Source organism: Lissotriton helveticus, chromosome 12 (assembly GCF_964261635.1).
Source record: "Lissotriton helveticus chromosome 12, aLisHel1.1, whole genome shotgun sequence".
NCBI lineage: Eukaryota > Metazoa > Chordata > Amphibia > Caudata > Salamandridae > Lissotriton > Lissotriton helveticus.
The window spans coordinates 757,731,655-758,308,370 of record NC_136073.1 but is presented as its reverse complement, the minus strand read 5'-3'; the positions used below and the strand labels follow the sequence as shown (position 1 = coordinate 758,308,370).

The 576,716-nt window shown below is 44.6% G+C and overlaps 1 protein-coding gene and 1 pseudogene across 5 annotated transcripts; both read right to left on the bottom strand.

Moving 5' to 3' along the window:
* Nucleotides 1-122,486: 122,486 nt before the first annotated feature.
* On the bottom strand, nt 122,487-571,926 carry MEF2D (myocyte enhancer factor 2D). 5 transcript variants are annotated; one of them, XM_078671228.1, is made up of 13 exons: nt 571,632-571,839; nt 413,843-413,876; nt 285,304-285,532; nt 248,203-248,406; nt 189,829-189,966; nt 184,155-184,365; nt 179,656-179,712; nt 159,766-159,956; nt 157,864-157,884; nt 152,620-152,718; nt 143,762-143,894; nt 139,689-139,866; nt 122,487-133,559 (listed from the first exon to the last, which is right to left on the bottom strand). In XM_078671228.1, the coding sequence occupies exons 3-13, from the start codon at nt 285,355-285,357 to the stop codon at nt 133,241-133,243; spliced, it is 1,605 nt and encodes a 534-aa protein (XP_078527354.1). In that variant the 5' UTR covers nt 285,358-285,532; nt 413,843-413,876; nt 571,632-571,839; the 3' UTR covers nt 122,487-133,240. The 5 variants fall into 5 exon arrangements, with proteins under 5 accessions (XP_078527354.1, XP_078527357.1, XP_078527356.1 ...); XM_078671231.1 differs by lacking the exon at nt 152,620-152,718; XM_078671230.1 differs by lacking the exon at nt 157,864-157,884.
* LOC144798123 (RNA demethylase ALKBH5 pseudogene) lies at nt 489,777-490,472 on the bottom strand (annotated as a pseudogene).
* Nucleotides 571,927-576,716: the final 4,790 nt, after the last annotated feature.

Here is a 576,716-nt window from a genome sequence, read left to right as displayed (position 1 = left end):
GTGGGGGTCTCCACCGAAGTGAAGGTAGAGGAAATTATGCCAGCTGCTGCGGCGAGAGTCTCGACCAGCCGGGGTAGCGCAGGACGCAATCCTACCTCCCAGCGGCGGCCGCAGTCAGCGGAGTCCACGGCGCAGTGCCGCCCGCCATCTTGAGCGCCTCCGCCCTCTCCTCCTTCACCTCGGGAGATCGAGCCTGTCTGCCAACCTCGGAGCGATTGCTTCTGCTCCGCACCTGCCCCACTCGCTCCGCTTCGTGCTGGAAAAAAGAGCGGTCAAAATGAAGGGCTGCATCTGCCCAGGGCCGGGTCAGAGCATCTCGTGGACCGGGAGCCGAGACGATCAGCGTCCGCTCGGCTCCCGGCTCCGCCCCACGACCCGTGTCGTGGGGCGGATAGTGTGATGTGTGATGGATGAACTGGTTCCAATCCTGGAGAAACTCACCAGTTGCTAATGCTAACAGATCCGGTCTCCCATGGAGCATTGAGGAATATGTGAGTTGAATGTTAGTGCACAGAGATCTATATGGAGGAGACCTCACTTTTGGTAAAGAAATTGGAAAATAGAAGGGCGTAATTTCCAGTCACTGGTGTTGTGAAGAATTTGTGAATGTCAGTCTGCAACGGTGTTGAGAGTGCCTAGAAGATATTCTGCCCAAACTACGATGTTGCGATGGAGACAGAATTCCCCAAATCTTTTTGCTAGTTCTTTAAGAGGTTTGGACCATGTGCCTCTGAGATAATCGATATATTTTACTGCTGTGAGACTGTCAATTCAGAGCAGGACAGAACACTTTAATTTGTTTTTTACCAAGCTCTGGATTGAAAAGGACCCTGCAGGCAGCTGTAAACAGTTTATATGAAGTTTTGACTCCTTCAATGATCATATTTTAATAGATCTGGGGCTGAGGCAAAGTTCATCCTGCCATTCCAGGCTTCTGAATGGTCTATCCATCATTGAAGTTCCATGTGTGACTCAGTATCCAATTGCACTAGGTCAGAATAGGAAATTCCCTGATGAAGATGAAGGATTTTGAGTCTCTGGGGATCTCAATGATGAAGGAGACCCAGGAAAATGGACTGAATCGATGAGGATAGAAGACCTACAATCCTGGCAAGAGTTCTGAGAGATATTGACGTTGTTTGCAGTGTGTGAGATATTTTGGTTTTGACAGTGGCGTAACAAAACGTGAGGGGTCCCCCCTGCTAGTTACATAGAGGGGGTAGCCCACGCTCTGAACCCATTCAAGCCCACTGCCTGTACACAGTGCCAGAGGGTCCCCCTGGAGCTTATCCCCCGCACCACGGGGGCTGCCGGGGCTATCATTCCACAACTGGGCTGTAATCAATTTGACCTTGGATATGGGCAAATGGAGGGTTGCTCCATCCGTCTGCTGTGATTGCTTGTTATTTGTGAAAAAAGAACCTTATACAACCCAGATTGGAATAGGAGCAGAATGAAGATCTAACTGTGGAGGCTGGTGCGTGGATTTCCTTTGACCTCTGCTTCAGAATCTCCTACTCTTTTGGGCATAGAACTGGTGTCGGAACTCTTAGTTACTGTAATTATTGGAGCCTCTGGAGTTTTGGTTTCTGAAGCCATGGCCGGCGAAGCAGCTTTTTCTTCTGCCGGTGCTGGCAAAAACCTGTTGGGCTAAAACTTTCTTCAGGGACTGTTGAGCTCTGTCTAAAGAGGCAAAGGTGATAACGTATTTGCTCAACTCTTTTATGAATTCATCTCAAAATAGAAGTCTGTCAGCTTTGACCCTAGGGTCCAAAGCTGCCGATTGGCTAATTTAGGGTCCAGTATCAAAAGGAGGCCATTTCTCCTTTCATGTGTGATGGAGGAATTTGCGTTACCTAAAAGGCAAAAGGCTCTCTGAATCCACATGGATAACTCCTCAGCATCAATCGTGGTATTTTCCAGTCTGGCCCTCTCTGTCAGATCAGAAATGTGGACTAAAGGACTGACAACGTCCAATAATTTATCTTCGCATGTTGACCAAGCCTTATTGACGCCCTTCCTGGGATCCTTCCCAAAACTTGAAAAGAAGGTTAGCATATTCAAGTCTATAACAGGTGTGGAAGTAATGTTAAATGGCAGAGAGAGTCTGGACATTCAGATTTAAGTTTGGCTTTAGTCTCTTTGTCCAAGGGTAGGCGTAATCTACTAATAGGAATCGTCATCCATATCCTGAATACTTGAAATTACTTTTTTTTGTTATGGGATTAACATCTTTGGAATTATGTGACCCCTCCTTGGAGAAGCGTTGACCTTAAGCTCTTTTGAGGACACCTCACCAATCAATGAAGCACTTATGGTTTCAGTGCAAGACCTTTCTTTACTCTTGTAAAGGGAATCTTTAGGCATCGTAGCAATTTTTGTTGTTACCAATTCACGTTTTCTGTTTTCCCCCGCAGACTGGGCCAATACATGTTTGGCATGATACTAATTACGGTGTAAAGTTTGAGGTACAAATATCTGGCAATAGCAGGGTTAAAAGTATGGGCAGTGAATAAGGAGTATACCCTCCCTACAGGGAGTGGCCTCCGATGAGAAGAAAGTAAAGCAGGGAGTCGCCGAGAGTAAGGCCGTGCCCTGGGTCATGTGTGAAAACACGAAAGCTGTAGAGGCTGAAGGGACCACCGTTTAGTCCGGCAGTAACTGGAGACGAGGTGCTCAAAGAAATAAAAGTGCATCATAATGTCCGAATTTGAGGCAAACTGAATCACAAAGAAGTGTGCCACCAGAATGACAGTTGGGCAAAACCAATGATATGGGGCAGGTGAGTTTTTCAGCGTGAAATGAAATCGGAATGAAGGCCAATATAACAAAAATGAAACGCTATACAAATACTATAACTTTATAAAACTGTAAAATATGCAACCAAATATAATTATGAGTAAAAACAGCATAAAGATATATTTATATTGACTACGAGCACCAAGTAAAGAGGACTGTTCACAGTCAAGATGAGTATTACTGGCAGTCTTAAGCCCTGACTAGTGGTTATGTTGGACTACAGTTCTGTCCCACTTGGCTATTGTTCATAAGCCTCTTGGGACTGGTAGTTTTTTTTAGGTCAAGCCTGGGCAGTGCATGCACTGCTCTGTGGCAAGCTGTACTGGAGTATGGAATAGAAGCCCCACCCACTCTCTGCCCATATTTGTCATTGGCTTGTATCTTTGCCCTTCGTAAATGCTGGCTTCTGATTCGTTACTAGGCTTGTTAGTCCCTCCTTAGTCCCGCCATGTCTTCATTTGTAACCTCCCATGAGGACTGGCCCTTTTACTTCAGTTGTTACACAGTACATCTTATTTAGTCTGTAAGCACTATTTTCTTTAAGGAGTTTCTCCTACTGCAGGCACAACATGCTTTCCTGCAAAATTCAGCACACCATGTGTGGTTTCACTTTCCAAGCAACACAAGACAATGGCGGGTGCTTCTTTTAATAGTTTTTGCATTTACAAGTTTGAGCTATTGGCATTGTAGATGACAATGCCTTTTATTTATGTGTTAATTAGCAAAACAGATAAATAAAAGGCATTGTCATTTACAATGCCAATAGCTTAAACTCTCGCAAATGCGAGACCTATTGCATTGCAAATGCTTGTCTTTATTGTCATGCCTGCTGCTATTTTCTAAAGCAAGTTAAGAAAGGCATAACGAGAGCCTCTGTGACTTGACATAAAATTCCCCGTTCCCAGGGATCTAACTCGTACTAGACAGAATATCATGTGGCGATACTGGTCAGTAGTGGTAATCCTGGCCACCAGGAATCTCTGCATTGAATTCCGCCTAACTTGTAAATAGGGTTTAGGAGTCACTTGATGATCCAAAGGCTTGAGGAGATTAGGTCTAATCCTATTCTAATGCCTTGAAAAATATGCCAATGTAGCCCATAAATTGCATCAACAGATTAATACTGGTTTTATTTTGGCTACATGGGCTTACACAGGAGTATCTCCCACATTAAGCATGAAATCTCAATGTAACATTAGGTTCGAGGCATGTGGGCTGCTGAATTCATATCTATAGCATAGATCGCCGCCTAGTGTTGGGTCCGGATGATTGCACATTGTTGTCCTGGAAGAGTCTTCGAAGTATCACGAGATAGGTGGCTCCTCCCCTGGACTACAGTGCGCATGGGCTTCGACTCCATCCCCAGATTGTTTTTTTCCGCCATTGGGTTCGGATGTATATTCGTTATCTCCAGTTCGGTATCGATATAAACTTTTCTTAAGGCCCGAAGGCCTTTTCCTATACCGTCGGTATTGTTTTGCGCTCGGTGCCCAGCTCTGTTCCGGCTTGGTTCCCGAGTCGGACGTCCAGAGGAGTCGCGTGGCTCTTCGGTGCTCGAGGCCCAGTCAACGCAGCAAGACTTTCGACGACACATCATGGAACGGAGCCCGTTCAAGAAATGTCCGTGTGTGGATCGAAGTATCCCCACATCAACGTCCACCCGGTGTGCAACAAGTGCCTGTCGCCGGACCACGATGAAGCCAACTGTATGGCTTGTTCCCGGTTTAGATCGAAGAAGACGATTCAACTTCGGCGCGTGGTGCGCCTGGAGGCCCAGCAGTCGGCCCCGGCACCGGTGGACATCTTCGAGAGAGAAGAAGCAGACGAACAAGAGGTTCATATGCAGATTTCGCCTCCATCGGAGGAGATCGACTACGACGCGGACGTCGAAGTGCTCGATGCAGAAGAAGTCGTCGACGAGGTAGGAGACGACAATGAGGCCTATGGGGCCATGGAAGATAGCTCGGAGGAATAGCTATGCCCCGTTCGAACAATTACTAAGGCTCAGGTCGAGGGATCGCCACACGGCCTTACCCAAGACCTTACACCCAGATCCACGGCCTCGCCTACGGGCCCGGCTACGGACACTTCTGCGGAGCCGCCATTGGTGAAAACGAAACCGAAAGTGAAACCTTCGGTGTCGACGAAAACGAAACTGATGGAGGCGACATCAAAACAGAAGACGTCTGTCCCTCTGGCTGCCCCCTCGTCTTCGGATACGTCGGGGCAGCCGAAGCCGAAGAAAGCTGTCGACCGGGTGAAGTCGACCAAAGGCGTCGAGTCAAAGTCGGTCAAGGGCGTCGAGCCAAGATCGAGCAAGGGCGTCGAGCCGAAGCCTGGAACCCCAAGCCCAGTAGTCAAGGCCGCCGAGCCGAAACCGTCGGCGCCGAAGGCCGTCAACACACACGGAGGACACGGCGCTCCTACAAAGGCTGATCCTGTACCTCGGCCGGAGAAGACCAAGCCATCGACGCCCAAGTCTTCACACGCTGGTGGACCAAGGACGTCTGTCGTGTCGACGAAACCGTCCGCTTCCTTTACGAAGCAGGTGTCGGACTCGCTACAACGCATCAGGGACAAGGCTTCCGCGGTCGATCCGAGGGATGCTTCCGCCCCGAAGCCAGCTGACAAAACGCCGAAGTCCTCGGCGCCAATCCTGTTCACGTTGCCGCCGAAAGTGGCACCGAAAGCGTTCGCACCAAAAAAGGTCGCCGAAGCGCCCGTGCAGGTGTCTACGGGGTCGAAGACTTCTCAGCAGCTTGGGAGCTCGAAGCATCGACAACCCCTGGTGGAGGAGCAATCGGAGCACTTTATCGACGCCAACACCGGTAAACTTACCCTCTACAAGAGAAAGATCACGGCGACACAGCCTTTGGAGTCCTACACGATTCGTTTGAAGCGCAAGAAGCCTTCTACGGGTTCCCCGGTTCTGGTTGAGCCACTTGCTCCACGGACTCCAAGGGTTGCTACACCCTCACCCACTTATTCAGATGTGGAGGCTGGGGAAGGTGATGACGAGGAGTATAACTTTCCTGCCAACACTGATCCTGAGGATCACCAGGACTCTTGGGCAGTTGCAGGGGACCCAGGGGATCAGCAGACTGCCCTGGACACTCAGGTGTACAATGTCAAGACCTCTCCTACTGATGATTCTGCAGCATTTAATGCTCTAATTGAGAGGGCGGCTAAAAACCACGACGTGGAGCTACACGCTGACCCTATTGACGTGGACTTCCTCTTTGATATCTTTTCCACAGCAGAAAAGACTGTCAAGACTCTCCAAATGCTAAAAGGAGTTCTGAAACATGCTGCAGACATTTTTAAAGAACCCACACGTGCCAGGGTGATCAACCCTAGGATTGAAAAGAAATATAAGCCGGCACCTGGCGACCCTACCTACATCAAGGGCCAGTTGCCATTGGACTCCCTGGTCGTGTCTAATGCCGGGAAGAGGGTGAATTCGCAAACCACTGGTGATGCTCCTCCCCCTGACAAGGAATCTAAAGTGCTGGAGGCATCTGGGAAGAGGGTGGCGGCTCCAGCGGCCAATATCTGGCGTATCTCAAACACTCAGGCACTCTTGGCCAGATATGACAGGGCGCACTATGACACACTAGAGACCCTGTTACAACATCTACCAGATCAGTATAAAGAGGCAGCAGAGATGCTTATTCAGGAGGGGAAGCTCATATCCAACGCTTCTATTAAATGTGCACTGGACGTGGCGGACACCGCAGCCAGGGCCATTAACACCAGTGTGATGTTGAGACGTCAGGCATGGCTCAGAATCTCCGGGTTCAAGCCGGAGATACAGACCACCATCCTCAATCAACCGGTGAACCCTGATAGATTATTCGGTCCTGAGGTGGATACCACCCTAGAAAAGATAAAGAAGGATACCGAAACTGCGAAGTCCATGGGAGCTCTCCAGTCCCAACAATTAAGGAGCAGTACTTTTCGTCGCTCAGGCAATAGAGGTGTTTCCAGAGGCCAAATGTCCCAGCAAATGCAATACACTAAAGGTGGGGCGCAGTCCTCTTACACCAAGCAGAGTAGAGGAGGCTATCGGGGCAACAGTACCAAGGGCAGAGGCCGTGGAAACAACAACTCCCGTTACTCCGCCGCCAACAAACAGTGACGCCCTGTCACTGCCCCCCGACCATACCACACCTGTCGGGGGGGGACTCCAGCAGTTCCTGCCAGTCTGGAAATCCATCACCACAGACAGGCGGGTCAGGAAACTTATCCAGTTCGGTTATTGTCTGGAGTTAACATCCACTCCACCCAACATGCCACCAAAACACCGTCCTATGTCCGCAGAGCATTTGCGCTTATTGCAGCAGGAGGTACTTGTCATGCTGCAAAAAGGGGCAATCGAGCTCGTGCCGGTGGAGGAAGAAGGCACAGGAGTGTACTCCCTGTACTTCTTAATCCCAAAGAAGGACGGATCCCTCAGACCCATACTGGACCTCAGACCCCTAAACCAGTATATTCTCTCAGAACATTTTCACATGCTAACGCTGCAGCAAGTTCTTCCGTTGCTCAATCAGGGAGACTTCCTCGCAACCTTGGATCTCAAGGATGCATACTTTCACATTCCACTGCATCCATCTCACAGAAAATACCTCAGATTCACAATTCAGGGTCGGCATTATCAGTTCAAGGTCTTACCTTTCGGGGTGACCACAGCGCCCAGGGTGTTCACAAAATGTCTGGCGACAGTAGCTGCGCACCTACGGAGGCAGAACGTTCACGTTTACCCTTATCTGGACGACTGGCTTGTCCAAGCGAAGTCGGCCCAGCAGTGTGCCACCAACATGTCCCACACCATTCACCTTCTTCACGATCTGGGATTCTCACTGAATTATCCAAAGTCGCACCTTCAGCCAGCCCATGTACGGCAGTATCTGGGGGCGACAATAGATACTCTGGCGGCCACGGCTCAGCCAACCTCTGTGAGGATTGACAGCATTCAGTCGCTGATCCAGAAGTTCAGGCCGCAACACTCGCTTCCAGCAAGGGTGTTCATGCAGTTGATAGGCATGATGGCCTCCTGCATCTTCATCGTCCCGCACGCGAGACTACATATGCGTCCGCTCCAAGAATGCTTGGCTCCTCAGTGGACTCAGGCTCAAGGACAGTTAAACGACCTAGTGTTGGTGACCGGTCGGGCATACAGCTCTCTGCATTGGTGGAATCCACACAACCTTTGCAAGGGCCGACCGTTCCAGGAGCCTGTACCACAGATTATCCTAACGACGGACGCATCTCTCCAGGCATGGGGAGCTCATGTACTCCACTACACGGTGCAGGGACTATGGACAGCGCAGCAAAAGAAGATGCACATCAACTACCTGGAACTGATGGCAATCTTCATGGCAATGAAGGCATTCAAAATACATCTGTGCAACAAGGTCGTGTTGATCCGGACGGACAACATGACGGCCATGTACTACATTCAAAAGCAGGGAGGTACGCACTCTCCACAGTTGTCTCATCTGGCTCAGAGCATGTGGAAGTGGGCCATTCAGAGGAACATCTTCCTCATGGCGGAACACCTCCCAGGCAAGGACAATCAGATGGCGGATCTGCTCAGCAGGTACAGCCACCAAATGCACAAGTGGGAGATACATCCATCAGTACTCCTCCCGTACTTCCAGCAGTGGGGTCATCCAGAGATAGACCTGTTTGCCACAAGGGAAAACGCAAAATGCCAAAGCTTTGCCGCCAGGTTCCCTCACCCACAGTCGCAGGGCAATGCGATATGGATGAACTGGTCAGGCAAATTTGCGTACGCTTTTCCCCCAGCACCTCTCATACCGCTGGTGGCACGAAAGCTAAAGCAACACTCGATGACACTCATCCTGGTTGCTCCAACGTGGGCACGCCAACCATGGTACACCACGTTTCTAGAACTCTCCGTGGTACCGCATCAAAGGCTACACCTCATGCCCCGGCTTTTGACGCAGAGCCATGGCGACATTCAGCACCCAGATCCGCAACAGCTCAACCTGGCGATCTGGCTCCTGAGGTCTTAGAGTTTGGCTACCTTAACTTGCCTCCTGACTGCATGGATATCATACGGGAGGCAAGAAAGCCCACCACCAGAGCTTGCTATGCTGCAAAATGGAAGCGGTTTGTCATTTACTGTGCTGAACACAACATCAACCCGCTAGATGCGTCCACTCACAACATCATCTGTTATTTGTTACATCTTTACAAATGCAATCTAGCATATGCTTCCATTCGGATACACTTATCCGCCATAGCGGCCTATCTCCAGAACAGGCAGCAACTCTCCGTTTTCAGAGTGCCTGCCATTAAGGCCTTCCTGGAAGGACTGAAACGGGTCATCCCTCCCAGGACCCCGCCAGCTCCTGTATAGAACCTCAGTGTGGTCCTCACCAGGCTCATGGGCCCACCTTTCGAGCCTCTGCATTCATGCGAGGTTCAGTTCTTAACATGGAAGGTTGCTTTTCTCATAGCCATTACGTCTCTGCGACGTGTTAGTGAGCTCCAGGCGCTCACTGTACAAGAGCCATTCATACAAATTCACTCTAACAGGGTAGTGCTGCGCACTAACCCTAAATTTCTTCCTAAGGTGGTTTCACAGTTCCATGTCAATCAGACCATTGAACTGCCCGCGTTCTTTCAAAACCCAGAGACAGTAGCCGAAAGAATGCTCCACACTCTTGACGTCAAACGAGCTTTGATGTACTACATCGATAGGACCAAAGAATTTAGGAAGACACAACAACTCTTTGTTGCCTTTTCTGCCCAACACAAAGGCAACCCCATTTCCAAAGCAGGTATAGCCAGGTGGATCGTTAAGTGTATTCAGATTTGCTATCAGAAGGCTAAGCGCACTTTAACGGTCCCCCCCAGAGCCCACTCCACCCGCAAGTTGGGGGCCTCCATGGCTTTCCTTGGAAATATCCCTTTGGAAGACATTTGTAGAGCAGCCACATGGTCTACACCCCACACGTTTACTAAACACTACTGTGTAGACGTGCACTCCAAGCAGCAAGCAGCTGTAGGGCAGGCTGTTCTTAAGACACTTTTTCAGACATCTGCAGCTGGCACAGGCGGCCGCCGTTAATGGAGGGACTGCTATATATTCTATGCTATAGATATGAATTCAGCAGCCCACATGCCTCGAACTGAATATGCTACTTACCAGTATGCATCTGTTCTTGGCATGTAGGGCTGCTGACATTCATATCGCCCGCCCTCCTCCCCGGCGCCTGTAGCAGCTGCGGAATTCAAACATTACTCTTAGCATGGTCATCGCTCACACTGTTACACTCCATCTTCGCCACAATGGCTAAAAACAATCTGGGGATGGAGTCGATGCCCATGTGCACTGTAGTCCAGGGGAGGAGCCACCTATCTCGTGATACTTCGAAGACTCGTCCAGGACAACAATGTGCAATCATCCGGACCCAACACTAGGCGGCAATCTATGCTATAGATATGAATGTCAGCAGCCCTACATGCCAAGAACAGATGCATACTGGTAAGTAGCATATTCAATAAAGTGTTGGAAAAATTTCTCTTGATCGTATATAGATTGTCCAAAGAAAGACTGTTATCAAACAAAATTCCAAACACAAAGAGATGATGGAGAGAGCACTGAAGCTTTTCAGACACTCACCCCCAGTCACAGATCTGGGTTGAATCCATCATCGTTCTTTAGCTCACTTCGCCACCTCAGTTCAGACCCAGCTATATGCAAATCAGTCTTGACCCTGTGCCTCATGGGAACAGTCCAGCCCAAACTGCCAAATCAAGTCTTCCCTGAGCCAGAAACAAGCATCATGGGACCGGTTTTGGGGTAACACCCATCATCAGCCAGGCTAGCTTAAATCAGGTGGAACAGTGAGCAAGTGACCCACATCTGTGCATACCCTGCCAACTTAGAGCAAACAAAGAAAACACAAAGAGATGATGGATGTAGCATTGAAACTTTTCAGACACTCACCCCTAATCACAGATCTGGGTTAAATCCATCATCCTTCTTTAGCTCACTTCGCCACTCCTGTTCAGACCCAGCTATATGCAAATCAGTCTTGACCCTGTGCCTCATGGGAACAGTCCAGACCGAACTGCCAAGCCAAGTCTTCCCTGAACCAGAAACAAGCTTCCTGGGACCGGTTTTGGGGTAACACCCCTCATCAGCCAGGCTAGCTTGAATCCAGTGGCCAAGTAAGCAAGGGACCCATGTCTGGACATGCCCTGCCAACTTGCAAACACCAAGAGATGATGGACAGAGCACTAAAACTTTTCAGACACTCACCCCCAGTCACAGATATCGGTTGAATCTATCATCTTTCTTTAGCTAACTTCGCGAGCTCAGTTCAGACCCAGCTATATGCAAATAAATCTTGACCCTGTGCATCATGGGAACAGTCCTGCCTGAACTGCCAAGCCAAGTCTTCCCGTAACCGGAAACAAGCATCCTGGGACCGGTTTCGGAGTAACACCCCTCATCAGCCAGGGTAGCTTGAATCCAGTGACAAAGTGAGCAAGGGACCCACGTCTGGGCATGACCTGCCAACTTAGGGTGAACACGGCAAACACAAAGAGATGATGGTCGGAGCACTGAAAGATTTCAGACACTCACTGCCAGTCACAGATCTGGGTTGAATCCATCATTGTTCTTTAGCTCACTTCGCCACCTCAGTTCAGACCCAGCTATATGCAAATCAGTCTTGACCCTGTGCCTCTTGGGAACAGTCCAGCTAAACTGCCAAGCCAGGAGGACCTGGCCTGGCAGTTTGGGCTGGACTGTTCCCATTGGGCGCAGGGTCAGGACTGATTTGCATATGGCCGGGCTCAAGCTGGAATGGCATGGGGAGCAAACAAACGATGGATTTAGGCTCAGATCTCTGTACTGGGGTGAATGTATGACATGGTTCTGCATTCTGTCCATCAATTGTTCTTTTTCAAGTCAAAGAGGCTTTATTTCGATAAAAGTTATCATAAAAGCTGTACAATAAAAACACGCCAATTCATTTGATTAAAATACAGCAAATTAATTACATTCAAGTATAGAAATCTCGGTTTTCCGTTGGAAAAGAAAACATGTTAAACAGTTTTAGTTAAAAAAGAATTAAATAATTGCTTTAAGCCTTTTGCTTCTGATACACCAGGCCCACGATAAGAATTTTGAGAGGACACAAGCATACAGTGGTCGTGAGTCTGACATTAAAATACGTAGTGCCTCAGCATGATGCCTGGTCCCCAACAAACGGCACAATTGCTTAAGCCATTTTCTTCTTGGTCGGGCATACTCCTGACACTCAAACATAAAGTGTGCCACTGACTCCTGTTTGAGTGGGCACGAAGGGCAAAACACTGTGGTCTGAGCTGGCGGTTTCCACCGTGATGTAAAGGTACACAGAGGAAGAGTTCCGGATCTAAATTTAAAGTAAAGGGACCTATCAAGTGGTTTCTCAATAGTGTCTAGATAAAGTTCCCGAAATGGTAGGTCTTTTTGCATTTATCAAACAAAATTCCAGCACAACTATAGGATGACACTGTGGCCAGCCATGAATCTTTAATGGACCATTGTAACCCTTTTAGTTACAATTTCCAAATATCAAAACTAAGTTTTACCTTGGTTGCAGCTGATTAATAAGTGGCTTCCCTCAGTAAAACTATAACCCAACTGCAGTTTGATCAAAGCCCAGCAAGTCATCCGCATAAAATAACGCGCAAGCATGTTTAGTAACCAAAAATTATTGATTCAAGGATGACTGGTGAAGCACATGCTTAAAATAGCTTAGAAATATTTAAATGATACGGCGCTAACACACCACGCTATTGGACTCCGGAGAAGCATTGTAGTTTGCTGAGGACATGATTCTCATTCCTTTTGTTCAAATGTTGTGCTAAAGGACTGATATTAAAAGTTTAGAGAACCTCCCATGTTCAGCATTTGGTCCAATGAAGGACCGAGTTTACAGGATGTAAAACCGTATTGAAACACATACCAGATGAGAAGGTTGAGTCGAAGGATTCCTCATCTGCTTTGTCATCATTGGCTGGTGAGAGTTTGGATGAATAAGTACAGTGGTAAGGAGGATCATAAACGTCAGATAGATCAAGGACAACATGTAAGGCCTTTGATCTAATTGTTTTCCTACAATACAATGGAAACACCTTTTGTCTCTGTCAGTCATTGTGATTACTGTTATATTCTTTCCTAAAACAGAAGGTCACCTTCCAAGTCTGTGTTTCCAGAGTTTTCCTGTCCAAATTGATGCTCAACCATATTCATGTGAAGTCATTTCCTCCTGTTCTCTAATAAAGGGTGCTTAGATCTGAGAAAGATGCATTGCAGCACTTTCGTTTTCCCTATTTTGTGTCATGGTCATTGCCACCTTAAATATTTTCATATTTTCTTTTTTGTTCCTTGTTTTGCAGCTTTTTTTCTATTGGATTCTTCAGCCTGGAAGGTTATACTAGTATCTTTCTTTACCCTGATTCAGGGTAGTTTTGGTGTCTTGTTTTATAAATGTTTTTCATCTTCAATCAAGAACTCTTGTATGGCTAAGTATTTTTTCAGCCCTTTGTAGCTTTTTACGACTAACTATTACCCTCTTAAGGACATATATAGTACATTTTCCATGTATATGAAGAGCAGTATGACTAATTGGAGGATGCTCACTTTCCTTGGGCAATCACAAGGGAAACAAGAGAGATCTTCACTTGTCCAATCCTTGACACAATAGAGCTAATATACAAAAGGCGATTGAAAAACTACTTGCAAATAGTCTGAACCACTGGCAATTGCTTTGGATAGCATTGCAACTCACTGTTTTTCCTTCACTGTGCCACTCTACAGAGACTCGCCTTAGAAAATCAGTACTAATCCTGTTCTTTATGGTAACAGTCCGTCCAGACCAGCCAGGCTCCCTCCAGAAGGGAATACAAGTCACACCAGACCGGTCGGCGTCTCATTAAGTCGCATTAGTGAGATATAGCTTAGATCTTGTGGCAGAGTGTGAAAGGGACCCATGTCTGGGCAACACCTTGGCCACTTAGGATGTTACATCAAGCACACAATAGCACCAACGCTGTTCACCGTGAACGGTAGAGAATCCTTTTCCAAAGCCAGATTAAAAACGTGGGACTATTTTAACATGTTCAAAGAACATGGTTAGTAGTTTAGCAGTGTCTGGGTAAAACTTTTACCGGGGGACATAGCATAGAGAATAAGAAATGTGTGTTAGGCTTGGTTGTCAGTTCCTTTTTAACCGCATGCGTGCTGTGGTAATTTTTGCGCTGTGCGGCTTTTTTCGATTTACCGCGTTACATGACGAGCTGAGCTCGTCATGAGCATGGAAGGGGTTAAATATAGAGACTGTGCAGACCATCAACATATCTCTCAGATTAAGCTTGTAGAAAGAATGTAACTGCCGTGAGAGGCTAACAGATGCTATCAACAGTCTTTATACATCTTTAAATGAAAACTCGACCATCTATCCTGGATCAGAACATCAGATGATCTACAGCCTTTGAAAGAGCAGGCAATGGGAGCGGCCAACACTTGAATGCAATAGCTATGCACAAAGTGAAGCTGAACCTGTGGTGCCTGATACGTCTCTGAAAAGTACAACCAACTCTGCATTTATAGAATTTAGCTTTCTAGTAGAACTCTTTTCTGCTAAGATGTGGAAACGTTAATAATTATTGCTACTTATTTTGCGTAGCATGCTTACCAATGGTATCGACGCCTTTTATCTCAAAGTGTGCCGATCACATCTCTGTGGATACCCAGTGAGCCCGGTTACACTCGAATCTGTTGCTAACATTACTCTAAATCACTCAGATAGGAGTAGCCGCTAGCCACCCTCATGGAGCTAATTAGCCTAATATTTCCAGAAAAGCAACCACCAATAAAGCAGACTTCAATGATATAATCGAGTCTGGGGGAGACTACAGCAATGGCCACTGAGTGGCTCAATTCAAATAGAATAGTACTCTTAGGATGGTACTCGGGATGCGATTGACATGGGAGTCAAAGTTCAGGGAAGTGTTGAAGATTACCCCAAGTTTTTGGGCCGCTTTAACAGGAGGGGGTAAAGGGCCACATTCCTCAGGCCACTAATTGGAAGACAAAATGGATTCTTGTGCACCAAACACCAGAACCTCAGTTTTTTCCATGTTCAGTTTAAGAAAGTTCTCTTTCATCCAGGTGTCAAACTTGATCATGCATAGATTAAACTTGTTAGCTACTGAGGGCAATTTGTCAGAGATGCAAACAGTAATCAGGGTGCCGTGGGCAATGAAAGTGCTTGAAAACCACAAATGTGTGCCAGTTCAGCGAGAGGGGTGATGTACATATTAAAAAAAGTGAGTCTCAACGAGGACCCCTGAGAGTTATCACTCAAAATAGCTATGTTATCCTACATATATACTCCTCCAAAACGATACGCTGGTTACTTGTATAGATATGTTCACTTTTAATAAAAACATTTTTAAATGAAGGCGAATTCTGTGTCATATGATAGGTTGGCTGAGGATCAAATGCTTCTTTATGTATAGGATGCAAACTATTGCTGTGCAGATAATGTTGCCTTTCTATAGTTTCCTTGTGAAGATATGCTTAAATATATCCATCGTGATTTATGACTACAGTTGTGTCAAGGACAGTTGATGCTTTGATGGGATGTTCAAAGGCAACATTTAGGAATGAATAGAAGTTGCCAAAAAGGTAGGAAAACTCATTAGCAAGCCAGATGTGACAGTATAGATGTTGAATATATAATTAATGTAACAAAAGAAATCAGTAGTTTTATTTGTAATGAGGCTTCCAGGCAGCCTAGCTATGGAAAAGGTTTTCAAATTATGGAGCGAATAAGGTTCCCATTTTAGTGTCATTAATCTGTAGAACATGTTTGTCCTTGAAAGTGAAGTTGCTGTCTCTAGGGACAAATTCTGTGGGTCTTGGGTCTTGTGATGGTAGTACCCAGGCAGTAATAACATCTGTAAGCACGATCTTGGCGTTTTGTTAGTGATAAGAGTGGCTTGGCTCTTTCTATTGTTAGTGACAATGGTGATTTTTGTCCCGGTGGTTGTAGTTTACAGAGGAAGTAATTTTTGTCATGGATGCAGCATATGGCGTTCATATCCATGGTTTTAATTAAGTCAAAGATATTGTCTATGAAGGGCTTGTTTCAGGAAATAATTAGCCGGGCGTCCTTATTTGTCTATCTTGGGAAGCATGTGAAAAATTCCTCTGGGTGATCTGATTTTGTTTAACCACATCGATGCTATGCATTTTCCCGCTGTGTGCTGGAAACAACAAAAACACATGTTCCATGACGAGCTGGGCTCGTCATCAGCGTAGCAGGAGGCTACCTCATGACGAGCCCAGCTCGTCATGAGCGTGGAAGGGGTTAATGATATTTTGTGGGTGCTTTGGTAATCATTTTATAAAAAATGGTGTCCTATAACTTGCATGCTGTAAAGACTTTTGGCTTGAATATGACTGCCCCTTTAAATTGCAATACCTGCACAAACACTTGCCTCTATAGGGACCACAACCGGAAGTGGTGCAATGTTTATTGCACCAGGTAATTGCTGGGTGGGATAAATTTGCAGCCCCTACCATTAAATTACGTCAGGTGATACATAAATTTCTGCATTGATCTGTGCAGGATGTTTGTATGCATTCTTCATTGGCAAGAGGCAATGTATGCATCAAGGTTATTCACTGCATTTTCAAGTCAATTAGAATGTAAGAAGCAAAGTGAATATCTGGGATTGTGTCGAACAAAATACGGAGATTAACTAAAGAATATGGAAACTGATTCATTTTCACCAGTTCCAACAGTTGGGTTTCTAAAGGGCACACGCATCAAGCTAGGCAATTGTGATTCCTTAATAGCGATTATTAAGGAATTGCTATTAAGGAATCGCAATTGCCTATGCATGTAGGTTTCACTCAAATATTAGCGATTCCTACAAATTCCATAATTACTACTCATAGGTTGCGAATCACAACTAAGGAATTACTTCCCGTTCATTCCTATGGGCCTAAAGGCCCATAGGAATGAATGGGAATTGCTTGTGTAATTTGTGAGTCCCAAATAGGTACTCACAAATTGCGCATGCTATTTCAAGGGTGCCAAAAGAACACCCTGATGCACCCCTGAAATGGGCATGTGACCACATGTTGCACACATACATGCCCAAGGGCATGTATGTGTGCAACATGAAACTTTGAAAAATTGACTTTTGAGCATTTTTCAAAGTTTTAGCAAATTACCATCAACTTGGAATTGATGGTAATTTGCGATTCTTATTTGCGATGATGATGCATCCCAAACGCAAAAATACCGGACACAAAGGGGCAGATTCTGCATATCTGCCAGTTTGCGACCTATTTTTTCGTTGATGCATGTGGCCCTAAATCTCTTTAATTTATGGTTGTCAAACTAACGAAAATTAAAGCCAAGAGGCAGAACATTTGAATGTGTTAATATAACTCCAGCAAGTTAAAAAAACTGAAGCCGCCCACATCACTCAACATTTTAACAAGTAAACAGATTGATTCCCTTACATCATCAGATGGACAGTCCTGTAATTATAATTGGATAAAGAATGCTCCTTCACAAGAGGAGGACTTGTCAGATTCTACTGTGTTCTTGAAACATCTGTGAATACTGTGAATGTGGGTTGTCAAGATGAGCTGATTAAATGTTCATATTATTACTGTGTCCAAAACTTAGCAGAACTAAGATTTTCTGAAGGCAGTTATTAATAAACATACTTTTCACAATAAGCATGAAGAGATATCTCTTTTTTCAGTGGCAATATTTTGTTATGATGTTTGCTTGTACTCTTCACTATGCCCCCTGGGGATGGCACAAAGCAGTAAAGAGGGCTAGAAGAAAGTGGCATGGCAGTAGTTTTACACAAAATGGTGGATGCCCCATGCAGAATGTGATGACCCCCCCCCCCCAGTATTCCATAACTCACAGATATTCATTGGCTTGGGCTAAGTGGAAACCCCTTGAAGGGTGGGGGCCCTGAAGGGCTGGGGCCCCAGCACCGAAGGGGTTGCATGGGCCTGGTCTAAACCCCTCTGTAAGAGGACGGAGTAGAGTAAAGGAGGGAATGAGCGCTCTGTCAAGACAACGCCTCACTGGCCCCCTATCAGTTGAGGGCTCCTCAACTGACCCCATACCATGCTTGTCTCCATTCTCACTTTTACAAGCAGTCATGGAGATGAGGTATCCGACCAGTTACACAGATCCTCAGGTTCTGGGTTTAGCCTACAGAACCGCCCTTCATTTCAAATAGAACTTCCAAGGGTAGACCGCACACAGTAAAGCTATCCCTTGGACTACACTGCTTCTGTTGCATTACTGATTAAAAATCAAATAGATCAATGCGTTGCATCATTTTCAGCATCAACCGAATAGGTGGTCTGCGAACCTGGATCTCACAGTCTCTCTTGAAGAAAGATGACGCCTCCCGGCCCTTCTGGGCTTCCCACTCGGGAGCTGAGACTACTTATTCTCTTGTATAATGACTCTACGTGTTTTTATCTCAAATGTATCCGGAACTTGAGACTGCTTGTTTTTCCTGCACAATGTACATAACCCTTTGTATCCCATTGATATCCTCCCCTCCTATGCCCTTTGTATACCACCCTTCAATCCTGTAAAGCGCTCTGATACCCTCACAGGTCTGGTTTGCGCTCTATAAAACCTTAAAATAAATAAATAAAAGCAGGTTTAGTTATAGGCTAGCCCAAAATACTCTCAATCTATCCCGCTTGAAAGCCCATTTCTTCAAGATTTTATGACACGTGTTAAACACCACACAGGAGGGGCGTGGCCAAGATGGCGGCAAGGCAGGACGTGTTCTTCTGAGCTCCTGCTCGCCGTCCGCCGCCTATAGCATCTAACCGCTCCTAAGACAGCTGGGAAGCACCCAAATCGTTGGCGGGAGTCCCTGCTGTCCCTTTCTACCGTCATGGGACTAACGACTGGCAGCAGGTGCTCTGCACGGGCCGGAGAGAGGTGAGTCCGGCGGCTGCATTGACAGCGTGGCAGAGGCCTAGCAACAGGAGCGGCCCGTGACGGAAACCGCTGAGGCCGGCTTTCAACATCGCGGCCTCTGCCTGCCTCCTCATCTGCTGCACAGCGGGGGCTGTGACCCCGGTCGGGGGCCCGCGAGACCTGTGGAACCGGTGGCCAGATGTGAGACGGCCCGGGCGACGCTTGCAGTGCACTGTGGGACCTGAGGAGCTGGGTTGGGCCTGCGGCGGCAGCCGGGAGCGGGGTGAGGCCTCTCCACCCTGCCGCCTCCCCTCCTGCGGCGTTCCAGCTTCAGCCGCACCGCGGCCAGCCGAGTGTGGGGGCGCCCCGGCATAGCTGTACCCAGGACTGGCGCCATTGTCTACGGGGACTCGAGGGGGGCAGGGCCTGCCACCCCCTCGGAGTGATTGAACAGACTCGCCGCTGGAGCCCCCGAACCGGAGGCAGTCACCCGGGGTGCTTGTGAGCTACAGCCCACCTATCTCACCACCACGCCGGTTTTGAGATACACCGGACTGCCGCGCGTGGTGCCAGAATCGTCACCGGAACCCGGAGCCAACGGGGATTTCAGGTATTTCGCAGAGGGGGTCGGATGGGGCCCTACCCCAGTACACCTTCCGTGGGAGGACACCACTAATGCACAGCGCCTCGCGCTACTATACTTTGGCAGCCGCGAGCTCTGCCTCACCTACGACACTCGCGCTCAGTCTGCCAAGAGACCTGGCAAAGGCTGCTGACTGGGCCGGAGGGGGCCTAGATTGCACCTATCCAACCTCATCCACCCCGATTGCTGGAGAAGCGGCACTGGTGGGCTCGCCTGGGTCGGCTGGGGGCCAGATGTCGCAGGACTGCATGCGGTAGCCTGGCTGCAGTAACAGAGCGCAAGGCGGTAAGATTGACGCGCACTAAGAGGCTCGGCGAGCGAGACAGCCCGGGGGCCGGCGGAGGAAGTGGGGCCCTACTGGGCGCGATCGGATGAGCCCCTCGGTGGGGATATGCAGCTGGAGGTGGTGCAACTGATTTCAAGCGCTGGGTTCCCGACGCTCCGGCCCCCTCCACCTTAGCTGTCCTTGTAGGGCGAACTTTTCTACCTGTCGAGCGTGACTGGTCTGCAGCTCACAGGCCTATGCTGACCTGCGGTGACACATGTGAGGGTGAACAAAGCGGGACCTTTGAGGTTTGCAAGAGACGGTGTCCCCCGGTGGTGGAGGCTTGCCTGACTATCCTAGTAGAGTGCGCACTGATCGCTCTCGCTTACTTCACTGCCCACCTCCAGAGGACACGCATGTCGGGCTGGCCCACCCTGCAGGCCAGGCGGCTCTATTGCTGATGGTGGTGCTTCTGGTGACAGCGAATCAACGTCTCTCTGGCCTGCCGGGGGCTTTCTCCTTCTGAACACGTGGGTGGCTCCTTGGGACACAGAGGCTACAAGGCCAGATCGACATCACAGCGGATGATGGTGCTGGGAGCCTTTCACCTCTCCTCCACTCCTCACGCAACCACTTTCCCCGGCCCGGGCTTTCTCTTGGAGCCCTTAAGACTATGTCCTCGGCTCAGACGAGGAAGCAGAAAACATTGCAAGACATCTTTGGGGAGGCCCGGCCTATGTCTGACACCACGGCGACACCCCACTCAATGGCGACTACGCAGCCCACCCCCGGCGCCGGAGCGGAGCCCCCCCGGCGGACATTTTAGTATGCCTACAAGACTTCAAAACCAAGGAAGCCATCCTGGCGAAGGCGAGAACCCTCCACCCTCTCACCTATCAAGGTCATTCTCCTGTGCTATACCAGGACCGCGCCCTGGTCACCCTACAGCGCCGGAGGCAATTCCACTCGGTGACGGACCATCTTCGACAACACAACATCACCTACTCCTGGGGGCACCCATTCCGTCTCATCTTCCGCTTTGAGGGCGAGCTCCGCCAGATGCGCTCTCTCACAGAAATCCTGTCGATTGCTGGGCCTGACGATGCCGGAAGACGAGGACGATGATCGCCGCAGTGGTAGCCCTGGGCCCGAGATCACACCCTCAGGTTGGCAGCATCAGAGGAGGTGGCGCCGAGTCCGAAAGCCGAACAAGGCAGATGTTGTGAGGGGGCAGCAGGAGGCCCTTGCCTCCGAGGCCGATGCCCTGGTAGGAGCGAAACCTGCCACCGAGTGAGACACTAGCCATTATGTACCATTATCATGATTCTTTGATTTCTGGTGGATGGCGGGAGGAACTGGTCCTCTCCACTTGGTCACATCATGTGCCCCCACTCAACGACCGCCCAGCTCCTCCAGGTTGGCGGACTATACCCTAGAGACTGGGTTTTCTCTGTATTTCTAAACTACTTTTTATTGTTGATAGAAACATTAGTGCTAATGGAACTATTTTTGATTTGTTTTTTTTGTTGGGTTTGGGTTTCCTCGTCCACCTTCCCTGGGTGTCCTTAACGAATAGTCAAATTCTATACCGCTGGCCACTTTAAGCTTTCTTTCACCTTAGTGGATTGGTGGCTGCACAACATGACCGGCGCCATGTATTGCATTTATCCTTGATCACAGGTTCCTGATGGCGCACAATTCTCTTAAAGTCCTTACCCTTAATGTGCGTGGCTTGAACAACCCAATCAAACGAAGAGCCATACTACATTACCTTGAGCATTTTAAGGCGGACATGTGCTTACTCCAGAAGACCCACCTCCTCTCTAAAGATCATCACAGATTGAGGGCTAAGGCATTCCCCATACAGCTGTTCTCCTCCAACACCACTAAATCAGCAGGGCTGGCCATCCTAGTCTCTAGATCCTTCTCAGGGAGGGTTCTACAGAAGCAAGCAGAGATTAGGGGCTGCTTACTGATGTACCAGTTCTCGCTAGGAGAAACGACCTTTGTCATGGGAACTATTTATGCACCTAACGAGGGGCAGACAAAGTTCCTTCTCAAGGCAATAAGGGAGGTGGCTGCAGCCACAGACAGGCATTTGCTGATTGGGGGAGACCTCAATGTTGTTTTTGACAATGACCTAGGTCGCTCCTGTCAGAGGACGACGCAAGCTGGGTTCTTCCCGCCCTCTGGGCAAGCACTGCTCCAGGAGCTGGGACTATCTGACCTCTGGCGCCACTCCCATCCCCGCACCCGTAGCTACACCTTTTACTCAGGGGCACACAAAACCTATGCACTCCTGGACTATCTTCTGGGCTCCTCTTTCCCCCAGACCCATAGGACCGCTATTGATATCTTGACGGCCTCTCTCTTGGACCACTCTCCTGTCCTGACCAGCTTTCACCTCCCTTGCTCATCGCGCCCCCTCAGACATTGGCGCTTGCATGACACGCTGCTGCAGCTCCCACCTGTACGGACTCAAATCCAGAAAGCCATCACAGATGTTAATTCCTTCAACACTAATACGGACATGTCCCTAGCTACACAATGGGCAACCTTAAAAGCTGTCCTCCGGGGGGAATTCATAGCGAGCTCTTCAGCTCACAATCGAGATAGGGAAAGTAAGAAGGTGGAACTTACCCGGAGGGTCTCAGAACTGGAGCAACTACATCAGAGGACGGGGGCTTCCAGAGCATGGCGCCAACTTTGCCTAGAGAGGAAACAACTCGCAGCCCTAGATCAGGATAAGGCAGAATACGCAGCCCTTCGGCTGCGACACTCTTACTACACTGGGGGGGACAGGTGTGGTCGCCTTCTTGCCAACAAACTCCGCGAGGCTAGGCAACGACAAGGGGTCCAGACCATACATATGCCAGGAGGCGAGCCAGTGACAGATGACGCGACTATAGCTGAAATCGTCCGAGATTTCTACGCGGACCTATGTACCGGAGACTCGCTTGATCTCCAGTGTAGTGCAGACTACATAGCTGGGTCTGGCATGCCCTCCCTTTCCTCAGCACAGGCTGCATATCTTGACTGGGCCATACAAGTGGAGGAGTTCATCTTGGCAATTTCCCGCCTCAAAGTGGGTAAATCGCCAGGCCCAGACGGCTATACTGCTGCCTTTTACAAGACCTTCTGCAACCATTTGGCCCCCACTCTGACGCGACTGTTTAACTCTTTTGAACACACTGGCGCAATTCCGGGAGACATGCTGGAGGCGGCAGTGGTCGTAATCCCGAAACCCGAAAAAGACAAGACGTACTGTGGCGCATAGAGGCCCATCTCACTGCTTAATATAGATATTAAACTTTACACCAGCATTCTAGCGACCCGATTGGCACCCTACATGACACAATTAGTTGAACCCGACTAGGCCGGCTTTATTTCCCAGAGGCAGACTAGTGACAACACTTAGCGCATACTACACCTGATAGAGAAAGCGTCCCGCACCCAAGGCGAATATATGCTTCTGGCCATTGACGCGGAAAAGGCCTTTGATAGGGTGCACTGGCCCTATTTGGAGATGGTGTTGATTGCAGCTGGCTTTGGTGAAAAGCTCTGCACCCGCATCCTAAACTGCTACAGGTCGCCAATGGCGACAGTCCACGTTAACGGCCACACGTCTTCCCGGTTCTCTATCGGGAGGGGCACTAGACAGGGTTGCCCCCTGTCTCCCCTCCTCTTCGCGCTTTATATGGAACCTCTAGCACTCAAAATTCACCGTCATCCTCTAATTACTGGAATTCAGTTTGGAGGAGATACCCACACCATTAGCCTTTATGCTGACAATGTCCTACTGTCCCTCTCTGACCCGATCACGTCTGTGCGAGCCCTCTTCATAGAAGTACACAATTTTACTCAAGCGTCTGGCTTTAAAATCAACATAGATAAATCTTTGGCTCTTAGTCTCTCCCTCTCCCCACATGTTCTTGCCCACGTCCAAGAGGAACACCCGATGCCGTGGTCAAATGAAGCAATTCCATACTTAGCGACTGTATTATCCCTGTGCACTCACTTTGATGATAGATAATTACAACAATGTTCATGAAAGTATCAGGATAGCGCTCTAGTCGTCGCACGTAGTCAAGCCGTGCCTTTCAATGAAATGTCAAGTATTGAGGGTAGAATCATCTATCCTCTAGACTATGCGCAAAATGAACAACGAAACGCTAAGGTTTCTTATCCATATTCAATTTATTTTGATTCCGCCATCTGGATACTTCAATTGTTGTGTAAAACAAGAATTATAAACAAAAGTTCTTTGCGTGCATAATGTAGGTCTTATGTCACAAAATTCAAAGTTCAACGTCAATTTCAATCCACCCAATGCATTTCGGGTCAGAAAACAGTGACCCTTCGTCAGGGGTCTGAAACAAGGGATAAAACAGGACCATATTAGTCACTCCGTCTAAATATGCCAATCATATCAAGGGAATCGTGCTCCTCACCAAAACGTGCTACCAAAGAACTACCAGGTTCCGTGAATTGAAAACATGCCATAAAAGTGGTTCGTGGAACAACATCAATGTGCAGTAAAAGTGATTCGTAAATAAAATGAACGATAGTGGGTACGTCATGTGAAATAAACTGGTGTAGCGTATATAACCCAGAGCACCCAAAATGAAATAGAATCAAACGGAACATCATCAGGCATTACTTGTGACTAGAAAGTCGCGATTTTAGAGAAAAATACCAGTTAAAGTGAATAAATAACAGTGAACGTGCACTTACGAGAAGATCGGACGACACCGCGTCTCAGTGGAATCTAGCAAGTTTGCGCGGTGCAACAAAGATGAATGTGATAGGCGTGCCAGAGGTCATGTGATCGGAACTGATGAAGCAAAGCTTCGCATATTTTGCGACTTGCTGTATTCATGAACCTCGTCTATGTGTAACAAGGTAATAATTCGTACGTCTTACTAACGTTATTTTATGTTTAAACGAGGTTCCCTGACGCTTGCATATGTGTTTTACTAAAATAATTTACTCGAGTCATTTAATATGGCCGCCGCTTGTATTTAGTTACTGCGCATGCGTCAGCCACACTCACGTGTCCTGACGTGTCTGCAGAGTTTCAGGGAAATTTATGCGCATGCGTAATACATAGCTTTGCCTATAACGTGGTACTGCTCGTGCCACTGCTCTTGTACCTGTTATATGTAGCTAACCTTTAGACTGCATAAGCATATTTCTTAGTAATAAGTTGAAAGTACAAACCCTGTGATGTGTTTTCATAATGTTGTTTCTATGTATTAATTTGTTCTCGCTTACTTTTCATGTACCGCGGGGAATGGGGGTCTGACTGCACCGAATACCATCTTGGAGGGCCTTTCTGCGCATGCTCCTATGTCTGGGGAACTGAAAACCTTGGCTGATGGAACTTGGCCAGCTGGCAGGGATGGGCTAGATGCTCCTGAGAACTGACCTGCAAACCCAGCAAAACGGAGACATGTGTCCCTATTCAGCAACATTGTACATTTCTCATTGTATTTCGCTGCAGTTTCTCATGGGAACCCCAATCTTGCTAGGCGGTACCCAGAGATGTAAATTAGGCATCCAAATAGTGTGTTGTGATTGGTGTGTTACCCAAATCCTATCTTAGGACCAATCCAAATTGAGGGATTCTGACACTTTGCAACATTGGGGGGTGGTACAATGCCCCGAAAGAGTATATCTACCCTGGGTTCACCTAGGGAATTGTCCGACTTGTCTGGTTTAGCTGACCTGTCACTGACCCATCGTACTCAATAGGTGACTGAAGATACAGAGCGCTGCGGAGCACTCTGTCCGAAATTGACCATAGACTAAGGTTTTACTGAACCTTAAAGTGCTGGCGAAGCACTTTGCTGGGAGTTCGCTGACCCAATCGGGGTCTTGATCGATAGCTGCAGAGAGGGTGGAGCGCAGGCGTTGCTTCCAAACTGGGTGCGGTCCTGTCCTGAGCGGTCCTGTCCTGAGGGTTTGCTGTCCTGTCCTGAGGGTCCTGTCCTGATTCCTAATCCGAGGGTATCCTGTCCTGTCCTGGGTGTCCATTCTGCACCTGCTGTCCTTTGAGGGGTATCCTTCCTTGAGGGTTTCCTGTCCTTAACTGACCCGTGGCCAGGGTTTGGTTTCCACACCAGTCTAGGTAAATACTGCTCTAAGTTCTTTAAACTTGCACCTTTCTATATTTCTGTCTTTTGCTTCAATAAAGAGACACCTTTGCATATGTTGATTTTTCCATGCTTTTGCCGCAACTATTGAAACGTAAAGTCATTTGCATATTTTCTTAATATGTTCCCATGTTACCCTACCTTTTAGAAATCATATTTTGCATTGCAGTTTGTCATTTTCTGATATGGTCTAGAACGACCTTACTTAAATTGTCTAAAGACTCCCTGCCCTGAATGCATAGCGTTACTTGTTGCATCTCATATTAGCGTTTCTATGATTACCCTGACTTTATTTCTCTATAGTTATGTACTTTTCATTATCTTGGTTATTGATTGCCTTATTCTTGTAAGTTTGATGCTTGATGAAAACGAACTTTAGATAAAGCTTTTAAAACTTCCAGTTGTCCGTGGTCATTTTACAACAGTATTGAATGTCATTTGAATTTGCATTTGCTGCCTTTCCTTTTACAGCTAGGCTCCTGATCCGTTGTGGTCATAGGTACCCGTGTCGGTGGATGGTAAGTCGGGTACACTGAGTAATAACAGTAGGGAACACACACAAATTGGTAGCAGCCCGTGAAGTCGCCCTGTCAATGAATAGTGTGAATTGAAAGTATATGGGCCCTGAAGCCGGAAACGGCGAAATTATTGGCTGGGTGACCTCGCGCGCTCTATCAGTTTATCTGGTAGCGCAGAGGATGGTTAGGGACTAGCTAAAGGTTAGGTAGGTCTAGTTAGACTAGTTAAGTCGGTAGCTGCTAGTATATTAATGCTGCTATAAGAGCAGTCATTCTGAGAGACCTGATCAATCTCTTGTGAATACGCAGGAAATAATCTCTTGTAAAAACAATTCATGAACTGTTTTATTATTGTTATTCTTGTTCTTATCTTGTTATATGTATTAATCCATGCGTTTGTAAACCGTGTCAGTCAGTGTTGTCCGAACTCCCCGGGGAATTGAAAGGGCAAGTGGTGAATAGAATCCATTGTCCTGAGGTCGCAGGCTTAAGGAAAGTTAGGTGCAGGTTAGGATAACCGGGAAGCACTAACTAGGGTTTTTTCTGAATACATGTGTGAATAAATGTCAGTAACGAGGTTCATTGGCAAAATTCCCATAGTGGCGTAACCTAGTAAGGGTCACATCGGAAGAGTAGCAGGTTCATCGTAGCTTGGGAGAAAGCAGAGGGGTCCGCTGGGAAACCTTAGACTCGGATATATCCCGGAAAAGTGGATGAGTTTAGGGGAATAACAGGTTCACCGATGCTAGAGTGAAGGGTAGGCAGAAGAGATCTACCCGCAGCGCGTGAAAAGTAAATGGAAGTAGTTTACTTGCAGTAAAACAAAGCTATCCTGTCTAGACACTTGAGCACTGTGGCGAATGTGTATTTGTTGTAAAATAACCAAGCACTGAGCACTTTAGAAAGAAAGAAGGTTTCCGTTACCTTGTGAAGGGAGGGAGTCAGCCGCGAAGCGTCTCTGACGTCACTCCGTGCCGCGCTGGGATTGGTAGAAACAGCGGGCGGGTAGCGGGGCTGGAATTGTAAAGGAGGGGTGAAGCGCCGAGGAGTGAGAACTGTCTCACGAAGGGGCCGCGCACCCATTGGCCGAAACTATTTGAACGCGTGCACCCCATTGGTCGCACGGAATTGCAAGGCGCATTCTGATTGGAGGTAACTTCGTAAACAGAGTTAAGCGTAGAAATCGTATGTGGCACTCGTATTGTCCAGAGACTAGACCCGATCCGAGGAACCAAGGGTTTGAAAGGGATCAGTGGAAAGCCAATAGATACGATATTATGTACGGAGTCAAGAGAAAAATGTCCCTTGTAAATAGGGTAAAGAATTATTTCAAAACGGACAAACCGATTAAGTCTAGAGAGGGTGTTATTGTCCCGCCACCGAATACTCCCGCCTCATTCATGATGTTTGACCGAGGGTACAATACCTGTGTGTGGTTGGAGAATTGGGTGAAGTACACAAAAGATGACGGAATATTGGCTTTTCCGTTAGACGGTACTTTCAATGGTAGGATTTTATTTAATTTAAGGACCCGAATGAATGAATTGCATCCCAGACCGAGACTAACGCAGTATGAGGCATTAGAGGAATGGGAGATTGAGGCTTTCGAAAGAGAGAAACCCCGAATGGACAAAGGTCTGACCAAGTGGTACCCAAGGCTGAAACAAGAGACTAGGGACAAAAGGATGAAACAGTGGAGGCAGAGCATGATTGTTGAGGGTCTGTTTCCCATGATGCCAGCAGGTAACCCTTCGGAGGGAGAGAAAAGGACAGAAAAGAGTAAGCATTGGGGAGCCCTTGGGGAGTCAGACGATGAGTTGTTAGATGACATCTTTACGAGAAGTCCGCCACCTTATAATGAGGGAGCCCGACCTTCCAGTACAGGAGAAAATCCCCAGCGTCCATCTATTAAGGAGGAGGACAGACCCCTAGTTAGGGGGGGAGGTGGCCAGGTATTGCCCTATTTTGAGAATCCCGGACCCGCGGAGGTACGAGGTATATACCCTAGAATGCCCGCGAGCCCGGAAGAAAAATATTCCCGTGAAAAGCTCTTTTTCCCCAGACCACTTTATGAAAACGAAGAAAAGCCATTAAGTTCAGGAATGCCCTTTTTGCAGCCTCCATATGGGGAGGAGCGCAGGTCATTTGGCACAGGAACTTTGTTCCCGAAACCAAATTATGGTGGGGGACCAAGTGAAACGCATCCTACTGCCCCGAGTTTTACTCCTCACCTGACCCCACAGATAATGCCTGAACGAACATTAGGAAGAATACTGGAAGAGAGGGAGCAAGAAGTTCTAGCTAGACAGAGAACAGAAATAATTCAGAAAATCTCCCAGTTAAACACCAGTCCTGAAGCTTTGACTATTCCAGTAACTATTGGACCAGTGGTTCCGTTATATGGGAATAGTCAGGGAAATCCGAACCCTCCAGTTATGAACCCAATCATGGCACCACCCAGACAGGAACCCATAATAATAGATGATCAGTCCAGTGAGTGTGAGTCTGAAGTTGCGTTCTTGGACCTGCCCAACAAACAGACCGGAAAGGGAGTGCCGAAGCGGCAAAATCCTTTTGATGCGAAAGAAATTAAATTAGAATCAACGTCAGGTACTAGGAGTGTATCTCTGGTAACTCCGGAAGAAATTGAAAATTGGAGTCGTGAATTAGAAAAACAGGCTCCACAAACGAAACCTTTGGACCTCTACAAACTGAGAGTAGAAATAGAGGAATTAATGGCAGGAAATGTGGGATTAGACAGATTGAATACCTATTCTGAAGAAGAGTTGCTGTTTATGTGTAAAAGCCTTACCCGGAGTACTAGGGTGCTCCACGAAAAACTGACAGACACCGCAGCTAGTATGGGAATAGATATTTCAAGATCCAAGCCCTTACAAAAGCCTTACAGAGCTGAGTTCTCAGACAAGGATTTAGAGAACTTGAATGTGTCAGGGAGGAAGTTGCAGATTAAAGAGTTGCTTGCAGTTTTGCAAAAATGGGGAGACGTGGAAAAATGGAGAACCAGGTGGGCACGAAAGAAAGATGAGGCTCGATCCAGACAAGCTACCCCTGAGTTCCCTCTGAGGGAAGTAGAAAAGCCCGAAACATTATGCCCCATGCGGGAAGTGCCAGGTGGGAGGTATGTGCATGTTCCATGGTCCAGGCAGGATATTGTGTCCTTTACTAATGATTTCCCGAAACTACGCGAGAAGCCAGTTGACTGGTACCGGCAGGTGGAAAGATTCGTAAAGGTGCAAAAATGTCTGTGGAAAGACCTGGATGGGTTTTTCGATATTGTGGTCCCGGTAGATCTATGGACCGAGTGTAAAATTGCCATAGGCTGGCCTAGTGAGGAGTACCCGAGGGACTCGAACACAGGGGAACCGTCAATTGAAGTGATGAAAAAATATGAACAAGTGATTCAGCATTTGAAAAATAAGGTGCCCGCAAAAGAAACTGATTGGACCAGAATAGATAGAACAACACAGGAGAGAGAGGAGACAGTGCACTCCTATTATGAAAGGCTGTTGCAGGTGTTTAAAACATACAGTGGTATAGATAACATCGAGATGAAGGATATGACGCATTTCATTTACAGGTTTGTAAACGGTTTAAGACCCGAAATTTGTCAGTGGATAAAGGATAATAAAATCTGTTGGCATACCAAAAAGGTAGACGAGGTCCTGCGGTACGCAAAGTACTGCGAGGACGAGATGGCCGAAAAGAAAAAGGCTCTCAAAGAGAAGGTCATGTGGGCTCAGGTGAAGCTCGCAGAACAGCAGGAAAAACAGTTGAGTAACATGGTCAAAAACACTCAGAACCAAGGTCCTGGGGGTGGGGGAGGAGGCAAGCCCCGGCCCAAAATGAGCAGGGAAGAGGCTATGAAGAAATTTCCCTGCCATCAGTGCGGCGAAATTGGACACTGGCGTAACGAGTGTCCTTACTTGCCCGATGATAACCCCAAAACTCCTGATTTAACTCCACAGACGCAGAAAGAAAGACCAAGAAAGACTCAACCACAGGTAAAGACGGTTCAGGTGCCCCGAGCTCCTAAGCAAGTACATAGGGGGAAAGTGACAGAGGGTGATGAGATAGAAGTCTGGGAAAGCAATGAGAACAGAAATGCAGCAACTTCGCAGTATCTATTGAATGATACCTTCCTATGTGATGACCAATACTGACGGGGCCTGAGAGGGGAGGACGAGGAGTGCGTACTTGGCGCCTCCTTGCCGGTAGACCAGTCCGGACCATACATTGAAGGGAAGGTTGACGGAAATGATGTCACCTTTCTGTTGGACACTGGCGCTACCCGTTCTACTGTGAGAACAGTGGACGTTCCAAACCTACCCCTCTCGGGAGAAGCCATCCAAGTAGTGGGTGTATCTAATCAATTGATTAGTACTCCTGTTACCAAGCCCATGGAGATCTCAATTGGAAACTTTAAGGAAATGCATAGATTTGTCGTTTGCGACACCAGTCCAGTAAACTTACTGGGACGTGATTTGCTGTGCAAAATGAACTGTACCATCTTTTGCACACCAAAGGGTGTTGAAATTCAGACCCCAGATGAAGACGGCATTTATAAATTAATGCTGATCAGACCGGACTCAGAGATTAAACGAATGACTGTACAGGATTTGCCCAAAGAACTCCAAGAAGCAGTGAAGCCAGAGGTGTGGGACTTTACTGGGAAAGATGTAGGGTTAATGAAAAATGTGGACCCCATACAGATAGCCATCAAGGACAATGCAGTATACCCCAATACTAAGCCCTACAGAATGAATGCAGAAGTGAGAGCTGGTGTTACCCTGGAAATACAGAAATTGCTAGAAGGAAACATCATACAGGAGGTAATGAGTAGCCCATGTAACTCCCCGATTATGGGCATCAAGAAGCCTAGTGGCAAGTACAGAGTAGTGCAGGATCTACGAAAAGTCAACAAGATAGTAGTCCCCTGCTGCCCTATTGTCCCAAACCCAGCAGTGATTCTGTATCAGATTCCCTGGGATGCTGAGTGGTTCACTGTGATAGACCTGTGTCATGCATTCTTTTCCATTCCCTTGCATCCAGATAGCAAATTTCTTTTCTCATTTGCCTTCAATGGTCACGTGTATGTCTGGAACCGGGTCCCTCAAGGGTACACAGAGAGCCCCTCTATCTTTAATCAGATCTTGAAAAAATGTTTGGAAACTTTGGTCTTACCTGGGAACTCTGTCCTAGTGCAATACATAGACGACCTCTTGGTGGCGTCTAAAAGTCATAGGGATTGCGTGATTGACACCATTGCCCTACTGAATCACCTGAGTGATAAGGGACATAAAGTGGCCCCTGAAAAATTACAGTTCTGTGCAAAATCAGTGAAATATCTGGGGCACCAGATAGAGAAAGGTGTCAGGAAAGTGGCATCCGAGAGAGTGAGAATAATTCAAAAGATGCAGTTACCCCGTACTCAGAAAGAGATCAGAATGTTCCTGGGTGTGATAGGATACTGCAGGCAGTGGATTCTGGGATTTGCAGTCCTTGCTAGGCCCTTGATAAAAATGACCAAGAGAGGAACTCCAGATATTGTAGAATGGGATGATGAAAGCTTAACAGCCTTCACCAAACTGCGAGATTGTCTGTGTACAGCCCCTGCATTAGGAATGCCAGACTATTCTAAGGAGTTTGCCCTATTCTGTGACACTCGCGATAATTGCGCGTTGTCAGTCCTAACTCAAAATCATGGCACAACAAGAAGGCCTGTGGCATATTTCTCTGCCACCTTGGATCCGGTGGCTGCTGGATTACCAGGTTGTCTGAAAGCAGTAGCTGCTACCTGTGCCAGTTTAGAGCAGAGTGAGTCAATTGTCATGGGACATCCTGTAACTGTGTATGTTCCACATGGAGTGGTAATTTTGTTGACCAGAACTAAAACTCAGTATCTCACCCCTAGTCGGCTGACTAAATACAAGAGGATTCTTGTGGGTGCTGCAAATGTAAACATTGTTAGGTGTAGTATTCTGAACCCAGCCACCTTACTCCCCAACCCAAAGGATATGGAAGGGGGGGTGGATGATGAGCATGATTGCATTGATTTAACAGAATTCAATACCAAGCCACGCCCAGACATAAAGGAAACACCATTGCCTGAGCATGATAAGGAACTATTTGTGGATGGTTCATGTCTAAGGCATGAACAAGGAGGCCTGAGTGCTGCCTATGCGGTAGTCTCCTTAGACAAAATTGAAGAGGCAGGTTATCTATATAACATTAAGTCTGCACAAGTAGCCAAATTGATCGCTATGATAAAAGCCTGACAAATTGGGAAAAACCTACGCATAACAGTGTATACTGACAGTCAGTACTGTTATGGGGTTGTGCATGACTTTGGCCAGTTGTGGCTACAAAGGGAGTTCCTGACTTCATCAGGTACCCCTATTCGAAATGGAAAAGTGGTTCAAGACCTTTTAGAGGCAATCCAGTTACCAAAGGAACTGGCAGTGGTAAAATGTGCTGCTCATAAGAAGGGCATTGACACTGTATCACTGGGAAATGATTTTGCTGATCGAGTGGCCCAATGGTGCGCCAGAGATCGGTATATCGTAAATCCAAAACGAGGGGGGCCAGGAACCAGCTGCCAACTTCAGGTGTTTGAAGAAGTGCCTACATGGGATGAAGTGAAAGAGTGGCAGCAGGCGGCACCTTGGCAAGAAAGAGAGAAGTGGAAGGAAGATGGGTGTCGACCAAGACGTGTGGATGGTGTCATTTTGGGCCCAACTGGTATGCCTGTGTTACCTAGACACTTACTTAGCACAATGGCGAGATTGATACATGAAGGATCACACATTGGTAGGGACGCCATGATTCTAGTGTTCCAACAGACTTGGTACAGTAAAAAGTTCAGGAAAGTAGCAGAGTCCCTCTGCCAGAGGTGCCTGTCATGTCAAAAGATGAACCCAGGGAAGAAAACTTTGGTGGAACTGGGCAAAATTGGGAGGTCCGGGGGTCCTTTTGTAAGAATACAGGTTGACTTCATCACCATGCCCCGGTGTGAAGGGAAGCGATATGTCCTTGTCATGGTCTGTTTATTTTCCAAGTGGGTGGAGGCTTTCCCTACTCCCCAAAATGACGCAATAACAGTAGCTAAGTGTTTACTAAAAGAACTGATACCTAAGTTCGGAATGCCAGTCACTATGGAATCAGATAGAGGCCGACATTTTCATAATAAAGTGATCGACGAACTCTGTAAGGCCTTTGGAATTTCACAAAAGCTTCACTGTGCCTACCGTCCAGAGGCTTCTGGAATAGTGGAACAAGTAAATGGAACTATCAAAAACAGACTAGCAAAACTGTGATATGCATCTGGCATGAACTGGGTGAAGGCCCTGCCCCTGGTCCTGATGGGACTCGGAAGTGTTCCAGACCGCAAGACAGGCCTAAGTCCCCATGAAATCATTATGGGAAGAGTGATGAGACAAGCATGGGTGCCAGGAAGCAAACTGTTGAGTATTACTGATGATTTGGTGCTTGAATACTGCAAGAGATTGGGTGACCAAGTGCGTTCTATCTCTCGCCAGATCGGAGAAGACGCCATCCTCAATCCAACGACTCCTCTCCACAAACTGGTCCCGGGGGACTGGGTGAAGATAAAGAAGCATACTCGGAAGAGCTGCCTGGAGCCAAGGTGGGGAGAGAAGCGTCAGGTGATCCTGGTAACTACCACAGCAGTAAAGTGTGCAGGGGTTCCACGTTGGATACACGCCAGCCACACCAAGAAGGTATTACCAGACAAAGAGCCTGAAGAAGAAGGGCGTCCAGCAGAGGACTCTGCAGGAGCCAGACCGGAAGTAGCTGACGACGTACAGCCCAGTACCAGTCGAGCTGCAGAATCAGCAGACGTTGGCCCAAGAATAGTTGATAACGAACTACCAAGAGCCCAGCCTGCTGAAGGGGTCCAAGAAGCTGAGCCGGAAGTAGCTGAAGACGAGCTGCCTAGCATATGGCCAGAGGAGTGGATTCCATTAATTGATCTCACTGAAGACCCCATTCGAACCAGTGAGAGACTTTGGGAAGGTAGAGAGTGGACTAGAGAGGAAAGGAAAGGCACAGGCGAAGAACCTCAGGATCTTGAGATTCACATCAAAACTGAGGAAGGAGAAGGTCAGACAGGGACAGAGCACGTGATTGATACAGAACAAGTGAATGATACGGAGCCAGTGCCCGATACTGAACAAGTGAAGGATACTGAACAAGTGAGGAATACAGAGCAAGAAATTGATACTCCTCCACTGACTCCTGATATCGAGAAGGGACAGACTAGACATAGCGTAATAGTTCGAGCAGAAGAAAGTCCAGAGATCGAAGTGCTTGAACAGGATCAGACAGAAGTAGAAGAACGTGTTCAGGAACAAGAAACAGAGACATTTGAAAAGCAAAACCAAGATTCACCTGAACAAGGCCAGATTAGTACCCAGGCAGAAGAAATAGATGCGAGTCCTGGAATTAGTCAGATAGAAGAAGAAGAAACTGAAACAGAATTACCAACCGCTAATGAGAACAAAAGGGCAAGAGAAGGAAACAAAGTCCAAGTACCAATCAAAAGACTCAAGAAAAGGAAGCATCTGGAGCCTAGATTCGTAAAGAAATTGAGACTAAGGATAAAGACGGTGGAAGAAAAACGTGCAGAAGAAAGGAGAAGTGCTCGCATAGCTGAACAACAAGAAGGTACTTCCAAAAGAAGTAGTGATCGAATAAAAAGACAAAACAAGAAGTACAAGTCACCTGAATGGACACTTGTGTTGGAAGAACTTGAAGATCTTGATATAACTGACGTAAGCGACGGAGAGCCCGTCCCTGAGTACTCTGACGAAGAAGAAGAATAACCACCGTGAATTTGCACAAAGTAAGATACTTGTGTAAAGACACAAAGAGGGGTCGAGAAACTTCTTTTGAGCCGAAATGTCTGATTCAAACGTGAATGGTAGACCTAGTCGCAGCTGTTGCAAAACATGCTGCAAGGTATGCGTCTGTAGTGTAGTCGTCCTGATATTAGTTTGGATAGGACTAACAATTTTCATTCCCTTTGCTGTGAGCAAAAATACTAACATTGTCCCTACTGAAATTGTAAATACAGACAGTGAGGAGCTGACAACACAGAGTGTAGCAAGACATGAGAGAGCACTGAGACAAACAAAACAAGACATAGAAGCATCAGATGAGGGAGGACTACATTTTCATGGAGTTAAGAACAGGACACATTTAAACGTTTTCGCAAACTTGTTAATACACTATGTAGAGACTATGGAAATTGAAGATTGCTATGTCTGCATGAAGCTACCTACCTCTGTAGCTGAAGGCGTGACATACCATCACTTGCCGCTGACATATGGAATTTCCTGTAGCATTTTAGCTAGTTTATTTTACAAAAGAGGACCGTTACAGTACTATTACTCTAACAATGACGTGATCTTTTCTGAACTTCCTATACGTGGGAACTTGAATCCTGTACATACCAAAAGTGACGTTACTTGCTATATGGGCGAATACTTTCTGACTATAGGTAACATCGACATAGGTGACGCACACAGAGATAACTTGACTTGTTCTTTGCGTGAGCAGGAAAAGATGTTCCTGAACATGGCAGAGAAAAGGAGAATTAAGATACAAAAGAAGGCAAATGACGAAAGTCAGAAAAGGCCGAGATGGGCAGAGAACATGGAAGGCACCTCATCTGGTGGGGCGGGTCCTGCTCTGTTGCTGGATTTTGAAAAGAAAGGCAAGCTATGTCTTCACCGCGAGAAGACTAGCTATTATAATAACATTTTCATTGGTTCCAGTGAATGCGAACATAATTACAAGGTAATTGGAGGTTGGGGTTTCAAAAATGGGTCAGAGCCTGTGTTTCCTGGAATTTATTATATTTGTGGGGACAAGGCTTATTTCAAATTGCCGGATCACTGGTATGGAAGCTGCTATTTTGGCATTGTCTTCCCGAAAATATACCATGTGAATGGAGTTGCTGGAAGCAGTGAAAATACTAATGGCTTAGCGCGTAGTAAAAGAGAAAGTATAGGTGAAATTATGGGTAGTATTTTCAGTGCACTGATACCTGGAGTGGGAGTGGTTCTGAACACTCACAGAATTTGCAAATTGTCCACTATAGTGGATGTGTTGTCTACTGACACAGCTCATGGATTTCTGCTGGTCAATACCGAAATGGTTGCGATTAGATCAATGGTTTTACAGAATCGACTTGCTCTTGATACCTTATTGGCGAAAGAGGGCGGAGTCTGCCGGATGTTGAAGGCGCAACATTGTTGCACTTATATTCCGGATAAAAGTGTACAGCTCAAAAGATATGTGAAAAACATTACTAATTTGGCAAAGGAACTCAAACCACTCGAGGTTGATAGTGCCTGGAAGAGACCGGTAGATGGTCTCTCAAATGTAGGTCATTGGCTTGCTAGCGTAGGTAAAGGCTTATTGTTCAAGGTACTGATGCCAATTGGAATTATAGGTCTCATCCAATTTTTCATATTTGTCTGCTGCAAGTGTCGTAAGCACACACGAAAGTATGAAGTGAATGCAAGAGGGGTGAAACAAAGTGTGGATAAGCTTGAATTAGAAGAGATGAATAATGAGATCTATAAAAAGGTGAAGAGTTCTCACCCTACCAAAACTGAAAGAGAAAAGCTGGAGCGATTGCTGGAAGAGATAGAGCTGTATAAAGTGTGAAAGAAAAGTTGGCATCTGGTTCCATTATATTTTGTGATGATAGTAAATATCATCAAAGAGGGGATTGATGAAGCAAAGCTTCGCATATTTTGCGACTTGCTGTATTCATGAACCTCGTCTATGTGTAACAAGGTAATAATTCGTACGTCTTACTAACGTTATTTTATGTTTAAACGAGGTTCCCTGACGCTTGCATATGTGTTTTACTAAAATAATTTACTCGAGTCATTTAATATGGCCGCCGCTTGTATTTAGTTACTGCGCATGCGTCAGCCACACTCACGTGTCCTGACGTGTCTGCAGAGTTGGAGGGAAATTTATGCGCATGCGTAATACATAGCTTTGCCTATAACGTGGTACTGCTCGTGCCACTGCTCTTGTACCTGTTATATGTAGCTAACCTTTAGACTGCATAAGTATATTTCTTAGTAATAAGTTGAAAGTACAAACCCTGTGATGTGTTTTCATAATGTTGTTTCTATGTATTAATTTGTTCTCGCTTACTTTTCATGTACCGCGGGGATTGGGGGTCTGACTGCACCGAATACCATCTTGGTGGGCCTTTCTGCGCATGCTCCTATGTCTGGGGAACTGAAAACCTTGGCTGATGGAACTTGGCCAGCTGGCAGGGATGGGCTAGATGCTCCTGAGAACTGACCTGCAAACCCAGCAAAACGGAGACATGTGTCCCTATTCAGCAACATTGTACATTTCTCATTGTATTTCGCTGCAGTTTCTCATGGGAACCCCAATCTTGCTAGGCGGTACCCAGAGATGTAAATTAGGCATCCAAATAGTGTGTTGTGATTGGTGTGTTACCCAAATCCTATCTTAGGACCAATCCAAATTGAGGGATTCTGACACTTTGCAACATTGGGGGGTGGTACAATGCCCCGAAAGAGTATATCTACCCTGGGTTCACCTAGGGAATTGTCCGACTTGTCTGGTTTAGCTGACCTGTCACTGACCCATCGTACTCAATAGGTGACTGAAGATACAGAGCGCTGCGGAGCACTCTGTCCGAAATTGACCATAGACTAAGGTTTTACTGAACCTTAAAGTGCTGGCGAAGCACTTTGCTGGGAGTTCGCTGACCCAATCGGGGTCTTGATCGATAGCTGCAGAGAGGGTGGAGCGCAGGCGTTGCTTCCAAACTGCGGGTGCGGTCCTGTCCTGAGCGGTCCTGTCCTGAGGGTTTGCTGTCCTGTCCTGAGGGTCCTGTCCTGATTCCTAATCCGAGGGTATCCTGTCCTGTCCTGGGTGTCCATTCTGCACCTGCTGTCCTTTGAGGGGTATCCTTCCTTGAGGGTTTCCTGTCCTTAACTGACCCGTGGCCAGGGTTTGGTTTCCACACCAGTCTAGGTAAATACTGCTCTAAGTTCTTTAAACTTGCACCTTTCTATATTTCTGTCTTTTGCTTCAATAAAGAGACACCTTTGCATATGTTGATTTTTCCATGCTTTTGCCGCAACTATTGAAACGTAAAGTCATTTGCATATTTTCTTAATATGTTCCCATGTTACCCTACCTTTTAGAAATCATATTTTGCATTGCAGTTTGTAATTTTCTGATATGGTCTAGAACGACCTTACTTAAATTGTCTAAAGACTCCCTGCCCTGAATGCATAGCGTTACTTGTTGCATCTCATATTAGCGTTTCTATGATTACCCTGACTTTATTTCTCTATAGTTATGTACTTTTCATTATCTTGGTTATTGATTGCCTTATTCTTGTAAGTTTGATACTTGATGAAAACGAACTTTAGATAAAGCTTTTAAAACTTCCAGTTGTCCGTGGTCATTTTACAACAGTATTGAATGTCATTTGAATTTGCATTTGCTGCCTTTCCTTTTACAGCTAGGCCCCTGATCCGTTGTGGTCATAGGTACCCGTGTCGGTGGATGGTAAGTCGGGTACACTGAGTAATAACAGTAGGGAACACACACAAATTGGTAGCAGCCCGTGAAGTCAATGAATAGTATGAATTGAAAGTATATGGGCCCTGAAGCCGGAAACGGCGAAATTATTGGCTGGGTGACCTCGCGCGCTCTATCAGAACAATCTAACCAATGAATGAACGTGCATAAAATGAAACCCCCACCGCGTGACATGAGTGTCAGAGCTTCAACATAAGGAAGTGTAAAAAGTAACGCGGTAATGGGATTGAGATACGAGGATCACAACAAGACTCAAAATAATATTTGGAGAGGCACAATGCACAAACAAATAATAGGAAATGCAAATTATTATCATCACATGTCACAATTATTAGACAAATAGATGTACAGTACTAAACATAATGGACATTAATGCGGGGGACCAGTGTTGATCAGAAGTCAATGCTGCAAACAGGTAGTGGATCATAGAAAGCAAGAATGTTCAACACGATCGTTCATCCCGATTGGATGTGCAGAGTTCAGTTTTTTAATTCAGTGGAATTCAGCTCTTAATCTTTGTTTCAAAGGATCCATGTCTTGGCGTTGTGGGATAGTCTCGAGAACCGTGAATCTTAGTTGGGCTAGCTGGTGCCCAGCTTCTTTCCAATGGCATGCTAGAGTGGATTTCACATTCGCAAGACGGATGCTGCTTTTGTGCTCCGTAATGCATACTTTTATTTTACGTTCTGTTTGTCCGACGTATATTTTGCCACAAGGGCATTTAATTGCGTAAACGCAATTTGTGGTGTCACAAGTGCTGGTGTGATGCAGTTCAATAGGATAACCTTTGGTGGGATGGGTGAAGATATTTCCTGTAATCATGTTATTACAATGAATGCAATTCAAACATTTTAACATTCTCTCCAATTCAGATTCTCTTTCTTGGGTGCATTCAGTAATTCCCTCAAATTCTTAGATCTTTGGAATGCGAATGTCACTTTGTCACTGTATAGATCTTTTAGATCTGGTTCAGTTTGGATTAAATGCCAATGTTTATTGATGATGCGTTTGATTTTGGTAGATTCTGTTGAGTATTTCATCACACATACTGTTTTCTTTACAGTGATTTTCTCTTTCTGTTGTAATAAAGTGTCTCTGTCCAATTTTTCAATTTTACTGAGGGAAGTTTGTAAAATGTTTTGCGGATAACCTCTATGTTCATATTTGACTGTTTGTACCTTTAGTGATGTTTGGAGGTCTTTGTCATTAGTGGTGATTATTTTTAGTCTGATGTATTGAGACATAGGCAAATTTTCTTGAGCGATTCCGGATGGAAGCTTTGAAATAAAAGGCTTGCATTTCTGTCAGTTTGTTTGGTGAAAACCTTAGTGCTGATTGTATTGTTAGCTAACATCACTTGTACATCCAAGAATGCAATGGATTCCTTTGCAATGGTATGGGTGAACCTTATCCTTTCGTTGTGAGTATTTAATGTCGCAATGTTCTTCTCCAGTTGTTCTTTTGAGCCTTGCCAAATTAGAAAGATGTCATCTATGTAATGTTTGAACATTACTATTCCTTCGGTCCATGTTTGATTGTGTAAAACGTAGTCAGACTCAAATTTGTGCATAAAGATGTTGGCATATGAGGGTGCCCCCCCAAAGCCCATTGACGTGCCATTGCATTGGTTAAAAAATTGTCCTTTCCATTCGAAATAGCTATGGTATAATGCAAAATGCATTAGTTCCAAAATCAACACTTTTTGAAATTCTTCTAGATCACTGTTCAATAAGCTCCATTCCAACGCTTCAATGTCCTCATTGTGAGGGATGGATGAGTACAGGGCAGTGACGTCTATGGTACATAGCCAGTACGTGGAATCATGTTCAAAGATACAGTTTTCAATAGGTTCAGAAATGTAGTGGTATCCTTAATGTATGTCACGCTCTTTTGAACAATGGGTTGTAAAAATGTGTCTACAAACTATCCAATGGGTTCCGAGATGGACCCACAGGCTGAGACTATGGGTCTAAAGGGAGGATTGATGGGATCCTTATGGATTTTTGGCAACATATACAGTTGCGGTCTTCTGGGATACTTCATGATGAAGAATGTGTGCGTTTTCTGGCTGATCCACTTCATTTCCAATGCGTGATCGACTATTTGTTGTAGGATTTGTTGGTACTCTCGCGTGGGATCTCCCTCAAGTGGTAAATAGATATCTTGATTGTAAACATGATTATTTACACTATTTACATAGAATTCTGTTGCCATCACTATGAGTGCACCACCCTCATCTGCTTTCTGAAAGGTAAGACTCTTATCTTGACTCAAATTTTTGAGAGTGTTACATTCTTTGGGTGATAAATTGCTTTTGTTAGGTTTGTTGAAAGGAATCTTCTGAACTTCAGATATAATAGATCTTTCAAAGCTTCCATACTTAGGCATCCAGCTTGCTCCCACCATTCAAGCCACCTCCGACATTAACTACTCCAACCTTCGAACACGCGTCAGAAAAGAATTGAGCAGGTGGCAACACTGCACAATATCCTGGCTGGGTAGGATAGCAGCTACTAAGATGACTATACTCCCTCAAATTTTATACATATTTGAGACCCTTCCCCTCCGACCACCGTTAGGCTGGATCCAGAAAACACAAGCAGACCTCTCGCGTTTTATATGGCACGGCCGCAAACCGCGCTTCCGCCATCAGGTTGCAATTCTACCTCCGGAGAAGGGAGGAGTGGGAGTGCCCGACCTCCAGTCATATTTCCATGCCGCTCAGCTCAGATATCTGGTAGAGTGGCAGCGGGTGGAATCAGAAAAGCACTGGCTGTTTCAGGACCAGGCAGTGGCTGGCAGACTGCTACAAGGGATCCCACAAGCCTCACCGGCCAGCCAATCTTTATGCATCATACATCACAAGCACCATCATGGAATCCTGGGATCTCACCAACACTCATGCACAATTGACCACGTTCCCATCACCTCTCACACCACTATTCGATAACCCAGAGTTTCAATCCGGTACTGAAGCCCGAGCCTTTCTAGCTTGGTGTTCCTCCCCTTGCAGATCCCTGGGACATCTTTTTGACTTAGATGGCATTATCCAGTTTCCGCAGCTTAGGGAACACTACGGCCTCCCCGAAGCCGAACGCCTGTCATACCTTCAGATCAGACACTGGGCACTACATCCTCACATTGGGCCACACGCACAACCACTATTATCCCCTCACGAAAAATGGCTGATAACTCGCACCTCTGATAAGAGGATCATATCTGGTCCCTACAAGATGCTCCTAGGCCCCACCATTCACACCTATAATGCCGGCCGTGCCCGATGGGAGAGGGACCTGGGGAGAACCCTAAGTCATAAGGAATGGGAGGGCATTTACCATAGGGCACTGCACTCGGCGTACCATATGGGCCTCCCGGAGACTTTGACCAAGATAGTTACTTATTGGTATTATACGCCGGAGCGTGTGCATCGCTTTGACCCTCAACTCAGCAATCTGTGCTGGAGGGAGTGCGGGGAAAGAGGTACACTGGAACACGTCCTCTGGAGTTGCACCCACATACAGTCGTACTGGTCCTAAGTGTTAGATGAAATAGATCTTCACTTAGAAACTCAGCTCCCTCGTTTTCCCTCCTACATCCTCTTGGGCTGACCCAACCCATTGAATTACCCACTTAAATCCAGAAGGGGACGACTAATAGCGACTGCACTCTAACGTGGGAGGCAAGGGTCTTGTTCTTAGTCTGTCTTAAAAATTAATAAAAAGATTTAAACCATAAACACCACACAGATTGTTTAAAATTGGCTTCAGGGAGACTTCCAACTGCTTTCGGTGGAAGGGGCCACTTGCCAACTCTTGTCACCATTTTGGATCGCTATTTGTAACAAATTGATAAATCTGCCACCGGTTGAGGTTAGAGGGGATTCCAAGCTATTTATGCTGGATCACTCACGCAACATACATCCCAGTCTGGTTGTGATTTACATTTTTTGTAAATACTGTAGCAAGATGAGGTACAGCAAGAGCTTCGTTGTAAAGTGACCCACCAGTCCCAAAAGCACGTTGGCAGGAATGTATTCTTGCTTATGGCTTGGATTTGACTATTATAAGAACAATCTTCCTAATAAATGTAACCCACGACAGCGCTGGGCACTGGTCTGGAAAAGGATTGTCTCTTACATGCCTGGCTATTTCCACGAAATCCTATAAAATCCCGTTCTTTTTAATTGTGCCTATATATTTGTATCTCAGTGTATGACACATGAATTCTCCATCTTTGTATGTCATCATGTATATTTATTCTGTGGACATGGTGATATTTAACTGCTTAACACTTTCCTAATAAAAAAAGACTATGAGTTGCACAGGTTTGGGCCAAGAATAAGCAAAGAGTTTGCGATTGCACATTTGATAACCCAACCTCTGAGGTGACATTCATCAGTTTATGATTGGGTCGGAAATACAAGCTTGACGGTATTTAAAGCATCCGATAATTATCGGATGCGTTAAATCACTCAACCTTCGAGAAATTCCACAGGTCAACCCTGCCGAAATGTAACGATGGAAAAAAGTACTGCATTTGCCACATCATGTGGATTTTGGTGCTTTAAGTACCTACATCTGCATGTTATTCCCCAATAACTCGTAATACATGTAATAAGTATCTAATAAATAACATAGGCCTAGATGTAGGTAAATGTGAATTACCGATTCATAAATACCGAATTTTACCGATTCGGTATTCATGAATCGGTAATTCATATGTAGGTAGAAATTCGGTAACAAATACCGAATCGGTATGATTCGGTATTTACCGATTCTGTAATTACAAAATCGGTATCTGCCATTGATTCTTATGGGCCTTGAAGCCCATAGGATTCAATGGCAGATACCGATTCGGTAATTACAGAATCTGTAAAAATACCGAATTTACAAGGGGGACAGGGTGTCACTTTGACACCCTGTTGCACCCCTGTTACTGGCTTGCGTGCCATGTGACACACATACATGCCCTTAGGGCATGTCTATGTGCCACATGGCACAGGTTTACATGCACAGATGTGCATGTACACAGGAATTAGTTATTTACCATGGAATAGTATTCCATGGTAAATAACGATTCGGTAAGGGCCTGTGGCACTGATTACAGTGCCACCTACATCTTGATTTACAGAATCGGTATATTTACCGATTCGGTATTTTACCGATTCTGTAAATTTACCGAATCGGTAAATATACCGATTCTGTAAATAAAATGCCCCCTACATGCCAATTCCCAAATACCGGTCGGTAACGGCCGAAATCGGCCGGTCGACCGGTAATTGGCGACCTACATCTGGGCCATAATCTCTGGTATTGGATTTATCAAGGGAGATATGTAACAGATAAACTCGTAATCAGGCCCTAAGACTTTATTCACAGGCTCATCCATTTAATTTCGTGTTTTTCCCCAGCGCACTTTCCTCTCACTTTAAGTGCTCTTCGTTTAGTATAGGTGTCTTTCGGTCTGTTAGCGGCCTAGTGATATCAAGCATATCTGATCGATGCTGCTGTATCCACTGGCAGGGTCAGTGACTTATTTAGACATTATTAGGCCCTCATTGGACACATTTAACTGCTGCCCAGTGTATGTAGGCACGCATGTCTGGGATGTCTGTGTTGGTTTCTTGATATATGATCTGTGCTCATGTGGAACAATTTGTTGCCTTAGACCATTTTTCAAAGTGAAATAATAAATTAAGTGACAATCTGGAAAAACCTGAAAAATACTTGTCTGGCATTTGACCACTATGCCCGAGTTCCAGGGTGTGCTCCTGAGTTCACATGAGTATGTAAATGTAGCCATTCTTTCAAAGAGGGTCTGCCTATGTGTACTTGTGTCCTTTCCAGGGCAAAGCCTCATTCACTAATGGGACTTTGAACCTTTCTATGGATGGAGAGCTACTTGAGACCCAGAGGTACCCCCACCAAGGAGAAAGCTAAGATAGAAAATAACCCTCAAAAGAAACAGTGTGGTTAATGGCTTAGCCCCACCCACCCCCTATTTTTAAATGATGTACAGGCCCCATGAAGATATCTTGAATCAAACATTGCCCCTATGTACGTGCTCTCACAAAAACTGAACTGCCTTTTGGTATGCTTTTAAAAAAACTTCTGAAAAGGGTCTTAAAGTTTCAATAAAATGTCAGTCAAAATACTTAAGAATATGGGAATCATGTTAGCACAGAATATGCCCCAAGCTGTTCACTGAGGTAATGGACTTCATTTTACCGCAGAAGGAATATAGATTATTTGAAGTAAAATTAAGCAGAAGTTCTAAATAATGAATATTATAGAGCCTTCAGCCCTTTTATTGATTACATGAAGGCAGGTGAATCGCCTTCTCCGCCGCAGAGTAGACATAAAATTCTTCACCGTTTGATACACTGGTATCCAAATTTTAAGTGCACTCTAACACTCCTATACTATTCTTTATGTAGAATTGCTGCTTAACTCTACTTTCAGTAAGTATGGTGTGTGTGCCTCACATGTGCCACTTGCCCTTCCCTTTTTCCATATACTGATTATATCCAGTTGCTTTTATTCATTTAAAGGCCTTTTACAAGCTCCCTATATTGACAATGTTTATTCTGACATGGTGAGTATAACCCCACTAAAAACTGTGCTACACAGTATGCCTATATATCAATAAGACCCGGAAGTAGAGGACGGCCCGGGACCAGGGTTCTATCCCCGACGCGGCAGGGTCGTGGACCAGGGTCAGCGGACTCGATAATTCTCGCATCGGTGCCTACTCTAACCAGGGATCACACTCGGCAACTCTGGGCATTAGCTTGCCTCATCTCCACAACGGCCCCCCACATACGCCGGGGATGCTTGGTTTCACCCTGGAGATACCCAGTAGGGACCATCTCACAGGGAAAGCCAGGACGGATTCCCCAGCGGTCTACAGCGCAGAGATACTCCTTCGGGAGTCGATTCTAGCGCTTTAGAAACCCACAATCAATCAATCAATCAATCAATTATTTTCTCTATTCCTTTTTATTTCAGTGATTTTTCCTTATCCAATCTCATCCGCTAACATTATAAGTAATTTTCTTTCGCAACCAGCTGGAATATCATGAGATTATAGAATGTTCCATGCCATAATTTCATGATATGCCAAACAACTTTTTCTCAACTGCCTCCCAAGTTACTCTTAACTGATTGCTTGTCCTGATGACGACCTTTAAAATCATACAGCCGTCGAAACACGGTCAACTAATACACAGTTAAAATCAAATGACCATGCTTATTTGCGATTTTTCTTTAGTATAGAATCTTTTTTTTTTATTTGCATACACACATCACTCTTTCACATTAGTTTCACTGTATGATCATTTCTTCTGAGAACTCTATTGTTGCCTATTAATACATATTTTTAACAAAATTACTAAAGTAGATGTATTCAATATACAATTGTTGGCCAGCCGTTTATGTATGTTGATTTTAGCACCCATATATAGTTATCAGCTAGTACAGTGGTCAGAGGCAGACAAGTATACTAGGTACATTATTATAAGGGTCTGCAGTTGTTAAGGCCGACCGATAACATCGAATACAGGCACATACCTTGGGTCCACATTGTCGGTGACACACATTCGTATCCTGTACGATCATAGCTCCAGCCACCATACAATTCCTGGCAAACCCCGCTCATCAGAGTCGATCGCCAAACGTCGGCAACTCATACCAACAATACAGTTGTAAGTGTGGCCCACATGTCTACAGTGGTCGATCATCCGACTTGTTTTCTAGTTTTCAATAAAACCATCCTATTTATGATATAGTCCTTCCACTCTAATTTGATGCCATATGTCAGACCTGACAGTTGCCTAGCCCACTTCAGCAAGTTAGTTTCTCATCACTGTAGTGGGGTCGTCACTGTGGATTTCCATGCCATGGCAATACTGTACTTTGCAAACACCAGGGCCAGATTCACAAAACCAACATATTTATACTTTGATGATGTTGGCACACTTATGGATGAGTGAGATCTCCACCAAATGTATTATTTTATTAAAGTGGCCCACAGTAAACCATTGTTGTTTGTACCATTCTTGGAGAGTAACGGGTTCCGGAGTGCACTCTCTGACGAATCATATCCTTTTGAGGTACTGAAATTAACCTGCTAGCTATGTCAAATGATGTCTGCCAAGCAGCAGATGAGGGCAGTGCAGCTGCAGTAATGTTATTAGTTTCCACTATATCAATACATTTGCAGCTTTCCACTATATCAATAAATTTTGCTTAAACTTCAGGGGAAAGAACGGATTGGTAGCCATTAGGCGGTCTGATGCTAGAGTAGATTTCATTCTTTTTGACTTGTCACTCAGCTGGTGCTACTGGGATCCGTGCTGGGCACAGCTTTTTAGAATGTTTATGTTGGCCAAACGTATATCATGGTTTAGGGTTCATCTCTAAATGAATACCGTTGCATCTACATCACTTTATGGATTTATGATCCAATTCCACGGTGTTACAGGCATTGAGATCTCTCTTGCTTCCACCTTTCACTGGCTCTTAACATCTTCGGTGCTCTTGACGAGACCAGCTCATCATGAGTCACGTTGGAGCTGTGCTCATGACGAGCTGGTCTCGTCACAATGGCTCCGCGTCGCTCACGCGCGATTAATTCCCCGCCTGTGCGGGTGAATTAATCAGTGGGCAGAATTGTGACGAGACCAGCTTGTCATGAGCACAGCTCCACTGTGACTCATGACGAGCTGGTCTCGTCACGAGCACCGCGGCGCCGTACAAACCCCACTGCCCCCCGCACCGTGGGGGAATTACCCCTGCAGCGAAGGGGTTAAAGAATTACAGCTGGTTGAGTTGCATTGAGGCCGCATTCCTTCCTGAGGACCCCACACCATGATTCACAGTAAGGAAAACTGGGGTTCATATTAATCAGCACTGGTCATATAGTTTATCCCGGCAAAGGGTGCTGTTGAAAAATCATGCCACTATCTAATCTGACTTCTCCCCCAGGTTTGTCTACTCTGGCTCTTCTCCATCGGAGGTCACGTGTGGTTTGCAAAGCATACCATGGCATTGGCAAATATTTCTGAGTAAACAGATTTTAGCACTAAGGAAGGTGTCCCTTCCTGCACATAAACAATTATTTAAACAATTACGTTTTACAAGTTCCATGAGTGCTAATGCAGTGCACATAGAAGTTGAAAAATGCCATTTCGGGTTTTTTATGTGCAGAAAGGGATACCTTCCTGTACATAAACAATCATCCATGTGACGCAGGCATTCTTGCACCATGGTGCAAGGGTGCCTGGTCGGCGCATGGCAGCTAATTGTACACCAGCGCAGGGGAGAGCGAAGGGATCGGTCTTATCCTTGTAGATATGACGCATCCCTGTGCTTTGAAAATGTTGCAGCGTGACGCAACCAAAAGATTTGAGGCACTTTCTTGTAAATGAGGCCGTTAGTCTGCACTCAGGACCCATGGACAGCCAAGCAAGCGCAGTAGTGAAGTAAGGCCCAGGCAAGGGCATCAGACTGTGTCCAAGACAGGGTTGGATTGGGATTCAAAATCTGCCCGGGCACGCTAAAATAAAGTGGCCCACATTTGCATATTGCCTTTTCCAAAAACACTGCTTTGGCAAAATGTTATTAACCCCTTCACTGCCGCAGTGCTAAGGGGGCGGGGCGGCCGCCGCATGCTGGTGACGGAACCGCTCCGTCACCAGCCGCGGTTGGGCTGTGCTTGTGATGGAGCGGTTCCGTCATGGCCCGCCCCGCTCAATAGAACGCTCAGCGCAGGCGCGGAATTCACGCCGCGCATGAGCGGCGAGCGGGCCATGACGGAACCGCTCCGTCATCAGCACAGCGCACCCGCAGCTGATGACGGAGCGGTTCCGTCATCAGCGTGCAAGGGGTTAAAAATGTTATTAAAAAATAGCGTGGGGCGGGAGGAGGGATACAAACAAAATGCACAAATCTGTTTACACTGATGACTGAAAATACGTGGCCACTTCTGCTCAGGCCCCCTGCCAGGTATGCATACATTTATGGGGCCGGCCCTGCCTGAGACAGAAAGTGACACCTCTGTCTGTTGCTAAACACGAGGTAATAAGCGCCCATCTGCCTCCAGGAAGGCCACTCAGAAACCCACTGGGCCGCTGGCTGTATCTGAACAACAGCGACACAACCCAAATCTGCCCTCAAGACTGCTCCAAAAAGCAGCCTACAGCTGGAACTTGGCACCGGCCCCTCGGGCATTGCCCGAGTGCCCGCGTTACCAATCCGATGCTGGTCCAAGATACCCAACTGTAGAACTCCTTCCCAGCCCACCTTCTCCACCAACATGCCTCTCCTTTTACTGCCGCAATCCTTACCCCGTCATCGACACAACTACCACCCCTCCTACCGGAAAGTCACAATGTCGGCCATGTTTCCCTGTGTCAGCGGTATGAAGCCTCTTGGTAAGTAACTGAAGATGGATGGATGAAAAGGAGAGAGAGGCAGACAGATGCTACTTTAAGCATATTCTTTGGAGAGCAAAGGCCTCGCTGCAGATAAGGTGCTATTTTCCTGTGTGTGTCCTCCACACAATTTCGCTGTGTACCCACGGGTTTCTAGAAACCAGCGGTGTGCCCTGGACCACTGGAGCTGTATTGTACATTTTTCATTTAATAAATTGTACATGAATTCAGAGAAAAGAAATTGCATTTTGTGTTGGTATTGAATGTCGAGCTCTATTTTCGATTTGTAACCGGACACTATGTGTACTCAACTTGTTTGACACCGTCAGATCTTAGACGAAATGTTCACAAATAAGAATATATATTAATACAAATGTCATTTCTCGCACTGCCTTCGCCAGCTTGTGTTCAAACCCTTCGCGACTTAAATCTCTTCCCTTTCGATGAAATTCTATCAAACGCGCTGAACACAATAATATCCTTGGAAAGCACAACTGCCTGGCATGGAGGGGAATAGAGCGATTTCATGAAATGTGCCCTACAGAGACGTATCCTTTTGGCGGGAGTACAAGGTCGAGTGAATGAGGCTCCGACACGCTATCAAGGCCTCCTCTCCCCTCCCGAAATTGGCACATCATGTGTCACAGAGGTGAACTTTTTCTAGGATAGATACAGACTGCCACCTGGCGGAAAAATATATATATTTCATTCAAAAAACACAATTGAATCAATCGACCTCCAGTCAGGGTGCGAGAAGGAAATCATACATCAATGGTGTTTAATAAAATTAGAGCTTACATTGCCAACCGTGGCTTACGAATCAGAAAAACGTATCCCAAAAGGGTTTTGTTTATGAAGCGCGTGCAATGTATATGACGCATATGTGCGGGGAGCGCGTGCTGCTACCGCCATCTTGTTTTGCATGGAAGGCATTGACCAGTTTTTTGCCTCGAGCTCAAAACAGCAGAAAATATCAATACCGCTTATAGAGAAAAAATATTTTATTAATAAATCGGAGTTGTTAATTGTGGGCTCCGAAGCTCTTCTGTAACGTTTTTTTTTATGGAGGGGGGTCGGGGGGCATGAAATGCAGGTTTATCGTTTTGTTCAGAACATCTTGTTATTATTGTTTTCTTTGCTTGTATTGCTGACAGTGCAAAATGCTATTGTTTCTAGACACCGAGGATTTACATGTATGATGTAATCTATTAGTGAGTCATGAAAGGCCTTGATCCATTGTGATAATCAGATATTTGCGTGTTCAATCTCAGTTCTTCAGGTCGTCGACGATGGATAGTCGAGTGTGTGAAGCAATCTGAGGTGATGCTCACCTGGGACCATCTGATTTATGCTGCAGCCGGTGCCTTAATCCACTGAGCAGCATTACCAGCCTTAAAACATGGACTGATCTGCCTGCAGCATTACATGCTTTGTAATCTAGGATGATTTAAAGAATGAGAACATTTGAAATGCCTGCCACAGAATGTGAAGGCAGGCAGTGTTGAGATTTATTTTGTTATATTTTTTTAGGTTTTCCCAAACGCAATCAAATCCAGAAAGGGTATTGGCGCAAAGTAAACATTTTCATTAAAATGTAAGTTTTTTGAAAAAACGACGGTGTGCCAGAAACAAATGCATTCATTGCTTTTGGGGGAAAAACAGCTTTTATTCTTATATTTATTTAAGGAGTGTTTGTTTGCCCCCCATGTAAGGCAGCTACTTCACACTCAGCTGTTTGAGGAAAAGTATAAAAATGTATCAGAAAAAAAGAGGACAGAAAGAACAAGGGAAGCAGGCAGATCTAGATGTCTGTTACTGCAACTCTTGTCTGCTATGAATTGTTTTCAAAGACTTACAATATTTCATGAAGCTTGTGTGAGACTTCCTGTGTGCCTGCATTCCCTGAATGAGAAAGCTGGGGATGGGGTGTATGATGCCTGTGATCAATGTTGTCTCTTCCTGGTTCCACCAGAGACTGCTGGCCCAATGAGTGAAGGCCGGGAGACTGGACCGGACGCTGTTGTGGCATCGCCCTGTAGCCTATGCCTGAAGTAAAGAAAGTAAAACAATTTAAGGGCTGTGTTACGAGTTGTATTGTAAAAGAGGAACAGGAAAACCAGGCATGGAGCTGTTGTGATGGCTGGTACTGCCACAGCTCTTCCCTCTATTAAGGACTTTTTGGGCCCAGAATGAGGAATAATAATCTGGTCCTGGAATTATTTGAAACTTTTCCATGTGCAATACCTGAATTCTGGGTCAATTTCCTCCCATAAATTCGACTCCTTTCAGCATGTGGTAATTTTACAGGGGAACGCATGTGGGGATATTGTGTGGAAGTCCACACTTAGTCGACTCATACTGGTTTGATGTTCATCTCCAAAAAAGACACCACAACGCGCAACTTGTAATATGGCCCTAAACTTTTTTATCCCCTCCACTTGGTAAATTACACTGTTACATTTTTTGGGGCTCTGATGCTAGGGAGCCCCAGAGTAAGTACACCATGAGAGCCTTCTGTGGAGCGTCTACAATAGCCCAGCAGGGTCGGTGAATAGTAAGAGTCCCTGATCAAGAAAGCGTAGGGCGCAAGCAGATCTAACCCAATGGCTAATTTCCATGCGTAACTCTGCTCAAAGTAGACCTTGAGCATTGGGCACATAACTCAATTAATTCACAAGAAGCTACTTCACAGGAGGCTGGCACAAGCAAAGATCCGATAGCCGCAGCGACATTAGATGGTATTACTGCATGCCACAGATCTGTCAAGCTGCTTGATTCTCATCTCCAACAGAAAGGGTTACATTCTGCTTTTCTTCTACTTTCCAGTTTTATGTGTGCCCTATATAAAGGGGGTGGTTCCCGTCTTCTCACTAATGTCAATTTCCACTGATGCTTAAACACCCATGAACCAAATGATCCTGCATTCATCCTAATTTTCCCCAGTGATGGTCTCTCCTTTAGTGAAATAGGCTGAAAAAAGATGAAAAAAAACATTACTTTTACTTCCCTATCCTCTTTGACATTTACCACTACCACTCACCTGAAAAATCTCTCAATCGCCCCCCCCTTCATTAGTATTAGACCCGAAGGAAGACCTCTCGCATTCAACAGACACACAATCTTGGCTGTGTAGGGTTCTGTGGCACCTTTTCCTTGCATGCATGTCAGATAATAAAAATATCATATTGCAAAAAAAGTTTGTGACAAAAATATCAACTACAAAAATATTGTGACGGCAAGTATACATGTTTTATTCTTATCCATCCATTCATTTTATTCTTAATTCCACATCAATGTATCTTGAATCCATATATGGTCAGGTTATGAATATGTGGATTAAAGTATACGTTTCAAGTTACATATATACGTGTAATTAAGTATAGCACACCTATACTTACATTTACAATATTTGTGTACTCGAGATTTAGGCCACAATGCCCGGGTATAAAGATTACATTTATTGATGAAAATAAAATGGACACAGGGCAAGCTGTCACCAATACTATTTGCACCAGAAATAAATATTAATCTCATTTCATTACTCTATTTTTTCTTAAACCAATTTTTACTATTTGTTTTTTCTGTGTAGGGATATTATCAGCATAAACAAAAGAGGGATTAGCACACTGCAGTCATCAAATACACTATTTTCCTTAACGGGCTCACATTACCAGGCACATTCAGGTTTCTTTCGGATTCGGAGGCAGTTTCTTGGGTCTGTTCCTAACATCCTGTCAAATCACTTGTTGATGTTGAAAAAGGACACAAGTTCAAGCTTAGAGTAACAGCGAATGGTTAGAAAAAGGGCTACTGTTTAAATATACTCATTAAATGGCCTCATCTGTCAGGAAAGTTACAATAACTTATGCTGTTTTACACCTTACAACGTTTTTCAAGAAATTATTCTCTCAAAGTGTACAAAAATAGTAGTTCACCTGAAGTTGTTTTGCAGAAAACATGTCTTGTAAGGATGTTGCTCATGTAGTATCACAGCCATATAAACATTCTGTGCCAATTTAGGCAACCACATTCTAGTTTTGTGTAGCTGTTAGTACTCAGTAGTGCTGTGTTTTTAATGCCTCTGTAACTTGAATGTAATTTTGCTGCTCAGAAAACAGCAGCTAAACTCACTATGATTGTTGCATCATTCATAACGATCACTCCACCTAATGCCTACGTCCAGCAGTGTCCCCAAAAGACTTCGAATGAACTCTCATTAGTAAAGCGGTAAGTGCAGCTCAGACTTAGCCATGGTGACTTTATTAAATAATTCTTGCAGAATCCAGCCATGGTGGCTGAACCAGTGCCAAATAAACTATTACTGGTGTCATCTTTTCCTTGAAATTAACAACCTGCAACATTTTTTTTCTCCAGGTTCCAACAGGTATGGGTGACCGTTTTTAAATACATGTATGGGGGTTCTCTGTTGTCATTAGGTAATTAAGCAATATCTCTTCAGGTGTGCTTTAATTTTGGTCAAATATACCTCCTCAGCGTTCAAGCACACATTTCAAAATTGCAATCAGTGCCCCTTGATGTTGGTTTATAAATACCCGTCCCAAGATAGCGTTCCATTGATTTCTCTCGTGCATAATTTGTTTAACTAAAGTAAGATTCAAAGGGAGGAGGTTACTAGTCTGCTGCAGGAGACGGACAGCACCAAATTATATCATTTTTTCCTGCGCTGTTGGGTCGGATGATTTGCAAAATTTCGCAATGCAAAAAAAAAATCACACAATTTCGAATTATGCAATTTGAATCGTTTCGTGCTTGCACGAGGCTATTTTCTTTTGCCGAACATGTCTCACCAAGAGACATTTTCATCCCAAACAAAAATCCATCAGGTATCTCACATGTCCTTTTGTCTAATGTATGACCTCAATAGAAAATACCACCTGCAATATGGGGCCATTCGCGTAATTTCGCACATTTATTTGCAAAACAAAAGACACTATTGCGCATATCCCTACGAACATGGTCATTTGAATGCTGGGGTAAGTAGCAATGACACCTTAATGGTAGGCCTCTGCTATCTGTTGAACATGGCTAAAAGCAGGAGGGTATGGTTGGTGAACAGCAGATTTCCTGGGAGGCCAGTGGACCCCACAAACAGATCTTTCGAACGGAGACGCGGAATCTTCCAACAGGCCAGGGGTGGATAAAGAAACGTCAAGAATATTCATGGCCGCGGAAGTGGCTCTGCCTCGGAAACGGAAACACCTGTTTACCATCTCTGTGCACCCAAAGCTACAAGGACCTGTGCGAATAGAAATGTTTATGTCTTGTTTTTGAGGGACTGATTGGATGGCCAAATGACATCCATTAAAGGAGGCATGTGCTACATGCTCGAAATCTTAATTGTAAAACAAGGTCGCAGATGGCAAGTTTCATCCACAAATCATTCGAAATCAGAATGGCTATACCTTTACGTGTTCTATAGACATTTTAGGGCGGAAAAGTTGGCAAAACAAAACAGCATTTTAAAGGTAAACACTTTGGCAAAAAAAAGCCAACGAGAATACCACACCAAATTAAAGAATACTTTAACGCTTAGGCGGTGGCGCCATCTGCTGGAAAAGCACATGTGCTGCTTCCAATAGATAATGTAGTTCGATTTATTATTCTGTTTCTGTGAAAGATTTAATTCATTGATAGCACCGGTAGAGTATGTACTAAAAGAGGTATGTGTGACGAAACTCTCATGGCAGGTCAAACATGCAGTGACAGCCCGGAAATTTGAATAGTGGGACGTTTTTATTATTTGATTAAAACAAGTAGCAAGAGGGGTAACACTACATATGAAGGCAAGCAGGGGGTTGGAAAAAAAATGTCAGAATTACCTCTGCAGCACTTTTTAGTTCTTGATGACGCGTTTCCACCTGGCTGTGACGCTCTCAGTCTGAAGGATTGTACTCTGAAGAAAACTGGATGGGGTGGCCATTAGTTTTCACCTTTCTGCTGTGCTATACCGCAGGCCAAACACCTCTTTTTTTAGGATCTGCCCCTTTTTTGAGTTTACAACTTAACATCCATGTCTAGTTCAATTATTCACCACAAAGTGAGCGCTTAGAAACAAGCAAATGCTCGCGTTAACCTGGTCTCTACAAATTGTGACATTGATACTTTTAACCAAGGCGTGTTTCCACAGATACAAACCCGTTACCCGTTAACTGTTATCCATTTCATTACAAGGAAGTGATGACATTATTTTTCTGGACTTGATGAGGTTCTTATTTTCAGATTTTAAAATTTAGGAGCAAAAAGTGCCAGCCAGTCACAAGACAAAAACACGAGCTATTGAAATATGATGATGCCGTTTGTTTGGGGAATCTCTCATTACCAAAGCACGAAAAAGAACGACTTTTTCCGGAAACCAACACATTGGATGTGGTGGTGGGTGGAGTCAGAGGCGGCTCCTCCACTATGGCGTAGAAGCGTCGCCCCACTGCTTTTAAGCAGTGCACTGAAAGGAAACCTAAAATGATAATACCTTTGAGTTATCATCATTTTATGTTTCCTGTTGCTTTGCTGGTGGGCGGGGCTGCTCTGCTCTCAGAGCAGGGCAGTAGAGGTGTTGTGTGACCACTCCTAAGTGCGTAATGACTGTTTGGTCCGCCCTCTCAGGTCACTCAAACCTTTTGTAGTCTGGTCTGCCCTGTTCCCATGATGCACTGGGCCAGGGACAGACTAATTTGCATACAGCCAGGTTCTGAAACTGGGATGGTGCAATGAGCTAAAAAACGGTGTTGGATCTAGCCCTGATCTCTTGACTGGGTGAGAGTATTCTGCTTAATTCAGAGACTCTGTCCATCACCACCCCTTGTTGTAAATATTTTTGTCCACCCTAAGCGTGGAAGGGTATACTCAGATGTGAGTCCCTTGCTCATTGCACCATCAGGATTCAAGCAAGCCGGGCCGAAGACGGCTGAAATGCCAGAAACCGGTCCTCGGAAGCTTGTTTCCTTCCCAGTGTAAGAATTGGCTTTTGTAGTCTGGTCTGCCCTGTTCCCATGATGCACTGGGCCAGGGACAGACTAATTTGCATACAGCCAGGTTCTGAAACTGGGATGGTGCAATGAGCTAAAAAACGGTGTTGGATCTAGCCCTGATCTCTTGACTGGGTGAGAGTATTCTGCTTAATTCAGAGACTCTGTCCATCACCACCCCTTGTTGTAAATATTTTTGTCCACCCTAAGCGTGGAAGGGTATACTCAGATGTGAGTCCCTTGCTCATTGCACCATCAGGATTCAAGCAAGCTGGGCCAAAGACGGCTGAAATGCCAGAAACCGCTCCCCGGAAGCTTGTTTCCTTCCCAGTGTAAGAATTGGCTTTTGTAGTCTGGTCTGCCCTGTTCCCATGATGCACTGGGCCAGGGACAGACTAATTTGCCTACAGCCAGGTTCTGAAACTGGGATGGTGCAATGAGCTAAAAAACGGTGTTGGATCTAGCCCTGATCTCTTGACTGGGTGAGAGTATTCTGCTTAATTCAGAGACTCTGTCCATCACCACCCCTTGTTGTAAATATTTTTGTCCACCCTAAGCATGGAAGGGTATACTCAGATGTGAGTCCCTTGCTCATTGCACCATCAGGATTCAAGCAAGCCGGGCCGAAGACGGCTGAAATGCCAGAAACCGGTCCCCGGAAGCTTGTTTCCTTCCCAGTGTAAGAATTGGCTTTTGTAGTCTGGTCTGCCCTGTTCCCATGATGCACTGGGCCAGGGACAGACTAATTTGCATACAGCCAGGTTCTGAAATTGGGATGGTGCAATGAGCTAAAAAACGGTGTTGGATCTAGCCCTGATCTCTTGACTGGGTGAGAGTATTCTGCTTAATTCAGAGACTCTGTCCATCACCACCCCTTGTTGTAAATATTTGTGTCCACCCTAAGCGTGGAAGGGTATACTCAGATGTGAGTCCCTTGCTCATTGCACCATCAGGATTCAAGCAAGCCGGGCCGAAGACGGCTGAAATGCCAGAAACCGGTCCCCGGAAGCTTGTTTCCTTCCCAGTGTAAGAATTGGCTTTTGTAGTCTGGTCTGCCCTGTTCCCATGATGCACTGGGCCAGGGACAGACTAATTTGCATACAGCCAGGTTCTGAAACTGGGATGGTGCAATGAGCTAAAAAACGGTGTTGGATCTAGCCCTGATCTCTTGACTGGGTGAGAGTATTCTGCTTAATTCAGAGACTCTGTCCATCACCATCCCTTGTTGTAAATATTTTTGTCCACCCTAAGCGTGGAAGGGAATACTCAGATGTGAGTCCCTTGCTCATTGCACCATCAGGATTCAAGCAAGCCGGGCCGAAGACGGCTGAAATGCCAGAAACTGGTCCCCGGAAGCTTGTTTCCTTCCCAGTGTAAGAATTGGCTTTTGTAGTCTGGTCTGCCCTGTTCCCATGATGCACTGGGCCAGGGACAGACTAATTTGCATACAGCCAGGTTCTGAAACTGGGATGGTGCAATGAGCTAAAAAACGGTGTTGGATCTAGCCCTGATCTCTTGACTGGGTGAGAGTATTCTGCTTAATTCAGAGACTCTGTCCATCACCCCCCCTTGTTGTAAATATTCAAACCAGACAAGCGCACTTTAAAAAAAACTTTGTTTGTTTTATTGGTGAAGAATAACACAATAAAAACAGTTGACTGGACAAAGCAGAATATTCATTAAGAATCACTTGTGACATTTGAAATTTACAGCTCTTTAAACTGTGGCACTTAGTGCACGCTTACTCTTTAATCTTGTTGTACTCCATGCACGTCAATTGCACCCATTTATACAATGCAATCTTAGCAATCCCAATTGCTGAGTGTTACCCTAGTGCCCCGAGCCACGATGCTCAAATGCAATATGTCACAATCTCGACCTCTGCCTTATTATGTGTGTTTTCTGCAAGCTTTTATTGACTTTGTACCAATATCTCCTCGTGCTGCGTCTCTTGCGCGTTAGCTCCCGCCTGCTCTAGCGGTCCTCTCCTTGTTATGTGTAGTAACTGTTCCACATTTTTTTGGGTCAATTGCGTAGTGGGAGTAGGCAGTTATATGCCTCGGATTGTGCACTGCAATATGTCATGTCTCTATGCCACATTTCAATTGTGGGGACCAGGCCCTTGGCCCAACGCATCACTATGCAACGCTTAGCCAGCAGCAGCCCCACCGATATCAGTTTGCAATGTATTTTTCCATTGTCCTTGATGTATCCTAGTAGGGCCACAAACGGATTCGCCTCTAGTGTAATCCCCGTTATCTGCTCTAATTCTCTAAAAAAGGCCTCCCAAAAGGCTGGCACTTTGGGGCATTGCCAGGCAACATGTATGAAATTAGCTAGTGGGTCTGCAGACCTAAGGCACTCTGCTGTAGTAAGAAGCCTGTACCTATGTAACCGCTCAGGGGTGTAGTAGATCCTGTTAATGTATTTGAATTGCATTAGCCTGTGTCAGCCATTTTGTGACACACCTTTCGTCATTTCGCAACAATATTTCCAGCTTTTGTCGTCAATGATTCTGCCTAACTCCCTTTGCTAGTCTTGTCTAGCTTTTGTCATGAGAGTCTGTGGGCTTCTTGCACCGCAGAGTAGAAATAGTGATTAGTTTGAAGGGCTCATTCTCTTTTAACCCTTTGGTTGCGGGGCCGATTCCCCCCGCTGTGCTGGGGGAAGGGGGGGCGTGCACAGCGCCCCGGTGCTCATGACGAGCTGAGCTCGTCATGAGCCAAGTTTCTCGTGTGCTCATGACGAGCTGAGCTCGTCATGACCACACCCGTTCTTTAGAACGCCCAGCACAGGAGGGGAATAAGCCCCGCACCTGAGTGTTCTAACGGGCATGACGTGCTCAGCTCGTCATCAGCACACCAGAACCGCAGAGCAGAGCTCGTCATGAGCATAGGAGGGGTTAATACATTGGATAATGCTGGCATGTCTATGGGCTCTAGCATATCTTCCCCTAGAGTGGACCGTAGCACCTGCCTAAGCCTGTGAAAGTGAAAACGTGTCATGTTTGTTGGGGCCTCTATATCGTGTATTATCTCCTCCCAGCTGTTCACCATACCCTCCCTAAATAAATCACACATATTTTAAACTTTCAGTATCTTCAAGGTTGCTCTCATCTCCCGCTCCTGCGTGATATTTAACCAAGAACACCAGTCTATCGGGATAAGGGGATAGTATAGGAGTGCACCCGCCTGTTTTTCAAGGAGGCTCCACCAAGCATACACGGTGGTGTTCAGAGTATCGAACCACCCATATCGCCTCCTTGGTGAGGAGAATAAAATTTGGGGGTGAGTCCCAGGCTCAGTAGAAACTCCTTCTATGCAGAGGAATGGTAATTTGGGAGGCCCATGAAACCAGTAGTGTGGGAAGGAGTGTTGTGCTGCTTTATAGTAAATCTCAAAGTCTGGGGCAGTTAGTCCTCCCATGTCATAGGGCATTGTGAGCGTCTCCCCTTTGGCTCGCAGTTGTTTTCCAGGCCATGCTAATTTGACCAAAATGGAGCTCAATGTTGAGAAAAATGATTTCAACAGCAGGATAGGGATGTTTTGAAATAAAAACAGGAATCTGGGCAACACCAGCATTTTCATGATGGCTATACGTCGAGCCAGAATCAGTGGGAGCTTCATCCAACGATTAGTGTATTTTCCTAACTTCTGTATTGCCTTCTTGTAGTTATCTCTAACTGCTACCGCTGGGTCTGTATGTACCTGTATGCCCAGATATCTAACCAATTCTACTGACCAATTTAGCGGGAACTCTAGGGGATTCTGGTGCATAGGGTAAGAGGGAAGATTATGGATTTTCCCCAGTTGATGCACAGTCCAGATAGCGCCCCATACTGTACCAGCTCTCTGAGTACCGGAGCAAGATTTTTGTCTGGGTCATGGAATATAGCAACGTGTCATCCGCATATGCAGAAACTATGAGATTATATCCACGGAAGTGAATGCCTCTGTGGCCATGTATGGCACTCACTAGTGGTTCAACCACCAGGGCATAAAGCAAGGGAGAGAGGGGGCATCCCTGCTGCATACCTCTTGTTATCTCTAATAGCAGATATACCTCATCCCCAACAAGTACTCTAACTACAGGGCTATTATACAAGACGTTAACTAACGTCAGGAATGTATCTCCCACACCGATGCGGCGGAGCACGGAGCGCATAAAGACCCACTCAACTGAGTCAAAGGCATTCTCCGCATCTAAAAAGACTGCAGTGGCCTTTACTTCGGGTTTGATCTGTTGTATAGTTGCAAAGAGCGTTCGGAGGTGATACTTCATCCCAGGACAAATCCAGACTGCTCCTGTTTTATTACTCCAGGTAACAGTGCTGACAGCCTATCAGCCAGGATCTTAGCATACATCTTGATATCTACATTCAATAAAGAAAGGGGCCTGTATGAGGCACATTCCGATGAGTCCTTACTTGGCTTTAGCTGGGTCACAATGATTGCTTCACGCATAGTAGGGGGCATGACGCCTGCTGTCGCCATTTCCTCAAAAAGAGTCATCAAGTGTGGTATGAGAAGATCCTGGTATGCCTTGTAGAAATATAAACATAAGGATTCTATCAATGTGTGGAGGTGCAAGATATTTTTAAGGATTTTTTCAAAATTTAATTATAGTGAAGTGATAGACTCTCTCTTAGAGATGGAAAGATGAGAGCACGTGTGCTTGTTTAAAATACCCCTCACACACTAAAAAAATCCGTTAGTGTCATGCTTCATCATAGGGGTCTTCCCGTCCCTATAACGGGGCGGGGCGTGCTACGACCAGACGGACTACGCGGGAGCACTATAAATGTGACAGAGCTATGTGTAGGTGCAGTGATGATACGTGAAGTGTAGGGCTCTAACTAGTGAATGCAAAAAAATACAAAAAGTTAAAAATTCCCTGGCTAGTAGAACAAATACACTTTATTGGAGTCTCTGGCTGGGAATGTTAAAAGGGGGATGTAGGTAGAGCAATTATTGACTACCAAGTCGACATGTTTCATAGGCAGTCCCCTGCTGCCTACTCATCAGGACCAAATCGTGATCCCTACTGTGAATAGCTCAGTTCTAAAGAAGTAGGCCTACTGTCCTACAAATATACCGGCAAAAATAAGCTGGATATTTGTGCTTCAGGGCATGAGCTGGCCCGGGTGAAGCAAGGCATCAAAAATCAGTGCCAAAAAAAGTGACCCATGGTCTTTTTCGGTAGTTCACTCAGTGCCCCATGAGCTGGCAGGAGGAGGAAGATTAGCGCGGTCTAGTTACCGGCTTTAGCAATTCGCCTGTCATTCCTACCGTCCAGCTCCGATGCCTTGCTTCACCCGGGCCAGCTCATGCCCTGAAGCACAAATATCCAGCTTATTTTTGCCAGTATATTTGTAGGACAGTAGGCCTACTTCTTTAGAACTGAGCTATTCACAGTAGGGATCACGATTTGGTCCTGATGAGTAGGCAGCAGGGGACTGCCTATGAAACATGTCGACTTGGTAGTCAATAATTGCTCTACCTACATCCCCCTTTTAACATTCCCAGCCAGAGACTCCAATAAAGTGTATTTGTTCTACTAGCCAGGGAATTTTTAACTTTTTGTATTTTTTTGCATTCACTAGTTAGATCCCTACACTTCACGTATCATCACTGCACCTACACATAGCTCTGTCACATTTATAGTGCTCCCGCGTAGTCCGTCTGGTCGTAGCACGCCCCGCCCCGTTATAGGGACGGGAAGACCCCTATGATGAAGCATGACACTAACGGATTTTTTTAGTGTGTGAGGGGTATTTTAAACAAGCACACGTGCTCTCATCTTTCCATCTCTAAGAGAGAGTCTATCACTTCACTATAATTAAATTTTGAAAAAATCCTTAAAAATATCTTGCACCTCCACACATTGATAGAATCCTTATGTTTATATGAACCGTTCAGGAGGGTGATTCTATCTCAACCTCTACGCTTCCCCTTTGGTTTTTGTGATGCCTTGTAGAAAGCCACTATTACGCCATCTGACCCCTGGGCCTTACCCGCTTGCATGCCAGCCAAGGGTTGTTTGATTTCGTCCCCAATCAACGGGGCCATCAAATGCTCTCTATGCTCGTCAGTCAACCATGTCATGGCAATGTGCTCAAGATATTCCGTTATGACATCATCATCTTTAGCAATTTTGGATGTGTACAGATTTGTGTAGTATTGGTGGAATCTCCCCGCTATTTGGCTCTCCTCCTGGATCGTCTCCCCCTGCTCGTCTACTAACGTGGTGGTATTATTAAAGCTCTGCTGTTGCTGCATTAATGCCGCTAGGGTTGATCCGGGTCTCTCCCCCTCTCCGTAAATACGGTCTGTCGCATACATCCCCATGTGGAGCACTTCGCTATCAGCTGTCTCATGGAAATCAACTATTTTAGCTTTGAGCTCGCCTAATACCTGTGGGTCCTCTGTGTCCCTATGTTTAATCTCTAATGCAGCTATTTCCTTTTCTAGTATTGAGAGTCTGCCTTTCAGAGAACGAAGGACTCCTGAGTGCTTAGCCATTGTTATACCCCTAATGTAGACTTTAAATGTCTCCCAGACCGTAATGAAACTTTCCACTGAGTCGACATTATGGGTAAAAAAGTTGGTTATTGCTGTCTAGTTCGGTCCGAAACACCTGGTCTTGTAATGAGTATGGAGGAAATCGCTATGTGAACGGGGTCGGTTTTTGCCCTCGTATTTCAAGATCAAGTAATATTGGGGAATGGTCTGAGTAGGTGCGCGGTAGTGGCTCACATCTCCCAACTCGAGGTGCTAAGTCACTTGTTAATAACCAGTAATCAATTCAGGTATGTATATTGTGTGCTGCTGAGTAGTGAGTGTATCCACCACCCCATAGGTTTCTCTGCCTCCAAACGTGTACAAGGTCTGGTGCATCTGACATATCACCTATGGCTTGGGCAGCATTTGATGGGCATTGGGGAGGGCATTTAGGTCTTTCTAGTGTGGGATCTAGTGTACAGTTAAAATCCCCGCACTAGATCTGCAGAAGCGTGCTCTAACTTGCCAGTTGTGTTCCTAGCGCCTCATAGAACTTTAGATCATCAAAATTCAGTACGTATACCCCTACTAGGACCGCAACCCACTTTGATGTGCTGTAGCACGCTATAATAAATCTGCCCCCTGGGTCTGCATATATTTCTTGTAGCTGGATTTTTGAACTGCAATCCACCCACCCAGATTAACACTCCGGGTACATGAGAAGTAAAACCAGCAGTGTAGTACTGACCACATAATTTCTGTGGGGATAACGTACTGCTGTTATTTGCCAAACGCATCAAAGCAATCTGTACAGACTGCCTCTTAAGGTATGCAACCAGTTTACGAACCTTACGCTGATCATTAAGCCCCGTAATGTTCCAGGTGAGGAACCGTATCTGCATGCAATTCTGTTGGGACTCTGTGTCATGTAAAATAAAATACCACAAAACACCTTGGGTCTAGTACAAGGGGAGAGAAAAATGAGTGCGGGAAGGGACAAGCCAGGGGAAATACACCTTGCAGGTCTTTAAAATTTTCCCTGAGACTCTCCTTAATGTTTTGTGCTTCAACTCTGTGTCATGTGTCTTATGTCTGTGTATGATGTCTCTTAACATGGGTGCCAGTCACAGTTGAGTCAATAGTAGTCTCATGTTTTTTGATGAAAATTAAACTAAATAATTCCCCTCGATACTTCCCTCCCAAGCCATGAGCAATACCCCTTGCTTGGCTAAACTTTGATCCCACCCTCCCACCCAAACAAATCCATAAAAGAACTAACACCCACCCCAACTTAATATTGTGGTGAACACACAGGGGTGGAAGTCGCCCGGACCCATGCTCCTCCCCAGCTTGCATTAAATATTTGCATAAACATTTTCACTTCTAAGCACGTCTTCTCTTCATACTCCCCAAGGCATCCCTAGTGCAGGACAGCTTCCTCCCATGGGATGTTATGTTTACAGAAGTCCTTTTTAGGTCGAGGGACGTAGCTCTCACTGCGAAGCAGTGAGGGGAGGAGTCCCGAAGAATTAATGTTTTGGAGTTAGGGGCTTTGAACCCGCCTCTCTCCTCCATTCTCCTCCATTGGCTGGCTTCCTAAATGGAGGTCAGCCATTGGAGGAGAGGGGAGTCACTCCAATAAAGCCCCGTCTCTTTCGGATTCGGTAGCGTGTTTTTTGCGCTCTTTAGCCCTGTGACGTCATCCGTCACTCAAAACGCCAAAAACACCCCCCGAATCCGAAATTTTCGGAAGCTTTGAGGCCGCCATTTTGGTTCCCCTGTTGAGGAGTCCGCATCTCTGCTTTTCTTTCCTCCCCAGTCAGTCGGGGCTCCGGTGCAGTTCGGGGTCATATTTCCGCACCCCTGGCTCACGTCGGTCCCCCGCGATCCCCCTTCCAAGTTCCCTTCTGCCCTTACCTCTGCGGCTCGAGTGTGCCTTCCCTCCCGAGAGCATGCACGGCGAGAAGCACTAGCCTGCAGCGCCGCCATTTCAGCGTGTGATGGACTGCATGCTGTAAAACAGTCTTTATACCCCGTCCGGGAGCTTACTTTAAAAAATCAGCCACTACAATCCTGCGCCTCTCGCTCCTTCCGGCTATGCCTGCAGCAGACACTTCAATGCACCCGCGGACCCCCCTCCCCCCTCCCCGTGCGCCTTGGTTGCAGTTGGGAAATGGAATGGGGGAGGCGGGGTTTGCGGGTGCATTGAAGTGCCTGCTGCGGGCATAGGCGAAAGGAGCGAAAGGCGCAGGATGGCACCACGGGTGAGTGCCCCACTGTAACCCCCAGCTTATTTTGTCCTGGTCCACATGTTCTCATCGGGCTGACAGGAAATCCGACCTGACTAGGGGCATGTGTGACGGCGTCACGCGCTGCCTTCCCACCTTCTGTACTGCACGTTCTCAGGCGAGAAGGTCTCAGCGAGGAGGGTGGGGGCTAGACTCTCCGCGTGGGTGGTGGTTAAAGTGCTCCTACACCTTTCATGAGTTGTTTTAACAATTGTTTTCTATCCTGTGTTGTTTTGGAAGCGCTGTGAATATGCTGTGGTTTGGTTAATTTGAGGGCAGCGCAGAAACAAATAGTCACTGTTTACCCAAAAGAAAACTAACAAACGTGCCCTAGTGACCTTAACATGCAGGCCAAGCGAGAAACTCCGACTCCTTCCCACTAAGGTTTGGTCAATGTTGTTAGAATCCTTTGAACATGAAATAATTGTATCTGCATAGCGCCTTGAATGGCCCACTGATCGGCGCTGCGATTTGGAATGCCATTATCGATTGGGAAAATAAAGTCAAGAGTGTTATGAAAGCCGTCACTTCGGAAACAGAATTGAGTCACTCGGGTGGAGTCGAGCAGCTAGCTGGAAGATATTTTGAGGTGTGTCGGTCAGCATATTTGTTTTCAGTAGCCACTATCGTTAGCACAATTGAACGTGTTTCACAGCGCATCACGTTCATTGACATCACAACTGACAATTTACATTGCGGTAAAACAGTCTTTATATCCCGGCAGGGAGCTTACTTTAAACAAGCATTTACAATGCAACGGTTTCGCTTTTGTAAAAGTTGGAGCTTTTGTTATTGCTTTTGACAAAATTTCTTATATATGTTGTTATAGAAATCTAGTGAGTAAAAGGCATGTGGTGTGCCCACATCTAACTGGGTCCATCAGCAGCAGTGTTTCACTGGGATCACGGTGCCTGCTCGCCCTTAGCTGATCGTAGGCAACCATCTGCACATAATGTTGACCGGGCAGCGTCCCCTGCCTGATTCCAACAAACGATCCTCTCGAGTTTGGGGCAGAGACTACAGGGCTGTAGTTTGCCGGTGCCGACTCCTGGCCCAGACAGTATGTACGGTGTGCACATTCGGCAAACACCGCGTGCCTGTCTGGCACACCCTGTACGCACAGTAGTTAAAAACAGCACACTACTGGATGACACTGAAAGCACTGCTGGCATTCACTGTGTGCATACCAGGCCACGTTGTATGCACTATTGTTAAACACTGCGTATGGTCCCAGCTCACATTGAATTCATTGCAATCACTGTGTACACTCCTGGTCCGCGCTGCTGAGAATCAATGTGTACACACGTCCGGTCGACTCACTATGCGCCCATGTTAAACTCGGTGTTAGGTCATAGCATGCACTGCTGGTAAAAACAGTAAACCCATTGCCCTCTCTGTATCCCACTGGTAAACACTGCTGCGTACACCAAAGCCCGACAACGTGTGTGCTGCCACTAAACATTGTGTACACTCCTGGCTGGCACTGTGACAAACGCTGCATACACGCCCTGTCCCTTCGAATTACCGCCTGTGACATTCCTGATCAGCAAAGTGATAGGAACCTCCCTCTCCTATGTGTCACTGCCTCGCCCAACACCAACTAATTCAACCTGACCTACGCTACATAGGAAGATGGTGGAAAGGGAGCATGGCGATATCATTCGGATGCACTACCAGGCGAAGTGTCCGAGGAAACTCCATAGTATGTAGGACAATACCCTCCCAACGCCATGGTAGCGTGGTCTAGTGCGCTGGAAGGTAAACAAACGGCGGAGGAAGTGGGATCGCTCATGGGTGGAGGTGCCTGCAGGCTACACTCAGAGCACAGAGCGTCTGTTGTTACGCTGTGTTCAACAGGTAGCGGTAGGCACGCGAGATACCAAAAAAAAACGGGAAAGTCCAACTGTCACCCACATCCAGCCTGCTGCTCACACAGTATTCAACAGGTAGCAATCAGCAGTTACACATGTAATAACAAGGATCCCCTGTTTCTGAAACAACTTCTAGGGCAGGGTCAAACAGTGTGTGGGTATCTCCCTAGACAATCTGAGCAGTACAAAGATGTGTCATGCAGTGGCCTAGTAAGTAAATTTTCAATCGAACAAAACAAATGCAAAAGTGCTTGGTTTATTGTATATTTAAAAAAAGAATATACATTTATATTAAAAACACATAAAATTAAAAATATTTGTATCTCAAAGATGCAATGCATGAAATCTTCAGTTATAATATTCAGTAAACATTAAGTGAGTATACAAAAAATCTTCATTAAGAAAGGTACATTATTCAATTAATATGATGTTGTCAAAGGTGTGGCGAGATTGTGATTAATTCCGACGCGCGTTTCGGCGCTATACCAGCGCCTTCTTCTGGGGAATCGAGCCACAGATTCCTGAAGGTAAATAAGAATAATGTCTATGTTATTCTATCCTATGGTTTGACAATATTACAAGTCAGTTTAACAACGGTAACAATGTGAAATTAAACATCGGCTGGCATGACATGAATGAACATAAAAAACAAACTATTATATAGTGCCTTATAGAGGAGAAGAAAGGGATTAAGGTGTGATGTGAAGTATGTAAAGGAATACTAAAAAGGGCTATATTTCAAAATAGAACTTTTCAGTTAACACGCTCAGAACATCACCATAAATGAGAGTAGCAGAAGTGATGAAGTGTGAAAAAGTAGAATCAGACCCGTGATGAAAAGAAGGGAGAATGTAGTGGGGTGCTAAAGACTGAAAGGTAGTAGTTATATGTGAAGCCAGAGCCCAAGAGAGCATAATATGGATACCTGAGTCTCTAGAAGCAGATAAGAAATAAATGATGTGAAACTCTTCTTGTCTTTAAAATGAGAACACAATGGTTGTTCTTTAGGAAGAAAGAGTCTCTATTAATTTGAGATAACGAAATAAAATTAAGTAAATGGGTTGACCTAACTAACGAAGTGTTAGTACTAGGTACTGGTAAAAGGATTCCTCTCCACATGCTAACCTGTTAAGGGATAGCAGTGCTTCATCCAGTTATTCTTTATGTGAAACTGTTTTAGTGAATGCAGAGAGAGGATGTTCTTCAGCTACGTATTGAAATCTGGAAGAAGTACTTGTCTCCATTCAGATGGGCTTGGTTTGGGCAGTTTCTGAAAAGTAGAAATAAGACCTGTATAGAAGGGGTATCTTATGTCTATAGGTCACTCGGTCCGTTGTCATAAGGACTTGCTAATTCATTAGGTTGCAGGGATTTTCCTGTCTTAGTCTGCATGGTGAAGTGCAAAGAGGGAAATGTTACCTGAAGATAATTGCCGACCCGTGGAGATGTGATGTCGAAGTGGGCAGGGTTGCTGTTTATAAAATCAACAGATGATAAAAACCGGGATGGTGTTTCCTGTAAATGAAAAGTATCATGAGTATAGACGTGGGTGGTGCCCTGATGCACCAGTTGTTCGAAATAATGTGTGCAAGTTTAAATATTTAAACAGGGATGCGACCAGGGCTAGCATGGCGGTGGAATAGCGGTATTATTTTAAATGACATTAGGGGCCCGCTTTAGTGCATGCGAATATCTGGATGGTGCACGTAATTATGTAATGGGGCAGGATATTAACTTTATCATGGGTAATGTATAATATAACTATTAAGTAGAAAGGGATGTCATAAATGAGACGAAAGACATGATATTAGTGTCAATTGTGTGTCACATCGAAGTAGTAATTATTGGCATTAAGTTGTAACAATACGTGTGAAGCACGCACATTAAAATAGGACATCACACGAAGATGTCATTTTATTTAATATAAGCAGTTTTGAACTAAGGCTTCCCAGAGTGTCTGCATTTTTTGTAAACGAGATAATGTCTAAACAGTGTCATGGAGGTTAACGGCTAGCAAACCACAGCGGTCGGTGTTAATCTGAGAGGCCCCTGCTGAATGAGGTTATGTAATAGAAAAGATTAGGCGCAACGGAGTTCTTACCGTAAATGTGCTTTGTAGTAGCGTGGACCGTGGAGATTATGAACGGGAGCAAGCAGCTGCCCAGAACCCACCCCAAGGCCAGCAGACCATTGGCTATTCAGCTACCAGGCAAGTCTGAGCCCTCCTCTCACACCTGCCCAGGCCCCTTAAGGCCTTGCTGGGTGCACCCCAAATCATCCTCCTCCATCTTGTGAGTTGCAGCCTACATGTGGCCCAGATTGCAGTGAGCAGAGTCCAGCAAGTGGTAAGGAGACAGACTAGTGCTGTCTCTTCCCAAGACAAAAAGTAGCTTAAAAAACGATTTTCACTTTCTGTGTTTACTGTCTATGCCTGTGGTTGTTACAGTTAAAAATTGTAATTTTAGCCTGCCTGTAATTGCATATTTTATCACCTGTGTTGTGTTTTAAATGTGTGGTTTTCCCTGCCCATGATTGCCTTCATTTAGTGTGTGGAATTGTGGGATTTGCAGTCCAACCTCTGTAGTTTGTCCCTCTCATTCCTTGGTGACAAATCTGTTTTCCCTCCAAATTTCTCCTTTGCTCTGTGCTTAGGCCTGTGTGCTCAAACAGTGCTCCCCCAGCCTCCATTTTGTGTTCACAAGCCAGTGAGGCCAGCCCCCCTGCCTCCCCCCTCACCCAGAAACAGGGATTTTCTACATCAGAGGGTGCTTCTGTGAGCTGTTGAAACTGTATTTACTGGGGCCTGTGCACTTAGTTTTTTGGCCAGCAGGGGGAGTAAAGCTTTTTTCAAACAGTATTGTTAGATTTCGAGTTAGTGAAGCCTTTACCTGTTGAAGTTCAAAGTTGTGGATTGAGCCTGTCTGTCTCGTAGGAGATTATGAACAGGAGCAAGCAGCTGCCCAGACCCCACCCCCAGGCCAGCAGACCATTGGCTATTCAGCTGCCAGGCAAGTCTGAGCCCTCCTCTCACACCTGCCCAGGCCCCTTAAGGCCTTGCTGGGTGCACCCCAAATCATTCTCCTCCATCTTGTGAGTTGCAGCCTACATCTGGCCCAGATTGCAGTGAGCAGAGTCCAGGAAGTGGTAAGGAGACAGACTAGTGCTGTCTCTTCCCAAGACAAAAAGTTGTTTAAAAAACGATTTTCACTTTCTGTGTTTACTGTCTATGCCTGTCGTTGTTACAGTTAAAAATTGTAATTTTAGCCTGCCTGTAATTGCATATTTTATCACCTGTGTTGTGTTTTAAATGTGTGGTTTTCCCTGCCCATGATTGCCTTCATTTAGTGTGTGGAATTGTGGGATTTGCAGTCCAACCTCTGTAGTTTGTCCCTCTCATTCCTTGGTGACAAATCTGTTTTCCCTCCAAATTTCTCCTTTGCTCTGTGCTTAGGCCTGTGTGCTCAAACAGTGCACCCCCAGCCTCCATTTTGTGTTCACAAGCCAGTGAGTGTTTCTATTGGGTTAGGGTTAATGTCCTCATTGGTTGGGTATTTGAGGGTTCGGATTGGTTTCTCGGTCTGTGAATCGATCATTGCAGGGTTGGGACAAGGGCCTGGGTTAGGATTTCTATTGGAAGTAGGGACTAGGGCTTCCTATGTTATTGGTTGTTGGGAGTAGGGTGGGACTAGGGCTAGGGTTAGAGCTTTAATTGGAAGTAGTGATTAGGGCTTCTGGTGTGATTGGTTGTTGGACCAGTTGTGGGACTAAGAGTAGGGTTAGGCTTTCTATTGGAAGTAGGGACTAGGGCTACCTGTACCATTGGCTGCTTTGACTTGGGTTGGGACTCGTGGTAGGGCTAAGTCCTTTATTGGACGTAGAGATCAGGGTTTTTGAACTGATTGGGTGCTTGGACTAGGGTTGAGATTGGCTGCAAAGTCCTGGTCTCCTATTGGTTCTAGATGCTAGGGCTACTGTTGTGATTGGATAGTGTTAGTGCTAAAGTTCCCATTGGCTGAAGGGGTCACCTGATTACTAGGGCTACAAAAAAGGCCAGGCTTAGGGCGTCTCAGCCTGGGCGTCAAGGCTAAGGCCTGTTAAGGGCGGAGAGGACAAGGGTAGTTGCCTGTTTGGGCCTGTGAAGGGCGGAGAGGACAAGGGTAGTTGCCTGTTTGGGCCTGTTCGAGACTGATCGGGACTAGGGCCAGAAATGCTGCCCTCTGACTCCTTCCCTCCAAAACTCCTTTTTACTCATCCAAAAGCCTCTTCCTAATGCTAAGACTTTAATAAAAAAAAAATCCTTCACTCTTTTATCCCTCCACTCTCAATAAAAATTAACAGACTAACATGTTTCACTTCTCAAATTCCATGTTCCATATTCAACTATACTAATATACTGCCCAAATAACTGAATACCATATCTACTACTCAAATTACTTCATATTTATACTATACTAATTTTCAACACTAATCATTTATGGGTTCCGGAGTGTCGTGCTACTCGCCAGAAAAGTGCTTCAACGCCCATCAGGGGTAACAAGTGCTATATGAATGCAAATCTTTCTTCCCCTTTTATCCATCCGCTATCCTTCTCACTCCAAGTAACAGACTAATATCCACCACTGAAATTACCTCATATTTCACCATATTAATTCACCACTTATCCTCTATAGGCTCCCTGAATAGCATGCGTCAACAAGCGAGCGATAAATAAATACAAACCTTTGTCCTACTCTATCCTTCTGCTATCATTCCAAATCCAAATAACTGATTAACCTATCCACCACTTAAAATGTACTTGCATGTTTCACTATACTAATTCAACACTAATCCTCTGTGGGTCCCGGAGTAGCGTGCTACCCGCCGAAAAAGCGCTTCGACGCCTCGTCAGGGGTAGTAAGCGCTATATAAATGCAATTACAATTACAATTGGTTATAGTTGCTGAATCTCGCGAGAGTAACAGGGGGAAAAAAGAGAATCTGGCGCGATGACGGACTATGATGTACATGTACCTGGGCGATTATGGTGGTGGAACAAAGACTCTCTTGACGGCTTAACGATGAATAGAATAGAAAATAAAATGAAATACCAGGGGTAGTAAACGTAAGAAGTGTTAAAGATGAAATAATAGATGGTGAATAACCGAACTGATTATAAAACCGCTTTAGGTATATCAAATACTTAGATGAAATGTGGGGATGAAACTATGAAAAAAGATGCAAAGGGAAGAAGAGAAGAGAAAATGAATAGTGGTTACGGTATGTTATGCACACAGCAATCAGCAGTTAGACATACCGTCGGAAACATGTCTCCGTGGTTCGCAGGGACGGTGGCCAGGGGGCAGTGGCGTGGGAGGTTGCAGCATAGCGCGGGCGGCACACGGACAGCGGGAGGGGGGCGGGAACGGGCAAACGGACCGCGGGGGGGACGGGCAAACGGACAGCGGGAGGGGGGGCAGGAACGGGCAAATGGACAGCGGGAGGGAGGGCGGAAACAGGCACAAGAAGGCAAGAAAAATAAAACAGCACTTACCTGGACATCTTCCGGTGGCAAATGATCAAAACATGGCGTCCAAAAAAAAAAAAAATAACATCCGCCCACCGCCGGAATGACGTCACAAAGGGGCGGGATGAGAAAAATTCGACTGAAACGCCCACGAATCGCCTCGCAGAATGACGGACGCCTCTCTCTTCCAATGGCTAGCCTCCATTTATGGAGCTAGCCAATGGAAGACAGAGGCGGGACACAAACCACATACTATTCTCAAAAGATTTCGCCTGCGCGAAACGCTGCTGCGCAGCTGTTCGCCAGGTGAAACCTAAAAATTAGACACTTCAATCCTGCGCCTCTCGCTCCTTTCGCCTATGCCCACAGCAGGCACTTCAATGCACCCGCGGAGCACCCCACCTCCGTGTGCCCGTTTGCAGTTGGGAAATGGAATGGGGGAGGCGGGATCTGCGGGTGCATTGAAGTGCCTGCTGCGGGCATAGGCGAAAGGAGCGAGAGGGGCAGGATGGCACCACGGGTGATGGGGTGCAAACCCAGCTGGGGCCGGGTGGGGTGTGTGTCATCTGTGTTTAGCTACAGTGCTTAGGCGGTGCCCGCGAGCCCCTTGAGTGTCCCCCTCTTGCTTGCTGTGTGCAGGGTCCTGGCAGAGTGGCTGATGTGACCTCCCAGCAGCAGCAGATGGCCGCCATCGGGATGGACAATGAGTTGAGTCACCTGTTGGACTTCAGTGCGGTACGCTATCCTTCTTCGAGGTCTTCTGCTAATGGCTTCTCCTGCACGGTAAAGCGAGCATCTCGGCGGGGCCTGCCCTCTCATGGCTAGACTGCAACACTTTAATGACTTTAGAACTGCCGGGGTCAATTGGTTTAGAAGGGAGGGGGGGGACCGTCTGACACTAAGATAATAACCTCATTGGCTTTCTTGTGTTAAATTGCCCTTTTTATTGTATTGACAATTAAACAGCGCCTTCCCACTCCTTAAGGTGCTCGAAGCGGTGTATCGTGTTTTTTTCCCTTCTATTTTCATGCAAGTACTTAAAACAGACCAAATCTAGCAGGCTTCGGCAGTCTGCAGCTGCGGCGCCTCTGTTTAGAAGGCTGAGCACAATGAATGTATTTTTTTTACTGCTGTAAATCTCTCAACAACGCAGCAACATTATAAGAGCTCCCTGTCATACTTGTGTTTACGTTTATATACATGACCCCGTTTTGCAGCAACACCTGAACATATTTAATTTTCTGTCATTAAGTGTGGCAGCGTATGCGTATTTTCCGGCATAATCGCCAATATAGACACCTGTAATGGAAATATTGAACGCAACCCAAAAAACCCCAAAACAATCCTCAAAAAACGCCATTCTCTTCCAAACCTGCAACAGAGCACGTGACAGAACTATGTCCAATTGCGTACATGTACAGGTTGCTACCACAATACAAACTACAATGGCCGATTCGGTGGGGCTAAGATTTTTGCCCCCCTGTAAGGTCCTTAGGAGGTCCTTAGGAGACATTTTATTCTCTTGCAAACAGCTGGTTAATGTGTCATCCTGACGTGTTTTTATCCCTCCGCTCGGTATAGCTAATGACCAGTGTCATGGATTAATCAGGAAGCACCAGAATGTGTTGTGTATGAACAATTTAATTATTTACTAGGTTTTTTTTGTTTGTCACACGCAAGGCCTAAGTTTCTTCAGAACACTGTGCATAAGGCAAAAAAGAGCATGTTAGATGAAACTATGAATTTAAAGCTCTTGATTGCCTAATTGTCATCTTGATGCCAGTGGGCCTTGGGTTCATTAGCCATGCTATGCTGCCGCTATGCCTTCTGGGACAAAGTTACAGTTTGGTAGAAAAAGGAATGTTTGAGGCCTTGCGCAGGGTTGGACCCAGGCAGTGGAGAGTTTATTTACCTGGGAAGCACATGTACCATATGCTAAGGTGCAGAGCAGGGTTTGCGACACGATGAAAGAATTTGTGAGTCTGACTCTCCTATATGCATTTTATGGGGTGTTTGGTGCTCAATGTCCAGGGCACTTGTGATTTGTTTGTCCTGCCGTGCTGCACGCTCCATTAGAGACACAGTATACACAGTATACCATTACACATTGTACTTGCTTGCAGGTGGATTTTCTGACCACAAAATGTGTTCTAGTTCGATGTTGCAATTAGAATGGAAGCAGACCCTTTGCATTTTAACAATGGTTAGTTGGCATGCACAAAACATGACATTTCCACGTGTTAGAGAATATATTTATGGACCGGAGTTAATGGCCAAAAAAATTATATATTTGAAGATTCTGTTTTTCAGCTGATGTGGACACAGCATCCTGCTCAGACGGTGCTGTTGTGTGCTACATGGTATTTACACTCTTCACATGGCCACATCGGGTGATGAGACATTTTTGCACGATGAACAGCCATGTGATTTGGAACACCTTACAGGTAGCTTTCCAGGTCATGGGTGGAAGCTCTGCACCATTGTAACTCAGTGTGGTGTTTTCAGCTTCCATGGGAGGCAGCATCGGGTACTTTTGGTGGTTCTGTTGGGGTTGTTAACTGTAGTTCCTGAGCTGCTTTGACAAAGTCAACTCTCAAAAGCCACGCCCAACCATAATGGCTCATGCCCAAACCTATAGGATCACACTTTCAAAACATTACAAGTTTGCCAAGCCTTTGTAGGCCAGTGCACCTTCCTGTCTCTCTCACACTCTCTCACACACTCTCTCTCTCACACTCTCTCTCTCTCTCTCACACTCTCTCTCTCTCTCTCACACTCTCTCTCACACACACTCTCTCTAACACTCTCTCTCACACACTCTCTCTCACACTCTCTCACACTCTCTCACACTCTCTCACACTCTCTCTCTCTCTCTCTCTCACACACTTTCTCTCACACTCTCTCTCTCACACTCTCTCTCTCACACTCTCTCTCTCACACTCTCTCTCACACTCTCTCTCTCACACTCTCTCTCACACTCTCTCTCACACTCTCTCTCTCTCTCTCTCTCTCTCACACACTTTCTCTCACACTCTCTCTCTCTCACACTCTCTCTCACTCTCTCTCTCACTCACTCAAGCCAGTGCACCTTCATGTCTCTCTCACACTCTCTCTCACACACTCTCTCTCTCACACTCTCTCTCTCTCTCTCACACTCTCTCTCTCTCTCTCACACACTCTCTCACACACTCTCTCTCACACTCTCTCTCACACACTCTCTCTCACACACTCTCTCTCTCACACACACTCTCTCTCTCACACACACTCTCTCTCACACTCTCTCTCTCACACTCTCTCACACTCACACACTCTCTCACACACTCTCTCACACACTCTCTCTCACACTCTCTATCTCTCTCTCTCTCTCTCTCACACACACACTTTCTCTCACACTCTCTCTCTCACACTCTCTCTCACACTCTCTCTCACACTCTCTCTCTCTCTCTCTCTCTCACACACTTTCTCTCACACTCTCTCTCTCTCACTCTCTCTCTCACTCTCTCTCTCACTCACTCAAGCCAGTGCACCTTCATGTCTCTCTCACACTCTCTCTCACACACTCTCTCTCTCACACTCTCTCTCTCTCTCTCACACTCTCTCTCTCTCTCTCACACACTCTCTCACACACTCTCTCACACACTCTCTCTCTCACACACTCTCTCTCTCACACACACACTCTCTACTACTCAACATTACTCACTCATAATTAGTCACTCTATGCTACTCACTCTGTACTACTGAAACTAAAAATACACTTTGTATATGTAAGGGTGTGGCTGTGCATGTAAATGTGTGTGGCTCTAGGACTCTTTACTACTCACTCTGTCACTATTTAATACTCACTCTTTCACTTTTTACTACCCGCTCTCTAATACTCTCTTTACTAATAACTCTCTCCTACTCACTAACAACTACTCACTCTACTACTCTACTACTTACTCTGTGTGTGGGTGCTAATGCAATAGGTCTCGCATATGCAAGCGATTAAGCTATTGGCAATATAAATGACAATGCCATTTATTTATGATTTAAAAAAATATTTTAAAAAATGTCATGAGCAATGCCAATAGCTCTACCTTTAATAATGCCGAGACCATTGCATTGTAAATGCTTGTTCTGAGTTCTTGGGGAGCGCCTTCACTGCACTTTGTCCCAGCACAGCGATAGGCCCATAGGTAAGTAGGAAATGTCTTACCATAAGTCTGGCGTTGAGTACTTGGACCCTCTGTAGACGTCCATAAGTTTTTGTTTCGCACTCTGCACAGTGACCACAATCGCTATATCCAGCCAGCCCAAGATCACGTGCAGCACACTGGATTTCACAGGGATTCCACTTACTGCTATACTTATGCGCTATTGTTCCTCATCTTCTTGGAGTGCCTCCTCAGCCACGGTGATATGTTGTGGGGAGTTCAGTTGCACCCCCGCTTTCCACCTTTGTTTGATGAAATGCGCCACTTGTTTTGGGTCCGTGAAATAATGGGTATTCCCATCTGCTAGAATATGTAGCTTTGCAGGGTATAACATGCTATATTTGAGCTGGAGGTCTTGCAGTTGTCATTTGGCTGTCTGGAAGAATCGGCAGGCATCTTGGATTTGCTGTGTGAAGTCTGGGTATAGAGAGATTTTGGAGCCTTCATATTGGAGAGATTTTAGTGCACGCACCTTGCGCAGAGCAGCATCCTGATCCCTGTAATTCAAAAGGCATTTGAATATTGGTCTTGGGTTAGCACCAGGATTCGAGCATGGCACCAGGGACTTGTGTGCCCGCTGCACTATGAATATTGTTAAAAAAGTGTCTCTACCCAGTGTGGCACAGAGCAGGGTCTTAACGAATTTCTCCATATTGTCGATGTTCGAGGTCTCGGCTACTGCTACAATTCAGATGTTGTTCCTCCTGGATCGGGATTCTAAATCTTCTGTTTTGAGTTGCAGTGATTAGATAAGCTTCTCTGCTTTTTTTACGCTCACTGCGTTGGTCAATACTGTGTCTTCCATATTAGAGACCCTTTGATCCACTGTGTCAAGTCGTTCTAAGTGCTTGTCTAGGTGCTCTGTCATCTGATCCATGAGGAAAGTTAATGGGTAAATCTTCCCGTCAATCTTGTTTAAGCTTTTCTGCATGGCAAGAGTATTTGCTTTAGGTCAGGATCTAGTGCTTCCTCTGCATTTTCTGGTTCAGAGTTCACCAACTGCGCTTCTGGCTCCCTCTGCCTTGGGGTCTTGCGAGAACCAAATTGAAATTTAGTTTGTGCTTTTTCTGCCTTGCCCATAATTGGTTACCGTCCCGGGTGATCCTCTTGCAGTCAATTTGCATACACTCTACCTCTCTTCACGCTCTCCACTACTCACCGTATGAGGGTGAAGCAGCAGAGTCTCAAAGCCCCTGATATATCCCTCATGTCTGTTCCACTTGGCCCGCCTGGACCTGGATCAAGCATGCAATGATGTGGGAAATGCCTAGATGGTAACCTTAGCAAGGTGTTAGCTATGTGTGGCACTTTTACAGGGGGTAGTAATACAGCTGGGGCCAGCACACACCTGGTATTCTCCTGGGCATCGAGTAGTCATTGTGTGAGTTAAGCTCTCATTAATGGCGGTGACATGTCTTATATCTCAAGGTGGGCTTCAGTTTCAATATTCTGTCAAGTCCCACTTCTTTGCAGCGGTGTCAGCATGCTACTTCCAGTCGAAGCCTACAGCACTATCTGCCATCAGCACTGCCCCAGCTGTCCTCCACGCCGAGCGCGGTCCAGCTCTAAGCTCAGAGAGCGTCCCCGGAGCGTTTTTGCCATCGGAAGGGGTTGTGCATCTCATTAGGTTGTGCGCACTGCAATGCGCCAGTGCCATCACAGCAGCCGCTGGGGAGGGGCGGGCTGCTCCACTCGTGCCCCCCCTCAACTTGATAGCTGCATGTAGGCAGGGATACGTGGTCCACCCCGGCCGCCTAAATCACTCCCAGTCAGCGGACCAGGTCGGCCGGCAAACTGAGGGCCCCAGATCCCTGGCGTGATCCCAGACCTGCCCACGTCACAGGGATCCTGAGGCAAACGGCCGAGGTAGCGGCTCATGGATCAAAGCGGAGATTCCTATTATGGGAGTGCCTTTACTATATGGCTCTGCGGTTTGCCTTCTCAACCAGGCCTTCTTGTGCAGAGTAACTGCTCGTGAGTCCTGCTGTTGTTGGGCTTCGCTTTTCCGCCCTACGGTGGGACTGTATTGACTGCTTGCGATCTGCAATTATTTTGCCGGTAAGGTGTTGGGGTTTATGCCAGATTTTGATGCATTATGAGCCGGGTTGAGCAGAGCCTGGTGTTATGCCGCCATCCTAGAGCCAGACAAGCTCTGACCCCCAGTCATGCACACTTAACCCGTTCTCCATGCGGGCCCAAGATGGGTGTCAAGAAGGTGTCATTAGGAACAGATTTGATTATAGTACGCCCCAAAAAACTGGCAACAACGGTATCCAATGGGTAACAGACTCACACTCTAACTCCATTGGCTGCCAGCTTCAAATTGCACTCTCCAAGCTTCTCACATACATATTCAAAGCCTTGCACAATCTAGGCCATGCTTGCCTGAACATGACCATATCATCTTCAACACCCCAAGCAAAAGTTTTCTACTCGCCCATGTCACCCGCATCCAAAATTCCAGAGCCAGTGGGTGAGCTTTCTCATACCTAGCTCCTAAAACCTGGAACAACTTGTCACGGTCGTCGCCTCCTCAGGATCAGGGTGATACTTAAAAGGGGTCCACCTCCAGATCTCCCTACACTCTGACTGATAAATCATACACAGAGCATAAAGGGAATCAGGCGAGGGAAAGGTAAGGAAGGGTCTGGAATGGGAAAGGATAACTGAAACGAGAAAAAACACAAAGGTAAGTACATATATCTCTAACTACTCTCATTAGAGTCTCGCTAGTAGAACACGTACCAAAAGCAGCTTTCTGTAGGCTGTCCTTCTCCCTTTGTGGTAGGCAGCAGATACGTCTCTCTATATCCTATCACTTGTTTTCTATAATACAAAATCACAGATTAACGATCATTCATACTCTCCCCACACGGTTGATATAATGTAAAGCGCCCTGTGTTCCAGACAGACCTTCCAGTCTTCCCAACAAGAAAGTAAAGAGTAAACAACCCTTCTCCAATAACTGTTGAAAGGATTGTTAAATGAAAAAATAAAGAATCAGTAACTGAATTCAGTTTCTATAGTCTTGCACAAGAAAAGATATATCCAAGAACAAAAGGATATAATTGTTTATCCTCTAACAATTATATTCATCCAGGAAAAACAAAGAAAGAATCTCGGACCTCACTTGAGGCTTGCCCCATATGTCAAATGTCACGATCAATAATGTTTATGGCAGCAGGTACATCCATTAGTTCTCCACAAGGGAATAATGTCACCACAATGTCCCGCAATAGGATAATTTAATCCAAAATTAAATGAGGCGCGTCTCAGCCGAGAACGCGAGAACTCACAAACTGCTGTGAAAGCTCTTGTCACTTCCAAGAGCCCGATCTGGCAATACCCTCAGCAGCCGTGGACTACCGGAATCCAAATGCCAGGAGATTTATGTCCGGCAGCCGCCGAACGTTCTGAACAGGAATGACAGGAGCTCGATACACAGCGTCTCCGCCGAGAACGCAGAGGACTCCCAAACAGCTGTTTCTTGTGTCTCAGCCGAGAACACGATCAGGAAATGCTCCACTGCAGCCGCAGATGGAGGAAACCAAAGACGGTCAAATTCCGTACGGCAGCCGCCGAACGATCCGAACACAGAAAACGGGAACTTGTAACCATCAACAATCAGCGTCTCAGCCGAGAACGCTGTGTTGCCGCAGTACTAGGATTCAAACAGGAACAACTCGGGTCAGGGTTCAAGCAAAGAATCACGTACAGCTTGCGTCGTGCTGTGTCCTTCCCATATGTTGTTGTTGGCTCCTCGCAGGCGCTGAGATTTCTGGGGCTTGTAGTCATGCAGGCGCAACTGGCAAATCATGACAGTATGCCCTCCTCCCAAGCGCCTCCTAGCACCAGGCTTCCCCGGATGGCGAGCATAGAACCTACGTACCGCACTGGGGGCATGGACCCCTGAGCATGGTTCCCATGAATCATCCTCCGCAGTGTAACCCTCCCAAGACACCAGCAACCAGAGCCTGCCTTGTCGATACCAGGAATCCAAAATCCCATGTACCTCATACTCCAGTTGCCCATCCTTCAGTACAGGAGGCACCACCTTGCGACGAGCAGACCGGGCAGGTTTCAGCAAACTACAGTGAAACACGCGATGAATTCTCAAGGACGCAGGGAGCCTCAATTTGTACGCCACCAGGTTTACCCGACGAACTACAGTATAAGGCCCGATGAAACGAGGATGAAATATGCTGTGGAAACGAAAGCGTATGTTCTTGGTGGAGAGCCACACCCTATCACCCACCTGATACGATGGACCTTCTCTACGATGTCTGTCCTCCCACTTTTTGTAGGTTATCTTGGCCTTATCCAAGTGTGCCTGAACCCTCCGGTGAATCTTCAAGAGGGCCTTCACCTGGCTGGCCACCGTGGGATGGTTCAACACATCACTCGGAATCGTCACAGGCAGTGTATTGGCATGGAAACCAGAGTTGGCCCTAAAAGGCGTCTCACCAGTGGAACAGTGCCAGGCGTTATTGTAGGATAGTTCAGCCAACCACAACAAAGACACCCACGAATCCGCTGCTTCGTCAGCATAACAGCGCAAATACTTCGGACTGAGGATGGAAACTGGTCGAAAGAGTATCCAATATGTTCAATGCTTTACACCACATGTGCCAAAACCTGGCGATGAACTGTGGACCCCTATCTGATATTATGACCTGGGGTATCCCATGGAGACGAACCACTTGAGTCAACAGCAATTGTGCAGTTTGCGAAGCCGTAGGGAGGTTCTTGCAGGGAATAAAATGTCCCATCTTTGTGAAACTGTCCACCACCACCAAGATGGCGTTACTACCTTTATCCAAAGGTAGACCCAACACAAAGTCCATACTGATCACCTGCCATGGTCGGGAAGGAGTAGGAAGTGGCATGAGCATTCCTTTGGCTTTTGATTGTTCACTCTTAGCATGCGCACATGTCTCACACTGATCTATCCATTGTTTCACGTCCTTTGTCATTCCTTCCCACCAGAAATGTCTTTGTAATGCATGAACAGTTTTTTTATATCCTGGGTGACCTGCCACCATCGCATTGTGACACCAATTAAATGCCATTAATCTAAGGGCGTGAACAGAGAAGAACATCCGGTTCTGAAATATTGGCAGGCCATGTTTAAGAGTACGCTGTACGTGTTTATCAGCCCACTCTTTCCATTGGAGAGGAGAACGATGTTTTGCAACCGCTTCCAAAAAATTATCCACGTGTATGGTGCACAACACAACCTCCGGAGATAGAATGGGTCTTGGATTATTCTTCGGCTGTCCCTCCGAATCCGTTTGCCTAGATAAGGAGTCCGCTTTCCTGTTCTCGGCTCCTGGACGATAGGTTATTATAAACTCATATTCCGCAAAGAAAAACATCCATTGCATCTGATGTTGAGACAAATGCCGGGCAGTCTTTATAAACTGGAGGTTTCGATGGTCAGAATACACGGTTATAGGATGTTGCCCCCCCCCACAGATAATGTTCCTTCTCTGCTATGGTGTAGTTTGTTTCCGCCTGATTGAGCTTTCTTGACAAAAACGCCACCGGATGCAGCTGTCCAGTTTGTTTATCTCGCTGTGACAACACTGCCCCATTCGCCACATCGGATGCGTCTGCTTCCACGATGAAGGGAACATCCATTTGAGGATGTGTCAGGATAGGAGCAGTGCTAAAGGCTTTTTTCAACTGCTCAAACGCCTCCATGGCTTCGGGTGTCCAACAGAAAGGAGTACCTTTTCTCAACAGACGGGTTATTGGAGAGGCTAACTGAGAGAAATGAGAGATAAACCTCCTGTAGTAATTAGAAAACCCCAGGAAACACTGAACATCTCTCACATTCTTGGGAATTGGCCATTCCTGGACCGCTTCCACCTTTCTCTCCGCCATTCTGAACCCTCTTGGATTTAGGATCACCCCCAGAATCTCCACTTCCCAGACATTAAACTCACACTTGCTGAGCTTACAATACAAGCTATTCTCCTGCAACCTCTGTAAAATCAAAAGAACATGACTAACATGCTGAGTTGGGGAATCTGAATAAATCAAAATGTCGTCGATGTAAATTACAACAAAACGATCTAGATACTCTTTCATGATGTCGTTCAGAAAATACTGGAATGCCGGCGGGGCGTTGCACAACCCGAACGGCATTACCAGGTATTCATACAAACCAAAGCGGGTCTTAAACGCCGTCTTCCACTCCTCGCCTGCCCTGATCCGTACCAGATGATAGGCCCCACGCAGATCCAAGCGAGTATAGATGTTTGCCTCTCTCACCTGATCCAACAAGACGGGGATGAGTGGAAGTGGGTATCGGTTTTTCACCATGATCTTATTGAGTGGTCTAAAATCGATGCAAGTGCGCAGCTCTCCGTTCGCTTTCGAAATAAAAAAAAGAGGAGAGGCTGCTGGAGAACGCAAAGGGCGAATAAATCCAATGGAACAAAAATGCTCAAGATATGCCTTCAGATGGGTGGTTTCTGAAGCGGACAATGCATAAACTCTACAAGACGGCACCACTGCCCCTTCCACCAAATCAATCCGGCAATCATAATCCCGGTGAGGTGGGAGTATTTCTGCCTTTACCTCACTAAACACCTCCTTGTATCCTGCATATTCCATAGGCAAAACCACTTCCTTCTCGGCCGCTGTGGCAACTGTAAAGGCGTGGGCCAAAGAAAAAACGTGCGAATCATGTGATTTCAGACAATGAGACACACAAACGTCTGAATTAAAACAAACAGATTTCTGCTTCCAATCGATGGAAGGATTGTGTTGCCACAACCAAGGCATACCTAAGATCACCTCGTATTGAGGAGCCTCAATGATGTTCAATACAATCTCTTCGATATGGTCCGTTGGATCACCAAGCATGGTGAGTTCCAACACTTCAGTGTGTTCCACAATGGGACCTGATTTCAATGGAGTGCCATCTACAGCCAGGACCATTTCAGGCTGAAGGGTAGGCACTCTCGCTAATCCTAACCGTTCCACTAACCCGTAATCTATAAAGTTTCCGGTTGCTCCGGAATTGATCATTGTCGATACGGGGTGTCTTTGGTGTTCCGTGTTTAGGAACATAGACAATATTATGTGGGTTTCCGAGCGTTTTCCAGTGGAAACCTCCAATGAAGGTATCTTCCACTCTTGGGTTGGGCTACGGTCTTGCATCACTTTCTTGCTATCAGGTGAGGCTTAGGGGACTACTGCTGAGTTCATGACTGCCACTTGTTTACCAGAATAGAAAGGGTTTCTTTTTTTAGGCTTCAGAGTACATTCCCTAACATAATGCCCCTTTCTACCACAGTACATGCAGAGACCTTGTGCACGCCTGCTCTCTCTCTCTCTGCCTTAGTCAAAGGGGGTCGGATAGCACCAATATCCATAGGCTCAGGACCTGTTTCCTTATTACCAATAGGTCCTGTAGATTCCAATCCACTCCCTGATCAGTCTCCTTTTTTACGGTCTCCACCCCTCTCAGACATACGGTGATCCAACCTTAAGGTGAGGTTAATCAAATCGGTGCAATTGGTGGGCTGAGGGTCTATCTGTGCCAACACATCCTTAAGGTCCTCCTTCAATCCTTGATAGTACAAGGCCATTCTCTTTTCCTCCGGCCAGGAGGTTTCTACCACTAACCTGTTAAAGGTAGTCATATACGATACAAGCTCTTTTCTACCCTGACGCAATCCCAAAAGTTCACGATCAGCACTAAGAGTAGTTGCTCGCCTGTCAAACACCCTTTCAAATTCCTTTCGGAAATCATCCCAGTCTGCCAACAGAGGATCATCGTTGCGAACTAACGGTACCGCCCAATTCGCTGCATCCCCTGTGAGATACGAAATAGCAAAAGCCACTCTTGATAAATTAGTAGGAAATGAAGCCGGCCTACAAGAAAAGTGTAACGTGATCTGAGTCAAAAAGGTCTGTATTTTGAGAGGGTCTCCAGCATACCTTTCTGGACTAGCCAGAGGTATAGGGGGAGGCACTGTCACCTGTATTTGGGATCCCCCAGTCGAAACGTCAAAAGGATTTCTGGTCTGTCTATCTAACCTTTCTTTTAAGGCGGCGGTTTCTGCACGAGACGTTACCAATTCCTGTTGCACCAAAACTAAGGCCTGTAATACATCATCCAACGTGGCCATCTTTCAACCACCCCTGACCGGGAGGAGGATATAACGTGGGTACGTGATTCTGTCACGGTCGTCGCCTCCTCAGGATCAGGGTGATGCTTAAAAGGGGTCCACCTCCAGATCTCCCTACACTCTGACTGATAAATCATACACAGAGCATAAAGGGAATCAGGCGAGGAAAAAATAAGGAAGGGTCTGGAACGGGAAAGGATAACTGAAACGAGAAAAAACACAAAGGTAAGTACATATATCTCTAACTACTCTCATTAGAGTCTCGCTAGTAGAACACGTACCAAAAGCAGCTTTCTGTAGGCTGTCCTCCCTTTGTGGTAGGTAGCAGATACGTCTCTCTATATCCTATCACTTGTTTTGTATAATACAAAATCACAGATTAACGATCATTCATACTTTCCCCACACGGTTGATATAATGTAAAGCGCCCTGTGTTCCAGACATACCTTTCAGTCTTCCCAACAAGAAAGTAAAGAGTAAACAACCCTTATCCAATAACTGTTGAAAGGATTGTTAAATGAAAAAATAAAGAATCAGTAACTGCATTCAGTTTCTATAGTCTTGCACAAGAAAATATATATTCGAGAACAAAAGGATATAATTGTTTATCCTCTAACAATTATATTCATCCAGGAAAAACAAAGAAAGAATCTCGGACCTCACTTGAGGCTTGCCCCATATGTCAAATGTCACGATCAATAATGTTTATGGAAGCAGGTACATCCATTAGTTCTCCACAAGGGAATAATGTCACCACAATGTCCCGCCATAGGATAATTTAATCCAAAATTAAATGAGGCGCGTCTCAGCGGAGAACGCGAGTACTCACAAACTGCTGTGAAAGCTCTTGTCACTTCCAAGAGCCCGATCTGGCAATACCCTCAGCAGCCGTGGACTACCGGAATCCAAATGCCAGGAGATTTACGTCCGGCAGCCGCCGAACGTTCTGAACAGGAATGACAGGAGCTCGATACACGGCGTCTCCGCCGAGAACGCCGAGGACTCCCAAACAGCTGTTTCTCAAGTCTCAGCCGAGAACACGATCAGGAAATGCTCCACTGCAGCCGCAGATGGAGGAAACCAAAGACGGTCAAATTCCGTACGGCTGCCGCCGAACGATCCGAACACAGAAAACGGGAACTTGTAACCAGCAACAATCAGCGTCTCAGCCGAGAATGCTGTGTTGCCGCAGTACTAGGATTCAAACAGGAACAACTCGGGTCAGGGTTCAAACAAAGAATCACGTACAGCTTGCGTCGTGCTGTGTCCTTCCTATATGTTGTTGTTGGCTCCTGCCAGGCGCTGAGCTTTCTGGGGCTTGTAGTCATGCAGGCGCAACTGGCAAATCATGACACAACTGTCTCCTGCACATCAAAGCCACCAGCCCAGTTCTTGTATTTTGGAAGAAACTGAAAACCTGGCTTTTCCAATAGGCCCCAGATGATATGGAGACCATGCAAATATTCCTAACATAACATATAGCTTAGGTCCCAGATAGAGAAATCTATCTATATACAACATTAAGAGTATAATACCAACAAGATACCTCCACTAGTTAAGACAATTGCTGGAGAGATTTGTGTGCAATGTCTGGTCACATGTTTAAATGGGGTGGTAATGTACCTACTCAAGACCAATACAGGTAAGGTTAGGTCATACACTGGGACATGTCTAAGATAGCTTAATGAGTTAACAATTTTTTTTCCACACATCGTCCTTTGTATAACCTGCAGGTAACAAGTTAGAACGCTGGTAAAATAGGTTTGATAGTTATTTGCCCATAGCAAGGAGAGTGTAAAGAATTGCTTCCTTCAATAGAGGGCTTTTAAGGCAGCTTTTCAGCATAACGTGGGGTGCACATAAGATCCACAGATTTTCCCAACGCTGGACCCCAGAGGTGAGACCCAACCCGCCCTGACTCCTCGCGATGGCACCCTCTCACCTAACAGTCCAGGTAGGCATCTCACTGTCTCTCATGACCCGCCTCCATCGGAGTCTGTGCTCTAGACCGGGCATAGCGCACTTTTCACCGAAGAAAATTGCTGAAGGGAAAGGCAGCCTCCTTTCTGATGAAAAGCAGGAACGACCTCAGCCTTTATCGCGGGTCCTCTTCATTAACTGTGGCGTTTCGCCACCACCATCAACCTCCAGCCACGGCCGCGAACCCGTGCATGCGTTTCTGGGGAAGTGGTCGGGCAAGTGCTCTAGCGGCAGCATCTGCCATCAGTCCTAGGCAGAAAAAGCTGAACAAAACTTTGATTGATATTGCTACGTACTTGTTGTGCACACAGTGGAGGGAAATTTGCACTGCTGCTGCTTCACCTGTACCTGGAAGGTGAATGGATGGATTCTGTTAATAATATATATATATATATACATATATATATATATATATTTATTGTAACCCACACTTAACACACTACCTCTGGAACTGTCTTCCATGTTCTCTTTCTTGATAGCTGTTTTCTTTGTTACATCACTTGTGTAGATTAGCAGCCATAGTTGACAAGTGTAAGTTTTTTTACATGATTTACCCAGAACCATCACTCAGTTTCCAACTGTGGTTTTACCAGTGAATGCCATTTTTCTGGTGTACTAAATTACAACCCCCAGTGCACCCAGCTGTTGACTCCAGCACCCAACCAGACATGGGCAGCCATCTCCTGCTTTGACCATAGACGTACAAAAGGGGGTGGTGATGGACGGAGCATCTGAACCAATCAAACACTCACACCCAGTCAAAAGATCTGGGTTGAATCCATCACCGTTCTTTAGCCCACTCTGCCACCCCAGTTCAGACATGGCTATATGCAAATCAGTCTGACCCTGTGCCTCATGGGAACAGTCCAGCCGGAACTGCCAAGCCATGCCTTCCCTGGACCGGAAACAAGCTTCCGAGGACCGGGTTCTGGCATTACAGCCGTCTTCAGCCCGGCTTGCTTGAATCCAGTGGCAAAGTGAGCAAGGGACTCACGTCTGAGCATACCCTGCCACACTTATGGTGGCCAAAGCGGTACAAAAGGGGGTGGTGATTGACGGAGCATCTGAACCAATCAAACACTCACACCCAGTCACAAGATCTGGGTTGAATCCATCACCGTTCTTTAGCCCACTCTGCCACCCCAGTTCAGACATGGCTATATGCAAATCCGTCTGACCCTGTGCCTCATGGGAACAGTCCAGCCAGAACTGCCAAGCCATGCCTTCCCTGGACCGGAAACAAGCTTCCGAGGACTGGTTTCTGGCATTACAGCCGTCTTCGGCATGGCTTGGCAGTTCGGGCTGGACTGTTCCCTTGAGGCACAGGGTCAGACTGATTTGCATATAGCCATGTCTGAACTGGGGTGGCAGAGTGGGCTAAAGAACGGTGATGGATCAAACCCAGATCTTTTGACTGGGTGTGAGTGTTTGATTGGTTCAGATGCTCCGTCCATCACCACCCCCTACAAATACCCAATAAAGAATGTGCAGATATTTCCTCCATGGGGGATTTTAGGGGTCCAGAGTGTGCCTATTGTGCACCATTATATGGGCTTCTAACTTTTTGTTTAGGACATGGGGGCTGTTCCCCGACCTGAAATGCCTGCCGCAAAAAAAAAATCGTTAGCCAATCAGATCACTTGCATCTGCAGTATCAACTTTGGAAATGCAGATCCATAAAGGAAAATGAGAGAAGAGGCTGCCTCATCCAACCAGGCTCATTTTTTTTTTAATTTATGGATTTACTAAACAATTATGAATATCATACGGCCTGCGGCCAGGCCCTGTGACCAACCCAGGCAGAGGCAGCCAACTCCGCATTGCATGCCGGGCTGACCACAAAGCTTGCAACCAGGCCCTGCATCAAACTCCCCGAAGCCAGCTACCCAGAGGCAGGCAACCCCATGCTGCAAACAGCCTTTGGTCAGGCGTGGGGTTGGCTGCAGGGCCTGGCTTGCAGCCTGGCCCTGCATCCACCTCCTCACGGGCAGCCTTGCTGTGTGCAGTGGCGGCTGGCCACAGGGATTGGCCTGCTGCCTGGCCCTGTGGCCAACTCCCCAGCAGGCTGCCAACCCCACTCCACACACGGCCTTTGGCATGTGCAGCGTAGGGATGGCCTGTGGTCCTTGGGATGCCATCCCCCAGGGGCCAAAACATATATTAAGAGCTGGGGGCATGCAGCCTTAATTGGCATGACAACACCACTCCCTGGGGCCAAATACAAGCAATCAGGGGAGGGGCAATGCAGTGCCCCCTTCCTGAGCCTTTTTGGGCCCTGGGGACGCCATCCCTTGGGGCTTCTAAGGGAGGGGATGTGGCCCCCCCTCCCAGAGTCTCAATAGGTCCCGGGCCAAATACAATAAAAAGGGGAGGGAGCTCCACGGCTCCCTCCCCGAGCCTTATCAGGAACCCCATCCCCCAGGACTGCATGTTATTATAAAGGGGAATGGGGCTGTGTGGCCCTCTCTCTGTGTGAGTCTGTTAGCCCTGGGGACCCCATACCCTGGGCATGTCTAATTTATAGGTGGGCTCCCAGGAGCCCACCGGGGCACCCACCAACCACCACTTTGAGGGCCACTGGGGAAGCCCCACGGCCCATGCTGCCCCAGTAGAATCCCCACAAGGTGCTGGGTCAGAAAGCCACTAAAAGCAAGGGATCAAAAAAAATGATTTAGGGGTGGGGGCTGACCAAGATGGCCCCCCCTGGGGGGCATAAGCCCCCAATCAGCCGCCCGCAGGGGGGGCAGAAAACCCACTAGAGGCCAGGGCTTTTTTAAACATTTGATTTAGGGGTGGGGGACTCGCGAGATGGGCATGCCAATGCCCCTGCAAGCTTCCAGTCTTGCTGTCCTCCCTGGGAGGCAGAACCCCACGATCTGCTCCCTCGGGGGGGACAAAAAGCCCACTAGATGCCATGGATTTTTTTAAATTTGATTTAGTGATGGGGGCTGCCCGAGATGGGCATGCCAATGCCCCCACCCCGCAAAATTCCACAGTCTTTCTGCCCCCCCCCTTGGGAGGCAGATAATCCAATAGCCCCTGATCTGCTCCCAGGGGGCAGAAAGCACACTAGGCACCAGGGATTGTTTTTCTTTTTTTACGTAGGGGTGGGGGCTTGCCAATGCACCCACACCCCAAAAAAAATTCCATTCCAGTCTTTCTGCCCCCCCAGAGGCAGATGGGGACAATAGCCGCTTATCTGCCTGCCCCCCCACCCCCCCTCCCCCCCCAGGAAAAGGCAGAAAGTCCACCAGGCACCAGGGATTGTTTTTTTTTATACATAGGAGTGCGGAGGCTGCCCAAAATGGGCATGCCAATGCCCCACCTCCCCCCCCCCAAAAATAGCCACAGCCTTTCTGCCCCCCCTCCCCGGGAGGCAGATGGGGGAAATCCACTAGAAAGCAGGGATAGTTTGTGTGTGTGTAAACTGGAGTTTGGCTGATGTTCTGCATGTACTGACCTTTGGCTGGCATTTTCTTGGAGGTGTGTGTGGACCTGCACTTTTTCTTATGGTGTGGGTGGACTTGTGCTTGATGACGGTGTGTGTAGATTGCTACTTGCCTGGTGGAGTGACGCTTGGCTGATGGTGTACTTGGACTGGTGCTTGGCTGCAGGTCTGGACTGGCCATAGCGGGCACCGGACGATCCCCGGTGTGTCCCGGAAGGGTGGGCTGGTTTTCTTGCGGTGGGGGGGGGGGGGCGGTTTTGTCCCTGGGGGCCAGTTTTGCAGCACTGCTGCAATATCTGGCCACAGTAACAGTAGCGGGAGCTGTGCTTTTTACAACACTCCCCTCTATCTCCCAGGGCCAGTCAAGCAGCAATCTGCCAGGACTGGTTGCTGTTCCCAGTCCGGCCCTGCTTGGCTGGCGGTGTGCAGGGATGGCAATTGGTTGGCGGAGTGCGTGGGTGGCGCTTGGCTGGCGGTGTGTGTGGATATTGCTTGGCTGGCTGTGTGCATCAATAACATCTGGCTGGCGGTGTAAATGGATGGCACCTGGCTGGCAGTGTGCATGGATGGCGCTTGTCTGGCGGTGTGTGTGGATGGCACTTGGCTAGCAGTGTGCGTGGATGGAGCTTGGCTAGTAGTGTATGTGGATGGTGGTGTGCATGTACTGACTCTGGGCTGGCAGTGTGGCTTGAATGGGTCCCCCAGTGTTTTCTTACCCAGAATCCCCCGCAAACCTCAAATTTACTTACAAAGTCACATTTTTCTGACATTTCTGTGTGGGTAAGTTGTCGGATCACCGCACAGGCACAAATCTACCCAGCATTCCCCTTGGTCTCCAGAGAATAATGATACCTCACTTGCTTGGGTTCCCAAAGTAGCATCAGCCTAAAAACGTATAAACAAACTGCTCTTTTGGAACCGCTTTGGGCCCCCTTCAATTGTTCGACAGACGACGGATTAGGGAAAATGCAATAAATAAATAAATCCTATTCTGTCATCTGTCGGCTCCCCTTCCCCCACATCCCCACCCACTCTGCGCTTACCTGCACTGGTCGCTGCGTAAAACAAGTTTTTTCTCTACACTGGACAGCTCCTTTTAAGCAAAAGGTGGTTTGCCAGTTTGAATACAGGGGCGGCATGTGTGCACACCAAATTGCCTTCTCTAGATATTTCACTGATGTTGCCATGCTAGGGTTTACCCAAACAATAATCCTCAAAATCGATGTTAGTGTGAAATGGAACCAGATTATTTTTGTACCAGGATTCTTACAGGGAAATTAAAAAGACCTTACATGTTGGGGCAAAATCCCAAATTTGATTATAAAACCTCCAAAAAAAGAAATAGAAAATCTCTGCCATACTAAAAGGTATAGCAGTTGGCTCGGTGTAAGCCAAACTTTATTTGTTTTTTTGTTTTATATAGCGCGAACTCGACCCAAAGGTATCCGAGTGCTTTACATGAGCACCAGTTGTGTTACAGATGGACATGTTCATTTTGTTAGGCACGGGGAGATTGAGTGATTTGCCCAGAATTACAGGATGTTGAGCATCCCTGCCGAGACTCAAGCCCGGTTCCCCAGCTTCGAGGGTGACCGCTCTAGCCGCTAGGCCACATCCCGATGGAACCTGAACCACCTTTGGGAATGACTGTGTGAATAAACGTGGATATCAACAAAAGAGATACATTTGCACAACAGGGAATAGTATTAGTTGGTGCTGGAGTAGTCTGTGATGGTCAAATTCCTATATACAGGCAACTTACTTCAGTTCAGTTACATGCTGCCACAATGAAGCTATAATTTGGAGACAGGTGCTTCATATCTTAAGAGAAGCATGAAAGACAGAATCAGAACTAAATAAAAGGGGCAGTGCGCCTTTAAGTGTCTTATGATCCACAAGGTAGGATATTGCGGGGAATGCCTGGTACGTGATCCTTAACATCCACTTTATAATGAGCTGGTCTCCTATATCGCATGCATTTTTAACTACCAGTGGAGAAGGCTCCTGCTTTTCCTTTTATTGCCTTTTACCTAATCTGTCCTTTAAATTAACTAAATTCTTTTAACCATATCCCTGTCCTTTACCAATAAACTCCATAGATGATAGAAGATATTGTAATCAGTTTCACGAGTGCCACTAACCCGACAGTCTCCGTCCTGGTGTAGGATGGTGAATCACTTGGAGAACCGAACCCTCAAGTGATAAGACCCAATGATGGCACCATCCGTCTGCCCACACAAGCGGAGAAAAGTTGATAATGCGTACTGTGACTGTGTGGTTGAGGTTCTCCAATGCTTTTCTCTTGAGACTCTGGAATGTTGACAAAAGTGATTCATTCCCCTTGGATTATGAGTTTGTCAGGGAGTCACCACATTAATAAAAGCAGAATATGTCATAATAAACCAATAAAATGCCATTAAGACTTTTCAGACTGGTACCACGTTGCAAGGGCTTTCTTTAATACATTCAACTCACTGTTAGCTTTGTAATTGTCTGTGGGCCGGAGTCTTTTCTCTACTTTTACACATGCTGCAAACCATCATTAGAGCCCAATATTAAAGGTTCTTACAATCCACAACATTAGAATACAAGATCCAACTCCAGCAAGTATAGAAACCTACTTTACGGGGGGCCATGAATTTGACCCCCCTAGAAGACTGAGGGTGTCTGTCAAATTCTGAACCGAGGACTCCTGTGGGGGATGCTGCACTCCTAGGAGCGCCCAATACTTGTGACAGGTTGGCGGTGCCCCTGCCCTCTCCGGGGCACCACAGATTCCGAATATATGAATTCCCAGAGAATTTTGAGGCACTCCTTTTGTTTGAGGCTGTTTTCCTTTAATCTGCAGCCTCAAGTCGCAATAAGATTTTTAAAAGTGTTTTATTTTTTAATGTGCTTTCTGTGCTTCTTGTTTTTTTAAATTTTTTTATTTTCCTCACCAAGGGCCCAGCTCCAATTGGGCACCAGCGATTGTGTAGTTGGGGGCTACATGAGAGCCCCATAACCCTTGCCGACCGCTTGCTGTTTTGCAACCATGATGGATCCGGCTGCCTCTGCGTTCTTCCGTCATCTGTAAGGGCAGGTGGTAATTCAGTATGTTTTAGGCCCACCACCCCAGACACATGCTACCTGTTGCATTTTCAGGGTCCGAAAAAGACATGAGTGGAGAGTGCAGCAGCGTTCATTTTGTTTGTTTGTTGATTCCGTCTCGAGGGAGACGGTGGCTTCTGGGGCATATTTTTTCTAAATACTCTTTTTATTTCAAACCTGCTCAGCACAGTAGAATGCACATTTGGACATGAGTAATAATACAGTATCAACAGTACAAAAGGCAGAGGCCAACCTCGTAGAGCAGTGGAGTAATCACACAACGAGAACCCTTGTGCGGTCCTTGGACAAGATCCAAACCCCCCCCCACCCTATTAACATCAAAATCCCCTATAGGCTTGCCATGCCCCCCAGATTTTTTCTCACTTATTTTGGCAGCCTCTGCTCTGGTGAATTCTTTTTTCTGCCCGCAGGCCCCAATCCATGTCCGTCTTCCAGTCCGAAAGTAAGGGTGGAGTCGTTGAGCCCCAGGCCCTCGCTATATTTCTTTTGCCACCCCTGTCGCCAGTGCCAACCAAGATTTTTGATACTTGAGCCATATTGTCTCCCCCGAGATCATCAACAAGAGCCATTTCCCATCCATAGGAACCTCCTAGGCCAACACAGCCACCAATATCCGAGTCATCCCACCCCAGTACATTAATATTACTGGGCACACCTAAAGAATATGAAAGAATGCGCCCTCCTTGCCACAGCCCCTCAGGCATATTGAAGTGGGTGACCTCTCAATTGCCACCAACTTGGTCCTTGAGTAATAGGAGCAATGAAGAACCCAAAGCTGAAATCGCACTTTAACGGCCACCTCCTGAGGGCTCTGGAGTGCCTCCTGCCAATCATCGTCATCTAGACCATTGAGGTACTCCACCCAGGCCTCCCTCAGTACCCCACAGGTATCTGGCAAATTATGGATCAATTCACAGTATATCATGAATATAGCCATACCAGGGATATGGTCCGTCAACAAGCAATCTTCCAGGGGAGAGGCTTCTGGCAACTGCTCACCCTCTCGAATGTCGCGCCAGGATGTGCCCCTGCTGGAGATATCTATCCCTGGGGCATTTTGAATCAAATAAGGTGGGCGCCATGTGCTCCACCCAGGCAATTTTCAATGCTTTAATCTTGGGAGTGGATAGAGGACTTGTGTACATTTTATACAAAATACATATAGATGGCTTGCATGCCCCATATCAGCCAATCCATCCAGTTTCCATTGGCCGAACTGACCATTTTGCATAGGTGGAAACTGTTTTACTCCTGGTGGCGCACTACAGCCACCAGGACTGATTTCTTCAGGTCTCCAACCCTCTAAACCTTTCATGTTTTCGGAGCTTGATTATTTTTTTATTTTTTATTTCAAATCTTGTTTTATTTAAGAATGCAAAAAATACAAAGAATACAATAAGTAACAAAAAGAAAGGAGACAGAGAATAATGCACGGGTGAATACGTAAGGTACTATCATGAAAATAATATAGCTAGGATACATTTCACAGGAGAAATAAACGTAGCAAATCATTAACAAATAATTCACAGTTGATAAGCATTGAGCATAATATCCATGCATAAGATAGTTGGTCCTGGAGAACAAATGTAATGGAAGATAGGGGGAGAAAGAAGAGGAAGGAAGAGAAGCGGGGGTATAAGACAAAGATAAGGGTTTGGCTGAAGGAAGGGAGTAGAAGGGAAAGAAAACTAGGCAGCAGCAGCGTAACATGTGCCAGTAAACTTAGGTCAAGACAGCAGACTCACAGCTCCAAAATAAATGCCCATTTATATGTCATAGACGAGGTATGAATCAAGATGTATATCAACCAAACCAGCCTAAGGCGGGTTGTAGTAAAGCTCCAGTGAGTCAAGTAAGCTCCAGAGTTTGGTATGAGGTTTTTGCCAAGGTGATGAGTGAAGGACGTCAATATTTGCACCCCTCAGGGAAGCCAGCCATTCCTGCCAAAGTTTGAAAGAAACATCGGAAGCACTCTTCCATTTACTCAGGACGACCTTACATGCTAGTGTGAGCATGAGGTCCAGTAGATGTCTGTCGTGATCACTTGCTATTCTCGGGTCAGACACCCCCAGTAAGACATATGCGAAGTCTCTGGGCGGCCGATAGTGGAAGATTCGCTGAATATAATTATAAATCTTATCCCAGAACGTTTGGAGTAACGGGCAGTGAAAGAGCATGTGGGCCAGGTCACCAGCGTGAGATTTGCAGCTCCAGCAGACGGGGTTATCAAGGAGTTTGAGCTTAAAAAGTTTTTCTGGTGTCCAGTACGATCTGTTTATCAACATAAATTTGGTCTGAGATAGTATTGGGGATATTTTATTGGAAAAAGGAGTGAGGTGAATCTTGTCCCAATCGAATACCATATTAGAGGAGTTAGTTTCATTTTCCCAGTCTCGCTCGCACTTCCTGTGCGCTTTCTGAGGCATAGGAGAGAGAATTTTGTAAACTTTCGATACCATGTGGCCCATTGACATGAGCTGAAGTAATTTATTGCAAAGTGTAGGTTCGTGTGGTGGGATGGCTCTGGCAGAGACAAGGCCTTTGAGGCATAGGAACCTATAGAAATCAAGTGGCTGGAGATCAAACTGTGTTTGTAAGGTGGCAAAAGCTAGGGGTGTTGACCCTTCATAGATATCTTTCAGTGAGTTCAATCCCTTCTTAGACCAGTTTTCCCAAAAGAGGTATTTGCCTTCATCCTTTAGGGCCGGATTAAACCAAAATGAGGTTAAGTTGGATTTGGAGAGTTTTATTTTAACTTTACAGTGTCTCTCTAGGGTAAGAAGAGGCCTTTTAGTGTTAAGAAATATATACTTAGAGTGAGGAAAGACTGTGACATCCATCGACATTATGGCGGTAAGTTGTTGATGATAGACTTTTGAACTTGGACCCATACAAGAGTGTAGTCCTGATGAGTTTGGAACCAATTCGCTCTTTGCTTGCATAGATAGGCCGTCTGGTAACATCTAAAGTTTGGTAAACCTATTCCCCCTTTGTCTTTTGGGAGTTGGAGTTTTCGCAAGGAGATTCTTGGTTTCTTCCCCTGCCATAAAAAAGCATTAAAAAGCTTATATATCTTGGTGAGGAAATCATCAGAGAGTAACATAGGCAACATGCTTATTAAATAATTGACAAGGGGCGTTATCATCATTTTCAGAGTTTCCACTCTGCCCCACCAGGACAAAAATTTCGGGGACCAGCCATCCAACAGTGAGGATATCTTTTTATTGAGGGAAAGCTCATTAATTTTGAGAGTACTGATTAAATCTTTCTCAAACTCTATACCTAGGTATTTAAAGCTCTTCGGTTGCCAGCATAAGCTCGAACCACCCAAAATGCTCTTGTCACCTATATTATTAAGCAGCTTTACCTCCGATCCTTATTGAGTTTATATCCTGACACTTCTGCAAAGTCTGCAATAGAGGACATCAGAGCCGGGATTGCCAATTCTGCGTTCTTGGAAACCACCAAAACATCGTCAGCGTAAGCCGAAATTTTGACTGTGAAACCTTCAAACCCGATTCCTTTAATTAGATTGTTATTCCGTAGAGAATAAAGAAAGGGCACTATTGCTAGAAGAAAAAGTGAAGGAGAAAGGGGACAGCCTTGTCTTGTGCCTTGTTTCAGATCGAATGAATTCGACAGGCATCCACCCGTTCTAACTCTCGCTGAAGGGTTAGAGTATAAGGCCATCACCATACAAATGAAATCGGGTCCCAGGTTAAATTTATGTAAAGTGGCTTCCAAGTACGACCAGTCGACCTTATCAAAGGCCTTCTCGGCATCCAAGGTCACAGCCAACGTGGAGGAGGTAGTCAACTGTGCTCTTTCTAAAATGTGTGCAAGGGTTCGTGTGTTATCGCTGGATAGTCTGTTTTTGAGAAACCCTACCTGTGACGGATGGACAAGTTGGGGCAGAACCTTTTGAATCCGTTTGGCCAGAATCATAGCGTAGATTTTACAGTCAAGGTTGATCAATGATATCGGCCTGTAATTCTTCGGGGATGTCGGGTCCTTCCCTTCTTTCGGAAGGACCGCAATAATGGCCTCTGCAGGGGTACCATGGACTTGACCACTTATGGTAAAGTGTTCGTATAAGTCCTTGAGTGGCTCCATCAGGGCAGACGAGAAGCTCTTATAGAACGTAGCGCTGAACCCGTCAGGGCCCGGGGCTTTCCCAGTTTTGAGGGATTTAATGGCCTGGTCGATGTCTTCCCAGGATATGGGACGATTGAGTTCGGTTTGGTCGTGCGTCGAGAGAGAAGGGAGCTTACAGTTGTCTAGATACTTCCCTAATTTGGAGCCATCGATCTCTAGGTTTTTACTGTATAGGTCACTGTAGAAATCTTTAAAGATGTCAGCGATTTTGTTGGGGTCCGAGTGTAGCGTCCCTAGTTTATCAACAATGCTCTTGATAGCGGTTTGTAGTAACTTGAATTTCAGATAAGAAGCAAGGCTCTTACCCGCCTTATTGGTATGACACAGCCTGAAGTTTTTGTGGTGTTGAAGCCAAATTCCTGCTCTTTCGCTGATTATTTTGTTATATTCGTATTTTTTGTTCATCACGTCAATTAGGACCAAGGGATCCTTAGAAGCTATGTGTCGTTTTTCTAGTGCTGAGATCTCTTCTTCTAAATGTGTTAGGGTGGAGTTGGCGTCCTTATTCATGGCTGCACGTATTTTAATTAACACCCCTCTGACTGTCGTTTTAAGGGCCTCCCATCTTATAAGATCTGTAGTATCCCCCTTTTTGTTATGAGTAAGATAATCAGTTATGGCTGTTTCTATAGCCGCCCTGTTTGCTTCTTTTTTCAGGACCGCATTATTGAATCTCCATAAAGTCAACTTTTTTACCACATTGTGTACTGCCAGAGTCATCGTGATGCATGAGTAATCAGAAATTACACGCGGTTCAATGGAGGTGGCCTCAATATCGGCAGTGGAGTGACCAGATGGGAGTAGGTAATCTATGCGTGAGTATGAGCCATGGGGTGGAGAGTAAAAGGTATAATCTCTACCTGTTGGATTCATCAATCTCCATGAGTCAACCAGATTAAAGCGGGAGCAGAGATTGAGGAGTGCTTTGTGTGAGTTGTTCGGTCGGAAGGGACAGTGGGAGTCCCTGTCTAAGGTAGGATCCATAGGGAGATTTAGGTCACCACCAAGGACATGCGTTACAGTGTCTGGTATCGTGTCGATGTGGGCGCAGAGTTCCTTCCAAAAACATGGGTCATCCTTATTGGGTGCATAGACGTTGGTTACATAAAATTCTCTATTGTCCTTTGACAGTTTAGTAGAGACCCATCTACCTTTAGTGTCAGCAATGCTGTGTAGATTATCAATATTGGCTCTTTTCGCAATTAGTGTGAGAACCCCGTTCTTTTTTCCCCAAGGCATCAGGTCCAATTGCCTCACTGTACCATTTATTTTTTATAGAGTTAAATTGTGGCGAATCGATTTTAGTTTCCTGCAATAATATAATGTCACCCTTCTGTTTGTGTAGATAGTCTAGAATTTTCCTCTTTTTGATTGGGTGATTGATACCCTTGACGTTGAGTGACACTATTTTGATGGCCTGTCTATTTGCGGCCATGAGGAGGGAGGAGGTATGATATGTGATACGCCACCTATTCATAACGCAGGATGTGCGGAACATTATATACCTATCATAGGTGAGGCGAAGGTACCACAAAATGTATAAACAGATGAAAGTGTACACAAATTGAGCACTGTCTTCGATACTGAAGTATAGAGCGTTGCTGGAGGAATACAGAGGCAGAAGGAGAAGCAAAAGTGAGAATAAGAACAAAGAAAAAATAATAAATAGCAATATAACCAAGAACCCCCCCCCCAACCCAGACCCACCCTCCCCACCCAAAAAGTACACTAAGGACATAGCGACCAGGGAGAAGCAACCACACCAGTTTCCCTCCCCCGTGGCGATTATAGGATAACCTGCTTACATTTGCAGAAATTACAACGTGAACGTAAACAGACAATAGGAACATCAGGAACATGCCATAGGTACATCGCATCAAATTAGCGAGCGTAACTAGCAAATCAATCATGTTTGCATCAGAACACACAAAAAGGCATTTGATTCAACAGCACCAGACCCCTATCATCACAGGCGTAATATGAGCTAAAGTATGGTGTCTGTCTAAACTAAACGTGAGGTCACAGGTGAAACATTGAGTTTGACTTTGTGATAAACGGGCAGTGCTGAAACTAGACTTGCAACATATCAACAAGAAAGCAAACTGCACCCAGAGCAATCGGGAGATGTTAAAAACATGGCATTCGGCATTGCGGATTACATTGACGATTAATGTACAGCTGCGTTACAAACCCCCATATACTTAAGCACCTACCTTGTTAAATAAACACATGAAAGTCAAATAACGTGTCTGGCATCAAAGACTCGTGCTAGCATACAGTGTAGGATAGCTTCACAGATATGTAGGCACATAATAAAGGAAAGAAAAGTGTGTCCTACCACACCGCCAACCATGTCCTGTAACATAAGACAATGAAGATGAGCATACGACTTGGGCCATGAGCGAGACAGTGATCACCAAATCTGTCGTGGGACCAGACATAAGATCGAAATATCACCGTGTGATGATCAACAGACATGGAGGAATGACAGACTGATTGCAGTGGGATCATTATAGGCACAACTTGGACCATATGGACTAGGTGCCATCACCAGGAACATTCGACGCAGCAGTGTCCATTGTTGAATCCTCTGGACCGTCAAGAAATTTCTTCAGATGTGATGGGTCTGTGAATATTTGCGGCACCCCTTGAATCAGAACTCGAAAACGTGCAGGGCCTACAAAGCCATATTGGTAGTCGAGCGTACGAAGCCGTGGGCGGAGGGCTAGGAAGTTTTTTCTCAAGTTGACAGTTTCTTTGCAATAATCCTGGGAAATGTATACTTTGTTGGTCTTCCATAAGATGTGATTATGCTTGCGCATAAACGCTAAAATTTGCTCCACGTGCTGGTACCTGAGAGGTTTACAGACAATAGGTCTAGGACCCCTTTGCTAAGGCGTAATACGGGCAGGAACCCTGTGAGCTCAATCAAACTCCAGCGGAGTGCTGAAGGAGAGGTTGGTGGCCTGCGGAAACCAGGACTCCAGGAAAGATATGCATGATCCATCTTTATCTCCTGCCCCCTCCGGGATACCAAAAATACACAGGTTCCCCCTTCGGTTCCTGTCCTCCAATTCAGAAAGGCGCCGCGACATGGAGGATGTAGATAGTGAGAGTTCTTTAGGGGATTTGTTCACCTTCACCTGCGAATCTTCAAGTTGGCTGATCCTGCATTCAGTTTCTGAGAGCCTTACATTAGTGTCTTTAATGTCTTGCCTCACCGCCGCAATTTCTTCTCTGGTGGACTTCGTGATCTCGTGAACTTCAGCAAGTTTGAGTAGTATTGTGTCCAGCGTCGCGTTAATGTCACGCGCGCCTTTGGTTGGTGAAATTGGGTTTGGCGGTTCGGCCTTCAGACTTTTAAAATATTTAGCTTCCTTCTCTCCCATGGTTAGGAATTGAGGTCTGCAATAGCTCTAGGTACCCAGATATGGTGCAAAACAGTGGTAGCACAGTAATAGGTCTTGGTGCGCCGTATCATTGGTTGGGCCCAGTTACTATAGAAGCTTGCGTAGACTATGGGTTGTCCGTGAATTAACTGCCTGGAGAGTGAAACCGGGGCAATGCTGAGGCATCAGTGGCCGCTCGAGTTGTGCCCATCACATGATCATCGTAACATCAAGGAAATGTTTCTATTTAGCTCCTTCTGCAGTTGAGTTCATTGGGCTGTTTGTACATTCTGCCCATCCAGTTAAAGTTCGAGTGAAAACAGCCTCGAAACCAGCAGCAGTCACTGGCTATTGAAGATGTCCCAAACGTCGGCCATCTTAGGGTCAGGCGAGGCTGAAAGTGGAACCTTCCCTTCTTCACTGAAAAGGCCAAGCACACAGATCACTCCATGAGCATCAATTAAATAAGGCAGCATTGGGTGTGGAACAGACTGAAGGCCAACGTGGGTGAGATGCGTGAACAGTAATTAGGTAGCCGAAAGATGCACTGATCCCATAACATCCAATAGTGAGGCACAAGGGGTTAAATGCGCCATGAAAGCAGCCGCCGCGAGCATCAATGTGTGTAGATTCGGTCGCTTTACTGCTTCACTGTTGCTTTACTGTTGTGCAAGTTTATTTAGCCGTCATAGACAGTGGGGATGATCGCCTCGCGGGAACGGGCCGATGCAGAATCGGGCGGCCGCCATCTTGCATGCTACTACGCGCGGTACCTGGAGTTGGATGCAGGTCAGGCCAGACTCGTTGCACGCATTGGGACCGCAATCAGCAGCTCCTTATGTAGATCCGATTGCGCGGGTCGATGTGCGGGGCCTCCGAAGTCCATCGGCCACTCGGGGAAGGTTGAGGCGATTGCCCGGTGAATCAACAAAGCGGGCAGAGCCCCGTGCAGGATACAATGCGGCCGCAGCAGTCGTTCGGCAGATCAGCCTGTAGCTTCACGTCCCCGTGTTTGGATTATCACCGTCAGTCTCCCGATGCTTTCTGCCACCTCACCGCACCATCGGGAGTAGCCGGTAATAGCAGGTAGGCACCGAGATTGTATTTGAACTCGGCACCACGAGAGGAGAGAAAGACTCAGGCCGCCATCTTCTCCGGCGTCCAAACCACGCCCCCTCAGAGCTTGATTTTTAGTGCTTTTTCTCCTATGGGACATAACACAGGGTCTGTGACCCTGCCCTTTTTCTCCTTCTACAGGACCTATCTCCTATCTGGACATCTGGCCCATCCTGGTATGGGGTGTTCTCAGCAGTAATTACAGGACACCAAGGGAGAGTGCACTCATGCCTGCACCTCCTACCTCCCAAGGCCTTCTTTGGCAATTGGAGGGCACCTGTATAATCAGATGTCAGGTGCCCTCTCTTTGTTAAGGCCACACACCTGCAGTACCAGAACACTGAAGATCCAAGCGAACAGTGTACGGTCTCCCTCGCTGGGCCATCCCTCAACTGTCCCAGAGAGGATATAGAGGGGACAATGCCAATGACCCTGGAGAAACAAATCCTAGTCTGTGGGTGCCAAATGGGGTCCTAGAGTGCATCCCTGTGGTAGGCTTCGGTGTCCTCTGTCATCCAGGTGGGCATTCCTCTGGTGCCACTACCATACGTCCAGACAGTTCTAAAAAAGTTCCTCCCTGGTGCTGGGGTTTTTAAGTGCGCGTGGAACGTTCAAGATAGTAAGCACCTCTGCTCAATCCTAGGGTGGCACATCGCTCCACTGCTAACCCAACCCTCCTGGACAGCATTTTGGGATTTCCAAGATCGCACCTTCAAGTGGTCTATTTAAACACCTTTCCCGAGATGCTAAGTCCCCCCATTAACTGCCACTGCTGCCATCTCACCTCCGTCCTAAATTTCAATGGGAAACTCTTCCTGCAACTGGCTCCAGAAGTCTAGATAACCTCTTTTGGTTCAGTGAGGTTAAGCCTTCCATGGCCATGTGCTGTGGCAAAAGTAATTAGCACATGCAGATTCAGGCATAATCACTGGCAAATGGCCATATTGTGTGGTGGAGACCTTCCTGCTGGCCAGCAGAGTGACTAACATAGTCCAACAGGGTGATTCCCAAGCCATATACTAATTTGGAACAGTCACGAAAAATGTTAAATCTTGAAGTGCCTGAAGTTGTGTAGATAGGTATGAATTAATGTCAGATTTGCACTCAGGATCCTGACTTACCATAATATTGGAGTATTGATCTAGTCTCTAGGCTAGACAATGGTGAAACTGTAATTTGGCAGAGATTTTACCCATGCATACAGTACTGTCAAGCGCACACACTTTTCAGTAAATCACTACAAATGTACATTCGCAGAATATGAATGCCCTTTCATATTATATGACCTATTTACGTCCGCATCAATCCATAAAATGTCCACTCTGCAACAGATTACCTGTGCGTAGATGCCTGACTGAGTTAGATGGTAGTGTCATTCGCTCAACTTGCACATGTGCGTGCACATTTTCATGTGCAACCAGCCTAAACACTCGTAGTACTGCTGTATACCTGGGGTCCTTACCTTAAAAAGTGGACACTCGTGGTTACCACTCGCAATCCACAACTTACATTGAGTGAGATTTAACAATTTAACATATCTTACATTGAGCGGGCACAGTTAGGAAGACTAACAGAAGTCCAAAAAACGAGTAGCAAAAATCGAAGGGGATTATATGAGTCGGAACCCATTTCCCACAGTTGCTGTGATGCATGGTCGAGAAAGTGGGCAATCACGTGCCCAGATATCAGGACATCAGTTGTTTTCAGATGATAGATAAGTGAACTGAAGAGGTTTAATCAAATGTGTCTTACATAATGGTTGGTCACAAACAGCATTTGGGAGAAGACAACCAGACTTGGATTGTTTGCCTGTAGAAAAGGCATGTAACTACAACCGTTGTGCACCCTACAGCAAGGTGTATGTAGTGCATTAATCCATACTGTCACTAGCTCAGGTCCCATCACATGCTTCTCAGTAGTTGAGGCATTGCTTGCTTCAGACATGATTAATGAATGTGTAGATGGACAGTCATTCTAACTGGTTAGAGGTTCACGCTCTAGGTGAAATAAAAACCTCTGGTCCTTGTTTTTACTCAAGGTGGTATTTACTGAGAGAGGGATCAAGTAGGGACTTGTGGCAAAGTTGTTTGATATTTATTGAATTATATAGCGCACAAATCACCCCGTCTGGAGTATCTCCGCGCTACGGCAGCATGCTACAGCCAAACGAGTGAGCCTCAGAAAAGATGGGTTTTTAGCAACTTCCTGAAATGTGGAAGGCTCTGGCAATCGCGCAGTTGGTGGGGAAGTTCGTTCCAGACAGTCAAGGCAAGGTAAGCAAATGCCTTGCCACCCATGCAAGCTTTTTTAATTCTAGGGGTGCAGAGGAGTAGCTTAGATCCTGATCAAAGGGGCCAAGAGGGAGTATACTTTAACAATTTGTCAGACAGGTAGGAAGGCCCCAGGCCATTGAGGGCTTTAAAAACAGTGCAGCAGATCATGAATTTCACCAGTTTTCTCACAGAGAGCCAATGGAGTTTGTTAAGTAGTGGTATAGAGGCCGTTCTGGGAGGGGCATTTGCTACTAGCCGGGTTGCCGTATTCTGAACTACTTGCAACTTCTTCAAAGAAGCCTTGTTGCCCAAAGCCAAGAGTGCATTGCAGTAGTCCAGACAGCTTAACACGAGAGCTTGCATCAGTGTTTTTCGCGTGGATGATGGTAGCAGAGGAAATACTCTTCTAAGGAGGCTAAGTATGTGAAAGCATGTACCTGTGGTGGTAGTGGCATGTGCTTCAAGCGTAAGATTCAGGTCAATACGGATGCCCAGATTCTTGACCACTGCTTTCGGGGTGGGAGCTGAGCCCAGTTCCTCCGGCCACTAACTGGGTATCCAGCTTATTGCTGCACCCCCAAACAACATAATCTCCGATTTCTCGGCATTCAGTTGAAGGAAGTTGGCCCTCATCCAGGTGGCAATGGTCTTCATGCCCTCTGAGAAGATGTTATATGTTAGAACTAGATTTATCAAAAGTGAGTAGGAGCTGGGTGTCGTCCGCGTAAGAGATGGGAATGAACCCTAGGGTCCTCATTAGTTTAGCCAAGGGAGTAACATAGATGTTAGAAAGGGTAGGGCTCAAACAGAAGCCCTGCGGCACTCCTTTGGTTACTTAGATGGTCTTAGATCTAAAGGTGCCAATGTGACTATCTGGGTTCTATCTGTTAGAAAGTCTGTCAACCATTTCAGTGCAGCCCCTTGAACCCCGATACCCTGAAGTCTCTCCAGTAGGATTTGGTGTGAGATAGTGTCAAATGCATTTAGGTGTGGAGGTTGTCTTACGAGCACGGACTGGCCAGGAATAGAGGGTTACTGCGCTTCTCGATTCAGGAGCAACCGGCAACTTCATCGATACCCAGCATATGAAGGACCTGGGGATGGTTGCCGTACACAAGGCCAAACCAAAAACCGTTAAGGCAGTGGATGGTACGGACCACCACTCAGAAACCATCGCATTTGATGTCATCAATGCGCCCCAATTTCGAGTAATCTTGGGTCTTTCATGGTTAGTGCACCACAACCCACGGATTGATTGGGCTTCTAGAAGTATGTCCTTGGATTCGGCCTTTTGCACATCTTCCTGTTGAACACCACATGAGTCCTCCGGAAACAGAGCAGTGCGGGTCCATGCTCTACCCTTGATCGGAACAGGAATGGTCGCTCATGGAACCGTGCCAGATGTTTACCTGGATCTTGCGGCGGTGTTCGACAAGAAAGGAGCCAATACCCTTCCTCCTCAGCGCTCTTTTGACTGCAGAATAGACCTGATTCCTGGCTCCACGCTACCGTGCAGTTGGATATATTCCCTCACAGAGAAGGAAAACTAACATCTCCGCTCCTATCTGGATGAGTACCTGCGTAATGGTTTCATACGCCATTTCAGGTCACCGGTATCCTCTCCTCTTTTCTTCGTGGCCAAGGAGGGTGACTTGAGGACCTGCATAGACTTTAGGGCTATGAATGCCATCACAATAAAAAACAGGTACCCGCTACCTTTGATATCCAACCTGTTGGAACAGGTGAAGAACGCCGCCATATACACCAAACTGGGCTTGCGTGGAGCCTACCATCTTGTCAGAGTCCGAAAGGGTGACGAGTGGAAGACCGCGTTTCACACCAAGTTCGGTCTATTCGAATACCAGGTCATGCCTTTTGGACTCTGCAACGCTCCAGTGGCTTTCCAATTCTTCATCGATGAAGTACTCAGGGAATACATCGACATATACTGCATAGTATACATCGACGATATTCTGATCTACTCGCAAACTACAGCCGAACACATTCACCACGTACCGACCATCCTACGATTGGAACAACACGGTTTGTACGTCAAGCTGGAGAAAAGTGTCTTCCATGTTACTGCTGTTGAGTTCTTGGGACACATCACCCCTGCAGGCATTCAGATGGACTACAAGAAAGTGGAAGCCATTGTAAAATGGCCATCATCGACTACAGTGAAGCATGTCCAAAGGTTCTTGGGATTTTCCAACTATTACCGTAGTTTCATCACAGGTTTTTTCAGTATAGTAACTCCCATTACCAAGCTGCTACGCAAGGGGGTTCACTTCTGTTGGGATGCCATGGCAGAACACGCTTTTCAGGACCTTAAAAAAAAGTTTACTAGGGCCCCCATACTGATACATCCAGACCCCAAACAGCAATATGTAGTAGAAGCGGATGCCTCACAAGACGCTCTAGGAGGTGTGCTGTCACAGAGAAATGCCAAAACGGGACTACTGCACCCTGTGGCCTTTTACTCCAGAAAACTGCAATCGGCCGAATGAAATTACACCATATCGGACCGGGAACTACTGGCCATTAAAACAGCATTCGAGGAATGGCGCCACTACCTGAAAGATGCTAAACACCCTGTGACCATTTATACAGACCACAGAAACCTGCAGTTTCTCCGCTCAGCCGTGCCCTTACATCCAGATAACTCAGTTGGACACTGTTCTTCAACGAATACAACTTTGTTATTACATACCGACCTGGCAGGGAGAACGCCAAGGCCAATGCATTATCCCGCCTGGAAGAAAACGAAGATATCGTACCAGCTGCTGAGCCTGGAGACAACCTTTACAACGCAACTTTTACTACGCAGTGCCATTACGACGCAACTTTTACAACGCATACCATTACAACGCATTGCGCTGGGGGGCGCTCTAGGATAGGGAATAGGTTAATTTACTATCCAATAACCTTCCCTAGTGTCCACGGGGACTGGAGTTGGAATAGTAAATTAAACTATTCACTATTCACTATCCAGCGCCCCAAAGCACTATGCGTTGTAATGGTATGCGTTGTAAAAGTTGCGTCGTAATGGCATGCGTTGTGAAAGTATGCGTTGTGATGTCATACATCCGCTGAGCCGGACCCTATCATTCCTGACAGTTGCTTCCAAGGTGTGGTCTTGTCCTCTGCCTTCCTTACCCAATTACGAGATGACATCAACCAGGCGGATCCTGCTACCCTGGTGGAAGCTCACGAAGGAATCACTCTAAGGAACGGTCTCATGTACAAGGATGACAGATACTACCTACTGTGGACTGCCAATCAACAACAAGCCCTGTACTTGTGTCACGACCATTCACTGTCCAACCATCCAGGATACCATAAGACCATGGACCTGTTGCTAAGGCACTTCTGGTGGTTTACCATGGAGGCGGACGTACAGTCGTACATAGCCCGTTGTGCAGTCTGTGCACAAGGAAACAACATGCCGGGATCCTCTGTTGGTCTGCTGCATCCCATTCCGGTTCCTCCCTATCCTTGGCACACCATCTCCATGGATTTCGTAGTGGAATTACCTACTACCAAATTAGGCCACACCACTGTTCTGACCATAGTGGATCACCTTACCAAGATGGCACACTTTCTCCCTCTGAGAAAACTGCCCTCTGTGGCAGAACTGGCGGTGGTTTTTTCTGCATGAAGTAGTCCGCCTGCACAGCATACCGTCCGTCTTGATCACGGATAGGGGCCCACAGTTCGTGTCCCGGTTCTGGAATGAAGTCTGTACAGCTCTGGACATGGACGTCCGCCTGTCGTCTGCTTATCACCCTCAGACCGACGGACAGGCGGAGAGAACGAATCATACCATGGAGCAATACCTGCGCTGCTTACTGCTAGTGACGGACAAGGAATGGGCAGAAATACTATGGATGGTGGAATATGCCTATAACAACAATACGTATTCGGCTATGGGCATGTCTCCTTTCTATTGCCTCCAGGGGAGACATCCACATAAGCTTGACCTGTTCATTGCTCACAGTTCAGGAGTACCACACCATGCTCCGTAATCTCTGGCAGCAGGCCCGTTTTGAACTAGCAAAGGCCAAAGAGACATACAAACACTATGCTGACAAACACCGGAAACCGGAACCCGCCTACAAGAAAGGGGACAGGGTGTGGCTCTACTTACGTAACCTCAATGTGCATGGTCCCAAGAAACTACTGCCCCGCGGGTCCCTTTCCTATTGAGAAGGTGATTAATCGTGTTTCCATGAAACTCACTCTGCCCCCGCACATGAAAGTGCACCCTGTTTTCCATGTCTCCCTCCTGCGTGCTGTTAAACCAGACTGTATCGTCTCTTCTCCTCCTGCTCCGATTCTGAGGGATGACCACTTTGAGTACGAGGTCGGGGCTATCCTCGATTCCCGTCGCACCCGGGGTAGGCTCTTTTACCTGGTAGACTGGAAGTGTTATGGTCCGGAGTAGCGGTCCTGGGAACCCTTGTCCCATGTACGCAATGCTCCCCGATTGGTTCGGGCTTTTCATATTAGGCATCCCCTTCGCCCACGCCCTGCCACCCCTGTTTGATTGTTGGGTGGGGGTTCTGTTTTGGTTGGGGGTGCTGTCATGTCCCGCTTGATTAGGTCCTCCTGTGCGAATGCGGGATGGTCTGCAGCTCCGCGACACATGCGGAAATCGGAACACCTGACTTCCGTTCCATGGGAGTTAGCAGTCTAGCTACACTCCGGATACTCCTGCGGCGTCCAGCGCTTCCGGGGAAAACCACATTTGAACCGCGGTTTCCGCCCGATCTTCGCTTCGGATTCCGTGTTTTCCTGTAGCCTGCAACTTCAGTCCAGGTATCCCTTGCCGCGCTGGGCGCACTGCCATTGCCTGGTCGTTCTCTGTTTAGCCGCGCTGGAGCACTGCTTGCCTTTTTGATTTTCCCGTGCTGGAGCGCAAGTTACTATCTGGGGTGCTGCGCTGGAGCGCTGTTTTCTTTCTTGACTTTTCCTGCGCTGGAGTGCTATTTCCTTTTTGGGTTACACCGCGCCGGAGCGCTAGTTATTTTCTGGGGTGCCAAGCTGGAGCGCTGTTTCTTTTATTGACCTTTCCCACACTGGAGCACTATTTCCTTTCTGTAGGTATACTGCGCTGGAGCGCTTGTTGTCTGTTTCCTCCAAGCTCCACACCAGGGTGCCTGATTGGTTCCTTAACTAGAAGCGCTACCCACAGTGATTCGACCGACTAAATTTCCTAGCTTCATGGTGTCTTCCTGAACAGGTAAAAACCGTTTTTGCATGTGCATTAGAAGGAGGAGCAGGGGGTGTGATTGTGTGTTTGTGTCCTTACTAAAGAAAGCTGTTCTTTCTCTTCTCAGTTACCGGTGCTCACGGATAGTCCCCAGACAGAGGAAGGTTCCTTAACTGGGCTACTAGAACACCACAGCGTTATCTTGGTATCCTTCCACGTGCACATCGCCATCCTAGCCTGTTTATAGCCAGCTGGGATAAGGTGGGTCCGGTGGTGGTGGCTCATGTCGTCTCTGCGAGATTACTTCACAGGTCAAAGGTAAGACTTGTGGGGTCCTTGACAATTGATAGAAAAGTAAATGGTAGCACAAATGAAAGCTGCACAGCGAGGTCGGAATCAGCAGTTTTTGGGGGGAATGCTGGTCCCATGAAGGGAGTGTATCAGCAGGGAATTCTGATGATGTAAGGTTGTAATTGATTTCAACCGCAAGGTACAGAACGTGCTGTCTTGATTGATCAGAGTACAGGGATTGATGTGGTGAATTTAAAGAAATCAAATCCTTGCCATGTCTGCAGTAGGCTAGGGCATTGGAAGCCCAAATGTCGATTTAACGCCGGTAACATGGCACATGGGAATCAGATTCAGAATGGTGGATTTGTGCAACCTCAAAGATATATGGTTCAGACACAGCAGGTGCAGAGACAGAGTTTACAATCCGAAAGTACCCCAAGCTCAGGTAATGCAGGTTCCACAAGCCCTGATGCCACAACAAAACACAAATCCAGAGATACAATGTGAATCAAATTCCCAATGAAAACACCAATCCTTTCAAGAATAGGGGGACTTCTCAACAGTACTCTATGATACAAACAGATGATGACTACAGCTCGGATCTGTCACAATGGCGGGCCCTGAGAAGGGAGGAGGATTGTGTACTTGGCGCAAACTTAGAGGTTGATCAGATTGGTCCATTTGTGGACAGTGAGAGGAATGGGAATACCGTATCATTCCTCACTGACACTGGTGCTACCCATTTTCCTGTGGGAACAGCAGAGGGTGCCAACCAACCCCTCGGGACAAAGATTCCAAGTTGTAGGAGTAGCAAATAAACAAATGATTAGTCCAGTTTCAGAAGCAGAACCTGACAAAATAGGGTCCTTTGAGGAGAATCACTGATTTGTGGTGTGTGATTTGAGTCCTGTAAATCTGCTTGGACAAGGTCTCTTGTGCAAGCTGAATTGTTCCATTTACTGTACTCCAAATGGAATTGAGCTCCAGGCTCGTGAAGAAGACATTGCCTTTAAACTTGTCAGACAGAAATCAGAAGTCGCACTGAACTCTATGTTGACAAAAGATGATTTGCCCCGAGAGCTGAGAGAAACAGTGTTACCTGAAGTCTGGAACTTTTCAGGGCAAGACTTAGGTCTCACCAAAGGTGTTGAACCGGTCAACATTGCTGTGAATCCTAATGCGGAGTACTCAAGCATCCCAAAAAACAATGTGGCCCCTGAAACCATTGCTAGGATTACTCCTGTGATTGAGCAAGGTATTCTGAAAGAAATTATGGGGAGTCCATGTAACTTACCCACTATGGGTTTGCAGAAACCCAATGGAAAGTACTGCATAGTGCAGGATTTGAGAAAGGGTAACTCTAGTTGTTCCTTGTTGTCCTGTGGAACCCTCTCGAGCTGTGATTTTGCTTCAGATTCCATGTGAGACAGAATGGTTCTCTGTCATCGACTTGTGTTAAGCCTTCTTTTTTATACAATTGCATGAGGATAGCCAGTTCCTTTTCGCTTTCCATTTCAGGCAGCTGTATTTTGGTATGGTACAAGTCCCACAAAGGTATACAGAGAGCCCCTCAATTTTTAACCGGATACTCAAAAGAATTTTGAGTCCCTGGTGATGTCCTATCATTCAATCCTTGTCCAATGCATTGACAACCTACTGGTGGCATCAAATACGCAGGAGGCTTGCAAACAAGACACAACTGCTCTGTGAACCACTTAGCTTAGAATAGACAAAGTGTCCCTGACCAAATTGCATTGCAGTAAGTAAGAAGTCCTGTACCTAGGACATCACACTGAGAAAGAAGCAAGGAAGTTGTCACAAGAGAGAATCTTGGCACATCTGAAAATGAATCTGCCAACAACCCAGAAAGAAGCCAGAATGTTCTTGGAAATGGTGGCCTACTGTCGACGGTGCATTCCCAAGTTTTCCCTAATGACCAAGCCTTAGGAGAGGCTGACACACTAAGATGTGTCAGATCCAGTACCATGGGATGACAGCTGCATGCATGCAAACCTTCTCACAGCAGAGAGAATGTCTCTGCCATGCCCCTGCACTGGGAATGCCTGATTATAATAAATGGTTTGCTTTGTTTTGCAGTGAGAGGGAGGGCTACACTCTCTCAGTGCTAACCTTGATGCATGGGAATGCTCACAGACCCGTAGCCTACTTTCATGCTACCCTTGATCCTGTAGCTGCGGCTTTGCCCAGTTGTCTCAAAGTTGTGGCTTCCACAAGTGTCAGCGCAGAGCAGTGCAAAAGTATTGTTCTGGCTCATTCTTTGACAGTTTTTGTCCCCCATTCTGTTGAGGTCTTGTTAACTCGCACCAGAACCCAGTACCTGTCCAAAAGTCGTCTCGCCAACTATGAACAAGTCATACTTGGCGCTGAGAATGTTACATTGAGGTGATGTACTGTGCTAAATCTTGCTACCCTTTTACCCGTACCTGGAAATAACATTGCTGAAGGTGAAGTTGAGAATGACTGTCTGGATGTTATTGAACTTTGCACCAGGCCGAGACCTGAAATAGAATTTCTGCCACTACCTGAATCAGATTATGTGATGTTTGTTGATGGTTCCTGCTTACAAGACCATGATGGAAGCCTGAGAGCTGCGTACACAATCAGTACTGTCTCAGGTGTGGTCAAATCCTCCTGGCTTCAAAGAGAATTTTCAGCACAAGTGGTCGAATGTATTGCTCTTACTAAGGAATGCTGTGTTTCTGACCTGCTGAGAATGACAATTTTCACAGACAGTCAGTATACCTTTTGTGCTGTTCACGCCTTTGGACAGTTCTGGACACGACGTGAGTTTATGATCACTTCGGGTCGCCCATAAGGAATAGTGAGTGCGCCCATAACCTTTTACAGGCTTCACAGTTACCTGCCCAGATTGTAGTTGTGAAGTCTGCTGCACACCAAAATGGCACCGACTGTGACAGTGGGCAATAGGTTTGCTGACGAGACAGGCGAGAATCTGTGCTCTGAATGTTTGCAACTTTAATGGGGAGTACCACAATGAAAAGTCAGATGTCACAAATTGCAATCTGTTGTTAACTGCAGTTGATACTTGGAAGAGAGTTAAGAGAATACAGGAAGAAGTGTCAGAAGCAGAACATCAAGGCTGGATTAGAGCAGGTTGTGTCAAAAGTGATGGTTAACATTTAGGCTTCAGTAAATGGAAGGCCTGTGTTGCAGATAGCTTGTTACCTCCAATGGCGAGACATTATCATAGACCTGCACATGTAGGGAGAGATGAGATAGTGTGCTTATTTATGCAAATGTTGTTTAGCCCAAGATTCAGACTGAAGGCTGGAGGATTGTGTCACAGATGTGTTGTGTGTGTAGGTAGAACAGCAGTAACACTGAGTCATGTACGGAGAGCAGGAAGTCTTTTCAACAGGGCGCAACTAGACTTTATCGCGATGCCTGTGTGCAATGGGTTGAGCTATGTCCTAGTGATCATGCTTCTTGCATTGGGTTGAAACTTACCTGACCAGGAGAAATGAAAGTCTCACAGTGGCTAAGTTGTTGCTGAGGGAGTTAATACCAAGGTTCGGTTTCCAGACTTCTCCGTATCAGACCGAGGAACTAATTTTAGTAATGAGTTCCTCCAGATGTTATGTACAGCATTACAAGTCGAACTGAGGCTACATTGCAGTTACCGACCAGAAGCTTCTGGCATTGGGGAACAAGTCAATGGTACTTTGAAATCCAGATTGGCTAAAGTGTGTGCTTTGACATCCCTGAAATGGACTGATGGTTTGCCTTCTGTGTTGATGAGTCTACGCAGTACTCCAGATAGGAGGACAGGATTATCACCCCTTGAGTGTATCATTGGGGGGGGGGGGGCATGAGACTGCCAGCTGTGCCTGCGAATGCGCTTGTGAACATTACAGATGACATGATTCTTGATTACTGCAAATAGCTGGCTGATTTGGTTTGTTCTGTGTCCCCCCCAGGTTGGAGAGGCTACAGTCCACCTCAACAGGAGCACTGCCATGAGAAGTCCCGGCGACTGGGTTATGGTGAAGAAGCACATGCTCAAGTCGTACTTTGTTCCTCGGTGGCGTGGGCTGTACCAGGTTATACTGGGCACTACAATAGCTGAAAAGTGCGGAGGTCTCCCCAACTGAGTGCACACTACCCATACTTGCAGATTCCTGTAGCCCTTTGATAATATAACAGCACCTGTCTCTGAAGTGCCAGCGGTTACAGTGAAACAGAGGGTGCAGGTTAATCAAGCTGTTGGGGATCAACAAGAAGATAGGACAGTACTTGTTCGGCCTGAGAGGGCTGGAGACAGTCAACAGTTGAAGTTCGTACAGAAGGGTTCCATCCTGTAGTGTGGACTGTACCAGATTCAGACCCTGATGAAGCGCCTAGTGCAATAGTAATGCGAGTTGTACCTGGAGACCGGTAGCCAAGACGACAGGAGAAAGGGAGAGGCTGTTTGTCTGAAATGCATGTGCCACCAACATTCCAGAGGATACGGAAGGACCTGGCCTAAATTACGGTGATGACGAAGGGCCAACTGTAAGGGATCAAAGAGAACTAGAGTACCTTGTAAGAGGTATTCTTCACCTGAATGGAATTACCTAGCTGTCAATGACTGGGAGAGAGCATTTTGCACTTTTTGCTATAACAATTTGCATCCAACTGAACCTCCTTGAATTGAACTTTGTGCCTGAACTGAGTTTTGAAATTGCATTGCCACTAAACCGACTGAGTCAATATATCCTGAAACTGATCATTAGGGAGTATGAACTGAGCATGTATTAGAGAATTAAACTCTATAGATTTTGCCTAAACTACTAAAAAGTGTACCGAGGCCTGGGTCTGCTGAAGGAGCGTAAGTTTGTCCCTTCGAAGAACACAGAGTATGCCTAAGGAAATTTCACGAAGATCATTGTACATACTTTACTGGAAAAGACATTTGAATCGTGCTTTGCTGTTTGCGCAAGAGTAAATTAATCGAAAAAACTGTGCTTTAATCTCCAATTTTAATAGTTTGACATCAGAAAACTCATTACTTGTACTTTTGAGTCTACCCCATCCTTCACAGGTATAGCAGCTTAGGTCTACACATGCCCCTCTAACACCACTTCCTACTGGCAATAGTTTACCTGCAATTAATGAAAAAGACTTGCATGTATATGCATCCAGAGGAGACTATTAATTGAAAGTTTATTCAACATAGCTTTATGAATATGTTGACACAATGGCTGCTAGAGATTGCTATGTCTGCATGCAACTACCTGCGTCATTTGCTGAGCGGATTACATACCAACATCTCCACTTGACATATGGCATTTCCTGTAACTTATTGTTGAGTTTATTCTATGGAAAGGGTCATATTCACTATTATTACTCGAATCAGGACTTGGTTTTTTCTGATGTTCCTATGCTGAAGCACTTGAATCAACAGCCTGATGCTAAAAACTCTAAGATAGTGGGACATTTCTTTAGACACACCATGACATTAGACACAGCTTGTGCACATAGAAATAATGTAACTTGTTCTTTAAATGGTGTAGAAAAGAAATTAATAGATTCAGTGGAAGACAGATGAAGAGACATATTAGCTAAAGCAACAAATCATTAAAAAGTACCCCAATGGGCCAAGGATGAAAGTGAGCGTAGGTTAGTGGGAAATATGGCAGCACTGCTATTAGATTGGCAACACAAAGGGAAATATGCATATTCATTAGAAAATCTAAAACTGACACAAATTACGTAGGTAAAAGTGAATGTGATCATACTTTTGAAGTTAGAGGAAATTGGGGATTATACTTATAATGGAGCAGACCTGTTTTTCGTGGCGTTTATTACATTTGTGGGGAAAATGCATTTTACAGGCTACCCAAGAGATGGTATGGATATGGAAATGATAGTTTTTCCAAACATTTATCCTGTGAGACAGTTTGAAGATCCAACAGGGGTTCAATATATGAGAACCAAAGGAGGTGGATGTGAAATTGTAGACAACATCTTTGGTGCTTTAATACCATCTGTAGGAGTGATACTCAACCCGCACAAGATTAGAAAGCTTTCTACTGCAGTTGATCAATCATCTACTAATACAGCTGGAGGAATTGTAGTTAGATAGTGGAATGGTTGCTATAAGAACTATCACTTTGCAGAATAGACTTGATTAGATGTCTTTCTCGCAAAAGAAGGCAGCGTCTGTTGGATGTTAAAAGTTCAACAATGTTGTATTTACACTACAGACGAAAGTAAAGACTTGAAGAAATTCATAAAGAACCTTAGTGAGTTAAAGAAAGATTTGAAAGGGTTAGAAGCAAAAGGCGCTTGGGAAGCAACAGGGAAAAGATTTTCAACTACACATAGATGGTTTAGAAACTTAGGTAGTGGAATTGTTGGAAGCATTTCGAAACCCTAATTGATCATTGCTTTTTGTGGATTATTCTTGTTTCTAATCTATAAGTCATACGAACGGGCACAACTGAAAAAAGGAGCGCAGAGAAAAAGAGCAGACGTACATTGAGAGGACAGACAGAGCAAATACTATGATGACCTGAAATTTCTGGAGAATTCCAGAAGAAAGTTGATGAAAACAACCAGATTGTGATTTGTCCATCTGATAAGAAAATTGATGTGATGGCTTGATTCGCCAGGAGAGGGGGGATTGGTGCAACAAAATTTTGGCTACACCTTTACACGTCACAAATACATAACATGAACGTGCACTTAGCACATGTTTCTCGAAATGATATTGTTAAGTTATGTTAAAAAATGTATAAAGCGCACATACACCGATTGATTTCTAGGTGCTGACTTAAGGTATTGCTTGGGCCCCATGTATTTAGTTGTCTGCAGAATCTAGCTATTAGCTTGGGTAAATAGCCAAGTCTTAATAAGCCCACGGAATCTAGAGAATTCAGTGCAGGTTCTTATTTCCAAAGGAAGAGTGTTCCAGAAGCTGGGTGCCAATACTGCAAACCTGCAGCCACCTATTCGTTTCCATTTATAGGAAGGAATGGTTAGAAGGTTCTTGTGGGCAGAGCGTAGGCTCTGTGCAGGTAAATAACAAGTCTGGATATGAATTTTGGGCTAGCACCATGCAGGGCTTTAAAAATAAGGCAACCAACTTTAAATGCACATCTCTGTGGGATAGGAAGCCAATGTAGCTCTTTCATAGTGGGAGAGATGTGTTCCCATCTGGGTTGTTGAATGTAAACCTGGCTGCCTGGTTCTGTACCATCTGCAGTCTTTTGGTGAGATAGAGCGGGATGCCAAAGTATAGAATGTTGGCATAATCCAGGTGTGATATCACCATGGCTAGGACCACCTGGATTAAGGTTTCCCAAGTAAGTAATCTCCTTATCTTCCTCAGCTGAAAGAAACAGGTAGTAGTTACTGCTTCTATCTGAGATTTCATAGTAAGGTCACTATTGATGATCACTCCCAAACTTTTGGCTGAGGAAGAAGGGTTAGGTGGGGAGCCTAGTTCACTTGGCCAAAACTGTGCGTTCCAGGGGTTCAGAGGACCGCCTATCAGAATCACTTCTGTTTTGTCTGGGTTTAATTTTAACTGGTTGTTATTCACCCAATCACAGATGTGTAGCATTGTTACCTGGAATTCAGATATCGAATCAGGTGAATTATCGATAAGAGAACACCAGTTGCAAATCATCTGCATAATTATACGTACATACCTTCCTATTTTTCAGGAAGTAAGGGAAGAAGGTAAAGATTGAATAAGTGAGGTGACAACGAGGAGCCCTGAGGAACTCCACATGTCATTGCCATTTTAGGTGCAGAAAACTGGGAGAGACGCACTGACTGAGAACGCTCCCAGAGAAAGGACTCAATCCAGCTGGACGCCACCCCCTTGAGACCGGTCGCCCCGTCGCAGTCGATCCGGATGCCATGATCAACCGTGTCAAATGCCGCAGACAGGTCCAGCAGCACCAAGGCCTGGGGGGAGCCCTCATCGGCTTCCTTTCGAAGTGTATCCAGTACAGTAAGTATTACTGCCTCGGTAGAATGGGCTGGGTGGAACCCCGCTTGGTTAGGATCAAGGTAGTAAGACTGCTCAATGAAAGCACAGAGACATTTGGTCACATGAGATTCCAATATTTTGGCCAAATAGGGAAGCAGGGAGATGGGCCGATAGTTAAGTCAAAATCCCAGGATCCGCACCTGATTTTCTTTAGCACGGGGAAGGCTATTGCTTCTTTGAAAGCTCTTGGAACACAGCCCTGTGCTAGGGAGTCATTAAGAAGTGCCAAGGCGGGTCCATGGAAAGTGGTGAAAGCTTCTTTTAAGATATGGGGCGGGCAACTGTCAGTAGGTGATCACGACTTTACGTTAGACAGAAGATCCAAAAAAGTCTGACTGTCTATTGCTGAGAGCTGTTCAAGAGAGCATGGATTTTCCAGCATTGAGGGTGAACCCTCAGGAGCAAGGCAGAGGGGAATACTGGCTTTTATTGTAACAATTTAATCAATAAAGAACGAATTGAGGGAATTACAAAAGGCTTGGCTGGGTGTAGATTTTAATGTAACTCCATCAGGATTGGATAATTAATTCATGATGGCAAATATTTATTTGGACCAGTTGGTAGAACTCATGATTTTTTAAGAGAAGTAGACCGCCTTAGCTGAAGAAATTGACTTTTTATACTCTTTCAATTGGGTCAAATAGCGCTCTTTTTTATCTAAAGAATAGCTAGTTCTCCATTTCCTTTCAGATTGGCGAAGTGCTCGTTTTTGGCTTTGTAAGTCAGGAGAGAACCATCTTTGTACCTCATGGCGTCTTGCTGATCGAATTGTTCTTAGTGAAGCATGTTCATTGCTGGCCACAGTGAGCCATGCTGTGAGGTTTTTCTCACTTAAATAAATTGACGTCTGGTGGGTTGGAACTGTATTTGCTAAGGTGGCATGGAAATGGGTTCTATTAATATTATTCCAGTCCCCAACTACTAATCTTTTTAAACTTAGGGGTTTTACTATAGCAATGTCATCAATAGTAAACTGAATTAAGGAATGATCAGACCAAATGCAGGGAGAGACAGTTAAAATAAGTGTTGCACTTGACATTATTATTGAAGTGCATTTACTGTAGGATTAGTGAATTTATTCATGTGTGTCTTAACCTGCATTAGCTTAGATATCAATGAACAATTCTTACCTAGTAGGCATGTTCTAACTATAAAGATACATTTGATTCATATAAGTGTGCCTTAATACATATTACAATTAATTGAGATGTTTTAATAGTACTCATCTTCACGTTATGAAACTTCATTTATATTAGAAACAACTTAGTTTTAGGTAAAGGGTACACTAATGTGTCGTATATTACATTAAATGTAGTTCCTAGACATACATTACATGTATACATTTAGGATTTGACTGTATACCCTATATAATATGAATTTAATGTACTGACCATTTATATTCATGGGTCAACAGGTGGTGACCCTCCGCGCTTGGATTCACCCCCACACCATGCCAACAGCCTCAGCATAATCCTTGACCGCAAACTCACCATGAAGCGCCAAATCAACGCAGTTCCCTCCTTACTGCTTCCACACACTCTGCATTCTATGAAAAATCTTCAGATAGAACCCTGTCAACACCAGGAAAACCATCACCCAGGCCCTCGTCACCAGCCAGCTCGACTTCAGGAATGCGCTCTACTTCAGCATCACCACCCAACTCCTGAAGAGACTCCAGACTATACAGAAAGCAGCAGCTGGACTCATCCTTAACCTCCCCAAACGTATCCACATCACCCCACCTCAAGAATATCCACTGGCTCCCTGTTTAGAAGAAATGCAGTTCAAGCTTCTGACACACCTACAGAGCCCAAACGACCAGGGACTAGAATACATCAACCACCACGTGAACATCCAACTAGCGCTCCATCTCACTGGCCCTCGCTCGCACAAGCCCCCCCCCGCATTCACTACAAGCACAGTAGAAGTTGCACCTTCTCCTACCTCATCGCGAAAGCCTGGAACGACATTCTCCTTCATATATGAACATCACCCTCCCTGGCACAATTCCAAGGAGGACTCAAAACATCCTTTTTAACTGAGACCAGCGATACCTTAATGCCAGGATACCCTCAGGGGTGAAGAGTAGTGCTTTAAAACCTGATTGACAATAATATTCAGTCAGATAAATGTTCTAGTAAAAACGCTTCATTGAGAGCAGGGCCAATGGACAGCAGGCTTCACCATGTTGTAAGCATGGCTACAAGAGTGGACTGGTCACCCCATGATTAAGTACAAATTGTATATTGATTGCTCAGTGCAAAAGATTAACAATTATTTCAAAGTAGAAGAAAATATAATTTGCCGATTATCATGTGGGTCATGACTGATGTTCATCTACCAACATTTATACTTTGTTGTCTAGAATCCAACTGGGACCAGTCAGCAAATATGTGACTGTGCAGAAAAAAAACTAACAATGGTGACTAACTGGTGATGTATTTGGTATTCAATTTCAATGCGTGTTGATCATCCGATATCTGATTTGGCATTCAATATGACTCGCAGACTAGTCTTCAACGATGAGGTGTGTAATCAGAAAAATGCAAATGTGAAAAAGGGGGTAATCATTTATGTCCACGTTTATAAACAAGACCAAGCAATCAAAACTTGTGAAGGATGTTTGACACTTTCAGGTTATCAATAGGTCAATACATTTTAAGTCATCACATTGTTTTTGAAATGAGAAAATCAAGGAACAATTATACCCAGGCAGCATTATTAATGCAGAGGAAGGCTGATGTAAAGTGACTCTGGACAGAAACTAACACATGTATTCAGGGAGCTGTGAGGGCAAATGTTGAGGAAGCTAGAAGCAAAAGCAACTTCCATGAGATAAGGTTGCTCAAAGGTTGCAAAGTATTAGTGAACAGAGCCAGAATATGTTGACCTGAGGAGGGACTGTAGCTAAACTGTCTCACGCCAAGCGAAATCATTTCAAATACAGGCCTCAGCCAGGAATATTTTGATTCCTGCATGAAATATGTTTTGCCAAGATACTTTACAGTTTGTTCTGCAAGCTGCACAGGGGATATATAAGCAAACAGTGAGAAAGGGACAGGAGAGTACACCAGGGAGAGCACTTCACGGAGGGTAGCAGTGGAGAAGCATACAGGCTAGACAGAGAATTGCTGATCGGGAAAAAGAAGCGCACTAGGGAGTCAGCAGCAAAACTTGCACTCTTGTAGAGTGTGTAAAAAGAAAAAAGTAGCAAGCAATGCAACAACAGAGTAATGCACCCTTGCTGCAGGGGAGGATTACAGACAAGAACCTGAAGTAAAGCCCACACACGATAACCAAGAGGAAGGAAATAAGAGTTATACTGAAGCCAACAAATAAGCAATGGGCGTGCTCTAAGCCCACTGTAAACTAACAATGCCTCTTGCAACAGACAGCACACACTCAGTCTACTGGGCGAGACCTATAGAAAAGAAAATCAGGTTGCAAGTATAGCAGACAAAAGAGGAGTTTAAAAAAAAAAAAAAAAGGTAAAATGTCTATGTTGAAAAGGAGGTTGATACATCCAAGAAGTCTGAAGGGAGGGAGGCTCAGATTCGATATCCACTCCTCTTACCAATCAGATGTATACTTTTATACGGTTTCTTAAGGTCTTTAATTTCTTCATCTTTTTTTGTCCGTTTCAACACCTAACCGTTAAACTTTACAAGGTTTAACTACACTGAGGTTGTCCCTTTTAAAGATATGCCAAACTATAATCATTTCCACATTCAACAAGTGTATAACTTGAAATAAATTGTTTTGATTCTTGATTCTTGGACAAACAAAAAATGGTTGTATGTTTTTTCAACGAACTCCGTTGTAACGCATGCCTTTACCACGCATGCGTTACTACGGAATACTATTTACACGCCTTTCTTTCTCCACGTATTTTTGCGTGGTGACGTCATACGTAGGAGAAAAAAACGGCAGTTTCCTTCCTCTGCGATGCCGATTGCCTGCACATCTCGTCTAAAGGTGAGTGTTTTTTTTGGGGGGGGAAGCCCCCCGACCCCCCTTTTTTATATGTACCCTTTACCACACATGCCTTTACTACGTACCTCGTAGTAAAAGTATGCGTGGTAAAGGCTGTCGTTGTAACCACGCATGCGTTGTAATGCATGCGTGGTTACGGTTTTTGTTGAAACGGCCTCGTTGTAGTGGCCGTTTCCCACAAAAAATAGTGCAGAATGGCAGCCCACCCATGCTGTACTTCTTGGGTCCACCGTCAGAAAGTCTCAAGATGTCTGGTACAAAAAAAGAATGTCTCGTCGCTGCTACAGAAACATACCCATCAACAGAGGAACACTTCGGAATTCTCTACTCACATTTAGTGTTCCTTGTATGCAGGACCGAGATGGTGATCTTTTTTGAAGACTAAATGTTTGCCCATAGAGCATATTTTGTGAAATGTTCAGTTTCTGTTATAACCTAAAATGTTTTATCCCTTTTCCAGGACAGAAACACAGGAATCATCATACACTTCAGAAGCCAATATAAAGAAAAAGACACAAGCAAACCAAATATCAGAAACGTGTATTTTTTAATAGTAAACCTCTTTACAACAAATATAGTGAAAGAGCTTCCAAACAAAATTCATAAAGAACTTCATGTTTTCTTTCTCTTATCGTGTAATATACAATAATGCATCACCATACAGCACAAAAAAGGAAATATTGAAACAGACGCCTCACACACGTGCTGCTAATGGAGGGTGGGAGAAAGGAAGAGGGAAAAGAGGAGGTTTGAGAGATCAGAGCTCTTTGGGTTTGAATAATCAAGGGTAGCTGGGCAGTGTTGGAGGGACGGGGCGAGGAATGCAAATAAGGGAAGAGTGACAACTAATCCAAGGGGGAGCTCCTGAGGAGGTCTTAAAGGGGAAGAATATACAAAGATGAAGGTATACAGTCTCAGCTGTCATTGACTTCAACTGGTCTCCCCTTGACAAGAATGGGTCACTTTGGCACCCATAGGCCTTTCCATCCTAGGAGAAGGGACCACCAAGGACCTGCTGAAGTCACACTCCCCTCCCCTGTCCCTTAGTTTATCTTCTCCACCTAGTGGATAGCCACTATCCTGCTCTGACTAACATTGGTGGCAAGTCTAAGCTATCCTGCACATGCACATAATTTCCACAAGGGTCCATTCTTTAAATTGCTTGCTTGAATTTCCATTTAAAGTCTAGGGTTTATTACACGCGTGTAAAAGCCATATGCATGCACGCAGATTATCAGAATTCCACCCTTGACCCATCACACCCCTAATTCACACGTTGTGATAAACTCACATAAAAAGGGCAGAAAAGTAGGGTAAAAATATATATATATTTATAATACATAGTGTATATTTTAAAATCGCCTTTTAGAACAATAAATAACTAGTGGGAAGTGCACACTCTCCTTTTGTACATTTTGACATTTTACCAAATATGGGTCTAGAAGCGAGAAACAGGTGGCAACACCACCGTTTCCCACTTCCACCCCCAAGCACTAATTCTCTATGTGTCGAACATTTCACTAAACAGATTATGTCTTAATCTACTATAGTGCATACATGTTTTTTTATTTATTTTTTGTTATTGTATACAAGATCTTTGCACGTAGCCCAGAGAACTCTACCCATATGTCAGAACCAAAATACGACCATGAGATATATTTAAACAGCCAAAAGCAAACATGGCAGATAATGTGTAAAAATAAAGTACAGTGGAAATTGTTGTCATCTGGATAGTCATATGCCTGTGATGTGAGCACTGGTTCTTATTCCTGTTGGTGTCCCAGCAGTCAGCAATCTTGTGTTTTTCGTGCATGGGTCACAAGGCAAATTGAGAATTAAATAAATTAAACAAATGATAATGCTGCTTTGCTTTCTTAGGAAAACCGGGCCATGCAGCTAAACCTCCACAAGACTGCCCCATATGGTAGGCAATGCAAAAAGCCACACTGAGTTTAAGTTATCTCACTGAAAAGTGTAAGATACATGGAGTTAGGGACACAAAACAATCAGACAGTATCATTTAATTTGGTAGGTGCACATCTCACTGCACAGGATAATGACAAAACGTTAACCTTTTTTTAATGTGTTTTTAATTCCTAAGCCCTCGGTGCTATGTACTTTTTTTGCCACTGTACTTTGTCAGTGAAAAAGAGCTAACCATACTGAAATGTACTGAGGACACAAACAGAGACACAGTTGTATAGCTTGCCGGTATCTCAAATCTGTGACTGAGTGGATCATGGAAATCTGAAGCCACACCTAAATGATGAAAGGTAAAATTATGAAAAAGCATTGGCTTGTGATCATGAAAGACATTTAAATAACTGCAGCGGACATAAAATACAGACTCTTCAGATTGTAGATGCTGCTTTCTCTCAAGTACAAGATGCCTTTGCCATTGCTGGGCAGCTGGACACTACAGTCCAGAGTAGATAGTATTAGTATCCTACTGCAGCTGGAATCATTATCCAGTGTCTGAACCAAAACTCCAAGTTTTACAGAGAAACACAAAAGGTACTCTTTGGTTGAGGGCTCTATTTCTACTGTTAGAATTAAGTCATGGCACTGAGCAAAATCAAAGCTGCCACCCAATGGTAAAATATATGTGACATGATCTTTTCTAATATTCTAATGTTTTAAGTCACTGGATTCTTGCTGCACCATTGAGTTCACTTTTTTTTATTTCCTCAATGCATTTTGAGGAAACACTGGATTTGGAAAATAAAGGCAAAGAACATTAAAGCTCTAAACACAATTTTCAGATTTCAAAACCCTGTAAGCCTAGTGAATATTTTGGAATCTTGAATTAAAATTGAGACAATGACAGAAAGGCAAAACCTGGAAAATGAAGCAACTGACAAAACACACACAGCAAAGCAACACAGATGAAAAATTTGGAAGGTGATATTTTTGAATAGATACCACACACATTTCGGAAATATAAAATTCGGAATTTTTTGATTAATGTTTGTCTAAGCAATAGATGACCCCAAAGCACTTCTCGTTCAACGAAAAGTGAATGGATATACATTTATGTTGCCAACATATTACAGCGGAAACCTACAAACTTTACAGTTTGTTGGTTGCAGTATTTCTATGAGAATTATGCACTGAATTATTTGTGTTGTCAGGTTTTTTGTGTGATGTTTCTTGCACCCAAATTGGTTAACATATTTTGACTTTGCTTAACTAGGTTTACTCTGAACAACGAAAATGTTCTGGCAAAAAGGGTGCGGGCATTTCTTCGTTACCACTATGCCTTACAAGAGGAGCTTGTTCATTTTCTACTTATACCTATCCTACTGTATATGCTGCCATTATTTGTGATATATAAAAAATTGATATTCCTGTATTATAGAAAGTTCATGCCCAGTCAATGGCACTGAAAACAGTTAACCCAAAGCAAGCTGTGCTGATCGTTTCAAAGGGCTCTTTTTGTGGGCTATTTCCTCTTCTATAGATTTGGCTTTCTTTTTAATGTCAGCCTCTGACACTATACATCCTGATGGCATCTCTTTAATTGATAATAAACAGAAAAAAAATCACAATATTATTTTAACAACCCATGATTTTTGTCTCCAGTTAAAATAAGCGAAATTTCTCTGTAGATTAAAGGAAATGCTTGGGTTTTGGACTGAAACACACATTCCTTATGTTAAGTTGTTAACTCTTTCCTTTTCATTAAAAAAACACTGCATTAGTCAGCCTTTGTTTCCTGTGTGGGTTTGGTATAATACTAATAATCTGATCACTGAAAATGTGGTGGGTTGTGCTCCACTTGGGGCACAGCTCAGACGGAAAGGTTGCTGGTATTTTGAGGGCAAATATGTGGCATCAGAATATGGGGAACGTCAAAATTCTATTTTTCAAAAGAAAAGACTTTCAATTTCATTTCACAGGAGGATGCATATTACAAGAGAAGTATGATGGAAGTGTAAACAACTTTTCACAAAAACAGACACATTAGCTGTCCAGTGATAAATAATTCTCCTCATTTTCCCTGTGGGACACTTTCAAAACACCCATGGTATTTGCATCTGGGAGGAGCCACACACTTCTCTAGTCCTTCACCATCCAGGTATTAACTTAACCTTATTATCTTTTTCATATCCATGATATAAAATTATGGGGGCAAGGGATAGGGGTGAGAAGGGAAAATAAACAGTGATTTAACAACAAAAGCTGTACAGTTCAAAGTCAGTATTATTACAATATACTCTGACAAAAATATAATTTCATTTCATATCAATACAACAAAAAACAGTTTCCTGTACTGTTACCATTGCTAACATATCGAAACTTGCTATATACAAGTAGCCAGGTAAATACTACAATAGAGAGAGAGAGAGTGTGAAAGAGTGGAGGGGCAGGAGAAAGGAATTGGCTCAAGACAAAACTGCAAGAGAAAAACTTCTATACAACTGAGTATGGCTTCGGACATACGGATAGCAAAGGGACCTGAACGAGGTAGGTGAGAGGACTGCAATTGCCGGAAAGAGTGTTTCAAAGATGGGGTGAGGAGATAAAATGGATAACAATGTGAAGCAAATAATGGAAGAGGAAGGGCAAAAGTATAGCAAGCCTCCTTTGGTTTTCTCATGTACCTGGCAGTTACGGCCAATGGGACTTCATGCATTTGCTAGCGGACTTCACACCAGGTTTTGAAGTTTGAGCTTTAGGTAAGGAATTGCAATGCACTTACTGGCATATGTATAAATGGTAAAGAGCCTTGATAGATTTTCTACATGCACCCTTTTCGCTTTATTTCTAGACAGGCCAGTTCATTGCAAAACTTATATTCTCCAACACTGGGCAATTTAAGCATGGGCAGTGACCTGATGTAACATCTAATTATTTAAATGAAAAACTCTGACTGAAAACAAGCAAATGGGACCCACATTTTCAGTGTGAACAAACATAATGAAAACATTATAAATGGGAGCTACATTTACATACTGTAATATTTATTACCCAATAAAATCAAGAGGAAGATCAAATTAAAGAAGTCAACGTTTTGGATTGAATGCTTGTTCCATAAACTAAACATCTGAACATGACTTTTAGCTAATGCTCAAATTAATTTAGGAGCTTGCTGACAGTAGTAAGCTGCACATTAAAAAATGTACACGTAGTAGAGGAATTGAAATGAGATTTTGAGGAAGGCAAATTAGTAATAAGTGGACATGAACCAGCAGACAATAAGTTTCTTTCATGAGAATCCAATTTTCTGGTCTTTAATTTTAGAAAGATAGGGGACAATGTATCCCTAACCAAACCACCCACCAAAGCCTTTTCAAATGAGAAGCATTTGGTCAAAGTCATCTATGGTCATTTTCAAAATCAGGGAAACCTTTCCTCAAGCATGTATTCTGCAATTATCAACAGGGCATCAATTTCAGAAATCATGGGCTCTTGAGTCACACTCCTAAAGTTTGGAGGGCACAAATATTATGTCTCCCATTGAGAATCACAGGCAAATAATTTCCTATCTCATAGCACTAAAGGGTCTGTTATAGAAGACTTTAAAATAAACTATTTAGCAAATGTTGCAACATCCTAACTCAATGCTTGTACCAATTACAGTGTAACATTTAATAACTGTCTTTTAGTAAAATTGAATTTAACATGTCATATATATTTTGTTAAATGGGTTCTTTCAGATTACTTGAAATATATTTCACAATACCACTGATATGCAAAGAATGACATTATGCTAGAAGTGATGTTCAAAGGCTATTGGCTTAAACACCGTTAGGTTTGGAGGATCTTATTACAGAGAAGCAATTAATTTGATGCTCACTTGGTTGTTTCTTTTTATTTTTACATTTGGTAAATAATCGGAGACAAGTACTATATGAAAGGGTTTTGCAAAGCATTGTAAGCCTACAGAAGACAACAATCTGCAAAATGTATTTTTCAGTGAAATAGTTTTTTATTTAGTTGTGCCAATCACAGTTGGGGTGAAAGTAAAAAGGCATTTTCTACTGCGGTTTCACAATTTGGGAGCAGCACAACTAGCATTAAAGCTGAAAGTTTGATTAAGTACAAGATGGCCATTAGATTAACTTTCTCATCTGATGTGAACAAGTCAACCATGCTCCTTTGTAAATGCTTTAGAGGGATTTCAAGTGAGCAGATTTTTGTGGGTAACTACAGTGCTTGTTTGTGAGATATGTATTTTTAATTAATAATAAAGGAACAGACTTCTGCCAATTTAGCTTTGCAGCACTGCATCCAGTCTAGGAACACAAGGATATCTTCGAAACAAAACTATTGATCTGATTTAGTGGTAGGGCAGTGATCTTTAAATTTCTATTTAAATACTAAAATACCTATCTAAATTACAAAACAAAAAGCAGAAGCTAAATAAATTAAACACATTTGTGGGTTAAATTACCTTCAAGCTCTAATGTATAAACTACTGCTGGATTATTCTAGCAGTATTTGTTTTAACAGGGTTACAACACAAGAATTGTAATGCTGCATAGTCCTAGGCTGTCTTTCTTCTTTATTGCTAATCAATATTCGATTGGAATACTTTTTATAGTTATGTTTACTATTTTGCTATTGGTTGCTTTAAATATTCATTAAGAGCTTCCGTTTCAGGATATATTGCACATAGACATTTTTTTGTTGATGTTTCTAAGCTCCCACAATTCAAAAGCAAAGTTTGCATTTAGAGGCCCATAAGGTTACTGAAGGATGCATAAGGTGAAATGGGATGGTAAGTAAGAGAGCGAGGTGAGAGAAAAAGAGCAAAAGACGGTTGGGGTCGTTCGGGGACTCCACGTCTACCCTCAAGTCACACATGATCAGGATTCCATAGGCTTTAGAGGGGAAAAAGCAGAATCCGAGACTTTGGTAAGTAACCACACTTTTAAAAAGCAATATACATATCAGTGCATACTTCTTTTATGAAAATATACACATTGAAATTGTATTTCATTCTCCAAAAAAAACAAAAAAGGAACATTAAAAAACAAAAAGCGAACCAGCCAAACACAATATATTAGCTATTTTTGTAGTTGTTTAAATTTTAAACGCTACACTTGTCGAGGTTACACTTTTTTGTCTTTTTTATATATATATATATTTTTTGTAAATGTTTCTTCATGCATCTTACACGTTTATAGCCTTTGAGAATAAATAAGCTCCTTTTTTCTCTCCACTCTTCTAAAAACTGCAGCATGTACTTTTGTTTTCATTTAAATCGTGCAATGTTTTGCAACACCCCTTTAAAAAATGAAACCAAGAAATAAAAACAGAAACTAAACTACACAACGCAAAATTCCAAATTAAAAAAATTACACAATGTAACTGTCAACAGCACAGATGAGCACAAGAAATAAAATAAAAATACAGAAAAATATTTATATAGGTAAAAACAAGGGTGTTTGTTTCTTAGATTGTCATTCTTCTTGTTTGTATTGAAAATTAATAAGTTTTAATTTAAAAGTCTGTGAAACAAAATAAACAGTTCACCAAAATGGTGAAATCAATGCCAATGCCGTCTGTCTTATCAGTGAGAGGTTGAGGCTCATATTTCACAACCATTAACAAGCCGGATGAACAATAGGGAGTTACATACCCATTGCCATTCTTGGGGTTTCAGTTTGCACTGCTGGCACTCCTTGGAATGTTTGCCGCTTGCTGCCAGTTTAATGCCATGTCCTTGTTCTCTGCGTTTGGTCTTAAATCATATTCTGAAAATAGTTTGCTGAGGTGCCAAGCTGATAGTCAAGGATGCCATTTTTATATGGATAAGGGCACACCTAACTCAACCAGCTCTTGGTGAGCCCATGAATGTGAGAAAGCCTTTTCCATTGGAACCAATTGTTAACCCATTGCTATAACTTCAATAGCAGGCGGCTCAAATGCATGCACTCCTCTAGTGAAAAAAATGACATTATGGTTGGTTTGTGGTTTAAAGTATTATCTGTGCTACCAGAGACCTGCAGATGATCAAAGCTTAAACATAATGAGATCGGGTGTCGTCCTCAAGTACCCTGCATGCTACATCTTCACTGAAAGAATCCTGCTCTGCTGCACACTTATATGAACATGAAAGAAACGAGAGTTTGGCATTTTATAGACAGAAAATGGCAGCAACCTCAAACATTTCAGAGCCTTCTTATTGCTGGCAGTGTCAAGCCATTTTGGCCTGACTCTGGCTGTGTCCAGCTAATGTGTGCAAAAGACCTTGCTAACAGACAGTATCACCCTTTTTTTGTTGAGAGAGTGATTTTTTTTTACCAGCAAGTAAAGCAATGTTCTCAATCCTGGTGCTTCCCATTTCCGCAATGTGTTTATCTTGCATGGGTGTGCTCTTTGTAAAACATATTGAAATACTTTTCTCACTGTTCAGCAACAATCAAAAGAACCGATATGTTTACCCAGTACTACTCAATGAATTAATGCTGTAGCAATACGTCTATAGAGCACAAAAAACGCTATGGTTTTATACAAGTCATGACTATGTGATAAAATGTGTTTTCCCTACACACTGTGCCATTAAATAAAGATCATCTTTCCTTATTAGAAGGTTAATGGGATAGGATCATTAAGAATAATTTTCATTACAATGTCATGTATTCATATACTTTGCAATTGTAAGCATATAATAGAAACCACCTTATACTGATTATTCTGGTAGCCTTGGAGTGACTCCTGAGGACAACTCAACCAAAAAGGCAGCAACAGTTCTCTCTTCAATTGTACACAGTTTGAAATGTGATCCATTGTAATAACCAAAATGGAGAAGGTTGGATTTGAGACTGATAAATTATCATGACTCTTTCACTTAAGTAATTGTTCCTGTTTGGTTTCCACATCTTTGATATTGCAACAAATGTAATAGATCCTCACTCTGCAATGCAGTAATCTAGAAGTAACATCATTTGTGCTCTATACACATATAAATCTACATATAAATAAAAAGATGCACAATCACAAATAAGTTCAGAGAAATAGTTATGAATAAACAAACATATTCTTCTTAGCATTTAAAAACGACATGTGTTTTTTCAGATAATTTTAAAGAGAAAACAGTGTGTGTTGCATGTGCTGATAAATGTACCCCTTTAATATCCTGCTTTTTGATCACAAGCCTGGCAATTTGTACCAAGGCTTACAAGGAACATAAGGCTTTATTGCCACAGCATGGTGCGGTGTACTGTTTGGCTATATTATCACCCCCAGGCCTGCTGGCGGATAGGAGCACACCCATTCAAGGGAACAGAAGTGGGTAGCAAGACAAGCTATCACTGTCACATGTCATGTTGGTAAATAAAACCACATTGCTCTTCATTTTTTTTTAACAAACACAAAAGTGGAGATACTGTGCTAGAAATAAAGTAGACAGGCAACGTTTGCACTACATACGACTCCAGGCACCAAAACAGGCAGCTTGATCTGCAGATCGGTGAAGAAAAGTGCATCCATGGGGGCTTGCCATTTTAATTGTTATTGCAACATATACACCTGAACACTCACTTAACAAACTGTGTGCGCTGGACAGGTGAACAGGGTTAGCCACACAGGGAAATCGAAACCTTTTCACTCATTCCAAACATAAAGAAAGGACAACGGTGTGGACTGCATGTCACAAGTGAAGGGACTGGCACTTCTCGGACAGTGATCGCGTGCAAAAAGTAGTTAACAGTAGCCACTTTGCATGGAAAATGCAGATGCTTGGGGTAAGCAGTGAAGTGGAAACAGGATAATGGAATGGAATGAGATCCAATGGTATCAAACGTGCTTGCCTTTCTGTATTTAGATTTTTTTTTAAGGGTAGTGTGTGTGTGGGGTGGGGGTGGGAAGGGCAACCACCAACCTTAACCAATAAAAATGTATTTTTTTTAAAATCAGAACATCACTGAACAGTTTCATTACCTGAGAACACTGTGCCGCCGAAATAACATCACAGGTTGCACATCCAAGTATTTAGAGAAAGAAAAAAGAAATAATGGCAAGCCACTGCTAGAGGTGTAAATCTCACTTTTGCCACTTCTCAACAGTGACTTTTCAATGATGGCAATAGTGACTGGTGCGTGTAAATCAATTAATCTACCTATTCACCAAAGTAGCTGTTTCCTAATATGGGTTAGCAGTCATTTCTAAGTCATAACTGAATGGGTTGCCTTTTGGGCACCAGCAATCATACGACCTCAAACACTACAAGGGAGCATCATACGAAGCAATGTGCATCTCTTTGCATCCAGACATCTCTACCACGTTAATAAAAAATAGGGCATGCAAGGCTAGGAGCGACGTGAATGACCAGCATTCGACGCCCCCAAGACCATCATGCCTCTAGAGCTAAGATTTTAAAGGCTTTGCTTTCTGTACAAAAGTAGTGCTTCAAGAGTATCTCACTCAGTGCTCTTCGCATACAGGGTGGGGGGCAAGACAGACAGAGTCCTTACAAGAGGTTGGGATTCCACAAGAGATGGAAACCAGCAAGAAGCAGAGAGGTCAATTGTTAGCTCAGTGTTTTATTTTCCCTTTTCAGGCTATTGGGAGGGAGAGGGGAAAATTAAACACCAAGGACTTCTTCAATGTAGCCTAGGCTATTAGACAACTACTCACACTCCAGAACTCAGGCCAGGTACGGGCATTCAGCCCAGCGCGGTGTGCACGAGAGGAACACTGTAGCCTTTTCTTGTGATCTGCAAGGCACTCAGCTTAGGCTGACCATGTTCTAGGGTCGCACTCAAGCGAGTGGATGGGCGGGCTTAGCACAAGACATTGGTTGAGCAGCCAAGGATCAACTCTACGTGTCTGTCGTGATTCACAGTTCACTCAAATGGTGCTTTATGTACATACGTGTCAAAGCATTTAGTATGTGAGTTTTGGAATCAATTAAGAAAAATGTTGCTTGATTTCAGGATTATATTTCTCACTGCAAGACCTACTGTGAGCAATCAAGATAGGAATTTTAGAAGCACCATCAAAGGGACTGACTGCTGACTGAATTATTTACAGGAAAAGTAAAGTGTTGGTGTAAACCAGGCTAGATAGATAGATAGATAGACAGATAGATAGATAGATGAGTTTCATTTTAGCTGCTCATCACCATGGAGTACAGTATGTCCTGCAAACATTGCCTGGTTCACTGGAGTACAAGAAACGCCTACAAAACCCTAAAGCTATTTCTCAGGCAGTATATAATATGCCCCATCCAAACCCCTCCCTCAAAGATGACGACAGCTCCCTCCCTTGCTCTCAATGCCCACTACCGCTAGGGGTAAGAGCAGTCAGCACTGATGGGTTTTCAAGGGTCATTATGTTACCCAATTGTCCAGTCGCATGCGCTTTATGGATGAGTTGTCACCATCAGACTCTGCACTTTGCCGTAGGAGTCCGAGGGTCGTGCTGTAGTCGGTTCGGTTATCGTCCCGGTCGTTGCCTTCGAAGGAGCTGGCATTGCTGCTGAGGCTGTCGACGGGTGAGCGTCCCATGGTCTCAAGCTTTGTCTGTTGCTGATAGGAGGAGAGTGGGGTATTGGTGTTGCGCTCCCGATTCGGTGATGGGGGCTCTTTTTTTATGCTGATGTCGGTGTTGGTGTTTACGGTCAAAGTGTGGTGCAACTGACCACCAGATCTACATAGTAAAAAGGATGTAGTTGTCACAGAGGTGTGAAATAGTAGGAATGACACCGAAGAAGAAATGTGTAAGATAGAGCAGGTGAGAATGAGAGAGAGTTACAGAAAGGAGAGAGGATAGAAAAAAGAGGGAAAAATACATTAGGATTCAAATAGCAAAATAACTTCATAATGTTTGTAATATCTATATGCTTATTAATTTTAAAAAGTTATAATAGGATGAAACTTGTACTAAACCATTTAGAAATTTGGCATCTGAGAAATACTTTGGCCCTTAGTGAATCTACTTCTATTACATTCAATTTTCACAAAGAACATAATAAAATATACCACATATTTTGCGGACATTCATTTGTTTTGCCCTTTTATTTTAACAAGTGCATTATTTTTTTTTTAAATAACTAACAACGTTGTAATGACTATGCCACACACGGAGCTTAGTATTATACATCTTTGTTCATCTGTGTGTAACTGCAAACTCAACATTCTAAATTAGCCTTCACTGTATTCCGCTCGAACACTTACGTCACAGTTCTAAGGAGTTCATCAGGAGCCAAAAGCGTTCCATCATTTCTAACTCGCAAGACACTACAGTTTGCACATATAAGTACATCCACAGGACTGTATATTTCATGTCAAGCTGCCAGGTGAGGAAAGAAGGTCAAGGATGCTTTCGTAATGTATTGTCAAAATTAGCTGGTAATATTCAGTCTTCTATTTCTTGATAATTGCTCATCCCTTTGGAGGGAGGTCAGTTATTAGACAGGTGTGGAGTAATAAAACCTCCCATTCCTGAATCAGTTGTTTTGACGCTCCACTCTATTGTTTTCTTTTGTTCAGGTAGCTCTGCTGATATCTATTTAACCACATCATTCGTCCACTGTTGGAATTACTGGCTTTAGACCCACTTTCAAACCATGGCAAACCGGTATGGCAGGATCAACGCCATATTTGCAAACTTACCTGCCTAGCTTTCAGAGTTTTCTCTCTGAAGCCATCCCTAATGGGAAATGCTGGACAGACCAACTCTGATTCATATAGTAATCTTTTGAACAAAAATTAGTCCTTACACCTTAAAAGTTAGAATGACTCTACGTCCTTTTACCAAATGGTAAATATCTAACCCTACTACCTCTCACCTTGGGCAAGATTTGTGCTCATTTCTAGCCATGCTATGGTTCCATCAAGAAAAAACAACTGCATATAGAGGTAAGTTAACTGGGTATATTTCAACCTCACCTTTTCTTCATAGGGTTTCTCCGATAGCTGGTTTGTCATTTTTGTGTCATGTCCACAGCATTAACCTAGATATTTGTATGAGTGAGATAGTGCTCCCCCATATCTAGATAGAGCAGGGCCCTTAGCACCAACATAGCATATTATCTGGAAGAGCATCCGAACTATGTTCCCAATTATCTTTAACCCCTTCCATGCTCATGACGAGCTCAGCTCGTCATGCAGTACACTGCTTGTGTGCTCATGACATGAACAATGGGATTCAAAGATCATCAGCACAGAGGATGAATTGCTGTAGCATTGATGTGGTTAATGATGCTGAAGTAGTCTGCTATATTGGCGACGTTATTATAGAGGCGCTCTGCCTTCTAGCCTAGACTCCCATAAAGGTGAATAACCTAGGTGAGGTCTTTTACATTTCGCCCCAATTCTTCTGTTGCTTGTTTAAAGTTCCCCTATTCAGAGTTGCTTCCGGATATTCAGTTAATCTGCCCACATTGTCCTTAAGAGTATTGCTCAGACCCGCCCTACTACATACTTCATTAGGGTTTCAAGTGTGCTTGTACTAGATTTCTTCAGGAAGAGTTTGCTGAAGGCACATTGGTACATCTGGGTTTTCAGCAATCTACTACAGGGTGTTGTCTCATGTTTAGGGACTGGAACCCATAATGCAACTGTGAAGCCAGGAAGCAATGATCCAGATCATTAGGACCTGCATTTACCCTTTCCTTTACAATCTATTCAAGGGTTTTAGTGCAGTATGTATTGCTAATGGTACGGTTTACAGACCATTATACCAATTTCATCTTGGTGTCCATGCATTTTAAAATATTATTATACAGAAAAATCTCTGGCTTGCATGAATTTGAACTTCAGCTAGGAGTTAATGGGAATTCCTATGTATACGCCACTGTAACTCCCGACAAAGGCAGAATAAGAGCTCAAGGGCAAATTTTAATCAAAGACAGCACAATCAAATGAGTGCTGGTGGACGAGAAGTACACATTGGGCCATGTAGTCAGGTGACTTTTTTAACCGCAAATCCCCTATGGGACTTCCACTCAATAAAGAAACCGGAGCCAGAACATGGGAGGTGTGGAGTGGACTTATTGAGCGTGCCAAACAGCATAATCACAATAATATGACACTAAAATTTTTGGGCACGTAGGCTTCCAAATCATTCTAGAAATGGAAGAAAGCTATGGAAAGTGGTTGACAAGAAACACCCGAATTATGTTCCGCAGATCATTATTAATAAAACCAAATCAACACATCACAAACAGTCTAATATGCAGGGGAAACAACTACTGATTTGTAAATTACGTGCACAGAGTGCACTCGATAGTGCTCTGGACTGCTTCCTGGAAGTGACATTAAGACGAAGTGTTACAGAAAATTAATTTACCCTTTCTTTTCCTCCATAAGGCTTTTTCAATATCTCTGTGTTTGAGGAAAGAAAAGCAAACAATGGCAGTCTGGTTTATTAACACCGGGCCTGAGAAAGCAGGCTGCCAATATGTCACACTGATTGAAATTGCCTGCAGTCCCTCATCTTTAATTTAAAGAAAGGAAGGCTCCGTCTCAGTGAATCCAACACTTTAGAAGCATAGTGTGATAACAGAAGAAGGCAGAGTTCTTCTAAAGTGAATGGAACTCCAAGGTGACATGCAATATCCTTATAATGTGCGTCAGGGGGTACATTATTTCCTATAATACATGGTCACACCCTCAACCTTCCTATAAAATACCTAAAGCGTGCAAAAAATAAACTTGTTGCCATAAATATCTCCTTTCTGCTGATCACTGTTCATCAAGACAAAGCGAACAGAAGGAGACAAACCCAATCTTAATTTTTACTCTTCAAACTGTAGCTGTAATTTTGCTCCATGTCCTCCTTTTTGACTTGGCTGCTTGTTCTTGCAGAAAGCATTATGAAGTCAGAACTCAAGTGTATTAAGTTATCACAGTTGAGGAGCAATGCCATTTCTTTATTTCAGGCAACTAAAAAAGTCAAAAGTCGCCCGTAATTAGGAAATTAGAGACGGGCTTTTACAGAGAAAGGCAGGATCCCATGTATATTATTTCTTTAAGTCTTCTACAGCACAATTTTCAGCCGAAAGAGAAGGAGAATGCTTCACAAATCAAATATAAGTGGAAAAATCCTTCACATATAAAACTAAATGAAAATAAACTACTCTGGAATGGTAATAAAATTCAACTTTTGGCTGATGAAGTTAACTGGGATCTTTGAACGACACACTAGCAATAAACGGGATCATCTAAAATAACGGATGCAAACTGATAAAACTGAAGCAGGGATTTAGAAACCAATTTCTTGATCGGACATCATCATTCTTCCAGGCTGTCTCCACCCTTTTCACCTAAATGCATATGCCATACATGCTTAAGAGTATAGTTATGCCACACACTGGCCTCTTGTCTGTTCATTTAATTGGACTTAACCTGTTACAGCTGAGCCAATGACATGCAAATAATCCTCAGAATAAAGCAAAATGACTTCACATACACCTCGTCCATTAACAGATACCCAGTGCAAATACAGTGCCAATCATCGCCTCAAACCCAACACACAAAGGCAAACTGACAAAAAAAAATTTCGCCCAGGAAGTGATTCGGCACACCTAAAGTCATAAAGAGATAATATAAACGTATTTTGGGGTGGCTGATGGTGTACAGAGAGTTGGTAGCCCAAGCCTCTGTCTACAATGGTGGGGACAGAATAAGTTGGGTCCGCTGCCTTCCTTCTCGATCAGTGCTGAGGGAACATTAAAGCCGAAGAGGCAGCATTCCCCCGTCAGGAACTGAAGTAGTGCAGAGAAAGCAGTAGCGAGTGCTGCAATGCAACTCAGACACCCAGACTCCAGGAGCGGACAGGAAGGGGACTGGTGGGAGGAGAGCCGACAAAAGGGACCGACAGCAGACCCACTCCCAGTAGCATAAGAGGGACTGGTATACTAGTGGTGAATAAGGCCCTGGACCCAGGATGTTGCTGCCACAGTACTGGATGTTTGAAAAATGGTCCAGGCTTTAATGTATCCCCTCAGGGGGGGGCGACAACAGTAAATACGTAATATTGGTGGTGATCTCTGCATCAATTAACTAGCCAGAAGCTGTATGGCTCATTCTCTGTTGGAGAAATAAACTCAGTGGTTTGGTTGTGCCACATGGTGGAGAGGTGCCCAAGGTCACAAGTGGAAAATTAGCCAAACTTAAGACACTGGCATAACTGCCACGGATGTTTGATAATATGATGGGAGCAGGTGATGGGAGTAACCTGGATAATGTTATGGCAACCCAGTGAGGAAACAGAAGTAGGCAGCTCTAAAAACAAAAACAAAAATAGTTGCTGAAGCTTTGCTGACTTTTGCTCTGTCTAACTGGCATTCATCATGCACTGAAAATGTGTGGAGGGGCAGAGCCCAAAGCCTGGCCCTTATAATTGCTCCAAAAAAGGAAAATCACAGTGTGACCGGGTTTGCCTTATTTATGTTAGTTTCATTCCTTTCACGTCTTTGATTACACAATCCCTGCACAATCTGCAGTTTGCAATACGGAACTGCATGGTTTCTTTGTGGGACAGCGAGAGATTTGCCTCAGACAAGTTCTGTTTCTCTGCTCAATCCATCAGAAGAACGGGCTGCTCCTTGCAAGTGACGCGTTCTCTCTCTCTCGGGCTCCTTGGTTTCTTTCATCAGGTAAGGATGTAATCACTGACTAACAGAGAGTAGCTTCCTCCACTGTAGGCTTCTTCAGTTACTCCACTGTTACCCAATCATTTCCTCTCCTTCGTTCCACATGGTGCCCTTAAAGCCGAGATACCTGGTTGCTTACTAAAGTGAGTGGCTGTCATATAAATGTCCCCCACTTTGTGCCCTTTTGAGATGTTTGCATTAAAGTGAATCTAATCAAAATGTAGGCAAAGTTACAATAGTTAAATATTTACTTAAAAAACATTTCCGTTTATTACATATTTCCTATGTGCCATGATGAATCTCTCCTGATGGCAACAATAAATGGAGAGGAAAAAAAACAGTGGCACCCGAGGTACACTTTCCAGACCTTTCTTCGGGAGCTCCTAAAACACTAATACAATGCAAGGCCGATATTTCTTCACTGCATCAGCTTTAATCCATGCACGGTAGGAAATAACGTGTTTTGCCACTTTACCCTTCTTGGGATCATCGCGTGGCCCCTTTTTGTCCCCACACCCCATGAAACTCAATAGCTAGTAATTGGGCTATGGATACATTAGATTCCATTACTGGTGGAAACCTTGGCTAGCGTGGCGGCTACTGGATTTAGCATTCAAATCTACATGATGTAGCCCTTAATCAGTGCCCATACGTAGGTCGAGTAAATCGTTTTCATAACTACCAAGGGCAACTACTGCTTGTTGTTGCTCGCGGTGTTGCCTACAGCCCCTGAACTAACTCCTAGAGACACTGACTGAAAACAGTTTCTGTAGTCAGCCCAAAGAATTGGAAACGGGCGCCAGTTTCAGGAGTCCCTTTCATTTAAAACATGGCGCATTTATAGATCTACACACTAGGTGGCAGTGTTGCGCCTCTCATTGAACGTCGTGCGTCTTGGTCTGAAGCCTCCGAAATATTAAAAACACACAAAGACACATATTGCAAGAGGTCAGGGGGGGCAGGATTTAAATAATGGGGCTGTGTGGGTAAAAAAGCGCGCCCTTTTTTCCTACCAACTTGCATATATTTTAAAAGAACATTTTTAGACAAAATATAACGTAGGTGCAAGAAATCCAGAAACCCCCTCGCGAGCCCTCCACACACTGCAGCCCCTGTCGCTTCGGAAACGACAGCAGCACAGGAGGAGAAGCGCTCCTCGGGCGCCGGGCGATACTTACACTAAATTGCTTAGAGACACTGGGATGAGCTGCTGCGGTTGGTGGTGCGGCTGGTGCTGCTGATGCTGCTGCTGTTGATGCTGCTGCTGCTGCCAGGCAGACACATTGCCTAGCGACAGGCCGCTGGGCGAGCTGAACGCCTGCAGTGAGGTTAAATCCGCGCTGGTGAGCTGGTAATCTGCAAGGGGGGGAAACAAAGTTCAGGAGAGAAGCCAGCTACACAAACGGCCCCCCTCGCGGTCATTTACTGGCAACACACGTCCCGCCCAGAAGCAGTCTCCCATTCCTGGCAACTAGGGGCACCGCACCAAGTGGCAGTGCCCACAGAAGGGGCCAGCCGAGAGGCCGGATTACACATGAAGCTAACGTGTGCATTCCCCGGTCCTCTGAAGAGTTTTCAGATCAGTCACACCTCAGCATCCCAGGTGAGTCCCAGGGCCTCCCCAGGTCTGCTTGGTCCGTTTGTGACCCCAGGGTGCATATGAAGCCCGCGACAGCGGTGAATAGATTGCTAGTCGCTCTCACACACACACGTCTAAGGCTGACCCTTTAACTGCGCCGAGGACTCCTTCGTGGTTACACAAAGCCTCGTCGTCCCAGTCCATAAAAAGAAGTACAAATAAATAAAATAAAAGAGGAACATTATAAAACCGCAACACAAAACACGTCCACGTGAGGGCGCCACACATTTCCCCCGCCCTGTTGTGTGAATGGGTATAACAGTACATGAAATGGAAAAACAGAGGTGCAGGTACCCTGTACCAGAGTACATGTTTGTGTCTGAGAAGTGCCGGTACTCTCCAAGTAATAGTATTACGTCTCTCTTGAGAAGTGCAGGTACTCTCCATCTCAAAATGAAAAAAAGTGCTGGTACTCAGTACCGTGCCATTTAAAGCACTGGGCAATAAAGCACCCTGCACTGGAAAATCAATACTATTCTACTCATCTCGCTGAGCTAGCTGGCTGCTATATGGTACTTGAAATAGGGTATTTCCTCTCGATTACTCAACGTGGCATTTACATTTCAAAATTAATCACACTCGTACTTCCCTGGGGAGTGAAAGGAAACACTTCCGGGTTCCCATCTACTTCACGGGAAGTCTCGTACACTGATATTTCTGTGTATCAATGAATACGGAACAGCTCCATTTCACAGAAAAAATGTTTTTTTATCGCTAGTACATTTTTAGAGAACTGGGCACCCCAATAGTGTCCTGCCTCATCTCTCGGTCCACATCATGGCCAGTTGTTGTCCCTGGCTTGGTTGGATACTACAGGAAACTGTCTAATTGCACTTCGCACTCTTATTAGAAGCCAAACATGCCATACACCCAGGGTTGGGTGTCTTCAGTTTCACTCGATCCCACCCAGCCATGACAAACAGGGCAGCGAGGCTCTGAACTGCTGCCAACCTGCAGCGCCGGCTGGTACCGCACCCTCTGGATGTCATGACACATGCTCGAATGAGTCATATATAAATCATCCCCTTTATCCACAATGAAACACTGCCCCGCACTTCTAGTGCGCATCTTGGCGAAGGTGGCCTTTTATTCTGGCTCCTTAATCAATGTGTTGCACAAAGTTCGGGTGACTAGATTTTGAAAATCAAAAACTGGGACAGGCCAGACAAAGAAGTAGGACTTAAGGGGGGGACAGGACATATAAGAAAAGGAGGTGTGTGTGTGTATATATATATATACATATATAAAAAAAATAAGAAGTCTGTGTATATATAAGAAGTGTTTTATAAATACACACAGTGTATGTTCAAACACTGTGAAAACTGTTCTCGCTGAATATTGAAGTTAAAAATAATATTTAGAGGCTTAGTCTCTAGTACCTTTACATAGGTACCTGAGCGGACAGAGTTAAGGTTTTCACCTAGAGGAAACACTTGGGGCCTTGGGAAGCAAAGGATTGCGGCACTGGTGTATCCTGCCTAATTGGGCCCAGCACAGACTTGCTCTGAAAGTTGAATGTGCTTGTTTTTCTAAACTGTTCATTTACAAATCATCATTAAAGCACAACGGCGTGGCCTCCTCTCGGGCCCCGAGTTACCTTCTCCCCTCCACTGGTACCACAAACTGTGGCTCAAAATGACCTCCTCCTGCGGCGCCTGGAGGATGAATAATTACTTTTCGCCTCTGGAAATTAAAATATTTGTAATATTCTGCAATGCTATGCAGGACAACTTAACTTGCTTCCAAAAACGGGGACATGTTTTTAAATCTGTAAAAAGAGTCGGACACCGGGACAGGCTACTGAAAACTGGGACTGTCTGGGGAAATCCGGGACGTATGGTATGGCCACCCTACACAATGTGTCCTCAACTCATCCAGGAGGCGTATACCCACAATGGAGCACACGTGGCGGCACGCTAGCTTAAATTCAGACTGACATATGTAATTCTTCGTATAGCAATCTACTTTCGACAGAGGTGCAATGGAGCGAGTGGACTTCATGGCAATTCACGGTCTCTGGCTGAACCCTCTGCTGGCATCGGTTGTCCAGATCGGAGAAGAGGCCAGTAAGGACACACCGCTCAGAGGTCCAGAAACAACACCTCTATCCCTTCAAACAAGGGGAGCCCCCAATCCCTGCAGAGGAGCCATGCTACCTAGTGTAGACAATCAAGGAACCCCCTCTTTTTTAAAGAGATTATAGTGGATGCAAAGTTCAATATCGCCTTTGCATATGTGATCCTTTTATTGTCTAAGTGTGGTGCTGTCTTTCTTCAGTATGGCTTCTTTGTGCTCGTCTCATGTGAATTCTACAGTAGACATGCAGCTAATCCCATCAGCCACTGCACGCCCCCTAATGGCCATCAACCTCTTTCATTAGCAGCGTGAGAAACTCCAGAGGTTATAGGGGCAACAACTGGCAGTGCTTCTGTTTTGTTTTCAATGTTTGAGGCCTGTTCCAGTGCGCCTGACTGATGTAAATAAAGTGCTTCATACAGATAACAGCCTAGGAAAAAAAGTATCACCTGCAAGATGACTCGATCACTCCTGTCAGAAGGTGTCTAGAGTGAAGCTTTATGAACCCTGAAGAAATGTGTCACTTGAGGGGGTCTGAAAAAGATCTGGGATTCGAGTGCCCCTAGGTCAATTCAACAAACAAGATTCTCTTCTAAAGGGACCAGGAGTGGGAACTCCAACTGGAAAAGGGATTACCCAATCCGACTTTGTAGACCTCAACTGCAAGGGTTTACTTCAAGACATGTTATGTGTCCTTAAGTGCTTGGACCCTCCAGGGCTGAAGCACTATGCAGGCGTAGATTGCAGAACAGCGCACAACCTACACTTCACTGTACTTCCATGTAACCCATGAAAACAAATATCTCCTAAATTCAAATATTTTTGGGTTTTTCATGAAGCCAATCCACAGTTTGTCTGAATATTGTTAACAAGTAGGGCTCCCTAAGATACTGCTTGAACGGCTTCCACCAGGACATCTTTCAAAGACTAAGCCTTCCAACAAAAGCTGCAATGCATGGTATGGATCAACTTTATGTTCCGGCTCAGCCAACAAAGTTGAGGAAGAAGAACTATCTAAAATAACTCCCAGTGAAGGTATTTGTGTCTGGTACTTGGAAGGCTGGTTCTTCCCAATCTTTATTTTCAGCTGCAAATTTGAGGAATGCAACATCTTGAAGACTGGACCTGAAATGACCAAGGTAACATGCAGGCTCAAGATGATTCAGGTTCTCCTGAAGGTCTATTGAACCAAATAACTTCTGCACCTCCTCATCGGCACCACTGGGAAGGGAGAAGCCATCCACAGTGTCGAGTGAGCTGAGAATCATTCAACAACAAATCTTAATGTAAGTTTCATGTGATCCTGCGCTGACTTCCCTGGGGCCACGTGAGCCACAATTCACACCTTGAAAAGCGCAGGCTGAAACCAAAAGAATCCCCGGCACCACAAACACGATCTACTTGTACACAATCACCAAATGAATCAACAACTTCACAGACATTGATGTGTTTCTTCAAAGCATATACAAATGTAGCATTATAACACTTGCACGTGTTCTGGTACGTGGAGATATTAGCACAGCAAGTTATACATACCTGTGTTGTATGCTGTAGGCATGGCAGAGAATGGTAGCCCATGATGTGTCAGCAAACTTGGGGTGGCCACTGAAACAACCGGGGTAGTTAGCGAGTGAGTCGCCTGTGAAACTCCAGATAACCGCTGCGTGCTCTGCAAGAAAGTGAGAGGGCACTCAAAACACAATAACTACCTGGAAACAGCCAGCATCCTCATCTTTTTAATGAAGTCCCATAGGTCATTTCAAGCATCCTTTCAGTGACCCAAAGTGGGTCGGAACAGGATTTGACGACAGTCAAAGCTCAAAGTTATTTTCCTTCATTTGTACATCCACATCATGTAATAACAAACTTGATTACAGCCCCAACATAATCAAATTCACTTGAATAACACATTTATTCTTCCAGTCAGTTTGGCTACTCATACACCATAGTATCAACCAGAATCAATTACAATGTCTCCACTAATTCTCAGAAGTCTGTTGCAAGATTGTTCATGGGAGTGCAGAGTGTGTATTGACAGGTGTGTGATTGATCGCTGCCACCCAGAGTTTTAGGTTTCTTGTTCTTCAGCAATTGAATTGTGTGACACTTTGATTCACAGATGAACTGGCGGGCCATTGCCTTTCTGGTGCGAGCTGGACAAAGCTGTAATCTTGCAATGCTGTTTGGAGATTTGTTCACTGCTTGCCAGCGATTAGCAGTTTTGCTCGATTTAATACACAATCAAATAATTGTCCCTAAATATCGACCCAAACCTCTTAAAAATACTTTAACAAAACATTAATACAACAACTTGACACAACTCAAAGCCGGTTTCACAAAAACAAGCAAAATGTCATTCAATAATGGCTACAGAATGCAGGTCCCCCTGTGGTACCTCAAAAATATGGATCTTTTCCTATGATACTTAGGACCAATATTTCCACAAAATGCATTCTTTCAAATCACCTGACCATTTCTAAGTAGCCCATCTGTCAATGGTGCTTTAGGGACGGGGGACAGCGGGGAGAGCTGCCGCTGTCCTCCGCTCATCTCTTCTACATCTATTATGCACTGCACTATGGTAGCTCCTCGCCGATCCACATGAGGGTGGTCTCTAAACACGCAATGGTGTCAATGACCTTCATCAAAGGTCAGAGTGAGCAGTCAAGAGTCAAGTGGGCGTGTTTCCGTAGTCCGGCTGTAAACATGGCAAGTCCATGTATCTAGAATACATCTTTGAGCATCCACTTAGAGAGCTGCTGGCCTTATAAGGGAATGATGATCTTGCCTCTGAATACAATCCAACGAGATAAGCATCACAAAGTGCATAGCCATAATTCTATTGCAGCCAAAAACCCAACAGCAAAGCAGCTAGGTTTAAACCCCTAAAAATATTGACTCTGGACAAATGTAAGTTAAGGACGAATACACTTTGATTAGAATAACTGTGAACTCTGGACAAAACCTCCCGGCTAGGCGTCCATACTCTGCTGCTCTAACATACTGACAGGAGGAAGTAAATTGCTTAATATCATTACTATCGGACTGCTTCTGGAAAACATGTTCAAAGTACCAGACCATTAATTCTTAGGTGAAATGAGCACAAAACGAGAGCGCTAAACACCACAACAGCCGGAAATTACCATCAGATTCTGGAAAAAACACCAACAAAGGAGATCTTCTAAAAGGTTGTCTAACATTTTGTGCTTTGCTCAGCTTTTCACGTGGGTTGGAGCCTGTGAAACCAAGGTGATACAATGTTCTACTAAAACTATGTTAAGTTTGTAATACCCCATGTGTAGCAGACATCCGCAGTTTGTGAGACCTGCTTCGGCGCATCACCCTTGCCTAGGGGTGGCATGACGCTGTTGTTAATGAGATTTTCACGACTATGACCAGACAGGCAAAAAGAAATACTTCAAAGGTTTGTCTGAAACCCAGCTGTTTTCTGAAGTTTAAGATATTGGCTCCATTGTAGTAGGAGAAGGACCTAGAGATGTCGATTACTAGGTCCTTTAACTTGATATTGACACCAAGAACAAAGTATTCTTTATTGCAGCTTACCTTCGACAAAATTAATCTAAATGCGATTAGTTAGGTTGAAAGATCGCCTTCCAGCTTTAAAGAAGAGCCGCTGAAGCGAGATGGACAGGCCAGAAAATGAGTATCAATCGAAGCGCACCACAAGCACTGTGCTGTAATAATGTCAACTAAGTTGTATACTCTATATTGTCAAAATTATGTGTTTGGTCATATGAACCCTATCATGCTAGTACAGAGCCTGGGGTGGTCCACATCAAGTCTGGTCCTTCTAGTTTGAAGAACAAACTTTCTCTAATGAAAACTGGTCGGGGGAGGGGGGTTTAAGGTCACGAGCAGCAAACCACCCACTTTCCATGGCAAACAATTTACTTATTTCAGCTATCCACTCATGTAAAGTCTGTGACAATTATGCAAAGGGATGCACAGGATGAAAAAAAGGTGGAGAATGTCCTTGGATGAGCTACAAACTACCTACGCAAGGCTTGTAACAACAGTCTTGCGCCTAATTCCTAACATCCAATAGAGAACAGTCAGTCAAGCAAACAGCTTTGATTTAAAGTTGCCTGTTTAGGATTTAAGAGACAGTCCTTAAACAATTTAATTCTTGGAACCAGTCACCATAGCCCAGTTACATTTTTAATTCTTCTACTCTACCACAGACAGCAAGCCCTCCACAGAAGGGAAGATTCTGCTCTTACTCGTGGGAGGTCCACCCAAAAACAAATAAGATCACAAGATTATTATTAAAATGAATGAAAAAAGTATTTTCAGCTCTCACGTGTAACGAGTTTCAAGGATTTCAATACAATATCATTTTGGAGAATCCATACAACGGTATGCGGCCATACTATTTTACAATGTGAGCTTCTGGGGCCGGTACGAATAAAAGCAAACGGATTACACCGGTAATAATTTTGGTAGATACACTCTTATATAACGCTGAAACACATGCTAAGTGTACCTACCACAAGCACAAGGGGTAAAATGTTCAGCCTTACAATAAGGCAAAGCGCTTCAAAGAACACCAAAGATTTTTCAAATGTTCAGAAATCAACCTTAGCTATTGGACATCTTGAATGAACAATGTTATTGTGAAACAAAAAAGGTGGCCCTAATATATTACGTATTAAACATATTTGTTTAACTTGGAAAATGCAAAGAACAATGTACTGCTGAGCTGTCTGTTTAGAAAAAATACATCTTATTTTCCTTCCATTAAAAAGGTGGTTGTGTATGTATCCTTTCAGTTACATGAGAGGACTGAGAAATGGTGATGAGAAATACATCTTATTTTGGAATTTTGGGGAAGCTGGAATAGATAAAACAGGTGATTAACACCAATGTTCTTCAGCCGCAACCCGATCTGTATTTTATCCTAATTGTATTAGGTGTAAAATGGCATTTATTGCTAGATTAAGGATTCCATCTTGATTATGTAGCATGGAACAAAGACTTAGTGACGTGTCTCTGAACTCTGTCTTTCCAGTTAATTCGTTCATTTCTCAAAATTAACTAGGTTCTCTTTCCTTCAAACTCTTATTAACCAGCTTCTTTCACAGATCTCAACATGGTCTGATATCAGAAAGGGTTCCTTGTTAAATCAACCGACAGGTGACTAAAGACTGAACCAGTCTTCCTGCAGCAGGAACCCGCTACCCCACAGGGCAGTACATGCAGCACTGTTTTTGACCTTAAAACTTGAGCCGTCACACTCCCCTTTAATGGGGGAGGGACCTCTAAATTGAGTGGCCACCTGTAGTTGAGAAGATACCGCCTCATGTCAGGGTTTTAATCTCTGCTTGGAAACATTGTTTCAGTTCTGCTGTTTCAAACAGGCAGCAGAAGGAAATGAGTAAGCTAAAATAATATTTGAAAATGTTGCTTTCAACATGCATTATGCTACTTAATTGCCTCTTTATCGCTTTGTGTAAGGTAAACTATGCTTAGTTTGCCTTGGGTGTGAAATGAAACTCTTATTTATGCCGGCCACCTCTTATAGCCTGGATCTAGGGCCTTGAAGTTGTTCGGACAGCTTGAAAGCTCTGTATTAGGGGTGTCCATCATTGGTTCACCCCAATCCACGCCAGATTTTCTGGATAGCTAGATGGGATCATTTAAAATACACTCAATATAAATGGGAATCGTGTACAAAGCCACTGGTTATCTTAAAAAAAAAGTACAGAGAACTAGCCCTCTTGAGATCAATGCAACTCTACGAGAAATAAATAATCCAAACTATTATTGTTGAGTTGCACAAATCAAACATAAAAAGGCAGCATAATCAATAGAAGAACATGCTGCCATCATGATTGCAAACTGCCATCCAAATTTTATATTTAAGTGTCTCCTCTGAAGAAGAAAAAATGAAGCATCAAGATTATTATATATGTTAGGATAGAATGTTGTAGCCTAGTGCTAAGCAGCTTGCAGTCTTTTACACCATCGGTGACGAAGCAAAAGGCACTGCCTCAGCTCCAGCCCTCTGGGGAGAATTTATCACATCTGCACCACTGACGGACTGCTTTCACAAGGTTGTGTGAAGTGTGACAATATGATTAAAATTATGGGAACACGCAAATGAACTTGCCATCCAACACTCCACTTCTCCTGCTCACGCCTTCTTGAGTCGGGTGTGCATGTGCATAACAACTGCTCATCCATGGTGATGTCACAATCAACGGGCTGGGGCCAAAAAACGCATCTGTTTTTTCGGCAGTGGAATACTGAAAAGGCCAAACTATTTTCCAAGCGATTGCATATTTATAAATGCATAGCAGCAATCTGTTTTTAAGATTCGCGGTATAGTGCTTCCTGAAAGCCTCAATTCACTTATTCTAGTGCCTTCTCTTAAAGGTCTGATTCCTTTCTGAATGTCAGGCCGTCTGCCCTGATGTGAGCATAAAGTTCAACCTGATTTTTCACTATTTCAGAATAGAGACCAGAATAGTTCTTTTGGGGCTTTGCAGATCGGATAAAGTGCCGCATGGTTGATTCACAGTTTAAAGAAAGAACTGTGATGAATAGCATATTTGTCAAAATGTGAATCTTAACAAATGCTCACTAATGAACAAATATTGACAAATGGAAGGGATCTTCCAGACTGGAAAGATTGGGCAGTCTTTCCCGATAAAAGATGATAATTAAAAAAAAAATGGATATAAAACTACAATGAAAGATCAATAAAAAATTAAAAGAACACCAACAACTAAAGGGGAAAGAAGAGAATATAAAATGATAGTATAAGTCCCAGCCGCCTCCGAGAGCAGCTGAACCAGACCCAGACAGCAGGCAAAAGGGACAACCGGCTTTGCAACACTAGAGGGTACAGCGGGATAGCACACGATTCTTAGGGACCTAGGACACAACCACCCATTATCATGTACTTACCACACTCTACCTATTAGCATGCAACTCAAGGGGGGAGGGGGATAGTTCTGTTGTTAAGGGGTTATTGACGATGGCATACCAGAGAATGTTACAGACAAGATGTGTAAGCCAGAAACCAGCTTAGAACATACAAACAACTGTATGTATTGACAATATCCAAATGCCAATCAAGTATATTTAAAAAAAAAAAAAGTCTCAGCCGCAGCACTGGTCTTATTATTTGTAACACACATTTGACGAGGAAAACATGACAGGCATGCCTTAGAACTTCTGAAACTTAACAAACCGGTCTGCTGTGGTACCGATGGACTTAACCATAAAAGACTAAGGGTACTGATAAAATCCAAAAACCAAAAAAAGGATAATGTGCACAAAAACAAACATGACATTTGATACAAATACATAGCACGAATGCACGTGTTTACAACAGAACAACAACACAGCATGTAGACATGCAATAATATTCAGGAGTGTTGCAAGGAAACATCAGTGGCCACTGCACGGTGCAAATAACCTCGGAGGATGAACCAATATCCACGAGACTCTAGGCCAGTTTATATACAGACCAAACTAATTCAATAACAACCAGTCTGGAGGATCTTTATTCACAAACACACCATGCCAGGCCACGCAACCGAAAACTTTATTAGATTATAGTGTTACTGAGCGATATGATAACACAGCTTTGGCCATTCTGATTTTGTTTCACCTTGAGAGAATTTTAGGGCATCAACAATTAATAAGAGATTAGGCTCTTGGTACAGGCTGACAAACTTGTGTCAACAGAATATTTCAAACATAGAAAAAGACGTTCAGTGTCTTATAAATGTTTCTGGAAATGCACACATTTCCATAAATATTTCCCAATAGGCTACATTTGTGATATAAAAATGTGCAGAATTGGAATCGAGCATTCTCGAAGCCTACGAGAGCGCTGGTCTTCAGTAACCAATGCTGCGGTTATGCTAGTGACATCCACGCAGGTCAAGAAAGAGGGCAACTATATCTCAGGTGAACCTATTAAGCACCCAAATATTGCACTTTCTGTTGCTAAGTCTGTAAAAAACTGCCTCCTCCCTGCTGCTGCTCTACATTTGGGACCACAAGATAAGGCATGGGCGCTAACCCTTTCTCACTGCTACCCAATATGGTATACATGATAAATAAATATAAGCTCGTCAACAACCTGCTCATCTAATTGAATGCTCTGATTCCATATGCTTCTCTCTCAACTCTCTGATGACACCAATCGGTTCATAGTGGGCGGACTCAGAAGGTGCAAAATATCTAATGTTCTGCTGCAGCCTAACTGTCACAAGGCAGAGCAGTACGACGCTGTACACCCCTCAGTGCAAACACAGCGTCACGTCTGGAAATGCAAGGGGAATGGAGAATAGTTTAGGAAAAGAGTATGAATTCAGAAATAGAGTATTTAAAAATGGAAAGAAAAAGAAGTCTACCATTTCCTTCCCAGTAGATGTTCAAGAGTCCATTCCACAGGATACGAGAAGGCTACGTGGAACACCAGGCAAATCTTCTCTAGCCAACGTTGGATCAACAAATGGCTTTTCACAGCTCAAGGTTACCCGCCTTGTTCTCTCAAACTGACCGTCTTTGTTCCTTCCCTAGTGGAAATGCCCGTCTGTAGCAAACATCATCTATTATTTAGCCATTTAACCAAATCAAGAGCTCCATAGCGTTGTGATGCTAACGCTCCAAGGCTACAGAAGACACAAATGGGTCATTAAGGCCTGTCCTGAGCCAGAAATGACTCCTCATAGATTTTGAAAGGTGCTGCATGACAATAAAATGCTTGTAAGATGATAAAACAATACTTACAAATGGCCCTTTGAAACTGTAGGGGTCTGTAGTTATGATCTTCAGCTTTCAAACAAAGAGACAACAGAACATTTGAAACACTGAGCAACTGAGTCCGTTTCCACAGAAGAGGGTGGCATGGTCACTGTACAGCCAATGGGATACATTTATTCCACAGTTTCTGGGTGGATTATTATGCCCATGCCCTGAACACCTGAGACTTGTAATAAGGGTAACACTCAAAGAGGAGACCATTGAGAAAGTTGAAATAATGACTAAACAGGGCAAGTCTCATGAGAGACATTAGCAAAGCAATACAAATCTAGAAAAGACAGCTAGGAAAATAATAAAGGTCTGCAATAGATATTCCCTGATAGAAGATTAACAGACAGGAAGAACACGGTATTATAGAAACACTCAAGTACCTTTTTGGCATGCCAAATGGTTCAAGAGTCAAGGGATTGTATAGTGGGAACATCAGTAGGGCAGTGAAATGAAAACACAATGGGAAGTACCAGGTGAAATAAAATGAATTTCTTCAGAGGGCACGAAATTACTATAAACTTCTTAATTTCCAAAGACTTGCTATGGTGTTTAACAAAACAATTTAGGTGCTGGAAGACTTCCGGCTTGTCAATTTCTGATCTTTTGCAGAACCCCAACATTTGCTGGTTCTGTGCAAACATGGAAGTACATAAAGTTTTGTACAGTTTTCTGTTGGAACGGAATAGCTAGAGTTTCCTCACAGATTTTAACGGAACCATACCATCGTGCATTCTGTTCTACGCCTAAAGGCGGACAGTGTTATCAGCCCCACCTCAATGGCCGCCGTCAACGTAAGTAGTGGGGAGACCAAGGGAGCAGATTATGATCCGGCCTTGTCCTGGCACAAGTGGTACTGCTTAGGGTGTGATGGTAGAGGAGGATAGGATTTGTCGTGTGGCCCTCTGTACAAAAGTTATTTTGAACAGGACACCAGAGTCCTGCTTTGGTTTTACCTTCGACGTTGATCCCAGCCCACCTACCAGAGCCTCGAGCAAACTAATTACAAACACACAACCATTCAAACACATATGAAGCTCACAAGCAAAATGTGCGAAACACTAGCAAATGCCACGTATATACCACAATATTACAAGCACACACTGGTCTAAGGAAAACACTACATACATTTAAAGTATGATACTGCAATTAACTTCTTTCTTTTAATCATGTCTAATGCTGCTTTTTCATGTCTTTTAAATGTGTATTAAAAAAACAACATGTGTCACTATCAATAAATGAAGGGTACACTTTGACTATTTTAACAAATCATCTCTAGGACTGAACAAGTCATAAGTAAAGAGGAAGCGACATTCCGCCTGCTTCCCCCACTTAAAGCTTACTGGGACGGTTCAACAGGGGAACTATTGCAACATATTTAAACAGTCCTGCCCCCTCAAAAACCCCACACACTCAATGCAAAGCCGGGGGAGTCTTGATTTCACTGCATGCCATGTAGAGGACAGCTTGCTTTTTGACAATTGCTCAATCACGGTAAGCCACTTGGCGGAAGAGCTGCCACGCTCTCCTTAACAAAACCCATCCAAACATTGTTATCAACCCCATGAAATGCATGCCGTAGAAGAAAAAAAAGGGCAACTTACTTCATGATTTTGTTCTCCAATCTGCTCTTTGATACGCTGCAGGGTCCAATCGGAGAGCATCTCGGGGGTCATGGCGTTGAGTTGCCCTCTAATAAGGCCCTGAAGTGGGTCAGAGAGCGTCTTGGACGTTAGAAAAGGAATTGAAACTTCATGACACAGTGAGACACGTCGCGATGAGACAGCAAGCAGTACGAGGTAAATGGTACTGTGTTCACATCCAGCTCTGTCAGTGGGCAGGCTTAGCCTATAAGCGTGCAATGTCAAGGGTCAAATGGGAAAGGTCGTTGACATCAAGCATGCAAGGGGTTAAAGTCAAGAAGTTGCACAGGGAAAGGCTCCTCAAACTGCTAGCTACTCCTCAAAGCACACTGGCACATACGTTTTGAGATTCTTGGCAGTCACACAACACTAGACCATAACATAACATACTTGAAAAATGCAAACATGTGTTCTTATAAGTTATGTGCAGGGCAGTGTTCTCATGAACTAGCTAATGAACCCAGACTAAATGATTAACACCGATATATAGTCTCAGGGCGCCATGGCGAGGACCGCATTACTAAGTCAGGGCGTCCATTTCTGTGCAAGGCGGTGTGATTGGCATTTCTCTGAGGTTTTCGCCAATTGCTAAATTATAGTGATCAATTGTAAGTAGAAGAATGTTTTGCATATTTCCGCCAACAAAATATGCTGACTCTGGCCGTAAACATGGAGGCATCTGCCATTTGAACATTATTTTGGCTGCTACACCAGGCCCGATTCCATCACAAACTAGGCTCTTCTTTTGGCATAGCTGAAAGAAGCTCATGCAGCCCATCAAGAAATCTTAGCAATAAACGAAGCTGAACGCCCACAGAATAAAGGGCTTGGAAGGCTACATGTCAGCTTCAGCGGCCTCCCATTTTACTGAAGTAAACTGAGACAAACTGCCCTCTGGCCACATCTTTGTAGCAGGACAACAGTGGATCAGTTCTGGCTTAGAAGCCTGCCTGCACTGTCTGCCCTGGGGCCTCCATTGTGAGCTGAGCAGGATCCCTGGCAGCAGAGGAATTGGCTGTATTTCAAAATACAAAATACTGAATTAACCACAATAAGGCCCTTGTGTTTAAGCGTCTGCCACACACACCCAGGCAACCTCTCTAGTCTGCAAACTTCTTTCTGGAGGGCAACTGGTAGTTCGGTCTAAGGAGCGTTTCAAATTCTGACCACCTACTGAGGCTATCATATGCGATCAGCGAGGGCTCGTCTCCAGAGAAGAGCAGCTGGGAGCTACAATTTCTACATGTTCTCTGAAAGTATACGAGTTTCAAGGCCACTCTCTGGTCTTTTGCAAACTGCTGTCTTTGGAGTAGAAATATATGCTCTTTGCTGCGACCACATTGCCAACTGCTGTGGTTAGTGGTGGTTCCTCCTTTAGGGCGGTGGAGCGCCGCCCCATCTGCTGCAGGCACCGCAGCTGCAGAAAACGTAAAATTATGATAAAATGGTCAATGGACACAAGTCATATGACCATTTTACAAGTGCACTCTGTATCGTCACGCGGTGAGGCCATTCCTGCTGCTGATTGTCTGCAGCATTGATTTGCCTAAAAGTGCGCATGTCAGATTGGCTGGCTGTCTTGCGATGGCCAGCTTGACAAGCACATTTCAGCCCGCACCAATATTAGCTGTATAAGAGCCGGGACAGACTGCAGGCACAGGCTCCTAGTTTAAAAAGGAGCACTGAAATACCATGCTCCCACCAATCACGGCGCTACTCTCATGACGAAAATGGCAGAACAGCAGCTCCAGGATTGGTTAGATTCACTGGCGCTTTACTTCACTATCCACGCAGTAAAACAAACTTGTAATTACTACAGACACTAATCGTTATGCATGATGGTGTCACTGTGCTTGAGAGACGTGGGACTACCACAGTCCGGAGAACGAGATGGACTAGAGAAATGAAGAATGCCCCCTGCACGCTGTGCTCTCCCCAGGTAAGCTGACTTTATTTATTAAGGCCAGATCATATTAGGATTTAGCCACTTAGCAAAGGAAAGACGTCAAATGTTTACAGTTAAGTGAATCCACCAGAGACCAGTTGTGACATCAGTCTGTGAAAGCCCTTTAAAAAGCGGAAACCCCGTGGACACACGCCCACTCTGTGCATATGCAGATAAGTGTTTAGCGGTGCCTGGTGGGTGCCTGCACGGGTACCTGAGATGGGCCAGAGTTTCCACATTCTTTTATCACCTTTCCCCTGAACATCAAGAGTGTCTTGTGTAATTTGGAGTCTCTTTTTTACCAAGCTCTGCCTGTCCGAATCTTAAGTATTTACGGGGTCTGGGTCCATCTAATTTGCGGTTTTCGTGTGTTGTGTTAGTGCTATTGTGTCGGTTTTCCCGTGCTTTGTCGGTGAAGTGATTCAGGTTGTCCCTATTTACAGGGGCATTCGATGTAATGTTGGCTTGAGCTTTAAAGACTTTATGTGGAGTTTGGCAGTGCATATGCGTTTAATGTTGTGCTCAGGAGCGGCTAGTGACTTTTGAAAGTGGCCACAGACTATTATTAAGCTATTCCTGTTATCTGTCCGTGAGCCCCGAGACCTGCTTTGCTTGTTTCGCCCTACCACTTTCAAATGTCACTAGCCGCGCATGGCTGTGGCAGTCAAGTGCTGTGGGTGCACGCCCACAGCCTAAATCCACCCACTTAACACAGGATCCTGGTGCATTAGTTATAAAGGCAGGATGAGTTTCAAACACTGGCCAAATCCCATTAGAATAAAGGTTTTCTTTCCGCTAAATCTATTCTAAAGAAAATAATGGGATGTCCTTTCCTCATATTTGACCTTTCTTTTGAGTTAGACAGATTACTCCCTTTTCCTTAGTCAGACCATACTTTATTTCCAAAGCACAGGCCTTTTGAAGCAAAGTCTTAACACCTTCCGCTCAGGCCTATCCTGAGAAGTGGTATTTTAGTTTCTTTGAAATTTTAGATGCTTTCGATTAATTCAGACTGTGTCCCTTTTACCAATTCAGCTATTTGCCATCAAGGCACTTTACATACGTGCAGAGGATTGACGCAGCTTTTGGATAGGAAAAGGTGAAGAGACATATGTACCAAACTAGGTGTGTACTTGGGCAGAGGAACATACAGGGTCTAGAGAGGTAAATGTGTTGAATTCTCCTTAGAAATACTGCACAAGCGATGCAGTCACACATGCCCCTGTAGGCTCTCAGGGCAGCAGACAACCAGCTCCTCAGAGTTCCCTGGCGGTGCTTTTCCTCTGTATGTTCACAGACTCTGGCAGTAGAGTAGAACCACAACCATCTACAACATGCCACAGGGGACACAACCGTATTTTGGGTTTCTTGACTTGACCTTCCATTTACAGCAGCCAGACAGAACAGTGCTGACATTCTGATCTTATTCAAAATTGTTAAAAATAGTTTTCATGGTGAAAAAACAAACCTTGCCGGGCAACCACACCAAGAAAAGGCTTCCCCTTTTTAAAAAAAAACTTGCAGATGGTGTACGGAATGCAGTTATAGACATTTTCCTCCCCCCCAAAAAAAGAGACATCCTAAAAGAAATGCAGAACAACCACAAACAGGGTTGGGATGAACTGTGGAATGGAATGTTACTGCTTTCAAATAAGAAACGTAAGAGCTTCTTGTAGGTACAGTACTACAGAGAGCTGAGATTGCCACTGAAATTCTTGTTTACAGGACAAAATGCAGACACACAAATATAACACAATGATGCCAAATAATCATGTTAAAATCGCTTATATCTGAAGGGAACGGACATTTTATTTTCTAAAGAGAACATGCACACACACCAACTGATTCTATTTTGGTAGGTAGTTAGTACTAAATGGCAGTGGGAGACTTTTTGTCTACAAAGATTTAAGAACAACTAAGTTCTGAGCGAAAGACTGGAAATGGGCTAGTCGACCACTCACTATTAATGTTAAAACAACCCTTAGCTTCTTTTCGCCCAGCTGTCTGCCATTCAGTTGAACGGTCCATGCATGTGTCAGGCATACGACTAGCCCACTGGGGGCCTTCACAAACCACACAAAGTGGTACAGCAATGGGGTGATATATCCTGCCTACTGCGGACAGAACAGTCATCTACCCCGCTCGAGCTCTGCACTTTGACTCCAAAATGGAAAGGTATCCACTAAGCAGACAGTTTGGCCTATGAAACCACTGCGCCCCGCACAAAAGCTGTGGTCCGCCGGCCACTATGTTCTTTGACCTCAAGCAGTGACTGAAAGCAGGCTGTTCCTATTGCTCCCGCAGATATTATGAGAGATAAACAGAGAGGAGTGAATAGCAAGAAAGAGTGAGTCTTTGGGGCAGGTGTCTTGGTATTGTGGGTCAGTTGCCCCATGGTGGGCACTAATGTCTAGGAGCAAAAGGATTGTGGCATGGACTGAACCTTCCACATGCACTTCACAATTGCTTCTGAAAACCAAAAGCAGTGTGCCAGGGTACCTGGTATACTGATGCTTTTAGGAGGTACATTAACATCGCAGCAATATATGAAATGCCAAACATGCAACTCAGGGAAAATAAAAGGTAACAATGGCAGCCTCTTTCATTATTAACTCCTTGGGCAGTATCTGCACATATCTTAGATATTCTAGCTCCCTTACTTACTGCATATTATTTTTCATTTTAGATTCGTTTTGTTTATTTTAAAAAAAATCTATACAGCCCAGTGTTTGCACTGCCCTTCAAAACCCCCCTTCTGATCTCACTCAAAAGGCTTGGAATTCTTTACATGAAATGCATGAATTGAATGTACAACTCTATATTAGTGTTTGCTTGTCTCGTAAGGGTAAGAAATAAGTCACTCCTTGCTTCAATGGGTTAGCTAGGCTCACAATATTTATCATGAAAAATAATAATCATGAGAAAATATGTAATTTAGGAACGTTTATGAATGGAGGGGGAGGATTTTGCATTGCATACAACTATATTTTTGTCAGGGACATACAATGTTAGTCCAGGATTTACGAAGATATGACTTTCTGAAGAAGGAACCAAGCACATCTCTTTGTGTCAATAGTAACCGCTTCTAAAAACTCCCAGGATGTGTGTCAATAGTAACCGGCAACTCGCTTCTAAAAACTCCCAGATGTTGATTAAAACAACTACAGTGCAGGTTAAGGTGCGATTTGACATTAGTTTGAACACGTCACAGCAATACTTTAAACACACCACACATTGAAGCACAACTTGCTGAAACTCACCAGTTCCAAGTGTTCCTCCGTCTGAGAGCAAAATAAAGCAGAGACAAAATCCATGTGGTGGTTAATACAAAACTACTGTAAGTTCAAAGCACTCTGTATGCCTTTGAAAACCCCAAAAAAGAATCATTCAAAAAATATGAATAGTTTCACGTGGCACTCAAAGCTGCTTATATACAAGTATTCCGCTGTCACTACAAAAGTCACATTTTGACAACAAAATTATATGCTTTCTATGAAGAACGACCGTCAAGTTCTGTTAGTTGTTTCTTTTGCTTAAATACTGAACACAAGAAAAGACTACAGGCCCGGCAATTACACCTATTAAGATTATATAAGAAGTATGTATGAAAACGAGGGATTTTATATATAAATAGGGAAAAAAAAACTATTCATACACAGTATTTACACAATTCCAGTACAAGACGTTTAGCCCATAAAGGGGCATGCGTCGAAGTTGCCCAAGTAGCCTAAGCGCACTATAGACCAAAGTACTGTGGGAGACAATTCTATTTTCATGAGACATGCATTTCCCACTAGGACAGTAGTGGACATTCCATAATGATCTAACACTTCTACACTTACTGGGCGTGACTCATGGGGGTTGACGGGGGAAGTTAAAGGCGTTTGGGAGGGATAACAACTGATTCTATGTGGGATAGGATGGGGGAAACTTGAGCCTAGCAAGGCAATAGAAGAAACTGCTGTTTTTGTTTTATAAAGTTGATGTAAAACCCAATAAAGTATATATTTCTTTTTTTTTTAGACGTTTATCCCCTAAAATATTTTAAAATTCAAAAATACACAATTTAGAATAAAATGTAACATTAAATTTAGCGGCCGTGAAAGATGCTATTTTGAACATTTGGAAACTTAAGTCCTGATTTAGGCACAGTACATCACAACCAGCAGCTGCCAAGACCTCCTCGACAAAGCTTTTAACTGAGGTGCCAGCAATTGCCTCTGTGCCAATTCAAGCCTAGTTGTCGCCAACAAATACTTTTAGTAGTGGTTATGAAGAACAAGATTAAATATTATATTATTTCTCTTCTAAAGGCAGGTAATGGCAACGAGGAAAATATTGACTACTATGCCTTTCCAGTCAACCAATCAATACGAATAAACTTTCTTCGGTTTCAGACATAAAACCATAAATACACAACAATAAAAAAAGATACATTTCATTAAAAGGAAAGAGAAATAAATAGATAAGTACATCGAAAAACATTCATACCTTAAACATCATTATGTAAAATGTTGCTATAACAACACCTGTCACCTAATCATTACTACATGTACAATTAAAATATGATGTGTTGGTTTTTTTTTACGTAAAGAAGAATAATAGTATTAAACCCTGAGGAAACCATCACAAATGGTCGGTTCTGCTGAGCTTTAAGGATTGCTCCCCTCACTCACACATCTCATCCTACTCTCCACCGCATTCGTTAACTGTCCAATAAGGAGGCTTGTCTACAGAAATTGATGGTCAACACGTCTGGAAGGACGAGGATTAGAAGTTGTTGCGAATTTATAAGAACCTTAAATCCCCAAAAAAGGAGCTGACTATTGGGGCCTCGCTTTCATGACCTTATTTTTTTTTTTTCGTGGCGGTGATTTCTTCTTTGAGAAGACATCGGGGAAGAAATTATTTTCCTAGTTTTGGTCCTCACACATGATGCAACAGGGCACTAAAGAGGCTGAGCAGAGTCTAGTTTAATAGACCCGCCAGGTATGTTTATGCTTATAACACCACAAGGTTCGTCGGTGACTCTATGAGGTGTATGCTACCATTAAAGGCTTGCTTGGAAAAAATGACAATGCTGGTTACAATAACTGCAAAAATAGCGTGAATATCGTTGTTCAATTAATTTGACATATGTTACCAAAACTCCATTCACTCACCAAATGGTGCATAAGCCCTTTCCCGCTCTGTGAGGTGATGACGCGCAGGTCTGGTTTCCGGCTGTTGGGCCCGAGCTGGTTGCTCTGTGATGGTGGCGGAGGGGATTTGGCAGGGATGACTTTACCCATACTGTTGCCGTTTGATACTGGAATGAGGCCGGGGGAGGCCCTGGCGCTGATATACCCATTTCCTAAAGACACAGGCGACATATACAAATCAATCATTTATAAAAATAAAAAATAATTTTTAATGTAAAGTTAAACTACACAAAGGCAGACCTTGATGAGATCCGATCTAAATAGTGATAATTCTTTTCCAGATTACTTACTGGTACATTTCATCACTCCAATCCCCAATTCATAATTAGTGTCCTACTTTAGCAAGAAGAATATTGGATCCCGGAGACTGGCAGTCCTGTCAGTCCTTGAATGTGAAAATAGGGATCCTTGTAAACAATAACAGTTCTCAGGGCAGGGAAAACACTAATGTATAGACAACAACCCTGAGCAGCTATGAATACATGTACAGTCTATTTTTACTAAATATGTGGGTCAATAGACTAAGGCATAAAACTTCTATATATTTTACTATAGACTAAAGCCCTGATTTTGTTGTCAGTTGGAGGCTTCCCGACTGACATATTCGGTTTCAATCCTGACCACCTTATTATGAATACGGAGGTCGGAATTGAAACCAGCCAGCCATTTCGGCTGGCTTCTGACGGGCTCAAGGAGCCAGTCGGCAAATTGGAACCGGCATGTAATACCTTAAAGACGGCGTCTCTGCCGGTGAGATTATGATGCTGGTTACCCACAGGCTTTTCATGTAGGGATTTCTGACATGAAAAGACTGTCGGAAAACGACATTATGGGCCCCCTTGCCTCAGCGGCCTCCGGTTGCCCCCTGTTAATCCCCGCACTGCATGGCAGGCATGTTCATGGCATAAATCTACTTGATTTAATGTTTTGTTATTCAACATTGATTGTTGTTTTCAACATAATCATATAACATTGAAATAAGAAACAACGGATTTTAAAAAAATTGGTGTAAATATTTTATTGTATCCATGAGAAATGTAGGAAACTAGAAAAAAATATATGAAACCTTAGGGACTCAGCTGTGCACTGCATAGGCTCGGATGTTTCCGGGTCCTCGCACCTACAAGTTTTACACAGGAGTTCGGGCTATACCTCACAACGCAGTAGCAACCAGAAACAGAACACAACCTTATTTGATCCATAACCATAAATTTCAATTTTGAAGCAGTCATTAGGTGTGCAGGTCTATTCACATACAAGGATGTGAGATGCCTGCCACGCGGTTTAGGGATTAACAAAAACTCCCATTTCTCTACGGGAGCTTGCGACCGCACCATGTGCAGTTGCATCGTAATTGCAGAGTCAGGACCGCTGACCGACGGTCGGTCGGTTCTGCATCCGCGGCGATGTCGGTTGGAGGCAACACCAACTGACATTGTAATCAGGCCCTAAATCACTTTTCAAAATCCTAATATACAAAATACAATGATTAATTTCAATGTAACAATTGAAAAGACAGTGTAAAAATATCCCTACAGTCACCCACTCATGCTCATTTGTCCACTGTCTTTTTCAATTGATGTTACACTGTAAATTATTCATTGTCTTTTTTTATATCAGGATTTTAAAAGAGATTTAGTCTATAATAAAATATATTGAAATTGTATGCCTCAGTCTATTGTTATATTTAGTAAACATTTACTGTACATGTATTCAAAGCTGCTCATGGTGGCGGTCTATACATTAGCCCTGTGAATCCTTTACGTTTAGATAAATTGGCTCTCTTCCATGAATGATAGAACTTCCCCACTTCTCCATGGGTGTCCTCTGATTTCCTGCATAGGACCCGATGCCTTTGGAAAATTTGATTGAACGGGAAAGTGTCTGTCTAGGACTTAGACGGTGACGGACTGTAAATTAGTAACAAAGAGAACTTGTAAGTCATATAGAAATGACCCCTCTGCCTCTCTTGATCAGTGAAGGCGTACCTATACAATAAGTAAGTACCTCTGTCACTGAGATTGCTGTAGACAGGACAGTGCCAGGGCTGTGCTAGAAGCCTTGTTCACCAAACTCTTCTCATGGTATGTGGTCCAGTTCACTTTTTTCAACAAGGGACACTGCGTGTTGACTGGAATGAGCGCCCCAAGATATGTCACCGTAACATGATAAGGCAGCACAGAACTAGCTAGGCATTGAAGGGTTCCTGATACTTCTTCTGACAAGTGAAAAATAATTTGCTTCATCTGTCAGGCAAAAGCAAAATGGCGGAAGGAAAAATAAAGTGCAAAACATTCCTTCTGCAACACAAGCTGTATAAAGAATAAAAAAGAAAGCTAGAATGCCAGGTGCAGCACTGGGACACAGACTGTACAGACTGCTCTGGGTGAAGGTTGGTGAGGTCGTGAGGCCAGGCCAGGAGCAGGAGCCAGATATATTTGAAAAGTGAAGGAGAAAAGGTGTCTGACTTCATATAGAGTGGGGCTTTACGCTTCCTGAATAAACATCTGGTTTGTTAACAGCGAAAAAAAAAATGACATTAAGCAGACATTTTCATTTCTTGAAGATCGATCATGGCAAACTTCCAAAAAATAAACTTAACAGCAAGTGTAGCATTGCAAAAAACACTGTGAGTACCACTGGTGCAGTACACAAACACAATAAAAAAAGCATTCACTACAAAAGTCCAGTGTGAGAAATGTAAGGCAAAACAGGCAAGTGATGTCGGTTGCAGACTCTTAAGCCAAGAGTCTTGTGCTTTCTATAAGCTGTAAAAGTCGCCTCAATCCAGGCTGAATCTTGCTTCCACCTCTCCCTCCCAACAGTATTACTTGGTAAGAAACAAACGACGTTGTGAATTTTAACCTAGAATTACTCAACGATTCATACAAAGTGAAACATGGAAAGTTCTGCCTTGGCGCCTGTCAGCACATACATATCATATCAATGTGCTTGAGGACTTAAAAGTGGAGTGAAGTTGCACATTCAAAGTCATCTGTGCAGATGAAACTGCTGGTCAAGCACAACCAATGCATGGAAGATATTCTGATTATCTGAATGTGTGAGTTCTGACAGTATTCCGACTAATACTGGAGCAAGCAGTGGAATACAACGAGTATGCTACTGATGGGCGCCGACTCAGCTAAAGCATTACTAGCTACGGCTCAGACAAATTTCAAGGAAAGGATGTCTACTTAACTCAGTAAGTACACAGTCAGAATCAAACAGATTATACCAATTGGGGGAAAAATCAAAAAAGAGTGATTGTCTGGTTGATGAGGAAACAATTTATGGCACCAACTGGGCAACACATTATCAAACGGTTTTCTTTGCGTACAAGACGATTGGTTTAAGATTCCATTACAACTATGTCTGGGAGGAAATGCAAGTCGTAAGTTCCAGAATTATGAGGCCAGAGGTTCTAATTACTGAATGTTTTGCTTATCCACACAGTGTGGTCTTAGTCAAAATTCTTTGGGGCCGACCTCAGGGCCGAGGCTTTCCACCCAACATGGTAGGTTTAAAGTCCGACCGCTGTATTAAGAGGACGGTGGTCGCAGTTTAAACCTGCGGGGGAATATGACTTGGTTCCGTTTAAGTCAAGGAGCCTGTCGGTAAGTCGGAAAGGCAGCATAATCCCTTAAGAACGGCATATCCACCGTCGGGATTATGATGTCAGTTTACGACAGCCACTCCATATCAGCCTTTCCGACATGGAAAGGCTGTTGGAAAGTGACATTGGGGGCCTCTAGCAGGGTCTCCTTCGCCCCTGGCCCTCCACATACTGCCATGAAGGGCAACTATGGTGACCCCCTCAACACTCATGCACCATGTGGCAGGCATTGTGAGGTGCCTGCCACACAGTGCAGGGATGTTTACAAACTTGTGCTGCAGCCGTTTTCAGCCCACTGCACAAGGTCCCCTTGAAAAATTGAGGTTTTCGACCGCACTATGTGAGGGCGCATCCTAATTGGGAGTGCGGAACGGCTGACCCATGGTTGGGCGGTTCCTTTTCCGCAACGGTGTCTTGCGGTGTCCGCCCAACATCGTAATAAAGGCCTTTGTGACTTAGGGTTATCATATGATAAAGTTAGGGACAAAGATGATTAAGGATTTCATAGAATTAAGTGTCTTATAAATTAAAACGTATTTAACCTCAAATATCTAGTGACTGGTTTGAGTGCGTTTTATTAGCTATTGAAAAGATTGGTGAAATCGAGGCTGCCCCTTTGAAAGTCAAGAACTACCTCACAACCGTATGTCTACCATCGGTTTTGATTAGGAAAATAGGTGTTTTTTTCGCTGAAGCATGGAATGGAAATAAAATACATTATCCATTTTCTCTAACTAAACTTCTATGATATCAGGAACAATCTGTCTTTTTATCTTAAACAATCTAAGTGATAATATAACTAAAAAAGCAATCCTCAGCCAAATCGTCACCACCCTTTACAGGTCTTGGTCTGTCAGGTAAAACCATACGAGGCAAAAAATTACTCAGAAATTAAATATGATTCAATAATTTTGACTTGCGCAGTTTACAGAACTCTACCTAATTTAGGAAGAAACTAAAAACCTTCCTTTTCAACTGAGTTGGTTCTGTGCTTTTGTTTTACCACTCATCTTTCCCTCTTCCTGCTGACTTGGGGTTGCACCGGGACACTCTTTGAGTAGCTGTGCGCGCTATAAACCCCCCCCCCCAAAAAAAAACAATGGATTAAAAAATCTAAGACACTGTCGATAAAAACGAAAGTTTGATTTTTAAAAGGAATAACTACTACCGAACATTTGATGTTTAACATGGTAGAATCAGAGAAACCTAAAAAACAAAAGGCGATAAGGTGGAGAAGAAGTGGTACACTTTATCATCTTGGTCAGACAGTTCAGTAGGACTAGCGAAGCAATATTTACTGTTACGATATGGAAGCCCAGAAATCACAGCACATGAGTCCTTCTAATCACCATATCCAATAACTTCGCCTTCTTCTTGTAAATTTTCATTGTAAAGGAAAAGGGGGCATTTGGGAGAAGGGTGGCTAGATTCCACTCAGAACATACAGCTTTAGTAAAGAATTATCCTACTAAGCCAATGCTGTCAATGGCGAGGCTTTTCAACCAGCGCCTGACTCGGCCAAGCTGGGCTATTTTGCCTGTCTCTGGTTTCAGTGCAGAGAGAGCTAAGTGCATTATTAATAAGATCTAAAGCTGCAGTGGCCTCGCGCTTCCGTTGCTCTCCAGGCTCGAGCGCTGCGTGTATTCAGAGTGTAGGAGGACATAAGCGGCCGATCACCTTGATGCAGAGAGCTTTTATGTCGAGGTAATTGCACTGCGCAGGCTCTCGCCGGGCACTACACATAAATGAAGTGTCTTGTTATGCAGCATCACAACAGTGGCAAGCACGCCTAAAGAAGATGGAAACCCATGAAGGGACAATAAGCATATGCACATGGAGCAGTGAGCGGTCTCTGGTATGGATCATGTTATTTGTCGGGTGGCCATTAAACAATAACTGGGCCGATGTGCTTTTATGGTCTTTGATGGCTGAATAAACAGTCGCGGCCCAAGTGGGTAAGGGCGGTGGGGCCAAGTGGTGGTGGTGGGGGTGGGGGGGATTTAGACAGAAAACACGGGAAAATTAAATAAATAACTATTTTCCCCTCCTCCTCGTCTGTTGAACCAGCCACTGCTCTTACCTGCATGGGCCGTGGCTGAGAATAAGGGTTCTTTGATTGTCTCACTGAACTGAGTGAATGGACAAACGCTTTCCTGCCCTGATCTCCAGCACGCCACAATGTAGTAAAAAAGTTTTATCAGCTAACGATGATGGCCCGCACACAAGGAACTCTCAAATAAGATACTAGACAGTCCCTTTTTATTAATTTTTCATTATGTTTTGGTATTGTGTTTAGACCCACTTCCAACTTTTTGCTGCCACTTGTAGTATGGATGACAACATTAGAAGTCAGGAGCAATAAATGGCTACAGTAGGATAGTGACAGCAATTTATTTTTACAGGGGATATCACAACGAGACTGGAATAAGGACATTTATGTGTAGATTTTGGAGCAGGTATTGAATGTTTTCGCATATTATTCATTATAATTAAGGCTCCGTTTTCCATTTTTACAGATTTTTAGAGATAAATACAGACAGAAAACAATGTGATGCCAGTCTAAATTTATTTTTAAAAGCTGAATAATACTGAAAATTGTCCTTCCTGTGAGTGACTCTCCATGCTGTCTTTTGAGAATTCCTGGATAAAAGCTGAGCCGAGAGACATGAGCGGGAGAATTAAAAAAGCAGGCTGAAATGTCCTAAAATATAGGCATTTGTCAACATATGTTTGTAGTATAATGCCAATATTTACTTGCAGCTGTAGTATTTTGCTATATTTGACTACCTAATTTTCGAAAATGCTGCAAGCATCAAAGTATGAGATCATGTTTATCAGTTAAATAAATGTTGAAATATACCTTTTTATGACTGGATTTATTCTCAAAACACAAAATAAAAATGGATAAATACCAATAAGATGGTCAAAAAATAAATATGGATAAACACAGAAGGAAAAGTTCATATATAAATACCACAAAAAAGGAAGCCCTAATTATAATCTCCAAACATCAAGCATTCCTCCTCTTCTCCATGGCGGGAGCTAAACACAATTCACCTTCTCGGATCCTGCGGGTTTATTACTCCACAAATATCCGCTTCCATGGGGTGCAACACCGCTCTGGAGAGGGCATGGCCTCCAATTGTACGGCAGGTGCAGTGGCACCAGGGTTCAGAGGGGCCAGGGGACCCTGAATATTGCTGTGTATCACTTCTTAAACAGCTGACAAGAGGCCCCTCTCCTTCCTTGCACTAAGGCCCATGACACACTAGCTGTGATACATGTCTGGCATCTCCAACATCATTTCCCATACAACTCTCCGTTAGTGACCAGGATCTGAAAGTGTTCAGATCTCAGATGAAAGGCTGGCAACTTTACACTAAGTGGCGCTTAGTCAATGAGGTCCCCAGAATTTGAAAATCATGGAATATTTGTGCGGTAGATGGGCATTATGGTGCCCCACTTTTATAATAAAAAATAGTAATAGTTTAACAAATGTACAAATCCAGGGATGTTAAGCATCTGTCTTAATAGAATGGACTTAGACAGGCGCGCCGGGAAGGCCTCGCAAGAGTTGAAGAGCAGAATGGCACGTCGAGAGTAGCATAGATCATTCTAAACTCCTTCGTTATGCACCTGCACCTCTTCTTGGAGCACATCGTCCACTTGCAGAAGACCTTGCCTTCCCTCACAATCTTGAGTCTCAATGGACAGTGAGTGGTTGTGGAGGGGGAAGTTACTGACATCAACCTAGATAAACAACATTTAGCGGGTGAGGCGAGTTCTTAGGGCAGGCGAACCCACTGAAAGTCTCTGGCTTGTCTGGAGAGCGTAGATGAGTCAAAGAAGGGTGACAAACTTTACAGCTGGGTAACAGTGACACACTCTAAAAGATGCTGAGTTGAAGAGATACGGCGTTATCAAACTTTTCAAAAGGAAAGTATTAATGTAAAACCAAGAATTGCTCACCTAAACACAAAAAAAGTTTGTACCCTAATGGAACTCATGTGAATTTAAGAAAGAACCCTTTTTTACCCAGGGTTCTAATGTGCTTCAAATGGAACAATAGAAGTGCATGTACTCACTATTTAGAGTCACTGTTTGCTCCTGGGAAGTGCCTGTACTCTGCCATTATATTTATTACATGAGCGCTTAGAAGTGCAGGCACTTTCCCTCTCAAATGAAAGAAGTGTGGGTACTCAACACCGGCCCATTTAACGATGGCTGGACCATGCCTCAGACAGGACAGCCTTGCACAAATCGCAGCTCTGACTTGCGTGCACATCTGCCTGGCCTGCCTGCCACAAGAATGCAGAGGTATCTGACCGGGTTCCAAATCAATGCGACGAACATCCGCGTGCCTTGTTCCAGGGAATCAATAGCGCTCAGGGGGGACTCGAATTCCCTCTTAAGGTCAGGTGCTCTCGAGATCCTCATCTTAAGTGCCGCCGCTGCAGCGCCTTGAACAGCTGCAGCCTCGCTAACCTGCTTGACGCCAGCTGCGCAGGGCGCATGCGCGCTGGGAGGGCCGCTTCCGCCCGGGGCGTCGTCTGAAGTTACGCACGCAGAGCGCCGCGCGCGCGCGTAGACAGCGCGTGGCGTCCCGGGGGTTCTGGGCTCCGGCCGCTGAGAAGAATGCGCGGAATGTGCAGGTGACGTCAATGCTGACATTCACGGAACCCGCCGCGCCGGGGCCTGGAACAGCCGCTCTCAACAGCTGAGGAGTGCGGGGGGAGGCGGGGCCCGGAAGCTGCACTCTTCAGCAGCATAAGGGGTCTCGGCAGAGACCTCCCTTCTTTCCGAACTCAAATAAAGGTTTTAAAGCCTCGGTGGCTGGGACAATTTATAACGCAAACATTCTAGGCTTCCATATATGTTGACTAAATGTAAATAAAATGTAGTTGACAAGGGCACACTTGCGAGCTGAGGAGAAAGGGAGAATAATGCACCATGCAACTTGGCATCCTGAAGGTTTCCTCGCTCTCATATGCGGACAGGGAGGCGGAGAGGAAGAGGTGTGGCGCCGCGGCCAGGGCGACTGACGCTGGAATCTGGGGACCACGGTTCGATCCCCGGCTCCGGCGGCAGGTTAGCCCAGCACCATGTGACTCTGGGCAATAGCTCGCTTAATCTTCCCGACGGCCCCCAGCGCCTAGAGACCCTTACGGGTGATTGTGCTCTTTACAAATGTGGACTTTACTTTTACAGGGCCAGCTGGGCCCAGGGCGTCAGACTTCAGAGAGCAGCCCTTCAGTGGTCGCATCCGTGGCAAAAAACGGGTCGTTGTCCTGAATTCCGAATCCAGTACTCAGTGAAGGGATAACGTTTGCCCGCTCTGGGTAGACTCTGAGGGCAGAGCTGAGTGAAGTCGAGGCAGCGAGCGGATATTGAAAAGTGCATCAGACCCGCCCACCTGAGAGCACTTCCAACAGCGGGCTCCGGGGGTAAGTGCTTTGCTCTTTAAAAGAAGCATTTATTTGCAAGCATTTAGGAACATGAACATTTCGCCTTTCGGTTTTTTCAGCATTGAAGTGCGGGCATTTCTTCCGCGCTCCACTCAGTCCTGTGCTAGTTCGTTTTTTGCAAGTACAGGAAATGTCATCGAGTGTCTTAACTTGCCAGGAGCAGTGCTTTAAATGGGCCGGTACTGAGTACCGGCACTCTTGTCTTTTGAGAGGGAGTACTGGCACTTCTCAAGAGAAATGTAATACTTTTAATTGGCGAGTACCGGCACTTCTCAGAAACAAGCAAGTACTCTATAACAGAGGGCCTGCACGTCTATTTTTCCATTTCAAGCACTGGTCAGGAGCAGAAACAACAGACTTGAGCTCTAAGCAAGTGTTCCTCAGTCGACCTACTTGTGTGATCCTCGGCCAATCACTCTACTTCCATGAGCCTCAGTGGATTTATCTGCCAGAAAGGGCGCTAACAAATACGTTCACGTTAAAAATGTTGATGTCCGTTAGCAGTGATGCATTAGATATATTATCAAGTGCAAAACAGATACATTTTTACTGAGAAACTTATGTTACAGAAGAGCTGTAAATCTACCCATTTACTAAATGTCATTTAGGGTCGTCGGAGGCAGCGCTTGCTACACTGCTTTGATCCATCTGACCCCTGGGCTCAGGTGGTAAAAGCAGTGCCAAGAAATGAAAGTTAACAACTGTGGTTAGTTTTTGCATCTTCCACTTGCATTCTAGTTATCAGTATTTTACTTCTACAAAATAAATGCAGCATTCGGAACACGCACTCGTCTGAGTGAATTAAAAAAATGTATTAAAAAAAACATTTTTAAACAACCTGGTGCCAAGTTTAATTATTGTAAATACATGAAAACCTCCCCTTCACAGCCAAAGTTGCAAAGAAAACAGTCAACAGGGAACTGACTCGATTGATTGAAGAGAACGCTGTCCTCGACCAATCCCAATCCGGTTTCCGAGGCAACCACAGCACCAAGACCGCCCTACTCGCCTCCACAGACGACACCTGCACCTTCCTGGACCAAGGCCACTTCACACCCTCATCCTACTCGACCTATCAGTGGCCTTCAACACAGTCTCCCACCGCACACTAGTCACCAGACTACACAACGCCGGCATACAAGGAACAGTCCTGGGCTGGATCAGTTTATTCCTTACCCGAAGAAGCCAAACGATCATCAGACTACCAGACCTTCTTCTCCATTCCCACAAAAATCAGCTGCGAAGTCCCACAGGGATCATCACTGAGCCAGACTCTCTTCAACATCTACATGGCCCCCCTCGCAGCCATCGTCCGACAACACGGCCTCAACATCGTACCCTACGCCGACGATACCCAGCTCATCCTCTCCCTCAGCAAAGACCCCACCACCGCCAAGCTCAACTTCCAGAAGGGAATGCAAGACGTCGCTGTCTGGATGACCAACAGCTGCCTGAAGAGCAACGCCGAGAAGACAGAAGTCTTCATCCTCGGAACCACCCCTTCAGCATGGGACAGCACCTGGTGGCCGACCGCCCTAGGAAGCCCACCTACCTCCTCGGACCACGCCGAAAAACTTGGCATCATACTCGACTCATCACTCAACATGAACCGATAGGTCAACGCTTTCACCTCCAGCTGTTTCAACACCCTCCGCATTCTCCGCAATACCTCTTCAAATGGACCCCCCCCCCGGATTCAATGAAGACTGTCACTCACGCACTCATCACCAGCAGACTGGACTATGGAAACACACTCTACGCCGGGATCAACAAGTCCCTACTCCGCAAACTCCAGAAAAACCAGAACACTGCCGCAAGACTTGTCCTCGGCATCCCCCGGCACAAACACATCAGCCAATACCTACGTAGACTCCACTGGCTCCCCGTGGAGAAAAGAGCCACCTTCGAAATCCTCACTCACGCCTACAAATGACTACACTACAACGGACCCAAATACCTCAATGACAGAATCAACTTCCACGCACCCAAAAGAAACCTCCGATCTTCCATCCTCACACTGGCCGAAATCCAGCCTATCAAAAGAGCCACAGCAGGCGGTAGATCCTTCTCTCTCTCACACTGCAGCCAAGACATGGAACGAGCTACCGGCAGACATCAGACGCACCACCCCCTCCCTGAACACCTTCAGGAAGACCCTCAAGACCTGGCTCTTTGGCTAAACAGTACTGCGGACCCCCGTCTCTCTCAGTGCCTTGAGGCCTTCACGGGTGAGTAGCGCGCTTACAATTCTCTGATTGATTGATTGAATACGCATTTCACCTCTGTGCTTTGAATGAGTGATAGTGCCTAACAAATCACATACATTAAAACGTTTTAACAATGATGATGAGTAATTTAAGCCCCATACCATAGCTCATATTCAATACATGGTATATATGAACTACTTGAGAACAGGGGCGTAACGCAGGCCCCTGTGGTGCATGGGGGCCTCCAACCCACCAGGCGGCCCATAAACCTACAAGGGTGCCCTCATTCAGCTCAAGGCCCATACACATTTGTCAGAAATGGGAGACAAGGGAGCCCCTCATCACAGTCTGCAGAGAGTGGGGCCATCATTTGACTTTACGCCACTGCTTTGAAAGGAATGTAAGATTCCCAAAGTGCTCTTCGGCTTAAAATATCTCTGAAATGCTTTTCATAGTTATTGTTATTGTTATATTGGATTTATATCGCGCCAATCACCTGCAGGTCTCTAGGCGCTCGGAAATCGATGGAATTTCACAATAACTACATACAACACAGAAAGATAATGCAGTGATAATGCATAGTGTGGTGAGGGGTGGTTAACCCCAAACACTCTTCAAGGGAGGGTAACCCTAAACAATTTTCAATGTAGAACATACATATTGGAACCAATGGTGCTGCTTTGTTTCTCAGTTCCCCTTTACATTCACCATCCTTTTTGTTGTTGCTCTTGCGCCGGAAACCTTAAGCTGAGCCAGCAGAAATCGCTGAAATCTGGAAGCGCTCCAGATACACGTGTCCACAAAGTCCTAACCAGACGGAGCACTTGCTGAACGCAGCCACAGCCCAAGAAACCTCTGCATCAGCCCTATTAACACGCTGTTTCCTTTCGGCTGAAACCAAGGTAGGAACTCAAGGGGCGGGTCCCCCTGCAGTAGTGCTTTCTTCCCTAAAACCAATGAAAGTGAAATTATGGCCTACGGTGTGTGTTCTCCATAAAGCAGCTCCAATCTGTTTTTAATATGGCTCTGTCTTGTCAGTTTACATGTCGCTTCCTGGTTGTGATGTCACATGAAAATTGGCTTGTAGCCTCGATGAACACCATCAAAAGAAAGCTGCCACCAACATGGCTGAAATATTTTTTAAAAACAGGTTTGGAAAGGTTTATCTATGGTCTTTTTGTAAGCTAGATTGATGTCAATATTAGAGTTGAACATGGAGATATTAACTTGCACTCTTTTTCCAGCAGGCAGGCAGAACAGATAATATTGTTTCTTTTGGGCCCCTTAGCTGCACATGGTTTTTAGACACTGTACTTGCTACAGACATACCCTTTCCATATGGCCGTCTTACCTTGGACTCACAGGAAGCAGCTTTCCTCCGGAGCCTTCTGTTGTGTGCGCTTATAAGACCAGTGACTAAGGCTGTTGTTGCTATGGTTATTGGTGGTAGGTTTTATAAATGGCCTTTGTAGATGCTGCTCCCTGCCGTTAGGGCAGCTTTAACTGTAAGCCTCGCCAGCAGTCACCGTTGACGTCCTTCTACATCGCCACACTTGCGACCACATCCCGCTGAGTGTTCAAGTACTGCACAAACTGCTGCTTCTCAGAAAAATCTCAGTAAAGGCGTTCATTAGACTGAGGAGTCCAGAAGGTGAGATAAGGCAACAGTTTTTGGGTGCAGCCAGTATGCAGAACTAAACAGTAGGAATAGGCTAAAAAATCTGTTCTTTTCAAAGTGGCTGCGGAGCTCTCTAGTAGCAAATTGCCACTCTGTTTGAAGTGCCAACAACTCTGCACCACTTCAGGGCGCTCTGCATTGCAGACCAAGCACTAGAAATAACTGAATGAAGCAACAGTGTTGTGTACCAATAGGGCATGTCGCAGCCTATGCTGAAAGGCCTCCTTTCGACTTGAAATACCCAATTTCCTCAAATCTCGATTAGGAGGTACTTAATTCTCAGTCCAAACAGCAGAACTCTCACATGATGGCATCAAAGATTTCATATTAAAGCTTAAAAAAACACAAGAGATCACTTGGAGGTTGCACTTTGACCAACAAATACTAGAGCCAGTTCTAAATTAAGATGCAACTTTAATTCTCTTAAATAGCAGTTCACTGTAGGTTCTTAATCACTAATAATATGATGTGGATATGGAAGAAACCATTTGTAACTGGTTACGTGTAAGTTCTAACAGCTTTTGTCCAGAAACAAGATATTAAAGACTGGTTCTTGTTAATGAAAGCAAGATTTGCCAAAAGAAAAATGGCTGAAGTTGGCTTTTTGAAACAAATTAAGTAATGAAACACGCTCCAAAGCTTTCTCTGATAATAAGAGGTTAACAGATGACCCCGAAGATAGAAGTATTACTAATCCCAAAAATAATTTTCTGCAGCTCCGATTAATGAACCTGTCCCCCTGTGCCATCTCAATAGGCGCAGGTATTGGAGTCTGAGTGAAACGTCAGTCAGCACAAAGATAGTCATTGCCCATGTCCCACACAGAGTCGAGACCATGAGTAAAGTGGCAGATCACTCAATGGCTAAAACTTCTTAGACAACAAGTTAAAAAGCACTGGAAAAGCAAATAGGTATTGCTGCCAGCCTATTGGATTAGTCCACGCTTGTTTTGAAGTGGGTTTTAAACACAAAACGTCATAATAATTTCAGGCACAGGAGGGAACTACTTTGTGAGTGGATGTGCTTCGAAATGAAAAGAATGTCTTCACCCACATGGAAGTTAGCCAATGGCTGAAGTCGGCAGACCCACTGCCACATGTCTGATGGATGGTGGGGGGCCTGGGGGCGGAAGAAAAATGTGAAAGACTCAACAAATCAATGGGTGAAGATGGCATGCGGAAACCCCCTATAAATAATTAAATGTTATTTATAATGTTACTAAAATCAGGTGGTCTTGGCAGACGAAGTTCTTGCACTCGCTGCACCTTGGAATCCAGCCACACCTCAAAGGTACGGCCACTGTAACTGAAACACACCGAGGGATGCTTCTGTTGCAAGGCAGAAGAGGTGTGACTTAGCAACTCGTGATGTACTGCTGCCTCTTTGGGGCAGGTTAACAGCGAATTCCTTAGAAAATCTCCTCTTCTCCACCGGTATTACTGAGATAAGAAACAAAAGGCATGGACTGCTACATAAGAAAATTGCCAGAATGCAAGCTGGGTAGCTAAACATTTCCATGGACGACTCTTCCACAGGTGCAAATTTTGTTTTTCAGGTCCTTTAGTTCAATCTGAAGCTGGTAAATGACTAGTTCTGTTACCCAGTCAAGGCAGCTCTGACTGTGTTTGAACAAAGCTCCTACTTGGCTGGCTATGGACCTTCGACTCAGCCGCTTCACTTCTGGGGTTATTTGGATGGATCCACAGACTTGAATGCTCGCTGGCTTTCAGAGGCGCAGCCCTCGCACGCACGCGTGTTCACGTCAGCGCGTTTGTCTGTGTGCCACAGGGTGAGAGCCGAGGTGCGCCGCGTGGAAAGGGCGGGAAGGCGGGAGTCGGCCGGGACTCGAGCCACGCTCCCGAGGCGGCGAGGGGGAGCGCCTGGCGCCGGAATACAGGACCCGGCCCGTCAGAGGTACACCTCGGCTAGGCATGTGTCAGAGGCAGCAGCAGAACAAAAGAGCTCTCGGTGCAGGAGAATAAAACGATTTCACTGCAGGCCTGCCAAAACCAAGTCTGTCACAAATCGTTGCCGCGGAGGTGCCTTGTCCCCGCGCCAGCCCAGGGAGGCGGTGTTCCAGGACGTCTCCGAGCTGTCAGACCGATGGCACGAACTCCGCTTCCATTTTTATATTACACCGGCGCGGTACACTCAGTGCTTAATTTGTAAAACATGAAGTGCCAGGGCTCTCGTCAGGAGGCCTCTGCAGCTTGCACCACCCATTGCTACTGCCAGTGCTGCCAACTACAAACCATCACACTCCTACAAGTGTGACATTTCGATCTGTTCCAGGCCCCCGAAGCTATAAGAATGGGTTGGGCGGCAAGTAGTTGTTTTCAATAGATACTGAATTAATAAACAACCGTTCTGCTCATCTTTTAATTGCACAAACAACGCCACCATGTGGCAGTTGTCATAAGTGCCAGTGTTGACAGTTAAGGGCCAGTGCAGAGCACAGGAAACCAATGGCTCAAATTAAGCACTGGGCCATTCCACTACACCGATAAACGGATAAAAGCAATGGCGGTATCTCGAAAATACAAACAGTCACAGTGAACCAGTGTGTTGTGTACCATAACAGGTTATCAAGACCGTAAAGTGAAAGCGACTAAATGCACTGGAGTGAAATATATTAATATATGGCGATTTTAGGAGGCTGAGCCGTCACAGAGTGACAACCCTTCGTCTGCAGCTTTCCAGTGGCTGAACTTGTCCCGCAACTCTCACAGCCCCTCTTGTGAGACCTGCATTTCCATAATTAATATTGTGTCTTTACCTACTATCCTTGGCCAGGGAGACGCCAAATCTGGGCAGGATGTCCCCCATAACCATCTCCACGCCTCCCGGAGTTCCTTTGAATCATTTAGTGCCAGTCTTATGACAATCTCGCTCTCTCTCTGAACATGCATTCTTCGCCAAGCTGTGCCACAGCGAGCGGGAACACGAATCACTGCGGCTATTCTTCCCTGCCAGATGTGGCTACACATCTTGTCCACATCTGCTGAGGAAGTGGGGTTTAGGTTGGAGTGAGAAAACAGTGGTGAACTGGAAAGTAAATCTCTAGCGAAGCCCGGCACCAGCCTAACCTGAAACTGCAAAACCAGTAATATGACTCGGGCCACTATGTCTCCCTCTGCACAAACCATTAATTTATTACTCCAAACGTGTCCTTGCATCAGATATATCTACTCACCTTTAATTATCATTTTAGTGAAACAGATTTTTTTTTTTAAGTGAGATGTTTTCTTTTTGCAGACTACATTATTCAAAATAGTTCAAAACAAAAGAAAAACAGCAAACAGGTCTGGCCTTTAAAAGATTTTTATGTTAGGTTAATGAAGTGCACTCCCTTTCGGTGTCACTCTCAGAGTAGAGAGCCAATGGAAGTGTGGGTCAGCCCATTAGCCAATACTTTAAAAGGAAGAAGCAAAAGGAAGAAACCGCTGGATGAACAGGGCTGACCAAAAGCCCCTTCACATATGTATTTTTGTAATAACTTTTTTGGGAAACATGTGGTTATCAAGACATATCGCTATAGTCTATACTAGACTCCGAAAAAACAGAGGAAAGCGACTAGTTTTTAAAAGCAAAACATGCCTTTCGAGCTTTAGGGATGGTTATAAAAGGTAACATTTATTCTTTATTGTGCATTTGTTAAGAGTACTATAGGCACTAATGCACGCAAAATGAACTACATCTCCCTACACACAGCTGGGCACTAAAGGGCAGCCATTATAGGAGTGCAGTGTGCCCCAAACATCCCAGAGCCACTACAACTGCTACACCAATGATAGATACAACCGTGACTGAACTTCTGAACTCAATGTAAACTTTGTTGCCTGTGTGCATCATGAAAGAGACACTGCACCCTTAACTTCTATTTTCTTAGGTCCTGTATGTGGCTGAAAGTCAGGGAGATGATGTCACAAGTGTGATAAAACATCAGCTCCGAAGATGTTTGTGCAAACTTCAAGTTACAGGTTCCAATCAGAGTGACAATTCTGAGGCTCGACAATCTATGGTTCATAAAACGAGTAGTACAGAGGGTTTAGCCCTAGCATTGTCTACACTGAGCACAATGAAGCTGTAAGGCAGGTAGCACAAAATCAAAGTTACCAACTTAGTGCCGTGGCGGCCTCAGAAAGCTCAAGTGGCTTATGATGGAGTTAACATGACAAGGCCACCTCTCGTGCTCCCCCCTGCCCAGACCTGAGAGGTGTGCACTTGGTGAGAAGTCCTCGTGATAATAATGAAGCATTCTATAGGAAATATATGGTACGAAAACGTACACAAGGGTGTCGCAGAGAGCCCCATCAACTTTAGGTTGGCCCAGTTATATGTCCCTGGTTTGTTCGCCTTCTGATATAAAGAAAACACAAAGGCAAAGATGAGTCGAATCACGAGTTTAATGTTCCTCACACAATCACCGATCGCCAGTGACAGTTCAACTGTCAAAGCACCAGAGAAAACAAAGGAAGTTTCCAAAGATGGAAAAGGGTGAAGAGGGTGAAACCAAACAAAGCAGAGTGATAACAGGTAAGACGTAGCCCACTATAAATTACATTAAAGATATAATGAAATGACAACACCATCCCTTGCTTTCCCATCATTTGTCTTCAGCGTGCCACAAGCAAAGTTACATTTATGAGACGGGGGTTAAGCTCTGCATGTGGACAGAGTGGGCCAGTGATCTCATCCACACGCCTCCTCTGCTACAGTTCTCAGGCCCTCTCTTGAACAGGTCCCTCACCCTCCCCGATCCTAGAAGACTGCCTTCCTTACCACAAGCCAAGCTTGGGTTTCACCGGACACAAAACTTTGAAGGATCTCCTCAAACTCAAAAGAAGCCTGAATACAGAAACCACGAACAGTGAACCCAAAGGCGCTTTAAAAAGAAAGTCCTTCATGACTTCAGTCCAAAGTGGGTAGGGTGGAATTAGATCACAAAACATTAGAGGAGAACATAGAACACTGCAAGAAGGGTGGTACATTACTGGGATCACAGAATGCACCCTGCGGTCTGCGGAAAGAACAGCCTTACACACATCTTACAGGTCTGCAAACACTTGGCTAAGATAATAGAGTAGGTGTTGAAATGGGAAGTAAGCCATCAAACCTACTTCACATCTGACCTACATCAATAAGAAAGGTTAAGGCAGAACAATTCTCAGAATGTTGCAGGCAATACGTGGCATCTGTCACTCCACCTCTAACCCAAATGTATGTCCTGAGCAGGCCATGACTTCTTTCCAGGGCTGACCTGGGGCAAGATCAGTGAAATGTCACCCAAACACAAGTATATTCTTAAATATACTAATCCTCCTGTAGGTCACAATCTTGGTTGCATAAAGAAAAGAATATAGTTTGCAGAGTTAGAAGGCTACCCGCTTCCAGGGACAAGCTCCACCAATGAGAGCTCTTGCAACTCACTGTGAGTGGACGTGTCAACAGCCATGTGATCATTGCCATGAAAGTCGGATCTGGCTCAGTCACATCATCAGCTGCTTACAACAATACACTATTATCAAGCCACCATCAGGAGGGCACACCCGGCGCACATTATGACCAACCTATTGTTGATCTAAGTGTGTGTAGTACATCTATAGAAGATCAGCTGGTCTTAAGCCAGAACGGGGGGTATCCTAAAGACCCACACACTTATGGGGTAAGTGGCACAGAGCCATTTTTTCACAAGGAGCAACAGAATCCAGCAGAGCAATTGAAATCACCTGCAGAACTCACTTTTCACTTCTTTTCTGACACAACAGGATTACTTTGAGTAAGCACCTAAGCTAGAATTTGACTGCTCGGGGAGGGTGAGGCATGGCGGAAGAAGTGTGGGGATTTACTGCTGTTTCTGAAGGCAGACGTCTTTTTGTAATCTGGCTCTAACCTGCTTGTACAAAAGCCCACCGGCCTCTTGCCATTTACCCTCCAGCCTCTTCCTTGCATTGCATATAGTCACTATGTTTGTGCAGTCTCCACTATTTTGTCACTTATCCAGATATGTGTATAATACTCAAAGTAATCGCACATTTTTCCACAGCAAAGAAAGAGATTTGCAAGTTCTTACCATTAGACGATAAATGCACACCCCATTGTTCTTGCATCCAAATGTTAATATTTTAATAAGATTTATGTAATTTCAGATAAATTGCACATCATGTATGCAAATAATATAGGATTACTGTTAGGATGAGGGCTTCCATACCCCCTTTCCCCCAACTATTTAAATAAACTATACAGAATTCTTCTTTTTTTACCTTCCTGAACCTCAACACCAAACCCCAACATTTACACTGACATGAAGTCTAAAAATAAAAAACTAATTAAAAAAACGAAAGCAAAACCCTTCCTTAAAGCTAACCTTGATTCTAAATTCAACATTAAATCTAGTTCTAACCTCAAACCAAACTCTATTCCCTACATTTCCTTAACCTAAATGTAAGCCTCATAGTAAACCAAATTATTACCATATCACATAACTCTGCTGTCTGTGAGTTAAATCTGCAGATATACTCGTACCAAGTTTGTTTTGAATTGACTTATTTTTAGTGAGACATATACTGGACGAACGTGAGTTAGATGTAATGACAGGATAACAATTGCAAATATTACCAATATCTCAGAACTGGCAAGCCGAAGTAACAAATACCTTTATCAGGGAAATAGAGACCTCAGTTCGTATATGAATGTGTATTACTGGGCCACACTGTATTGAGTCAATGCAATTCGATGTGTGGATATATTCTGGGACCATCTCAATACTCAAGATGAAAAATATAATTTTTTTTTACACAAATTGAGAAACCGTTATTTAGTAGCAAGATTGAGATTGACAGTTTCGTTACAGACTTCAAAATACATTTTTGCTACACTCGTACTCACCCAGTGGACTTGGACAGGCTCCATTGGAGTTGTTTAAGTCTCCGCCGAGCATTGCACCTAATCATGGAGGGAAAAAACATGCTTAGGATATATGGTACTTCTGCAGTGCACATACATCAGTCCGTAAACTTAAAAAAATCGCTTGTTTTCATGACACTGTTAAATAAAATAAAAATCTTAAAACGAATCCTTCAAATGCAATTTTCACTCAAACTGGAGCAATAACAACACGATCAAACAAAATCTAAATAATCCTCAAAAAATATTGATAGCAATGTGTCAAAGTTTAGATTTAAATTATGTCTAGACTCATTCATAGTTTTTATTAAACAGGTTAATTAGGAAAGTTTATTTTACGGGATTATGCTTCGGTGTGACAACATTTTGTTAAAATTTAGGAAGTTGCTTTTAAAGCCTGTTTTTCTGGGATAACTTTACCTTGTCTTCCTTAACGAGAAATACAGATTCTCCAGTGTTGGATTAAAACCGTACTGGAAGTTTTTTCTACATTCTGCCGTGTGTATTCCAGATTCTGTGTGCTTGAAGGGACCGTGAAGGGTCAGTCTATATAGGCTATCCTCAGCTGCACATAAATGACATCACAATCTTGATGACGACCCATGCATGGATTAACACATTATGGTCGAAACATCAATTTACCACAAGTGGTTCAATAAGACCATAGCGATATACAGACTTTGTAGAGGCACCAAAAATTCAGCGGACTACATGCTGTTACAAGAAAGGGGGGCTGTTTTTTAATTTTTTTTAATAAATGTGTCACCTCACCACTGTATTCTTTCACTCACTTAACTGAGGAGTGTCATCACAATTAAACCACGCTGTGCTGGTGCTATACAAGAAACTCCATGCTTTGAACATACCGGTTTAATCTATGTTTTTTGTAGGTGGGCTACACGTTTTCTTGATAAAGCTGCAATAACTAAGTATATTGAACAAACCTTTGGTGCAGATATATTTATAAATATGTGCAACATTTAAACATCAAGTAATCAAAGCTCTAGTAGGTTGAGCTGATAGATTTAGCATTAAGCGTTAACCACTCAAGTGAGGGAGTAAGAATGATAATTATGCTAGCAACGTTCAGTGGAAGCAACAAACTTTACAAGTTCACAAGCTTCCATCGTTAGTAGAATTTAAAATTCATTGCAAACAAGCTTCAATTACCCACAACAAAAATACTGCTAGATATTGTTTTCGATAAAAAAAAGAAAAAAACTTTTGCTGTTAAATGAAGCTATTAAAAAAGCTGTTTCCAGTTTTTCTCACACAATTTACTGTTTGCTAGATACTCACCCGCACATTTTTTTTACTTCTGGAGTTTAGCACAGTTTATTACAAAAAATGACAAAGGCAGCAAAAGACAACTTTACACATTCTGCTCCCACAGAGAAATAGTTCTTATTTCAGATTGTTGAAGTACTGTTTCACTCGCTTATTCTCTAGCCATCAAAGCTTCATGGATTAAAAAAAACAACCTAGGGCAATATTGTGAAACTGCACCTGATACCAAAAGAGGAACTGGATGCACGTGCGAGACCAAGTGCAGCAAGCGGCGCATAAGGTGCGATTTCAAGTTCTTCAATGAGACTACGTTATCTTACACTGTATCATTTAGTTTATGAACAGATATGTAGGGTGAAACTTTATTTTTGCATTGAATGTGACACAGTGAAATGGAAAATGTATTTAGTGTCTAGATCATTTAATCAAACTATTGACGTCAGGTTTGACTGTAAAACCTAATGTGACATCACTCACCATATGGTCCATTGAATGAAGAAACTTCAACACACATAGTTGCGCTTCAGTAAAGGGGAAGGTAAAACACAAGAGGGACAATGAAGGCAACTTAGAAGTCCCTTTAAAAGCCCAGGTTACTGGCTCCTATAGAGGGAATCTGGCGCCCCTACCTGTGGCATGTGGCATTCCTACAAAAGAGGCTGCTGCCATCAAGGGAGCTAATCGTCAGAAGTGCAACAGTTCTGCTGACGTATTTGTATATTTCCTGGGAGTTTAAAACATTTTTGGGGAATTAATCTGGGAGAGGTGAGTCAAAGATATTGCTATGTACATGCGACTGAATAACCCGGGGGTGGAGAGTCCATAGTGACGGTGAGTTCCTGGGGTAAGCAGAGATGTTCTAAGACGGCCACAGTAACCCAGGGCCCAGGCCACAGTAACCCTGGGCCCAGGACACAGTAACCCTTGGCCCAGGCCCCAGGCCACAGTAACCCAGGGCCCAGGCCACAGTAGCCCAGGGCCCAGGCCACAGTAGACCAGGGCCCAGGCCACAGTAGCCCAGGGCCCAGGCCACAGTAGCCCAGGGCCCAGGCCACAGTAACCCTGGGCCCAGGCCCCAGTACCCTGGGCCCAGGCCACAGTAACCCTGGGCCAGGACACAGTAACCAAGGGCCCAGGCCCCAGGGCCCAGGCCACAGTAACCCAGGGCCCAGGCCACAGTAGCCCAGGGCCCAGGCCACAGTAGCCCAGGGCCCAGGCCACAGTAACCCAGGGCCCAGGCCACAGTAACCCTGGGCCCAGGCCACAGTAACCCTGGGCCAGGACACAGTAACCAAGGGCCCAGGCCCCAGGGCCCAGGCCACAGTAACCCAGGGCCCAGGCCACAGTAGCCCAGGGCCCAGGCCACAGTAGCCCAGGGCCCAGGCCACAGTAGCCCAGGGCCCAGGCCACAGTCACCCGGGCCCAGGACACAGTAACCCAGGGCCCAGGCCACAGTAGCCCAGGCCACAGTCACCCGGGCCCAGGTCACAGGACACAGTAACCCAGGGCCCAGGGCCCAGGCCACAGTAACCCAGGGCCCAGGCCACAGTAACCCAGGGCCCAGGCCACAGTAGCCCAGGGCCCAGGCCACAGTAGCCCAGGGCCCAGGCCACAGTAGCCCAGGCCACAGTAGCCCAGGGCCCAGGCCAGTCACCCGGGCCCAGGCCACAGTAACCCCGGGCCCAGGCCACAGTAACCCCGGGCCCAGGCCACAGTAACCCCGGGCCCAGGCCACAGTAACCCCGGGCCCAGGCCACAGTAACCCAGGGCCCAGGCCACAGTAACCCAGGGCCCAGGCCACAGTAACCCTGGGACCAGGCCACAGTAACCCTGGGACCAGGCCACAGTAACCCTGGGACCAGGCCACAGTAACCCTGGGACCAGGCCACAGTAACCCTGGCCCAGGCAGGATGCAGTGGCAGCCCCACTCCACTCTGGATGCCACTTGTTCATAATGTAGTTGTCAGAGGCACTGTATTAAGAACGTAAAGCCAAGAAAACAGTTACCAATTACTTAATTTTGCACCACCCGTTTACAAAACAAAATGATTAAGGTGCATAAACTATATTAAACTATTTCCTGTGCCCTTTACCTTTCACAAGTAGCCACTTAACTGCAATCCTTCAAAATGCATTGTATCGGTCATTCATTGTGTTTATCTAGGGTTTATCCATAAAGTAGCATTATTACACCTGGTACTATCTAGATTTGTGGTAAGAAAAAACAGCTCTCAGCTCCTTTTTAGAGCTTTTCGTTTCCTAATGAATTTCCCTTTCTTGATTCTTCTCTCGTGCTCTACTGCTTAAAGAAGAAGACGTGTACACCATGAGTTCTGTTCGAGTAGTAAGCGTTTCTAATCAACCCAACCCCGCCAGCGGAAAACACACAGCATGCTTTGGTGGTGTACCTGCTATGTATGCAACACACACACCAATCAAGACCCTGCTCCCATTCCCCAGGAACTGCTGAGAAGTGTATTGTATAACCTGCATTAATACTACCAGGTCAAGCTATACCGGGCAACGAGTCATGCTATATGCTACGAGTTGACTCTGGGTCATACAGGATACAACATCCCAGACATCAGCTTCACTAAAAAGATCTAATGGATGGTGGCACTTGTAGTTTTGATTCACACAAATGTAGGAAGTTGGAATAAACTATTAGTTGAGATTTGCTTGTAAAAGAAATGCCCAGGCCTGGTGACATGGAGTGATCTGGCCATTTTGGTGGTTCTGGCAGTTGTTAATATCATAGTACTTAAAAAATACATGAATATTCTTCTCCTGAATGTATATGGGAAGAGCATTTGAAGAGACAGTGTATAGAAAACCAGCATTTCCAGTACGGTCAGCTTTTATCTCTTTCTTAATTTCCATACAAACAATGGTTACATTTATTATGAAAAATTATACAGAATTGGCTTTCAAAGCGAGAGTTAAAACAGGTGACTGTTAAGACTGATGAGAACTTGACTTCCTTTCCTGGTTCTTGCAGTGTCAGCAAATGATGGCAACATGCTTGTGATTAAAAAGGTGAGAAGACGAAGGAAATGAGGCGTGCGTGACTGCGAAGTCAGAAAGTAGGGTGGAGTGAGATCAGGAGGAGCTAATTAATACCGTGGGATGATTGTTCTAAGTGTGAGAGTGAAAGAATGGTGCCCTGTCTGCTCCAGGAATGAATTGGTACTCACCGGCACTGGCGGGCCGCTGCGGTAGCCCAGGCGATACCGTGTTCCGCTGCATGGGTGACTGTTGCGGCGACAGCAGCCGCGGGTCAGTCAGCGACGAGGTCATCAGCGACTGTGTCACGAGAGAGCCCCCTGGGTTGCTGAACTGTAGAGTGTTCTGGCTGGATACAGGGATTGTGACTGGCATAGCAAAGTTTGGTGCAGGAACGGTCGACTGGAACAAGAAAGAAACAAGAAACAGTTCAACTCTCAAATTCCACTGTCGCAGATTTACAGAGGGCAAGGTGCGGACTGTGAGTTGAAAGGGCCAGCCCTGAAAAGGACTCTAGAAACTACTAAAACGTTTTCCTTGTGCGCCTGAAAGAGAATCTTCATAAACTCCCTCCTAGATTTTCATCAGCAGCCTTCGTTAATATTCAGAGTTCAGGACTGCCCAACATTTGCTCTGCACTAAAAATCACCAGTTCTCTGCTGTGATGCTCTTGACGTTCCTTCTAGTTGATCCATATTTCAGTCGAAGGCTGGTGGACGAGCAAGTCTATGGTCAAAGACACTCACCACAGCTGTGAACTCTGTATCTCTTCAGTAGGATCCATACTGCCACGAGCAAGATCAGACTACACGCTAATATTAAACTACCCATCCAGCTACAACGATGTTTGTTTGTTTTAAGGGAAAGTAGCTTTCCAGCTTCTACACCCTTAGCAACAACCCCCAGGTTCACTGTGCTCTGACCTTTTAGTGTACCTGTTAGAAGAATGGGCTGAACCCTAGGGGTATGTTTAGCCACGTAAACAGGTAGCATTTCAGACAAGGAGTTTATTACTTCTCCACAATATAAACATTACTTTCATGTCGCTAGGATAGCTCCCGCAAAGTGCATGAGCATAAAAATATTACAGCTTGCAAATCTATAAGGTGAACCTGATGGAAGTGTGGCAGTGCACAAACAATGACGCCTTTGCCTGACTAGCTAAGCAAAGTGCCTCTTATCTCTCTGTTAAAGACGACTTCTTTCAGAGGAAGGAGGGCTGTTATCTCTCTGTCCCTACTTACCTCAGGGCTCTCCATGACGCCACAGTCGCACCAAAGGACAGAAGCTTTTCCTTAACACCAACAAGTCATACGTAGGCTTTTAGATGATGAGTGGGTGTTTGTTTCCTCTAAGAATCCATTCTAGATTTGAAACAGATTTTGTCTTGGGGTCAGCCCTCCTATGACAACTCATCTGAACATGCCACTGGATTAGGGTGCTAAACGGTCTTTGAACGCTTCCTTTTTCTAATTCACTTATCACATTCATCGTTAGTCTTCATAGTACAAAAAAACAATAGGTACGGATGACCAAAGCCTGTGCTTCTTACAGGAAAATGGCTTGCCTGCACAGAGGATATACCCAAAGACCAGGGCTGGTGTGCACTATTTGCAAAGAACATACACCAAAACAAATACACTTGTCGAACACGTTGCAGATTAATCTGCTACCGCCAGGAATAGTGAAACCATATGGACAAACTTCAAATTTGCATTTTTATCTGCTGGATCGAAAGCAAATCCAATCCAGATGTGTCAACGAGGAGGTGTCCTCGTCTCGTGTGTGGTTAGTGTCCCAGTAAATGAGTTCCGTTAGTCTAGGAGTGGATGGGCATCACACAAAGCTGGTTAGAGCACCTCAGTCAAATCAAAGGCTCATACACACACAAACACTCCGCCCTCAGAAAACACGGTTATAGATGAATTTTAGTCAAGGAACTGCCCTGCTTTTGCAATAAGTTACACAGTGGTAGTTAAGCTTGCCTATGCACGAAGGCAAATGTCCCCCTCAGGAGACAGACTTTTAAACAACGACCAACTGGTGTAAATGCAGGAGAAACGATGGCCCCCAATGTGTTCTGGGAGAGAAAGTTTACAGAGAATAGTTCTATCACTTACTGGTCATACTTAACCAGGGGTGTCTAGTTCAAGCTAAGAAACATAAGAAGTCACATCCTTTTGAGAGTATTGCTCAAGACCTGTAAGTGATCAAGCAAGGAGTCGTGTGACTCCATTAGAAAGGTTCCTGTGTGTTTCACACTTCTGGAATAAGATGTTAATGGGCGATTTTCCCAGGGCTAGTATATTAAAATTAATTAGGCATCTGAATACAACTTCGGACAGGAATGAAACTCATTCCTTAGTGGGGTACCCTTGGATAGTGCTTGGGACAGCACGTAGAAGATTTGTCCTTTAATCTTCTCGAGTTCAGTATAGTTACTATGCAGTACTTGTGCAGTTTTGGAATTCATACAATGATTTTTGTCATTGGACTATCAAAAGTTTGGAACAAACTAAAAGTGAGCCAGGTTTGTATTCTTCAGGACAATGTCAACCATCTGATACCAAACCAAAGGCCAAAGTTTGTGGGGCACCTTGTGGAACATGTACGGCAGTCTTGCATTTGCCCTACTGATATCTTCAAATATATAATGGACCCATAAACATGTAGGTGAAAATCTCAAATTTGAGACTAGAGATTACTATAAAATAAGCTTTTGAGAGCAAGCATCCAATTGATGGTGATGACCAAACAGGGATTTCTGTATTCCCTTACATCTGCTAGCCGTGCTCCGTGGACTGTGTTCACTTATGATGCTTTAGGGCGGCTGACCAAGGATGATAAGCTTCAACACAACTTTGGCAGAAAGTAACTGGGCTGGACCGAGAAGCTTAAACAAATGACAAATAATGTTCAGGAGCTCTGGTGGCCACAGAAATCCGCAAAGAGGATGATTGTAGAGTCACCAGTACCACAACATGCTCTGCCCCAGAGAACTTCTCACAAGGTAAGCAAATGCATATCATGGGATGGTGTTGTATATCACCAGACCATTTAGCAGAAACCAAAACCGTTCTGCTGCAAAGGATATACTTGCAAAATCAACAATTGATGGACAGAATCCAGAATAATGTCATACATTTACCCCAGTACAGAGATCTGGCCCTAAATCCATCATCAAAGCGGCGTGGTGTAATGGGTAAAAGAACAATGGATTTAACCCAGATCTCTTGACTGGGGGAGAATGTTTGAATCATTCAACATTCCGTGCATCATTTGTTGCAGTTACACTTTTTGCCCCAATTGGGATGGGTATGCCCAGACGTGGGTCCCTTGCTCACTGTGCCACTGGATTCAAGCTAGCCTGGCTGATGAAGGGTGACATTCCAAGAAACCGGTCCCAGGATGCTGGTTTCCAGTCCAGGGAGTACCTTGCTTGGCAGTTTGGTCTGGACTGATCCCATGAGGCACAGGGTCAAGGCTGATTTACATATGGCTGGGTCCAAACTGGGGTGGCATAGCGGGCAAAAGAACAATGGATTTAACCCAGATCTCTTGACTGGGGGAGAATGTTTGAATCATTCAGCAGACCGTCCATAATTTGTTGCAGTTACGCAAATGATTTACTTATCATCAGGAAACTTATATTCAAAAAGTTCATATGAAACTGTCTAGAGCTCAATACTTTTGTAACCACATGGCCTTTCCCATTAAGATCAATGAATGTTTCTAGCTCTGTTGCTGTGGGGCAGAGAGGCTCTACAAGGAAGCTTCTAATCATGTTAACAGTGGTTTGACTTTGCCTACTGTCAAGGAGCGGATAAAAGAACGAGGGGGCAGAGGGACATAAAAGTGATCTAGCAAGGTTCACGTAGTTTGGTAAAGCATACACTACCAGTATCAGAACTCTGTTATTCGGGATCCAGTCAACTTACATACTAGACAGTTCCCAAAACTTTAGAACATTAGAACAGAATCCTGTGTTATGTTCATCAATCAGGATTTTCCACAATTTTTGCTTTTTGATGCAAGTAACCCAGATTTGGCTTGAATCATATAAATTATACAAATTCCACATCCTGAGTTTCAAAACATCAAATTCCTAAACGGTGCTAACTTTCACATGTCCTTTCTTTTCAAACGGTGTTACTCTTGCTTGGATGCTGCTTAGCGCCTCTAGCAAGCCAGCCTTGAACTATTTGTAGTGTCTTGCTACGTAGTTCAGGAAATGTATTAATGCACTGCAGTCCTACAGGGACGGGGGACCGATCCTAATTAATAACTTCCCAGTTCTACACTAGAAATACATTTTTTCTCCTATTTACAACATTGGGGCCACGCAGAGGCGTAACCTTACTAACTTATTTATTAACATGTGGTCTGCACGAATACTGCTAGTCATAGAGTAGGCTGTAAGAGACTAATATTACCTGCACATTTAAAGTGCAGCATAGGATCTTTTAAATATAAATCAAGGATATGATTATTTACATCTCCGTCTAGGCCAGGTACTTTCCAAGCCTTCATTCCCTACTTGGATTATTTCCTAGCAAAAGCAGACTGAAGGACAGCCCAGAGCTTCAGAAGCAAGCCATGCACACCTCTACCTCCCACTTCCAAACTAACATATAACTTGCCCTGCAAGCCTGTGGTTCACTCCCACTAGGTACTCACTGCGAGCCTATAATTCTGCATCATTTTATCAAATTCCTCGTCAATCTTTTTATATTTCTCCTCCGTCTGTGGTGTCAGCGCAAACACTTCATCTGCGTCTGGGCTCTCGCATTCCCTGTGCTTCTTGTTCAGCGCCTGCTTTGTTGTTCAGGGGTAGGAAAGTTGGATGGGGTAGGGTAACAGAAGGAGAGACGCCAAAGGGGTAGTTGGGAAAGTCGGGGTTGTTGGAGTAGAAAGTGTGAAATTATAGTGGAAGGCGGTGACAGAAGCAAGAGCATTGTACGTGGAAGAAGTTGTTGTGAGAAAAGTGATTTTGAGAGTGAATAGGTTTGGTAGACAAAGCACATTTTTTTAGAATTAAGGCAATTTGCCAGAGGAAAAGGGCAATTTGTGGATAGAACAATGAATGCGAGAGGAATGGAGATTTTTAGGGAATGTTGGCAAAGGATTTGGGGGAAGAAGAGGAGGAGGGTGGAGAGTCAATTAATGGAAGGAGCATGATCAATTGGGTGGATAAGGGGAAATGTATGGACATGGGCAATTTGAGCATGTACATTATAGGGAGAAATCCGACATTGAGAGAAGATAGGTGCGAGCAGGCAGGATTGGGTAGAGATTGGCAAGTGGTAGGAGAAGTGGGTTGGGGGTACATAGGGTGGTTGGTTAAGTGAGTATAACAAATGGAGTAGAAGGAATTGTATAGAGAATCAAAGTTGGGAAAGTGGGATTGGGTTGTAAATATGAGAAAGGGTGGAGAAGATGGAATAGGTAGCGATTGGGCAGAGAAATGATGAAGGGATTGAATAGTGAATTGGAATAGCGCAGCAGGTATAAAAAGACAGCAGGAGTAGATGGGGACGAAATATTAGGAGGGAAATGGAGAAGAAGAGGTTGGATAAGCAAAGGGAAGCAGGGAGACAGATGGAATAGGTTGAGGATGATGAAATGTGGAGGGTCAATAGGCGGAGGACAAAGATTCAGGTGCAAATAGGAATTGTATGAAGTGGGTTGGAATAGAAAGGAGGAATTCAGATTGGTTGTAGAAATGCAAGGGAGTTTGATGCAGGGACATTGGTCAGGGAAGGAGGAAATGGATGGAGTAGAAAGGTCGGGGGAAGGAAGAGAAGAGGAAAGAATCGAACAAAAGAAAGAAAGATAATGAAGACTTTCTGAAGGATGTTTACTTACACCATAGCGCTTGAACAGAATGTCGAGGTCTTCGCTCGCCTTGCGGTATTTGTCTTCCATGAGGGGGCTCTGGTCAATCGAATCATCACCATCCGGCTCAGGACTGTCACAACCGTTAAAACCTTTCTTTCTTAACGTCTGAAATCACAATCATGACATTTTCAGGTCTGCATCTTTGATGGAGATGCATGGTGGAAGCAGTAAACGTAGTGCCCCACAGTGTACATCAATTAACAAACCCATTCATTTGTCTAACATGTTTAAATAAGAACTATCATTCTGTTGGCTAGGCATTTGTATCAGATCCTGGCTTTTCATGCTGTGTTTCTACTTTCGATAGACATTTACAGATTGAAGCTTTATACAAACAGATGGATGGGTTGTAGTGGCAGTACTGATTAACCTTGCCATTCCTTCTGGCCACACCATAACTCAACACAATGTCTGGAGGTTTCCTTTGTTCTTATATACTACTGCTGCCATGGTTCTGCCTCGATACTTATTCTCTCTCCACGTCTAATTCTGAGAGGTTTAAGCATGAATTCAGTGCAACAGATGTGAAAATGGCATTTGACAACAATGCTCCTTAGCCTCCCCAATTCCCTGCTTCCTACTCCACCTTAGACCTTGCCCACTGTTCTTAAAGGTTCAATTACAGAATATCATTCTGTTCTGAAGTTTTTAAACCTTGGAGAAGACTAAAGCGCTAATACTCCACCCCTCATTACTTTCGGTGCTCATATACATACTCAGCTGTGCCCTTTCATCATATGACTTGTGATTTAAACCATGACTTGGTTCTTAGCTCGGCTCTTGGCACACCTGTACTTATTAATCTGGAGAATGGTCAACTTGGAACTCCGAATCCACCACTTTGGGTTGATGGATACGATATCTCCACGATCACTCTCCCTCCCAACTGCAGTAAAGAGAGCACCTCCGATTCTGACTATTCAACAGAATGTCTGCGCTTCAGGGACATCAAAGTGCAGGTCACTGAACCCTAACTCCACCCTCCTTGAGAGAAATTTGAATTAACTCCTCTTACAATGCACCTGTAAATTGCATTCTTTCAAGGTGGCATCAACCCTGGACTCTGAGAGCAATGTCAATCTGCACCTCTCTTCCACACTCTCCCACCCCTCATCCATAACTTGAAGTCTGTGCCCAAGATGGGTTTAGGCCAATGTCTTTGAGAACAGAGGTTAGACTGAACACAGAGCCCATTTATAAATAATACTGGAAGTCTCGTCTGTTTTCTCTGGCATTACATCTTCAGTAGTACATCTTCAGTAGTAAGAGGGTTTGTAAGGCAGACGCTATTGGTGCAAGGGTTCATTAATATGTATTCATTTGTAACATGCATTTCCTGAATCAGAAAGCTTACTAAGCTTGAACATCCAGTAGGCGATGAATAGGAGGATCGACAACACCAACCTGGATCCACCTCAGGAATCCATAACAAGACAACAATGCAGACAGCAGCTGTAGAGAGAAGACTTATTGGAAATCCTGCATAGCTCTACAGGACTCCATACACCTATATACAGAAAGCGATTACTGTTGTGCATTCAATGACGGACACTGTGCATTATGACTCGACACTGAGAGTCATCATTCCAAAAGAGTTGTATGCAAGACCTGCAAAAGAGGCAATTCACTGTTAAGAGGTTCTGAGGTGTCTAATGCAGTGGAAATGGAAAAGGACCTCTTCCATGGACTATCAGGTTACCTTTGCCCCAAAAGGAAGAATAACGAAGAGCAGAATGTTCAAGTACAGCTTTACAGAGAATCTATTCTAAAGAAATGACTTTTATAGCAACAATATAGAGTAAAGTTCTCAAGTGAGTGCACTCGTTTATATAGTCAAAGGAGGCAAACATCTCCCCTATGAGCACTAACAGATATGAACCTTTTACAACCTAATAACAGGTTTGATCAGTTGGAGTTTACTTTCTAGGAGTTAAGAAGGCAGTGAGTATGACTGCTTCCATGTGTGCCTAAATAGGTCACGCTGACTTGTTCCAAACTTGGCAAACTTATTCAACAATTCACAAAAAATAAGGAAAACAAACATGCACCTCGGGGTTCGAACTTTGGTGGGTCAATCTTAAAACAACAAATACATTTTCTTCTACAACATCCCTTACGACATGATACGGACCAGGCTCCATGGAGGAATAGCACTTACGATTCCAATTATTTTTACGTCTATTCAGATAAGCTCTAGCTTAAGAGGTTACATATGTTTCCTACATTTATTAATATTAATGAGGGCTGATCAAAGGACTTTTACTATCATTAAATTTGGGGGTCAAAGACTAGATCACCACAAGGAAGTGGCAGAGATCGCCATGCCAGGATGTGTCGAAGACCAAGCAACAGGACCCACCTGGTGTCTTTCGAGGCAGGGTGCTCGTGCCCATTATCTTAGCTTTAATTATGGCTCAGTTGGTTTTTACAAGAATGTAAAACAACACTAGTGAGAACGAAAATTGTTGGGTATGTGGGAGAACAGTTTATGCATATAGCCGACATTTCAACGTGCCAGTGCATTCATTACACATCCAGGAGTTAAAGGGGAATTTACTCTTTGAATATAGTTGCAATCATGCACTATTCCCTAAAGAACCTCTGCTAATCAAAGCCCTTCCTAAGAGGCTTCTGGTCAAATTAATACATCAATGAGGTGTGGTGAGCAATCACAAGAACGCAGCAGGTGCCCTTCTGCACCAGTGGACAATGAGAAGAAATTGAAGCGTGGGCTGTGTGCATACTAACGCAGATGGAGTCTATCAAGGTAAAGGAATGAGCAGCGCTACAATTACAATCAGCCAGAGACCAATCCAGTCCCACCTACTCACACTTCCAATACGCAGCCTCCACATCCCACCGCTCGGACTACTCAACTTGGTTGACACAGGAAAAACACTAGATTCTGCAACTGTATCACACCAATCCACGCATCCTCTGTTTCTTTCCACCGGAAACCCACTGTGTGGTCTGGCAGCTCATTGTCAACTATGCAGTATCTGCTGCCTTATGGGATACCAGTGAAATACACTATGCAGTTTCCCCAAATGGACGCCATCCCGCTACCTTCCTAGCCTTATATCAAATCTCACAGCTACATTTTTGGCTGATTGTTAGCGGTGCTGGCTGTCTTCTGGAGCTCTGTATTAGTATAAAGATGTATTAAAGTGTTTTGACAACAACCACAATGTATTTAAATTTGTTGATGTTAGGACTTAGTACTCGCAAAATCCGCTCCATACCTAGATGTTAACCCCTTGCTTACATTTCAAATTTTTCGACATAACAGATATTTGGCTTGCTTCCAAAATAGTACAGGGTTACATGGCTACAACATGCATTGAAGCCCTGGGACATGTAGTATTTTGTGCACTCACATGGTGGCGTGATGATATAGAACTTTCTCACATGCTGCGCCATGTCGCTTTCCCCACCAGGCAGCGCCACGGTAACATTAACAATGTCCATCAAAGCGCTCCAGAGATTTTCTTTTCCCTAGGAATAAGTGCCATTATTTTCTGCAATGTGTGACCTTGTGAGCCAATTTACAGCTTCACTGGGCTCTGTTAACAGTGTGCCCAAAACCTGTAAGAGTAAATGATGGCTGGCGCTGTGTCCCACAGAGGCAGAATATATCCTGTGCTGTGCCTTAGAAGGCAAGATGAACAGCGGCTGAGGGAATGCGCCTTGGTAAAAGCAGCGGAAGAGGCGACGGAAATTGAAGCCTGCAGTGGGGATAATTCAATGGCTACTCTGATCTGGGAACAGGCAGGAAGCAACAGAAATATATCCAGAAGGAGCAAAAATGAATAGGGTATTCCAAGAAACCTGACCTTTTGGCCCATACACTTTACTGTGGTGGGGCTACAGGCGGCATTAAAAACAGAGGGGCTGTTGATATCTCTGCAGCATTGCTCACCTAATTTAACAGCATTCTCCGTAGGAAGGACAGTCAAAAAGCAAATCCTTGCGCTTCTGTAGTGGTCTAGTAAATGACGTCCTGCCCAATTAAAAGTCTCCACTCTTGTTTCAATGTTGAGAAAGTGATTCATTGGTCTAATGCGGTCAATTGAAGATTGAGGGGGAACAAAGATAAAGTGTCACTGTTTCTTTTTGAGAGGCAAATCTGCCCAAGTACCGAAAAGTTATTTCTGGATATCGAACCCACTGTGTAAGGTTGTGGCAATATAACCTCTGAAACTATCTTACACATATTCATAAATTAAACCAAAACGATTGATTAACAGACAACCAGTGTGCCTTCTAAGTAGACCATCGCAATGATCAGCCATCAGTCCAACACTCCTAAGCACACTCATGAGTGACAATACAGAGAAGCTGAAAGATAGGGCATTTTTTTGCCAGTGAGATCACGAAGTGCGTAAAAGCTAGAAAATGATCACCAACATAAACAAAATACAGATGAGCGGTAGGGCGTGGCTTCTCAAAGTTGCCTTTAACAGTCCAGTTTGACAGTCTTGTGACCCACTAACTACATTTCCAAATTCACTAAATGGAGTGTAATTTATAAAAGCCTAATCTATCCTCAGTGAGCGGTCGCAAACCTCTACTATGTTGCGGCAGCTTAAAATCAAGGCCTCCAGTGGTAGGCCCTTCATCTAGAGCGCGTAATAAACATTATAAAATAACAGGTGAGTTCTCAGTCTGCACTAAGAACGGGGTGAAGCGTTCTAAAGTCTAGGGACAATATGCAGGGCGGAGATAGAGTCAAAGGGGGTGTGGTGGTTTGGAGGTAGAACCAGTGGAGACATAGGACAAGTGCTTCACTGGAGCTGCATGTGCTTTTGGAGTTCTGTTGTTGGACAACTCCACTTTAACAACCCCACTTTAATATTTAAACTTATGGGGGATAATCACAGAGTTGGGAGCACACCAATTAAACAAAAACAGTGGTGGTAACGTTTAAACTGTATGGAGCAGTGTGAGTCACATGCTCACACTCATGGGTTCCTAACCATGTCCTCCCCTGCAACAGGGTCTACAACTCTGATCATATGTCTGGTCATATGGCTAGTTAACTGACACATCAACTCTAACTTTCCTTTTAGAGCTGTTATAGTACCAATCAGGAATACATTAACAAATTACAACTTTCCTAGCTTCATTTGGGAAAAAAAAACAAGAACTCAGAGGTAGGCACTGGTCACACAATTAAAGCGTCTCCTTAATGCCCAAGTTGGCCACCGCAGAAAAAATGACGACCACATTGCTAATGTGCTATCTGGAAAATCAAACTTCTGCCACTGTAAATATAACTAGATGTTTACATTACCTTTAAACATTTGAGATGATAAATGGACAGTGATACGCAGTAATAGTAGATTTCAGACGGTTTATTTGATTTACAGAAGGCATTCTATTAAGTAGATTAAAAAAAATAACACTTCTAATTTCCTAAATGATAGGGCTGACTGCAAAAGCGCTTCCAAATCGAGACACCATCCCACGCAAGCAGGGAAATTGAGAGGTTTGCCTGCCAATTAGCATCTGTAAATACACTGATTAATACAACAGCAAATGATAGACACGAGACTAAACAAAAGCGCACTGTGCGAACACAATCATTAGAACATAAATCAAATGAAAGAAATATTTTATTATTATAGACTCAGCAACAAACAACATCGTTTTCTCGACAGAAACCGTATCTGCTCCATTTTTAAATTCATGATTATGGACAGGCGGAAATTGTTTATAGAAATAGTTGGTCAACTACTGGCCTTCACACTGAAATCAGACCAGATGACACAAAAGGAAATGGCTACCAATGGTGGATCCCAACGCATCTCTTGTGAACAACACATCAAGCAACTTTCATCCAATAAAAAGATGTCAGTTTGAAGTATATTCCCTGGAAAGCCCTAGAGGTTCACGCGTTTGACCGCAATGCTTTTCTGTAATGATAAGTCCACATTCCTGGGCCAAACAGAAGAGAAACACAGCAGCTGGAGTGCTGACTTTAAAAACATGATTTGCTGCTGGGTCACGCCAAGAAGCTGGTGATGACCCGTATTATGTAACTGGTTGAGTGCCACAGTGGTATTCGCCAACAGAATCCAATCCTACGCGGATGCCATATTGAGTTGTGCAAGTTCAGTTCGAGATACAAGCTGAGCTAACCAACTCCAACACCAAAATCATGCACTCTGGGGTCAATAGCACAACTCACACAATATCCAAAACACCCCATTACAAGCCAACACACTTCGGCTGGTGAGCGAAACATACGAACCTTGCGCAAAGGCACAACTCCTGCAGGAGTGGACAACCTCACAAGAACATCCTAAGGCACTGAGTTCACAAGTAAGGCTATTCTTAGTCCACAGTCCAGGTAACTGCTGATTGGAGGTGGTAGCTCTAGTCTAAGATGTTCAGGGAGAGAACCGTATGAGCTGTTTCTGGGATGTTAAACTAACACAGCACAGACGCTTTCCACAATGACAATCCAGCGAGATTCAGACCCACATTCTTGTAAAATAATTACTTTAACTGTTTAGATGCTAGCCTAGTCAGTTCTGCTGTAGGCTGCAAGCAGCATCAGCTGTTGCCTATTTCCCATTCAGCTATTCACTAGCTAGCCACAAGCTACAAGTTCTTGAAGCTCTGATGTCTTCTCACCTCTCCCTCCCAGCTTCCGTGCTTTAGCTTTAGTATCATTATTAGGCTTGTTGCAGAATACAGTCGGGTAACACATGGCAGGTCAATGCCACAGAAAGCCTAGCAAGTCTAGGGGAAATCTCCCCTAGGGGCACTGGTGGCAAACTCAGTAACCACATTTAAAAAGCCAAGGGACACACAGTGGCGCGTCACCCAAGAGTAACAAAGACAAAGCAGACATTGACTTTAAGTGCAACAATTGGTGTGATGTTGCAACAGGGATACTGTTGGATATTCAGGGCCTGGATATCCCGTACCTGCCCTCAATACTGATGTGCAACCGTCCATCAGGAAAACCAAACAACGCACTTTTCTACTGCAGATCGGGCGCATCGCCTCAAAAGGCAGTCAAACCTAATGACAACCCCTACTTTTTCCACAAATCATTCAATTCTGCAGCATCCCTGCTAAGAATTGTGGCATCACTTCTGCGAGCGTGGCTTCTCGTGGCAAGCTGCTCTGATGTCAGAAAAGGAAAGACCAACGCTTCTCCCTTTGGGACCATCTGGACCCCGCATTACATTCACAATGGACAACTGAATACAATATGCACTTAGATGAATAAAATATGGATCTTTTATTCAGATACTTAGCTTCAAGGCACCAGCAACTACACTAGCACATCCTGGACCTTGAAGCACATGTCCAACGTGTCTCGACATTCACAATGCAATACTCTACTACCACACTACACCTTTTACCTCTTCCACACTGCAAAGTAGTATGATTTGTTATTTCACACCAACTGTGCGCCGTGAACATTTAATACTTATTCTTTGTCTGTGAGGAGTTAAAGCCTCCTGCACACTACTCAGATTATTTTACCCTAACGTAAATAATACTCTCCCCGGAGCAAAGCGATATTCCTTCAGTGTATACTACAGTCGAATGACTTTGTACATTCTCAAAGAGAGTGAGTAATCTTTTACAGCACAACTTAGTGAACCCAATTACTTCTTCCCCTTCCCAGAAGGAATAACTTTTTGTAGCACTTAATAACAATTTTCAGCTGATGCTAAAACCTCCCATTTGTCCAGTCGAGAGAACGGAGCGTTGAGATGTTGACTGACATTGATAGCTCAGGATCACAACATTTGAATGTAGAGGGTGAAACCGGTATTATAGTGAACATCTTCTATTTCCAAAGTGGGTAAATGAGGCAAAAATTCAAATCAACTAATTGCCTCAGTTTGGTTACGGAAAACGTCATGCCATCAAAAAGGAAATGAGCTGTCAAAACAACCACCTCAAAACACTGAATCAATCGTTTTGTGAAGGAGAAGCAAATGAGCGAAACACTCTAATTAGTCAAGAAAAATGTGGGAAAAGGGTGAGTGGGTGAGTTTTAAATTATATTCAAATAGTGACAGAGGATGCAAAGGGAAAGACGCTGGATGTGAGGCGTCTCAGGAAAACCTGTGGGACGCTGAAACAATAATACCCACTTATCGAATCAAAAAACAAGTTATGCAAATGAACGAAAACATGACTATTTATTTAGTAGCACCAATATTTTTATAAATCAAAATGTTAGTATAGAGCAACACGTGCTCTAATAATAGTATATTTTGGATAAGAGAGCCAAGTTCTTCGGTTCACAGAGGTGAAAATGTAACTCTTGCATTCCACTTCAATTATAAACAGAGCTACACAACCACATGGACACAAGAGGCGCTTTCCACTACAGGCTGTACATGACACCAAAACCCTTCAAAACCAGGCCACACTCCTAACTCATACCATTCCCATCCGAACAGGCTTAAATGGATGTAAAGTACAGGTGTTCTAACAGCTTGAGCACAGCAACCAATGTCAGTATAGGAGCACCTCACTGGTCAATCAATACACGACACAACAATCTTCCCTCACAGCTGCACTGAGACGCAACTTATGTCCAAGCAAGCCCTCTAGTCTGTAGTGTGCTATCTTCCCGTTAACGTGCCTTGATGCATCCTCAAGCAAATGCAGAGCTATATAACATAAGATAACGTGTATTTGTAAAGCGCACGTTCACCCAGAAGGGTCTGAATAACAGATGTTTATTGTTACCCAACTCAATGGTACTAATTTTATCGACCTCAGAAGGATGATAAGATAGGCTGAGTGATTTTAACTTGTGACCCTGAGGCCAAACACAGGCCCCTAAAGTGGACGCATTTGTCCACTAAGCCATCAGACCCAACTATATGAATGCAAGAAGTTAAAAATATGTCTGCCTAACTTTTTACACTCCTTAAAGGATCTAGAGTGGTGAGTTTATCTGTGTTGGAATTAAAGAGGGAAAAGAACCGTTCGCTTTACCCATCCCTGCACTGGAAACAACGGCCCTTCTAGAATGTTCCTGTGTCAGAGGAGGTGGATTTGGGTTTTGAGCCTCACTGCGACGTCACTCCCAGGAGCGCGGCTAGCCGCTGCTCGCAAACACTTTTAAAAGAAGGAGTAGGGCTCATTCGACTGACTGCGAGTGGGCAGGGCGGGCCCCGCACCAGGTGGAGTTTCCTGTCACCCAGCAGGCCTCCCTCGGCAAACTTGGGCTGCACCGCGGTGCTCATGAGGACAGGAGCTTGGAGGTCGGATGAAAGAGCCGGTGGCTTCCGGGCCGGAGCAGGGAGCCAGCTGCACGGCCCACCAGCACAGGGCGGCTAAAAATAACCTGCCAACAACAATCCCACGTGGCAGCTCTCCCTTGCACAATCTGCACACTAGCAGCACCGAGGGACTGCTGGCACCACAAGGTGGGCGAGTGTGGGCACAGCAGCGGCGAGGCCGCCCTAAGCTGCACCCTGTGTGCATTTTCATTGTTTCACTTCTCACACCGAGTTTGCTTCACGGTCGTCCAACCGCGTCTCGCCTTCATGCCGTAATGTGGCCAGCTCACCAACAAAGCCTGTAAAATGAACTTTCTGTTGTGTCAGAGCTCAGGTTACTCAAGTAAGAAGAAGTGGGCAGTTAGTTAACCCATGCGAAGACACTCTTACCTATCAGATCACATTACTCTGTAAAAACAGAACTACAAGAACCAGAACGCATGGACAACTGAGTTACGAAACCAGGGCAGGCTCCGATCGGGCCGGAGTTCGGTACCTGCATGGGGCTTATGCCGTTACAAAGATGAATATGTTCCACCAGAACAACTCAAGCTCCCAAAGCAAGCCAAAGCTCAAACCTGTGTTGCCGATATTTGTTTCTGTCAAGCAGGAAAGGAAGAAGACTACACACATTTACAATTACATTACAGACGAAAAGGCATTTTTCTGGCATCTATGTGATTTTAAGGTAAAAGAAATCACAGGCATGGACATAAAATATGCCATGCGCCAAAAGATTCTGCTACAGAGGCAGAAGCGATATGGAATCTTTAAAAATGTATAGCGAAAAACATTGGTAAATTCAGGATGCCCGAAAGAACAAGTAACTTACCTTCAGAAACGACTTATCTGGTGGAGACTTTACCTAGCCACAGATTTCTTACCTTAGAATATTCCCCAGGCATCAGACTAGATCCGCAAATCTTTTGTGAGCAAGGTTTATGTACGGATCTGTTACCTTCATTTCCCTCAAATTGTAAAGCGCTCGGATATCCTTCGGGATCAAGTCCGCGCTATATAAAACTTTATAAAGAAAGAAAGAAAGCAGTATCCCCAGCGCACTAGTAGGGGGTCGTTCGGCTCTGCATGGGATTGTTTATGCCAGAAGTGACGTTTGTGGTCTCTATATAGGCACCACCCAGCCCCAAGTTACTTTGAGCGAGCGTGGAGCCACAAAGTATACTGAACACTGGTGTGGAAAACTAGTGCCCTGAAAGGAAAATATCCTGTCCTAGAAATTCGTTCGCAGAGTTGGGAGGATGGATGGGTCAGTAGGTAATATGCAGCTAGAAAGAGTTTCTACCAGATGAGGCGTTACCGAAGGTAAGTAACTTGTTCTTCTAATAGAGACTTCCAGCTGCAGATTCCTTACCTTACAATAGATACCGAAGCAATACGTTCCTAGAGGTGGGTCTACAGACCGATTTCGAATGAGAAACCCCTGCAGGACCAATGCAATTAGGCCCACGTTGCTGTCTGACAGATATCCTGGATTGGAAATCTGCGAGCTAACGCTGTGGTTAGATCTTTATCTCTGGTGCAATGAGCATGCAAACCCTCAGGGGTTGCTTCTTTTGCCATTGCACAGCAGATTTTGATGCAGAGCACGATCCATCCGCTTCTGCACCTCCTGGCCTTTCTACGCTCCAACAAACCCAAAGAAGAGTTGGTTGTCCACCCGAAACTCTTTAATGCGGTCATGGTAGAATGACAACACTCTTTTTGGATCCAGACAGTGAAGGTGCACCTCTTCCTTAGAGTGATGAGGCGGAGTGTAAAAAGATGGCAGAGTTATGATTTGTCCTATGTATAATGGAGTGACCACTTTTGGAAGAAAGGAAGCTCTCGTACAAAGCATCAATACGTTTGGGTAGATGTTAACATGAGGAGGCTTGGATGACAAGGCTTAAAGCTCACTGACCCTCTGGGCAGATGTGATTGCCATGAGAAAGGCTGTCTTGATGGTAAGCATCCTGAGTGGACAATTAAGCAGAGGCTCAAACCGAGCGCACATGAAAATAAGGATGAGATTGAGACCCCATTGGCGCATAATGAAGGGAGTGGGAGGGAACATATGTTGCAAACCTTTCAAAAACCTATGTACAATAGGGAATGGAAAAGGTAAGCTTGGTAGGCAACCGAAGAAAAGCATAAATTGCAGATAGATTTCCCTTAACAGTTCGCAGACCAGAGCCCTGCTGGGAAAGGGAAAGTACAAACAGGAGCACTCGAGAAAGGGGTGCAGAATGGGGATCAATGTGTCTTTCTGAACATCATGCCACAAATTTAGCCCAAAGGCAGGCGTAAACCATATAGGGAGATGGAATCCTGGCTGTCAAGGTAACAATGCAGACTTTGGGGTGGAAGATCGTAGGCTATCAACTGTCACTGCTTATTCCTCACGCAAGAAAGCGGAGCGTTAACAGGTTTGGGTGTTAAACCCACCCCTGCTGCTGTGACAGAAGATCCTCAGGAAGGGGCAGCCTGATCGGAGGACCAATGGCCTTGCTCACGGCTCGGGATACCACTCTGCGTGCCCAATTTGGAGCAACAGGGATCACTTGGGCCTGGTCGTTCCTGATCTTCTTGAGAACTATGAGCGGGAATGGTATGGGCGGAAAGGCGTACAGGAAGCCTGAGCTCTACTCGAGACAAAAAGTATCTCTAAGCGAGAGCCGCTTTGGAAACTCCAGCTCAAAGAACTGCTGACATTGCGTGTTCTCGGTGGTGGCAAACGGATCTAACCAAGGCTCTAGTCTCCCCATTGCTGAAAGAGACCTTGCACCACCTCTGGAATGAGACGCCATTCGTGATCAGCTAGGCAACTCTGGCTGAGTTTGTCCGCTCTGGGGTTCAGTCACCTTCAACAGCTGCTTTGGACAATCTGCAAACCCCACCTGTCCGATACTATGGACTGCCAGCCGGGCAGGTGATGGCAAATCCTGCCACCCACAGGGTGCCCATGATGATAAATGGGAAGACTAGGAGGGTTTGGAGGCTGTGGCCGCAGAGTTTCCTTCATGGCTATTCTGCTTCGGGGCTTGTGGCGTGGAAGGGAAGCATTACTTCTACATTATTACCTCTAACTTACTCTATTAACAACATAAGCGGACAGGAGGGTCATTCTTAAAACTCTCCCTTGGCTTGTCTTAGTTCGCCTTTTCTCAACTCTTAAAGCCTATATTTACTCACCAAACACCTATATTTCAAGTTTCCACTTTAATATACACAGATTCATTTTGTTCCGCAGGTTTTGTTATGGAGATGTTTTTTAATGTAGACATGTACTACGCACTGATGAATCCGAACAGCTCTGATTAGTTAGGAATATTCATTTTATCATGTGTGAATTCTGAAATGATCCTTAATACCAAATGCTGACCCCAGGGCTGCTGGACCAATCCTACCGCTCAGATCTTCTGTTCTTCCAGATCCGCATGTAGCCTTCTCTCTGCCTCTTGGCCAGGGTCACGCTTCTGTGAATGCCACTGGGTGTCAACACCAGGGCTTCCAACCTGCTCCGTGGACCCTCCTTGCCTGCCTGATGCCTTGAATGTCTTCAAGAAGAAGTCAAAACACATCACTCCTGCATCCATCCTGAATGAAGCAGGGTGTGAAGGGCAGGAGAGCCAACGCCCATCTCAACTGATCCCACTCGTTCTGCTGGGCTGAATTCATCTCTGCAGTCTACAACCTAAAAAGTATGACAGACGCCATGTCTTGTTTGTTTTATTGCAAATTAATAATAACTTATATTTGCGTTTGTCTAGATTTAGCACTCGTTGGTAGTCATGTGGCACTCAGACTTGTAAAACTGTACATGATTGGTGTAAATATTACACCACTCAAAAGCACCATTTTATATCCTTGGGGAGAATGAAACCCGAATCGGCCATGCCAGGACTTCAAACCTGTGACTAGAACACTGCAGAAAATGCATTCACCTACTGCCTGGAAACTGCTCGCTAAAAGCTCCAATTTAGCTCCCTGTGGAGTTTGTGATAAAATTCAAGTCCTCTAAATCAGGAGAAAGGCTTAAGAAATTGAGTTTTCAGTATCCCACAGACATTGTTACTAATAACCTCCTATCTTGTCACGACCTGCCAAACCAGTGTGTGACAACTAACCAGATAATAGGGTCCCAGCCATTCGCTGTGCCACCTCAAAGCCCATCTCCCCACTGCGTAGCATTCAAGCATAAATACACACACCTCGGGCCCATCATAATTAAATTTGACAACTACCACAACGTTGACATGATTCCATTTCTAAATTTCACTTTGCAACAAAGTATGCAGAGAAAGCTAGAGGTTGTCTTGGTTGTCACTATATTAAACAAAATCAGAAAAAGGTCGTCAGTTTACTATTTTTTCCAGAAAATCCATTGAACCGCCGGACTCCAAATGCGCGAAGTACTCGTTTTTAATGTCTACCTCTATCCGTAAATGTCTTATCGAAAGAAGATAATCGAGGTAGGTGGCATTTGCTGGAGGAATTGGGTATTCATGAAAAGTCTGACAAATAAAACCCCGACCCATCTAATCAATGCTGTCCCGTCAGCTTGAATCTTTGACACTTGCCCACACAGCTCGGTTTAACAGGCCTCCTACCAACACCTCCTGGGCATCTGTTCACATTCCACTCAGGCCTCAAGTGGTAAAAGTCAGTGCCACCTGCCAGCTGTCTGGTGACCTCCCTGTGGGTGGTCTCGGACCCATGTCCATCGGATACAAACGGCCACGACCACTAAAAGAGCACCGGGGGGGGGGGGGGGGGGGGTAATAACCCTCCTCACCCCTGGAGGTGACACCTCGAGGGTGAAGGAGGGCACACAGGGAGCGAGGAAAGACATCTGAGCTATGTCTGCGCTCTATCTAGTCTCTGAAAGTCCTGCTACTGCACCAGTCCTAGTCCTCACACTCCCGAGCCCTTATGCTGGGACAAGCACAAGCTGGGGATATTTTATTTCATTTATTTTACTCTGTACTTCGTGAGACATCAATGACACAAAGTGGACAAGCACAGGCAAAGCCAGAACGTCTTTAATTGGCAAGCTTGCAATGCAACATTTTTTTATTTAATTGAAATTAAAAGTTTTAAGTAAAAAATGCAATAAGCTAAAGGCAGTGAGCATTTGTTTACAAAGGAAAAATAAGTAAACATGGGAGCAAAAACGCAGTATACAAAAAAGGAATTAAAGGAGAGAATTGCCAACTAACAAAACCACTGATGTACACTACTTTTTTGGCAAATGCGCAAGTCATCAGGACAACTGCCACCACACACTGTGTAGGATGAGGGCTATCCTACTACTGCACCCTGTATATTGTTGTGGGCAGAAGATAAATGTGAATGACAGTTTAAGAGGACTGCGGATGAAGAGTCCTGGCTCAAACCCCTCCTATGTATGTACAGATGTATTCAGATTAATTTGTTAATCTGTTTCAGTCAGGTCGTTAGAGGAGACAGGCCGAATACAAGGAATACCAGCCTAAAACGCAAGTGTTGATAAACTAGGCAGGCACTTTCTGTAGCACCCACAAAACCTTTTTCTACTTTTCTTAAGTATTTCACGTTCTCACACAGCATTCCACCACCGCAAGGTGTTCGGAAGCTTTAGCATACAACGTGACATCCCAATAAATCATTGGGAAACACAACTGAAGGTCACACAATAGACGGCTAGAGCGGTGGACCTGGAAGCTGGAGAACAGGGTTCGAGTCTCGGTAAGGATGCTCAACACTCTGTGATTCTGGGCAAATCAGTTCATCTTCCTGTGCCTAATAAAATAAATGTGTCAGTCTGTAACGTAACTGGTGCTCATGTAAAGCGCTCTGATACCTTCAGGTTGAGTTCGCGCTCTATAAAACTCACTTACAACAGTAGCATTAGATTAAAGGCAGCGCTGGAGCTTGCTGTATGTTCCACCCACACACAGAAAGATGCTCGGCCCACCTACAACAGGAAGCCCACACAATGCTCGCTGGGATTAAGACTATACATGTTATTTGGTACACGGGGGGTTGGGCGGGCTGCTCCCTTATATCTCCTCAGGTCAGACTTTGCAGATGCTGGTCTGTTGCTCGTGTCTGTTTGTCTTTCATGTCGAGATATCCAGCCTGTGACAAGCACCTGCTGTTTGTCCAACACCCCCCTCTAAAGCAGCCAAGAAGCCGGGTTAAATGTCGCCCTATCTGTTGGCGACCCTCCTCTGCGCCCTCTCCTTCCGTGCCTTTCCACAGCATCAAATTCAACACCTCTTTGTTGAGTCAACTTCCGCATCCTTCCGCCCGCCCCAATCAGGCACCAAGATCTGACGCATCCGGAAGCAGCAAGAAACAGGAGTGACAGGCCCGGCTGCAGCTGGAGGGCCCTCGCGGGAAGGGGCTCGCGCAGGCCCGATGGAGGACGCCCCCTGAGCATTCAATGCCACTGGACATCAAGGCTTCGCCATTCAAGGCTATAACGTGGCGTTTCATCTCACCACAGACCTGCACCGGTCTCTCCTTTCAAGACCTACGAAAACACCACAGGAATATATATATATATATATATATATATATATATATATATATATATATATATATATATATATATATATATATATATATATATATATATATATATATATATATATATATATATATATATATATATATATATATATATATATATATTAATCACCCCTTCCTCACGCGGTACGCAATGAAGACATCTGCAGTCTTGCTTTGTTGTTTCAGTAGCAGCACCCGACACTCGGACTCCATACTGCGAACAGCGAAACTACAAATACGTCACATATGAACTTCTTCTAACGTGGCGTACAATGAGACACCCTCAGATGTCCGAGGCAACATTAGGCTTCAAGGATGCGTCTAAGAATTCCCAGGCCTTTGAAACCCCCGCGTTTCATTCCCGTTCCTTTCTGAGGCCAAGGAGGAGAAGCCATCTTTTTAAAAAGAGGCTAGGATTCTTGGTTACTAAGTGGCTGATACTGCAGCCCTGGGGTGATGCATCAGAGAAGGATCGCAGAGCATCAGTCCACCTCTTAAATGATATTTGATTGAACAGGTGGGCTAAGCGAGGACAAGTCTACCCGTCACCTATCATACGGGGAGGTCCAACCCGTGCCAAGAAACCCCAGCCTCAGCCATGGCTGCCGCCATCTTTCCAATCAGAACCTTGTCAGCAGTAAATATCTCAATGCCTCCGTGCTGCAAAGTGAGAGGGTCAACCCTTCACGTGACTGGCCATGCCCCAGTGTTTTAAATAGAAATATATGAGTGCGATCACTCGCCCAGCAGTGACAGGAAGCGCTGGTACTAGCCCTTTGAATCTGAAGACGTGCAGGTGCGCAGGACCTGACAGCACCGGCTCATTTAAAGCCCTGCCCAGCACTTTAGGTATTTAAGCAACAACGTAACAAGCAGTCCTCCAGGCTCAGGGTCTGGCCCGCCCCAGTCCTTCTGCCCCAAACGGGGGCCCACCCTTCCCTTGCTTCAGTGCCCTCTCTGTCCAGTTATCTAGCCCCCCCCCTTTCATGGTCCCTCTGCCCTCATGTTACTAAAATCCCAAAAGCAATTGTGCGTCAGGCAGCGGGTTCTACCAGGGTCTAGGGGCGGGGAGGAGACTGATTGGCTTTTTGTCAAAAAATACATTACATTTTCGAAGGTGCGGAAATAAATCGTCAGCGTGGCATTGCAGCAACAAATACGAGTTCTCCTATAGCAGCGCATAAGGTTACAGTGCACCGTTCGGCCAGCCATTCCACAGGTATTTAATCTTTTTTTTTTAATAACGCCTCTCTCTCTCCGTGGGCTGAACAACACTTTCAGCAGTTTTCTGTTCGTGCTCCCTCAAATTTCATTACGTTTTGGCATTCTGATGCATAGCAGCCCTCCCAGCTTATAAGGAAGCCGCCTTGTTTGTGAGGAGAGTGCCCGCATCCTGGGAGAGCAGCCTACCAGCAGCAGTGCAAACCCTACCGACTGCAAGACAAACACAACTCACACAAGAATTACAGACCTCACCTGATGTTCACCCTACAGGCAGTCCCAAGCGGAACAGTACATTCTTTCAAGCAAGTTTTATTGATGTTCTTTTTTAATTTAAATATATTTTATTGTTATAAATTGTATACAATCACAAATGCTGCTGCATGGTTAACCACCACTGGCAAAGAACATCAGTACAGTGCTGTTTATGCGGTTACCCCCTTACTGGCTAGATTTTGATAGAGAAGTAAGTGTAAGGAGGAAAGGACAGAAAAGTTATAAATAAGAGAGAGAAAGAGGATAGGACAGGCAAATAGAGAGATATACATTTTTGACTTAAACATTAGCGTCCGATATATCAACTGCAGTTCGTTTTATCTCAACTCGAGACTATTAAGCTAGTTTTCGAGTCCATCCGGTTCATACTTTTGCTGTGCCTTGGGTCGTGGATCGTAACAGTAGGTGTTTGGGTCAGTTTCCTATGGAGGTTCGTAGGGGTCTAAGGACCTGTCCAAAGCTTCCCACAGGTCCCCTTGATGACGCTTTCCAGGGGGAGTGTTGCCACACCAAGCGGTCCGCTCCTCTGAGGTGAGTGATCCAGTTGATCCAACCTTTGTAGCTAGTTTTGCTAGTGTCTTTCCAGTTGGTTAGGATAGAGTAGTTTCTGTCCTGTAACTCCAGTTCTGTAGTAGGGGTATCTCTGTTATAGTCATAATCTAGTGAATAGTCCCGCCCATGTGCGTGGACCCCGGAGCAATCAAAAATAATCTCTTACAGTGTCGAAAAATGCAGAACTGCACAGACACTTAAGAGAGAATTTAAAGACAGATAATGCAGCCTATAAAAGCTACACTGTCCAGTACTTGAAACAGAAATTCCACCACAAAATCCACAAAACAGCAAAGCCTGTACAGGTTTCCCTTGCTTTAACAGCAAACACCCTCTGGAATGATAGAGAGGAGAACCTGGACAGACAAGCCCCATTGGCTGCCGAACCAGATATGTTCTGCCGCCTTATCGCGTCGTGCTTCCCCTCCTGTGTACAGGTATTTCATACCAATACCGGAAACCGCGGAGAAACGCACACAACAGCCACCCCCTGTAGCCAGTGATAAGTGCGGGAAATCATCTTTAAACCAAAGAGAAGATACCCGCATAGAACATAAACGTGGAAACCGAAGAGCCGATGGTACCATGAGAATAATCGTAAATACACGGAATAAATGAAAATGCTTAACTCACCAATAAAAGAGGAGAATGATCAATAATCTGCCACGCTAAGAGACATCTCCAAACCCTAGGGAACCTGGTCGCTAAGGGATACTCAAAGCACACCACCGTGCCATCTCGTTAAGATCCTTAAAGAAGGATACCTTTTTTATGAAACTGAGGACCCCATTATTAATTGTCCTGAGGAAGGTGTGACCGTATCCACGGTACCAACACCGAAACGCGTCGACGCACGGAAAGATAGAGAATCCAATAAAGCCCAGAAGATACCAACTATATGCAAATTTAATAACTGTGGTATTAATATGAGAATTTAGTAAGGCTATTGGATCCCACAAATTGGTTGAAACAACATTCGAGCGATTATTATTACTGGGGTGTTTCTGTTACTCTGTATATTTTGTGTTATTGATATCATTGTACTGTACTGTATTTGCTTTGTATTTAGGTCCTTATGCAGCTTCCTTTTTTAATTGAGTAAATGTCATTTATGTGTTTTTTTTAAATAAAATTTTAATAGTATGAAATGGTAATTTACATTGTTGACACTATGTTTTCCGAAGAATTGATTGATTTTTCTGAAATTTTAATTTCACAATATTGTATTTTTGTTTTAATAAAAGACTGTAAACGTTATACTTTGGTTTTTGGCGTGTCCCTTAACAATATGCTTATGGGTATTCTGGACACAAAATAGTAAGTGTTCCTTGCACACTGTGATCTCTAGTACCATTCCAGGGATTTTCTCTAGACTTACTTGGTCACATAGTACCCTGTTCCCTGGAACACAAGGGGTCTTCTCTCTTACTTTGACTGACAAACTGATACCTTTACATATTTAGGAGTGACTATGGGTAGGAGGATGAACTGGAAACCACAGTTAGACGTCCTAGTTCTTAGGCATAATCAGCTAGCAGGAGCTCTATTAAAAGAACATCAACTCTCAATGACTAAACCGGTAGGGCCAGCTATAACGATTTACAATGGGAAAATTAGAACCTCTATAATATATGGTGCCGAACACTGGGAGTTCGAAAATGTATCACCCCTAGTTCAGGCACAAAATAAGTTTCTGAGATCACTGACCGCCATCCCACAATCTACCCCAATCAAGCCCTTGTTATTAGACCTGGGTTGTACTTCTATTGACGAGGTGGCAGGATTTAGACCTCTAGCTTACTGGAGGAGGCTATGGACCACCCCAGAATTGGCGTCTTACGCTAATGCTTTAATGTATATTAGAAATGCTGACCTGCCCTCGAAAATTAAATGGCTGCAGAAGCTTAAGTGCAACCTGCTTGACATGGGGCTTAGACACCTGTGGGAAGACCCGATAGGGAATCTATTCCCCAATAAAAATGAGAACAAAGCACTCTATTGGGATATGATTACTAAGAAGACCCTGTCGGTGGTGGGTAGTAACTCGCTCACAGGTATTTTTCTGGAGCACAAGCTTGCAGCGGAAGTTGAGGCCTACTGGAATCTGATTACGAAACCTGGTGATGGGAAACTATACCACCAATTTAGAGTGGGCACTCTCCCGTTAAGATCTTTCACTGCAAAATGGAATAAGGTGTCAGAAACTAACTGTCCTTCGTGCTCATCTCAAGAGGAGTCGTTAACCCATGTATTGTTTGTGTGCCCGGCCTATAAGGGCCCCCGTCGAAAGTGGCTGAAGCCGTTGTGCTCAAAACTAGGTACTAGATAGGGCATGACAGCTCTGCGCATTCTGTCAACAAATACTCAAGCAGATATTGTTATTGCCATGGCTAAATTCCTTAGCTGGACCTGGGCATTGCGAAGAAAAAATCTCCCTGCTCTAGAAACTATCAAATGAGTACACTACTGGCATGCGGGTATTCCAATTGTAGATCTTGCAAGAAACGGTTTTTATATGGAATTGTTTTTCTTTTCCTTTTTATTAACTGCAATTTATTATATAATTGACTGGGATTATCGATCGATATGCTCATAACAAATTTGTCAGAATTATATGTTTTTAGGGTAGTATCTTTTTTAATGACACTTTTATGATTGTACTGTGTCTTTTATGATTGCAATTATCGAATAAAGACTATTTGAATTGAATTGAAACAGTGTACAATTCACAAACTTAGTTATTTCTCAGAAAGGGGCTCTGCTTTGAATATTGTGTTAACAAATGTTATAAAATACAGGTTGCTCAGTGTGATTAAATATCCCTGTTCATTAAGAATACTACGATTCTGTGTATAACTATGTATGATTTTCTTGGTTCTTGAAAACACAGTAATTCGTACACTGGGACCTTTCTCCGTATGTACTGTTCTAGACCCAGGTCCCAGTGGGGTTATTTGGGTTTACCCTTCTAGGTAACGAATGACAGAACCCGGCAGAAGTTTGCAAGCACAAAAATGCAAAGCAGCCTAGCTCAGGCATTCTCAGGTTCCAATAAAAAGAGCAGGTACGCTCACGCCACTGCTATTGAAAGCAGGAGAACACTCCCGGCGTTGTGCAGCACCTGGAGGAACGCCTGATACCTCGACGGGAACCATGCCTCCCAATCACATGGTGGCACTTGTGTGTTGTGTCCGGTCCAGTGCCATACCCTGCTCTACCGTGGTTCTGAAAACTCATCTCATGACATCACCACATGACAGTACCCTCGGCAGAAAACTTCAGGCCGAGAAGGAGCGCACAGGAATGCGATTGATGGAGGGGGACCTTCTGCCTAAAGGTTCAGCAGCCATGTGAGTGTGGACAGGGACCCTTGTCTTTGAGCATACCCTGTAAAAGAGAGCAGTGTGTATGGTGATGAATATGTATCTGAGACAAGGTAGGTTGCATTTCTCTGCTGTGGCTCCTCTATCCTCTAAATTATTTTATGGCCAGGTTGTCATGGCAATTTCTGGGCTAAGGATGAAGCTCTTTTATGCAACGCTTCCCTTTGCACAGCCCTCACTGCTCCTTGCTTCTCTTTATGAGAGCACAACACAAACCCAGCAGCTCAGGCAGTTTCCACCAAGTAGGTGTGGGAGGAAGGAAACCTGGAATCTATCAGCAACAGGAAAGGAATCTTATATATCAAACACACTCCTAAACACCCTCACCACCAAAACTGACTAGCAAAGAACACCGGGCTACTGGCCTGATGTGGCTACCAGAGCCTCAATGATCCCTTGTCTACGGCGCACAAATGGGAAGACAGCCTTGATGCACGTGTCCACAATTACTTTTGGATGGTTAGGACTGGAACATTCTACTGTGTATTATTTCTTCTCAAATAGTAACCCTAGCTAGACATTCATCTTTGTTTGTTTTTAGTTATTATTTGACATTGTATCAGGAATTGCTTTGACTTCACTCTAACTGTAAAGAAATGGGCTTTTTGCAAGTCCCCCCCCACACACACTTTTTGACCACGTCTGGACAACTAGCTGCAGGTTTTTTGACTCTGAGAGTGCACTGAGGCCTGCTAACCAGACCTCTGTGTCAGAATTCTTACACACTACAAAGTGTATGTCAGATTGGCTATACCCAATTGGCAAGTACTAACAACTTAAAAGTCCCCAGTATAGGGTACCCAGGTACCAAGGGCATTTAAGGAAAAGTGTCCACACAGGGCTGCAGCACTGATTGTGTCACACTGTGTGTGACAAAGTGCAAAATGGCTCTCAGACATCCACTGCAGACTAGAAAGGCAGTTGTCACACAGCTAGTTTGACTTTGTCTTTTAAACCAATGGCAAAACCTTCACTTCCTTTAACAATATATGTAAGTCTCTCCTAAGGTAGACCTAGCGAGCCCTGAAGCGGGAGCTGTATATTATTAAGTGGGACATGTATGTTTGTATAAGTCCTTGCAGCAAAACCCCTCCAATCGTCATATACTGTAGAAACGTTAGTAGCCCCTTTGGCTAATACAGGGTTACAGGCTGGCATCCCAGCCTGGTTAACTTCCGAGTGGTACTACCTAACTGGGTACTCTAAGATATCAAAGTAATCATGGCATTACACCTGACCTGATGCCCAGGGAAAATTTAATGTCACTATTAAAGTAAAGCAACTTTTGGAAAGTTTCCACTTTGTGACCCAGCTTTACTATTAGCCTCACACAGGCACTGCCCACATTGAGCATTCTGCCCGCCTGGGGAGTTGTGTCAATGACTCCCATGCATAAAAACAATATAAGCCTACTACAGGGAGAGGTGTCATCTCTCCCTTGCAGGAAGTCTCTTGGTGTGTTAGCCCAAAAAGTGAGCTTCAAAGGTGAAGCCCCCTTTGGTGTGCAAGTGGTAATAACACTCCAGATGGGCTGCCCTTTGTTTACGTAGACCCGCTGGAGACAGGATCAGAGAGGGAAGATCAGTCCTCAAACCAGTTTTCCCGTGAGCATGTATCCCCCAGGTAGTGACACCTCTGCCGTGGGCTACAAAGCTCCTAACAGTCGAGGAAAGGGTCAGACACCTTGAGGCTGGCCAGAACAGAGATTGTCAGATACCGCACATTACTGGAAAAACATCACGAAAAGGGAAGGGACCTGGTAACCCACTTGTAAGTGACCGCATGGCATCCTCAAATCACTTTCATGGAATAAAAATGGCAACCCTGGCACCCTGAACTTCAGATCACGTATTTGGAACAATGACTTAAAAAGGACTGCCCCGCTACTTCTGGAATGCACAAAGAGAGGCTGCATCATCGGCTGCACTGCAACTGCTGCACTTTTGGACTAGCAAAGGTGGGACTGTGCCTGTGGATCCTGACATGGGGAAAAGTTGTGCCTCAGCCCCAGACCAAAGCAGTAATTTCAAGAATCAGTTGGCTGATCCCCTGGAACCAGCTTCATGGACAAAAGAGCTGAAGAAGCCCAAACTGGCAAGTTGGTAGTCACTTCCATAAACTTGCAGCTGATTACCGCTGGGCGCCCTAGGAGGCTGATCCTCGATGGCAAACAGTTGCCCCCGAGTCAACCAGGCCCAGGAGTGTTGTCAAAGTCGAGATTGGTCACCCAAGAGGGACATTAGCCCCTGCAAAGTTTAATGCAAGGACCGCGGTGTACGGAGACCGGTAGCCCTGTCACATCTCGCCTTCCACGGTCTCAAAGAGGACTTCCAAGGACCCCGAATTCTGTGGCCAAAGTCGCTTCACAAGACCTGTGGACCAAGAATTCACCATGACCACACCGCCGTCGAACGCACCGTAACTGGAGCATCCTTGAGCATCTTTTCCTCCTGTATCCTCAGCGTCAGGACCACTACATTAAAGTCTATGACGGTCCTGCCATAAGTTTGAAACTGGACTGGAAAACTCTCTGGCGGTCAGGTAACAGTCCAAGTCCACTCCATTCCCCCCATGCCCCAAGACCTTCTCTCTGTTGGATTCAATCACCCAAGCCGGGCCGGAGTAGCCGAATTAACTTTCAGGAACTTTCGAAAAGTTTACAAACTTTTTGTTGACCAATGCTGGTTTGTGGTTGAATTAAAAAGTGATACAACCTTTAAAAATAAGTATCTCCAGAACCCTCTGGTGGACTTGCTCATCAAGGACTCTAAAAATTCATAAAAATATAACCAATTTTTATAAATTGGTGTTATATTTCTTTCTTGCTGAGTGACTTTCTTATTTCGTTATTTGGTACTGCTAACATTTTTACAAAAAGTTCCTTTGATCAAGACTTGATGCTTGAAAGCCATAGCTACCCAGGGTTGATCTTAAAGTTGTTCAAACAAGCCTAACTGGACCCAAGATAGTTTTCGCTAGTGTATTCCAAGGTAAGGCCATAGCCAATAATACGCACACACCATAACCAAATGTCCCTGTCATCAACCTAGTGTCAACAGGTGATAAACACTGTATTTTCTTTTAAATACAAAGCACAGCTCACGCAATGGTCTCTATGCTCTACTAAAGGAATATCCCACTCATCAATTTAATGAAATAAAAAAAAGTTGATGCAACTTAACTAAAACCATGCAGCTAGGTTTATTACTAGTTTCTAAGATAGGACTCGACCACCACGAACCATTGTGAATCAGAACTTGCTCAAAGTTTAGGAGAAAAGCAAACTTGTGGCGTTAGACCAGCCCTCCAGAGCCAAGCATATTGGTGTTGATTTCTAAGTGGCAATACAAAATCTTAATTCACAAACTGCCCGTCAGTTCTGAGCCTGTGCAAGTAAAAGTTTCCCAAACTTGGGACACCCAACCGCATTCTGAAAGAGAGGGTATTCCCACAGAACGGAACCAAAACCCCTTAATTCACTTCAACAACTTGTTGGCCAAGTTTATGTTTGTGTTCTGATCTTCACTTGATTCTTATATCTTCACTGGTTCTTAGACCTGCCCTATTTCATTTTAAGGGATGTGGAAAAGATGGAAGCCATCAGAAGTGATAAATACGGATATCCTTTTCATGAGATGTACACTCCAGAGACCCGTCTACCAGAGGTCCGTCCACTCCAGCAAACAGCTCTCACATTTGAGCATAAGCATTCTGAGCTGGAGTGGTCATCACACACAGTTATAATTCCACATTACGTGCACACGCAACATAGGAGCTCTAGTAATGTTACACTTTCTTCTATACAGTGGAAGCCTGTTCAGTTGGGGATCTAGCCCCCGTTTCACCTGCCTGCTCTGTTGTGGAGTTAATAAGAATGGAAGAGGTATTGGTCTCTTACTTGTTCATGCAGAAAGAGAGGGCCTGCTCACACTAAAAGGAACCATAAGCCCTTAATTTGCATCAAAAACTCGGTGACCACATTTATAAATCCAATCTGCCATTAATTTCCTCAGGATCTTCTTATTCTAAGGCATGCATCCAGCAATACCACTGAGGAACTTTACCATTCTGTTGTGGCACCTGATCCCTAGCTGTGTGTTGCAGGACACTGACATGGCCAGCTTGTCAACACAGACATTTCTTTTATTTCTCCTTGGTTCTGTGACTGCCACTGTGCTAAGGGTGATACACTGCACGGCCTTTGGCCTACTTATGTCAATGCCAATAAATACGCATCTGTGTTCGGAGTTCTTTTCAGAAAAAAAAACTGAGTTATAATATAATTCTAGTGTCTGACCTAAAACCACAGAATGAGTGAGAATTTGTACCCAGTCACACTAAACTGAGGAAGCTTTGTAGAACCAGCGATTTGGATCACAGATGGCTAACAGTCTGCGGGCAATGGCAAACAACATGACTTGACCAGGACTAGACAGTGGGAATGACTCATGAACTTCTCACACCTACCTCCAAATACAGTGTGTCGTTCTACGTTTAGCACTGTGGGTAACAGCTATAGGTCTGTAATGAGCTTGCAGTTACAGTATATAGAAAAGCCTCAAAATGCCACTACGTGCAATAGAAGATGACGGGAAAAGACAATAGTGAGCTTGTCTGTTTGACTCCTGTCAAAGCTCAATGGCATTATGTATAATGAGTCAAAATGCAAAGATAAACTAAAAAGTGGGGGGAATATCACAGAGGTTCCTCAAACAATTAACCTAAACAACAGGGACAGATGTGACACATTGATTTACATTGTAAAGCAACCACTACAGCCAAAGGATTTATTCCCGAAGATTGGCTAGTAATAGGATTCTGATGAACAGTTACAAGGTGAGGATAACAAAACAGAACTCACCATCAAACAGGGCAGTGTTTGTACATAAGAGAGACCCTTCAAAGTGAGATCCACAAGCAGTCCATTAGTGAGCAGAGATTACAAGTATGTGTGTGAGAAATTATGTTTATTGCACTTGTAGACCTGATACAATCCCCAAATATGATTTGAGCGATTCCGTGATTCAAGATGTCTGGCAAATCTCTCCAGGAGAGCATAGGTCCGGGGAATGAACGACAGATCTCGAATCAATGAAAGAGATTTTTGAATCCATACCAGTTGCAGATCAATAGGCATGGAACAGTGAGAACACTATAGCCAATTTTCACCAAGGGGTTGATGAAGGTTAAGTGGAGTCCAAGTAGATTCAGTTCAACCAGGACTACCAGACGAACCAACACCACCTAGCTCAATTCCAGTGAAAAGAACTTGCTAAAGAATAGTTTGCAATTTCACTGGTTCGCCTCATAATGCTTTCCACTGTAGCAGCAGCACAGTTATAATAGAACGCCGAGGTACGTTCATTAAAGTAAAAGTACTGCAATCTAGCTTCAAGGGAGATGGGCGCACAAAAGAAATGCCTGCTTGCTAAGTAGCTCCTAGTTCTGCTGAACATGATGACCAATGTACAACTGGCTATTAGGTTCAATACAACTATGCACAAAAGCGATGCTGTAGCAAAATACCACTGTATTCCGCACAACCATTTCACACTTCGTCTCACAGCCAGAAGCTAGAAACAAGGTTGCACAGAGGCGTGATACAAAATGGCGGGTTTGTCGTAGGAGGGCTGTGTTACAGTCCTGGGAATTGTGCAGGATTGCAGCATTTAGCGGGGGCCTACAATATTACCATCGCAGGCGGGCTGGAGTCACAATACTCCCACGGAACCCAACTTCTCAGCCAGAAAAAAAGAATTGGTGAATAGTAGCTAAAGGGAAAAATATAGTTAACTCGTGCCTCCCTAGCAGCAAATACAGCTGCACGGATTTACCTGGAGGAAGAAGAGCATCTTTCAACAAAAACTGAGATAAGACATCCTCCGTTAGGTAACATTTTTAGCATGAAATCCAAAAGTGTGTTAGTCAAACATGGACGTATCCATGCTACAGAATTATTTTAAGGGGCAAGGAATGATTTCAGAATCAGTTAAACAAAAAATGTTGTGTTAGCACTAACCAGATCATTACTCATTATTCTTTGCATTTCCTGATATTTCCTTATGGGCAGGTAGCATTATATAAATGCTCCAAAACAATGCAAAGTTTAACCCGCCACACCAAACAAATGATACGCATTTTGTCAATAAACATACATCAATAAATTGGTTTTTCAACTCAGGCCTCAATTTATTGGCCAGATTCACGAGTCTTTGAAAACACGGGTTCTATTTACTTCTGGCCTGGTGACAGTAGAAGGAGCAGGACGCAAACAATGAAAGTATTTTTCAGGACATGGTCGCCACGCATGGGCATGGCGATAGTGCAAAAGGCTCATTGGGTGTACTTACTAAGACAACACTATGCATTTCGCCGAGCCCTCATTAGAAGGGATGTGGAATCAGCTTGATTGGTGCGATTGTTGTTGAAATATTTGGTAGCTCTCTAAATGCCCTAGTAAACCGCAACTGTAATGCAGACGATTTAAAGGATGATAATGATAAAAATAGCAATGTCCAAGGAACAGTCTTGAGGCAAAGTCAAACACAGAAAAGAAAAGTAAACGTTACATCATTGCAATCCTGTATGAGCTCCATCCGCGAGTACCCAAAGCTTGCAGTTTTCTATGGGTAATTTGGATACAAGTGACCACCGGACAGGTGTTGAGATAAAACAAAGTTTGAAGAAGCCTTTGCGGCTGTGAATACAGTAGTAAATTCAATGTTGTGCTTAGCTTTAAAAGAAATATCTGCTACAGTTCAAACTCCTTTGCAAGAATTGTCGGTGCGTTGTATAAGAGATTGAAAAAGAAACATTCATCATATATAGAGTACATACGTGCACTGTGCACCTGAGGTCAGGAATTTAAGAGCGTACTGCCTTATCTGTGTTGATAAAGATAGTATTGCCAATTCACACTTTGAATGCTAAAAATCTGAACAACATTGCTGCCACTTATAAACGTTTCTTACTCAACTCTTTGATACTCCTTCCATTGATAAATGAACGAATGAATGAATTAATGAATGACGTAACTTGTACAGCTCACAGCTACTCCAGAAATCTAATATGATTAAATGGTAGAAGAGGCCTGCCGAGAATCCAGCTTGCCCCTTCTTACCACTTTCAAGAGAGCTCCAAACCCACTCAGCAGTCCACGCAGCTCAAAGATAGACACCGCTGCAAGAAGCATTGCCACCTTTTGTTAAACTGTATGAAGGGGGTTAAGAAAGTTCGCTTTTGAGTCATAAAATAAACTGAAACCAAACCAACAAAATAATCATCAGTACAACTGGAGAGACCTCGTATTTATAAAGTAAAACAAAAAAGATATGATACAAATGCATGCCAAGAAGAAAGAAGTTATAATGCCAAAATATTTTAAAGGTAGGAAAAAGGAAACTCTCTTGGGACTACTAAAAATCTATCTTCCACTACATCTTTTTATATATATTCCACATGCGCTCAAACATTCAGGGAATACACATAAACCACCACTATATGAACCCAACAAACAACTATATTACACCCAAGGATAAGGAACTAAAATCAATACAAACATTCATGGAATACACATAAACCACCACTATATGAACCCAACAAACAACTATATTGCACCCAAGGATAAGGAACTAAAATCAATACTATAAAACATTTATTGAGACATTTTTTACATATGGTTATATCCAAGGAACCTCTTCTTGTCCAATAGCATTATGAATTGATAGACTGATGAATTTGGAGTAGCCTTACTTTGATGTTTTGATTTCCTTACGCTTTCTTTGTTTCTCATGTTTTTTTATTATTGATTATAATTATTATGTATTGTACATTTGCTACGATTTTATACTAATTTTAATTGAAAAAAATGTGTCCCAATAAATAAATGTTTTATTGTATTGATTTTAGTTCCTAATCCTTGTGTGCAATATAGTTGTTTGTTGGGTTCCTATAGTGGTGGTTTATGTGTATTCCATGAATGTTTGAGCGTATGCGGAATATAGATAAATATACGTAGTTGAGGATAGATTTGTAGTAGTCTCAAGAGAGTTTCCTTTTTCCTAACTGTGGAACCCTGTCTCTTGGCAAGTGGGGTCGCTCCCTTTTCTTTATTCATTCACAACATTTTTAAAACTGGATGCCAATAACTTAAGCGCCCCCACGGTGGCTCAGCATATTTTATGGACTTCATTGTCAATAACAGGAATTCAAATTCGGTGCGCCAGCTATAAAACTCATGTGACATCTGAAATGCAAATCTTAATTTTTTTACACAACTTAATTGCATCAATCAATCAGGGGTTGGTAAAGTCTAACTACTCACCCAGTGACTTGCCTAAACCAAAAGGTATAGAAGTACAAAGGTAACCCGCTGTTTATTGCCATTTTTTGAGGGAAAAGAGGGGCGAAATGACTCAGTCAAGGACTTTTTGCCTTTCAAGAAAAATTGCCCCTCCTCACACTCAAACAATTAAGAATGGTAATAAAAGTATATTACCCCAGTTCAGCGAACTTGATCTGGAAAACACAGTTTGCTGACACAGATTGAATGGTATAATTACTCTACGCAGGGAAACAACTCTCCTTGTAGACAAAAGGCCTCTGTAACATTTTGTACCACACCAAGGCAACACCATCATGACTTTGTCGTTTTAATAAATGTGCACACTGCCGTCCCTTGCAGAGTGGAATAGGGGTGATTATCTCGCCAAACTCTTTTTGGAATATGAAGTGGGTCGGCCCCACCTGCATTTTACCCTGCACCTTCTCGAAAAGAGCATCAAATCCAAAAGAGCGGAGTCCAATACACGTGATGGATTATATATATATATATATATATATATATATATATATATATATATGTGACCAAGGCCTTTCGGAGGCCGAAACGTTATGCTTGACGAAGGTGCTGATTAAAATCTTCTCACCTGAACTCCTGGGTCTCGTGTTCCTTGTTGCAGCGGCGCCTGGCAATCTTCAAGCGGTGTCCTCCAGCTTTGAGCGTTTGGAATATATATATATATATATATACACACTGAAAAAACCATAGGTTTCACACCAGTTATAGTTAGGTGGAAATTTTACTCGCATAAACCATTGAAATTCCCACGTTATAGTTAGTTGGACTCACTATAACTTGCGCGTGCAATGCACTGCTGATGACGTCACATATTACATCACTCATGACATGGTCAGTGACATCACTCATGACATCACTGATGACATCTCAAATGACATCACTGATGACAACATCCTTGTGACAAAGTGGCAGACCTCCTATCAGCATAAAATAACCTTTGACACACACATTCAAAAATAGAAACTAACATTTTCTTAAAAAAGGAGAAACCAATACCAATTACAACTTATTAGGTAATTCCAACATCTACATACACATCCACTCATTCACCAACAGTTCTATATAGTCACTCATGCATGTACTTACTCATCATATGTACTCATACACCTATACATCCTGTTACACACATACTCATCCATATAGTTACTCACACACAAATTCACACATGCAAATAAACTATCAAAAAAAATGTACTTGATTATACTGCTATATACACACCACTACACATACGTCTACAGAAACAGAAACATATTTACTCTCTTAAACAATCAATTATAAAAACACATACTCACTAACCCACCCATACACACAATCATCCACCCATACAGTCTTGCACACATGCTGTCTTCAAAATACATACAAATAGTGAGTCACTCATTCATGCATCTGTGCTCTAAGTAATATCCCCCACCGAACCATACAGACACTGATACTGATACTCAAAAAAACAACTAATAACCCATATACACACTCGTGTAGCTCTTCACCAACCCATGCAGCCACTTATACACAAAGTGAGACACAGATACAGATATTTAAATATTTAAACATTACTCGCTAATATATGTATTCACTAAGATACATTTAATAAGTCAGTTAACCAATCAATTTTACACAAAAAAACATCCATTTAGACATTTATTTACCCATTTATTCTTCCATCAACCTTTAGATATACATATATAAAAAATATTTATTTTTCAGAAAGATACACATTCACTGGATGATGTCATCAGTGATGTCATTTGAGATGTCATCAGTGATGTCATGAGTGATGTCACTGACCATGTCATGAGTGATGTAATATGTGACGTCATCAGCAGTGCATTGCACGCGCAAGTTATAGAGTCCAACTAACTATAACGTGGGAATTTCAATGGTTTTATGCGAGTAAAATTTCCACCTAACTATAACTGGTGTGAAACCTATGGTTTTTTCAGTGAATTTAATAGGTTTTTTAAATGCTAATTCCTAACTATAACTGGTGTGAAACCTATGTTTTTTTCAGTGAATATATATATATGTATATAAAATTTCTATGGCAAAATGAAACCCCTCATTTTGTTCCTTTTCAAATTAAATGTATTAAGTGTTACCACTTTATTCCAATCAAGATGACTTCAGGTGTGCCATACTTTTGTCATAAGTAAGACTGTTAGCGTTCTAGTTGTTCTTTAGAACACTCTGGGACATTCTGTCATTGGGCTATAGTTGGGATACATCTGGCTGATATTTGGGCTACACATTTGGGCTCTTTTGTCTCTGGTGGCCATCTTGGGAGACTGCATATCAGAATTTTTTTAATGAAATATAAGAGGATTTGAGAAGTCAATCAAAATGTGCCCTAATTTTTCTTTCTTCGGCACTAATCATAATTTCTATGGCAAAATGAACCCCTCATTTTGTTCCTTTGCAAATTAAATGTTTTAAGTGTTAACACTTTATTCCAATCAAGACGACTTCAGGTGTGCCATACTTTTGTCATAAGTAAGACTGTTAGCGCTCTAGTTGTTCTTTAGAACACTCTGGGACATTCTGTCATTGGGCTATAGTTGGGCTACATCTGGCTGATATTTGGGCTACATTTGTTTTTTTTGTCTCTGGTGGCCATCTTTGGGCTACATTTGGGCTCTAACATATATATAGCCCAATGTAGCCCAATATATATTTTTTTAAAGTTAATTTTAGTAAAAACCACTGGAGCATATATCTTGAGACATAGCAAAGGCACATCGGGGTACCAGTCCCTACAATTTTGTCAAGTTTGGTGGAAATCCATTCAGCCGTTCGGGCTAAAAGTGAGTCCAACCGCCCTATGGAAATTAACATGGGGAAAACACGTTTTGGGACCCCCCTTTTATCTCGGCCCCCGCTTGACGGATCCCCCCGAAAATTTCAGGGAAGGAGCGGAGCGCAGCGAGGCAAAGTTAAGGAAAATTACAGGCAGATCCCACATTCGGCGCCAAAGTTATTCCCAATAGAATGTTGCGGATTTCCTATGGAAAACGATCCTAACTATAACTACCTACTGGCAACCGCCAGTAGGTAATAAATATATATATATATATATATATATATATATATATATATATATATATATATATATATATATATATATATATATATATATATATATATTAATATATATATACCATGCTAATAAAAACACATTTATTACTATAGTTTATTGCCCCAGTCCAGGGAATTTTATGTGAATAACACCCTCTATAGCCACCCATATTGAATGTTACAATTACTTTATATGGGGCAACAACTATTAGTCAAGAGGCCTCTTCAACATATTTTCCCTTACAGCACAAATGTAACCCTTCCAGTCTGGCCTTGGTTAAAATATTTGGTCAAAACACAAACAAATCTTATGGCATAAACCATGTGCATAGATGTACGAAGTATAATATGCTTTTTATTACCATTAGTGAGTGAGGAGATGGCCATCATGGCCCATTCGAATAAAGGCCTCTCGACACACTCAACAGCTGTAATAAACACCCCACTGAACTCTGCAGACATAAATACATACTATTTACAACAGAGCAGTTTGAGTAAGTACAGCCCAGTAACATGGCACTTAGAGAGCAACGGTACTAAAATTAAGTTAATTATTAGCAGATTGCAGCAAAAAATAGAAGAGAAAATCACAATTTAATCTGTCATGGAATTCATGCTGCATTTACGTAGCAAAGGGAAAAGGCTGTGCCAGAAGTCATAAGGCACCTTCAGTGTAATATTACCTCGGTTTATGAATTTAAACCCTCCTATCTGAGTTCGGCTTAAATAACCACTTTTTAGGGAAAATGAAGCTGAACAAACGCCATGGCATACACCATATAGAAAGATGCCCAAGAGTGTAACATGTTATTTATTACCACTGTTGAGGGAGGGCATGTGTATCTTGATACCACTCGATGCTTTGCCTTTTGTGGGATGGATGGATGGATGGATGGACAGACCGATGGAAAGACAAACAGACTGAGGCACTACAGGACTCCACTGGTTATAGCATACAAAAAAGGCTTTACACGTTTAAGCGTTTTTGGAGTCCAGAGTCCATACATCCACAGAATTTAACAAATATATCCAAATCTTTAATTGGCCACCTACGAATTAATTATGTACTCCTAAGTGCAACTATTTTAAAGGTGGAAAAGTACACGGCAATTTCAACGTTCAGTATCAATCCTTTTTTCGTTGTATCTTGAATTATCTTTCTTCTATTTAAAGGGTGTACTGCTAATGTCTTATTCATCACAGCCTAAGTGTGCTAATGTGCCAAACACAAGCTTAACTAAAACATACAAAGCATGATCAATGCAGCGCCACTCTGCCAGCAGAAGACAGAATAAATCTCCAAAAATATATTTTGTACCATCCATAAGGTATATTGAGGTAAGCCTGTCACAACCTGCACCATATCTACACACACTCAAGCAAAATGGACCAAAAGTCCAGCTCTACCCCAGAATATGCCATCTTAAATTCAGTCAGACCAAATATTAAGACAGGTTTCAACGGGGCAAGATGCGGCGCTTGCCTCTCTTGGCTAGTCAAACACTTGAAACGACTCTGCATAGATGTTGATCTAAGGGCTCTATTTTCCCCTGCCCACTATATTTCCCGTCAGACCCACATGATCAGGCTCTGCACCATTTAGGGATCACGGTGCAACAAAAATCACTGTCCTCAAATGCCCGTATCTGTACACACAGTTTTATTCCTCATTAAAGGGTCTGAATTAACTGAAAAGCACCAAGTTGTCACTAGGTAAAAAAAAAATACAATTGTGAATGGTATATGCAACAGACTAAAAAGTAACGAGTGAAAGTAACGAAACTGAAGGTTTAAAGTGATACTGTAGGCATGATATACATGTGGAGAGCCTGAGGTGAGAATGCTTGGCAGTCCTAGTCAGAAGCGAGTTTAGAGACACTAAAAATGCAAACAACTTAAGATACAGAAAGATGAGAGCACACACTGCATAGCTTCATCGCCACAATGGCAGACCAGCGATCACAGAAGTCAAAATACTGAGTATCTGACAACAAGGTTGGGCTCTGGTAGATGTTGTGCAGGACAAAATGAATTCCAGTCAAGCATATAAATGTGTTTATTTATGGTCACTGCCATGACGCCAAAAACAGAGTGCCCTTCAATGATGAGAATCTGATGCCGGTCCAGTGCTGTTCAGCAGAGGAGGCGGCATTTGTGAAGAGGCTGTGTCCTGACAAAGGTAAGACATTCACACCAAACCTCAACAAGCTTAACATCAGGTAACACACCTTATAGAATGTGAAGACGTTGACAAGCACACTCCATGCCACCGGAAAAGAAAACATCACAACACAAATCCCCTTGTTCTGCCTACTCCCATGGGCTCGGAAGTAAATTGTAACGCCAGAACCGTCAAGGTTACTTCAGAGAGTATCCACCACCACAAAAGCCTCAACAAGGCTGAGGAAAAAATACACACAAGTCGAAAGGACAATGCTCTCCGGTTCACACTTCACATTAAATTACACAAACAAGGGTTGAAGGCGGAGGTGCATGAAAGCTACTCCGCTCTCAGGAGTGCCCCCTTCTCTGTGCAAACCTATTGCCAGGGCTTAGTTTCCAAACTACGTGAAAATGCCACTGAAACTGATGATGCTGTGCTGTCTAAAACACAGTAACAATACATAAAAGGAAATAACACTCCACCAAACCACATTTCTCTTTATTGACCTTTTTTCTCAACAACCTAACGTGCCAATAACGTTCTATGGGTAGGTTTTACTAGGGGTGGCTAAGTCCTTCAAAAAAAGGCCTGCCTCACTCCATAGAGGCTTTAGTGCAAGCCACTAAAAACGGAATTCTAAGAAGCGGCTATTTGCTGAACATGTTTTCTTGATAACAGAAGCATACACGATGCAAAGCATAATAAAGCCAGGGGATTTAACGTACACGTCAGCAAATTACCATGATGAAACAACTGCACAAAGTCAATTAGAACATTGGGAGCTGTATTGAAGACAATAACGCTATATTACAATAGCGTATTTGACACATAAGGCTCTGGGGCTTGATAACGTTCTGTCACTTTAATACTTGCCCTTCCACTACTCCAGAACGTGTCTCTTTAGGTCATTCTATTCATTTGCACTCAAGTGCGCATTACCATGCAGACACCAGTTACACCACGGCTAGCGCCTGGTGACGCTGTCCATTTCTCTCGCCGTTTCCCACTAGACGTGAATTATCTCCGAGCCCAGGCCACCGCTCGGCGTTCGCGCCGGGCCTGGAGTGATGTGGCGGCAAGAGGTAGTCCACAAATAATTCATCTGAACTGCAGATGGCAGGCTATTTCGAACTCGGCGCGCCTGAGAAGGCTTTCAAACGGAGCGCACGGCAGGTGAGCTGCGAGGAAGTCAAGTTGAATGTCAGCCAGACATGGATAATGGCGGGCAGTGCTCCGGGTGGCAGCAGATAAGGAACGGGGCACTTCACCCTGATTTAGGAAGTTTTATAAAGCGCAAACAAGACCAAAATGTTGGTGTCAGAGCGCTGCACAACCTAACAAATAGCATCAAATCTACAAGGAGCAAAACATAGAATACACAGCATGAATAGATAATACAAAGGGACATAGTGAAAACACCAGCAATTAAATCAAATTGGCTTGGAGAGTCGCCTCAGAAATTACAAAATACCGAGAGGAAAGTCGAGAATCTGGGCTGCTGGCAGCAGATTCACTGGGTGATATGTCGCGGTGTACACAGCAGATCTCCAGACTTATGACACAAGTCTATCGCTCAGTTTGTTAATCTTCCTTCCGAGAAAATGAGACAGTCAGCAACATTCTCAAAGCCCAGATCCCCCTCATCCCCTTCTACATGTGATACAGCTATGCATCAGTTTACTCCGATTATACGTCCTCTGCCATTAAACAGGAGAGCGCGTGCCCCGTCAAGGAAGAGAAAACAGATCTTTAGTAAATACAGATTTTCCAGTTTCTTCGACAACACAGCGGTGATATACCCCACCCACTTTAATATGAACATAAAGCGATAATCCTGAAATGCCGGAATTATACTAAACTGGCATTTGACGGTTCAGTGCGTAAACCGTTCAGCCATGATGTGCGTGTGATAGGAGTCCATGAATTTGAATCCCTGCGAGGCCAGCTGAGACGATCTTCTCTCCAAGGTTGCTAAGAGGAGCCCCATTCAACTGTCTAAAGAAACCCCTAGTATTCACCGGTGGCTCAGATTCATTCAAGCAGTCCACCGTCCACCAATTTTTTGTTTAGTTCAGTGTGCTTTAGAGGTGCCGAATAGTCAACAGAATGAGAACCATTGTGGCTTCATTTCCATCCTAATGACCTCAAGAAGATGGTCTCTTGCTACCCCTCGTCCAGGCCACACTGGTCTTCCAGCTTTCAGACACCCAAGAAAGTTGGGCATTCTCCTGGCTCAGGTTTTATGTAGCACTGCCTGCCTGCCAAGCTGTGAGGAAGCGCTCCTTTCTGACCATACAGCCAGACCATCTTAGTTGACAGACCATGAGAAACGAGGAATCTTTTTCTCCTCCTCCGCATCTTCACAATTGTCGCATTGGTTTGTACGCGGCTGATCATTTTACTACTGCCTTAAACGCCTCCTTTGCTTTTTAAGCCAGATGTAAAGTTGTGAATACATAAACATTACATTAAAATAAAATCTGACATCTGCATATGTAACAGGCTCAGGGGCCCAGCAACACTTGAAGGGCTTTAAGTGATACAAGATCTGGAGAACACCATGACTATCTGCTTTCCAGCACTGGTTTCAATGTACAGAATTTGTTGTTGTACAGTAGAAAATATACGGCTTCCATGTGCAACATGGTTAAAATTACTTCACTGTAATCCAAGCTGTTTCGAGAATCCTCAACAAACCTATCACAGCACACGCGCACGAACACGGGCAGGACCACAAAGGACGAGGCGTGAAAGAGAGCGCAGGGCTCGGAGAGCTGAGTGACAGCTGCTCTACCAGGGAGCGCTGGGGATCAGGACACAGGAGTACCCTTCATGTGGCTCACTGCATGCGCAACAGAACGTGTCTAATGAACACATGAACTGGTACCTCCGTCCGCGTGGGTGCTGCACACGCCGCTCCATGGAAACTGAAACGGAGAAATAAGAGGCACATACCAGCAGCCCTACGTCGCCCATATGCCCCTCACTTCGAAAGGTGACCTTGTACACCGCCTTCAAATTCTTAGATTTAAATACTGCTAGAAAAATATGCATATGCGTACATACACACTAAATATGCAACCATCTCAACCACACCTTTCGGCTTCACTCAATGCGTCAAGCACAGATAAATGTTCACTATGACATGTCTGGAGCACACCACTGGGTCTCATGCAGGAAGCCAAATAATTCCTACACAAACAAAATTATGAAACATACCCTCATTCAACCATGCATAACTATCTGATTAGCTGCTTAGTGAACAACCCAGAAGTGCTTTTGGCCCTTGTTATCTGCAGGCAAGCGCTATGCTACAATTCTATTCAATACAGGAGTCACAAGCAAGCTCTCCTTATTTATTACAGAGATTTAAAAAAACTTTAGACGGTACGCTCTAACTTGTAACTTAACCTTAAGTGTAAAGGATCTTAAAAAAATGGCCTCAAGAGTATACCAATGACAGAAGGCGCCCTACACTAAAGCCAGTAACTTAACAGTATACCTTGACCAACAAAGCCCAGCACTCTTCAAATTTGACACAACATCCAAGTGATCATAGCATAGTGATAAGAGTGATGGTTGCCTTACACATCCCACCAATCCTTGGCATCGCCTCACACCATGTGCCCAGTGTCACTCAATATTATTGTATCGTATTGTAATTGCATTTATATAGCGCTTACTACCCCTGACGAGGCGTCAAAGCACTTTTTCGGCGGGTAGCACGCTACTCCGTGACCCATAGAGGATTAGTGTTGAATTAGTATAGTGAAACATGCAAGTACATTTTAAGTGGTGGATAGGTTAGTCAGTTATTTGGATTTGGAATGATACCAGAAGGATAGAGGAGGACAAAGGTTTGTATTTATTTATCGCTCGCTTGTTGACGCATTTGACGCATGCTATTCAGGAAGCCTATAAAGGATTAGTGGTGAATTAATATGGTGAAATATGAGGTAATTTCAGTGGGGGATATTAGTCTGTTACTTGGAGTGAGAAGGATAGCGGATGGATAAAAGGGGAAGAAAGATTTGCATTCAAATAGCACTCAGCCATGTGTTTGAACAGAATTAGAATTATTATTATTTGAACATAATCAGCACTACAATCAGGATACCTGCATGACACCTGCTGGAATTTGGACAATGACTGACAGCAGGAGCAATGTCCACAGACATGAAGACCTGAGAGGAACTCTAAAGGCTACAAGGGGGAAAACGCTGGGGCTGGAACACACTGGAACCAGTGACATGGGGTAGGCAGAATGTCCAAGTGAGAAAGAATCTGGTTGGTCCGAAAACAAAAAAACTGTAGCAACAAACTAGAGCTATCGAAAAAGGCACACAAGACAGATATGTCCCATTTGCTGGGAACAGAACAGAAAACCTAATAATAATCCTCCTCTTGATTATAAGGCTGCACGGTATCTACAATAAAGCAGCACAGCCAGTTATACAGCACAACAAATACTCTTTTAATCCCTTATCTTATGTAGATCTTAGAAAAGCAAAGTAATCACACAATTCTGTAGCCAGCAAAAAACCCACACCAACAAAGATGACAGATTAAGAGAAGGGGAGAAAGAGGCGAAGCTTGATTTTGATGCTCGTTACAGACGCAAACTAAAACCTACCTTGTTCTAACATGCCTATAAAGCATGTCAAAAGACAGTACCTCAGAATACATTGGTAGGGAATGCCCACCACTCTACTAAATTTTTCTCACTCAGTTGGGCCACGGTAAGTTTGCGGACATCCCTCACCTGCAAGGTAAAACTCCATGTACGAGAAATACAAAGTAGTAAGGAAACTGCCCAGCTAGCACTAGATACAAATCACATACCATAAGCATATTAGGATGCAGAGCAACAATCAACATTACACCATATTGAAAGAATAAATTAATGAATTGTTTCACTCTAAAAAGTATGTACTTGCGCTAAATATGCTATTCAACTTCAAGCACCTTTTAACACAGGGTGTGCAGTTCATCATTTCTATATCATTCTTTCCGGTTTTGCATATTTTTTCCTCAGATTTCTTTACTTTTTTTTTTTACATATTTACCCAAAGAAACGTGCATGCAGTGTCTGTGCCTATCAGCACCTTGGACGTGCAATAACAAACAAAACAACCTGCAACATCTCATTATTGAAAATCTGGGCTAAGAATACTACAATAATTATTAGGACTATAAAATCGTAATTTTTTTTTGCAGTACACACATGAAGTTTGGCTCGTTCATGCTAAGGTGCTATTGTTGCATGATGACTAAACTGCTGAACATTCTAAGGCTGATAAAGCAGAAGGAAAGTGTTTAGCACCTAAAGAAAAAAAATGAAAAGCGTGTTAGGACCTTTGGACGTTAAAAATAGCTGCGCTTATTATAAGCTAATTTACATCTTCAACCTGAAATCATGAATCTTAGTACCCACTCATGACAAGGCACTCAGCAACTCAACACAGACGGTATCATTTGTGTAATCGTCATACCCTTAGTATCGTCAAGAACTAAAACAGAACGCAACTTCTCACCTTTGCTCTTTACCATTCATGCTCCACCCCTTCACTACTGGGAATCCAATATCCCAGCATTAAGCTGCACAAATTTAAGTTCTTATGTGTTCCCTGATTTTGATTACAATGTTCGACACACACCAGCTTGGAAGCCTTCCTCTGAAATTTCTCCTGAAATTAGCCACAAAAGATATATAGTGAATACTGCTTACTGCAGTTCACCACAGGCTTGCGCGATGGCATCATGAATGAGTTAATATGTAGTCCAGAAACTTGCTTCCCAGATTAAACCAACTGGGGTTCAAGACAGGGAAGCCTAAACATCATTAAGTTTGCTTAGTGATGAAATCAATGATGTCCAATGACATATCGGGTTTCCTTGCATACTAAAGAAGGTAATTCATGAGACAGGTGTTGGTCTTGCAAAGACATCCCACCAACCTCCGAGATGTGGCAGTACCACCAACTAGACAATGAAACTATGACACACACAGTTTCGGGGAGATGCCAAGTCAACGCTGGATAACAACTAGGAAACATTAAAATGTCAGACACTCTCTACCTTAACCCCTTCCATGCTGATGACGAGCTCAGCTCGTCATCAGCGTTACCTACCGTGTGCTGATGACGAGCTGAGCTCGTCATGTAACGCGGTAATCTGAAAAATGCCGCATACCGCGGGAAAAACGGCCGCACGCATGCGGTTAACAATTGGTTAGGTTATTGTATTTCTGTGAATAGCCATAACAGTATCATATAACAATAATAACAAATAATAAGAACAATCATCATAATAAGAATTACATTGACGACAATAATACGAACTGCAGCAATAGGAGGCCAAAAGTGTTGCACTGTGGCAAAAGTGCAACAAATGGCAGTCCACAGACCACACAGCAGACACTGAAATTACGGTACAACAGCTGAAAACCTGGAGTAACTAAATAAAACACATAAAAGAGTACTTTATTTTAAGAGAACAATGCCATATTTAAGCACTGTACTATACATTTGTGGCGTCTGATAACAAGCATGCTCGGCGGCTCTTCTAGCACAATTTTTTTAGTGAAGCACTGGTGAAAACTGTGATATTACTGTAGCTCACTGGATGACTGCATCTCTAGTCTCCCTTTGACTGCACGGACTGGGGGGTGGGGTTTATCAGGCATTAAATAGCCATTATCTAACAAATATCACTAACTGGCAACACATTTGCCCAGCAACCAGATATAGAACACACATTCCACTTTCCTTTGCATGGACTGCACTTTAATTGGTTTCCACAGTTATACCCTGGCCTTGACTCTGCATGGCTGTTTATTCCTGGGCCTCTTCCAAAAACTTTCTCAGCGACTCTGTACTGTCCCTAGAGAGCAAACTGAGCTTGGTTTCCTGCCGAAAGGGACTGTCACAGAATATTAGCGTAAAAAAAGTTTAACGGCGCTTGGTAGTGGATTCCAATGCTTAAAAATAAGAAATAAACAGTATGAATTTGCATACCGAGGTGTCGCTCCCCAAATCAAGTATTTCACCTGCGGTGCGCCTAAGGTGCCGGGGTTTGCAATTTACATTGCATATTTACAGCTGCCCTGGAGACCCCAAGATGGGCTTGAGCACGGACCCCACTGCAGCTTTTAATGGCGCCATCGACCACAGGTACAGGTCCTCGTGCAAAGCGCTAACTAAGGCACCTAAATGCTGCTCAAATGATAATATGGTTCTAATAATGTTGTTCCAGAATGACCTCTGACATCCACCAGTAAAGCACCAGTCGTGAAAGGTGGTACTGCACTTACCTATTAGATACCACTTAGAAAAAAAACTCATAATGCATTCCCACAGTGAGGCCATCTACTTACCACCGCAGGGTCATTACACTGATAGTAATGTTTCCAGTTAAGCCCTATAAGCGTGTGCCAAGTCATGCCTCTACTCATGAGGGGACATGGGTAATTAGGGGTGCATGCACGCTCCCCATTGTATATACCCCTCTGAGCAGGGAGAGGTTGCACGTCGGCCACCGAGAGGTAAACACACCACTGGTGATAGTAACCCCATCTAAGTATTATCGTTCAACACTAGGACCAATACACCGAGTCATAAAACTCCGTTTAACATCCTTTGGACACGTGAGTTGCAATCGCTAGTGCTGGGGCCCGGGAGTCCAGATGTGTGCAGGGGGCCACTTCACTGCCACGATTCCAATATTTTACTAACACAAGAGTTTGTGGCCTTATATTTCTACTTCCATTTAGGTCCAGTGGTTCCCTTGCTACACTACTGTGTCTGTACTCTTAGCAGGCATTACTTCGTGGTGGCGTGGGTGGCTGTTTTCTCTTTTAGTGAGGGTGGGGAATTCTAACAGATTCAGGCCGTGTCCTATAGATATTACAGTTTACATGTCAGGAGACCCTGTATGTATCTGGCATCTTCGCTTCCGCTGTAAACATAAGTCACGTGGCGGCCCCTTTGACGTCATCGCGCACCCGCAGCGTAACAGCTCGCGCTCCGCCGCGGAGTCATGGCGCCCGAGTACCTAAGCGGGGGCTGAGCGCGCGGAGCTCTGAATAGGAAACCCTCCACTGCACACCGCGCTACCTTGCAGTGACCTTGAGACCACAATAGACACTAATGATTTTATGGTCTTAAAAAGAAAGCGAAAAAGTCAAGCGGTTTACATGGAGCCGGCCTGCTGTTCATCAGCGTCTGATTGCACTTGCCACCCCCACCTCGAGCGGGCCTGTAAGTGCAGCGACTGAGGCAAGGTTACTGCGTTCGTTGGGGACGAAGGACCCGCTGGCTGCCTCCCTGCTCCCGAGAGACTCGCGGCTGAAGGAGAGCCATTGTGACTAACAGGCACAACTTCCACTAGAGAACATTAACAGCTCCTACACAGATGGCTGAAGCTTGAAATGCTTCACTGCCCGACCACAGAGGAGCTCAGCAGTCTGCCCACCTTCACAGCGTATGTCAATGGCTGAGCAGTGAGTGGCTGGAATTCAGGGCCTTCAAGACCACATCTCCTGCCTGCCACAAGGCCACGCCTTCAGCTGACAATGCCAATCGCATGCCCACAGCTCCTCTGCTTGTCCACATCTCCTGCCACAAGGCCAAGTCTTCTGCTGACAATGCCTATCGCATGCCCACAGCTCCTCTGCTTGTCCACATTTCCTGCCACAAGGCCACGTCTTCGGCTGACAATGCCAATCGCATGCCAACAGCTCATCTGCTTGTCCACATATCCTGCCACAAGGCCACGTCTTCGGCTAACAATGCCTATCGCATGTCCACAGCTCCTCTGCTTGTCCACATCTCCTGCCACAAGGCCACGCCTTCATCTGACAATGCCAATCGCATGCCCACAGCTCCTCTGCTTGTCCACATCTCCTGCCACAAGGCCACGTCTTCGGCTGACAATGCCACTCCCAGGCCCACAGCTCCTCTGCTTGTCCACAACTCCTGCTGTCCTGTACCACTTCTCTTGCAAGCAAATTACTTTCTCGTAGCCACCGTGCACCATCTCCCATGACCCTACCAAGACTCCTGATAATATGCCGCAGCTGCTACTACTACAGACACTACCTTCCCGCCACCAGACAACATGTTCTGCAAGCCCAGAGCACCCACAGACACAAGACCACAACTCCAGTCGCAATGCTGTTTCTCTGGACACATGCTCACGCCATCTACCAGACCACAATGCCTCCTGCCGCAAGAACCCACCTTCTGTCAAAATACACTTCTACTCACCGGATCACACAATCTGCTATTACATTGCTAAAAAAACAGGCACCGGCAACCTATCCATGTCGGAATTTAAGTTAGTCCTAAAAAATTCAAGTCCATTACTGAGTATGGAATCAGATATGGCTCCTTGCCTAACGGGCGATAGACGCACAATGGTATGCTCCTCCTGTAGCATGAAGAGAATGCAGCCGTATTTGAAATGGAATACAGATCATAAAGTTCAGCGTTTGGTACTTATTATCAGATGTGAATTGCTACCATTAAGATGAATCACAGAAGCTTCGAAAATAATTAGTTGAAATGAGCAGATATGCAATCTATGTTCTTACGGAATCCAAGATTTCAATCATGCGGTTTTTCTATGCCCTAAATCGCATATTACTTGTTTAAAATGTTAACGTTGTTATTCACAATGGTATCTTTAATGTTAATAAAGCAAGTGCACATTTGAAAAATCCAGCTAATTAATTTACTTGATTTAAAATTTTCAATTTATTTTAGCTGTTTTATAAACTTGTATTGACCATGAATTGATTTTTGATTCAATGTTATCTCTTACTGCTCATCAGTTGATGTTATTAGTCTTTTGATACCCATATTTTATCATGCTTTGCTGTAAGGAGTAAGGTTTTTTTAAATCATTTTCCAAAGCTATATTTTTCATCGATTGATCTCTGATTTCAAGATATTTTGTGTTGCCTATGAGCTGACTTTATAAGTTCTATGATATCCCACTGCAATTTGCTGCCGTAAGGAGCAAGGGAAATGTTTAGGAAATGTAAAGACTCGTTTGTATTAAAAATCTTTTTATAATTTCCTTGAGTAAGTTATTGAGCAAAGGGGAGATATTTGTTTTAACAAATGTGTTGTCTCAAAAATGGGACGAAAACAATAAAGGATTTTGTCCGGTGTCTTGCTAAAAAACACAGCTAAATCACTCACTATTTCAGCCACTTGAACCAATAATAAGATATTAGATCTTACCACTACATATGGTGTGTAACTCATATTTGCACGAGGAGGGCTATCCCAAGCACTTCAAACAGATGAGGTAGATGGTTTATTCTTGCTAGTGGGAGAGGCCATAATTGGTCTTAGAAACACTAAGTAAAACAAAAGTGTTCAGTGAAAGAGGAGTATAGTGACGTACGGATTCAAAAAATGTAAGATCCTCCGGAAGAGACGTGAGATGGACAAAATAGAGCAAACATCCTTTTCTTTACTGTCACTTTGAGTAAGTATACAGAAGCACACATGAGTTGAATATTAACAATAGCACAACATGATTGTTTATATTGCTGCATGCTTAGCTTTAAACAATAAAAAAGTTAAATTGTTTTAGCAGTCGCCTTGACAAACAATTCACATAAAAGCACTATATACATTTTGAGCACTTTACGTCAAAGCCAAAATTTTCTTTAAAAAAACACTCACTGGTGAAATTTAAAAAAATCATCGACGTCCAATGATTCCTACATTCAAAAGGTCTTTGGAAAAGGAATCACATTCCAGGTATAGAATCTATACTGACATTCTTTTAGTGCTATTTTATATTTGTACAATAGTGGATAACAAATATTACAATTGTTTAGTAACATTACAGAACACTATCCTTCCTACTGTTTTTTCACTCGGTTCAACAATATATATTATCTTACATATCATTATGTCGTTTAAGGGTAAGCATGATAGTCTTGAGTATATGCATTTTATATCTCGGCACAAAATTTAGCATGTAAAGATTACTATATTGATCTTATGTCTAGCTTTCCGATATTATTATTTTAACAGACATTAAAGAATAAATCCATTTCAAATCATACTACTAAAAACGAAACAGTCGACTGCAATTCTTATTAAGATGACATTACTGGTCTATGACAATTTAGCTTTTTCTGTCTGCCTACCAAGGATTGGGACTGCGAGCTGCATTACCTCGGACTGCTCTTCCCTGTGCCTGGGGCTTCGTTGGATGGCTTTTTCTGTCAGCCTGCCAAGGATTTGGGACTGCGAGCTGCATTACCCCGGACTGCTCTTCCTTTTACTTCTTGCGGAACCCGCTTCGCGGGTCCCGCTTCGTGCTGGACTGTCACTGGCCATTCTTTAAACGCTGGACTGAGGAGGAACCTTCCAAACGCCCAAACTCCATCTTGGGGCGTTTGTTGGTGCAGGGCTGCGAGCGAGGGTGGGCGCAGGACTACAAGTCCCAGGAGCGCCTGCCCGTCTCCATTGCCACCAGCTGAGACGCTCTCCCTGCAGGCTCCTCCCCAGCTCTCAGCGCTGTAAAAAACCCCGGTATCTGGGGCTTCATTGGATTGCTTTTTCTGTCTGCCTACCAAGGATTGGGACTGCGAGCTGCATTACCTCGGACTGCTCTTCCCTGTGCCTGGGGCTTCGTTGGATTGCTTTTTCTGTCTGCCTACCAAGGATTTGGGACTGCGAGCTGCATTACCCCGGACTGCTCTTCCTTTTACTTCTTGCGGAACCCGCTTCGCGGGTCCCGCTTCGTGCTGGACTGTCACTGGCCATTCTTTAAACGCTGGACTGAGGAGGAACCTTCCAAACGCCCAAACTCCATCTTGGGGCGTTTGTTGGTGCAGGGCTGCCAGCGAGGGTGGGCGCAGGACTACAAATCCCAGGAGCGCCTGCCCGTCTCCATTGCCACCAGCTGAGACGCTCTCCCTGCAGGCTCCTCCCCTCTTACGTACATCCTATAAACCTACCAGACTGGTCCCGCTGCGCTGGGCAGGCCTCTATATCCTTACTTTTTGCATCTTTGTTATGGTCTCCTCCTCTGGGTTGTAAGTTAAGCAACCACTTATTTCATGTATCGATTATATATACAGTTAGTTTTCCGCGCCATTCGTATTTTCACCAAATTGCTGTTTAGTATTTGTCGAGCATTTGTTATCTTTCTTTACACCCTGTCTCCCCCCTTCTAGTTTAGGAGTGATTATTTTTTTTTTTTTAACTATTCACTATGTCCACATGTAAAACACGAAGCCAGAGAGCGGGCAATGCAAAAACAAAAAAAGTTATTGGCACTCTAGATAACTTCATCTCGCGCACTAATTCTTTGATTGACCAGGGAATTTCACTTATGGAAAGGAGGGTTTCAATGGATCTTGTTCAAGCCAAAAGATCATCATTAGGCAATATTGCTTTAGTACGCTCCCCGATCCAAGGAATAAATAATTCTGCTCTTCTCCCCATCCAGCCAGTTGCTGACCCATTTCCTGTTATGTGCTCATCATCACTACCCACTGATCCCCCCTCTTTGAATATACCATCTACTGCTACCCCCATTTTGAATAACACAGTATCAACAGTGGTGGAAATCCATCGTGAGAATGAATCTCTACAAGTGGGTAGCTCGGAAACTTTTATGTCAGGTTTAAATACTTTGAACACTTTAACTGACACCCCTATCACAATTGTACAAGAGGCCAGGGGACCAAATGTTGGGGAGGGTAACCCGGGTGTTGGGATGGTAGAGGAAAGGATCCCTTTGGCTACCCATGATCATTCGGTGATTGATATGCTGGATTCCACCCCTCATTTACTATCATTGGGTGTTCCAGATGATACAACGCCTGATAGCAGTCTGGCTAGTATCCTGGACGCTAGTGGCAGCAATGATTCTTCAATTAACCCAGAGGGTGGGATTGACTCTTTATTGAATTCCATGTCCATCCTTATTAAATCTTTACTCTTGCCCTTAGAGACTAGACTTGCCAATATTGAACATCAACTTGAATCTATTCTCTCAACACAAGATTCCAAGAAGGTCAACCCGAGTCTGTCTACCACTGTCGCAACATCTTCCGTGTCTAATAAGGTGCCTATTATTAAAAACCCTCCCGCAGGGGCCACCACTGTACTTACAACTTGCCCGCCCAGTATTACACTACTGGCGAACAATACAAAAAGTACTAATAAACCCCCTACCTCTGTGTGTCCCTGTGTTGTGAAGGGTAAGGCTCCCAGTACCCCAGCTCTCATTATTCCACCACCTCAGCCCAGAAATCCCAACATACGCCGAAGCATCAATTTACCACCTGATGCCTGTCCATTTGTGGTTGTTTTGACTGGCATTCCTGAACTGGCCACCTCTGTTTCAGAGCCCTTCTGGGCAATTAAAAATAAAATTTGCCACTGGCTTGACAAAAATTATCCGCCACCCCCTGGACTAAACAAGAACATTCTTATGGTAGAGAGGGCCCCCTGGGTAGGTGGGAATAAGAAAAGTATAAAGGGTGATTGTGTCGTTATCACGTTTGAGGACCCACGACTGGTGGAATTCATTTGCTCCTTTCCTCCATGTGATAATAAGTCAGTGGTATCAGCCAAACCATTGTCATTTTTTATACCCAAGAGGTCCATCAGGATGCCAGGTGGAGCTGGCTGAGGCTGTCTAATAGAGGGTCAGGGAGAGGGAGTAATAGGAGGGAGATTTCTACCTACCAGATCCCCCAAAAGTGGGGGGGGTTGAAGAGGAAGGCTGGAATTTAGTTCCTGGGAAGATGGGGAGACATTGGATGGGTGATCCCCAGCCGAACGGAGAAGGGTGGGGTCCGCAGCTTAACCATCCTATATTTCCTTGCTATAATCGTTACAGTGGGCTAGAAGGGGTGGACTGACCATCATCTCAGTCCCCTGAAGTTCCTAATGAGAGAGGGGTGCTGACTTCCCTGGGCACGGGATCTATTAATAATAGCAGGGAGGTACCACTCAATCAAGTTAGTACCAGTTTAGACATAATAGTAAGGGAAATTGTTACTGTGACACCATCTAAAGACCTTTCATCATCCCTTTTCCCTATCAAAATCCTGTCTTGGAATATAGCAGGCCTAAAAAAAAATTTTGCTAACCCAGCTTGGAATAATTTTTTAAATGATTATCATATTTGTATGTTCCAAGAAACCTGGTGTGTCCGGCCAGAATATAAGAATGGATATTCCACATTCTTTGTTCCTGTCGTCTCAATGGGGAAGGGGCGTCCATCAGGAGGTTTACTCATTTGGGTTAGGATAGATTTGAATTGTGTCACTACTGTCAACCATGTCCCCTCAAATGATATTTTACATATTACTGTCAAAAGTCCGTCTGGCAACAATGTCTTGGAACTCTTTTGTGTTTATGCCAGAGGTTTACCGGGTGGTCAAACCTCACCCATATTGGAGTTGCTAGACAACAGGCTATCTTCCCTCCCCACCAATTCCACAATATTGGTGGGGGGTGATTTTAACTGTACCTTTGAGCCCCTGGATGAAGAGGATCTCTTGGGTTTATACAATGAAGTTGGGAACCAGTTTATACCATCTCTAACTCTGGCACCAATCAAGAAGTGGTCTGCACGAGCAATTCAGCTAAATGCCCTGGTTTCAGATCATGACTTACGGGCCCTAAATGGTCGTACTTTGTTCGGGCGCAATGACATTTAATCGAATAGGTAGCCCATCACGGATTGACTACATCCTTCTGGATGTTCGGTCTTGGGTTAACCTAGTGGATATGAAGGTCAGTCAAAGGACAGATAGCGACCACAATCCCCTATGTATGGGAATGTTCTGGGGAGACTAGTTCAGCAATAGAGTTCCCAAAGAGATGATTACCAAAGAAGTAGTTCCTTCTAATTGCAACCGTAGGCTTAAATGGAACGTAGTCAGGTGCGATGAAGAGATACTAGATAACATCAAGGTTCTAGTTCTGGCCGCTTTGAGTGACCTGTCATCAGTTACCCCAATAGTCCCCCATTCCCAGGGGCCTACTACAGCAGCCAAGTATATGAACCTAATAGGTGAGATTGGTATGTTTTTTATTAAAAAATCTAAGGGGCAGAAACTGATTAAACATACTCAAAGGAAGGGTAATCCCTGGTATACAGCCAATTGCAGAGAAAAGAGAAAAGCTATCTCCCTGGCCATAAAAAACAAGGACCCAACAGCTGCAAGACATGACTATCGCAAAAGTATTGCGACAGCCAAGAAGGAATGGGAAGAGGACCATTGGCAGGCGCTGAAAGATGCAGCGCATGGAAAAAACCCCACTGTGTTTTGGAAATTAATAAATACCCTTGATAGGCGAGGGGCTGAGCCTATTCCCAACCATATCACGGAGTGCCAATGGCATTCCCACTTTTCCAAGTTATACGGTGAAGGCAGTTTGGAAGATGTGTCAACATCTCCTGTACTGGGCATTGGCCGTTTGGTCCAATTAAATTGTGACAACATAGATGAGTTGTTCACGCCCCGCGAAGTTCAGGATGCAATCCACAAAATAATTCCGGGTAAGGCTCCTGGCCCCGATGGAATCCCAGGGGATTTACTGTTGTATGAGCCCATAGTCTGGGCTGATTTTATTGCTAAAATTATGAATCTTATCCAGTCCGGCCACCAAGTACCTGTTTCCTGGAAGGGCGCTGAAGTTATTACTATTTTTAAAAAGGGCGAAAGAGAGGACCCTGCCAACTACAGACCAATTAGTTTAATTGATACTATTCAAAAAGTAGTTGGCAGGGTCATTATAAATCGGACAGAGTGTTGGCTAGTGGAAGATAACATCTTGTCCCACTTCCAGGCAGGTTTTAGAAGCAACGTAGGAGCCATGGACCAGGTTTTTAGATTCTGTGCCGTTTTTTGGAAATCAGTGTCAATAGCCAGAGGGAGTCTTTACCTGGCCTTTATAGATTTAAAAACTGCATTTGATGTAATCCCCCGTGCCAAATTTTGGGAGGTTTTAATGGACATGGGATTCCCGTCCTATTTGTTACAATTCATAATCAAATTACATGAGGGTACTTTTGCTAGGATTCGGTGGGGGACTCAGGGGCAATTCACTAAGAGTATTCCTGTTAACAGAGGGGTGCGGCAGGGGTGTGTGATGGCCCCGACCCTGTTTTCTCTGTTCATAAATGGAGTGGTGAACTATCTGCGAGAAATACCGGCAGACGCTCCTATTATTGCCGGGGAGAAAACACCATCGCTCCTCTTCGCCGATGACACCCTTCTGTTATCTAAAACCCCCAAAGGCCTGCAAATCCTTCTTGATCGTTTTAGTGTTTTTTGTCAGGTTCGGGGACTAACGATAAATACCACTAAAACGAAATTAATGGTTATGACTGCTAAAAGAAATCATAGGAAGATTCATCTTTCCTTGAATGGATCACCTCTAGAGGTAGTGGAAGAGTTCGACTACCTCGGGGTTAGAATTAGTAATAAAATGAAATGGGAACCACACATGAGTAAAATGATTTTAAATCTTAACCTGATGCGTGCGGGCGGAATTCCGCTCGTACGCTGAGAATTTGTAAAGTGCATGTTACATGACGAGCTGGCTCGTCATGAGCGTGCGAGGAGGCTACCTCATGACGAGCCCAGCTCGTCGTCAGCGTCGAAGGGGTTAAAAGAGTATCCGGCACTATTTTAAAGAACCAGCGCCTTTCAGTGAGTAGACCAATAGCTCCAGCCCTGTCGGTCTACGAGGGAAAGGCGTTCGCATCAGCAGTTTATGGTTCAGAAATATGGGGCATTGAGAATACTAAAGCTCTTGTACTAGCCGAGAATACGTTTATGAGAAACTTGGTTTCGCTCCCAGTCTCAACCCCATTAAAACCATTATTTGCCGATCTGGGTAGGAGGTCCATTTGTGACATTGTCCAGCTTCGTCCTTTATTATTTTGGGTGCGCCTCAGGAGGACCCCGGAATTAGTTAATTATGCTCTAGTGTTTGATGAAATATTAAAACTAAATACCTCGGGTAAGATTAAGTGGCTAAATGTTTTAAAGCAGCTTACAGCTAGCGTGGGCTTAAGCGATGCTTGGGCTTCCCAATCTCCCCCACCGAAACAAACGGTAAAAAAACTTTATTGGGACTGGATAGAGGCTAAGGCTCTGCACAACCCAAACTGGGGCCAATTAACTGAGAATTTTTTATCCCACAAGCCCACCACAAAGTTAGAACCTTTCTTGGATTTTATCCAGATCCCCCGGGATAGGACTCTTTATCTGAAATTTATACATGGCACTCTCCCTCTTAAAAATGTTATGTCAAGGTGGGGTAGAAGGCGGGAAGAGGATAGGAAGTGTCCGGGTTGTTCTTGCCCTGAAGAATCTATAGGTCATTTTATCTTTGCCTGTAAAGCATATACTCAGGCTAGGAACAAATGGTTAAAGCCAGTTTTTAAGAATCTTGGAGTAAGGGATTATAAAACAGCCCTACGTATTATTACCTCCAATACCACTTGTATGGTTACGGTTTGTGGGGTTGCAAAGTTTTTATCATGTGCATGGATTACCAGGTTAAGGTTGTTGCAACTCATGTCTACAGTCAATATCTCCATATGATTTTTAAATGCATTTTTCCTATTCAGTTTTAAATAATTTTCTTTTGTAATGATGAAGTGGTTTTAATATATATGTATGTATTGTATGTTTGTACTTTTTATGATACATGTATCGAATAAAAGTATAATGAACTGAACTGTAAACCCAAAATTTGTAGTGCAGATGTGGACTATATAATTGCTATGAAGTATATGATGACTTATTTTCTGGACATTTCTGATTTTGGGCTCACATTAATACTCAAATTGTGTATTTGTGTACTCCAATATATATTTTGTAAAATGTGATACACCATATTGATTACTGACAGTAGTACTATGTAATGCAAGAGGGTAACACATCATCTTTATTAATCTTGCCTACTCTAGCCCATGATTCATCTCCTTGTTCTGCTATTGGTATCTTTATAAGGCTCTTAATTTCTTCTAGTTGTAACTTCATTCTCTACCTATTTAAGGAGCGCAGACTGACAGTCTTTAATAGGGGACGGGGCTCTGTGGATTTCCACTTCATAGCAATCATGCACTTCGCCAACAGCAGCACAAGATCTAAAGACTGACATTACCAGTCTCTAGACTTGAGAACTGCCCAGGAGGCAGCATTCAGGATTATGTATGACATTGTGATCTGTTATTCACCTCAACATCTCTGCAACTTGTGTCCAATAGTCAGCTATAACTGAGCATTCCTCAAATATATGCCAAAAACCAGCCCTGTCCCGTGTACATCTTTGGCAGTTTGCTGTTGCAGTGGGGCACATCTTATGTTGTACGGTTGGAGCCAAATATGCTCTGCGGAGGATGTTAAATTGAATATAGTTACAATGGCCATTCCATGAGACAGCATGAGGGCATGGTATTTTAGAACTCCATTCTTTATCACGGACACATTTACCCAGATCAATATTCACCCTATTTTTAGGGGGATGCGTGATCATGCATATCGTTCTGCAGGGCTCTATACATCCAAGTAGCAGAGTGTCCACTCTCAACCATTGTGTAGACAGTCTGTATGTGCTCAAGGACAGCCAATTCTGTATGTACAATGTTCCAGTTTGTTTTAAGTGCATTGATGAGTCCAATGTATATTAGGAATTGTTCCTTGTGTAAGCCAAAATTAATCATGAGGGATTTAAATTATAAAAGTTGTCCATTCACGAACAAAGAGCCTATTGCAAATATTCCTGCTTTGCCTCAAGTCTTTAATTTTGAAATAATAGCTAGGGCATATTGGGCTACTTCCAGAGTCTAACTTTTTCACTAATTTCTAGCAGTGCAATGCAACCCTCAACAATCTAGGTTACGAGGCAGCAGGTCTATGGTTACCATACAGCATATTTACTAATTTACCATGCTGTATGACATAAAGAAGCAATCCTGTTGCAGCAATGTTATGAGTAGAGAAATCGAACTTCCCCATGGAAAACCAAGTAATATCAACAATTCGACTCACTTACAAAGTATGCTCATAAAGCATCACTCATATGTTTCATCCAACTTGCAAGGATCTATGTCTAGATATATACCCCAAATCAAGATGTAGCGTTTGACACAATTTTATTTTTTGCAAAAAACTCTGATCTGCAGAGTATAGATGAAATCTTAATGCAAAAAGTCAATAAAATTCATGTATGGCATGCAATACAATGCCTAGCACAATACACACTAATGTTAAAATCCGGCAACAAAACTGCACACAATAAAAAAAAAAAATAATAATAATTAAAAACAGTTCAAACAGGGAACCCTTTCTTTGCACAGTTACACATGAGCTGTTGCATAAGTTGATCCAACGTATAACATCATGTTGAAAACACAGGTAGGATAAATATTTATTCCTACCCACGATTCCTTTAAGTTGGATTCAAGTGGACTGGCGTCTATGCGTTTCGGTGGTATGCGGATAAATTTAAAACCACCTTCTTCAGGACTATTAAAATTAGGGATTTATTCCCCCTCTGGGTAATAAATGTAACTTTTATATCACTGTGGCTGTGTTGTATCACAGCTTGAGACACGGCTGCTTGGATTGCCACTTATTGTCTCTCTCAACCACTGTTGTCCAAATGATAGTGATGGTGGTGATAAAAAAGCTTCTCCCGGTGTAAAACACCTAAGTTTATGGGGTAGATATCTCCTCTTAAATTCCACGGCAATTACTTGTTCTCTCCTTGGTACTGCCAACTCCTTGGTTCTGGACAATTTTTTTGATTTGCCAATATCCACCCAGAAGGTCAGATGGCACAAAGTTATATAATCCTGTCCTTTTAATCGGCGTCTCTGTGCAGCAGTGTTATGAACAGCTAACCAACACATCAACCACTAAAGCTGAGATGCCACATAATAAAGTGTGATATCTGAAGCCACCAATTCACACCTATCATAGGGCATTCAATTTAGCTAGTGCACATAGTCGCCTACCTTGACCGCTAACAGATCCCCTAAAATGCTGTCCAATTCCTTAAAAATTGCTTCCGGCACCTGCACTTGTAGGTTAACTAATTGGTATAGCACTCAAGACAGCTTTATCATCTTTGTGATACCGATCTGGCCTACAGGGGCTAATGGTAATTTCTTCCAAAAAGCAACCTGTGGTCTCAGGGTAGCAATAGCGGTGCATAGGCTGCCATCTAATACATCTTTATTAGCACCAAACACTTCAATTCCCAAATATCTAAACGTGCACAGTTCCCTTGTGATGTCACATGCCCTCCAGGGTAAATACAGGAGTTGGAGAATCTATACTGACCTTCTTTTAACTAAACCTCTTAATGGGCTGGTCGAAACATGAACAATAGAAACCAATTATCTGCCAAAAGAAAAGCAAATGTCGGGTGATGCTATGTGACAATAAATGTAATTTTTTGACTGCTGTAGCTCAATAACGGGAATAAGAATACTGTGAAAGGAGACCTGTGCGACATAAACCTATTCGAGAGACTTTCAGAATAAGCACAATTGTTAATTTTTATACAGTGCTTGATGCGAACGTTCACGGTTTCAAGACAATTTGGGAAGAAAGGCACATTCATGTAAAGTGATTGTTTAATCCTTCATCACATAGTTTGGCCAAGCAAGAGAAGTATGGAACAGAAATTCAGTGTCCCTGTCCCAGTCCCAGTGGTTGGTGTTTTTGGTTAATTCATATACCTTCATTTACAAGCCTTCTGAGGAGGCAGACTGCTTGAGAAGATCAGAGAGGAATCATCGAGTTGACCAAGGCCGCAGTCCAAAACAAAGTTATTTGTGACGATTCGAACTGTTGCCTGCTAGACATCTGACCATTGATGCTTCATTGCAAACAATATGGAGCCAGGTTGACCAGGAATAACAGACAAACCACAATTGGCTGATCGAATCCCTTCCACGAACAATATTCCTAAATTTTACACGTTGTCATACCAGCATACACTTTAATGCTCTGCGAGTTTTGGCTTTCTTAATGTATATCTCAACGTTACACACAGTGAATCCAAAATACGTCACTATTGCCTATACATTGGTAACATTCCAGCACAATTATTAGGAATTCATCAGATACAAAAGAACGGATAGTTCCCTCACATGGACAACTATATTGCTTACAGCAGGGAGAGTGTAAGCAATGCAAAAAACTGAAGTTTAGGAAACAAACTAACAAGTTCCCAATCAAATAGTAACAATCATTCTTAAGGCAGTTTGCACACTCCGTCCTCAGACTCCCCGAGTCACTCAATCCATCCGACTGATTGTACGCAATGTAGCAGAAAACAGAATCCTTCTCCTAAAATGTGAGGACGGAATTAGGGAACGTACATTAATTTAAATACTGAATAACCACACTGTCTGGCCCTTACACTGTAAAAATAAACTGTGGATTGATTTAGACATCAACTTCATATAAAACGAAATGCATAACATTGGAACTGCAGGTATTGGAGGAGACTGAGGGACTCCATGTACAACAGGTGATCTCAGGATGGATAATCCTCATCACGGCAATCATTCAAGCATTCCTGCCACTTTCTTTCCAAACGTGTTTGGAGAGGATTAAGAACTGCAATACTACTAATGTGAACAAATATGGGAAAAGTGTTGCTTGCAAACAATATCAATTTGTTCCTTGAACATTTGGTGAAAACCTATGTAATTCACAAAGCCTTGTTTGTGGACAATTTCCAAGAAGAAGGAAAAATCACGTTTTGCTTAATTATTTTTTAACTTTAAACCATGTAAACACGAAGGTATGTTGGGTCAATTATATACATTTTCACAATGCACTTGCGTATGTTTCACTCCGGCTCTTGTTTGACTGCGGACAATCTTTATTTTTGCAGCTCGGGCTGCGTTTCAAAGTTTCACTTCCTTCTGCCCACTGCTGCATGTCTTAGACTTTTGCATATCATCATCCTATTTGCATGGTGGGCTCATTGTTGCCATTCCTTCACAAACTATATCTAAACTTTAATAAGACGCAGGACTCTTTCCAATACCACCAATCATTGCCATTGCTCAGTTTGATACTAGAAGTGTTCTGAAACAAGTCTGGGACGACTGGATTGGAAAAACGACGATTCACCTGAACTTTCACTGCTTGACTGTACATCTATGCCAACAAATGCCTGCAAGTTAAGGACTTCACACCTGTAATTCATTTGCAGGCAGGACTAGAGCGGGTAGCCATAAATTTACTTTTTCAAACCCTTCTCAAAAGGGAAGACACATCCGGCAGTATCTTGCAACACTGGCCAGTTTTTAAGCTCTTCAGTCAAGGACATAGCAGGCATGGGAGGGCTGACTCCAAGATTGAAAGTATTGAAAGGAAATTATACATGTTACTTTAATATTTATAGCAAAACTGCATTCTGTTTATTAGAGATCAACTGACCCAATTCTAAATTATTACAGGGACATTCTGTATAATTTAGAAATGACAAAGCATGAGTTGCCCTGATCACCTCCTCTGTATATACATTACATAAAAAAGCTTTTCTAGAATTAGACACCATATAATTTCATATATTACAGGGTGAAAGTGAACTCCTGAGTGTGCCTCAAAGTTATTCAAAGTTGACTTCTTCTAAAATTTAGAAGTAGGGGAGAATGAGCTATTCGAGTCTGTCCTCCTCTACCACCCAACTCTGCAATGGACACAGCAGAACAACTAGTCTTTCTATTAGGTCTGTTGAAAAAGAGGAAAAGCTGATAAAGTAATTTCCTGCTCACCCCTTTTAAATGATTGATTCAAGGAAGCTTCTGGAATCACTTAGAAACCAATGAGGAGAAACTGTCCTCCTCCCTTGCCTGCTATGTAGTAGACTTTAAACAAGAACTAACCCTTGAAGGTCAATATCTTTATTATGACAACAGCAGAGCACGAAAGACAATTTGAGGAAAAACTGTGCTGCCTTATCTGGAGTACCCTTCCGGGCAAAGCTTAACCCCACCGCTGCTGCCGACGTTCAGGGGACGTCGCGTGCACTAGCGCGGAACGTTCAGCGCAGGCAAGGGGTTAACAACCTTACTTGTCGCAAGGAGGTCAGTCCTCCCCAACAGGTGTAAAAACTCATGAATTTGGTAGGTGGCGTTTCAATATACAGTTTTGAAATTGTGTCTGGAATCTTGTGCCTCAAATGGCCAAAGACAATTTGTGAGTTGCCTATTTTTCCCTAGTAAACCCTAAATATGTACAGGTTGATTGGACAGTAGCAACACCAGGCCTAGACACCTTGTTGTGTGCTGGTTGCATTTTGCAAGGGCTTGCTATAAATAGTTAATTTTTTGATTCACACTCCTACCCTCAGGCTGTTGATATCTGTACCAAATACATTATCTGCAATCAATTGCAAGCGTAAATTTTCAAAGGAAAAGAAATACCACAAGAGAAACTTTGAAGGACAAATCTCTCACCTCAATGATGTCCGCATTGGTCCGGCTCTCGTGGGGCTCGTTGTACTCTGTGTATTTGAGGAGCACTTTGTCCATATCAGTGCTGGCATACTGGAACAGCTTGTTCGAGTGGTTGAATATGATGAGAGCAATCTCACAGTCGCATAGTACGCTAAGTTCATAAGCTTTCTTCATCAAACCAAACTTTCGCTTTGTGAAAGTGACCTGTAATTAATCCAGCAAAACACTTGCATTAGAGGATAGAACGACAACGCAGGAGAATTTTAGCTTTTCAGGAGTCTGCACCTATATTACAGGTACAATTTAATTGGGGAAACGTTTTCACACCTAACATCTTCAGGAATGCAATATTTAATTTCATTAATGTCCGTTTGAACACTATAAACCCCAACAAAAAAACAGTATTCGAAAAATAACTGATTTCTAGAAATACCTTATTACAGGAGATGAATCTAGCACTTTACGCTTTATCTTTCAAGTGGAGGAAGACTCAGGTAGTTGGCAGAAGTGAAGAAAAAGGGTGTCACCTTGTAGCACAAAGTCATACTACGTGCAAAGAGGCTGTGAGGTCAAACTACTAGTTTAGAATTGTGCACTATAGAAGTGCTAATTATTAATAACAACAAAATTAAATCTAATTCACTATGGTCTTTCCATATTTGGTCTACTCATAGGCAAGGTGATTCCAATTGTTTTGGCATTAGCATTCCTATAGTGGGTCCCATTCCGCTGCACCCTTCTCTTGAGCGCTGCTCCTTGCTTCAGGTCATTTAATTTTTTTTATACTATTAAGAAAAATCATGGGATAGTTTGTAGGGAAACCAAACTCTGCTTAGTAGGTGCGGTGTGGGATGCAAAACATGCACGTTTCCATTGCCCTATATGACCATTTCTGGAATGGATTTTATTTTTACACCCCAAGTGTGCAGCGAGAAAATTATACTGCAATGTTTGAGTCAAAAGTGGTTAACTATCTCAGAAAAAGAGAATCATTAGTGTGCCCTCCCGACAAAACCACGTGTACTTCCCCATCAAGTCACCAAGAATGAGCTTTATAAAATCTAATTCTTAAGTCTACAAAGCGTGTTTTGAGGTGCCGTGGAGAAGAAATCATTGGCAGCAAGAAAATAATATTTCCAATCAATAAAGACGCTTCATAGGAAAACATTAATCACTGTAACAGAATTTTGAAGAATAACTTGAGAACCACAAATTCTGAATGTCACAGTCTGTTTGAAGACTGCTCAGAGTTGTTATTTTCAAGCTAGTGGTTTTCTTTTCCAGGTTCTACTTGCTAAGGATAAAAAGCTTCAAATCCATTATAATTCTTCAAATGAGAACGAAACATTTGAAATTGAATAAGGTAAAATTATACGTTTCGTGTATTGTAAGCATAAGGGAACGCTAGAAAATACTGTGTCCATACAAAACTGCTTGTGGACTGTGCAATAACGACAATACAGTCAAGACATGACAAACCTATACATTTCTAACCTCGTTATTCAAAAAAACTTACATTTAGTAAACAAATCAGGAATATTCGATCATGGGATAAAAAGAAAAAAACAAAAAAATACCAAAGAAAATAACTGAAAAAGGGTATTTAATCCTATGACAAATACAAAAAAAATCACAATTATGACAAAAGTGTCCTAAATGCAGTATATTTCACAAAGTCCAATGTTTTTCTACAACTTCTGGCTGCAGTTCTACCTAAGGGAAAATACATCAGATAGTCAGGACTGGTTCCATAAGCACCGCCTACGGTACCCGATTGCAGACACTGGTCCACTGCATGTTTCTACAGTAGCCAACAGCTTCCTTCGTCCCAATGACCCTCTGTACTATTCTGCAGCAGCATGCAGGTTCCACAGAGGCAAGCTGAAGAAAGCCCATTTGTATGATCCTTAGAGTACTTCCAGCCACAACACTAATTCCTATTTCACAGTTTTTTTTGCATCCTCAAAACACAGTAGGGCAGTTTCACAGTGGCACGCAGAAGAACTGCCCAGATCCAAATGGTTATCTGGAATTCTACCAGACGTGCTGGGCTCCCACTGTCACAAGAGATTCTGCATCCTCGAGCTACAAGAAGGAACTTCCATGGAAGAATCATGACTTTTCTGGTATGATCTGGACTAGATGCAGTAGTCTCTTTCTAGAGTGTACACACAACAGGTACTTGGCTCAATAGGCACTTTCTATTTAACCTATCTATGAGTAATAAGATGCTTCTAATAACTTTCATAAGTAGTTCAGTCTGGAGAAGAAAAGTTTTTAAATACTTTAGAAAGGAAGTAGATTTTGAATCAGTCTTAGGGGTAAAAGATGACTTTCGAGAGTCTGGCAGCAGCTATTCAAAAGAGTGGGTACCACAAATTGCATTAAATTATTCAAATGTTGAAAATGAAAAAGTATTATATACAGGAATTCACAAGGAATTGTACAAACCTGAGCATGCTACTACATGGACAACCCTATGTACTAACACAGTGCCTTAAATCCCACATGTACAAGACACAATGGCTTTATTCATATGAGCTCGCAGCAGGCTGGTGCTACCAGCCCTGGAGAAAGGCAGGAGCACATGTTCCAAGGCAGAGTTGCAAGGACCCTGGAGTGCAGCGGTAGGCAGAGAAGCCTCCTCTCCTCTTCAGTTCATGAAGGATACCCTCTTCAGACTGGAGAAGTGGAGTATTTTCAAAGATAGACCAGTTAGTGGAGGTTTTATTCATTCCTGAAAAAATGAGTAAGCACAGTATTCCACTCTCTCCTCTTCTTAGGTCTAAAACTTGAATATTTAATTCAGCCGCTAGCCTTTACCAGTAAGATCCAAAGAGATTGTATCTGGTCCAGACTTGCGCAGTTCTTGTCTCCAGAGAAGCTGGTAGATTCTTGCTCTGAACTGGGAGGGAATAACAGAGGTCCCATCCATCCTACCTGTAAACTATCAGGGATTTCCCCAGCCTAGCCACCCTAACTATGAGTTGGCCAGTCCTTTGAAAAAGCAGATTAAATGCTTTGCTTCCTAGAATGTGAAATCACAGACAGAGAAGTGCATCCCTCTGGAATGTACTCAGCTGAGCTCAGGCATAATGTAGCACATCTTCAAAAACTAGCAGGAGAGTTACAGACAACTATACGATAACTTTACATTTGTTCCCTCCACCAAAATATTATCTATACATTGTGAAACTGGTTTTAAAAGCCCTTTCCTATAAAAGATACCCAATTAATATTTTAGAATATTTTATGTACTGGAAATATGATCTGCAAACCAGTCTGAAGGAATACTACATAATCTAAAATCACATTTTCTGTTTACGGAATGAAAAAATATTAGGTAAATTCCCACACCTGTGCCTGTATTCTGTGAAGCTGCATAGGGGATCTGCTGAGTTACGGATTTTCCAGAGTGAGAGCTATGGCAATTTGCAACTAACGTTGCTGTGTATCTGAATTGAACTGGAGCTTATAAAGCATACAGTTACCCCAATGTGCCATGAAACTAAAAAAAAAAAGTAGAATAAGGATTAAAAACACGTTTTTCAGGGCTTTACAAAAAAAATCACCGTATCAGGAATAAAACCGAGGTGAGTGGGAACAGAGGGGAACGTAATTATCCCTGCATGGAAGAAAATAAGGTACTGTCAAGCCTGGTGTGCTTACTGAGAGGAAACCACGAAGTACCTTTACATGCAGATCTGAGAATACAGCAGAAACATGTTAAGAAAATCAATTGTAGGAAGAGGGAACGAGAAAAGTTTAGGGTGTGGAGCAAAGAAAGGGTAAAGTATGTAGAGAGATGAATTTAGAATAGTTTTGTATGTGTGAGAAGTTGTTGAAGTAAACCGATGAAAGTCTGGAGGCGGCCTTGTGAAAGGAAGGTTTCGTGAAAGATGGAGCAGGATTTGATAAATGAGCTGGAAGGAGGCACAAGAAGGAAAGCTGATTTTACCAATACTGGGCATATCGTCAGCAGTATTGACGGGGCTTTAACTAAAGGCAACATGTGCTCAGAGAGAGGTAGTAGTGCCACTGAAAACACTGTTTATTAGCTGTGGCTGCTGCCACTGAACAGGGATGGGGGCGGGTGGTGGAAGTGGATTAAAAAAATAATAATAAAAAAAAAAAACTTGCCTTTTCCTTCGCCAACGTGCTACTTCTCTCCTCCATCCCCTTCAGATCTGCTACAGCAGTGATTGGCTCTCCCAACCAATCACGACGCAGCCGAAGCAGCATCCTGGTTGGTCCGAGTGTCCTGTGTGGAAGTTCAGGCAGTGCCTGTGGAGGCTGGGCATGTTCACCACGGGCTGTGCAACACAGCCCAATGGAGAATATACCAAGTCCGCATGACGCCCCAGAGGGCCGGCCAAACTGTCACGTGCACTTAGAGAGTGCAAACTACTCGTCACTCTGCTTGGCATCACGGAGCCCAGCCCTGCCCCCCCACCTGGCTCTAAGGGCTGCATAGAAAAATAGAATGATAATAATGAACTGTTATCATTTCTTTTGTACACTGCTTAATAGCAGTAGGGTGACATTCCCCCGCCTTAGCAGAGGAGCCGCCACTGTTTGTTGGCTCTCCAGAGAGAAGAGCTATCTGCCCTGCTGGAGTGCTAAGCAACAACACAGACCTGTTATTAATGCGGGCTACCCCTTTCTTCATAACCCCTTCGGGGCTGATGACGAGCTGGGCTCGTCATGGCGTAGCCTCCTCGCACGCTCATGACGAGCCCAGCTCGTCATGAGCCCCACCCTCGGGGGAAGCGCCAGCGCTCCCCCCGAGTCAGCCCGATTTTTTTAGTTTCTGCGGGGATGGCAGGGGAAGACCTTCCCCTGCCTCCCCCCGCCCTCCCCGCCCGCGTCATCAATGACGTCAGCGCGCGAGGCGCGCTGACGTCACCGGAGGCTCCATTTGTTTACCGACGCGCAGGGAAGCCATTTGCTTCCTGCGCGTCGGATGGTAAACAGGTTAGTTTTGCGGCTGGGGCGGGGGAGATTTCAGTATTGGTTCTAAGGAGGGAAAGGAAAGGCTTTTCCTTTCCCTCGGTGGCATTTAGAGGTTTCCTGCTGCACGATCGTGCGATCGTGCAGCAGGAATGTTAGGGATTTTTTTTTTTTTTCATGGATGATCAATTTCGTAGTTCGGGGAGCGGCCCCTTGGGGAAGGGTCGCTCCCCTTGTTGGGGGAACATTATCTATGAAGTCTTCTCTTTGCTGCAATGTTGTTGAAAGGCCGTTTTTTCTACAAAAATGCCGATGGGGGTCATTTATAAAGTAAAATAATAGTGCTCATTGTAATGAAGGATGCAAGTGCCTCTGTCCTTCATTACTTATACTGATGTGTGTTTCTGAAGTGGCTAAAAAACACACCTGTGCTGCCGAGGCAAAGCTCACTAGTGTTTTTGGCCTGATGAATGTTTTTTTTTTGTGTGCTGCTTTTCAAACACATGCTTTGTCTCCAGTGACCATGTGTGTGTTACTATGCCATGTGCGAAGGGGTCCCTTGAGTGAGCTGTCCATCATAGTGGGAAGCTCACAAATGTTTTTGGGCTGTTGATTGTTACCTGAATTTGTGCTGCAACTCTAGCGCCATCTTTGTCTCCATTGACCATGGGTGCGTTACTATGCAACTGCACAAATGTGCGCAGGGGTCCCTTGAGTGGGCTGTCCATCATAGTGGGAAGCTCACAAATTTTTTTGTGTTGATGATTGTTTTCCTGAGTTTGTGCCGCAACTCGAGCGCCATCTTTGTCTCCAGTGTCCATGTGTGCGTTACTATGCAATTGCACAGATGTGCGCAGGGGTCCCTTGTGTGAGCTGTCCATCATAGTGTTTGGGGTATGCACGAAACATGTCGACGATAGGAGTTGATAGGTACATCTGGACACATTACGTTTAGGGCAGCCTATCTTTCCACCCCGTTTATTACCACCTAGAGGCAAGAATAAAGTTTATTGTAAACCTACTGGGCAGGTATTTCACACATCACATAGTCCACTCCTCAAATACACATGCACCACACATAGTCTAATAAAGTGCTCCTACGTAACTTTCGCAAGTCGCAGCACGCCCCAGCCCGTAGAGGACTGGGATGGCCCCAATGATGAAGCATGTCACCGTGGGGCAACCCTGGTGAGTGAGGGGACACCTAAAAGAGGAGCATTTCTCCCCTTTTTTGTACACAATACCATATTTTCACAATCGACCCCAGTGTGTGTTGGTTGTTATCTGAATAAACTAGCAACGCTCTTAGGTATCTGGAAGCAGAGACCATTTGTTCATCATAGTGGGAAGTTCACAAATGTTTTTGGGCTGATGATTGCTTTCCTGAGTTTGTGCTGCAACTCGAGCCCCATCTTTGTCTCCAGTGTCCATGTGTGCGTTACTATGCAATTGCACAGATGTGCGCAGGGGTCCCTTGTGTGAGCTGTGAATCATAGTGGGAAGGTCACAAATGTTTTTGGGCTGATTAATGTTTTTCTGAATTTGTGCTGCAACTCGAGCGCTTGCTTTGTCTCCAGTGTCCGTGTGTGTTACTATGCCATCGCACCAATGTGTGCACAGGTCCCTTGAGTGAGCTGTCCATCATAGTGGGTAAATTTAGGAAAGATGGTGCACTCCGCTAGTTGGTGGGCGTTGCCAATAGGGGATCTTCTGTGTGAGTTCACATGCCTCTTATGTGTATAAATGGTCAGAGACTGTTGAGAGCAGCAGATGGGGAGAAAGAAGCTCCTGGTCATAGGAACTGTTTTAGGATTGCGCTTGTGAAAATCAAGGATGCAAGTGCCTCTGTCCAGCATCGCAGTTAACCACAGTAATTCTGTTGTCCCCCTCCCCATGAGAATCCCTGATGATGTCAGCGCGCACAGCACGCGCCAACATCTTCAGGGATTCCCAGGCGGTCGGGAAGCCATTTGCTTCCTGCGCCTGGAGGTGTTAGGTTGGTTTTGAGATATTTGGGGGGGTTTGCAAAGAGGCTTCAGGGGAGAGGTAAGTGATTTTCCTCTCTTCTGATGTCTCTTTGCAGGGCATTTCTGGCTCACGGTCGCGCACAGCATTGCGATTGTGCGGTGGAAATGCCCTCACTAGCACCAGGGATTTTATTTTAGATTGTAGGAAGTGACCCATTGTGCAAGGGTCGCTTTCAGGTGGGTCGGATTTTAAATTTAGATGTTCTGGCCCCCCCCCCCCGGTGGGCAAATCAACCCGTACTTTTGTCCGTTTTGCCCTTTTTGATGGCCCATCTGTGTGGATGTGATTTTGGGGGTACATTTGTGTATTGTTTATTCATTTGTTATGTTGTTTGTGAAATGTAGTATTAAATTATTTTTTTTCTTCTTTGTTTTTGATCCAGGCTTTTGCTGTTTGTATTGGTGTAGGTTGTGGTTCGGTTAATGCTGGTTTTGCAGCTTGTGTAGTTGCATGTGCTTGGTAAGTAAATGTTTTTTGTACTATTTTTCCTAGATAAATGTGTTGTTATGAAAAGTGAAGTTATTGCTGTTTGTGTGGCTTTGTGTTTCTTGATTGTTAACTTTTTTTTTGTATTGCTGCTTGATGTGTACTTTGTCTAATCTATACTTGTTTTTTTTTCTTTCCAGTGGGATTTCCTTTTTTTTTGCTGTGTTTCAGCAGAGTAGGTGCTGGTGAGTCTTCTTATATTTGGTTAGATTTGAATTGTTTTTGAGTGTATTGATTTTTGTGTGAAGACTCTACCTTGTTTACTTCTTCCTTTGCACAGTGTAGGTTGTTGTTCACTTGTGTGTGTAGTCTTCTTGATTTGTAAGGATAATGGCTGCTCGCAGGATTACTGCTAAGCAGGTTGTTAGTTTGCTTTTTGAGTCTTCCTCTGACCATGGTCCAGACACTGACTCCGATTCGGAGCTTGAGTTAGGTGCAGAAGATTCAGGCAGTGAGTTTTCTCTTCGCATGGTATCATCGGATGATGATTCTGATTCTTCTTCTAGTGCTGATGAAGTGCCTGTGGTAGAGAGGGACATTGATGTGCCGGTAGAGAGGGAAGAGCCATGTGAGCGGCAGCCTAGGTCCTCAAGGTTTCCCTTTTTTTCTCGTCAGGAACAGGCAAGTGTGGTAAAGGCTGCGCCCAAAAGGTTTCACATTGCTGTGGTGCGCCAAAGGTTATCTGGTGCTGCTAGTCTTCCTGTTGTTGAGCAGCATGAGGCATCTGGTGCTGCTAGTCTTTCTGTTGTTGTTGAGCAGCAAGTGGCATCTGGGGATGCGAGTTCTTCTGTTGATGTTGAGATGCAAGAGGCAGCTGGGGATGTGAGTTCGTCTGTTGGTGAAGAGATGCAAAATGTATCTGGGGATGCTAGTATTCCTGTTGGTGTAGTGAGGCAAGAGGCATCTGGGGATGCTAGTGTTCCCGTTGATGTAGTGCAGCAAGAGGCATCTGGCCTGCAGGCTAGGGTGGCTTCTTCTCCTCATGTTAGTGATGACGTCTGGGTTGCCCCTGGCATGGTGCAGCCGGAATTGCCAGACTTCACTGGTGTTCCAGGGTGTAGAGTGGATACTGACAATTTTTTGCCAATTCAATATTTTCAATTGTTTTTTGACGATGAGTTTTTGCAGGAGATTGTGGAGCAAACTAATTTGTATGCAGAGCAGTATTTGAGGGACCACAGTGCCAGCCTTAAGCCCCATTCCAGAGCTACCCATTGGTCTCCCACATATGTTGAAGAGATGAAGAAGTTTTTGGGATTAACTTTTTTGATGGGCTTGCTAAGGAAGCCATCAATGTCTTCTTATTGGTCCACTAGTCCCTTGATGGCAACATCTATATTTCCAGCACTTATGACTCGTGATCGATATATGCTTCTTCTTCGCATGATGCATTTTGTTGATAATGATTTAGCGTTGCCACGCGATCACCCTGATTGTGACCGTCTTTTTAAGATTCGGCCTGTCCTTGATCACTTTGTTGATCGTTTTCCTGAGATGTTTGCACCTGGAAGAGAAATAGCTGTGGACGAGTCTTTGGTGTTGTTCAAGGGCCGCTTGGTTTTTAGGCAATACATTCCTAGTAAGAGGGCACGCTATGGCATCAAACTGTATATGCTGTGTGACAGTGAGACTGGATATGTTTATAATTTCAGGGTGTACACCGGTAAGGATTCCAGCATTAACACTTCTGCTTGTCCGTCCACTTTTGGAGTGACTGAGAAAATTGTGTGGGAACTAGGTAGACGATTATTTAACAAAGGCCACCATTTATATGTAGATAACTTCTACACTAGTGTGCGTTTGTTCAAGGAGTTGGCCAAAGTGGGCACTGTTGCATGTGGCACGATGCGCAGTAACCGGAAAGGTTTTCCAATAGAACTTGTTTGCAAAAGGCTTGTGCGGGGACAGTCTACTGCATTGCGATGTGGGAAGCTTCTAGCTGTGAAGTTTTCAGACAGGAGAGATGTTTACATGCTGACTACTATCCATGACGAAAGCACTGAAGCTCTGCCAGTTCGGGGTGAGACTGCTGAAGTGCGTAAACCTGTGTGCATTTTAGACTATAATAGGCACATGGGTGGTGTTGACAGAGTAGATCAGAGGTTGGAACCTTATGCTGCTCTTCGAAAGGCTTACGTTTGGTACAAGAAGTTGGCTATCCATCTTTTCCACTTGGCATCCTTTAATGCTTTTGTTGTTTTCCAGAAATCTTGTCCTGAGTCAAAGATGCCTTTTGTAAAGTTTTAGGAGACTATAATAGGCAGCCTTGTACTAGTGGAACAGGCAAGTGTGCCAAGATTTGGAGTGGTGGAGGAAGTGGCTAGACTGAAAGATCGCCACTTTCCAGAATACATTCCTCCCACAACTGCAAAAGACAAACCCACTAAAAGATGTAGAGTCTGTTGGCGAAGAGAAGTGCGGAGGGAGTCTCGTATGCACTGTCCTGACTGTCCTTCAAATCCTGGATTGTGTGTGCCAGCTTGTTTTAAATCGTACCACACACAAAAGAAGTTTTGGGAGTTTCATTGAGCTTGTAAGTGTACTGTCTGGTTTGTTTTCTGTAATATTTTTTTGTTTGCTTTTAGGTTTGCATTAGTGCAAAGCATTTAGGTTTTGAATTTGTGTTAGCAGATTTGTAGGTTTCTACATTTGATTTGTGGTATTTCTTTAAAAAATTCTAATTTTGATGGTGGTGTGTGCAGGATTGTGCTTGGATTGTTGGTGTGCGTGGACAGGCGCTTGGCTGGTGGTGTGCGTGGTCTGGTGCTTGGCTGGAATAGTGCATGGATTGGAGTTGTGCTGGGGGGGTTAGTGGATTTTTGCTTGGCTGGCGGAGTGTATGGTTAGGTGCTTGGCTGGCGGTGTGAGTGGAGTGGTGCTTGGCTGGCGGTGTGTGTGGAGTGGTGCTTGGCTGGCGGCGTGTGTGGAGTGGTGCTTGGATGGTGTTGTGTTTGTGGAGTGGCGCTTGGCTGGTGGTGTGCGTGGAGTGATGCTTGGCTGGTGGTGTGTGTGGAGTGGTAGTTGGCTGTCGGTGTGCGCTGAGTGGTGTTTGGCTGGCAGTGTGCATGGTCTGGTGCTTGGATGGTGGTGTGGGTGGACTGGCGCTCGGCAGGCGGTGTGTGAGTAGTTACTTTCTGTTGGTCACTACACACACTGCTAGTTGAGTGACACTCCACACAGTCCATCATTTTGTGTAGTTGCAGTGTCAGAAATGTGGGCGTGTGAAAGTGATGGGCCCTTGAATGGCGCTGTTTGCTGGTGTGAGTGTTGAAATGTGATGGGTCCGCGGCTGGCGGTGTGAATGTTTTGTATGTGTCACGCATACGAAAGGTGTATGAATGGCCTGTAAAGAGGTTGGTGCCTTGACGTGGCTTTACAGCTCACGAGCTGCGAGTCAGTGGTTCAGTTTATCATACTTTCAATTATACGCAGTGTATTTCATTTTTGATGAAATTACTTGCGTATCCAATTGTATGTACTGAATCATCACTCACCCTCGTGCCAAATCCAACCAGTATGTGTGTGTGCTTGCGGATTAGATGGGTGTGCAGTAATAATTGTTTTTTTTCTAATTTCTGCAGTAGGGTGTACCTTGCCCCTTATTGTGATTGTTGTTATGTGTTGCTTTTCCATTCGGATGGTGTCAATGGTCTGGTTTGTATCAGGTATGAAAGGTGCGTGAATGGCCTGTAAAACGGTTGGTGCCTTGTCGTGGCTTTACAGCTCACGAGTTGCGAGTCACTGGTTCACTTTTTATGCATTTATTTATTGACAGAGCATTTCATTTTTTTGAAATATCTTGTTAATAAAATTTTATGTACTGAACCATCACTCGCCCTCGTGCCAAATCCAACCTGTATGTGTGTGTCTTTGAGGAATAGATAGCCGTGCTTGAATGTTTGACTTTTGAGTAACTCTGTTAAGGTGTGGTATCCTTTTACTTGGGAGAACAAGGGGAGCGCAGGGTGGTAGGACTTTTTTGCCGGCACGGCGATCCCACGCCAAAATGTTTGGAAAAGTGCTATTTTTACCTATTTTTAAGGTTTGCAAGGAGTTCTGGGTAGGAAAACATTGGTGGACCCACACATGCCATACCTCCCTGGACTCTCCCGGGTGTCTAGTTTTCAGAACTGTTTGGGTTTGCTACTTTCCAAAGAATACCACCCATCCCGGGCCAAAAACTCAGGTGCCTCCCCCCCAAAAAATCAAAGTTATATTGCTTCAGGGTATTTTATATTCACCACTGTTAGATTTGGACCTTTTCCTGTTGCAGCCACTATGGCTACCCACGCAAGTGAGGTACCGTTTTTATCGGGAGACCTGGGGGAATGCTGGGTGGGAGGTAATTTGTGTGAGCCCAGTGATGCCACGCTTTCCCAGACTACAACGTGTGAAAAAATTGATTTTTTTCTGCTAAAATTGAGGTTTGCAAGGGATTCTGGGTAAAGGAACGTTTGCGGATCCACGCAAGCCATACCTCCTTGGAAGCGCCCGGGTGTCTACTTTTCAGAAATGTGTGGGTTTCGTAGGTTTCCATAGATGGCTGTCTCGCACGGGGCCAGAAACCCAGGTAACCCCTAAGTCCACCAGCTTTTGCAAGAGGGGTTACCTGGGTTTTTGGCCCCGTGCGAGACAGCCATCTAGGGAAACCTACCAATCCCACACATTTCTGAAAAGTAGACAACCGGGGGCTTCCAAGGAGGTATGGCTTGCGTGGATCCTCCAACGTTCCTTTACCCAGAATCCCTTGCAAACCTCATTTTTTGCATGGTAAAAAATCAGTTTTTTCACACGTTTTAGTGTGGGAAAGCGTGGCATCACTGGGCACACACAAATTACCTCCCACCCAGCGTTCCCCAAGGTCTCCCGATAAAAATGGTACCTCACTTGCGTGGGTAGGCATAGCGGCTGCTTTAGGAAAAGGCCCAATTCATACTGTGGAGACAAAAACTTTACCTTTAGCCAAATAATCTTATTTTTTGAGGGGGTCACCTGAGCTTTTGGCCCGGGGCTTGGCAGGCATCTTTGGAAACTACCAAACCCAAACAGTTCTGAGAACTAGACACCCAGGGGAGTCCAGGGTGGTATGGCATGCGTGGGTCCCCCAATGTTTTCCTACCCAGAAACCCCTGCAAACCTGAAATTTTGGTCAAAAAACCCACTTTTCCATACTTTTTTGGGTGGGATCTCGCTGCCGGAACAAATGTCCTACCACCCAGTGTTTCCCTTGTTCTCCCGAGTAAAATGATACCTCACTTGTGTGGGTGGGCCAAAGGCATGTGACTTAGGCTGGGGTGCTTAATTTGTAAAACGTAAATATGAGTAAAAACTACTTTTTTCAAAATTCATTTTTGGCGTATTCTGCTTTGGGGCACCCACACAAGTGAGGTATCCTTTTACTCGGGAGAACAAGGGGAACGCAGGGTGGTATGACTTTTTTGCCGACCCGGCGATCCCACGCCAAAAAGTTTGGAAAAGTGCAATTTTTACCTAATTTTAAGGTTTGCAGAGAGTTCTGGGTAGGAAAACATTGGGGGACCCATGCATGCCATACCTCCCTGGAGTCCCCCGGGTGTCTAGTTTTCAGAACTGTTTGGGTTTGCTACTTTGCAAAGAATACCACCGAGCCCCGGGCCACAAACTCAGATGCCCCCCCCCCAAAATCAAGGTAGTTTTGCAATAAGGTAATGTAAATTCACCACCGTACAATTTGAACCGTTTCCTGTTGCAGCCACTATGTTTACCCACGCAAGTGAGGTACCGTTTTTTTCGGGAGACCTGGGGGCACGCTGGGTGGGTGGAAATTTGTTGATCCACGCAGATTCCAGAACTTTCCACCACAGAAATGTGAGGAAAATGTGTTTTTTTGGTCAAATTTTTATGTTTGCAAGGGATTCTGGGTAACAAAACCTGGGGGTAGGCAGGCGAGTCACCCCATCCTGAATTCCCCTGGGTGTCTAGTTTTCAAAAATGTATAGGTTTGCTAGGTTTCCCTAGGTGCTGGCAGAGCTACGGCGCAAAAACAAAAGGTAGTCTTTTTGTCCGAATCGTGCTAAATTTCACTGGGAAATTGAGGTGCGACCATGCTGCGTTTTGCGCTGTTTCATGTCGCAGCCACTATGCCTACCCACGCAAGTGAGGTACCGTTTTTTTCGGGAGACCTGGGGGCACGCTGGGTGGGTGGAAATTTGTTGATCCACGCAGATTCCAGAACTTTCCACCACAGAAATGTGAGGAAAATGTGTTTTTTTGGTCAAATTTTTATGTTTGCAAGGGATTCTGGGTAACAAAACCTGGGGGTAGGCAGGCGAGTCACCCCATCCTGAATTCCCCTGGGTGTCTAGTTTTTAAAAATGTATAGGTTTGCTAGGTTTCCCTAGGTGCTGGCAGAGCTACGGCGCAAAAACAAAAGGTAGTCTTTTTGTCCGAATCGTGCTAAATTTCACTGGGAAATTGAGGTGCGACCATGCTGCGTTTTGCGCTGTTTCATGTCGCAGCCACTATGCCTACCCACGCAAGTGAGGTACCGTTTTTTTCGGGAGACCTGGGGGCACGCTGGGTGGGTGGAAATTTGTTGATCCACGCAGATTCCAGAACTTTCCACCACAGAAATGTGAGGAAAATGTGTTTTTTTGGTCAAATTTTTATGTTTGCAAGGGATTCTGGGTAACAAAACCTGGGGGTAGGCAGGCGAGTCACCCCATCCTGAATTCCCCTGGGTGTCTAGTTTTCAAAAATGTATAGGTTTGCTAGGTTTCCCTAGGTGCTGGCAGAGCTACGGCGCAAAAACAAAAGGTAGTCTTTTTGTCCGAATCGTGCTAAATTTCACTGGGAAATTGAGGTGCGACTATGCTGCGTTTTGCGCTGTTTCATGTCGCAGCCACTATGCCTACCCACGCAAGTGAGGTACCGTTTTTTTCGGGAGACCTGGGGGCACGCTGGGTGGGTGGAAATTTGTTGATCCACGCAGATTCCAGAACTTTCCACCACAGAAATGTGAGGAAAATGTGTTTTTTTGGTCAAATTTTTATGTTTGCAAGGGATTCTGGGTAACAAAACCTGGGGGTAGGCAGGCGAGTCACCACATCCTGAATTCCCCTGGGTGTCTAGTTTTCAAAAATGTATAGGTTTGCTAGGTTTCCCTAGGTGCTGGCAGAGCTACGGCGCAAAAACAAAAGGTAGTCTTTTTGTCCGAATCGTGCTAAATTTCACTGGGAAATTGAGGTGCGACCATGCTGCGTTTTGCGCTGTTTCATGTCGCAGCCACTATGCCTACCCACGCAAGTGAGGTACCGTTTTTTTCGGGAGACCTGGGGGCACGCTGGGTGGGTGGAAATTTGTTGATCCACGCAGATTCCAGAACTTTCCACCACAGAAATGTGAGGAAAATGTGTTTTTTTGGTCAAATTTTTATGTTTGCAAGGGATTCTGGGTAACAAAACCTGGGGGTAGGCAGGCGAGTCACCCCATCCTGAATTCCCCTGGGTGTCTAGTTTTCAAAAATGTATAGGTTTGGTAGGTTTCCCTAGGTGCTGGCAGAGCTATGGCGCAAAAACAAAAGGTAGTCTTTTTGTCCGAATCGTGCTAAATTTCACTGGGAAATTGAGGTGCGACCATGCTGCGTTTTGCGCTGTTTCATGTCGCAGCCACTATGCCTACCCACGCAAGTGAGGTACCGTTTTTTTCGGGAGACCTGGGGGCACGCTGGGTGGGTGGAAATTTGTTGATCCACGCAGATTCCAGAACTTTCCACCACAGAAATGTGAGGAAAATGTGTTTTTTTGGTCAAATTTTTATGTTTGCAAGGGATTCTGGGTAACAAAACCTGGGGGTAGGCAGGCGAGTCACCCCATCCTGAATTCCCCTGGGTGTCTAGTTTTCAAAAATGTATAGGTTTGCTAGGTTTCCCTAGGTGCTGGCAGAGCTACGGCGCAAAAACAAAAGGTAGTCTTTTTGTCCGAATCGTGCTAAATTTCACTGGGAAATTGAGGTGCGACCATGCTGCGTTTTGCGCTGTTTCATGTCGCAGCCACTATGCCTACCCACGCAAGTGAGGTACCGTTTTTTTCGGGAGACCTGGGGGCACGCTGGGTGGGTGGAAATTTGTTGATCCACGCAGATTCCAGAACTTTCCACCACAGAAATGTGAGGAAAATGTGTTTTTTTGGTCAAATTTTTATGTTTGCAAGGGATTCTGGGTAACAAAACCTGGGGGTAGGCAGGCGAGTCACCCCATCCTGAATTTCCCTGGGTGTCTAGTTTTCAAAAATGTATAGGTTTGCTAGGTTTCCCTAGGTGCTGGCAGAGCTACGGCGCAAAAACAAAAGGTAGTCTTTTTGTCCGAATCGTGCTAAATTTCACTGGGAAATTGAGGTGCAACCATGCTGCGTTTTGCGCTGTTTCATGTCGCAGCCACTATGCCTACCCACGCAAGTGAGGTACCGTTTTTTTCGGGAGACCTGGGGGCACGCTGGGTGAGTGGAAATTTGTTGATCCACGCAGATTCCAGAACTTTCCACCACAGAAATGTGAGGAAAATGTGTTTTTTTGGTCAAATTTTTATGTTTGCAAGGGATTCTGGGTAACAAAACCTGGGGGTAGGCAGGCGAGTCACCCCATCCTGAATTCCCCTGGGTGTCTAGTTTTCAAAAATGTATAGGTTTGCTAGGTTTCCCTAGATGCTGGCAGAGCTACGGCGCAAAAACAAAAGGTAGTCTTTTTGTCCGAATCGTGCTAAATTTCACTGGGAAATTGAGGTGCGACCATGCTGCGTTTTGCGCTGTTTCATGTCGCAGCCACTATGCCTACCCACGCAAGTGAGGTACCGTTTTTTTCGGGAGACCTGGGGGCACGCTGGGTGGGTGGAAATTTGTTGATCCACGCAGATTCCAGAACTTTCCACCACAGAAATGTGAGGAAAATGTGTTTTTTTGGTCAAATTTTTATGTTTGCAAGGGATTCTGGGTAACAAAACCTGGGGGTAGGCAGGCGAGTCACCCCATCCTGAATTCCCCTGGGTGTCTAGTTTTCAAAAATGTATAGGTTTGCTAGGTTTCCCTAGGTGCTGGCAGAGCTACGGCGCAAAAACAAAAGGTAGTCTTTTTGTCCGAATCGTGCTAAATTTCACTGGGAAATTGAGGTGCGACCATGCTGCGTTTTGCGCTGTTTCATGTCGCAGCCACTATGCCTACCCACGCAAGTGAGGTACCGTTTTTTTCGGGAGACCTGGGGGCACGCTGGGTGGGTGGAAATTTGTTGATCCACGCAGATTCCAGAACTTACCACCACAGAAATGTGAGGAAAATGTGTTTTTTTGGTCAAATTTTTATGTTTGCAAGGGATTCTGGGTAACAAAACCTGGGGATAGGCAGGCGAGTCACCCCATCCTGAATTTCCCTGGGTGTCTAGTTTTCAAAAATGTATAGGTTTGCTAGGTTTCCCTAGGTGCTGGCAGAGCTACGGCGCAAAAACAAAAGGTAGTCTTTTTGTCCGAATCGTGCTAAATTTCACTGGGAAATTGAGGTGCGACCATGCTGCGTTTTGCGCTGTTTCATGTCGCAGCCACTATGCCTACCCACGCAAGTGAGGTACCGTTTTTTTCGGGAGACCTGGGGGCACGCTGGGTGGGTGGAAATTTGTTGATCCACGCAGATTCCAGAACTTTCCACCACAGAAATGTGAGGAAAATGTGTTTATTTTGTGAAAAACTTAGCTTTGCAAGGGATTCTGGGTAACAAAACCTGGTGGTAGGCAGTCGAGTCACCCCATCCTGAATTCCCCTGGGTGTCTACTTTTCAAAAATGTATAGGTTTGCAAGGTTTCCCTAGGTGCCGGCAGAGCTAGGGTGCAAAAACTACAGGTAGGCACTTTGCCAAAAAAGGGTCAATTTGTAACTGCTAAATTTAGGTGTGACCACGTTGCATTTTCCGCCGTTTCCTGTCGCAGGCACAAGGCCGACCCACACAAGTGAGGTACCGTTTTTATCGGGACACTTGGGGTAATTCAGATTTGTAAATCAACTGTTATTACCAATTGAGCTTTCATGCATTTCTCCCTTTGAATGAAAGACATTGAGTAAAAAAAAAATCTTTATGAAAAATGACCAATAATTCTCATGCTAGTATGAGTATTCCCAACTTTGAAAATGTGCAATTATATACTGTTTCTGAAGTCTATAATTTGTACCCAATTCAGAAATACATAGGTGTCTTTCATACAGATTATTCCATGTATACATTTTCCAAGACAAAGTGCACTATACCCAGTAAATGAAAAAATACCATTGCAAGTTGCTGCTCAGTTTTTGGATCTGGGTTCGTCGGGTTCTTGGTGAAACTACAAGTCCTATATATCCCCACAACCAGGAAGGTCTAACGGATGTAACGGTATATTGCTTTCCAAGAGCTGTCAAAATTAGAAAAAGTTATAGGTGAAAACGTTGAGACAAAAGGCTGTTTTTTTCAACAAAATTTCAAATATTCCAATATCTAACTGTTAGTTTCTATAACGAAACCTTCATGGATTTAGACAAATGACCCCTTTCTGAATTCAGAATTTTGTCTACTTTTCGAAAATGTAAAGCTTTCCAGGATCCATTATTGCTTTCAAACTCATTTCTACCATTAACTGGAAGGAGGTGGAAAGCTCTAAAAATAGCAAAAATAGGCTATGTCCCAGAAAAATGCCAAAACTGAGTGAAAAATTTCGGTTCTCTGACAAAAGTCTGTCATTCCCTGAAAGCTGAGAAAATGGAGATTTCAGCCCCACAAACCTTTTTGTGATACCATTTTCAGGGAAACACCCAGAGGCTTTCATTTGCAGCCCGTTTTTCCCATTTTTCTGAAAAAAACAAAAAAATCACTATATTTTGCTAAATTTCTGGGCCCCCTCCAAGGGAATCCACAAACCCAGGGCGCCTTTAGAATCCACATGATGTTGGAAGAAAAGGACGCAAATTTGGCGTGGATACCTTATGTGGTCAAAAAGTTACAAGGGCCTAAGCGCGCACTACTCCAAAACGCCAAAAAAAGCCTCAGCACAGGAGGGGAAAAGGCCTAGCAGCGAAGGGGTTAAGCATACCAAGTAATCCCATAGCCTCAATTCGCCAGTACTGATAGCATGGATCAGCCATGCGAATGGACAGTGCAAGAGACCATGAGCCACAGGAGGCCTGACACTGATGGACTAGGCATATATCGAGCAAACGGGGTCCCCTTGCCCCTCAACTCAGAGGTCACAGACAGATGAAAGCAGTCACTCCGTAAATCTATGGTGCATCTAGACATGGTGGGAATTATAGATGCAACCACCTTCTTTACTGAGAGGGGCCACTATCTACCCTGGACCATTGGTTCATTGTGGACATTTCACCTACAGAACAAGCCAAGCTCTCATGTGCCCAAAATACAAAGTTACCTGCAGAAGCGGGCATTAGCAGCATTTTCCTTAATTTCTAGCAATAGGTCCAGGAACAAAAAATTACCACCAGTCGGCTCAATTTTTACTGTACTGTAATTTTAAGATTTACATTAAAGTGTTATTTCTTTTAAGTAACAACTCTGTCTGAATAGTCATTATTATGGAATTACTGGCCTTGTGTCAGGCCGTCACTGATCCGGCAAGCTCTCCAGTACAGTCAAGAACACACTGGAAACCTAATATTCCATCTTAAACCAAGTGCCCAGCTTCCTGGACAGAAGAGGACGTGTGCAATCCCTCAACTGATACTGCTGAGGTGCCTACACTGTGGGAATACTCTCGGATAAGGCACACTCTTCCCATGGTTCCGTCGCTGACAGCCTGCTCTATCTGGAAGCCAAGAACCCACATAGATACTACATTGAAGCAACTCAACGATCAGGGCCTACAGCGGAAGGGATTGGGTAAAAATCCCCAGAAGCAGACTCAAACTGCATAATCTGTAAATGAGGTGCAAGAAGAGGCCAGATCAGAGCGATTTGAAGGAGGTGGGCCAATCTGATACAGAGCCATACAAGCTGGGACATGTCCCGGCAGCGCAGGGCAATAACGACAACTTCCTACTCAGGAAAGAGTGCTGTTACCAGGGCCGGACTGGCCGTAGCGGGCATCGGCCTTTTCCCCAGGAGGCTGGAAGGGTGGTTTTCCTGTGGTGGGGGCCAGTTCTGTTACTGGGACCCGGCTTTGCAATCGTGCTGCAATGTCGAAACCCAATACAAACTTTGCAAGGGGGGTTGGGTCTGTTTCAACAAAATTGCCAGGGCTGCTTTGGGCTCACAGTCTGGCCCTGGCTGTTCTCTGCAGAGCAACGGCCTCCTCCCGGCACCCACATTACGAACAGCGCCGCTGAACCACCATGTGACACTGCGCTTTCCTCCACCAAGTTTCCTTGAATAAATTACCAGGCTGAAAAAATTGTGCTAAATTATTCCCCCGTCTCCCCTGGGTAGGTGTCCTAATTTTCGACGTGCACAGCGGGGGAGACTGCACCGGTTGGTCCCCTCTGAGAGACAAACTCAGACTCTCAGCAGCGCCCCAAGACTCCCGCCCCCCCCAAGCACCGCACCGTGTTCCCGCCGTGCTGTGCGGCTCGCATGTGATATCTCCGCGCGCCTAACCTGCCCGCCGCCGTTTGCGGGGAGATTTATCTCCTCGCATCACTCATCCCACACAACAGGAGACTTGGCAAATTCCTTCGGAGAGTGAGGCACAGCTGTCAGTGTGCCCGGCAGCTGCGGGCGCGGCACCCGGCTGCTTCCAAAGATGGCGATGGCCTGGGCCCGTGGCTCGCGCCGCGCTCCCTTGGTCTCGAGCACCGGGCACCTCGTGCACGCGGCCCTCATCATGCGGCCTGCCTCGGCCCTGGCGGAGCTCAGGCCTGGGCCCCTGGCTCGCGCCGCGCTCCCCGGGTCTCGCGCCCATGCACGCATCGCGCGGGCTGCCTGGGCCCTGGCAGAGCACAGTCTCGGGGGCGCCCCGCTGTCAATTCTTTATTTATCGAGTCAAATTAATATTGCTCGTGCCCATCAACGTTCAAAACTAAAGAGCTGTCTTTAGTGCGCAAGGCAGGCGGCGCACACTGGCTTCGCACGCCTTTCCTGAACTTGGGGTTTCTTTACGAAGTAAAAGGCACAAACAACACAGAAAAACAAAGCTTTAGAGGGCTCCAAAAAAAAAAAAAAAGATTCGCCATTAACGATTCCAATACCAATCAGGAGGCTGCTACAAACGATTCTCAAAGTCAAAGTCATTTGTGCACCGGAAATTCACATTGGGTGCGAGAGCGCCGAGGTTTGTTTATAGGTGCCAGTTCAACTTCCGGAGGCTAAAAAGTGGATTTACACATGAAAAACAACGAACACACCTACCTCCTATTATTAATCTGAGATTCACGTGAATGCCTGGGATTGGTTGAGCACTCAAGACCCATACCCTTAACACTGGACTAACCTTGCCTTCCAGAGCAGCCAGCGGCCCAACGAAAAGCACTTCAACGTGTAGCCAGTGATTGTAAATGCTATATAAATGCAATTACGATTCAATATTCTGGGTGGGGTGAGGGGTTTGTTGGGCACGGCCATCTTGTGGGCGTTCACAAATCATTTCCACGACACGTTACCACCTCAGAAGGGTGAGGATATTATTAATCTCAGGGGTCGCAGTACATATATGTCCAGGGTTAGAATGTAAGACCCTCTTGTGAGAGGCAGAAAAAGTTTCGCAACGTGAAAAAATATTTGCACCATATGGGAAAAAGAGAAAAATAACGTTTAGAAGTTGAATTACAGCAGTAGGTTTTGATCACAATCTGAGAACAAATAATATCCAGATTTTCGAAGCCAAAACGCTTTGGACAGGGTTTAAAACGCATTTCGCAAAATCATCCCATCAGGACTCTTGGTAATCTATTACTGTTGCATCTTCCAAGGAATACTACACTGAATAAAAAAATAAAAAGCCCAAAAATCGCAACAAAACTACTGGGACACCAATGGAAGTAAATATATGACAGTCTGTGACTCATATCCTTAAATATCAACCAACAAAATGGTGACAGAGACAGTGGGGCTACTCCAGTTTGACGTTTCTGCTGACAGTACATGCCCCCTGCAATACAGTGCGCGCATGGCGAAGGCTCGGCCTGTGCTCCCAGTTATCCCTAATCATGCCATGCCAGAAAAATACCCAGATCTAGGACCATTCATGTTGTCTCGTATTGGCTTTCCATCACTAAACTTGATGTTGAGCAAACCAGTGGTGTGGGTGCCCCACAATCACTGCATCAACTGCGGCCTATGGGCAAGCATCTGACACCTTCACTCTTGATGACGACCATGGCACCCTTTGCAGACTTCAAAACACAATAAACAAATGATACTACTATCCAACAGCAATACTCAACGGTCCTCATTTTACAGACCGTAGAATGTAGAATGCTCAGATTAACTATGGTGAATCATTTGCTGATACCTACTGCAATTTTTTCAAAGATTTATGATAAAAATACATGAGCCCCACAAGCCACCTTGCCCAAACATTTGACTCTATAGTGGTTAGGAGCTCATGTAATGCGTGAACTATGTAAATAACATTTCATTTATACCATGAAGCCGACGGGGTGGGCTAGGGTTTCAGGTCCTAGTCTGACTACAGACGCTAAACTCTAGTTGGAGTCGAGAGGCTTGACACAAAGGGCAACACTCGACAAAAGTCCATGTGCTGTAGAGTTTCAGCTCTAAAATGACAGGTGTTGGATGTTTCTTGGATCTGCTAGGCTCAACGCAATTTTAAAATGGGCCACTTCATCAAGATTTGTTTCTTTTTTTTTATTTATACAGTGCCTTGATATATTTTCAATCACTTTTCTAAAACAAAGTTTTGATTTTATTTTTAGGATTATACCGTCCTGTAGCACACTCAAAATACCCATCTAATGCAACAAAAACCCGAACAATATAGATGTACTGCATCAAAAACACTAACGGAATAGATGTACTGCAACAAAACGCTAACAGAATAGATATACAAAGAGATAGCTCATGTTTTTCTCAGGTTAGGGGACGAGAGGGTGCTTTAGAGCTATCCTCAGATGTCCACAGTTATGGCACAATAGTCTAACAGCCACCCCTGCCCCCCCACCCACAAACACTCACCCATCCCGGCATAACGAAGTTGGTGTACTTTGGAGCTACAGGCAGCAATAGAATTGTTTGTTGCTCTGATGGGACCTAAATGTAGCATGAGGCCTAATACTAGTCCAGTGGTTACAAAATAATCAGACTGTACATGAGAAATGTGCAAGCCTCTGTCACCCAACAGCCCAGCAAGTACTATATATAGTCTATGGCAGTGTCAAACGTGCAGCGTCAAATGTTTCGATCTGAGAAATGTACATTAGAGACCACTGCTCCCTTGTGGGAACAATTCTGTGATTTTTTGGGAGGAAAGATGGAAGAGAGACAGCTTTCTGAAGACCATTTCATTTTTAGGCACTGAGACCTTTCTTTCATTTTCAGACTGACCCAGAGATCGAACTGAGAAAGGCTGAAAAGGGAGAAAGGAGGAGGAAGAGAAAAATGTGGAAACAGCGATGAAGGGAGACGGGAGGGCTGAAAAAGAGCCTACAAGAGTATGATAAAGAGACGGGAAGTGTAGGGCGGGGAAAAAAGCGGCATGAGGTGGAATCCAAACTAGGGAGCGTTGGTATCTGGCCGATGGATGACTCTAACAAAACACTTGGGACGCTGTCCACCTCAACTTTATTTTTTATTTCTAGAAAAGAAACCCTGTTTGATACAATTTATCAGAAACGGGCCAGCATGGGACTGAGCTGCGCTAGAGATGAGCAATGATGGAGGACACAGACTTGCTTATGATTCAGCACACATCTGCCGATGGCTTGGCTGGGTGTTGAAGCTGTACCCCCCCCTCTTGACTGAGGCAGCTGTGTTGAACCACAGCTCCATGCTTGTGAAGAAGGGTAGAGGGTGGGGGCTTCGGCTAGCAGAGGGAAGTGGTGCCCACCGACCCCCCCCCCCCCCCCCCCCCCTTCCCAATCCCAGGAAACAGTAGTGACCACCATCTTGTCCTCCTTCTGGTAAGGGAACTTCGACCCTAAAAAATATGCTAATTGCCCCGCCCAAAAGGAGAAGCTAAAGATTTCATGCGGTCCTCTGCTCAAGACTGTGCAGTGGGAAGAACATATTGGCAAGAAAGTAGTCGTCCGTCTTCTAACGCTTCTGTAAGTAGGCACCAAAGGCAGATAGCAAACACCAGGCCTACTTAGTTTTGCTCATTCTGGCCAGCTGGAACATCCTAAACCCAGGGTGTCCAACACAGGTGGACGGCTGCCCAAGGCAGGCCCGGAGGTCAACAATGTAGGCCCAGGAAGGACCGAGGAAGGGCAACATTTCGGCATGAGATAAATGTACATACAACGCACCAAAAAGGAAATAACAACCAGTCAATAGATGCCCTAAAACGGTGACGTGGCTCCTGCCCTCAGACCTATCCTGCACACTACTGGTGCAGTTGTATGACTCTGCGGCTTCTTCCTTCGTGGGTCGCTATTAACTCTACGCCCATTTTTGAAAAAACTTTCACCACTGGACTTACAAAATGTATCTTGGTCAGCAGTTAGCAACCCCATGCTAGATTTCATCTTAAATGTATTAAAATCATATTTAAACACAATGTGTTATATGTGTTATAAGCAATAATGCTGCAACGTAATAAGATTACAAATAAAAGACGACTCTCCTCTCTGTGCTCGCTTTCTACACAAAGGACCTTTCAGTGCAAGCACAAAGCCAGGTCCACGGGCTTTGCCAGTGCTTGTTGTCCGTCAGAGCGGCTCCTGGCTTTCTTTGCACTGTTCGAGCGGCCTTGAAGCCTCATCTGTCAGGGGGAGGCAGGGCCCCCTCTCCGTGACAGCTTCTATTGCTCCCGTTACCCAACCCGGCCGAAACTTTCAATCTTTGGTAACGTGAGAAACAAGCGTCCATACTTGGACAGATTTGCTCCCCCCTATCGCAGTTGCCAAATGGAATGGCTAACCTGTCTTCAATTGCTGATAAGGGCGCCTGATTGGTGGCAGGCCTGCTCTTATCGCGCGCTGTGCTACAGCAGAGGGCATTTCAAGTGGACCCGAGAGAAATATAGGGGGGGGGACGCCGGCGCGGCCACAATATCAGGAAGGGCACCATGGCATAGCGCCTGGACGGCGGAGCAGCATCATGGTCCTCGTAACAGGGGTCGTGAGGGCCCGCACCACCGAACCGGATCATGGGTGCTTAATAACATGTTTAACGTTTCATACCGCGCACTGACTTTGAAAGAAACGCAGTCTGCAGACCGAGAAATACAATTAATAAATGCCGAGGAGGAAATAAACGCTTCAGGCGAATGAAGTAAAAAATACTGGGACGATGTACACGACACTTGTCACTGCCCTCATTGTAACATGATTAAACACGTCAGTCTCCTAACCAGCTAACTTTCCACATTAAATCGAGCAAGAGACTTCAACAAGTACCCCAAAAGCTGCATGGATGATTTCAGGATTTAAAATGTTCCTTGTTGCCCTTGGCCTACATATTTACCTCTTTCACAAATGTATCCAAAATCTCTACCCAAAAACGATTTGCTGCAACAAAACCTTCACTCTGACCTTCCCCTTTTCAAAGTGTGCTTCAAAGGTCAGAATGTCATGCCCCTAAATTATGTGTTACACCAACCCATTTTTGGCTTATGACAATTCTATAGGAAAATCTAAATACAGATATCACAAACCACACACACTACTAATGTACTGGAAGTCGCTTACAATGTAGTCAAAGGAAATAAAAGATAGCTGGAGTTAGAGGTATGACGTGTCGAGTAGAAAAGAGACCGGACTCTAAAATACCTCGGCCACAGCCAGCACCACAAACGTGCTTTTTGACTTGGACCCTAGATAGGATCTCTTTCATGCTGCAATTATGTTATGTTGTGCTTACGATTGTCTAGTTTTGTGGGCTTGTCTTGAGCTTTCCTACATCAGGAGCCAGCCTTCATGATGGGACTGTTGTTAGTGGTTTGAGAAGAACCCAAAGTCTTTTATCCGTTGGATGCCATGCAGACGATTGGTACTGCGATGTGCTGCTCCACTCCTTGGGGTCTCACTAAAGCCGCATTCTCTTTAGTACACCACCTACCCATTTTCTGCTTTTTATGGTCTGGCTTCTCAGTGCAGCTGTTGCTGGACAATTATGTGAGAATCACCAAGAGAGGGGTCTTGGCTCCACCAACATGTTGGGGGCCAGGAATATATTTTGATTGGGCATTTTGTGGTGTGTTCATCCACAAAAAAGTGCTTGCCCTCCACACTGCTGTCATCATTTTGGTTATTCAGTTGCATGAGCCTGAACTTTCAGGGCACACACCTACATTGTAATTCTCTTAAAATGTCTTGGATAACATTATTTATGGTGTTTTTCTCTGGCAGCAGAACAGATGGAAGGAGGGCATTTATTAACCTACATGGATTTTTAGATCTGGCTTGACAGTGTAACTGTCACCTGGCCTATTAACCTAAACCAAAATTATTCTACAGTTCTTTGCTTCCACACAAATACATAATCATTCCAATACAATTTACTAGTATTGCTTCACATTACCATACAATATTCTCTTAAAGCCAGACATGTTGGCATTGCCAATGCTTGTCAAGGCGGGTTTAGGTTATGAAGACATGAAAAGTTCAGAATGTTTGATACAATTAGATATCTTCCATACCTTTGATCCTCTCCACAACAAGGTGCAGCAAAATACATGTTATGAAGTTGTTCAGTCTTCAGGGTGGCGGCAAGTGCAAATGTCTAGTAGTCACATTTACTTTCTATATTGCTGCAACGTACAGCTTCCCACCGCTCTTGTGGTGGAGAAAATACCAGTTTGCTTTCAAGAGCCAAGACAATCACAATGAACAGCTCTCAAGCTTTGACACGTTCTGCCACCGTGTGAGGACAAGACTGGCTTTTTGTTGTCTCGCCTTTCCTTAAACATTAACTGAGTGCAGTCCCCATATCATGGTTTATTTCTGAATTCTGTATTGATGCCTTGTGGGAACAAAAACAAGAAGGTGAGCCCAACTTTAAAAGTTGCAACTTCCAAAGTCATGTTCAGCTTCAGGTAATTCCGCTGCATCTCAGGATCCAAATTAGTGTTAATTTCAGACAATGTTCAATTTGCGTCAGAACATGCATCACAAACCCTTTAGGCTAGTTCAGGCAGACACTTTTAGCTGAAGGAGCTGGCGTTTGCAGTGGCCCATCATCACAACGGTTGAGACCTTCGAGGCGATCTAGGTGAACAAAATGAACTACCACTCTAGCATCCATAGAGCTCATGACTTTTAGAGGTAAGCAGAGATGTCAGCGAATATCATGATGCACTCAAACCTTTTTAGAAAGCATACTTAGAGGATCTCTGCACCTCAGCCAACATGGCCGGATTATGAGAAAAGCTTCCATAAAGTGCTCCTGAACTAGCAGCTAAGTCGTCGACTGGAACCTGATGCTGCAGGAATTCAATAGTTCACATTAGCCCAAAATGAATGTGGTCTTACGGAAATTACTAGCTCACTATGCTTCAGTACTCTGAGCTTCAAAGATTTGGACAAAATCGAAAAGGACTATCACAAAAGAATTCAATAACGAGCGTTCACCACTATTTCAGCGGCATGGATTTGAGGCTGATTTTCTATGCTGCCAAAATCTCACATGAAGGCGGCACACACTTTTACGAAAGAGCTGCTTTTGGAGGTTTGTAGACATATACCACCCTGAGGAGGGTACTAGCGAAAGCAGAACAATGGCCGCCGTCCATAGACGAGAAAATTATACAGCCAAGTTCTGATGTGTAGAAGACCCAAGGCAGCAATCGGATGGCAACAAACAATGCTACAATTGTTGTTTATGGTGCTATGAGGAACAAGCATTGTACAGACGGCAGAGTTGGTGCCAAAATAGATCAGCTCAAAGTGCTTTGAGAAAGTTTACATCCATTCCTATAAAGGACTCGGTCTCAAAGCTGGCTCTTTAATATCGAGGTCACATAGATGCCTTCCCACCATGCACTTTTATAAAAAACAGACTATATCATCATCGTCAAGCAACAAGCAATAGAAGTAAAAACAGCAACCTCACCATCTTACACAAGCTCAGCAATATAATATCTGTAATAACTTGGAAATCTTGCCCCACATCGCCCACCCACCTCCCCCACATAAATCAGTACATCGAATGCTTGTGTCCCATTTCAATCAATAATGGGTAGTTGGCGACCATAGTTTGTGGTCTGGTGTCGTCCTATTTGAGTACAGGCAACACCAATGAATGGCTCAAACATTCCACATTGCTAAGGAGTCACTGCTAAGGGAATATCTGGTGATTGGGAGATCTAGAACTTTTATACAACCTACTAACGCCTTCCAGGGCCTGGTCATATCGAAGGAGCTCCGGCCTCCATCGAACCTTTAGGAGCAGCACTGCACTTTCATATCCTGCCCACCTCTCTAGCTCTCAGCTCCAAGTTGTCGCTCCGGGTCCCCCAGGAGCCGTCCAATTCCTAGACATTTTCCATATTTCAAGAATAAAAGCCAAGTCTTGAAATCCACATGTGGCCTTTGTCTTAGCAGTGTGTGGGAACCAACTTAATAAGATGTGTCCAGGGGTGCAGGGGACTGCTCTCTCTCAATGATATCTGCAACCTTGTTTGTGACCTCTACCTAGGAGGCAGTAAGAAACAGGCAGCTACAGAACATGTGTATAAACTCTACTCCCATCCACACGCATGCCGGACATGCTGCTCCCACTGTATAAAAATACCTATTGATACCGTTCCACCATGCATGCTTACAATTTCCCATTTCTATCTGAATATTTTTGGACACCTACATGAACTGTAATTCTGAGTTGGGTAAAAGGTTACTTTGGAAGAAGTCAAGGATGATGAATGTAAAATAAATATCGTGTTTGAAGTGTGTTCAACATCAGCTCTTTACATTACTAGCTAACAGGAAGAACAATTGTTTTGGTAAAAGGATTTTCTTTTCTCGTTTTATATAGCAAAAACTCAACCCAAAGGTAATGGAGCCTTTTACAGGAGCACCAGTTACATTACACAGGCGCACCTTCATTTTTGTAGGCACGGGAAGATTACGTGATTTGCTTCAGGATCACAGGATTATCAGCCAAGACTTAAACCTGGTCCCGCAGTTTCAAAGTTGGCAGCTCTGGCCGTAACGCCAAATCCTCCAGATACTATTTGCGTCTGAAGACCTGGTGTTAATTCTGCCAAGCACAATATGAACAAATACAGACTACAAGCAATTGCAGTCTCGCTACAAGTTAGAGACACTTTGTAGCACGGACTATCGCTTTTGCTGCGGAAGGAGTCAATAATGCAAGTTTTCTCTGGCATCAACAACGTCACTGATCACATTTGTGCAAGTTCCATGTATCTATTTTCTCAAAACCAGTTCTACGTAAGATATCATGGCATGGGGAGATGGGCAACTACAACTCTGCTTGCTGAGAATTAGTTATCTCTGAGGTATTTGCTGACAATCACACAACAGCTAAGCAAGTCTCTGAACCTTTGGTTTCTTTATTTTAGACTGAAGGCCTCAAACACATAGCCATGCTGGATGTATGATGTTACAACGCATGCTTTTACCACGCATGCTGTTACAACGCGGTTTTTACATCGCATACCATTGCAACGCATAGTGCTTCTGGGTGCTGGATAGTGAATAGTTTAATTTACTATTCCAACTCCAGTCCCCGTGGACACTAGGGAAGGTTATTGGATAGTAAATTAACCTATTCCCTATCCTATAGCGCCCCCCATAGCAATGCGTTGTAATAGTTTGCGTTGTAATGGCTGCGTTGTAACGGTAGTGCGTTGTAAAAGTTTTGTTGTAAGTGATGTTTCACAGCCATGCTACCTGCCTAAGGCCACTCCTACTCAACGCTACCTTTCTATTGTCGCACAAGTTCCCTCAATTTCCCGAACACTGAAGATACTCACTGCTTAGTGTCCTCGCCTTCCTGAGCAAGGTATCCTTCTTTCTATCCAATTGCTCTTCTCTTTCTGAACAATGGCTGCCTCCTTTTCAAAGAAAATCATGCCCCTTCAAGGCAAAAGCCACTCCCTATTGGCTCAAGGCCACTCCCCCGATCGGGTCTCATACTGAAGGGCACATACATGCCAAAGAACATCATGTCACGCATGCCTACCTCATCCCGAGCCCTCAGTTTCTGTACATGAAAGAACAATTTTTTTATAAATATAAAAAAATATAGGCCTAGATATCTATATAAGTATGCCATACTGATTATGACTTTCGCTTCATCTTATTGGACTAATAAGATTTATTTAATTCTAACTTTATTAGTTCATTACTGGCTTGTCAGAGGCCCCTGCTTACTTTTACCTTAGTGGACCGCAAGCCCATTCTTTGTTTCTACGAGTCTCATGCCCTTACTAGTAAGTTCTCTCCTCATCCCTTTTCTATTCTTTACTTATGAAGCCAACTCCCCATATTCCAAGATTTTTAATATTCCGTTGCCTTGTTTTTCCCAGGTTATGTTGCCACCTGTGTGACCTTGGAGGAGATTTTCACAAAGGTGCGTACAATGGCAAAGAAGAGAAAATAAAATCCCTTGAACAAATGGAAACTTGTTCCTAAAAATATGTAAATAACATTCAATACGTTATTTTTGTTGACTATTTCTAAGATTACAATCAGTGTTAAAAGACCAAATGCAATGTTTAATTTTAAATTGGTTGTCACCCTTTAAGTTAAGATAAATCATCATTACAATATTTTTATTTAGATAACAATGCAGAGACGCGACGCATTCAGAACGTGATTTTCCTGTAATAATTCTTTGTTAAATTTTCAATTGTGGAACAGTGAATAGAAGTATAATTGAATAAGATAATATTACGAGTTACAACATTTACAACTACAGATCTGGCACACCAATGTAACGGTGGATGCCATAAAATCAGCTAACCTAATTTTTTATAATAACAAGTCCAGCGGGTGCATAGAACAATGGCGCTCGACATGGGACACAGGCGAGGATCTTGTCAAGGTCCTGATGGGAGGCTAACCGATGGGTATAGAACAATTTGAGAAATGCTCCGCTGTTGCCAAGAGCGACTTCTTTTTATCTTGAATTTTTTTTCTCATTTCATTAGCTATATCAAATATGATATGCCCTTTGACATTCTTCCATTACCACTTAAAAAAAAACCTGCAGATTCAGCTGCCAGCTTTGATCTGTTTCACAGTCTGCCATGCGCGGGGTGTTGGGCGGGGGCTCAGCATCCATCTCTCCCGCCGCTTTCAAAGCTTGGAAGTCAGCAGGGAGGAAGTGGAGCGATACAAATGCGCACCTGGATGTGCAAAACTGTCTCCGCGCGCTTTGCATGGGTCGGCTGGAAACCTCTGCCAGGGCCTTTTTTTATCTGCCAGGTGAAAATGGTTTTTGTCTTTAGTTTACGAAAATGGTTCAATTCTTCCTCTTTTCAGTCGGTCATGGATATACAGAGGTTTCACACTGTACCAGGTCAGGGCTGGCAGTCATCCTGTCCTGGTACATTCTTTTTGTTCGGAGAATTGCACATTTTGCTTCCAAAATACAGGAAAACATAGTACTGGATGACCTACTCATACCTGACCTGCAATGCTATCATAAGGAGTTTTGGGGCTTCGGGAAATACATGTTCTGTAATTCCCTGTTTAGAAGAAGATTGAATTTGTAACAATTTTCAGGTAATTCAAGCCTTCATGATATCAAAATATATTGAACTGCTATTAAACTTTAAGAAAAGGGGCACACAAAAGAGCAGAAAGCTCAAGCCATCCGGCATTCACAGCCACAAATTCATCAAAGGAAATTTACACAAGCATGGATAAAGCAATGCCTTCTCATGCTTCTAGTCCTGTGTTGTATTTCAACAATACTATTTTTTGGAGGAATTCACCATCTAAAAAGGCTGTTCTGACTGCAGGAAAGACTGCTAAGGGTGACTTGGTGGATGTTTAGTGGAATAGTGCATACTATTAATGTAAGGCAAGTGCTAATAGAACTTGAAATTGTAGCATTCATTTCTGGGAAATCGAAATCAGAAACACATCCCCCTTCACACCCAGCATTCTTGCTGCAGCAGTGAATCTTTACCATTCCGTCAGCTCCGATAATTTTCACTATTCCATCAACTGAAATCTCTAATGTTTCAGGGGGTCCTAAGACAGGTGGGGGTGCTAGGCAACCGCCAACTTCCTTTGGACATGCCATGCCTTAAAATATCTCTGCTAGCACAGCGTAGTTGGAAATGGGAGTTTGATCAGACCTTCTTCACCAGGAGCGGAATGCTCGGATTCTTGATGGTCTCACCCTTGTAACAGAATTCAAAAAGCCAAATGTCGGATCCGGCACAGTGCTGGAAGTGGGATCCAGCAGAGAGCTGGAAGTGGGATCCTGCACAGGGCTGGAAGTGGGATCCGGCACAGAGCTGGGAGTGTGATCCGGCACAGAGCTGGGAGTGAGATCCGGTACAGAGTTGGAAGTGGGATCGGGCACAGGGCTGGAAGTGGGATCGGGCACAGGGCTGGAAGTGGGATCCGGCACAGGGCTGAAAGTGGGATCCGGCACAGGGCTGGGAGTGAGATCCGGCACAGAGCTGGAAGTGGGATCCGGCACAGAGCTGGGAGTGAGATCCGGTACAGAGTTGGAAGTGGGATCCGGCACAGAGCTGGGAGTGAGATCCGGTACAGAGTTGGAAGTGGGATCGGGCACAGGGCTGGAAGTGGGATCGGGCACAGGGCTGGAAGTGGGATCCGGCACAGGGCTGAAAGTGGGATCCGGCACAGGGCTGGGAGTGAGATCCGGCACAGAGCTGGAAGTGGGATCCGGCACAGAGCTGGGAGTGAGATCCGGTACAGAGTTGGAAGTGGGATCGGGCACAGGGCTGGAAGTGGGATCGGGCACAGGGCTGGAAGTGGGATCCGGCACAGGGCTGAAAGTGGGATCCGGCACAGGGCTGGGAGTGAGATCCGGCACAGAGCTGGGAGTGTGATCCGGCACAGAGTTGGGAGTGTGATCCGGCACAGAGTTGGGAGTGTGATCCGGCACAGAGCTGGGAGTGTGATCCGGTACAGAGTTGGGAGTGTGATCCGGCACAGAGTTGGGAGTGAGATCCGGTACAGAGTTGGGAGTGTGATCCGGCACAGAGCTGGAAGTGGGATCGGGCACAGGGCTGGAAGTGGGATCCGGCACAGGGCTGGGAGTGAGATCCTGCACAGGGCTGGGAGTGAGATCCTGCACAGGGCTGGAAGTGTGATCCGGCACAGAGCTGGGAGTGAGATCCGGTACAGAGTTGGAAGTGGGATCGGGCACAGGGCTGGAAGTGGGATCGGGCACAGGGCTGGAAGTGGGATCCGGCACAGGGCTGAAAGTGGGATCCGGCACAGGGCTGGGAGTGAGATCCGGCACAGAGCTGGAAGTGGGATCCGGCACAGAGCTGGGAGTGAGATCCGGTACAGAGTTGGAAGTGGGATCGGGCACAGGGCTGGAAGTGGGATCGGGCACAGGGCTGGAAGTGGGATCCGGCACAGGGCTGAAAGTGGGATCCGGCACAGGGCTGGGAGTGAGATCCGGCACAGAGCTGGGAGTGTGATCCGGCACAGAGTTGGGAGTGTGATCCGGCACAGAGTTGGGAGTGTGATCCGGCACAGAGCTGGGAGTGTGATCCGGTACAGAGTTGGGAGTGTGATCCGGCACAGAGTTGGGAGTGAGATCCGGTACAGAGTTGGGAGTGTGATCCGGCACAGAGCTGGAAGTGGGATCGGGCACAGGGCTGGAAGTGGGATCCGGCACAGGGCTGGGAGTGAGATCCGGCACAGAGCTGGAAGTGGGATCCGGCACAGAGCTGGGAGTGTGATCCGGTACAGAGTTGGAAGTGGGATCCGGCACAGAGCTGGGAGTGAGATCCGGTACAGAGTTGGAAGTGGGATCGGGCACAGGGCTGGAAGTGGGATCGGGCACAGGGCTGGAAGTGGGATCCGGCACAGGGCTGGGAGTGAGATCCGGCACAGAGCTGGAAGTGGGATCCGGCACAGAGCTGGGAGTGTGATCCGGCACAGAGTTGGGAGTGAGATCCGGCACAGAGTTGGGAGTGAGATCCGGTACAGAGTTGGGAGTGTGATCCGGCACAGAGCTGGAAGTGGGATCGGGCACAGGGCTGGAAGTGGGATCGGGCACAGGGCTGGGAGTGTGATCCGGCACAGAGTTGGGAGTGAGATCCGGCACAGAGCTGGGAGTGAGATCCGGTACAGAGTTGGGAGTGTGATCCGGCACAGAGCTGGAAGTGGGATCGGGCACAGGGCTGGAAGTGGGATCGGGCACAGGGCTGGAAGTGGGATCCGGCACAGAGCTGCAAGTGAGATCTGGCACATGGCTGGAAGTGAGACCCGGCACAGAGCCAGCATGATAGTTCTCGTGGAGAGTTCCATCTCAACTATAAATCATTTTCACCAGCATTTGCAGTAAAAGACTATACAAAAGCCTTGTTATAAGCTTTGTGCCATAAGAGCACGTTGCCAGTGCCTCCATTAAGCCGATATGCAGTTCTATGAAATAATCCATCTGCTGTAGAAATGTGCATTAAATGTGTAACTGGCTAATAGTAAAATGGTTAACGGTAAAATGGATTTACATTTATATTGAAAGACATGGGAGGTTGGGGAGACAGTAGGTCACACCGGAGCAGACAGAGCAATGTACTGCCGGTTGCTCCAAAAAACCATAAACTAACCAGAAGGGCCATCTCAATTCATCCATAATGGAGTCATCTTTGAGGAATGATATTCTACTGGGATTGTGTGGGTAATAGAGTTTGTTAACATTCAGGAAGAAGTTGAAGACACTACTTTGACTGAACCAGGAGCGAAACACTTGACTTTAGAAACGCATCTCGGAATTTATTTGTATCTGCTGGTGGGTAAGTTAGGAAGTGTTGGTGCTTGGACACCACTCAAGCTTCTCACACACTGACGATGTATAAAATCAAATCAGAGTCGTATGGTTGTTTGTAAGAAGTAATTGCAGCAGAGATGCCAAAAGGTGCCAGTGGAAAATTGATGATTCAAGAAATGTACAGAATTGCCCTATGTTGAAGGAATCGCCCTTAAATGATCACAGGCACAAACGTACAATATTGACTACATGTAGGTTTCAATCACTTAAATAAATGGAATGATACATAAATTGAATATGGATTAAGATTCTGTGAGCATGAAGTGAAGATTAACAACAAGACAGTGAAGGTAAATATAATTAATGAGATGTAGCGATAACACACACACACCCCTCTGCGCAAGAGTTAACGCAGGTCAATAAAGACACAAACTACACACACCCCTCTGTGCAAGAGTTAACGCAGGTCAATAAAGACACAAACTTTTAAACAGCTGTTCTTGATTCCTGGCAAATAATCGCTTTCAGGTTGCACAAATAATTTGAATAAGAATTGGATAAAATTAACATAAAAAAATAGAATGTGAAAACCTAGAAGACTTACAAACCCTCTGTGGTAGGGTCAAAGTTTATGGCTGTACCAGTTAGCTTATGTAGTAGGTTAAGGGTTGAAATTTCGAAGACTAAAATCTAGGCCCTCACCTAAGTTTGTAGAGTGGACAGATGTATGTATGACACAACCCAAAAGATACAAGAGATTGCATTCTTAAGGAAATATCAAAAAGGATAATGTTAGGACATTTTGGAGAACTCCGATGATTAGTTTGGGTTACCGGTTATTTTGTACCACAATATGTCAGACATTATTAGTTCATGTATGTTTCTCCACTTTTGTATCATGAGTTCTTGTTTATGGGTCTCTAGTGAGTTTCTTTCCCCAGAAATCCCTCTTCACATTTAGAGTAATCTTCTTGCAAATATTAGATTAACAATGTGAAGATGGCCGTTAAAATGAAAGTATTGTAGATTATTGCTGTATGAGTTCGAATGTTGGTACTATATGACTCTCGACATTTGGCGTTTGATATCGATTATATCATTTATTTAGCTTTTCAACTTTTTAAGAGGTCTCAGCAAGATGGAAAGGAGTATTGGGAATAAAAAGAATACTACAGTACTTACAAACACGATCTTCAAGTTCCTCATCTTGTGTACTTTATAGTTTTAAAGTACGGCTAAAAAAGCTACCATAGCAGTTATCTGATTTTTGAAGGCTGGACTTTCTCTATATATTTATCGTGAATGCTGCTAATGTGGCTATGTTTCTTCTATCAATTTGTATGAGGATATTCATTCATCCAGCGGTTCTTAACCTATGATCTGTGGACCACAAGCAGTGTACAACTGTGTACATAATTAAATGTTATTGGACGATTAATAAAGCAAGCATACATAAAAAGCAAAATGGTAAATTACGTTTTTTAGAATGCTCTGAAAGTTGAGACATTTAAAATTGGAGGCTAAAAAGTTGGTTTGGTTAGCTATATGTGTAGGTGTAATACGGGCATAGAAAGAGAACACATATTAGGAGCATGACAGAGAAAGCAATGTACAGCATTTAGAATGCCGCCTCATCTTCTGGAAATGAATCAAATTTTGAAAAGCTCCAGCATTGCAATTAGAATAAAAAATGTTTTTCCATAACAGATTATTAAAAATATTTAAGAATCTGTATAATTATTCAATCAATATTTGTTTCTGTATTTCTGTGTATTGCTTTGAGGTTCACAACATAAGTGGCTTAGGGTGGGGGGTTCCTGGTGGCCAGTAGTGAAGTAGTCATGAGGCGGCGGCCTCAGAAGTCAAAATGCTAATAACAGCAGCATTAATCCATGACATTATAAGCGCACCAACGTCTGACAAGAAGGCCCATCTTCAAAGATGGAGGGAAATCTGGTATGGGAGCAAGAAAATCACTTGACAAAGTAACGGTAGCAGTGTTAGGGGCCTGATACTGGTAGAAGAAGAAGATGGCAACCTGATGATGCCACATGTTGTGGACGCGTCGGGATACCCTGAAAGATATGCGACGGAACAGTGACAAGTCAACTGAGAAATTAGGTGAATTGTTTGATAATACTGGTGGATGAACCAGAGGTGTTTCACAGAAGAAGCTGATAAGAGGTTAGGTGAAGACTAATGCATACGAGATTGTTGAGGTTAGCAGAGTTGACTATGGCATGGGTGGAAGTAAGAGCAGCGATACAAAGTATTCTGCACCGCTGCCATCACAGAAGCGGATCACGTGGACAAGTGAATAGATGAATTGCTTCCATGAGGAGAGGTTTGAGAGCACAGCCCAATTCCGCTTTATTCAAGGCACACTGTGCACACACTTTAGCTGCATTACTGAAAAAAGCTGAACGTTTCAAGTCTACTTCAACCTCAAAGGCTGCGGATTCAATTTCTATTGGACTTCTTTCAATACAGAATTAGGTTCTGGAGGACTAAATCACTATGGAAATGGCAAGATAAGGCAGCACTGAGCCCGATAAAGCAACAATACGGCGTGTAACATGGAGCTCAATCGAATAGCAAATCTGCCACGCGGGCTGGGTTTTCTGACCTGTCGGTTCCGCTCATCTGTGATCCGCTGTATCTGGATCTTTTTTCTCCCCATCTTCACTGGAAATCCTCACCGCCAGGCGACAACTTTGTGGACACGTATTTTCACGCCTTTTTTTAAAATGCGTTCATAAATTCCTTTTTTTTTTTGCACTGGCGGATACTTCTTCCTCAGTTCATGGTATTCTCTGGTATCTTGCTATGTCCAGCTGCTCCTGATGTGTTTAATGCTGAGGAAATAAGAAACATATGTTGTATAAAAAAAGACTTTTCTCTTTAACAGATGTTGCTAGTTTCACTTTTTTTGTATTTAAATATTTTTATTTGAAAGAATGACAGACAAATTCACTGTTACTCATACAATCACAATGCAAGTTACATTTAGTGTCGTATCAGGAATCAAGTTCAATTAAACATACATATTACACGTTTTGCTCCCCATCCCTATGCCTTCGTAATTCCAATTCCACCACCGGCGATATAAAAACCTCCCCCTATACATGTTCCATTTGGACCATTTCCTGTCCGCTAGTTTCACATTTAAACTCTAAAAGCCAAACAAACTTCTGATCAAACTGACTCTTAGAGGGGCAACGGATTTGCCCTTTGTAAAAAAGAGTGGTGCTGGACAGCACGAGGCGTCCAACCTGCTGAACTATCATCATTTTTTTTAACCCCTATCAAAACAAAAAATCCTTAAAAACTTGAACAGTATCTCCAAATCGTGGACAGATGGATGTGCATGTAACTGGAAACAGCTCTAAAATCATAATGAGAATTACTTTCAATAGAATAGCGCCATGAAACCCATGGGTGTACGAGCGCTCTATAAATAGTTCTTAACATAACATAACATAATTGAGAAGTGTGGCTCACCGATTAGAGCGGCAGACCCTGAGGCAGAGGTCTGGCCCGGGACCAGGGTTCAATTCCCGACGCGACAGGGTCTTGGGCTCAATGTCCACGGACTCGATAATTCTTGCCTCGGTGCCTACTCTAATCATGGGTCCCACTCTGCAACTCTGGGCAATAGCTTGCTTAATCTCCACAACGGCCCCGAAAGCGCTAGGATGCCTGGCCTCACCTTGGAGGTGCCCAGTAGGGGGGCATCTCACAGGGAAAGCCAGGAAGGGTTTCACAGCGGTATACAGTGCCAAGATAGCTTTCAGGTGATAGTGCGCGTTACAAGTATACACACATTTACATAACATAACAGAAGGATGAACAAGTGTCCTGCACTAGAGCACAGCCTGAGAAGTCACGGAAACACACAACATCTCAAGGTGGGAAACGTCAAGTTGTGGGTGGCGACACTTCCACAATGTTATGGTATTTACGGGTCACTCTACACCCCCCCTTTCTACCACAGCTTAACTGTCTCCTATGAACAGCAGAGGAGGAGACTCTTGACTGACCCCTGATAAAGTGGACCTGGTTGAGTTTCACGCTCAAGACCATTTTATTCGAGAAAAAATGTGTACTCAGTAATCCCATCCCCTAGGATACCCCTCAAATGTGAAATACCTTGTCTCCTGCTCCCACCCTTTACTCTCAGCCCCCACATCAGGATTCTTGGGTCGACCGCCAATTATAACGATATAGCTACACAAATCACGGCGACACACAGCTAATTACTTGCATCGTTTGAACACGATCACTTCAGAGCATCTATTTCTTGAATTCAATGACAAATAGTAGCAATTAACTGTAAAAGGATACTCACAGAAATATTGCAATAATCAAAAGCACATGTTATAGTGCTGTTTTATTCAAATACATAATTTGCCTTCGCGCCACAAAGGGTACATAACCAACAGCACATAATACAAGAAATATACAACTTTTATTCTTTCTGACTTGAAGAGCAACATAAATATTCGTAAAATACTAATAGTCTATAGAACTGTAATAAAAAAATGTCCGAATCGTTCATGGGGCTATGACGTAAAGTTTTTAAAATAATCCCAACATTAAAAATGTAAAAACATAAAAGGGGTAGTAAGCGCTATATAAATGCAATTACAATACAATATAATATCTCTTCCAACACAATCTGAATAACTGAATACAAATGGGAACAGTGATGATTTCACAGTGTTAATCCTACCAACAGAATGTGTACTCTGGCGTACCTCCTTTGACAGCACGAAATATGGAATAAAGGACTCCGGTAATAACAAACATATAGTAGGACCTGTGGGTTAGTGTCCCTTTGACACCAAACTCCACACTGCTATGGCTTTCCTCTTGTATACAGAAAATACATTTCTCTAGGAATAAGAAATGCCTGTATTTCTCTCCGAAAGCTGTGAAGTAACTTTAGCTGCATCATCAATGCCGCTGATCAGTCATGCTTATTGATTTAAATATCAATTCGTTTTTGTAGCAGGAGTCGAGTTCTTTAAAGCGCCGGGTGCTGTCCTCCTCTAGTGAGGGTTCAGCGGTAAGTAGACAGGACCACCGCCCTGGCTGCGACCAGTCATATGCTCGAAACTTGAAAGATCCCCTGTCTCTGAAGGATTGTCCATGCTCCGAGTCCACTGTGACAATGAGGTGCAAACCTTTCAAAGCTTCCATGGACCACTTTCAAAAGGAACACTTAGACAAAGAATTCCTGAAACTAGTATTTATACAGTAGCAGGGAACATAGGCGAAAGCAGGGAGTTTTTATTAGGTTCCAAGCCCTTTTATCTACTGCTATATAGGAGTACCAAGCTGTCAGCCCTATAAATAATGGACCTACAGCACTTGGTTTGTAAATGATTTTCATTAGTTGTCTCACAGGCCTCATGGATAACAAGATATCCTCGTTATGGGTACAGTTGAGGCACTGCAGAACACGAATAAGCATGTGACGAGGACTCATCTGAAGACTATCTTCTCGCGCATCATATACACACCCCAAACCTGCCACGTGAGCATAACAGGGTGGAGCAGATGTTACAACCGGACTTACTCCAGAGAGGAGCAGATGTTACCAACTGGACTTACTCCGGAGAGGAGCAGATGTTACCAACTGGACTTACCCCAGAGAGGAGCAGATGTTACTATCTGGACTTACCCCAGAGAGGAGCAGATGTTACCCACTGGACTTACTCCAGAGAGATTTTAGAGGCCATCGCTACTTTTCCGCATGTTCCCAGTGAGCCCAGAAACACAGAATTGGAGGACCTCTGCCAGAAACAAAAAAAAACTGAACTGCCTCCAACACTGTGATGACGCCAGCATCCAGCTCAGGATCAAGGCTAATGAGTTTATTTTTTTAATATAATTGATCAGACGATTATTAATAAAAGGGCAGCTGATGCTACACCAAGCTACGCGTGCTTCCCTCCCCCTTCGTGGCTTTGTTTACATCTGTATTAAATGAGGCCACAATGCATTTAGAGGGTTCTTCCGTCTATAAGTCCTTACTTTTCTGAGGGGGGTAGCCAAAGGTGTTGACCTCGTCCCCCACTCATGTTTAAGAAACAGGCAAGCAGATAGATGTGTTGGGCCAGGTGTCGGTCCATGAAGTATCCCCCAAACCCCCCTTCAAGCCACTGATGCCAAGACCTTCAAAATACAAGGTAGAGATGGCAGGAAATGGGCGCCAATCACCCATGCAGTAGAGGAGAAAGGCGGTCAGCAGCCTCCCAGTAAAACAATATAATAAAACCTAAACATTGCATGCATTTCACTCTCCGCATACATGTAGTTGAGGTATTTAAACAAAAACATAACCAGACACGTGGGAGTTGGGGTTGGGGGGGGAGGGTTTGAAATGAAATGAGCAGACTTTAAAACCAGTAGGTTTTCTGCAACTCGACCTAAACATATATAATTCCTCATTTGATAACTACTCACAATGTCCCAGAAGAATTGATGATAACGTAATGACATTTACAGGTTTTATTCTAATAACCGAGAATTCATGACAGTATAACTAGTTTTTAAAATAACAAAATATACTGGCCAGTAAATGATGTTATGGGTGGTTACCCTGACTCTACCTTTTCAGTTAAGGTCCTAAAGTGCAAGCAGATTTAAGTAATATGAGGTGAATGTTGAGATTGGATGGAGAGTTCTTTATCACACATGGAACTTTGGCCACTTGAAAGCTGTGCAGCCTCGATTTTTAATGAAAACATTGTTTAATATAGATTCATGTTTGATGTTTTTACCAGTGCCAGGCAAGCTGCGTGCATTTTGGGATACTGCCACTACTAATTGTGGTTTATTTACAATGTAAACACTCTCAATGCTGTTTGAAAAATGATATACATATTGACGAAAAAATGCCATCAACTGAAAAAAACTAAAACTCACATTTATAAAAAATAAAATCTTCCTTCCCTAATATCCAAGCATGCCCTTTCTTTTACATTACACTTCCAACAAGAGCGCCAATATTTTAGCTCCTCCACTCTAAAAAATGATATTGCCTACCTTATTATCAAGCACATTCAAGCAGAGCCATTCACCTAAAATGAATACCATATGTAGGTTATACCACGTTTCTAGCAAAATCACTCCCCTATGGTAATGTTGATATAAAAGGTTGAGCAACATCTGTAACAAAGGTGTACAAGTAAGTGCCCACCACAGACACAACAGAGAGTCATCTCTGCACATGAGCAGCCTCAAAATGCAAAACTGGCAATGCCAAAGCAAAACGGCCTCTCCCTTTTCAACCTATTGGGTTTATTAATACATTTTAAATATTTATGCTGTATAACATCTCCGATAGAGTGCACACAGAGGGGAGGCGGGAGATACGCACACAGACAGCAGTGCGGCGAGGGAAAGAAAAGCACAGTATGGAGACATCTGGAGACAGCATGCACTCTCACAGAGTGCTTAAAGAAAAAGAAAGAAATAGTGCCTGAAAAAGCAAGCAGTGGAAGAGCACGGTAATGCGTCCATTCTCCAACAGAGTGGCAAGCCCAAAACAAGGAAGGAAAGCCCACAGATGCTAACGAATAAGAAGCAATAAATGAGAGTGATAATGGAGCCAACCAACGTAAACCAATGGGAAAGTTCCAATGCCACTGTAAGCTAACAGTCTGCCTAGCATGCGCTGTCTAGCAGGCGAGATCTAAACGGCTATTCCCAAAGCCAATAGATCTTACCTTTTGGACCTACTGGCTTTGCCAGTGCGGTTTGTCGATGCTTTGCAGAGTCAGCAAAAAGCATTTTTTGCACAGAAATGTGCGGAATTAGTCACAAGACTACGCAGAAAAGCAGAAAGCAGTGGCTGCTGGCCCCGTCATTTTGTAGTCATGAGCATGCATGATGGCGAATGGACGCGCTTACAAAATGACCCAGGTGTTTTTTTTTTTATTTTAAAAAACTATCAGTTCTGCATGGAATTGCAAAAGCACTTTTACAATATATCTTTAAAAAAAAAAGACTGCGGGCAGTGAGGTAGCGGTTGGGGAGCAATTGAGTGTGGAAGGAATGATAAAAATAAAGGTAAGTGGTCAGAGGTGGGGAAAAGCTGAACACGAGGGAGAGAGACACAAAAGGGACAGAGAAACATGGAGGGAGGGTGGGGTTGAGTTTGGTGTTGTCGAGGCACATAAGAGAGCTAGAGAGGAGAGAAGCACATAAGCAAGAGAGCATGGAGAGTGGGTTTTTGGCAGGTGGGGAGAGCAAAGAAGCGAGAGAGAAGGAAAACATGCAACCTCATTGAGTAATTAACCAAAAAGATAAAAAGCAGGTCCCCGAAAGAAAGATGTAGAAGAATACAAGTTAGCCATTGAATGGGAAAGAGGCTATCCTCATGGGAGGAAATCACAAAAAGCATTGAATAAGACTTACTTCACAGTCATAATAAAGCCAACACAAAGGGTAAACAATGGGCGGGCATAGAAAACAACTTTTTTGTTAAGCTCACAAAAGGTCTTTTGCTACGAAACAGCTTGCAATGTCTGGTAGGCGAACCCTACAAAACGAATCCAAGCACATCTAACATTCTAATAGCTGTAGTAAAACTTTAACTCAAGTACTAATTCGAATATTAGAATAAGACATAGGTGACTACCCTAAAATTCGACTTTTGTGTTAAAAGTGTATAGCTGGGAGTGTCTCAACTCAAATGAAATTAGAAAAAAAGAATAATGGCAGCATCTTCATTAAAATGTCTGAAACAAATTGATGACGTGAAACCGAAAAGGAAATCTAGAAAGAGGAAAAAGCTTACCTTCCACAAAATCTTCCTTCCATTTCCTCGAAATGTAATAAGGCCCAAGATGAACAATCTATCCTTGTAATTACCTACAGACTACTGAAGCCTATTATATGAACATCAAACCGCAGAGATGACTTGAAAATTCTAACATTACTTCTACAGACAACGAGAATATTTTATGCAAATATTGCACTTGGTATCACTCTACAACTTCTGAATAAAAAGGTTTGTAGCATGTTAGCTGCATCATGTTGGGTCTTAAACGGGAAAAATGTCTATTACTATTTGAGGTCACTAGGGAAATTTGTTCAGGCTGACAAAGTGGCATAGCCCGTAAGGTCTCTGGCGAGTTTTAAGTCACTCTGCCACGATCTGTGACTAACCTTAATGACAACCTCAAACTTTCATCTTTTCTTAGTTGAAACATTGAGAGCTGGGTAAAAAACAGTAACAACTAGATTTACAACTTTATATTACTACAACGTTTCTTCTCCTCAACCTAGAACGGATTTCTGAAATCTCAAAAGTCGGGCGTGTAAACATCCACTGAAAAATGTAGGTCTTGCGCCTTGGGAAAACAGTAGCAGAGGAAGTGAAGTCACCTCCAGGCAAAAAAGGAAAGGGATTCAATTTGGTGACGCTCCACTTTCCACAAGAAATGGCCAAATAGTGCTGTCCTTCATCTCATTAAGTTGGAAAATAAAGCAAGGACATTCTCCACACCTATAAAACTGCAAGCGAATAGGGACAGTACGTAATTTGTATACTTTCTGGCCATTTTATCCTGGAGCATTAACCCCTTGCGTGCTTCTGTCGGCCGTTGGCAGCACTACCTCGCTAGTGCGGCCCCGCCCATTTTGCGGAAGTGCCGCACCCCCTCAGCCTGATATACTTCTTGTAGTAATCCGACCGCCAACGCCCAAGACGCATGAGTTCCTACCTCCCCCAACCATGTCTCGCCGCCTCCGTCGCCGCTCCGATCCGGAACAAATGCATCCCAAAAGCCTTCGGATCCTCACCCATGATGCGAAGGGCATGCCGCAGGACCCACAACAACTGAGCCGCCGCCACCCTGCCCATGTCAACCCGGGCAAACACCTCTCCCGACAGATCCTGACGCCCGGACGCCAGCAGCCTTCCCCAGCCCCAGACCTCTGAAATAAGAGCACTGGCCACTCCCAGTGTGAAATTGGCCGCCAACGTCTTCAGGGTTGTGGCCCCGAACTGATGCCGCAATAAAGTGAGGCAAACCTAAAGCTACACCACCTCCCCACAAAACAAACTAAATTAGTATACATATTGTAAAGAAAGTGTATTACTGTCTTCGACTTCATAGACGGTCATATATGAAACAATTGACAACAGAATAAGGGCATCATAACTAATCTCATGATTGACGAAACTGATCACATAAAACCAATCCTTTGGGCATCCCAATGATACCAAAGCTTGCAGATCTTGATTTTCATACTAATCAATTTCCTGATCACCAAGTTCCACATAAATGAGCAAACCACTAAAAGTTTACACCAATTAACAAACCATATACCGCCATTCTCACAACAGGCAGTAACTTTAAATACTTCCATAATAATAGATATCGGCCCTCCTCTGATTTCAATACCTTCAAATTCAGAGGAAACCCCGCAAAGAGACCCTCTTCAGTCAGGCATTTAACACCGTTCCCTAGTAAGCTGGAAAATATACACTTCTGCTCAGAGGCACAATGTTTCTACTCCAGGGTATGGTTACCCTCAAAGGACACACGGCGCAAGGAGTTTGATCTACGACTCTTTCGCTCAGGCTGTAACCTAGAGTGGACTTCAGCATCTCGAAGCAGCAGACGTACAGGATGAGGATGGCTGGAAATAGTGAAATTAATAAATGAAGCCTACACATCCAGCTCAGTCTTGCTTGATGTATGAATAAAAGTCTTCATAATGAGAAGAGCACTGTTAACAATAATAAGCATTGGTAAAGCCACTAGGTCTGGCATTTGGGATCTATTAGCTTTGCCCCTGGTTTCTAGAGTTGCTGTACAGCATACCCAATGCTGTGCAGCTTAGTTCAATAAGAGGAGGGAAAAAAAAGACTATGACGCTGAAGGCAGCGTCATGTTGTACGCACACCGACCGCTCCTGCAAAATGACGAGAGCTCTCATTTTTTCTCTATAATATTTGAGTTGGATCAGTGAATAATTTTTTTTAAGTAGAGAAATACCATTTTTTATTTGTAAAGTAGGTAGAGGAAAGCAACACCGAGGGTAGGCAGGTGTGGTGGAAGCAACAGAGGACGTGGGTGTGGGAGGTGCAAGCAACAGGGGGAGCTGAAGCAACAAGAAGGGAACTGGTGAGGGGAAGCAACGCAGAGGCTGAGGGTGCAAATGTAACACAAAAGGCGTGGATGAGGGGAAGCAACATCAGCACGTAGAGTGCCAGAGAACATGACATAGCGAGAGAGAACAGAATGGTGGAAGAGGGCGTACATGGGCAAGAAAGCAGCGTGGACCTGCGGGGAGAAGCACACACTGGAAAATGCTGGAAAATACAGACTCTAGCGGCGTGGTTAAGAAAAAAGAAAAAAGTTATGCTTCAATAGTAAGCGTTCAAAGGACACAAGGCATGAGACCATGCTCCAGAGGAGGGACAAACACAAGAAAAGGGAGGCAAGCACATGCAAACTAAGAAGTTAAAAGCAAGTCTTTGAGAGCGACAATAATGCCAACTAGAGGTGAACTATAAATAAGAACAACTGTGCCCCTGCACTTACAAATTATGTGGAGAATTCAAAGAGTTTGAATAAAATTGTATACATGTAATGCTGACATATAGCCTATCAATCTAAACAAATGGTGGCGGTACGAAAATTGGTGACAGATGGTAAAGTGAGACAGGTAAGTCAATTATTAGTCTGTAGGTAGAGTGTCCATATTCTGTTTAATGTTCCATTTCAAAAGCCAACACGTGTTTCATCGCAAGGAACAACTGCGAATCTTCAGGGCTAAACAAAAAATACAAAGTATATCTTCACTGAACATGTACTGTTTGTAGGATTTTTTGCACAGACGGGTGACTCTTGGTGTCACCCTGGTGACATAAGGCATGCTAAAAAGGTGGGTGGGTGACTTTGTGTTTATGTGGAGAACAGTCATGGAGAAAGTGACTTACGTGACATGGTGGTTTGTGTGGTGCCAATTGGCACGTAAGTCACTTTCTCCATGACTGTACAAACAGTACATGTTCAGTGAAGATATACTTTGTATTTTTTGTTTAGCCCTGAAGATTCGCAGTTGTTCCTTGCGATGAAACACGTGTTGGCTTTTGAAATGGAACATTAAACAGAATATGGACACTCTACCTACAGACTAATAATTGACTTACCGGTCTCACTTTACCATCTGTCACCAATTTTCGTACCGCCACCATTTGTTTAGATTGATAGGCTATATGTCAGCATTACATGTATACAATTTTATTCAAACTCTTTGAATTCTCCACATAATTTGTAAGTGCAGGGGCACAGTTGTTCTTATTCATTGTTGACCAGTTGTTCTGGTCTTTTTTGAGTGGTTGTGAGGGATTACCACTCGCCCCATTGCCTACACCTTTTACTCTTCTTTTTAGCATCAGCTAGCGGTTACCCAGGTGTGCGCCCAGTGTTCTGGAATTCCTAAAAGACCTCAACAGTTGTTTTTTCTAGAGGTGAACTATAGGCGGGATCTACGCCCTCTGTAAGCTGACTGTAGGTCTTTACGCACTCAGACAGCTTGAGCTGTCTGTCACACGAGACCTAAAAAGGTCAATCAGACCCTCTGAACCCATAGGTGTGGCCATAAATGATCATCTAGCCAACAACGCCTACCGGTGCTTTTTTCTTTGAGTAAAGACTACTCTCAGCCTTTATGAAGGGGGTCTCGAAATTTGTCTTATTTCCTCTTGTTTGGGTGAAGGTGGCGGCTGTAGGTCACCACGCGTTACCTCAACGCACTGGCAGGGAATGGAATCGTAGTGGGTGTCCTTTGTGACACTGTTCACCTGGAGGATAAAAGGACAGGCTGAAGACCACAAGCCCTAAGCTACAGACCAGTAACAATACAATACATTACAACAGAGGATTAGCCAAGGTATGGCAGTTTTGAGATATTGTAGTAACACAAATAACAGATGTGACTGCTGAAAAGTGCCTCAAATCTTTGCAAGGATAAATGAAATAGGCCCGATGAGGATGCAGCCCTGTGGCCTGCAGCTTACACGCGGATCTCACACGTGTGCTTATTTAATTGTGAGATTTTACCGGCTCGTGCCGATATTATGCATATAGATATTACATTGTGGATTTGTTCGCTGCGTCTGTATATCGGAATGGATTTTAATTCCCTTCTTCTTGGATAGCACCTGTAGGAAAGTGGACACAATTTTCAGCAAATCGGGATGGTGGTGCAATTACTGAGTGCTCACTGGGGATGGTTTTAACTATGGGTAATTGCTTGTGACATGAATGGAGCATCCTGCGCCCAGGGCAAGACTACAGAGCAGAAGACAGTGACAATTCTCAGAGGGTGGAAATGAAAACTAAAGAGGGCTACCACGAAGATTACAGCTGCAGGATGGAGACAGGCTGGCCTAGTTAGGGAGGCTCGAATATTTCCAGACAAGGAGGTGGCTCTCACTGAAACAGTTCCACAAGACAATTTCTGAATCTTTTTTAAATGGACACTGCCAATGTACACAAATGGACACAGCACAACTTAGATCTGCTTCTAACCTTTAGTTGGGCTGTGATACTTTAACTTCTGTAAATGAACCTATGAACATGTTCCTGTGAGTCATGGTTATTCCATGAAGCTTCAAGTCAGTCCTGGGGGGGGTTCTTAGTCACATGCCTGGTGGAGCTGATGCGTGAATCCCTCTCCCACAGCCCTAGATGAGATTTACAGCGAAAGACCTTCACTGAAATCATGGAGCGGACACCAGCCAAAATGTTACTTTCTGTGCTGCAGGTTGATCCATTAGCAACATGCTTATATATTTTTTGGGGAAAAGCACATGCATCGAACTGGGACGTGGCACACGCACTGCACGTTTAAATGAAGACTTAACATGGTACTTCCACCATTGAAAATGTGTGCAAAAACGCCTTTGCGTGTAAACCTGCAAAATCATTATTTAGCAAGTCTAAGAAGCAGAGATCTTTTGGGAAATACAACTGACATCTTAGTTTTTCTTCTCTTTAAATGTTACTGTCACTTCAAGATTTCAGTGTTTGTTCTGTAGGCAGTCATAAACTGGATCAGTCAACTTCTGTTGAGGAGCGGTTTTAGCTTTGATGAACATATACTCACATCCCGGTGTTAATCTCAAAATTACATAAATTGGAGGGGTTGCCGCTTTTACACCAAGGGTGAGCAGCATCAAGATGCCACCTGCACCCACTGCCGACCACCCAGAAGGGAATGAGGGCATTAAAGGGGCTAATGTTGCATATGGATACTAATAAGAGAATATATGACGTTACAACGCATGCCATTACAACGCATTTTTTTAAAACTACCATTACAAAGCATACCATTATAATGCATAATACTTTTAGGGCAACAGTAGGGTAAGTGTTGGATAGTGTAGGGGTAAAAATTACTATTCCCACTCCAATGAGTGCAAAAGTAGGGAAAGTGTTTGTTAGTGTGGGGGTAAAAATTACTATTGCCATGTACCCCAAGACTCATACCAACCCTAATACTAAAAAATATCTATTACTTAACTTATAATGCGTTGTAATGGCATGCGTTGTAATGGCATGCGTTGTAGTGACATGCGTTGTAGTGACATGCGTTGTAGTGACATGCGTTGTAGTGACATGCAATGTAAAGGCAGTTGCGTTGTAACAGTTGCATTGTAATGGATGTTTCCCCTAATAAGCATGACTGCATCCTATGCTCTGCCCCAAGTATAGATAATTTAGTGTTTAAATCCCAGGACAATCTGAATTTACATCGTTCCAGCTCATGTAGGTGGTCATAGAAAGAGTAGGCACTACTGCATCAATGAGTACTTAGTAAGTGGAAGCTGAGGTAAGATTTATTTCTCAAATACCCACATGCACTCCCTACTCTCTGCTTTGCTCCCTGCTACAGCTTCAAAAAATCCCCTCCTTTGGAATTCATTTGGAAATGCCCGTTGATCCAACCCGGGCATAGAGACAGGTTTGCTCTTTAGGTCTTTACTAAAAAATGACAGTTGATTCAGTGATAGGAGTGGCAGAAAAGCGGTCAGGTGGACATGTGGCTTGCATGGAGCATGACTTGGCTACTTCCTAGCAGGAGACATGACTAATTAGCCTATGCAAGCTGTGTGACTTCCCAAAGATTGTGGCTTAGTACGTCTAGTGGTGGACTTTAATGTCCACTGTGAGAAAACGGATTGTGGTGATGCCCAGTCACTAATAACCGACTTATCAAGTCTAGGTTTACTGATGAAAAACAGTGGCCCTACTCACCAGGCTGGCCACACTTTAGACCTAGTCTTCTCCAATGTTCAGGCGACATTATGCCCACCTGCTACTCAGGTGAGTTGGACTGATCATTTTATCGTGGAATTTACCACACCTCGTCGAGAACCTAGTCTAGCATACTCCAGCACCCTGCCTTGCACTCGCAGACAGTGGCACAAAGTTAATGTGTCCACTTTTTTAGAAAATTTTACTTCTCCCGTCTTTCGGCCTTCGGATGATATTGAAGTAGCTCTCAAGAAATTCGGAGACGAAATAAAGACAACCATTGATAAAATTGCCCCTTTAAAATGTTTTAAACCTAGGCCAGTACAAAAGCATGCAGTCTGGTTCTCTGCCCATTTACGAACTCTTAAACAAGGAGCCAGGAAACTGGAGAAAAAGTGGCGAACTTCCCATCTCCTTGAAGATAGAGAAAGATATTGGGCTACCCTATCTTCTTATCATAAAGCAATAAGGGGTGCACGGAAAGCACACATTGCTACTCAAATACAGGAGGCTGGGAACTCACCTAGAGTTCTCTTTCAGATAGTGCAGACGTTGGCTAAACCGTCAGCATGTGAAGCCCCTGATATATCATCTCAAAAACTGTGTGACAAAGTTTCCTGTTTTTTTACCAACAAAATTGATAAAATCTATGATAAGATCTTATGTACCAATCAATCTAGACCCCTCAAGGAGACATTTCACTCAGATCCCATGAATCCCATCGGGGACACGCAATCCCTGGACAGCTTCCCCCCTATTTCATGTCTAGAAACCTCTGCCCTTTTAAAACGAATTAAGAGTGGAAGTCCAGAGGATGCTATTCCTGCTAAGCTCATGCCTATTTTGGAAGAACATTTAAGCCCCCTGGTTACAGAACTAGTTAACCTATCACTCACTTCAGGCACTGTCCCCAAGGAATGGAAGCGAGCACTCGTCAGACCAACCAGAAAAAATACCACCATACCTTGGTCTGACTTGAGTAATTTAAGGCCCATCTCTCTGCTACCTTTCCTGGGGAAAGTTATAGAAAAACATATTAACAAACACCTGTCCAGCCACATTGAACACGTGCAAGCCCTTGATGAATCCCAATCAGGATTCCGCCCCAGATATAGCACTGAATCCACCTTGCTGTCTGTCACCGATGACCTCCATGCCTACCAGGACAAGGGTTTCTCTGTCATACTTGTTCTGTTAGATCTATCGGCAGCGTTCGACACCGTGTCACATTCCATCTTGACTCAACGGTTGTCGAACGCTGGCCTGAAGAACAAAGCCCTAGATTGGATAAGGAGTTTCCTAACAGATCGCACCCAGACAGTCACCATGGGTGCATTTCGCTCAGCGGAAACCGAGATCTCTAAGGGGGTGCCACAAGGCTCATGCCTGAGCCCGACGCTCTTCAATATCTATGTGGCACCCCTGGCAGGAGTGCTGCGTAGATACAGGTTTGTTCCCGTATCCTACGCAGATGACACACAGCTCCTGTTTCCTTTTAGAACTCTTTCCGCTGAGGTTAGGAACTCCTTCTCATCTGGCATGGAGGAAGTGGCCAATTGGATGTCCAATAACTACCTCCAATGTAACGTCAGCAAGACGGAGATCATGCTATTTGGGGAAGCTAAGATACTTTGGACCCCTGATTGGTGGCCAACAGAGCTGGGAGCAGTCCCTGAACCCAAACAGGTCGTGAAGAATCTTGGAATTCGACTTGATCACGACCTGTCCTTAAAACAACATGTCACCTACATTTCAGGGATATGCTTCCACACCATTGGTTTACTCCGAAAAAAAATTCCACTCTTACCCAACTCAACAAGAAAGATCCTGGTTCAGGCACTTATCCTGAGCCGGATTGATTACTGTAATGGGTTGTTACTCTCAGTCAATGAAGGGCTATTGGATAAATTGCAGGTTGTGCAGAACACGGCGGCTCGCCTGGTCCTGAATGCCCCCCCAAGAACTGCATCCAAACCCCTCTTTAAGCAATTACATTGGCTTAATGTTAGACAAAGGGCAAAATTCAAGATATGCTGCCTAATCCACAAATGCTTGAATGGACTAGGACCCGCCTACCTGGAAAGGAAATTTAGACCATACGTCCCTTTACGGTCCCTTAGATCAAGCAACAACTTTCTTCTTGTGGTGCCGCATATCAAAAAAGTTAGACATGGAGGAAGAGCCCTGTCAACTATGGGCCCCAAGATGTGGAACAAGCTTCCGTTGGCCCTAAGGTTATGCAAAGAGCATTTAACCTTCCGAAAACAGCTAAAAACTATTCTGTTTAAAAACGAAATTTAATCGTCTTCCACTGTGTAGTTGCTAATTTATTGGGCATGAAGCGCAGAGATACTCCTTATGGAGTGATTCTAGCGCTATATAAACTAATAAATAAATAAATAAATAGTTCCTAGAAGCAGTGTTTGGGTGTCTACCACAATTGCAGCCTCTTCCGGTGTGCATCTGTAAGGCTGGATGTTTTGCATGAATGCTAGCAGAAAACAGATGAAAGGGGCCCTCTCACACATGGGCTGGGGAGTTCTATGAGGCAAAGCGGGTTAAAACATGGTACAATGTCTACCTCTTTCTATGGGCTGATTCAGTCATTTTCAAAGATGAATAACTAGGTCCTGCTTCCAAGAAGCAGTTCTTCAATGTCATGAGGGTTGTTAGTCTGAAATATCGAGAAGAGTATATTCTGATACCTTAATATCGTAACCAAAGTATCAAAAGGTAGGTTCATTCAGAAAGTGTAGATTTACTATTCTTAACTGTGCTTGTACGTACACTGAAGAGATATATATGTATATATATATATTTTTTTTTTTTATCGAACCCTAAAGGGTGAAACGCGTTTGTCAAGGGGGCAGGGGGGTCTGCCAATAAATCTTCTTTGGTGAAACATAGACTTGGAGTGCCGTCTATTTTCTTACTCGAGGAATTTGGAGTGTGTGGCGACATATATATATAGTTAAGGTACATTCATGCAGAGTTATAGAAAGCCTTTATGGAAAAGGTATGGAAACTCTATATATACAGTTACCTGTCGATATTTTTGCCGTTGACATTTGGGCTACAATATCAAGGTACGACTATATTCCTTGCTCCATATTCAGGGTCCCCACTGCATGCAGTGAAATTGACATTCTTTCTCTTTGACAAAGTCGGCATTCACCTAAACTATTGCAAACATATCACCGCAGAAGCACTACTGCTCCAACTGCACCCAAATGTAAAATAAAAAGTCAACATGTGGGTCGCTGGACAGGCAAGACACATGCATGGGGGCATCTTGCTTACACATTGAACCTCAACAAAAAGAGATCAAGCGCCCCCTGCTTTTTGTTTCAGATCTAATAAACATGATCCATCTGATCCACCCGACTGGAACTGAACCCAGAATACAAACTTAAAGCACAAAGATACACATTGCACTGGATGACAATGTAAAATGAAAATATTGCCATGTGTGTCAGCCCAGACAAAAGACACAGCCAGTGCTTAATGAAAGCAGGTGCTTCCTGTTGCTCGGCACCAGCACTTAATTGTCAACACCCGCAATAATGAGAGCTGTCTGAGTAATATACAGCTGAGCAGAACGACAGTTGTTTATTAAATCAATATACATTAAAAACAACTAATACATCATGCCCAAGCCATTCTTATAGGGTTAGGGGGCTGAAATAGTCTGAACTGTAACACTTGTAGTAGTGTGATGGTTAGTAGTTGTGCTGGTACCGTCATTGGCAGCGCTGGCAGTGGCAATGGGTGGTGCAAGCTGCAGTGGCCTTCTAACAAGGGCCATGGCACTTATGTGTTTTTTACAAATTAAGCACTGGACATAAAGCTGGACCTAAGCAGTCGGGCTCTCTCAGAAACAGGACAAAACAATTGTCAAATATGTGATTCAATTGATCTGCATTACTTCCAAATCTCCATGGAAACTGACAATAACTGGCTCCCTTCTCTGCAGAGAACACAGGACTGAAAGGGCACGGAGCCTAAGCCACCACATGTCTTGTTTACAACAGCAGGGCTTGCTCACCACAGCAGATCTTCCTTACCACAGCAGGTCTTGCTTACCACAGCAGGTCTTCCTTACCACAGCAGGTCTTGCTTACCACAGCAGGGTTTGCTTACCACCGCAGGGCTTGCTTACCACCGCAGGGCTTGCTTACAACATCAGGGCTTGCTTACCACAGCAGATCTTGTTTACCACAGGAGCTCTTGTTTACCACAGGAGCTCTTGTTTACCACAGCAGAGCTTGCTTACCACAGTAGGTCTTGCTCACCAGAGTAGGTCTTGCTTACCACCGCAGGGCTTGCTTACCACCGCAGGGCTTGCTTACCACCGAATGGCTTGCTTACCACCGAAGGGCTTGCTTACCACAGATCTTGTTTACCACAGGAGCTCTTGTTTACCACCAGAGCTCTTGTTTACCACCAGAGCTCTTGTTTACCACCAGAGGTCTTGTTTACCAGCAGAGCTTGCTTACCACCGTAGGTCTTGCTTACCACCGTAGGTCTTGCTTACCACCGTAGGTCTTGCTTACCACCGCAGGGCTTGCTTACCACCGAAGGGCTTGCTTATCACTGAAGGGCTTGCTTACCACAGCAGGTCTTGTTTACCACAGCAGGGCTTCCTTGCCACAGCAAGTCTTGCTTACCACAGCAGATCTTGCTTACCACAGCAGTGCTTGCTTACCACATCAGGTCTTGCTTACCACATCAGGTCTTGCTTACCACAGCAGAGCTTGCTTACCACAGCAGAGCTTGTTTACCACAGCAGGTCTTGTTTACCACAGCAGGGCTTCCTTGCCACAGCAGGTCTTGCACATATTCTTGAGACCGGGGAGAAGGGAACTGGCACGTGTTGTTGGGGTAGTCTGCCACATATTAACTGAGGGGGCGCGCACACAATGTTCTGGTGGGGCCTACCGAGTATTGAGGTTGGGTCACATTTTGTTTGACTTGTTCAGAAACTGGCACCGGTTTTTACGGGATCAGCACACATCGCTGGGAAGTGCACACATGGGAATGACAGCCATTGCTGTGGAACAATTTCGCTTGAAGGCCCGATCCACCCTTTCTCCATAAAGGCCCAGTGTTTAGGATGCTTAACAGCTCATACAGAGGCAATACTAAGCTGTTGTTCACAAAGTTCTGTTATAGAGTCTTAAAATTACACGAGATCAAGCAATTACTGACTTGTGCAAAATATTGACGAGGGAAGGGCATTACCTTCTGTTATGCTGTCAAAAATACAATAGATTTTTTAAACCGTTTATTGCTCTTTATGCATCTTTCATTTTAGCACCCAAGATGGTTTAAGGTGGACAGGAAAGTTAATATTCAGACTAGTAGTGCACAGAACCCTGGGGCTTCAAAAAGCACTTTAAAATGAATTCAAAGGGGTGCTACGATAAAACCACCCACACGCCTCTCATATACGTTGATACTGTGACGTTTACCTTCTCCATTCTCCTCTTCCTCAGACTTATTCTCCTAGAAGGCATCTCCAGGATGTACTGATGGTCGACCAACCCAACATACCTAACTATATCCGTCCAACCTCTTGTAAGCTCAGTGGTTTCACGCTCTCCTTTGCATCTGATGCAGGAAAGAAATGGGAAAGTACATGTGTGTGCCTTAATCAAATGCTAACATCAATGAAGCCAAGGAAGGACGTCATCTTCGTTTAATAGAAGTCAAAAATCATTCAGCCGAGGTACGAACTCAATCGAGCGAGACATCTGGAGGGTTCACGCGACCAACTGCATCACTTCCTATTATTTTGTACGTTCATCTGCAGTGCCACCATCATTCTCAGAGTTCCAATGCTGGCATTGAAGAGTGAGAACTTCAACCAAAAGGAGCTATTCCCATACAGGAAGGTCTTGCTCCCTGATGGATTGCGACAGCCACCTGCGCAGCACATGCCTTCGTCAGGCACTCACACAAATCCAATAACTTCTCCACTCTCCGTCCAAGAGAGGGAGCCGCCTGGATGACCACCCTAATGCCACTGCGGCGACCTCCAGTGATCATACCCAAGGGATGGAATTATTCCCAAAATGGGCGTGATCTAGTTCTGGCATAAATGATTCTCCCATCAATGGGCACATCTCCTAGCAACAAGAAAGACACTCACTCTTGCATGATCCAGTGCTACCACACTCTTTATTCTCAACCACACTGGTAAGGGGAGTTCTGCTTCTCTCCGCCTCTCGTCGATAACTGAAGGTTGCCAGGTTGGTGAAACAAACCCAGAGCTCTGTGTCACCTGCTCTTTCTCACAAGCACGTGCTCTACTCGCATGCGTGGATGACCCGTTGGTCTAACTGGAACCTGAGCCCAGACCAGTACCCGCCTGCTCTTTATTTACCATGGCAAAAGCGCATCTATTAATATTCTGCATCTGACAATGATAATTAACCTTTGCATTTCGTGAGACTGCGGCACATCTACACGGAAGGGCTAATCGAGTAGTTGTGTAGTGTTTATGCAGTCTGGTGCCAAGTAATGTGAAAAATCGCGCCCTCCCAACTACAGCCTTCCTGGTTGAGTTGATTCGGCAAGGTGCTGTTATGTTCTTAGTCTTATTATTTAATACGGTGGAATTTAGAATGTGTATGTGTTATGTTCTATGCTCTATCTTGCTTGAAGTTATTTTACTTTAATTTCTCGTGGAATTAATACAACAGGGGCCAAGGCTTCCTGTAGTGCTGTTAGCGCTCTAGTCGACGCACGCACTCGCACCCCTACATCCGCAGGCCAGGCGTGGCCTGCGGGGCTGAATAAATGGAGGGCGTGCGCTCGTGCACGTCACTTCCGACTGGCACTGTGTGTATGACTCAGTCGCTACGTCTGCGCGTCTCCACCCCTGCGCAAGCGACTGATCAATCATCAGGCCACCCTAAGGCCCCACACACAGCCACACTACATTGGCGACGAGCGGAGGGGGCCCAACCCTCGCCTGTACACCTGTGACCCGACGGAGCGGTTTGCTCCCTTCCGCGGTGCCTACCGCGTGTGACCCAGCTGCTACACCTGGTCCACAGGAGCCGGCGCGCTCCTCCCTGCTGCCTTCCCACCTGCTGGGACATGACCCTCCTCCCCTATGCTGCCCCGCGGGAAGAGTGCTTGTCACCGCTGGCCGCCACCGCGCCTTCGGAACACATATGGCAACAGGTTGCCGTCCACCACGCATCTCGCGTGGTCCGCGAAGCCGCCGCACCCTGCCATTCCTGACGCTTCTCGCGTGTGAAGCGGGAAAAACACCCGGCAAAGTCCCACGCATCTCGCGTGCAACGCGTTTCCGGCCTGCTGAGGCCTGGGGAAGCCTGGTGACGCCTGGAGGGGATACTGCTGGAGCTCTGGAGGCCTGGAAAGATACCCTGGAGCGGCCCGACTCTCCCAATTCTGACCAGCCGCGAGACACGTGGTGCAGACGGAAGACACTGCGAGAGGAGGGCAAGCTGGGTGAATCCCTGCACAGGTACACGCGCTGCCGCGGCCTTACTAGGGGACTGACCGTACCGGAGGCCTACCCTCACCTTAATTGGGAGTCGCCACCATGGGGGACGGAGATGCTGTGGCGCCTGTCATCAACATTCCCTTCCAGTACCCGGCAGCCGGGGTACTACCACCTTTCAGCGAAGCGGTCGACCCAACCATGGCCTCGCCACGATGGAAAATTTGGCTGGAAAGGTTAGAAAATTACTTCGTGGTCACGAGGGAGACAGATGACGCAGTGAAAAGGTCCCTACTTCTCCACTACACAGGGGACGAGATCTTCAGACTTTTCAAACATCTCCCTAACACGGGCGCAGCAGCCAGCTATGCCGCCGCTGTTGCCGCCCTCAACGGCCATTTTGATCCCCAATTAAACGTGGACTTTGAGGTATTCAAGTTGGGGCAAGCACGCCATCGGGACGGAGAGTCCATGGACCAGTTCCACACCCGTGTCAGGGAGTTAGCCAGTTCCACCGACGAGGATCAACCAAGGGCCATAAGGAGACAACTTATTCAGGGGTGCCGGGACAAGACGTTGAGAGGCCAAATCCTACGCAAACCAGGGATTTCTCTGGAAGACATCCTCATCCTGGCCAGATCCCATGAGCTCTCAGACGTCAGAGCAACGGCCATGGAACAGGCCCTACACAAAACCCCCGTCAAGACCGAAACTATCAAAGTAGAACGCGCAGACGCCGTGCGGCCCCGGACACGTGGTCAGGCACAGAAAGGTTACCGGAGAAACTCACCTCAGGCCCGCTGTGGATACTGCAGCCATGAACCCCACGCGGCTAAGGACTGCCCGGCCCAGGGACAAACGTGTGGGAACTGCGGGATCCCAAACCACTTCGCGGCAGTCTGCCACAGGAAGAACCAGTCCAGGAATCCCAAGAAGTCATGGACGCCCACAAAAGCCGTCCGCCAGCTGTCGCTAACCGACCCGCCCCTGGAGAAGACAGAGAAACACTTACCCACGATCTATGACCATTCGGACTCGGAAGATGAGGAGGCATACGTCGTTTCTTTTGCCCGGGAACTTAAGCAGAGACGACGGCCACAACCGACATGCGTGGTGCAAATGGGACAAAATGAGGTGAATGCCATCATCGACACGGGTGCCACCGTCAATGTCATGGGACTACAACAATTCAACAAGTTACGCCCTTGGCCCGAGGTCCTACGGTCCAAAACGAGAATCTTCGCCTATGGAGCGGATACACCGCTACCTCTCAAGGGAAAGATCGTGATACCTATCCGAGCGGATGAGGCTGAAATAATGGCGACAGTTCACATAATTGACCGGGAAGCCGACACCCTGCTAAGTAGCCACACTGCAGAGGATCTAAAACTAATAGCGTTCGCTAACCGTATCCGAGCCCACCAAGTGGATGAACTGCTGGAACGATTTCCTGAGTTGTTCAAAGGACTAGGGTGCATTAAATGCGTACCCATCAAACTCCATATTGATAAATTCGTCTCCCCCACAGCTCTGCGCCACCGCCGGATACCATTCCACCTCCGCCCGCTGGTGGAGAAGGAACTTGAAAAACTTGAGAACCTTGGTGTCATCGAAAAGGTAACGGGACCCACCCCGTGGGTCTCGCCCATGGTTATTGTTGAGAAGCCCAAGCAACCGGGCGAAATTCGCCTGTGCATTGACATGCGACTGCCAAACACAGCCATCCGGAGGGAAAGACATCTAACGCCCACGATGGACGACATAGTGGCTGACGTAAATGGATCAAAATGGTTCTCAAAAATCGATCTCAATGCGGGATATCATCAATTACCCCTTGCGGAGGAGAGCCGTTTCATCACTACGTTCAGCACTCATCTCGGCCTCCGGCGTTACAAACGCCTCAACTTTGGCATATCCTCAGCGGCTGAGGTGTTCCAAAACACTATTTGATAACCCCTGGCAGCCCAGGTAGGAGTTCTCTATGTCAGCGACGACATTTTAATCCACTCTGCCACCGCGTCCGAACACTACAAACACCTTCGAGACGTCCTGAAGAGATTGAGCACGTATGGAGCGACACTCCACAAAGACAAATGCCAATTCTTTCAATCATCTATTGAATTCTTCGGCTACGTATTTAACCAGGAAGGAATTCAGATTGACCCGAGGAAATCCAAATCCATAAAGGACGCCCCAGCGCCAAAATCACCAACGGAGGTGAGAAGCTTCCTCAGGATGGCCACCTACTGTGGCCGATTCATACCGGGCCTAGCCACCCGAAGCGAACCCCTACGAGCGCTAACCAAAACGGACGCCACGTGGCAGTGTGGCCCAAAAGAAAACGAAGCATTCCAGGGCATCAAAGACGCTCTCCTGGAGAACGCCACGTTATCCTACTTCGACCCTGAGAAACGTACCGAGGTGATTGTCGACGCCAGCCCGGTGGGTCTGGGAGCAGTCCTGACCCAGGAGCACGAGCCCGGCCAATGGACAGCACTAGCCTTTGCCAGTAAGGCTTTGACCCCAACCGAGACCAGGTACGCCCAAATCGAGCGGGAGGCCCTGGCAATCAAGTGGGCCTGCAGTCATTTTCACCTATACCTACAAGGCCACTCATTCGTCATGGTCACAGACCACCAGCCTCTAGTACCCCTCTTCAAAGGCACCGCCCCGCACCCACCACCACGCATTGAGAGGTGGGTGATCCAGCTTCAATCGTATGGAATGGAGGTGGTGTATCGACCAGGAGGCAAAAATCTGGCTGACTATCTGTCGCGCCACCCGCTACCTCAAGAGCCGGCGTCCATTGATGACGACTGCGAGGAATACGCCCAGTGGGTAGCACTCACGTCCTGTCCCCAATGCATGACGATTGCTGAAATCAAGGAAGCGGCTGCTGATGACAACCTGTACATGAGATTACTGCAAGCCGTTCAGGAAGGATCCTGGGCTAACTACCTACACCCTCCTAACACCTGGACAGCAGCAGATAAAGAGGCCCTCACGAAATTCTGGCATGTCCGCCATGAACTCAGCGCCACGGAAGAAGGTGTGCTGTTGAGGGGAACACGTTTGGTGATATTGAAGCGCCTCAGGTACCGAGCCACGCAACTTGCTCACGGTGGCCACCAAGGCACCACGAAAATGAAGGCACGCATGCGAGAGAAGGTGTGGTTCCCCGAACTGGAAGCCATGGTGGAGGATTATGTGAAGAACTGCATGTCCTGCCAACTGACGAGTGATCCCGAGAGACCGGCCCCGATAATCACGGACGAAGCATGCACGACCCCGTGGACCAAAGTCAGCTTAGATTTCGGGAGCTTCCCGGGGGAAGGACACACACTGGTGGCTATCGACTCGTACTCAAAGTACCCGCTAGTCGAGAGAGTCAACTCCACGGCCTTCACGCATGTGGGGCCGGCACTAGAAAAACTGTTCTCCATGTTCGGTTACCCGGAAGAGATAAAGAGCGACAATGGACCACCATTCCAGGGAGCGGAGTTCGCCACATTCCTGAAGGCCCGAGGTATCACACACCGGCGCATCACACCTCAGTGGCCACAAGCCAATGGGGAGGCAGAAAGATTTATGCGGACCCTCAATAAGATGTTCCGGATAGCGGTGGTAGAACAAGCCGATCCTGAACAAAGACTGCATGACTTCCTACGGGAATACCGAGGAACCCCTCACTGCACCACCCAGAGGAGCCCGTGGACCCTCATGTTCCAAGGCCAACACAGAGACCTCCTTCCCGCTGCCCCGTGGGCGGTGCCGGTCTTGAACAATACGGATGAGACTCAGGAACGGAGGCGACAAAACAATCAGCGAGCGAGCCAGCGCCGGAGAGCAACACCACGGCGACTGTGCCAGGGAGCTCAAGTAGTCATACGAAATAGACGCCCTGGAGGGAAGTTCCAGACCTTCTACGAACCGGGCCCATGGACCGTAACAGCCACGAAAGGGACCATGGTGACCGCTAGAAAGGAGGGGGAGGAAGTGTCGAGGAACACCTCCTGGTTCAAAGTAATATCCCCTGGGCCGAGGACAAACCCAGAAACTATGGATGGAACCAGTGAATCACCCAGAGCCATGACACAAGAGGATGAAGGCGACTCATCAGCAGGAACCCGAGAGATGATGCCGGAGTCAGAGTGTGGATCCCCAGCCATGTCAACCCCCACCAGGGACACACCCCGCACCATAGAACGCGGCAGAGGCAGCATACCGAGGTACAACCTGCGGCCCAATCCACCCCCAAGTCAGAAGTTAAAAGACTATGCCAGTCAGCTGAGACCCTGAAGCCGTCACCAAGGGACACGCAAGTACAGAGCACCGTGCTCAAATTGTGAAATATATTGGGCACATAATGCTTGGACATTGTGGAAAAATTTGTATAGTTGGATAGGGATGTAGTGCTGTTAGCGCTCTAGTCGACGCACGCACACGCACCCCTACATCCGCAGGCCAGGCGTGGCCTGCGGGGATGAATAAATGGAGGGCGTGCGCTCGTGCACGTCACTTCCGACTGGCACTGTGTGTATGACTCAGTCGCTACGTCTGCGCGTCTCCACCCCTGCGCAAGCGACTGATCAATCATCAGGCCACCCTAAGGCCCCACACACAGCCACACTACAGCTTCCGACGCTCAAACTGCCGTTTTCTATGTCTACTACTCCGTGACGTCACTGGCTCGCGAGTTCCAGCTCACATTGCAGCGCGTGCGCATTCAGCGCTCCAGCTGCACGTGCCTGGCTCGGAGTTTACTTCCAGGCAGCTGACTAACACACAGAAATACAATGATGAGTGAACGTCGAGCTTTGCACGTCTTTTCTATCCCCTGTAGCAAAATAGGCAAACGGAAAACTCCACGGCGAAAGATTATTTGCAAACAAAAAGCAGTAGCGAGGAGACGCTATGTCTGGCTGAAGTGAAGCGCAGCAATGCACAGAACATATGTACTATGCAGGCAATTTACCAAAGTACTGTGAAAATATGGAAATCTAGTCCTGGCGAGCGCCTCCTATGTGTGTTATAGCGTTCCAACTTCTGTACATTCACAAAAACAACAGGTTCCAGTGGTGCTGGAAAATGTTCAGTGTGGAGGTGTTTGCATCAATGTTACATCACTGAAGTCTTAGGGATTGGGAAAAATCAAACTGTCACACAAAGAACAAGAGTAGGAAATGTATTGAGTAGTGCAGTGGTAAGGGTGTATGTAGCTGGTGATGCTTTTTGGAGAACTCTTGCAAACCTATTAAGTGTTAAGTATTGATTGATTGATTGATTGAAGTGTGTGTGGTAAAATAGTTTCATTTACAGACAGAACACTTGTTTTCCTTTGAAATGGCCACTAAATTTGCTCAAAACATTTTCTTACTGATAAAAAGTGCACAAGCGATAGATATGTGGAAATATGTCTCCATTTATTCTGATGTAGTAAGAACTTTGTTTTCATCACACTTCAGAATTACAAAGAAATTCTGCTTTACTTGTGCTTTCTTAACAGCTGATATAGGCTGAAATATTTGTATTGTTCATTTACAGGTAGTTACATTTTATTATGTGTTTGACAAAATTACATCTACTGTATCCCAGCAAGACAGCCTAATTGTTTACTTCACAATATCATCTTGGTTTGCAATTAAAGTAGGCAGCACTCTCTAAGTTGAAATATTATTCAGGTATTCGACAGACGTTATTACCTGACATTTGACATTTGTCTTTGAAGCACAGCAAATGTTACCAGATAAAAACAAAATATAAAGGCATCTTTATTGCTCATTCACCTTCCAAATTAAAGGATGGTTATTCTGGGGATGCTGCAGCACCCCTACTTCCAGCCCCTATGGGTTACTCAGAATATCTACGACGTCAGGCCCACGCCTCTTCCAATCAGCCATGCGATTTGTCCACTAAATGGACTAGCAAATTAAGTTAGTGTGGCGGAAATGTGTAATCGCAAAAATGTATTTTGTTCTTTTTACCCCATCACTAAAATATTTTAACGCGTCAAACTGTCAGGCACACGTTCTACCGGAAAAATGGGGAAGTTTAGCAACTTCTTCAACCCATTTATGAACTTACCCATACCCAGTTTTGGGTTAAATTAGGGAATGTAAATGTGGCAGAAAATGCCACTGGAAATATTTTTTAATGCTCACAAAGTTATGACTTTCCAAACCTTCCCAAAATTTCCAGTAGGCACCATGGTTGGTCAATTCAAGATTGCAATAAAGCCTATTTCCTGTTCAACCAAGTAACCCTCAGAAGAGCAAAAATGTTTTAGAATTAGGCTCATGCGGTTAAAATACAGCTGGGTTACATAGTATCCTCTCAAAAACAGCTAAATCTTGCAGAGAAGCAAGGGCTGCCAGGGTCAGTGAACTACAACATCTACTGTTACTTCACGTGCCACTGGTGAATGACCACACACACCAACAGTCAGGCTTTCGCGCTATTTAATGAACACCGGAAATGCAATTCATGGCCCGACAGGGCAAGTCTGCACACTAAAGGAATTTAAACAATAAATAAAAATAATGTTATTCGAAAAACAACTTAACTAACCAAAAGTAGGTGGAAGCAATCAAAACAAACCTACACTGATTAATGGGAGGATTGACATGAGGCAAGCTGCTCGATTATTTTTACAGCTTATTTCTGAAATCTGCAAGTAAATGAGGGATGGACTGGTCTTATCTTTGTAGTATCAACACACTTGCATTGTGTTGAATAATCTTTATTAACCAGGTTTTACCATGTGTAGTGGCTAGACGGAGCCTAAAAACGTATAGTGTGCCATGGAAGAGTACTTAATGAATTGATCAGCCTATACAATGTGTCACCAAACCTAAAATAATTAAACAAAAACGGTCTGCTAATCATGATCTACCTTCCAGTGAAGTGGGTGATATTCACACTAGGTGTGATGATGATGATGATGGTTTACTCGACGTGTGCCCTGGACAATTACACCATCAAGCAGCTCAAGGACAAAGATGCCATCTGAGGGGTGCCCTCGTGTTCAGATTCCAAGGGCACAGCTGGCTTCCAGCAGCCATGAAGCATTCCTCACAGCTGAGCCCGTGCTATGGAATACCATTACCGTCCGGCTCTGCCTGGGATTTCAAACAGCAGCTGGCTAACACTGTCACGTTGATGGTTTCGCTTTCCTGCTGCTGAATCTGGCACCTCTCACAGACATAGAGCCATGGCGAAAGGAAAAACAGCGCGAAAACAAGCCTCTCCAAACGCGCAGTTTATCCCATAAAGAATCACAGAGGAGCCGAGATCCTTTCCCCAGCGCGGCCTCGGATACGAAGGAGCCTGCCTGCAGAGTGGGGCCCGTCGGTAGGCTGTCACCGCCCTCCCTCTGAGCCACGAGCCGAGCTAGTGTGGCTGCCTCGGGCAGGAAGACAGCAAGGCTCCCATCACCCACGGCCCAATCACGAGCCGGCAGCCCCAGGATACTACATTTCCGCTCATTCCATCCCCACGCTGCCAAAAGGGAAGCCTTTGTTACTCTGGACAGCAGTCCTCCCCACACGTCAGGAAAAAACACACTCAACCACTTTCCTCACAAGACAACATTTCTACTGTCAGCCACTGCTACTTTCTGAGAGGCCGGGTGGCATGAGAGGACTTTCCACGCTCTGATACACCCCCTCCCTAGCATTAAACACAAAACACTTAACAAACATGCTGTGGGAACGCCAGTAGGTCTGAGTTTAATGTGCTAACGCACGGAAAGCCAATATTAACACGTTAAAAGCAGGCACATCAAAGACGCCAAGCGTGGTCTGTACTGAGGGCCCCCTTGCCTTCATTACAGGCCTCATCTGAAATGAAGCCCGGGTGGCAAGGGCGCGGTCATTAAAGCCCTTTTATCAACATTCGGATATAGACACTTACGAAGAACTATAATGAAGGGTACCGTGCCACCAGTGCCACATTCCACGAAGCAACAAAAGGAGGACTAAAATAAAGGCAAGGGAGGCTTCAGTGCAGATCACTTGTCTCTAAGAAAAACAAGCTGCAGCCGAAAGGAAGACATGCCCACAGATCTGTGCTGTTGCTGCAGAATTGGGAAGGTATGCAGGGACAGCGCACAGAGGCGGAGGGGAAGTTAATACAACCTAATATCAAAGTCCTGCAGCTCTAAAGCCACCAATAACAGCACACCGACTATATATATATATATTTCTGAAAGATCTCAAAACATGGTTATTTTAATTTCTGTTTTTACCCTTTCTAGTTTCCTGTGTCTGGCACAGCGCAATGAGATCTAAGGGTGAAATATGCGCTCAGTAAATATCTACGACTAATTATATTTATATTGATATATAAATATACATAAAACAAGCACCTAGAAATGTACAGTGGAATCTCGCTTGTCGGGTTGTAGGGGAGTTGTGGGATTCTTACCGTTTTGCTACAATACTCCACTCCCTGAATAGAAATATGCGCTGTTGCTAGCAGTCAATCACCGTTATACCCACGAGGCACCAATGGGCCATCTTGGTGAGACACAAGGATCATACTATTCTTCTGGGTGCGAGGGTTGCTGAGGAAAAGGGACCAGCGTAACCAATTCACTTGTTTACAGCAGAAGAGTGTGTATGCACACAACCAGGGCCGCCCTTTGCTCCGATAGTGCCCTGGGAAAAGCCAGATTGGGCACCCTCTCTGCTGGCTGCTTGTAAAATAAGGGAATCTGAAGTACATTTGTATTCATAAGCAAGTCATTGGATGATGACATCAGAGCAGTGAGTGACCTCTCAACCCCACCCCAGCTATCCTGGAACACTCACAGCTCAGTGGCTTCACGCTGATGCCAAGTTGTTGGTGAGAAGCAGGTTTAGGATTTGTGGGGAAGTGGATGCGAGGTAGTTGGGAGGAGGAGAACAACGAAAAAAGTTTGGCAAGGGGTAAACTCAGCTGCCAGTGGAACAGAGAAAAAAACAAGTGACTAAAAGAAGACTAAGTTGAATCCCTGTAGTCAGATCGAGACAGCTCAATGCATGCCCATCCATAGCGGAGGTAGCTTGGTGGGCCCCTCTGAAGGTTGGCGCCCTGGGCATTGGACCAGCTCACCCGTGCCAAAGACCGGCCCTGCTCACAACTAACACAGCAGAGTGGAGCCGGGAAAGTGGGCAAGGGGTTACAAACAAGCAACTCTTTTGTCTAAAAGTATAAAACATGACCATACGGAGATTGCATCTTTAAGAAAGGTTTATTCTAGTTTCCACACTTGTGAAAACCCCCTGGAATACTACCAGATGACGAGGGCTCCCTGACAAGCAGACCCCTGGCTACTCGCCGAAAAAGCATTTTGACGCCTCGTCAGGGGTAGTAAGCGAAATATAAGCACTATATAAATGCAATTACACTTTCTGCCACATTATGATAAGTTTAAGCAGAGTGGGGCGTTTTTAAAGCAACATTATGAGATACTTATCATGGGTAAAGCAGTTTATTGTAGCCATCGCTGATCCAAAGCAGATCAAAAGCAGACCCTCGCCAGATTCTGAGGTAAGTAAGCCGTAGTATGTTCTAAGGCAAACCTCGAAGGGATGTTAGCAGATTCATGGCTCACTATGTTTGCCCCTGACAAGTTGGTAAATGATCCCTTGGGCATTTTGAAAGGATCCTCTGAATACAAAGGGATGATCACTGAACACCATCAAGAGCCCTGCTCACATTTAAAGTTTATACAAGCACATCGTGGATTTATTGCGAGCACATTGATATCTGACCCGTGCACATCATGCGATGACGTCATGCACAATGGAAGTTGGCACCTGGAAGATACTCGATGCTCCCCTACACATCTTATCGTTAACCATAGCTTACGTCGAACAGATCCTGACTCGCTACTATGCGGATTCTGCGCACATTACATTACATCATCATTCCGGGTCCATTAGAGGTTTACGTAGCGCATCACTCTTGTGTTACTTTACTGATGTCGAAATCTTTTTGATATCAGAGTTGAACTTTGGCATGAAATTATTTTCTACATGGGATTTCCAAACATGAAAACACCAAGTTTCACCACTATCTTTAAAAAAAGACAATAATCTAAACATATGATGTGCCACAAAGGCAATAGCTTCTCAGATTCCCCAACAAAAGAAGCTGCACACTGAGGCTCTAGGGCCATTTTGGGCCACTTTATAACACTTGTTTGTTCAAGTTGAATATTTTCCCCTTTGCTGGCTTACATTTCAGTCTAAACTAACATGCATTCATGAGGCCTTCAGATGACCAAGGCTGATGAATGCATTTCATGTGAAGGTGAAATATTCAAAGTTGTTATTTAGCACTCCATGTTCAGTATGAATTTGTTCTAATTACATCTTTTATTGCACATGCGGTATAATGTACACTGCCCATACATAAGGAACTAAGTGGGTGCACTGTAGATAGTCTACGTATGATACCTTTCAATTTATAAATGAAAGGGTAAGGCATCAGTAGCTCAGGCTTCTATACCGACTGTCTAGAGCCCAGCAAAAATGGTTCACCCAGGCTGCATTGAAAGATCCCTGAAACACCCTCCCGCTCCACCTCAGACAAACGCCAACATTCTCCAAGTTCACGAAGGACCTCAAGACCTGGCTCAGATCTCCTTGAACATCCTGGGCCTTGCCTCCCCCCGACCCCCCACGCCTTGAGACCCACTCGGGTGAGTAACTGTGCTTAACAAACCTATGATTGATTCATTGATTGGAAAATATTCCTGCAAACGTTCGCTTTTCTGGCCATCATGTTATTAAGTTACCTAAACAGCCTTCCTAGTTGAGAAATGCGACTTAAAAGTCTGACCTAGATATCTTGCACGCTTTGAAACCATTTCTATTTGAGTGTTACTTTGCTGTTATTTGCCTTCCCTTAATTATTTACGTACAATCTGGCAAATGTAACACCTGCCATCCATCTTTTCTCAAGGCTAAAAAAATCAAACAGTAAGAGAACAGTTCTCTTATCTAGCATCTGGCTGGTGTTTGCAAGTTCACACGGTGCAAACCTAAAACCAATCTACAAAGCGATCGTGTTTTGTGTATAATATGTTTGTAAGCGTGGAAACAACGTCCAAAGGTGTTCTCTGATGCTCTCCATAAGAACATTTCAGTCATGGAGAGTTTAGAGGAATCAAAAAGGGTATCAAGATTGTTCATCATCCCTTTCTATGGATGTACAAGTGAAACTGGACCATGCCAAGAGAAAGCTTCATTTGTGACCAATCATTCGTACTTTCACTTTCAAAACACTTTATTTCGGACACCAGGGCCATAAAAGTACGATTCCACACACTGTATGACATACATCACAAAATATAAAATAAAAATGCATCGTTTATTACCTAAAAACATATAAAAATAGATATATTTACACACAATTATAAAAACAATTGGACAATATAAATAAAAATGAGTTGTTGATAAAACATCCCAGGTGGAACCCAAATGGAACGTGCTTGGATGTGGGACATCAAGTGGGAGATCAACATTGCACCCAAAAAGTTGGCAATGGAAATAACTATAACCATGCAAGAGTCTGGTCTGAGAATACGGAGGGCAGTAAGAAAACAGGTCTCTTCTCTAGCATCTGGCTGGTGCTTGCAAGTTCACACGGTGCGATCCTATAACCAATCTACAAAGTGATCATGCTTTGCGTCCGTTTGGAAACGACGAAACAACGTCCAAAGGTGTCCTCTAATTCTCTCCTTAAGAACATTTCAGTCATAAAGTTATCAGAGGAACCAACATGGGAATCGAGATTGTTCATCATCCCTTGCTATGGATGTACAAGTGAAACTGGATTATGTCAGGAGAAAACTTGTGAACAATCAATTGTGTATTTAACTAAAAAAAAAAATTAGGGGAGAAGACACAGTTAAACACAAGGGTATTGTAAAATACGTAACACCAACATCCTATAATCTCTACCAGCAGCTTCTTTATGAGTGGCAAATTGGTAATACATTTAAAGCCACTGATTGACGGGACACTCCATCGGGATCTAATTTGCTCCAAAATATTTAGGCTTCCTGCTGAAACAGTAAAATAGATCACAGAAAACACTAACAGAAGTGACATTCACACTGTTCCCATTCTAAAGCAAGCAATGCAAGTATTTATTATTCCTTTATCCACTCCTCTCAAATACTGCACAGCATTCTATTCCTTGCTTATAAGCACTTGCTCACTTTCATTCTCTGAATGGTCACTTTAACTGAGATCTTCAATTACAGGTGATATTCCACTTTACGCTATGGCAAAACATGCCCTAACTGATCCAAAAGGAAAATACATCGATTGATCATAAGCTTTGAAAAATATTTGTGGTAATATTTTATTGCCTTCTTGGCTTCAACAAAACTTTCCAAAGTTCAGGCATAATGCAGTAAAATCCTTCGTCAGGAGACATGTTTGCTCCAGAAGCTCAACCATCCTACATAAAGACATAAGGCGCCTCCACCTTCAATACAATTTTGCAAAACTAAACACATCATGACAAATATATCAAATATCTACCAGCCTCAAAGTTCTGAAGTATGACACAATACAATCTCATAAGTTGGAAGCAATAATTCAATGAAGTCAGCGTCTCGCACCACAACCATTCAGAGGTTTAGCCAGTATTGTTCTACTGTTTGCACTCTCAACCAAACTACAAGACTTTTCATTTCAAAAAGCTTGAGGCTATGGGAACGTCCAAGCAGCCAATTGCTCCTAGGCAATTTTTATATAAATTCTCCCCCATAGCACAAATGAAATAAACTGCGTATATAGTCATTCTTCCTCCTATACTCCCGCATGGTGCGTCTACACTACACAATTCTAAATCTGTTGGGAAATCTACTACTTAATACATTCCTGGACTGCACAGAATACTTGGTTGGCCCATCAAAGGCATAAAACAGAGCACAACAAATGCTACTCAGACCACACCGGCCGAACATTAACCCTTTGAGTGCTCATGACGAGGTCAGCTCGTCATGAGCTACGGCGCTCCGGTGCTCATGACGAGCTGAGCTCGTCATGACCTCGCCCGTTCCGTGGAACGCTCGCATGCTGGGCTGATTCCCCTGCAGTGCTGAGCGTTCCATTGGAACGGGTGTGGCCATGACGAGCTCAGCTCGTCATGAGCACCGGAGCGCCGTAGCTCATGATGAGCTGACCCCGCCCCCAGCACAGCGGGGGAAACAGCCCCGCACGGAAGGGGTTAAAAACACTGAGAATGACTGTACGATACAATAATTTGTACTCATTGCTAAACATAGCATCAACGCACATAGCAAGGTTTGCATTGCATTTGGGGCAGGTGACAAATGGTAATCTGAGTAAAGAGAGAAGGATGCAGTAAGTCAAACAGACATAGACAATACTAGGTTATTCTGTATATAAATATGTTTACACAATCCGATACTCGCATGATCATGTTCTTTTGTTTTTGTTTCCCTTTAACAATCCAGGTCTTCTCAGTATGGTAGTTATAATTGGAGAACCTGCTTCCATCTTGAAGGTGTCTGAGATGGTATGAGGGTATTCTAGCGAACAAGGCCAAGCACTTCAAACAATCTTAACTTTGACGAAACACCTGAGGGCCCGGCGTTTGGCAGAACGTAGGGAATGCAATAGGTCTGACGTGTTACGCATAGTTTTGACAGCAAAGATAACCAATTTGCACAGTGCCCTACTTTTGGCAGACAGCCAACCATGCTGGTGGAACGGAGCAGGTTACATTCTATACAGGTCAAATAGTGTCTAAGGTGGTACAAATGTATCATTGTGTCCTAAGGTGATAAGTGTGAGAGGGAAGTCTAAACAGTAAACTGTTGCAGCAACCCAGCTTCATCATGACCAGTGAGTAGATCAGCAATTTTGGAGAGTGGAAGGGAAGATGCCAATGAAATTTCCCTCCATCTGGGACCCAGTGGCAATGATGAAGGATTTAATTGAGGAATTAGGCATAAGTTAACAATTGACGTATACACCCAGGTTCTTAATTGTGGGTGTGGAGGACAGGGTATGAAGGTTTTCGGAGGAAAGGACATGGCGGAGTGGACAGATATGGGGATTATTTAGTCTTAAAGGAACCTAACATTAGTGAAAGGAACACCATTCATGTCTTATGACTATTGTACAGTCAGATACATTACTTTAAAGGTGTTTTGTAAGAGAAATTAAATGGGAAAAGATGCAGTTATCATCTGTATATAGATGAGGAACAAAGCCAAAGTGGAGATCTTGGCTCAGCATCCCAAAAAATGATAAACGAAAAGATCCTAATAGTAGCCAATCAACCGCCATTCGCAACCATGTAAACTCCCCGAATGTAATTCAAGCAGCTCAGTGTACAGTCCACTGATATATTTAGTGTTAACTAAGAAAGTCACCCGCAGCATAAGAAGTTTAAAATGGTCAGATATGTTCAGGAAAAACATATTTATTTTTATGTCCAACCTTCCATTCCATTAAACAGTTGGGCAATGCTGACCAACACAAGAACTATTTCTCGCATTGGTCAGTTCCAATCACAACATTATACATTATTTTTGAAAACCTCATATAAACTATTATTTAGCTAACATCGCCAGCAAATATTCGCATATTCCCTCTTTTTTGGAAAATGCTTTTACTTAAAAATATAAAAAAATATAATGCTCAGAGTCGTTGAAATGTTGCGATGCACTTTCTGCAGACACCGGTTCGCAGCTGGAAAGAAATACGTATGAATACAGGGGGCCACACCCAGCCCCTCCAAGGTTCATTTAAAACCAACCATTAAGCATGGCAACTTCAACACTTGTTACATTCCTTCTAACCTTTGGTGATATAGCAGCTCTATGAGCCTTCGGCTATCATTCCCAGTGCAATGATTTGCATGATCTCTTTCTGAACATCATAAACAATACCACATCGATAAGGCCTTTACAAATACAGGCTGCCTGTACAAAGCTGAGTTTCAGATATATACACATTGTCAATAAAAATAAAACAAAAAATACTGAAAACAGTACAAATAAAAGAAAAACCCGTAGTATAGGTTCCTCACTGTTGCAATGTAGTCTAAATCCTCCCAAGCTGGGCTCCACAATCAGAGGCAGCAATAGACAATCTACAAAGTCATTTCCTTAAATTCATTTTGTCACCATCATACTGTCTTCTCTGAATGGTTGGTGCTTTCACTTTGGGCAATATATATATATTTTTTTTCAAGCTCCATTTTTGGGACAATAATTACAAATATTCAAAAAATGGTCAGATTTCTTTCAGGATTGTGTATTGACGGGAGTGAGCTTCTTGACAGCAAGCCCATTTTCATACCGAAAGTCCAAGTATGAGATTTGGCACTTGAAACAAACAAGTAGTCTTGACAAATCATTTGCATAAATTATTTCACCTAGCATTCATGACTGTAGAAATAACATTTTCTGTAGTCTCGAATCGACTTTTTGTATTTCAATGCTTTTCAACACACGTATTACTAAATGCATCCAATTCTTTGAAAGGAGTCTCATGGTGGGATGGAGGGGGGAATCTACGGTAAGAGAGCAGCTGTACTGGGAATACTTCCCACAAAAAAATACTAATTCTATCCTCGTTTTTCTACTGAGAACGAATAAGTGAGACGCTTGTGCAAATAACAACATTAGGGTTGTTTTTTACTAGAATGTATATGAGCCCCTCTCAGGGGGGATTTTGTAGAAGTGCACATGAGTTCAACACGAGATGAAAGGACACTTTTTTAAATTAACCAATCCGTGATGGATTGGTAATTACAGAAAAAGAGGCCGAAAGAGATTTGTAAAACACAATAAATAAACAATGGGTGAGTGGGTTGGGTATGGGGTATGGGGTAGGGGAGAAGGAACAAGAGGGAGAGAACACGGTGCAACGTGGAGAGTGAAGTGGGAGTGCAGAAAAAGCACATGGGCAGGACAAAGCCCATATGCTAGTGGGGAGAGAAACATATGGGCAGAGATTGCAGTTAAGAAAAGCTCAAGCAGGAGACAGCTGAAAAATGCATGAACTCTGGTAAGAGGCAATGCTCCATAGGAGGAACAAACACAAGACTGACAAAAAATGTCAGCAAATAAGAAGCTGCCAAATAAGAGTGACAACAAAGCCAACCAATGGTAAGCCAAGGATAGACTCCAAGCCGCTCTATGTTCTTGGTTAAGTCCACAATATGTTTTTACAAGCAGACAGTGCAAGCTGTCTACTAGGCAATACCTAAAAACATGCAAGAGAAGAAAGCTAGCCAGTCGCTGTAATGAGGTATGTTGCTATTTGAAAGACAAATCAGCTACTGCTAATGGAGTTTGAACAAACAAGGCAGCAACATCTAGTCAAAAATCTAAGATGTTGAACATTCAGGCGTCCTCGTCTCTTCTTGCTTCACTGCAAGACAGACACAAAGTCATACAGACAATCCAATAGAGGGACTGCGATAAAATGGTTTCCACAGCAACAACTGCACCAAGAACACGTCTCGCTACAAACCTGAAATGCCAAAGCGCTAGAGAAAATTTGAAAAGAGTCTTCTGGAACGACAAAGTAACCCACCTGATCCGGGACTACACAGAGGCAATTATCCGCCCCACATAATCGCCACACTATTGACACAACAGTCTTCCAAAAGGTATCCACTCATAGGCAATTTAAATTGGACCCAACAAGGACATAGATAGTCACTACTTGCCAGTGAAAGGCTGCAAGCCAGACAATGATCAGAACTGGCCCTCCAAGGCTATGGGACTGTGCTGGCGCTGCAGCGACGCCCCGGCTGGCGGGACCACTTGACCCAGTTAGTTTTTCAAACCATCTTCCTCCAGGGCAAGAGGGCGGGAGGGGGCTCGATTTCAAGAGCAGATGAAATGTGCATATTTTCCTCCTCTCCAGCTTAGAGAGGCAGAGTCTAAGCTCTAAATTACAGAGGCACTTCTTGTGGTTCAATGAAGCACGAAGATCAAGTCAGGTGCAACAATTAGCCGCGCTTTCAGATATTCACTTGTCCTCGCTTTTGACAGTTCAGGGAGGGATCAGGGAAACTTGGAGATCCAGTAATTCTCGGTTAGAGGGTCCAGGTGCTGGCAGCTAAGGCGCCTCTGATCGGTACACCCAGGGGTTACCCTCCAGTAAATTACAGTATTTAAACTGCGCAAAAGTCGCGAAAGGTTGCTTGAAACTTCTGATTAGCTCGACAGTAATCAGACTACATGAGAAAATTGGGCAGCCGAGAAAGCGGTGTCCTTTAATACGAAACAGCGGTCTCTCCCCGAAAAGGCCTACACTAAATTTGTGTACAGGCTAAATTTACGTAGGGAAAAAAATACACATTCAAGAATAAAAGTGTAGAGTAGAAATCTGCAAGTTACTATTCGGGAAGAAGCAGTTGCATCTTGTGGTACATCCTCTTTCATGCCTATACCCAAAATGACACCAACTCCCCGCCCCCCCAAAAAAGACCAGCATTACCGTTGATTCTTGTTCTGCATAAAACAAGTCACTATTAAGCAGGTGGTCTCACGCTCTTGATTCCACACAACAACCAACAGTGGGCTACAGGCTACTCACTAGGTGCATGCTTTGCCAGGGGCTCCCTTAGGCCAGCTACCTCCGACTAGTACAATCTAGCCTGATATCATACGTATACTGGGGCCAATGCTTCATCCCGTTACATGGTTGATGACTGAGCTTCTCTTCTACCCCACGGTAATCTCAAACCCACCGAACGATGCAAAAACATGCTATGTAGTACAAAAAAACACTCATAGCTCCTAGAAGCTTATTGTTCACCACACTGAGACCTCATATCTTACAAAAGAGGTAGGGCTAGGGAACAGCCAAGCACCCTACTTAATGGTACTCAAAAAACAGAGTACTAACTAAGCCTGTTTTCTTATGCTGTCTTTTCAGGGACCAAGCCAGTGTCTCTTTAACTGCTGGAAATCAATGGCAAAACAGCTGAGCTGATGCACTATAGGCAGGGCCAATGGAATTATGCGATTCGGCGGCCATGGTATTTTCCGCATAGTTGGGCATCTGCTGTATAGTTGCATAATTTGCAGAGTTTAACAAAGACATTGTTTCTAGCTCAATTAGATCAAAGGCTATGAGAAGTGGAGCCACACCTCAAGCCGTGCGGTGGAAGGCCCATAACAAAGGTTGGTTGTTCACCCTTCAGTTGCCTTTTGCTATGAAATGAAATAAAAAGATTTAAAGAACGCAAAACATTCACCCAAAGGTATCAAGGCGCTAGCTCAGCAGAAAACAGATAAGACCAATAGAGACAGCCTCAAAGATCAAAAAGCCACGTCTTCAATACCTTCCTAAATGGTAACAAATGAGTTTCTTTCCTTAAGCCACACCCGAAGAGTGTTCCAAAGTATGGTTGTACTGATCTGACTATATTTGGGTGGTAAACTGGCATTAAGGATGTGCCCAGACAGCGTTAATATGTGTATAAATGTCAAAATAATGAAATAATACTAGCACAGAATTTGCCACATTGCGCTACATAATGTGCATTTTCTTGCCGCATAATTTGGACAACCCTGCTGCATGATTTGTTCCTCCTCTGCCGCATAATTCCAGTGGCCCCGACAGCTACGCACTTTAGCCTAAAAAAAAAAAACTTAAAATGTGCACTCTGTGGCACGCAAGTTCGACTCCCCAGGAAACGGGCTCTGCATTTCATCAACAGAAGGAGGAGACATTTTAACTGGATACACGGTTCATACATATTTCTTTGTGTAGCTCACTATAAAAACACAGAGTGCCTTCCAAAAGTGCTTTATTATGAATAAAAACAGAAAGCCTGCAAGGAATCCTTAACACCCGCACATTATTAGTACACTCCTCGGCCAGCACTACTCTGCTTAATGCTGGCAGACGTGCGCGCTCCAAAGGGTTAACTTTCTCATTATCCTGTGAAAGCAGCAGCCTGCTCTGTGCCAGATTTTGTAATTGGAAAACGCCAACTGCAAATGAGGCCCACGCTTCAAAAAAACACACACTCCTCGGCCCCCATTGATAATGATATTAAGTAATGGACTATTAATAAATTATACATTTTTGTACAGTTAACCATTTTAATTCAAGTCAAGTGGAAATGATTAATTAGGCCATAAGTAGTCCTAATAGCGGTTTGTTTGTGAGATTTTTTTTTCTATCTAAAGTCCAGAGTTTTAATTTCTGCAGGATGGATGATGTCGTGGGAACAGTCTGCCTTCCAACAACAAACAGTCTCTTTCCACGGCCCGGCCCAGACACGGCCTTAAATCCTCAGCCAGAGTCGAAGGGACCAGGGACTGGTTTTACATCACTCACTGCCACTGGTTCTTGCTAGAAACAACTCTACCCACGCGCACATCAGGCACAGCAAAGGGCAACTTCAGTGCACCGTTCCCTAGTCCCTGGCCATTGGCCGTCATCTGCTAATAGTGTTTCACCTTTACAAGGCCACTCTTTGGGAAGTGGCAGGCCTAGAGAGATTGAGAACCTAAAACGCAATGTATGAAAACATGATTCTGAGGGAGAATTGTCTTGCAACTCATCATGTCTGCATAGCGATTCCTCAAAAGACACACAAATGATGGATGGAATGCAGAACAAATCAAAACATTCACCCGCAGTCAAGAGATCTGGGTTAAATCCATCGTTCTTTTTCTCTCCATGCCACCCCAGTTTAGACCCAGCCATATGCCAATCAGTCTTGACCCTATTCCTCCTGGGAACAGTCCAGCCCGAACTGCCAAGCCAGGTCCTCCCTGGACAGTAAACAAGCATCCTAGGACTAACCGGTTTTAAGGCATCACCCTTCATCAGCCAGGCTAGCTTGAATCCAGTGGCACAGTTAGCCCGGGACCCACGTCTGGGCATACTCGTCGCATTTCGGGCGAGAAAGCAACAGACACACAGATGAAGGGCGAGGGACGGGTATGCCCAGATGTGGGTTCCGTGCTCTCCATGCCACTGGAGTCAAGCTAGCCTGGCTGATGAGGGGCGAAACCCCGAAACTGGTCCCAGGATGCTTGTTTCCAGTCCATGGAGGACTTAGCCTGGCAGCTCGGGCTGGACTGTTGCCATTGGGAGCAGGGTCAAGACTGATTTGCATATGGCTGGGTCTAAACTAGAATGGCATGGGGAGAAAAAAACTATGGATTTAGGCCCAGATCTCTGTACTGGGGTGAATGTTTGACATTGTTCAACATTCTGTCCATCAATTGTTCTTTTTACATACATAGTGATTCCTTGCAAATCAAATAATAAAGCGCAGGGGCAAATGTGAGGCCCGCTTCCTTAATTGGTATCTGAGCCTACTTCGACACTTGCCAATGTTAACAACTGCCCTTGTCTGTGGGTGAACAGTCGCAGAGTGGAAGGTGCTAGAAAGAGCATGTATCCACTGATTGACTGTGAGCGGGAGCAGACAACACTGCTGTGGTTAGCTGCAAGCTCCCGGAATGTCTCCATGCAATGTGGTGTTACAACACCAGTCTCTTTGTGGGATAAGCGGGGTTGCAATTCCTAAGCATTCGGACATGAAGGCCTGTGGTCCCTTGCAGTCCCACCTTGTCTCCATTCCAAGGAGCTGACACCAATTTGCAGAAGGAACCTTCATTGATGGATATGGAGGACGCAAGATGCCTCTCCACCAGTGCCAAACATGGATGTGTAGAGCACAGCTTAAGTAGATGGTCAACTCGTATTGCAGACGCTGTGCAACCATAACTCAGTGAGGCCATTTAGCCAAGGACACCGTTTTCCACCAGTGCATTACTGCGACTTATGATGGACCTCGTACGCTATTGTCCAACAAGCAAGGTTGTTCACCCACTCATTCCTTTACTGGAACTGGCCACTCACTTGACAACGGTGCCAAAGGGGTGCGTGTTTTTATGAAGCAAACCCTGCATGTAAGATGGGTCAGATGCATCAGTTTATTTCACGAGCGCCCATATAATCAAGATTATTTGGGGTTCCTGTGGTCTGATCCAGAATTCACCCCTTAGCTGTCCGAAAGAATACTCAATGGCCCAGCAGTCTGGTCTCCTGCAATGTCCTCCATCTCTGAGCAATCATTATAATTTCTCAGTTTAACTATTTGCTCCCCATAAACTAGTAGCATAAAGTAATGTAAAGTACCCAGTTTTCATGAAATTTGAACTCGACATCTGGTGCCAGAACAATCTGACCATGTTTTACACTAGACATCCACTAGAACAAACAAAAAACAGCAAAAGATAATCCTTCAAGCTGATAGTTCTTCACTGAAATCGCAAAAAGATGGATTAACTTTAAACATACTAAAATTCAGGAAAGAATAAAAGCATTAGTGTTGGGAAATGTATTAAAAAATGTATTCTCTAGTCGGTAGCCTCAAGGTTCGAAGACAACACAACACCACAAATCTAGAACATACATAAGTTCTTGACAACGGTCCTATACACCGGTCTTGAATGGTAAAACCAACTACCCACTTCCTACCATCATCTGCGTTGCAGCTAAGTCTGCTTTTTCTGAGCCATATTAGGTTGTTACAGCACTTTCAATTCAAGTGCAGCAGGAATTAATGTGTTATGGAAAATCCAAGTATTCGTGTTCTGAATCAGAGGACTAATTGTTCTCCTTGCAGATGGTCATGAATTATTACATAAATTACAAGCCACAATAATAACCCAGCAGATCGGAATACTTTGAGCGTCTCAAGCACCGATAGTACTCCAAGCTCGGTTAGAACGGCCACATTTTGGACACTTATAGGCCATATGTTGTCGTACGCTGCTTGCAGGGCAGTGCGTTTTCTAGGTAAATAGACAAAATGTCAAACAAGACTATCCGCCAACTGTGACAACCAACTAGCACCTCGGTGTGCACATGCATCCAGTAAATGCGTTACCTGGGCACATACTTTCCGCCACTAGGTGATGTGAAAAACGCTTCGGACAGCACCTTAGCCATGAAACCTATAACCAGTGGTAGCTGGCAGACTCTTCGGAGGTCTGAACCCATTATCTTGCTACTGCTTGACCCTCTGTGTTTCGAAGCATCAACCGCATGGATGAATAGTGATAGAAAGACCCAGTTGTATTACACGTCTACACTACAAATATTACTCCTACTATGAACTGCCTAAAGTGCTGAGATTGTGGAAGAATGACCAGGCTTGGGCTGTTGCATCTCAGGATGAAAGCCTGGTTGATGAAAGGGATACATATGTTCCACATTAAGACATGTCCCTTCACCTAAATGCCAGGGGTGGTGGACGTGAATTCATGCACCCTTTGACCACTCGGTTCCCACCTGGACAGCTTATCGCCCTCTTACAGCCTCCAGTTTGGTGCTGTGGAACTTGGATATGGGCAATAAGTGTAAACTATATGAGGAAAGCATGGAGTGTAGACCCTGTTGCTTTCTCTTCACCCTCACCCCTTGAGACCAGGGGTAGCGAGGGCAGAGCCAGGGAGACCAAAAGGTGAGCCATGCTTAGCAGTTGCTACCCATGCCTACGATCACTTAATGTCCATATCGTGGGTGAAGTCAACTCACACTGCAAGGACTCATATAAACTGGAGTAGGGCCAAGTGATTGGCCGATCGTCAAGTTGAGGCAGACTAGCAGTCAAGTAACCATCTTGGAGCAATCAAGCCACATTTCCGGAGTGGATACCAATTAACAACTCCCCGGGCAGGGACTTAGTGGTAGACCAGGTAGAATTCTAGGGAAAACTCAGATCTAAGTCTGTGGAGGAACCATGTGGCAGTCTTGTGAGTGACCAAGCAGCCCATGAAATACCAAGTGGCAGCCCAGGTACCATGGCAGAGAACCGCGAGGGCAGGGATGAGGTGGTAGAGGCTATAGAATAGAATAAGTTGGCAGCAGGCCACACGAGGGACCAGACAGCAGCCCAGAGGTGGACTAGGTTGCAGCCCAGGAAGTGACAGGCGGTGATCATGGTCATTAAGCAGCAGCCGATATGGTGGTCTATACAGCAGACCTAGAGGAGGGTGGACAGTGACCAGCCAAGCAGCTACGCAGAGAAGACCACTCTGCAACCCTGGCGGGTAGAAAGTGAAAGGAAAGCAACATCCAAGGCGCGAACAAATTACAGCCATGTGGAAGGAACCTAAATAGGCAGCTGCAGAAATGCAGGGTATGATATACTTCTGTATAATCTTGCAGACCACACTATACACTTTCACTGCTGCTTAGAAACACAATGCAAAATGTAACAGAAATACCAACTACACACACATAAAACCTTGAGACCTCATAAAACATCAAAAAGATGTAGAACAAGATCAATTCAGCTCGGATGAGACTGAGGGCACCAGGAAAAATACGGATTTGTATATGCATATTATGTACTTAGATTCACTGACCATGCGAATGCTATGCAATTACCTGTACCACCATTAGCGAAATGGCTGACTGTTATGTAAAAGGCAATAAAATCGGTTTTAAAAAAACAAGATCAATTCAGCTCAATGACATCTTATCCACCTTCCCACTTTAAAATAGTTTGATTGCCTTAAATTGTTTTTGTATCTTGTGTATGCGCTACATGATGTTTTCTTGTTTTCTTTTTAACACAGCTGCCTATCCCTAAGAGAAATGAAAGCAATAGCTTACACAATGTTTACTGGACAGCAAAACATTTTTTTAGACAATCGACTGATCAGCCCCTATTTTAGAAAAATGTTTTAAGCCAGCATAACGGTCCTTTGTTGTACCCTACTGCAGTCTCCACGTTAGTGCGCACACCATAAAAGTTTTGCAATGTTTCAAACTTGGTGCGAGATTTGTTGGGCAAGTGAAATCTGCAAAAATATATTTTGCAATCGTACTGCATGTTCTCGGGTTGCACATTCCAATATTGTATGACGTTTTACAATGAAGCAACGCTAGTTGCTGATACTGCTGTCGTAGTGAGTTTAAAAACGGTGTATTTCACATTGCTGTGACTAGTGGACAGTTTGCCTTCCTGGACGGTATGAAAAACAGCTTGTTAAACTCAAATATACAAACTAGGGTACCTACTTCTAATACATTTTGTCACATCGATTGTCCGAAAAAGTGTCAAATGTTCTATTAATGATCTCTGTTCAGTGTGTGTGTGTGCGTGTGTGTGTGCGTGTGTGTATATATATATATATATATATATATATATACTTTTTTTGTTTTTTTAATTATTCTTTGAGAAAATGTTCCTCCTATATTCAACCCTGATCAACCTCAAACATAGATTTAACCATCAGCGAATAAGAGGCTATACATGACATTAACACACAATTAAAAAGCCTTCTTTCTGCACAAGAACTCAGATAGGCAAAAAAAAAGTAATCTCAAAAATGTGTTTCCTCTACAAAAGACTGAAGCCTTTGAATAAAATCGTTCTTCCTGGTTTGGGGTCAAAATAAGGAAGGTGCTCTGTACACAAAAGGGGGGCGGGGCAGTTGGTGCAGCTTTTCACCAGCTTCTGGTAAAACTCCCCGTGATGAAATGCAGTGACAGGAAGCAGGTGCTCGCAGCCTCTGCTCATCACTCATCTCAATTAGGGCCTGGCAGAGACGCAGGCCCCGGGTCCAATTCTAGCGAGGCTGGAGCGAAACAGAGGCCCGGTGCCGTCGGCCCCCTGGAGACGGTAAATTGTATTTGTGACCCAGATTCTTGCGGAGAGGGAGACGGCAAGGCCCGGGCGCCGGGAGACCTCGCTTTCCCTCTTCGTAAGGGAGAGCTTTGGTGAAAGGCGGAGCTCCCTCGAACCTGCCGCGGTCCGTGAGATCACGGGGAGAGCTCGGATGCCATACACCTGGCTCAGTGAGCAAAGAGTCAGCGCTGACGCCTGGTATCTTCAAAAGATCCCAGCTGGAAACATGCGAGGCGGACTCAGACTTCCATCCTCCCGAGGTCGGTAAACTGACTGCTGTAACTGTAACACCTGTTCATAAAAACACTTAGAAAGGCACAAGAACGTATTAAATCCTATTTAAAAAAAACACGTTTTTAATATTAAAACGGGGTTCTTATGAAAAAGAACAAGGTTGTGATCTAGACAACAAATGCCACCGATGCCTTCTACTCTAAAATGTGCTGCTAGCATTAAATAATAAAACAGGAGATTTAGTGGGGATGCACACTGCAATACAGGGGAAGCGTGCCTCTGGTCACCGTCCCAATAAAGGAGTCACCCAGCTCAGGGGCATTGGAGGAAGAGGGTGAAGCAGCCCCTCGGTCAGTCTAAGGAACCTCCACAGGTTCACTCTTATTACCGACCTACGAGAAACACCGCCACCTCGTGGCCGGGGCAGAACGTACCAAGGGTGCTTGGGGGCCCAGGTGCAAGGAAAAACAGACCTCTGACTGCCGCTGGGGTAGTAAGAAACAGCATGGTCAGGGTTCAATGGTCCCGTCAGGGCTCAGGACCCCGGTACCACTGCACCTGCTGCACATGCGCTAGTTACGCCCCTGGAACATCTCCTACTGAAGGATCGGCCGTTCCTTATGCATACCCTACATACCGAACCGCGGTCCCTTGCATTCTGCTGCCCTCTGAGGACTGGCACAAGCATTCCTGCCACTCGAGGGTCGAACTGGTGGGCAGGGAAACACATTCTCAAAGATTTATGTTTTTTTAAGTTGTTTATTTTTTTTTTATTTTTTTTTTTTATAACAACCAGTCAGCAGGAGCCCATACCGCAGGAACAGGGCTGGGCATTTATTTGCATTTGCTCACTCCCGGACACCCTTTCTTTACTCTGATATAAATTCTTTGATGAAGCCAACAGACAGTCGTTTTCAAAGGCTGGCCTGCCCTGGGCCTGGGCTGATTGCCCCAGGGACAGGCATCAAGCAGCCGTACCCATACCCCCCACAGACACGTCTAATCCTCGACACCAAGAGGGACAAAGACCCCAAGCCTGCCACCGAGTCCTGACACTTTACACAGCACCGTGGCCACGTGTCCTGGCCGCAGCACCAGGCCGCTCGCACAGGAGCATGTCTGGGAATCGCATCTCTGACGAGGATTAGTGCATCTTAAGGCTTCGTTCCATCACAAGAGGAACTATGCCCTACTGCGCAGGCCCCAAACCCTCCGTCTTCTTAGTCTGGCGGAGCCGGAGCAATAATGCACCGAGCACAGGCCCCTCCCTGCCTGATGGTTATCACGGTAGCGCAAGTGAGACGCCGCCAGATGTGGAAGGCCACCTCGACTAAAACATTTCCATCGCACAGGGGCACGAAATCTGGAGCAGAGCTGATCAGGTGCAAGATAAACAGTGCACAGAACCAAAAGCACTCCGATGCAGCACTTTATACCGCACTTCTGCCGCCTCCAAGCGATGGATGCAACAGGATCGTATGACCCACTGATGGTGACCCAGTTACCGAGCTGGGAAGGATGTGGACCGAGCGAGCCACCCAGGGTTATTCGGACCTAGACTGCTGCGGACGGCGTGGTGAGTTTTAACTCTCAGAGCCATTTTGTCATCTATGTCTCTGTCTCAAACAACAGGCACGTGCCGCCTTCTCGCACTCTGGTGGAGTGGGACAGCTGCACAGGAGCCAGCTGCAAAGATAGAACAGAACGTCTTTCAGATTCAGGGGCATTCAAGATGGCGCTCCTCCTTCACAGTCATCGATCTGAACCCTCCACCGACCGACCGCTCTCCCAGGCACCCTAAAGAGTGAGGCTGTCAGATGGAGGTACTCCAACTCCATCCAAATAAGGCATCGCGCAATAAACAGACCACGCTGATATTTTAAGCGTAAAAGGCCATTTATTAGGACCAGGCTGCACAACGGTAATCAATAAACCAATAACATCAACATCAATAACAAAACCCCCACATCAACTCTTCATCCCTTCACTCTCTTCACCCACTCTGAACTCACATCTCCAACCACTCCATGCCCATTCCGTTCCTCATCCATTTCCACAAATCTCATACCATCCTCCCCGGTATCACCTGGCATTCCAGTCATGCCTCCAGCTCCCCACATCATTCAATTCCCCCCCCGAGGGATGGGTGTGCCCGCTATTGACTCCCCCCACCCCTCCAAAGTATCGCCTACCCTGCAGCCCGTCCTAAACTGGCACACCATGCCAACCCTACCTCCGAACCCTAGTAACTGCAGGGTGGGTGGCCTTTCAAAACTGACCCTCCTGATGGTGCCGAGCGTAGGAAGTTGTCTTCCTCCCCTGCGCACATATACCCACCCCCTAACTCCACCCCTTGACCCTGCCTGGTCCTCACCTGCGCGAAAGACCCCGGGGGAAGATTAATCTGCGACTCTGCTTCCCCCGGGGCCAAGCAGTGGGCAGGGTAACGCAAAGTGGCACACCCCACCTCTGGGTATGTGAAGATGGGCAGCAGAGATGCCATGACATCACACCAACACAGAGAGGCCTTAGGAGGGGCATCCACCACTGAATGCGTGGTGGGCCTTTGCGTCACAGGAACTGCAAAGGTGAGGGTGGGTGGTGGGCGGCTGCTCCAAGCTCTAAACCCAAGACCCAAAACTCACATTCTTGCAACCTTTTACATCTCTGATCTACTAGTGAGTAAACTAAGTGAAAAATGTAGTGAAAGAGGCATTCACCATGATAAAACCAACGGGAAACATCATTTACCACGAAGGCATTACCACTACTAACATTTACCACGTGACACTTACCACGCAGGGTGCCTTCCACGCAGGGTGCCTTCCACGACGTCTTTACCACGGGCTGGGGGGGAGATGTGGTATTCCTTCGAGTCGTTCTGCGTGGGCTTGGGGGGCAGAGGGGGGCTGGGGGGGGTCTCCCCCCCAAAAAATAACAAGCGGGGGCAGAGGGGGGCTGGGGGGGGTCTCCCCCCCAAAAAATAACAAGCAGTTTACTTTAAAAAAAAAAACGAACATAATTTTAAAAGAAAAAGGAAAGAGCCTCCCCCAAAGACGTGCCGTGTACGTCAAAAAAACAGTCCTTTTTTTATTTTGGTATACGTGTTTTGACGCTTGTTTCAATGGAGGATGGAAGTAAGGGCTCGTAGAGAAAGACGTGCAGGTAAGACGTTTCTAGGCGTAGTAAAATCCTACGTTGTAAATACCAGCGTGGTAAAGCCACTTGCGATGTAAAATTCGCGTGGTAAAGCCATGCGTGGTAATTGAAATCGTGGTATAATCATATATTCAAAACCAACACCATCCCACGCCTGCAACCATGGCCGCGAAGCCTTCGATTACACCCCCGAACAAGAGCACAACGAAAGATGAAGCTGTGCAGATGATGGAGGAGTTCCTCAGGGAGGAGTTGCCTAGATACCTCTTCTGCCTGTGGTGTCTATGGTGATGAAGGGCTATGGACAGGCAGTGTGGTGTGGAGTCAGTCACTGGAAAGTGTTGGTCTTCCTGCACTCGCGTTATGCGCAAGGATGCTACAGAGCTCCAGGCTTAGCAGCAAAACCAACATACATGCATCGCCTCCTCTTCCTCCCAATGAAATCCCACAATGGTCACACGTTCTGCCATGTCGCAGATTGGCAGGTATTATTTTAGCACTTGTGAAAGCATTAAACGTCTGTTTTTCCTCTCCTCTCTTGGTTACACTGCTTCTAATTAGCAAGGCGCTTAAAACTGCGAAAATCAGAAGCTCATGCAGATGGCAGGGAATGTCGCGGGGAGAAGTAAGGAGGAAAATGTACAAACAAGGACATGAAAGGGTGTGGAAAAAATAAATGATGAGAGGCAGACCTTATAGAAGTTTAGGCTTCAAACCACAGCACAGAGCCAAGGTGAGGCTCCTCTCTGAAACGAGAAGCTTGGACATATATATATATATATTTGTTTATTGTCAGCAGTTTTCCTGAATTCTGATTTACCAAATAACCTAATCCATGGTGGGTAATACTTAAAATGGTGAAGGGTCCATCGCTGTCTGTTGTAGAAATCTGACCATCCCCGTCATTACTCAACATCATACCTCTCCTGCTGCTCTCCAGCAATGGATTTGTCCCAAATTGTAGGCGCCGGAAGGATTCATCAGATTTCAGAGTCAAACTTTTGGGCGAGGATGTGGCGGGTGTGGGCGTGGATGTGGTGGGTGTGGGCGTGGATGTGGTGGGTGTGGCGAGGATGTGGTGGGTGTGGATGTGGTGGGTGTGGCGTGGATGTGGTGGGTGTGGCGTGGATGTGGTGGGTGTGGCGTGGATGTGGCGGGGTGGGCGTGGATGTGGATGTTGCAGGAGTGGGTGTGCCATGTGGATGTGGAAGGAGTGGGCGTGGATATGGCCGGGGTGGGAGTGAATGTGGCGGGCGTGGATGTGGCAGGGTGGGTGTGGATGTGGCAGGGGTGGGCGTGGATGTGGCAGGGGTGGGCGTGGATGTGGCAGGGGTGGGCGTGGATGTGGCAGGGGTGGGCGTGGATGTGGCGGGGTCGGGTGTTGATGTGGCGGGGTCGGGTGTTGATGTGGCGGGGTCGGGTGTTGATGTGGCAAGGGTGGATGTAGCGGGGTGGGGGTTGGAGGCCTGATCATGGATGACTACAGCGGAGGAACAAATCCAAATTTGGAAGTGATTGAAAACGATGAAGAAAGATGAAGGCACCCTTACACATAAATTTGCCCCGGTGTTTCAGATTCTTTATCCATAGAATCAAGCACACCCACACCAAACTATTCACCCCTACAGATGAATACCCCTACTCTTGGCTTGTCAAAGTACCCTGAGGCCTTCTCTTAGACTCCACTCTCACACAGGTTGTATGCTAGAATATCGGGGCCAAACATTTCATGGGGAGTAAATATCCAGAGCCGAAATATCATGTAGGTAAGTACACATTTACTATTTTAAGCTCCACATTCAGGCGCCCTGAAAACATATATAGCATCAAGGTACATATATGTGAAGTTAAGTCCAGAAAATCTATACATACCAGTATAACCTACCGTCCCAATATTTTAATCCATGATATTTCGACCTTGCTATTTTGGCCCCATGATTCAATTTAGTCGCTATGCTGGTGAAGCACCTCACGAAACGCCATTCTGTCAATCCTGAGCCTCAGCATAAGGAGCTTGATCCAGACCAGCCACTTCTTCAACTCATGAAGCAACCTCCTTCTCCATCTGTGCACCAATATCCACTTATGCTTCGACCCAAGGTACTGCGTTACATGCCACTCTGTCTCCAGCTCCTGAAGCAATGTCCACTCTTTCCTGTACTTTCATTCATGAAGCAGGCCCCATCCTACTTGCCCTCCTGCACAAGGGCTGGCAACTCACATCGCTGCGGGAAACAGTCATAACATCGCATGCATTTACAACGACCGCGTTGTTACAATGCACAAACCATTACATCGCAAGTCGTTTCAACGACTTGCTGTAGGGGGAGCACTTATTTTGGATTTACAATCCAACACCTTCCCTGCTGTTGCACAAACTGGAGTAGGAATAGTAAATTATACTATTCCTAAGTCCAGCACGCCCCCTACAGCAAGTCGTTGAAACGACTTGCGATGTAATAGTTCGCGTTGTAACAACGGGTTTGTTGTAATGACCGCATTGTCAAGTCATGCAGTGTAAAGGTATGTATTCCACCGCTGCTCACCCTGCTCTTGAGATAGCGCCAATCCCATCCTATTGTTCTCTCATACAACAGGATAGCGCCAATCCCATCCTATTCTTCTCTCATACAACAGGAGATAGCGGCAATCCCTTCCTATTCTTCTCTGATACAACAGGAGATAATACCAATCCCCTCCTATTCTTCTCACATACAACAGGAGAGCGACACTTCTCATCAACCGGTAGGCTCAGGTTGAATGTTTGTTGAGTCTTTACCTTCAGGGAGTGCCAGAAGGCTCCAGAGCTTCATGGACAACATAAGGGATATTAAAAAGTTGAGCTCGGCCTTGACCACCGGTTGTTTCCGGTCTCACAAAGAACTGGACAATAGAGGTAGGTGCAGGCTACCAACAAGGAAACATAAATATTGCAATTGGAAGGCAGGGTCTAAAAGACTACACAGTTAAGACAGTAGAGCTTACAAGTGGACTTAAAACCAAAGAACTATAAGCAGCGTATGAACAGAAGAATGAAAAGGAGAAACAAGATGGCGCTTACCACTACCTTTCTATTATCTTGTTGGTAGGCCAAGAATTTCATAAACGGAGGTAATGGGACACCCTGCTATAGAGAACAAGGAAATATGGAAGTCTGAAAAGAGAGGGAGAATTTAAATTTAGGTCATGGTGGGTCCAGGCTGCCTCAGTTGGACAGTTTACTTAAGTCAAGTGAAACCCAATACCATTGAAACCCAAACCGGAAGCAGAAAGCGATCGCTGTCCAATAAATAAATCAAATCGGGTCACACCACTGTAAGCCATAGAAATAGAACACGCATTTTGAGATCACTACCGTTCGACACTTACCAACTGCTGGTCGGTAAATGGAACACACACAAAATAAACTGCTCAGCCCCTCAAACATAAATTTGCAAATTTATTTTTAATATTTAAATAAAGGAATGGCCACCAAGCGGTATGAAGAAAACATGTCAGAAAAAGATGTTTAATTAAGTAAAAGTACTCGCAGTAATGAAAGTGAAGCAAGTGGTCTCAGCGGGCTGAAGCCTAGAGTACAACATGAACTCGCCACAGGCAACTACACACTTTGTGTAACCAAAGTGCAATTAAAATAATCCTGATTAGGGGATCGACAAATCCTCTATTGATTTAACTTCACAGACTGGAGTAAACAGTAACTTTCCTTCGGCGTATTGTAACAATGCACCTTACAGATTTAATTGGTTAAATTCAACATTTTTGTGTAATTTATTAAAAATACGATGCAATGGAAGTAATGGTAGAGAAGAATCCTAAATGATCAAGATGCCGGTAAGCAGATGTGTCGATGGACATATATACAGCGAGCATCAGTAAAAAAAAACCAAATTAAACATCTTCTCATGTAATTTAGGAAATAAAAACAAGTGTCAAAAAAGAGATCAGTAAATCATATAAACTCAGCAACTAATTATCATCCTCAACAAACCGAATCTTGTCAACCTATATGTTTTTGATACATTAGACTCCAGGCAGATTATGAAAACCATAACTCGGAGGTGTCATGTGTACACTTACTACCTAAATGAGCAGCTTTCGAGCTGGACCAAGGCCCCGAGAAGCCCCGTTAGCTAGTCCAACATTTTTTAGTCAACAACATTGTATCTATGGGTGCTTGCCGTGCTACTTTCTCACGTATGGGACCTAGCTCGAGCCAACCCAAGCAGAACGTCCATTTCACACTCACAAAACATTTGCAGCTTCCATGAGACTGTTGTAGAGAACTGTCACCAGAGCAGGTCCTATCCTACGCGGCTGATGTGAATGTAGACCTCCAATGGATAACAAGGCGCATGCAGACCATCACATATTGCCAGGCTGCTTTCTCACTTATGGGACCTAGCTCGAGCCTACCCAAGCGGAGTGTCACTTTCGCACTCACAAACATTCGCAGCTTCCATGAGACTGTTGTAGAGAACTGTCACCAGAGCAGGTCCTATCCTACGCGGCTGATGTGAATGTAGACCTCCAATGGATAACAAGGCGCATGCAGACCATCACATATTGCCAGGCTGCTTTCTCACTTATGGGACCTAGCTCGAGCCTACCCAAGCGGAGTGTCACTTTCGCACTCACAAACATTTGCGGCTTTAATGAGACTGTTGTAGAGAACTGTCACCAGAGATGGTCCGATCCTACGCGACTGATGTGAATGTAGACCTCCAATGGATAACAAGGAGCAGACCATGACATATCGCCCAGGACGGTCCGCCGTACTCTTTAGATGGGACACAACACTTCGGTTACAAAGGCTCACCAGAACGGATACCTGTATTGTTTTTACCATGCTTAGAACGTTTTCAAAATCTATGTTTTAATCAATTAAACCAAGGCATTATGGGTAGCAAACAGTATAAATATTAATGTAAAATTGACATAGGTTGAATTCAATATAATATGCAAGCAGGGGTCTACTGGAGATACATAGAGAGAAATCATACGGCTACAATGTGTATGGCAACCCAGCCTGTCTCTGAAAAGCATGCCTTCATAGTTAATAAATCTTGGATTGGTCATGGCTCCTTGTGTGATGCCCTGGTGTCTATCATGTTATCTACAAGACTGCATTTCCTGCTTCTTCACCCGACAGGGATTCGGTTATCCTGCCTCTAAGCACGCACTGCTACATATGCATTAGCACAATAAATACAGATCCTCTTTGTAGCTTTAAAGTAAAACCATTATGTTTTGGCGACAAAAACATTTCATGAAGGCTTGGATTAGCAAGAAATATGTTTGCAAACTTTCATTCTAAATTACAAACAACCAAATGTTTTAAAAAAAGGCCACCTTGCAAAGAAGTGATAGACGTAAGCAAATCAAAAATGACAGAATTTCGAAATGTGAGAATAATGGATATCAAAACCATATAGAAATTTAAAGTTTAGAAATAATACATGAGGATGGTCAAGAACGGAGGGGTCAATCAGTTTCACATTATCCTGGGAAAAGAGTTACATCCTCTAAAGACCCTTGAAGCCTTTGTACCTAAACAGCTCTGTTTCTTCTTAGAATCAAAAGGAATCCCTGAAGATGCTCAGACTGGCTTTCATCCTTACCACAATACTGAATTAACAATGACCGCAACTGTGGACGACCGTAGCCAGGCTGCAGACAAAGGTGAATCAAGCACGGCAATCCTCTTAGATCGGTCAGCAGCGTTCGATATGATTGACCATGAGCTCTTTATAAGCCAACTTCATGCCGCTGGCATAACAATACTGTTCTAAACTCGCTTATTTCTATTCTGAGTGGCAGATCACAACTGATCCTGAGCAATACTGTTCTTCTCTATCAACCACTTCTTGTGGGGTCCTCGAAGGCTCTGCATTGTCTCCTTTCAATATTCAATCTCTACATAAAGCCAATGGTGGCTGTCATCCATTCTTTTAGGTAAATGTTTACTCTTTCGTGGAAAATACTCAACTATCTTTAGGCTCTCCAACTCTTCCAGTGAGGTCTCGTCCCTTCGTGACGGTCTATCGCCAATACACACATGGATGGGACACCACTCAACACATATAAGATGGAAGTGCTTCTAAAAGAGGACAACCACAATCTTTGGTACTTCTCCTTATGGCCCTCAGACCGTGAACCTTTGCCACTGACGCCTTTTACGTAAAGAGCTTGTGCTCAAAGACTGACATAACCCTACAGATTGACACTCCACTATCTCCAGTCGTTTTGGCTTGTGTTTTCCATAGGTCGCGTCTACGCCATATCCTTCTTTTGCTACTAAATGAGCAAGCATATTTGTGTGGCATATCCCATAGTTTTTCGCCAGGTATCAAAGCCTCACTTCTACTCCAAAGCATTCTGAACCAGGTAAAATAATTAGCTATCCAGCCCACATGTCGGAGCCATGCTAAGCCCATTGTGAATGCAGTGCACCGGCGTACCCATGCAACTACATATCACACTCATATCAGCTCACTAGATTTCTGAAAGACATTAAAAATGTACTCCAGCCACAAGGATTACTTCTGCCTCTTCTATCTATTCCCCGTTTTCACAGAGTCAGTGTTGGTGGTCGAGCTTTCCCACTTCACGTCACAACTGCCTGGAACGTACACCGACATATGCATCGCCATTCAGGGAGGCCATTGAAGCCCTTAATACTAGGTCATTTCCCGGCTCAGAGCCACCATAGCTTATAAACTAGTCAGCATTAGAATAGGAGACCCCTGGCTGATAGTGCGCTCAATAAATCAAAATAACACGACATGATACATACACATCCGTGAGCAGTATATGAATACTTTTATTTGCCCATAAGTAAGATATTACTTTTAGTCCTCCTCTTTCATTTTCCAATCATCTCGCCAGTCACCTGTCCTTTCAGAAACGATTCTTCAACATAAATAATCTTCATTCAGACATTCATCTTCATTTTATTTTCACTGTCCACACTTCCTAGTTCTACACATCTCTTCATTGGCTAACGTCCTGTGCTCAACTTAAATTGTATTTTCTCTGTGCCCACTGCAAGTGTATCTATGGCCTTCTACTATAGGTTTCCTTCCTAATCCATACCCGCCTTCTGTTGTGGAATCTCTGCTCTACATTCCAAACTATCTTTTTCAGTTTCCACCCTCCATGTACACAGTTTCCCATTAACGTTCTCCATAACTCACTCTATCACTCATGGGCCAAGAAACCTTTCTTTGGGAAATGCACAGTATATATATTTTTCCTCATCTGTGACGACCAGGGAGCACTATGTCAGATTTTGAAAATTTCCATTATGGTATGACAGTAAAAAAGTTTCTCCCAGCATATATCCAGTCTCTCTCCAACCATGCCTGCTTATCCCCAAAAAATGACCCCAGTGCAGTAACCAGCTAAGCAGACTATGCTATGAGCATAAGAAATACCATAAAGGGACCTGCAAAGCTTCTCATAGCTCCCAGTTTACTGAAAACCCTGAACTGCAGCTCTATTCTTCATACATCTTTATTCACCACCTTGCTGAGCGCTGCATTCCATAACACAATAACTGCACCTTGGTGGGCTGTATGCACCACATGGAAAAACTTCAAACATGGCATCAAAAAACAAAGATGGCACCCTTCCAACCACATACCCTACATGGCATAGCTTGCTGTCCACATAGGCGAGCAATTCAGTGCCCCACATGCAGGTTGTAAGCATTCTATAAATGCTGCAATAAATATAAAAAACATTATCCGCTCATTAGCTGGTTTGGCCTAACTGCTGGTGACAATTAACGACAAGCTGCACAATATGTAGATTTCAGACGCTTATCTAACAAAAATAAACCTAGCCATGATGTCCTATTTCTGAACAATAATCAGTAGAACTACACAACCCGGGCCTAAGGGAGTAGATTCACATGGAAACTGTTACTATATTATACAGAGGAAGAGATGTCTAAGCAGAAGGTGGGAAGCCTTCTCCTCCGCGACCTCATAGAGGATACGTGCTACATGAATAAATCCGTCAATCATAATCGTGTGTAGATTTAGAAAATCTTTCAATGAACATCTGTCTGGGTGGCACCAAAGGGTGCTGATGATTTAAAAACAAAAATATAAGATGTGTCAGTAATTTACAATCTTTAGACTGACCCCTCCTGTGATCTGAAGACCAACATTTTGGAAACCCACCACTGGTAACTTCGCCTTCAAATGTTCAGTAGGTTTTTAAATGGATTATGCTTTAATCGGTGAATAATAACTTATGTGCAGTAGTTAGGAACAGCAGAAGAATGCATCTAGTATGATATAAGAATTTATATTGTATAACTGGATACCGTCAGACATAGTCTTTGAAGAAGCACTGTAGCCTGACACCACAAAGTAATTTACACCGACGGGTACTAATAGAACATGCGGGGAACCACATGCAAGCAACTCACAACCCTACCCATACATGCATAGCAGACAGCAAGCACTCCAGAACAGAAACAATGCACAGGAGTCTTTTTACATAGATTTATACAGCCCTGGAACGTATTCCTGATCCCCTCAATTTCTATAGGTTATGCAAATAAGCACAGGCATTTGTCTAGATCACATTTGAAAAATAGATTATTCTGACCAAATCGCACAGCACTAGTTCCTTAGTAACCAACTTCATCAATAGACCACGTCTCCTTAGGAATGGGTCTGGCTATTTAAACATTTGAGAGAACATGGCGAAGACTGTTGTTAGTGGATACGATTAAGCGGGGATAGCACTGGAGAAAGTGCATCTTGTAGATCACCATCTCAAAGGTAGAAAAGGAATGCATTAGAGTAAGTATTAACAAAGTTAAAAGGTGTATTAGATACAGGGCGTTAAGTATTATTCCTAAGAGAATAGACCATTCAGGTTTAATTAAAGAATGAGGTTGAAAGAACATACAGAAAGGTATTTTCCATTATTCTCAGAAAATTTCATCCGGCAACAACATTGTTTGTATTCTGTTGAGGGTAAAAATCAATAATGACTAAATTTAATACAGTATGTAGCCGCAGGGCAGTGCTTACAACACTAATCACACAGCTGCACCATACCTGGCTCTCTTGTTATCGAAAGAAGACCGAGGATAGCATAGGTACAAACCCCGATACAACGCTGAGAAGCAGCTGGAGGTTTGCAGCTGTTATTCCAAAGTAATACCCAGTTTTCTGAGTATGGGACTTATTCAGATTTGTGCTGTGTAACATCCAGCAAATTCAAAGACTACATTTGAAATGACAATAAAAAGGGGAACAGAAAATTAGGCGCCTTGTTGACTACATCCAACCTTAAGCTCAGTTGAGGCTCAATCTTACAATTGGTGGCGGGCGAGAGTTGTTTTGACGATGATTCACTTTATTTGGACTTGAAAGGAATGGTTACTGCTTGTGCAAGTGATCAATAGCTCTCAAGTGTGACAGGACACTGAGTTCTTGGTCAATCAGGGGTCTCATTGTCCATAAACGCAAGACAAGATTGAGACAAAATCTGCAGAGGTTTTGCACCAGTGGGAGCACAGCAAGAAGCAAGACTGCGTGTGCAACATGTGAAGAAGAGCGGCAGATGCCGGGGACCCACTGCCAGACCCTGTGAGGGACTTCCAACAACTTCAGCACCCTGCTGCAAAGTTTTAAAAAAACACAACCGTGTTCTAATTAGGATCCTCATTTAACCTCATGAATTTCCGCTCCTCATGGACTGTTGATGCCCTTCGCTGAGAATACCATGGACTTCATGCAGAAAGGACAGCACTTTGGCCATGAATGTGTCCACATCTCATAAAGAAGGGGCCAAACGCAACAATACCAGGGTGAGGTTGTGATTTGCTTTTGAATGAAAACCAGGCACGCGTTCCAATGGCCATGTGAGCCCCGGTGACTCACTGTTGGGTCTACAGGGCCGACCAAAAGCCTTCACTGGGCTCGTTTGTGTGCAGGACAGACTGGAACCCTTCCTTTCAGTGCTGAAGGACTATGTAAACAGCGGTGCAGCTGCTTCCTCGGCGGGGCAGCTGGCACACACATGTTCACTGTGAAGGAGCGAGCGACTTAGCAGGCGTGCTTGTAAATCTAAGCTGTGCCCGGTCTCCTTATTGGCTGGAAAACACAAATCAGTGACCAGCAACGTGTAGAGCCCCTCCCAGGTCACGTGAGAGGCAGATTACTGCCAGTTCTCGGGTCCAAAAAGGCAGCTTAGAGTAAAAGCACAGATCACGGAAGGGATGCATGGTTTCTAGTAAACGATTGGGGCTAACCAAAAACCTAAACCGGACACTGGAGGTGGCCCCACTCACCAAAAGATCCATCTATGTGTAACCTCTCTGCATTACAATAAGGATACTTTGTTTTAACCTGCTCTCCTGCCCTTTCTAAGCACTGTAAATATCACGTTCCAAGTAACCAACTTCTGGGACTCACTTTAGCCACCCCTAAAGGATGGAAGGCTGAGGCTACCTCGCCTGACCTCCAACTCATGGGCTTCAGAGCAGTACATTTGCCAGCGGTGAGGCTTCAGCTTACAGAGCCATCTTGAGGGCAATTTGCCCAGGCCTCACTTAATCCTGGACCTGATTCACAAAAATGAGAAGTGTGCCAGTCAGTGTAGGTTATGTGGGGGGAGCAGCAACTGCGCCAGTATAATAGGAATCTTTTTTAGCAAAATATGCATTTTCTGACTTTTCACTGGACAGAAGTCAATGATGCCTGTGGAGAATGCCCTGGATGTGGCGTATGCAGTTCTCTGGGGTGGAGACATGGGTGTGCCCAAGTCACGGCCAGGGGAGATGACAAGGTACACACAGACTGAGGCGCTGATTACAACCTGAGTGCCAATTCCAATTAGGGTGCAAACTCCTAAACCGGATGGTATTTACCCATGCGCTAATTGCACATGTCCTGTTTGTCTATGTGTAGATTGTCTACCCCACAATAGTTGGCATCGGTTTGGGGGATAGGTGAGAATTGTGTTGCTAAACAGAATGAACTTCTTATCTGCACACCATGGAGACAGCATGGGTGTACCGACGGGAATACCAGTGCGCGTTTCACGCCGTTTGCAAACAAGATTCTTACCAAGTTTTCCAGCCAAAAACTCATGGCCAAACAGCCCATGGTTAGGAATTTGCGCATGGGCCGATGCCGCACATGCATCACTAGGAAACTTGTTTTGACATAGGTACCTTTTTCATTTGCGCTTTTTCAAATTTCCTGCAACTTAAGGATGTCTACCTGATCAGTAATCTTGCAAAACTTCAAAATTGTTTCACAGGCCTCTGAACACTCTTAATAAAAGCCGCAAAGCGCACAAAAATTACGTTCAACACATTACAAACTGAAGTGTTTCATCGGTTTAAAAAAAACAAGGATAAACTGTGGCATTTTTTTTCTAAACTCATCAACACAAGCGTTGACACCAGTGGCACGATCAATGGCTTTAGTCCCAAGGTTGCAGCTGCTGTTGCCTCCACCAGAATTCGCTTAAGGGATATAATTTAACAGCTGTGAGCTCAGTTCTTGAAGAATGTCCTCAATGTTTTAAAACAGTTCATGTCCTTTTTCGCTTTCTGAGCTTTTAGCCTCATGTCAGTATTTTTGGCCTTAAAGCGGTTCCAGTCGCTGAGCTGGAAGCTCCAATCCACGGTTAGAGGTGTGCCTTCAGGGGACTGACTTGAAGATTCAGGTTGGATCAGAGTTCCCCCATGGCTCCCTCACATTGCACTCACCTAACATCTAACGATGAGTTAGAGCTCGCTCTGCAGAATCCGGCAGTACCCATCCTGGTAGTGCTGGGACCCATTCTGCACTTTATGTCCGGTTATATGTATCCGCATAGTGCATATTTAAATAAAGGTAAGGCTTAGTACCGCTTTCAGTCGTCCACTAACTTTCCACAGGTTCCAAGTTTTGTTGACTACCTTGCCACAAGGTTCCCTGTTTCATCATTTAACCTTCCACAAGGTTCGCGGTTACCATCACACACTGGAGCCTGGTTCAGCTTTTGAGGATGTTAAGAGAGTTGTGCTCTCATTACATTCTCAATTAAGTGGCTTTATGCTATGGCTTGACATGTGGATGCACGACTTTGGTGATTCATGATTAAGACTGGAAAGCTATATATATTCATTCCAATTGGTTGACTCACAGAGACGTGATTAGAGAAGAATGTGATAAGACTGGGTGGAACAGATAAATGTTTGGGGTCTTGGGGTGGCGAGTTTGTGATTGTGTTTTTTGTTCTTTACTTGTAGGGAAATTCTATATAGTATGGTGTAGAGAACATATGGTGCATCAATACATAGATGCAAAATACTTTTAATAATAATCTTCAATGAAACACATTGTTTCTCAATTTGAATCAGAAAAGTCTTCTCATATTACAAGTTCAAGCAAAGATTAAGTCACTTTGCGAAGTATTTTTTCAGGTGACCAGAAGCAAGGAAGGGGTGGCATTTAGAAAGAAAATTGGCATTCACCAAAAACCAATGTAGGTCACCGTTTCATTCAGCTTTGTATGTTTTTTAATCCTTTGTGTGCACAAATGCTCATTAACAGTGCAAATTTGTAGCACTGATCAATCAACAAGTTGACACTTTTGGGAAAAAAAGCAATCGTAAGCTTTGATCAGCAAAGCTTTATATCTGAAAATGCCGATCTATTTAATAATCTTGTTTTCTCCAGTTTGTGAAAAGTAATACCATGTAAGCATCGTCCTTACATTGTGAATATTCGCTGTTTCCTACCAGTCTGTTACATTTATAAGTGCTTTTTTTATTACTACTAGGCCCATTTTGTCTTTCTTCTGTTCCCACTGATCAATGCCGAGAATTCAATTATTAAAGCTCTCTTAATCATGTAAGATAATACTGAACTAATGTCACTTGAGGGAATTAGCATCCGCAATCACTGGGTGGAAAGCCAGATCCGCACCACAGTATGGGGAAATCAGACTTTTTTTTTTAAACGACATGCTGAACATAAAAATTCAACTCTAAAACAAGTAATTGAAGCAGCAAATTAGTAAAGTCAGTAACACGGCCGAGAACAGCTTGAAATATATTTCATAATAGCTAGAAAAGTACAAAATAATTGTTATGGAAGCGTACCCCGCTCAATGTTGGCTTTATATTTTGTATGATTTATACACTTATGAAGACAAACATTCGCAATTTCTGGGAGTCAGGCCTGCTAGCTGGTCCTCTGCAAGCAATAGTGCATGTTTGCTGCTTAACCTTGAACTTCTTGTGTGGAGTCCAAGGTTGGCTCTCGAGGGCAATATCACATATGCAGGATAGTAAAGTATACAAAAAACGTTTTCAGAATAAGCACTATGTAAATTGTGATTACACTAATTTTGAAGACATCTGTGAATGTTAATCCAAGTGAAAACCCTGAAACGCTGCCACCATTCTCTTAAACATGGACTAACGTTGGACGGCGTTAGTCTGGTGCCCCGTTGTAGGTTTTGTGCGTCCCAACACATTTACTTTGACTGCTGCTATGAGACAATGAGCATGATCTACAATGAATGTTAGGGATTCTACAGAAAGATTTGTATTTTATGTACTATACTATAGTTACCCCCCCATCCCCCCCCATCCCCCGCCAGGTGCCAGTAGCAGGGGCACTGAATGTTAGGCATTCCAAATGTATTATTTATTAAACTTTTAAGAGAGCAGCAAGGTGTTTTCTACAGAAGAGAACCTTTCATGAATTCACTGCCCCATGTATCTTTCTTTACTTATGTATGGCTCTTGCGATATATATAGAGCGACACCGCTGTGGGTGGGATGAGCAGTCTGGTTGACAACGAGTGTGCCATGGCAGAGAAACATGCTAAAATGTCCTCTGGTACTGCCAATCATGGACCGTTGACCCATATCTTTTCTTTTTTCATCTGCTTTACATTTGATCCTATCAAAACACCTACAATGCGAAGGAGACAGCTCTGTAGGACAATTATGATAAACTGTTACTTGCTGCCAATTCTGTGACCTTAAACCACGCGGTAGGGCCGAAAAACATCCCCTATCTGTGTAAACAATCTTAAAAGAGGCTATAGGAGGAGCAATGGCGCTTCTAAAACTGCATTGTGCTTTAAGAGATGTTCCTAACGTGATGATGTAGAGGCGTAAGTATAAAATAACTGTGCAGCAAGGAGGCACTCTCTTAGTTGACAGAAAATTGAAATAAAGATGGTAGGCGGTAACACGAAGCCAAGAGAAATTAGGAGTAGATATTTAAAACATATTTTTAATATGGCTAAATAAGCAGAGAGAAAAAAAAACAATTTGGTGGTGTTTTTCAGAAATGTTAGCGGGGTCAGTGACTTTAGTGTGCAATGCAGACATTTCTTTGCAACCAGCAGAGAACATTCCCGCCTACGTCCAGTTAGATTGCCTACATAATTCATAGGTAGAAAATGGTACCTGAAGGTAGGTAATAAACTCGTATTAAGCTTGCTAAGCGTATCTATACGTTTGTGGTGGGTGGCCACCACAAAAATGGCTATTGTTGTTATTGTTGATGGCTTGGCTGTATGTAATAAAACTATACAAAATGGCCCAGGAGTGCTAGGGTTGAGTGTATGTTTATAGCCGTTTGCATAGTTAAAGGGTACATTATTCTATACATAATGTTCACCTGGGACTATAAATGTATACTTTTACCGGGAAATTATTCAGTGTAATTGCTTACTATGACACAGAAGCAAGCCACAATGTCCCTGTCCAGCTTAAAGGTCATAACTCGAATGTATTGAAATTTGTGATTTAAATACTTTAGGATTGAGACGGGCAACAGATGGTATGGTGGATCAGTGAGACGGGCGTATGTATATCAGGGTGGCTAACAGAAGATACAAGGAGAGATTCTAACCTGTCCCTCTACTTGACAACGTCACAATAACCTTTGAGGATGCAAGTGGAATGGTGCCCTTAATCATACTCAACATGTCAACAGACAGACATGGTCGGACACAAGGCACATAGTTACAACCTCTTGATTATGAACTCTGTAAAAATGTTTTAGACTTCATAAAATCCTCCCTATCGGAAAGAACTCCAGTAGCTGTGGCCCTCCCACCTCCCGACCCATCACAATGTTCCTCATAAACTACTGGTCTATGCAAGACTCAGTTCTCTCCCCAATGTTATTAAACCTATACCCGACTTCGAGCTACCTAATAAGACCTTTCGGCTTCCATTTCTACCCTCGTGGCCCAAACCTTTCAAGACATTTATAACTGCATGGAAGACACCTCCCCACATCTGCAGTCACTTTCACATCACAAATTCCCCCATGGTTTTCCTCCTTAAAGTCCAAAACAAAACAGCTTGCCCAACAAGCAAAACACAAACCCATCTCCATTGAATTGTGATCCCTCTGCCGGTTCAGTGTGACCAAGAGAATCCAGTTCAAGTCACTGGTGAAGCCACTTTCCAATATTCAAACTCATGAAATTTAAGAGTTTCATTTTCATTCTGAGGCTATAATATATGTGCATTACTGCTAAAGCCTAAGGCTGGTACTAAAGCTAAACTGTGGCTATGAAACCGGAAGACTGGAGTTCTAATCTGATCTTCCCCAGTAAACCCAATAGAGTGATCCTCAAAAATTTACTTTTTCTCCACAAAACTCTCTCATTTAACAAAATTGTAAGTGCCTTTCCACATGTTCACTCTTTTTAATATGCACTGCATATAGCTCTACTCTACAGATACTTTGGCTCTCCAATGGAAATGAAGGGGCAGTGTGGGAAATGTAGCAAGTTGTCTTTTTCCTCTTCAGTAGACGTAATCCTAAAACACTAAAGACAGGTCAGGACTGCCCAATAAAGTCACAGGTTTTCTATGTTAAAAGAGAACACAGATATTAAATATATATTCACTTAAAAAACAAAGGCTACAGGGATGTTATAATTAGGCTCAGATTTCACTCGCAAATAACCAATGAAAAACAGTAGTGATAGTTATCTGAACTAAATATAAAACTTATGCCCCTGCAATGTACTGCTTATGACTTCACATAATACATCACTAATGACATGGTCAGTGACATCACTGATGACATCATCCAGTGATTGTGTTTCTATAAGGTATTGTGTGTTAAACATATATACTAAGGTATCACAAAAGTTAAATTAGTATATTTTGTGTACTACTGAGTGATGCCTTTTTTTAACATAGTTTATATGATTCGGTGTGTGTCCGTGTGTGTCTGTGTGTGTCCATGAGTGTGTGGGTGGGTGTCTGAGTGGCTGTACAGGTGTCTGAGTGGCTGTACAGGTGTGTGAGTGTCAGTCAGTCAGTCAAACAAAACTTTATTTGATTTGTTAAAACCTTAAAAGTACATTGTGTGAGTGGCTGTATGGGTGTATGAGTGACTGTATGGGTGTATGAGTGACTGTATGGGTGTATACGTGGGTCTGTGAGTAGCTGTGTGGGTGACTAAGTGGCTGTGTGGATCTACTAGTGAGTGAGTGGATGTGTCAGTGGCTGTATGGGTGGGTGAGTGGGTGTGTCAGTGACTATAGGTGAGTGAGTGGGTATCTGAATGGCTGTATGAGTGAGGACTGAGTGTGTAAGTGGATGTATGGATTAGTTAGTGGCTTTTTGAGTGTGTGTTTGGTTAAGTGAGTTGGCTTGTGAGTGACTGTATGAAAGAATGAGTATCTGTGGGATTGGGATTGGCTGTATGGGTGAGTGAACGGCTGTGTAAGCGATTGTATGGATGTGTAAATGGGTATTAAAGTTGTTGTGTGGGGGTGCCAGTGAATGTGTGAGTGAGTGTTTGTATGGGTGAGTGAGTGGCTCTGTTGAAAGGTCGTATAGGTGAGTGAGCGGCTGTGTGAGTGGCTGTATAGGTGAACAACTTGGTGTGTCAGTAGCTGTATGGATGAGTGTGTGGCTGTTTGGGAGAGTGACTGGTTGTATGAACAGGCTCTTTGAGTGAGTGGGTGAGTGAGTGGCTTTATGGATAAGTGAGTCGTCGTATAAAAACTTGTATGGGTTCTGAGGATGTTATCATCACTGATGTATTGTGAGATGTCGTCAGTGATGTCACTGGCCATGTCATGCGTGATGTATTAAGTGAGGTTGTAAGCAGTGCATTGCAGGGGCGTAAATTATAGTTATATCAGGTAACTATAACGGCTGAATTACACTGGTTTTATACAAGTGAAATTATAGCCTAACTATAACATCCCTGTAACCTTTATTTTTTTCCCAGTGAATTTCAAAGTTTTTTTAAATTCTATTTACTGACTATAACGCCCCTATAACCTTTGTTTTCAGTGGATTTCTACGTTTAAACGAAAATTTGATTTCCTAACTATAACGTCCCTGTAACCTTTGTTTTTAAGTGAATTAGTAAGGTTTTCTTAATTTTATTCCCTAACTTTAACCAGTAACCTTTGACACTGAGTGTGTGAGTGCGTGCATGAGTGTCTCAGTGGGTGCATGAGTAGGTTTGTATGTGGGTGTGAGAGAGTAGGAGTGTGGCTGTAAGTGGGTATATGAGTGTGAGTGGGTGTGTGAGTCTCAGAGGGTCTGAGTCAGTGCATGCGTCTATAAGTAGATCTGTGTGTGGGTGACAGAGTATAAGTGATTCTATAAGTGGGTGCATGAGTGACTGAGTGGGTGTAAAAGTCTGAGTTTGTCTAAGACTGGGTGCATGTGTGAATGGGTCTGTGAGTGGTTGTGAGAGTGTTTGAGTTGTTCTGTGAGTAGGTGCATGAGAGGGTTCTGTTCAGTTTCTGCTTTTTCTGCTCACTTCTGACCTTTACTTGCCTCTTTTTGCTGGTTTTTTATCTCTATTTTGCCTCTTTCTGCTAGATTCTGACCTTTGTTTATCCTCTTTCTGCGTATTGCTGACTTTTAGTTTGACTCTTTCTACTTGTTGCTGACCTTTATGCTGCCTCTTTCTGCTCCCTTCTGGCCTTTATTCTGGCTCTTTCTGCTAATTTCTCACCTTTATTTTGCTTCTTTCTACTTCTTGCGGACTTTTTTTCTGCATCTTCCTTCTAGTTTCTGATCTTTATTTGCCTCTTTCTGCTGATTTCTGACCTTTATTTAGCCTCTTTATGCTTGTTTCTCACCTTTTTCTTGCCTCTTTATGCTGGTCGCGGACTTCTTTTGCCTTTCTGCTAGCTTTTCACCTTTATTTTGCCTTTCTTCTCATTTCTTTTCATTTCTGACCCTTTTCTTCCTCTTTCTGCTTGTTGTTCACCTTTATCTTGCTTCTTTCTGCTTGTTGCTGACCTTTAATCTCCCCCTTTTTTTGCTAGTTTCTGAACTTTATTCTAACTCTTATCTGTTTGTTTCTTACCTTTATCTTGCCTCTTTAAGGTCGTTGCTGACCTTCGTTCTCCTCTTTCTACTCGTTTCTCACCTTTATTTTGACTCTTTCTGCTCTTTTCCTAACCGGAACCGCAGGGGGAGCCTCAAGGCCCCAAAGACCCTGCCGGCTCCCTGCCTCCTGTGGGAGCCGGCATTGCTCTGACAGACAGGGAGCTGCTAAACATACCTGTCAGCAATCCTTTTGCCTGTTTCCCTGTACGCTTGACAGCTGGTATGGAAACAGACTAAACCTCTGCTTCCAGTAAGCGAGAGCATTTTGTCAGCTCCCACTTGCTGGAAGTGGAGTATTTGCTCTGACTTGGCGTGAGCTGTCAAAACTCCCGCCAAGTAACCGCAAACAGCTATGTCCCGGGGTGGGCACACCGAGATATTGAAGGAGCCGGCCCTGGGGGATGGCGGTCCCCAGGGACATTATTGGTTCCAGGAGACGGGCCGCATAGCCCCCACCTACTTTCCCTTTTCAGCCACGCCTGCCTATGGGGGTTGGTGGTCCCCGGGGGATTGAACGGCCGCCCTCCTTCATTAAGAAAAAAAAAGCCCCGGAGAGCTGGTGGTCCATGGGGGGGCACGTGCCCACACTCCATATTTAAATTAGCCCCAGGGAGGTGGTGGTCACCTGGGATCAGGGGCTTCCGCGAGACCCCCACATGCATTCAATATGTAGCCTTGGGGAGCTGTTGGTCCCCGGGGCTGAGGGGGTCCGTTCAGTCCCCAGCTTCTTAATATTAGTGAGCCCCAGGGAAGTGGTGGCCCCTGGTGCATTTTTAAGCCCTTGGAGGGGGGCCCCATGCACCCCTTTCATTTTTTAAATAATACTCGCATGCCCCCAGGACCTGGCTCACCATGGGGCTACAATTAAAACAAGCATGAGTGTCTGTATTTGTTTATTTTTGTTATTCACTGCGATATTCGCAAATATTTTGCGAAAATCACTGTGAATTACTAAAATGCTTTTATGCCATGGCGGAGTTCTAGGGGAACCCCAAGGTCCAAGGCTTGGGGGTCAAGGTATTCCTACCCTGCCCCCTTTTCTTTTTTTTTGTGGGACTCGGCTGAAGAAGAGTCCCAAGATGGTTGCCAACACTTCCTGCTTGAAGAGTTGGCAGCCAATCACAGCTCTACATTTCCCTGCCTGAGCTAGTAATTATTTGCGAATTAGCAGAGAGGGCAGATAAACAAATTTGGATTTCATTTCAATATCTGAACGGATTTACACAAACAAAAAGCACAATCTGCGGACCAAAAGCAAGCTTTCTGCCAAATTTGTTGTTATTCCGTCCAGCGGATCTGGCTGTAGTCGTGTCTAAAGCTCCTATGGGAATTAACATGAGAAACTAACTTTTTTTAACCCCCCCCCCCCCTCTTTTTTCTCGGCCTGGAACAACTCGAAACTTTCAATGCACAACAAGAATCACAGGTGCACTTTTTTTTTTTAGAAAATATTGGGAAGATTCCTCATGATGCACCAAAAATCTAGGCAAGTAAAAAAATGCTTTTCCTATGGAAACAAGGCCCTAACTATAACTACCTACTGGCAACTGCCAGTAGGTTTTTAATATATCTCCCATTAAAGCACTTGAAACATCTATAATCTGTATCACACCTTTCTGTGTACTGGCTGACTCAGAGAAGGCTTCCCTCTGACCTAGGTTCTATTAATAGCCAGTCTGGGAGATGAGCGGAACAATAACAAACGCGTGTTGATATTAGTAATCTTCACAATCCAGTATCCTGGATGACATCCAAGAAGCGAAGACGAGTAACCTTTTTAAATTGGAATGTTTCTGCAGCAAATAAAGGTCGCTGTCCTTAGAAAAGCTGCTCTCAAAAAACAACAAAATAGAATAAGTCCCTAAATATTAATTAAAAAAATATTGGTGTGTGATACCAGGAAGTTAGATTTAGGGAATCTCATTCTTTTGACAGCCAGGCAAACAGTTCCCATGTCTGGAACTCATCTCAAATACCTAGAGCTGGCACACAAGGATGGGGAGATTACATCACTGTGGCTGGCTCTTCCACCCGGCGAATAATAAATAGGAGCAGACTCCACTGTTGAGCAAGTTACATCAATACAGATTTCCTACCTGCTCTACACAGTTCATAGTAAGACCGAGCTACATGTCGGGAAGGCTTCCGTCACTGGGGTTGGCTTAATTCATGCCATGTGTCCATCAAAACATTCCTAAACCACTGTGGTTCATACACAACCTAAACCAAGGATGTTCTACCTAGACCACTGGAAAGAACAAGTAAGAAGTAGAAAGGGGTCTACGTACTGATGACACTGGTGGGGGGTGTCATCACGCGCTCAATGGAAATTGCTGCATATGTCAGTTAGTTAAAAACGATATGTGTCGCCTTTCTATGGTTGTGACAGTGTGTGTTCATCTATCAAACATTACAGTAACACAGTTTAGAATCATCCTGGCACCCACTGCATGTCAGCCCAATGGTCAGAGGAAGATGTTACAGATACCAAAAGACCTTTACACTGTCCTTACTATCACTACTGACCCTCTAAACAGCCATGGAGCGGGCATGCAAACCTGCCACCCCTCCTGCAGCGAGCAGCCATCTTTGCTTGTATCTTCAGGCTTACAACGTATCGCGTACGGAACAACGCGGAATGAAACAGCTTCATCTCAGGAATCACAAATCAAAAGAAAATTCTTAATAAACTCAATGTTCCTAGAGCCCCAAAGCACACAAATGGCTGATTGTTCTGTCCTATACAACACATAGCAGCCATGGTGAAACAGTAAAAACATGAGAACCTACATAACAGCTGAGAATCTTTTGTAGATTCAATGTAGAAGTGCACAGAAAGCTTGACCAAGGAGCTCAGTGAGCAGGTTATAGATGTCACAACACATCAGAAGGAGGATCATTCTTACTCAAGCAACCTTAAATACTGACAATATGAGCTGAGCAGAGGGTCTGTTGAGCTTTATCCGCCGTACGTAAGGGGCGTCGCAGAAGAATAACCCACCTCCTCTGCATTTGGGCCACCAAGTTCTACAGTAACTGAAGCCTCTGCACTAGAAATGGAGATTGGCAGACTTTGACAGCGATAAAGGGAATACAGAGCGGGAAAGGATAGAGATACACAGTAGATAATTACTTTTCTCATTAGCTGCTATAGTAGAGCGCTGCATTGCTAATTTGGATAATACACCGACTCCCCAATGGAAGTCAACGTGGAACCAAGGAAAGATAATTTCAATTAGTCCCTTCTGCTCGCCCAGCCCTCGGGGCTCCCTGCCGGGCACGAAATAAGCGCCAGCCAGACGCTCTCGGTTCAGCATCGTGGCAGCACGGCAGGTCAAAATAAAAATTTCCTGTCACCACTGTCAGACTCAAAGTCTGAAACCGAATAATGAGGTGGGATTTGCATGACATAGAGGTGTCTACGTGCAGAAATTCATTACACATACCTAGAAGCAGAGCAGAATTCACCAGAGGCCCTGAAGCTCAAAGTATCGATTTCCTCATTGACAAAGCGTAGGTTTCAAGGTGGACGATGGAATGGCAGGACACGTGCACTGGCCTACCTCAGTGAAGGGGTCCATCCATGCCTACTACAGTTTATGCATGTACATATGTTTATTTCTATAGTCAAACCTAACCAGAAGGCAGCAGAGCGGTGTACATGGTCAAACTCCAGCATAAAGGCAACGAGTGTTAGAAGACGTAGCTGTTTTGTGGGTAGTTAATGTACTGGGATTTAGTGTTCTTTAAAGAGATGCGTATTTAACTCTTTCCTGAATTGGAACAGAGTTGTCGCAGTCCTTATGGATACGGGGATGTTGTTCCAGATCTTGAATGCTTTCATGGAAAAGGCCTGCTGCCTTGTTTTTTTTTTTTACACTTCTAAATCTCCTGTCTAATGGTGCCCTGGCTGCAGGTGTGCCAAGCATCATGGAAAAGGCCTGCTGCCTTGTTTTTTTGATTTTTTTTTTACACTTCTAAATCTCCTGTCTAATGGTGCCCTGGCTGCAGGTGTGCCAAGCACCGCCCGACATTGTGAGCTTCACTGCAAGATAAAGTGGGGCGGGGACAGTCGTGATGCTTTCCCACTAACCAGGGAAATGCTTTTAATGTATCTTTTAATAGTATTGGAATACTTCATATATTAATATATGCAGCTATTAATGTAATTCCTATATATTAGCTGTTTAAGTCAGAATTAGTCAAATCGGTTTTAACAAGATAGTTAAACATAAAGACTAAAATACATACACCCTGCAGGAGGGGGCTGGTCATTACAAGCACTGGGGCTCCACTCCCCTCTGTTTCCCAAAGCATGGTAGCGTCTGTCATGCTGAGCAAAGGTCAGCCTGACAGACACTCAACATGTCAGGCTTAGGCAGCCAGGTGCTCTACATGCGCTAATATGGAGGTGCCTGGCAGCCTGAGCCAAGTCTTTCCCGGCTGGATATTTCACAGCCCTTGGGGCAGTGACCTCATCAGCATGGCAAAGCCCTGTGAAGTCCCCTTCCCCTCATAACGGGGATGAGGGAGGGTCGCCAAAGGCGTCACTTGTGGCTGCTTCAGGTTTAATCCGTGAAATGCCTAGGGCGACTGTCGATCAATGATACCTCGTCACAGAGTGGGGAGGGGTCAGTAAGTCTCACTGGTCACATTCCACTCTTTAACCTCTTCCCTGCGGGGGTAATTCCCCCACGGTGCGGAGGGGGGGGTGGGGGGGGGGGGAGAAATGGAGCGCGGCGCAGAGATGCTCGTGACGAGACCAGGCCGTCATGAATCACGGTGGAGCTGTGCTCATGACGGCCTCGTCTCCTCCGGACCCCGCCCACTGATTAATTTTCTCGCATAGGCGGGGAATTAACCGCGCGTGGGCAGAGCGGCTGTGTTATGACGGGACCAGGCCGCCATGAACAACTCAACTGTGACTCATGACGGCCTGGTCTCGTCATGAGCACACAAGGGGTTAATGAGATGGGAAAGGTCCTCCTCTCAATGACTGTCCTATGAAAAGGTCAGCCAGTGAGAGGCAGAGGTGTGATCTTCTGTGAGTTCCTTCCCTCCCCGACACCTCCAGCAACATTGGAGGGGTTTGTGTTTCGCCTTCCTTCCACCCGCTATCACCACTGCAGCCCGGTATGTGGTTGTTGAATGTTGGGTGTTTATTTGTATGAACGCGTGTATTTCTGAACATATGTGTATTTGTATGTGAGTGCTCTGAATGAGTGTGTGCGTGTATGTGCTTGTGAATAGCGGGTGTATGTGTGCGCCCTTGTAAATGGATGGTGTGAGTGAGCTTGCATGTAGATGGGCTGGTGCGTGTGCATGCTTGTGCTCAGATGTGTGAAAGTGAGTGTGCACAGGCTGCTCATACGCATTACGAGCCACCACTGCCCACCCTTCCCATCAAGTCGCTACTCAGCAAGAATGAAGCACACAAAAATCAAAAGTGTGTTACATAAAATCTTTTTTTTATTTTTCTTATTAGAGTTTTATATAGCGCAAACTCGACCCGAAGATATCGGGTATCGGAGTGCTTAGTTTCAAAATTACGTTCAGGTTAAGTAGCTCATTGTTTTCTGTCAGTCAACCAAATGTGTACGAAATTAAAATGTGAGAAGGACCATCCAATCTCAATTCAAAGCTGCTTCCACAAGATAACTTCATTACTTCAAAAATTCAAAATCGAAAAGGGCAACTTATTGTAGAACAAAAATATCAACTCGGCTGGATCATACATTTTAATTTGTCACTTAACTAAAAGCAGTTTGTTTGTTAAGTCTATAACTATATTTTACATTTTGTGCGTACCCTAAAAAAGGGAACTGGAGTGATACCATGCGGCTATCAGTGGCATGGCTTTGAAATCAGGTGACCAGCCCTTATTTTGTGGGTTGTCTAAGGATTCCAAGAGTTTTCGTGAATTCACTAGAGAAATCAAATTTCATTCTTTTTCAATTACAAATAGTTTGTTGAAATGTTAGTTGTTAGGGCAAGTGCTTTTTACATTCTTGGGCGATACATTGAGAAGAAAGGTGCAAATTTAGATGTCTTTGTAAACGGTAGTTATGTTATCTGAGAGCTACTTGACAACGGGGCCCAAAGACGATGCTAGCTTGTCTTTCTCTTGAATGAATATCTGCATTAGTGTTGGAGAGTGCGAGGCTAAATTATGCGACACAAACCATGATGGTGGATGTTTAAATGATGCTTCCAACTAATGTTTAGTCTGAAATAGTGCGCAAATGTAGCTTTTTGTAATCTAACAGTGCATACTTCACCATTCCATTGAGTTGTCAAAATGAAAACCTATTTTTCTGCCTGTGAGCACTGGTAGCTGCCGGCATGACTCGCGTGGGGAAGGGGTGGTCAATAATTTGAAAAACATCAAATAAAACCTACCTTTCTGCCGGCCCGGATCCCGCGTCTTCACTGCTCCCCTGCCTCTGGCAGGAACAGGAAGCAGGCAGCCTCACTCCCCTCCCCTAAGCCAATCACTAAGCTCCGGTAGAGAGTTGTGGTTGGTCGGGACGCCGCCCTGCCAGGGGCTGTAGGGGATGGCCTATTCTCCATGTAGGCTTCAATGCAGCCTGCATGGAGAAGTGCAGAGTGCGCATGACTGGTTTGGGCGGCCCGAGAGGGCCGACCTAACCAGTCATTAGCATTTATTAGTAGGCAAGCCACTCCTTCCCTGCCCGGGTAGCTCTGCCCAACCACCCTCCTGCAATGCAGAAAGAAACATAAAATGGTAATAACCAAAGTTATTACCATTTTATGTTTTGGCTTTCTTGCATTGTAATCGGGACAGCTACATCTGAACAAGTCTAAAAGAATTCCTTAAAACCGAGGCAAAGAGGGAATTTTTAAGTAAGAACGAAAAGACTTTATGAAACTGTCCTTGCGAATGGATCCATGTGAGCCCTCTGAAAATAAACAGACACTACACTGAATTGGTTAACTGGAGCTCCTCTTAAAGTAGCTAATGGGGTAGGTGAGCTCATATCATCGCAGAATGTAGAAAAAAATACATCCGGGATGAGGAGCTAACAAGGTGTCCTTGGCCTAGTGGAATCTGATTTGCAAGGCAACGTATTGGCCTTTTGTGGAACTTATGCTTCACATGGAAAGTGGTGATATTTCATAAATGATTTAGGGTCAGATGTATTACCATTCACATTTGCGAGTCCAAATTGCGTCATATTGCGGCTCGCAAAAGTGAATGTACAACAGTGTCTCAGACACTGTTTGCGATTCCCAATGGGGTCGCAAATTGCATGCCTCATTAATATTCATCAGGCTAGCACACTTTGCGACCCCATTGAAAATGGCTAGCACTACCAGGGATGGTGGCCTGCTGGGGTCTGCAGACCACCATATATGTGACTGTTTTTTCAATAAAGCAGCTTTTGTTTTTTAAATGCAGCCTGTTTTCCTTAAAGAAAAATGGGATGCATTTAAAAAAACGTAAAATTAAACTTTTCTGTTTCATTATTTAAGGGCAGGCAGTGGTCCCTGGGACCACTGCCTGCTCTTAAAAAATATTTTCACACACACTCACAAAGCGGAAGGGGTCCCCTCGAGACCCCTTCCCGTTTGCGAGTGGTGTACCACCTACTTGAAGTAGGAGGTAAACTGCGAGCGCTTTGCACCAGCAAATGCGTTCGCAAAACAATAGTACATGGCATTGAGATTTACTATTAGGAAGGGACGCCCCTTCCTAATAGCGAGAGCCGCAAATGCTATTTTGCGAGTCACAAAATAGAGTTTGTACATGCCAGGGCCCATTTTTGAGGGCACAAATGGGCCGATCTCCCTTTGAGAGCGCAAAAAAGGGCCGTACTTCTGGCCCTTAGAAATGTAACCAGCATTAGATACTTTCCTTATTAAATTCAGCGGTGGACCACCTATAGTTGATATTTTTTCGAAATATTCTGCACTGTACATTTTGTATATAAACACATACTTTTAACTACTTAGAGAAACAGCTGGTTATTGTGTTTGCTACCCTAAAACAAATAGCAGTGTAATTCGCAATCCCTTGCAGAAGCACTACAAATACTGCTTAGAGTGACACTAAGGTGTAACCATGATGCTGCTCCACATTCTGAAAAGTCTGTAATTTCTCTGGGATTTTTGCACACTGAAAGCTGCTATACAGCCACCTTGGGCATCTGTCAGAAGGTACAATAGAACTTTCCAGATTTTTTAAAAGCAAATATTCACAAATAACGACAATTTACTCTTCAAATAAATAAAGCAGATCAATGGCTGAACATCAGCTGGTCAAATTCCAAATCAAATGTGCAAGTCGCAAAGATACTATGAAACGCAAGGGCCTTTCAGTTCTCTATACAGCGTGTTGAAATCAGTCAATGGCAAACCCTCCATGACAGGAAGTCCTTGTTGCCCAGGAAAAATAAGAAGAAGCATATTCCAACTTCGGGAAGGCAGTCCCAGTTAGAAATGACTAGCCGAGTCTTGCACCCGCTAGTGCATGCTACATTCAACGGAGCTCCACAGGTGATCCACTGCAACGGGACAGAGAAGACCCTAAGTAGGAATTCAAGGGTTGTCGTTAGCTGGAAGCGCTCCTGTGCTGATGGATCGGACGATCTCCAATTAAAATAAATCTGTGCTGTAAGGGATACAAAACATTCATTCCACCATAGCTCAAAATCAGTCCAGGAAACCCACTACCAGGGAGTGAGGAGATCTTCCCAAGACCCAACATCGGTGGCCTTTCCCTTTAAAGGTCGAATAAAGTATGTTGCTGCCTTGCTTTTTCAGCAAATCTTGTCCACCATGCCGCGCAAGGACACTGCCGCCATCACAGACAAACCTCCTTATACTCCTTCACAACCAAAAGACATTGAGAGGAGCAAACGCTGAGCAGGTGGAGTAGCGTGGTGGAACGCTTCTTCACTGCGGGGGCTACACACGCAGACACCTCCGGCTTGCATCTCACTGAATAAATTAACGTCTTGGCTCCAAGAATTATTCGTATCCCTGCAGAGCTAACAATATAGAAACCTGTTGCATATCTATCAGCTATATCTCTCCCATAAAGCAGAAACACAGGCAATTAAATTGCCAGCAAACCTAAGACAAGAACAAATGATAATCTCGTGGGCTACATCAAGTTGATGTCATTAACAGTGGACGAGGTCAGTTCGTCGTCATCTTCACACACCTCCATGTTGGTTGTTATTACCCAAATGACTGCAAAGCAGCAGCTTTCTTAAAAGGAGAACGGTCACCAGAGTAATCCTAATTTTCTTGCAACAGTTCTGAAAATACACCAATGACTAATAACTTGATGGCGTGGGTAGTACAAGGCTCTGCAAGCATGGGAGCTGTTTCTTCTTCCGTGCATGCTTCCGGTGTGTAATATGGACCAATGCACTCAGCTCAATCCAGAGGAAGACAATATATCAATCAATCAGTGATGTTATAAAGCGCCACTACTCACCCGTGAAGGTCTCAAGGAGCTAAGTGGGGGGTCTGCAGTTCAGTCGAAGAGCAAGGTCTTGAGGTCCTTCCTGAATTTCGGCCATGATGGGGATTGCCTGACGTGCAGAGGCAGGGAGTTCCAGGTCATTGCAGCGAGGTAGGAGAAGGATCTTCCTCCAGTCATGGTCCTGCGAATCCATGGGTTGGTGGCCTGGTCCAGTTGGGTGGAGCAAAGTTGTCTGGTGGGTGTGTAGTAGGAAGAGCTGTGGCTGAGGTATGCAGGTCCAGCGTAGTGGAGGGCTTTGTAGGTGTTCGTGAGGAGCTTGAAAGTGATTCTTTTGTTGACAGGTATCCAGTGTAGGTCTCTCTGGTGGCCGGCGATGTAGTTGCGGCGTGGGATGTTAAAGATGAGTCTGGCAGAGGAGTTCTGGACGTCCGTACACCATCTTGACATGGACTAACTCCAAGAATACAAAGCGGAAAGTCTGGATCGGTGCCCATTAAAAGTGACGGCTCTTTTTCAGTAAACACTGGCTTTTGTATGCCTCGTTGGTTTACTTCACAGGCAGTTTTTCGGTTCAAAAAGAAAAAAAATAACCAACTTCAGTTCACTGGTGCTTATCAACGTATATAATCAGGCATCAGTGGTGCAGTATGTGTGAGAAAGTGCATAAAGGTCCCACAATTTCTGCAAAGTGTAGGGGAAGCACATCTTCATAAGGAACACTTTATTCTCTGTGGGGCAATATAATGCACTAAAAAGATGTGGCCCCCCTCGCATTTTTTTTTTTATCGAATGTGCATTCTTAAAGACTGTAAGCATGTGCTGTTTTTCCTTTTTATACACAATAGAAAAAGAACTGGCAAAGCCAAAAGGTCAGGCCTTGGCAAACTTATATCTTCCACCCGAAGCAAACTTAGAGTGTTCAATTTTAGAATAGGACCAAACGTTATTAAAATATGCCCTGTGTCTGAAACAGTGGCTGAATGAATCAATGAATGAATGTATTTATTTGCATAATTACTTAAATTCATTGCAAAATTACAGCACAGTATCAAAATGAATGCATAACAACGTATCTCACACCATTGTCATACATTTATCAAACCGTATATGAAACAATGTAAAAATAAATATAATTTAAACATCGGTCTACGACCATTTGTGAAATTTAGTTTTACCCTAAGATACGTGGGTTAAAATGACGTTTAAACATGTCTGAGTCCCTTACATGAGCTTGGCAGAAATAGTCAACTTGGGGTGTTGCAGGTCTTGTGGGGACCAGATGGACCTTTTTCTGTAGGGGGATTTAGATAGTTTATGCCCAGAGTAATGGTCAGGCTGGACACAGCTTAGCAAGTTCTAGCTTACTATAGCGGAATCATGAACCGAACTGTGCTGGGCAGCTTTCAAAGCGCCGGCTGATGTTGAAATCAGCAGCTTGAGACATGACTGGACAGCTGGCCTTCAGCTGCCACCGCGTTGAGTCTCACATGAAAAGAAAAGTACCTTAGACACACGTAGCGGTTTCCCGTTCGACTGTGAACTAACTTTGCGGATTTCAATGTTGCAAACCCCTATGTGCTAAAAATTTCACCGCGCTAATGTTTGAGGTGTTTGTCGAAGACAACGACAAAACGTGTAGGCTGAAGGTCTGTGGTGAGTGTGACATGGTTTAACTGAACTCCAGGACAGCAGTGAAAGCAGCACACACACACACACACACACACTGACTATTCCTTGTAAAGGAGAATGCTGACGTCATGTGTCTAATGACTGACAACAGGCACATGGGTGGCAATTTCAATGTACCCTAATTTCTGGTCAGTTTATGTTATGCTCGAGGCAGTGAATATAGGTTTCAAATCCGCACTTGACCACCTTCTGTATCTACAAAGTCTTAATGGGTTTTGCAAACAAGGCGGCTGTTAAATTTACTGGCAGACTGTGTTAAAAGGCAGCTGTGGTTAAGCTCTGGTGAAGCCTTCTAGGATGCTTCAGTGAGATCCAGCTCGGATTTTGCATCAAGGCCTGCTTTTCTTTGGAATAAATACATATGGCAGAAAACCTGTGACTCGTATGATCCAGCACGTCCGTCCTGTTTATATAGGTGCAGCCACTAGCTGGGGCACGCATGACTTGGCATTTATTTCTCCAAGTCTGTCATGCGCTTGCGGCTGGAACAGCTCAGACAGAATATTTAACTTATTAGCTGGAGGTTGTCAAATGAAAAGAAAAATTCAAACACAGGTTTGCTGGAGGATGGAGTTCATGCATCCTTGTGGTTTTGGATTGCTGGCCCAGCATTGTCTGGACACTCATGTATAGTAGCCTCTTTGTAGGTTTTACGATGAACTATTAAAGGTGAGCAAATTTCCTCCAGTGATCAGTGTTTCAATAATATTCCCATCTGGCTGCTCTGATGGTACAGAGGAACACTTTGAGGAAGGTTCAGGTTGTGCTTAAAACATGGAATGTACCAACTCTCTATGCACCAACCCTCCATATTACAGACATACTACCGAAAGTGAAGTGTCACCCTCTTGCATAAGCCTACAGTATACGAGGTTGTCCCTACCTCATGTCAAAAGACGGGGCATTTTTTGGTTTGGTCCCTTCACCTCCACAGCCAAGAACATCATTTGTAGTGTACCCCCAAAGATCATCTCTCAGCCCCATCATGTTCAATGTCTACATGACCCCCCCTTGCTGATGTCGTCAGATCCCACAGACTCAACATAATCTCTTATGAAGACACTCAACTAATTCTCTCACTCACCAAGAACCCCTTCCAACGCTAAAACAAACTTCAGCAACGCCATGACCAATGAAGCCAAATGGATCAGAGACGACTGCCTCAGACACAACTACGACAAAAGAGAAGTACTGATCTTCTGGAAGAACACCTCCATATAGGACAGTTGGTGCCCAGCAGAACACGGACCAGCACCCACACCAACAGACCATGCATGCAACCTTGGCATCATCCTCAACAGCCAACTGATCACGAAATGACAAGTCAACGCAGTAGCCTCCAAATGCTTCCACACCCTTCACATGGTCTGCAGAATCTTCAGATGGATCCTAATCAACACCCGAAAGACCATCACGCAGGTCCTTGTCATCAGCCGCCTCAACTATGGCAACACTCTCTATTCCAGAATTTCCTCCCAGCTCCTCAGAAGACTCCAGACCATACAGAATATAGCACAAGACTCATTCTGGACTTCCTCAAATAGATCCATATCACTCCCCACCTCAGCAACCTCCACTGGCTTCCCATCCAGAAGAGATACCAGTTCAAGATCCTCTTGCATGCCTACAAAGCTCTACATGATCAAGGGCCATCCTACATCAACCATCGACTCAACTTCTATCTACCCACAAGACACCTGCGCTCCTCCTATCTCACCTTTGCACCCCCTCCCGCATCCATCATAGCAGCAGCAGGGGCTGCTCCTTCTACATCGCCGCCAAGACAAGGAACGACCTTCCCCTCCACCTCTGAAAAGCACCCTCTCTGGTGAACTTCAGATAGAAACTTAAGCTTTGGCTGTTCAACTGAGACATGCCCCCCCCAGTGCTTAAATACCCCTAAGGGTGACAGTGCTGCGCTATACAAATGCTAATTGATTGGAATATTTTTGATGATCACTGGGTCAAACAATATACTCCAATAGTGCAACCATCGGCCATTATATCCACCGGCAGCAGTGCTCCTCCTCCAGGGCCATTGTAATTATGCGATTTTGATTCCATGGTATTTTATGCATAATTATGAATTTGCCGCATTGGCCAACTAATCTATCATCTGCTGCAAAATCTTTGCTAACCTCGGTCTTGAAAATGCCATAACACCATGCTTCCATACCGCTCTCAAACCCCGTCAAGATACTTCACTAACACAGGCCTTCTTTAAAAACGGAAATGGCAGAAAGGGAAAAGTCGAAGCAACCTGAATCTACACATTTAACCGCTGATACGTAAACACATAAAACTTTGCAAAGCACTGACAAATCCTCTGACACCTGCTCGTCTCCCCCAAGGAAGGCAGTTAATCTGGTCTAAGCTTTTACTAGTGTGTTCTCTCCACTCTACGGCTCCTTAGAGTTAGCACCCTGGCTTCGGTCTCCGCCTGGAGGTCCACTGGAATTATACGATATTGTGGCCCCTGCATTTTCTACAGAATGATGGATTTTCTGCTCGTGTCACATAATCCATAATTTCCTGCAAAATCTGCACAGATAATGTTTCAACCTCAAATGGATCAAACGGTACTAAAGTCACTTGACCACGCGTTGCTGCGCAGTGCAAGCCCCATGACAAAGGTTGACTGGTCGTCTTTCTGTTGCTTATTGCTGTATTTGGGTATCAGACTGGTACTAATGAGGTGAAAGAAACCTCTGCCCAGATAGGGTTAATATGTGTAAAAATGTCAATATAATTAGATATGATCACAAATGTGCCACATTATGCCGCATCATTTGCCTATTCGTGCCGCATAATTTAGTAAACACTGCTGCATAATTTGGCCCGTCCCGGCCACATAATGCCACAAACTGAACCAAAACCTGTACCCGATGATATGCAAGTCCGTGAAACTTTGCTAAGGCTCCGACAAGTCCTCCGACACCTGCTCGCCTCCCCGAGGAAGGCGGTTAATCCGGGTTAAGCTTCTGCTGGTGCGGTGTCCCCGCGCCCCGTCTCCTCGGGGCTCGCTCGCGCCTCGGCCGTCTCGCGCAGGCTGTCCCTGCACAGCCACCGTGGTGCCACGCGGCGGCAGGTGAGCGCGCAGCTGTCCGGCGCGCACAGCTGTGCAGCCAGGGCCGCGTGCTGCCAGTCCGGCCGCCGCCATTTGTGAGGGGAAACGCAGCGCGTGACGACGGCGTGCTCAATGCGTTGTGTATAAATCTAGCTTCACGCGGGGCGAACGCACAAGAGAATCACAAAAATTGAACGTGTAGAGCTCCGACGACCCTCATTTATAGGGGCTCATGACCAACCAGTGGCGTGAGGTAAAATGATGTGGTCATCATGAGAATTGTGAATGGGGCCCCGGAGGCTCCCATATCCCACAGATACTCTCTGGCCTTGGGAGGATTGCTGCCCGCTGAAGGGTTGGGACGGGGCTCTGAAAGGTTAGGGTTCCCCTGCGACGCAGGGGCGTGCATTACGCCCCTCGTCCGCAAATCTGTGATGCGCAGGTGTGCACGTGCATTCTGGACGAGCGTAATATGGACCTAAACACAAAAATGTTTGAGATTGGAAAAGACCACAGGCTTACAACTACATGGCCTTTGGGCGGTATCACACCATTGTGACTTTGTGCAAACAATAAACAAAAGCAGCAATTGAACCCCTCCTTATATTTTGTATTTTGAATATTTTCTTTTAAGAGGCCCATTTGGAGAGACCATGGCACCCCTCCTTATATTTTGTATTTTGAATATTTTCTTTTAGGAGGCCCATTTGGAGAGACCATGGCACCCCTCCTTATATTTTGTAATTTGAATATTTTCTTTTAGGAGGCCCATTTGGAGAGACCATGGCACCCCTTCCTTATATTTTGTATTTTGAATATTTTCTTTTAGGAGGCCCATTTGGAGAGACCATGGCATCTGCGGAGAGCCATGCTTACCGACCTTAAGGCAAGATGGTGCTGCTGTGTGGGTACCAATGTGCGAGACTTCCCTCCGGGTAGTAGGCCGGTTCTAGAGTTCCTATGAGTCTTCGCCTCTTGTGGGACAATCCAAAGGCAACGAAATGCAGCAAATGCAGGGTGTGAGGTGCTCATTCTGTGATGCCAATGCATACCCCTGTTCTATACTATCACTGCCGCCGAACAGCATTCAGGCCTTGTAAGATAACATAATCTATCTACACAGCCGTAGATGAATAATAAAACACAAAGGTTGCCTGGAGACTCACAGTGGCATAACCACCAACTCAGTGCATTATACGAGAATTACAGCAAGTTGACATTAGAATCACCTTCCTATTACCGAGGATCAAGCAATCGCAACACGGTTTCAGCATCATCGCAGAGTCAACATCGCGCATCGCTAGCACATTACTTATATCTACAGAGATTTCTTCTTTTTGAATGAGCAAGCTGCTTATAACAAAAACACATATTGTGTTTTCTAATCACAGGTTGCGTAAGATGTTGCACATACGTCATATTTGATGCTGCTGCACTGGCTGTGCTGGGATTGTGGTTCGCTTCTTCAGCTGAGCTCTGGTTGTAATAGGCTTCACTGCAGGCCTCTCGGTGTGGGACAGACATATGACGATGATGCTACGGTGGATACAGTATTTGCAGAAGGAGGTCATTGTAAAGTTATCTCGACATGGAGTACTCAATGGTTACACAAGGTGCAGGAAGAATTGTCCATTTTCATGCTACTTTATAACAATAAGAATAGGTCTTGTTTATTTGTAGTGTTTTATACAGGTAACAAAATGGCAGCACCGCTGCATCTACGCTGATTTTGCCACAGCGTTGTAGTCGACATGCTAAGTAGATGGGGTGCCTAGACAGATGCCCTTAATATACAAAAGCAGCGTCAAGTATCACAATTCTAGTTCTCTTATAAGTCAGACGGTCATAAGTGCTTTATGCAGGCATGGAACCGGTGAACATCAACGGAAAGCTATGCTCGTCTTTCCTGACCTGGTACATCACATGGGCTACACCTGCTTTAAAATAACAGCCAAGAAAGGCGGCATTCTGACACAGGATGAGACCACCAATCGTAATGCAAGATGCCTCCCACTCTATTACTCGTCATGGTCCAGGCTTGTGGTGAGCTTAGGCACACAAGTGAGGAGTCAGATAGAAATTGTATCCACAGCAAGCCTTCATGATTGGGTGTTCACCAGCAAGAGAGACCATCCGTGTGAACACAAGCCTGTCACTTTGTTACGCTGTGACTCCGCATTGTCAAACATGTGTCTTCAAACATGAATTCTACAGAAGCCCTCTTCAGCCTGAGAAGCTTCCAGAAAGGTGTGATGTCAGAGACAGTGGCTGTCTGAACCCTCCCAAGCGACAGAGCAACGAAGGACGCTCATTTGGACTGGTGGTGATGCTCTGGAGTGGTCAGTTCAGATGATAGGTCTGCAGGACACCTGGGACAGGTGGGTGCAGGTAGGATCACAGACCAGTCTGCCTCTTGGGGGAGAGCCTGCTCTATCTGGCAATAAGAACGAGTTGGAAAGGGGCAGCCTTTGCCAGTCCATAAACGCATTTCACAAGGCGCAACACCCTGTCACACAGACCCTGCTCAACCCTTAGCGCAGGCTGCTGGAGCCACGGAACAGGTGTCGGAGTGTCTGTAGATAGCTTTATCTTAAAATGTTTTTTCCAGATTACATGTGCGCCAAACCAAACTGGAATTCAGCTTTTAAGCTCTTTTAAATGGCCTGTGAAGCATCAATCCACTCCTTCCTGCTAATCCATCGACATCAACGCCCGAAAGGGGGAGGTGGTGGAATCCTGTTTAAAACTAGGATAGCTCGACGACCTGCATTAGCAGCAAATACCCAAGCAGTCAGAAGCAACCTTCATGTGTGGACCGAGACCAATTTAGACCCATTTTTCTGTCCACCCTTGAAACCCCCCTCATCAGAGCCAAGGCACCTGCGAAGCTTCGAAGATCTTAGAGTTGCAATTCCTTCTATTATAAATGACTTAACTCATGCTTTCTATGTGGAGTTCCAGCCATTTAATCGATGCTTGTAATCAAAAAGGTTCACCCTCACAAATTGTAGGTTCAAGCAAAGGTCCTTCAGCGAAAGGCACGTATGTGGATGTGAAACACCTACACGGACAAGCCCAGGGCTGGAGTAAGAACATACTGCAAAAAAACGTTATTGTAACACCCTGTTCCCCACCGATCCATATGTGAGAGTCACACAATGTAAATGTAAATTGATACTTGTATCCCCGCAAGGGTCTCAAGGCGCTTGTACGAATACCGCTGTGGAATCCATCCTGGCTTTCCCTGTGAGGTGTCCACTCCTGGGCACCCCCAAGGTGGAGGCCAGGCATCCTTAGCGTTGTGGGGGCCGTTGTGGAGATTAAGCAAGCTAATGCCCAGAGTTGCAGAGTGGGACTCCATGATTGGAATAGGCACCGAGGCGAGAATTATCAGGTCCGCGGAATTTTTTAGCCCAAGACCCGCCGAAGCGGGGAATTGAACCCTGGTCCCTGGCTAGACCTCTGCATCAGGGTCTGCCGCTCTAACCATTGAGCCACACTTCTCCACTCCACTCCACAATGGAACCCTACACCAAAGTTTGGGAACATAAAACAGAACCAGACTAAAGACCCTCCTTACCCCAAGACTTAAAACACATTCTGTAAGCATTTAAGGTGTCAGCTGAAAAACCTGGCGACTTTAGTTCTATAATTGACATTTTTAACCGACTGAGAAAGAATCAGCATTGAGACTGCATAACAACATACATTCCTGTGCAACCTCTGCACACTGCACGGGGCGTGCACCTAACGAGACAGTGTCCCCGATTTCATATCGAAGTCCTCCTGCTTGGCCATGGTAAAGCGCTTGGCCTAGGATGTTTGCCTTCGAACCGCTGTGGTTTGGACGCATAATTCTACACAAAGCAGTGCGTCCCTTGATTCTCAACAGTTCCCCTCAAAAACAAAGAGCTTACTGCTATGGAAGTCTGCATTTCATCCAAATTTCTTCATGATACAACATATTTGCAAAGAGGAAGTGTTGCCTCCCCAGTGAACACGCTGGTGGAACTGCCCTTTGTGGGCTGAGCTAGCCGAGACACCCCTCCAAACACGTCCTCGGAAACAAACGCTGCCCCGGCTCAACGTGGAACTCAATGTCCCAGGTCCTGCGGGCTCACTTTACAACTTCTAGGGATAATAAACTATCCTGTCTGTGGAGAAAGGGTGCGAAGAATACAAGGTGGAAACCAGAGGGAAAACATGCAACTATTTACTGTACAAACTCTGGACGCGGTCGTGTGTTAAAATATACGAGGTTCGCAAGAAGTAAAGCGCTATACGCAAAGGAATTAAATCAGAGTGTATTTGAAACCAAGTAAAAGCATACGAGTGACGCATAAACGCGCAGCCAGATTCTGAAACCGCCATAGGCAACAAACATATAGAGTACATAAGGTAAACAGTTTAAAGGCAGATGTCATGCACCGGTGCGTTTGCCCCATTCTCTGAACCTGGGACTGAGTCCAACTCCATGGCAGGAGAGGAGGCACAGCCTGAAAACAACCCCCCCGTCTGCACTTGCTGCACCGCCCTGCCATTCACGCGCAAAGGCCTTCTGACTTCCAAATCCATGTCTTGGTTTTCCATGACGTCGTGGTTCTGCCTTACTATAGCTCATCCTCTGGGGCGGAAAACAAAATGACGCTCCTCGGGCCTGCTCACAACATGAAGTGCGCCCTGCTCGTGCTGTCTGTTGCCAATGCCCTTTTAACACCCCACCCGGAGACAGAGGCGGTCTATTTTAGGAACGGGCGCACCGAGAGAGCTCCCTTGGCACAGGAGAAGGCAACGGGCCGGCGAGCCTTCGACGCAAAGTCGACAGGAAATGGCCACCACCAGGCGCTGCGCACTCCACGCAGCCCCTCGCCGGCCTGGAGGGACACGTCTCCAGCCACCCATGCCAAGTCAGGCCCTTGGAGACCCTTGCAAACCCTGCCAGGCCTGACCTGGCCGAAAAGAGGCCCCCCATGTGCCGCAGGCAGCGTGTGCGTAAAGGAGGTACTCACCGTGGCGCAGAGGGCGGGTGTCCTTTCTGCTTCCTCCACGGCCCGGGACGTCTGAAAGGGAAGCGTCGCAGGGGCGACGAGGGCTGCGCTGGGCGACCGGGGCACCTCCTTCCCCCCTCTTCGGCATCAACAACTGTCCCCAATCTGTCACTGACAGCCAGGGAGCCCTCCACGCCAGTGCCCGTTGTCAGGCAGGCCTCTGTCAGTCTGGCTGTGGGTAAAGGGCAGTAACAGATGCAGAAACTTGGAGGGAGGTGGGACCTGGGGAAAGGGGGGGGGGGGGGGGGGGGGAGAGCCTCCTGCCTGGAAACAGCTGTGACAGCCAACCTCATGGTTTTATTTCCTTTCCAGTGCGGCTGTCATTCCTGCAAGATGTGCCCGTCAAAGCGTAGACCCTTGTAACTACCCGTGACCAGGCAGGGGAAAAAAAGATAACCCAAACACACCAGCTTCCAGTTTTTGGGATGCATCGCCGCATCAACGTAGGGAATCGGGAATTTCAGAACCTTGAATTACTAGGGCTATTTTTCTGCAGATTCCCACCTTATGTGCTTCATAAGGGCAGAGTTTCATAGGGCCTAGTTCTAATGGCACACAGCCTGTAAGTACGGGTACCTCGGATGCGCAATTTGCATGCCAGTCTACGTTCTGGACCCCAACATGGGGTAGTCTCGTATGCCAACACTTCGAGGCGCACAACCCCTGATGTCGAGCACTTTGAACACAGAATGTGTGCAGTGTTTTATTCAGCCAAAACACACCTGAGGGTGCAGTTAGTTCCAGAAATGGGTCTGCGCCCCAGCTGGAACAATGGTCTTTGAATTACAAAACTCCCATTTGTCGTAACCAAGCCAGTTTGGGCGTTGGGTGGTTGAGCAGATTTTTTGAGTAGGCCAACGATCTTGTGAACTAAGTATATGGTGCTGTATGCAGTTGCGTAGCACGTATGCCATGGTCCCCGGCACAAGCAAGAAACCGGCCCCTTTGACTATTTTTGGGGCAGGAAAATACAGCAATTATCACGGTACTTTAGGCCCATTGGGGCTCTGGGCCCTGGTGCCACTACACCTGCTGCACCAACGGCAGCTACACTCAATAATGTATTATAATTAGCGCTACCGGTTTTAGGGTATTTTTTTTTTTTTTTTTACATTTCTGTCTGCATTTATCCATATATATGTTTGGGTAATTTCATCTGTAGTTAACCATATTCATTTTGGGTTTTGTGAAAAAAAATGAAGCTGAAACTGCTATATTTACAAATGTATTAAACTAATAAATATTAACCCATGCTTGAACGCCTGCCAGGTTTCAGTGATATGAACACTCACAGAAGATAAATCAATGCCCTTGTTTGAAAATATGCAAATTTTAGTATCAACCTTGTTCATATTTGCTGCTGTTTAAGCGTGTTTACTAAAATTCCTTTTCTTTTTTAATACCTTACATATCAATTCACACATTTACTGGCCTGACATTCATGGCAGAAAGTATTTAGAATCACCCAAAAAGCAACCCAATTTCCGTTTTTATCCACACTAAAAATAAACCCAGACAAGGAAACTAATGGTTTTCTGTATGTGTTTATCTGTAAAAATCAGTAAAAACGGAAAACCGGGAGCCCTAATTATATGATACCATTTGTGTAGCACCTTGTGAACCCTGTCAAAACCCTAAAGTGCTCCTAGGGCGTTTGGCTAAGAGGTTACTACTCCCTTAGCAGTCCGTGATTTGGTAGAGGTAGTGTTTATAAAGTAGTTGACGTGGAAACGTTTAAGTGTCGTGTGAGGATCACAGGGGTGCTAGGAGTCTGCTTAAGCTTGAAGTGAAGTAGAAAGTTGCACGCGGGATAGCGTCACGCATATGCCAATAGTCAAAACCTTCGTGGGGATAGGTAGGAAGGAATCCCAATGATAATCAGAACCTCGATACCCCCACGGACGACAAGCAGCGCTCTACAAATCCACCCTAAAGTACATTCTATTCGTGGGGGGATGCAGAATATTATGAATTTGGCTGTCAGTCGCCACTTAGCGAAGAAAGAAATTCATCGGTCATAGTTTACAGAAAATCAATATACCTTTTGTTTAACATAGAACACTGTATGCACATTTTACAGATCACACACAGACTGAAAAAACCCAAAGGTTGAAGTGATGTTATAGTTAGGAGTTTTGAAGTAACACAAGAACTACTTAAAAAAAAAAACTGACATTCACCAGTTGTAGTCCATGACCGAATTATAACCCCAACCATGCGTTTCCTATGACCTCACATATTACATCACTCATGACGTGAAATGACATCATGGATGACATCACTGAGCCCATTTGAAATGACAACAGTAGTGGAACAACTCCAAGAAAACACCCCGTCTTATCTGATTTGATAACTCACAGCAGGGTTTCAAAAGAGGAAGTCTGTAGCCAGGCATTAATTGTGGGCATTAACAGTGGAATTGTTTACTATCCAGAAACATTGTACAATGAATACATTATGTACAATCAGAAACCACAGACATAAACGCCTTGCCACAAACATATATAAGGGCCCTGACACAAGCTCCATATAATATCTATTTTATGGCACCCTCTGCAGCAGACTGTGGCCTTCAAGAACCTGAAGTAACCGTTGTTTCTATTACCCAGCCTTGAGGTACTCATTTTACGAACCTTGGGAGGAGGGGAGATGATGGGACTCGAATCAGAGGTCTTGTGTTTACATACAGATCTCTGCAGTGGGCACCCCTCAGTGCACCCACAAGGAGTTGAGAGCAATGAACAGACAGGTGCTACACAACAGAACCTGTGGCTGTGTAGGTGAGATTGCAATGCCAGAGCCCAAGTCACCGTGAAGTGAAGGTCTCCACTGCTCCCAGAACCTCACCTGAGGTTCAGAAAGTGCGCACTATAGACAGGGCCTCTGGAATTATGCGGCAGGAGAGGGTAAAATTATGTGGCATGGTTGAGTAAATTATGCCAAGCGCGAGCATCGTGAAGCGCGCACTTAGGACCTGGCCCCCGCCCCCTACCTCATCTAGTCTTAGGGGCGGCCGGTCAGCCCTAATGGGCGACCGGCCGCCTAGGACTTCCGGGGCATAAGGTGACGCACTTCCGGTGGAGTGGAGGGCGGGGACTGGGGACCTATTTAGGTTCAAGGGACAGGGACCCCAGTCTCTTCTTCCTCCACGACACCGGACCGGTTGCTGGCTCCCAGGAGCGTCTTCCCTCTTCACTCCATTGTTTCGTTTAACTCCCACCCACCCGTCCCTTTAGCTCAGTAGGTTGGAGGGGCGTGTTGCGGTAGAAAGACCTTGGAACAGTAAAATTGACCGACGGAATGGACGGCAGTCCGCCTTGCGTACTCCCTAGGCCAGCACTGAGGGGGGGGGGGAGACGGTAAGCTCTCCGCTGTAAAATATGACCCCGGCTGGGGAGGCTAGGGCGACAGGTTACGAGCCTCCTGGGTCCCTGGTCAGCCTGGTGGTCTGAGGGTGGGCCCCTGGAGAGGGCGGACAAGGATCAGAGGTTTGGGGGCCCACTCCTCATGGGGCGCAGGTGGGTTGCACCTTGCGTGGATGCTCTGCATGGAAGATGCGAGATGGAAGGCCCCTTAGTGCTGGAGGACTAGAGTCTCGCCGAAGAAGATCTGGAAAGTCAATAATAAAACTGTGTTGATAACTGTAAATAATGAATTTGAAATGCCTTGTCATGTTTATGAAATGTTGAGTAAATTATGCAGCAAGAAAAGGCAAATTCTGCGCATAATGCGGCACATTTTGTAATAGTATTACTTCATTATGTCGTAATTTTTAAACTTGGTAACACTGTATGGGCATTCGGTACACCTCATTAGTACCAGTTGGATACCCCAATATATCAATAAGCATTATTTTGCACTACTTACCAATTAAGAGACGTATAAAATATATTGTCTGCATTTTTCAAATACGAAAAGTGTGACTAAACCTATCTATTAATACAGAAGAAGCAAAATCAGTTTACTCAATAAAAAGTATCATAATTATGTTATGTTTTCTTGGTTAACATTTCTATGAAATACACTATATTTTTAAACAATGAATGGTCTGTATATAAAAAGCAATAGTTGCTAGTCAAGTTCCTAAATGTTTGCTGTGGTGCAAAATTCTTTCAGATCTATGGTCTACGGAATACGTATTTGGCGTATTCGCCATTAACCGAGACATACAGCTTTTTTTCTGTATCAGTATAACTTTCCTGTAATATGGCCGCTGGTTTCTAGTTGCAGGAGTAGGTTTTCGGTTGCACCCTGCGTGAAGGTCTCCCTGTTCTTCAGCTGCTGTTCCGCCGTGGTGGCATGTAAAGTATGTACCGTGCATGTGTCTTCAGCCCGGATCCCCTCTGTACATGTAGGCCAGTCTGGATCCTGACAGAATTGGCCTCTACAGGCTTTGGTATTCAGCGGAATAAGTCAGCCCGTTTCGGTGGTGAAATTCCACAGGATAAGGTGTGGACGGGTGTCCGAGGACACTCCTGGAAGCGTTCACAGCGATCCTTCAAGTCGTTACAGGCAGGGCTTTAAGTGGCCCGGGTCCTGCCGGTACTCCGCACCGGCAGTTCTGAATAAAAAAGCAGGTGCTGAGATCGGTCCCTATAGGGCTCTCCATTTTTGCCCTCGGGTTGAAAAAATCGTAACTCTGCAGCAGGCCACCCTTCGCTGCCTCTGATGAAACTTCAAACATACTCGTTTCAGTTCTTTCACGGTTTCATCATTTCAGAACTGAAGCATTTGCAATGTTATATACAATGCAACCATAGTTGTTGCTTATTTATTTTGTGCAACTAACAACCACTGCCACAGCCAATTAGTCCTGGCTTGTTGAAGGTGTAATGTTACTGGTTGTATATCGGCATGTAACGACAGAAGAAGAAACAAACCAGTCGGGGGGGCAAACTAATGTAGCACTGATTTTTAGCTTATGTGTTTTTAAGCCACGCCCTTAATTATATCCGCCACGCCAATCTGAGAGATCCCGTCTCTTTCATTCCTATTAAAGGCCTTCTTACAGGTGCGCCCAGGATCACACAGCTCGGGCCGCGTTAAGGCCTCCACTCCCAGGCTTCTTTTCCTCCTGTCGCTTTCTCCCTTCCCCTTTAGTTCGGATTGTCTCGCTTCAAGTGAGGCTCACATTTCCCCCGTAAAACATAAAGGGAGCGAACACTAGGTTTTCCATCAGCTGGTGACAGGGCACAGCGTGGCCGCCGCCTCACCGTGTGACTCACGGCAGGGACACCCGCTCTCACGGATCTTAAGACCCTCTCTGCTGGTGACACTGCCCAGGCCTGGGTAACAGATAGTCGAGCTGCGAGCTGCCAAGGCTTTATCTGCCCGTGGGAGGCGTGACAACGGAGGGCAAGGGTGACCCCCTGATGTCTGCTGGCTGGCACGTCATCTACCTTCAAAAAAACTCAACCCCTCAAACTCAAACAGCCCGACCAGGAAAGCGCAAACTCAACCTTGCCCAATACGCGAGTGCCGTGCCCCAGCCCTACCGGCCTAACACGTGCCAGGCTCAGCCAGCACCTCTGCCCGGAGCCCGCCCAAGGGCGGGGCCGCCTCTGGGTGCGCCGGGCACCTCCAGGCGCTCTTTCGGTACAGAGGCCCGGTGACAGGGCTGTGATCACCCCGTGAGTCACGGCCTCGTCATGGGCCCCGCGTCTCCCCGGGGAGGCCTCGCTGCAGGGCGGGATTCACGGTTGGGGCTCTGTTTACAGCCACCGCCGCCTCTAGAGGGCCTCGGCGCTGCAGGTGAGGCGACACAGCACGTAAACAGGCTTGGAGGAAGCAGGGGCGAAGCATGAGATGAATCCACCTCCTGCAGCCAAGCAGGCACCTGCAGGACACAGGAGGACCAGACTTAAGAGAGGCTTGTAGGAAGCAGAGGCGAAGCATGAGACGAAGACACCCCCTGCAGCCAAGCAGGCACCTGCAGGACACAAGACCACACTTAAGAGAGGCTAGGAGGAAGCAGGGACAAAGCATGAGATGAATACACCCCCTGCAGGACGCAAGACCACACTTAAGAGAGGCTTGTAGGAAGCAGGGGCGACGCATGAGATGAATACACCCCCTGCAGCCAAGCAGGCACCTGCAGGACACAAGACCACACTTAAGAGAGGCTAGGAGGAAGCAGGGACAAAGCATGAGATGAATACACCCCCTGCAGGACGCAAGACCACACTTAAGAGAGGCTTGTAGGAAGCAGGGGCGACGCATGAGATGAATACACCCCCTGCAGCCAAGCAGGCACCTGCAGGACGCAAGACCACACTTAAGAGAGGCTTGTAGGAAGCAGGGGCAAAGCATGAGATGAATACACCCCCTGCAGGACGCAAGACCACACTTAAGAGAGGCTTGTAGGAAGCAGGGGCGACGCATGAGATGAATACACCCCCTGCAGCCAAGCAGGCACCTGCAGGACACAAGACCACCCTTAAGAGAGGCTAGGAGGAAGCAGGGACAAAGCATGAGATGAATACACCCCCTGCAGGACGCAAGACCACACTTAAGAGAGGCTTGTAGGAAGCAGGGGCGACGCATGAGATGAATACACCCCCTGCAGCCAAGCAGGCACCTGCAGGACACAAGACCACACTTAAGAGAGGCTAGGAGGAAGCAGGGACAAAGCATGAGATGAATACACCCCCTGCAGGACGCAAGACCACACTTAAGAGAGGCTTGTAGGAAGCAGGGGCAAAGCATGAGATGAATACACCCCCTGCAGGACGCAAGACCACATTTAAGAGAGGCTTGTAGGAAGCAGAGGCGACGCATGAGACGAAGACACCTCCTGCAGCCAAGCAGGCACCTGCAGGACACAAGACCACACTTAAGAGAGGCTAGGAGGAAGCAGGGGCAAAGCATGAGATGAATACACCCCCTGCAGGACGCAAGACCACACTTAAGAGAGGCTTGTAGGAAGCAGGGGCGACGCATGAGACGAATACACCTCCTGCAGCCAAGCAGGCACCTGCAGGACACAAGACCACACTTAAGAGAGGCTAGGAGGAAGCAGGGGCAAAGCATGAGATGAATACACCCCCTGCAGGACGCAAGACCACACTTAAGAGAGGCTTGTAGGAAGCAGGGGCGACGCATGAGACGAAGACACCTCCTGCAGCCAAGCAGGCACCTGCAGGACACAAGACCACACTTAAGAGAGGCTAGGAGGAAGCAGGGGCAAAGCATGAGATGAATACACCCCCTGCAGGACGCAAGACCACACTTGAGAGGCTTGTAGGAAGCAGGGGCGACGCATGAGATGAAGACACCTCCTGCAGCCAAGCAGGCACCTGCAGGACACAAGACCACACTTAAGAGAGGCTAGGAGGAAGCAGGGGCAAAGCATGAGATGAATACACCCCCTGCAGGACGCAAGACCACACTTAAGAGAGGCTTGTAGGAAGCAGGGGTGAAGCATGAGATGTATACATGTCCTAAAGCCAAGCAGGCCGTGGCAGGACACAACACCACATTTGAGAGGCTTGTAGGAAGCAGGGGCGACGCATGAGATGAATACACCTCCTGCAGCCAAGCAGGCACCTGCAGGACACAAGACCACACTTAAGAGAGTCTTGTAGGAAGCAGGGGCAAAGCATGAGATGAATACACCCCCTGCAGCCAAGCAGGCACCTGCAGGACACAAGACCACACTTAAGAGAGGCTTGTAGGAAGCAGGGGCAAAGCATGAGATGAATACACCCCCTGCAGCCAAGCAGGCACCTGCAGGACACAAGACCACACTTAAGAGAGGCTTGTAGGAAGCAGGGGCAAAGCATGAGATGAATACACCCCCTGCAGCCAAGCAGGCACCTGCAGGACACAAGACCACACTTAAGAGAGGCTTGTAGGAAGCAGGGGTGAAGCATGAGATGTATACATGTCCTAAAGCCAAGCAGGCCGTGGCAGGACACAACACCACATTTGAGAGGCTTGTAGGAAGCAGGGGCAAAGCATGAGATGAATACACCCCACGCAGCCAAGCAGGCACCTGCAGGACACAAGACCACACTTAAGAGAGGCTAGGAGGAAGCAGGGACAAAGCATGAGATGTATACACCTCATGCAGCCAAGCAGGCAGCGGTGGGACACAAGACCACACTTGAGAGGCTTGTAGAAAGCAGGGGGAAGCATGAGATGTATACACGACCCGCATCCAAGCAGGCGGTGGCGGGACACAAGGCCACACTTGAGAGGCTTGTAAGAAGCAGGGGCGAGGCATGAGATGTATACACGTCCTGCATCCAAGCAGGGGAGATGCATGAGATGTATACATGTCCCGCAGCCAAGCAGGCCGCAACGGGACTTGAGACCACACTTGAGAGGCTTGCAGGAAGCAGGGGAGATGCATGAGATGTATACACGTCCTGCAGCCAAGCAGGGCACAGCGGGTCACAAGACCACACTTAAGGAGCGGCTTGTAGGAAGCAGGGGAGAAGCATGAGATGTATACATGTCCTACAACCAAGCAGGCCCCAGCGGGACACAAGACCACACTGAGAATTGTAGGAAGCAGGGGGGGAAGCATGAGATATATTATACATGTCCTGCAGCCAAGCAAGCCGTGGCGAGAAAAGAGACCACGCTTAAGAGAGGATTGTAGGAAGCAGGGAACAGGCATGACATGTACACATGTCCTGCAGCCAAGCGGGCCGTGGCGGGACCCAAGACCACACTTGAGAGGCTTGTAGGAAGCAGGAGAGGTGCATAACATGTATACACATCCGACAACCAATCAGGCAGCAGCGGGACACAAGACCACACTTAAGAGAGGCTTGTAGGAAGCAGAGGCGTATCATGAGATGTATTATACATGTCCTATAACCAAGCAGGCCGCGGCAGGACACAGCACCACATTTGAGAGGCTTGTAGGAAGCAGGGGTGAAGCATGAGATGTAGACATGTCCTAAAGCCAAGCAGGCCGCAGAGGGACACGAAACCACACTTGAGAGGCTTGTAGGAAGCCAGGGAGAAGCAAGAGATGTATTTATGTCCTGCATCCAAGTAGGCACCTGCAGGACAGAAGACCACACTTAAGAGAGGCTTGTAGGAAGCAGAGGCGTATCATGAGATGTATTATACATGTCCTGCAGCCAAGCAGGCCGCGGCAGGACACAGCACCACATTTGAGAGGCTTGTAGGAAGCAGGGGTGAAGCATGAGATGTATACATGTCCTAAAGCCAAGCAGGCCGCAGAGGGACACGAAACCACACTTGAGAGGCTTGTAGGAAGCCAGGGAGAAGCAAGAGATGTATTTATGTCCTGCATCCAAGTAGGCACCTGCAGGACAGAAGACCACACTTAAGAGAGGCTTGTAGGAAGTAGGGGAGAAGCATGGGATGTATTCTACATGTCCTGCAACAAAGGAGGCCGCGGTGGGACACCAGACGACACTTAAGAGAACCTGTGAAGTTTATCTCAGTTTCAGTAGTTTTATCTGCCTGAACTGGATGTGCACAAAATAAGTTAAACCAGTACTAAACAAGCATTGGCAAAGACAATAGTTCTAGGTTTAATATGCTAATGCACACATATTTTTCACGTTCGAGTAAGCCATACTGGAGGGAACCAGCAGGAGCTTAGTGAGATGGTTATAACTGTAATGTAGTCACCTCGTGTAGATAAATGCAAGCACTCGACTGGAAATAGAAAATACACCGAAACAGCAAATAGCATTACGTGAGAGATCGATATTCCACTGGGCTGAGGCAAGACACGATCAACAGTGTCAAGCCGATGGCTGAAAGGGCTGGTCGCTGAAAGCCAATGGCTGGAAGCGGCGGGCTCACCATCCATACTATGTATATTGTTAACAATAGGTGCGCTTGATGGCTGTGCTATTAAAACCCAGATCAAATACTTAATAGAAACTGAATATTTAACAGAGATTGACTAAGACTCTGTTACATCAACTGACAGACTGGCTGCAAACAAGGACCTGCATGGTAGCGGCTGCATTTCAACTGAAGTCTTCCCTTCTGTGACTGATCAGAAGATTAAACACCAGCTTGTCATGTTTGTGAATTTCTATACAACAGCATTTAGTGGCAGATCATTTTTAACAAATAGATATGGCAATGTTTTAAGATTATGTTGTGGTTCACTGGCATAGTTCAGGTGGGAAAAGGGGCAGTTTTACTGCAAACCTATTATTATTTCCGTCGTATTCACCATCTTAGTATATTATTTCGTGATCTGATACAGTGAGACGGTATGGTAGCACTCCAGGGTACCGCTATGTGGATCTTAAAACAGCTTCATGGTCGAATTTCCACTGGGTCTGGAGAAAGCTTCCCTCCATTAATTAAAGAAACCTGTATTCCTTAAAGCCCATTATTATATTTGGGTGTGGAGAAAGCACGGGTTAGGCAAGAAGAAACGCCTGCCTTACCTACATAAAACTGTTCCCTTCTCTGGGAATAAGTCCTCCAAGAGACAAAGATAGCCTGCTTCATTGGAGTGGTCTGGGTCCTAAAGTAAGCGGCACGAGACAAGGAGAGCCTGCTCCAGGGAACTTGCACTGCCCTGATTTTCCAAATTAAGTTTTGTGCGACAAGGATCGCGAGCTATATTGTAAAACTTATAAAGTTAGAGTGACAAGGATCACCGGCATTAGAGGCCCAAGCCTGTGAGGAGCTCCAGAAATAGATCTATGTCACATGGACTACCTACTCCATAGGATGTTCACTATGCTATCCTGGGCTTAAAGGGAAGCTCTGTCTAACAAGGATAGCCTTTTCCATACACTGTTCTGAATTTTAAATATCTTTACATATCGGTTTCATTGAACCCATACCAGCTTTCTGTAAAAAGGATCACCTGGCCCGTGGAAGCTACACAGCAAAAGGCTCTGCAGAAAGCTCTATCCAACAAGGATGGCCGACAAGGCCTTATCTGTACTGTACTGGGCTTCCAAAAAGCACTAAGCAATGAAGACAGGCTATCCTAGAGTACCTGTAGCGTACAGGGCTCCGAAGCGAGCGTGATCCACCAAGGATGGCCTGCTCCAGAAGCCCTACACTGTACCTGGCTCCAACAAGGGTCGCCTTGTACTCAGCTCTGCTCCTAAGGACGCTTTATACTACAAGCACTGCCTACCACCACATCTACACCTGTTTACGGCTCCGAAGGAAGCTTCACGCAACACAACTGTGTAACATGCGGTCTTTAAGGGACAGGGCAGGTTTGCTTCTGAGGGACCAATGTCCATAATTGTGAAGGCGATCTATGCTCTCTCTGAGTGAACTTGCGCGCTTACTCAAGAGGGATCGATAATGTGCAGAACTGTAGAGGGTGTTCTTTGCTTTCTTTAAGTCAGTGGGCACACCTTCTCTAGAACAGCCAATGCCCAGGAATATAGAGACCTTAGTTTAGGCTCCAGAAATCGCCTGCTCATAATGGACCCCACTTGTGTTCTGGCTCGAGAAAGGGTTTTGTTCTGCGAGAGAGAGGGCATGCATACTCTTTTAGGGGCGATACGTAAACCGTAGTCACAATTATCCTATGTACTGATAGATGCGCACCCTCATACATCACTCACCTAGGACTCTTGAACGGGCTGTTCTGTTACTCGTTGGAGGCCACAGGAGTCCACAGAAGCCAGCATCGGGTTCAGATCCAAAGAACAAGTTGTTTCAGCAATAGGACACACATGAGCCATACTGACAAAAAAACCCTTTTTTTTCATTTAAAAGAAACATGAATTCTATAGGGGGTTATAGTGCTGAGGTCTGTTTGACAGACAACGCCCGCGCTACTGACATACACTTCATGTTTATTACGAAATAAATAAATATATATATATATATATATATATATATATATATATATATATATATATGCGCATATATATATACATACATATATACACAGACGCACATATATATATATATAATATATATATATATATATATATATATATATATATATATACACACACACACACACACACACACATATATATATATATATATATATATATATATATATACACATATACGTATATATATGGAAAACAAAACACCTCCACCAATAATGAAGGAAGGAGCCCAAGCGGGGGTGAGTGAAGAGGTTCTTTATTTGCAGGCAGATACGGCGTTATGCATTTCGGCGTGAGCCTTCCTCAGACGCCTCTGCCCAACTGCGAGTTCATGCGCCCAGCTGTCATCTGCCGCACCCTTATTTAATTAGTGCGCGCCTCCCCCTACCACATGATTGACAGATGCAGTTTGTGGAACTGCAAATCCCAGAATGCTTTCACCCTGGGCGGTATAGCGGGGGAAATCAAAGTCAAATCCTTGTATTGCTAGGCGTTTGCAGAGCTGGGCAATGTTCAGGACAGTCAATATTAAGCATTACGAACCCCTCCGGTCCCCGCATTCGCTTCAACCAGCAGTTGGTAGGTTGGCAGGATCGAGTGCTGGTATGAATTTACCAACAACATCAGTGAAGTCACCGACTGTATTTCCAGCGTTCCTTGCTTTCCTGCTTGCTGCGGGTGAGCTGCCTCGTGCCAATCTATTGACCAAACAAAGACTGCAAACGCAGGTGTCCAGATGAAAGGCAGCCAACTTGTGAAGCGTGGAATCCCAACCGTGTCTCTGGCTGACACGCACAATATGGAAAACAAAACACCTCCACCAATAATGAAGGAAGGAGCCCAAGCGGGGGTGAGTGAAGAGGTTCTTTATTTGCAGGCAGATACGGCGTTATGCATTTCGGCGTCAGCCTTCCTCAGACGCCTCTGCCCAACTGCGAGTTCATGCGCCCAGCTGTCATCTGCCGCACCCTTATTTAATTAGTGCGCGCCTCCCCCTACCACATGATTGACAGATGCAGTTTGTGGAACTGCAAATCCCAGAATGCTTTCACCCTGGGCCGTATAGCGGGGGAAATCAAAGTCAAATCCTTGTATTGCTAGGCGTTTGCAGAGCTGGGCAATGTTCAGGACAGTCAATATTAAGCATTATGAACCCCTCCGGTCCCCGCATTCGCTTCAACCAGCAGTTGGTAGGTTGGCAGGATCGAGTGCTGGTATGAATTTACCAACAACATCAGTGAAGTCACCAACTGTATTTCCAGCGTTCCTTGCTTTCCTGCTTGCTGCGGGTGAGCTGCCTCGTGCCAATCTATTGACCAATATATATATATATGTTTGGTTCTCCGCCTGTGAACAAGGGCTCTCGGGCCCGAAACGCGTCTTTGCTGAAATCCAAATAAAAAAATCTTCACTTACCTGATCCTGTGGTCTGTCTTCCTGTTTCGCCGTTCCACGGGATCGGAGGTAGCTGTGGAGCTGTTCTGTATATATATACGTTTGTGTATGTGTGTGTGTATATATATTGAATAATTGAGTTGCCGCCAAAAGTATGCTGCTGCTTGACTCGAGTCCAATGCCCCTGAGGAAGTTATGATGAAACGCGTCGGGCAGGACAATTTAATTTTGCTGGACTGAATTACCTACATGCTGCTGTTGTCTTATTAAACGAAAATGGGCTAACACTAACCAGTGGTGTGGTGTCTTCCATAGGAGGCAATCTTTTTTTGGCTGGATGTTGAGCGGCTGGCCTTAGCCGCGGAAGACGCTCCGGTGCTGCTTTCCAGGACCCATGCTGACCCGTCAATCGGTGGATCAGCGGAAGGCGTTGGTATCAGCATCCCTGCTGATCCGTCAACCGGCGGATCAACATAAGGCGCTGGTGCCGGTTTTTAAGAGACTTTAACCGTGGCAGGGACAGTAATTTATGCCACATTCCACTGGGAAAAGATTTCACATGATTTTCGAGTCAGCGGCAGGTCACTCACTGGAGGAAAACGACGGCACTACAAGTACCATGAGGCCGTGTTGCACGGGCCACGCCCACTGAGGCAAGGTATTTGAATAATTGAGTTGCCGCCAAAAGTATGCTGCTGCTTGACTCGAGTCCAATGCCCCTGAGGAAGTTATGATGAAACGCGTCGGGCAGGACAATTTAATTTTGCTGGACTGAATTACCTACATGCTGCTGTTCTCTTATTAAACGAAAATGGGCTAACACTAACCAGTGGTGTGGTGTCTTCCATAGGAGGCAATCTTCTTTTGGCTGGATATATATATATATATATATATATATATATATATATATATATATATATATATATATATATATATATATATATATATATATATATATATATATATATATATATATATATATATATATATATATATATTCCAATTTCATGCAAGGGGTCCCGCTGAGATCATAAAAAAAGAGTACAGGAGCATCTAAGAGCTAGAACACATGTAGATGCACGCTACCCCATTGCACGACATTTCCAGGAATGTCACCAATCCAATACCTCCCTACTGAGTTTCTTTGTAGTGGAACAAGTTCACATCGGGAAGAGGGGAGGTAATCGGGAATTGGCATTAAGGAAATGTGAATGAAGGTGGATTATGGACCTCGAAACTCGTTTTCCGGAGTGCCATAATCTTGATGAGGAATTAGCAACTCATCTACATGAATAAGTATGATGTGTCTAGAGTAAGATCACAGAGTGCTAGCAGGTACATAATCCATGGGGATGAAAAATATGTCTGGTAATGTAACTGAACGTGTTTTTAGAATATGTATTCACAGTGTAATGTATATACATTTTATCAAATGGTGATTTTAACAAGTATCTATATGTTTTTTCCAGGGAAAAGGAAGGGAATATCCACCTCACTGTTTGTGCACTTCACGGGTTCCCTAACCTTTTCTTCATTTGGATCCAGGATGTCACTGTTAATGAGTAAGATAAGAAAATTCACTTTTTTATTTTTGAAGTTGGATCCGGCAGAAATCGGACATAAACTTTGAATCTTGGCCATAATAATTTGATATATAATATATATTAGATTCATGGTCGATCTTTCATTTCAGGGCGAGGATGCCAAGGCGTCCCTCCCGCCCCGTCCGCTGTGGGCCGCTCTGGCACTGGGCTCACTCTCTACCACTTAATGTAACATCATCCATGAGCAAGTCCTCTTCTGTCTCCGCCGGCCCATGCTTTGCGATGGCAAATCCCCACAGTCCTCCTGCATGTAATGATTTCTGTAGCCGGCGAACTAGCGTGGACCCCGCAGACAGAAGGTCAAGCTCGAAAGTGATAAAAACGTGTTACCAAGATTCCAGGCGGAACACAGGAGGATTCTGGGCAGCAAAGCATCCCTTTTAATAGAGCCCCCTTCCAGGGAGCTGCCCAGCCGCCTGGCTCGCAGGGTCAAGCCTGCATCTCAGCACTAACTCCGGGAAAAAGGCGCAACTCTTCGTTCTCCGATGCATTAAAACCTGTTAAATATTTATTGGCGGGCGCTTCTCGCCAGTCAAATCCTATTACTAGATTCATATAGGCCCGATCTTTTTATTCATGAATGAAATCGTTTTTCAAAGGATCGATTCTTACCAGGTAGGGCTTAACACAGCGCTAGTGAGGTAAGCCAGTGGTCTGATTTAGAATTCTGTAAACAGAGACGACTTTGTAGGACTTCTACTCGGGGAACATGGTTAATGTATACAGAATAACAACAAAAAATCGCCAAGGTCGATAATTTGTCAGTCGATGAGAAACCAAAAAAGACAATCCCGTCTTTATTTTCATCTGTCTGGGTTAAACTTATGTATGTATTCGTAGCTTTTGAAAAAGGACAGCCTTTGCTCAGACAGAAATGCTGAACATAGCCCTGAAACTTGTATAGTAGATCATGGTCACCGGCTGTTATGTAAAAGCATAATGTGATTAGTGATAGTGAGTATAAGGACACAGGCATCAATAAAACCTCCAGGGCCTGATGAACAAAGCACTGGTTACATAGTACTGGCTGTATTTTTGTGACCAGTGGGGTATTTTGCAAACCGACCTACGTACTAATATGTCGGTTCTGAAATGCAGATTCCTAGTGGGACGGAAATTGACCATCCTGGTGAATATTATTCAGGTAGGTCGCAATATGCCACCCACTGGGAATCGCAGCCATCAAGGGATAGTGGCCTGTTGGGTTCAGCAGACTTCCACGCCTGTGTTTGCTTTAACCCCTTGCGCGCTCGTGATGGAACCATTCCGTCACGAGCCACGGTGGGGCTGTGCTGGTGACGGAATGGTTCCGTCACGGCCCGGCCGCGGCGCTGATTTCGTGCCTGCGCGGTGTGTTCCAATGAGCGGGCAGGGCCGTGACGGAACCATTCCGTCACAAGCACAGCGCCACCGCGGCTCATGACGGAGTGGTTCCGTCACGAGCATGGCGGCGCCGCGCGGCCCCCCTAGCGCTGCGGCGGAATTACCACCGCGGCCAAGGGGTTAAAAAAAAGTCATATTTTTTTCCAAATGCAGCCCATTTTCCTTAAAGGCCAACGGGGTGTGTTTAAACAAAAATAAAACTGTAACTAACATTTTTTAAAGATTAGGTGGAACTACTGCCTACTCTTGAAATATATTTTTCATCTTTCCCAAAGGGGAGGGGGGGGGTCCCTTGAAGAGTCCTTCCTGTATGCGAAGAGCTTACCGCATGTTTGTAGTCTGTATACTTTTAATGTTTTGTGACAGGCTTTCGGTCACAAAACATTAATACATACCATTCAGATTTGGCATTTGGAAGGGAGGCCTTAAACACGCCCTATCCAAATGCTGATTAGGTATCAGGTCACAAACCCATAGAGCTTCTTTAACATTTTACTGAACTGCAATTTGTGCTTTGTATATACTAAAGGGCATATTTGCAATTGCAAACGGCCCAATTTTGTGAATCACCCATTTGTGACTACAGAAAGCCTTCACATATCCGGCTATAAATGCAGTATTAATAGTGAAAAAAAAGATGAATATTTGAAATGCTTAGGTACAGTTATCACAAAGTTTCAATTAAAAGTCAGTTTTTTCTTAAAACATTGGGACAGTCCACAGAATATGCATAACGTTTATCAAAAAGCATTCATTCAAATGTAGTTCTGGCTTGCCAATTTCATTCAATACTGTGAGTGAGATGGGGTGGGAATGGGAGTGTCAAACAGCAACTTTACCCATTTTAACTCCCCTATAGGATTTTTTTCTCTACTCTACAGGAAAAACAGTTAAACAGAAATTGCACCAAACATGGCATGAAAGTAGAACTTTATTCAAGGATATGCCTTTGCTTGGTTTGGTGTAAATCCATTGAGAAGTTTTTGAGAAACTATCATTTAAGAAATATTTCATTATAGGATTGAAAGGCTTAAACTGTCACAGATATCTCGACCTTTTGACCGCAACAGGTGTAGGAACACTGCTTTGAAGACTGCTTGTGGAGCATCTGTGAATTAAAATAAAAAACAAAATAACATTTGATTTGATAAAAAAAATTGTTTACCCTCATCAATTTCGGGTCTGCAGATGACAAGAAGCCCGTAACTGGATGGCCACAGCTCAACACATTTTGATGTGGCCACCTTTACGGGACTAGGTGCAGCCGCGTCCGTAGTGGGAGTACCTGTCAGGCGGTGACGTGGGGAGGGGCAGGGTGGGGGATAGTAATCTATGCATTCTGGAGGTTTACAGGTAAGAAAACATATAAATAAATAAAACAAATTTTGTTACGCGCACTGCATCGCATTTGAAGATTCGTTTTATTTATTTATATGTTTACTTACCTGTAAACCTCCGTAATCCACAGATTACTACCCCCCACCCTGCCCCTCCCCCTCCCCACGTCACCGCCACGCAGGTACCCCCACTACCGACTGCGGCTGACTAGGTGCTAGGTCAAAAAAGCGGGCAGAAAAAAAACAATCAGCCATGAAGGGGCAGAGAGAGAATCCCAGACGCCCTGGTTCTAGTAACTAACATAACAGCTATAACTCGCACACAAAAGGCCATGCTTATGACCTAACAAAAATAAAGCCAGTATGTAACAAACCATCCTAGTAAGGATGTGTGGATCCCAAAATACAAATAAAAAGGTGAGAGCTCACATCAGAGGTGTGTGCAGGGCCTAATCACAGGTACGGTCCTATGCCAAACGCTCTGCTGCATATAGCTGAAGCCGAGCACAGCAGAGGCAGGAAATTCAATATAGCAGAACAAAACAATGAAATTCACTGGAAAAAACACAGGTATATGGTGAGTTACAGTTATGGCTCAGAAGCCCAGAAATGTGGCATTTATGGATTACAGTGCACATATAGCACGCCACAACTAATAATTCCCGTCAAGCTCCAAACGACAATTGGAAAATGGCTCATGAAAACCAACACATAAACAAGAAATGTAGTATCCCCAAATATAGAAGGCCAATGGATGGTTAACACAGCATTTCTTCTTTCTTTCAGAGCTGGTTACAAAAACATAACCCTCACACAAAGACAGTACTGCTCTCAGAGCATCGATCAGCAGACTTCGCAAGCTCACCACTGCAGGCCGAGCCTTGGCGCAAGCATCTCCCAAAGGATCTGCTCCAGTGCCTCAAAAAGATGCATGTACCGCCCCACCCGGCACTTTATTCTCCAATTTTTTGTCTCCTTAAAACGATCCCATGGCGTTATTGTACCACAGAAGAAAAGCACAGTTTAGAAAATATGTTATTATGTCCTTACAGTGGTCCTCAAAATTTACAAAACTACTTGCAATATTACACATTGAATGGAAACACATTTTAAATGTTAGGACCTTATCCATTTTAGTGTTCACAGTTTTGCCTGAAAAATAACTGTATTAGCACGCAAACTATGAACAGATCACATTAACCTGAGTCTGACGCTTAAATGATCCAAATAAATTGTTTCTGAAGAGTACTAAAATCAATGAACAAGTCATGTCATATTAAAAAAAAAAGACGGAAGAAGAAACATGTACTCATGGACCTAGATTACAACTTCAGGGCACAAGTGACATTTATAATCCACGTGGATATAGCTCTCATGGTCTAGGATGGCAATATGGGCCCTCATTACAAGGTTGGTCGTTATGCATTCTCTCTCTTTGTATGGAGATTGTCTCGCCTACTGGCACAGGTGGTTGGTGTTAATGGGGGTGATGTCCTGTGGGGAGAGGAAAGCAAAAAAGATGAAACTCCGAGCAGCTGGGAAGAAATGCCCAACTGCTGCTCTGTGAGAGAGTTGGCCGAATCTGGCCGTCGTTTCTTGGGGGGAGGGGTTTGGAGGTGGCTGCTTCGCATGTCCTAAGTCGGGAGAAGTCCTCTTGCCTTGAAGGCGCCACCCACTGCAGGGATGTCACGATGGCGGCCATGATGAATTCCAATGGTGACCATTGGCTGCACTTGGGGCGCCTATTGTAATGGAGATAAAAGTACTCCATCCATTCATTTAAAGGGCCAGGGGCAGTGCAGTTCCACGGGGGCAATGTAGGGGTTGGTGACAGTCATTTGCTGGTTATCAGGTGAGAGGGCGAGCTGTAGGAGGCGTCTAGCTGCTCTTTTCCATGTTAAGTAACTCCAGGACCAGACACATGTGTTGTAAGCACTGCAGCTGCTGTTTATCAGTTTGGAAAACATCAGAAGAGGTTACAGAGGTAAAGTGACTTGATTATTGCTTTTCTGTATTCTCCTTGCAGTGTAGGCTGAAGACCGGCCCTGCAAAGAAGAAAAGCATGAAAACAAGAAAAAAAAAGATAGGCACAGACTCATTGCCTGACCGGCCGGTCCACGGATGATCCACCTGGGACAGTAATAACAAGGTGTTATAGCTATGTAGCACACTCTTCAGACATTGCACCATTCCTCTCTCATGGTGACGGATCTTCTGCTCCAAGACAGAAGACTACCCAGGAGTCTAGGTTAACTTCCCCCTGCTGCGCCTTCTCCATTTGGTGAAAAAACGCACTTCAAAACACAACAGCTACACCAGGGAAGCAAGGCAAACACCGAATGCCACTGGGTATACAGGTGCATGGTCAAAGGCCTGCTTACATCATGAAGCCCAGGGTCCCCACTTCAGGCTTGCCCTCTTCTCCTGCAGCCTGTAAGTGGTCAATAGTGCTGCAGGAAGAGGGGAGAACCAGCTTGGCCCAACAGCACTGACTCCAGGATGACGGAAGGCGCCTACCTGCAACAACAATCCTCCCGAATGGAACAGGTGATAATTACCGATTCACCGCCACTCCGCCACTATTGCAGACCGCTGCTGTGGCCTGGTCTGGATAGGTGGCTAGGTCCTCTCTTACCCTGAGCTGGATAGCGTCTGACCACGATGGACTGCCAGTGCTCAGTCTGCACACCTTCCCTTACCATGGTACCACCTCAAAAACTGCCTGCTACATCTTAGGTCTGAGTGAAGAAGACCGGGACAGTTTTGACTCCCAAGGCCTGTCCGGCTTGCCTAGGACTGAACTAAGGCTCATTACACTTAAGGTGGGATCACCGTCTGGAATTACACCCGCCTCTAGTCACTTTATTCTATCTGCACCTGAGAGCCAGGGTGGCCAACTTCCCATTATCACTTTGCATGACAGTTTGCACGTGTGGAGACACGGACGTTTGTTATTTATTTTATTTATTTATTTATTTTGAAAGTTTTATATAGCGCGAACAAGATCTTTGCAGATATCAGAGCGCTTTACAGAGAAAGGAAACAGCGTGTGAGTAAATAACAATTGGGGTGGGGAAGGTACATGTGGGAACATAGTCAGCCAGATACATCACTAATGAAACAGATACACATGTTACAGATACAGATAACAGATACAAATAATTAAAAGCGTAGACATTCAGGCAGGTCAATAATAAGAGTCATACAAAAAAGCATAAAAGATCAGTATAACTGAATGGTACATCGTCTGTAAAATAATCCCCAAGAACAATTCAAGTGTATTTAGCCATGAGGATAGCTTTTACTTCTTTCTTAAAAAGTATGGTAGAGGAGATGAGCCTGATTTCAGGGGGGAGTGAGTTCCAGATCCTGGGTGCCATTCCTGAGAAGGAGCGTTTATACGTTTTTTCCTTGCGGAATCTTTGGGGCTTTAGCAGGAGATTGTTTGTGCCTCTGGTCTTTCTAGAGCCTCCGGAGATCGTCAGCTTCTGGGCGAGGTATCCGGATGAACTCAGATGGACAGCCTTGTGCGTGATGCAGGCGATTTTCAGGTGTATTCTGGCTTCAAAAGGCAGCCAGTTCAGGGCTCTCAGGTCAGGGGAAATGTGTGAGTGTTTTTTTGATCCGGTGATGAGTCTTGCTGCGGCGTTTAGAGAAGCTCTTATGGGTGCTGTGGTAGTTAGTGGGAGACCGCAGAGGGCGATGCTGCCGTAATCTATTCGGGGGATGACTAGAGCTTGTACCGCAGTTTGGAAATCTTTGGCTGGAAGGAAGGGTTTGAGTTTCCTTAAGGTATTGATCTGATAGTTTGCCCCCTTAGTTGCTTTGTTGATGTGCTCCTGCATGTTGAGGTTGGTGTCAAGTGTTATGCCTAGAGATTTTGCTGAGTCCACGATGGTGGGTTGAACATTGAGTGCGGTTAGGTGTTTAAGCCAGATTTGAGTGGTATTGGACTTCGCAGGAGGTGAGATCAGGAGGAACTCTGTTTTAAGAGCATTGAGTTTGAGATGGTTAGCGGCCAACCATGATTGGGAGCTTCTGATCGTTGAATTCAGGAGCATAATGTCTTTGGGTGATTGTACTTTGAGATAGAGTTGGGTGTCATCGGCGTACATGTGGAATTGAACATTGGATGCTTGTAGCAAGGTGGTGAGAGGTTCCATAACTAAGTTAAACAAAGTTGGGGATAGGGAGGATCCTTGTGGGACGCCTAGCGATACCGGTATAGGAGAAGACATCAAGTTGTTACTCTTGAATTTCTGCGTTCTGTTGTGTAGAAAGGACGTGAACCACTTGAGCACAGTTCCAGATATACCCATTCTTGTGTTTAAGAGCTCGAGTAAGTTCTCATGTTTGACGGTGTCGAATGCAGAAGAGAGATCAAGAAGGATAAGGAGGCAGGTATCGTTTTGATCCAGGATTTGGAGGGCGTCGTCGATTATGTGAATCATAGCAGTTTCTGTACTGTGGTCCGCTCTGAAGCCTGATTGATGAGGGTTGAGTAGATCAAACTGATTAATGTGTCTAGTCAATTGTTATGGGGGGAGGGTTGAGCAACATAGCATATTTTGGGGGTTTCATTCTAGATTCTGCTCCTCCAAATCAGGCCATCTTAATAGCTGTAAAAGAGCCAGAGATGATCGAGTTTGAGTACTAGTCACAACGCATTTGAGCTCTAACCTCTTTACCAATTCCTGGAGTAAGCCTTTACTGCTCGCTATTGCAACCTTTGAAAGACAAGAAAATAACAGTAGTATCCAAATGGAATGAAATGACCTTAAACTCTGAAACACCAATAGTGCGGGTCAGTTTTTGTCGTGAATAGGGCAATTATCCACATAGTGTCACAGGACCTGGTCTAGTGGGCCGGTTTTTGCCATAGAAATAGGATACTCCGCATCTGATCTCATCTTTACCACTTCACCTATATACGCGGAAAATAAACACTGCATTCTAAAGCTGGGCAAGGCTTCGAGACAGTGCCATTTCCCTCGGAAGGGAAGCCTCTTGGCTTTGCATCTGAATCACAACAGCTAAAATTGTGGTCCAGTGAACTAGTTGGAAATGTGTAACCAGCAGACACAGTTTCTAATCCTGACCTCCCATTTGTACAAAATGAGTATTCTGGAGCAATCACTTTTGCACTTATTTATCTGCTCCTTTTTTGGCAAGAGTGGGAGTATGTAGAATCAAAGGCTGATGTTAAACAAGCATTTACAATGCAACGGTCTCGCCTTTGCAAAAGTTAGAAGCTATTGGCATTGTAAATGACAAAATTGTTATTTATGTATTGGTTTTGAAAACAGATAAATAAATGGCATTGTCATTTACAATGCCAATAGCTTAATCTCTCGCAAATGCGATACCTATTGAATTTGCACCCCCACAGAGCCACACACACAGAGCCACACACACACACACAGAGCCACACACACACAGAGCCACACACACACACAGAGCCACATACACACACGCAGCCACACACACACACAGAGAGCCACACACACACAGAGACACACACAGAGCCACACACACACAGAGCGCCACACACACAGAGCTCCACACACAAACAGTGCCACACACAAACAGTGCCACACACACACAGTGCCACACACACACAGTGCCACACACACACACACAGCGCCCCCCCACACACACACACACACACACAGCGCCCCACATACACACACAGCACCACACACACACACACACACACAGCGACACACACACACACACAGCACCGAGGGTGAGGGGATGTGAGGGCGGGTGAGGGCGGGTGAGGGTGGGTGAGAGGGTGTGTGAGGGTGAGAGGGTGTGTGAGGGTGAGAGGGTTGTGAAGGTATGCGAGGGTGAGGGTGTGTGAGGATGTGTGAGGGTGTGGGTGTGAGGGGGGTGAGGGGAGGTGAGGGTGAGTGAGGGTGTGTGAGGGTGTGTGAGGGTGTGTGAGGGTGTGTGAGGGTGCAGTTTGACGAGATGTGGAGAGAAAAAGGGCATATATGTCTAAAATGGAGAGAACGTAATGGGAATGATTGACACACTCTGAAAACCACTTCTGTGGCAACATGCTTTAGAAATATTTCATATACAGTCAAATAATTTCAGAATCTAAAAATATTCAATATTCACTAATTACAACACATTCATTCTTGCTACTTAGTTACCTTAAACAGTGAACAACCATTGACAAAGCCAATAGTCCTGGGTTGTTTTAGGTGCATGTTAGTTATTCTGTTATATATCTGGCTGCAATAACAGAAAGCTCAGAGAGGAACTCAAATGCTGATCAGGTGGCACATTATGGGAGTCAGAATTTAATTAGCATGTTTAAGTCACACCCTTATTTAAATAGGCAGTGCCCCTTCTAGAGGCCCCCCCACTTTTTTCATTTCACTTAAAAGCCCTGACCTTGCACGTGGCGTCTATTGATAACTTGCCGTGCTGAAACACGAACGTTTGTTTGTTACTCTTATACCTGCTCTGTACTGCTATCTCATAAAACTATGCTTTCACTGTTGTACTAGAGAGTGTTCGGGGGTCTTATTACCTATTGAATTTTTAAGGTTTTTGACCAAAAGGGTTTGCTGAAAGAGTGTGACTTTATTGTCTGGAGGTAACAAAGCCAATGAGACTGGCTGAGAGTGAGACAGTGCTCCAATGTGTGAAACTCGCCCCCAGTGAGAGAAGCTCCGAGAACGAGCAAATGTTCACACCTGTGCAGGTCAGGTGGACCGCCTCTCACTGCCTTTGCCAGCATAAGGCATGAAAGGCAGACTTCACGCTGTGTAAACGTAGAATATAAAAAAAAAGGCTTCTTGTCAGCTCACTGCATTTCATTCTCTGTATGAAAACTGACGCTACAGACCAACGATTCAAGTCTTTGTCTGATTAAGGACATTTGGGAGCCATTGCCTAAATCAAATTCACCCATTACTGCGTTGCTCCACTCTGAACAGCTCTAAAATATATCATTTTCAGAATATTTACAGCTAAACCAAGTGAACTCCTCTCAAGGACTGTGGCAGCTTTTTTTTTCCTCGCTCTCACCTTACAAGCAGCCAGTACTTACAATAGGCCATCTGGGGGTCCGTCTTTGGGGGCTTGATGGTTGCTGTGCCCCCAGCGCCTCGTGAGCGCTTTATTTGTATTCATGGGCAGAGCGCTATTGTTTTCCCACAGGGAAGCGCTCCTGCCCTTGTGTGCACATCGCGGGTGCCCACCCCGCTTATTGCGATATTTTTATTAGCAGGTGCCCACCCTGTGTTATGCCCGTGTTTTTAATTGTTGGTCAGTGCGGGTGCCCACCCCGATGTTTACTTTTGCTAGAGGGAGCCTACCCCTCGCTTTTGCCCCCGAGAAAAGGATCGCTGCCACAGCCCTCCGTGACAACCGGAAGTCAGGCGGGCCCGCCAGGACGGAGGCGGGGCCTGCACCTAAGCCGGAAGAGACCGGCATGGCCTATGGCGCGGGGCTCCGATGCGCTAGGGAGAGCCCCGCGGTTGCGGCCGGGGAGAGAAAGCCCTGGGTCTCAGGAGGGGGCCCGGGTGAAGAGAGTCGATGTAGTCAATGGCAGCGCGGGGCTCCCGTAAGGAGAGGGAACCCCCGCAGGTGCTGCAGACTGCTGCGGGAAAAAGACAGAGAAGCGAGGCAGCTGTTCCGCGGGGCTCCCATGTGCCAGGGAGAGCCCCGCCTTTGCCCGGAGGAGAAGTGCTGCCGCCCCCGGAAGCACTTCCCCCTACGCCGGAGCCCGGTGAGTCAGGGCTGGGCAGGGGACATGGGTGTCTGACTGCTTCCGTTCCTCCAGGGAGCAGATCGTGTGGGTGGTGTCCGCGTGAGGCACGCGTCCTAGCTGCCCCGGATGGCAGTGGGCCACTCCAACGTGCCCCATGGCTTGTAGGGCCCCCGTGGGGGTAGAGAGAGCCCTGGGGAGGGCCCGTGCCCATTTCTTCAAAATCCCCGTGAGGGGCTTGGCCTCATTTTTGTTCCTCCTAACAGTGAGCCGGGCAGACGGTTGTTTCTCCGAACAGCAAGACGGGCAGCAGGAGTCTGTAAGCCCGTCCTTTTCAGACTGGGGGGCGTGTTTTTCTTTAGCCCTTCTTCTCCATTGGCTGGAGGTGAGAAAGAAACTAAAAAAACGCGCCCCTCAATCCGAAAAGGATGGGGCTTAAATGGAAAACAGAACGTCACAGAGACCTCTTCTCCAATGGCTGGCTGCCGTTTAGGAGGCCAGCCAATGGAGAATAGGGGCGGGCATTAACCTCGCTACTCTGAGACAAAGTCTCGCTGGCGAGACTGCGCATATGCGTAGCCTATGCCAGTCTCGACCTAAAAAGGACTGGATATTAACTAGTGGTGAGGAGAAGTGCCCATTCTCACGGTATATTCGCCAAATTGGAATATAGTGCTGTACGCATAGCCTTTGTAGCAAGCGGCAGTGTGCTACTACCTTCACAAATTGTTTGATCCTGAGCAGATCCTACTCTACCTGTGCCTCTGTCCACTCATCTAACAAGAGGTCAGAACCTTGCAGAATGCTTAAAGGAAGAAATTAAAGACATGGGCATAGTCCCAGGACAGGGCCCCCCAATGCTTTCATTCAGACATTTGGGGCTGTTCACCAGCAGGTGGCTGGTTTTGCATCTCTAAAGCTGACCCTGCTCCTGAACTTGCATGGTGCAGGACCTGCTCTGTACTGCACCTCCTCTTCTCCGGACATCTAGATCTACCTCTTTTACAGCTCACGAAGGACTGAAAGTGTGAGAACGGCTTGTCTTTTGAGAGAGTTAATAGTGGGGGGGGGGATTTCAAAATGCAGGACCATTGGGGTCCCGCAGTGCCCAGTTTGTGGGAGCTGCAAACACGAAAGGAATAATTAATGTACGGAATGCTGATCATGCAAATATGTACCCTCAGTCACAATGATCTGGGTTTAATCCATCGTTCTTTTGCTCACCAGGCCACCCCAGTTTCGACCCAGCCATATGCAAATCAGTCTTGACCCTGTGCCTCATGGGAATAGTCCAGCCCGAACTGCCAACCCAGGTCCTCCCTGGACCGGAAACAAGCATCCTGGGACCGGTTTCGGAGTAACACCACTTATCAGCCAGGCTAGCTTGAATCCAGTGGTGCAGTGAGTACGGGACCCACGTCTGGGCATACCGTTCCCACTTAGGGCGGCAAAAGGAAAAATTAATGGACAGAATGCTGAACAATGCAAACATTCACCCCAAATCACAAGGATCTGTGTTTAATCCATTGTTCTTTTGCTCACCACGCCACCCTAGTCTGTCCATCAATTGTTATTTTTGCAGTTTCTGGGAGTAGCAGGATTAGAGCCATGACCGCAGGACAAACATGCAAAATGAGGGGTGGCTGGCCATTTAACATGGCGGCCTCACTTACTCACGGCCAATCAGCAGACTCAGAAGGACAGCATTGCAGGATTGTAAAGGACCTTGCTGGAGAAGTGACAAAATGCTATGGCACTTAGAAGGACTGGCACTGCAGCAGCCAGTGAGAAGCCGTCGCGGCCCACTGTGCTGCCCTACAGATGCCATTGTTCAACTGCCTGGCCCGAGTGAGGTTTTTGCACTAATTATTTCCAGTTATTATCTTTGCTTCTCTGTTCGCAAACAGCAGGAAAGTCAGCCGATCAAAGGCTGATTTCCTTTTCTGCATTTTCATTACTTTCAAATCCACATTGGCGAATAAGTACAAAATCTGTACAGAGTGCCTCTTTTTTTACCTCTAGACGCTTAAATGTCACTGTGATGCACACATACACCCCACAGATTGGAGGAAAAAAAATCACCGAAAGGATGTAATGATTACATGATCACATACAGCACCCACAAATAACGGCCAGTTATGGTTAGCTACACAACCACAAAGCAACTTGCACACTGTCGATGACACAGCAGATGACAACACCAACAATCAAAGAGATGCCTTTTCAATATATGATTGGATATGAGCAAGCTACTTCAACTATGATGGTAATATGAAGGCACCTATTTTGCATATGCCACCAATAAAAAAACAATTGGCAGCATTTCTTGGATGTATAATGACCATTTTATATAGGATGTATATGTATACAATCTCTGTGAGGACAATACGTATTAGCAATCGAAGGAACTGCATCCTTTCATCTCCATTTGATTACTTAAAGGAAATCTGTGGCTATCAAAGAACAAACATTTCACTGCCATGTACCTTCTGGGAGGGCACCTAAGTGGCAGTGGGTCTGCAGCATACCATCTCACCGTAATCTCTCGGAGAACATTTTATTGGTATCAGTAAGACGTAAGGATCTGCCACATGTAACAATACACCAAGCTGAAGTAAACAAGAACCCAAAAAACTCACAGCAGAAAAAAAGTGTATACATGAATTAACTAAATTAAATGGTTCTCCATTCATCCATACATTTTACAATACTTTGAAGCTTCAAAATGTCTTGATGAATTGTGTTCTTTTTGAACACTTAAAAAAATACATTTTAGGTCTATTTATACATTGAACATTTAAGTCCCCCTCATCCCTGGGGTCTATTTCACGCACATCTTTCCCAGTGTGACCTTCCATACCCGCCTAATTCGCCCTACTGCCATTTCCTTTTCTACAGGGAGGCCCCTACACCCTGTTCCCAGGCTTGATGTGTTTAGTACCTGCTCACCAACCAGTAAAACGGTCTTCAAGCGTCACCCCACTAGTCTTTCACCACCTCTGGCTCTCTGTCCACACACGAGTTCCCAACATGTCATCTGTCTTCATAACAGTGTCTGCTTTGATGATGCATTCGATTTTAAGCCTTTTTATCAGCTTTTGTTTTTTGCGGCAAATGTTCTTTCGTGTGTGTTTTTTTTAAAATGCCTCATCTAAAATACACGGCTCAAATGCAGCTGTTCCATGTGGTCTATGGGGCATCCGTTGACGTAACTGCAGCCTCGGTAATCAATGAATGTGGGGACATCTGTTGGCTAACAATGAAACTGCAGCCTTCCATAATGCCACATCACTGACACCTTAGGTATGGCAAGATGTGATGTGATCAGTGACATCCTCACATATTTATATGTGATGTGATCTAAGGTCATGTTCAGTGCACTGGGGAAGGGTTTTTGTTACAGACTTATCCATAACTGGCAGATTTTAGTATTTTTTAGAGTTTCATTTGAAGCCATAACATCCTTTATTGTTTGTTTTTTATGTGGTGTTCTGCTCTTGGTAGAGAGAAATTAATTTATTGCAAATCGAAAAAGCCAAGAAAACTGAAAATCAAGGCGCGTGCCTCCGATGGGCCCAGATGGACCTCTTCTAGCCGCACCGCTCCCGCGACAACAGACCAACACTTTATACACTTATATTACAACCCAAACACAGAGAGAGTTCTCCCAGAAGCCCACATCTGAGATAAACCTGGACAGAAAGGGACGGCAGCTTTGTCCTACTACAGAACATTTAATCATTCTTAAACTTATAACCTTTGGGTTTCTGAAGTTCACTCGTTTCTGAGCGGATAGCTCGTAAAGTCACTAATCTAATAACATTAAAACCTTTACGGCCTTTCTGAGATGAATGATGAACTACTTGGGTTTTAAAGCCACTGCCTTTATTGGCCCTCCCACCACAGTCCAACGGATGAGGAACTGACAGGTGATGATACTGTGAATAAGGCTTTCTCGTGCATCCTACAAACACTATGCACACGGTAAAACGAGTATTATGTGAGCTGGGGCAAAATGAAGCAAAAGAAGGCAGCCTATTATCCACACTACTTTAAACAACATGGATCAACAGGTAATACAGATTAAAAGACGGGTGTCAAAGCTTGAATGCCAATTTCTCTATGCCACAATAGTAAGACCAATGCCAAATTACATAAGTACATGAAATGCGTTGGCACTAAGACGTGCACAGTACAAGACTAAGTAATGGAATATGCATAGGTTGAACATCATTTATTTCAATAATATGTTGTCGGTTAACCTGACCCCCAGGAAGAGAGTGATGTTCCCAGGACCGCATGATTTTGGCCAAGTTTGAAGGTCCTGGTTAGAATAGAGGTCAGCTGGTTCCTAATCAGTGTGTTCAGGTCACCAGACCATAAATCAAAATGAGAATGGGACAAGGAGCGTTTTCAAGGTCCAGTACCCAGTCCAGTCCTTTAAAATGTTTACCATGTGTATCAATAAGTACCCTAGTTTTGTTGATACACAGGTCACCAGACCCCCTCATGCAAAGCTTATTTCGCTCGCTGTTTCAAAGTCTGCTTCAAATCTGAAGCTATCTTTTATCTATTTTTCACTATATTTTATTTATTTAATTTTTTATGTTCTATGTAAATGTCACAAGCTGCTTTGTGGCCACCTCATAGTACTCGGTGGGGCAGGCAAAGTTTCATTTCACGTTGCATTGGTCGAACCGGGCCAATTTGAAATTCAGAAAGTCCTTAGTTACTACACTTGTTCTAATGGATGGAGAACTTTCTTGCTATACGTTTCTGTGGGTACTTTCTATCTCTACCATTTGATTAACTTTGTTTTTCACCTCCAAAACCTACTCTTTACAATTAAAAAAAATTCTGCCCACCTCTTTAAGTTCAGAGAGACTGCAAAATTGCGAATAAAATTAGCGTAGGCGAAACCAAGCAACTTCAGGCACCCTGGCTCTTTGTATGTATACATGTATGTATTTTTTTTTTATTCCAGCATTTCTTTTTATTACTAATAAAGCTGTCTCCATGCCTCAACAAATAAGTGTCTTCATGTATTTGTTATTCTTGTCTCATGGAAGTAAATGTCTGGAAGAAGACCTTATAGTCAGCTGATGAACTAAACTCACCGTGTGGATCTAAAACGCGGAAATGCCCAAGAACTCCCAATGACTACAAGAGATATGCTGCTTAGTGCAAATCTGAGTTTGTGAGGTTTAAAGTAACCTTTAAATTCGACTGCATGTAAATCAAGCTAAAGCAGCATTAGGGAGCACATAATGTGGTTGTTCCCCTTCTGGGTGGTGCAGCTGGGGTCCCCATTTTGAGGGCTTGCCTTTATGAGACACACCAGCCTCTTCACATTCAGATAAGGCAAGGTTTTTCCTGTCCTGTTTCTTACCAGCTCACTGGAATGACATCAGCCTTTTGTCCAAATAATGCGTGGCTAATGGCATTAGATAAGGCCCTGCAGACCCGTCTAGTCTGCCCGTGATCCTGCTGCAAAGCCTGTCTCCAGCCGTGTGTCTGTGGCTCTCCAGTGTGCTTGTCTGTATCTGTCCTATCCCTAAGTGGTGTTTCTGATACTGCACCTATCAGTCATGCCACGGATTTACTCCCCTTTCTCTACAGGCAGTCCCTATGCTAATGCTGAGTTTGCACCATTTTTCACCGGGAAATACATATTCCCCCATTAGTGTAGATTTCACGAATTTCCAGAATATTATGAAAAACAAGTAAATATTCAACAGATTTTGTCTGTTAGCTTATGCTGTAAGGAGGATACAAGCACACTCAAGAAATGGGCAATAACTGGAGACAAGGACACAGAGCAGCAATGGTATCAACATTTACCAGAAACACTGCAGGACGCAGAGCGAGATGCACATTTGTAGTAATGGAGGCGATCTCCGATTGGATCTCGCAAACCAAGCTCGGATAGTGGCTATGGCCATGAGTTTGATCTCGGCAGATGGGTTACTCCATCACAAAAGAGAAGGATATCCCGTCCGCCAAAATATCAATCCCATAGGATATAATAGGACTTATAGTTCAGCAGATATCGGTCACTGTTGTGACGGAGAATCTCGTCCGCCGAGATCAAAATCCAGCCCTTTATCGGTCAGTGGCGGCCCTGTCCCAACCCCACAGATGCGGGATATCTCGAAGGCCTGATATGTTTATGGAGCTGCACTGCCTAGCGTTCATGTTCGTAGGATCACAAGCATGCAAAAAGGGACTTCGTAAATATGTGCCATGGGGCATCTTAATAGAAGTAGGCCAAGAAGTGATGTGTGTAACCTTGAAGATAGAAAAGCAACATAAAGGAAAAGACACGTGTTCAAAACATTCAGTAATGTGGAGCATACATATTCACAGCCAGTGCAGCTCAATGTAGTTAGTTTTGTAATTTTAGGCATTAAATAGACCGTGTTCATTTTTACCATGGATTTGAAGTTAACCTTCTTCCCCAAATGGAAACCTGAAGAGAACTTTAATGGATTTAACAGACTTCCCACCAATTTGTACTGCTGTGCTCGATACCCCTTGCTCTACTGCCACCCTTAGGTCAGAGTAATTCATTGCTGCGACTGTATCTGGTCCCCAGAGGAGTTAGTGACTTATTGAGATGCAGTGTATTCCCCAGAGCAAAGTACTTCTTGACAGTGGCCATGCACAAGTGTCCATTAAGAGTTTGCAAGCATAGTAAGGAAAGAGGGCGGGTGGTCTCAGGTGTTTTCAGCAAACAGGAAAGCTAACTGGAAACAGATACGAGTTGGGAGATTCTATAAACTCTCAGACCTCAGATGATGGCTTTATCTCTTAAAGAGCTGCCGCCCTATTGCCAGTACCAGCACCAGTACCATCAATGGTATAGCACAAATCAAATCTCGAAAAATCTACTCGCCCACTCGCTACGGCGAGTCAGATTTTATCAGGGTGAACTATTTTTAGGGTCTGAAGATGTCTTTAAATCTTGCTTTTATCTTGTCACATTTGCTCTGCACCCAGATACAGATTAAATGTCAGCTTTGTCTTCTTATAATTTGCTGCTTATTTTATGCTGGAGGTTGGTGTTTAATTTTCTTTCTCTGAATGCAAAGTTAGAGGATTGTGTAAAGTGAACTGCCTGACAATTGTGCTGTACACTGAGTGAAGCGAAAGGCTGTAGGGGGTTAATTTTGGATTCTTAACACACAGCATTTAAATAACTTGTAAATTAACTATACAAGTGTTTCAAAATATATTTCAGTAGTTATGAAATCATATTTGTTTGTATTTTTATGCGGTGAAAAATATATTTTAATATGATGAAAACAAATCAGAACATTTTATTTGTGATATGTAAATGATACATATTTTTGCTGAAACTCAATTTTCACAGATTATTGTTTATATGCTATAGAATTGTATTAGTAAAATGTCATATTAGTGGGTGATTTTGTTGCCATTTCAATACAAATTTATTAAAAGTGAGTTTTTAAACATGAACTGAAAAACATCCGTCCCTCCTCCTGATGGCAATGATATTGGTGAACTAATAGGCAAGTCAAAGGTCAGGTGTACCCTATATGAAGGCTAGATTCTTGTTCTATATGGAGCAAACGTTTAGTCTTTTAAATCAAACAAGAGCGTTTGAAATGCTGAATTTACATATTTAATGGTGCTCTCACATGTTACAATGAAGAAAAAAGGCAGCTCTGTGAAATGAATTATTGGCCTAGGATCACACCATTTTTAGACCAGTTGACGGGTCAGCTACAGTACAGATAAGTTGAATAGATTGTTCCAGTCACTAGACTTGAAGGTCAGGTAAATCTTTATTATTTTTGGAGTCCTGTCCCAAATGGCCAATTACCCGGCGGGAACTACAAATGGTTGCTTTACCTATGGCACCAAAAATCGCAGCAAAGACCTTGTATGCAGCACCTATAGAAGTGAACACCAGAGGAGAGGACAGGATCTGTGCAGAAATGTTACTGCTCGGAGATAAAGCCAACATGAAGCAGTGCGGAACACGATGAGCAGCGGTCTCCTTGTGTTGTTCAAGAAAACAGATCAGAATTTTAGCAATCGGATCTCTTTGGCAGATTTCTTGTGAATTACTTAGGGAGACCCCAGTTTCCAGCATTAGAGCAATCGATTCTGCAAGTGACAAAGAAGCCCGTCAATGGAGCTAGGTCAACTCAAGAGGTGATAAAGAAGAATATGACAACAGCTAGATAGATAAAAATACAAAATGGCGCAGCTCCTCTGCAGTCAAAACATGTGGCCACCATTTGATATTTAGGACTCTACCGCGCCAGCTGTAAAATACATATTGTGCATCCTTTCAGTTCTGAAAATAAATACTTTTCATAATGTTTAGCTTTCACTTTTATCTTTTTCTTATTAAAAAACACATAACTGTGAGAAATTGAAACACAGCCAAATATCACAAACACAAGAATTTCTGACTAGGGCAATCATGTAATTTAAAATAAATCTGACAGGCAAATACATTGTTGACTCAGCATCTGGCCAAACTGGTGCTGCTATGCCAAGCAGTGTGTACCCCTATGACTTATTTGATTAAACTCTCAATACAAGCAGAATTATAGAAGGGTAAGTACCCTTATGATGGGAGGGACTCCAGTAGACAGACTCTTGGCACAGGGTGGATCCTGAGACTCTACAGCAAAGAAAGGAGCACTTTGACCAGTACATGTTGGACCTCCGTTGCACAGGAGGATGGCAGGAGTTTCTATTTGGAATGTCCTTCTGAGCAGAACGCACGGCTCCATGTTTGGCTACCTTGATTTTTGGCATGTCCACTTTTCTTCTTTCACCAAACGGAGTTATTTGGAGGGTTCAAGAGAAAAACTGCAACTTCCAATAAGTGACCAGAACATTTATCTTGAATCTTCAATGCAGTGCAAGCCAACCAAGATCTGTGCAAGTGCCTTCTGTCAATTCTCCGCAGTCATTAGCGAGGCTTTCTGCATTCATTTCATTAACCTACATCTACCCATTTATCCTTTTTTGACACACACATTTAAACAACGTAGCTCTAGAAGTTTTAATAGGAAAAAAACACCTAACATACCAACAAGAGAAGATAATCTAGTTGTAATCCAATTGCCCTTTTAACGTTGAATAGCATCATTGTATAAATAGCTGCACCCAATTTACAGATCTCTGGAGAGTCACCCCATCACCTTTATTTGAATAAATGTGTCTACAATGCCAAAGGACAATTACAGAAAAGCAAAATCACTGTGTACATTCTGTGAGTTGATCAAAGCAGATATATTTAATGATGGATAGAGGCATTTATGCTACGCCTTTGTTTAGTATATGATCTTCTTCGGATGTTCAGGCATCCTGTTTGAGGGAATTCCTTGCTGTGTGAGCCCAGAATGCACATCTCGAGTTCACTAGTCGTAAACGTGGTCTAAAGTATTACGATGCAATGCAAAGAGTTTCTCATTCTTAGGGCTTCACTTGAATGAGGGGCGACATACGCTACACCCAACATGAACATGTATTCAACAAATTATTATTAATTCAAGAAGACCTCATTTTTCGAACAGAAGAAGTTTTTTTTTATTGAGTAAATACAGCTGAGAATATAAGGAACCACAGTGAGTCAATTTAACATGGCGTGTATATTGAGAATAAGGAAAGAAAATTGACCACCAACCAGAGATTATACTATAAATAACTGATCAGGAACAGACCACGAATTACCCTGCCTACTTGTGAAGATGAAGGGTAAATGTATATTATATTGGCTGTGAAAAAGCCCAGCAATTATACAGTGATCGAGGGAGAGCAAATTAAGATTCAACCCAATTAGGGAAGAACGTCCCCATCTATTTTTACTGCAGTTGGTTGGGTTGTGTACGAAGTACAAATCCCACTTCTACAAGAGAGTGCTGCTCACAGAACCTGGTAGAGGCTTTCAGATCGTCTCAAGAGCAGTACCATCATGGATAAGAGACTGTTAGACACAGTCTTTAGGAGGAGGTCTGATCTTCTGATATAAAGGCACGCAAGTATGAACTTCGGCCACTCCATGCACTTTATGGGTTTTCAGCCACTATGTCTTAGCTATACCTTCACAGAGTGTTAGAAAGAATGAGAAACCTTGCCCAAAATCAAAACTGCTTACGTATACCCACTCCTAGCTCACAAATTTGCTCCGCGTCAACATCATTTTGTGACTCACAGCTCAAACAGCTTCAAGGCGTCCCAAGACTTCAGAACAGACAGCAGCCTGAATGCTGTCACATAGCAGCCACTTACTTTCAGGAGGACAACTTGTGCATGTACGTGAGAAGGCCTAATATAGGCCGAACCTAGGTACAAAGGTCCTGAATGCTGTATTTGGTGTGGGTGTGGTTCTGTCGCGAAGCAGCGACATCAAAGGCAGGGGTGTTCTATGGCGCCCCTGCTGAAAAAATCTAATGCTGATCCTGCAGAACCGTCTAATTTTTGACTGATCTCTCTTCTTCCCGTCTTTTCTAAGATATTAGAAAAACATGTGAACCTACAGCTTGTTCAGTTTGTGGAAACTAATGAGATTCTGCATGGATCTCAATCGGGTTTTAGAGCCAAGTATTCTACGGAAACTACTCTTCTGGGGGTTACAGAAACTATTTGCCAACTACTTGACAAAGGGGAAACTGCTGCACTTTCAATTCAATTCAAGGATTCTTTATTCGATGATTAAAAATCACCATAAAAGCACATACATATATACATGATTAAAAAATAAAAAATATAAAATATCATTAAACCATTATGAGAATCCTAGTTGTAATAATTATTTACATTTCACAAAAGAGAAGAAGGAATTTGACACTTTTAAGAGAAGATTAATAACAATTTTTAGGAATCATTCCTCTCCTCTAGTTACCCTTAATCGGACTGCCACTTTAATAAAATTCATTATACAGCACAATGTTAAAGGATCCAATGCTTTCTGTAAATAGATTAAGGCCTCTCTAGCATGTTTCAGTTTGGCTTGTTTTAGGATTTTCACTAAAAATCTACGCCTGGGCATTGAGTAAAAAGGGCACAGGAGTACAAAGTGAAGGGAATCCTGCGGAGACATGTTGTCGCAGCCGCAGGTTCCCTTCTGCTCGGTTGTGGTTAAAAACCCTGCTGGTGATGCCAATAAATACGGAAGTAGATTTAATCTAAAACGGCACATCAGAAATCTGTCCTGAACATTATGCATAAGGTACAAGTATGGCTCCATTCCCTCTGTGCTCTTAACCAGGTTATGAGCCCTCACGGTCTTTTTGGGCCCTTCAGCCTCAGCTCTCTGTTGTGCTTTTTGATCTAAAAAAGCTTTTTTTTACAAACGCTTTATGCTGTGGTACAATTGCTGCCGGGTCAGTGAAGAGGTTCCTGTAGCCGATTGACTCTAGGGTACTCTTTACATAGTTGAGCCATGGGATTCTCATACATTTGTCTCTTTCTAAGCAGTCCTTTAGGATTTCCCTGCTCAGAGACGCCTCGGGGTTGACCCAAATTTTTAACCAGGCCACTATTGGTCTAAGTTTTACCAGATCTTCTAGGTATGGCCTCCCCAGTTCCCTATGTACTATGAAGCCAGCGGTGCTTGGGGGTACTCTCAGAATGGTTCTTAAGTATTTGTTTTCTTCCCGCTGTATTTTCACAGTATTAACAAAGCCCCATACCTCTGCCCCATAGATCATTTTGGAGCAGCATATTGAGCTATACAGATTCATCACCTGTTCAGGGCTCCATCTTCCTACCCTCCTACCGTAACTTGCAATAGCACCATTCGTAGCAATCATTTTACAACAGCGCTCCTCAACCAGGGAGTTAAATTGTAAAGACCCGTCAAAGGTTACACCTAGATAGGAGAATGTTTTGACCTCTTCTATTTTATGGTTTCCTATCGTGTACGTGAATTTGGTGCATGGTTTATTGCCAGCCAACAGCACATATGATTTGCCCAGATTGACAAAACGATCTAAGGAACCCATGAACTCAACAAATCCGTCAATCAAAGTCTGTAAGCTCCTAGGCGTACGTGCGAGCAGGACCGCGTCATCTGCATAAAGCAGTACGGGGATATGACGCAACCCCACCCTTGGACAATCTGTTTTTAAATTTAACAGGAACTGCTCCAGGTTATTTATATAGAGTGAGAATAAAAATGGGGCTAGAATACAGCCTTGCCGTACCCCGCTCTTACAGGGAAATGAGTCGGTCAGCCCGCCCTCTCTATTAAATCTGACTTTTGCAGAGGTTTCACTATGGAGTTCCCTTAAAATGGTAATTAGGTCAACCTCAATCCCCATAAGAGACATCATGACCCAGAGTTTCTCCCTATTTACATGATCGAATGCCACTACTGCACTTATTTTGTTAGACCTAAGTAACCTTTGATACGGTGTTCCACTGCACTCTCTTCAAAGTTCTACAATCACAAGGTATTGCAGGTCTAGCGCTGGAGTGGATCAAGGACTTCCTTACTGGAAGAACCTTCCAGGTGTTCTCCACCTTAGCTAACTCTAAGACCCATGAATCTCCTTTTGGAGTACCGCAGGGTTCGATTTTGACCCCTGTGTTATTCAATCTCTATATTAGCCCGCTTGCTACCATAGTGGAGGAAGCTGGGTTGTCTATTTTCTCGTACGCTGACGACACCCAGCTTATTTTCTCTCTATCTGCAATAAGACCTCCAAAGTTTCCTCTTTACAGACTGGGCTACTTAAAATAACCAGTTGGATGCAAAACAACTGGCTAAAATTAAATGGCGAAAAAACAGAAGTGCTGATAATAGGAAAAGACAAAGACCTTTGGGGCCCACGCCAACGGCCCCCAGAAATGGGTCAATTTCCCCAGCCAGTTCAATTAGCTCGTACGACGATCAACTCTCCATGAGGCAACAAGCTACGAAAGCTGCTTCTATTTGTTTTACCATCTTGAGGTGGCTCCGGAAGATATTATGGATGCTGCCAAGTTCGACTCAGAGAACAGTAATCCAAGCGCTGATAGTGTCTAGATTGGATTATGGCAACATCCTCTATCTAGGAGCCAACAAAAAGGTAATTTGTAGATTACAGGTTGTACAGAATGCTGCGGCGAGGCTGCTCTGTCATGTTCCGAAAACATCATCCATTTCAGGCACTCTTCGGGACCGTCATTGGCTGAGAATCGAAAACCGGACTAAATATAAAGCCTTGTGCTTTATGCATAAAGTTAAACTTGGTATAGCTCCCCACTGTTTTGGCTCTCTAGTCCAGACTTACCACCCAACGCGCCTGCTTAGATCTTCTTCGCAGGCCAAATACTCAGTCCCAAGATTCAAATCTGTTTGCATGGGGGGGGCCACTCCTTTTCTTACCTGGCACCCGTGTTGTGGAACACTCTTCCTACCTCTCTTCGTCACGAAGCTAATCATATAAGTTTCCGTAAAAGCCTTAAGACCTGGCTATTTAACCAGTAATCTTGACTTCTGTTGCTTTTGTCCTCGGCGCCGGGAAACCTCCGGGTAGCTGACCGCCCTACAAATTTAATTATAATAATAATAATGGCGAGGGGAAGAATACTAGTGTGGGGCTTACAGAGAGTGTTGGAGAGGGAGGGGTCCCAGAGCCAGTCGTGTATACTTCTGAGAAAGAATTGGTAAGAAGTCTTTCCCCATTAACTTTACTTACGAAAATACCCATGTCCATGGCAAAACCTGGGTTGAGCTAAAGAGTACTCATGATCTGCAGAAAACTATAAATAGTTTTTAAAAAAATCAGTTTTCGTTGTGTATTCATTTTCCCAAGGGATGGCAGGTGTTTATCCTCTTTTCAGCCCCTCTCTCCCACCTTCCTTTTTCTTGCTCAGCTTCATCATTGTGTGCCCTCTAGCTGCAGGAAGGAGGACACCCTTTATTTCAGTCTTATTATATTGCATTAATATATATACGCATAGTAAATACTATGAAATCATTTCTTTGTTTTGGCAGTGTCATTTGTTATTATAACCCAAGCCAACAGCTCTATTTTATTAATTAAGGAAAGATGAAAGACTGTCTCTGCCAAGCCAGAAGGCGGTTCTGTGTTCAGCGTGTCATGCATGGCTCTCTGCAGCTGGCCCTCAACCCAATGGGCTACCTATCAATACTCCCCAAATTTCTTGATCCAGCATGCACTTAAAACGTTGACCACTCAAGGCTCAATTGTTCAAGGGTCTACTGATGTTAAACAACGGAAAATCTTTGCAACCCAGTTCCAACACCATTTGAGAAGAGCCTGCAGACCTTTCGCCGCTTTCATGTTCTTGCTGGAAACGAGTTGCCTTTGAAGCGGTAACATCAGCCTTTGGAAGGACGGAAGCCCGCTCGTTTGAAATCAATCCCTCCAGTTCAGTAGTGTCCTGATGTTCAAAGCTCATCTTTTATTCATCTACCAGTAAATACTAATGCTTCATTCGGAGATCAGGCCTTCCGTCAGAGGGATTTGAATATTTGCTGACAGCCAAGATGATGTCTACTCTCCTCATGCCGGGTTGCATTTTTGCATAGCTACAATGTTTGGATGTGTGAATGCGTCCAGATTTTACAGTCAGTGCCCACAATCCACCCTAAGGAGATCTTCAAGCACAGAGTGGGGATTTGAAATATGCTCCACAATCTGTCTTTCTCGACACAATCCTAGCTGTATGGGGGCCTGGTGGTGGGGATGCCACCCTGCAGGAATCAATTCCATGTCGGGCCAGCCTACGGTATTGGGTGGCACTGCTAAACTCAAGACCGGGCCTTGGGAACGCTTTATACAACGGCATAACAGCATACCAAATCAAAAGTCTCCAGACGCTGTAAAAAGTGGCTGGGAGACTATTATGGCCTCGAAAAAAAACCACTGGCAAAACCAATAGGGTTCACCTCAACAGTGGCCACTGAGTACACAGCCTGGTCTGTCAAGTTGCTCCTCAGAGTGGTCCTCCGTCTATGGAAATCAGAACTCCTCACTCCCCGAGCTCAGCTATGTCCCCTCTGTCCTGCCCGGGCTCGAAAGTGGAGCTCAGCCGAAGGGGCGGCAAAACATGTCCTCCTGCTTGTGTGGCTAGTACCTTTTTTTTTTTTAACCCTCCCCCATCACGCTTTACTGCTGCTCTTTCTTCCCCGCACCCTATTGTTCCCTCCATGCAATGTCTTTTGTCCCCACAGAAGGACGCCTTCTCTTTAAGAGAGGAATTCGATTTTGAAAAAGCAACACAGCAAATCCAGTCACTTGTAAGCGATTCCAGGAGGAATAAAATAAAATAGAGCATTATAGAGTGCGAGAGAGGAAGGGAGTGTGTGTGCGTGTGTGTTAACAGATAATAAACTAAGAAAAGATCAGACACATTGATCAGAACAATCTCACACAATGTTGTCATATGCGGAAGCCGGGATTAGAACACGGGTAATTATTTAACAAACAGTTGACTACTCAAATTATTTGGTGGATTCGCCAAATGACATCAAAAGTAATATAATCAAAGTCACTTTTGGAAACCAATGAAATCTTGAATAAATCACAAAAATACAGGTGTACATGCTTCAGCATATTTGAATGAAAACCAACATATAGAAAAATATATACTCATATATATATATATATATAGGGAAGCGGGGGATTTACCATAAAGAATCTTGCATATTACACTGACAATGCGTTGTATACAGCTAGTAAATCCTAGACATTTGCAAATGTATTTATCAACCACACTCTTCCTTTAACATAAGTATGTACATCTATATGTCAAGACAAATGCCACAGATAATACAAGTGAGAAATAAGTTGTGTGTCGATGTTTTCATCTCAATTGGTGGACATCTTCAAGACTGGGTTGTTACAGGCGAAAATAAATAGAAGAACCGCTCTAGACAATAAAAGGATCCGAACTATAATATAGCAGACAAATAATATAGCAAAAATACACCTGTAGTGAATACAGCAGAGTAAGAGAACACCACTCAAGTGAAAGAAAAGGTGAATCCATCACATAGTTACAGAAAACAGAGTAAAGACAACGGGCACTGAGGAAAATATTCCCGTAGGAAAGGGTTGTCTCCAATATTATTGTTCTGATTCTTTCATTGTCTAGAACGGGCTCTTCTATGATCTTCACCTGCAACAACCGAGTCCTGAAGATGGTCTTGAGGATGTCCACCAATATAGACTAAAACGTTGGCACAAATCCTATCACTTGCTTGGTTTATTTGTGTCATGTATTTGTCTTGACATATAGATGTACATATTTATGTTGCAGGAAGAGAGTGGTTGATCAATACATTGGCAAATGTCTAGGATTTACTAGTTGCATAGAATAGAAGTTTAATTAAATTTAATACACTTTTAATTGAATTGAACTACTAGTTGTGGCTAAAATGGCTAATTAAGTAGGCACATCAGGTAGTCACTGAACAAAACCAGTGATGTGGCCTTCTCCTGCTGCTTGACTGGGCCCCACTCCCAACTGCCTCCTGCTTAACACAGCTTCCTGCTTCTTTAATTTGACTGTGTGTACCTACACCGTCCCATAGTCGCACAACCTACAGAATATCGGAAACAAAAATATTGTGTGGACAGAATAAGGTGTCAAAAATATCGAGGACCAAAATATCAACAACAAACCCACAGACAGGATGTAAATCAGGCAAATCAGCACGTGCCTGAACCTCTGAAGGAGAGACCGTGTGAAACCAGCATTGAAAGCACTGTGCAAAGTGACGTCTGTACTAGCCATAAAGCCCACCATAACTTAATAGGTCCTGGTACGTGCAAAGCACACCATTTCAAGACAGCCAGGAAACTACTCCGCCATATCACCTCGGCGCATTCAACGAGCTTTTAAATTAAAATCATTCACGCTGGTCACTGTGAACTTAAGGCCTAAAAATCAGGAATTCACTGGCCTAATTTTAAATGCAGAGGCCACCACATATGATTCAGGGAACAATTGAAAATAGACTGCTTTTGGCAATGTGTGCAATAAGGCAGCAAACACAGACTGTTGGGGAGCAGGGTGGTATTCTAACTACCAACCCTGCCATTTTCACCCAGAACATTACTGGATATTGCGACACTCAGTTAGTGGCTAGAAGGAAATGTGCAGGGTGCCCTGAATTTCCAAACTTTTGCAGTATCTAAGTGAATCTAACCTTAACTTCAAGAACTCTAGAATTCAATATCCACACAAAAAAAAATAAAAAAAGAATATTCTCTTATTATGAGCATTTGAACAGAAAATTCTAATTAGTGAAGCAAACAACATGAAGTCTATTTGAAACCAAAATGACACCAATGAAGTTTCTGGCCTTACATGGCTGAAAATAATTAAAATGTAGACACAAATGTCATCGCTGCAGAGTACGTTTTATTAAATCATCTCACTTGTTTGACTGAATATATTACAGCAGAATCGTTAAATAAACATCATTAAAATATATTTCTTACCTTCTCTTCAATGAATGTGTCCCCCAAGCCTCATCTAAGAGGAAAAAAAGATTTATGATAAGCCATTTTGCAAAAAATAATAGAACAGTCTAGGACACAGCCAGACGGCTGCTTCCTGCAATGTACACATTTGATTTTTGCAATACGAGATAGGGCGCTTGTTACAGATTAATAATAAAGATAGGCCACTCAAACACACATCATGGCCTGCACTGTAGGGAGGCACTTGAGTGACAGACGTCAATATTACCCAATTCAACAGTACTCAACTTTGCTACCTTACGAAGAATAAAAGGCGTGAAGTGACTCACTGAGCTAACTTAATTAGTCGTACGTGCCACCCAATACCTCTGGCCTCAAGTAGGAAAAGGTGGCAAGAGAGAACTATGGAAATACTTATGGAATGAATATAAACTTTAAGCTTGAGCAGGCATTCATGAAGCGTCAATGGAACGACTGATGAACACTGGAGATGCAAACTCTAAGCCAAGCATTAACAAAGCCAATAGTTCTCGCCTCGTCTTGACTGCAAATTTTATTTCACATACTTATGTCTGGAAACTAGGCGTTACACGTTTAAGAGCAATAAAAAGTATGCTGCCATCTTAAGGTAATGTGCACTTGTTTGCAAAAAAGTAAAAAAAAAATGCACTATCACAGAAATAAATTAAAAAAAACATGAAATGAAAGCAGAAATTAGCCCAGCGGCGCTGGCAATAAACTGAACCTCTTTTAGATGAGTGCACAAGCAAATTGCTGCCACTCACACAAACAGAGCAAAAGGCAGAAGTTGGCTATTCGACTGCCACATGCGGTATGCTGTGGTGGGAATTAACTAAATGCTAGTGAGTCTTGATCAGACTAATAGCTGACCAAAAGACCCTGTATGGATACATATTTGTATGGCTTTTTATTTCGAACGTTTGGTAAACATGAACAGGGGCGAGACTAAAGTGGTCTCCACATCAGACCTAAAAATGATTCAAATGTTATCTCTGAAGACTATAATACTAACGTTGCCATTTATAGGTGCCGTAGATAGTACTATGCAGTTTAATGGTGTACAGTATCGGGATGGATAGAACGTTGGTCGGCCTAGAATGGATTCGAGTGTGACCCTTACAGATGAACCCTAGAAAAACCGCAAGCATTCAAACCATAGAATCACCCTGCCAACTTATAGAACAAAAATGTCTGGTGGAACATGACCACTTGAAACAGAAAGTAGTTTCTTGAGGGCAACTGGAAGGAGCTTGGGGCACTACTGCCCCGATGAATAATGAGGGCAAAGACCAATGGTGGACCTAGGGATCTTGAACTGCTTTATAATACACCGCTGGGCCCGGGGGTGGCGAATCCATTTATTCTGGCTTATAGTACGCGGGTGGACAACCGTGGAGCATGATCATGCACTGCTTCTGCTTTACGGTACATGGGTGGAACAGTGGGTGTAAGGTTGGGCCTAGTAGAGTGGGCAAGACCAATTTTCTTTGCTTTATCGTACAGGCATGGACTAGAGCGGGAGGAGTGGCCGCTGCATTTTTTATTGTTTATCGGTGGACAGCATGATAGATTTCGCTACTTCTTTACGGCACACGAGGGACCCGCTGTGCAGGAGCATGCCTTGCTCTGCTCTATAGTATGTTGATAAAAATCTGTCGGGAGGAAGCTTGCTGCGCTAACGTGTTTCTTAGGACAGCCTGCACGTCTGCGTCGATCATATACAAACACACACTCCAAAGTCACTCCATGTTCCCCCTTATTCTCTCTCCCGGTATCATACAAATACACTAAAATTCATACAGATGAAATCAGCATAACCGGGCTCCCCAATGTTTGGTACATTACCAATTTATTTGTGCCTCTCCTACAACATGCATACATTGTACAGAAAAAGGTTCCGCATTGGGTTCTCATATCAACACACTTGGGTGACGTCAATACTGTGCAGGCAACATTTCCCTGCAAAGCCCTTCATCTGGTGGGTGCCCCAAGAAGGCTGCGCTTGATTAGCATATGCAGTTAGTTTCAGAAATAAGATTAAGGGGTCCTGCCAGTCATGCCTGCTAGGTGGGGCTGGCCTGGATCATGTCTAAGCGGCTGCGTGGAGCGCCCTGTATCCTGTACAGACTCGACCCGCCACACTCTTGGAACTGGAGCCCACTTCCATGGTCCCCTACCAAACATGGCCAAGTGTGGCCCGCCGTCCGGCGGTGCTTGGAGAGGTGGGTCCAGGGAGCTTGAGGGATGTTCTGGTACCTGCTATCCGATCATCTGCCTCTCCCTGTGGGGCCTCATAGGGGCTTATCTCGCACTTACATTGAAGATTAGGGGTCTTGGCCCTGGGAGAGAGGATAGCGAAATGGAGGCAAAGTGCCTGCCGCACTGATAGCAGCCACTGAGAGGGTGGGTTATCAGAAACTGAGATGCAAGTCTTGCTTCCTTATCCAATGTTTGAACTGCAGAGATGAAATGGCAGAAGTCAATTCAATGCCATAAACTCTATGTATATGCATTATAATAAACCCTACTCGCATTGTACAGCAATTTCTATACATTTAGCCCGTTTTCCTTCTAACAATTACCGTTTTGAGGTTTGCTCCAACTTCCACTAGTTATTAGAATGAAATCCAGGCTCAAGAAAAAGAATGATATACTTGCTGCATTTCTACAATGGCTAACCCAGCTAAGCAGATGAATATTTACATGATATTAAAAACAGGGGTCACTGTGTACTGACCAACAAACCTATGTTTAACCGAAGAAGTTCATTGGGCGAAGGCGCAGAGTCAGGAGAAGACCTCTTGACAAATAAAGTGAATGGTAATATTTAGGATCGGAATAGTAGTGACTGCGGTTTTCTTTTTAATGTTAAATACATTTTGCAAGTACCATGAAGGGAAGGCCTTCAGTGTACCCTGATGGAGCCGGGGATCCGATAAACGCCGCTTTAGTGCTGCTCACTCAAAGGTTCGCTGTCGCTCAGGTCTGATAAATTATTTTTCCTCAAGACTGCATAAACGCTATCGAAAAAAATCTTTTAATCTCGCATTATCAGAGCCATCTAATCAGAAAGGAGACAGCTCATTAAAAGCGAACAAGAGGAGAGCGCGCCGCTCAATTGTTCACCGACGAGGGTTTTTATTTCCACGGGAATAGTTTTGACGTGGGCTTTCTTGATGCCATTAACACAGCTAATGATCAATGGAACAGGCCGCGTGCACCACGGGACACGCATGGTCTGTGCCTCCGACCCCTCCCCGTGCCCGGGAGTCCTGCCAAGGGTGCTTCGCACGGACAGCTCGGGGCCGTTGTGAGAAAGTTTACTTAAGAGGCTCGGTCCACTAGGACGTCAGATACCCAGCGCCCCTCCCCCTCGATCTAGCATCACTGGCCGCGGCTTCCTTAGAAGCACGTCAGGAGAGCCACACGGACCCACGTATCTCGGCAGATCATGAGATCTGTTACCCGGGGAGAGCGCTGTACCGCGCAGTCTTTACCATGCAATGCCTTACCCACACAACCTCTACAACGCAGCAGGGATATACCATGCAGGTAAGCGCACAGTACAGCATTTTACCTTTACCACCCACCCTTTACAACGCAGGTTTGTACCACGAGGGTAAGTGCACAGTACAGCATTTTACCTTTACCACCCACCCTTTACCACGCAGGCTTGTACCACGAAGGTAAGTGCACAGTACAGCATTTTACCTTTACCACCCACCCTTTACCACGCAGGCTTGTACCACGAGGGTAAGTGCACATTACAGCATTTTACCTTCACCACCCACCCTTTACAACGCAGGTTTGTACCACGAGGGTAAGTGCATAGTACAGCATTTTACCTTTAGCATCCATCCTTTAGAACACAAGTTTGTGACACGCATGTAAGTGCATAGTACAGGATTTTACCTTTACCACCTATTTTTTTGCAATGCAGGTATGTACCACGTAGTTAAGTGCATAGTACATGATTTTATCTTTACCACGCATTCTTTGCAGCGCTATACTTTACTACACAAGTTTTTTTTTCAAATAACAATTTATTTGAAAATTTTTTAAAAAGTGGTTTAGATGCGGGTAAAGAATGGTACATACGGGTAATTTTAGGTGAGGGGGAGGGCAGGGCTTTAAGTGGTCCGGGACTCACTGGGTCTGAGCACCGGCAGTTTTTTTTAAGGGGCCCTCGAAACGGGTCTCTATCTGGCTCTGTTTTCTTTACACAGTCATTTTCTCTCTGGATTTCTCTTCTCTTTTCGGAACTCAGGAGAAGCAACATTGCCGTGGTGTCACCAGAGCTTTTGTCGTGGTGTCACCAGAGCTTTATGAGGAAGCTCTTTCTATTATATAAAAGCCACAGTAGCTGCTTATTTATCTTATGCAACTAACAACCATTGACAAAGCCAATAGTCCTGACTTGTTGTAGGTATAACGTGACTTGTTGTATCATATATCTGGAAGCAATGACAGAAACAGCAAAATACCAGGCGGACGCCACACTATGCTAAGCACAGATCGCCTGATTTTAAGCTACGCCCTTAATTACATTAGCCACGCCCCCTTGGGAGACCCCCCCCTGTCTTTTCATCCCACTTAAAGCCCTGGGGCAGGGAAGTGATAAAGGAATGAGTGGGTCATTTTAGGGTTTAGGAGAGAATGGAGTTAAGGGAGATAATTGCGATTTTAGGGTTTAGGGCTGGGTAAAGGTAAGCATGATTATAGTGTTCGGGGAGGGTAGCGGTAAAGGGAGATAAAGATGGTTTCAGGGTTTAAGGGTGGGAAGCGGTACGGGGGATTTTAGCTTTCAAGGAAAGGTACAGGTAAGGGTCATTTTAGGGTTTAAGGGAGGGTAGACGTAAGGGTAAATATAGGGTTTAGAGGAGATAGACCTAAAAGGGTAGTGGTGATTAGGCATTCAGGTTTGGTACAGGTAACGGACGGTAAGTGTAATTTGAAGGTTATGGGTAAGGTTGATGTAGAAGGAAGAAAGGTTTTTTGTGGGTTTTTTTTTATTGGGGAGTGGTTGTGAGACACACACACACACACACTTTTAAAGACAAAACCTCTAAATTGCTTGGTAAAGGCATGTGTTTTAAAACCATGCATGGTAATTAAAATGTTACAACATGTTGTAAAGGTAAATGTAATGTAATACCTGCGTGGTAAAGGCATTATGTGGTAAATGTACATCCGTTACCGGGTTGATAGCGAACATGAGCTACTCGAAGAGCACTACATCTCTGATGATCCAGAGCCAGTGTGGTTGATGTAGCAGAGGACTAAGATCTGGATCTTGCCAAAGCACCTGAGCTTTCTGATGGGCCTACATCTAATCAATCAAACTTCCGAGCTGAAACAAGTCTACGTGAGCTACCAATGGAATGGTGTTGTTACTCGGCCCCACGTGTGTTTGTGGTCAGCTGCATTATAGTGTTGTGAAAGGTTGGGTTAGTTCCCAAATTCAACCCAAATACCAAGGTATCATTCCTAAAGGTTGAGGCCGTACAGTCAATTCAACATTGTCAGACCAAACACCCACGCAAGTCAGCAGACACAACGCTTTTTTTCAACCATTAAGCAACTAGCAAACTCCAATCCCAAAATAGCTAATTTCATGCAGCTGGTCGTGTTCACTGACAACATCTACCCGAGGCTCAGACGAACAACCCAACTTTCCTCATTCACAAAACTAAAACCCCTTCTTTTCTGAGAGCCCGTTGATCCCTAAAGGAATAATTCCCATGAGCCCATCCTCCCCCTTGGTCTACCATCAAAAAGTTCCAGCGCACAACACTTTCAAATACTAACCTCCTCTGAAAATGTAGGATGGAACTCAGTTACGCTGTATATGCCTCACTGCGAGCACTAACACAATACAACAATTAACAACCAAAATAAATAGGCATGGTTCAAACCAAAACCACGAAGTACGACATCTCGGGACAACTACGGTAACTGTTGCTCTGAAGGCGCTTACAGAACAATTTACCACTTGGAGGTCCAATAGTATTGATATCTCGTTTTAAGCTCCAATTTGAATCCATAGGACCCAGCAGTCCCCATTCCAAACAAACTTGCCAAAAGTAGGTGTGGCTTATTCTTAAAGAACTCCTGGCATCCAGGAATAAGGCGGAGAGCTACAAGCACAAGTCAGAGCAAACCCTTTGTGAATTGCACCCCCAGTTTTATTCCCAGTGTATGCACCTCGTGTTGTATTCCTCAAGGGGACAAGCTCTCCTCTGGTGGAGGGAATCAGCCTGGTATTAGTCAATTTTCAAACCTTGCACTGGAATGACAACTTTAAATGTTGTTTGTGGATTCCTGGTTCAAGAATCAATTCTTTCTAAGGAGGAAAGAGGCGAAAGACTAGGTGTAGAGAGGGTGTTTTTTGTTCAACAATTGGGTAAAGAACCAGTGTTTACTGCTTTCATTGATACAAACAAAATATGCTGCCTAAAGCTAAAGTCTGTGAGTGTTGTAATAACTTTTTTTAACTTTGTTTTATAGATTTGCAACACCATGTAAAGGACATTTTCTGCACGGACAATGCAACCTATTAGAATAGAAATATCACTGCAACACTATTAGTTTTTCCCCCCCAGAATCATTAATTCTGAAATATTTCCATAACCAAACTTTCTATTCTGCAGAATTTCCTTTTCTACTTTGTCATCAGGGCACAACCACAGGGTTGCCCTTATATTGTACCAGAAATGTAAATTTGCAAGTTGAGTATAATACTTTACCAATTTCATTATTTTATTTTCTAAGGTAACAGGCAAAGCTAGATATAACCAGTACAAAATGGCAAGCATTTGTCAACTAGTTATTAGAATGTAAAGTGTCTGCACTGCGTTTGTGCCACTTTTTGCACAGGCACTTCCACCAAGTGCATGTGGTCATTTACTGAATTAAGAAAAATAAACAAGGACACAGGTACCATAAAGGATCAGTTTCCAGGGGCAGGGGACATATCAGTTCCTGATGCCGCGTTGCGCCAAGCCGGGAACTGTAAAGGTTGTTTTCATCTTCCTTGCCTACGTCACGGCAGATCACTGCCCATCACTTATTAATGCTGTTTAATGAGGCATTTTACTGTGACGAAGGTCAGATTACTTTGGATAAGGAACGGTCATGAATGGCAGCCTCTTGCAAGTGCAAGGCCCTTGAGATGTGTATGATACTGCTCAGTTGTGTTTTATAACATTTTTTTATAGGTAATGGACAATACCAACTGATGACACAGACACCACAAAGGCAGGACTAACTATGTTACAATTCACTGTTAAAAGTAGTGACCCAAAGAGAAGAGGAATTAAGTTACATTTTGGGATGATTGTTGATTACAAAATAGCTGGATGGAGAGTGGAAGATCCTCGTCTGCCAATGCAACAACAGCTACATGCGCTTTTTCCGGCCTCATACACTTCATGCTCGTCATTTACTACGTTATATTATCCCAATAGCGTTTTTTCCAATTTAGATCAGATTTTAAACAGTTTTGTATTATGAACTAACACATTTATTGGAAATACCTGTCAACTTTATTGTATGAGGGGGCGTGGCCAAGCAAGATGGCCGTTAGGACGCGTTCCTAAGAGGCTCCTGACCGACCACAGCTTATCCTATGGAATCCTGTTCCGGACAGCCAACCTGAGAGATCAACCCCCTGGATGCCAACGCTGCCTAATTCCTGTTTGTTAGTTGCTGAGATCTGGCGCCGAGGGTCAGACGACCGCTCGGCAAGGCCTTTAAGGGCAGAGCTGCAGAGGCTGTCGTGACCCCTCGGCGCCAGATCTCGGCCCCTCGGCGCCCCTACAATCCCCCTCCCTCCCCCTCATTGCGGGGTGAGAGGGGGTAGTCGCCCCTTCTGGAGCAGACTGCTGGGGAGGAGCTTTCTCCCTCCCCCTCCCCCAATGAGGGCCAGACTGGCCGTAGCAGGCAACGGGCGTTTCCCCGGTGGGCTGCCAGGGTGGGGCCAGTTTTGGGACCCTGGGGGCCGTTTTCATTCCTGGGGGCGTGCAATATCGGACCCCTGTAACAAAATGGGCCAAAACCGACCTTTGATAACAGCTCAGCTGTACCCTCTCCCTGGAAGCCGCTGAACAGTTTGCCAGGGCCAGGGTCGGTTTCCAGTCCGGCCCTGCACCTGATCGGGAAAGAACGGCGGCCCCGCTGGAGGTGGGGACGCAAGTATTGCGGGAACCGAGAGTCGAGCCCGGGCAGAGCCACATTCCACTGACCCGTATGGGAGGGCTGCCCCTTCACCCGGTAGCTGCCTGGCCTTGCGGAGCTGAACTGCAGGTCACCTGCGCTTGTCAACTAGTTCGGGCAGGGGCCCTCAATCCCAGGTCCTAGAGGGGGGAGTTGATGTGTGAGCACCCTGAGAGGCTCAGCAGGCCTTCGAGAGGCAGTCCGGCCTCTGACTGCTATGGCCAGGTGAGTACAGGCCTGGCGCGAGCAGCACAAGAGCTGCTGACATGCTTGGAAGGGTTCTTCAGTGTCTGAATTGTTGGTTGAGGCTGGGACGGCGCCATTCCTCTGGGCTGTACTGGGAGCCCTGTGACATCCCTGCGGGCCCCCGGGTGCTCCAGAAGCACGGGGGACCGAGTTAGAACATCCCTGGAGGAGGGCATAACCTGGAACTGCACTGCTTGAGTCCTAGGCTGCTCGGAGGGCCGCATAGTGTCTGGGTCTGTTATGGTATCTCACCCCTGATACTGGCCTCACTGCTTGCCTGTGGGAAGCCCTTCCGGGGCCCCCTGACGGCCTGATTCGGGGGAACCCTGCTGTTGTGGTCATGCAACATGGGCAGAGACACTTGATTGGCGGGGATTGGGATCGCACTCTGCCCCCGTGGTGAAGTAGGTGGACATTGCGCTGTGCCCGGACCGTGCACGAGCGGCCATTTCTGCTGGTTGGCCCTGAAGGAAGGCTCCTGTTTTGGAAGATTCCATTTCTCACCCCATGGGTATAAAGAATCAGGAGCGCCGCAGTGGACCACCACAGAACAGTATACCACTGCGGGGTCGGCGTCACAGCAAACTAGGCGCCATGCCTCTGGGCAAATGGACCATGAACCTGGTCGGGCAACAGAAGCACCCTTAAGGGCAGCACTTTTGGTGGCCTTTCAGGGCTCAAGGCAGGCACTGGAAAACAAGTTAGAGACAGTGGCTCTTGAACCAAATTTACTTTGCACAGATTTATGGAAAGTCTAGTAGAAGGTTTGAGGGGCTGAGGACTCGATAAAAGGTCTACAAAAGGAAGTGGCCACTTTGATGAAACCGGTATCTGAGATCATATCCTGCGCCGGAGTTCTGGGGGCCCAGGTGGAGGATGCAGAGGGGAGGGCACGTCATAATAATATACACCTAGTGGGATTACGGAAAAGTGCGGAGGGCTCAGCGACGGAACATTTTGTGGAAATGCGGATTCGCAATACATTGAAACCCTTTGGTTAGTCTCCCATGCTTATCACTGAACAAGTACACCGGGCTTTGGTGCCCTCTCCTCATCCCAGAGCCCCACCACAATCCATCAATGCTTGTATATTGAACAACAAGGACAGAGATTGTGTCCTCAGCGCGGCCAGGGAGACTGATACTGCCAGGCACAAAAAACACAGGATCTCTGTCTTTCCAGTCTACACAAACAGGGTGCACGGGGCCCGCAAAACTTTCTGGGAGGTGAAGGCGACGCTAAGCTCAATGGGCCTACGCTACATGCTGGTTTACCCAGCTAGACTCAGGGTGTCACATTTCTTTGATAACCCTGAGGATGTGTGGCACTTTTTGGAAGTCTGGGTTCTTAAAGAATGATCCAGCTCCTGGAGGTCTGAAACTCAGAGAAGGCCTGGAGGGGTCCCAGTTGGACAGTCCAAGAGGGATCAGCATCCGAAGGCCGGCACTCCCCGGAGAGAGGTGATCAAGCCAGGGTGGAGATCCAGACAGATGATAACATGGCGTTGGCCCCGCAGGAGCTGCAGCTGGCCCCTGTCGAACCTTCACCGCTATTGGAAGTAACATGATACTGGAGTGTGATACGGCATCCTTTAAAGTGAGCAGTCTTGTATTGTCCATTAACTCTGTCTCAGCCACCCTCGGGCCGCACTGTGATTGCGAGTACTGTATTCTAACCATAATTCCTTCTTTATGGGGATGTCATTGAGATAATTCTGGGGTCGACTACCTGCCCCTTCTTCCTTCCAGGGTAGTTGCCCTTTGGGGCTGCTTTTTAGGGCTCGGGCCTACGTCACACGAAGTGGGGCGGGGCTTCCGAGCTCTATTGGTATAAAAAAAAAAAGTTCAGTAAGGGCTGTGGGCTGCCGCATTCCAGAAAGCGCGCGGTTTTTGCGTGTGGTATTCTGCCATGTGAATGGTAATTGGTCCAGGCAAGGCTGTGTTTAAGTAAGGCAGCACGCCATAGGGCTTTGGAATTTTTGCAATGTCCACTTCCTGCATAAAGTGTTCGGACACGCGCAGAAGAATACATAAATCCTCAATTACCAGCTGTCCGAGGTGCCGGTAATTGAAGGCAGATGGTGCTGGGAGCGTGTGCACTGCTGTTTTTTTTCCCTTGAGCTCTGTGTGCGCGCCGGCAAACCCGCGCCTGCTCTTCGACTGAGGTAGGCTAAACAAGCATTGGCAAAGCAAATAGGACTCTCCTATACAAAATCTGTTGGTTTTGTCAGGGATATGTTTAGCCATGTTGTACAGCAGCCTGGCTAGTAGTGTAGAGTAGCGAGGGCAGAGTAGCGAGGGCAGAGTAGCGAGGGCAGAGTAGCGAGGGCAGAGTAGCGAGGGCAGAGTAGCGAGGGCAGAGTAGGGAGGGCAGAGTAGGGAGGGCAGAGTAGGGAGGGCAGAGTAGGGAGGGCAGAGTAGGGAGGGCAGAGTAGGGAGGGCAGAGTAGTGAGGGCAGAGTAGTGAGTAGTGAGTAGTGAGTAGAGTAGTGAGTAGTGAGTAGAGTAGTGAGTAGTGAGTAGAGTAGTGAGTAGTGAGTAGAGTAGTGAGTAGAGTAGAGAGTAGAGTAGAGAGTAGTGAGTAGAGAGTGCAGAGTAGTGAGTAGAGAGTGCAGAGTAGTGAGTAGAGTAGTGAGTAGAGTAGTGAGTAGAGTAGTGAGTAGTGAGTAGAGTAGTGAGTAGTGAGTAGAGAGTGCAGAGTAGTGAGTAGTGAGTAGAGTAGTGAGTAGTGAGTAGTGAGTAGTGAGTAGAGTAGTGAGTAGAGTAGTGAGTAGTGAGTAGAGTAGTGAGTAGAGTAGTGAGTAGAGTAGTGAGTAGAGTAGTGAGTAGTGAGTAGAGTAGTGAGTAGTGAGTAGAGAGTGCAGAGTAGTGAGTAGTGAGTAGTGAGTAGTGAGTAGAGTAGTGAGTAGTGAGTAGAGTAGTGAGTAGAGTAGTGAGTAGTGAGTAGAGTAGTGAGTAGAGTAGTGAGTAGAGTAGTGAGTAGAGTAGTGAGTAGAGTAGTGAGTAGAGTAGTGAGTAGAGTAGTGAGTGGAGAGTAGTGAGTGGAGAGTAGTGAGTGGAGAGTAGTGAGTGGAGAGTAGTGAGTGGAGAGTAGTGAGTAGTGAGTGGAGAGTAGTGAGTAGTGAGTGCAGAGTAGTGAGTGCAGAGTAGTGAGTGGAGAGTAGTGAGTAGTGAGTGGAGAGTAGTGAGTGCAGAGTAGTGAGTGCAAGTAGTGAGTAGAGTAGTGAGTAGAGTAGTGAGTAGAGTAGTGAGTAGAGTAGTGAGTAGAGTAGTGAGTAGAGAGTAGTGAGTGGAGAGTAGTGAGTGGAGAGTAGTGAGTGGAGAGTAGTGAGTGGAGAGTAGTGAGTGGAGAGTAGTGAGTAGAGAGTGCAGAGTAGAGAGTGCAGAGTAGAGAGTAGAGAGTAGAGAGTAGAGAGTAGAGAGTAGGACATCACAGGCAGCAGCAGTGCAAGCTTCTTACACTCGCAAGGAGACCACAGGCAGCTGAGTTGCAAGCTTCTCCCACTCACAAGAAGGACATCACAAACAGCAGCGGTGCAAGCTTCTCACACTCACAAGAAGGACATCACAAACAGCAGCGGTGCAAGCTTCTCACACTCACAAGGAGACCACAGGCAGCTGAGGTGCAAGCTTCTCCCACTCACAAGAAGGACATCACAAGCAGCAGCGGTGCAAGCTTCTCACACTCACAAGAACGACATCACTGGCAGCAGCAGTGCAAGCTACTTACACTCACAAGGAGACGACAGGCAGCAGAGGTGCAAGCTTCTCACACTCGCAAGAACGACATCACAAGCAGCAGTGGTGCAAGCTTCCCTTACACACTCACAGCAGGTACTGTGCCAAGGCAGCAGCAGCAACAGAGCAAGAGTCCCTTACAAAGAACAGGCACAGCACAGAGATGCACAATGCAATCTTCTCATACTCACAGGCAGCAGCGGTGCAAGCTTCTCACACTCACACAAAGGACATCACAGGCAGCAGCTGTGCAAGCTTCTTACACTCAGAAGGAGACCACAGGCAGCTGAGTTGCAAGCTTCTCCCACTCACAAGAAGGACATCACAAACAGCAGCGGTGCAAGCTTCTCACACTCACAAGAAGGACATCACAAACAGCAGCGGTGCAAGCTTCTCCCACTCACAAGGAGACCACAGGCAGCTGAGGTGCAAGCTTCTCCCACTCACAAGAAGGACATCACAAGCAGCAGCGGTGCAAGCTTCTCACACTCACAAGAACGACATCACTGGCAGCAGCAGTGCAAGCTACTTACACTCACAAGGAGACGACAGGCAGCAGAGGTGCAAGCTTCTCACACTCGCAAGAACGACATCACAAGCAGCAGTGGTGCACGCTTCCCTTACACACTCACAGCAGGTACTGTGCCAAGGCAGCAGCAGCAACAGAGCAAGAGTCCCTTACAAAGAACAGGCACAGCACAGAGATGCACAATGCAATCTTCTCATACTCACAGGCAGCAGCGGTGCAAGCTTCTCACACTCACACGAAGGACATCACAGGCAGCAGCTGTGCAAGCTTGTTACACTCACAAGAAGGACCTCGCAGGCAGCAGCAGTGCAAGCTTCTTACACTCACAAGGAGACCACAGGCAGCAGAGGTGCAAGCTTCTCCCACTCACAAGAGGACATCACAAGCAGCAGCGGTGCAAGCTTCTCACACTCACAAGAACGACATCACAGGCAGCAGCAGTGCAAGCTTCTTACACTCGCAAGGAGACCACAGGCAGCAGAGGTGCAAGCTTCTCACACTCACAAGAACGACAACACAGGCAGTAACGGTGCAATATTCTCACACTCACAAGGAGATCACTGGCAGTACACACCACATGAACACACTCCATAACACATAGCAACAATACATTGGCATTTACAATGCCATTAGCTCAAACTCAAATAAATCCGAGCCCGATTGCATTTCTAATGCTTGTTACTTGATGCTGCTGCCTTTCCCGGGGGATGTACACTTGCGAGACTATGGATGTATAATTCCTTTGCATTTCTTTGCTATGAGGCACCTGTGTGAGCTCCTTCCGCCATCTGATCATTGTTAAAGGAGGGAAGGATACAGCAATAGGGGTGGGAACACTCCTTGATTGTTTGCTATAACTTACTCTGTTATGCCACAGATTCATTAACAAATTGGTTAAAGTCTGGGGAAATGGTTTTAGGTTGGGGAGAATTTACACTCGGTGGTAGGCAATGGATGGGGATGGATGGGGATGGCTAGGTTAGGCTGCGGGTCCTGGCAGCACAAGATTTCTTGGATTTGCAGTGTGGTGTGTTGTTGGAATGCTGCATGCTGGGGTGGGGGATTTGTTCCCGTTATTCCTTTTGTTCTCTGTTCACACGCTCTGGGGTTCTTTGTTTTATTTTATTTCAGTGCTGAATGATCAATGGAGCATACACATATCTACTTGGAGGTTTGTCACGCATTGGCCCAGTGGGGCGATATTTGGTGGGAGGTCTTACAATGACACACTTACGGCTGACCACACTAACATTGTTACGTCGCATGTGTGGGGCCTTAAAGGGCTTTGCCAAGCGTTAGAGTCCACTTGTTCCTTAAACAGGAGACACACCTCATGACAGATAAAACGCAGAAGCTGCGGAAGAAATGGAGGGGTCTGTTGGTCTCCATATCCTATTCCTCCTATGCCAGTGGGACAATTATTTGGGTAGCTCTTCTCCAAACATACGTACAGCAAAGCGGATGTGGGACGGCATTATATCCTTGTACTGGGGACTTAAGATGGTAAGCAGATCACACTGCTTAATTCATATGCTCCCAATGTTGATGACGGGTCATTCTTTCTTGAGTTACAAGATCTGCTGGAGAGTAGTCTGGATGCCTATATACTCTGGGCAGATGACTTTAACTGCATCATTGATGGGGCGTATGATCGTTTCTCTCACAAGGAGGGTACGAAGCCGTTGATGGTGGAGTCGCTCAGGGGGGTTATGCATAATTTAGGTTTCTTTGATGCTTCACAGTCCTTATGGGGGCTGGTCTCCCATGACAATGCATTTGATACAGTGGAGTGTGAATTTAATGTCGGTATTACGTGGTATGGGGTTTAGCCCAATTTTTGCGCGTGGATCCGCCTTTTATACACAGAACCCATCTATTCGGGTATAGGTGGGGAATGAACTATCTGACACATGGAAGGTAGGTAGAGGCACACATCAGGGGTGCCCCCTTTCACCTCTTCTGTTTGCGCTGGCAATCGAGCCTCTTGCGCTGCTGCTGCACATTGAGATGGAGCATTGGGGATTACAGTGAGAGACACAATTCATGTTTTCGCTTTATATGGAGATGACACTTCGGTGAATGTTCACTCCCCAAAAGAGTCGGTCCCGCTTTTATTGTGATTGCTGGGCTCCTTTGGGGAGATCTCGGTATTAAAGGTCAATGTCCGGAAGTCACTCTTGTTTCCCCTGGGGGGACGGACTGGTACAACTCTGGATCCATTGTCGACTTTAGGACTGGAGGGTGTGGTATTTGGGCATATTGGTCATGCACACTGAGGCACAACACCAACTCGAAGAGTTGTGGCAGGACTCGAGAACTCTATCCATTTCTGGAATAGACTTCTCTTATCTGTAGGGCGGCCTTCGTTAAAAGGGTCTTTCTCCCAAGGTGCTTGTACCTTGTCTAGAATTCAATTTTTCCACCCGCGAAAGATTTTTCTGGTGGCTAGACGGCCTGTTGAGTTCCCTCATATGGGTGGGGAGGCGCAGCAGGGTGACATTGACGGCCCTCATGCATGACCTGGAAGAGGGTGGACTTGCCGTCCGAGATATGCGATGCGGCTATTATGCTGCACACTTACAGCATGTTGCAGCTGGCTAATGGAGTCCAATAACTGGGAGAAGTGACTGGTGGGGTCCGGACTGAGAGACGACTTGTTACCGCAGCTGCTGATGCATGGGGGCAGGTCTGACCATCCAGCCCCTTATCTGATTAAAACCACAGAGGAGATCTGGGAAAACGCGGTACAGAAGATACTCTGCAGGGCTCCCTTCAGCAGTACTGAAGCTGTGGGACTTGACTCCCTTTCAAAACATAGACATGTCCATGGAGCAATGGAGGGCAGGACGGTGCCTCGTCGCAGGTGATGTATACCCAGGAGACACGTGTATTACATTCCAAGAGGTTCAGTACTCATTCGAGGTCGGGCCAGCACACTTCCTGCATTATACTAAATTGGAAAGCATCGCAGGGGAGCTCTGGACAGATTTACCGCTGCAGCAAGGCCTTCAAGGGTGCTCAACGGTCTTCTCCAGTGGGGAGAGGGGTACACCCGATTTCCCTCTTTTATGGAGCACTCAGAGGTGATATGGTGCACAAACAGTATGCAGCTCATGTGGGCTGGGACTGGGGGTTGGGTCTGCCCATTTCAGATTCGGATTGGGAAACGGCAGCGGAATTCGTGCGTAGTGTCATGTAATAATAGTTTTCAAATTACTACATTTTCACTTTCTACACCACACCTATATAACCCCATATAAATTGAATAAAATGGATTCCACCACAGAAACTAAAAGTGCTAGGTGCAGGGATGGTGGGTGCTACCCTTATGCATAAGGCTTGGGATTGTGCTCATGTCCAGGGTTAATGGGAGCAGGTTCTGCCATACATATTGAATGCCACTGGCTTGAGGATCCCTCGAACACCTTGGTGTGCTTCCTGGACGTAGTGACCAGGCCGAAAGGTCGCAAAATCCCCTAGAAACATGCACCACTGGCCCACCTGTAGGCAAAGCACTTAGTAGCCATCGGGTGGTTAGAAGGCTCCGACTCTGGACCTGGGCTGAGGGACTTTTTGGAGTGGTAGAAGAGCAACATATGACAGTGTTGCGTAGGGATGAGGAAGCAGCCAATGAGATATTGCTATGGGCTCAGCTGATTCTTAAGTTTCAAGACTGTGCAGACTGACTCGAGCTCCAACAGTGGCTCAGAAGCATTGGACTCAATGTACGTAGGCCACTATTGTAGCAGATGTTAATGAGGGATACATGGTATTAAAAGATCAAAAGAAAATAAAAAAAAACATTTTTCAAAGTGCACAGAACAAGTGTTAAAATGGAGTGGCAACACAATGATACCTAGGTAGTGGGACAAGCGGGAAACAATACAATATTTTGTGACAAACACCCTACCACCTCTAAATACATAAAACAACTTGAATGCTATATACAAATGTCTGCAAGTGAAGTAGATGAAAAAAGTGAAAACAATATCATCAAGAAAGTTCATTATGTGGCAAAAATAAAGGTATTGGCATATGATCCTAGAAACACAGTTCAGAAAGATAGCCACTGCTTAATTTGTGCCGGTGGTATCCAGTGCTCGGCCCTGGCACTTAATTGTCAGCACCGACACTAATGCCAGTACACCACATTGTAGTGCAATCTGTGTAATATTCACATCAGCTCAACAACAGTGTTTAATGAGTCAATATACATTAAAAAATAATAATGCTTGTCACCTAAGTCATTATTATAGCTTTGTGTAGCTTGGAATAGTATGAATTCTCAAATTTGCGGGAGCGTGAGGGTTTCTCATTGTGTTAGTACTGTCATTGGCAGCGTTGGTGGGGGGCAATGGGTGGTGCAGGCAGAAGTGGCCTCCAAAGAAGGGCCCAGGTTCTTACTTTTTCACAAATTAAGTATTGAAGATAACTATAACAATGCTATGGTGAAAGATGTTTTTCCCTATTAAAATAAACCGTCCTCACCCTCGTCTATGATTGGTATGAGTTAAGTTATTCAAATTCTTTTCCAGCATCATCAAATCTTATGGTAAATTAACGGTTGATAACAGGTTTCCCTCACTCTAGGGTGGAAATGCAAACAATTTACTCCAGGATCCCATACATTGGGGATCAAGGTGTTGTAGCAGACAACAGATGGAGTCAAGAGGGGGTGGAGCCATCCTAAGCAGAGTGAATACGAGTTATAATTTTATTTTTAGAAAACCCTACCCCAAAGTAATTGGCTAGGAAGACACATATGACTGTAAATCTGTTCTGCCTTACTTAATTGGCAACATCTTAAAATATCTTTTGGGGTTAAAGCAATCTGCTGTAAAGATCTTTGTGTGCACAGAAAATTCCAGGGAATAATAATGGTAAAATAACTCTGGTGGCTAATGTACTTGCTATAGCGATCTGTGTGTAGTCTAGTTGCAGGTTTGACTCTTCATAAATAGCATAAAGGATACATGTGCCTGGTGCAAAGTACAATGTATAACATGCAAGTAACCGATTTCTAATTAATGGAGACAGTTAAGTTGATTACTGTTATTGTCGCAGAAACACATACTTGCCTGGAGGTCATAATCCATGGAATATAATAGAGTGCATAATGAACCAGACTCAATGAACTAGCTGTATTCCAACTATAAGAACCTTATAGGTTTTTCTCAACCTTTGGTTATTCTAAGTTGCCAAAAACAACCCCATGCTCTGATTTCTGTAGATCCCACACAGGTATTACCTCTTGACTTTGTGTTTCTCAAAAACAAGTACTCTTACCATGGACGCCTATTGTTAAAGATGATATGTGATTCCTACACGCTTGTAACCCTCATCGTTTAATGTAACGAGTCGCACATATAAATTCACACAATTGTCTTGCCTCATGTAGAACAATTTTCTTACAGGGCCTCCCTCTCTGTTACTAACAGCCGAAAAGCCGCTCTGACTTCCCCCAGGGATCCATACTTGCTGGTTTCCCATCCTCACAAAAGGCTGTTGGGGCTGAGCGCACCTCACTTCCCTCCACCACCATCAATGATCAGCATGCGCGCATGAGGCAATGACTTCGGCTCTCCGCCTCGCAGGCCCAACAGTTGCGGCCTCAATCTAGGAGGACACCGGCCTGATGGAGTGGTCCCTCCTGCAACTAGAGCCATTCTCACCCTCAAGACATTTATCTAGACCTTGACCCACAAAAGTTTGCCTCGGGTGCAGAGCATCTTTTCAGGCATGTACAACTAGGGTGAGATTACACAGCAGACCCATCGGTTCAACACCCTCGCCGGCACTGTGGGTACCCTGTTGTTTTTGTGGAACTTCTTTCCAAACAGCATCAAGTGGTCCATCGTTATAAAATCACAATGTGTGAGATCTACGGGACAGAGGAGTTAAATGTCTGACGGGTCCTATACACTATGTTTGGAAAGTGAAGAATTAGGGAGGACGAGGTGAGAGACACCCAACCAAGCAAAAGTTGGGATGGTAGCGATCTCAGGGTACACCAAGATAGGGAAAAGTTTTCAGACGTTCTCCTCTCTCCTTTACTCTTTTTCTTTCTCTGTCCTTCATAGTCATTTCTCCCCAAAACCACACACTCCCACTTTCTCATGTGCCTACAATAACCTGCTTTGTTTCTCTATAGTCCATCTATTTTCATTCATGCTTTCCTTCTCATGTTTTACCTCACCACTCTACTCCCTACTGAACAGAGAAAAATGATCCCCTCAAAATAAAGAGACAGATGGTTCGGAAATGAAATTCCGCTCTAAAAATTTAAACCAAAGCAAGCATAATAGCATGAAGAATCTAAAATATGGACATTTTTTAAGCCAAAGAAGGACTCAAATATATTTAACTGTCTCAACTACAGCCTCACAAACTTACACATGGAGCAATGTCGGGAATAGAAACAGAAGCCCAGTAGCAGTGGAAAAACACCATTGCTTCCATTTTTTTTACAATAAATACTGATATAGTAAAAACAGATAACCTCATTTTTACAAGTTTTGAAAACATGGGATAACAGAGAAAGCCATACCAGAATTCACGACAATTAGAAACTGAAACAAAGGAACTTTATTCCATACACTTCCATCACGTAAGTGATAAACACATCATGCAAACTGAAAATTGTTTACACAGGGTCGTGAGAGAAACACTGTCAACTCTTTATAAACTCCAAAATTACCCACTAAAGCAATTCTATCATCATTAGCAAAATGGATGAATTAAGAGACCTTTGATAAATGAAGAGAAATGCGGGGTTTCAAAGTGTGCGTCTCCCCTACAGATCTGAAAACACACTTTGACTAATCCAACCCGCACAAAGTCTGGGCTTGGACACTTCATTGGGCTAGAACATCACCAAGTTAGAATCCACTGTATTGTGTATGGGTTTAATAAAGGTCTTTCTTTCATTCGCTGTAAAATACATCCCATTTTGTAGTACTCAAACCATACGTTATACCGAGACAGAAATCACACAGTCTCTGTACACTCCTCGATTCTGAAAGCTCAGGGAACACATGGCGAGAAATATTGCCTTTCAGCGGGAAATGGTATAGTCCAAAGCTCTGTTTAGAATATAAAATCAGGGCCTTCGGTGGTCATATCACTGAAAATACAAGATTTAAAACAAATATTATCTACAGGTGCTCGTGAAAGGCACTTTCTATGGACTGGAATTTAGAGGATGCTATAGTGATTCTGGTGGGTCGTTTCCTATCAAGAAAGTTAAATAGGGGCATGTGCCAGAACATTTAAAAAAAGAGAGTTCCTCAGCAGAAAGCAATTCTGGTCTTTTACTGACCTCTGTTGGTCGTTTTCTATCAAAACAGTTAAATGTAGGCAGAAGAACAGAAAAAAAAGTCCCTAAATGGAAGCAGACAAGTCCTAGGGCTGATCTCCAGAGCCCACAAAGTAGATACACATTTAAGTATATACTAAAGTATATACAAGAGGTCTCGCATGCTCGACCTAAAAATGTGACAGAAAACGAAAGAACCCGGGAAGTGACTGATGTCAATGTTTCATCCAATCATGTGGCCCATCCACTTGCATTTTACTTGTAACTTTTGAAGAGCACTATGAAAGTGAATGTAATGTCTGTTCCACAGGATTTGGGTTAATCTAACGACGAAGGTACAATCCTTTGCTCAACTGGCATTACTTTGAGACCGGAGAGCCACCATTCTAACATTCTCAAGAAAATGCAGATGATATAGCAAGAAAGGCAACTCGTGTGCATTCTTTGCTGTCACAGTCGCATACATGTTCTTTGTACATAATAAAATACGGACTCCGATCCTGAATATGTTGGTGTGTTTTGAATGAAGTAACATACTATGAAGCTACCATGTCAGGCACTTGCAGAAAAGAAACCCTTGGAGGTTATGCTTCCAATCAATTCTAAAAAGATGAATATCTGGCAACACTGAACCTTGCAAAAATTTAAAAACATCCCAGAGAGTGTCAATGACATTTAAATGTAATATTGACATGTCTCCGACATTATACTTTGACGACATTTCATTATAGAATATACACAGAACTTGTATTATTTGCGAAACGTATTCCATGAAGAAAAAACACATTCCAAGAAGTTTTGGTATGCAGCCATTCCGGGAAGCATGCACAAGGATTCGGAGCAAAATAAGTTCACCAGTTGACTTAGAGTCGTGAAGCATATCTCATCCTTTCAACGTTCTAAAACTTCCTGCTTCGTTGAAGCTTTTACTGAGTTTGCGTACCTAATCTCCAATCTATTGTGTTTGTGACAAAGATACGGTTGATGTGTTTCATAAGTTAAACGTATAGTGGCTTTTTTGCCGCACCTTGAAACAACACCCAGAATGTTCACAAACTTTCCCTGTTGAAGTTGGTGCTTCGGATTATGCCTATGGGCCGCCTTCTCTAAATATTACAGGATCTCAACTGATGTTACTTTCCATTCTCACTTGCCCACCTTAGGGAATTGAAGCAGGTATTGCTCGTGAATAAAGTGCCTATACGCAGTCTTTTCACAAAACACATAACCAGGAATCCAAGCTGAATGTCAGCTCTTTGTGCATCAACCTGCACGGGGGGTGGGGGGTGAAGGGGTCAGGGATCATAACATATACCATTTTTGAGTGAGTGCAGAGTCCATGACCCAAAAGAAATAAGCATTTACAATACAATAGGTCTCGCATTTGTGAGAGTTCCAGGGTTCTCCAAACCGGTCCTATAACTACATGTATCTAAATGGGGATATGCAAAAAATCTGGCATGGATCCTCCAGGACCGGTGTGGAGAACCTTGGCCATTGTAAATGACAATGCCTGTTTTGATAATTGACAGATAATTAAAAGGCAGTGTCATTTACAATGGCAATCGTTCAAACTTTTGTAAATGAGAGACCTACTTCTTATCAAAGAAGCGGCCGCCATTGTCCCGGCTGCTTAGAAAGTGACAGCACACATGGCATGCTGAATGTTGCAGGAGCGCATGTTGTGTCTGCAGTAGTAGAAACTCATTGTATAAAATCGTGCTTACAAACCGTGTAACAACAGAAGTAAAAGGGCCAGTCCTCATGGGAGGATACAAATGAAGACAAGGTGGTACTAAGGAGGGACTAACAAACCTATTAACTAATTAGAAGCCAGCATTGACAAAGGACAATGACACAAGCCAATGACAAATATGCGCGGAGAGTGGGCGGGACTTCTATTGCATACTCCAATACAGCATGCCTCGCAGAGCAGCGCATGCGCTGCCCAGGCTCGACCTAAAAAAGTACATTTACTGAGAATGGTTCATGCTGCTTCAACCCCCAATATTGTAAATATATAACATATCCTACTCAGTAGATCAGCAACTATGGTTTAAGCCATACTGTTTATAATGTGCAGTGGCTAGAAACAAAGGTTTCATCATAACTAGAAAAGAAAGTGTTAATTAAATCAGTACTAGTATCAGTGATACATTAATCATCTCATGCTATTACAACACAAGTCATTAGAAACGACTTGCTGTAGGGAGGCGCTGGAGTTTGCAATAGTATAATTTACTATTCCAACTGCAACAGTAGGGGAGGTGTGGGATGGAAAATGCAACAAATCAACACTTCCTGCCCCATACAGCAAGTCGTAACGACTTGCGTATTAATGGCATTCGGCGTAACGACGCGTTGTTGTAGTGACATGCGATGTATTGCATGTGTTGTAAACAATGTTTCCCCCTTTTATAGTGTCCCAGACCATTATTTTTGTTGTGGCCCACAAGGTGAGCCCCAGGGCCACCGCAGCCCTCCCGGCTCCCTTCTCCTGTAGGAGCTGGCCTTATCATATTTTTGCTTTTTTTTTTTTAAGTGGGGTGCCCTGGTGCTCACCTGGGGCACCCCACATCTGGTTTCCTCGTTGTGGGCTGCAAGAGGAGGCCCAGGGTCCCCACCACCCCGCTGGCTCCCCTACTTCCACCCAATCCCAGGTGCAGATGGAGACTGCATTGCTTCTGCCCCTCCGGAGCAGATGTTACTCAGCTCCTTTGCACTCTCGCCGAGTGGGAGCACATTACACTTATCTTGCCCATGCTCTCGGGCAGGGAAATAGACTGTATCCTGAGGGTGGGGTAGACCCAACCACCAGCCCAAGGGGGTCATGGTATCCCTACCCAGGCTCTCATGTCTATTGTTTAAAGTTGGTTAACTTAGGACTCAGTCCTAAGTCCTAGGATGGCTAGCGCCACATCTTGTTGATGTGGTGGCAGTCAAACATATCCCTCCATCAGATATGTCAGCTCTGAGGATCCTCTGTAGTGTGATACAAAGTTTTTGAGCATTTACTGCTCAAAAACTACAGAATGAATGTGCACCAAATCACAAAGCTTTCTTTCATGTGCCAAATTTGGTGCAAATCAGTTCAGCCGTCTGCATTATAGAATCCCTTTACAAACGAATGTCTTACTCAGCCGGCACATCTCACTGCACTGACGTAATCCTCTGTGGTCTGATTATTTAAATACTTTTGCTTATAACTACTACACATGAAAACACTGCAAAGCATAAACCATACTTTTCTACACATGGAGCTCAAGTGAGTGTATTAGGCTTTTTCTTACCATTGTTCAGGAAGGTTAGAAGCATCATGGTCCACTCAAGGCTATGCCTCTTGTGAGTTACTGCTCCGTCCAACACTCAAGAATGGTAATAAATACTATATAACACTCTGTATGTCTTCATATATACTATGTATATATAAACACATATACACACTTGAAAGGGTAAACCATTATAAAAAATACTATGTATTTACTCATTTATTTAAAAAAGGAAGGACTTGGAGGAGTCATGCAGCACGCATTACATATAGTTGCCAACATATCGGAACACACTACCCTCTTGAACATGGTGACAAGCGACAGTCAGGCTTCATTTCTATAGCATAACATATGCGGCCCACTCAGAGAAGCTTGCCAGAACACAAATCTTCAAGAGAGAAATCAATCTTTTATAGGTCGTGGAGAGAGCCATTATGCCAACCGTAAAGAACAGGCTGTCCTCAAAATAAATTACAAATGGGGTGTATCTTTACATTTCATGATTTAAATGTTTACAGTCATGGACAGCAAAAACAGATTTCTTTAATGATAGGAAACTGACTTCAATCATAGATATAGAAAACATTTTCTTAGCATCTATGCCGAGTACTTTAATTGATATTGCACCTAGTCAATACTTATATTAAATTATATTGTTTATAGCAGGTTTCTTATTAAAATGTGTTCATATTATATTGTTTTCACAATATAGGTCTAAGGACAACCCTACAGTCTTACTGTAATCAATCTATTTCCTGGTATTGAATCTAAGCAAGTATAGAAACAGAAGACATACCTCTGTCATACTCAATTAGAGGGCAGCCTTTTACAATCATGTATTTTTTTGTATATAATATTTAATTCAATCTGTATAGGCTTCCAAATGCATTTGATATGCTACGAGCTTGTACACTTATTCTTCAAACACCAATGCCATCAACAGATGCCTATCACCTTATAGCCATCCCCAAACTCGATAATAGGTTATTTATAATTATCTTCAAGTTAAATGAAAGATTAATTAATAATCAAGTGAACCTAAATCCAAACTTAACTTACAAAAATTTGGCACATTTTCACATATCTTGCATTTTTTTTAAAATAAACCAGTAATATTTAGGGAAATATGCAAATTATTGCGTAGCCGGAAGTGGGTAACATTGCTGATACGAAGCTAAATATATACAATAGATATATTCAACGTGTGATGCCCTTGGTCGGGACAGGGATAAAATCATATGCATCTTAAGGACACTGAAGCCCATGCCACTTTGTCAGCCAATAAAATACATATTTGGATATTTAGCAGCAGGCAAAGTAGCCAGAAGGCCATTCCAATTTTCAAACATGAATGTTAAAAAAATGCTTTAAAGTGGAGTTCCCTCAATTGTTACAAATAAACTTCTTAAATATAGACTGACAAAAAAGAGTCATACATTTACACAGGTAGGCTTACTCCTATTCACATGCGTAAATGTACGACCTTTAGTAGTATACAAACATTCAGAGTAGGAATCCTGGAAAGCTGCGCTTCTCTCAGCTTTCTGGGCGTGATCATTGGAACGTCACTTGACATCTTCTATTTCCCCAGTGTGGAAAAAGCAGAAAGGTATAATTTTGCATTCTGGAAAAGCAGTTCTATGGGCAAACTACACATCCTCCTGCCCAAGAGAAACTTCTTCCCCTGCCCCTCCACAAACTCTGGAGATACACTATTCCTTTTCCCGTCCATTAACCCTTTCCCTGCTGCCGTCGGCCATTGGCCGTCGCGAGCACTCCCTCCCCAGTGCTGCGCATGACCAACGGCTGACGCAGCCCCGCCCACCCCTTAGAACGCCCGCACCGCGTCGGAAAAACCGCCGCGGTTAAGGCGTTAAGTAAATCTCCGACATTTCCAGGGTGGGACCGGATTGGAGTACATTTTGTGACAGCCAACAAACTAATAAGAATGTGGGCTTTGGCAAACGCTCAAGGAAAAACACGTCTTGATTGACCACTCCCCGCCCCTGGAGTGGGATTACCACACCATAAGGGTAGACAGCTATGCTGTACAATTACATAGTAGTAAAATCATTAACGCCTGCCACATATCTTTTTGTGGAGCGGTTTTAAGCTATACATTTTGGTCTAGACTCAGCTTTCAACAGCACTAAAATCTAGATGTACCTTTATTGACAACTTGAGAAGTAGCGTGTGAAGTTCCATGTTATAGCACCATACCCACGATTTTTCTGTGATAGGAACATTTCGCGAAACCACATATATACTGCAGATGCAGGTTACAGACTCTGTGTCTCTCTTGCCACCAAGTCCCGAAAGGGGCAGGCAGATTCAATCAATGACATGATTTAAATGTTAACATTTCTATTCCATGCAGGCTTGCAGACTCAACGGTCTTGAAATGGAGAACCCTGGTGAAGGAGTGTGCTTCGAGATTATAACAATGCAGACAGGTGTGTAATTCTATGCAAAAGAAAGGTGGCTTTTTAAGCTCCGATTCACTCCGTGAAAAGATGTGAAAAGATGATGCATGCGGTACAAGGTTCAAATGCAGGACTCGATTGGAATACAACAACCGTGACAAATCAATAACAACACTCGCTCACATTTATAGTCAAGTAATACATTAATGGCATTAGATATTTACTACAATTTGAGCAGGCTTAAACCTGAATGGCTTCCACCAGTGTCCAACAACAAGATTTTCAATTAATTATTTATACATTTTTCTTCAGGATCCAAGATGCTTTTCTTTTTTCCGTTTTCCTCTCCCTTTTAAGTCTGCAGTACTCTACTCGTGGATGACAGAATCGCAAATGTATCAAAATGATTGTAGGGGACTCATGATTTTCATGGAACCACCAACCCAGTACAGGATCATTAACCAGTGAGCAGTTAAAGGTTAAGTTTGGTGTGAACTTATAAAACAATTTGTACGATTGTGCACACTAATCCGATGCACATCTCATTGCCCCCCTTTGCATCTAACCTAAATATTAATGTATCCAGGAAAAGACAACAGGCTTATTTCAAGTTTGGTAGATACGGGACATGCATCGACAATGGGTGGTTGTCCGGTAGCCCTACTCAGAGTGCATAGAGTCCTTTACACTTAATACAGGGTGGATGGGACATCCACATCTTTTTTGGTGGACGTACTGCTTCCGCCTAACTCTAAATATGGGCCAAGGTTTTTTTTTTTTATAGCACAGCCACCGATTCAATATGCACCTGTAACAAATATCATCAAATGGAAAAATTGGGAATTGTTTTTTAGGAATATGTTCTTTCTGTCTGTAGAACCCTCCTCCAGCCCCATGTAGCTAGAATCAGACTTTGTGGTGTCTGCCCCATAATTATGAAGCACCTCGATGGCAGATTACAACTACTTATCAGAGCAACCTTCATTTCGGTTAGAGGCCTGATACATCTGTTTCATGCTAAGGTTAGAGACAATACCTTCTTAAGCTCAATTTTCCGGGGTATAAACATGCTATCTCAGGGGATATATAAACATTCCTTCATATAAATGTCCAATGACGAGCGCATGTGCAGATTAATACCAAGATGTGTGGCCTTCAAAATAGGGGCATTTCCAGGCAAGGTAAACTCTGCAGCACCAAAATATGATGGCCTATTATTACTATGATTTTCATAGTAACAAAAATATAGCACCCACAGAACAAGACTGGTTCATCTGGAGAGGTAATTCTTGCGTATGTAAGTTTCAGACATATAGACAAAGAAGTTTACCTCCTTCCAATTGCAAAATGGTCAGATTTTTCAGTGCAATTGTAACAAAAGTACTTACTAAAGTTAGGAGGTATTGTTCCCCATCTTCAAACTCAAGGAGAATGTCTGGAATATGTTGGTTCGTGATGGTCATTTATTTCATTGCCAACACCTCTTTGCACAAACGTCTAATATTATCAGAACATTGTAAGAAGTGTAGCAGATTCTCTCTCCCCCCAACACACACACAGTATTTCCAAAGGTAAATTTTAACTTACCGGTGTCACGTGTAAACATATTTTCAGCTGTAATGCAAGTCTGTATACGAAGAGAGGCCCCTGCTTGCATTCACTACTTTAGCTCTTTTTTAGTTGAACTGTTTAAGATGCGATTCCCTTGACTCACAAGCGTGTGTACTCATCTACGTTCCATCGTCGAAAGCTTTACCCATATTCGAATATATTCACCAAGCATTTATAGCAAGGCTAGCCTCCTATTCAATCTATTGTTTACTATTTGCATAAAAGATTCAGCCAATGTCTTACATTGAAATATCTGAAGCTGCAACATAGGTGTAGAGCAAACAATTAATTGAATGTCGGTGCTTCCTTTTAAATAAATTTGATCCAGTTTTAAAGCAAACCCCAAACCTATTTAGGCTGGCCAGAGCCAGGTTAAGTGAGGATTTCGTATAATGATGAGAAAGGAATGGGGCATCTTATATGGACCATGTGCACACTGCGTATATACACATTTTATTAACATAATTGACTTGGGCTATCCCTGATTGACGTTACATCTAGTTGACTTCTTTTATACAGTTTAGCAAAACATCCCCCAACCAGCACCAACCCTCCCCCACAGAGATGTCTTCTGATTTTGAGTGAGCCTGTAGAGGTCTCAGGGCTTTGTTTTAATCTCCCTAAGAAACATCTCTTCCCCTGGCTTATGGCTACTTGAAGCAAAAGCTTCCGGCTTCTTCTTGACCCCCTCCCATCACCAGCATGGTGTTCAAGATGCTCCTGCACTATTTCCAAACACACGGTGGACCCCTTTTTCAACTAGCGGATTGCTAACCGATTCTTGGTGGGCCGTGACCTTTAACCAAGGCCATGCTCAGGACCTGGACTTCTCCAATCTCATTGGATGCCGGAGCCTTCCTCAGCAATGATCTGCTAAAATGCAAAGGTCACAAGGACTTCGGCCAGTGTAAGACTACACATTACTACTGCCTCTGCTCTCTACCCTTCAAGATTAAGGGGTGGAATAAAATTTAATTTCACTTTTGCAAAGTTCATTGAACATGTGGGTCACACGAACCAGCTGATTCATTACTTCATTGAAAACGCAATGACTCGCGCCAGATCATTCTTTCTGGCACGGGCGCGCCCGTTCACAGGATTGCTACTTATCGCTAATGCTAATCCCGTGGAAGCCTTCTCCAAGGTTAATCCCTGCACTGCATCTGCTGAATCAGTCTGCGGTAGCCAGCAGCGGCTAACAGTCGGTCATCCAAAGATGATTTCATTTCCCCTGCAGCTGAAGAGCAGACACCACTCAAGGACCCAAAAACAGATAATCCAGGGAAAACACTGAAAAGATACTCCATGTTTAAATACTATTCACAATCCATAAACAAATGTAATTCATCAGTATGACGACTAGCTGTTTCTGGCGCGTTTTGGCAGATGAAGGGGGAACCCACTAAAACATAAAAAAGGTAAACAAATATGCACACCCTGCCAAACTACCAACAACTGGATTTTCACAAATTTTAGTTAAAAAAGTAAACACCCAAAGAGGGCAAACGGCATTTTGCCTATTGGAAGTTGGTAAAACTACGTGAAGCTAAGTGATAGTAGCACCTCTTACATACCGCCAATGTTTTCCTCGTGAGCCAACATGCAAGTTAAATGGGGCTAACTTTAATGTACTTGGTCTGTTATTGATGTTTTTTGCAGGACATTTTTTATAATCTTAACACCTTCCTGTCTTTCTGCTTTGATCCCAGGGCCACCAACACAGGAGGAGATATAATGATAGACTGCCTTCAGCCAGGCACCCGGCAAGGCAGGCTGCCAATCTCCCGTATGTACAACTCCCACTGTACTTTCTAGGTCTGCAAATTTGAGCATGTGCAAACCCGTCATTTCCTTGACGCACCTAGGGCTTACGAAGGCTGCACTTAATAAATGATCTCTGAAGATTTACACATCTCCAGCCATTAATCATCACTTATTTATCTTCCTAAAACAAGGACCATCGGCCCAGCAGACTAAAGTATCACGCATCACTATATGTATAATCTTTATAAATGATTTAACTTCAGGGTTATCTCACAGTGAAAGGCACAGAAGATAACTTATGCTCTGTCATGCAACCAAATGATATTTTGTGTTCTGGTTTTACAGTGAGGCTGTCTAAAGAAAGTATTGTTGTCAATTCTTTAACCTACACAGCGTAAGTTTTAGCTCCAACCACAGGACTATTTCCCTCTCATCTCATGCTATTGTATTTTTCGTTTCTCATTCTGTCTACTCTGGAGTACTTTCACTGCAATGCATGAGGAAATAACATTACATCTCAAAAGTACACTGAATCACCACACAGTAAATTATTTATCTCACAGATGCATTGTATGATAAAGCAGTCCTTTTTTGTTCTTTTCCCCCACTGCAACATGTTTAAAAAAGATATATTGTAGTCACTTATCAAAATGCAAGCCAGAACTGCCAATGCTTGTTTGTACATCAGTCAACACTTAAGAGCCTCCAATCATAGAGAATTTGAAGCGAATGAGATGGAAGCCCTGTCCTTTTTTTCTAGTTATCTATTTAATGTATACAGTGTTCAATCACTATTCCTTTTATGTGACCAAAGCAGGTGAATACTTTAACTCCTCCTCCAACTGTCAGGAGTGCTGACAGTAAGTAACAATGAGGAGTAGACACTGTGATAGCGTCAGTGAACTCAAACTGGTTGAAGCCTAACACTCGAAACGAAATAACTGGTAAGGGATAAAAGAATCAGCCTCTCACAACATAGGGCCAATTTATTTTTGCAATGTCCACAGCTTGTATCACAAGTTACAACCTCTGGTTCATCATCAATGATTATTTCTCTATGGTTCCTAAATTACTAAGGTACCATCAGCATGCGTGTGATACTTCAGGATTCTGTTTCACTTTCATCAGCTTCTTTTTCACGCCTGATCATATACTAGGCTCTTGACACACATCTCTGTGCCTACAACATATGACAAAAAAACAAACGTAGAATTTATTATGCGATATGTTTGCATAACATTTTGTGCCTCCAACTGTGAAAATTTGATTAACCGCTCATCAGTCGTGCTCGCCTACCCAATGCCGTTCAACACCAAAGGTAATGTTTAAACATGCTTAGTCCGCGTCGTAAAAGGAAGAACAATCCCACAATTCGTTCACCAGGATAGCCAGATTTAGTCACAACAAACTGCTTTCCACATTACTTAAACCTCTGTAACACGGGACAAATAAAACATCTAGATCAGAAAGGCCTAACTTTTACAAAATTTTACAAAATTACAAAAAAAAGCAAATATGGCCAGCTCTCAATAACTTACTGATTACTATTTTATAAAGTGATATAACAGAAGGTCAAGGAAGCAGATCATCTACTGATGCATTGATCTTACCAAGCAGGAGTTCTATTAAGTAGGTCTCTATATGAGAAGGAGGAGGTGGAAAGGAGATCGCCTTTTGGGTGCAAGTTTATATCTGGAGTCACATTTTCAAGAAATGCTTCGATACAGCAAAACGACATTTTTAAAGTAAGAGCTCTGAATCAGTGAAGCAATCAGAGGCGCTGACATACATAACACCAATCTGATTCAGGAACGAGACATTGAAAGCAAGACCGTAAGATAAAAGTATTTCACAGTTTAAAGCTTAGTTATGTCTACATGATCGCACTGGTGATTGGATAAAGAGCTAATGCTGTTACATGAATTTCAGTGCTTTCTGGACGTTGTGAACAAAAGTTGCAGTGGAGATGAAAATTAAATATGTAAGTTTTACAAGAAAAGTAAGCTTATCCAAGCATTATAGAAGACAACTGAGCAGAACAGGAATATTTGTCCTTCAGCAGTCATCCGAGAGAGTGTTAGAATGGGTAGCAAGAAAATACCAGCTAATATTCTGGTGAAAACAAGTCAGATGGGTGCAGATAACCACATTATTGACCAGTCGTACGGTACGTCCTGCTGAGGCAGTCTCAGGTTATATTCGACTTTATTGTGGAATTATATTAATTCATCATTTCTGGAAGGTGGGGACAAACGAGATTCAATATACATAGGCATTTTTCCTGGACTATTCATCTTTGTTGAAAGTAACATATGATAAAACAACGTATTCTAACATTTAAGTCTCAAGTCAAATCAGGAAGGCACACAATCAGATCTTTGCCTTCTGGTTTGATACATTTCAGTTGGATCCAGCCTTGTGAAGTTGACAGCATATCTATATTTATTGAGAAATATGCAGATCTATATTTATTAAGAAATATGGTTTCTTGTAAGCCGTCAAAGAAAGGCAAGCATTGGCAACGCCAAGGAGATAGGCTTTGGCTGCCAGCCTTTTGGCCTTTCCAATGCTTGTTTTGTATTGCAATGGTTTTTGTAAATGGAATAAGTGCATAAGAGAGCAACCGCCTCAGCCGACTACATTGCACCCTCTCGGCATGACCCAGGGGGAATCGCACGAGACACGCAAGAGGTTGGATTTCCAAAGTTAGGATCTAATAGGTGGCACCACCCTACTAGAGGGAGGGCCCCTGCATTCTTTCACTCACTTACATAACCTTTTTGTTTCCTGGTCCTGAAGAAGCACCAAGGATCTCAGTCCGAGGCCAATAGGGGCTCGAAACAGGTTGACCCAATAAATACAATCACCACAGCTACCTACACCTGGCTACCTGGGGCCATTATAACCCTTTAGTAGCCCCAACCTTCGGCATCTTTACTTTTTGACAGAAGAATCCACCCATTAAAGTGACACAGCATAAATATCTTCTAGTCAATATTCGCTTCACTATCTTATGAGCACTTCCTCACACGCATCATACGGCGACAATTCTCTAAAAGATCTCTGCAAAAGTGACTCTTCGGGGGACCTGTAGGGCATTGCAGCACCGTCCTGACAAGGAGTAACCACCCTATGATGAAGCATGATATCCCTTGGGATGTGTGAGGGCAACAAGTGAGTCTCGCTTACTCTTCTAGCTACACCCTAGACCGATTCTTCCCCCTCCCTTCTTCTTTAGGAACAGTGACACCCCCCCCCCCCCCTCCCCATTTTGGAAAACACATTACATTGGAGTACAGGCACTGGACTTTCTTTGTTGCTCCCAGTCCCCCCTCCCCCCAAACCCCCCATGTCCTTTGTTAGAATTTATTTTGTAAATGGCATTCATGGTGAAAGTAATCCTGCAAATGAAAGCAGGCGTTTCAACATCAGCAGAATGCAGTGTTAGGGCCCTAGGGTAAGCGCGTGGTACTATATTGCAGTTATAGCCTCCAGTTTCGGTGTTAAAGATCAACTTCCTTATTGCCTCCTACTATACAGAAGTGAAACTGGTAGCTGGATGAGTTGGCAAGCATGGTGGGGGTTTGGGCTTGGAGGCACTGTGAGAGGAGGAGGCTTATGGGGCTAGTAGGTTATTACGCTTGATTGCAATAAACCCTAGCTCCCTTGCCAATGGAGCCAAGATATTTGGAGTGCATGGGCAATGTCGCAGCTTTCAGCTATTGGGACTGAAACCATGGAGTTCGTGAATCAATATATGCTGCTTTTTACTTGCTTGGTCAGGTGTGCACATTTTGGGCTCAGACTTCAAGACTTGGATACTTCACTTCAACAAAGTAGGTAACATATCGGCTAGTGTAAGAATGACCATTATTTGGTGGCAGATTCAGACCATTTTCACAGAATATGACCGGAATTTGACTTTTATTGCCACACAAATTCAGTAGCCCTGAATAAAAATGTCAAATTGCACCGAAGGTCCTACCCGGCAAATTGTTTCCTCTATACAAAACACACCAATAAATGAAATGCATTTGAGGTGAAACATTATGACACTAGCTGTTCAAAGAGCTGGGCAACTGCAAAATTATTTATTGGCAAACTTGAATTAGGAAAATATTATTAATTCCACCTGTGTCGCTCTTTTGTAGATAGGATTAAAAAAATAGACAAAAAGATGCCCTGCCAACCTTGTATGCTTTTCCAAAATGTTTAACCACAGCACACAATATCCTGTCTTTGAATACCATGGAAACAATAAAGGTAGCAACTTAATTGTCTGAGAGAGATGTTAATCAGGCGCTATAAACTCATATCCTTCTATGACGGAAGGCACTCATCGCTGAATTCTCATGTACATAGCAACGCAGACTTGGATGTCTGGGAAGGCAACGCTGGAAGAAGCATGAACATCCACCAACTACCTGCCAGGGACTCGGAGGCACAGCTGGGAATATACAGAAAGCATCGAACATGGCGCTTTTAGCGAGCCACTATTCCCACAGCAAGCAGGCGTTTGTCGTCCTAGCTACTTTCAAGTCACTGAACCTGGCTGTGCTCCTGACCGAAAAGCGTAATCAAGGCTTTCATCATAGTAAATGGTTCTTCCAAATGTTATCAAATGGAATAGCATTTTGCTAATTAATAGTCAAGGCCCCATGGATTTGATCTTCCTAGGGGTAAAATTCGAAGCAGGTCCCTTCCTGACCATGTATGTACAAACAAACCCAACAAGAATACATGAAGGTAGGTTTTCAAACACATTGCACCCATAGCGATCGCCATTAACAATACATTGTGTGAGGTGCATTCAGCCTACACAGTTCTGCCTGTACTTGTTTTGTGAAAATTTACTGATTTGGTGTGCTCTGACTGAAGAGTAGTCATGGCTCACAGCACTTTAAGAGCCTGTTATGTTATGTTAAAAAGTTTTATACCGCGCTCGGTCACCATACGGTTTCATGGCGCTCATAACAGATGCAGGATGAGCCTCCCTAGAAAGCTTCAGCCCTGCTAGTCACCCCATTTGATTCCTTCACAAACTCTTTAAGAAATAGGTGGTTGTACAAACAGGCTGAATAATAAGGTTTTCTTGGATGAAAGAATGTGATAATCCTTTAGAAATTAAGTCACGGGCAAATGTTGGATGTGCCAGGTTAGAGCGCTGACTCTGCCTTTAACGGAAACATATCCAAACCAAAATTTGCTTCACATTGTATTTTGCCCAGAAGCTGCAAGTCACAGGCAGTTCCGTATCATTCTGTAGTGAATAGCTGCAATAGTGGGATATCGCCATGGTTCATTCCGCAAGCAAACTTTGTTAACCATTCAGAAACATACGAGCTCTAACCAATCTAAGTACATTCAGTTGAATCTATATATGAATAGTGTACACCTTTGCTGGAGTCCTTATACATCAGGCTTCTCCAAGGAGTAGCTCTCCACCTACCTGTAAGTGGCTCATCTCGGTGCAGCCTAGCCTACTGAATTAGAAGCTTTTACTTGGTTGAAATAATATACTATGCAAAACTGGAGTGTGCATTTGTGATAAAAATGTGTTTATTTTTCAAACTTATAAGCTGATACAAAATGGCTGAATTCCCAAAATATAAGTAAAGCTGATATTTGAGTGATAAATCATGGAACACTGGAGATACTTTACAAATGTTATTACCTGGTACAAGAGGCAATGCAGCTATTACTGTTACATGTTAGCCATGTAGAGATATTCCATATTAACAAAGCCCTTTTAGGTCTTGTGTAGCGTCGCAGCGCATGCGCTGACGCTCGGCGAGTTCTATTGTCATCGGGTTGCTTTTGGAAGTGGGGTTGGTGACCGCCCTGTCTCCCTTAGGCCCCGCCCACCCGGACTGGACTTGTCGTCTGTTGCTCGTCATGCGCGCTGCATCTCTTGCGGACTTGGGTCTGATTGAATGGACTTTGCCCGGAAGCAATGTCAGTGGTGCTGTTTGTGACCGAGAGCCTCCTGGCCTGCACCTTCCGCATGACGCGACCAGCGCCACTTGTCCATCTGGTCCCAAGCTCCTCTTTAACCACAGTTGCCAGTACTGCCTGTGCTGTTGTTCACTCTAATTGATTTGGGGCGCATCTCTCTTGTAGCTCTCTTTGGAAGTTTGCCCCCGATGTCCTGGCTGAAACAGGGTGGCTGAATGGGAATAAAGAGTGTGGTGCTTGTTTTTTCTTCAACATAATACTCCGAGACGCCCCCTCTCCTCCGATATCTAAAATATACTCTGGTTTGCTTTTTAAAAATATGTGAATCCAGGGGGTGACTCCGTGGGGCCTTCGCAACCACAGGGATCAGACTTGCAACCTCCCACTTGGTTGTTACTGTGCAGAGCTGGCGAGGTCTGTTTCCCACCAGGGTCTGGGAGGAAGGGGTAGGGAGCGGGAAGGGAGTCAATTGAGGACGGGACAGGGAAGGGCGCCAGGCTTCTGCAGTGGGAGCTAAATACCCCTGTACAAAATGACTTGGAGCATAATGGTGGATGGACGTTTATCACATATGTTCTTCTTTTGGGGTGTCGGGTGAAGGTTTGTAGTCTAGTGCTCAAAGTAGGAACGGGGTTATTTATCATCCGCGCGCTCAACCCAATCAGAGTGCCTTGACCATCCCCCCCAGCCCTCTTAGTGCTCGCCTGATAGGTCCGGAATAAACATGCCTGACAGCCAGTCTCTGCCCACCGGCTCCTGGTGACCACCACCACATGCCCCCGCCCTCCTCACAGCTCCTCAGCCCACCTTTACCCGCCCTGCTTACAGCTCTCCTCCACACGAGGCGCCAATTCCAAGTTGTTCTTGGCAGTCGTCTCTCTCTCGTCTTTGAAGTGAGTTTTTTTGGATCGTATTCCAGAGATTCCACATCTGGATTCTCTATTAACACCGACTCCTTCTCCAAATGTACACGTTATCCTTTTTTTCCCTCCTTTTCTTCTCCGTGTCTAGCCCCGCCTCTTCCACAGGGAACGTGTACCGAGTACTTGGCAGCTATTTTGGGGTGCTCTTGTCTAAGGGTGCTCAGGCAGTGCTATTGTCTACGGGTGCACAGTGGGAACACCTGCATATGAAGGGTTTGTTTGTGTCTCCTTATGGTGCTCTCAGTGTGCCCATTCTGAATACCCGATGGGTGCATACTTGCCTATAAATAACTAATTGCTGCTTGTGTCATATTGGCGAACACACAATTTGTTTTTTGGGATGCTCCGATACCACTAAGTCGTCTTCAAAATACATTACACGCCAAGGTGTTTGGTAATAACAATGGGGACGGCTTGTTTCGTTCTTACTTTCCCTCCATATTAAAGAAATGTTTAATATAAATGTTTCAGCACCCAGGCTAATGTGCTACATAGCTAAATACATTTTTTTCAGCCAGCATATTACTCGTCTCCACCCCATCATAACCTATTTCCCATTTACTGGTTCTCCAGCACCGCAATGTCATAGGAATAGCGCTATGCTAACATCATCGCTCCATTGCATGGAAAAAAACAAAAGGTAAAAATAGTCCTTTTCAACGCCAAGAGCTCCAACTCTTGCAAATGCGAGACCTATTGCCCCTGATCAAGTTCCTCCTCTTAGAGCACTGAGACAACCACATATTTCCTGGACTGAGGAGGGTGCTTGTCAAAAGGTGTTCAGCAAACATAACATTTCTGGAGATCAAAGAACGACTGAAAGCAAATTACCTCAGAATCAAATGGCTTTAAATAAATGCTTGTTTATTTATCTTTGGGTATTTAAAACTAGGTATAGTGTGTATGTAATTTTAGAAAGCAACAGGGAGCTTTAGATTAAAAATGGCCTTTGTAAAAGCAATGTAAAAAAGAAAACACAGAGGAAGATACAACTGTCTCAAACCACCTTCCACTCCAAAACAAACACATTAAATACAAATTCTGCAATACAGTTCAAAAGTCCCAAACAATAACAAGCGCAACCTGACAATAAAATAGGCAAAGCAAACACAAGGAGATGATGGATAAAGCGCTGAAACTTTTCAGACACCCTCAGTCACAGATCTGGGCTGAATCCATTACCGTTCTTTAGCTCACTTTGCCATATGCAAATCAGTCTTGACCCTGTTCCTCATAAGAAATGGGAACAGTCCAGCTCCAACTGCCAAGCCAGGTCTTTCCTGATCCGGAAACAAGCATCCTGGGACCAGGTTCGGGGTAACAACCCTCTTCAGCCAGGCTGGCTTGAATCCAGTGGCAAAGTGAGCAAGGGACCCTCGTCTGGGCATACCCTGTGAACTTAGAGCGAACAAAGCAAACACAAGAAGATGATGGACGTAGCGCTGAAACTTTTCAGACACTCACCCCCAGTCACAGATCCGGGTTGAATCCATCATCGTTCTTTAGCTCACTTCGCCACCCCAGTACAATAGCCAAACCACTCAACCACATATCCAAAACCAAGAAGTTCCCATTTATGCTGGAGTACACGCCAAGAGCCAATCCTCATTATGGAAGACTGGCTTGCAATCCACTATCTTTTGACTGTTCTCAGGGAATGAGAGAGACCTTACCCCCAGCACAAAAAGGAAATAAAATTCATGTGGATCATATTCAATGCAGACCTCATTTTACGTCCACGGTCCTTTGATACTAATTAGGAAAGGGTTTACTCTAAACATTGATATTTAGCCTCTCACCATACAGTGTCATTAAGTTTGACCTCTTTGGCATGTACACTACAACACATCTGAAAATAATCATTTAAAAAATCAAGTGTTAAGCTACAGCAAAGGAAAGTGCTAGGGTAATCTGAAACCAGTGTAGGCATTCATGTTACGGTGGTGTCGAGGTGGTGGTCATATTAACTAAAGCCTGACAAGATGACTGTAAAAGTAGTGCATGTAAAAAAGTAAAGGCTAACAATGTGATAGTAGGTAGTAGCGAAAGCTATGTAGTAAACATCACCAACTTTCAAATGTTTACTCTCCAATGAGTATGTCAACTGCACCAAACCATCTACTGAGAAGAAAGACAAGTACATTTACACTAACTTATCAAGACTACTCAAATAGTATAGAGATGGGGCTCTTTAAAAATAAGTTTGGAAACGGTACAGGATTTCAAAACAAGTTGGCAGCCTTTGTCTAACTAGAAAGAAAAATGGGCATTTAATCACAGATACGAAAACATCTCCACTAGCTCCCAGTTAATAGGACGAAATGCCTCATGTTGGAAACCTAGCTAGGCATGCATAAACTAGCCTCAACACAAACTGAAGTTCATCATTTTACAAGGGGATTCTTTGGAATTTGAGTGGACCCAGAAATTCAGCTAGCTTGAAATCCTTCAATATAAACCTGGAAACAATACTGGTTGGGTAGGCTTTCCCAACTGTTACATCTATCTGTGAACAATCCCTCTTCATCACAAGAGATTAGTTCTTCATTCTGGACAATCTGGTGGAAATACTATCAAGCACCCAAACTATCCTTTGGCCACAAAGGATTGGCAAACTGCCCATCCCTAAGGTCCAGAAACCTATTATTTCCTTTAACTGAAAGAGAAGACTGACCACGTTCTAGAAAGTGGTCGCCAATGGTCATACGAGTGCTGCATACAACTGAAAATAAACAGCAATTCATTTGGTAAACTTTATTGAAACATGCAATAAATGTAAAAGAGTTCTCTCAGTTTTACTGATTTTTTTATTGTTACTCTGATGCTGGAAAACAAAAAAATAAAAACATCTTGACTAAGAAGAGGCGCTCAAGTAATAAACAAACACTGTGTGATAGAGTTTCCAAAACAGAAAAAGATGGAGTAAAAAACAAACATTTGTTAGTATTACACTATTTTTTTAAGTGCATTGATATCTGATTTTGCTTGCACTGAGCCACTGGGGGAACTGAAATTCCTGGCAAATTCTTTGTGCCTGGATTCAATCCAAGAAAAGACATAGGAACGAGATCAGGAGAGTGCAACACAGTGTTCTGTTAATTTCAATGGAGTCAAGTTGAGACTTCACCCTCTCCTCATACAAAATGTGAGTTAAATATTTACAACATGCTGGTTGCTCATGCCTGGACTATTCCTGGCTTCTATTATTTTTCAGACAATGTGATTTTCACTGCTTGTATCTCTCCTGATGCACCTCAATATCATTCCTGCTTTCTCTTTGGCCTTGTATTACTATTTTCTGATCTTCATGACATCAGATGTGATACACGACCAAGACCGTACTTGTGCAGAGCATCTCTCATATTACTTAAGAGTTTTATAGAGCGCGAAAGGGACCCATTAGGGTATCAGAGCGCTTTACAGGGATAACACAATCTATACAAGTTCAAAAAGACAGTAACATAAAAAGGGATGGAAGGTAGAGAAAACACTTGGGGAATAACAGGGTGCATATACAATATTCAGAGCAGCGAACATGTGAGCATTATGTAGAGATATCCAGCAATTACATTTGTGAGAGTAACAGGTCAGTACAAAAACAAAGAGCAACAGAAGCAGTCAAGAATCTAGCAGAAGATATAAAGCAATGCAGCAGAGGTGTGTCTGCAATGAATGAGATTTATGGGACAAACTTGCCCATAAGGAAGGTTTTATCTTCCCTTTTAAATATTGGTAGAGAGGGTATTCTTCTGATGTAAGACGGCAGCGAGTTTCAGATTCTTGGTCCGGCCCCAGAGAAGGTACGATTGTATGTTTTTTCCTTTCAGAAGCGGGGTGGTTGGAACACAAAGTATCTGGCGGACGGGGAGTTTCTGGCTCCTCTAGAAACCATGTTTTCTGACTGAGATATGCAGGGAATTTTGAGTGTAGCGCTTTGTACGTGCTACATGCTAGTTTGAGTTGGAATCTGGCTTCAAGAGCCTGCCAGTTCAGTGTCTTCAGATGCGGTGAGATTGGTCAATTTTTTTTAGCCTGTTAATAGTCTGGCGGCGCGCTTAGGCAAGCTTTTAGGGGGGCCGTGGAGATCTTGGGTAGGCCAGTTAGGGTTGAGCATCCGTATTAGATTCTGGAGATAACTAATGCCTGAACTGGCATTTTTAGGTCCGAAGCATCAAGGAAAGGTTTTAGTTTCCTCAAGTAGCTCAGGTGAAATCTGGCAGTTTTGGCCTTCGAGTTGTTGTGGTCTTGAATATTCAGGTTGCTGTCCAGGGTTACCCCAAGAGATTTGGCAGATTTCACTATGGTTGGAGTGCAGTTTAGTGTTGTGATTGACTTGGTCCATTCCTGAATGTCAGTGGTACTTTTAGGGGGGACATCAGAAGGAAGTCTGTTTTTTGTGCATTTAGATTGAGCTGGTTGCTGGCGAGCCAGTGAACAGTCAGCTTTAGGGTCTCATTCAAAGACTTGATCTCCTCTAGTGGTGAGATTTTGATGCAGATCTGAGTATCATCGGCATACATGTGGAAGGAGATGTCTGTGGTACGTAGTATTTCAGCTAACGGTTCAAGGTAGAGATTGAAGAGGGTTGGGGAAAGAGTTGAGCCTTGAGGGACTCCTATCGTTATTGGGGAAGGAGCAGACAGATTACTGTTGAGTAAGAATCTCTGGGAGCGTTCCGGAGGAAGGATCTAAACTATTCGAGAACAGTTCCCCACACACCCATCCTGTGTTTGAGGTGATCGAGTAATTTCTTGTGGTTGACTGTGTCGAAAACCGAGGAAGAATCCAGTAGAATTATGGGACATATTTTGCCTTGGTGGAGGGCTTGAAGAGCGTTATCTACAATATCGAGAATAGTAGTTTACGTGCTGTGACAAGGCCTAAACCCAGACTGTAATTCGTCTAGCAGGTTGAAATTGGTGACGTGTAGGCTCAGTTCAAGTGCACACATTTCTACAAAACGTTCGCTAGAAGTGGAATATTGGAAATTGGTCTTAAACTGTCTGGAATAGCAGGATTAAAAGTGTTTGTTTTTTTTAGATGGGGATGACGTGACCAGCTTTTGGGTCAGGTATGGACCCTTGTAGTAGGGAAGTGTTGATTATTGAAGTTCAAATGGGAATGATAAATTGGGAGGTCGCGGCCAAGCAGTTGGAGGGGAGTAGGTCATTAAAGCGGTTATTCGGTTTTAAGGAGGATAGAATTTTGTTAATGGAATGGTTGTCATATAACTTGAAGTTGGACCAGTGCGCTTGGTTTTTGGGTGTTGCCTGGGGTGGATGAGAAGAGAGATGGGTCCCAGCAGGAGGAGGTCAGATGTTGGAGGCGGAAATAAGTTAGTTTCCTAGGGCGTTAATTTTGGCTGTAAAGAAGGAGGAGAACTTCTCACAGGATATTAGGGATTGTAGTTTCCTTGGAGGTTTTAGCCAGTGTGTTTGATTGGTGTTTGACCATTCAACCATATTATTGTACGGTTCCTCTTTCTTTTTGCCCCCTTAGTGTAGGACTTTACATCTGCTTATGATTAACTATAGCTGCTAAGTATCCCATGTTACTTTGATATTTTTTATTTGTAAACACCTCCTTTTACTTACATCCTGTGTTATTAACCGGCCAACTGCAGGAACTCATCAGTAGTGTCGCTGAATTAATACACGTTTAACCCTTTGTTTGGGGGGTTTATAAAGCGTAAAAAAAAAAAAGAAGCCCAGTTTTAAAACATACAAAACAATAAATATAAATTGAAAAATAAAATCAAAAGGGAGAGGTTTCTAAGGAAAAAATTAAACAGCGAACATTTAACAGCAATAATGCATGCACCTTCGAAGTGGTTTAATAACAGAGAGGATTTTGGCTGCAAATGAAATTCCTGAAGACATCGCAGCATGGAAAGTACATATAGGTTCCCTGTCCATACAATAATATTAGTAATATTAACGCCTTAACTGCTTCGAATGTTCCGCGCCAGTGCGGAACGTTCTAAAAACCGGGCAGGGGCACGTCGGCCAATGGACGTGCGCAGGACTACCGAGGTAGTGCTTGCGACGGACGTTGGCCGACACATGCAGCGAACGGGTTAAAGGTAATTTTGGGGCCTATGCGGGATTGCTTTGAATATGTGCCAAAGGGAAGTATATGTCCTAGTGTGCGTACTGTACTGTATCCACTAAACTCTGATTCATGTCATAAGCTTCTCTTTGGCCAATTCTGAGTGTATCACTGCCTTTTGCATGGTTTGTTGTTTGAAATCAATAAACTTGGCTACTAAAAGAATCTTTACAATTATGCTCTTCCTTGTTCACCGTCTGTGATGGAAGCAAGACTAGTATTTGCTCTACCTCAGACCTGGGGGAGAATAAGAAAAGGACGAATACTTACTTCTGGTCTGTGTAGACCAGAAGGTGGTAATGTAGACGGATGACAAATCTCCACCGCTTTGGTAATTATATACTACCTTAAAGCCCTGCCTTTAATGAAGCACGTAATGCAGCTCGGCAGAAAAAATAAAACCTGCGGACTGCAGGTGGTTTACATGAGGACAGCATACTTATAGTGCAACAAAGATCAGAACCCGCAGGCTAGGCAGGAGCAAAGCCGCTCTACTTGTGTGATATTCATTTGGGACTCTAATGCACTTGAAAACCTTTTAAGAGGAAAGGCGAGGTGAACCTCATGTGCCAAATAGATGGTTATAGCCTCAACAATACACAGAGCTAAAACAGCATCTAGCTGAGCCTTCACAAGGATAAGGGGAAAAAATCAAGGTTCAATAGCGGCTACACTTAGAGCAAGAGATTGCTACCTAACCGACATGTGTCGACTAAGACAGGGCAGTGAGTGCCTGCCAACAGTCACCAAAGTCTGCCACGGGCATGGAGATGATATCAGTCCAACTACATCCTTCAAAAAACTACAAAAGGATCATAAAGGGATCAATTCCCGATAAAGTTATGCATTCCAACTATTCCTTCCACACAATCTGGCACAGACTGATATGGCCAGTCTTATTATCGAGCTACATTTCTGGTATCGGTGCAGATAAGGTATAAAGGCCCAGGGAGTTCATTCTATTTTTCTCAACTATCACTAAACTGCGCAAAAGTAACAACCTTAAAAAAAGAACTTGTCACTAGTACTACATTAACCATTAACCCAACTGTCTTCCTAAGTATTAAAATAAATTCTAGATTGACCGAAGCGTTTCCATATTAGAGATGGAACTGTAAAAGGTTTTCACATCGTCACCAGATGTGTCCACATAGCTAAGAAAACCACATTTGGTCAAAGCAGGACCCACCACCGGGTTTAAAAAGCCTGTGAAACCCTGTTCTTTTTACAGAGGAAGAACACGATGTACGCTTTTGCTGAGAAAATTTCAAACAAGAAATGCAAGACTCAAAAATGGCTTGTTCGAAAGCAGCATGAAGTTAACCCCACAATCCATGAAATTGCATTAAAACAGCATGAAGATGCCTCACAAGCATAAAGAAATTGCTGACACATTGGCATAAAAGACTCACAAGCCACACAGGAAATGACCCAAAACTATATACAGAGTAATATGATGGGCTGATTAATTCTCCCCTGTTGAGTTCTTTCATTGGGGCGGTTTGGGGGTGCGGATGTGTGAGTCCACGTGTGAGAGAGAGTTTTCTGGCTGGTCTATCTTTGAGATGAGGATGTGTTCTTATTGGACGGTGCTTTTTGGGCGTTCTGCGGTATGGAGTGAAGTGATGCCTATGTGATGTTCTGTCTCACGCATAGTTTTTGAGTTTATCAGTAGGATTGTACTGTAAATAGTGCGGTGATAATCCAGCAAATTGCATATAGTGCTGTGTTAACTGTTTGCATTTAGTCTAATATGCTCCACAGCGTTTTAGTGAAAGAACTATTGTTACTTACCTGTAAACAGGTGGTTCTCCAGTATTGGTGTCTTTCATAGATTCACATGCTTGAATATTCCCCGTCGTCGAAGTGGGAGTCCCACGGTATATAAAAAATAGCAATAATGCTAATATAACATAAATGATAATATCATATAATAATAAAATAGAGATAATACACTGTAAAAACCTCTACAATGGTAGCTTCCATAGGAAGACAGTATAAGAGAAAAAACTCATTTGTAACATATCAGTGTCATTATGTTGGTCCAAACTGCAGCCAATCAGGCTCACGCACCCTCTAGAACCTTCTCCTCAGAAGCTCAAGCCCTCAGATTTTCGTAGCACTAGTAACAATAGCGTATGAGGAGAAGAGAGCCTCTGAGGGGAGGAAGGGTGGGTCGCATGTGAATCTATGAAAGACACCAATACTGGAGAACCACCTGTTTACAGGTAAGTAACAATAGTTCTTCTCCAGTATTAGGGGTGTCTTTCATAGATTCACATGCTTGAATAGAATAGATAGCAGTAACTCCTTAGCACTGGGATTGCAAGCATCTTCACAAGAAGTAAACACATAGCTTAAAAGCATATAGCAATCACAGAAGAGAAAGGAGGAGGGAACAGAGGCTCACCTTATTTAAAGAGATGGCGAAGCACTGCTTGCCCCACTGCGGTATCCGCCTCGTTGATGGAATCCAAACAGTAATGTCTGGTAAAGGTGTGCCTATTCGACCACGTTGCCGCCCGGCAAATCTGGTGTAGAGGCACTCCGGCAAACAAGGCGGTGGAGGACGCCATCGCTCTCGTCGAATGTGCCTTTACAGGACCCTGTAAAGGCTTGCCAGCTTGTTGGTGACAGTAGGATATGGCTGCTGAGAGCCATCTTGCAAGTGTCTGTTTTGTCACTGAATGTCCCCTTCGCATTCTTCCATATGCTACAAAAAGCTGATCTGATTTGCGGAAGGGGGAAGTTCTTGAAATGTAAAACTTTAGACAACGGCTGATGTCTAAGGAATGAAGGCGTTGTTCTGCCGGTGACTGTGGATTCGGAAAGAAAGTCTTCAAGAAGACAGGTTCGTTCAGATGGAAATCTGTAGGCACTTTTGGCAAAAAAGAGGGATTGGTCCGAAGAGACACCCCATCTGGTTTGAATTGCAAATAAGGAGGCTTGATTGTGAAAGCATGAAGATCGCTGACACGGCGAGAAGACGTTAGGGCCAAAAGCAAAACGACCTTCCAGGTAAGAAACTTGTTGTCTGCTCTGTGGATTGGCTCAAAAGGAGGCTTCATGAGCTGTGACAATACCACGTTGAGCTGCCATGCCGGAGGCGGGCGTCTGATAGGAGGAAACTTCCTGAAGAGACCTTTGAAGAATTGTCTGATAATTCTGGATGAGCAGAGAGAGGTTGAGCCATCATGCCTGAAACGTGAAATAGCTGCCAGAAAGACCCTCAGGGTGGCATGAGAGAGGCCAGACTGAGCAAGGCTTAGAAAGAAGGGCAACAGCTGTTCTGGGGCAGAAGTGAGTGGGTGGACATTTGCTTCTACGCACCAATGGCAAAACCGTTTCCACTTTAGTTTGTACGTTTGAACAGTTGAGGAAGCTCTAGCAGAAGCCAGAATCTCTCTGCATTCCTGGGGCATCTCTAAATTCGCGAATTCGAGGAATTCAGGTTCCATGCCCATAACTGAAGAGTGGTCGGGTCTGGATGGCAGACTTGGCCCTCGTCCATGGACAGAAGATCTGGACGTGGATGCAGACGAATGGGCGTGCATTGGGACAACAGAAGAAGTTCCGAGAACCAAGCCTGTCTGGGCCAACGAGGTGCGATCAGTATCAAGTGGCAGGGTTGCCTGCGCATCTTCCACAACGTCCTCGGCACCAATGGTATGGGAGGAAACGCATAGGCGAACAGGCCGCTCCAGTCCATGAGAAGGGCGTTGCCGCTGGACCCCGGATGAGGATGCCAGCTCGCAAAGGCGGGGCACTTCCGATTCAGTGGAGTGGCAAAAAGGTCCATCAGGGGACGACCCCAACGGCGGAACACCATGTCCAGAGTTTGTTGATGAAGCTCCCACTCGTGGGTAGACGATGTGGACCTGCTCAACGAATCCGCTAGGATGTTTGAAACCCCCGGCAGATGGACCGCCGTCAGGGAGATTCGATGATGAAGAGCCCAGTTCCAGATCTTCTGAGCTAGCCGAGACAAGGGCTGAGATCTTGTGCCGCCCTGTTTGTTCATGTAGTGCATGCTGGTTGTGTTGTCCGTTTGAACCAGCACGGACTCTCCTTGCACTACTGGCAGAAAAGATCTGAGAGCAAGGAAGATCGCCAGCAGCTCCAATCTGTTGATATGCCATGTTCGTTGTGACGGTGTCCACTTCCCTTTGATTGAAAGGTCTAGGAGATGAGCTCCCCAACCCTCCATGGATGCATCTGTGGTCAGCGTCAGATCCGGAGGAAGGGCCAGAAAGGAAACTCCTTCGTTTAGGTTGGATGGTTCTCTCCACCAAAGGAGACTGTCTTTCATGCGAGACGAGACTCTCACTAGATCGTTGAAGGATCCTGACACTTGGCGCCATTGCAGGTCTAGTTCCTCCTGAATAGGGCGAGTGCGGAGCCTGCAGTTCGGAAGCAGAGCGATGCAGGACGACGCCATCCCCAGAAAGGACTTCAACATGCGCACAGAAACTGACTGTTTTGAACGGATGAGGGTGACCAGACGTACTATTTTCACCTGTCGTTCTTGGGAAACGAAGGCTTTTGATAATTCCGTGTCGAGAATGGCACCCAGGAAGTTCCTTCTTTGTGATGGTGTTAAGTGTGACTTGTCCACGTTGATGGTCAACCCCAGTGACTCGAAAGTCCGCAGGCAGAGACTTGTGTCGTGAGCCAGCTGAAGAGGAGACGGAGATTTCAGAAGGCAATCGTCCAGATAAGGAAAAATCTGCACTCCTTGAAGACGTAGATAAGCCATGACTGGGGCCAGGACCTTCGTGAAAACACGAGGTGCCGAACGCAGGCCGAAAGGCAGCACCTTGAATTGGTAATGGACAGTGCCCACCTTGAACCTCAGAAATTGGCGATGTTGTTGCAGAATCGGCACATGAAAATAGGCGTCTTGCAGATCTATCGTGGACAGAAAATCTCCGCTGCAGAGAAGCCGCAAGACTTCTGACAATGTGAGCATGCGGAAAGACTGCTGTTTCAGAAAGAAATTGAGCGCCCTCAAATCCAGTATAGGCCGCCACTCTCCCGTCTTCTTGGCAATGAGGAAAAAACGTGAGTAGAAACCTGTCCCTTGTTGTGATATAGGAACCACTTCGACTGCACCTTTTAGTATGAGAAGACGAACTTGATGTTGCAATTCTAGAAAATGGGGAGGTGGCGGGCCTGATGGCGGAGAATGAGGAGGAATCTCTGTGAACTCCAAGGCATGACCCTTGTGAACAATGTCCAATACCCATTGGTCCGATGTTATCAGAGACCATTGGGAATAAAACTGCGAGATTCTCCCTCCAACTCCTTGCGTGACATGAGAGTCACTGGCGTTTGTTGTTGGCACCCCTATAAGTAGGTTTTCCTTTATAGGGTCGTGACTGATTTTGGCGAGTAGACTGCTGAGAGGAGTAACGTTGATTGCCTTGGTTGAATTGGCGGTACTGAGTGTGTCCTCCTCGAAAATTCGTGGAAGACGAACCTCTTCCACGGGCGCCACGAAAGGGCTGCTTCTTAAATTGTAAGGAGACTAGCGATTTTGCTGTATCGGTGTCCTTTTTAATTGACTCAAGCGCCTCGTCAATGTGAGCGCCAAAAAGAGATTCACCGTCATAGGGCATGTCGAGTATCTTCGACTGGACTTCTTGCCGGAAAGAAGTGGATTTAAGCCAGCCCTGGCGGCGGAGAGCCGCAGCACTGGCGAGGATGCGAAATCCCGTACTCGCCACATCAATCGCGCAGTCAATCATTTCCTCTGACGCCCTCATGCCATCCTGGAGAACTTGCTGGGCTTCCGCTCTGGACGCTTCTGGAATTAGAGAAACGAATGCGGAAATGTCCGACCACATTTGCCTGTCGAAGCGACCTAGAATGGCCAACGCATTTGCAGCGCGTACCGATGTAGAGGACATGGTGGAAAATTTCTTCCCAATGGCGTCCAAACGTCGACCCTCTCTATCAGGTGGAGTAGTGAGAGGAGTCGCCGGATTACGGGATCGTCGCTGTGCCGCCTGTGTGACAACCGAGTCCGGTTTGGGATGCGACAGCAAACAAGCAGGTGAACCCGCAGGAGCCTTGTACTTCTTTTCCAGGCGAGGGACTTGTGCCGGCAAGGAGTTAGGAGAATGCATAATTCTTATCCCTTCTTTCCATACAAATTCTATGATTGGTATGGTGTGAATTTGTTTGTATGGTTTGTTTTTGAAATCGTAGAGAAAGCAATCTTCTTGCCGTTGTTCTCTCGGCAATTTAAAGCGGTCCGCCGCTTTATTCATCAGCACATGGAAGCTTGCTGTATCAATGGTGGGCGCATCACCCGCCTCTGGCTGTTGCGGAGAAGGTGTCTGTATCCGATAGTCGTCGTAATCCGCCATATCTGGATCCTGATCATCGTCAGTATCCTGGTGTAATTCCCCTTCTTCACTGTCCGACTCATGCACCCCGTGCGCACCAGGTTGCGGAAGAAGAGGGGGGTGAGGGCGGGGAAGCTCTGTCAAAACAGGCTGCTCCAAAGACTGTGGATGGGTGGCAGGGCCGGAGTCCTCCGCAGGAGCGTGGCTTGGAGTACCCTGAGGGGTAGGCGGAAACCTTCTGTTGTAGTCATCCAGCATATGCTGGAGGTTTGAAAACAAAGAAACTGGAAAAGATGCCATAGGCAACTGGACAAATTGGTCATCCGGTTGGACCACTTCCTCCACGTCCTCCTGGTCAGAACTGGAGTCTTGACATTTTATAATCAATTCTGATGGACTGTGAGCTTCATCGTCATCATCTTCCCCCATAGATCCAGTCTCGTGATCAGTTGCCATCAAAGGCGAGGGTAATTGGAGATCAGGAGGCGGCAGCTGCATCGAAGAATCCCTGCCAGAGGTCAAGGAAGGCAGTGGTACCAGAGGCATGGTGGCAAAAGAACCCGATCCTGACGAGGATCCTGAACATGCCGCTGAAGAAATCGCCATCGTCGACGAGGTAGGGCCCACTGAGGGATTCGTCGTCGACGGTATCGTCGTCGACGGAACGTGCGTCGACGGAGCCGTCTTTGCTGGAATCTGAGGAGACGGAAGCCTCGTCGACGGTGTCTTCGTCGACGGTATCTTCGTCGACGATACTTTCGTCGACGGTATCGTCGTCGACGGTACCTTCGTCGACGGTACCTTCGTCGACGGAACCGGCGTCGCCTTCTTCGACGACGACGCCGTCGTCATGGAGCTGGTCGACGGAGCACTCGACGTCGACGGGGCTCTCGTCGTCGGAACCATCGTTGCCTTCTTCGTCGACGATGCCGACGTCGACGAGGTGGTCGACGGAGAGGCTGACGTCGACGGGACCTTCGTCGACGAGGAATTCTTCGACGTCGAAGAGGTTTTCTTCGTCGACGGCAACTTCGTCGCCGACGAGACAATAGGGATCGTCGACGGGATCGTAGTTCTCGTCGACGTCGAGGATGTCGACATCACCGTCGTCGACGACGAGGAAGCAGACGTCGTCGTCACAGAGGTCGTCGACGAAGACAGCAAAGCCAATCTTGTGGACGGAACGGTCGTCGACGAGCCCGTCGACGACCTGGGAGTCAGGACTGTCAGAATACTGATAGAGCCTGGACAAGACGCCTGAGAGCCAGGTCTCGTGGGCGTTGACACAGAAGGCATAGAATTTGAAAATTGTGTCACAGGCAAAGCCAGCTTTTTCTTTTTCTGAAGAAAAGGAGAAGGCAAGTCTTGAACACTCCCACGCTTGGAAGGAACAGTGGAACAGCCTGACTGAAGACTTACTGCGTCTGACAGAACATCTTCTTTATCTTGGAGGCGCTTCAACCATATAAGAAGGCGACCTTCCCTGTCTCTGAGAGTCTTAGAAGGAAGAGCTCTACAGATTTTACATTCATCCACCTTGTGGTCAGGGTACAGGCAGTAAATACACTTTTGGTGGGGGTCCTTCTCAAACAAACGTAGTTTCCCACATGAAGAGCAAGCTCTAAACAAGGACTTCTTACTTGACATTCTTGGAAAAATAATTTGAAGAGACAAACTTTGAAGAAAACTGAGCAGAGCTCAGGGAGACTCCCTTCACACGACGTGCGGTAGAAAATCTGAGGGCTTGAGCTTCTGAGGAGAAGGTTCTAGAGGGTGCGTGAGCCTGATTGGCTGCAGTTTGGACCAACATAATGACACTGATATGTTACAAATGAGTTTTTTCTCTTATACTGTCTTCCTATGGAAGCTACCATTGTAGAGGTTTTTACAGTGTATTATCTCTATTTTATTATTATATGATATTATCATTTATGTTATATTAGCATTATTGCTATTTTTTATATACCGTGGGACTCCCACTTCGACGACGGGGAATATTCAAGCATGTGAATCTATGAAAGACACCCCTAATACTGGAGAAGCAGCATTGTGTGCGGAGCTCACAAATTGTCGGTAATGTGGACGGTATTGTTTAAATGTATGCATCCATAACCTTTATCCTTTTTAAAAGTGTGGGAAGGCACCTGCCTCAGTGCTACACAAACCGTGCTCCACTGCAAGAAAACGTGATTTGAGACTGATCAGGCGGTAGAAAAGCAGATGCCTGTCCCTTCAACACCCCTGTCACGCCAGCGGCGCTAGTCACGTGGCTTGCATGACGCTGAACGATAACGTGAGTCAACAGGTGCATTGTGCGTCCTCCTCCGCAGGCCGCGCGGCACACAGCAGTGTCACACACCTCCTACGGGAGCCGGGAGGAGAGGCTTGGCTTCACTGACAGGCCGCCCTCGCCCCGTGGAAACTAAACAAGCCCGCTCGTGAAGCCAAGAGCTACACTGTCCGCCGGCTGTGGCCATGTCACCTGGGTCTGCGCGCGCAGCCGTGATGGAAGAGCACGTGCGTTCACTGCGGTGGCGAATGTGAAATAAGTACATTTAGGAAAATAGAATAAATAATTATGGACCTAAACAAACAGCACGATCTACAAGAATTTAAAGCCATGTCATCTTTGAATGTTGTTCTTACACTGTAAATGTGTTACCTGATCCTGATCTAATGAACTTGGAAAGGCACCTCTGAACCTTTAAAACTGAAAAATTATTAACAAAATTCAAGCACAGTAATGAAATCTGTATTGGACAACAACATTTGATAAATGTAATTGCCAGATCATTTGTTTACTTGTTATTTATAATAAAAGAAATCTATATATAAAGACTAAAACAAAGTTGTTGTCATTGTACATTAAATACGTTACATTTACACTGTATTTGATTTTGCTGTATTGTGCGGTTTGTTTAGGTCCATAACTATTTATTCTATTTTCCTAAATGTATTTATTTCACATTCGACTCATTTTCCCCAGTTTAGGAACATTAATTGGGGGTACCTCTCTTCTTTACAAACATCACTGCGGTGGAGGCCATTGCTGCTTCAGTGCCGGGGATGTGTGGCCTTAGTAGTGGTTGAACAGGGTCGGCGACAAGCAATAGAGGCATGTTTCAGCCTGCACACTGGCGTCGATTCAAAAAGTGCATTCCGTTGCGTTTTTTTGCTGTTGGGGATCACTGCTGACGTCACTCAGCCTCCCTGGCCGCAGGCCCATTCAAGCCCTTGATTAGGGAGGGGCTGTGAGGAGAAGTCACCTGGGACTATCACAACACCCGCTCGAAGCCTTTGACATGACATCCTGGTGGCACAGGTTCAAGGAAGAAGGTGAGGCCTCCTTGTCAGACACAGTGGAAGCAGAGAGTGTACTTCAATACAAGATTAAAGAGACCGTCACTCGGAAAGGGCTATGACAGGCTCTATGACTCCTGGGTGTTGGGAGTCTCTCACCGTGCACCATGCTACACTTCATACATGGGCCCTGGAAGCAGACATTCTGGTCTAGAGTAGATGCCGAAGTTTGGACTTAACGCTGGAGTACCTGTTTACCCTTACTGGTAAGCAACAAACAGAACAAACCAACACTTAGATTGTGAAGTAGAAAAGTGACCTCAGTCACCAACATAAGACTTGAGAACTCAATCTGACCCACGCACTAATCGCAACACAGACGCAGACCTGGCCCAAATCGTGTGGGCAAACCAGGTACAATAAGGAAGTTACGACATTCCCAAGGTCAGAAACTCATCATGTTGCAGATACGGCACTCCGGTTTAATAGCACCCTCATGGTGTCAGAGTTTGTTCATTGTGCAGTTTACACCCTGAATTGCAGAATGGTTAAAATGGATGCAGATAATAAACATATTGAGAGTCTTGAACACAGCCCTGCCTCTCTAAATGATCTTATAGACAATACAGCCTTCAAGAACCAGGAACGTTCTGAGAGATTCGGAGAACTCCTTACTGCTTTACAGTCGTGTGCCAAAACCACACCTAGCTTTAACCTTGCTTTTACAGTGTGTCATTCAAGATGGCGCATAAGGATTGATGATGGTGAGCACCGAGCAGTGCAGGCGATCTCCATGAGGGACTAACCTTTCAATGAAGCCAACTTCAGCATGAGCAGAATTGGTCAAAGAAGCCATGAGAAAAGTGCAGGATCGTAGCCTTCGCAGTGGCCTCAATAAAGTTTTCTAGGGGCAGACTAAATGCATGACCGCCTCGAGAATGCCATTGTTGCTCAGGTACGGTTCCAGAATAATGCTGTTCGACGCATCCTTGATGCAAGTAATTAGAGTGCAGGGAGGTATACTGAGCACCCCAACAGTATGAAAAATGGCGAATGAGATGCGCCTGTTCATTTCATATGGACCCATCCACGAGCAAGCATTTGTGTGCAGATTAGGACTTAGTCCTTTTCGGACTGACTCAAGGCGTCAGTAACACTGATTGGAATATGTTTGCGGTCCCATATCACATTTGGAATACGCAGTGAAGATAGGATACCTCAACATCATTCTGGTGTGAGAGGTGGATGAAGGCGTCCGAAGGAGACCCCCTTACATTAAGTGGGTTGGAAAGGTCGACAAAAAAAAGGCGAGGTTTGAGAGCTACATTTGATAAGATTGACTTGCTATGTTGTACAGGCTCCCCTGTTGATCCAAAACTTTCATTATACAGACCCACTGAGTATTGTAAAGTGTGTAGTTATTCTTTTTGTAAATATTGTTTATATTGCTTTGTAATATGTAAGCAATGCATTGTTCGAACCACTGATTCACTTTTTCACCCTTGAATCAGTTTAATGTCTCACAAACAAAATATAAATTATGTGTATATATATATATATAAATAAATACACATACATATACACATATATATATACATATACACATATATATACACATACATATAAACCAAAAACAGAGTTCCGACGAACACTTGGGTCAAACAAACACACAAAGGGTCCAGGTCTTATGCCAAAATAGTGATGTTTATTTCAGTCATAAACCTTGTCGTGACGCGTTTCGCGCTCCACAGAGCGCTTGTGAACGAGCGCTCTGTGGAGCGCGAAACGAGTCAGGTAATTTTTAAAGTAAATATTCTTTGGTAGCAGCCATGTGGTGCTTCCGAAAAACAATGGCTAGCAGCTCACCACAGAAGGGCCATTCATAACTTTCGTACCACGAAATTCACTGTATGGTAACAGAAAGTCATCTTTCCCTACTTGTGTCCACAGAAGTCAATAGAAAATGCCCATTCAACACTGTTCTCCCATACCTGTTAATGGCATATTAATGATTAATTATATTTTGTCCGCTTTCTCCCATAATGATCAACGTCATACAAATTAAGTCTGAGAAACTTACTTCCGGAACTAAATCATCCCTGGTGCCACCCATACTTGCTTCCTAAATGCAATGGAGAGGCTCAGATCTTAATAGGTTGCCAGCAGCTTTCATATATGGGGAACTTTAACGGATATCATTAGACTTTGACCCAAAGAAAGAGACCAAAAGACAGAAAGGAGGGTAAGAGGGAGAGATAGAGGAACAGCTAAAAGTGCAGAAGTGTCGGGTAATGGAAGAAAAAGGCGCATGGTGGAATCAAAGGAAAGGAACTTTGGCATCTTGCACTTTCAGCATTCAACTTCACGCTTAAGGGGAACCCCCATGCAAAATGTTGGACTACTGCACGTTTGTTAATTAAAAACTACAAAAGACCCCTCCCCAGTCTCTCTGTTTGGTCTCAGTTTATCCTAACTTGGGTTCTGTTGTGGGTAAGCTCATGAATCACGTCTCTTTTGTTGCAAACTCTCATTTGAACAACTCCATAGTCAAGGCTACTTTGAATCCAGAATTGAAAGCAAGTGACCACAACTAAAAGTTCTCACCAGATCTTTCCGCACACCAATCTCCCCAAACGAATGCTCAGATTATGCCCTTTCTCGCCCACAGTACTAGAGCACCAAAGCCCCACTCTTCATCTGCAGGCCTGTGACCAAAGGCAGAGATATATCCATTCACATATATCATCAGCCTGCCTGTACCGAGACTCAACTATTAGCAAAACTGGCAGCTTGCTTGCTTCTAGGACCGCTTTCACTCATACTAGAATCCTTGGTTTCATTTACTCTGGTCTTAAGAACCCATGACTAAATATAGCAGATAGGTTATTATTCGACTGAATGCAAGATGGCAACCTAGGCACAAGTCTAGGCTTTAGTAAACTTGGACGTATTCAATAACGGAAGCTTTTGCTGATGCTATTTGCAATATGAAAAGTGGTCTTGTTGAACCACAGTTTTTCAAACATCTTTAGGTAGGAAGCTTGAACTATAAAAATCACACCAGCACACCGCCACCACCTGGAAGAAGACACCAGATGATTTTGGCAAGTGTTGGTGGCCTTTTTAAACGGGTGACTTTTTGCACCCTTTGCATGGGTGACTTTTGCACCTTGCATTAGGAACAGTGCTCCCTTTTTTGGTATACATTTATAATTAAGGAGCATGGACACTGGACCTTAAAAAGCTCCTTGGTCCCCCCCTCTCTTTTGTTGAAGCTTTATCAGTTTGGTACCACTAAACTTAGATGAACTTTCTCAAAGACATAGAACTCGTTTGGCAGCAAGCACTGCAAAGAGACCCTGAAAGGGTAATTAATACAACTAGTCAAGCATGTTTAAAAAGGGATCACCCAGATATCTTTTAATAATTGGCACAGTTTGCCTTAGCAATTGTAAGAAGGGCATCCTCTTTCTCTAAATATATTATCTAACTGTTAGACCACCTACAGAAATTCCCTTGTCTCCCTTGTATATACCCAGTGCAGCCAGTCCCAACACTACTCTCACGCTCTGTCAGGGGCATGAAAAAAGCAGGATGTGGGGTGACCAGCAGAAGACATGTGCAGTTCACAACTTCAGGTCTGTAGCGTGGTGATCACAGAGACCACTACCGAGCGACACATCTGAAGAAGGAACAGGAAAGCCACAGATGGTTTCTCAAAACTGCAGAGACCAACTCGCTTTGCAAGTCTCCTCAAAAGCTGACATGTAGAGTCAGACTTTTCAGACCACTCAGAGTTAAGAGCGAGAGCTCATTTAAAAGAGTTGGAGTCTAACTACAGGAAAGCCCAAGTTGGGCACACTACTTAACAACACTATTCTCCACCAAGGGATCTGGTGGAGACATAAATCTTGAACGCACTTCCGTAGGCAATCACCGCCCAGTCTATGCCAGCCTGATCCTGAGGTTCTGACAGAAAGGTTTGAAAATAGCAGAGACTCAAAATGAAATATCTACAAAGTTATTACGTCTTTCCACTGTAAATTTTGGTCAAAGTCCCACCTCATGATCTGGGGCTTTCAGTGCAGCCAACTACCCAAATGTATCATGACTCGGAAATTAAACTGATGTTGTATCGTCAGCACATAATATTCTAAACATTCACTCGCAAGTATTTAGTTGTCATATGGCAAGAGTATGATCCAAATAAGCAGGATTGGGAGAGACAACTAAGTGACAAATACATTTGGAATTACATTTGCTCAGAAATAAATACACTACAATGTTCCTGCCTCAGTGGTCAGAAGCAAAGTATGCATCATATCATATTTTGATGAGGTTTTCTCTGAGTGTGGCCTATTCTCTGGAATGTATGTTTAACCCGTTAAGTGCTGCCGTCGGCCGTTGAGCGTTTGCGCGTTTTTTTAAACGGCCGCGGTTAACAGGTTAAATTTGATTTTACCGAAAACCAACAAAGTGGTGTGAAACTCTGGTACAAGCCGCCTCACAGCAGATACACATATCCACACTATCCAACGTTCCCATTCCCAAACACCCAAACCACATAGACATTATCTTGCAAATATCGCCTACGAATATCTGCTTTAATAGCTACCCAAATGACTTGAAAGGAACAAAGGGAGGTATAGAGGAGATAAGAAAAGATCAACATGAAAAATGTTGACCCTCTCTGAATTAAATGATGAATCATATAAGGGTTATCAGCCAGCTCCGTGCGGCCCATACTCCTGGATTCAGGTTTACGTTTGTTTATTGAAAACCAACGTGAAAGTCTAATATAACAAATCTGACAGTAGATCCAAATCCAAACTATCTGAATTTCCCATTCTAAAACACCCAAAGTACATTTAAACTTGAAAATTACACCTATGAATATCCCATATAAAATTACCCGAACTGCTCGAAAGAACCAAAGGGAGGAATAGAGGAGACAAGAAGACAAAGATGAACATGAAAAACTTCTACCCCATCCGAATTGATAACCTGTGCGACCGATCTCTCCAACCAGATAATAGTCATTTTGCTATACCTCAGATGCAGTTGACTGAGTTCCAGAAAAAAACGTCTCATTGTCATTGCTCACTCTCTACAACGCCGCTAAAGAAAGACCAAGGTGCCTTTACATGCAAAACAAATTCATCTCTTTCAACATCAACTTTGAACCTCACTGGGAAAGCAACAGATACTTCGATTCTTCAAGAAGTTCCTGATTTCAGTGAGAGATTTGAGGTTAAGCACTGGTATGGGGTCACCTGAAGCTGCTTGTGACTGGTCACATCTTTAAATTAATCATGGCAATATGAATCAAAAGAAAGGCCAGCTCAACCCCTGCAGAGTGCCAACATTTAGCTCTGAATGAAGAAGCTTGGAAATAGGCAGCGTTTCATATTTTTTTTAAAGGAACACCTCTTGATGGTCCGTCACTGTCATCTGTTTATGACAGTCATGACATGGTTTGAACCCTATATGCTAGTGCGAGGACATTGTTCTCTGGGACACTGGCATTTATTTCAGAAAACTTGTCAAACTGATGAAAATGGGAGCGGAGCTCCAGATCTAGAGTTTGAAGGAGTGGAAAGAAAGGAATTGAAACTAAAGCAGTGCTTAATTTGAGCCAGTGGTTGCAGGTGGGGCCCACCAACACTTAAGTTTGGGCACCGGCATTTCTTTTTCCTTACCAGAATTTGACCCATAAAAGGAGAGAGAAAAACAAAACATGGGAAAACAAAACATGGGAAAACAGGAGTAAGGGAAAGTTGGATAATAATCAACAAATTAAGAAAGCTGGGACAACAAAAAAAAAAGAGCCGCACAGAGTGAGTCAGAGTGGCAGGAAGTGTCTGGAGGTGGATTAAAGATGCATGAGGAGGAATCAAGACTACGCAGAATTGGCATTCTGCACCTGGACCTTCTGAGCAAAAGTTTGGCCCCAGGCACTTAATATTTTACAAATTAAGCCCTGTGTTGACGTGCAGCAGTGGCACTTATATGCTACTCCGGTCCTTCACTGCCAGGCTTGGACGAGGCCCACGCAGAACCGCCTGGAACCACCTTGTGGGGCGCAGAAGCACTACTGTGAAAACGTTCTGATCATTTCTAGCACCTGAGGGACATTCTAAAGTACCTACTGGAGAGATATCGCCAGTTATAAATATCCATCAGAAACAAATCTTTCTACAAAACGGTTCTGCTGTGTTTAGTGTACGGTAATAGAGCGAGTTGGTACCGTTACCTAATCTGGCATACTATAAGTGCTGTTATTTACTCAATTATCAATGATTTCTCAAAAATCAAATTTGAATCTGGGTGGAGAGCTGCTGAATATCCACCTCGTCTCCGCTGTTTTTAGGTTGGTAATCTGGAATGTGGTGGTGTCTATCATGACCCAATTATAGTGGGTCACCAATAATCACACAAGACTGTAATTTACAGGGTGCTGCTCCAATGCAGCCAAGTGGGAACAAACACAGCATGGAACAGAAACTGATCCCAAACAAAGAGAAAACTAAACTGCATTCCTTAAACCTATTGTAAAATATATGTTAAAAAAAAAAGTCATCGCTCTGCTCTATCCAGGCTCTCCGGGGAATTATGAGAGGAAGTCACTATTTTTCAGTATTTGCCTGATAGAGTGAAGGTTAAATACGGTACAGACAAGGAGTTTTAAACTTTAGCAATCTGAAACAACTTGCAGGCCGCAGTTTCAGATACATGGACCAACGACTTAGACTATCATGATAAAAAAGAGAACCAAAGATGTGCAAGAATAAATATATTATTTAAACAAGACACAATTCCATTTGCACCTTGTGATTTATAGCAGGGATTTGCAGACATTTCAGATACGTACCTGGCCTGGGTTTGAGTTTGACTGAGTTTCGCACACGGTAATATTAGTTTGCTTAATATCTTTGCTTTTGTTTATATCTATGGATGTATGATGTCACGGTTTCTGTGGTTTAGTGTGTCCAGTCGGAGATCTTGAAAAGATGGTGAGCCTTCCTTCTGGGAGGACTGGTGTGTACATTGCCCAGATTAAAGTATGTCTAAGGTAACTGTGACTACGGTGTCCAGTTTAACCACAATAGCTGTATATGGGTGATGGGCTAGGGTGTTCTGTGCTGTTTTATGAAAGTGTGAGCTTTATTTTTATGACGAGTGAAATGTTGCTGTGAACTTGTATTACCCACTGAAAAAGAATGAGCCAAGAAGAAAAACACATTGCATTGCAATAGTATTGTAACTGCATTTATATAGCGCTTACTACCCCTGACGAGGCCTCAAAGAGCTTTTTTATTGTGTGCCCTGAAATCATAATACTAAATCTAACTTTGCATGCAGACACCTAAGACGAGAAATTATTTTATATTTATTCATTTATCCACTGGTTTAAAAAAAAGTAAAATCCATTTTTAAAAAGGTTTACAGTGCTTGATATTTGTAAGTGGTGTAGTGGTTCAAGAAACAAAAGCAAGGAGACTAAACAGGCTTGCAACTGGAGAGGACAAATACATTCAAATCAATGGTTCTGCGTCACTTCTTTTCCACTTGTGTTCAACTCATAGCATTCAGTGACTTCCCCTATCTTGAGATTTTTACTTCGTTAGCACTTGTAGCTGGCCACAAAAGCGCACTATGAAGAGCCACCTGTTGGAAGCCTGAAAGGGGGGGGGGGGTGATCTTGAGACGAGACATGACTGAAGCTACACGACAAATGCTTGTTGTTTGCTGAAGCCGGTGTCCCCGAGGGGGGCCGGACAATACCGTCGCTCAGCTCGCTTCACCTGCTGCCTCATTAGGGAGCTGTGAATATGGCCGCCTCTCCGGAAGCAGTGTCACCTCCCAGGCCACGCCCCCGATCTCGCGCCAGTGATGAATGCGAGCAGGTGCTGTGGACGGGAGCCGTACCTGACCTTCCTTAAAAGCAGCTACTGAGCAACGACGTGATCTCTGGAGATCCGCTTTCAAAAGGCGCGCACGTCATGTGCGACACGCCCACTTCGCCAACGCTCCATTCCTTCCCTCCCCCTCACATAAAGGCATGGGGAGCTGCACCACAGGCCGGGCGAATCTCTGCCATTACGAGTTGCCACAAACAGCACTTCATTAAAGGCCGTACACGAGCTCCTCTTTTGTCCTAAATGTCACTATCCGAACATGCATGATGAAGGTCTACTCCCTGTGTACCCAAGGAATGTACACTGTGTTGATTATGTAACTGCCTCGTCTCCGGTTTGTTTTTCTGCACTGTCCTTCTGTTTTCAGGTCGGGGATAGAGACAGCTTTAGCTCTCCTCAACCTCATGTTATACCAAAGAATTTGGAATAAAAGAAATACACAATAACATACCTATTATTAAGAGGACCGGCCATTGACCGTAATGAAGTATGTAAATACTATCCTAACGCCATGCGCACTTGGATGGTACAGTAGGTTATAAACCAGACCGAGGCAAAACCTAACTGCGCTTTAACTTTTTTGATACACAGGCTCAAAAGTACCTAAACACACTACGGGGACGAGTCATCACCAGAGGAGACTCCTCCACCGGGGCGGAGGAGCGTCACCCAACTGTTTTCTCGCAGTGCGAGAAAGCCAAAACATAAAATGGTAATAACTTTGGTTATTACCATTTTATGTTTCTTTGCGCATTGCGGGCAGGTGGGCAGAGCTGCCCGGGCAGGAGTGGTTTCTCCACTCTTGAGTGCGCATAGACTGTTTGGTCGGCCCTCTAGGGCCACCAAAATGAGTCATGCGCACTCTGCCCTTCTCCATGCAGGCTGCATTGCAGCCTACATGGGGAACATGCCATCCCCTACAGTCCCTGGCTGGGCGGCATCCTATAAATCACAACGCTCCACTGGAGCGTACTGGAGCATTGTAACTGGCTTCGGGGAGGGGAGGGGAGGGAGGCTACCTGCTTCCTGCTTCTGTAGGAGGCAGGAGAGCATGCGCAGTGAAGGAGCGAAACCCGGGCCGGCAGAAAGGTAGGTTTACATGTTTTTATTATTGACCCCCCTCTCACTGCACCCCCCCCCCCCCCCCCTGCGAGCCATGCCAGCAGCTACTGGTCCTCACATAGATAATGTTTGTCTGGTTCTGCCAAAGTTAACCCACATTATGAGGACAGAGCTGGTCCCCACAGCGAGGAAGATACACACACACACACACACACACAATGTTTCCATATTGCTGTTGAGGGGTTTTGTTGACAACAAAAAGCACAATGCCAAAGGCCAATAAGTTTGAGAATGTCATCAAAGCCCCACAATGGCAATATGGCAACATGTGTTACATGTTTATTTATTTTTTATTATACAAGGTTATTTTAAGGAATTTAGCCTGAAAAGGCCATTTTAAGGGCGGTTTTTAGGTCAAGCCTAGTGGCACCGCACATGTGCTGCTCGCTCTGCAAAGCATGCTGTATTAGGGTATGCACTATCAACCCCACCCACTCTCCACCCATGTTTGTCATTGGCTTTGTGTCATTGTCCTTCTTAAATGCTGGCTTTTGATTTGTAAATAGGCTTGTTAGTCCCTCCTTCGTACCACCTTGTCTGCATTTGTTACTGCCAATAACGACTGGACCTTTTACTTGGCTCGTTACACGGTCGGCTTTATCTAGTGGGTATGCACTATTTTGTTTATGGACACTGATGGGGACAATGGCATCTGCTTTTTTTTTTGTATTTGCATGCTGAGCGTGGCGCCCTCTTTAGGGACACTGCGCACAGTGTACATTTTTTTTAAAAACTTCGCTGTTGAGTGCAGCGCCCGCTTCAGGGACACCGCGCTCTGTTTATTTAACTTTTTTTTAAATGTAATACTGAGCGCGGCACCCACTTCAGGGCTACCGCACTCGGTTTCATTATTTAAAAAAAAAAACTTTAGTAATAAGCGCGGCACCCGCTTCATGGACACCACGCTCTGCAATACAATAGGTATTGCTTTTTCAAAAGTTTGAACTATTGGTTTTGTAAATGACAATGCCTTTAATTTTTTTATAAAAGGCATTGCCATTTAAAATGCCAATAGCTCAAAAGCTCGCAATTGCGGGAACTTTTGCATTGTAAATGCTTGTTTAGTGCAGCTAGCGATGGCCACAGACTGGAAGAAGTTTATGTTTTGTTTGTCTTCCATGATAAACTGTTGATAAAACGATGGGCAATGGTGGGGGCCTGTGGCTTTAATGCACATTCTGTGGCTCCTGTCACTACTGCCAAATTCCAGCAGTAACTATCTGCTATTTAAAAAAATAAATTGCCAATGAGGAACTGTGCTAAAAGAAATAGGCACACAAAGCGCCACCATGTGGTGGATGACTATGTGTGGTGTTTAGATAAAGGTGCCGGTGCCGACCACTGGCAAACACTGCCACAAATTAAACACTGCTAATAGACATGAAATCAAGCTCAGCTGTGTGATTTTGGGGCCATCTTTATGATGTTGAAACAATTATTTAAACGGAAACAGTAAATTATTTCTCGTATTTCACAGTTCCTGTGGCATATGGGTTGCAACTTCATTGTATGCAATGAAAACACCCAAACCTTTATCAAATGACACTCACATTAAAAGCTGTGACTTGTAGGTTACAGACAGTTCCCTTGAGAGTGGGCATTACTCCACTGAACAAACTTCGATTTCCCCGAGAACCCATAAAGGAAAGTGATGTTTGCACTGCTTCCTGAAAGTTTAAAATAAACACTTCAGGGCAAATCTGGAAGATTTATTTTGAAAAACAAATCTCTGCTGCTAATGTATCACACAACTTTGCATTGTAACAAAGGCTAATGGGAAATCGCGCAACATAACGTACAGCATAACGTGTATATGGGTAAAGAGTATTTTTACCCAGGATTTTCTTGACACTATTAAGCAGATGTTTATTGTTCCCCACTCAATGCCAGCGTTTCAGCCTGCGAGGTCGATAATATGACTGCGTGGACCAGTCGGCATTCAAACCTGTAACCATCGTGTTAAATCCAGAACCCTGCAGCGACTGCCCAGTCTGATGTCTCAGTGGGTTAATGCAGACACACTCGGAGGTTCCTGTGAAGTTACAACCATTCAGGACATAAGCCGAAACATGCTGGTGATGTGTTGAAACCGACAGTCTCTGCAAAGCAGGCGAACTACACCACAGGAAGACCCACAACAAAGTTAATCTGGGATCACTTTTACCACATATTACTGTCTTGTATGTTGATCGCCCTCGAGCTCTGCAGAACCGATGGGCATTCACTGAGTGAATAACTTCTAATGATCGTTAAAACGTTTGAGAGTCTGACTCAGCCACTTTTAAATTGAGGATATCTTCAGATTATTACATCACTCTGAGATTTGGCTTGGAATCAATGTGACATACAACTGAATATTACTAGGAATACTTGTTCCCGCCTTGCCTCTCCCCTCCCATCTAGCTGCCTCTCTCAAATTGTGCAATGATTTGAAGAATTCATTCTTTTCCTAGTGGGCCCAGTTTTGACTGATCTGATTAACACCAGAACATTTGTGGTTTCAGTGGGAGTTCCTTTTGCCTGCACACAACTAAACTCCTTTCAAAACTGTGCAGTGGCCTAGCACACAGACAGCAGAAAGAACCAAGAATGTGATTTCAATCCTAATTTGCAGAAAACGCACATTAAAAGAAATGTTTATTTAAAAAAAACATGCGCTTTGGATGCCCACTGGAGTCCAACTTCGATCAGATGAGCAAAAGATGGCTTTGTAGCATTTGGCATCCTAATCAATTCACATTATAGGGCACGCTACAGAAACTAAAACAGCTACCGCCAACTCATCGATAACAACTGGTGAGACTCTGAAAACAGTCAGGGCTGATTCTGAAACCACTGACGGTAATCAACCAATTATCACTAGTGCTGGAAGGCAAAATCTTAAGATAAGGCACGATTGTGTACTAAGAAAGAATGGTCCATCTCCATCAGTAACTGCACAACCTTGAGTATTCAGTTCTTTTCTGATGAAAAATCCAGAAAAAGTGCTCTTAGATGGCTCACCATCATCTGAAACTAAGTCCGTTGAAAACAGAATTACTACAGATTTCTCCAACAAAATGCTTCTTGCCGGCACAGAGTGAAATGAAAAAAATTACTATACCAGAACGCAGTCAAGCATTAATGAATTTGCAAAATGGGCTTCATACATCAGGTCTAAGGAACCTCCAGGCTCAAATCAATTCCTGAACCTAGGGGTGGGTTTCAAGTTAGGCCACTGCAAGGAATCAGAACATTCCTTCCAGATAAAGGACTTGAACAGGGTTCATTCCCTATTCTTATCAAGATGGGATTCAGATTTTACAAAAAGTTTGAGACAAAGTTGTCCATGAAACCTTGCTACTTAAAATATTTACATATTTAAAATGTTAACAATCTATAAAAAACGACCCGGTCTCCTTCCCCTTTCATCGGTTACTGGGAGGCTAAAGGAATTATCGCCCCCCCAAAATGGGTCTGGATCACTAAGGTTTTAGACCACCTTGGCATTAAAATCCTCTCCCAGCACCAAGTTAAAATATTTCAATTTAGAATGGGCTCTAAACTCAAGAACAGACAACGCCTCAAATAAAGACCCAATTTGCCAACTACGATCATACACAGAATTATACAAATTAAAGAAGAAAAAACTGAAATAGCTGGATACCACTATTCACAAAACGTGAATCCCCCTATGTTTCACAGGTACAGCAGTAACTTTGCACAATTTAGATATACAAATAATAGCCAGTGCTCCTGTGCTCTCGGCCCTGTGACAGCTTTAGCTGGCACACAGAAACACTCAAACCCGTCCATAAATATCAATTCCTGCGCCCACGCTTCCTGTAGCATTATCACATCATACTGCGTTATTAGGACAAGCTTTCTGGATCTAACATTTTCGATGTAATGCTCGCTATATTCCAGATGACAACTCTTAGTGTGGGGCCCTGAGTTAGTCTCCCATTGGTTAATATTGAATGTGCCAATAGAGGCTGTTCCTCACTTTAACAAGTAGCAGAAAGATCAAGAGGGCCAGGAAGTTGATCATTAGGATCCAAGCTTGTAAATGGAAGAAATCTATTATGCCTAGGGATAGACAGCTTCTCTAGGGTTCTTAAGGGGAGAGTGGGTATTTCCCTGAATCAGGGTTGCAGGTGCTTACAGAAGAACCCTAACAGCACAATATCTATACCCTCTACCAGTGACTGTTGTATGTTTAAACTATGGAGCAATCTCCTTGCCAGTGCAGGGTATCTGCAGTTAATCGCCATGCAGTCCCTCCTTGGGTGCTTACTAGCAGGACCCTCCCACTCAACTTTCCTGACTAACAATGTATTACCCTGCTCCCGCCTATTAAAGTTTGTATTTTCACACAACCAGTGGCAGACTTGGTTTCATTACTGGAAGGTGGTCTCCTCGATGTTAGTAGTTAGGTTTGAGACCTCAGTCATTATGGCGATGTATGGACAGCATTCCGGTGGTAGATTCAGGATGGGCAAACAATTGTCTTCCTGGGCAGTAGTGCTATCCCCCTCTTTGCCTCCTGTATTCCTCTCTACTTCCTGCCCTACCACCATTGTTATTGTTTCTTCAATTATGCCGGGTAAAGGGGGTCCCGTCATTCCATTGGGGACTTTTGAGGTGGAACAGGATGATAAACATGGTGTATCTAAAAGTGAGTGTTGCCCAAAATCCATGATGCTATGTCTCGGAGCTGTCACTTGAACCTCATCAGTGGAAGAAATACCATTTGCTATATCCAATTTCTTCATTAAAGTTGTAACAGCTGTCTCCAGGCTTTGCAACTTTTCCAGCAAAGGGGCAACACACTGGGCTATAACAGGTTTGCATCTTTCTAAAATGTCATCCCAGTTTATTGGTGCTGAAACCCTGTCTCTTCAGTGGCCCCGGTTAAATCTTGCTTCCTTAAGTTACGAGTAGGGGGGCCTCACATCAGCAGGTCACTTTTTTTGCACATTAGTTTATCTGTAGGGGCACTATCACTTCCATTAGAAACGTCTGTCCCACTTTTTAGGTCTCGCCCTGCGACGCATCGCGAAGCAATGTCGCAGCGAGACCTATAGCCGTCCGCTTTCTTACAACGAGGCAAGAGGAGACAAGAGAGGGGCACGCGCAGCCTGCCGTAATCGGAACAGGTCGCGCGCGCGCGTTCACCATCTCCTGTCTCCTTTAGCCTCCAACACACACAGCCACACCTCCCCCTGCTTTCGCACACGCACACACACACACAGAGACACACACACACAAGCGCACCTACACACACGTGAGCACACATACAGAGACACACACCACACCTCCCCCCCGCTGCCCCCACACACACACACGAGCGCACACACACACACATACAGAGACACCCCCCGCCACCGCCCCCACACACACACACACGAGCGCACACACGCATACATACAGAGACACCCCCCCGCCGCCGCCCCCACACACACGAGCGCACACACGCACACATACAGAGACACACCGCCCGCCCCCACACGAGCGCACACACGCACGCACGCATACAGACACCCCCCCCGCCCCCACACACACACGCACACATACAGAGACACCCCCCTCCGTACAACTAACCCCACTCACCACATCGGCGCCACTCCGGACTCTGCAGCCTCCAACGTCACCACTGCTCCTCTCTGGGCCAGCCACTCCGTGGGCGCGGGTTTCAGAAGACGGAAGTCCCGCCCCACAACAGGTTTCGGTTTCGCTCACGTCTTGTTTTAATCAATGCTTTAGAAACATTGGAAAAACGAACAGCTTTTTCTAACCGGATGCGGTGTCTTCATGGTCATGGCGTTTATTTTTGCCTATTGGGACGGCATACCTCGGATCCCTACCCCTCTCGCCAAGCATCGTAAGCTGCACCGGCCCAGCGTGCTCCCCATGGAGGCCACATAATGAGCTTGTTGCTGTTCAGAGACATGACCTGATGCATGGCTGCCCCTGCCCGTGGGCCTTTGCTGGTTGCGCCCCCTTCACCGATGCCCTCTGCACTGAGGGATGACCTGGGCTCAGTCATTTGCGCAGACCCTCAGTGTCCGCTTCCTATCCTGGATGCACAAGCTAAAGCGGCATAACTGGACCCCCAAGGATCAGGCTAGAACGGACACTCCCCGAGCCAGCGACACCCACCGGGCCAGACTGCTTCCGCACCTTTACCAGAGACCAGGGTGTGCAGACTAGGCCTCCCCAGTGAGCTCTGCCCAGCACTATCTGGAACCATATCCAGGTGCAGGGCACCATGCAGGGACATGGGGTAACGGAAACATCCCGATGAAGTGAAGGTCCAGATGGACACCATCACTCCTGGAATGTGGACCTCTGCAGTGTGCTGAGCAAGGTGAAGAGACAGCGGTACGAGTACAGGCGGAGGAGAGTCTGGGGTACCTTCCAAACACCCGCTCATGACCGTTGCAATGCCTCTGAGCACCGGCTCATTAATGTGCTCCGGTGGCCCCCGCGCAAGGGCTCGTGTGGTACTGGACGCAAAGACCACAGTTATGGATCTGCAATTCTTATAGGAGTTGAACACTGTGTCCTCTGCTCCAATTTACTTTTCTACGTAGTCTCGATAGCAAATCCGCAGGAGTTGGACACTCATTTCATGTACACTGTACTCGATCAGCGACTTCCACCACTCCCTGATCAGATATGCACCCCCTTCCTCATCACTTATGAACACTGCTCCCCATCGCACCACAATGAGCCTTCGCATCTCTTACTAACTAATTAGTGCAAAGCACTTAAGTCATCGTAAGTGGCGTCTAGCAGGTAATTTCTCGCTGGCCGATACAAGATCGGACACCCACCTACAGGGGGACCCCTCAAAGGAGGTAAGCGCCTAAGCGGGTGAGGTCAGTAACTGGGACCGAGGAGACTGATCGCTCCCCAGGCAAACCGACAGTCTTAGCACTCCCTCATTATAAACAGACCTGTTAAACCCGGGACCTGTAACACTTCTTAAGTAACAAATCTTTTATTACCCTTCATAAGAAAGCACGCTCCCTGATCTGCGGCAGGCGCGGGAGCACTTCAGACTCAATCCCAGAGTCGAGCCCACTCTGTTGAGTTGATGAGTTAAGTGTCAGCGAGAGGCCAAGTAATGAATGAGCACTTAGTCTGTGCTGTGCTCCTTCTTGAGGGGACTTGATGCATGCTAGCTGCAGTAAACGACTTACCTTTTAGAGTTCTTTGTGGTATCGAATATCATTAACTTGGGTCAGAGGTACAGCAGCTATTTATACCGCTTAGTAACTGTGATAGCGTTGTATATAAACTCGTTAATACTACTCCTGTCAATATTACTCTTCCGTGAACCCAAGCCACTGCTGCAGAGTAAAGAATCTCGCACAGGACCAAAAAGCTCCTTTTCTCTTGGGTATGGTAGTGGTAAGCTACTGTAGACGTGGCGTTAATGTATGCATAAACAAATCAGTGCAGAGGTCTAAAGCTTTTCACCAGAGCCCGCCCCGGGCGCTGCCAAGTCTCAATGCAGCAAGTCCACTGCATGTCCTTCTCCCACCAACCTAGGCTTCTTTTTCCTGCCAAGTCCCAATGCAGCAAGTCTTGATTTCACCGCATGTCTTTCCACCACCCTAGGCTTCTTTTTCCTTTCCCTCATTCTTGATAAGTTTCTGCTTCCTTTCCCCCCTGCTCTCTGCCCGACCCCTCTCGGGCACCAGTGGCACTTTGGGGCCCCGGCGCATATTTTCCACCTCCTCATTGTTTGACCCTCAGCAAGAGAGAAAAAGCATTTGCAATGCAATAGGTCTCGCATTTATGCGAGTTTGAGCTATTGACATCGCAAATGACATTGCCTTTTTTTGTTGTTTTTACAATTACAACATGCTCGTTTCTAATGAGGCCCCATTGGAAGGCAATTGGGGGGTCGGTATTATGACTAAGTCCAGGTTATCTCTGCCCTGTGCGACACATGGCTGGGTAAACGCAGAAGGGTGAAGGCCTTGCCTCTCAACCAGAGATAATTGTCCCTCTACAAGCTCTATTTCCCTTGTAATAGCTCCCATCACTCAGGCCAGAAAGGAGTTCAATGTATTCCAGCTGGAAGGTTTATTAGCAATGTCCTATCCATATAGCGTTTCTGTGTACACATGTCCTTTTCCCAGTGCCAGGCACCCCTGGGTAAGGATAGACTCCTTCAATCTCCGAAAGTAAAACACGAGGGGTGGCCCAGCCTGACCTACTCCAGGTGCAGGATGGGCCCGTCCTTGGCCCGAGCTTTGCCCCGTGTGCATCCCACGCTGCAGAACAGCAAAGTATTTCAAAAAGGGGGTGGTGATGGACAGAGTATCTGAGTTAATCAGAACACTCCTACCCAGTCACCAGATCAGGGCTTGATCCATCACCGTTTTTTAGCTCACTGCACCATCCCAGCTCAGAACCTGGCTATTTGCAAATTAGTCTGTCCCTGGCCCAGTGCATCATGGGAACAGGGCAGACCAAACTACCAAGCCAATTCTTCACTGGAAAGGAAACAAGCTTCCGGGGACCGGTTTCTGGCATTACAGCCGTCTTCGGCCCGGCTTGCTTGAATCCTAATGGTGCAGTGAGCAAGGGACTCATGTCTGAGCATACCCTTCCACACTTGTGGTGGCCAAAATATTTCAAAAAGGGGGTGGTGATGGACAGAGTATCTGAGTTAATCAGAACACTCCTACCCAGTCACCAGATCAGGGCTTGATCAATCACCGTTTTTTAGCTCACTGCACCATCCCAGTTCAGAACCTGGCTATATGCAAATTAGTCTGTCCCTGGCCCAGTGCATCATGGGAACAGGGCAGACCAAACTACCAAGCCAATTCTTCACTGGAAAGGAAACAAGCTTCCGGGGACCGGTTTCTGGCATTAAAGCCGTCTTCGGCCCGGCTTGCAAGCACCATCAGGATTCAAGCAAGCCGGGCCGAAGACGGCTGTAATGCCAGAAACCGGTCCCCGGAAGCTTGTTTCCTTTCCAGTAAAGAATTGGCTTGGTAGTTTGGTCTGCCCTGTTCCCATGATGCACTGGGCCAGGGTCAGACTAATTTGCATATAGCCAGGTTCTGAGCTGGGATAGTGCAGTGAGCTAAAAAACGGTGATGGATCAAGCCCTGATCTTTTGACTGGGTAGGAGTGTTCTGCTTAATTCAGATACTCTGTTCATCACCACCCCCCTTTTTGAATCGTTTTGGCCACCACAAGTGTGGAAGGGTATGCTCAGATGTGAGTCCCTTGCTCACTGCACCATCAGGATTCAAGCAAGCCGGGCCGAAGACGGCTGTCATGCCAGAAACCGGTTCCCGGAAGCTTGTTTCCTTTCCAGTAAAGAATTGGCTTGGTAGTTTGGTCTGCCCTGTTCCCATGATGCACTGGGCCAGGGTCAGACTAATTTGCATATAGCCAGGTTCTGAGCTGGGATGGTGCAGTGAGCTAAAAAACGGTGATGGATCAAGCCCTGACCTTTTGACTGGGTAGGAGTGTTCTGCTTAATTCAGATACTCTGTTCATCACCACCCCCCTTTTTGAATCGTTTTGGCCACCACAAGTGTGGAAGGGTATGCTCAGATGTGAGTCCCTTGCTCACTGCACCATCAGGATTCAAGCAAGCCGGGCTGAAGACGGCTGTAATGCCAGAAACCGGTCCCCGGAAGCTTGTTTCCTTTCCAGTAAAGAATTGGCTTGGTAGTTTGGTCTGCCCTGTTCCCATGATGCACTGGGCCAGGGTCAGACTAATTTGCATATAGCCAGGTTCTGAGCTGGGATGGTGCAGTGAGCTAAAAAACGGTGATGGATCAAGCCCTGATCTTTTGACTGGGTAGGAGTGTTCTGCTTAATTCAGATACTCTGTTCATCACCACCCCCCTTTTTGAATCGTTTTGGCCACCACAAGTGTGGAAGGGTATGCTCAGATGTGAGTCCCTTGCTCACTGCACCATCAGGATTCAAGCAAGCCGGGCCGAAGACGGCTGTAATGCCAGAAACCGGTCCCCGGAAGCTTGTTTCCTTTCCAGTAAAGAATTGGCTTGGTAGTTTGGTCTGCCCTGTTCCCATGATGCACTGGGCCAGGGTCAGACTAATTTGCATATAGCCAGGTTCTGAGCTGGGATGGTGCAGTGAGCTAAAAAACGGTGATGGATCAAGCCCTGATCTTTTGACTGGGTAGGAGTGTTCTGCTTAATTCAGATACTCTGTTCATCACCACCCCCCTTTTTGAATCGTTTTGGCCACCACAAGTGTGGAAGGGTATGCTCAGATGTGAGTCCCTTGCTCACTGCACCATCAGGATTCAAGCAAGCCGGGCCGAAGACGGCTGTAATGCCCGAAATCGGTCCCCGGAAGCTTGTTTCCTTTCCAGTAAAGAATTGGCTTGGTAGTTTGGTCTGCCCTGTTCCCATGATGCACTGGGCCAGGGTCAGACTAATTTGCATATAGCCAGGTTCTGAGCTGGGATGGTGCAGTGAGCTAAAAAACGGTGATGGATCAAGCCCTGATCTTTTGACTGGGTAGGAGTGTTCTGCTTAATTCAGATACTCTGTTCATCACCACCCCCCTTTTTGAAGCAGAACAGCAAAGAGCACTATGAGCGCAATATGGATGGCCACGCCCCCTTCAGGAAGTTACTGAAGGTGCTTTCTTATCCACCTTGCTTCCCTTATCACCTGACATTACTTATTTTAGGTAAAGAGTTCACTCTGGATCAAAAAGAGAAAGATTGATCGAGGATTGGTGGATACCATGGAGTCTAGTAGGGAACAATTTTAAGGATCGACAGCAAAGGGTCGGAAAGAGTGTACTTGATAACAAGAAGTGCAAGGTCTTTAAATAGGTGAAGTGCGAAAAGCATGATCTACATTGGTGGTGTTAAGCGGTGACAGGAGGAAGAGTGGGTCAACTGGGTAGAATGAAAGATGTGACTCTCGGAACCATGGCTGGGGAAGGCGAAACTGGGTGAATTAATGATGATAATGGGCTAATATCAGAAGAATCTGAGTAACGGGTAGGACAGGCTAGATGCAAATGAAACAAAATGGCTGAAGGAGGGGACTGGGTCAAATATGGGAAGTGTGAAAGGCTGCATACGGTCAATGCTTGACCAATTAAGAAGCATGAATGGGTGGTACTGTGACAGACACTATAAGAGTTACAGGGATGAGCCCTGGGAGATCGGTGAGGTACAGAAAAACTGAAAAGAGTGGGCAAGGCTGAATCGGGTTAAAGGACAGGGCTGGGGACGAAAATAAAATTAGTGTACAAGAGGAACTACAACGGATAGGAAGACTGAAAGAAGTGGAAGTGCCATGCTGGGTCAACAGAAGACTAGAGAAAGAGACCTTGTAGCATTTTTATGGCTTTGCTATGAAAAAGTCCAAGGAGCCTAATATGTACAAATACATCTGAAAAATGTATATATTTAAAAGTGTCATGCCAGTACAGTAAAGCACCAAACTGTCTGCCTGCACTATATAACGCAAAAACGATGTCAAGGCTCCAACAAGCAAAGTCTCCATCTTCAATTCTGTTCACCAAAGTGTTCATCTACATAACATTTTTTTCACATGTGTCAGTTTTTATTTGATAATATCTGTACACATTCCAAAAAAGCAACCCAGCATCTGCTTCAATTAGTAGAATAATCAGATCAATTGACACTGCGGCTAGCAACTTTTTGCTAGGCCATGCCTGGATGCCACGCGGTGTGTCGCCGCACTGGATAATGGCCTTCTCGGAGAGTATGGCCGCTTACCAGTGTTGAAACGAGGTCAGGTGGCTCTGCAGTCGGCCAAAGCACAGCGGCACCAGGTGGCTGCACAGCGACTGCAACACGTGTCACAGGCCGGCAGAGCAGGAGATGGAGAAGGTAGAGGGGCTTGGAGAAGCTTCCATAACAACACTGATGTTACTCGGAGAGAGAGAGAGACAGCGGTGGAAGGCAGCTAGAGGTAGAACTACGTCAATGGAACAGAAAGAAAGGGGAGAAGGCACAATAGTAAACAATGCCTTGAATGGACTGGAGCAGGTGCTTACTGGGCCACGCAACCTGCAGCCAAGTTCCATCAACCGGGAACACTTAAAAAGCTGGTCGATAGAGTGCTCATGAAAAAATACAAGCAGGTCTTTATAGGAATAAATAAATAATATTGCAAAAGGGCGGAGTGGTTGGTCTGTGGATAAGTAGGGACAGGACACCATGGAACCTCATAATGGGTCTCAAGTGAGTGTTGCACGGTAGAGGTGGAGGGGTAAAAGAGACTCGGACATCTGGAATGGACTTGTCTCATGTATGAATGAGGCTCTTGTGCAAGCGTGTAACCTTCAACAGAGCATGGACCCACCTGCTAACTGGCAGGGTTGTGGGGGTGAGGTCGGGGAGAGCGGTCGGTGGGGGGGGGGGGGGGGTAGGACTGGGTAACACTGCCTTGTTTTTCTAAGTTGACTTGTTGTGTATGTTCTTTAAAGAACAATAAGATATGTTAAAACAAATTGCAAATATAGCCTTAGAAAATGAAAAACTTCCTAAAGTGAATGTCTCAAAGCCTTCAGATAAACGTGCATGTGGTTGTTTCAATCAACAAGTTGTTAATCACCAACAATTACCATCTGTTAGCGTTTTGGCGCCTTCTGTGATGTGACAAGCAGTCTTGAATCAGTTCCCAATGAGATGAACAGCCACGCTGCACCACAAACAACCCTGCTGCCCTCCAATTCTGGCACTGGGTCAACACCAGATTGATGTCCCAAGCTTCCACCAGGTTCTATTTGAGACTGGTGGATCATTTCCATTGCTCTGGACCAACAAGCACTTATTCAAATTCTGAATTCCTCAGAAGTCCAAAAACTTTCCCAAGGTGCTCAGCACAACATCACAACTTCCCATGGACAAACACTATACAGAATGGTATGGGCGCACTAAAAAACTATGAACACTGAAAAACCATGGCAGACTCCATCATTTGGAAAGTTTGAACCAAAGAGGGGATGGGACAAACACTGGTCACAGACTTGCAGCTGGACCACACAGTACTAAAAGAAATGCGCTGTAACCAACCGGCCTGTACTGGTTCATGTGTTATCTCCATGACCACACAGATGTGTCTCAGGAGGTTGAATGAAGAAGGAAGCACATGGAGGCCATTACACAAAGCATGGAAGGCTTACTGCATGTGAAGAGACTTCCATTTTTTAGGTCTTGCGTACTAGAAAGAGCTTGCATTTTCTGTATCGAGACATATTGTGGGCTTACCAAAAACATACAGGGGCTTGGAGCCTGACCACTGTTTATCATAGGTTGGTTTCCTACCACTCATTTGGCTGCTTCTTATTCCTGTCCCAGCTTGACAATATTTTATTTGTCCCTCCTATGGAGCATTGCTTCTTTACCATTACTTTTGATTAGTTGTTTTTTATGCTTTCACCAATTGATTTCAAGCACTACTTTTTTCTATTCGGTTAAGCACTCCATGAGAGTACATCTTTTCTTCCAGCTATATCCCTCATGCGATTCAGTCCTGTTCACTCCATACTGGTGTCCATCATCCATGTGTTTCTTACTGCCTCCTCCATTGTTGCTCATCCTTACATACTCCCCCTTGTTGCTGTCTCGTACGTGTGCTTCTCGACTCCTGCTCGTTACCCGCTTGCACATTGCTTGCCTCCCCACTCCCCGCCCTCTACACTGCTTCCCCTACCCAAACTTGCTCTCTCACCCCACCCTCCTGCTCCTCTGTTGCCTGCATGCCCATGTGCTTCTCCCTTGCCCTCTGATCTCGCACCCTTGCTTCTCTTACCCTCACTCACACCCTCTGTGTTGCTTTGAAAGGCTAAAGACCTTATTTTTCAACCATATATTTTATTGTCTCATAGCGCTCTGTCAGTCAGAAACATTTACACACGTATGAGGTGTTGTCATGTAAACAATATATACGTTGTATGGTGTGCTACCAACCCCTCACTACTGGCTCCAGCTTACTCAAATTTAGCACAGCTGGCACCGAGACATCGACCACAGTCCTGACAGCTCCCCAAAGACTTTTTAAGTGACACTGATAGAATGAAGAGGAGAAGCTTGGGACTCTTCCCAAAGCGCTAACCTTACTCTAGGTGCAGACAGAAGATCTGCTACTCAAATATAAAGTGTTTACAGTTTAAACGTGGGCACATTCTGCCATGGCAAACTTACTGAATCAACATTTTTGCCTCACCCTAGTTTAACAGAGGACAATACATGTACTAACTTATAATGTGAAGAACCTCAAGAAAAGTGCTATTTTAAAAAGTCATTTATGATAACATCTGTGAACATCTAAGTTACTTCTGTAAAAGGTTATCACACCCTTCACAGCACTGAGAAGTCACCGACGTGCTTAATATGGTGAAAGACAGACAGCTGCACGTGCCCTAGGCCAATTACAAAACCATACTCTCACAGAGATGATTAACACACACAGACCTTCAAAATGAAGGATTTTTAAATGAGTTTGGTATCAAATGACATCACGATTGAATGTCACATGGAGCAGGCACTGGTTTCAAACTGGCACTTACTACACATAAGATAAGGATGGAAATTCACCAGTAGCTATGAAGAGCCATACATGTGGTGACAAGCACTCAAAGCAGACTTTATTAAGAACAAATGGGCAAAACAAGAAGTACTTAGAACAAGCAATTACAATGCAATGGTCTCGTCTTTGTTAAGTTAGAGCTATTGGCATTGCTCATGACATTATTTTTGTTTATGTTTTTGTTTTTAAAACATATAAATAAATGGCATTGTCATTTACAATGCCAATAGCTTAATCTCTCGCAAATGTGGGACCTATTGCATTTGCACCCACACAGCGAGCCCCCCACACACACACACAGAGCCCCACACCCACACACACAGAGCCACACCCACACACACAGAGCCACACACACACACACACACAGAGCCACACACACACACACTGCTTAAGAAGTGTTACAGGTCCCGGGTTTAAAGTGGCTCGATATTAATGAAAGACTACATTAGGCCATACATTGCCGTATAGCGATGATCGCAAATGTTTTAGCCTTTTGACAGTTTAAATGACATTACCTATCACTTTCGACATACACGGAGGTATCTTCACTCCACCAGCATGACAGTAAGCCCATCTTTCCTTACCTGAGGATGGTGACGCTACCCCTCCGCACAGGCAAAAACACCACGGGCTCAGACACCCGGATCGGCTTGAACTGGAACTTGCAGCCAAAGCACAGCGCCGAGTCGCTGAAGAAGGACACAGAAACGATGGGCCGTTCGAAGATGTGGATGGGGTCCACGTGCGAGACGATGCAGCCTTCGGGCTTATAATCGTTGATGGCGGCACTGTTGAAGCCCTCGGGGATGACCCGGTGCTGCTCCAGTTTGCAGATGACCAGCTGGTACACCCAGGCGGGAATCTCATCCACGTCGCCCTTGGGGTACAGCCGCTCCTGGCCGGGCCCGCGCTTCTGCAGCTACGCTCCGTAAGTGTAGCCCTCCCTGAAAAAGTACTTGTTGCGGAGCGGAGCCCGGTCCACAATGTGCTCCTTGTAGAGCCCCTTCTCGGCAGCGTGCACCACGTTGTCGATGCGGCTCTCGATGTGGGCGCACTCTTCCGGGCTGAAGAGGCGCATCTGTCGGATGCCGTGCTTCACCTGGCGCGCCTCCTCGTCCCGGTGGTGGAGTGGCGGCAGAGGGGGCAGTGGCGGCTCCTCATGGTCCCTGTACTCGGCGTCTGACAGCTTTCTCTTGAAGCCCAGCTCCGGGCCTTTATGGTAAGGCATCATGGACTGCAGCTTCTCCCATAGGTCCGTGTATCCACTAGCGGCCATGCTGCGGGGCTCACATCACCCAAAGGCGACTGCAATAGGGGGAGCCGCTGCCGCGCATGGCTCAGCTCCGCAGATCGGCGCGAGGGCAAGATCAAGATCGACCTACAGAGTCCATGGTGAAGGACCATCTTCGCCGGCCCGGCAGAGCGGGGGCTTCAGGGGCAGAGTAAGGTACGTAGTCCCCTATCCACCAAAACAATGAAAACCAGGTTATTTTAGGGTGGCTGTCTGTAGCGCAGCCCGCAAATCCCGGTCTCCACCGCAACCTAACTTCAGACAGCGAGATCCAGCCTCTGCCCTTCTCAGTCCCATTGGCCACGACAATGAGCTGTGGCGAAGAAAGGAGCGCTTACTCTACCCATTGGTTCATTTGACCTTCCATCAAACCACCAGAGCAAATTATGTATCTACACAAGTTAGGATGACGAGTGGTGATTATGAGGACCCCTGTGATGTTAAGGCTGCTTAACTGGATGCCTGAGAAACAGGATTTTAATTTACAGGTCATTAACTGTCGTTTTAAGGGCAACACATTTTTTCATACAAATATTTTTCTTCATTAAAGCGCACACCCCAATAGCCTTTACGGCCGCTGCCTTGTAACCTTTTTTTCAAGGAAGGTATAAAAACAGGCATGCCTAGACTCCCATTGTTTGGATACTTTGGCTTACTCCATAGAAATACGTGACAGAATAAACATCGCTTGTGCCGTGGCGGTTCATCGACTTGGACGATGGACTGGGACAGGCCAAAGCTGAGAGATTTCTCTTAGAAAAAAGCCCCGTCCTTTTCAGACTGGGGGGCGTGTTTCGGACTCAGGACGTCACAGAGAGAAAGAACCGAAAAAACACGCCCCCAATCCGAAAAAGACGGGGCTTAAATTTAAAGACAAACCTCTTCTCCAATGGCTGGCCGTCGTTTAGGAAGCCAGCCAATGGAGAAGAGGGGCAGGTTTAAGCCCCACTACTAGAAACATAAAATCTCGCCAGCGAGACTGCGCAAGCGCAGCCTACGCTAGCCGAGACCTAATAAAGCTCACAGTTTTCCATGTTCCTGGTTTTGTTACACAAATACAGAGTGAAATCAATGTATTCCCCAACTGTCCTTTGAATATATATATATATATATATATATATATATATATATATATATATGTGTGTGTGTAAAATGAAGAACTACATAAAATAGCTCTGCTTTTGAGTGACACTTATTCATGTCTATCATGACTGCCAGCCCAAATTCTCCACAGAGTTTTGGAATGGAAGTCAAATAAAAAGAAGTAAAAAATGGAGTAATATTGTTAAATAGCAGTAGATGTTCACAGGTCTATGTACTAGAAGACTAATGTGCAGAACATTTACAGCAAGATGAGTTAACAACATTGTACAACAGACAATTAGAGGGATGAAAGTAATTTGTTTCCCACGTCCAAGCTCCATGAACTGTGCCATGTAGGTATGAAAAGAAACCCTTGAATTTTTCTGTTGCATTATACAGCACTTACTGCTTCTATGAGTGTGCGAAGAGATTGCTGCTACGCCCCGCCCTGGGTATCATGCTACACCAACTGGTGTGCATGGTTGAGAGAGTGCACGCTTAGTACTACCACTATTTGAGAAGGGTTTCCATTTTGTGACTGATCATCACCAAGGGCAGTTACAGTGTTATGTGACATAGCGCTTAGTTGCATAGTGAAAGAAAGGAGTGTTGGAGAATTTGCAGCCCTCTTGCTGCATTGGTTCCTGCATTAGGGTTGATCAAGCTTACGTTGTGAGGCTACGCAGGTATTAGGTGGATGGATGTGCGTGTCAAACACCGCCCAGATGGACTGTGGTACAGCCCTCCCATGTGATCATCTTGGTAGGGAGATAAGTGAAGGAAGGGGACTTGCAGTATCAGACTTTATGCTGTCTCTAGAGGTTTAGCTATCTGTCGTTGAAGACCTATTGTCAACAACACAATACACTGAGTGGGTCAGCTCACTGCTCTTGAGCAAATGGATTTCTTCTCTATCTCATTTCCGTGCTCCTTAATTGATGTCTCTCCTCCCTGTTCTTCGACCCACAGCTTCATTTTTTACTTTAATATATTTATTACTTTAAATTGTACTTTATCTGTGGGGGCCTAGAAGCTATACACTATTACCCAATCACCTATTTTTTGTTTGTTTAATTTACTATTTAAAAAAGTGGAACTGCCCAACTTAAAAAGGTAAATACAACTTTTTTTTTTTTAAATGCAAAAATGAACACTAGTTTCAGGACATATTTGGGCACTTGTATACACAGACGATCATCCTAGAAAGCTTTCTCTTTACCCCCCCAAAAATTAATTCCATGATATCTGCAAAAGTATGCATGATTTAGGGCAACAGCCGTCCTGGAATGATGTTCATAATACTGTACAACAGAAATCATTCCATGATGATCGCCTGTGCCTGTCTATGGGACATGACGCACCAGGGCCCTACTGATTTTTAGGAGGAACCTGGGCAGCACATGCTCTGCTCTGGGAGGTATGGTGTATTCAGGTAGGGACTTGAAGCTTTGCCCACTCTCCACCCATATTTTTCATTGCTTTGTATCATTGCCCACTGTAAACTGTGGCTGTTCATTGGTCAAAAGGCTTAGTAGTCCCTCCTTAGTATCGCCTTGTCTCATTTTGTAGCCTCCCATGGCGACACCCCCGTCACATGTGTTGTTACTCAGTAGGCTTTAATTACAGTCTTCAAGCACTATTTTCTCAAATAGCGTTGTCCTGCCTGCTGTTGCAGGCAGGAAAGCTCTCTCCTAATGCTTTTTTAAAAAACATGATAACACTTGCACTGGCATTTCTGAGAGTTTAAGCTATTGGCATTGTAAATTACTATGCCTTTTATTTATCTGTTTTAAAAACAACACAAATACAAGGGCTTGTCATCTACAATGCCAATAGCTCAAACTCTCATGAATGCAAGACCTACTGCATTGGAAATGCTTGTTTACATTTTTGGCAGTGCCATAATAAGCAAGCATAGGTAAACCCAATAGCTCAGCGTAACTTTCTCTCTTCATTGATCTAAAGCGCAAAACATTTAATCTAGTTCTTTCACTCTTGAATTCATCCAGCCAGTGCTTCCCCAATGAAGCCATTCATTGGGAGACAAACTCAACATTGTCGGTCCACATTTCTCCACTGCATCAACACCGCCCATCTAGGCAGGAGAGAAAAAAGGTGCATACTTTCATTATTTAACCTTGCTGCACTAGCATTCCTTTAAATTACTTACAATGCCAAATCTCTTGTCTGTATTGCACATTTGTTAAATAAAAAAAATGGAAATTCCAAAAATAAATAATCAAGTACACTTTTATCAGTAAACTGAATTGGATCAATAGTGCTTCACTAACTCTCCTCCATTTGAGCAAACATTTTCTCTGCATCCAGGAGTCTTCTACTGCCGTTGGCCCACTGTCTTGTGCTCATGTCTTCTGACCTCACATGCTATATTAGATGCAGGATTAACTGGACTTCTTTCACCCCCGATGCTCACACTCCTCCATCTAGACTCCCAAATACTGAACCAGTGCTATGGGGATTTCACAGGTAGCTGTACAGATAGACTATAAACGTTGGGTTATTGTTATTGGTTAATTTTAGAGGAGATGAATAGGTGTCCTTCGAGGAGGGATGGAATTCAAGGACCCATAATGAAATTATTGGTAATCCCGCTCAAGAAAAAGACAAGATGGAGGAGGACGTTTAAAACAAATCAGGTAAGAAAAGCTTTAATTCGTGCTGGCAAGGTTTAACTGTATATTTTTAAGGAGGCAACCAAGCTCCAATTTAGAAAAATGTGATAAAAGAGAATGTGAAATAAAGAGATGACTTCAATTGCCTGTCGTACACCGCTCCAGACCAAAAATAATTTCATTATGTCTGTTTGAGGAGTTATTTAATGCATGGGGGAACTGATCTAGTGGGTAGTTCCTCTCACTTCATGACAATGTCAAAAAACGCAATAAAGATGGCCACCGATGTATCGGACTGCTGTCTACCTCTGAAGAATCTTAGATGAAACTAACATTTAATTGATCAGAGTTACACAGCTTCTTGGACTGGGCTCTAAATTAATATTGCATCTCAATTCTTTTCAAGGATATGTCATTCTAGTCATCGACTTGATAAAAAAAATCCATGGTGACGTATCATGTTAGTCAGGATGTACCTAACCATGCATTTTTGCAACTACTGGCATATATCTTTCTCCTGCATCAGCATATTTAAGTACGCTTACTGGCATGATAACAGAATGTTCTATGCAGGAATGCAAAAGAGAACCAAACACGCCTGTGCACATATCTCATGATCATGTTAGCACGGTCGGGCCGGTCTATAGGGCAATCAGGCAGTGCCCGACAGGCTAGTCTGACAGGCCAGTGTGTGTTGGCCATTTTTAGGCAATTTGGGGGCCTGTTTTATGGTTCTGGTGGGCTCCTTTTTACTGCTGATTTCACTGATATTAAAACAAACATTGCCTGCAGCTAGCTGAAACCCATGCAGTTTTCCTTGCTTTGCAAAACACTCATACATGTCTTTACAAGTTCAAAACTGCCCCAAAATAAAAACATGGGTCACTTTTTCAGCTTTCTAATTCACTAATGTGGGCCACTTTTATTTTGGTGCTCAGGCCTATTATCTGTTCCGGGTGGCCCTGCATCTTAGTCGTGGCTACAGACCTTGCACAACCACAGCCATCAAGGCAAAGAAGCCTACCGAAGTTTAATGAACATGGCATGTCATGTCAAGTACCACTTCAGGATGTCTACTCTATAGCCCAAAACAATAAGTATCTTATTATTCAGCACCTAAGAAGTTCCACAGAACACTCAAGATTTACTTGGCTCATTGAGTTAGTTATACCTGCAGAGATCTTCAACTGGGGGTCATGCATTTTCAATTTTAGCTCGGAATCCATTGCAGTTGCACATCAAATGCACATTTTCCTACACTTTTTTCACAAAATGATTATTAAACTATTCGGTTCAACAATCTCACTTTAACATAAATCTAGTTACCTAATAGTGCTAAGAGACCCAAGGGTGTTGGTGCTCTTAATACATCTACTTATCATAACAGTAAACTTGCCCATTATCTGAAATTGTAATCCTGTAGTGATGGAGTCACTCCATTCACTTCATATGTATTCTGCGCACATGCACAGTGAAATACCTTGGAGTCAGAAAAGCAGAGGACGAAAGTTAAACGTGCAGGTAGATCCCATCGATGGAGGTCGGTGTGCCACTCCCCATTCTTGCCGATCAGGCTCCTGATAGGAACTGTTCAACACCGCTCCCTCATTTACATACATACTTCAGACAACCTACAATTTAAAACAATTCTGAAAACAATCTTGTTCTACCTCTTTGTTCCCTTTCTCAGGTCTTCTACAAAACTCAGATTTTATGAAACAAATTGCAAGTTGTAAATGCTGCCCTACAGTTTATTGTGTGTGCTCCTCTCACACAACCCTGCTCGACGGCATCTGCTGATTTACTGGCACTGGGGTGGTTTCTTCTTCGACGGACAAGACGCTAATTGAGGAAGCAGATACTTCTTTTGTTAAAAGTTCATGAAAGTTTATGTACGGTGCACACAGTGAACAGGTGAATCTAAATTCACTATAGGTTGGAAGGCAGGTGAAGTCCTCACACTTTACTGGCATCATGGCTAACCACCACAATCAAATTCTCACCCAAAGTGAGAGAGGGCTATTAAGGGCCAGATGTATCAAAGGGTTTTACTCATTTTGTGTCTATGGAAAAATGTGTTCATACATATGGCCCTTAGTGTTTGGTATACCAACCTCCATTGAACGAAATAGAAAGAGGTATGGCCGGCAGCTGAGAAGCTGTACTAATTAGTATCTTATTCCTACGTGCTTGGATGAGTAACTCCTACAAAGGGGAACCCTCACTCCAGCCACGTTTTTGGGCATGCATCATTATTGGTGACCCATTCACACCGTATGATCGGCGTGGGCTCAACCTGGTAATCGAGCTCTTAAGAACTTATGGGATAGAAACAGGAGCCCAATAGTCTTGAAATTTCTTTCGGAAACCGCAAACTGGTTGACTTTATTACAGGTTGCAAGGATAAGGTTAAAAGCAATTGCGATGTTCAGGAGTTTTTATTATTCCCATATAAAAAATGGGCTACATGTTTCAGTCAACAAACATTCCATAAAATGAAATTCATACAAAGACATTCACTCAAAGCATGCTAACCGTGCAGCTGCCATACCCAACATGGCTGCTGCTCTTTTGTAGCATCCTTATGGGGGAGGAGATAAATACACTCACAAGTATATACCTCTTTGTGTTTAATCACTACAATGTGCCGGGGCAGTTTGCTGTCCCGTTCTGAGTGATACAAATTTGCAAATTAAAAAATTGGTTTTCCCTGATGAAAACATTGCCCAAAATGCACCTCCACATTTTTTAAGTCAATGACATGTTTAAACTTCATGTATTGTGTAATAGCAGCTATCCTATGCACAATAATGAGCCACTACTGCAAATTTAGATGAGCACAGAAAAATGGAATTCCTAAACGCAAGTCCCAAAATGACAATCAGATCCTTCACAGAACAAGCTCTGGCAAAGTCAACTGGTCTCACTTTTCATGAAACAGTGGCTTTGCCAATAACTGTTGCCTATGCTGAAAAGCATTGTCCCACTCCCCAAAAAAAGAAAGTTTGATGGCAAGTAAATACTGGACAGCAGGAGCAAAGACGAAAAAAGAGAAGAAATATAAATAGCATTCCTTCCCAGTACCACAATATATATATGAGCGTATGTATCACACTGGGCATGCACATGTATAAGTGTCCATGACCCTCAGGGGAGGAGTCGCGCCAGCGACCAAGATGGCCGCTTGAGCATCGGCTCCGCCGGCCGCCACATCCTGACCAGCCATTCGGGACATTATCCTGAACCCCGTCCCTACCATCGGGTGGGGGACCAGCCCCGGAGTCACTAGGTGAAATTCTGGTTCAATTAGGTGCTTCGGCGACCGACTATCGTCGTTCGAAACTTTGGGGCCTACGAGTGTGGACGCCGGGACCCCGAGTGTGGAGCTGACCGCAGTGGAGTGCGACAACATCGGCCTCCGGGACCGGAAGTGGTCGGTCGGAACTTGGTTTATCGCGGGAGGACCACGACTGGAGCGCCCTGGGTCTAGCTATCCTGGTCTGAGGTCACATTGCTGAGGAAACTGCCTAGACCCGCTTGCGTAGTGGTGTGTTTCTCCTGATCTGGCGGTGGCAATGGCGTCGAGAGGAGACACTGAGACGCCTCAGACGAAATCGGTGAAGAACACTCGACAGGTCCAGACTAACAAAATGGACAAGTATGCCATCTCCAAGGGGTCCCCAATCGATACTAAACATACCCTGACGGGGAGCAGATATAGCGATTCTGTCGGGGAAGATCCCACTTTGAAAGACTTGATGGCAGCGATCACTGGGATCCAATCTTCCTTGGGTAAGATGGACACTAAACTGGACTCGGTGTCGATTGAAGTGGGTCTTATAAGGGCTGACCTTACTAAAACGACGGAGAAAGTTAAAAACTTGGAAGTCAAGAAGACGAGTCTCATCGAGGATGTGTCGGAGCTGCAGAAGGAGGTGCGAGATCTTAAGGCGGCCCGGACTCAATTTGACCGAAAGCTCGATGAATATGAGGGACGGGCGCCCCGCAATAACGTCCGCATACTGGGAGTACCGGAGAGATCGGAGGGGTTGACTCCGGACCTCTTTGTCGAGGAACTGATTCTGCAACATGTCATGCCGAAGGGCCTCAGTAACTTTTTTACGGTGGAGAGGGCCCATAGAGTTCCCGGAGGTCGTCCGAAGACAGGGGCGCCTCCTCGTCCTATAATTGCCCGGGTCCTGAACTATCGGGACCGGGATGCCATCCTGCAAACGGCAAGATCCTCGGGCCCGCTGGCCTATGAGAACTCTTCGCTGTTGTTCTTCCCGGACTTCACCCAGATGGTACAGAAACAACAGCAGAGCTTTATGTCCATCAAACGGCGGTTGAGGGACCGGGATATGAAGCACTCGATGATGTTTCCGGCTCGTCTTCGGATTGAACATCGCGGAAAGACTTGGTTTTTCGATAATCCTGAGGTTGCCGCGGACTGGCTGGATCGGGTCGAGGGTTCGGACTCTGGGGGACAGGCCCGGACTGATGGTGAAGATCAGTGACTAGTCGTCGTGTCTGTGTCGAACTAGCATTAATGGTGGCATCGTGGGACTGGTCGGGGTTGTCCTTTTCTCCCCCCTGGGCCATTTTTTGTCCGTGACTCTTTTTGCACTTTACGGGGAGGGGGGGGATTGTGGTTGGTTTGGGGTGGTGGGGGCGGGCGACCTGTTGTAAGGTTCTCCCCCGTTTTTCTACTTTTAGATACTTGTAGTTAGTTGGGGGTGACAGGCACACTGCGAGTTGGGGATGAGCGTATGCTACATGCAGGGGTGCAGGGAGGGGGTTTGGGGGTCTGGGAGTGGGGGGCTTTTGTTTGTTGGTTTGATTGTTTTGTGTGACCAGAGTCCACTATGGGTGCCTATGGATATCCTGTCCTTTTTTTGAGATATGAATGGCTTCCACTAGGTTGGGTTTGGGGTTTTCCGTCCTCAGCTGGAACGTGAATGGCTTGGGCGATAAGATCAAGCGCACTATGGTGAATCAGCTGATTAGAAGGCACTCGCCAGATGTGGTGTTGCTGCAGGAAACTCACCTCATGGGCAAACGATGTATGGCGCTTCACAGAGGGGGCTACAAATTAGTGGCTCATGCTGGTTTTACTTCTGGCTCTAGAGGAGTAGGGATCTTGGTGAAAAACTCATTTCCTCTCACTATCCAGTCGACGTGGTCTGACAATAGAGGCCGATATGTTGGAATATCGGGGCTTTGGGAGGGTAGGACTGTCACGTTTCTGTCTATCTATGTCCCCCCCCGCGTTACAGGCGGATACTTTTCGCGATTTTGGCCGGGTGTTTCTCACTCTGGCTGTTGGAACAATGGTACTGGGCGGGGACTTCAACGCAGTAATGGATGGTGAGCTTGACAGGAATCCCCCCCGTGTGCTTTTGCCTTCCCGTAGATGGCTGACGGATCTTGTCGCCGTGTCAGGTTTGGTGGATGGATGGCGACTCGGGACACCCCAGTGCTGTGGGCTATACTCACGCCTCTGCGGCACACCGCTAACTTTCTAGGATAGACCATGTTTTATTACCGGCGTCTCAGGCGGCCCTTATTCTGGAGGTGACTCATTTGGCACGGGGAGTGTCTGATCACTCGCCGATTTGGCTTCGATTCCGGATGGGACAGGGTGATGTTGGTAGGGTTGCACTGATTAATGCGTAGCACCTGAAGGACCCTGCTGTTGGGAAGGAACTTGTGCGTGTCACGGATCGTTACTTTCGGGAGAATGAGGGGTCGGTTTCGTCGAAGTGCTCCCTGTGGGAAGCGTATAAAACCGGCGCAAGGGGGGAGGTTTTCTCCCTGGTATCTGGGCAGAAGAAGAAGAGCAGGGCGGAAATAGATAGAGTGGAGGCGGAGCTATTGATCTTAGAATCCGCTGTCTCCTCGGGGAGTGACCCTGGGGCGGGGCACCGCCTCGGGTTGCTCCAGGATGAGTACAGGACCCTGACACGTGACAGTGCAAAGACGCAGCACGCTACTACGCAGAGGAGAATATATGAACATGGTGACAAGGCCGGGAAGTTGACAGCTTGGTTGGAAAAGGGTGATTGGGGGTCTCGGCTGGTACCGGAACTGCGTATTGCGGGTGCGGTGTCGTCGGATCCTCAGTTGATCGTGGATGAATTTGCCCGGTATTTTGAGGAGGTCTATACCTCGGCAGGGGACTTTACGGAGGAGGAGAAAGCCGACATGATTCGGGACATCCCGATGCCGGTTCTATCTGTCGAACATAGGGAATTCTTGGATTCCGCCCTCACGAATGATGAGGTGGCAATGGCCATTAGGGGGGTTCGCTCCGGTAGGGCTTCCGGCCCGAACGGTCTCCCCATTGAATTGTTTAAGCAACATGCCAACCGCTTGGCCCCGTACCTAAAAGACATGTACCTTGAAAGTAGAGACCGTGGCGAGTTACCTTATGATCAACGTCTCGCAAATTTTGAGGTCATTTACAAGGAGGGTAAGCCGCGTCTGGACTGCTCGTCGTATCGCCCGATTTCCCTTTTGAACGTAGAGCCTAAGGTGCTAGCCAAATTGCTTGCCGCCCGTCTAGTGAAGGTTATCACGACGCTGGTGCATCCCGACCAGTACGGTTTTATGCCGCGTCAGAACACCGCCCTTAATCTCCGTCGGCTCCATGGGGTGGTGGGAGGTGCGTCCCGCATCCTTGAACCGGCGGTGTGGTTGTCCCTGGATGCCACTATGGCCTTTGATCGAGTGGAATGGCCGTACCTTTTTGCGGTCCTGGAGAATTTGGGGTTTGGCCCCGAGTTTATCGGTTGGGTTCGCCTTCTCTACTCAGCCCCCCTGTTTCGTGTAGTCGTAAACAACCATAAGTTCTGCGACTTTTCACTTGGGAGGGGCACTCGACAGGGTTGCCCTCTCTCACCACTCTTGTTCGCCCTGGCCCTGGAGCCGCTTGCGGCCTGGGTACGATGGGACCGTTCGATTAGAGGATTGCGTTGGACTTCGGAATGGGAGGATAGGATCTCGTTATATGCTGATGACATTCTGTTGTATTTGACCTCCCCACGCAGTCCCCTGATGGTTTTTATGGATATCCTTGCGATTTTCGGGAGGTACTCGGGCTTTGTTATTAATTGGGCGAAGTCGGTCCTCTTTGTGTTAAGTGGTGATCCTTCTAGGGTGCCAGTAAATTGCCCAGTGAAGCTGGAATTGGTCAGTTTTCGGTATTTGGTTATCCAGATATCGAGGGATCCCAAGGTACGCTTCAGTTTGAATTTGTTGCCCCCGCTGGCCAGACTGCGTGGTGACTTTGCTAGGTGGAAAGCACTACCGCTCTCCTTGTTGGGCCGTGCGGTCCTCTTTAAGATGATGGCCCTCCCGCGCTTTTTGAATGCTTTGCAGAATTCCTTCGACCCGGTGCCCCCGTCGTATTTTAATGAGATCGAATCTTTGCAGCGTGGCCTTCTGTGGGAGGGGAGGCAGCGTATTGCATTGTCAAAATTGATTACCTTGGTACGACGGGGGTATCGGTCTGCTTATCATCAGGAAATACTATTGGGCGTCCCAGTTGGCGCCTATTAATCAAGCAATCTATGGCTCGCGATGGATCCGGGATTCGCGATGGACCGTGGCCAAGTGCCCGGGGAAGAGTATACTAGAGTGTTATATGAGAAATGTGGTTGTTTCCCTTTGGTGGGTCCTCTATCGATGGCGACAAGGGTATGGCACGAGGCTAACAGGGCCCTTAAATGGGCAGGGCGTATAACACTGGCTACACCTTTGTGGAGCTCGGAGAAGTTGGGGTCTCTGTGGAAAACGAAAGGGTTTGACCGTTGGGATTTGATTGGAATTACGCAGGTGCGAGATGTGTGGGGTAAGGATAGGGTGTTGACATTTGAGGAGATGCAGGCCAAGTACCAGCTGCATGATACTGAACGGTTTCGGTACCTTCAGATTAGTCATGCTTTATGTGCAGTAATCCCCCATGGTGAGAAGCCTCCGGTGGCCTCCCCGCTAGAGGACCGACTGCTGGATGGTCACATGCTTACCAGAGCAATATCGTTGACATACAGTAATTTTATTAATCATACCGAGGATCCCCTGGTGAAGCTTAGGGAACAGTGGGTTGCAGATGGATTTGTTCTGGATGAGGAAGATTGGAGGGAGGCGGTATCATCCCCTAGAATTGTGGCGGTCCGAATGAGGCTTCGATTGGTCCAACTCAGGATTCTGCACCGCTCCTACACCACGGGTCCTGGATTGTTGAGGATGGGGTTGGCTGTGTCTGCGGATTGTCGAAGAGGGTGTGGAGGGCCTGGAACGTTCCTACATATTCTGTGGGAGTGTGAGAAGGTCCGTGATTTTTGGAAGAGGATACACTTGAAGATGAGTGAAGTGTGGGGTGTGCGGATCTAGTTGGAGGCGCGTTGATGTCTGCTGAATGTTTGGGAGCCCTCCGACCTTTCGAACCATGGCAAGCTCTGGGTCACTCTTGCTTGCGCGATAGCCAAGCGTAATATTGCTCAACTCTGGGGTGCTGTTCGGGGGCCCCGAGTTGGGAAGTGGATGGAGGACCTCGACTGGTGTATGTTCCGGGAGAGGTCTGTGTATGTGTCTAGGGGGCGGCCCTGCAAGTGGGGTAAGATCTGGGGAGTCTGGAACGCTTACCGTGGGGACATTTGTACACCACCTGAAGTGGATCCTGCCAGTGTGGATTCGGAAGACGCTTAAGCCCATTCTTTATATTTTGCTTTATCTGTCTAATATGGAGGTCTATGTTCTCTCTGTGTATATTTGCAGTTGCTCAATGCGCTCTGGTCAGTTTTGAGTTGTGTAATGTCCTTTTTGTTTAATAAAAAGATGTTTAAAAAAAAAGTGTCCATGACCCTGGCGCGCCCATTTTTTTTTTTTACTGCGAGGGAAGCCACATCATGATATATCTATATATATTATTACAACTAATTTTACTGTTTCAAGATGGCCTGATGCCCATCTTGGAGGGATAAACTAAAAGATAAACAGTGCGAGAGACACACTATTTAGAAAGGAGTGTCCCAGCAGTAAATTACAGCTGAGTGCGGAGTTAAATAGTATGCAGTGCTTCCTAGGTGAAGGAGTTACTAAGCGTATCAGAGGGAAGAGATAAAGAATTGTAAGATGCATTGCTTTAGATCTGGCAGTGAAGTTGATCATTTCGAGCTTAGCCGAGCAAAATAGGGAGGCTAACAGATCATGTCAAATTGCTGTGAAGCAGTCAGAGATTTTGGATTAGAGATCAAAAGTAAAAAAACTGAGGAGAAAAAAGTTTTTATGTCATGCACATAAAGAAAAGAGAAGACAAAAGACAACAAGGGGTATAATATAGAGCAAAAAGGGGAGAGGACACCGAAACAAGCTGTGGCCATTTCGACACACATAAAAGGACTGGATTGGTGAGCAAAGAGTAGCACGAGACAGAAAAAATTAATGCAAAGATAGTCAAAAACTAATTTATTGCATGCTTTGTGATTTCTAGAGTATATAGTGTGTAATGTAAAGTAGCAAGGTGGACTTTATTAAATGCGTCAGGGAGATCAAGCAGCAGTAATATAAATGATAGCTTATAGTAGGCGTGAGTTGTAGCTGGAAACAAAGTGCAGTTCACAGCAGAATGCATTGTATGAAAAACCAACTGGATTGGCTTAATATGGTTATAGGTAGTGAGAAATGAAGTGAGACAATTCAATCCTCCAGGATTTTAGAAGAGAGGACGGATGAGGGAATTGAAGCTAGTTAGCACACGTGTGGATTTCTTCAGAGCTATGCTGTCAGAGTCGTGGAAAGGTGATGTCACATAACATTAGAGAGCAAGAGAGTCGCAGATTTGTGGGCTGCATGAGTCATAAGAGTTGGCATTTCGCTGAAGAATTGAGAGGATTGGTAGTTTGAAGGAAATAGTGAGAAGCGGGTGGGAAACATGAATATGGAGTTGAGTTGGTTGACAGAAGGGAGTTAAGTTATTTTTTTTAAAGTGTGCAGACTTGGTCATGAAGTAAGCTGTGAAGTCCAAGACAAACGAAAGGCTAGAGTGAGTGTGAGATGAGATGGTGAGAGAATGTGTTTAGAGTACGAGTAAGGCGTTGTGAGTGGGAGCCAAGAGAGACAACCAGAATTTGAAAGTAGTAAGACTTGGAAGTGTTCAGTGTGCATCTGAACCCAGTGTGGAGTCTTTTAATTTTCGCCATTTGCTTCGGTGCGCTCACCTTTCTGTTTGCGTGGAATGAATAGCTGCAATACAGAGGTGACAAGGAGGAGTCGTCAGGGAGAAAGTATGTTGAAGACATGGAGTCGAAGGTAGCTCTCCCTGTGTCATGAAATGCTTTAAGAAAAGTTGGCCTGGGCGAAATCTTTACACCCGAGTAATTGTGTTAAAAAAATGTAAACCCATCTGATCAATTTTGGACAAAAATGCTCTTTCAAGAGCACAGAAGCAGATGGTGAGCGGCTGCTGCAGTCCCTGTTCTGTTGCATTTAGCGCTATTTCCTTTGAGCAAAATGAATCCGATTGGTCTATTCCGGATACAAAGGTGGATTTGCTGCTAGGTAAATAGTGCAAAATGTAGGATTACGCACCTTGCGGGATTCCACGTAATTTCACGAAATTACGCTGCAGCAAATTACACGTTACACCCACCTCTAAAGAAAGGTTGAGTGCAGTAGTGGGTCAAGTTGGTTGTGAATTGAAGAGTATTTATTTACATGTTTTATACACCAACGTGCTGTCGTTTAGCCACACTAATGTATCATGCAAAACGACAGAGTACTGTGTTCCATACAGAGTACTGAACTATGAATGTGGGCCAGGTGAGTAAGCCATACTCGGCGATCGGCTTAATCTTTGAAGAAATAGCCAATCAACACAATGCAAAATTGTCAGCTGAGATACTGGTGTAAAGTTTTCAATAGAGGGTGCATATAGTTTGTCAGCATGGTTCATGGGCGGAGTCAAGCGGTCAAGGGTCTGGGAGACATGGCCTTGCCAAAGTGGCCTTCCTTCCCACAGAGAGCTGCTCCTCCACCCAAATTTCACATCTTAGTAAAGCGTGGAACGGTTTCTGCATTTTTCAAGCATGGGCTGGGCACTGTGCCATCATGCGAGTACGAACTGTGGAAAACAAGTGTTTATTTTAAGGATGCGAAGGAGCGTTTGCAGCTCTAAGCTTTGCAGAGGCAGAAGAAAAAAAATACAATTTTTCTGCCAACGCACTCCAGTGTTAACATACAAATATTTCTTTTTTTGTTCAGTTTCCAAGATTTCTGGTGGGAATGGTCTGTGACTCAAGCATATTTTTCAAGGGTTGTGACTGCCGATGATTCTCAAGGGTGTCCAGCTATTTAAGGGCAGAACTGCCATTTTTATACTGTTTATTGTGAGATAAATGACCAAGGGAACAGGTTGTTCACAGAGAGAGACCGAGGGATAGATCGGCTTTCGTGAGGTTCTTGAAAGTAAATGGCCAGTGTGCTGGAGAGACAAATGGGGTGGAACCTGAAGTGGGTTTGAGTAAATAGTCTGAGGTTTCACCATAGAGAAAGGAAGAGATTTACAGATGTACAGAAGATGCAGTGAGAAGTAGAGCTGGGGGTGCACGACTCAAAAGGAGGGAAAAAGACAGAAAAAAATGAATGCAGCTAGCAAGGGGGGTTCATCAGAACCGAGGAACTCTGAACCCCCTTTGGGGGGATAGGTGAATGTGAACCAGGTAGGGATTAAAGGAGACAGAAATTAGTCAGTTTTGCTGATGGAGACAGATCAGCTAGAGATGCTGAAACCCAAGTAATCAGTTAGAGCATATGTGCCACACTTAGGCCTACTGAAGACAGAACATGCCTGTGCTGAGGCAGGTGTGACCTGACCATGGCTAACAGACCTTACTCACTTGTGAGGAAGGACCAGACAGGGAATATGGAGACAGGATTGATGAGTCTATGAGGAAAGGACTAGAAGAGGCTGTGAGAGATGTAACCGACATGGTGATGCCCCAGGCGCTGGCCAGACTTCGGCAATGCTATTTACTAGACTCGGTAACTGCAATTATTCAGTGCTGACACCTTTACTGACATGCACAATCAGTTATTAAACACACCAAATTCCAAATGGTTTGCCGATTTCAAGGCAGTTTCAATAATAGATTTCTGCAAGTTCGACCTGCAGAAATCGGTCATGTGAAAACTGTGAGCAGGAGTGAAAATTACCACAACTTAGAATCCCAATGCCTCCGCAAATTACTGTTTGCACAGAGTTTGGAACATAAACCCAAGCCTGCAATCTGGGGCTACGAGAGATAGGATTGAAATAGCCTAGGAACGATTAACCCTCTACTAGCCTTTTTCCTTTTAAACCCACGGATTAAAATCTCTCGTGTGTAGTGGGTGCAGGCCTACCGATGTTGATAAAATAACGTGGCTTTGGTCTCTGCAATTACAACAAAGTTTGCCCCGCTAACCATGAATAGTGAACTCTAAAGAAGCATTCCTAAGGTGGATACTTCAGAGAAGGAATTCAAGACATCGTCTTGTGACCGTGTGAGAGAGCTTGTACATCATCTCTGCAGTAATCTTAGGCCTGATTAAAAGTCTGGTGGTCCATGGACCACCAGACTCACGGTGGCGTTGTTCTGTCTGTCGGATTACGATTCTCTGAGTCGTTCCGGCAGTGGACCGCCAGCTGCGCCACGGAACCGGCTTTCACTGGTGGTGACGTGGCAGAGGGATAACGGAATATGCTAAGCAGGACTGGCGCAGTCCCGCCGAGTATATTACGAGTTGCTCCTCTGCCAGCCTTTTCATAGTGGTGAGCCCGCCACAAAAAGGCTGGCAGAGGGGGGTCAAAGGGGGACCCACAGGGCCCCCCTGCCCTGGGTATGCATTCAGGGGGGCATAACATGTGCTCCCCTGTCTGCTTGCACCCCGGGTTCCAGCACAGCATGGACTTCACAGCCCATGCCGTGCTGGAACATTTTGCCATTCCTATTGTGGTGCCCTTTTTCAGGGTACGGCCATGGGAAAGGCAAAAGGACCGTCCGCCTGCACGAGTTAAACACGTAATGGGGAATGGGGTCCTTGTGCGGCTTTAGCGTAGCCGTGCCGGTGGAGAGCCGGTGCAACTGCACCAAAGTCATAATCAGCACCATAGTTCTCTGTACTCTGCCACTTCAATAATAACAAAAATGTAAACTTACATTCGATTTAATTACCACCATGCATCTTCAAAAGATATTGGCAAATCCAAACAACATGAAATCATTAAAACTCCGATGTCAAATAAAAAGGAGTATAGCAAATGTGCATAGTTTTAGAGTGCTGTACTAGAATAATGCTGCTCGACATACAACAAAAAAGTGAAAAACAAATAAGCTTCCTTTTTTATGTATCGATTGGACAACCGATACTTGTTAGATACAGAAAAGTTAGAGGCACAAAACAGGGTGTCAAGGTTCATCAGGGCAGACTGTGGTCCTCGTGTAGAAGTAAATATTCCCAAATGATGAAAGCTACAGGCAGAAGAAATAATGCGGCCATCATGGCGGACGAGAGCGCATTATGCTATTGCTATTAAGGAGCCCAAGCTCCAGCTCTGATTTAATAATTGAAAAGCATAGAATTATTTATTAAGAACATACTACTGTGCTCCGAGCTCAGACTCCTTCTATGCTTGCAAAGGGCCATTGGACTGACCCAACGGGGCACTGGATCAAAAAGGAACAAGGTGTTTCGGGAAGAGAAGCTTAGCCAAGCAGTGCGAGGCAATTTGTACTAATAAATATCAGATATGTCTTTTAAGAGGCCTGAGGGACAGTGTTGCTATCAAAGACCATGTCTGCAACATTACTGAAAATCTCAGGGTTATGGGCTGAAATCAATCTAAGGCCGGCGGCAAGGCCGCGGTCGTTCTGAAGCGGGCAATAAGGGTAATTTGGCGTGAGTCAATGAAAGGACAGGTTAACACATAACAAAAATAGTGGAAGGGCAAAAACAATAAGTACAATATTTGTACAGTCCAATTAAAGATAACATGCTCCCATGTGATTACAGAGAATGGAAAGGTAGTGTCCAACATTAAAAAGTCTTTCAGTTGACCACTCAAAGGTAAGGGCCTCCCAATTCTACTCTTTCAGCCAGATATGCACATAAAGTTGACATAACTCTAATAATATAACATTAACAAAAAAACCTCAGATGGTCCCTCTACATGCTTCTCGTGGTCTTTTCTCTAGAATGTTAGTATTAATTTAGTATTTTAGGTCCACAGTCACAGGATGTTCCAACCTCAGAGCCAGTGGAACTGAAACAGCTAGAAAAGTCAATAGCGATGGAATTTCGTAGCTTAAAATTAGCCCTACTTTTAACTAGTACTAATAAACTATGCCAGACAGTGTCACGTTGAACTAGTACTGGCAGATGAGGGTGAGGAGTCCTCTGTACTAGCAACCCCTGAGACTAGGAACTTTCTCTTGGCTAGCACCTACTGCCTAGCGTGAAATCCATACCACACATACTCCTAAGGTTTCATGTCCTTCTCGTGTCCTGGCCTAACCATTTTTCAGCACTACAACATTATTTATTACCCCTACAGTCTTCCCGGGCTCAAAAAATCTTGAACTTACTTTGCATGTACTTTGGTACAGCAAGACGTCTCACACACATCTATCTGTCCTTACACATTTACCCTTATCATCCCAAATGCTGAAAATCACTTAGTTCTAAAGAATCTTTCTTTTATCCTTCTCATTAACAGCACATCTGGTTTAACACTGAGGCTCTAACTTGGAACCAAATGATCACGATTTATAGGAAATCCTTGATTTCCTCAATACTAACCAGAATCTTTGAAAATCCCTTCCTCTGTAAAAATTCTTTCAGGATATTCATAGCCAACCGTGCGGGGACTACAATAACAATCTTGGTTACTAATAACTGTAGAATGTTTCCTCATGGCTACTGCCCCAAAAGACATGCAAACAATAACAAGCATTGAAAATGCAATAGGTCTCGCATTAGGAAAGTTTGACTTTTTTTTGTGTTGGTTTTGAAAATAGCAAAATTAATACCTTTGTCAGGTGGATGTGGTGGTGGATGCGATGGTGGTGGATGTGGTGGATGTGGCGGTGGATGTCATGGTTAATGTGATGGTGGATGCAGTGGTGGTGGTGGATGCGGTGGTGGATGTAGTGGTGGTGGATGTGGTGGTGGTGGGTGTGGTGGATGTGTTGGTGGATGTGGTGGTGGATGTGGTGGTGGATGTGGCGGTGGATGTGGCGGTGGATGTGGCGGTGGATGTGGTGGTGGTGGATGTGGCGGTGGATGTGGCAGTGATGGTGGATGTGGTGGTGGATGTGGTGGTGATGGTGGATGTGGTGGTGGATGTGGTGGTGGATGTGGTGGTGATGGATGTGGTGGTGGATGTGGTGGTGGTGGTGGATGCGGTGGTGGTGGTGGATGCGGTGGATGTGGTGGTGGATGTGGTGGTGGTGGGTGTGGTGGATGTGGTGGTGGATGCGGTGGTGGATGCGGTGGTGGATGCGGTGGTGGATGCGGTGGTGGATGCGGCGGTGGATGTGGAGGTGATGGTGGATGTGGTGGTGGTGGGTGTGGTGGATGTGTTGGTGGTGGTGGATGTGTTGGTGGTGGTGGATGTGTTGGTGGTGGTGGATAAAAGTCCACATTTGTAAAGCGCACAATCACCTGTAAGGGTCTCTAGGCGCTGGGGGGCCGTCGGGAAGATTAAGCGAGCTATTGCCCAGAGTCACATGGTGCTGGGCTAACCTGCCGCCGGAGCCGGGGATCGAACCGTGGTCCCCAGATTCCAGCGTCAGTCGCCCTGGCCGCGGCGCCACACCTTGGATGTAGTGGTGGTGGTGGATGTAGTGGTGGTGGGTGTGATGGATGTGGTGGTGGTGGGTGTGGTGGATGTGGTGGTGGGTGTGGTGGTGGATGTGGTGGTGGATGTGGTGGTGGATGTGGTGGTGGTGGATGCGGTGGATGTGGTGGTGGATGTGGTGGTGGTGGATGTGTTGGTGGATGTGGTGGTGGATGCGGCGGTGGATGTGGTGATGGATGCGGCGGTGGATGTGGAGGTGATAGTGGATGTGGTGGTGGTGGTGGTGGTGGATGTGGTGGTGGAGGTGGATGCGGTGGTGGTGGTGGATGGGGTGGTGGTGGATGTTGTGGTGGTGGGTGTGATGGATGTGGTGGTGGTGGTGGTGGATGTGGTGGTGGTGGATGCTGTGGATGTGGTGGTGAATGTGGTGGTGAATGTGGTGGTGAATGTGGTGGTGAATGTGGTGGTGAATGTGGTGGTGGATGTGGTGATGGATGTGGTGATGGATGTGGTGATGGATGTGGTGATGGATGTGGTGATGGATGTGGTGATGGATGTGGTGATGGATGTGGTGATGGATGTGGTGATGGATGTGGTGATGGTGGATGTGGTGGTGGATGTGGTGGTGGTGGTGGATGTGGTGGTGGATGTGGATGTGGTGGTGGATGTGGTGGTGGTGGATGTGGTGGTGGATGTAGTGGTGGATGTAGTGGTGGTGGGTGTGGTAGATGTGGTGGTGGTGGGTGTGGTGGATGTGGTGCATCGTTACTTTTCAAAAATAGCGCAAATAAAAGTAGCGCGAGAGCCGCAGCGGCACCACTGCCTGACGCAGCCATGGCGAGAATGGATCACATGAACGGATCGATGCCTGCGGCGTGGGAGGTTGGGCAGCACGCGTGTATCCTGTCTGAGCTTTTAGTACCACCAATGCAAAGCAAGTTAAATTACTAGAAATGTTAATACCGTTAAGAAAACCGCGATAAGCTATTTTCCGAATAGAAAATAAAGGACACGGAATTTACACACTTAAACGGCCTGCGGCCGTCAAAGTGAAAGTACGGGCGGCGGAGGGCATTGCTGTGGGGATGGGGAGGAGAAATACGACACGGCGGGCAGGGGAGGGGGCGGAGCGGGGAGAGCGGCATGAGGGTGTGAAGCAGCAGGGGCGGAACCTGCCTCGTACGTCTGAAGCATGAGCGGTAGAATTTAAAGCAATTTCAGTTATTTTGTGTTATTTCCGGAGCGCAACCGTCACAGAGAACATACGGAATACAGCAAAGACGGCCACGTGGCAAATTAGTAATTTTAGATTTGTATTTTGTAACGGGGTGAGGTGGAACACAAGACAAAACCGATAGCGTTGAAATTAAAAGCCGTACGTGAGAAGGGCAGACCAAATAACGGATCATCTCGGCGCGTTTACCTTTGCGAAGCTGACAGCGCAAATAAAAGTAGCGCGAGAGCCGCAGCGGCACCGCTGCCTGACGCAGCCATGGCGAGAATGGATCACATGAGCGGATCGATGCCTACGGCGTGGGAGGTTGGGCAGCACGCGTGTATCCTGTCTGAGCTTTCAGTACCACCAATGCAAAGCAAGTTAAATTACTAGAAATGTTAATACCGTTAAGAAAACCGCGATACGCTATTTTCCGAATAGAAAATAAAGGACACGGAATGCATTGCTGTGGGGAGGGGGGAGGAGAAATGCGACACGGCGGGCAGGGGAGGGGGCGGAGCGGGGAGAGCGGCATGAGGGTGTGAAGCAGCAGGGGCCTGAGACGCGGCCGCCTTTGATGTGGTAATGCGAGGCAAGCGGCTGGTGGCATTGTGCACGCGCTTTCACATGCACGGCAAGAAATCGCCTGGGAATCGCCTGATCTCGGTAAGCTCTGTTTAAGCCCCCATAGTCTCGCTCTGCTCAATGCGCATGCGCATTGACAGGCGAGACCTAAAAACGGTGAATGGTCATTCTTTCCTTGCTCTTTTGGACAAAAGATCTCTTCAATTCTACCCAGCACTCTTCCACATTTGACTAGAAATAGAGCTAGCTGGCAATCATGGTGTATGGAAAACTACACACTACCAGGACATCCACCATATACTCATACATAACCTTTTGCTGTGATGTCACCCCCTTTCACCTTGAGAATAACCCTTGGGTCTCTTCCAGGATTTCTTTGACCGGTGTAAAAATGTTCCCTTGTCACCATATGCTGCACACTACTACAGTGTACTCGGGAATCATTAATGTTACTTCTTGGGCTTGTTCTCAGAATTAAAGTTCTTCCGTAGCACTCTCAAGACTCCGCACTACACACAAAGCAGCACTCATAACACTCTTCCCTTTGATCTCTCGAAAACAATCAGTTGTGTGCTCAGTCACTTCATCAATATAGACAGAAGATGGCTGCTTTTGCTCTGTTTTGAGGTTGCTGGAGCTCCGAAACAGCTAATCCCTCCACAGCAACTCTGAGATCCTCAACGTCACACATTGTTGCTTACTACTGCAAGACAGCTATTCAGCGCAACACCTTCTCTTGCCCATGGTGAAAGTGCGTAGCTTCCAAGATTATTAATTATGCAAAACCCAAAAGAACCCCCAGCATATTAAGCCACACTCCATACTCATGCTCAGAATGCTCATCACTTTCCCGAGTTCATCATTCCCAAGATAACATACATGCATACATATATATCAAAACAATATCCTTTCAGGCTTACAATGCTGCATACATTAGGCAAAAAAGAAGCAGCGAACTCTGGGTAGTTCCCAAGTTTAGGTGGAAAGTGGCTTCAGTATAGACACCATATAACACCAGCGACACTCTGAATCTGCTCACCTCAAATGTATGTTTTTCTAGCAAAGTTTTGAAGCATAGGATTAGCACAGTGCCAACCATGCGAAGCTACAAATAACATTAATGCAAATATAAATATATATATTGGCAAAGAACTTTGGTTTCCCAAGGTAAAAAAGGGGGGTCGCACTCTCCAAGGATGCTCGTTATCATGTATTTATTTCATGTCATCTTACATATTCATGCTCCAAACGGACAGCAAACAAAAAAGCAGCAGTACCCCTCTCCTGAAATCTCTAAGAACACTCTTTCTTGAGATTGTCTCCAATACACTTGCTCATTGCTTGAGTCAGACAGGTCCAGTATTCCAGGGGCAAATTTTTCCTGCTTTATCTCAAAAATGGCTTCACTGAAGTACTGCTGCATTGTTAGAGCGCTCCTTTGAACATAATCACCAATGGTGCGTTCAAGTGAGACACACTGAACTACCTACAATATGGCAATCTACAGTTAGCCATGCAGACGATGCAGAACTCTAGCTGTGTCCTATCCGCAGATGGTGAAGCAAGATAACCTTGAGACACATCTTAGTGGCATTATAATGACATGAGTAGCACAATGATGTCCAAATGCCTGGCTAACTTGGCTTAGTGCCCAGCAACCGTATAACTTCATACAAATGTTCCATGGCATATATCTGAAAGCCACCCCATATTTGTGAGCATTTACCCCCTGCTTGTAAGTCCTAAAGGCCGAGGAGCTTCAAATCCTCCTCCAGCCTGGAGAACACAACTGAAGACTGTATACACATTTTACAGGTACTGCTTTATTTTGAGATCGGTGTACGGATGCAAATAGGTGCACAAGAGTTTAAGAAACCAAGCGTGTTATGTTGTCTTTACAATAACTGCAAAAAGTTCCCATGAGGCACAGAGTCAAGATTGATTTGCTTATGGCTAAATCTAAACTGGGGTGGCATGGTGAGCAAAAGAACGATGGATTTAACCCAGATCTCTTGACTGGGGGTGAATGTTTGATTTGCTCTGCATTCCATCCATCATCTGTGTGTCTTTTGTTTTCTCGCCCTAAAGGCGCCGGGTATGCCCAGGCGTGGTTACCAGGCTCAATGTGCCACTGGATTCAAGCTAGCCTGCCTAATATGGGGTGATGTCCCAAAACAGGTTTCAGGATGCCTGTTTCCAGTCCAGGGCGGACCTGGCTTGGCAGTTCGGGCTGGGCGGTACCCATGAGACACAGGGTCAAGACTGATTTGCATATGGCTGGGTCTAAACTGGGGTGGCATGGTGAGCAAAAGAACGATGGATTTAACCCAGATCTCTTGACTGGGGGGTGAATGTTTGATTTGCTCTGCATTCCGTCCATCATATGTGTCTCTTTTGTCTTTACGATAACAGCAATGCACATTTTCAACATAGACCAGTAAACCACTTGTTAAGTATAGGACAAGAAAGAATATGAAAGTCACTATGAAACCAAGTAGAAATGTATGAAGTCATTCAGTGTGAAAGCTAGTGTCTTGTCATGATCACAATCAAGTAGACTATACACTTCCCTTCAGTGCTACTCCTAGTTGGGTTAAACTGCTAGAACTATAAAATACTGCAAACTTGTTAAAGCTCTGCTGATCAGACTTCACCCACAGCACTGTATAATAAATACGTAGGTGCACTACTGTACTCAATCTGCTGTGATACACCCAGAGTACAAACACAATGTCGTCAATAGTAGCCGAAGGAGGTAATGTTTAACCAACGATAGACACGTTTCCCATTGTTGGCCCGCCTTCACTCTTGAGACAATTCTGTGACATTTTTCTTTTTCATATTTGTTACTTTCTAAAACTTTTAACGTGTTTTCTCAGAGCAGCATGATTTCTGATGGCAGAACACTTAGTGAATTCACTACTCTTCTGCCCAAGAGCTCAATTCTTTACTAGCCACGCGGTCATTTGACATTCACTAGTCGGTAATACACAGAGATGCACGGAGATACATCCCATGAACACAAAGGTGAGGCCGACTTTAGACTCTGGTGCTTTAAACAGAGATTGTGAGGAGGTCAACTGAAAGGATACATTTTATGTTTTATTTCAATGACAGTGAATGGATTCAGCAACCAATGCAAGTTTTGCAGGGGTCATTGACCTTCAGCTGGGTCAAACCCCTTCAGGCTGGTTCAATTATGGGACTTTCAGCACGTAAAAATACAATTTCCCCTGGCACCTCGGGACGGGGGAAACGCTGATATTAGAGTCAGGATCCTTAGCATCAGTAAACATTGATCTCACCAGAAGAATAGGTCAAATGAGCCCGAATCAGGGTAACCAACTTGATCAAACACAATATTCCCCATTGACCCCACCGGAAGGAAAACCAATCTTGTTCCTTTCAGAATTGAAACATGATGATATGGCTCCCCTAAGGTGAGGGGGAAAGGCTCACAGGAAGATCCAATCTAGAATCGATCCCAGTCATTCGTCCATGAGCACTACTCTGCGCTTGTGGACTATAAAGTGATTTCCTCCAATCCTCACAAGCAGCCAATGGACCTTACAGCAGCAAAGCCACATATAGGCTTTGATGTATACCAGGACAACCTTACGTGGAACTTCCATTTTGTATTGCCATCCTTGAGTGTTGTCATGACACACAACTCACATAGCACATGGACATCCACCACTGTAACATTTGCGCACACTCACCTGCCATGGGTCATAAGTCACCACTAAAATGTACTCAAAATGAAGGGAGTTTCTCAGATTTTTTCATGTGTGTGGGGTGGGTAAGTAAACTATCCCCCAGCTGTACAATGTCCTTACTTCATGAACTCTGGAAAAAGGGTCATGTTCATTTCCTACTAAGTGTGCAGTTACTACCTGGATGCAACTTATATGACCAGCAAAATGATGTGTCGACCTGACAATGGACACATGTAACCAATTCTGGAACAAACCTCTTGGACCAGCAGCTATCCGAGATAAAAAAATCTGAATTCAATGATTCTAAGCCCTTGAAAAACTGCAAAGATAATGTTTGATGAATGAATCATTTATGCCATCTGTAAAGGAGGAGGTCATAGTCAAGCAGCCGTCCCTCTACTTTGGTTCCATAAGCACTGGCTGTGGTTGGGACTTCCGGGATCCTTACAATTTAAATCTAGAGAAAGATGTGCTTACAGGATCACTAGGTTAATTATTAGACCACCCTTTCCTAAAATGTTCACATTTCTTATTCAGATGCTTCATAAAGAGAATCAGTTCTTGGTCCTGCAGAAAGCCCGAAGCACCTCAGAGCAGGGCAAGCCAGGGATTGAACCATGTTGGCCGGCCATAAGGGTTGAATTATTCCCTTTCTTTTCAACATACCAAAACGGCCATGAATAAATAAAAAATTGGTCCACCGCTAGGTATTTTAAGCAGTGTTGAGTCTCTGTATGAGAAGTGACTGGGACATTTTATACTCCACTACACAATTTTCACCCTCATCCCATCCACCCACCATAGGCCTCCAGTTGTTGAACACATTAAGAGCTCACCAGCGTAGTATCGCAGTATTCCACGCGGAAGACTATAGTTTTCGGCATGAGGGGAAGAAGCATGCCATGTGGTGGGTGGGGGCTACCATCCATAAAAATAAGCATTGCTACCCTAACTTATAGCTTGAAAATATCACTGCTTCACTAGTCCTCATACCCGCTGGGTACTCGTGTGTATTTATCGAACAGGGGATGTAACACAATGAATTCCGCAACCTTACTTTCTTTAACTGCCCTAACTTTACCCAGTATTCAATTAATATTTTATTTCATAGAATGTCAACAAGAAATGTATTTAATAACCTTTATAATGTAGCAAAAAAAATAACCACCCCACATGGTAAGCGTACGATACTAAAATAGAGAAAAAATGAAATGAGGGCAAAAAGGAACGGAGGAGGAAGGAGGAAGAAGACAGCCAACATACCAGTCTGGTCACAGTGCGCTTTATAAATGTTTTCAATTAAAAATTAAAAAAATAAGAGTATGAAGGAGGAAGAAGAGGAGGAAGAGTGACACTACAGGCCCAGACTTCAACTCGAAATCCCAATTAGAAGAAAATCAAACAATCACTCCTTCTCATTCAAAGTTCCCAGAAAATTTCAGACTCAACTCAAAACTTACAAGACACCCCAAAGGCTCTAAAATCTTTCTGTCCAAATTCCACATAAAGATCTAAGAATGTTTCACTGCTGCTAGTGACCAGAGTTGCAATGACACTGGTACGGCAACAACACAGCACTTTCCAGTGCCAATGTGGTAGAGTAAGATCTGTATGGCTGCCATTCAAAACATATATGATGAGGGATCAAGTTGTGTGTGGTTCGGGGGAAGCAACTATGCCTGAATTGTTAGGTGAAACGAAACTGTGCAAGATGTCCTCCTCATCTTATAGCACCTCGAATACCGAGGGTCAATGATGTATGATCCCAATGCCCTCTCTATGGTCTTCCAACTGTGTTCTCAGGGAGCAAACATATGCTAAAATATGAATACTGGGAAGGGGTTTACATGATTTTTCTGCAGCAATGACTGAAAAGTTATAAAGTGTTAAACAAAAGAATGTTCCCCTTTGCCCCTTCACTCTTCCACTTGTTCTACTAGGATGTATTCTGTTAAATGTGCTGCACTATGTTGCACAGAAGGTTTAATAAATTAATACAATAAAGGGCACCAAATGTCCATGACTAGACATATAAAAAGCTGAGCCCTCTTTAGGAAATGACAGTGTAACATCTATATAGGATTTCTAGATTTATCACTGCGCTGCAGGTCTGAGGGGTGTGATTTCTGGACCTTACTTTAATGAAAGAAGGACCCCAATGGTTCTGGTACAGGAGATAGGATGTATTTGGCCACCTAGTTTTGATGCTCATGATTCTCATGTGCTTGTGTGACTGGGAATGCCAAGACAAAGCCATACAGAGTATGATCGTAAAAATCTTCTGATGGAGAACAAAGACGCACCCTAGCCAGACATAGTTCCACTCTTCGCTAGCCTTTTATTTCGTAGGGTCTTGACACTATATCCATTTTAACCGGTTTTAAAACACTGCATACATTTTACTCTTTAATAATTGCACGAAAACAGCGAATAAAAAAAAAAAGGAGTAAAATATTTCGAACTCAAATGTTCTCTGGAACACTGGATGCTGGCAGTTGAAGACTGGATTGTCGAGCCTCATGTGAGAGTACATACTGTGCATATTTAATCGTCTCTGTAATTATTAAATTAATGACTTAGCAGTTTTATATGTACTGCTGATTCATTTGGTCACTGCTGCAGTCGGTGAAAGTTTCCGATTCAGGTAAAGGAAAGCTTTGGCTGCTTGTAAATTATTTAGGCTAGAGGAAGAGAAACTCAAGATGCTTGCTCATGTTGGGATGGGTCTAGTGTTACAGGAAAAAAACCAAATTAAAAGAAACGGTTTGAAAATGTAGTGACAATTGTATTTCCATTAAAAAAATGCATACTTAGCAAATGGGTCATACATCGACAACCATCTTGCAAGCAAAAGGGAACGCTGGTAAATATTAGAGTAGACCTCCTAATTACACTACAGAGGTTAGAAAGCTTGCTTTGCTATTCCTTGACCTTAAGCCCTAGCATACAGGGGACCATGGCTTATTGATCAAGACACTGAAGAAATAACTGGGGTGTGAAGAATCGCTATGTAGTGGGGTGTTTCCTACCTCCTATTACATAGCCAGCATAGGACATGGGGTCAACACAATCCTTCACAAATGGACTGCATTACAGAATAAAATATGGGCTAACCTCTCACCACGGATGCTTAGTGTGGGCATTAGTCATATGGCACAGCATTTGGTGCACTTCCAGTGTACGTCCGCAACACTAAAATTCACATCAGTCTGGGGAAGGGCCAGGGAGGTAAGCACGTTTAGCCCTGTGTTTGGAACAGATTTATCCATCGTTGACTAAGATTTCTCTGCTTCAGTGAAGCAAACTTAGAAAACCTAGCTTCCAGGTAAAGTGTGGATAGCCCACTTATCCCTGACTGACATGCAAACCTGAGATAATTAATCAGGGAACAAAAAATATGGGCATCATGTTTGCTTGGGACATCACTTCAGAATCCCTAATCAATGCTGTATAATGAAGGATGTCAAATTTAAGCTGTCAATGCTCCACAAAAACCTCTAAGGTAACCAACACGTGGATGTGAGCCAGGCTGATGGTGAGCATGAACCACTGCAAAGTAATCTATAGCAATTCCTTGAAAACCCCATTTTGAGGTGCAAAGTCTGCGGGAGCAAAATGTATCCTGGTTACGAAAACACAAAAACATGCAAGATCAGCTGTGAAATCATTTGGAATGTAAGTATAAAACATTTTGCATCATACCAAAGTCTACCGGAGGAAAGGCTCATGCCGGAAACCCACTACATCCCTGACATAAACCTGTCTTTTATCGCCACTTGACTGGCCTGCCAAATGGCTAACATGCCTCAACATGGAAATATACTGGAAGATCACTGGGAGGCGGTTCATGGTCCAAGGCCCAGCAAAGTCCTTTCTAAACCAAAACCTTTGCACACAAAATACCAGTTGTCGCCACAGGAGACTCCTGAAAAGTGAACTGCTGAAGTAAGATTTCAAATGAGAACACATTACGTTAAACGTAGGGACAAAGGAATCGACTGCGTCTAATTACCTGCACTCAGCTGGATTGTAATTCCCTGCCACTGCTTCTATCTTCTGGTAATCTTCTGATCATTTAAGCGCTCTGAAAGTAAGGTGCTGCTCTGTACAATATACTCAAATGTATAAAGATTTAGTGATCCTCTTTAATATAAGTCTTAAACAGTGTTTTTTTACGATCTGTTTTTATTTCAACAAAAGAAAGTTTTATTTAACGTGTACATAATGACTGTAATGTGGCTTGCCTAAAAAGTCACAAAACTTAAGGGGGGAAGCAAACATTTCTTAAATGTTTTAAATATGTTACTTTAAGTCTAAAAGACTAAAAATACAAACCGAAATGTCTAGGCTTTATTGGAAAATTTCCACTGATTTAACCAAACACTTGACAGCATCATGGACAAAAGAGAAACTATCTTTGACAAAAGATACCGCTTGCCACAAAGCCAATAGCATCCATTCCCTGCTTCTTTCCTTTCAAGCATGTGTCTACTTAACATAATTTCACAACTGATGCATAACTTCTCTGCTTATTAAACACTCCGGCCAACCAGTGTTCTCAGAATGCGAGCTTATATTCTCTCCTCCCACTGCCATGCTCTTTCACTACACATTTAGGAGAATAAAGTTTATATCTGTCATTTTGACTAGTTTATAATCTTTAAAGGAAAGCGGATTATTGCCAGAGATGTTAGCAAGTGATTTTCAAGCTGTAATAATGCAATCTTGTTAGGTATTTAGTTCTGATCGCTCCTTTATCTTCAGCCGTTGGCTTATAAAATAATAACGCTGTGTATAGCAGTCATTGTTCTGGCAAAGTAGGCTTTATTTATGTAGAAGAACATTAATATCTTGAGGAGGTGACATGCAATGTAACCAGAGTCCCCTCTAAGAGTAATTTCCATCAGGGGCAACCTCTAATGTCCTAGGACAACCAGCAAATACCATCTTATTAATTGAAAAATGGATACAGCCGGACTCGGGTGAATGACACAAGATTTTATTCTGACCCTGGGCATAACAGGATCGAATGGGGAATATATCCCTCATTCTTGAAAGACTTGGGCTTGTTAATGGACTCATCCTCCAGCAAAAGTCAGCAGCCTGGAATTTGCATGTTTCCCTGTTACAATATGCCTGAGCACAAGTAAGAGACACTCATTATCAACATTCAGGTTTATTATACAGATGCCTAAGGATGCAGGATGGAAATCCTCTGGGGTGTTTCCCTAAAGTCTACTGTGTTTCACGCAACAAGGTAGTGGCCGTGTTGAATATCACACCATTACCTGCTAAGCAGACTATCTAGTCGAAATGGGGTGCATCATTCACTCCACGTCTTCACGACTGGCACCATATGGGGTGGTATGTTTTATGTATGGAAAAGATCATATGGTCCTTCAAAGATATAGACTGGAACTTTTGGCAGCTGTGGGCTCCACTACTATCATACTTTGAAAGGACTATAGAAAAATACAAAACCCATTAACCATGAGACTTTGCAGATTGCGCCCAGTGGAACCCATACTCTCCACTCTCGGAGAGCAACATGCAATAACTTAAACTTCAAATTGGTGCTTGATGCTTACAGAAAGAGGTGACTATAAATTAAGGGCGAGTGATTAATGGGGCTGGAGGAAGAATTAGGAAAGGGTTATGTTTTGTACTCGACTGTTTCTTCTTTTGTTTTATCCTTTTTAAATTGCAAATGTATTTTATTGTTGGCCTTGATAACGTATTTTCTATTAATGTATGTACTGCTTTTAAGATATTTATGTATCGAAATAAAGCATATCAACCACAAATAGGTCTTCTTTTGTGTTTTAAAAACTCAATAAAAAATATTCAACCATAAAGTATGGTTTATTGTCACTGGAAAATCTACTAGGTAGAATAGTGCTCAATGCTAGGGCCCGCACAAAATCTTGTTTGGTAACGATTAGATGTCTTGGTCTCTTACAATCTGATTGCAACCACTTTCAGGCTAATTGTGCCACAATTTTAGCAAAGGTAGTGAGGAAAGAGATTGGTCTATGGTTTGTAATGTCCCCAGAATCTACACTTGCTTTCTTAAGCAATGGCAACAAAATAAAACTGGTATACAAGAAATCTGGGATTATTCCTGCACTGAAGGAGTAGTTGTTCACCTTACAAATTATTGGTGCAAGCGGAGGGGCCAGAAATGTCAGAATGCCTAGTAGACATGGCCCACTGGACAAGCCAGTTTTAAGCGTATTTAGGGCTGTGAGCACATCTGCTTGTGACATACCAGGAAGCCGCGCAGTAATAACTGCTGGAAAAGCATCAAACTTGATGGTGAGCTCTGTGCCCATAGTCTAAGTTAAGATAATTTAATTACAGATACTTTGGCCTTATCAGAGGAAAATCAGACAAGTCATCGCACAGTGCTTAGGTGTACACAGTTGAGACCTCCAAACATTTTGGAGTTGAAAGACATAAAACCATGGTAAAGAGATCCAATGATGCATTGGTGGAAGATGCCATAAGGGAGCCAATAAAGGAGCTTTTAATGCGGCAGTACCCCGTCAGTGTGGCAGTACCCCTTCAGTACAGCATGTAAATATATGTTACTGTTCCTCAGATGACATTTGAAGAAATTGCTTTGGTAAGTGGAATGGTTATGCTTTCAGGGTCTTGCATAGTCGCAAGGGAAACTAATTCAGCTCCAAGGCAAATATATATTGGGATTTTTGACAGATGGTGAGACTACATGCTTAGTAGTCGAGATGGAGAAGCAGTCAGGTACCTGTACAAGTTTATCATCCAGCTAGCAGTAAAGCAGATTGGATTTTCCACTACTAAAGATAAGCTGATACGACTTTCTGCCACCTCAGAGACATTAAATGTTTTCCATTTCCTAAATGTGGCCTTTTAGGGCGGGTTGCCTTAATGTGGTACAGGTATCTTGCAACCCTTCCCTCACATCTAAATCAGATGGTGGTTAGACCAGGTCACAGTAGAGACAGCACAATTATGGGCAAAACCACTGGGAGAAAGAATAAGGCCCAAATTGTGTCCAAGGGATGGTTTGACACAGTCCTAAGAGTAAATGTTCATTGGTTAGTCTAGAAAAGATTGCCTTACCCTCAATTGCACTCGAAGATTGTAATGACCAAAAATCATGATACGTTAGAAGTACATAACAACTACTCCAAACAATTGAAAGAATTTGTCCATCAATTCAGCCTGAATATCCGATAGTTGATATGTCAAAGTAAATGTCCAGGTCGTGCTGCATGAGAAGAAGACTTTATAACATACAATTTTAGGAAAATCACACAATGGGTTATATATGGTGGACCAACCATTCATGTCCACTACATCCTCTGTAGTGCATAGGACGCAAATGGTTGATCCACTGTACAGTGGATGAAAACCTTTCTAGGGCAATCACAGAAGGATTTTTTTTTTAATGAGTCAGCACCATTTTTAGAAGCGGGGACTAGAAAGCCCACTTAACACAAGGGAATATATTTTTTTAATTAGAAAAAATTATATGAAGTTTGGCGGTCTTCCCAGACATCAGTGTGACCCCTACACATAAAGGGCCCAACAGTCTTTCTGCCCCACTCCCCCAAGGGGCAGAAAGCCCACTATACATCAGGGATATTAAAAAACAAAATGGGGAGGTGCGGGTCCTCTTGAGCCATACCATCATCCTGAAAGCCATAGCAGTTTTTCTTCCACCCTGGGGGAAGAGCAGAGTATTTACCCCAAAGCTGGAAATGTTTAGAAACAACATGAGGTGGGAAAAGCTTGCCCCAACATCAAGCAGCACCCCTACTCCTAGAGTCCCACAGACTCTCAGTCCGCTGAGGCCTTCTGCTTCCCGAACCCCATGGGAACTAAGAGGACATTTGGATTCTTTTGGGAGTAGCTTTGACATGTGGGCAGAGAGAGGATAATTTCCTATTTATCTGGTTTGCCATGGTAAATAGCCACACTGTTCGGACTCTAGGCCAGCCAGCAACCAGGTAACCTTCGAATACTGGGAATTTCTCAACCCTAGAGAACTAGGTGAATACCAGGTGATGTGGCTTGTGTGGATCCCATTACATGTTGTTATTCAGAATGCACTGCATACGTCTAACGTTGGCTAAAATCATGCATTTTTCTCTCCTTTCTGTGAGAAAACATTTTGGAATCTGCAGCAATTCACAAAAGTCTTACCACCCAGTGTTCCCACATTTTCCCAATAAAAACTATACCCCACTCCAAGGCAGTGACATTTTCAGAGACGTTAGAGGGGTAACTCTGTGTAATGGTGATATTACTGGGCGTTTGAAAATGTGACACTCTGCAGACTCTAGTCTGTGATACTCTCTGTGCAAACAGAAGTACAAAAATTGTGTAGTACTTGTCTTTTGAGGCTCCAAAGAACCTTTCCTATGATATAAGCAGTTGTAACTGAGAGGCATATTTAAAAACCCAATAATGCTTCACTTAAGACTGGCTTCTTACGTAAATCTACTACCTCACACAATACACCACTGTGGGCTTAAATGTAGTGCATTTTTTTGTGGTGCTATTAGAAAGTAACACAAACAACCACATCCTGAATTAATCTTTAAACAGACATGGTGATAGACGGACCTTTTAAAGTACGAGGAGCAAACAACCACACAGTCAATCCAGAAGGAGGTCATTACATCAATCCTTCATCGAGAAAGCTGTCAACAACCAGCTCGCCGCCTTCCTCGAAGCCAACAAATCCCTCGACTCCTCACAGTCCGGCTTCCGAGCAAAACACAGCACTGAGACAGCCCTCATCGCAGCAACAGACGACATTCGAACTCTACTGGACAATGGAGACACAGTCGCCCTCATCCTCCTCGACCTCTCTGCAGCCTTCGACACAGTCTGCCATAGCACCCTTCTACAGCGCCTCAGAAACATCGGAATCCAAGGAAAAGCACTAGAATGGATCACCTCGTTCCTCACCGGAAGAACCCAGAGAGTCCGCCTTCCACCATTCAAGTCAGAGGCCACTGAAGTCATCTGCGGCGTACCACAAGGATCTTCACTCAGCCCCACCCTTTTCAACGTATACATGAGCCCCCTCGCGGCCATCGCCCGCCAACACAACCTCAACATCATCTCCTACGCGGATGACACTCAACTGATCCTATCACTCACCAATGACCCTAGCACCGCCAAAACTAACCTACACGAAGGAATGAAAGAAGTTGCCGAATGGATGAAACACAGCCGTCTGAAACTGAACTCAGATAAAACAGAAGTCCTCATCTTAGGTACCTCCCCCTCCGCATGGGACGACTCTTGGTGGCCAGAAGCCCTTGGAAAAGCACCCAACCCGACAGACCACGCACGGAACCTAGGCGTCATCCTGGATTCCTCACTTTCAATGAACAGACAAGTCAACGCCGTCTCCTCATCCTGCTTCAACATTCTTCGCATGCTCAAAAAAACATTTCGTTGGATCCCCACCGAAACTAGGAAAACGGTCACCCACGCTCTTGTCACGAGCCGACTGGACTACGGAAACACCCTCTACGCCGGTACTACCGCTAAACTCCAGAAAAAACTCCAACGAATCCAAAACGCCTCAGCCAGGATCATATTAGACATCCCGCGTAATGAACACATCTCTGGTCACCTGAAAAACCTCCACTGGCTTCCCGTCAATAAGAGGATCACTTTCCGGCTCCTAACCCACACACACAAAGCACTCTACGAAATCGGACCAGAATGCCTCAACACACGACTGTCCTTCTACACCCCCTCCCGCCAACTACGATCTTCCAACCAAGCCCTTGCCACTGTACCTCGCATCAACAAAACCACCATGGGAGGTAGATCCTTCTCCTACCTGGCAGCTAAAACCTGGAACTCACTTCCCACTTACCTTCGCCTTACCCAGAACCACCTAGCATTCAGAAAGCAACTTAAAACGTGGATATTTGACAAGTAATCCCCCACCCCTCCCTAAGCGCCTTGAGACCCTCTGGGTATGTAGTGCGCTATATAAATTCTCTGACTTGACTTGACTTGACTACAGCTAAATCAACAACATCAGGTAAATCACCCTCATTATCCTGGACTGCAAAATAGGTAATCTCAGTGTCAGCCAGTCACATGCTCCCTTATGAGCAACATATAGTGACAAACGTTCTCAGCATGCAGAGACATTGCTTTTCGAAAACACTTTCTACAATGAAGCACTTGTTCCAAATTTCTAGACATATTTTAGCACAGAGATGCCCATTATCACTCATTCAAACACAGAACAGTCAATGTTTCAGGAATGTCATACTTGTTTGTACTTGAATCCATGGTCAATCATTTGTGACATTATCAATCACTGAAATCACACGTAGTTTGCCTTTTATTCAGTGTGAAATTCAATGTTTACATGCAAAAAGAAAGGGACCAGAGATTGAGATTTACCTCGCTCTCCCTTAGATATGTTGGTAGATGAACATTGGTCTGCGCCAGGGTGTGTTATCGGCCCTATGATAGAGCATGCCACTACTCCGTAGGTAAGGGCAATTTTATAAACCTATAGAGTTTTCCAGCTAGGATTATTTTCCCTTTAGTCTGTTTTATTTGGCATAGTCTTTCTCGTGGTGCGAGTTTAATTTAATTCAATGTTGCCACAGGATAGAATTTGTGGTTGGTGAATCCAGTTGAATGGCTGCTGCACGCCAACACACACACACTGCATGCCACCCTCCACATACCCCTTTTATGGTATCCTAATAAATGATTATCCCCTTAGTAGCATAATATTATTGTTCTAGTTGTTGGGAGTAGAGATCGCTCTATTGTTAACATGTGGAATGCACCAAGACCTATGACACAAGTTTCCCAAAAGTAACTGTTAGTTGACAATTACTCAAGGCTCGGCGACATATACATTTTATCTCAATTTCTAATATCCTTATTCATAAGGCAGTGAGCCTTGAAGGCTGGATTCATGAAGCACATTCACGAGATAACCAAGCTCTTCTAATGAAAGCAAAAGTAAGCACAGTGCAATGAAAAGAAAAGATACAGAAGCCGGAATGACTCGTTGTTCTGCAAAATGTGCTTTACCTGCCACTACAACACACCCTAGGTGTGTTGTAAGCCTGGAGGTGGATTGCTCAGTGACTCCCAACTGAATGTTAATGATCTCACGTACTTCCCTGATACCAGAGCAACACCTTCTCAGTTCACTGGATAGCTTTGTGTACTTGTGCCTATGCATTATCCGGGAAAAACACTGAAAGATGCCCAGAGTACTAGCACGCAAGTGGTCAGGATGGGTTAGGAGAAGGCGTTACAGGAAGTGAGGAAACAAATTGTGCAGCATAAGCCTGCTCTGGCACAGTTTCTATGTCTCACAACAGATGTAATGAAACCATTTACTCTAACAGCAAAGTTAACACCTTAGATCTGCAATTCCAATCATTACACCTCATTTCTCAAGCATTTTCAAATAGAAACAGAGGATGATTACTTAGCATCAGGGCCGGACTGGGAATAGCAACCAGTCCTGGCAGGTTGCTTCTCGACCAGCCCCGGGAGCGGGGGGCGTGGCACAAAGAGGGTGGTGGCCACGAAGCACTGCTCCCGCTTTTCTTACAGAGGGACGATTTTTCAGCACTTATGTAAAACCGGTACCCTGTGAGAAAAGCGGCCCTCTGCAGCCACAAAACCGCCCTCCCCCACCCCCAGCTCACCGGGGAAAAGCCTGGAGCCCGCTATGGCCAGTCCGGCCCTGCTTAGCATTAGCATGGACAACAATGCAGATTGCTTCTGACAATAACCACTCAGAAGTACTCAAGGTTTGGGATCAAGCGGTCAGAGGGATTTGGGGATTCAGGAAACAAATAATCCATGTAGAAAGATTATGGGTTACGATCAGCCACCCAAGATCAACAACGTACAGAACAGTAAAAACTCTCAGGAGTTGCCATGGTGTTCAAGGGCTGAAGCCTACAATATGGATTATTTGCTAAATCTCTCAGACGCCTCCCCTGAATTTAGTAATTGGTTTGGTTATTGTCAGTGGCAACCTTTTTTGCTTTGTGGTGATGCACTGGCACCTGCCTCAATTACTATTTGAGAAGGCATGAAACATGTGAGGAACAGTGTATGAAACTGAAAAACTATGGAGGTAAGTTTGTTTTTCAAAGTCGTAGGGAAGAGTAAATGGATTCATAGAATAAGACTGTGTAAACAAAGTTTATTCCCTCGCCTTGCAGATCCATTTTCTACACCACACATCTCAGGTGCAGTCTTGAATAGAAACTGGGGCATATAGACTATCAGACCGCCCTGGATTGCCTATCCCACGGCTTACTCCAAGACCACTGACTCATGGTTTCCTGCTTTAAATGTACCCATTTAGCCCTGAAGGTTTGAAGGGCCTCCCTACTTATGTGAACAACAAATCTCTTTATCTACTATAGCTCATGTATTGGGATGATCGAATGTACTTGTTTCAAACATAAAGTAGTCCCTCCACCAATACAATTGAAGGACTTCCTATACGGCACAATGACACATTAAGCACCCAATAGTATGACAGATGAGAGAAATACTCCTCTGGATGTATATTTGAAAGAAGTCCTAACACTAGGTCAGCAGGAATCCGCACTGTTAGGCTGGACCTTAAAAAGGGAACATCAAGTGGATAAGGTAATGGTTATAAGAGTTGCCTATAGCCAGAATTTTCAAAGATCTTATAGTGGGTTAAAGTCAACCTTTGTTAGTCGTTCAAGGAGCATACGGTTTGAAAGGGGAAAGCGCAGCCCTGAAGGCTTATGTCAGTAGGAAGACGTTCATCCCCCACAAACTAGTGAAGTCAGAGCACCCTCTGGTGCTACACCAACTCATGCATCAATGTGTACAAATCTGACGTGCCAAATGAAACCTGTGATCGTGAGCAATGCACTGTATCTACTCCTTGTGCCTCCACGGCACTGTGGGTTTGTGCGGGTATAACAACAACCTGGATTCTTCTCCGAGACGTACTATGTACTCACTTTCGTAAAGTGCTGAATACAATTTCAGTAACATAAATATAAAATATTACCAAATATCACTCTGTCTGGGTAGTGTATTTTCACAGAAATGCCTTACAACGTAAGGATTGACTACATCTTTCGAGGGCTTTGCTGTAGACATTGACCTCGGGCTTTGCAAATATCTAAATCCCTGCACAGTAGACATCAGCATAGAAAATTACAAAGACTCAACATTATTTGAAATCCTACTTAGTCCCTTTCCCTGCTCTTTCACTATGAAGAGTGTGATGTGGAATAAGAGCAACACCCATATCTTGTGATGTATGTGCCACCGTCCCAGGCAGTCTCTGGTGATAGGCGTTCACTGCTCTCTGGAGGTCTCTTGGGATAAATGGGTCATACTCCAGAGTTACCTTTTCATTGTAGAGCCATGCCCCAGTCTATCTTCTGATTTTGTACTATTGAGCTGTACACAAACATTCCTACACAAATTTTTAGGATGGAACAATGGGGCGAACTAGTTATAACTGAAATGAATGGGGTGGGGAAAAAATAAACAATGAGAAAAAATGGAATGCGAAAAGTAGCAGTGAAAATTAGCAGGCTTTTAATAAAAAAAGGTGCAACAGTCATAAAATGTACTAAAACGTGTACAATCATTTACTGGAACAAAATGCAACTCCTCCCCATATAGGAAAGGAGAAGGAAGGACTTGCAAAGATAAATCTCAACCTTCCAGCTGCATGAAGGCGAACACCTAATTCTTCGCATCAGCATTAACATTGCCCAGACTGTTCGTTGGTTAAGGAATCTCTAAAAGGAAGACCTTTCTGCCCCCAGGATCTGAAAGTATCTCACTTGCCTGACCTCAAATTAGCCTATGGATGACTACAGTTCCTACTGCTGGGCGAAAACCAGTGAGAGAAATAGTCATGACTGGAGACTATGCTACAGATCTCCATAACCACAGTTTTAACAGGAAAGAGTTCAGGCTACCGTAGGTGCCATTTGGCTTTCTAACACATGTGCATCTGAAGATGGCTGCTCTTATTTTGGTGTACATGTGGATTGGGTTGATTCCTTTGCTGATGCATTTCGTTTAAATATAGTCCCCATTGCTGAGAAGAACAAGTTTGGTAAGCACTTCACAGCTTGCTTACTTATTAGTGTCAAAGAGCCTGATTTAGATCTTGGTGGATGAGTTACTCTGTCAGAACGGTGACAGATGTCACGTCTGCCGAAATATAAATCACATTATATCCTATGCAATTTATATTTCGGCGGATGGGATATTCGTCACCGTTATGATGGTGTAACCTGGCCACCAAAATCTAAATCAGGCCCATATTTTGCGACATCCAAGTATGTGGTGCACGATAACTAGCGATGCAGGGTACGTGCTTGTTTCTTGGTTTGCTTCATGGTGCAATGCTAGCAGACACAAGCTGAGTGTTAGCATTTTTGCTGGTTGGTGCATTATGCATGCATGTATACTTTTTCATATCTGCAATGTAGCATGGCTGTGCTTTTGGGCAGTATGCTAGAATGGGTACACATTCTGTGGGTTACTCTCCGTCAGTGTGAGTAGGAGTCTAAAACGTATGGTTATAAAAAGTCGGAATCAGTGTACCAGTGTTAGTGAACGTCAGCAAACCAATCAAAAGTGATTTTGTATTTTTTTGTGTTGTTTTCCCGGGTTTGTACAGCAATGAAGTGCTGAAAGGATTAGATGGTTTCAGGTGCTGGGTATAGGTTTAGCTGCATTTCAAAATTTATGATAGGGGGTCCTGCACCATGGATTTATGTTTTCCAGCATGATCTACAGAGGTGTGCCGAATGGCTGAGTGGATGACAGGTAGGTGACTGTAAAGTCCTGGGTATAAAAGGTGCTCACCCAGGCTATTCAGGCTGAGTGAGTTTAAAGCGTTGTTGCCGAAGGGTGACAGGATATGTGGTTCGAGCATAATTTTAGTTGACATGGTTTGTCTTATGCAACAGAGTGGTTGTAGCAGTGTTATGCCAGGTAAAATAACACATATTTGTGTTAGTTTACAACAGCTGGCTCATGAGTTCCATTTCTTGCGAGAGTCTATAGATTGCTGTGCTGTTTACGTGGGGCATTAATTTGTGTGTTCAGATGCTACAAAAGATGGTAGATGTGTTATATTTTGGGTGAACATGACACCTTCATGGACCAGGTAATTATTGACAATGTTGGCTTTCCCTTGTGTAAAGAGGGTGGGCTGTGCATACTGCACATTATTTGTGATGTACATATATGCTCTGTTTAAGTCCCTCAGGATCGCATGTGTGATGTGATGTGTTCTGTGGGTGCGTGTTATCATACTAGCAATAACGGTCTGTTAATGTGAAGGTTTCTGCTGTAAAGTCATCGTTCTCAGGGTCTCTGCAATGAATGTACACTCTAAAGACTTCGAGGAGAGGCATACAGATTACAACTGGCCAGTGCCAGGTTCCTTCGCAAGAGGGCAACATTTGATATTCGAATATGCCCTGGGCTGTGATAGCCCCTGGGAAGTATGACGCATTCACGCATGTTATTACAATGCATGCCTTTACAACGTGGCCAATACAACAAATGGGTGGTTTCCACACATTCCATTACAACACAGGTCTTTAGAACGACTTGCCTTAGGGAAGCGCTGGACTTTGGAATAGTATATTTTACTTTTCCAACTTGATACTGTGTAACAGTAGGGAATGTGTTGGATTTAAAATCCAACAATGCCTTCCCTAAAGCAAGTGGTTGTAATGACATGCGTTGTAATGGAACGCGTGGTAACGACGCGTTCATTGTAGTGCCTGCGTTGTAATGGCACTGCGTAGTCCTGTCTGCTTTGTAAACACTGTTTACCATCCCCTGTGATCTGACAGCTGTGCTACATGAGTATTCCCTAAACATCAATACCATGCTGCTGGATGGTTTCTGCCACGTCCACTGTCTATGTCGTCATAAGCTAGTTTCGCTCTGCTTCATGTCTGTCAACCCATATCAGAGCATCGCTTACAGCTGGCCTCCTACCATATCAGTGAAATGGTCTTAGCTGACCTCTTGTACTACCATAGTCAAGTTGCTGGATTTTCTACACCGACGACTGTGCCAAGTTCCCAGTGCCTGCTTCATCCGTCATCGGTGCTCCCAACAAGCCATTTTAAAAGAGGCGTGAGTAAAACCACCGCAAATTTAACACCACCACCACCACCACATGAACGAATAAACATTCTCCCAGACATAACTCATCAAAAAATCTTGAATGATGCATATTGTGTCTGCCTTGCGTGCCAGGAAATTGAACAACAAGCATGATGTATAAACCGACATTCAAAACAGAACAAGTGAAATCAGTTTTGGTAGTTTAAATTATTTTAAAATGTTTTCTACTGCGTTAGAAAGCGGCTGTAACAAAATAATCTTACCTCAAAGTACATCAATACCTCTTGCCACAGATTGTCTCTTTTTGATTGATTTTAACATTATATTCTTTTAACATTTGAATGGTTTGATTTACCATAACGTGAGCACCCTCTCTATGCATTATTTTCTTTTAGTGTGGATTATGGGAGACGTACACCACAGATATGAATACCAACCAGAAGGAGGGAACAACAGTCATGATGGGAAAAAGCCAGAGGATGAATCATTTTAGCTCTTTAAAACGTAAAGGGACGAGCAGATGTTCCACATATTGATTAGCTGGTATCCTCAGGTATGAGCCAAAGTGAAAACACATCAAGGTTTGAAAAAAAGAGCACGCGATTAAACACTGTGGAGGACTACCATGGGAAAGAGGGAGAAAATAAGGTATAAAGGCAGAGAGAAACGCACAAATGCCACCCAAGCATCGAAAGTGCAGAGATTCAAGAGAAACTCAATGTGCTAGAGTTCAAGTAGAGAGAACGACTACCGTTCCAGATTGCACAAAGGAAGGAGATAGATAACAGATGCTGTGAACTGAATGACGAAAACAAAGAAAGCTAAGCTCTAAGAGATACCAGAAGAGAAAAGATTAAAGTTAGGAGATCTGAGTGGCCAAAGAAGATGCATGCATGGATAAAAGAAGAGGATCAAAGGCAGAGCTATGAGCAATGTCCAGGACAGCTGAAAAGGAGGGAAAAGATTGGTCCTGCCAAACAACTGTTAAAAATGTGAGCAGAGGAGGAGAAAAAAGGAGGGTTAAGTAACAGAACACTGGAGAGAGTGGTAGAGAGAGAGGGGGAGGGGATCGACTAGATCAAACGTGGCAGTTCAGTGAAGTGATACTGGTTTAGACGGGAACATGAGTAAAGGAGCCGGCGGCAAACAGAAGAGTTTTATATGAAGAAGAATGAATTAGTCAATTATCATTGGCTAAAACTAGGAACAAGGAAACAATATTAGATGTTTGTATGTTAGTAGACCCCTGGGAGTTGAGGTAGACCAGCACTTAATGTATGACTTAAAAACGATGTTCTTGCAGTAATCATTTAGTATGGCTCTTTATCATCATCTTATACTGACAACAGTGCATATGGTCACAATTAAAGATTACATGGTGGGCTGTAATACATTTCACGATTAAGAGGAAGAATCAGAGTTTTCAGTTCTATTGCATCTGTTAGCCAGGTCTCATACAGCAAGGGATGTCAGTTATCCACGTGGGACACTCCTGCTCTAAAGTAGCATTTTGGGGTACTGTAAAAAGATACATGAAGGTGAGGGAGCCAGCATGGTATAATGGAGCTCAGTGATGGCTTTTCACTGGCATGTTTCAGAACCAAGCAGCTAGTCACTGACTGGCTCAGACGGCACCTTGGCCCCATCGAGACACCGAAGGTATGGCTTTTGAAGACTTAGTACATTTATAGAACCTGCACTAGAAATTAACTCAACTATCCACATGCGATCAATTCTCTGCTTAAAATAACTTTCCATGTCTGGGTACTACATCTACCTATAGTCTACAGTTTCTAATCGCATATACAAAGAAACCAGTTAAAGAGTGATCTAGGATGGATTTCTACAGATGTGTGGGCATCTTTGCTGGGAGGCAGATGACTGAGCACCAGTTCACCAAGTGGATTATAAGTAATCAATGTTTAGCACAGCTCAGGTAGAATTTAAATGTTCACAATTTTTATGATGTGCTTTAGCTTGCCTATTTTTAAGTGCTCTGCATATTTGTATTTGAGGACTGAGAGCCATTGGGATATAAAGAGCTTTAGCACGAAACACTAACTTTGGACAAGTGTGGAAACCAAAGCCTTATGTTGCTATGCTTTAATACTTTATCCGCTAAACTACAGCCCACCTACGGTATCTTAACTTCGGGAGAAAGAGAGGCTTTGTAAAAGTTTTATACAATTACTTGAGAGCCCTTTGTAGCAATGAAGGAAGACAGTAACTCTATATGATGGTTTACTACAGAGTCACCTACAATAAAGCTTGCTAGTGTGGTTGAAAGAGAGGACACATCTGCAAGCCAACAACCATCATTTCTAACCTGGTAGGAGAGTACGCTAAACTTTTATTGTCAAGCAGGAATAGACACCTACCAATGTACTGCTTTGAAGATGATCCTTTAACTGAATCAGAGACAGTCGAGTTGTCAACAATAGCCTGACCCTGGCACAATTTATCAACTTAACTAATATTCTAGCAAACGCTTACCTAGCTGGGAGGCGGTTAATCTGGTAGCTATATATATCCAGAAAGTGCAACATCGGCCCAACCATATAGTAAATGATAAGGGAGAGGTATTCCTCTCTCTCGTTGTGTCAGCGACGGTATGACAGTAGAACGACTCAATTCTGGAAGCAACAAGAGCAATCTTCAGCAGTGCGCTGAACTCACCGTTGGCACCTGGCTTTGAAAACCTCTACCTCATGCAGGAAATGTCGCCAGTGTTGGCAGACGCTTCCCATGACAAAATGGAGAACATCAGACATTTACAGGGGGAGCCAGAAAACTAACTCCTGTCAAAAAGGAAAGGTAAGATTGCAGGAATGTCTTTTACAGTTTATAAAGAAGCAGCAGGTGATTAACAAGGGTATTCCAATGAAGGTTGTTTCTCCTTGTAGAAATAAATAGGAACAATGGCCAAAATATACACGGACATTGCACAACTGTTCTACCCCTTATATATGTCATGATAAATATAAGTCAACTCTCTATATATTATTTGAGTCTATTCTAAAAGAACGGATGTCAGAATTTTAGCACATATGTCAGAGTCGTTTAATTAATCCACCTAGTTCTCTTACACAAAAATGATCTACCCATGACTAAATTGTTTTATGCTGAATATTTGTTGAACTCTTCACTGTGGTCAAATGCAAAAGTGCAAATTCGGTTAAGGGGTATTTGGATTATCCTATCACTCAGAGTTTTCTGCAAAAGGCCCAAGTTACTAACAATGACCATGAATCGCTTGTTTCTAAAGTTCTAAACTTTCCACCAAGAGCTGCACTTTCACAAGTTCACAATATACAAATGCTGCCTTCTTGCCTACATGCTATCATCCGCTCTTTAGAAGCGTTCATCAAATCTACAAAATACATGTTAAGTCAGGTTGGACATTTGTATTTTTCTAAAAGATTTATTGATAAAGAGAAGATCCACCAAGTTAATTTCTTCAACCTTCAATCATTTTACAACGAAAATGGAAAGGTATTTTTGCAGTGAACTAGAACTAATGAATCAAATGATGGCAGACTGAGTCTTTATCAGTGGTACAACTGTGAATGCATATGCACGACGGGGATATAATGAAGGCATATGTAAAAAGACACTAAGAAATAATTAATTCCTCCCTACGGTTCTTCAAGCTTCCAGATTAAGCTAATGTGTGCACAGTGATCACAAGCTCATGCAATACCAAGAAACGGGAAATACAAATTCAACGAGCGCCCATTTACAGCAACCTGTGCTACCAGGAGCCGCCCCCACTTCAGGTCACCAGCAGCATCGTTTTAGATACTGCCTTTCGCGTTGGTGATTAGCACCATAAATGGAGGATGAGAATGTGAAGAAATCACAGCCGGAAAAAAATCTGCCACGTCGAGATGAAAACTTGAGAACTTGTGAGGAAGTGTTTATCCTCACCTCGGTGGAGCAGGATTTACATTCATCTATCAAACAGTAACCTTGATTCACCTAAATCAGACGCTCCAATTTACAAAGAACATACTTTCTATAGGCAGCACTGTGCATTTCAATGTCATTGCCCGATCCAAGCAAGGTAACTGGTTCTTTGTCCTATTATCACCAATTGCTTTGCTGCCAGAATCACCCTCACTCAATCCCGTTATTTCTAGTTTTAAAACAAATTTGTTCATCCACATTTTCGATTCCAAATTGAATTATGGTTTTAGATTTATGTTCATGTGGTATTTGCTGCTTTCACGATGTGAACCACACATCACACATCCAGATCCCAAGTGACATGATCTTTTAGAACGCTGAGGAAATTATCACAATTCCAAGTTTCCTCTGACGTATGAGTGAAAGGCGTTTTGTACTCTACAGCATGTACCACAAACCTATAAAAGAAAAGAGACACTCTACTGTTCCACCGCAGAAGAAGGGACCTGTTTAAGCAACCAGTGCCCAATCATATGTATATTTAGAGAAGACAACAATTAACCAGCTCTTCTTGCCCAACACCGAAAAACATCTATATAATTATTGCCTGTACTCGAGCAGCAGGAAGGTCCGGTGATAGCTGCACTACGTAAGTTCTGCTCAACCCTGCATAGATCTTCAACACAAGGAATGTCTCACTGTGTCTTCAGTTGTATGAACAATGCAAAATAGAAACGACTGCTTGTTGGTTAGTAGGTAACCATCAGAAAATACTCGCAGTCAAGTCAATCATCACTTTTGACAGGTATTCTTATGCAAAAAAGTTATCTGGTGGAAAGGAGAGGCACCAATAGGCAGTCAACTGAAAGTAGGGCGGTACAAGCAATCCTTTCACTGATCTAGGCACATAGTTATGAAGACAGCAGAATCCACATCAAAATTGATAATTTGGCATCTTATGTAAACGCTCCAGCACCTGGTGGTGGGAAGCTGCCAGATCCCGCCCCCTCAGACTATTCTTCAACAGGGCTGCCTTCCACTCCTGAATTGCCCTAATCAGCACCCTTGAACCAATAATGAGGCAGTGCAGAGAATACTGTGGCACACACACAAGGCTTGCATTCCAAGTACTTTAGGTCACAAAGTGTAGTGCTTAAAGTGCAACCCACCCTGAGACAGCCCAAAACATTATTGCAATGAGGGAGCGTTCAAATTGAAGCAACATGGTTTACACAGTTTTTTGCCTCATTCTGGAAAACTATGCTTGAAACATACTCAACTTCTTTCTCCTTCAAGGCACCATTAGGTAGTGTTAAAGTGAAGCAATCATTTGAAACTACCGGGCAGAATCCACCGTGCAGAATCACGTCTTTATATGGCTGAACATCGCCTATCCACCATCACACAAGTTATCTTGCCTTAGACTTGAAATGCAATGACATTCTGTAAACAGGTACTCTGGTTACAAAAAAAATGCTGCAATGGCTTAGCCACTTGCAAAACGTTTAGCAAAAAAAAGTCAACTAAATAGTGAAAGCAAACTCAACAAGCATTGGTAAAACTAAAGAGCATTGGCTTGACAAGCCTGTGCAATTGTTACATTTTTTTTAATTGTCATTTCAAGCACAGGCCACAAAAAGGAAAAAAACAACAACTACTTGCCCAACTGTGGCAGACACACTTGCAATAAAAAATATTTAACTTAAAAAGTTCAAACCGTCACATACAATTCTAATACGATGCCCCAAAAAAAACAGAATGATATAGAATGGAAAAAGCTTTGGTAAAGTACCATACTGGCTCCCAAGCCCGGATTACCTTAGTGCCTTCTCCTTTTATGCAGATAAGCACATGTGATAAAGCAAAATGCTGTTGCTCCCACAGCAAGAGAACCAATGGCTGATGTGGAATGACCACCTCAAACATCCTGTAAGCTGTTGTGAGTGAAAGCAAATTGCAAATGACAGTTTAACATGCCATTTATAATGCCAAAGGCTAGCACGGCCACAACTAAAACTCATACAACACAAATCATAACAAGCATTGAAAATGCAATAGGTCTCGCAATAGAAGAGTTTGACATTTTTCGTTTTGCATATAGATGAGTGGCGTTGCGTGGATGAGTGGCGTTGCGTGGGTGAGTGGCGTTGCGTGGGTGAGTGGCGTTGCGTGGGTGAGTGGCGTTGCGTGGGTGAGTGGCGTTGCGTGGGTGAGCGGCGTTGCGTGGATGAGCGGCGTTGCGTGGCTGAGCGGCGTTGCGTGGCTGAGCGGCGTTGCGTGGCTGAGCGGCGTTGCGTGGGTGAGCGGCGTTGCGTGGGTGAGTGGCGTTGCGTGGGTGAGTGGCGTTGCGTGGGTGAGTGGCGTTGCGTGGGTGAGTGGCGTTGCGTGTGTGTGTGGCGTTGCGTGTGTGTGTGGCGTTGCGTGTGTGTGTGGCGTTGCGTGGGTGAGTGGCGTTGCGTGGGTGAGTGGCGTTGCGTGGGTGAGTGGCGTTGCGTGGGTGAGTGGCGTTGCGTGGGTGAGTGGCGTTGCGTGGGTGAGTGGCGTTGCGTGGGTGAGTGGCGTTGCGTGGGTGAGTGGCGTTGCGTGGGTGAGTGGCGTTGCGTGGGTGAGTGGCGTTGCGTGTGTGAGTGGCGTTGCGTGTGTGAGTGGTGTTGCGTGTGTGAGTGGCGTTGCGTGTGTGAGTGGCGTTGCGTGTGTGAGTGGCGTTGCGTGTGTGTGTGGCGTTGCGTGTGTGTGGCGTTGCGTGTGTGTGTGGCGTTGCGTGTGTGTGGCGTTGCGTGTGTGTGTGGCGTTGCGTGGGTGTGTGGCGTTGCGTGGGTGAGTGGCGTTGCGTGGGTGAGTGGCGTTGCGTGGGTGAGTGGCGTTGCGTGGGTGAGTGGCGTTGCGTGGGTGAGTGGCGTTGCGTGGGTGAGTGGCGTTGCGTGGGTGAGTGGCGTTGCGTGTGTGAGTGGCGTTGCATGTGTGAGTGGCGTTGCATGTGTGAGTGGCGTTGCATGTGTGAGTGGCGTTGCATGTGTGAGTGGCGTTGCGTGTGTGTGTGGCGTTGCGTGTGTGTGTGGCGTTGCGTGTGTGTGTGGCGTTGCGTGTGTGAGTGGCGTTGCGTGTGTGAGTGGCGTTGCGTGTGTGAGTGGCGTTGCGTGTGTGAGTGGCGTTGCGTGTGTGAGTGGCGTTGCGTGTGTGAGTGGCGTTGCGTGGCTGAGTGGCGTTGCGTGGCTGAGTGGCGTTGCGTGGCTGAGTGGCGTTGCGTGGGTGAGTGGCGTTGCGTGGTTGAGTGGCGTTGCGTGTGTGAGTGGCGTTGCGTGGTTGAGTGGCGTTGCATGTGTGAGTGGCGTTGCATGTGTGAGTGGCGTTGCATGTGTGAGTGGCGTTGCATGTGTGTGTGGCGTTGCATGTGTGTGTGGCGTTGCGTGTGTGTGTGGCGTTGCGTGTGTGGCGTTGCGTGTGTGGCGTTGCGTGTGTGAGTGGCGTTGCGTGTGTGAGTGGCGTTGCGTGTGTGAGTGGCGTTGCGTGTGTGAGTGGTGTTGCGTGGGTGAGTGGCGTTGCGTGGGTGAGTGGCGTTGCGTGGGTGAGTGGCGTTGCGTGGGTGAGTGGCGTTGCATGGGTGAGTGGCGTTGCGTGGGTGAGTGAATGGTTAGCTGTTGCTTATGCGACGTATAGCACTTAATACTAAAGTAGGCAGACCTTCTTAGCCTTTGTGAGAATAATAGCAAAATAAAAATAAAAACCAGATCAAGTCAAGGACGCAAACGGCACCATGCTATTGTTTATTTACTCAGATGATTTGCATAAAAATGTAACTTGTGAGCACGTTTCTCTAACTCTCCAATAATCCCATTACAACACTTTGTACAAATGAGATTGGGACTCATCCTTCCGAAGTCGAGAAAAATGTGCAACGCTGTGTTGAAGTTAATTTTTTTAATTAACAAAATGCAAATAATGTGGAGAGATTTCAAGTGATTCAGGAATGGGCGCCCTTGTAAAGAGAAAGTACGGCCGGCCTGGGCAGTGATAGGGGAGGAGGGAGGAGAAATGCGAGTCACGGCAGCAGCAGCCTTTGATGTGCCTGCCGGCCGGCCGTGAATAATTAGGGGGTGAGAAATGCGCTCGGAGGGCTGCCTTTGATGTGGTAATGCGAGGCAGGCAGGCAGGCGGCTGGTGGCATTGTGCACGCGCTTTTTAGGGCTTGCGCAAGCGCAATGACCTAAAAAGCACATGCACTTGAAGGAATCGCCAGTGGAATCGCCAGTGGATAAACACTGGATAAGCCCCTATAGAGCTTCGCCAGCTATGCGCTGAAGCGCATCAGCAGGCGAGCCCTAAAAATGACCTTATTTTGCTTGTCATACCCCAAACACTTGAAATCATAAATTTGAGAAGACAGACCGCCTTTACAGCAGCTATTGAGCCCACCGGTTTATGCTGCTTTTCAAAAATGTATTTGCAACCTGCTGATCTGAGATAATTCTAGCTGACGAAATCAATCATTCTTCTATTGTCGATGAAAAATGAAGCATTACCGATTTTGTGTTGTAAGCCGCTGTGATGCTCAGAATGTTAAAAGCCTGTCAGACATCAAGAATGGCTGCATTTGAGAAACCCCCCCCCCCCGTCTCAAATCTAAAGGTGAATAGAGACTGACCGTCCACACGTACCATGTTTTTGTAACTTAAGAAGCGTCACCGATACATACAATTCTGTGCCAGATAAGGGCTATTCAGTGCATTGAGTTTGTCAGTTTTCTCCCGCTGCAACATAAATTTTCAAATTCGTCATGAGGGCCCTCGCTCTGAGGATACCTATGGAGGGTTTAGCACCCACTTGTGAGAATATTCACACAAAAAAAGACTACGTTTCTTTCACATCTATGATTTTTGGCTCCTGCAAATTATTTCTACATTGTATGCTTCTACGCACCTCAATCACCCAGGGCAAAACTGTTCTTTGCTACACCAATTTTCCATCCTAGGCCTTAAAGCTGCATTACCCATTTTCATGTATACTTGTGCAATGCTTTTAGCAAATGGTCACTTAGATTTCATCTCTTACTATTTGATGTGCCATCACTAGAAAACAATCGAGCAATCACAACATGGGTCTACTGAAGGGAAAGACTGTCGGTCCTGCAATGAGGAATTCAAACAGAATACGGAGAACAGTTCTCACACAATCTTAAATCAAATTATTAAAAGCACATTCCCCTTGCAGCCAGTTGTAAAAAGTGCATCTGTTCGCCAGGTATATTTTCGATGTACAAACAACTTTTCAGCCTGAGACTGACCACTTTGCAAGACTGCTAGGGTCAACACTGCATACTTAAACAACCAAAAATTCATGCGAGCATCTTCCGCCCTTATCCATCACAAACCAGCACTCATCACACCACCACAAAATGACACAAGACTCTCGAACTCTTAACCATCAACTCTGCATCAACATAAGACCTCCTAAGTTATTGAGAACTGTTAAAAGCATTCTAGTTTCAAATACACCCTCTACCAACCCAAACTTGTAAATACTATTCGCTCACAGTGACTAGGAGCTATAAACTGACGCAATCTAAGAAAAGGAAAGCACATCTTTATCAACAGGCAACCAAATGAACATAACTGAAGACATGTTCGCCTAGCAACTTTCCATAAACAATACCATTATTGGGGAATCCGTATAAACACATACTCCCTATTGTACCATCATGTGTTACCTTGTATTCATGTCTGAGGCAATCTGGTAATTGATGGCGTAGAGTAGACAAACTGCTCTATAATAAGAGATCTGAAGACATACATCTTGGTTTAAAATTTAAGTGACAACTATCGCTTCTTGATGACAGATTACAACTGATTCTACCCACCCATTGTGAACCAAAGGACGCAGTTACATGCGAAAAATTGCTGATGGATAACACAGGCTTAAACTTAGTGCAAGCATTGGGTGACTAACCTTACAACCAATCCTAGACGGAGGCAACAGTAAGATATGTATATATATTTGTAAAAAAAAGTTTAGTTCCCACAAAGGACAGGTTTGAATAAACGATCATCTGGTGTGTTGAGTACAGACATTGTACCGACCTAGGCATAAGAAATTTCAAGTTGTCTAATGCCAGGTGCATTGCGTATCTAGTCCTGTTATTTCCTTGTATTCAGGGATCTGTAGTTCTACATTTTTAAAGAGTAAAGTAATCTACAACCAGCAAAATAAAAAAAAGAATGAATAAGCTACAAATGGCTACCATGGGTAACACGGAGTATGCCAAGGCGTTCCCCAGTGTTGCCAAATCCCAAGCAAAGGACATTCCACATTTCCTTTGGAACGTATAACAGATCTAAGGAGAGAAATATCAGTTGCATAAACATGTATTTTTCCAAATCTTTCCATAAAAAGGATTCCACAATCAAAAAACAAACAGGATCCATTCACTAAATAACACATTAAAATGTGATACAGCATTCTATACAGCAGTAGTGTGCTCAAATGCCATTGCAAAGATTGAACTATGATGCAAAGGCCATTTGTGGTAGCAAACAAAGGCCTTAGGTTATTTAACCAGTCGTGCTGTAACCACGGGCACCAACTGCATCAGGAATTACAGCACAGAGCATTGCCGCAGAGAAACACGTCCCTGTGCCAGTTGAATTTCAAAGAATCAGTAGATGATAGAGGCGAAGAACAGTAGGGTAGCAAAGAGGAAAAGTGCACATTTTACAGCCAAACCTGAAGGCAGAATATGGAGTTATCCATGACATAATTGGACATAATCTCATTGTGCAAGTTTAAATCTGTCAGGTTCAACTCAGAACTGTAAGATCTGGTTTCACCGGAAGCACTACCACTGTGCTGATCAATACAGCCAATTCTACTTGTGGTGGGTGCTATTTTAATTGCTTATTCGAATTAGAATCATTTGCAATAGATATTAAACCAGACTGATGAGAATGCATGAATACACTTTCATTTATCAAGGTTGACCTGCCTCAATCTTTTTTTTTTTATGTTTGGATTTTTAGCTTTCCCCGAGTGGCACAATACATAAGCCAAACCACTTCCAAATGAATGGCTTAATCCTGGATTTTAAAAAAAGGGATTGTATAAAAAAAGCCCTTGCTTGCATGCCTAGTTTGGGAAGGCAGATGCAGTGGTCGAACCTCCTGCAATGCATAGCAGAAAATGTTTTTGGCAATGAATGAATTTGCACAAAATCTACGTGATTTTAGCTCGATCAAGGTTTAACTAACCCAGGAAAGAGTTAACGCTGGCTTTTAATACAACAGATGAGTGGATGAGACACTGAAGAAAGACCTAGGGAAATAAAGGCTTCACTTAAAGTGTTAATTGCAGGGTGTGCTTTCAAAAAAAGTTCAACATGTTCCGTGTGGTGTCCTCTGCAATTACCTTGTGTAAATGAAGGCAAATAAAAAGGGCAAAACTGTAGCCACCCCTCTTCTGCAGCTTGCCAACCTCCGCCAGGACGCAGCGCTCCTTTAATAAACACATTTCCACTGCAGCTACTTTTAGTAGATACTGTCTAGGAAAGTTATCTTGTGCAAATTGTATAACCACACCGTTGGTAACCTTCAGCTTCAGGAAATGTGAACGTTGTCAATCCATCAATCACTCAAACTGCGGTTCCGCCCCCCCCCCCCTTCCACTCATACTCCCTGCCACACAGAGCATGCGCATGAAAAAACACTCCTGTTGTTTTCCAGCATATTGAGAGTGCGAAAGGACAACACGCTTCAGCCATTGATCTCCCAACAGCATGAGATCCCACATGCTCACATGGAAAGGCAACGAGGCCTCCTGGGAGGGTGACGATGCAAACCAGCATGCGTCAGTCCACCAGCAACTATGTGGCCGCGTGTGGGGTTTACTTACGGTCCTCAAACGTGGAGTAGGAGCTACAGCGATCTATCACGTTTGAAACACAGCCAATATTTCAAAAAATAGGGACATTGGGCTATAAGAAATATAACAAGCATTTGCAATGCAACAGGTCTCGCATTTGCGAGAGTTTGAGCTATTAGCATTGTAAAAGACAATGCCTTTTATTTATGCGTTTGAAAACCTGTAAGCTGTGCGTAAACAAGCACTTTGTACTTATAGCCCTTGCTTATGAGAAGCAAAGCTGGCAGTCTCTTTTACTGACAGCCTTGCTTCTCGTAAGCAAGGACTATATGTGCAAAGTGTATGTTTATGCACCTCTTGCAGGTTTTCAAAACAAATTAATAAAAGGCATTGTCATTTACAATGCCAATAGCTCCAACTCTCGCAAATGCGAGACCTATTGCATTGCAAATGCTTGTTTACGCCTGGGTCCTGTGAAAGCTTTTTGCCAAGCTTGATGTCGAGATGTTGTCCAGTTCCTCAGTATCACCGACACGACACAACACCATGTACAGCAGTACTGTTCAAAATACTTTATTCACAAATACATGTTTGGAAATGCTGTGCACACGAGGAGGGAATGCGGGCAGGACAGAGAGGAAAAAACACAAGGTATATGATAAGTGGAGATGGCAAAATACTGGGGGCGAGGGGTAAAGGTACAGGAAAAAGAATGGATGGAAAAAGTGAATGATTGGGGGAAGAAAGAAGCAGAAGTAAAGCAGCAGGAAAAAGAACGAGAAAGGTTAAAAAGACATAAGAGGGAGGGAGGGATCATTTTCTAGAGAAATGGTGCGGGATGGGGTAAGGAAATCAGAGAATGGGGTGGAACGGGAGCAGGAGAAACAAGTAGGGGCAGAGGTGAGGATGCCAGGCAGAGGATGTGACGTAGTGACGAAAGAACAGAGAACGAGGCGAAGAACCGGAACCATAAGGATGGTGGGGGCAGGTGAGGGGTGACGGGCGACTCTCTTACTCGCTCTTCCAGGAACACCGCGCTGGTGTTGTGTTAAAGGCTCATGTGCCTCCTCGCTGGGCCCTGCCAGCTGTTACCAGCCCTTTGTGCTGGCACCGCGGCCGGGCTCCGCAGGGGCCTCGATGTGCCCGATCTTCAGAGATAGCGCCTAATCCGCACAAGAGCAAACACAGGGCATCCCTTTGAAGGCACCCGGGGGCCCAGAGGGGGGTTGAGAAGCTGAGGACAGTAGAGGAACACAGAGACCCGGACTGGAAATACCAGGCACTGGGGAGATCTGCGCGGGGCCACCTCAAAAAAAGGCAACGGCGGCCATCTTACCTAGAAATACCCAAGGCCCAGACCTGAAATGCCACCGACCAGGGGGCACTGCTGGTATATGAGCGGAAAATACCGCAGACTGGTGGCAATGGAGGTGGGCTACATGTAAATACCGCAGACCGGGGGAAATTCAGGAGTGTGTGAAATAAAGAGTTTTCGACTGGTAGTGCCACATACAGAGTGCAGAGACACGAACTAGAAACAGCACAAGCCGAGTCTGAAAAGCCACAGACAGATGGAGAAGTTTACCACCAAAGCACATCATTTTCAGTTTTAAAGAAAATAGTTGAAACCGGAAAACTCGCTTGTTGTCACCTAATCATGTCCTTCACCTAAAATATTATATTCCACCTCCTTCTGTCCACTTCAAAAGAGTGTTAGTGCTTCTTAGCAGAGATTTTCAGAAAAGGCAGTAAGAACATACATAAAATAAAAATGTTAAGAGCCGGTAGCATGCCTGTTAATTAAATTACTTTCTTAAAACAGCTGCTAACTATCCCTGCAAAGCCCAGTACATAGGTGGAAAGATGCACGTGGGCAAGTGACGTGGCAAGCAGGCGGGGTCATCGGGAAGGATCAGAGCCCACGGAGACACAAAAGAAAGATTAAGGGAACTTCTAAAAAGAAACAGAGGAGTTCAAGAAAATGAATAAATAAATAAATAACTCCCCAAACAAGATCACACAGGCTGGGGAGACATAAGACAAGGGAGAGAACAACACGAGTGGTGGGGGAACGCACGCACGGAGACAAAGTGAAAAAAACAACAACACGTACCTGATAAATGCAGAGCGGCCGGGAAACTGAAAGTACGGCCGGCCTGCGGCCGGCCATGAATAATTAGGGGAGGAGAAGCCCTTTGATGTGCTGTGCTGCGTGAATGCGCGTGCTTGTTTGCTCACGTGATTCACGTGAACTTCAAGAAAACGCCAGCGGAAAGCCCTTAGTTTGACGAGCATTTTGCCTACTTGAATTCTCGCTCCGCTCGATGCGCTTGCGCGCATCGATAGGTCGCGAGACCTAAAAAAACAACATCTGTTGGGCGACTTCATCAAATGCCAACCAACCATTTCTACCATTTCTACAGTGCACGTTTTTAATGCAATCGCGCTTTAGGGCTGGGCTGTACAACTTCAGCTGTATCACTCCCAGACCCAATGTATCTACACAGAGAAACCTGGCAAAAGGTCAGCCCTCTTCAACCATCTGTAGTACTAATCCCATTTTTAGCAGCCATTGGTCAATAGAACAGTCAATCTACATAGGGCAATTTTATTGGTGCTAAGGAGTACATTCCTTGCAACTTATGGAGGGTTTAATGCAGTGAAAAAGTTCTGATCCTCCTTATATAAATGATAACTGTATGGAGCTGCGTAATTGGAAGTAACCCACCTTTTGTATTGCAAGGGGTGCACCCAACATAATTATAAATCAGACAGAAGGAAAGTAACTCATAATCGAGTCAGGACTAATGTTTGAAAGGCTAATGGTTACGGTTCGAATGAAAAATCTTGTACAGACTGGAGGAGTTGGAGTTGGCATGGGATTACACTCCTCACACTGTAGCCTGTTTCTGTGTGTCGACAGAGGTAAATGGTGGTCGCGAATCCCATAGGAGTTGAGGAAGGTGAATGAGAACATGAGTGATGTTGAATAGTCTTCCGTTTGAGAACGGCCAGGGATTGACAGCACATGTATGACTAAGCTTGACCACACTCGGTGGACAGGAGCACAATAGTGGCAAAACGGATGGTTGATGCTCCATTCTGCTAGAGTGTTACCGTGTAAGTGAGTCACAACAGCATTTCAAGGGGTGGCGGCTGATGACTCTGAGGGTGTCACCGGCCTGTGAAATTGCATGGACTAACTTTTTTAATATGTAAAGTATTTAACCTGATCTGGTTAAGCAGACAGTCCAGGTAAAATACTGCCAACATCAAACTCTCAAAGATAGAGTTTCCTTGAGACATTTGCATCTAGATCCTACCAGAGATCCTTGTGGGATGCCAAACCCAAGCTAAAATGAAAACAGCACCAGACAAGGAGCAGCAAAAAACCCACATTTTACAGCAACTTAAATGATACAAAACACATATGCATGTACATTTTTTATTGCACAGATGTGTGTAGATCGCGATTCCACATTTATTTATCTAAGAAAAAGCATTCCTTTTGTTTTTATGTGACGTAATCAAGGCCACAGAACCACCGAGTACAGATCACAAAAATCCTCCTGTGGCCTGCAGGATGAGTTGCTGAGAACAGAACGTGAAGACCCATTAGTGGCTCAACTGAACATGTGGAATGCCAACAAAAGAAAGTCTCAAGCAAGTGGCTTCTGGTGGTGCTGGAAAAAACCTCAAAAATACATAGATTAAAAAAAGAAAGTCGACAATGGCCAATAGAACCAGAAGAGAACAGTTGTAGGGAGTGAACAAGAGAGCAGAAATGATAACTGGTATTTCCCTCAGTCACGTACAACAACAGACAGTTAGAGACAGAGGAAAAGTGTGGACAAGACGTGGTAGGTATGTGGTACAGTAGGAAAACAGGGAGACGTCAAGACAGAGCCTTTAGAGGACAATGGAATACTGGTTGTTAGATAGTGACTATTCACAAAATACAGGATTTGGAGAAAAAAATTTAGCCATCCTACCAATAAGACTACTAGGCTTAGAAGAAGCAAGACATAGATATATAAAAGAAGAAGACACAGAACAGAAGATTGATAGCACTTGTATTGTATTGTATTGTAATGGCATTTATATAGCGCTTACTACCCCTGACGAGGCGTCGAAGCGCTTTTTCGGCAGGTAGCAGACTACTCCGGGACCCACAGAGGATTAGTGTTGAATTAGTATAGTGAAACATGCAAGTACATTTTAAGTGGTGGATAGGTTAGTCAGTTATTTGGATTTGGAATGATAGCAGAAGGATAGAGTAGGACAAAGGTTTGTATTTATTTATCGCTCGCTTGTTGACGCATGCTATTCAGGGAGCCTATAAAGGATTAGTGGTTAATTAATATGGTGAAATATGAGGTAATTTCAGTGGTGGATATTAGTCTGTTACTTGGAGTGAGAAGGATAGCGGATGGATAAAAGGGGAAGAAAGATTTGCATTCATATAGCACTTGTTACCCCTGATGTGTGTTGAAGCGCTTTTTTGGCGAGTAGCACGCCACTCCGGAACCCATAAAGGATTAGTGTTGAAAATTAGTATAGTAAAAATGTGAAGTAATTTGAGTAGTAGATATGTTATTCAGTTATTTGGGCAGTATATTAGTATAGTTGAATATGGAATTTGAGAAGTGAACATGTTAGTCTGTTAATTTTGATAGAAAAAGGATAGTGGAGGGATAAAAGAGTGAAGGACGTTTTTAAAAACAAATTGTTTAGGTCAACTGATGAAAGGATCATTATATATTTGTTAGTGATAAAAGGTGGACTGTTGTGTGTAATTACAGCAGGGAGAGTGTGTCTGAGTGGGATGTAGTTATTTATGGTGTTGATTGGCGTTGTTAGTGGTATAGGATAGAGTTGTGTACTGTTTGTGGGTGATGGTGGATATGTGTGGTGGTTGGGATAGTAGGGTGTGTAGATGTGGTTTGGTTGGGTTGGTGGTGCATGTTGGTACATTAATCTGTGCATAGTGTTGTGCATGGTGTATAGGGGGCTGGCCTCACTGGCTTGTGAACACAAAATGGTGGCTGGGGATGCACTGTTTGCGCACACAGGCCTAAGCACAGAGCAAAGGAGAAATTTGGAGGGAAAACAGATTTGTCACCAAGGAATGAGAGGGACAAACTACAGAGGTTGGACTGCAAATCCCACAATTCAACACACTAAATGAAGGCAATCATGGGCAGGGAAAACCACACATTTAAAACACAACACATGTGATAAAATATGCAATTACAGGCAGGCTAAAACTACAATTTTTAACTGTAACAACCACAGGCATAGACAGTAAACACAGAAAGTGAAAATCGTTTTTTAAACAACTTTTTGTCTTGGGAAGAGACAGCACTAGTCTGTCTCCTTACCACTTCCTGGACTCTGCTCACTGCAATCTGGGGCACATGTGGGCTGCAACTCACAAGATGTTCTCATCACTTCTATGCTCTGTACTGCGGCAAGTGGACCAAATGGATCTCCTTCAACTCATGCATCACAACATTTTAGAAGGAACCGTTGATTTAGTTGACTCCTGAATTAAGATCCATCAACCACTCAGACTCATTTCCTCTCATGCATGTGACCGAAGGAAAACATTCAGATAAAATGGGTAATGAGATTGCGTGGCTTGGGCACCACAGCAGCCGTCAGTTTAACTATGTTCCACTGATGTTAGCAAGGCCTTGGTGATTTAGCTTAGCCTACAAACATTTGCCTGTACTTTGTGTGATGCAAATACAATGAGTTTGCATTAATTACAAAATGCCAACCAATACCACCTTATGATATCCAATTGTCAAAACAGGTGTTGTAACTTTGAACAGTATCATGAACAGGACAAATGGAGTGTTGTTTGGAAGAACTGTGGCTTAAATATAAAGCCTCCTTGCATGAATCTATTGGTAGTAAAAAAAGACTACAACATGAAGATGTTTGTACTCTTGAAAAGCACTCACAACACAAAAACCTCGTAGTCCCTTTTCTTCTACAGAAACAGATTTTACAAAACAAAATGAGAATCCAGGTTAGGCAGCACCTTCACACCCAAATAACTCAACCATATATAACATTATTTGCTTGCCTACAGGGCCGGACTGGGAACCACAACCGGCCCTGGTAAAGTGCGTGCCCCCCCCATTCGGGGGGATTGGAGGTGCCGCCGATCTCTTTGCCAGGGCCGGTTTTCGGCCCATTTTAGGTACAGGGCCGATTTTGCAGCTATGTTGCAAAAACGGCTGTGTAACAAACACCGCCCCCAGGGGCCCAAAACCGGCCCCCACCCGTGCGGCGCACCGGGGGCTTGCCCGGTGCCCGCTACGGCCAGTCCGGCCCTGCTTGCCTATTTTTCTAGAAACTTTGCATCTATCTCTCATAGTAAACATTACACCAAAGCACATCAGGAATCAAAGGATGAGTATTTATTTCAGCTTCCAATACAGAATAGGAGAGATTCTGGAATTTGCTAGCTACAGAAGGGAAACATATACCAATGGTAATGGGGTGGAACAGGCTGTGATAGAGCTCCATCAAACACCGGGTGTATAACACTAGCCATCACTTGTGACAAAGTTCTCAGTCATCAAAACAATTTGTGGAACCAAATTATGTTGATTATAGATGAGCAGAACAACACACCCATGTAATACTGCAGCAAAGTAGTATTCCACCTTTTCTTTGGCTCATCCTGCTACCAGAGAAGAAGCAAACTGGTTGCTAGACATTTTAATGCATTGTGCTATTTCTTGGACATTCACATCCCTGATAAAATAAGATGTTATTTTAACGTTTTAATTGAACGCTTAAAAATAATTCACTGCTAATCCTCCAAAGCAGAACATCGTATTTTAGAATTTTGCATGCATTATATCTCCTTTCGTTAACATAAGATATGCTGTAACTAAAGTTTTTGTTTACATTAATGCCTGCATGCGACCATATTTGTTATCGTGAGTTGCTAAAATACATGAAGTGGCATCTTGAGCCTTGAAAAAGGCTTTTCTGTTTCAGCTGTCATACCATCCATAGTTGAGACTTGCCATACCAGAAGTGTTTCAGTAAATGACTTCCTGCACATCTGTATAGCCACAAATAGCAATGGGAACCTCGGAAAATATAATCTAAAAGGTCCAGAACTTCCACATGGCAAAGATTTAAGCCTCAAAACTATTGTGAAATTTGATCACATCCAGTGTTTACCAATTTCCTCCACCTACTGAACAATTTGGCAAAACTACAAATTCCCATTGCCTTCTCAGTCTTCCATTTTGTTCTCAGAACTGAAAATCCTAAATCGGGATACACCCTAGAAACTTAGATGTATTGATGCCATTGGCTTCTCCGCCTTATATTTTGTTCTTAGAACTGAAATTACTTCATTGGGATCCACCCTAGAAACTCACATGTATTAATTGCATTATTTGTCTCTTAGACGACAATTACTTAGCTAGGTAAAAGCAGATTGACATTAACAAAATGTAGGTTTTATAATTGTATGACTTCCTCCCCAAAAAAGTTAACTGGGGCTGCCTGTCAGCTGAAAAATAAATCACTTTGTTAAGCCTGTATTCCTCAATACTCATAAAAACAAAGTCAAGGATAATGAAGACGTGTAAGCAAGCTACGGAAACTTTCTGTGCTCCCGAGTAGGTTATGTTATACCCTTTCCAAGCAACTGCAGAGAAAGGGTGATATAAGGTAGGGAACGAATACATTTTGAAACTATTAAGTCAACAGTTACAATTTTAATTCAGAAGCGAGGACAAAGATGTAGTGAGAGAGAAGAAATCATGTTAGTAGTGTTGGCCGTTTTCTCGTTTGATTCATAGGCCACATTCGCTCACAGTCACTTCCAATATTAAGCTGATGTTAAAGGAAAATGAGAGCTATAGTATGTACTACAAAACAAAGATTCACCAAAAACTTTGCTTTAAATAATCAAAACAAATATGTTATTCTTTTATGATCTACCATGTTGCTTGAAATGCATAACAGCAGCTGAAATAAAGACAATGGAACACCAAGCAGAGAATATGCTATTAAAAGTATAACTCTGACCAGTATAATTCTGACACCGTAGCCTCAACCTGTGGCTGGATGGATAAGCACCTTCTTTGCAATCAAGAAATAATATGCCCAAATCTTACTTTTATCTCACATAGTATTTTTCGTTGCCTTAAAATATATATATAAATGTATTTGAAAAGTTCATCCTAAATCTAGAATCACATTTATTAACAAGCACTAGCGAAACCAAATGGTCTTGCATTGGTAATCTGCTGCAATTGTAAAACCTTTTAACGCAGGAATAGGTCACAAGAATTAAAAGGAAAAAAACCCAAAGAAACATGCCTCTGTGTAAACTTGGCAGCCATATTCTTGCACAAAAAGCCTTTAAATAAAAAAATACCACTGCACAATTCTTTAATCCAATAAAACAGGTGTTTTAAAATGGACTGATGAACTTAGTACAGGTATAGAAACCATTTTTCATTTTAAAGCACATAACATGAAAATAATATACTTATTAGTGCAAAGTAAAGGTGTTACTGGACACTAATTATTACACTCCAAAGAATAGTTTAAAAATACAAAAATTACTAAAAAAAAAAAAAAGTAAACTAAAGAATGAGAAGAAAAACGCCGGCAACGCAATAAACCATCAGCCTTGGCAGCTGAAGTGTACTTCCTGTTAGGCAGATCTGCACACTCAATGAGACACAATGTCACCATTCACACTGAACTAAACCCAGTGGCTGGTGTGGGCTGCACACTGCCCCATACTATATGCCGTGGTGGGTGAAAGCAAAATGTGAAGGACCTGTGAACAGACTAAAGGGCCACACCGGAATTCATAGAGTACTAAAAACATGAAGATTCATCACTTGTTGTGTCATGTCAAAAAGTAATACCTAAATGCAGGAATTAGGGCAAAACAACAATGAAACATAAGGCAATTTTGGAAAGATGTTTTTAACTATGAGGGATTTTCAGCAAAAAACAATCGGGCACTGCAGCTCAATAGTTATGAAGCTATTTCGCATGAATTCACATAGTAATCGTGCCACTGCTTGCATGTGCATCTTCTAGAAATTAAACATCATTACAGGCTTTACTGAAAAATAATTTAAAATATAATATTTGGAGACATCTTTTTGCTCCCGTTGGTTTGTTTTGAAAAGGTCTATAGATGCAAGAAGCACCTCCCGCTTCCGATTGTAATGGTACAACACCAAGTAAAAAGCAAGTTAAAACACAGCAGTTAAATTCAGGGGGTTTTAGGTGCATTGCTATGTCCATTTATTGCAAAAAAACATTCTTTAAATATTATTCAGGTGAATGCTACTAATGGTGTACAAAATTAACGTTTTTTAAAACTCCAGCTTTGTTAGACTATTAATAAGATGACTTCTAAAAGGGTTATCCAAATACAGATTTGATCTGTAGTAGTTTGAATGATGTTCAGGTTATTAATCTACACATGAAAGTCCGCCCCATAAAATCCGACTGGGAAGGGGTAATGTAAACCTAATGCCCACATCTCTACCTTCATCAACAGCACTCATTAAAGAACACACATATATTTGGAAAAGTGATTGATAACCATCAGAGAAGGGAGACATACGGCTGATTTTGCTTGGCAGAGACATGACAAAGTATTTGTTAAATTGTATAAACAAATTGTAATGACATCTAAAAATGTAAAAATTAGACCAACAACACTGTGTTGATAAATACGTGCTGAAATATGAAATTAGATTATAATTGAGGTCTGCTTAATTTAAAAACAGGATTAAAAGCAGACAGAACACTACAGTGGCGAACTGTAAGGGTCTGCAAGGAAAACAAATGCAAGAAAATGAGGAGTTATGTGAAATTGAACTGTTTGACACTAACAAAGTAAAACATTTTTAAAAACGTATTTACATTCAGATCCAAAATGAAGAAGAATTCCAGAATTAAGAGAGACAACAAAGTATCATACTGGACAGGAAAAGATTCTCAGGAAAACGGTATGAAATTAGGTTAAAAAAAGAAAACTAATATATGCACATAAGACATGTGGCCTTATGAGGATAAAAAAATGAAGGTCTTGAAGGCGTTAACTTCTTAATATTGCATCCTACCTATTAATAAGAGAGGGCATGCTTAATTATCAGTCTTTGATACCTCCTTAATAGTCTTTAACTATCCATTTAACTTATCCTACTGTACAGGGCTTCCATGCATAAATCGATCCAATACAGAACACTTTAAATAAAAGAAAAATAAATCAGTGTGTCATCGACAAAGTTACCAATGATGTACAGCACAATACGTTTTTAGTTTACGTTTTGAAAATACATGTTTCAGCTCTTGGCTCCAGTTTACAGGAAAAAAATGGTATTTAGGAACAAAGCAATTCAATACCTAAAGACTTTTCATTTTTACAGAGAAAGCATATCAAAGAAAAGAAGAACACTGAATGAGAGCTATAAATAGTGGATTATCAAGGAAACAGAATAAAGGAATATTAACCATGGAAGGCCAGGTCTATGTGCAGAAGTTGGTCTAGTCCTTTTACAATGGATTTTTGCAAACAGCCCATAAGACCCAGTGGATGATAGATCAGAGTTAAAAGGGTGAATGAGTAGAAACCGAGATTTTACCAGCCGCTGCTTTTCTAGGAAATGGGAAAGAGGCACTATCCTACCCAAAAAACATATCCATACTACATAATGATGATCATGAAGGAGGTGAACCTAGTGTTCCTTCCTAAAGGCTGACCGAAGAAAGGCATGAATCTATATGTGTCCCACAATACGCTTAGATATGGAGGAGATGTTAATCATCATACTGCAGAGCATCTTGTCTCAATAATCAAGTGGCCCGTGGCTGACTACTGGTTTAGGTGCAGCAGTTGATCCTGCCAAATGTCAAATAGATAAATGGTGTACCAAGCAAAACTTTATAAAACTCAATGCGTAGTGTCTGAGGTACATGATGATGCTTTATAACCATATAATAACAATGAAATCAGTGGATAGAATTGAGCCCAACGTACATTGCTTTTTTTCGAGGATATTTAAGCTCATTTTTGGTCTCTCTTTCAAGCAAAACAAAGGAATCTAGTGATCATTTTCTTTAAGTTGTGATACAAGTTAAAATAAAACAATTGTGGATCTATTAAATAGAAATCAATTAGCAACTTTTGTTATGGTGTGATTGTTTGCTCGTAGAAAGAGCACTGGACCAACAATTGAGCTAACATTTCACTTCGTTTTCAGTAACAGGGGCCAGTCCATTACATGTATCAGACTTTACCTTTGCTTTTAAGATTTTGAGCGGCTTCTTAGATGTTTGGTGCTTTTTAGTGGCAGTGAATTCATTCAAGCTTCTTTGAAAAGACATCTATGGAAAGTGTTCAGTATTTTTAACAAGACTGGGTTCACACCAACTCAAGCTACCAAGGCCTAGGGCTTTATCTTAGGTTTTGACATTCTTCTATAAGAATGTCTTGCCCTATACTTTTGTAATTGTGCCTTGCTGTTTTCCAATGTTGTTAGTTATAGAACTAGTACCTCAAAGCTTATACGGAGTTTAGTTAAATCACTTATTATGGAAGAGTACCATTTTTTGGGATACAGCATTTGTGGCCTCATGACAGCAGACGTCTAAATGCTGACTGGCTTCTCCTTGTTCCTTGCAAGCTACGTAATCTTCTAAAACGAAGTAAGCCAAGTAGCTGGTAAAATGAAGTGCCCAATTTTACAACAGCAATAGTTACATTTCCGATTCTTGGTTCTATCTGAATTGGGCTTGAATTCTGCAGAAAAGCAACAAATTCCATTTTGGCCTGAAACGTTTTCTACAGGTGTTAAATTATGTTGTTGCCATAGTGGGTAGAGCATTTTAAAACTGCCTAATCTATGGATTCAGATCTTATGTGATGCTTGTATTGAGACAGGCCTTATAACAGATTTTGTGAGATGTGGGTGTGAAAATACCTCTGTAATTCTGCTGTTGTCTTTTTACTGTTCATGAGGTTTTCTTCACATTGCTAGGACCGGTGTTCAGTTATTTCTGATTCCCATTCTTCCTATCTTATACCACCAACAGTTTCTTATCTCATACCACCAGGACTCTGCCCAGGAACAGCTACTAATGGTATAGACCCTTCAATGAGAAATGATTCCAGGATAGCAGACAGTGGCAGTTTTGAGGGCGAAACGATTTTATCTTTCAGCAGCAACATGTCGACCATCAGCTGATATTTCAGCACCTATCTCATTGCTTTATTAATGGCCAGGCATTAATTGGATGAAATACTTCCTATTGAACAGAAGTCAGGATTTGCTTCTACGGCAGTAACACTGTCCTACCCAAGCCAATATGATGAAGTGCTACTCAGCTCTCAGACCTATCAATTTTATTCTTTACATATAACTTTGTCAGTTTGGGAGTCTACTACATGGGTTGGATGTTGATCTTACCTTTTATATGTAGGTAGATAACGTGCAAATTCTTTTCAACATTCAAAACATAGGCAAGACTGCTGCCAATAGCTCTACTTCTAGGCAAGCTGCGCTATTTAAAAAGTGAGAGCCTTTGAAAGCGCAATCCAGCAAGATTCCGCTCAGACAGAAAAGTCCACAGAACTGGGGTAGGTGTTTGTAGCCCCAGGCCAGGCCCCTTGTGTAGTGAGAGAACTGTTGGTTGGAAACCCTTGTATCTAGCAGCTTTATCATTCATCCCCTAAAGTATGAACAGTAAATTCAAGATGTGTTGTTATTACCTAAATACTTACATTCTCAATCACTTTCCAAAGAGTGGTAGTGGTAGAGTCATTCTTTAAATCTCACGACTGGCAAGACCATCTGCCATCAACAGACTTAACCATATCCAAAACACACCAGCTCAGGTGCTGTCTTCAATGAAGGGTTATATTCTAAGTCAGCCAAAAACAAAATACTGTAAAGGCTCCCAAGGCAAAAGAGGCTAACTTTAATACCTTCAATTCTATTATTGAGGCATGGGTTTTAAAAGAAGTGTTTGGAAAGTATACTCTATAAGAGGCACGATTGCCATTTGCAGTACCTAAATTCACTCTAAAAAGGGTGGACGAACTTTTAAATAACAAAAAGTTAAAACATGGAACTTCTTTGAACTTTGAGAAGTCCTCAGTTTGCAATTCAGGAAAAAACTCTAAATGTGGCTGTTTGCTTCAAAAAGCTTGATACCCCTGGTGAGGAGTGTAATCCTAGATGCCTATTTTCTGCATTGCCAAGAGATCCTGTTATGTGTATGCTGCACTAAACTAATGGCCACACAGGGAAGGTCTTTCAAAACTAGAGATGTGGAATATTATGACCTTCTCCACAGAAAGGTTTATGGAAGCTCTGCCTGGTGGAGGAAGTTACGGTGAATCAGAAATTCGTTGTCTCAAGCACTGGGTATTACTAACCTCCATGGGGTGTTCAGTTTATCACTTAAGAAATACTAAATAAACAGCTTCAAATTAGGCCTTCTAAATCCACTGTAACAGAGAAGCACCTTGATGCATTTCCCATGTGACCATGGGATGATGTCCATTATTCATTAAAATGTACTTAATATGGTTACATAGCATCGCTGTGCTAACCACTTTAAAAAACTCTGAAACATTTACTAAATAAGACCTACAATTATAAGTCTTTAGACACAGAAGTGTGTGCAGTGCTGTTTCCTGTACTGGAATAACGCTTCCTCGCTGTTAAAAGGTGAATGAATGCATGTCTTTTAAGCCATCTTATATAGAAAAGGTTAGGCACCATTGATTTTAATTGTTTCCTGACGAACAGTTGGTTTCCTTCAGCTTTCAAATAAAGGTTTCGAGTGTTCACAATAGAAGACCCTGCAATAGTAGTAACTGACCTCCAAATCTGCTTAAGTTATACTGAGTTTGGAGGATTATTTGAGTTTAACTACATTGTTGGGAGAAAGGTTTAATTACTATCTAAGGAAATTTGGATTTAGGACCCCAGAGCCACAAAGATTTGCACATACAAAATTCGATCTTAAACTCCTCAAATTAAGGGCTACCCTGATGGTTGAAAATTCAGCCAACTCTGGCATCCATGTTTACCGTCTTTGCATTGTTATTAAGTGGTTTGGTAGACATTCATATAGAATAAGGCGGTTCTGAAGAGTTTTGAGAACAGATCTATTCTATCATGTACCTAGTCTGGAAAATGGAGAGCAGACTGTGGACCTGCAGTTGTTCTAAAGGTGTTGATGAATTTATACTGTACGGTGCCAACTCAAACATCGGACATGGATATCTACAATCTAAAAATATTGCACAACAAGAATTGTTACACACGGCCCATTCTGGAGGTGCCATAACTGCACAATGGAGTACAGTTTCTTTTTGACCAGGAATCTGGTGTGACACACGGAGACGTGGAAAATATGTTTCCAATTCTCTTTAACATTGCTAATGGTTATGATTTCTTGAAACTACTTATTATGTTCTCTTAGTGCAATAATTTCATAAGCGTAGTCTAACCAAAAATGAATTAGCTCACATTGGAAAATAATAACAAGACTATTCCACATAATCCAAATTTCATGAGGACTTCAACAGGTATTTTTGTACTCAGAGATTCCATCTCATTGTATGGACTTAACCCCTTCTGTAAATGCTTCAACCTTTAATGACCATTCAGCAACACTTCAAGTGGCCGATTACAAGTGCCCCTATAAACCAGAAGGGGCTGGTAAAAAGGAGAACACGATCCAAGATAAATCTATGGACCATGAGTAATTCATCTAGAGATCTCCAGGTGAAATAAAGGAGAGTAATAAGACATATCAAGGGTAGCCAGACGAGAATTATTGATTTGCACTGTAAATTCTTATTAAGAAGGGGAATCTCAGAGTTCCACTTTTAATCACTATTAAATCCACTTCTGGACTTACAGATGACACTGGTACCCGGAGGTCCATGGGGAGGAGGTGGCTCCTAATCGCCCGGCACCGCGGCACTCATTAGGATGCCCAATGTGGCATCACGTACGACTTCTCAATTTAGTTCTTCTACACTCTATTTACAGATCCATGGACCAGTGTTGGCTGAAAAGAGCCTTGCTTGGAACATCAATTGTGCTCTTCCCCAACCAACTTCATAATTAAGCAAATAGAACACCTCCCCCACTCTCTCAAAAAGCAGAAAGCAACATTTATTAGCTCCCCAAGACTCGAGAAGCAGCGCTCTTTTATCAAGGCAAACAACAAAACATAATCATTCACTGGCTTACAACTCCTTATTGACTGCCGGCAAATGGCGCGCTGAGAGGGGTCGGTGGATGTCAAAGGGACAATAGTCACAGCAGTCGGACAATAATGGCTGGTTCAACAGAGGGACAACGGGCTCTGTCCATAAGGAGACACAGTCGCGCTGCTCCATTAACCTTCCCATCCCCCAAATAACGGGCTCTGGTGAAACCCAATAACCAAGGAAACAACACACTGACAAAACAATATTTTGACTCTGTGAGTATGCTTTATTTTGTAATCCTATTTATATGGTCTTAGTGCACTCAAAACATTTTAAGCACAGCAGCATTTTGATCACAATGATAGTGTAGGAAGGCACAGACTGCTAACAGCACATGGTATACAGCATGGTGAGCTCAGCTACACAGAGTGTAAATAATGTACTATATGTATCCTGCGTGCGGTGGTCATGACGTGTGAATTTGTTGTGGCATAACTAAAGCAGAATTAGGAACGATTATACGGAATTAAGCGAGGTGCGTAATCCAGCATTTAACCCTATTTACCTAGAGCAAAACGCACCCTTGAGTCAAACATGGTCCCAGAGATGCATTTTGCGCTTAAAAAGTAGCGCAAAATGCAACAGAAAAGGAACAGCACCAGCCGCTCACGCTCTGTTCCTGTGCACTTGGGTAGGCATTTTTGCCACAAATTACTCCACATTACGCGAGCAGTAAAATTGCGTTAATTTTAGCCATTTCATGTCAGGAGAGTAATGCGAAATGACCTAGATTACTCATATGCAATTAAAGTTTTGCCCGGCTCTGTGCATACTGTGGCCATAAAAACAGACCAAACACTACAGTAATTTCTTCACGTGGACACTGTTGACATGTAGACAATCACGTTGCAATATGTGCACCATGCACTTGGTGTCTTAAGACTCTCAGACTGCACTCTTTACATTACTTTTCTGATCATAGACAGCCACGCATGGAGACAGGCGGTTGTGCTATATCAGAGAACTTCCTGATATGTGAAAGGTTGCACGACAGCCCATCCTTTCATGCGACAGTGCCTTTCCTTTGGGTGCCTTTCTTTTTTTAATTTACTTTTAGACTTCTATTACTGCATCTAACCAGACCTAAAATAGGAAACCAAGAAATTCAAAGATGGAAGAACTGCAACAAAAGCATTGTCGAAGGACAAAAAAGGGCCTGCATAATTAGAGAAGGCAAAAAACATGTAGCAACAATTATAGCAACGGATTTGGTTATATTGTGGGTGCAAGAGGACGTTTTATTTTTGAGCCACTGCAGCAAAACACGACTACCAGCAAATTGAGATATATTCATTTCATTTACTATAAGGAAACCAAAAAAACTTAGCAATCTAAGGCATCCTGGAGATTTACACCATCGATGCTTTCAATATATTTGATGACAGGGATCACACAAAGTTTGTAAAAGTCCCGGCAGCTTGCATTCAGTTATAGGTGAACGCCAATCCGTTAAAAAGATAGACGTAAAGGTAAGAATTTTTAAAGTGAGAGACTGGTTGTGTGTGTGAGAGAGCAAGAGAGATTCTTTTTGAGCCAGTGCATAATAAATTACTGCAATACCGGACTCAAACTTGATGAACATGAGCCAGAAAACATATTGGTGCCTAATGTTTCAAGTGCTTAATTTGTTTTACGTGCTGTTTTAGTTACCCGTTCTATCGACATTGTTTTTTGTTGTGGTGAATGGTGTGCTTTGTTGTTCTTCAAATTTTTTCTCGTAGCTCTTGACATATTTACTTTCCCTGTTGTCAAAACCAATAAGTTCTCTAACATCAGTGATTGATAACTGCAGTCAACGTATTATGTAGTCGTTTCTTATATTAACAGGGTTGTACTCCCCACAGAGTCGAACCCTGCATCCTCACGTCTTGTACCGTGGAGACGTGTACTCCTCACAGAGTCGAACCCTGCATCGTCACTGTGTTGTACCGTAGAGACGGTAGCTTCATATGCATCCTTGGAGGTTGATACTTGGCAAGGCCGCTGCCCAGATGCAATGATAATCCCCCAAAAATATCTCCAACCTTAAAAGCTTGCATGTAAGACGGGCATTAAGAGCGTACTTATGTAGGATATTAGATAGTTCAAAATACGATTTGACACAGCGTGGTCCCATGATGAGAGCTCCAACTGTATCATTTCTTGTATAACAACTGGACAGGATGAATAGGTCCCAAGGTGGACCTGACAGAAGCAGTCCATCCAGTATTAACATCATAGGACCTGGCTGGAGAGCAGCGGGATGGGACTTCAAACTGAATAGGGTGAAACTCTTCAGTGGGTTAACCTGAAGCAACCAGTCCAAAAGAGTTCTCCCCCAACAGTGTCCCTCCGTCTGCTGTACCTTATCTGCACTTGGAACAGCTCGGGACAGTTACTGTGAACAATCTGGAAGAAATTCTCAACAGGAGCCAGGATCCATGGGTTCGAACACCCAACAGCAATGATGGACTTCTGTAATGTTGCACTGTCAGATATAAACCAGAGCTAGACGCACAAGGATGTTGATGCTGGCACATAAGCCAAGATATACTTTACCATGTTATCAATCCCATTTCCTGCATGGCTGGGCAGGAGTCTTTTACAATATGACAATACTAGCCTTCTGTATTGTACATACTCATAGCCCAGGTGTTACTTGGCATGTGAACACCCCCCAACCAGACTTACGCTACACACACTTCACTGGAGCAGGCACATGCCCTGTAAGACCCTACAGAAGTAGACAGGAGGACTCCAAACAACTACGGTTGCGAGTATAGCAGCTGAGGGATTTGGCAAAGCTTTTAAGACCATTATAGCAAGTTCAATTATAGGTTAAAGGATTCCAGGTACTGAATACAGTATAGCACTCAATGGAGAAGTGAGAGACAAGTGACTGGGACTGGAGACTGTGTAATACCTTTAAACCCCACAGGACTGTTTGATGAAAAACAAAAGTAGAAGATATGGCATACACAAACATATACCTTCAATATTAATGTACCAAAAAAGACAAAAAGCCATTGGTCACAAACAGATTTTTAAAATAAGAATGCCCATATTGAAAAATCTCCCACGTTCAACCTTCAGAAGAGGTGCTTTCTCTCTGCCCCCATCGGTGAAAAAGCGGAGGTGAGGGCAGGAGGATAGTCAGGACATACTTTGCAGCAACAAATTAAAATGTATTAAGAGAACAGGTAAGAAAATCAGGCAGACTCCAAGCAGAGTTTAAGGGGTCAAACCAGTAACTCAAATGAAATATTCCTAAGATGTTTGAAAGTAGAGGAGGTCAAGCAAGACTGCACAGTTGGTGACACAGTCAGTCAGTCAGTTAGATTTATTTGTTACTTTTCGGTAACATAAAAGTACAGTACACAATACAAAACAGATTATCAAACCAATTAAAGCACAATATATATATATATATATATATATATATATACATATATATATATATATATATATATATATATATATATATATATACACACACACAAGTCACAATTCCGGTATCCGGCCAGTACCTGCTCGCGAGTGGGTCGTCGTTGGGGTCCCGGCGGCCCAATTATCAAGAAACAGATCAGATTTATTTTGGCAGCAGAACAAACATATATTGTTCTGCTGACAAAATAAATTTTTGAAGCACAGCAACTCCTGGAGTGTCGTTGTACGTTTCCTTTTGCATGGGAGATCCGTTTCTTGAGATATATATATATATATATATATATATACACACACATTATATCGGCCAGATTTAATCTTTTCAATACATTTCTGACATTGTAACACCCGCATACTTTTCCTGATCTTCAAACCTTGCCACAAATAGGAAGATATTGCACAGCATACAAGCTCGATAAAATATATCTCTTCCTTGGTAATACATAAAATGTACAAAATAATATAATGTGCGAATCAGTTATTGAGGACATATTATCACACAGGCATAATGGTAGCTCAGACATAGAATGACAATTATCTGGCAAGCACATCATCAACGGGAGCTTATTCACCCTTGGTGACACAAAAAAAGTCCAGCAACTTTGGCTGGTGAGGTCCAAGTGAACTATTACACTACACAGGTCCGATATTTCTCTCAACTTAATTCTATTTATAAAATTAAGGCATACAAATTCTTCCAATGTGATCTCTCACATCCATCCTCCACCACTGGGAACCCAACATTAGCGAGTAAAACAGCTCACGAGTTAAGCGTCCCTATAGAAACTTATCAGAAATGTCACCCATGCCAAGGATGAATTTCCTGTTAATTCTCAAAAGGGATGCTAACACGAACATAACTGCTTGAATAAAAACCATGTCAAATTAATAAACTACTTGAAACAAATCGGTTTAAGATGTATTTTTGCTAAGTGCTCAATATAATTTAGTCCCATCCAATTCATCTCAATCTGACATCACATCCCGTGTTTCTTTGCATCCACCTCCTGCCTATCCAAACTTTAATTAAAGAGTTTAACTTATTGTGCAATACTATCTTGTTGTGGATAAATTAATAATATTACGTTTCTTTCTAGTTCCTTAACAATAAGGAACAATGGAGGAGCCTAGCTCGAGAGCGTAATGGCCGCCTTTTAGCTCGGCTCCGTCGGCCCTCCGGCTAACCTCGAATATCCTGCAATATTATCCTGTACTGCGACGATACTTCACTACAGATTTTGAAATTTAAAGACCCACTCTTACTCACCGTCTGGTCCGGAGGCTCCTGCGTGCTGTGGGTCCGCAGCTGTGCCCTCGGTGAGATTGGGGCCTCCGGGCGCTCGAGACCGGGACCTCGCCTGTGGGACCCGACCGGCGGTGCAGAGATTGCTGGCCCCAGCCGCGAGAGTGAGCCACTGGTGGGAACCGTTGTGTGTATGCCCCGGCGATCCTGAACCAGCCCCGATTTCTGGACCGTGCGGATGGAGGGGGACGAGATGTGTTGGGGGCTGACTGTGTGAAGGGGTCCCTTCGCCTTTGTCCTGTCCGGCAGCCCTGGACCCCGTGCCTGTCTCTCGCCTGTGGGGCCTGCCACTGTTCGGAGGGGGCCCCCCCCCATCGAGCGCCTGCCCGTTCTGTGCCGGTGAGGCCGTTGTTGGGAACCTCCGGAGGTCTGTAAAGTCCTACATTTGGGAACTGTTTGGGGGCCCACGGTGGAGTGTGGGGTGGCGAAACTCACAAGATGGCTACCAACAACGTGGGGGGTGATCCGCTCTGCATCGACGCTCCTTGCTGGCCAGATTGTGCGGAGGCCTGGGCGTGCACTCGAGCGCCCACGCCCGGAGATGTCCTGGACGCCTTGATGTCCTTGTACGCTGTCTTGGCCCCCGGTGCTTCTACCGACCCCATGCGGCCCGCCGCAATTTTGGGTCGCCGCTCTTTCATGCACCCCTATCGTCCTGATGCCTTCATTGCTTCGGCCCCTTCGGCTGCGCCAGGAGTTGCTGCTGTTGTTCTTCGGCCGCTTGATGGGCCGGTGGCTTTTGAACCTCTGCTTTCTCACCGTCTGGACTTCGAGGACTTCCACGCGACGCGGAGATCTGCTCCTTCCCGGACAACTGGGAATTATGGTGGGCCGCCGTTTGCTCCCGCTTCGATGGATTCGAACTTTTGTCCTGGAGGGGTACCTTTGTATTGTCGAACTGCGCACCTGGACTCCGGCTTGCTTTTGCCTGCCCTGTCGTTGTTGCTACAATTGACTTGCTTTATTGACTTTTTGTATTCCCTCCGTACGATGGCTCTCCCTAACCTACATCACTGCCGTAACTCTGGTCAACATTACGATTATTCTGTGCTGGGTGGTCTGCTCCATATTATCCTTTATTGGGTTGGTTTCGTGGTTAGGAAGGGTTGGGGGTAAGTTGCACAACATGATAGTTTGCTGGTTTACCTGATCGTTGCACTGATGCTTGTATTCCCGACATTGTGAAACGTTAACATTTCCCCCTCCTCCCCCTCCTTGCGGGTTTCTGCTGTATGTGAAGGTGTAGTACTGATTTGATACTTATTCATTTGTTGGGCCGGGGAGGGTCGTAGCCGAATGTGTTTGTTCATATCCTCTGGCTCCTCCCTCATATTTTATTTTTTTGTTTCATATTCCCTCTCCTCCTCTTTTTGTCTCCTTATTCTACTTTCTTTCTTTACTATATTTCGGGTTTCGGATTAGGGCGACAGGCACGCTGTTTGGAGGGTAGGCCGTAGCCTTCTGCAGGGGTGCGGGGTGGGCGGGGTCTTTCAGATGTTTTCTTTTTGGTTCTATGGCCCTTTTCTATCCCTTTATAGCGGTGCCGCTTCTGTCCTCGCTTCTCTGGCATGAGTGGGTTGGGGTCTGTCGCTATGCCACTTTTATCGGTTTCGATGCTCCGTCGCGACTGCCATACCCTTCTTCTCGCCAGCTCTCCACTTTCTTCTGTACTATTAGCTGTGGGATGCCTGGCCCGGGGTGGCGCCCATCTTGCACGATTGTGTTTCTCCTTTATATTTCTTTTCTTTGTTCTTCCCTTTTTCCTTTCCCCTGTTCTTGCCCTTCTTGGTTTCCTCCCCTCTGTTTCCCCCCTATTTTTCCCCCTTTCCCTCCCCCTCTCCCCTTCCTCCCCCCCCCTCTCCCCCCCCCCTTTTTCCCAGGCTCGTATGGATAGAAATAGGTTCCGTTCGTACAGTCTAACCGCTCCCCTTGCCTTTGTTAGCGTGTTATTGAGTGGGGGGCATGAGATGCTGGTAGTACTTGTATGCTTATCCACTATATTTTGCGTTTGTTTTGTGCTACGATCGACTCGTGTTTTTACATCCTCCTCCCCCCCCCCCCTCTTCCCGTTTTGGCATGGGTGTATTCCTGTTTATTGGTTTTTCCCGTATTTATGAGTCTGCCATGAGCCTTGTCCCCTTATTATAAAATGGACCTCGTTGATCCTGATATTGGGCCGTTAATGTCACTTATTCCATTCCTAGCATTGTTTAAATGTGTTTGCCTGCCTGCCAGCTGGCCTTGTGTCGCTTATTTTGACTTTTGATCGTCTTTGACTTGTGGCCGGCCGGATTGGTTGTAGGCCCACGCATGTTTATCCTATTGATGCAAATAAAGGTCTTCAAAAAAAAAAAAAACAATAAGGAACAATGACTCAAGGCAGTCTTCCGTTTTTGAACAGATGGGCGTCATCGGCCACACTGGCCTATTCATTGAGTAAAACAAAAAAGTGGAGAGTGGATTGCTTGAATGGCTCTCAGCTATCGATAATCACTGCGAGCAACAAAAAAATGTGTGCCCACCATGCCACCTCAGACGAGAACTAGCTATATCAAAACAAGCAGCCTTAGACTCTTACAAGAGGAAGAGTACATCCCAAACTGCCATGGAAGGTCCCGTCTCAAATGAAAAACAAGCAGTCCAGTTTCAGATTACGGTTGCTTACCGGCAACGGACTGGAATGCAGTTTGAAGCGATCACCACTGGCTGAGATTAATTTAAGCATTCCTTCCAGCACCTTGTTGTTTGCTCCAGTTGACACGAAGTGCGACCAGTATACTCAGATGTGGGTCACCTGCTGACTGCTCCATGAGACTCACGCTGCATTATGGAGGAATCCGATCTGGAGTTGCTTGTGTCCTCATATGGAAGATACCTAAACTGACAATTTGGGTAGGAAGGATGCTATTGAAGCAGGACTAAAACTGATTTACATATGACAGGTCTCCGTTTAGTGCGGCACAGTGGGTGAAAAGCAATGAGGTGGTAATTCAGTCATTCTTTTTTATCACATTCTGTTTGATTCTGGCCTAATCAGGCAAAACAATTGATAGGGATTCTCTAGGAAAGACACAATGTCACCTCACCGGGCCATACCAAATTCTCTATGCACCAAACACTGACGGGTATTATTGAAAAGATTAAATTAGTTCGAAAAATTCCAATAGTTCAAAGACCACAAAGGTGCCTACTTTAAGAAAATAAACTAGAAATAACAAGCATTGGCAAATGCAGGAAAATATTCTACCTCGAATAGAAATGGAGGAAAAGTAAGTGGCAAGCTCAGGAACCATTAAAAAGCCAGGAAAAAGAGGGAGCATCCAAAATACTTTTAAGTTTAGATTAAAAACAATAGATTTCGCAAGCACAGCGCGAGCGAAACCTAAAAATTAAGGAATAGTCACATGTATTGCCTAATTTCTACCGTTATACGTGCATAGGAAAAATAATATCAATAAGTCTCCTACAGTTAAAACCACTATGCTCAAAACATATGCAGACAAAATGAGATATCCTCCATAACAAAGAGAACTGATACAAGGGTTCGTCTTTCACTTTTGTAATTAATCAAATATTGAGCATTAAAAGTATTGTGCAGACAACCACTAAAAAGGCCAGAAGCTACGCTATATTAGTAGCTTTCTAGCTGCTTCTGTTGAAATGTATTTAGAAATATACATGTCTGCCAATGAAAAAAAATGTAAAAATGTACTAACTCCAAACTACCCAGAAAATTAAAAATCTGCAGGCCAGTGCTTGTCGTTCTATTTGCTTCCTTTGGAAATTGAAAAAATCAAGGTTAAGAACATTCATGAGAATCCAGGCAGCTGGAAAGCCATCCTGAAGTGGAGGGCGAGGGTGGCACCTGTGAGGCCAGTCAGCACTGGCAACTAGTTACAGATCCGGGCACAGACAGCTAGGCCTACATGAAAGAGACAGGGCCACCGAGACCTTGCCGCTCAAAGGTCGTGGGGAATTTCCACTGCGGTTTATCTACATGCCACAGATACAGGAAAAGGCAACAGAGTGCACGTGTACAACACAGACACATGCCACTCGGAGCCTGTTCTCAAGGCTGCGCCGCGACGGCGAGGACTTTGGGGACACAGTCGCATGGGAGAGGTTACACATGTAATACAGCCGACCCATGTCCGGAAATATCCTGGTGGTGGGAACCGCGGGCCCAGCTCCTCTCTCACTAACGAGGGAAGCGCGCGGCGTCACTCTCGGGAGTCGTGACGTAGCACCGACGCAGTCGTGACGTAGCGCCGACGGAGCTACACAGCGCTACGTATTGCCGTCCACGTTATGACTCACCAGTGAGTTTACCATCGCTTGTCACTCGGGAGAGTACCCAGGCGCTAAAATGTTACAAGTGTGTGGAGTTAATATCGTTCCAAAATGCTATGAATATACATAGCATACTGTGCAGAAGAAATTACCAAATATAATCAACAGAACGGGAAGAGCGGTCACTTCTCTGGAACTATTACACGTATTTGGAATGTGCCATGAAAACGCAAGTGTGATACGCGATGGATTTCACTCCGAGCGGGAGGGCATGATATACGGAGAGCAGTTTTGTGGCACGTGAATCTTTAACGTGATTCGCATGCAGCTCAGCTGGGATTCCAGAAAGCATGGCGTGTTGGGGAGGAGAACTCGTCATTTGGAAAGCACCCCAGGGTGTTAACACATTTACATTACATATGCTCCCATTATAAAGGGCCGGAAAATTACTCCGCAGAAACAGATTTTTTTCCCTTTTAACCTTGTGCAGAAACTAACCAAGTTCATAGGTCGGACTCTTAAGCAAAAAGAGCAACCTTTCGTTTTTAAATACCTGCCTACAATATTTAACAGCACGGCATTACACGAAACCCCCAAAAGATTACAGATCAGAATAAAGCAGCATGACACTACACCCGCAAATAACAGATCAGACTAAAGCAATCACATAGCATGTCTTTCAGTATGAACATACATCTACTGTATACGTATTTCATAAGTAGTGAAACGCACACTTCTACATGACAGAAATAACATGTAAATGTAGGAGTAGGCCTCCAACAGCATATATGCAGATGTGCAGAGCATAATACCCTATGATTTGAATGTGGGGCGTGGCCACGAGTTGCAGAAGTAAAACAATGACTAGATCATGATGAAATATCTCACCCGCCCCTCCCCCAGTCAACACAACTATAGTCATAAACAGCATATTGGTCAGTGTATCTGTATATAAGGTGAACGCCATGGTATGGTTCCATGAGTTTGTGTTTCAGAAAAAGATATTTAACCGACATCAGGATGCCTGGTGTTAAATGTGAGCAGTAAGGTAAAATCACCCTGAAGAGGATTAAGGTGTGTTAGGAGAGCTGCGCCACATATCATGTTAGTATAACATGTAATCTGTGGGGAAGTACTCCGTGTTTTTTTCTCGGGTCTAATCACTGTACAGTTTATTAGTACAATTGCTCTAAATAACGTGTTATTTGCCAAATTTACTTTCATGGCCTTGGCATACTTATAAGTGTATGTGAAGGATTCTTTAATATGGATAAGTACAGATTATCATAACAATTAGACAAAATATACATTTATACACACTAAGGCTGTTTTTGTAAGACACGCAGAGTAACCTATTTCTTCACGCCATTAAACATGCAAATATTTCAAAGCACAATGTTTTTATTTTTTCATTATGAGGAGACTATGATTGACGAATCTGAATGATAAGATAATATTTGTGTTTTAGAGGTTTTCACCTCTTCATCTATTTAGAAAGAAAGCACACGCTGCCTGTATTAACAAGACAATGGAAGATTAAAAGAAAAATCTACAACACTGAAATTAAGAGTAGCATTTCTTCCACGGTTTCTTGAGCTAATTTAACGATTATGTGAGGGTTATTTCGATCTTCAAAAAAGCAAACCAAATCTTACCCCCAAAAAAGTCATGCTAATTTCTGCTTTAACAACACTAGGCAAGGTGATTGCTTGAATCGCCCCACTAACTTTTGCACTGACCTCAATCAGGCATAGACAGTGAACAGCACAGAACTGCGGTCATTAATGGCTGAAGTGACTGATAACGTGGTTTCTGGACACCACACACAGTACGCTGTGCATGAGTAGCAACCGTAGCTAAACACTGGATGTAGACACACGACAGTAGCAGCATCAGGGCCTGGGACGTGTGTGCTTAGAGGGTCCGGAGCAGGCCGGGAGGCCAAGGGAGTGTGACCAATGAACCCAACGTCTGCATGGATGACTCCTTGTACCCAAAACACCTCCGACACCCACCCTCTTATTGCCATTTTATGACCCTCTCTCAGTCAATCACCACAAAACGGAGACTTCTGCCTAATCCCTAGAACTACCAAGCAAACATATTAGCAGCCAGATGATTTGGAATGGGTGTTTGTTATTATGAAAAGTTTCGATTCTTACCCAGCTAGGTCGAAAAGTTCACTAAATTGCTCACTTGGAAAGCGAAACTGCCTGCCACGAGGCACTGTGCCGTTTGTGTTACCTAGACTGGATTTTATTCTAACGGAGGTTGCATTCTAGACCTTGTAGTTACACTCACTGCATTGGAAGGATGCGCACAAGTATCCCAGTCTGCAACATCCAGTTGGGTAAGCTGACTAGACTGGTTTAAGGTGTCGCGCATGGCATGGTCCACCCAAAATGTGTGCAGAGACTAGAAAAAGCCAACAAACAACACGTGCACGCCCTCAAAAGAGGTCAGCCTTTCTTTAAAAGGGTGGGCAAGAGTGGTGCTGTGTCCTTCTTGCTGGGGACACAATAAAAGGCACGTCCTAAAACGTAATTGTGGACAGGAACTTATCTTGCGCTCAGATACCCCCCTCTGGACCCATCCACGTTAATTACCCTTTTTGTATTAGAGGGCCATATTAACATAGCCCTTTCCCTGTCACCCAAGCACTACAGCTAATCACCCTGAAACAACCATGCAAATCGCAAATGCTCCCTGTCAAATACACAGCATGTCCCTACTCAGACTACAAAACAAAATAGTGGTGGGTACCTCTGAATGGGGAATGTTGGATGAAAGCGATGATAATTTCAAATCGATTGTTGAAAGCCTCAGAAATGTCCAAATTCTGAGGTCAGACTGCTCTCTTTTACTTAAAAAAATATTTTCTGCCAAGTGAGGGTTTTATCCACTACCACAAATAAATCCAAACATACTTTAAATCCCATCTGGGCAGTGATCCACATCCCATACACACAATTGTGTGGCAGTAAGACACTTTAAAATAATTCTGTACTTGTTACTAAGAGTTGACTATTCGTGTTTGCTGCACACATTATCCAAAACATTGTTTCAATTGGTACCCAACCCTCCCACTTTTAAACGCCGTTTTCCGCTGTCAGGCCGCCCCACCCACCTAATTTCTTGGTGGCACTGGCGGAAGGGTGGCTGTCACCATTTCACACACGCTGCTGTGAGAGTCACACATTCTCCAAAACATCAGTTGTTATTGGGCGGAGGGCGCCGGTACTAAAAAACCAGGGAGGTGCTCTCAAGGCTTTTTCCTCTCAAAATGAGGACTTTGCTCATATTAAATAAAACGTTGGTGGTTTGCATCATCACGTTAAAATGTAAAGAAATTAAACGAGGCACCATTATATTTCAAACATTAAGGTCACCCCGCCTCCTGTACGTGCAGTTGTCAGACAGTCCAATTATACACAGCATTTCCTTGTCAGTAGGTGAAGTGACAGAATATCTTCTTTTGGCAACGCACCGGCAGACATAAACCGAAACATACTTTCGAATACAGTTGCAGAAGCCCCCCACACTTGCGCCCTTGCATCACGAGCTCTGCTGTCAGTCTGTCCACTCCCTTTAAAAATATTATTTCCTTCTGGTTGGTAAATGGAGAGAAGGGGGCGGGGGCTGTGATGTTGTTTTTGTTGCATACGTCCTTCTGACATTTAAGATCTTTAATGTTCAGGGTGACAGGCCTCGTACCGATAAACACACTCTTAAAAAGGATGCAAAAACAGTGAGGCTGAAAATACAAATAAACACGCACCCTCCCCCCATCAGCCATCCTCCTCCCCAGGGCCCAGTGTTCACTCACCAGCTGCTGCTGAGCCGGGCCCCCCGATCCAGGCCCCTCGAGGCCCCTCGTCGGTGGTGCTGCTCCCCTTCTCGTCCCCTCGTTGCCCCCCCGCGTCACAGCCTCACTCCCCCCCGCGCTGACATCCCTTCCTCCTCCAAGCTCCAGAGGTAACTATTGCAGCCTCTGGAAAAGGTACAACGTAACCAGCCAGCGCAGCCTACCCTGCTGCGCGATGGACGGGTACATTAACCAACCAGAGCAGAGGATGATAGAAGGCGGGTGCACTCTCGCTCGCTTCGCCTCCTTGCGCTTTGACAAGCGAGACAGCTGACCAATCACAGCGGAGGACGACACTTCTGCTTCCAGGCTTGTGTGCGGCGTGTTACTGTGGATCACTCCGCCTCGGCCTGTCAGCTCCTTGGATTATGGTGCAAGTAGAACGAGCAGCTCTGGCTTTAAAGCTGTAGAGACACCGAAAAACGTAAACATCATAAAAACGTGCGATTTACCTCTTCCAGGTGGCAAGACTGGTTGGCTCGGTCTGTTTACTTACTCTATTATCCTCATAATATTTTTTATTATCATTGCCGGTGTGAATACTGTCATTGTTAATAATCTGCTTTATTTTCATAACATGTTAAGAACAATCACCATAACTTGTGGTGAGAGTTGTATCGAGCGCTAATCCAAGAATTTGTTGCACACCTGTAGTTCGACCTAACGCTCTTCTATAATAAACACTCTCCTCCTCGGTCCATAGGGGGTTGGCTGCACTGACAGCTTGACCACAGATCTCTACAAACGCTTCATCATCGCCCAATCCCCCAGCGGCATCCCTCTGATCTGTGTACTAATACGTAACATATAATTAAAACCAGGGGCGTGGCTATCAATAGTGCAGCAGGTGCAGTGGCACCGGGGCCCAGTGACGGAAGGTGCCCAAAGGATCCCTGATTGCTCCTTTCATTTATCTACCTAACCCACAAAGCTGCGGCCCATTTCCTTACGTGCACTAGGGCCCATGTCAGCCTTGCTGTGCAATAGATTGTAACGTTCTTTCGAGTGGATACAAATAAACATTTTGGATGTGATGCAAAATAAAAAAGTAAATACGAATTTTCATTTGGGCGATGCACAAATATGTATATGTGCATTTACAAACATAACATTTACACAGTGGACAACTACACAGAATGTCTCTGAGCAATACCCTACAGCCAGGAGATAAAAGAAAATAGACAGCAACATTTAAGAACAAGCATTTGCAATGCAATAGGTCTCGCATTTATGCACGCTTAAGCTATTGGCTTTGTAAATGACAATGTCTTTTATTTATGTTTTAAAAACCAAAACATATATAAAATGCATTGTAATTTACGATGCCAATAGCTCGAACTCACGTAAATGCAAGACCTATTGCATTGCAAATGCTTGTTCTGCAGAGCTGCAGGCTACAGAACTGAGCTGTGCGGCCTGCTGTCCGTCCTGGTTTGCTTCTAGGCGCTGTATAGTTTATGACAGGTGTACCTAAGCGCAGTGTGCCTAGGTGCCATTGGGTGTGATTACTGTAGCTTTTTGAGCACGTTTCCTAACAGCGCACCCGGGGCTGGGCAGATTACAAGGACCTGCATTTAGGTCACAAGCATTTAGAAGTGTCTCCAACAATAGGCTATTTGTGTGCAATGGAAAAACAATCATAAACATAAGCGCTTAAGATCAGTTTTGCCGTTAAAGCGCTGCAAACAGGTGGAACTACTACCACAGGTAAAGCGCTCGGTTTATCGACTCTGAAGGCTTAAGTGCAGAGTTAGCCTTAGTGGGATTCAAACTTCTGTCACGTTGGTCACAGCTTGCCAACCTCGCGCTCATTCCTTGCCGAAAAATTGGTGGTAACAAGGAAAGTTCTAATACCGTTAAAACACGACCTGCAAGCAGCCATTGAACATGACTCAACGTCATAACCGCTCAAGATGCGAAGGGATCTACTAGAAATTACCTCATTTCCGAAGAGCAATTTTCTGTCCACAGCATCCAGCGGAGCCCATTTCTAACTGGTAAAGGGATGAGCCGCATAATATGGAGAAAATACAACGTGCACCCATACATCCAGTATCTGCGCTGTACAGAAATACTTTGAATCATATATGGAGTCGGTGCTGCCCAAGAAGGGATTATTGCTTAGAAAACAAGAAATGTGAAAGCAGTCCGCGTGGCAAATGCATTTAATAAACAAGCGCGCTGCAAATAACAGCAAACGCTGCAGGTACATTCCCAAAATTAACATTCTACCAAGTACTTTCAGGGAAAACGTAGCAAGAGGTGCATGGAGTGCTCGAAGAACAGAGCAGCTATTGCTACAACCCAGAACACATGGCTTTGGCGGGGAAGCGCAAGTGATTCTGGAAGGGAGCCAGCCGAGTACAGTGAAATCTGTGTTTAGAGGACGACATTATGTAACCTGCTCGAGAGAGTGAAGTAACAAGCGCTGTGAAAGCGGCTCGTGCTGCAAATAAATTTAATAAACAAGCGCGCTGCAAATAATAACAAATAAAAAAAAGGAGTACTCACAGACTTATGGAGACCATGGGTGTAACGCCGCAAGAAAACGATTGAGTCCGGATGGGCGGGGCCTAAAGGAGACAGGGCGGTCACCAAAAAGCCTCCCTTTCAATAGGAGGCCAGCTTTTACCATAAAGGATGACGCACGCCAATAAAATGCATGGGCGGAGCTTCCACTCCACTTTCGAAATCGCCTTGATAACAATAGATCTTACAGAGCGAGCCGCGCATGCGCTGCGATGCTAGGCAAGACCTAAAAATATGAGAACAGAAAAGGGTTGTGGATTATTAAAAATATATATTAATACACCTCCTGCCTCAGTGAGTCAAGAAAAGCATTCCTTCTAAGAAATGGTAAGTAAAAAAACACCCTCCTCATCTCCATGGCGAGAAGATGGAGGAGAGAACTCAGCACAGTACGTGACGGAAGCAGTTTTTTCAGACAAATATGAGCAAATTCATTGTTATTATTAACAGTAATGGGAGTAGTATCATTATTCCTTTTTTTAGCTACTGAACGAATGAATAATTTTTTTATATAGCGCCTTAATGGAAAGTATTGAAGCAAAATAGATCCCACTGCTTTAGCACACTGAATGTACGGAGAGAGAGTTAAAGAAAACACCAGAAACACTCCTATATGCTTTCTATAATGTTCTGAACTTGATGGTTCAGGATACAAGTTCCGTGTTTTTGGTCAAGGCACAGAAAATCAAAGTCCTCTTAAGTTTGCAAATTAAATATGACGATAATTAATAGGTTTACATTCTTGAAAATCTGAATAATTGAGACAATGATGGGTCTTGTTTAATGGGCACCTGTTAATTGGAGACAGACAACTGATTATCCTTTCCTCTTACAGTGCTTAATTTGTAAAACAATAAATGCCAGGACCCAGGTCAAGGGCCCACTGATGCTTCCACCACCCATTGCCCTTACCAGCGGTGCCAGTGACAGTACCAACACAACTACTAACCATCATACATCTTCAAGTGTGACATTTTAGACTATTCCAGGCCCCCAAAGCTTTAGGAATAGGGTGGACCGCAGGTATGAGTCATTTTAAATGTTTATTGAACTAATAAACAACTGTTATTGTGCTGATCTCTACATAAGACAAACCATGTGGCACCATGTCATAAGTGCTGGTGTTGACAGTTAAGTTCCGGTGCCGAGCACTGGAAACCACAGGAACAAATTAAGCACAGAATCTTGGGGGAGGATGACATACCCTCACCACCAAAATAAAGGTCCACTCGGTTTAGAGGGGAGCGGAGCTTTAAGGATGCTGATGGCAGAGCCTTCGCCAGCTGTGTTGCCGACACACTCCTCCGATGGCCCAATGGAATATGAGGTAAACACATTACACCATCCGCCCCGTTTAGAGCGGACGGCATTCTGGTTTTTTTTTGCTGTCCATCACTACTCAGTAAAATCTGGTGGTGAGGGGAAGTAAAAAAAAGAAAATAATAATTACCTACACATCATGTGAGAAAACTCCCTTTTGTCATAAACAAACTGCTGCTTTTGGGGTTTATTTCTGAAAAATGAAAACATTTTGCAAATTTTGATTGACAGCCGTCATGTTTGACAGAGCCCTCCATCAAACTTTTACAACATTGACAGAATCTGCCATCATAACTGTTCCTGCCAAGGAAGGCAGAGGCAATGTCCCCAGTCATTCCGACTAAGTACCCGCCAAACACTAAATTGGTCCACTAATTCTTAATGTGTTGCTGTAATTTTAGGGCACATTCAAAGTGGTACTTGGTGTTTTAATGAGCAGCAGCAAATGAATACACATATTTATTTAATTTCAAACAATAGGTAGTTTCTGAGTTTACACATTTTTGCAAAAGGCAGGTCCTTTCCTCCCAATCACACATATTCGATGCCAAGTGCTCAAATGCTTCTCAGCCCTTACTAATCTTCCCCGTAACCTTGGGCTTGTTTCGGTCTTCCTATGTTGCATTGGAAGGCGCTCTTTGTCACAGCAGATTACGGTTCCCAGTTGTGGACACACCTACTAATTTATGATTATTCACTATAAAGATCAAAGCATAATGGGTGAGATACTGGCATACATCCGAGCCATAGGCAATTACTCTGGGTGGCATTCCTGTGATAGCTATCCCAGAGACTAGCGACGTGGGCCAACCCCATGCATACTCGCTTTACCATAGGCCGAAAGGAACAGAACCACACCAAAATGCTAGGGAGCATCCTCTTCTCATGAGGAAATAAAAATGACTAAAAGCACTTTGGCAGTGTTGGGCTGCCCCTATGAGGCACAGTTGAAGGTCTAAAACACAGCAAGCTACGGGTCCCTGGTGTATCCATTTCTGTTCTTATTTCTCAGAAGAATAGAAGACATGATGGGTGACACAAAAACATGAATTGAATGCTTACATTGTTTCCAATCTGCCCCTCCAGCACTGGAAGGGAACAAAGGCAACCTCATATATTTATTTGCTGTTTTAGGCCTGGACAGAGGCGGCTCCTCCTTTATGGCGGAGGACCGTTGCCCCACTGAAAATGAAATGA

Excerpts from the sequence above, each read along its gene's own strand:
- MEF2D (XM_078671228.1), bottom strand. The coding sequence starts at position 285,357 with ATGGGGAGAAAAAAGATCCAGATACAGCGGATCACAGATGAGCGGAAC. Across the intron at positions 179,713-184,154 it reads GCAGCGGCCCGCCAGTGCCG|GTGCAATGCTCGGCGGAGAC; the intron begins GTGAGTACCAAT and ends CTCCATGATTAG. Across the intron at positions 159,957-179,655 it reads AGCCTGTCCAAGTCCACTGG|GAAATGGGTATATCAGCGCC; the intron begins GTGAGTACGAGT and ends CTGTGTCTTTAG.